Raw genomic sequence first — 497,795 nt, forward strand, 5'->3', positions numbered from 1 at the left:
GCAGGGATTTGGTTACAACTTGCTCGACTGATTTATGTCACTCAGAAGAGCAAAGTTTGGTAAAACATGAGAATTAAGGTATTTAGCGGATTTGTTGCCCTAAGTAGTTACAAAGCTCTCTTCCATTCATTATTCAAAATACCGTATTCTTAGTGCAAGCCTCAGGGGGCGTTATTCTCCTTTCAAGTTGGGTCATCAGGAGCCTGGGAACGAACCACACACACACACACACACACACAGCGCCCCCCCCCCCCCACACACACACACCCAGACGGTTCCTTCTCTCCTTTCCTCAGCTCCCAAAGGAGTTAGGTGTCAATTGTACTTAAGACCTCTCCTACATAGCTTGATCCCAAAGCCCTCACTGCTTACTACAGAGCAGTAGAGAAAGGAGCCCGAGGCAGGGAGCATCTCATCCCCCGGAAACCCGTATTTTGGGAGGCAGGAACAAACTGTCTCTTTAGCAGGGGTCTCTAGAGGACAAAGCTCCAAGGACGTGCTGGGGCATACCCTGCCCACCGAGGCGATTCAGAGAGAAGTCGGAGGTGCGAAGATGGGGTGTAAGGGCCAAGGAGGGGAGAGGTCCCTGGAGAAAGAATTGAGAGGAATATGCAGTCTGCACACACCAGTGCAAGCTTAAAGAGTCAGCGCTAGGCGCATCCGCACTGGGTGCCTGCGCCTGAGAAAATTGCTGTCAAAAATAGTCCTGGAGCAAGGAGCCGCTCGGCTCCTGCAAGAGCTCCTTTTGCTGTGGCAGGCTGGGGTGTGGGGGTGGCAGCTCTCAGCCGCTACAAACTGCAGAAGCAGGGATTTCCACCCCTGCCTGGCTCCCACGTGGCAAGAACAGTAGCAGTCACCATCTGAAATAGTACATTAATTACCTCAACAGAACGCTGCACTTCGCAAAGCATACTGTGTGGAGTAGTGTAAAGTCTCCTTTAACTTTGCAAACAGTATATCTATGTTTCATCCAAGATCGCAAAAGACACTTTCTTCAATGTATGGAATGGAAAGGTTCACTAAATCACAGTCGATTGAACTTCTTGTAAGGACGTTATTATAGTAGCTCATTCTGACACATCTTTATGTGACTCACAGGAACAATAGATCAAGTATGAGGAACTTCTAATCGTTTGTTTTTGTTTTTCCAAATATGAACTAAGTCACAGTTTTCAGAATTGAATTTGCAAAGGGTTATGTGAAGATGGTTTCAGGCGTACCTAAGAAATCGACATGTAATTCCATAAGGATTTTTCTGATTTTTATATGTGGCAATAAATTTCCTCTCCAACATATTTGTTGAAGGAAAGACAACTGCACGCAGGTGAACTTATATAAACTTTGGGCCCCAAGGATAATAAATATTTGAGAGATGACAATAATAGAGCTTCCCAAGGTTACAGCATTGGTTCAAAAAGTCAGGGTTCTCATTCAAGCTCTCGGGTAGCTAACCATGTAAATGAAAACTTCCTTAACATGCTTCTGCCTTAGAAGTCTTTTCTGTAAAATAAATATATTCAACCAAGTCATTTTCATAGTGTGCCTTCCAAAACCCAGCTGAACTTTCATTCTGACTTTCCTCACTCATTCTCACTGGAAATTGCAAGAGGCTAACAAACAACACCACATTTTCCTTTAAGTGGTAGCAACAAAAGGAGTAATAAGAATCGTCAAAAGTGTTGTGGGTTTTAAGACTGATTGCTTTTTGATTTTGGTTTTTATAGCAATATGCATAGCTAATTAAATTTGAGAAAATAGTGTCCTTTAATTTGATCACATGATCTCACAAATTCCCTTTATTTTCTTTTAAAAATTAAAAAAATTTTTTTTCACCCATTTCTCCCCGCCTCCCAACCCCCACCTCTGGCAACCACCAATCTGTTCTCTATAACTATGAATATGAGTTATTTTTTTTAGATTCCACATGTAAGAGAGATCAAACAGTATTTGTCTTTCTCTTACTCATTTCACCTGGCATAATAATAATGTCATAATAATGCCTTGAGGTCTATCCATGTTGTTGCAAAAGGCAAAATTTCATTCTTTTTTATGGCTGAAATGCAGATATAGGAGGTTGGACAATTAAGTTCACCAACTCATCCAGAAAAATTGCTACATACCTCATTGCTGAATATCACTATGGTCACCTATGAAGTACTCCCCTTTGGAAGCTTTGCACCAATGCCAATGCCTAGTCCACCCTTCAAAGCAATTTTGGAACTCTTTTTCTGGAATGGCCATCAGAGCTGTCGTCATATTACCCTTGATGTCCTGAATGTCATCAAAATGTCTTCCTTTCAATGTGTCCTTTATCTTTGGGTAAAGAAAGATGTCATTGGGAATGAGTAGAGAGGGTGTTCCAATACAGTTATTTGTTTACTGGCTAAAACCTCCCTCACAGACAGTGCTGTGAGGTGCATTGTCGTGAGGCAAGAGCCATAAATTGTTGGCGAAAAGTTCAGGTCATCTAACTTTTTCTTGCAGCCTTTTCAGCATTTCCAAATAGTAAACTTAGTTGAGTGTCCAGTTGGTACAAATTCATAATGAAAAATCCCTCCGATATCAAAAATGATTAGCAACATCGTTGCAACAAGTTCGCCAACATAATTGTCAGACCTCCTATACTCATATATATACACATCTACACACATAGATATATCATGGTATGAGAAAGGCTGTTCATTAAAATTTTATTAACCAAGAGGTATCAAGCCTTTGGGGGTTGTTTGTTGTTTATAATGTTATGTATAATTTATGTAGCTTTAACTATATATGATTTCCTTTCCTTGACAACTTCATTCAAGTTATAATTGCCTTAGTAATTCGGAACTCCAATTTTTGTCTTCCCAAACCTTGAGAACTCTGACATCTGTAGGCCACCATTTCAACTTGGCCTCTATGCACTATGTTGTAAGCTGGCAAATGCTCCAAGGGAAAAAACAGCAGAGAACATCTAGGTCATTTCTGTGCATTACCCTTTCATCCAGGATCTTGGCCCTTCTGGTCCTGGCTGCTTTGGTTGTTTTTGATGCCTTTAAGTAATTGTTTTTAATTTTTTAAATCCAGTTTTATAATTGTTTTCAGCAGGATAGTTGTTCTAATACAAGCTGCTATAACATAGCCAAAAGCAAAAGTCCAGTTGTATCATATTCAAGTATATATTAATTATTACTAAAATAGAGAAATGTTCTGTGAATAAAGGAATTTTTCAATGTTAATAATTATTAATATTATCTAGTTCGGGCTATTTAAATTTTTCCTTAAATATGGAAAAAATTTCCTTTAATACTGTATTTTACACAAATTGCTTAAAATATATTAAAAATAATTATTTACTTTTTTAAATGCTCAAGACCACCATATTCAAATGAAATATTATGTTAAATATTATTTAAATATTCAAATTAAATATTATTTTTCTAGGCTGAGTTTAATGCAAAACTGAATTTCATCCAAAACTACATTTATTTTACTTCCAGATCATACTGGTGCATGTTTGGGTTAGACTTATTATTGCAAACAAGTTTCTTTAGTATATTGGGAATTAGGCATCAGAATTAAGTGAAAAGACCAATGATTTGAATATCAGTTAAAACAAGCTTGAAGGGAGAATTGAGCAGGAAATACGGATTTAGCATTGTCAACCTTGGAGGTCAGGGTTGAAGTACAGTTGACCCTCAAACATCATGAGTTTGAATTGCACAGGTCCACATATACGGAAATTTTTTTCAATAAATACCTGTAGTGTTTTTGATCTGTGGTTGGGAGTCAGTGGATGCGGGAGGCTGACTGTGTGCAGTGATCTATGCCATTTTACATAGGTGACTTGAGCATCTGCAGATTTTGGTATCCTAGGAAGTCCTGAAACCAATTCCTCTGCAGATACCCAGGATCGACTTAGTTTTGGGGGTTCAAAAATTGTATGTGGATTTTCCACTGTGCAGGAGTCAGCACACCTCACCCCTTCAATGTTCAAGGGTCAACTTAATAGCAAATTCATTAGATATTACCAGATTTGGAAAGGTTGCTGAATTGGGACTGCTTCCTAAATGTTCATAAACAAGGGACTTGCTTGGGCCCTCAACACTACAAGAAAGCCATCTATGTAACCGTACTCACCTCTCTTTCCCATTTCCAAATTTTTGGTCTTCCATCTATTCTTTCCTTCTCTCACACTCGACGAATGTCTTCCTGTTTCACAAGGAAAACAGAAGCCATCCGACATAGCTCCCACAAATTCCTCTCCCCACATCAACAAAGTAGAAGCCATCAAAACCCAGTCTTCTTTCTTCCTCTGCTTGTCTGTAGATTAGCCTTCATCCCCTCACTGGGACATTGACTCTATCTATATGCTAAATACCATCTGTCTCATCTCCTTAGGATACTTGTTTTACTTTTTAGGCCTGCTGCCTACTACTTCTTCAATTTCTGCCTTTATGTCTCCTTTCTTTCACTGTATAAACCTACTTCCCACTGAAAGGCTCTTCAATCTCAAATCGCCTGCTGGTCTGGTGTTTTTCGAATTTCAGGTCTTTACCCATACTCTTTTTGGAAATGAAGTAGTGTGGAACCTACGATATCAGAATGCAACACATATATTCTAAATCTGAGCTGTCCACATTGCAGCAAATACTGGGGACAACAGAATAGAGGGACAACTGGTAAAAGGGGATATAATAACTATGCATTGGCTGGGAGCCAGCCTGCCATTCACTCTTCTGTTCACAGGTGTCTCATTAGATTTTCTGGATTTGATCATAATTGAATCAAAAGAGTTAAAGCTTTCGAGTATAATTTATGCCAATGTAATTTACAGTTAATTATGAGTGAAGTTTAGAAGAATGTGATCCACTGTTGGCAAAGGCATCAAGATTTCCCATCAAATTTTGGTTATAAAATAATAACTTTCAATGTGTTTTGAATTAGGCATAACCATTAGGCATTTTTGACTTTGCAATAACTGCACATTTTAATCAATCTTCCATAAATTATCTTTAAAATAATTTATTTCATTATTAGAAGACTTAAGAATGATGATGTGAAAAACACAGAAGCATGTTCTGGTTGAACTGGTAGATCTGAAGCTGTAAATAATGACAACATTGGGAAAAATGTTTCTCTAATCAATAAATTTTAAAATTTGAGCTATTATCCAAGAAAAACATAAATGCAAACCTTTTAAATAAAGATTAAGAATAGCTTGTAAAATGCTCAAAACCACTCAAAATGTATTATTTGCAATGATATTCTTGCAAATGAAAATTTAAAATCTTACTTAAAAAAAAACAAAAAAAACACTTCGAAAACAGCAAGCCAAACTTGTTGATAAGGCCCTCAAATATTTTCAAAGAAAGGAAAAAAAAAACCATAAACATGTCACCACTATTTCATGTAGGTTAATAACAAAATACTATCATATTTAGTTAAATATGTGTGGCAAAAGAGAAAATTACTAACATCGTTGCTGAAAAAATTATTCTCGGCACATATGAATATGGTGAACATGATTCTTGATGATAAATCAGCTGAGAAATTTAAAAACTATAGCTTTAAGTGATAACACAATCTTTTAACAAATTTTGGTTCTACAAAAGATACAAAATAGAATTAATACTTATTAGGTAGACATGAGCAGACATGGGTTGTGTAATTCCTCTTAATGAGAGCACTAATATTTATAGTATTTATTCATAAGTTACTTACACTTTCAGTTTATGCCAAATATATATGACAAGACGATTTTTATAAAGGATTTATTGTGTTGTTTAAATTTAACTTGACATAATTGGTTTAAGTAACTTTGTATAATTGGAAAAATACATTATTTGAAAAACATAAATGAAACTGGTAAATTGTAATGGAATTCAAGTGATATGGAAGTAAATATGACCAGGAAACTTAGCAGAGTAATTTAAAATATTAGAAACTACCATCTATAATACTATTTGGAATCACTGTTTCACACATTGTAAAGATTTGGTATCCTAAGAATTCTACTGAATCTCTTGAACTTCAAAACAAAACTAGTGATAGTTGTTTAATTTCATTAAGAGAACCTTTACTTTTTGATATGTTTTGTTCAGAAATTAGAGCTGTGGCAAAGATCAGTGGTCACTCACCAAATCCTCCTCCCTCTGCCACAGGAACAGAGCTGTGGTGGGGCCCTGAGGGCTCAGATGGACTCGATTGTACCCGAGTGTGTCTCTGCAACTGTCTTCACCAATGGAATAAGAGAAGGGTGTGACTTCTACATCTGAGGCCTGGGCCCAAATATCTACTCTCTCTTCCTCTTCCTATGAGCTGGAACACAGCCTGCCAAGGACCCGTCTTTGATTACACAACTAAAACAACTCCCTAAGGGATGATGGAGCAGTAAGATAGATGTAGGGGACATGGTCCGTGAATGACCTCCTGGAAGTGCTGTACCAAAACAGACCACTGACTCAGGACTCAATTTAAGTGAGAAATGTAAGTCTATGTTCTTTATACAACAATATTGTTGGGTCTTTGTTAAAGCAGCTTAACCTTTCCATGGTCCAACACATATATACATTATACTATCTTGGAGTTATTGGCTGTTATGAGGAAAATACAACTAAGCCTTATGACCTCAAGATTGGGATTCACATTTTTCTGTTTAATAGCAATCTCATTTAACAAACATTTTTGAGATGATATTTCAGCAACAAAATTGGCATATATAGCTCATTTAAAAAATATATATATTTTGAATTAACTGAATTTGGATCTATTGAGAAAGAGTAACAATACATTTCAAGATGTTGAATATATGGAACAGTTACAAAATATATTCTAAGTAATCACCATGGTTACTACATGTTCTTAACACTTTGCAACACCGGAAGAGAACATTCTTAATGAAGATACTTTGAGTGGAATAAAATTAAAGATATTAATGATATTGCAAGTCTGTTTAAACCTCCAACATTTCCAAAAAAGAAACTTGAAATATCAAGGAAAACCATTTGAATATAAGATCCATTGTTTTTCAAAATCCTAAATCCACATATGAATTAAAGTTGATGCTCGAAGAAAAAACGGATACTAATGCTTTGTTATTAAAATACATTAAAAAATTATTATAAGTTTATAACCATTTTAGATTAAGATTAAAGAAGTTGATAAAATTTGCAATTTCAGTTGCTAAGTACAGTAGTATCTTGTTATTAATAGCATCTTCAGCAACTTATTTGTGTGAAAAAGAATTTTTAACCAACATAACTAAAAACAGTGGGAAGAAATAGACATCAAAGCACAAAGCACTTGGGTTGTGCATGTAGCATTGTTCTCATGTCTCCAGCCTGGAAAGAATTTAAGACCAGGCAAGCGTACCTGCAACAATGAATAAAATCATAATAGTAACTTTTTTTCACAGTATTGTTTTGTAAATAAAACTTTTGTTTCAGTTTTTTAATCTATGCATGTATCAAATTTTTTATCTCTGAAATGGTTATGGTTTTTCTAGTTTATATCTTAAGTAAATTTGTTTTTAATTAAGAGATAATAAATACTCTTAAAAGAGTAAAAAATATAAACACACATGAAATTGAAATGTAATTTACTCTCTTTCCTCCTTCAATCCACCCTTCAAAGTGTCATTTGCTTTTTAATTTTTTATCAAACTTTTGACATAAAGATTACAGATATTGAAATAGTCAAATCTATTTACCTTTCCTGTTTTCAGTTTCTGCTTTAGCTGTTTTGTTAGAAATAATCTTAATGCATTATGATAAGTATATTCACTTACATTTTCTTCTAAACCTTTTAGATTCAATTATTAAATTTAACTCTTTAACATATTTATAATTTATTTTTCTATAAGGTATAAAGTTGTGATCTGAATATATATTTTCCAAATAGTTAACAATGTAGTCTAACATTATTACCTTATCTACTACAATGTTTTTGAACTTTTTTTTTAGCAGCCCTGGAAACCTTTCTTCAAATGATGGCTTCATGGGGTGTGTACATGGTGAATAGAAGGCTCTTTGGAGGATGGGACTTTGCAAGTTTTGCCTCTTCAGTACCAAGAGGGCTTAAGGAGCAGTCAGAACACTCCCGACCAACCCCCCCCCCCCCCCCCATCTGTTGCACACCCGCCAGTGACATCCCCTTTGCTGGCTACCCTCCCACACCTCAGGGTTTCTCATTGGTCTTTCTCAGCCTCTTCTTCCAGCACTTGCTACTCTGCCCATCATTTGAGGGTAACAGGGACCCACCTCCCTCCCTGGCATCCTGCTTTTCCCATTCCATCCACTGCACCCTGCAATATTTGCCAAATTCTAGATATCAATTCTCGATACCTGGCAGCTTTCTGATCCTCGTTTCTATCACAGAGCCCTGCCCTGTGTTCCTGCTCATAAGTAAAACACCCTATGGATATCTCATTATCATTTCAACCTAAACATGTTCAAAACTGAACTTACATACTCCCAGATTCCGAACGTTTCTCTCCCTCTGTTTTTTAGCTTGGAGCGTGGGCCATCATCTTCCCACTTTCCCAAACAAGAAACCTGTGTGTGATTCCATATGCTACTACCCAATCAGTCAGTAAATTCTACTACTTTTACTTCCTAAATATCCCTTGCTAAATTTTCCTCTATTCCTTTTCCCCCACCATTGGCTTACTTTATTTCTAGGTTACTGCAGAACCTTCTTACTGCCCTCCCAGCTGCCAGTCTACGGCTCTGTAACTTATCTTCCTCGCTACTGCTACAGTTACATTTCTAAAGGAAAACGAATATGCTTCAAATCCTTTCTTAGCTCCCGATCACAGCTTTCCCAAAATGGAAAAAATGAGATTTCCAATGGAATTCGTTGTTTCCTCTCCCTCTTTCCTCCAACAAGCATCCCAGGGCCTCCATCACAACAACTCCAAGCTACTGAAACAGGGTGCTTTCTCTGATTTGAGGCCCTGATTCACAATGCCGCCCCCATTCGGCCACCCACATCTGCCTCCCAAGATCAGCCTAAGGGGTCTTCATTGGGGAAGCTTTCATTGTCCACCCTCTCCTACCCCCATCCAAGTCAGCCCTCTGCTTGGTGAGCCACTGCGTGCCACCCCCTCACCCACTTTTTTTTTCCCCCAGAAGGAAACAATTCAGCACAAGACAATAGGGAAAGGGGGGGGGGAGGGAGGAGAGTGTTTTTGTTGTTTAAGGGTTTTGGATTCAGCAATGTATTTTGTGTCCACCTCTTGTTGGTTAGGGAAGTAATTTAGCCTCTGGGCTTGTTTCCTCTTGTGATAATGGAGATATTAACTTCTATCAACACACACACACATACACACACACACTCGATAGTGTTGCACACATGTTGGGCAGAGTCACAATCTAGTCACAGGTTGCGCCCGAGCCTGGCACCGAACCTGGCACGAAGAGTGGCCCAAAGGACCTGTTCACTAAATAGTGAACCCACGGAAAAGGGGATGAGCGGGTGCAGCCGGGGGTCCGCGAAGGGCTCCGGCTCCCCAACTCCGCCAGCCTGGCGCAGGGGCGGGGGGTGCAGGTGGACAGCAGTGAGGCCCCTCCCCGCCTACTTCCCGCAGCTCCTTCGGGCTGAGCTCTGCCAACGCCTGGCGGGCGAGCCAACTCAGGACATCCGCCTCCACCTTTCCGCGAGCCTCGATGCGCCAGCGGCCTGCCGTGACGGCTGGGGCAGGGACGCGCCCTACAGCCTCCGGCCCTCAGCCGGCCCCATCCCCGTAGCGCACCTGACCCCCGCGGGCGGGGCGCTGCGCGGACGGGGCGGGGCGACAGCACTGACGTGGCCCCCGGCATGGAGAGGGCGTGATTCATCAGCTGCCGCGCCGGGGCCGGATGCTGGCAGGCGCAGCGGCCGCCTAGCTCTCTCAGGGCCAGGCAGCAGCGGCGGCGACATCCCGGGTCGGGCCTCGCGCTCTCCTCTCGCTGTCGGCGGCGGAGCTCCTGCGTAGGTCAAGATGGAAGAGATCCTGAAGAAGCTGCAGAAGGAAGCGTCCGGGAGCAAGTACAAAGCCATCAAAGAGAGCTGCACCTGGGCCCTGGGTAAGCGCAAGGAGCGGGGCGCGGGGCGCGGGGCGCCGGGCACCTGCCAGCCTGTCGGGCGCTGGCGCCGCTGCTCGCTGCAGCCCGAGGGCCGCGCGGGCTGGGGCTGAAACGGCCCCTCTGCGTAGAGGGCTTTTGCTGAGCATCTGTTATGGATGCATTTCGCGCAATTCCGAGAGTTGCCTCCGTGAATTGATGTGCGCTTTGAGAATCTGGTTCGGCCGTTGACATCCGTCCTCCTTCCTTCTGGTCTATCACAAACCTTAGCGGGGAACCACTGTCCTCCCCGCCGGGCGGGCCCACTCCAGATCCCCAGCACCTTGGAGGATGGTCACTCATCACCCAGTGAGACAGGATTCGCCGCTGCGAATCCAAGGGCCTGATTCCGGAGCGCCAGTGGAGAAGGGGGAAGTTGGACCATCAACCCCCGATCTCAAAACATTGGCGAGTGTAACCAGGAAGGAATGGCTTATTTAATTTGATTTTCCTGATAGAGGCCAGCTTAAGTATTAGCTTTCATGGTTATTGTACATGAAAAATAAAAGACGGGTGGGATTGTGTTACCTCTGCAATTCCGTTGTGGTCAGCCCCTTCAGACAGGTGGGCTTTGAGTTTTGTGAGCCCTACAGGCATTGAAATGAGTTCCACGTAGTAAATTTGTGTTTCCCATCAGACTCAGGTTGCAGAACTCAACCTCGGAGAAAACAGAAAGACATTGCGATCAGGCAAGAATTTGGGCAATCAAGAATGGGAAGGCAGAGAGATCAGGAGCATACTTTGGGTGATGGTGATGCTTTAAAAAAAGGAAAGGCCAAGGAGAAACTAGGGCATCTCTGTGGGCCGCTGGCTTTGCCCAAGTGTGCGTGTGATTCCTCAGTTGCCACTCAATTAAAACCTAAAATTAAAATCCCTTCTCTCTCTACCAAAAATCAATCAGTGTTTGTCATGACACTATACTGTGGTACAGCCTGAAAAGAGGTAGAGAAGTTCCATTGCAGGTTTCTTATGGTATTTTAGATGACTCTTAATATTTAGAAGGTCTGAACTCACATATGTTTAGGTGTGTATGTGTGTGTGTACAATCATAGTAATGTCACGTTTTTTGTTTTTTACATCTGCATACCATCACAACGTTTTCTAGACTATTGTCGAGGAAGTTTATCTTTTAGGCAGAATCAAAACTTGACCATTTGTTTACTGTTAAAGAAAAATGGACCAGATAAATAAGTGAGCAGCAAGGCTCTTAAAGCCATAGTACTGTTTTTCCTTTGCTATTGTCATTCAGCAGAGTGATTCAGAGCTAGAATCCTAAATGCCTCTAATGAAAGGTCACAGATGGCTGGGTAACATAATAAAGCAGGGCCTGACTGCGCTTTAAACATACTATTCCCTTGTATTCATTATTACTTTGCTGTAATTTAAGCAGATTTAGATAAAAGGGAGAAGAATAATCTAGGGGCTTTTTTTTTTTTCCTTTTTTTTTTTTTTAGGAATGTTGAGAACAGTCTGTTTTTCCAGAGCCCATCAGCTCCAAGTCAAGTTGTCCTTCAAATCTTTAGTTGCAGGGGGCGCAACCCACTATCCCATGTGGGAGTAGAACTGGCAACCTTGTTGTTAAGAGCTCGCGCTCTAACCAACTGAGCCATCCGGCCGCCCCAATCTAGTGTTTTTAATATTTGAATTTTGATATTCATCATCTTACCTTAAACTGCAGTGTTGCTGAGTTTAGGTCCTTGAAGTCCAGAGCTGAGACAGGTAGATTGTCCAAGTTTAGAGACTAGAGTCTAGCCTGACTGTAAGAGTAGATGTGATTTCTTTCTCTAGTTATGGAGAGAAGCCGTAAGTGCATTAAATAGTTATTAACAGTGCAAATAGAATGAGTAAACTGGAAAAAAGATCAAAGAAAAGGGGGTGACTATGGGGTCGGGGTGTTGAGGGGTATTGGTGTGAGCTGGTGGGACTTTTGAAATAGGTTTTATTTGAAGAATGGGTAAGCTGTGGGTTCCTGCTTTTCTTTACTGAGTTATTTCTCAGACATTTATTAAGACCGCTGCTGTCCTGAGCAATGAGGTATATGGATGAGTAAAATACTTACTCCCTGTGGAAGTTTGGTAGGACATGTTGAAGGGAGAATACAGCATAATAATGGCATGGAGATGATTTCCTGTTCTCTTTCCTACTCCAGTCCTTCTTCCACTGTCCCATCACTTGTTTTTTTACTATAAAACACTTTTCTCTCCTCAACCCCCATAATTTCTTTACAGATTAAAGTGTAAATTCATTAGAATCGCTGCAGAATCTAGCCCTAGTCTTCTTTCTTCTCGCTTCTCCACCAAGGGTTCAACAATCCACAGGAAGCTGCAGCACTTTCTGGAACACACCGTGCACTGCACGTTTCTCGGCCTTTGCTCATGCTAGTCCTTCTGCCAGGAATTCCCTTTCCAGAATCTGAAGACCCAAGTCGTATAGGAATCATTCATTCCCTGAGCTCCTCAGTTGAAGCATTTTGTCCTCTGGGTTCAGAACCCTGTCCTTATGACTTTCCTAGAGCACCTGCTACTTTGAATTATAGTTGGTTGTGTGTACAGCTACCCTTCTAGGGGCAGGATAATTGAGAAATATGTTGAGTTCAAGAACCCAGAAAAAGAAAAAAAAGAAAGAAAGAATTCAAGCTGACTTAAGCAAAACAGAATTTATTCACTTTAGTAACTCAGTATCCCGTGGAAGGCTAGCTGTGGGTTGAGTTAGGTTCAGGAACTAGACACTGTTTCAAGGACCTTACTCTGCTTTTTGGGGGGTGACTAACATGCTCTGCATGAGTCTCCACAGCTTTGGGCTCACGAATCATCACATTTAGACCATCTCATGAGAAAGGGGCATCAGTATACTTAGACTACCTCAGGAGAGAGGTATCCTCTCCCCCTTAGACCATCAGAGGAGAGAGGGGCTTTCTTCACACCTAGGCCATCACAGGAGAAAGGGGTCATCTCTCTCTTGGACCATTATAAGGGAGAACAGTCACCATGACATTTAGACCCTCACAGGAAAGAGGAGTCATCTCCAACTATAACCATCATAGGAGAGAGGGGTAATCTTCACACCTAGGCTATCACAGGAGAAAGGGGTCATCTCTCTCTCGGACCATTATAAGGTAGAACAGTCACCATGACACTTAGACCCTCACAGGAGAGAGGAGTCATCTCCCACTATAACCATCATAGGAGAGAGCGGTCATCTTCACACCTAGGTCATCACAGGAGAAAGGGGTCATCTCTCTCTCGGACCATTATAAGGTAGAACAGTCACCATGACATTTAGACCTTCACAGGAGAGAGGAGTCATCTCGAGACCATTATAACCATAATAGGAGAGGGGTCATCTCTCCCTTAGCCCATCATGGGATCATCTCGAGAGTGTGGCTCCTCTAGTCACTCGTTCTCTCTTTGTTCCATTGGGTTGTGTGTGTGTCCTTGAACCAGGCCTCCAGCTAAGGACTGGAATGGGCTAACTGGCTTAGCCTAGGCTACAAGGCCCACTGAAATTCCAGGCTCAGGGAAGGATGGTTTCCTCAAAACAGAATTAGGGTGCTGCTTCAGAAGGGGGGATAGTGGGTGCCTGTCAACCAAAATAAAAAATGGTGACTGTATAGATGTGAGCTTCTTGAGCACAGGGACTGTCCCTTATGCATCTTTGTGGCGTCTCCATCTAGAACATGAGAAGCAGGTGTTCAATAAATGAATCAACGCATTAATGACTTGTTTCAGTTTTAAGTGATGTTCATTTTTTCTATTTGTAAAACTTACATATGTTCATTTTAGAATGCTGAAATATATTTGAACAGTATAAAGACAAAATTAAAATCACCTGTAATCTCACCACCCAGAGCTAACACACTAATTACATTTTGGAGTATTTCCCTTCTGCAAACAGTGATATCATATATGGTGGATTGCCATTTGTATTTTAACTGTAGCACTATCTTCTACTTTGTTATTGATACTTCTCTGAAAATAGGTTTTCTTAATAGTGGCCTAATAACTGGCAAGGAATATAAATGTATCTCTCCTCTATTTTGAGCTACCATGTTTCCCCAAAAAGGAGACCTAGCCGGACCATCAGCTCTGATGCATCTTTTGGAGCAAAAATTAACATAAGACTCAGTCTTCTTTTAATATAATAGAAGACCGGGTTGATTGTCATTGAAGAAATGGTCTGACTAGAGAATAGAAAAGAATAAAGGAGCGGTCAGCCTGTGGCAAGCCTGAAAGACTGGCATTCTCCTTTGAGAACTGGCAATCCTAGAAGCTTGTGAGCTGGGAATGGCATGATAGAAGGACAGAACATTAGAACTGGAAGGGACCATGCCCTCATTTTAGAAACGTTTAGTATTTTACATATGTCAGGGGTTTCGCGTAGAATGGATTTGGAAAATGGAGGAGAGGAGAAAGAAAAATAGAGACTAGGACACCAATTAGTGGAAGAAAGATGGTCTATCCAACCACCATCCTTCCCTTTACCTTCCCGCCCACGTTTCCTTCCAGCTACAGCTCCTCTTACCCTCACAGCCAGACTTCTTAAAGTCTGTAGTGATCACTGCAGTATCTGTAGTGATTGAGTCCACACTCTCACTGTCTACTCACTCTTCAACTCCTGGGATCCGACTTTTCCCTCCATCATTCCAGCAACTCTCAGTGAAGAATAAACACACAGACCTCAGTCTCGCACACCATGTCACACCTGTCATACAGGTCCTCTTGGCCATCGCTGAATATACTGGACTCCTGCTTTACTCGGCCTCCATGACCACGCCCGGCCAATTTTTGTAATGCCTTGTGAGCCGCTCTGTCCCCTTTGCCAGCTCCCACTCCTCTCCCGAACCTAAATGTTCAAGTTTCACAGGAGTTAGCCCTGAGCCCTCTTCTCTTCCCCCAACCCCACTGGAGTTGAACACATCCGTACCCACAGCTTCAGTTCCGCTTCTGAGACTGTGATGCCCACAGTTACTCACCAGTCCACACCTGTGCACTGGCATTCAAACCCCAATGCAGCTACTTACTCAACATCTCTACATGAATGGTTAGGGCTCATATGGCCGCTCCGTGACTTCCTTTTCTCTTTTCCCCTCTAGCTCTTTCTTAGCATTTGTAGAGATGGGCACTGTTGCACATCCTGAGTGGAATATAAACTCTTCTGTCTGATGAGGAAAACTATGACAACCTGGTTGTTGGGTATTAGAACCTCCCCTTGAGGAGCAGCAGCAAGTTGTCCTGGACACAGGCCCTGCCATGCTGACCTGCGTGGCCTTTGAGCTGCTCTGTGTCCCTGAAGCTCAGGTCTTTGTTTCCTTATTATTCTGTCTTATCTTAAGGACTGACCTCAGTCCTTCCACTTCCTCCCATGGCCTTGTGGCATCTGCACCACTGACCCTACTGATTCCCTCTTTCTGTTTCACGGATTGCCTGGCTTATACCAGTGTTTTGTCCCATTGGCCACAACAGGCCCAGATCCCATCATCATCATTTTTGGCCTGTTCTTACTCCTGTGTCTCAGGGATACATTTGCTGTCCATTGTTCCCTCTGCTGTCTTGGCAGAGTGGGGAGAGATGCTTCTCTTTCCCTGATGAAAATGGCTCAAATTGACAGGGCTTGTTGACTAAGCAGTGAAGAGAGGAGTCAACACAGTTTGAGCTGAAAAACTGAAGATAAACTGGAGCTATTAAATTAGAACAGTTTTCTGTTCTTGGTTTTTCTTGGAAGAGGATAGTGACCTTTTCATTGTCTCTACGATTGGAGGCAGCAGTTGTGTGTGTAATCCACAACAGTGGTGAAGCACTGAACATCCAGACTGAATTAATGAGATTTGGGGATGAGCCTTCCATCAGTGTTTCTAATTATAGTGTGATTTTAAGGGGGGTGGGGGTTGGGGGGTGGGAGATGAAGGTAAGGGGGATCAAATATATGGTGATGGAAGGAGAACTGACTCTGGGTGATGAACACACAATGGGATTTATAGATGATGTAATACAGAATTGTACACCTGAAATCTATGTAATTTTACTAACAATTGTCACCCCAATAAATTTAATTAAAAAAAAAGTTTAATCTACCATGGCATAAATGTGTTCAAGAATAATGAGATGGAGCATGAAGCGCTTTGTGAACTTGAGAGTCTCTCACAGGTAAGTTATCATTTAAGGTATTGAAACTGTAGTTTCAAGGAAACAACTTTCCTTCCTCTATTTCTATTTGAAGAATATAGTATTTTAATCAGTTGTAACTAGGTTAAATTGGCATTCTGGTTCAGACTAGGGATTTAACTATTCATTCTGTGTCTCTATCGGGAAATGTGTCCTGATTTTTAACCTTCCCCAGGGAGGTCTCGAGGCTACCAAAGGAGAAGGATTTTTAAGTATGAATGATTTGCATACAGAGAATTGAGAATTGACTACTTTATAATGATAGACACTTCTAAGGAAAAAAGAAACTAACAGTGAAGTTCTAGACAATGCAGATTCTCATTTTGTACAGATTTATTTTTAACTTTGATTTTCCTTTTGCAGAAACCCTGGGTGGCGTGGATACCATTGTCAAGGTCCCTCCACACTTGCTGAGGTAAGGAGACTGGAGTTGTATAATATAATGGAAGTAAACATTGCCCATTGTGTTTTCCAGAAATCCCAGATAATCTCATTGGTTTATAGCATAATACCTGCTGACCGTCGGCTTTTATGCATCCATGAACTGGGGTATTTCATGAGGTTGGCATAACAGGAACATGATTGCACTGCTTTCTACCTGTCTGTGGAGTGAGTGGTCAGTGAGCCAAAGGAACGCGCTGTGGAGGTCGGGGTGAAAGGATAATGGTCAAGGAGAGAAATGACTATAACCTAAGTGAGGATATGGGCATTGGACAGTGTCTTCTACTCCGGATTAGACAGTGCGGGCCCCCCCCCCCCAGGAGGATGCGGCCCTCCACCATGTGGGGTGGCTTCAAGCTCCCACGGGCCCCTCAGCTGGACACCATCACACACACTCTGTAGCCACATGTAGCAGCCCTGCCCTGAGACAGTGAATGACCCTATTTCCCCACTTTTCTCACTTCCCTCATCCTTTTATTCCTTCCATTATGAGAGAAAAACGTGCCCTTTGTGGAAAATTTGGAAAAAACAAATAAGAAAGTAGTCCATAATTACACCACCTAAGGAAAACCACTGAAAACAGTTAATAGATTTTCTTAACAGGCTTTTTTTTTCCCCCACACACTCATGTATTTATAAATTAATGTGAAATTTTATTTACAAGTTTGTTTCCTCCTTGTTTTTGTAGTCAACACCATAGGAAGAACATTTTCTAATGTCAATATATGTTCTTCAAATTAAAATGTTACATGTTCTTCCATTATATGGCTGCTGTAACATAATTTGTGTAACAGCTTTTTTATTATTAGACATTTGGATTGTTTCCAGAGCTTCTTTGAGATTATTAAAAATACTGAATTTACAGTCTCTTGTTGGATGTAATTTCTATACTGTCAAGACACGATGATTTATTAGGTATTTTCTCTCTTTTCAAGTAGATTGAACAAGAATTAACTTTTGGTCTTTTTTAAAAAAATTATTACTTCTCATGTAGTATCTGCTACGGGCTGCTATATTGTAAGGGAATTCATGTGCTAATCAAACCGAGTGTACTTTCGTGAGCATAACACTTCTAAATGGACAGAATTCTGGCAGCAACGTTCTTGCCTAGAGGAGGTGAGTGCCAGCTGGGGTGTTCATGCCCAAAGGAGAAGGTGAAGACTCCCCAAGAGAGACAAAGGCATGGATAGTTTAAGGGAGACAGTTTCCTGGTCCCCCACTCCTATAAGTACCCTTTCTTAAAACTGATTTGCTTCCAAATGGATTTTGCAGGTTACTTTTTACTTCTTGGCTTTCAGCAAAATTTAAGGAGGACTTAATCTGGTTACAAGTTAATAGACTGAAAGATTTTTTTTGATAAGTTTTCTGCATTCTCTTCTTATTTATGTAAACAAGGTTTCTTACTGTTTACATCTATAAAGGTGAAAAAAATGGTATGGGATTGGTGGTAAATCCTACCTTGTTATAGCAAGAGGGAGTATTCATCTATAGGTGTACGAACAAATTCAGGAGAACAATAAACTAATTCTGTCCATTTCTTTAGCCATGCATTTCCAATAAAATTGTACTTTCCATGTTAGCTTTCTTATAAGTAGTTATTAATGTTGCTTGGATCAGTTATGGTCTTTAGTAATTATAACTCAAACCAGAAGAAAATTGAATACTTCTAAACCTTATGGCCATAGGAAAATTTTTAAAAATCACTTAATACATACTTTGTTACAAAGAAATATAATACACAGATTAATAAAAGCCTCTTAAGCATTAAAACATGTAACACGGAGAGAAAATTCTGTGGGGAAGTGGAATGGAAATACGAGTTTAAGGAGAAAAGAGAACAATGCAGCCTTCTTTACTGTTAAAGGGGAATTTGTTCACGTATATTTGGTGGATAAAGGTGGTTTGCATCCTGGAGAGGTATTTAGATTTCATTAGCTACATTTAAATGACTGATATATGTTTTAATGAAAAATTTTAATAATTCCAATATGCTAAAATTATAGCCTTTGCAATTAATTACAATTTTAATGAAAATTTAAATATCAATTTAAAATGTGTGATAAACAGAATTTAAAAATGTTCTTAGTATCTATATATGCAAACATGTTTAATGACATTGCTCTATATGTTGTTTTCCAGTCCTAAGGGCTGTTGAACCTCCAACGAGGTTCTCTGTGGTTCTGGGTCTGTGGTAAAAGGTCTTCCTTTAGTATTAGGGCAAGACAATGATACCATAGAGGCTGCTGGTCTGTGAGTTGGAAATGTCCATCAAAAGACAACTGGTATTTTCTAACTCTTGGGGTGTGTGTGTGTGGCCAGATGACTAGGAAAAAATACAGTGTTAATGGGCCTAAGGATATATGTTTAGAAAGTTAGCTTTCCATGGCCTTGAGATTTACCTCAGGGACAGCTAGCCATCTTGTACAACCCATAGGATAGTCACAAAATTGGTGAGAAAGATGCTGGATGAGGAGCTGTGGATGAGTATATATAGGTGTCATTACGTATCTTCACCATTATTAGAAATGTAATTCGGAGCTTTTATTCTATGATAAAGTGCGGATGATGCTATCCTTGTAAGTGAAGGAATGTGCATTATCGAATTCCAGGTGTGCAGTGAGGTCAGTCCAGCATTTTTATACAGAGAATGGAGCTGTATGAATAAGACATCGCAGATGTGGGCATTGCACACAGATTTTATATTCTGAAGGAGAAGAATGAAGACACACATAGCTGGAAAACATTGTTATGTGGTAGCAAGCGTAAATTTATTGTAGAATGTTATCCATATAAGGAGTTTCAGTTTCACCATGATTTGCAATAGTTGGGACCCTTTTAGAGCCTCTTTTACGGTACAGGAATAAGCCATAATTACAATTAGAAAGAGCCATCGATTCAATAATGCTCTGATTTACTATTTTACTTTATTATCTGGGATGTGATATAATGAGGAGATATACTGTAGGGGGCTTTTCCCCCTTTGTTGTGAATTAGTCTTCGTTTAATCCTTTGGTTCATCTTGCAGGCACTTTTAAACCCTGAGAGCACTTACTCTGTCCAGTCATTATGTTTAACATGCCATCTTCTTATGGTTTGAGCACCTGCTCAAAGAAATTGAGTCACTGTAAATATTTCTCTGCTCATGAGAAAGAATGTGGATATGTTAATTCTTTTAAATATTTTTCTTCGATTATATTTAGTCTATGAGAAAGAAACCAGACTCCTAAACTTGTATTCTCCTGATTTTGTATTCAGATCGTTTCCATTTCTGTTACGTAATCACCACAAGTGATTATTTACAGATTTTGTTGTTGTTGCAGGTTTTGAAAAGGGCTATAGGGAATAATTCAAATTACAAATGTTTTTACTGTGCTGTATTTCTTATTTTTTTCTTTTGCCATTGATTGACTGTTTTTCATGCTATAAATACGTTAACATTCTGATAAATAATTACTGATATTGTTTTGACCAGTTCTGTCTATTAGTAATGATAGCTCAAATAAGAAGAAAGTTGAAACTGTGAGAAACCTATATGGTTGTAGTATCTTTTTTTCTCTTTCATCATGGATTGCTCTGAGGACTGCTTGTACAATCTAAAGTCCAGATGTTACGTGAATGATTTTAGTGACTAGAGTCAGTCATGCATTGGACACTATGGGGAGAAACCCATGACAGGACATTTTAGATGGAAGTAAAGACTGGTCAGGCATTGCTTATTGCTGGCCCAGACTCTCTCACTGAGTAATTGCCCACTGTCCTTGTTGAAGCAATGAGCTGCTTTTGCAACAGGTGGAGGAATTCACGCAGCGGTCCCAATGAGCTTTAGTGTCAGGGTTGGAGGAAGGTCCAGGGAACTTGTCCTGTGTAATATTTCCTGAATTTGTTAGTATATGGTTTTGTGAAAATCTTTCCACTTTCCTGCCATTAATATTGCTTTAGGTTTGGGGAGTGAGTTTTAAGAGTCCTTATCTTCCTCTCTAAGGAGCCTGTACCCTCATTGTCTTTGCTTCTCTTTCCCCTTTTCTTCTCTTATACATCTTCACAGGGTTGAATAAAACCTGTGAATTACTGGGCCATTGCAGTGTCCCTACATTCAAGAAAGACGTCATCAATAGCTCAGGCTTTCCCTTAGATTGGGGGTACCATTTCTGTATCCTCCTTGTTTTATAAGCCAAAGGCAGCTTAGGATGTTCATAGTAGTCACAGACGTGGTAAAATATCTCTGACCAAGTCAAGTAACCATTCCTAGCCCCTGACTCCATGGTTGTTAGCCACTAGTTTTCTGACCAAGAAATAAATAAGACCTGGAAGCCTGACCAAGAAGTAAATAACAAGATGTTTTCTGTTCTCTGACATCCTTCTTCTTTACCTTCTCACCACCTTTTTCCAGTGGTTTTGAAAATCAAGTGATATAATCAAAATAACCTGGTCATTTATAGAATTTTCAGGGCTGTTGTGGTTTTTGCTATGAACTTTCAGGGCTGATTCCTGTGTTTTGTGAGGCTTTCACCAACCTTGTCTGGCAGGAGTTCCTGGCTGAAGCCCACAAGTTCTATAATGTTTAGCTTCTTGCAAATTGATGCATTGGCTATCCCTGTCCATGCCCTGGTGTCCTCATGATGGCTTGGTTATGATGATATCTAGATCTGTCTGATATGATTTTTCTCTCTGAAATGTTGAAGAGCTTATATTTTATTTGACCCTGTTTGTTAAAAGGAAAAGAGCTTATGCCTCTTCTGTGGACCTTTCGGTACCATTGTTGTTTGTAGCTAGTGCCTCTTCCAAATCATTCTGGAGCTGCTGGCACATCCCCAGGCAATGTTCTGCCTCCCCTCAATCTAATGGACTCCTACAGTGTTCTGCTTGTGAGCCTCGGTTGGGAGTGCCCAGTCCCTCTGCTGGCATCTGGGCCAGAATGCCCTGTCGGCTGTCTTCACCAATAGATTTGAAACTCCGAATTCTGGTGGCTGTGGGTCTGGACGCCCTCATATAGATCTATATTAACCCGCAATGAGGTTGCTTTTCATCCCATGCCAATGCCCAGAGACTTGAGGCCTCTACCACTTTGGATGTCATGGCTGAGCTGCCGGGCTCTCTGACTTACCACGCCATCTTCCCTGTCAGATCACCCGGGGATCACTCCTTTGGGCCTGGGACCAAGGGGTTCACTCCCCCAGGCCCGGGACTAGGGTGAAGCAAGTGAGACCAAGTCACGCAAGCGCAGGGCCAGATCCTGTCTTCATTTAAAATTTTAATATTTTGTTCATCATGAAATTTCTGTATTAATTTTGAGTTTTAAAAGATGTGGCATTAAAATAGTATTTATCCTGATGACTGAGTTTTTTGGTGCTTCCTTACATTTTGTGCCCAGGGCCAGGGCCTCACTCCCTTAACCCAAGGTCTGGCCCAGCGCTCCCCATCCTGTTGGAAAGTTCTCATAGCCACAGAGGCCATCCATACTCAAGTCAAGCTTTATTCTGCCTCTTCCAGATTCCACAGACTGTTTTCTTACTAAGGACGTTGGTTTCTGTCCTGCTCTGAGTGGAACCTCAGTGGCATACGCCATCAAGGAAACAAGCTCCTTCCCAGGACCAAAGCTCTGTTTAATAAGCCCCCAGTCCCAGGATACCCTCTCCCACGTGTTCTAGGGTTTTCCTGAAGGCACTTTCCAGCCACTGCCCTTTCTCCCCCTGGCCCATCTCATAAGTTTAAATAGAGTCACAAGTCCTCTTCCTTCCGCCTGCTACAACTTGGACTAAAACAACAGGTCTGGAGGTGTTTGATTAGCAATCCGATGCTCCCCTTTATATGGGGCACTAAACTACCAGGGGAGCATTTTGTGAGCTGCTCTCTTTATCGAGATTGCCTACTGTGTGTCTTATAACATGCATCCTTTCTCACCTCTTCGTCCTACCTATCCTTGAAGACTGAGCTGTGGTTGGTAGAAGTGGACCATCTTTCCTTTGTGGCCTCACTATACTCTACATAATTCTGTCGTGGCACTTACCAATCAGGTTGACAGCTTTTAAGGATTCTGAGGTCCTATCCTCAAGGACCTCATGCGTATAAATTAGTCATCTTTGCATCCCCTAGTTCAGTGCCTTATAAATGTTTATAGGGTGAAACTGCTTCTCCAAACTCTGCATCACACCTCCCAGAGAATCTGTGCCCTCATCTTTTAGATCCTTGGAAAACATAGTATTTGGAAGAATCCATGCCAGAATGGAATCTCGACTTTTGCAACAGAACTTCTACTATCTCGTTGAATGAAAGAGTAGCTCCCAAACAGTAGAACCAGAAGCCCAACAACCAATCCACTGACCTGAGCTAGTATAGTCTTAAATCCGTCACTCTCTACTCCACCAAAGCCTTGACTAGCTTCACGTGTATTAGATCAGGGGTGAGGAGTTGGTGGTTATTGGGACCCTTATGCCAAAGGATATTGAATATACAGGGTTGCGGCTCTCACTGGGTTCCCATGAAGCGTCCTTGGCTCTTCATGCTGCTTGCCCTACCCCACCCCCAACATGAATTCGACGTAGAGTATTTCTGTTCTAAAGAACCAAAGAAATTCCAACCCCTCCTGCTCCAGTCCAGGATTTCCTCTTTCTCTTAGACCAGGTTACTTACTTACAACAGGATGGGTCCAGAGAGATAAAACTGTCAAGGGAATCCTCAAGGTATCTTGTTAAAAAGCAGCCATTGGCAGTGAATCTTTTGTTGGCATTTCTCGATGCGCCTTGGGAACAATCCCAGCCCTTATCCAGCCATGGCCCAACTGCCATTTTGCTTACCTTTCCTGTGACTTTTAAGAGCCAACCTCAACCTAATTACTTTTCTTCTGCCGGTTATAGTTCCCAGAAAGATTCCAGCAGCCCTTCTTCTCATTTGTTTTTGTATGTGTCCTCCAACCCCTCCTGTTCCCACCCTGGCTAAACCTCTGCCCAGCCCTCTGCTTCATTTCACTTGCTTGGCCCAGATACTTCTATCAACCCAGATGCTGACATGTCCTCCGTGTCTTGATTTGGGGACCTGCTGAGCTTTCATGCAGAGTGGGAGTACTCATCAGCATTTATGCTTGGAGAGAACCAGCCATAATAGCTTCCCATTTTTTGTATGATTTTTTTTTAAATCAATTTTAATGCTTTAGTTCTGTGCTTTGAACCCTGGACCAACATCTACAGGATGTTCAATTTTTTTGTTTGTTTGTTCCTCCCTCCTCCCAACTCCAAGTCAAGCTTCAGTGTAGTTGTGGAGGACACAGCTCATTGGCCCATGTGGGAATCGAACCGACGACCCCAGTGTTAGAAGCCCAGTGCTCCAACCACCTGAGCCACCCAGCTGCCCTGTTTGTTTTTTAATTGAAGAGCTCAGCATGCCTACCGTATATCAACTAGAAAGGATATATGATTTAAAATGGATGACAACAAATACCTCAATAGCAGCTTTGGCAGGCATTTTCGATCTCATCACTGTTATTTCTGCCTTTCTTGTGTCACGGAGAAGTGTTGGGCTCCCCTTGCTACTTCCCACTATCAAGAGGGGAAGCAAAGAGTGCCCGTGTAGAATGCCCAGGTCCTGTCTTCAGCTTGCGCTAACTGAATGGATGATGTCAGCGTAAGTGCAGGACACGTGCTTCTGCTGATGCTTCTGACGAGGCGTCCACATTATTCCAAGTGAATTGCAAACATCAGTGCTTCTCCTGGATTTAAATTCATCTTGAGGTCTCCTCTCTTGCCTTTCCTCCCTACTGTAGCTGACTTCTCTGTGCAGAGGCACACAAATGTAAGTTTTGGCTCTGTTGATCTTTTTGCTGGTTCTGCACCAGAAAAAAAAAAAAAAGAGAGAGAGAGAGAATAGGAGGTTTAAGATACTTTGGTTGGTCTAAGCCTGGCTCATTATCAGTGCAGAGAATTGTGTATCTCAGCGAGCCATGAAAGGAAATATGAAGGGAGACATTGATAACCTTGCTGGGAATCAGTGGGAACCATTTAAGTGAGCAGGGCTTGTCCTGGAGTCACCTGAACTGTTCCAGCTTCCTGAGATCAGGCTTACCCTAAAAAGCCAAGCACAATGACATTTCCGTGTTGGCCACAAAAACCAGATTGCAAGGAGAAGGTGGAGTGGCCTTTGGCAGTGGTGATGCTGAAATCCGTGTTAGAAAGCAAGGTGACCTGAAGATCTAGTTTCTTTTTTCCTCTCTTTACTGCTGTGGAAGACAGAGTATTCCTTTCTCCTTTTAACAGAGTATAAGTGACAATACTCTAATATTTCCTAACTTACAAACAGCTGCTTCTGTGTGTTATCTGCCAGCCTGTAAGCCAGTCCTAATGGTTTTCATGTTCTATTCCCTTTGATAAGGAAGACCTACAATTAGTTCTCAATTATAAAGCTCTCTTTGTTAATAGCCCCTGACCTAAAAGCACTTTTAAATGATGCAGTCAATTAAAGAAGTGCACAACCTACCCAAGCTAGGATGTAGGGGATATTGGGCTTGAGTGATATTTTGTGATGTGAGCATGATATTAATGTCCAGAAACCAGCCATGACCACTTATCTTTCCTTTATGACAAGTCGTTCATGTCTTTATTTTATAGCACTTGGGTCTAAAGGGAAGTGTTAGGAGGAAATATAAGTCCATTTTGAAAAAGTATAACAACCCAATCATGGATTTCGTTTTTTGGGCTTCTTCATTCCTTTTGAATGGAATGAAGGTAGAATTTTCGCTGTGCAGATTATTCTGTGCGTGGTTTTCATGATTAAATGGTGCCTTACAGGCAATTGAGGTCCAAATTTCCTTCCATTTCAAAGTATGCCTCTGAGATATTTTATATTGATGGGTTATAAAAATGGATTCCAAGAGATGGGTAGGGACCTGAGCTCATCAATTCAGTCATGTAAATGGCTCCGTGAGGTATTGGTGTCTCTTTTTTTAACCCTCTAGGACTTTTCTACTGGGGAAGGCACGGTCCAAAGCATCATATTTAGTTGCTTTGGACATCTTTGTGTATTAAATTTTTCATACTATTATTGTAGTTTTATTTTACTGCATATTTATGTATAGTTGAACTGTTTATAAATCAGTAGCATTGTGTAACTACACAATACCTGGTGTATTATTTTCAACTTAAAGCCAATAAATCTGAAGGAGATCTCCTTCTACCTATTCTGTAATCCAGTACTCTGTTAATATGATGCTTCTTAACATGCTGAATGGCCTTACGAGTCACATTTTCCCAACTAAATTTGGGGCACGTTAGAACATAAACTGATGTTTTTTTAAACCTTTTTATGTGCCAGAGACTCTCTCAGATGCTATACATGCTGGTCTCAGTCCTGACAGCACTTCTGTGAGGCAGGGAAGAAACTGAGGCTTGGAGAGACCCCACGCCAACCCAGATAGAGTCAGGACAGTTGGACTCCATTCTTAACATTACAGAATATTACCTATCCCATTATAGATTTAACACAGAAGTTTATTTCTTATTTGTAATTTAGGTAAAAAGCTGAGCTATATAAACCTCCATTTCATGCAGTAAATTATTTGCTGAAGCACCATTACTGAGAAGAGTTCTTGAGAAATCTGCTGTATTTAACCCCTGCTCATACGTGTGTGCAATTTGCTAATGTAGGAATATGAATAATATGACCTTGGATTGAAGTAACTTTAAAAGCAATTTCCAAGGAGCCAGAGCTTTTCAAGGTGGGACATGTAGCCTCTATTCAGACTTAGGGGAGAGCCGTGAATTAGAGCTATCGAGAGTAGTGTGTATATACATGACTTTGCCAGGAAATGGCCTAAATGGACTTTTCCTCTCTGTAAGACAGAAGGGGACCTTAAGATAAAAGAGACGCTAGTCTGGAGTTGATGTGACTACCCAGTGGGGAAGCCTGAGTAATTATGTAATTAAACAACTCACCCTATCCTCTCCGAGCTTCTGCTGACTTGACTGAGGGAAGAGGCCAAGTCACAGCGAAGGTGGTTTCTTTAGGGAAGGTTATTAAGATGAGGAAGCCTGCAGAGTAACCAAGAGAAGATTTTGTGTAGGGCTCATCTAGAATAGATCATGTTCTAAACTAAAGAAATGCTTCTAGAATAGATCATATTCTGAGTAGGAGCAAACCTGGCCTAATTTTTAATTTAATGAAGTCCAGAGAGAACTGCTGTATTTCAAAATTGTTTCCCATGAAACTGTAACCTCCCCCATTTACTTGCTTTATTTTGTAAGCCCCATTTTTATTTTATTTTATTTATTTGTTTATGTATTTATTTTATATTTACCAGCTGGGAGAAAAATCCTTCAAAGACAAAAGGGGGTTTTGTATGCTTATTTCAGAAACTGTTAGTAGAGAAGAAAGTGGGAAGCTGTGTCCAGCTGTGCATGGGTTGTTGCAGGGAAGGACAGAGGGAGGGGGCGGGACATAGAGGCCTCCCAGGATTGAGCCATGGGAGGGCGGCTGTATTACCCTATAGGATTTTAACTCCAACTCTGAAAAGGGGGAGGGAGATACTCATGTGTTCCAGAGATAGTAAAAATATAGATGTAATTTAAAGTCAATTGCATATTTGATTACGAAAGAAAAACAGTTGTTAGTTAAGGTGTATGTGCCCAAGCATGTAGGACAGTGACGCCTGTATAAATATTTGTTCGCGACGATTATCTTTAATGTCAACATCTCTACTGGAGACATCTGGAAGGGGATCTGGGCTCTCATGAAGGAGACAGGTGGGGATGGGTGTCCTGGGTTTGGAGTCAGAGCCAAGCAAGCAAATGTTCTGTGTGCTGGGAACACAGTGGGGAACAAGACAAAAACTCTCCCCTCCAAGAAGCCTCCACTTTCTGGGGGGAAGTAAACAGATCATTGAAATACACACACTAAGTCCTGGATCCAAGTCCTGGTTCTCCTGTGTATGCCCATTGGGACCCTGAGCCACTCATTTTGCTTGTCAGCTTCTATAAATGGAGACGGACACTGAAAGATGGACACTGGTGAGGTGCCTTTGTTTCCCCAGTGTGATCATTGATGGCCCAGTAGATGCAGAGGAAATAGATGTAGAGGGACCCCATTGCAGGCCACAGAAGCAGACTGGGCCTCCCCTGCAGGGCTCAGCGTGCCTGCTGCCTCCTGTCTAGGAGAAGAGCCTCTGTTTTACCTCCTCCATCCTCTATAGCTGTTTAGCATTTGAGAGAGATTTATTGAGATACCTGACATAACATTGTGTAAATTTAAGGAATACGATTGGAAGTTTGTACCCTTTGACCTCCTTCACCCATCTCCTCTCCCCCATCTGTGGCAACCACTAATCTGCTCTCTGTCTCTATGTGCCCGGTTTGTTTTTCAATTCCACATGTAAGTAAGATCATACAATATTTGTCTTTCTCTGTCTGATTTCTTCCATGTAGCATAATACCCTCAAGGTTCATCCATGTTGTTGTATATATCGCATTGTGATATTGTGGTTTATGATAAGAAATATATACTATATTTGGCCTTTGTCTGCATTGCTGGCACAGAGTCCCTAAAACTCTTGGAATTTTGTTAAGTGATGAGAGCAATAAAGTTGTCTTTTGTTGTGTTAATTAGGTAACATTGGAAAGCCTATTGGATAGGGGCTGGTTGTCAGGAGCCAATCCCATGATTAGAGGGTTGGCACTTTCAATCCCACTCCCTGACCTCCACGAGGGGAGAGAGGTGGGAGCTTGTAGCCAGTGATTTAACAAATCACACCTGTGTAATGAAACCTCCATAAAATCCCAAAGGACAGGGTTCGGAGAGCCTCCGGGTTGGTAAACATATGCAGTGCTGGGAGCATGGCGTGCCTGCAGAGGGCATGGAAGCTCTGCACCCCCTTCCCACCTATCTTGCTGTACGCATCTATTCCATCTGGCTGTTCCTGAGTTACATCCTTTTAGAATAAACTGGGAATCTAGTAAGTAAAATGTTTCTCTGAGTTCTGTGAGCTGCTCTAGCAAATTGATAGAACCAAAGGAAGAGGTCATTGGGACCTCCTATCTGAGGCCAGCAGGTCAGAAGTACAGGTGATAACCTCGGTCCCAAGTACGGATGGGGGGACAGTCCTCTGGGACTGAGCCCTTAACCTGTGGAATCGGATGCTATCGCTGGGTAGATAGTGTTTGGAGTTGAATTATAGGCTATTGAGCTGGTGTTGGAGAATTTTTTTGGTAGTGGGGAACCCACCCCCCCACACACACACTTTGGAATTGGGTACATGACCCCTTTAATCACACATTTTCCTTATCCGTTCATCGGTCACATTAATGCAGCAGTTTTGAGGATTTGTAGTATCAAGACTTTTTACATTTTTAAAAATTATTCAGGACCCCAAGAGCTTTAAACCTATTTTTGGATTATAGTTACCATATTAGACATTAAAACAGAAATTTTAAAATATGTATTAATTCATTAAAAATAATGAACCTATTACATGTTAATATAAATCACTTTCTATGAAAAGTAACTACTTTGAAAACAAAACAAAACTTAGAATAATTTTACATTTTTTGCAAATCTCTTTATTACCTGGTTTAATAGAAAACAGCTAGATTTTCAGGCTGCTTCTCTATTCAATCTGTTACAATCTGCTGCTTTGATTGACGTCGATAAAGAAAATCCAGCCTCTATAGATAAGTGGCTTAAAATCTGAGGGGAATTTTAATCACCGTTTGAAATAATTGTGGATATTTTTTTTTTTATAAACTCCGTTGTATTTTCCTGAGAGATTGAGAATGAAAATAGTTTTGCCCACATGGACCCTCTGAAAGGGTCTCAGGTGTCTAGGCTCTACTTTCCTCCTCATTTAGATGCCAGAATGTCAAATCATTCTTTCTTAAGAGTCTCCAGGTCTTCCTCTTACCTAAGGACAGGAGGTGGTCTCAGCCCTGCCTTCTCTGGGCATTGCCTTGGAGTCTGGAGCCTTTAGGACCGCATCGCAATCAAGCTGTTAAGCTTTGGAGGGAGGTGCTATCCTGTTAGCACAGGCCTGTGGAACTGTTACCTAGGTCACTAATTATACCGTTGCTCTAGCTATGGAAATTGCCCTGCCATAGCCCTACAAGGTACTCCTTAGTGGGGTCTTGTGAAGCTTACATAAGATATCAGAAAAGACTGGTACTTTGCAAAATGTGCAACAAATCATAAGTGAAATATCACTGATAAAATAGCTCACGGTGTTTTGACTGTTTGAAGCATGATTAAGGGTTTTTGTTTTGTTTTGTTTTACCTCCAGTGATGAGTTTCAAAGTGTGATTTTAGATAGGAAAACAAGGTTCTGACAACAAAGTAGCAGATAAGAATCTGGATTTAAGTAGTTATTTCCGATTCCTAGGACTACAAAGGGAAATAAATCAGTCTGGGCAGGCAAGATCTGGAAAACTTAACGGTGGCAGTTCTAAATGTTCTTTAAAATAAATTCTGACATCTGAAATAAGGGAACTGAAATAAGATGCGGCTCTTATCAGCGTTCCTCTTCCATTTTTACTTGGACTCAAGAGACTTCTTTAGCTGGCCTCTCTGGCAGTCCACAGTGAAGGTGGCTGTTGATGGCGTATGCGGGTGGGCGGAGGACACCAAGTTCCCAGTAGTACTGCAATGCATCCCGACCTAAAGGTAAGGCTTTGGCTGTGTCTTTACACAGAGAAAGTGCAGAGATTTTCTTAGTTTAGGAGGTAATTGTTGGCTATTTGTGAATTATCTGGGCCGTCTATCATTTTCCTCTGGAACTGAAACCTTGGTTGCCTACTCAATATCCAACCACGCCCTAACCCCAACAGAACAGGATTGGGTATCAGGCTCTACCTTTATTATCAGTCCTGTACTTCAGGGGAGGCTGCCCCATTGTAGACATGACAGTCTGGTCTGGCATGGGCTTGCCCTCCCTCAGATGTATCAGAATGGAATGTGAGAGGGACCCTCTCTCAGTCTTGTGCTGGTGACGTTCTTCCTCTGAAACTTAACACATTCAAATAACGGTTGGAGGGGCGGGGCTATAGCTGTTTTGAAGTTTGAAGGGAGACAGCCAGGGAATAAAGCTGACATAGAAAGGATGGATCAGCAGAAAGATGGAAAGAACCGGAATTCTTGGCTGTGTCATGGGAGCACTGAATTACCTAAACCTGGAGCCAGCCTGCCTCCTTGTTTAAGCCACTTAAGGAGTTGGATTTCCTTTCACTTGCAGCTGAAAGCACCCTCACGGATACTTGCTCCCTAAAGGAACCCATGTGACCCTCAGAGTCCCCAGGGAGAGAGGAAAGCCCAGGTGAATGTGGCAGCCATAACAAACATGAAGATTTATTGGTGGAACCCTTTTCTTCTTGTTTGGCTGCCACTTGGCCATATTGTTGTCCTTTATGTTTCTTGTGTAGGATTAGGATATGGAAATTCTACACTGAGTGGTAACGTTTGTGAAATAGTAAAAGAGAGCTGAGACATCTGTGGCATCTATAAGGTGTATTGGGGTGGGGTTTTGGCATTCTCTCGCACACCCTGGGCACACAGGTGCACAGCGTGGTCTGTCCCACTGCCACAAATAACTGATTTACTTGTGTGCTCCCTCACCTGGACTCTAAACTCCATCATCCTTATGCACAGGGCCCCTGCTGTAATGTGCCTGCCCCACAGTATTGAAAGGTGCCAATTATGGAGCATTGATCTATGCCAGGAATTTTACTACTGACTTTATGCTGTATTTTATTAAATTTTACAATGGGTACTAATATTATCTATATTTTAATGATAAGAAAACTGAGGCTGGAGTGATAAAATCATTTGCTTGAAGTCAGACAGCTAATCCATGATAGACAGAGGTTCAAATACAGGTCTGACTTGAAAATTTAGCTCAACGCCATGAGTTAAAATAGCTCATGTTTTTAATGAATATATTCTATGCCTTTAATGCATATTTGCTGAATACCTATCATTTAGATGTATTAGAATAAAAACTATTGTTGTCCCTGTTTCTTCATTTCACCTTTCACCTTTGGGAAATAAGGCACATATGTCATTACTTGAATTTGGCTCTTCTCTAGAAATAGGCTCTAACAGAGTATATAAGTTATGAATGCATTCAGCTATAAGTAATGGAAGCCTAACTAACAGTGGTTTAAAGAAGATGGGGCTTAATTTTCTCATTAATAAGCAGCCTGGAGGTAGGCTGTCAGCCGTGGTTATGTCCAAGATTCTGTTGGCCTTCCATCATATTTGACTCTTCATACAACAAAATGGCTGTTTTGGCTCCAGTCATCACATTTCCATCCAAGAGAGAAGGCAAACAAACAAAAGGCAAAAGGGCAGTGCCACTTAAACAGATCTGGTCCTTTTTATCAGGAAAGCAAAAGTTTTTCCATAGCCACAAGGGAGACAGGAAAAGGAGACAGGATTATGAGGAAACTCTTAGACCAATCTGGGTCTTCCACTTGGGGGACACCACGTTGCCAGCTTTTAAAACCAAGTTGCAATCCAGTTACTAAGAAGACTGCTAAGACTGCTAGCCACACATTTCAAAGAAGTAGAGGCTATTAGCATTTGGAGAGGTGATAGAGATATCCCCGTCTTGCAGGTAAGACAGCTGAGACTTCTGGAGAACACGTGTCTGAGCCAGGACAAGAGAAGAAGGTTCATTTCCTTAGACTCTGCTACTTTCCTCACTACACCTCCCTTATATTTCTATGAAGTGTTTGCTTTCAAAGCTCTTTCATATCTCTACTCAGTTTATTCTTCCCATCCTTTTGAGAAAGATTGGGAAGGGGAGAACCTTCCTAGTGTCTTGTGAATAGAAAGTACTCTCCAGAGAGAGCTAAGTAACACGCCCAGGGTTATATTCTCTATGTGTTGGCCAAAACAAAACCACAGATCTCCAAGTTGGACCAGAGTTCTTCTAACAGACCCCTTTGCCTTCATGACACTGTAGAATTCCATTCTGGCCATCACACTTAAAACCAGAGCAAGGGGCTCCCTGCTCTGACACCCTGGACTTTCAGTTGGGGAGGCCCCGCTGCGTTGGCACCCCAGTAAGGATGGCTCTGGCTTCCCAGGGATGACTGGATGGAGTCCAGCCTGCATAGGGATATCAGGTCCCTCTGTGTCCCCAGGGAGAGATGACAGCCACCTCGTGTGGCTATGAGTGGCGATGAGTAAGTGCCCATAAACTTGAGCATGAACGTTGATTTGACCGTCTTCAGCAGTAGGGTTCCTGGTCATTTTGATCCTGCTCAGCATGTTCATGCCTCCCCAGGCTGGAACGGAGAGTGCCTCGTTTCCTCCTGACACATTGGGAAAAATACCATGATGGGAATAGTGTGTCAAGTCACCCTGGTAACAAGGCATCTGTGCAACTGAAAGAGTGTTTAGGTGATGGAGTCAATTCCGTTTTCTGCAGTTTAGGGATCTCTCCTATGGATATTAGGATAGAAAAAGAGTGTGTATGTTGAGGTTTCGGGGTGAGATACCTTTCTTTAGCTAGAAGAGTCTATGGAGTGGGATTTTACCAATAAAAATAATAATTGTAGCAGACTAACAATGATAGTGTTTTAAATACTTGAATACTTGATAAATTTATTGACAAATTTCCCTTTCTCTCATGTGAATATATTTATCAAACTTCAGGATCTTTGCTTGATTTCACTGATCTTGTGGGCACCTATACATGTTCTTTTGCAAACTCACCAAGTCTCTGGATTTAGGACATTTACAGACAAGCCTGTTGCAAAATGGCTGCATTGCATTTGCTCTTTGTGGTCTCGATTGAATATGAATGCGGAGAATAATAAGGTCAGGCCGACTTATGTTAACACCCGTGAGAAGGAGGGTCTAGATTGGCCGCCTGGTTTACAATGCTCTGAGTCCTTTGCTGTCCCATTTTCATGCCCTGCACTGGATTGTTGTCAGGCGGCTTTTTACTGCCTCAGTTTTTTGGTCTTTAATTATTCTACTAAGAGAACAGTCTGCTACTGTTGTTTTTTTTTCTCTTCAGTGCATTTAAAAAAAAAAAAAAAAGGGCATATTTGTTTTTCTCCCAGTCTGTTTCACAGAGGAAGGTCATACAGTTGTGTACTAGAGTTGATATTACCATGAGTGGAATAAAGCAGCCTGTTGTTAACATATTGTTACAAATGCAACTGCCTTCAGTGGACAGGGTTCGAAGGTAGTTTAAAACAGGCTGAAGGGTAACTGTAATGCCCCATCACAAACCCAACCTTTAAAATTCAATTTATCCTGAGAAATATCTTGTCTTCACATCAGAGAGTGCCAGACCTGAGGCTACTGAGTAGCAGATTATAGATCTTATTTAGCTGACTCTTCAGGCTGGCAGAGAGAAATATAGAGTCTATACTATGTTTAAAGCAGACAACGAATAAGGAAACAAACCAACCTTTTTGGTTTTTACCCAAGGCCTATTTTTAAAAAGTGCTTGGAGTGCAGAATCTATTGGGATATTCAGTCATTGAAACACCACAAATATACGCATATTACTGCTGGGAAAATTTGCTGTTTATGGGAAAATAAAATTTTACATCATTGTTCTCGATTTGATGCTTGTTGCCAGAATGAATTGCTTAAGGGGAGTGATTGCTATACATGGATGGCAGAAAGTGATTTTCGATGCCTGAAAGAACTACAGAGCTTTTAACAGGGAACAGAGACTCTAACTTCAAATTATAAAAAGGTGTTATTTGCCCCCAGCTTTACTGAGGTATAATTGCCAAATAAAATTGTACGTATTTAAGGTTTACAATGTGATGATTTGATATATGTATTCATTGTGAAATGATGACCACAATCAAGTTAACACATCCATCCCCTCACAGTTACAGTTTTGTGTGTATGTGTGTGTGTGTTGTGAGACCACTTAAGATCCACTCCCTTAGCAAATTTCAAGTATCCAATATCGTATTGTTAACTATAGTCACCATGCTGTACATTACATCCCAGAATTTACTGACTTATAACTGAAAGTTTGAACCCTTAGACCAATATCTCCCTATTCCCCAACCCTCCAGCCTCGGGCAACGATTATTCTACACTCTCTTTCTATGAGTTTGACCTTTTTTGGATTCCACATGTAAGTAAGGTCATGCAGTATTTGTCTTTCTGCCTCTGGCTTATTTCATTTAGCATAATGGTCTCTAGGTTCACCCATGTAGTTGCAAATGGCAGGATTTCCTTGTTTTTTTATGGCTAAATACTATTCCATCGTGTGTCTATCTATCTGTCTGTCTATCTAGAAGGAGAGACATCACATTTTCTTTATCCATCCATCTTTTGATGGACACTTAACAAGACATGGCTGTTTCATGTCTTGGCTATTGTGAAGAATAGTGCAGTGAACATGGGGATGCAGATATCTCTTTGAGATACTGATTTTGTTTCCTTTGTGTATATGCCCACAATGGTATTGCTATATTTAGTTTTTTGAGAAATCTCTATAGTATTTCCCATAATGGCTGCACCAATTTACATTCCCATCAACAGTGCACAAAGGTTCCCTTTTCTCCATATCTTTGCCAAAACTTATCTCTTGTGTTTTAATAATAGCCGTCCAAACAGATGTGAGGTGATAGCTCGTTGTAGTTCTGATTTGCATTTTCCTAATGACTGGTGATGGTGAACACCTTTTCATGTGTTTGTTGGACATTCATATGTCTTCTTTGAAAAAACACCTATCTAGATTCGTAGCCCTTTTTTAATTAGATAATTTGTATTTTTGCTATTAAGTTTTATGAGTTCCTTGTACATTTTGGATATGAACCTTTATCAGATCTATCATTTGCAAATAATTTCTCCCATTTGGTAGGTTGCCTTTTCATTTTGTTGATTATTTCCTTTGCTGTGCAGAGCCTTTGTAGTTTGATATAGTCTCACTTGTTTATTTTTGCTTTTGTCGCCTGTGTTTTGTTGTTATGTCCAAAGAATCATTGCCAAGGCCAGTGTCAAGGAGTTTTTCCCTATGTTTTCTTCTAGCAGTGTTATAGTTTCAGGTCTTCTGTTTAAGTCTTTAATCCATTTCAAGTTAATTGTTGTGAGTGGTGTAAGATGGGGTCTAAAGGTATAATTTTTGTCTATGATATGAAATACACTTGTTTGAAATTATTTAGAAAGTAAGAGAATACACATGTGATAAACTTGTGAAAAATAATGTTTTTACGTTGGGAAGTATGATCTTTCTACAGAAAATTGAAAAGCTTAGAAAATATAATTATTGACCCACAATGCCATGTTACTTGAACTATGCAGTAGATTTCATTGCATCTGTACTTTATAGATGAGGAGATAGAAGCATAAAGAAGATAAGATGTGCCCAGTAATAACTGGTAAAGTCTGAACTCTAACTCTTGACAGTTGGCTATAAAAGTCAGATCACCTGGAGATAATAAATCTTAATATTTGGTTTATTTTCTTCTGAGTGTGTCTAATGAAAATTCTTAGGTCACATAGTATATATTCTGCAACTTGTTATTTTAACTTAGTTTGATATCATATCAAAAAAATGTTTTTCAAGTCATTGAGAGTTCTTTAAAAACATTTTAAGAGCCATTAAAATTCCATCAAATTGATGTACCATAGGGAAAAAAAAGTCATGTTATTATTTCCCCCATTACAGTTGTGATCTGAACAATTGGTCAAAAATTGGCATAAAATCCCGGAGATCACCTCCTTTTTGAAGGTTTGGTCTCACTTTTTAAATTTAGTAAGCCATTGTAATGCTAGTCAGGTAGTTCACAAGGTAGTTCATCACCAGTTGATTGTGAGCCAAGGAGGGTTAATAGGTTTCCCTCCACAGCTATTTGACAACATTCCTACCACCTGTGTAACCAGCCACTGTCTGCCTGTTACGGGGGTTGAGGAGGCACTAACCGTGCCAGGGGGGCCCTAGGAATGCTCCTGCAGAAGTGTGAAGAAGGAAGGCATTTGGAAAGATAGATGGATGTGTGAATAGAGAGGACGTGACGCTCAAAGGCACTGAGCGTGTGTTTGAGGAACAATTGTTAGCCTTGAATGGGACAGTCTACCGTGGCACTAAGGATTAAGCTTCAAGACGCTGTTCTTGGCCTTGCCATTTATTCAAATGAGCCTGATGCTTAGCTTTTATGTCTTGGGTTAATTTTGACAATTTAATGCTTGACGTTTTACTGTTGTAGATAAAAAGCCAATAAAAGAGTGAAGGGTACAGTTTTTTATTTGTTTGTTTGCTTGTTTGTTTGGTTTTTACTTTCTGGGACCTATGGACCTGTACATCTTATATCTGAGTTTGCTATTCAGACAGAAGAAGGTCTCCATTGTACTTGTCCAGAGAGAAGTGGGGATTTTTGTACTCGCTTTCATGTGCTGAGTTGTTTTGGGGAGCACATAAGACAACTGAAAAATTAAAACTTTGTATTACTTTGGTTAATTTCCAGGGATGCTTATGCTTCTTTCTGTGTTATATATGCCTTTCCCGTCTCCTTTTGGCTTCTTGTGGTGGAGAGGTATAATAACATTTTGCTATGGAAAGAGGGTAGGCTTTTGTATTATACAGTCCTTACATTTGAATCTGAACCCATCCATTCGCTAGTTCTGTCCATGAGTACATGACTCTGGGAGCCTGTTATACTGCAAAATGGATATAATGCCCACTGTCCTAGTTCTTGTGAGGGTTAAATGAAATAATATAATGAAAAAGTTCCTAGCTTACGGCCTCCTCTGATAGAAGGACTGATCCCTTCTCTCCTTTCCTTACTTCCTCCTCTGGAGAAGTGACCAAAGTGTTTCTAGTTTTTCCTAAGTTTTAACAGTAGGGTTAAGCTTCTAACGGGACCTGAGGCCTTATAATATTTAGGTGAAATGGGACAGATTACTTATTGTCTTTTAGCGTGTTAGCCCATTGATGACATGGAGATAATTACCTATTACATAGCATTGTACATACTGAATTAAATGGTTGTGTGTGTTGCCAAGTTATAATGCCTGGCACAGAGTGGGTACTCAGTGACTGGTAGACTCTAGTACTGAATGGATATATATTTGAAGAACAGCCTTCCTCCTGCCATCTTCCTGAGCATCACAGCTTCCTCTGACTTTTCCTTTGCTAGTGTCCTTTCTTCTCGCCACTCACTGCCTGGAGGGATTTTTCTAAGCTCTGTCCTGCTTTGTGCCTGTACTTTCCCCTGGACGTTTCATCTATTCCCAAGGCTTTAACGATCACTTTTAGATTGGATAATGTCTAAATTTTTCCTGAACTCCAGACCAGTCCATCTAATTTTCTACCTGTTAGTACTTGGATGTCAAAATATATAAAAATAAACTTATTATCCTTCCCACTTCCTTCCTCAAAACTGTTCTTCCAGTAGGTCCTCTTTATTCCACTTCTGTGCTATCTAGTTTTTCTTTTTTTCCTATTTCTGAATACAGGCCTAACTGCATTGTTCTTTCAGCACGAGGTTCTTATAGCAGAGTATCGTCCTTCTTCCAGGCTTTCCTGCCACTGGTTAATAATGACAACAACAAAGCTATAACGACAAGACAGTGGCAACAGTAAGAAAAAAAGTGCCAGGACAACAGTTATTTGTTGAGTGTATACAACATGTGAGGCACTATCCTATCACCCTAAGTTCCTGGGTGAGGTGGGACCCTGGCCTGGGCCCACGTTGTAGAGGCTCCATTCTCATCTTCCCCGGGGCAGAGGGAACATGCCCACCCTGAGCCCACCCAGCACCCTCAGCTCGTGCTCTGGCTACTCAAGACCTCAGAATTCCCTACTTAGATTATGCTGAGCCTCCTTCTAGAAACTGCATGTGGGCCTTTTCCCCAGCTCTTTCATTTAGAAGGCTGATGGTACCACAGGTATGTGCATCTATAGGCCCAAGGCCTGGCCATAGGGCAGCTATTTGCATGGCTTGTGGTCTGAGAGTGGCACCCGGGCTGGGGTGTCTATATTTGTGCCCGTGAGATCCCTAAGGGGGGCAGGAAAGAGCCAGGGATGGAAAGAGAAAGGGTTGGACCAAGAGCCTTCAGGAGGGCTGCAAATGTTAGGATGGCCCTGGGCAATCCATTAGAAACTTTTCTAACATGGCTTCTTATCTAATCATAATGCTTTTCAAGATAGGTAATATTCCATATTTTTAGGTGAATAAAAGTGAGAGTTGAAGAGCTGAATACTTAGTGCACAGGTTGCAATTGAAAGAGCCTGAATTTGACCCAGATTAGTTTGACTCCAAAAATTGATTCCATATATTCTACTTTTGATCCATTCTCTACATTTTATCCAAAGATCCATTTTATAGAAAATGTCTGAGATCACATTATTCCCTTGATTAAAAATCTTTCATTAGCTTCTCATTTTCAAATGGCTGAAGGGCAGTCTCTCTGGCATGCATATTAAAACCTGGCTCAAATCTACTTTGTCAAACATATTTTTCACCTGTCTTTCCACCATAGCTTATCGGTCACAAGGTTATTTTGACTGTTCCATGAATCCACTCGGTACCTGTGCACCCACAACCTCAGCTGGGTATGTTCTTCTTCACCTGGCTGATCCTATACTATCTTCTCCATTTTAAGGCCCAATGCATGTCACCTTGTCTATGAAGACACTTGTATTTTTCTAGACAGGATCTCTCCCACCCCCGTTATACTTTTATAGTTGGTTGTGTAGACCTTAACACAAGTGTGTGTTATCTTGTATTTATAGGTGCGTATTATCCCTTGTCTGTTGCCTCCCTCAGACTGTGGGGTTCATATGAACAGCAGCTGTGTGTCTCATTCATCATTATGTGCCTACCATTTCAATACAGAGCCTGGCTGTATAGTAGGCTAAACAAATATTTATTTCATGATTTTTAACTAAAAATCTTATGTGCTTCTCACAAATGGATGATTCGCCAGACATTCAGGAATACAAATTTTAGTTCTGACAGTTGTCTTGCTCTTCTAATGGGCTACTTTTACAAGACATTCTGGCATCATCACTGGAAATTTCTGTTTCACAGAAAAATTTTACTTGACGTTTAGTTCTAACATTTAGCTGTCACGGCATGTAACTGGTCAGAAATCATTATGATAAATGTATATGTGTATAATTTTTGAGCTTTAATAGGCCTGTGAGTTCTGAATAGAACATAAAGAAATTACATTTTTCTTCTCTGTCTAGTTTTGCCTAAGTTACCTGTCTTTGGTTATACAAACTTTCCTGAAAGGTATTTATGCCGTAGTATTGCTACTTTTTAAGAAGTAGATACACATTTGCATAAAGTTATTAGCACATAAAAAAGATTGCATTATGGTATTGTCTAACTAATTTTCTCTTCTTCCCTAAGATTTGAGCATTTGAGTCAGAAATCTTTTTTGTTGTGGTGGTTTATTTTCATTTGTCTCTCTGTAGCAGAGATACTGGGCAAAGTCTTATCGCTAGATTGCTAGAAGGAGCATTTTTATCATGAGAAAAAAAATCATTAAATAGCAAAATGCATGCGGTTCTGTGTTAGAGGGCAGGGCAGAACAATTCCCACAGACATACTTCATGTTGTTGGTATATTCACACTCTAAGCCCAAAAGCTTGATTGTAGGAAAACGTATCACAGAAAGAAGCAAATTTAAGCATGCTGATTTTAGATCATGTGTATATGACTAAGGTAATTATATTTTAGGGTCCAAAGAAGGCTTATTTTCAGTCAAAAATGCTTTCAGGAGAAGAAAGAATTCAGTAAGTATTTGAAAGACAGTAAGGAAATGTATTAGGGAAAAGGAAAAGATAAACTATTCCTGGAATATAGCCCAGTTTTTGATAAAGTGGGAAGGGTGGTGACTTGTTAGAAGAAATGAAATTAGCACAGAGGAAGTTCAGGAAAGATTAGATGGAATCTAATGACCACCGGAAACGTGGCCATCCAGGGTTCCAGGCCAAAAGCTTTGAAGGAAAGGAGAGCATGTTTATGCACGTGTAGGACAGGGCTGACTTTACTTTTTCTTTTTCTAAAGGTAATATATTTTATTCTTAAAAAAGAAAATTTAAATGTAAAAACAAATAATAAAACCAAAATCATCCATATTCCCAAACGACAGAGATTGCATTCTGGAGTTGTTTTGAGGAATTTGTTTCCAGTCTCTCCCTCCTCCACCTACTTTGTATGTATATGTAATTTTTTATTCAAGAGTGGAACCATAGTATGGTATATAGCCTACATTGTATTCTCATTCCTTTTTTATTTTTTTGGCATAAGATTTTCAAAGCATTTTGCTGTGTTGTTGAAAACTTTTCAGAATACTTTTAATTATTGTATACTATTCTATTCTATAGCTGTACCATGATTTATTTACCTTATTTGCATTATATATAAAACCATAGTAAAAAATATTTGCATCTAAAACTTTGCTACATCTATAATGGTTTCTTTGGAAAGATTCGTAGAATAGAAAATCCTAGGTCAAAGTATTAATGTTTTTAATCTCTTGACATCATTGACTTTTTTTTTTTTTAATAAAAGTCTTAAAGAGCAAAAGGTTTTATGGTGCCACAGAAAGGGGTTTTTTGAAGAAGTAAGTGTGTTTGTTGGTGGAGGAGAGGAGCAGTTTACAGTATGTCACACTGGAAAAATGGAAAAGTCAATATGTAAATGATTAACATGGAGATAATGTGAGGAAATGGAAGGATGGATTGACAATGGTCAGAAAGAAGTTTCTTTATGAAAAGTCCTTCACAAGTTTAAATGCCTAACCCAGTTCTTGGAACGTGGTTTGAGAGTGACAAATGGTAACCATGAAGGTCACAGGCTGCTAAGGAGCTTGCTGCATCACCTCTTATCCAGGAGTAAATTTTTCTCTCCCCCTCTTCCCTTCACTACCCTCATCAGTAAATGCCAACGATAGTCATCCCTCCTCATTAGTTTGGGGTGAGGATTAAATGAGATCATGTGCGGAAGCCATTAGCCTGGTATATGGCACAATGAAGGCTTTAAGCAATGACCCTTCTGTGACCTCCGCAGCCATACTCCCTTATATCAGCGAGGAGTCCTTTAGTTGAAAGTGACAGAACACTTGACCCAAAGAAAAAGGCCAATATGTTGTGTCCAACACAAAGTGTTGTCAATGGAATGAGAAGACTATTTGCTTTGGTCCTTTTTTGCTAGACTTGTTTATCTTTCAATAAAGATAATCTTTTCAGCCAACCTTTAGATGGCCTTGATGTTAACACTTCTCAGACATTTTCCTTATCAGTTTTTTAATTATCAGAAGGTGAATTTACACTTGCCCCTATCTTGGACAGGAATGATGTCTGTTTTCCTCTGTTTTATGCTCAGTGCCAAGTGCAGTGCCCTGAGCATAACAGATGCTCAGTAGTTGTAGAAAAAAATGAATTCCAGAAAAACCTCCCTTATGATTATTATGGATTTCATGTATCTTTTTTTTCTGCTAGAAATAAAAAAAGCTGTAGTGTTTTGCCCCTGCTTATAGAATTTATATCTTATGGCAGAAGTACGAATATTGATAATGCTAAATTTCAGGTGAAAATACCAAGCTGTAATCCATCTTTAATTTTTTTCAAAGATGAGTAAGTTCTGAGGATGTAATGTACAGCATGGTGACTATAGTTAACAAAGCTATTGTATGTCTGAAAGTTGCTAAGAGAGTTGATCTTAAAAGTTCTCATCACAATTAAAAAATTGTCACTATTTGAGGTGATGGATATTAACTAAGCTTATTGTGGTGATCGTTTTGCAATATATACATATCGTTATGTTGAACACCTTAAACTTATACAATGTTATATGTCAATTATATCGCAATAAAACTGGGAAAAAAAATTTCAAAATAAATAAAAATTTACTCTCCCTTATAAATTGTTTTCTTGACTTGTAGTGTCTTGTATTTTTTAAATACTGGAAGAATATTAGGTGAAAACTTTAAAATAAAAAACGCATTCTTTGATAATGTAACAAAATATTTTTTTATGTTGCTTTCTATTCTTTTGCAGCTTACTTTTAAAGTTAGACATATCAAATAGTAAAGATGAAGTCTAGATAGTATTTAAAATTTTTCAGATGATTGGTAAGCCTAGTTAATTGCCTGCAGTTGTCCTTTTGTTACAGAAACATATCTGTTAGCACGGTAAGGTCCATAATGTAATTGAAGGTTTTCTTTATGGACAAGATCAGCAGGTAGAATAGTTATAATGAATACATGGATGTCAATGTAAGTGCCAGAGAGCAATGGGAGGAAAGGAGTTCCATGTTTAGTATTTTGTCTGTATGCATGCAAATTCACTCACCTTTTTGAGCTTAGCAGAAGTAGGAAACACGATTGATGGCTATTTTTGTGAGGAGTCAATGGCTTTCTACCTTTAAAATATATTTCCTTTAGCTTATGCTAGTATTCTCTAGAGATATTATATAAATATGGATACAAATGTAAAGTGTAAAACAAGAAAACAAAAGATCTGCCATGCCACTGTCTGGAAATGCCCATCAACATTCAGCCCAGCTCTTTCTTAGATGTTATCCTGATTGATTTTCATTGCTGTATGTCCCTTTGTACTCTTTGAATTTCTTTTATGTACACCTCTGCCTTTTATAATCAAATGATATATAATAAAAGTTTATGTCTTGAGGGAAATATGAGCTTAACCACATTATATTATTTATGATTTTTTTAATAGGTTGAATCATATTAAAATTGCCAACATGCATCCCTTTCCAATCTACAAAGATAGCAATTTCATTCACTCAATTTAATTGCAGTAAGCTTGCTAAGAAATTTTGAAGGCCTGTAGGAGAAAGGAATTTTATGTTGTTTACAGCTGTATCTCTAGGGCCTAAAACAGTTTCTGAAGGATGAATCTAATCTTTGTTATAAAATAGAAAAGAAAAGGATTCATACTGAAAAAATAATTTCATTAAAATAGAAATAAAATGGAAACATTTTAACTGGCCTGCAAAAAAAATCAATTAAGGAATCAATTTGGTTCCAACTGGCTCAATGGAATTGGCTCGGGCAAAGTTTAATCAATGGAAATCCATCAGTGTTGATACAAACTGTTTAAAGCACCAGCATTCATAAACATGCAAAATAACATCCCAAGTATCACAAGGGGGTGAAAAACCCTCTGTACTCAAATTAGGAAAGGTTGTGAGTACTAAGAGAAGTGATGGCCGCCAACTCCAAGGCCATATTTTTTCCCATCCCTCCAAACTGCCTATAGGTTCTCATCACACTATACACCAGCTGTCAAATGCAATGCATTGCTTCATGAAAGACCACTCAAAATAAGATAATTTGTATCGTTTGATGCCTGTCCTCTCTCTTTTAACCTGGTGGAAGTTGGATATTGTTTTTAAAGCCAGAGTCCATAGTCGGTGGGGAGCTGTCTGCTGGTTTAGATGTTGTGGTGAGGCCTAAGAACGTGTGTTGTGAAGACAGATGAGTTTAAATGACAGCTCTGTCATTTACAAACATATGACCTTGGATAGGTAATCAAATCTCTTAGTTTGTTGACAATTAAATCTCTACTTTCCAAAGTTATAATTAAATAGTAAATACAAACACGTGTGCGTGGTATTTTGCACATCGAAGCCACTGGTTTTCAACCAGAGCCCTGGTTATAGGTGAAGAAATCCAGGCAGTTATTGAATAGATGGCTTAGATCATAGAATCCTAGACTTGGAGAGTATAGTCAGACTTTAGAAATCTAAGGTATCTTCTAGTGCCTTCCCATGCGGTGCGTCAAAGAGGAGTCTGCCTACCATTCAGGACTATATTTGGTTTTATTTAAAGTTCATGGTGTTCATATTGAAAAGCAATTTTTGGTAAATCCTAATTTTTCCACTATTTGCCTATTTTAATTCAATTTCCCTTTGTCTATTGTTATCTTCAGCCTAGTAAAGCTGGTCTGTGAACTGTGACAATGCAGTTAAGGAAAAAGGCTCAGTCTCCTTGATACGACCAGACACAGTGTCACAGAATGGTGTCTTCCTCATGCATATGCAGCACTGCTAATTATTCTGCTTTAAGAAATAATGGCATGTCAGGACATGAAACCTGGGACCACTGCCTTTATTTAATTAGGCAAGAGCGAATTTGCGCATGCCTGTGCATAAAAAATTATCCCTTAATGTGATTGAGTATTGGTTTTATGGTATGCCCTTTTCCCAATGAGGCAGCATCTAGAACTATCGAAATGTAATTTATTCTAATACAGTATCTGCAAAGGGGACTGAGTGTGTGCCTTGTTGCATCTTCATTATAAATTTCTTCCTGAGACCCAGTTAACAGGTCCCGTTATTCTCTTCTATTAAAATCACTTTTAAAAAATTAGGCAGCAGGGTTTTCATGGTATCACAGAGCAAGCAGTACAGTTAGTTCCCCATGAGCTTTCTTCATTTCCTGCAGGTGTTCCTTTCCTATCAAAGTCAAGCTCTGAGGCTTGTGACGCTAACCTAGGACTGCTGGGTCTGAGAGGACCTGGATCCTGAGAAGAGAGTTCGTCATCCCCCTTCCCTTATCCCCCTCACTTCCTGTACACACACACACACACACACACACACACACACACAAAGCTACATTCCATCCTAGTGGAACCCTAATGCCAGCCAGGGAACATGGCCTTCTTCTCTGAGGCAGACACTGAGGTTTCTTCCATGACGGCAGGGTGTTTCCCCTGAGGGCAGGGGTTCTTAACTTGGAATCCATTTGGAGTTTGGCGGGAGCTTTGAGTCACCTGAAATTATTTTCTAGGCAGAGGGTCTTTTGCCAGATTTTCTGAGATCATGATCCCAAAAAAGGTTATGAAACAGATCTCCTCTAGCTTTATTCTGATCTTTTGAAACCAAAGAGTGTTAGAAGGAATTTGGTCGTGGGAGTCAGATGGAATTGGGGTTGAATGGTTTTTAACAGATTTTAGCTGTGTGGCCTTGGGAAGATTATGAAACCTTTCTGAACCCCCGTTTTCTCAAATGTAAAACAAGGGTAAGAATGCTTATTTTAAGAAGGTAGTGACAGGTAAACTAAATAGAGAAATAGTAAATGTTGATTTTCTCTTTTTCCTCCTTTTTCATCTCATGACTAAAATGAAACCACGTATTTGTTCTGTCTTATTCCAGATCTCCCTGGGCACTCATCCAGGTACCTTGCATGCAGTAGACCCTCCAATGTTAGTTGAATGGCTGGTTGGATAGATGGAGTGCCATGGTTTAGTGCCCAGATGAAATCTCGCAGTCTACTTCCTTAAGACAGTTACTTTCTCAAAGAGATCTTAGTGCTATAATTACTTTGGCTAAGACAACTCTTCTAGGACACTTAGCTTTATGTTGTGTGCAAAACCTATCTGGATACTGTTGACAAGATTAGATCTGTCTATCCTGTGCTGACAACCATGATCTGTGCTGGACCTTTGTCTGTATCACAGCTGGGCAATCTACAGCCAGTAAGCCAAATCTGGTCTAGTGCCTGTTTTTGTAAATAAAGTTTTATTGGAACATAGCCATTCTATGTTCATCTATGTATCACCTATGATTGTTTTTGTGCTATGGCAGAGTTAGGTAGTTAGAACAGAGACCATGTGGACTGTAAAGCCTAAAATATTTATTATCTGCCACTTAATGGAAAACGTTTGTCGACTCTGGATATATAGGATCTGTACTCCTTATTATAACTCTGCAGGATTGGTCTCAAGGTGCTTTTTTTATGGATTGAGAAGCTAAGCCCCAACAGAGTGAAGTGTCTTGACTGAGATTGCACAGTTTATAAATGGTTAGGTCTATGTGATTTCATAGCCCCTGTTCTTTCCTATAAATACTGATACCTTTCAACTCAGCCAAAACCTACCTGAACTAGTTACATCTTCTGGTCCTGTCTGGTGACCATGAGTGGCACGGGGAGCAGTGCAGTAATGTCCCCTGGAATCCTGGTACAATCTGACAGTCCTAGCATATGTCCATGCCCTGGCTCAGGTCTGCAGTATAAATCGTGTGAATGTATAAATAGGAGAGAGTGGAATGAGGGTTTTGAATACTAATACTGCAGATGGCAGAGTAATATGGGTATACACTTGTTTATATGCTGACATAATGCTGCTTCCCAAGGGTCAGCAGGTTCAGCATTTCCAGGAGTGGCCCTGTTGCTGAACGTGGCATCCAGTCTTGTTTGGTGCCTTTGGTGAGCAATGGGTAATATTTGTGCATTTTTAGCATATTGTCACTCCACGGAGATTTTCCCTGCTCCCGGTTCTGAGACTGTGAGAGCTTTGGACTTCCACACTTGCTCACTGGTACTGTGCCCTTGCTGGCAGATCTGACTCTAAATTTGAGGTAAAAGTCCTTTCACAGTGAATTAATTCTGATGGAAATTGGATGGTTTCAAGGGTTTACAGATGAAGTTCTATTGTTCTTCTGTTAATACTCCATCTGCCCATTATTCCTACTTCTCACTGAACTTCACCCTTCCAATTAATTTTTCCAAGCTTATAAACTGGTTGTAATTAAACAAAAGAAACAAAATTGGAAAAATCAGCTATTTCTGCTTTAAATGACTACATTGCTGTGTTTGCCTTGTAACTGTTACACGCTGATGACAATAACAGGGACAACATTATAGCCAACCAACTGGAAGTAATACAGTTAGGTAATTGATCCATCTGTCCAAGGATGTATCTAATGAAAAATGGCTGTAGTGTGAATTGTCATATAAAGTGGGTATTGTAAAATCAGGTTAGTGAAGTGATAGGTGAGAAGGATTAGGAAGGCAAATGTTCTTTCCGATAGTCTGTTTTTGTTCTGTGTTTGTGGAGGGCATTAGAGAGTGTCTGTGACTTTCACTTCATCTGTCATGGAGCTGTTGATGGAGGAGTCCATGGAAAAGCAGCAGAACTGCAGGGTGGACAGGAAAGAGCCAGAGCTATAATTAACTTCTGTTTCATTGTGTTCTACAGTAGTGACCCTTATTTCTCCAAAGACGAAATCGTGTAGTCTTACCTTGTGGCTTTCACACTCTCTAAAGTCAATGACTCTTTCAGTTTATGGTGAAAATATAACACAGATAAAAACAGGGCTGCTCTGGTTTAAGTGGGGGGTGAAAGAACCTGGTAGAATTAAGTAACATGTCATTTGTTGTGCCAGTGCAACTCCATGGGGAAATACTGGGCTGATTAAAATTCTTGGTCTATTGTTTAATTATTTAGAATGAATGCTGCTAACAGATATGTTTCTCTTTATAGCCTTTTTTGATTTATTCCTAACATGTTTTAGTACATTATTTTTTTAAGCTTTAAAATATACAAGTAGCTCTCCATGTATTTTTTGTTTCTTTCTTTCTTCTATGACACCAGGTAATTCTCATTGGTCAAACCTATTGATGATTCCTTTGTATTTCTATCTTGGAAATGTGTTTATTTTTCACAAAATTCAGATATACCTCTTACTGGAGATGATTGTAAATGAATTGTAAATGAGTATTGAATACCTTGAGTTAGGGAGCAATTAAGAAGTTAGTAGAATTTCAGTTTATATTGATGAGGGAAGGTAGTGGTAGTGATGTAGTCACTCCCTGGGTGAGGCAGAGGGGTGAGCAAGGCATAGAAATCTGTATAAATGGTGCTTCCTAGAGTTGTTCAGCCCAGGTATACTGGGTACAAGAAGTTCTATTAATTTGGGAACTAGCAAGGCACGTTTGTGGGCTACCATGTGATAATGAGTGCACCAAAACAATTGTTTGAAAGTCCTTGTGTATGCTCTTTCTGAAGGACGTACGAAGAACGCAAGCTGATGCTATGCTACTATTTCTGCACAGCTCTCTTGTTATGGGGTATGTGTTTTTTTTTAAGCACATGTGCATTTCCATGATTGGTCATAGTTTTGTGTATGTGTGTGGCAGCATTTGGGGGGTGGGTGGGTGTGCATAAGGCTTGTATCACTTGACTGCCAACTTTGCCGAGCTCACATGTTGTCCTTATTTATGTGTTTGCCAGGGAGAAATGCCTGCTGCCTCTCCAGTTGGCTTTAGAATCCAAGAATGTGAAGCTGGCCCAACATGCCTTGGCAGGGATACAGGTATGGCTCTCACTGAGTGCAATGAGGGCGACAGAAATTGACAAGCCCCTTGGCATGAAAAGAACAAATTGTTAACATCTGAAATACTGGCTGTTTAAAGACCTAGGCAGAAATGTAATTGAATTAGGTAATAACCATAGAGGATAACAGGATTTCCCTATATTTACCAGCATTTCTCTGTACATAGCGTTACCTTGTTGAGCCTTTGTTGTCACACACTGATTCCTGGGGACCCAGCTAAGTCCACACAGAAATGAAATACTTTTTTGTGATGTCCAACTTTTAGGAGAATAAGGGATCCCAAGAGAGACACCTCAAGTTCTCTACTAACTCAAATCTTGTATACACTCAACATGTGTGGATCTGTGTAAGGAAAATTAATGAAAGATCTGGTTTTATTTTCTTATCTACTATTAGGTTGGCAAATGAATTAATGTGTTTTATATACAGAGCAAAATTTGGAAGAAAAAAGAAATTTTGTCTAATAAAAAAAGTTAGATTCCTTGAATTCATTTCTTTCTCTGAGCATTTGTTCATTTGTATGTTTACACCATACATAATAGATCTCATTCCAACAGTGCAAAGAAGATGGCTATACAAATACATTGACTTTTTAAGTGGCTTGGTTTTTAAGAGACAAGCACTCTGACGTTCAAGCCAGCGTGGGTTTATTCTGTGTGGCCATGGATCGGTCGCATTTGTAGGATTTCTTTTCACATCAGTATGTACAATTTCATGGTTAGCTTTGTAAGCTCAGCAAGATCCCTAATCTTTTCAGAGTTAACACATATAAAAAAGTGAGAAAAGTACAACTTTTCTTCCCCCAGTGGATTGGCATTAGATCATATATATTTTAATATGCAATAGCATTACAAATGTTTAAAAATCACCAATAATGTTATTAAAAGCTCTTTACTTTTCTTCAAGGTAATTGGGCCAACCATAAAAATAAATGGGAGGCTGTTCTGACCTGCCACTGATGTTCCTTTTTCCTTTTTCTCTAGTATTCTGTAGACCTTTAATTACTTTTTGGCTTTTAATCCTCCAGTTCTTTAAGTTATGATACCATGATTTCAAGGGCTTACATAGTCATGGTAACATCAATGACCTAGTGGGCAGTTACCTTCCTCTTACCATCCTTTGTTACCTCCCATGAATGTTAGGCACATTTCTAGGGCTTCACAGTCTTTATCACTTTCATTAAAAAGAGGTTTGTATATTGACTTTGACTTTGGGCCGCCCTGTATGCACTACATCGTACTGAGAAATCTCTTTTTAGAGAATGTAGGCAAAATGGCCGAGAGTCCTAAGAAGGAAGTTTGCCATACTTGTTCTCCAGGTCTGTGATGGCATTTGGCTAAAAGACGGCGTCATTACCCTGGATGAATCAAAATCTGAAAGTTTTTCAGGGCAGCAAGTCTACTCTGAATTGGCCAAGGACAAATTTAACAGGGATTAATATAAAATCCTTCACCGAGGTCTCTCAGAAATCCTCTGCTCCAGGACAGAAAGGGGGAGAACACCTTACCTGCAGCCCTGGTGCATGAGGGTTAGGGCGAATCAGCACAGAATATGCCCTGACTTACAGCTAAGCTAATTTGATCTGAGAATGTGATTAAAGTTAGACATTACTATTTTTGTTTGCTTTTAGGCAATAAACACATTTAATTGTCTTCCGTAACTAGACTCCTAGAGATGAGCAGTTTTAGGTTTGATGCAGCAACTCAGTGGTGCCACCAAAAACCCCTTTTCTTTCTCTCTCTCTCCCCATGCCGTCTTTTTATTTCTTTAAAAAAAAAACACTTTTATTATTTTAGAGTTACAATAAAATTGCAAGGAAGGTGCAGAGATTTCCCATATACCCCCTACCCCCGTGGGTTGTTTTTTGGTTTTTGGTTTTTTTGTTTTTGTTTTTGTTGTTTTTGTTTTGTTTTGTTTTGGTTTTGGTTTTTACCAAGGATGAGCCTTCACTGACACATCATATTCCCTCACAGTCCATCATTTACACACACTCTTGGTTACATTGCTCTTTAATGCCAGACCACCCCTGAAGTGTTACATTCACTCTGGAGGCCATGTGTTAAGTGTCTGTGAAACCATATGAGGCTGAGAACATTGGAAGGTACCTGAGGAGGTTTAGTATGGAGAAGAAAAGATTTAGGTGGACTTCACAGCTGACTTCCAATCTTTTACAAGCTTAATCTGTGTCACTCCAGGGAAAGATGAGGGAGCAAAAGGTGTAAGCAGGTGGGGTTTGGTACAAGCTAAGAAAGAATTTTATGAAAAGTGAGAGTTGTCCTGAAACAGGAAAGGGCTGTCCTGTGAGGTGTAATGACTCCTGGGAAATCTCGTGAAAGTGAGTACCTTCCTGTTTAGGTTTTTGTGGGGATTGGTTTTCTGATAAAAATACATTAAATTTGTGAATTCATGAATAATTCCTGGGTAAATGGCAGTTCACAGTAGAAAGTAAAAAGGTAAATATCTGAGAAAAGGAACTTGTGCTCTACAAGATTTCTCCTTTCCAGTGACAAAGCTAAATTCAGAAAGGGTATGTGTGAGCACGACAATTGTGACGAGCTAGATTGCCCTGGCTCATTTCCTCCTTCACCTCCACCACCCAAATAACCTATATGGCTGCCACGTTAGAATTTTACTGGATAAACGTATAATGAATCATCTAATAGCTGGAGAAAGTCTTCGCCAAAAACTGTTTACAGAAGGTGTGATGCATTTTTCTTTTCAGGAACACAGAGCATGAGGTTTTTCCTAATGGCCTCCAGCTACATGCCTCCTAAGAGAAATTATCCTCAGTACATACTAAGATACTGTAATAGAATAAGGCAGCAGGGGAAAGCCTATCTGTGATCACTGCCTTGTGCCTCTTTACAGAAGCTTCTGTCAGAAGAAAGGTTTGTATCCATGGAAACAGACTCTGATGAGAAGCAGCTGCTGAATCAGATCCTGAATGCTGTGAAAGTGACGCCTTCCCTCAACGAAGATTTGCAGGTGGAAGTGATGAAGGTTAGTTTGACGTGGGTACCTGTTTGCGTCATTGGGACAGGAACAAACTCGGACAATGCCCCCACCCCCCTACCCCCAGCCCTCATTTTTTTCTTGAAAATGCCTCGGCATTATGGTCATGCTAGCTCACCCTTCATTTGGAACATATGGTTATTATCCTTGTTTGTGGTCCTGCAGAATTACCTTGATTGTTGAACAGAAATGACAACTAAGTAAAAGGTACAATTTCAAAACATCTGTAAGATTTTTGACCTGATCATGCACAACAAATGTCAGGAAATGTGTTTATCACTTTTTGTGATAAATATATGTGAATAGTTCCAGCTTGGGGTAGATCTGATCATTCTGGGTATTCTGCTTGCCTGTATCTGTTAAAACAAAGTAAAGACCTAATGATGTTTTGACATATACTAAGGCTTCTGAATAGTTGGTTTAGAGGAAGGAAAATCATCCTTGGGAACCATATCAGAATCACATCTTTTTTTTTTTTCCTATCCTCTAATGATGTGAAACTAATCTCCCACATTCCAGTTACCATGTACTTTTTAGGGATGCATCTCTCCCTCCCCTTTCTGTTTTCCCTCCCTTGTGAATCACTATGATTGGGAGCCCCTTACACTGACTCTAGAGTGTGTCTTATCTGGTGAGTGAACCGTGGATTGGACAGAAAAGGATGGAAATCTCTTTGCCACATAGCACGTTGGTCAGAGTGACACAGCTGGAACCAATGAGCTGGCTTTTAATAATGCCATCTGTCCGTTTCTTCCCTAGAGGAATGCATATAGAAGAATATTTAAGAATTGTTGATGTCATATAAAGGTTGATCTCTTCCTGGAAATGTACTAAAAGATTTTTGTCTTGGATAAGAGACTTCACTGCTCTAGATTTCATTTTCTACGCTCAGAAAAGAAAAGATTGACTTCAGTCATGACGTTTTCTTAATGCCTTGGGCCTCACCCTAACCGTGTTGGTGAGTAGTTTAGTGTAGTGATTAATTATGAGCTCAGACTCTGAAACCAGCTTGTCTGGGTCTGAATCCTTATTCGTTGCCTAGCAGGATGTTCTAGAACGTGTTCCTTAACCACTCTGCCTTGGTTTCCTCATCTGTGAAATGGGGTTAATGGTAACACCTACCCAATAGGATTGTTATGAGGATTGAACAAGGTGAAGAACTTAGCACCGTATCTGGCATAATGAAAGAGCTTTTGAAGTATTACATTTTACCACCTCTATTCCAACCACGTCTCCCATTACTGCCTCCTGCTGTTGAGTCAGAATCTCAGTGGGTGGGTCTAGGAATATTCTTATACACAATACACATTGAGAATCTCTGAGCTAGCTGATCTTGACGAGCTCTCTTTTACTCTTTGATTCTGGAATATACAATTTTGCCCTGTCCTTTGACATACATTTGGCAGCTGTGCACTCATAGGAACCGAGTAACCACCTCTAGACTTTTTACTTCTCTCCTACCTCTGGGCCGCTGTTGAGAGAAAGGCAAGGCCAGGTGCCATGTTAAATGCTTTTATGGCTTCCGAGTCTAGTCTGTTGAGTCCTCCCACTGTTAGTCCTCCATATACTGCAGGGTGAGATCTGGTGTCCAACTAAGAAACATACCTTACAGATTTCATGTAATGCTGAAAATTCTCCCAGGAATATAGCTTTTTGTAGAATATAGGAATTTGTATTAAAAATTGAGAAAGTACCTGTTTTTCTAGGAGCTGTGGAGAAGCAGCATGTTTAATGGTTATGTCAACCTGTTTTGAAAACTTACATTAAAAAAACTCCAGCCCAGTAGTGCCTGCTGCTAGCCTAGCTGAGGACAGGAGTTGACACACGTTAACTCTACTGGAAATCCTGGAAAGCCTATCTTAATGGACTTTGTAATAACACCATAATAGACCATGGTACCTGCAGTTAATATCTGGGAAGAAAATCAGACATTGTCAGAGAAGAGAAAAAACAGTAATCTGGGCTGCAACTCTTTACTATAGATTTCCAAAATGCTTAAAAAGATAAGGATCTTTGCTACATGCTATTGCTTTTAACTCTTTAAACATTGGAATTGGGAAAACAAAATTCCGATTCACAACAAACCCAGCCTTAAGCTCATTTTTTTGTAGTATACTTTTGTTTTAGAGAAACGTTTTAGCCAAGCAGCTAGAAAATTAATGATGAGATAATTATACTTTAAAGTGGTATTATTATTAGCATCAAATGAAACTTCAGAGATGGCAGTATGACTGTGATAGCCTACAAGTGAGAGTTCCATATCATTTCCAATTTCTGAGCTTTAGATTGCTTGTTTGTGTGTGTGTATGTGTATATAGTATAATTTGGAGATAAACTGGGGGTGCCAAAAAAATGTATGCAAGTGGACACTTTGGTCAACGTTGCTCAAGCAGTAGTTCGCCGTAATCAACGTATACTTTTTTGGCACCCTCTGTGTGTGTATATACAAACACACACACATATGACTATATATGTATGTAGTCATGTGTGTGTGTGTATAACTGTCTGTGTATATGTATATGTGTGTATATATGTACATATGTATGTATATATACACACACACGTATATATGTACATAGAGAGAAGAGAGAGTGCGCCAAAAACAGTATACACATTTTAAGAAAGGAAAAAGACTATTAAAATTGTAATACTCAATATATACCAGTAACAAAAGATGAATACATGTCATGTTTGACCTCTGCAATTACAAGAGGTGCTCAAAGTGGTTGCCATCAGCGTCTGATTACAGCAAACTACTGCTTGAGCAACACTGACCAAAGTGTTAACATCTCTTAAAATGTGTATACATTTTTGGCATATATATATATATGCCAAACAAGTTTTACACTCCTTCTCTATGCATGAGGAATTTCTATACTAACTTTGGTCATCTCCAGAAGCATGTACCCTTTTATCTTATACTTCTGTTAATATTTGTAATGATCAAAGTAAAAACGCTTAAATAAATTCTGTTTTGCTAATGTCATTATGACATTAAAATGTTTTTACTACTTGTTCTCCCAAAAATTAATTTTAAAAAAAGGGAGCAAGAGAGAAATGCATGAATTCTCAAAGGAAAGACTGGATTCCCATTACATATGAAGAGCGTATTAATTTATTCTTTGTGCTTCTACATAACTCATTCTCATGATAAGTTATCTAAACTAGATATTGCATGTAAAAATCCTCCACTCATTTTATATTAAAATTTTGTGATCAAAGTAGTCCCCCCCCCATCCATGGTTTCACTTTCAGCGGTTTCAGTTACCCACGGTCAACTGCGGTCTGCAAATAGTAAGTGGAAAATTGCAGACATAAACAATTCAGAAGTTTTAAATTGTGTGCCATTCTGAGTAGCGTGATGAAATCTCTCGCCATCCCATCTTGTCCCACTCGGGATGCGAATCCTCCCATTGTCCAGCACATTCATGCTGTAGACACTCCCTGTCCGTTAATCATTTAGTAGCCTTCTCCGTTATCAGATCAACTGCTATGGTATCGCAGTGCTTGTGTTCAGGTAACCCTTATTTTAATTAATAATGGTGGCAAAGCACAAGAGTGTGATTCTGGCTTTCCGGATATGCCAAAGAGAAGCCATAAATTGTCTCTGAGCGGAAAGGTGTGTGTACCGATATATATAGGAAAAAACAGTATATACAGGGTTCAGGACTATCAGTGGTTTCAGGCATCCACGGGGGGTCTTGGAATGTATCCCCTGCACATAATGGGGGACTACTGTATAGAAAATCTTTAAAAATGAGATATGGTGGGCATTTTCCAATGTTGGTCTGTGTATGCTATTCAGGAGAGAGCTAAAACCACACTATGCAGTTTTTATTTATGTCTGTCTAACCATAGCACAGTACATTTTTATAACAAATCCTAGGTGCTATTTTTTAAAAAGTTATATTGTGCATTTTATCCACATATTGCTATCTCCTAGTGTTTATAAACATGAGAAATCGAACCATGTGACATTCTTAAGCATGTATAGCAATTGTATTAAGTTCCTGGAGAGAAAAATAAGATGGTTTCCTCTTTTAGAGAGTTCCCTACAATGAAACAGAAACTAATAATGAAACCCAACATTCCAATGGTACTGTACTCACTTAAGAAGAAAGTCCCAGACTTTCAGTTGGGGGAGTTAAAAAAAAAAAAATCAAAGATGCTTGCTTCTGACAAATTCAATGGGGATGAGGTTAGATCATTTACCCCAGGAACTGTTGTACATGGTTTTACTATCTAGCAGGAAGGGGAGCAGAGGCAACTTTGATTTATTAAAATGGCCATGGAATCCAAATAAAAATTTTATAGCTTGAGCAAATACAATGTAAAATTGTAGAGAATCAGAAGGTACATTCCTATGAAGATAGATTACCGTTGAAATGAATTACTAGACAGCAGGGAGCTATTTAGTAGTTAGGTTAAATACTTGTCTGGTTTGGTAACATTTTCCCATAGTGTGTGCCATTTCCATGAGTGCAATGCAGACTTAGTAGGAGCCAGGTACATAACTAATGACATCTCTGACTAGAACAATTAGGACTTTTTGTCCCTTCTTTATGATGGATAACCTTTAGTGAGGTTATTAACTGATACAACTGGCTGAGTCTTCAAAGACTGCGAGGAAGTATAGCTGGCCTTCTGCCTCTGTAAGTGTGTCAGAGATGAGAGCATTCGGTCTGGGAAAGGCAGGCTGGCTTTGTAGATAAGGATGTGATACGGGATACTGAGAAAGCATTTGATGAATGCACTGCTACTGGATGTCTTATTTAATGTGCATCTTTAGGTAATAGAAAAGAATATTGGTGGAGGGCTTTATAGTTTTCAAAGGAGAAATGACAGGGTGAATATTTAACATTTATAATGCATTGGACACTAGTAAGTACTTGACATTCATACTAAGATCACACACCAAGTGAAATTGCAGGGCCAGTATTTGAACTGTAATCCAGCCTCATGCCAAACCTGTACTCTTAAACAGTAGGTTATGTTGCTTTCTGAATCTATCCTGAAAGACATGTAGGCGGGAGCCATTACTGTCCCCATTTTAAAAATGATTGAACAGAAAAATTAAGTCACAGGCTAACAAGGGGCAAAGTTAGAGTGGCTCAAAGTTCTGAGAGTTTTTTTCCATCCCACGACCGTGTATTTCCTCACTAGTTTCGTGAGCTAGATTCAAATATAAAGAAAGAGTCAAAGTCACTTTCCCACCAAATTGGCTAATGACTCTGGTGTGTGTGTGTGTGTGTGTATGTGTGAGAGAGAGAGAGAGAGAGAGAGAGAGATTATATGTCAGGAAAAGGGAAAGAGAATGTCATTTATTGTTGAGGTATTTTTATATTTTATAACAAATGCCAACCATATGTCTACAGAAAATACAAAAGTGAATAACTATGGAAAAAGAGCTTATTATCTGTAGAACTGGTAGACATAAGCTTCAGGGTGTCCACTTATAACTCTGGTCTTACAATTGGGAGGAGAGAGCTCTCCTTAAATTATGGACCAGCGTTGCAATCCATGCTTTGGTCTGGGAGTAAGAAGCAGGCCAAATGGAAAGACCATTTCTAAATCCCCTCTCAATAACGTTTTAATGGCAGAGTCTCATATGTGGGCCATTTATCCAAATGGTTAGTTTTAATGTTCATAACTCTGGGTATTTGGTCTTCTGGAATGCCTTATGGAAGGAATGATCATTGGTGAAGTTTGAGGGTGATATGGCTAAACTGTCTTGCCTTCTGATAACAAGGAGAAATGGAGAAATCCCTTCTTAGTCTACAGCTACTGAGACACATTAGAAGATTTGCAGTAATCTCTAGTATTAAGGAAAATTCCAGTGTTTGATAAAAAATGTTTAATTTCGAAGGTACCATTGTTGGAGGTTGATCTGCCATGCTTACAAATGTATTATTTCTGTGGTTAACATAGGGAAGTGTCTAAAATATGTGGTTCTGTAAGTAAATTGTTCTCAAACAGCCCTCCCTCTCCTTGCTGCTAAGATTGATGGATGATAGTTTTTTTCTACTTTGTACACACATGGATAAAATTCTTACCAAGTCTTCTCCCATGCTTCTTTACCCTTTAGTGTGACTGCATTAGACAGGCAATAAAGATATATGGAAAAGTAAGAAGCAAATGTTGAAAACTTAGGAATGTGATTTTCCTTTAAATAATTTATGCATTATTTTTGAGATGAAGATATTTTCACATTATCTATTAATTTTTTAAGCACCACTATTTCTATGTGCCATACCATTTGAATACATTTGAGAACAACTCTGCTAAGTGTTTTAAGACATAATTTTTGTTAAGCAAGTACAAATGCAGAGGCCATCAGTATTTACTGTGGATGTTTTAGAGTTCCCAGTAGAATGGGGAGACCTCCAATTTTTTCTATAATTTATTCTGCACATATTTCATTGCTTCCTGTTTGCTAGGCACTATGCTAGGTACAGAAGATCCTGTGATGAAGAAAACAGAACCAAAGTGAAACAAAAATGGCATCTATGTCTGTTTGGAGGCTAGTGATGGAGATAGAAATCAATGCGATGCATAAGTACATACAAACTGTGATAAATACAATTAAAGAAAAAGCTAGGGGGCGGCTGGATGGCTCAGTTGATTAGAGTGCAAGCTCTGAACAACAGGGTTGCCGGTTTGATTCCCATGTGGCCACATGAGATGGTGGGCTGTGCCCCCTGAAACTAAAGATTGAAAATGGCAACTGGACTTGGAGCTGAGCTGCTCCCTCTACAACTAGATTGAAGAACAACGACTTGGAACTAATGGGGCCTGGAGAAACACACTGTTCCCCAATATTCCCCAATAAAATTTATTTTAAAAAAATCTAGGGAACTAAATTAAAAGTCTATTTATAATAGAGCATGATGGAGGGCAGATGAAGGTGACACAGAAGGCTCTTCTCAAGAAGGAACATTTAAAGCAAATAAGATGTAAAGCATAAGAAAGAATCAGGCAAGAAGGATAGGATTGGTAAAAGGGAAGAAAGGACGGCTGTATTAGTGTATTAGTTGGATTCATTTCAGCTGAAACAAGATAGGAGTTTATTCTTCTTTTGCATAAACTTTGGTCAGTGGTGGCTGAACCACATTGTCAGAGACCCTTGTTTCTTGGATTTTGTTTCTCTGCCTTGTTGTCCATGATGGCGCTCCATCCTAAGTCAACACATCCACATTCCATCCAACTGGCAGGCGGAAGGGGAGGCAGGACACTTCTGCTTACATCCCATTGGCCAGAACTTGGTCATATGGCAGCACCCAGTTGTAAGGAAGATTGGAGAGTATAGTCTTTACTTTGGGGAGCCACGTGCCTATAGTTCTATTCTTGAAAAAGAAGGGGATAATGTTGAGAGATAACTGGCAATCTGCCACGATCACTTACTGCATGAGAATAATAGTCTGGTTTATTTTGCCTCAGCTAAAGGCAGCTGGCAGATTCTTCCCTCTCCCCTATCCTGCTCTTTTTTTTACTGCACTTTTGTCCAAGGAAAGGGATGACAGTGCATTCAGAGAGGTGTGAGGTTGTCTGAGACCCAGTGGACTACCTGCAATGGCCTGTTTGGGGAAACGGCACGTTATAATCTCTCCAACTAGCTAGTCCTAGCCTCTCGATTTAGGCATGACTACAACATTTCACTAGGTAGTAAGTGAAAACTAATTACATACTGTTAGTATTGTTTTTATCCCTTTGGTGCCTGGCAGAGCATCTGGCACATGGCTTACTAATTGCTTTTTAATTTAGTTATTGACTAATGGAGAGAAGGAAGCACATGTGGTAGTTTTCAGTGGCCCACCAGGATAAACGACAAACAAAAGAAACTCAAGTTATGATTATAGATAAAAATCTGTGTGAGTTCAAAAATTGAAAAAAAAACGAACATAGATTTGTAGTTTAGAATTGAAATAACCTCATACATCATCAGATCTTTCTTTTTATAAGAAAATTAAAGTTGGAATGGTGCAGTTACTTGGTTGGGCTTACACACTTATTGGTAGCAGAATTGCTTTTTCAACCTTTTGTATTTTTCTGGAAAGGCTTTGTGGCAAAACTAGGCATTGATCTGGTCTTTGAATGTGTGGTTTTAGATAGGTAGAGAAGAAAACTTTCCAAACTTGTGTTTGAGTTAACTGCAAGATCAATGTGGGTAATATGGCTTTTAGAAAATAATGAAACATAATGAGAGAATAGAAATGTCTTATAGTAGATAGGAATTCCTTGAGGAACCTTTAAGTGGACAAGTGTGTCTACAAGAGTGGGCGAATGGTATGCTGTAACTGTCCTATGAAATAATCATTGGACTCTACCATTTTTAAATTTCTCGTTACCTTTTCTTGTTTTCAAAATATCTGGTAACAAAGTGGTAAGAACACAGCTTCTGGAGCTGGAATGCTTGGTGACCTTAGGAAAGTTACTTATCTGTGCCCCATTTTTCTGACATGTAAAATGTAAATAACAATAATGCCTACCTCCTAGAGTTGTAGTGAGTCTTAAATGAGTTAATATAAAAGAAGTGTTTACAATAATGCATGGAACAGGGTCTGTATTAGCTTTCATTTTTATTACAATTATTAGAAAAGAAGATGTGTAGCATAATAATAAAGTGAATACCTTTGAACTCACTCAAATTATGAACCAGAACATTAGAAATACCATTGCTTTATGAGTTTCTTCATCTTTTTTCTTCCTCGGTAACCCCCTCTATACCACTTATAATGGAGTAATTTTCTTCTATAGTTATGTAAAAGAAGAATGTATGTTTCATTATGCATATTTCTGATTCCTAAAAAATGACATCATCATATTTACTACTGTTGAATTGTAGCTTAAAATAATTTTATCTACCCAGACATACGTAGGCTCTTAATTATGAGCCCTGATTCCACAGTCTATAGAAAACACCCCCACTATTTGTGCCAACAAGTGTCTTTTCTACTAGGCAGAATTCATATGATTTGGTATTCTAGAAGAGTTTTATAATTATTAAATGTTTAATATAGAGAGAACCAATTGGTTTTGCCCTTTAAAAACTCTTATTTCAAGGGGCCTTGATTGGTCATGTCTATAAGCATTGATTATAAAATTATCAAAGCCTTGTATATAGTATATGAATACAGACTATTATCTAAGATGAAGCAGCAATTCTGGGGAGAGTCTGAGAGGGAAAGAGAGAAGGAAGAAGTAAAGGTGTTATCAGGGACATATTGATGAAATTTGTTTCTTAAAAATTCAGCTGTGAGATTAGGTGAAAATAAATTTGTTACAGATTAAGCTAGAAAAGATAATTCATTGAACTTTTAAATTTGTTTTCTTTGAGACTTTATTTTCATTGGCTTATTCAGTGAATATATATTTTATTACCAACAATATCTAAAACTTTATAGGATTAAAAGCAAAACATTCAAAGACAAGGGTTTATAATCTAATAGGAAAGAGATAAAGATATACATATTTACCACACTTCAAGGTAGTTGTATGATAATTCCATGATTCAAAGATGTACACATGTGCTATAATTCAAAGTAGCAGAAGAAGAGTTTAATGGGAAAATTCAGAAAGAGAAACCATATTCAGCTGGGCAGATCAGCATTTCAAGGAGGGGATACTATTTGAGTTGGAGTTTGAAACATGTGGAACTCAGATAATTATATTGGGAGGGAGGTCATTCTTGGTAGAGAAGGAAAGTCCTGGCGATGGAAAAACATGATATATAAACTGGGATTAGTGCGGGATAGTGAAGGATGAACTTGGAGGGGAGCTTGAAGCTAGTTCTAGAGGCCTGGTCACAGTAAGCAGGAAAGTGACATGTCTAGCGCTGGGAATTAGATGTTGAAGGTGAGGGGAAGAGGGCAGAGTTTTGCAGGATGGCCTGGAAATGAGCAGAAGCAAGTCAGAGGCGCTGGTGAAATGACTTATTGTGAGAGTCTAAGCAAGAGGCCCAAGGACTTAAGTCAGGTTGGTGGCATTAGGAAGGATCCCCTGCAGCTGAGTGCAGAAAAGTGCAGCTGACTGCACTGAGCTTATGGACAGAGAGAGAACAGGAACAGCTTGTGGCAGTGACATAGGGAGGTAGTGAGTAGGTGGCAAAGGGAAAATCCAACATGATTACAGGACGTGGAGCCAGAGTTTCTGACTGAATCATGGGTCTTAAGGGGCCAACTTAGGAGAGAGATGGTGTGAGTCCATATTGTCAGATATGAAAAATTATAATATTTTAAAAGAATAATTTAAAGAAATAGAAATGGCATAACATTACAGGATTTCCAAAATAGGATAAAGTTAATTATAAGTCCCATCATCATGACTGATTTTTGTATATTTCTAATCATATTTTGTATATTCACTTCTAATCATATCTATTCATGTATTTACAATTCACTGTGTTTATATTACTTCTTGCTTTTCGCTTTAGATGATAAGTATATCCCACATAGCTATACTTATCCCTTTAAGTATACTTTTAATGGTTGCATAATTAAGACTTTCAGAGCAGGAAGAAGCATTAGCTGCTTATGATAGTCAGATTTACGTGATTTTCATGCAATTGCATATATTTATTTGTGCTGTTGAGAAACTGAAATTAAGGATAAAACGTGGGAGAAATTTTGACTCTAGTAACAGATTTGTGAGGCCTGTAGTTAGAGGTAAGAATATGAGAGTTTGCCAAGGGAGAGAGTTTCAAGGGAAAAATAAGAATAAGAACGGTTTATCTGCTCAGGTGAATAGCCAAGTTCATTAGAATTTAAAATTTACATATCTTTTCTATAGATATCATTGGTACAGTATTTCCTAGAATTAGGTGCTAAGGGCACATCTGATGAATATCAAACTTATTACTAGTGGCAACTGATAAAGGCCAGAAAAGAAGCTGACATATGACCGTAAATCAATGAGTAATTTGAAATGTTTTCCAAACTGGCTACTTAGGAACTCTACCAAAATCCTCTATTGGCTAAAAATATCTCTTAGAATAGCCATTTGCCAGAATTTGGGCAAGTTGAGCCAGGAAGTGATTTCTCTAATTACTTGTCACCGCAGCTTAAGATAAATCAATTTAAGTCAGATGTGGTGGAAGTTTCATGTGACAAAATAATTTGATACATTTTCTTTGAATCCAAGTAAAGATTGGGGTTGTAGCTTAACTGTCAGTTGTTAACTTTCCATCCGAGAGCCCTGAAGCATGGTGAAGGATCAGTGGCTTACCCCAGGTGCCCTCCGGAAGTTTTGGATTCTGACTTTGAGTTTTTTGGAAGCAGAGTAATGTTGTAGAGGTTCTCAGCTATATCTACAAAGCACGTGGGGCATAAATGACCTAAAACACTGGTTCTCAACTGGGGATCATTTTGTCTCCCTGAGGACATTTGGCAATATCTGAAGGCATTTTTGGTTGTCGCAACTGGTGGAGGAAGTGCCACTGCCAGAGGCCAGAAATGCTGCTAAACATCCTACAATGCACAGAACAATCTCACCCTTCACCCCCTCCCCCCAAATAAAGAATTACTTGACCCAAAATGTCTGTAGTGTTGAGGTTGAGGATCTTTGGTGGAAATGCTTGGGCATCCACGTTGTAAAAATTGATGACAAGAAAATGCCCTCTGAAATTCTATATGTGTACTTTGGGACACTCTAAAAATATCCATTCTGCTGTCTTCAGAAGACTGAGCCTGATTTGTTGTTTGTACATGGACCATGTGGGCAACAACCTGTTTCTACTTCATGGCCAAGGTACACTTTCAGCAGTTCACACCATAAGGCGGCACGTGCAGAAGTTGGGCAATGCCCTGCACCCAAGAGACAGACACGTGGTATCTTAGTATTCAGTGCTTGTCACTGAATTTTGTCTTGTGTTTTTTTTTTTCTTTTTCCTGAATTTGACAGAGTTAAAAAAAAAAAACAAAAAAAAAAAAACTGGAATGTTTTTAAAGAGAAGGAATTATGCAATTTTAATTCTATGAAGTTTCCAGCCAATATGCATGAGATGCCAGAAGGAAACATGCATTAAGTAACAAAGCTAAATTTTCAGCCAGAACTGGAGCTGGGATTTGAAATATGCCTGGCATTAAGGATTTCAAGAGAGTCTGCTCATTACCATGCACCAGGAAAGACAAGGCCTTCTGTGGGCTATACTCAAATTTTCAGATACTTTTTTGGGCTCTTGTAGATTATTTTGTTTGGTTTGACTTATAAATGGTGTCTGGTATTCAGAAAAATGAAACTGTAATCACTTTAAGAAGCACTCACATATAAGTCAATTTTAATAGTTTAAGAAAGAGGAAACGAAGAATTCCTTGTTCATTCAATAGGCCCCCATGTCCTTGATGTGCCTTATGGAAGGTTGACTCCCTCAAATCAGCAAGCTTCTTAATAGAACCCTTGCCTTCTTCCCTGAGTTTATTAATTATAGGTGTTACAACGTATTAAAATCAGAGTTCCCTGAATTTAACACATTATGACTAGTGCAGTGTGACCCTGATAAGCTTTCCCAGAGTACAGTGTATTTTCCCAGTCATAATAATCACGATAAGTATTGTAATCCCTTATTTTGTGACTGTCTTCAAAACCCAATGTTAGTCCTGCAAGGTCTGGGGTCAAGGTATCTTCTTTTGTTCACTACCATGTGCCCAGCACTAGATCTGACCCCTTTGTAACTAACACCTCAATAAATCTTTATTGAATAAATGAGTGGGAACCTGAGTAATACAGAACACAGACAGATGTAAAGTGGACGTGGAGTTGCTATCCAGTAGTTCAAGAATCACTTCTAGACTCTCTGGAAATGGTCCTGCTGAGGACTTATTTGGAGACTTGGCAGAAATGAGATCTTTGAATTACAAATCCTAGGCAAGTTACCATCTACTGTGTTCTCAGCAGAGCCTAGCAGGAGATGCCACGTGGGGAGAATGTTCCATAAGTCTTATGGGAGACACCCTCTGGTTAGCAGAGCTGGTTTTCTCCCTGTCTAGAGTGAGAGCCGGCCAGATGGCTGAACATCCTGAAAGGAGGGTTGCTAAATTTTGATTGCCTTAATCAGGCCATCTGAAATCCCAGTATTATTGCCTTAGGTGGTTACCATAACTGCCTTTAGCCAATCACACCACCTGGATCTGATGTTCAGATTTCCAGGACAATTTTCTTCCTTACAACTGGGCTGTCTTACTACATTATCTACACGTGTTACAATAATGACGAGGCACATAGGTATACAGTCCCGCTGACACTCTGTGAGATTGATCATTCATGTGGACAGGGTGTCGGAGGAACTGAACTTGGGCCAGGACTCAGCCACGCTCCCAGGGCCCAGCAAGCTGCTGTCAACATGGCGGGTATCAGAAAGTCAGACCTTAGTACTAAGAAGATTATAAATCCAATGGGCGTGGAGAGAGCACACAGATTTAAGTAGTATGTCTAAACAGTTCCAAATAAATGCTGTAGAATAAGCCTTTTGCATTTTCTGCCCATTCTGTGACTGTCACATTTATAGCAGTAATATCTGCATTATGCATTTTAAATGAGATATATCATTGTTATCCAAAACATGTTACTTTATTAATATCTAATATAAAGCTCTATGAAACAGATGGGAATGGGGGAGATTAGAGAGATTTCAGCCCGATGGACTAGCACGTTAGGGTCTCCGTGGGGAGAACAGTGGTAGGATGATACCCTGGTTTCAAATACATACAGGTGACCATTGCCTTCTACTTTGGGAATCCCTTGTGTGCCTTTGCCAAATGGACCCGTCAATTCATTGCCGCTGGAATGACTGGAATTGGTCTTTAACTTCTGCGACATCTTACTAAGTGTCTGCTTTTCTACTCTGACTTCCAATTTCCTTACTACATCTAGTTTTCGCTGTGATTTATTGGCCTGACCAGCCCTAAAACAATATGTGCAAAACACTTAGCGTAGGGCATTTAAGTTGGAGCAGTAAGGTTCCATCCTGCTATTTAGTATCATTTCTAGCCTGTACTTTCACACTGCCATACCTTCACTCATGACATTTCATTTGTTGGTACATATTTCTCTCCTGTATCAGTGCTTTGCTCAAATGACATTTCATCTGGGAAGTCTCTCTTCTCCAAAGTTTGATGTCTTTAAAGTTATTATACACAGTAGTGCCCCCTTCTTATACATGGGGAATATGTTCCAAGACCCCTGGTGGATGCCTGAAACCTCGGAGAGTACCAAACCCTGTATGTATTACGGTCTGTTTTCCTATCAACCTACATACTTTTTCACTTAAATGAAACACTTTATGGCTTCTCTTTGGCATAGCTGAATTGCCAGAAACCTATCACTTGTGCCAATTCTTTTAAAATATCAGTTTCACATCTCTTTTCCAGTCTTTTTTTTTATTTTTATTTTTTTATTCAGGGTTTCTATACACAGTTTAAATTGAGAGACTGCTTCTTGCACATAGTAGCTAGTCAACTACTTTTTTAATAATTACGGTTTTTGTAGCCTTTGTAATGAGTTTTCCCTTTTCATGGAAGATTTTGTGCTTATTTTCTCTAACCTCTCAGCTCATTTACGGAGGCAGTACCAGCAAGCTAGATTGCAAGATGCTGCCTATCTGTCACTCAAGTTCCTGCTGTCTAGTGATAATGTAGTCAGTATGCTTTCATGACCCTGTCAGGAGTGTATTTTTAATGGAGTTGCCCTCCATATTTAGGTGTTCCTGTTTTCCTTGAGGCCAACGTGCTCAGAATGTGAATTTAAACATTTTGCCCCCTCATTATGCAATAGAAGTCAGACACTTTAAATTAATTTGCCATCACCCTAAGTTTTCTACTCCCAGTCTGTTTTAATGCAGTGAATTAATGCTTGCTAGGCATTTGGCATGTTAACTGTTTCTCCATTTATCATTTCTAATAAGTCATTTCTATCTGCTACATCATCCTTGCTAGACACTGTGTGCCCTTTATGTATCTTGTGAGTCCTGGGGGTCCCACAGGCTGTCAGCCTTGTAATTAAAACCTGCTTTGCTTCCAACACAGCAAACTGGGTGTGAGCTTAAGCACCTAGCTTCATTAATGTGCTTCATTTTCCTTTCATTATTGTTCGTTCTTAGCTTTTCCATATAGCTCAGTGAGTCTTTGGATATTGGTGGCCAGATACTAGGTGTGGAGAGTCTTTCTTAGAAGATCTTTTGAACCCGATCAGCATTAGCTGGCTGTAGGGATCCTGTTTCCTGCAGGCCCTTGCTGCAAGGCCTCCCTGTACATTTGCTGGCTTCCCTATGGCAGCGGGAGTTGAGCCTCTCCTGTTCCCCTTTCCCTGAGAATCTTGCTTACGAAATATCATCAACTCAACATCCTTCACAAAGATTTCACCATAGGCACTGTTCTCACTTCTTTCAGCCACTGCTGCCAAAAAGCAACTGTTGCTCCCAGAAGACTAGGTTGGGTTTTTGAAAACTTCTTTCCAAACCTACTCTTTTGCACTTTGTATGAATGCAAGTGGAAGGCAGAAAATCAATCAGTATTCCTATAAGCAATGTTATTAATTCTCCAGTTCAGACAAATATTTGCCATCATTATTTTCATATTGTAAATAATTGCCAGTTGCCAGTCTTTATTGTGGATACTTAAAATCTAAGAGCCCAGATGGACCAACTCACCGCTCCACCTCCACAGACCACCACCACCGCCAGCCATTGTTTCATACCCTCCCACCTGCCTGCCATGAAGCATGGTGGGGAAAAACAAAAACGCAAGAAAGAGAAGCTGGGCAAGGTAGAAAAAAGTCAAAGCAAGAAAGCATCATATGAAAAAGCGTCGAGGGCCTTTCAGATGCTCAGTGGATGTTATACTCTAATGGGAAGATTATAAATAAGTAAATAACCAGTTTACGAGACTGGTATATGCTGTGAAATACATGAAACAAGGAGATGTGATAGAGGCCATTTTAGAGAGGGTGATCAGGGAAGGCGGCAGCCTCTCTGAGGAGGTGGCATTGGAGTTGAGACCTGGAAGAAGCCAACCAAATGACTAACATGAGAAGCAAGAAGAGGAGGAGCCAAGGAAGGAGGGTTTCAGGCAAAGGTACCACCAAGTACAGAGGTATTAGAAGATGTGACCTCTCCCCAGGCCGAATAGGTCCTTGTGACATTGCTATCCTCAGCTTTCATCCCTTCTTGCGTACAAGACCTCGATCCTGAAAAGAGAGTCATTGAACAAAAGGAAGCCATTGCCCATGAGGCCATAGGGCAGTTGCTCCCATAACCCCTCTCTTCTAGCCAGCATGACATTGAGACAATTTTTATCAGGAGTTGACTGTTGGATATCAGGCACCTTAAGGATCAAAGGACTGAAGAGCAGACCCACAATTAACTTATCTAACCTTCTGATGAAATTGGCAAAAATCTCTTTTCCCTTCACTAATTACATACATACTTGTTTTCTCCAAAGGAATGACTGTTCCTAGGACTGGCCTGGCTAGTGACTAAGATGAGAGATTAGGAGATACTCTTTGTGCCATCAAACAATTGCACTTTTTGGTGTGCTGATTAGGTGTATATCCTGTATTAGGTAAATTTGCTACGCTTTCATGCTCTTTCATGAATTGGGTAGAACCAGATAAGAAACATCCTCAGATGCTGACAGGCCAAGCTGCAAGCAGGACATGGTTGTTGGGTTTGGGGTAAATGAGCAGACTCAGCCCTTTTATGTCTCAGCCTACCATCGAGCAAAGTCACAGCGTCAGAAGCCAAATGGACAGGGGAGAGTCTGGCATCTTATCTCCAAAATTAGAAGGAATTCTTAAAACACCACGGGCTTTTATTGATCTGTTCTCTTTTATAGCTCTATAAGTAGAAAGTGAAATTTTTAATGGTAGTTAAAGATCTTGCAAATGTCATGGGCTCACTGTCTATATATCTTGGAGAATAAGGGGAACCTGGGACTAATAAATAAGTACATCCAGGCAGCATTCTGAGGAAAATTACAGGAAGGAAGAGGAAAGTGCACATTAAAGAATTTCTAATCCCATGTGGATTCAGAAAGGGGACAAAACAGAAAAGTACAGTGATGCCTGAGTCTAGGAAAAGGTAGAAACAGTATTTCATAGCGGTTCAGGGCATGGAGTCCGATTTCTTGGGTTCAAATCTCAGCCCCACAACTTGTTGTCTGAGTGACCTTGGGCAGCTTATTTAATTGTTCTGAGCATCAGTTTCCTTATCAGTAAAATAAGGGCAATAAGAATGACACCTACTAAAAATATCAATGTAGATCATTCATGTACAGAGCATAGCACTGAGCCTGGCCATGTGGTTTTTGTTATTATTGGACAGACATCCTGGAGCTCTTGAGGAATGCTGTTGCTGGTGAGTTTTGCAGTTGTCCTTCCTTGGGGGCATGGATAACAGCCTTTACTTTTTAAAGTATTCATCTGCATTTTATTGGACAATGTATGGCCACTAATTAGGGAGCAGTGGCTGGGATAGAAATACATTCGATGAAGCCGAGAACAAAGGAGTCATAAACAGGACTGCACAAAGGGCATGTGGAACAAAAATTACTGTCTAATTTTTTAACCCCTTCTCTCTTCCTTCCTCCTTCCCCTCCTGGATGGTAAAGGTTTTACTCTGCATAACCTACTCCCCGACATTTGACCTGAATGGGAGTGCAGTGCTGAAGATTGCGGAGGTGAGTGCTTGCTGCTCCCCCAGCCCTCCTGTGCTGCCTGCTCACAGCTGCTTCTCCCCATCTGGGATCGATATTAGGGTGGAGCTGAGCCCAGCAATGGGGTGAGCCCTTCTCTGATCATGACTGTGGGGAGTTTCCACTAAGGCTTGGATCTGTGGGAAGCTGGCTCTGGGGTCCATTGTCCTAAGTCATGATGCTCTGCATGCTTTGCTTTGCTGAACTTCAGGCTTTAACCATGGAAATAACAGTACTGGTTCTCTCAACTCTGCCACACTTAGGTATTGCTTTCTTCGTCTGTTTTTCCTAAGATTAATTGAAAGGCATTTGAATTAAAAAAATGGTTTTTAAGAAAGCAAGTATGATATTTAGAGAGATGTTTATTGATTTAAGTCCATCTCCGTGTACTAAACCATGATGAATGCATTTTGTGGCTATCATTGGAAAGCCTTCTCTTTTCCTTCTCTATTGCAGCCTAGAGTAATAAGTACCTTCCAGCGCCCCCCAAGAATATGTCCCACAGGACACTTGGCTTCTTGACTGTCTGGCATATGCCTTTGGCTTTTGGAAATATTATCATTCCCAAGCTGTACTTCAATATGCTTAGAATAGTTTTCTTCCATTTCTTGCAAAGAATATCTTCAGGATTGGTATGTTTTGACAAGAGTACGTGCTTAGACCTTAAAGAGGCAATGATATTCTGAATTCTGAAATAATGGAGAAAAAGAAAGCCAAATAGTGCTCATGGGTATTTGTTTTTACAGTAATGATTACCATTTATTGAGTATACCATGTAGAAGCTAAACCCTTTGGGCATTTTTTCCCCCATTTTTCTCATCATTGTCAAGGTACAATTGACAAATAAATGTTGCTTATATTTAAGCTGTACAACTCAGTGTTTTGATATATGTATACATTGTGAAATAATGACCACAATCAAGCTAATTAACATATCCATCATCTCACCTAGGTATTTATATTGGCTAATACACAGGCTTTCATAGTAGTATGTGCCATTAAAGGGTGAAAATTAAGGGAAAATTATTTTTGAGCACACAGAACATTTTATGTTTCTATCAAAATAAAAAGGAGCAATTTGCTGACCTCTCATTACAATATAAATCAATTCTCAAATCTGTATTTATATAGGTTAAAAGAACATTTTTCTTTAACACATATGTTTTACTCTGTATATGTAAAGAAACAGCATAGCTATCAGTATTTTTAAATTGAATTTTAAGAGATGAGTGTTCTTATTATTTTCAGTTTTTTTATTGTGGTAAGAACACTTAACATGAGATCTACCTTCTTAACTAGATTTTAAGTGTGATCTCTAGAACTTACTCATCTTGCATAACTGAAACTTTATACCCATTGAATATACCCCTTTCCCCCTCCTTCCAGCCCCTGGCAACCACCATTCTGCTCTCTGTTTCTCAGCATTTGATTATTTTAGATACCTCTATTGCTTTCAAAACGACACATGTAATTTCTGATCAGAGCAAGAAATAGGGTTGGCACGTAAGAGGCCTGTTAGTCCTTCGCCATGTGAAGGAGAAGGGTGATGCAGTGTGTCCCTGCCCAGCTGGTCCCCTGGCCAGTGGAGCTTGCGGGGGTTGGGGGAGAGGCACAGGTTGTTGCAGGACCCTCAGGAGAGGGGGGAGGCCACCAGGAATTCCAAGCTGCCCCTCCAGAGAAGGACTAAGTTGCTTTTATCATCCTCAGGGAACCAGTTTTTGAATCTGAACGATTCAGGTGTAATTCCTAAACTGCCAAGGACCACCAAAGTCAGGGGTGTTAACTGAGGGTATTGGGAAGCCAGAGTAAAGACTCAGCAGTCCTGTCCAGATAGGATGAAACAGCAAAACACAGTGGTCTCTGCCAAACCTATAAAGGAAAAGCAAAGCTTTTGTTTTTTTTGAAGAAAATTCAGCCCAAGACTGATGTACAGATAAAGGCGTCGGGCTTGGTGGTAAAAGTAGGGGCTCTGGGGTCCCACTGTTTAGATGTAAATCTGCCTCTGCCACCTTCCAGCCATGTTGCCTTGGGTACCTCCCTGGCTTCATGCTTGTTCTCTGGAAAAGCAATGCTATCTCATAGTGCGGTTGTGCCGATTAGACAAGAAAAGTGGAATCCATGTAAAAAGCTTTCTGTGCAGGTCCAGCCACATAGTAAACACTCGGCCAATGTTAACTACGGTTGTTGTTATGGAGCTGCAGAGTGACAATGGTGTCCCCATTGCCACTACATGATATTAATCTTGCCGGGACCCTGGAAGGATGGGACATCGATTGGGCCAGCTTCCTGAGAGTGTGTAACAAGCTCTCTCCCCTTCTTGTCCCACCTGCCACCCTCTGAGATCCCCTAGTTGGAAAAGAGTTCCCAGCAGAATGTCATTGTGCAGGCAGTTAAGCAGGGGTCAGACCATTGTGGAAAAACGTGTTACTTCCAATGCTGGCTTTGACTTATTGTTCATGGTAAAGACTTGATATTCATCAGAAGGCACAAGGACTTGGTAAAGATCTTAAAAATAAACTTTTTATCCTGTGTTTGATAGTGTGCAGGCTTCCAGAAGATGTTTCCAGGCCCTGCCTCCCCAGCAGACCCCCTGGAAGAGCCTCCACCCTGTTCATGGCAGGACTTAGGATTTAGGTTGCCAGTTATCCTGGCCCTCAGTGAGATGCACCCCTCTGCTCTGGTGACGGGCACACTGGAAGAGTCCCCAGCATAGGAAGGGGAGGGACACTGCTTTGTAACAACCATGAGAGTCACCATGTCAAAGTGCTTTTGATAAATGGCAGTGCACAATGGCCCCTCTGTGATAGCCTGGACAGGGCAGGGACATCAGCTTCAAGAAATAAGAATCCAGCTCCTCTGTCTGGCCAGTCCGTGGGTAAGGACGTTTGTAAGCCAGTCTGCTGAGAGGGGCCGAGTGATCCATGAGCATGACAGGTGCCAGGGCCGGGGGTTCACTCTATCCAGCTGTACTGATCAAACACCCACCAAGAGAAACACCCTGGAGAGTGCGCCTCTTGCTGAGAAGTACAGTGGGCCTTCATTCATCAGGCATGGTTGCAACTCAGCATAGTTCTACCAGGCATAGCTATAGTTCTGGGCTGCCTACAGCCATTTCCTCTTAGAGTTGGTAATTCTGAAAAGGCCTGAAAACATTTCAGTATATGTGCTGCAAAAGCGAGCACGAGGCCTGAAAACCTACAGCGTTACTTGTAGTGGCAAAGAGACAAGTATATACACTCAAAGACAATGTTGTACAGCTATACTTACTATGTATTTAATACTTACTCTCTGCCAGGCACTGTTCTAAAAACTTTACCTATATTAAATCATATAATCCACATAACAGTACTGTGAAGCAGGCAATATTATTATCCATATTTTACAGATAAGAAATGTGACATAGAGAGAAGTTCACCACCTTTCCAAGTGACACAGCTAGGAAGTGGTAGAAACAGGAGGCTAGACCGGTCGGTATGATTGAGCTTTCAGTCTTTACACTGCGTAGCACGTGCTGTCATCAGCTTGTTTGTGGAAGGTCCACTTACAGGGGCCCTTATGCTGCCCCTGTGTAAACGGTGGTAACCCTCAAAGGGGCAACCCCTCCCCTCATCCAAACCATGCTCAGGTGTGAATACCCTGAATTCATAACATTGAAGTTAAACTAATCTTGTCTTTTATATTTAAAATAAATCTTTTTATTTAGAGAGTAGTGTATATCAATTCCCTACTAACAATGATTAAAGATTAGAATAAGAGTCAGGCTTACAAAAGGTTGCATAGCTTCCTATATAAAGTCGACTATCTTCAGTAGTTTCTTGATTAAACTTAGCTGTTTCCTCTTCACCCTCCTAGAATGAACTCTCTCATACATAGGGTACTGACAATCACCAAGCTTTGGAGGCCTTACTTTTAAGTCACTGGTTCTCATCAAAGGCTGCACATTAGAATCACCTAGGAAGTGTTAACAAAAATAAGCTGCCTAGGGTGGCCCCAGAAATTCTGACTTTTTTGGATTTGGAGGGACCTGGGCATAGAAATATTCTAAAAGCCGTCAAGTGATTCTACTGTAGAAGTCAACTTGAGAATAACTGCTCCGATAGTTACTGTTCTCTCCGGCCAAGCTTTGTTGTAAAACTGCATTGAAATGAGCTGTTGCGCTCGAAAGCCTCAAGTGTGGTCCAGCCCAGATGCATGGGCGGCACGTGAGGCGCCAACCAAGACGTAAGAATCTGCCTTGTAATAAGGTCCCCGTATAATTCATATCCATATTAAAGTTTGAGAAGCACTGCCATAAGTGAATAGTGGTATAATCTCATTAAAATAAGATCTAAAGATAATGTTCTACTGGGTTTATAGGCCTGAAACCCAGGTGAGAGCTGCCTTGCCTCTCTGCCATGGCTAGTCGAATGACCCCCAAGAAGTATGGAGCCCCACTTAGCCAGCAGCATTCTCCCCATGGTGACCCGCCCCCCAATAAGGACGAGCTTTGGATTGTTCTAATCCTCCTTGTTTTACATCTTCTCCTGCCAAATCATGTCCACATTTTCTCCTTCCCATTTGTGAGTTCTTGACATATATCAAACATATTTCTTAACATTGCTTTAACAGTTAAATCTGCTAGAGCTATCTATCCCACTGTTCCTTCTGAGTATATATGTTTTCACCAATAAGACAGTATAAGCCTTTAAAAAAAAAAGAGGGGAAGTGTCCCCCACTCAATCCATATGTATGTAATCTAGCATAAGACAAGCATAGAGTAGATCTATTTATATGAACAGTATAGCAACAACTTATAAATGTAAGCATATGGTTCAGTAGTTATAACTATTAGATTATTAAATGAATAATGTGTAGGTAACTAATGATAATAATACAATCATCTGAAATCGTTGTTTACTTCAGACACGTGAGATAGGAATAAACATCTTTTTTATAGGACTTCGTTTTATATTTCCTCAAATTTGCAAAACAGCTTATATAGCCTTTCAGTTTTCACCATAGACATCGCTTAAGAAATGCTTTTTCATCACCAAAAATAATGAACCAGAAAAGAGAGCTATAGTACCATAAAATAGAATGGTATTCCGTAGTTACTGAAACCCAGTGATTTTGCAGGCTCGCAAGTGCTTTTCACCTGCTAATTTAGCCTTTGAAAATCAGCCTCTCTATTTTTAAAGCAGGACATTTCAGCCTAAAACTACCACTTAGCTCCAGGAAGCTTTCTTGGTTGTATCTGAACTTTTCATAAAGATAAGTCTTTAACTGAAAGGGGAAAAAAAGGCCTTTTCTCCTATTGTCACTTTTGATATAGCAAGGAAAACAATTTACAAGAACACCTTAAAACAAACTGTCTAAAACTGCTGTGGAAATGCTGGGAAAGAATCCAGACATTCTCTTCTTTCATCCATACGCTGGTCTACGTTGACTGTTACTCAAGGATAGTGTTTACCCTGAAACCTGTTGATCAGGAAATGGAATGTGTACTTAAGTATGAAAAATGAGGCTATCCTCCCCCCAAGTTTCTGCTGAAACTATAAAAGGATCATTAAGCATTTAAAATGCAAATAAGAGGGCAGCCTTTGTTTGTGTATCTAACTTAACTTGCTTAATTAAACTGCCATAATGAAAGCTTTTCAGTACAGCTGTCTTCCATGCATGATACAGGAAGAATAAAAAATATCATCAAATTTAGACATGAAATATCCAACACGTGTTTTCTGTTCAATCTTATGAATTACCATTACTGAAACTCCATATGGATACATAATTCTTCTTTTCATTGGTTGAAAGCTGGGCCCAAGATTTCTCTTCCTTTGATGTCCAGATTAGCAGATATGTAGAGTTTTCCAAGGTTAGTTACCTTAATATAGGAAAAGCTGTGGGAATAAAAATTGCCAAGGTCTTGGGGTTAAGGAAAAGGTGGTGCCATAGCCAGAAGCTCTATGAATATTAATTTGAAGATTGTTAATTATATTGTTCCATTGAAAAGACTTGGGGCATATTCTCATGCCTGCTGAAGGCTCCTTTATAAAATTTTCTTAAAGTGAGAAAGCCCAGTTCGGAAATGTGTATTTTGTGGTTTGATCTTACTGAGTCATGGGAAACTTCTAGTCTTTGGTCCTTTAGTATGCTGTCAGGTTGAAGCAAAGTCTGTCTCAAAGACCATTGTTTTATTCTTTAAGATTCTTACTTTCGGGACCTCCCTCTATTCACTTCATCTATCAATTCATTCCTCAATTTCCAAAACACTGGTTAATAATGGTAGCTATTAGTGTTTGAATCCCTAAGGCAGGTCAATAAATAGCATTTTACACACACTCTCTTTTAATCTTTTTCACAACCAAAGTAGATAAAGAATCCCAAGGAAAGGGAGGTTAATTTAACCAAGTTACTATAGCTAGACGTTCAAATCCAGACTTTTGCTATTTCAAATATGTGCTGTTGACCACTATGCTATATTGCTTCCTGGCAATCTCCGTCTTAGAAAATGTCAGCAGAATCTTGCAATGATATAATATTGGCAACCCACTAAAAATTGTAGGAGTCTTATCCACTTTGGACCTTTAGCGAGGTGTTTAGTGGCTGTGTGGTGTTTCTACATGTGAAGCAGAAGTATAGATGAATTTCACTTTTTTTGTGACCATAAGTTCAGGTGACCATTAGGCATATACCACTTTCTTGGGTATCTTTACATACTGATACTCAGTTTATCTTTTCTGAGCATTATGCTACCATTACTGGATCTAGAGTTTAGTTTAGCTCCACGTTTCCTTCTAGAAACCCTTTCATTTCTCCTTTGTGAGCCAGTCTTTTTACGGTCTCTTGTTTGACTTCTTTGAGGTGTCTTTCCTTTGGCTACCTATTACCAGATGGGCTTTGAGCAAACTAGTCCTTTTGCAAGGAATTGTCACACTACCTTTAACCTCTGACTTGTATGGCTCTTGCAAAATTGATTTGGAATTAGAAGACACATAGACCGATATAGAGATCCTCTCTACTTCCTTTTGGGCTGAGTCAGAGGGCTGAGGCTGGAGTTTAGTAGGCCCTGTATAGACCAAGCAGAAGACTGTGCCTGAGAAGGTGCAGGAATTGATGGGTTGAGGTATCTTAATCCATTTTAATATGTCAGCTAAGCCAAGAAGAATGTGGAGGAGGAAGAGGGAAAGGACAATCAGAGTTGTCTATGTATTGGCACTTCAAGAATTTCCTTTTCAGTTGAGATCCAAAAGGAAAACCAGCACATTTCTCGACCCAGCCATGGTGATCAGACTTCCTTATACATGTATATCGAAGGAATAATAAAACAACTTCAGTTCACCCTGTGTGTGTGTGTGTGTGTGTGTGTGTGTGCACACGCATGCATGTTTGCATAAATAGCACCCATTTGATGAGGTGTCTCCTGTCACACACTCACCAGTTACTGCTGTTCACCTGGAAGCAGCCTGGCCACTGAGCTGTCATCATGCTTCAACATAGAGTTTAGACTTGTAGTGTTAAGCAGAATTTTCTTTGTTTCTAATGTGATCAGCAAGCATTCGTGTATCTAGTCTTCCCTATATAGAAGATAGTTCTGCTTTCTTATAGCTTAATCTCTGATCCTTTCTATTTTTTATTGCCATAAAAATTTCCCAATTGGAAACATGCTTGCTCTTCTCTTTATGGAACTTATTACTCAGTAGCATGCACTGTTTTGACAAAGCTGTGCCACTAACCCCATTCAGATAGGAAAGAGAAGGTAAGTGCACTGTTCAACAAAGTGAAGGTCATACACACTTTGCAAAGCTAAGCAAATTTCTCTTGTGGAAGCTTCTCTAAAATTTATCACTTTGGTCAATATTGAATAGCTGCTACATTCCAGTATACTATTTCATATTTAATAATAATGATTCCACCCTGGGTTTAACCTAGTACTGTTATTTATCAGTCTACTAACTCGATGATATAAAACTTTTATTGCTACGTATGGCTTGCAGACTTGTATTTTTGTTTTGTTTTATTTTGTTCTTTTTCCTTCTGCTGTTGGAGTGTGTTTCGCTTCACTAACAATTCCTGTTTTTGCTCTCAGTTGTGTTTAGCATGCCGTAAAGCTGGATGTCCACAAATGCATGAAATGATCAAAATGTCCATTACGAAACTCCTCACTGCCCTGTGTCTTCGTGTGTTCCCTGGCGATCAGGGACCTGTGGCTTTTCACAAGGTATTTGATTTGGTCCTTTGAGCCTCTGTCAGAGGTGCAGGACTGAGGCTTTTCAAGTATCAATTCTACACTACGAAAGCAAAGGGCATGGGAGGTAGAAGTGACACTGGAGATACCAAAAGAAGAAACTGAGGCGCTCTTTCCCAGAAACTCAGCCTGCATTTGGACATGGTAGTCTGTTAGCTTCTCAATTCAATGTGCTCATTTTAGCACTGCCCCAAAGTAGAAAAGGAAAAACATTCACAAAGTGAAAAATCATTGGCCTTTAATACAGTGGACAGATTTATCATGGAAACACTCATTCTGTGAACCATACCATTTTACCAATTTATTATTATTTTTTTAGAAGATGTGAAGATAACTGAAAAGCTTTTCTTTCTGGGTAACTAAAGATAGCAGTATTGTCAGATTCATCCTCTTTTTTATATTTAAAAAGATACCCTTTTGTTACATGCAGTATTTATACTCCCAACTTTGGTAGAATGAGCTTCTTAGATGAATCCTTTTTTTAAAAAAAAAAAGAAAAAGACTAAACATGCTTACCTTGTCCCTTTATAAAATGCCTCCTGCAATAAGTCATTCCCACCGTTATGCCTCTAAACAATAAAAGTGGTACTGATATTAAATGTCAGATAGATTTGGTATTTGAGAAGCTGTTGCCTGTATACAGCACTATATGTGTTACTTAAAATCTGGTTCCTCATATGTGCCCTCTTTCATGGGTCTACAGTGACTGATGTAATTTTTTAAGGAAGGTTTTATAGTGGGTATGGCTCTTAGTATTCAACAGAATTGTGTTTATGTTAACGTGGGTAGTTCAGCTCTCAAAAGAGCTACTCTTTCATCTTTAATGCTTCTAACACTTCAAATTCCTCGTTAAATTTGAACTTGGGGATCTGAGAGATCAGCTGTTATACAGATTTATTGGGAGAATGTAAGATTTAAAGAAAACTTAGGTTCTGAGGTATAGACAGCACTAGAGTGCCTAATTACACTGTAGAGAATTTGGTTTCTTCAAAGTGAAACACCTCACTCATTTAGATATATTTTCAAGACTTTTAAACCATTTTATCACATGCAAAAGTAAAGGTCTTTCAGGATGAAAACTCCTTTTTTTTCTAAGTATGTTTAAATTGTATCTTCAAGTACATTACAAATCCATGATCATTTGCAAAACTGAATTTAAGGTTTACATGCCCTAAAAGGTAGTTTGAAAAATAAATATTTTGCAACTTGCTCTTATTTTTTTCACTTAAAAGAATTAATCTAAGCCAACTTCCAAATACATTTTTGAGGGTTAAGTGCTCATTTGGAATATTAAGCATTCAACAAGAGATATATTAAACTGTTAGAAAATATTTACTTTTACTTAGTTAATTGTACCAAAAAGGTTACCTACCATAGAGAGACCTGGCAGAAAACTCTAGCTTAAGCAGTAGCAACAACAAAGGTTAATGTTTAATCTCTCTCCCACCTCAGTTATCAATCATAAAATTAAATTTGCCTTTTAGGTGAAAACCCAGTATTTTCATTGTAGATAATCTTGGAGATATTCCTAGAAAAATAATCGAGGTACATTAAATTCCTTCTTTTTCTTTTTGTGGGTCTAAATATGCTTGGTAAAATGGAAAGAATAAACACTTTATGGAGAGAAAAAAAGTGGGCAAATTTAAAGCATGAATTTATTGTTACGCCCATCCCTATATCTTCCGGAGGAATTAGAGGCAATAAAATCTGAAAAGTCATGACATTTAACATCACCATCTTCAAATGTAGGATTTTATTTTATTTTTTTCAAATTGGAATCTCTCTATGCTGCAGCCAGAAGAGCTTTCTGGGGTTCAACTGGACATTCAGACTCATAAAACCGAAGTAGGCCATAACTGACATTATACTCCCTTAGCAGGATATGGAACAGGGGACAGACGCAGGACAATGGCAGGCATTTGTCTTTCACAGGCGTCCTCACAGCAATCTAAAGGCTAGTCTCTGGCTCTCAGATGTCCGCTTGGGAGCAAGATGAGAGCCACCTCAGAGGTGGGTGCAGTCACCTTGGCTTAGGAGCTCCATGTTTCAACTACAGTTGACCCTTGAACCATATGGGAATTAGGGGCACTGCCCACTCACACAACTGAAAATCCACGTGTAACTTTGACTGCCCCCAAACTTAACTACTAATAGCCTACTGTTGACTGGAAGCCTTACCAATCACATAAACAGTGAATTAACACATATTTTGTGTATTATTATAGACTGTATTCTTACAATAAAGTAGAGAAAATAATATATTATTAAGAAATATCAGACGAGAGAAAATACATTCATAGTACTGTACTGTATTTATCAATACCGGAAGTTTAAAAAAAATCCACATTTAAGTGGACCCAGGCTGTTCAAGCCCATGTTGTTCAAGGGTCAACTGTGTATGGGAACCAGTATTTCTGCAATTCCATGAGCACAGCTTGCAGCGTTCTCTCCAAGGACGCGGTCAGTGACAATAGTCACCCAGGGAAGCCCAAACCTGTGACTTCCTACCAGGATTTTACAGTTAATTCACAGTTTTCCCAATTCAGATGCAGCTTAGTAATCCAGGGACATTTTACCAGAAGCCACGCTGCCTAGTAACACAGCTGACGTCCACCGTTATCAAGTTTCCAGCAGAACACAGCAAGACAGAGTTAATCCAAGGTCAAACTTGTTTATAGAACAGGAGAAAGGGTTTCATTAATGCTTTCCCCACACTTCATAACTCAGGAGTTAATAAATCTGTTCCTATTGTGCTGTCGAGGGAGCTTTTCTCATTAATTCCCAGCCACCAAAGTTCATTCTAGATATAATTACTTGGCATATCTGAAAATCACTAAGTTGTATTCTCCTGTGATGCTCAGAAGAATAAGCTCCTAAGAGTGATAATCTTTTTGGAAATTTCAAGCTTGAAAACAAATGTTTAAAAACAAGTTCCCAGGGAGTTTAAATATTTGTAGAACCCATTGATAACTAGTCCTAAATCAGGCTGACTTTCTATATAAGAGGGGTTTAATATCCTCTCCACTTAATTCCAAAGCATGTTGGTAATGAACTGATGTCTACAGAGCGTGTATGTTGCTCTTATTTCTTTACCAGGTGTGCATTGAGACATACACATGTAGCTGTCACCAGCGTAGTATAAACACTGCTGTGCGGGCAACTCTCAGTCAGATGCTGAGTGACTTGACTTTACAGTTACGTCAAAGGCAGGAGAATACGGTGAGCCTTGTGGTACCCACATTTCATCAGAGTCTTGCCCATGTCTCTGTGTAACTGCATGCTGTGTGTCCCACATCCTACATGCCCTCCACCCCCACCCCTGCCAGGGCTGCTCCCTACCGAAACAATAGGAAGGGCTGGCTTGGTTTGGAAGAACACTTACTTATATAAATTAAGCTCTTTGAATATGTGTTTGCTCGTTTCCCTCCAAAGCTTTGAGAGTTGTTTTCCCTTACTGTTTCTGTCAAGTTTTTAGTCATTATTTTAAAATTCACTTTTTAAAAATCATTTTTTTAAAACTTGTCAGGTTGGAAATTTTTATACTAATGTATTGTGACTTATTAACAAAGACCAGAAGTAAATACAAAATTAATAGCAGTTAATTACATGCTTTGAAGTTTGGCATATGTGTTTCTCCTTGTTAACTAAAAGGTTGTGGCAGAAGGTCTCCTTAACCTGAGGAAAGCTGGATTTGTCTTCTTTCTGTCATCTAAGCCTACTGGAGCTTTTTGCTCTAAACTTGAACAGATTATCTAAAATGAACGATCCTGGGGAAAAAAGTAAATGTAATTGGCTTCTTGTATACATTATCATTTGGAAATGGTAATGAGGAGACGGTTCCTCTTCAAAATTGGTGTTTTTCAAAAAATCTACCTCTGTAATAATTCAGTTGAAAATTCTTTAAAGTCTGCAAGAAGTATTCGGAAATGAACACTTCATTAGTTATTGTTTTAGAGTACAGAATCTCAATGGCAGTCTGAAATTTTTCAGAAATTGATTTTACAGAAATTAAGATTTTGTGTTTAACTTCAAATATTTCTAATGTTTAACTTCAATTATCTAATTTTGAGAAAGTCATGGAGTTAAGTGGAACCTTTGAGATTATCTGGTTAAATTCTTTTATTGCTCAGAAAACAAATGAGGAAGATGAAACTCAGAGGGATAAAATTGAAATCTAAAATTAATGAGATTATCAGTGAAAGAGCCAGAACTAAACCCCTGGTCTCCTAACTGACTCCCAGGCTGAGTTATTAATATGAGCTCTGGCAGTCAGTGTTGAAAAAAGCAACACTAATCAGAAAAAACAAATACTGATTTTTTTTCTTTTGTGTTTGCTGTATCCAAAGCCCAACTTTCTATTAAAAAAGTAATGGTTTTAATTTGAGATATTTTTATTACATTAGCTTACTCTTTGTTAAAATTATTTCATTTATGCTAGCATTTTTAATATGGCGGTGTAACAATATTAGTTTAAAAGAAATTCAAATCTAAAAATAGAGAACATATTAAAAGAAAAAAGTATTTTTAATGGAAATAAACCTAAGATGTCAAGAATCCTTCTATAAACCTAGTCACATTCCATCCTGGCTAAATGACAATATGATGAGATACTATAATACTAATAATAATTTAATGTTTTAAGATGAAACATTTAAATAAAACTTTGAAGTTTCAAAGTGATTTCCATTATATTAGTCATTTAATCCTATTTTTTAAATTTTAAGTAGGAGAATGTTAGGTGTCAAGAAAAATGACTCAGCCTTTCAGCTCATGTTGCTCTTTTGTAAGAATGGTACCAAGGCATAGTTGCAGAAGTCTAGGTAAAACTGAAGGGTCATCTATCCTTGTCCTGTATACTACGTGGCTAATCAGCCTTCTGGTCTTGTTCATCAGTGACAATTTATTTGGACTCACCTCAACTGGAGGCAAGATCCCAAATTAGGTAGAAAATTAGCAGTTCCTGTTATTTCCTTTCCGTTATTCATACGGTCCCTAACGATAGCTCCATGTCCCAGAAAAACACTATTCTCAGTATAATATTTGGAGCATTCGTGATGTCTACTAGAGAGAGACATAAGTTTTGCCACCTAAGAATGGTTATTTTTAAAAAGCTATTAAAGAGGAATGGTCCATAGGAATGGTGAGTTTGCCTCTAAGGAGAGAGAGAGAGAGTTCCCATGGGACACTTAGCATTACCTGGGGAAGATGTGTGTGGTGTGTAGCATGGCCAATCAGTTGGAAGACCTCACAGGCTATCTCAGAATCAGGACAACTTAAATACAATGGAAAGACGATAAATCGAGAATGCAAAAGCTTTAGCCTGAAATATATTTTTAACCTAATGTCTATTCCCACTTCATCCCTACTCCCAGTACAATTTATGCAATTTGATTTTGTATGCTTCAAAAACCTCAGTTACTATTCAAGCTTTATTATTGAATTATTTAAATGACAAAAGCCATTGCTAAATTGTGATTTACTCATTTCCAAAAGAAAAAATGCTCTATGTACATATTGAGGGGTGGGTAGGTAGTGGTGGTTCTCCTGTCCTTAAAAATGATTCAGGTGTATTTCCTCCAGAAAATGTTGTTCTAAACTTGTATTTTGCCCTGTGTTGAGCTGTAGACACTGACATAGCATTTCACAAAGAATGTCGCCGTGGAAGCAGCTGAGCTTGCAAATTGATGAACAGAGAATGGTAAAAATAATGTGCCTATAACAAGTGTAGAAAAACAAGAACAGTACCATGGGATGATTCATGAGGTGTGATAAAAAAATACAGTGAATGTTTAAATTAAAAAAAAAAATTATGACAGTAAAAGACACATTGCCATTAACCCCCCTCAAAATACTCCCTCTCGCTTTGAACACACTTATTCCATCATTCATGTCACTTTCTGAAGCAGTTCTGGATGTTCTCTTTCATGAGTGTCTTTAGTTGCACTGTCGTGGCTGCCTTGATGTCCTGAATTGATTAAAAACATTTGCCTTTCGTGGTCATTTTGACTTTGGAGAAGAGCCAGAAGTTGCACAGTGCCAGATTGGGTGCATAAAGTGGATGAAGACATACCATAATGTTTTTATTTGACAGAAATTGCCATACCAGAAGCAATGTGTGACATGGAGCATTGTCATGATGGAGGTTGTAACCATTTGCCCATTTCGTGTTAATGCATTGTTTATGATCCATGCTTTACAGCACACTTTAAAACACACCTTCTCTCAAGTGTAGCTCACACCCAACTGACGGCCCCAAACAAATTGAAACCTGTCACACACTGTTACTAGGGTTCAATATGCTGCTTCAGGTATTGAAGATCCCTGCTTTTCAGCTGGATGGCACTCAGCAGCAGCATTCTCTGTATTTTTTTATCACAACTCATGTATGTCTGATAGTTGATTAGCATGAAAATGCCCTCTTGTTACTTCCCATGCTAAGAGGTAGGCAGACTGAAGAGCCTCCTTCCTATTCTCTGCTCAGTAGTCACTGAATTCTCCCTGGAGTGGGAAGTAAGTCTAACTATTAGAAAATATCTTTCCCTTCCCGTTCTTTCTTCTCTCAGCGTTATTTCTCTACCTTGAGTGTTCTGGAGGTACCAAGCGACCACTTAGAGTGGTGGGTCTGGTCAGACAGTTGAAAGTTAATATGCTTCCTATGCTCCCCATAGGAAGCTGGTGCTTCTGACCAGCAGTCATCTTTGGACCTGTATTTTGAAATCCAGAGACCTGATCCTTTTATGACTAAGAGTTTGTATTCATTAGGTGCCAGTCAGAGTATAGTCTGTGACCTGGGACAAATTGTTATCTATGCAAAGGGTTAACTCACATGTTTAGGTAGGTATTGCCCCAAGTCATAGCTCAGCACCCTGGAATCATAAACTACACCACGAGGCCTAAACTCCTGGGAAGATGGTGGACTCTTGAATGAATTATTTTTGGAACTGATAAACTCAGTTCCAGATACCATATAGTCTTTTCATAAATACCATGAGTAATGAAACGCTATCAAGATCTGGAGGGTGAGCTAAGGTGAGTTATCTGAGCTCCAAACACTCAGAATGACATTTTGTTTCCTAGAATTTACCATTGTCTTAGAGTCAGGAATTTTCTTGCCTGAATCTCCTAATTGTCCTGTGTGTGTCTCTCTTGCTAGATAATTGAAAACCCGGATGTCCCACAGGAATTCAGGAATCAAGGTATTGGATTTGACTTTTGCTAGTTCAGTTTAAAAAGTGGGTAGAAGAATGCCTCCTGGGGGGCATGGTGTTGGGGATGTAGAGATGAGTAGGTGCTCTCAGCGTAGTTCACCGCTTGCCTTGGAGCTTCTGCTCAGCTTCGCCTTACTTTGTGGCTTTAACCAGCTGTTGTGTTCCTTCTGTTCCTAAGCTCTTTACACCAGCCACACCTATTCCTGTTCCAACTGTGCTAGGGAAATTAACTCCTTATAGAGCTTCCTGTTGGAGGCTGTTTTTTTCCTTCTTTTGGTTACTTCATTCTTCATGAAGTCAGGTTTATCAATTGTTAAAATGAGAATTGGATAGAAGGTTGCAGAAACCTGATTGATATAAAGTGCTGTGACACCCAAAGTATGTTTATGAAGCACCAACTTTTTGATATGAAAAATGAGTCATCTCCCAGGGAATCTTGAAAAAGGATAGAAACCAAGGTAAGGAACTTTGATTCTGACCCACAGGAAAAGAAAAAATAGAGGTCCACGTATAATTGACAAGCAGTTTGACTTTTAAAAAAAAAATGGTATTATTGTTTTCTGAAAGTGGTATGGAAAATTCAAATTATCTGGTTAAAAAATTGAAATGTAAGTTTTTCAGATTTTATTCAGTAATTTAAAAAATAATGGAAAAATCTGCTTTTCTTTGTTTTTTTTTACCAGTTAATAATATGGAAACGGGGCTGGAGTAGAGAAAAGATGAAAAAGTGGGAAAGAAAGGCAGAGAATGAAGCAGCTAAATAGCCGCAATTAGGAGAAAATGAGTAAATGAAAGAAATGACAAAGAGAAATACTTTAAGTTATTTCCTAAAGCATTGTTTGAGTGTGATATTTTAGTCACATCTTGCTACGTTCTTGGGCTGTGGGCCAGAAAGTGCTGTAACTTCTTTTCTCCTTATGAAGCTCCCAATGATTTGTCCCAACATTTTCCTCCTGTCTTTTCCTCTCTTTTAGCAGTTGCAGTTCCCATAAAGTCTTCACTTTAATATAGAATGATTTTATAAACCAGAGGGAGGTCAAAGTCCTCTTGGTCAAAGACACATCTTTGAAAAACATATGTTAGTAAAAAAAAATGGGTGGACTCATTTAAAATTTATCTAAAATTGAGTTTGAGGACTACTTATGGGTTTTATTTATTTGAAACTATGTTTTATTGTACATTACCATTGCTCAATTTTTTTCCTGCATTTAAGATCATAAATTCTTAGAATCAGCCATTTCTCTTTCCCCTGCCCTCTTCCAAGTTTACTTTTATTTATTTTTTTACACTTTTTAATTTACTTTTATTTATCTTACACTCTTGCCATTTTTTCTCCATCTTCCTTGACCTCGTGGTCATTCACTCATTTATACATCATCAAATACTTAGCCACATTTGTATAGATCTTTATAGGTTTTTATTATTTAGAAAAAAACAAATGCTTCTACTTATTACTTCACTGGGCCCAAAATTCTGTGAAATTGGTGTTATTTATCTCATTTTGCCAAAGGGAAAACAGAAGCTTACCCAAACTCATGGGATCAGAAAGTTGTGGACCAGTGCTTGAACAGATTCCAAATTTCAGCCTTTTTCCAGTACACTCCAATGCTTCTGTGGGAGTGTCGTTGCTTTCTGGACACGAACATGTTTGGAGGGAACTTTTGATTTTTCCTGAAATTGCTGTTGCTCCAGTAAGACTATGTGCCCTAAGGATACTGGGCAAATAGTTAAAGGGGGTAAAGATGGTGACCAAGTTGTTCTGCCCTATTTCTCTAGTTTCCTTGTTTGAAAAGCACACCTTTCTTCCATGCTGCCATATTTTATTTATTTGGGATATAGCTCAAGTCTGCTCAGAATACCCAGAAAATCAAGAGGTCAGAATAAGGGACACACATATAGTCTACTGGCCTAAATATTGAGAAAATCATTGTCAATTGTGTTGTTTCTTAAACTAACCAAAGTTCCTTTCATTAAGTGTGAAACAATCTATTATTTTCTTTCTGAACTATCTTTTGAGTGTTTTACTTTAGAAAGGAATTATTATATTTAATTCCTTTCTGTGATCATTGTGGTGGCCTGAGGAAGGCTCAGCATATGAAAATCATCCTAACGACATCGAAAATGGAGGATGGGAAGGACTATTGAGGGAGCTTCCAGTGCCACCTGCCCATGTCTAATGCCTGTAACCTCCTCTGTTTGAAGGGTTGACAGTAGAGGCCCTCTGTGATGACCTTGTGTCTGTGCTTACTGTTCTGTGTGAGAAACTACAAGCTACCATCAAGTAAGTGCCTTCAAAACTGCTGCCCTCAGTCGCCAGTGGTGTATTTCTGAAGTACCTTTTGACTATAGCATTGCTTGAAATTGCAGAGTATAGGGACAATGGTTCCTCCTAGTGGTATTCGCCTATCAGTCTGAGAAATATATTCATTGACCTTGATCAAGCCCACATTACCCAGTATCATTACTGAAGGATATAATTTTCTGATGGTAAAACAATACCTTGCAAATAAGAGTTAGTCCCTCAAGCATGGAGCTCAATGGAAATCATGTTGGCTAAGAGGTAGTGGATAAGGACTCGTCCTAACCCAGACATGTCCCAGCTGTGTGACTCTTAACTGAGTCTTCTCATGAACTATCGCACCTTCCTCCTCTGTTGAATGGCAGACTTGGACTGTGTGGTCTTTTTCTATTTCTTCTAACATTCTCTGAGCCTCTGAGCTCACATGCATATCATTAAAAAGAACACGTTACTCTGACTTTTATATGCTAGTCATTTTTTGCATGCCCCTTTAATCAGTGATATTAGTTCATTTAGGTGATGTCGCCGCTCCAACTCTCTATGCAGTAAGTTAATAAGATAACTTGTGCATCTATCATAAAGCCAAATGATCAAAGGGCCAAACTTTCCAAGATGAGATGAAAAGTCTCTTCCAGCTACATATGTAGTTCGTTGCAAAATTCTGCAACACAATAGGATTCTGAAGTTCTCTTTGAGTTATAAAAGACACATTATTGTTTACTGGTAACTAGAACATTTGATAATTCAGAAAACTTTTATTTGTAGAATTTTATATGCTGTAATCAGCTGGGAGAAGTAGTCTAGTTACAAATGGGAATGAGATCTCTCACATTGCTGAGAATATTCCAGAAAGTTGTTTTTATTGTTGTTAGGTTTTGTTATTTTTTCTATAAACTCAGGATTGTTTTTAAGCTAAGCTTAGAATTACTCTTAAAAGTTGTTGCCAAGTGGCTTCTATATTAGTTTATCCATTGTTCCTCTAGGTCACCTACATATTTTGACCAAATTAAGCTCTGCTCCCATCAGGCATTTAAAAAATGAAGAGACCTATTTAATGTGTAAGGAGTATAAACCAAAAAGAAATTGCACTTAACTTCCCATCTCCCAGCCTCAAGCTGCTCCCACCCCGGGGCCCTAGACAGGCCTCAGGTCTGGGCATCATTTTCCCTCAGGAGGGATATAAATGGCTCCTCCTTTCCTCTGCTCAGGTCCCCATCTTTTCTGACCATGGAGGTTTGGAGCAGTAGGGCTAGAACTTCGATTGTTATCCCAACCTCAGGGCTCTAATACCAACTACAATGACCCCACCTATGGGGTCCCTGTGTGACCTGCTTTTCTTGAGACAGTCCCAGGTTATGTCTGTTGTGTATGATTATAATCACCCTCCTTCACTCAGTGTCCTGGCTAGGGTAAGTATTCACTCTACCCATCCATGACCAGGGTTTAGATCTCTTCTAGTGCCGACTCCTGCCCACCCCTGCCCAGTTCCTCTCCGTCAGAGCAGAGCCAGCTGTTATATCAGAGCTGGAATATCTTTCTGATTGGCTTGTTTTCTCCTAGGATATAATCATGTGTGCTGTCAATCACTCTTGTCTCACGGCATTATTTTTGTTGGATTAGTTGCGTAAAACCCGTTCTGCCCCTTACAGACTTTGGGCAAAGATCTCAACCACCCTAAGCTTATGTATCCTATGAAAGAACATATTTTAATATAATAATGTTTTATATAATATAATATTAGTAATATAAAATATATTAAGTTTTTGTAAGGATCAAATGAGATAATTCACGTAAAAGACCAAATTCACTTAAAAGACCAATAGCCAAAGATCCCCAGGAACACCTGAACATAACAGACAGACTTGTTATAGTGAAGGAGTCTGTACACTGTGGAGAGCCCTGGGGCATCCAGTAAAAGAGTGGTAGGAGGGGTCGTTATAGGATTTGAGCCTGATGTAGGGGGTACAGGGTGGGTTAAAGAAGTGAGGATTTGACCAAGGATTGGGTGCTCTCAGAAAGTGGGCACAATCCTAGCATCGGGCATCTTAGTTTTTGTTTGGCCGATGGAGGAACAGATGGGAAATAGAGTTATTGGCGAAGCAGCAGGAGCCATTCACAGGGGAGGATGATATTTGGTCATTTTTGTGGTTGTACAGAATTTTTTTAAATCTCTGTTCAGATGTGATTGTTGATTGGCTCTCCTCTTGTTCCATCACCATTGTGGAGGGTCCTTTTGTGGTAGTAACATTCTGTGAAATGGTTTATGTTCACCAGTAGGACACCATAGCTAGCTGATAGCTTAGGTAATTAGCAGCTGTCAAGGCTGCTTCTCCCCCTCTCCCCACCCCCGCCATCCCCTCAGATCTTAGCATTATTAAGGGATAAAACAAAGATCACCAAACCTCTGAAAAACATAAAGGCTATGTTTACTATTTTGCAGGCAAGAGAAAACCAATAAGCTAAACGTGTGTGTGTGTGTGTGTGTGTGGTTTACTAAAGGAAAAATCAAAGTTTTTAAGTCCTAGAAAAGTTGGGGAGCGCATGGTAGTTATGCCATTAATAATTAAAAACTAGCCATCTGGGTAAGTCAGAATGAGTCTATAGGTCTATAAATGATAGGTTTACAATGTACCATTGTTTTAAACTTTTGTTGTTTTACACGATTGGTCGGGAAAGAGTCTTCAGCTAGGTCCAGCAGGGCTTTAAGTTCATAGTTCTTTAAAACCTAGGTGTCTCTAACATCAGCTACAGGGACCCCCCATCTGTAGAGTGACCATATGACCTGGTTTACCTGGGACAGTCCAAGGTTATGCCTATTGTAATTATGATAGACATTTGGTATTGATATCTTCTAAGAAGTACTGGTATAAGTGGAATTTTTTAACTGCACAGTGCCTAGCATATAATAACAATTTGATATGTATTAGCTCCAAAATGGTTTGTTTACTTTCAGAGTTGTCAGTGCTAATTCTAGTTTACGATGCAGTTAGGAACATTGAGCTTCTTACATAAGAAATTTGACTAGATTGTTAGGAAAATACATTGCATAAACATTCATTGCAAATGTGCACATATACAGATTAGAAACTAAAGGTTACGAATTTCTATCAGTCACTAAAAAAAATGAAAACATTTCTGAACCATATGACTTGAGAGTAGGCTTTCAATGGGGAAAATAACTCGTGTGATATGTATATGTTTTTCTAGTATTTCCCATTGGACATTGGATCAAAGATACTTTAGGGATATTGTTATATACAGCTTAATAGTTTGTATAGGATTCTTATCATCTTGCTTGGTTTTTCAGTGCAGTTCTCCGATCGTAATTCTGCCTCTGCATACTGTTCACCTTATTTGAATGTGGTCTTTCCCATCACAATTCCATTACCCTAAGTTGGGGGTTCTATTGCTAAAGAGACTGGGGGTGCAGCATGCTTAGTATAACTAAACAGGAGATCCTTAAGTCCATCTAGTCAGTACTGTGCTCTTGGCTGCTCTCACTCTGGTGGTTCTGTTAATTCTCCTTGTTACATTTTCACACCTTTTACAATTTCTTCTGATTTTATTACCTTAACTCCTTTTATTCCTGTTAGTTAAACTTGATACCTGTCCTACCTTCTAAATATCTTCTTCCTATGAAATCACACCATGGTCAGTACCTTCCCTCAACAACCATTTCCAAAATCAAGGCTCAAATACCTCATAGGGGTTTAGCTCTGTAAGGATATATATTCATGATATGTTCAGTCTCTCAGGAGGATCCAGAAAATGTATTCAGGTACTCAGAATAACTTAGATGCCCCAAAGATATGGTATTAATAGACCTCTGTATTTAGGCAACTTGAGTTACATAACGCTGTTTAAATCCAAGAATTTTTAGAAGGATAATTGGACTTAGATATTTTTATTCATTCTCTACCTATTGGTCTCCCACTGCCCTCTCCCCTTGCCTCTGAGCACAGAATGTCAGAGAGGAAACTATACCAAAGTGTCTTAGAATCAATGAGGCAAAGCTGAGTGTTTATATCATGTGTTCCATTCCACTGCTTACACAATTACTTCACTCCCTGCCTCCTTATTCTAACTAGATTCCAGCTGTTTCTAAGAGAAGCAAAGTCAAAATGGCTAATGATAAAACAAAATTCCAAGAACTCCGCAGATCCCACACATGCTGCCCGATTGCCTGCACAGTTGCCTTGCTAGTATGGGCAGCTGCTGAGCCCTCACAGTCCACTGGTCCACTCACGAGAGTTGTTCTCCATGGATCATGTGCCTGGGAAGAAGTTCAGAGATGAGCAGCAGATGAGACCAGCAGATACTCAATCTGCCAGCCATGAAATGCTCAAACAAAAGACCAGGCAAAATGACTCACAAAGTTTGCAGATTTTTCCCTAGTGTGTTTTGAAAGTGTTGCCTGGTTTGTAGGCCCCTTGCTGCCTGTGCATCCCACATATTTGTCTGTCTACAGTCAGACCAATACGAAACACACACTGTGCACATGCATACATGTGTCTAGTGAGAGGCATGTGTGGAAGGTGCTTAGATTTCAAACAGCTCCTCTAAAGACATGACTCATGTAAGGCCGTGAGCATCACGGTTTTTTCCAGACTGCTGCAACCCACAGAAGCTGCCACATTCCATCTCCAAGGAGACTCCTGGGCCAGTTACCTTGGCAATGCATTCTCCCTGTCATTGAGTCTGATGCTTTGACTGTTCATAGCTTTTCTATGGGTTTATTTCCAGTGATTTCAGAAACTGAGAATTTTTACTGCCTATGGTTGTTTTAGTTTTGTGATGCTAGATTGATAGTTTTAGAGATAAACAGGCATTTTTGAATTGGGGCACTTAATAGTTATTTTTCTTAATGAGTCAGAAAGACTAGCCTGGGATTATAGCAAAGACAGTTGTTTCAGAACTGATTTTTCAAAATGTGGCTTATAATTGATGTTGTGGCCCTTCTATTTTGCCCGCTCCAGTCTGTTCATTTCTACAGCATCCAGAATGATCGTTCTGAAATACAAATCTGCTCATGTCGCTCTTGTACTTGCAGAATCAAGTCCTGACAAGGCCCTTCCTGATCTGGCCCCTGCCCACCTCTGCAGCCCCACCTCCTGCCGATGACATCCCCACACTCTGTGCTCCAACCACACACCATCCCCCCACCCATGTTCTGCACACACACCCTCCCCAAAGCCTCCGTGCAAGGCTCGTACTTGAACTTTAGGTCTCTACTGAGATGCCATTTCCTTTGGAAATTCTTTCTGGACCTTTCTGCGGAAGGTTCGATGCCACTGCTATGTGCTTCATAGAACCTTGTGTTAAATTATTCATTTATAGCACTTCCTACACAGTGTCTTATGTAGTTGTTTATCTCTCTAGTCGCATGAGACTAAAGACTGTGCTGATTTCAGTCAGGAACTATGTCTTGTTTAAAGTGCAGGGAAGCCCGTGGCTGTTAGAGGTTAGAAACGTAAAGTCCTTACCTGGCCCAAGAGTGGCTAATTATGTCTTGCCTTCCTTACTCTTCCTCCAGCCACCATCTTCCTCTTGGCAAAATAATTTTTGCGGAGATTCAGCCTTTACCCATCTCTCCTTCCACCCTCAGAGATGTTATAGAGCACATCTAAATAGAAGTGGAATTCCCTTTTTCAAAATAATGGCATTGTTTTCGTCATTGCACAGTGCTGTCTGAACAAGGGAGAGCGTTGTAGAGTCTCAGTCAGCAAACTTTTTCTATAAAGTGCCACATACTGTTTCTGTCCCCTGTTCATTTTGTTTTGTTGTTGGTTGTTGTTTGTTTGTTTTAAAACCCTTTAAAAATGTAAAAATCTTCTTTAGTTCACAGGCCATGGGTAGGACTTTGCCTTCAGGCTGTCGCTTGCTGTAGCTTGCCAACAGGTTTTAGAGCTTAACGTCAATTTTACAGAGTCATGTCACCAAGGTATTTAACACAGCACTTAAATGAGGGGACCCCAGCCCCCTGTCTTATGATCCTTTGTCTTACAACTACACAGCCTTTCTCAGCTTGGCAGTTGTGTGGATGGAACCGTCTGGACTTCGGGACAGTCTAGTATTTTCTTCCTTCCTGTCTCCTTCAGTTTCTCATCTACCTGTCACTGGCCCTTCCCCTCCCTTTCACCCCCTTCTCCTGGGAGTTATTCAAACTGTTAGGGACTCTAAGCTTCCTTTGGGCATTTATTTACTTTAGGAGAAAAGAGACACGACCAAAAATTATTTTTAAAAGCAAGTTTCTCCTTTACCTGAATATTTCCTTTCCATATAGGATTTCTGAATGAATTCTCTTAAAAGTATTTATTATATACTTGTAGTAAATGTGTCCTTGAACATAAATTCTTCTGTACTCCTATCTATCACTTGACACCCACCTGGATTTTAATACTTTCTGGTGGTTAGGTAGGAATCTTCTGGCTATAAGAATGTGTACCCCATAAAGTTGTCTGTGTTTTTAATCTGGCTCTATTGGCTAATCCCATAATAGTAATTATGAAAAAATAATTTGCACATTGAAAAACCATGTTGTCCTCAAAAATAAGAAAAGTCAAAGGCAAGTTAGTAAAGCAGTGACCATTTAAAAGATAATATGGTAACTGGTGTTTTGGAAGATTTAGACAATTGAACATATTAAGAATTAACATTTCTGGAATAAATTGTGGAGTTCAGTTAGGAATAACATATCAATATTTGTTCATTAATGGTAGCAAATGTGCTATACTAATGTAAGATGTTAATAACAGGATAAACCACGTGTAAGGGTGGGTAAAGTATGGTATCTTTGTTCCATGCTCAGTTTTTCCGTAAATCTAAAATTGTTCTAAAAACTCAACTTCATTAATTTAAAAAAAAGAAAAAGTCACCCTAACTACTCTATTAGTTTGCTCAGGCTATTGTAACAAAATACCACAAACTGGATGGCTTAAAAAATGGGAATGTATTGTCTCACAGTTCTGGAGGCTGGAAGTCTAAGATCACGGTATCAGTGGAGTTGGTTCCTTCTCAGCGCAGAGGCCAGGATTTATCCAAGCCTCCTTCTTGGATTGTAGATATCCACCTTCTCCCTGTGTGCCTTCACCTTATCTTCCCTCTGTGTATCTCTGTCCAAATTTCCCCATTTGATAAGAACACCAGTTATATTGGATTGGAACCCACCCTCTTGACCCGACTTGAACTCAATTTCCTGTGTAAAGACCCTATCTCCAAATAAGGTCACGTTCTGAGGTAGCGGGTTAAGTAGGACTTCCCTAATCCCTTCACCAGGAAGGGATGGTGGTGGTGGGGGAGGGGGAGCAACAATGCAACCCACAACACTAACAATCCCCCACCAAAATGAATACTTCTGTAATGCCTAATATTTTTCCAAGTGATTTCCGCACATCCCCTCTGTAATGGTGCCTGTATTTTGTATGCGTTTGTGAACTGGTCCGTTCTCCTGCAGTGACAATCAGCAGCTGCAGCTGCTGTACCTGGAGTGCATTCTGTCCGTGCTCAGCAGTTCCTCCTCCTCCATGCACCTGCACAGAGGCTTCACCGACCTGATCTGGTGAGTGCTCGTCCTCATGCCCGCGATGCCAGTCCCTCCTTCTAGCTGTGGCCTTGGGTCCCTTCCCACAGCATCCATGGGCTACCAGTGGTTTCATCCGTGTGTGAATGTTTTAGAGGGTGAGAAAGGTGAAGGGATTAGGCAGTACAAATTGGTGGTCACAAAACAGTCACAGGGATGTGAAATACAGTACAGGGAATAGAGTCAATAATATTGTAAGAACTACGTATGGTGCCAGGTGGGTACTAGACTTACGGGAGGATCACTTCATAGATTATATAAATGTCTAACACTGAGCCATGTACCTGAAACTAATATAAAATAATATTGAATGTCAACTGTACTCACAGGATGTGAAGAACAGCATAGGGAACATAGTCAATGGTATTATAATAGCTGTGTATGTTAGACGGCTAGACTTGCTGGGGTTATCACTTTTGGGGTGTGTAAATGTCTAATCACTGTGTTGTTTTGTACTCGTACACCTGAAAGTAATAATAAAAAAACAAATGTTTTAGAGGGAAAGTAGGGAAGTTGCTTTACTTACATGCACCAGACAAAAATACAGATCATTCTTCTAACAAAATAGACCTCCAAGGCCCTCTCGCTGTTTGTTTACATCCTAGGCTCGTAAGACTCAGAAATGAGGAGATTATTTTCGAGGTTATTAGTATGTTCTAAAAGCATACAAGAAAAGAACCAGAAAGTTGTTCTAAAAGCACCAGAAAGTTGTGTGGGGGGTAGGGGTGGGGCTAGAGCTATGGAACGCTATTCTTAGCCTTACCTTGGTGCATTCTCCATCTCAACCTGAATACGAGTCACTTAGGCATAGTCAGAGATTCACACAAGTGACAGGGCCCGCAGGCAGCCAGCTAGTTGCTCTGCATTCCTGGGCTTATCCAGAGGGAGGAAGATGAATGATCTGTGTCAGGATGTGTGTCAGAATTTTAAGTAACTTCTCTAATGAGAAGTACAAATAATTTTGTTATTTATAGTAAAATGAAACTTTATAACTGAGTCAGTTAGCATTTTGAGTCCCTTTCTTCATGTAAGATGGTTTCTTAATACTTCTGTTGATATATTATTTAGTTAACGTTAGCTTGACTTATGCGAAAACATATTTTATTCATATACCCAGAAGTGATGGAGAGACATGAAAAATTGGGGCAGGACATAGCCAAAAGAAGAAGCAATAAAGAACCCGACTCTAATTATTTGTGTCCATCTGGTATCTTCCCTTAGGATGGTATTCACATTTGGCTTGCAGTGAAATTTATTTTTCTTCCCATCACTTCCCAGGAAGAACCTTTGCCCTGCTCTCATCGTAATCCTGGGGAATCCAATTCTCGACAAAACCATCACCTCTGCTCACAGCAGCAGCACAAGTACCAGCATGGAGTCAGACTCTGTGTCTCCAGGAGTTTCTGACCACGGCCGGGGCTCGGGCTGTTCCTCCACGGCGCCAGCTCTAAGTGGGCCTGTGGCTCGGACTATCTATTACATTGCAGCCGAGCTGGTCAGGCTAGTGGGGTCAGTGGACTCCATGAAGCCCGTGCTCCAGTCCCTCTATCACCGCATGTTGCTCTATCCACCACCCCAGCACCGGGTGGAAGCCATCAAAGTCATGAAAGAGGTAGGGAGGCGCTGAAGAATGCCACCGTGCTTGCCCAGGGGGTCTGAGCAGTGTTTTGCACACAGGAAGCAGGCAGATAATATTTGTCAGTCACCTGCTGAAACTTAATTGCTAGCTCATGTTATCCAGTAACAGACAAACAGTACTGTTAGGGTTGGGGGTTTGTGTGTGCAGGTGCTGGGAGCTGGGGTCAGGAGAGGTGATAAGTGCTCACTGATGCAAAGCCGTTTGATAGTTGAAGCTGCATGTATCAGACCGGGCTCCAGGCTGAGGTTTCATTCTGCTCTCTGATGTGCTGTTTGTGCAGATATATGTGTTTATTCATCTTTGCCAAAACTGGATTTCAAAATGATTTTATACTCAGGTTGTACATTATCCAAAAAAGAGCATTACTAATCCGTGATTAGTAAAAGGAAGCCCTTTGCCCCGTCCCTTTTTAGGCCTCACATCTCCCTGACGCCATGACTCCAGAGAGAATGTAAAGGTTGTTCAGCTTATAATAGCCATCCCAGTGTGCTCCTTAATGGTTTTAAGGAGGAACTGGAGTTATTTTGAAGGCATTTCAAACAAGGATTCCTCTGCTTTCTCTTAAATAACCAAAAGAAAAGTGAGCAACATTGTTGTATTTGTGAACTTAGAATTTTTTCATCTGTACATAGTAATATTCCAAGGGTTGCAAGTTCAAAATGCCATCAACTACTTTGTTAAGTATGAAGTCTAAACAAATACTTGGTGCACTTATTGCCACCCTAAGGAAGAGAAAAACAAAACATATGGAAGCTGAAAATAGCTGCTCCTGGTTACCTCCTGCCCAGAGTGGCGTACCAATTCTAGCTCGTTTCTTTGTCTCTTGCCTGTTTCCTTCCTTTTGTCTTTCTGGACTAAATCACCACTTGGCTCCTTACTGCCTCTCCCATCAAGTCTGAATTACTCTGCCCACTTTCCAGACACTTCTGTCATCATTCTCATTTCCTATCAGTTCCCAGGATCACTCTTATCCCATCTGATTGACTCTGCTTTGGTCGGTTCCCACTCTATTCAAACTCCACCGCCCGTTCCCATTGGCCACTCCACGTGAGAGAGCTGAGTGGTTGATTACAATAGGCTGGATGCTGCTGGCCCCTCACATTAGCTTATTTACCATCTGTCTTAGGAAGCTAATGTTGTGCCCAGTTTCCAGATGAAGAACTGAGGCCCCATGAGAAGTTGTTACTTGCCCCATGTTCTTGTCATTAGTAGAGTTAAAATGTGAGCCCAGGTGTTCTAAGTACAGCTGCCTAATTGCTGTCAAAATCCTCCTTCTTTACGGCTCTGCTTCCTCAGACCACAAATTTTTCTTTTAAAATCCCATTCCACCATTTAGTGATTGAGCAGATGTGGCATCACACTGATTGTTTCACAGTACAATGTGGGACAAACTTCTCGTCTCCTAAAATATATTTTTGTACATGTTGCTTTTGTGTGTTTCCCCTGGTATCTAGCCGTCCAGTGCCTGAATCACAATAAATGTTTAATAAATTTTGACTGATGGACCTGAAGATGGACTATCTGCAAAGAGGGTATTTTGTAAGCAGCAGCAACCTTTCTTTCCCCCTCGGAGTTGACAGGTTTGCTGCCCACAATAGAGCCACTTGAGACCTGAATGTTAAATAAATACTTTGCATAAGGGGTATGTAGGTGTCTAAATGTATTTTAAGTATTAACTTCTTTACTACTGCAAAGGACATTAGTTATGCTTCCCCCCCTTTTCATAGACATTCTAGCTTCCCAATGTTATGTTGCAGGAAAAGCCTGGAATTAGACACTAGCACATGAGTAACACGTCCAGGCAACGCTGCCCCATGAACAGAGCAGACTAACATGGGCCAGATTGTTCTGAAAAGCAGTGCCTCCACTTACGGTGACAGCACCAATACTTTGGGAAAACTGGTAACCTAGAAACCAAAATATGCTGCGTTTATTCATACAAAACCACTGGGCACCCAGGATGTTTGTTTAGCCTTTAGAGTTTGAACGCTTGGTGTGTTATGTCCCTGTTCTCTTTAATTTGTGACTCTGCCATATACACCATGTACCTATTAATCGAACACATACAAAACATTTTGTCTGTCAAAGTATATTTCCACTTTCCCAAAAATGAATAGTAATCAAAAAATACACTTGCTCTTCCTTTTCTCTCTCCCATGGATCAGCTTTAGAAGGAATTCCTAATCTTTACCAGACCTGTTACACCCCAAGCACTGATACCATATCCCTCAGTTCCACCTGAAGAAGCAGACATCAAACATACCTTGCCTCTCTTTAAGTATTTGTTGAGAGTTTTTCAGAAGCCTAATCACTTAGCACCTTTTCCCTCCAGACTCGGAAACAGCTGAGAAATAAACACAGGTTAATATGGGAATTGAAATAATATCATCAAATTTATTACTGGTAAAGTTAGAGCATGCAAGGGATCCCAAAAGAAAGTGATATTTCCCCCTCCGCTCCCCCTAACATGTACTTAACCTTCTAGCCAGAGATGGGAGAGCTAGAGGCCCATAGGCATAGCCACTTCACTAGGATGTAGTAGGCCAGGCAGTGGGGGGGTGGGGGGGGGTGGGGGGGGAGAGGAAGAGGGAGAGAGAGAGAATGTTTCAATGTCAAAGAAATAGAATGTGGAGAGAAAAGTGGAACCTTCATTTCTGTGCCTCCAGGAGAGCATAAGTTCCAAATATCTGGGATAAGAAAGGAATAATATGGGAAGAGGGAAGAAAAGTGCCCCTTAAGATATAACATTTTCTATTTAATATACCTTTTCCTGTGAATGTAATTCATTTTGAAAATAGTGGACATAGGGATAGGATGTTTGTTTAAATACACTTACTTAACCAGTCTCTTCTCAAATTAATTTAGCCTCAAATTGAAATTCTCCATAAAGACTTCTACCATATTGAAATAAAAATTAGTTAGAACTGAATAATTATGAAAATTCTATACATGAATATTTGTAGGATACAACCAAAGCAGTGCATAGGATACTTATAGCTTCAATTGCTTATATTAAAAAATAGCCTACAATTAAAGTTCTTATTCTCCAACTTAGGTAGTTGGAAGAAGAGCAGATTAAATTCAAAGACAGTAGAAAAGAGGGAAAAATAAGGATAAAAGTAGAAAGTAATGTGATGAAAAGCAAACATAGTATAGTGGATCAATATAGTGAAAATACCAGGACTAAGAAAATTCAAAAACTCTTGGCAAAAGCAATCGAAAAATTCCAGAATAGATAAAAACAAACAAAAATAAGAATGAAAAAATGCATATAACTGTAGATGTTGTAAGCATTAAATAAATTAAAGAAGACAACTTTAGGCCAGTAAATTTGAAAACTCAGATAAAATTGATAAATTCCCTAGGAAATAACACAACCTTTAAGAAGTTGGCTCAGGAAGATATTGACGATCTAGTCCCATAATCTTTAAAGAAATTGAATCAGTAGTTAAAATCTTTCTATTAAAAAAAATTACTGACCTCATAAAGCTTTAGAAACAAGTTATATCAACATTCAAAGGACGGGTAATTCTACTAATACATGAACTTTTCCAGATAATAGAAAGAGGGACTACTTCTCAACCCAGTTTTTAAAGCTAGGCAACTTGGATAGCAAGATAAAACCTAGAGAGTATAGGAAAGTTAAGTTACAGGCCAGTCTGACTGAAGAACATAGATGCAAGTGCTTTCTAGTTCTGTACTATAAACATTTTTGAAACAGTCCCTCAGAGGATTTTCTTGTCTGAGCTGGTCCACAGTGTGTGTTCTATGTCAAGAACACCTAAGCCAGTTTTATTAAGATTTCAGTTCCAAACAGTTGTTTCTCCTTAGACTGTATCACTCAGTAGAGAAAGTACATGTTTATTTGATCTCACAGTTTTAAAACCTTGTGCTTTTTTATGATACTCACTTTTCTGGTTTTTTTTTTTTGTTTTTTGTTTTTTTGTTTTCCCTTCTTCTCATAGCTACTTGGGAGCCCACAGCGTCTCTGCGATTTGGCAGGACCCAGCTCCACTGAATCCGAATCCAGAAAAAGATCTATTTCAAAAAGAAAGTCTCATCTGGATCTTCTCAAACTGTATGATACATTTCCCTTTTCGGTCTGTGGTGCTTAGCAAAGACTGCTTCTCTGAATACTACTAACTTGTTCCCAAATCCCTGAAATTCTATGAATCTACGCTATATGAAATGTGACTGTTTAATAATGTACCCACAAGCCATATGAGAAGTCTTATCCCAATTTATTATAATCATATGACTTTCTATATTTTCATATTGCCTTCAATAAAACCCAGTGTACAAAATGAAATGTACAGAAATTATTCATTGGGGTTATTTTAAGGAAAAGCTTATTGAATTAAAGTAGCTATAGGATTCCTTTACATGGACCCCCTGCTTCCCCCTGCAGAAAACAATATCTGATTTGGAAAAGTTGCAGTCACGTGCATCAGTTTGGGAATATGTTCATTTAATAGACAGTGTCCACATTATCATAATCATAGCCATTATAACTATTTTCTGTTTGAAAACTGAATACAAAGATGAGATTACCCATTGACTGTCCTTGTAAGGATTTTGAATTCCCATCTGGAATTTTGTTATACCCAGAAAAACCAGCCAATCCTGAGAGTGTGATTCAAGGTGAGTCACTTTAGCTGGAGATTTTCCTCTGCCAGCTTGGGCGTGTTTGTTTCATTTACTTTTTGCCCAGACCATTTAATTTCAGGTAAATTAGGATATCTGTTTTGAGTACTCTACTGTTCACCAATCTAACAGTTCTTGTTCATTTTGGAGCATTTTTCAGTGTCTCAAGTATTGATGTCATTTCCTCCTTTGCACACTTGTAGCATCATGGATGGCATGACCGAAGCATGCATCAAGGGTGGCATTGGAGCTTGCTATGCTGCCGTGTCCTGCGTCTGCACCTTGCTCGGGGCCTTAGACGAGCTCAGCCAGGGCAAGGGCTTGAGTGAAAGTCAGGTCCAGCTACTGCTTCTGCGCCTTGAGGAGCTGAAGGATGGGGCTGAGTCGAGCCGAGACTCCATGGAGATCAACGAGGCTGACTTCCGCTGGCAGCGGCGAGTCCTGTCCTCTGAACACACGCCGTGGGAGTCAGGGAACGAGAGGAGCCCTGACATCAGCATTAGTGTGACCACGGACACAGGCCAGACCACTTTGGAGGGAGAGCTGGGTCAGACTACACCTGAGGACCACGCGGAAAACCACAAGAATGGCCTCAAATCCCCAGCCATCCAGGAGAGCAAGGAGACGCTGCTGAGCAAAGTGTCAGAACCGGAAGCGGTGGACCAACCAGATGTTGTTCAAAGAAGCCACACAGTTGCTTACCCTGATATAACTAACTTCCTGTCAGTGGACTGCAGGATGAGGTCCTACGGATCTAGATATAGTGAGAGCAATTTTAGCGTAGATGACCAGGACCTTTCTAGGACGGAATTTGATTCCTGCGATCAGTACTCAATGGCAGCAGAAAAGGACTCGGGGAGGTCTGATGTGTCAGACATTGGGTCGGACAACTGTTCCCTTGCTGATGAAGAGCAGACCCCTCGGGATTGCCTGGGCCACAGGTCCCTGCGAACTGCTGCTCTGTCTCTAAAACTATTGAAGAACCAGGAAGCTGACCAGCACAGCGCCAGGCTGTTTGTGCAGTCCCTCGAGAGCCTCCTTCCTCACCTCCTGGCCCTGCCCAGTGTAGAAGACGTGGACTTGGCCCTCCAGAATTTTGCATCTACCTTCTGCTCAGGTTGGTAAACAATGTGTTGCCATACAGTCAGCAAAAATATTCAGAGCACTTTGCCTTAATGGGCAATGACTTAATGGGCTTCTTTGAAGTGCTCAAAGCATCTTAATCAATCTTTGGGTTTCTTATATTTAAAGAGAGCAAAGGAATGTAAGACTTTTTGATGGTGATTTCTTTGAGTTGTAGGCAATTGATGGCTGGAATATACCAAGAGTGCCAAAAAAATGTATACAAGTAGACACTTTGGTCAGTGTTGTTCAAACAGTAGTTCGCCATAATCAGAAGTGTCTGGACGCTGATGGTAACCACTTTGAGCGCCTCTTGTAATTGCAGAAGTCAAACGTGACTTGTATTCTTCTTTTGTTATCTGTACATATTATTACAATTTTAATAGTTTTTCCTTTCTTAAAATGTGTGTACATTGTTTTGGCACCCTCTATATTATGAAGCTGATAAATGTATATGGTGTGGAGTAAAGGGTAAGAGGTAGATGCATTTTAGAAAACTGCTGCTGACTGAAACAAAATGACAACCTGTGATTCTCAAAACACTGAATTTTTAATTTGCTTCTATAGGTTGCTGTCTAAAATCATAGAGCAGCACACTTTTGGTTCATGAATATGCAGACTATTTTGAATGAGATCCAGGCTGCCCTCCCAATAGATTCTGAATTCCCCTGAATTTCCAAACTGTGTGATACCCCGGTGTAGTTGGTCACATCACATTCCCCAATCTCAGCCCCTTCCTGTCTGTCGAATGTGGATGTTGTGACCCAGGCCTACTAGTTACGCTAGTTTGCGTGAGGACAGAAGATAGCCACCTCGGGTTTGGGTGGGGGAAGAAAAAGAGTACAGGGAAGTAGCATCTCACACAGTGAGTAATGGTTTTTAAAGAGAATTTTCTTAAAAGGTATTTATAAAGGGAAAATGCGGCTTTTTCCTTTCTATGTAGGAAAAATCCAATTCTTTCCTACTATGTGTTTCTTTCTTCTGTGTCTCTGCTAGTCACAGAAAATACTTCACTTCTGATACTTCTGGTCACCAAACTGTGGAGGTTTTTCCCCATAACAGCAAGGGTCTCTAACACAGCTGGGTGTCCAGTTTACTATTTACCTGGAGATAGTCTCAGGTCTCAAAGGTAAGGGCTCAGGCCCACAAGGCTGCCCTACCCCTACTTCAGATGCCACTGGCAAGCCCAGCTTGTTACCTGTGCTTCTCACTGACTATGTACTGGAGGTTTCCATGACCCCTTCCTCAGGTTCAATTGAGGTTAATTTGCTAGAGTGACTCACAGAACTCAGGGAAACACTTACTTAGGTTTACCAGTTTATCAAAGGATATGACAGAGGGTACACATGGACAGCCAGATGAACAGATACATAGGGCCAGGCCCGAGAGTGTCCCAAGCACATGAGCTTCTATCCCCATGGAGTTGGGGTGTGGCCACCCTCCTGGTATATGGATGTGTTTACCAGCCTGGAAACTCCTCAAACCCACTACTGTTGGGATTTTATGGAGGCATGATCAATGATTAACTCAATTTCTAGCCTTTCTCCCCTCTCTGGAGGATGTGTGGAGGGGTGTGGCGCTGAAAAGTCCAAGTTTCTAATCATGGTCTTTCAGTGACCAGCCTCCATCTGGAAGTCATACATGAGTGCACCCAGAGTTACCTCATTAGAACAGAAGATGTTCCTAGTCTTGTTATCACTTAGGAATTTACAAGGATTTTAGGAGTCCTGTGTCAGAGATGAGGTCAAAGACAAACATTAGAACAAGAGACACTCCTAGTATTCTTCTCACTTAGGAAATTATAAAGGTTTAGGAACTCTGTGGCAGGAACTGGGGATAGATAGATAGGTAGATAGATAGATAGATAGATAGATAGATAGATAGATAGATAGATAGATAGATAGATAGATATACTTATATTCCTAATATCTCAGAATAGTACAGAAAGAAAGCAATTAATAGGTTCAAAAACCATTTTATGGCAGGATAAATGATTGTCTGACCCCAAGGTGGTGGTCAATTATGGCTTCCCCTGAAATTCAAGGGTCTCTTGACCACAGAATACTGTGGTGGATGGACCTCCCTGGGCCTGTGCTCAGATTAAAAGGACTAACCCTGAGGACCAACAGAGAACTGTTCAAAGCCAAGATCACCACTTGCTCTTCTACCACTGAGCCTTAAACCTGTGTTTGTCATTGCACTTACTACATTTATCAGTTTTTGTTAATGCAGCCACCCTCCCTTCTCTATACTTTCAGCTCCTTGAGAGCTGCAACCATGTCTAACTAATTTTTGATCTTCCAACAAAGAACACATCACACACATATCCAAAAAAATTCTAGACCAATTACTGGAACTTGGTTGGAGCTCACTCCTGTGTGGTTAAGAAGTAGCTCAGTAAGTATCTTTAGGAAGCTGACCAGATTGTCCTTTGTCAAAAGGACAGAAAAAGACACTTTAATCTGGGAATATTTAAAGAAGAACATTTTAAAATATGAGAGTAATCCAAAGTTATAGCAAGCAGCAGAGAAGATACAGACCTTTTAATTCTGGACTTCTCAGATAACTCTGACTTATCTTAGAGGTTGGAAAGAGATGCATGTAACTTCTCAGCTTTCCTAACTGTGTTGTGATTCTTTTCAAGACATGAAAATACCAATTTTCAGGACAGTCCAACGTTTTTCTCAATATGTTTTCTTTTGGAGTTAGATATAAAAATAAAGTTTGAATATTTAATTTGTGGGCAGGAACACATACACACAAAATTCATGTTTTATTGAATAACTAGGGAGATGTATACTCTTCTAAAAAATTATATTTCTAATATCTTTTATACCATCATTAAATTTGACTTTTTTATTATATTTATTGGGGTGTCATTTGTTAATATAATTATATATGTTTCAAGTGTACAGTTCTATAGTATATCATCTATATATTGCTTTCTCTCTCTCTTACACACACACACACACACACACACACACACACACACACACAAATGCTTCTTAAGTCAGCTTCTTAAGTCAACATTTATAGAGAAGCTTCACTATGCTGTGTGCTAGGCATGCCAAGACATGCGTAGTTCATTCTCAATAAGCCAATTGACTGTAGATTGATGAACTTGCTCTTTGGTTCCTAAAGATGTGAAATAGTTCATGGGCTTACGGAGTCATAGGTGAAGCCTGAATTGGAAGGAAATGTCACTACCGTTTGGAAAGAGTTTTGTGGAGCCTCTGAGCCTGTGCCTCTTCCCAGCTGGAAATATTCATGGGGAAAGGACCTCGGCAGCCTTCTCTGACCACCTTGATGTCCCTGGTGCCAAGGCAGAGTTCAGCAGACTTCACTGGTCCCCAAGAACAACTCAGTAATGATGATAGCAGTAATGATGGCTTTGAGTCATCAAGAAATTGTAAAATCATAGTCAGGGCCTTCTATTTTAAATTATCCATAGAGAACAACTCAGCTGCAGGAGTTTCAGCATTTAAATATTTAAAACTTAGTTGTCACATAACGTCATGTTTATAAACAACATGGCCCAGTTTTTGCAGATAAATAAGTTGCCACAGTGATCAAGACTGACTTCCAAGGGCCCTGCCTTGTTTCTTATGAGAATTAGAAAACATACTTCTAGCAGAGTCTTTTATAAAATTTGAAGCTAAAGTAAATTTTCATATTTGTGCCTTTGTGCCTTTCAGATCAATACTTACAGTATATGCAAAACAGAACTTGAGTGAATATTTCACGTGACCAGTCTGTGGCCCTATGAATGTAGCAAACTACTCAAATTTTAAAGGTCTATGAAATGTTTCATCAGGCCCCATATGCTGTGACATTGAGTTTTACATGTAGAAATCAATACATTGAAAAGAAATTTCAAAATCTTTTGTTTGTTTCCACATATAGCTTTTAGTGATTGTCTATAATTATGTTGGTCATTTGTCTTTTAATTGTAGTGACCTCTATGGTGCTTTTACCAATTAGAAGTTGGTCTCTATTTCCTAATTACAGACCGATCCCTCTGTGGTCCTGCGACCAATAGGGCCAGTTCTCCTCAGTTCCCGCTGTGGTTTAATGGATCACACTGACCATCAGTGTGGGTCAGCCAAAGCCACTGAATGCTGGCCTGGGTTCACCTCTGGACTGACGTAGTGTTCTCCCTTCCCTTGCAAGTATCACCTCCCAGATGAAAGACTAGTACGCAGCTGAGATGAAGGAGATGGCAGATTTCCTTTGTTCACCCAAGAGACAGTTATAAAAGTGAAAGCAGAAGAAAAGGAGAAGACACACAGTGTTCCTGAGTCATAACCCAGATATTTACTCATTCGGCATCAAAAGCTTTAAATCTTGTTTTGCCAAAGTCTCCCATCGTGCATTTGTCCCTGACTGGTTACCAGGGTCCACTCTTCTGGCTGAGATCAGACTTACCTGGCATTTCTCAGGGACTCCTGTCCTCAGACAGCTAACATCCCGTTGAAATGAGCCTCACTTAATTCCACAGGATTCCAGGGAGCCTTCCCTTTGAAAGCAATTAAAGTGTCTTATGGTGGGCGATTTCAGACAAACACGGGTTTTATAAAGATTGTAGTAGATGTGAGCTGTGATAGCTGCCCACATGCCTTCCTGCTCCTGCAGGGAACAAGTGGTGTCTGCAGAAGGTGGCTCCTCGGGGACTAAAAACAAGAGCCAGCTTCGCATGGCAGTTGATGGAGGGGAGGGGGGCACTTGGCTTTGAGACTACAGTTCCTTAGATTAGTGGAGTTCACTTACTGACCAAATGTGAGGCTTATTGCAAGCGGTTTGATATTTACGAAGTACCAATTTTCACGAAAGATAGTGTAGCAAGTATGAATCTCAGTTGTGCGAAAAATATCTGTTTCTTTCAATTAAAACAAATCTGATTCCAGACCCCCCACCCTGCCTAGCTTCCCCATCCTAGAGTAAAACCAGAAAGTGGAGCTTATTTGGGATCTGGACGGGAAGCCCCTCACCTCTTATATTGCCAATGAGCCCCCATTGTCCCACTTCCCAGGCTCCCTGGGGGTCCAGTGATTTTGTTACCTCCCTGCCAGTGCGGTGCCTGGAATGCTCTGACAAAACCAGGAGCCCCTGTGTACGATTGTCTATTCTCCTCTGGGGTCCTGCCAACCCCTCCCCCCACCGTATTGCCAGGCAGCAGAGTGATACAGACCTCAGACCTCTGCCCAGCCAGGAATCTCCCTTCCCTGCCTCGATGCTGACTCCCTCCTCTCATCACCTTCTGAGAACGGACCCCAGTCTCTGGAAGGAGCTCTGGCTTTCTGAATGCAAAGCCAGGAAGTTGAGTACCGCGTTGCCAGTTTCAGGTTTGGGCCCTGTGATTTAAACACCACAAAAGGTGACAGTACACATTTACCTCAATATCATTGAGGGAACAAAAGGTAAAATACAGGAAAAAAGCCTCAAATAAATAAATTAATATGTAATCTTGACTCTGTCAGTTAGGATTAGGTTTTTTTGCAGATAGTAGGAAACCCAAATGATTACTGAAGAAAGAGATTCATTTTCTGTCTCCTAAATTAAGTCTGAGGTTGGCGATCCAGGCTCCTCGCTACCCCTGGTGAAAATGTGACTTTCATCTGAAGGCTTCCTCACTTACCAAGATGGCTGCTGCTAGTGGAGCTGCGTCTTCACATCCATGGCCCAGTTGAGAAGGAAGGGAGGAAAGGTGGCAAAGGGCCCACCTTAGAGCTAAATAAAGCTACTTTAAGGTGCTTTCTAGAAGTTCCACATAAAAATCTTGACTTTATAGGCCCCTCCCATTTATAAGGAAGACAGGGTATATTGCCACCCCAAGTAAAACCAGGAATCTGTTACTAAGAAAGAAGAGGTGGATTTGATTAGCAACTGGCAGTTTCTAATACAGCACCATATTCTGTTGCAAAAACTGAGTATGGATTCAGTTTTATCCTCATAATAATATCATTAGTCACTTCCATTGTCAAATGTCTCAAAAAAGATAGAATTAAAACTAGTTTGCCAGGAATTTTATTAATACTGTGTGTGTGTGTGTGTGTGTGTGTGTGTGTGTGTGTGTGTGTGTTTAAAACTATCAATATATATAGTACTTGAGAGGCCACCTAGTGCTGTTGCGAGCTCCAGCTCTGAGCCCATCTTTAAAGCTTTCTTTTAAGATATAATTGTTTGGGGTTTTATTTTTTCTTTCAGTTAGTTTGTAGAAAGCAAGAAGAATTCTTGAAAATGAAAACCCTATTTAGTATAAAATGATGCTTAGAAAAAATAGTGGGGGGAAACCAACAGCTTTGTCTAAGTATATTTTTGGAAACCTTGTTTCCTCATTTTTAGCAGCTTCGTTGAGATACAATTGACATACCATATAATGCACCCATTTAAAGTGCACAATTCAGTGTTGTTGTTTTTTACATATTACATTATTATTTGTTTTTATTGTGGTAATATATATATACATATATATGTGTGTGTGTGTGTGTGTGTGTATATATATATATATATATAAAACTTAAAATTTGCCTTTGTAACCATTTTTAAGCATACAATTCAATGGCACTAATTACATTCACAAAATGTTGTGCAGGGTTAGGTTTAGGGTTAGGGTTAAGGTTAGGGTTAAAAAAAAAAAAGTTGTGCAACCATCATTATTTCCAGAAATTTTTCATCATCCCAAAGTGAAACTCCCTTCCCCCAGCTGCTGGTAACCTCTAATCTGCTTTTTGTCTCCATGAATTTGCCTCTTCTGTATACTTCATGTAAGTGGATCATACAATACTTGTCATTTTGTACCTGGCTTATCTCACTTACCGTAATGTTTGCAAGGTTCATCCATGTTGTAGCATGTCAGACCTCCATTGTATGTATGCACCACATTTTGTTTATCCATTCATTTGTTGGTGGACACTGGTTGTCTCCACCTTCTGGCTATCATGAGGAATGCTTCAGTAAATATTCGCATATACGTATCTGTTCAAATCCCTGCTTTCAATTCTTTGGGGTATATGTCTAAGAATGTAAGTGCTGGATCATATGGTAATTCTATGTTTAGCTTCTTGAGGACTATTATTACTTTTAGAAAATTATGTAATTATGAGTTACTGCACCAATCCTACATGCATTATTACATCTAGTTCTCATAGCAAATTTGTTCTTTCTTACTTAGTCATTTATTTAGCAAATATTTTTTAAGGGTCTGCTATATGCCAGCACTATTCTAGACACTAGGGATTCTCTAGTGAACAAAACTAACAAAGTCCCACACTCTGATAGAGCTTACGTAATAGTAGATAATAGTAGTGATGGCAGATGATAAGCAAATACGTATTAATATAATTCTGGGTGGAATAAATGCCATTGATGCAATGAAAACAAAATCACAGCAAGGGGGAAGAATATGGCAGGGGTGGCAGTAGGTTGGGGGATGCTATTTTAGATGGAATTGAAAGGAAGGTCTCGGAAATGTTGACATTTGAGCAGAAACCTGAAAGAATCAAGAGAGAAAGTCATCCAGAGATCTGGGGAGACCATTCTGGCAGTGGCAAAAACAAATGCACAGGCCGGTCCAGGCTTGGTAAGATCAAGGAACGCAGGTCAGTGTGGCTGCAGGGAGTGGAAGCAGAGAGGGGAAAGTTGGGGTTTTATTATATTGCGATGGGAAGCTGTTGGAGAGTTTGAGCAGGAGATAGACACAGTTGACTATTCTGCCTATTTCCAGGTAAAGCAGCTGCGACTTAGAGGATTTAAGTGATTTTACCTAAGTAGCTGGTGAGTAATGAAGACTTGCCCAGGTAGACTCCAGCGTGCGTGCTCTTCTCTGCCAGGCTGGGGTGTGTATCTAGCCCCGACAATTTTCCTTGCTGGCTCTTGTCGCTTTACGGAAATGTCCTAAACAATGCATGTACCTATACCAGTGGTATTGGTCCGTAGCTGTCCATAGGCCCGTGTACCAAGTACACTGTTTGCAGCCCCTAAGCACTGTTTGTTCTCTTTAGGCATGATGCACTCGCCCGGATTTGATGGGAACAGCAGTCTCAGCCTACACATGCTCATGAACGCAGACAGCCTGTACACGGCCGCCCACTGTGCTCTTCTCCTCAACCTGAAGCTCTCCCATGGCGACTACTACCGGAAGCGGCCCGCCCTGGCACCGGGCATGCTGGTGAGTGTGTGCTTTGCACTTGGACCCCCTGAGGACAAGCGATAACCTCTGGGCTGAGAGGGATGCCCTAAGAGGGATGACGCAGTGTGTACTGTTCCACACTGCTCTGGAATGGGCAGTGCCTGTGGGGCTGTGGGTGGTGGAAGGAGAGGCGATAGGATTTGCACAGTGTTATGAGCCAGAGAGTCACCCAGCTTGCTCCACAGAAAGAATGGGACCCCAAGTGCCTGGAAGTGGCTGCCTGCCAATGGCCCAGTAGTGTCACATGTGTAATATACCATCAAAAACACGTGATTGGCAGGTCAAGGAACATCAGAAGATGTGCACCGACTGGTACCCTTTGCTGAAAGTGAAGGCACCTTTTACAAAACCTCTTTTGTCTTCCAAAATCTACCCAGACCTACTCATGACCCAAAGCTAAGCTTACTCATTTGTTAATGACGAAGCACTTCCTGGGAGGTGTGGGATGAGAATGTTGCCCTATTCTGTGGTCGGCTCCCCTGCCTGAGCAAGCCACCCCACGGTGTACCATCCTATCAGTCTGTGAGCTGTGTGAAGGGAATCAGCAGTCCTTCGTTTGCTTGATAAAGTGTAAATTCCCAAGGGTCAGTGGTGGCCTCGTGAGTGTAAGTCATGTATCTCTGGAAACATGTTCTTTCAGGAAGCTCCTTCCATCTCTGCTGCTGTTGGGCAGTGAGATGCTCTGTTCAGTATTTCTGTGCAGTTTCTAATCCTCCCACACATCAAAGAGTAAAAATGTAGTTTCCCCAATCCTTCAGCAGGGTTCTTAAAAGGATATCGTGCATGAAAGGAACTTCATGAAGTTTGGGACTTCTCCATCTCAGTTTCCCCTTCTCTTGCCAACCCCTGCCCCCACTCAACAAGGTTTTTTTCCCTGTAAGCATTGACTCAGTGGACGTGTGAAGGGAAGAGGCAGGGGAGGAGTGGAGGAGCCTGCGTGTTTGCCGGGGATCAGAATTTGGTCACCTTGTCATGTGATCTTCTCTGTAGAAAGAGTTCATGAAGCAGGTCCAGACCAGCGGGGTACTGATGGTCTTCTCCCAGGCCTGGATCGAGGAACTCTTCCATCAGGTGCTTGACCGAAACATGCTGGGAGAAGCTGGCTACTGGGGCAGCCCGGAGGACAACAGCCTCCCGCTCATCACCATGCTGACAGGTCGGTGGCTGCTTACGTGGCTCTGTGGCACTGGGTGAGGTGGGAGGGCTCACACTTCAGATCCCCTTTTGGGGAAGCAATGGTGTTTGAAGCAGACCTTGAAATGGCACCCACAGTGCTTCTCTGGCCGTTGGTGACAGTTTCAGAAAAAGTGTCATGAATTCACTTCTCAGGCAATTTCTGTTATTTTTCCACATGGGACTCTGCAGAGCTCACTGCGCCCTATTAGATTAGGAATTACTTAGCACCTTTGTCTGTTGGTGGAAAACTATAGGCGTCTTCTGGGATATGAAGTGCTTTCTGGGCGCAAAGCCCAGAATTATTCCTGGAACCTCTCATATACTAATAGATACTATTATCTGCATTATGCTATATCATTCAGTGCTGCTGGCAATTTGCCAGTAATATAAAATGATTGATTTAAAACTTGGCTCCATTCCCATTTCTTATCCATATCAGCGGTCTTCCCTTCCCTTCTCAGCTATTCCAGATTTAAAAACAATGCCAAATAGTTGTCCAGCATCTTTGTTTTCCATGTCCAGAGTTTTAAAAGTCCTATGTCACTATTAGAAATTTGACATGAGCACATAGAGAGCATTATGGGATGTGGTCACAAAGTAATTTTTTTTGTCAAAAGCAGCCGTTTGTGGCTTTGCATGGCTTAACTCTCATGTCAGGGAAAGATCAGTGAGTACCCAAAAGTTTACTCTGGTCAGCAGCCTTAATAAATTGGATCTTCAGGCCCATCTTGCATTGAATCTGAGTGATCCTCGCATGGTGCCAGCTGACAGGATATGTAGAGCATGGTCCTACATCGGATGCCTCCCCTGCCCTCCCTGTAGTGCCACATGTCCTCACACAGCTAAGCATGGCTCTGCGCCAGGTAGGACACACTATCAGGAGCAGGACTGGGCTGGGCAGGACAGTCCAGCTGGGAGGCAGGATCTGTTGTCCAAAGGGTGTGTTATGTCACCTGTGGTTGGTATTGGATGCTCTGACCAAAGTGGCAGAGTGGACTACTGGTACTTGGAACCCAACAATGAGGCATGTGGAGGAAGGTGTTATTTAGGAGGCAGGTAGGAAGTCAAGACACACAGTGAGGTCTTTCCACAGCAGGCAGAGTCCTGGTCATTGTCCGGCATTTGGAGTCTCGATTCCAGAACTAGGATGGAATGTGGGGGAAGCAAGGCTGGGTCCTAAGCTTTAGGTATGAGGATCACTGGATATGTGACCATTAATAATTCGTATTTTATTAATCATGGTAACATTTACATCCATTTGAAAAATGGGGATTCAACAATGTGTGAGACATTTACTCAGTCTCTTTATGAGCAGTGCTTGGTTTCCATCTGTCTTCACAAACTCCATTCAGGAGGGTTTGAAGGTGCTGCCCAGAGCTCAGAAGTTCCTTGGAATTTGACTGAGGACCCTAAACATGCCGGGTTTAGTTTTTAAATACCATAGTGTCTGCCAAAATTAATCTCTTAACTTAAACCTTAATAAAAGGAGTCATTCAGCAGATGTAAAACTGAACAAATAACAAGCTATTCCCAGTAGCTGTATTCATCAGTCATCACTGTTAATCAGCCTCCTTTTTTATAATAGAACAGTAAGCTCAATTGCTACGTCCATAGGAAAGTTATCAACTTTAGATTAATCAGAGAAAAACAGGCTTTTCATGAGAATTCGACACAATTAGGCTCTATGATTAATTTCTGTAGCAAATTTAAGGTATGAAGTGACAAGAGAATTTGAGCAGTAATTAGCCTAGAGCTTGGAAACTTCCATCTGATCTTTTCATTATGTGCCAGGAAAAGCTATAGCAACAATCTGATCATCAACACTGTACTAACCGTGGCCTATCCTGATGTCATGGTAAAGTGTTCTATAAAATACTGCAGTATTAATGCTTACATAACCTTTGCATTACTTGAATTCATCAGTCCTTTACCTAGCATGTTGGCAACATTATAACTTTGATAAATGGGCAATTTCTGGTGAAAGTCATTAGACCACTTGACCATAAGTCAAATTAATTTCAGTGATACTGGTCTGTTCCCACTTGAGTCGCCATATGGATTTCTCCCTGCTCCCCCTCCCACCAGTTTTATTGAGCTATAATTGACATATGACATTGTATTCACCCAAGCTGCACAACATAATGATTCGATATGCATGTATATTGCAAAATGATCACCACAGTCATTTTAGTTAACATTAATCACCTCACATAGTTACATTTTTTTCTTGTGATGAGAACTTTTAAGATCTACCCTGTTAGCAACTTTCAAAGAAATGTGTTGCCAGAAGTCGCTAGGCTTCTTGGAGTTACTGTAAGAATAAAAAGTATAATGAAATAATTTTCAAAAACCATGCAAAGAAGTCTCATCCTTTTGGAGTGAAATTCTAAAGTCAAAGAATAAACTTATGCTGCCCTCTTTTCCCCTTCCCTCTCTGTGTCGCATTGAGCTATGTTAGTTGCATTCAAGTTCATATGCTTTAATTCCATGGTCACTTCTCCAGTGGTTACTTCCTTTATGCTGAGAAATTTGGGGCCCAGATCATGGAGTGCCTGACTCAAGGCTACAAGGCTACTGAATTCAGAGCCAAAGCTGAAGCCTAGTATTCTCAACCCCGAGCCAGTCTCTTCTTGCCAGCATGTTAGGGAGTGGTTTGTTGAGCTAATTTTGTAGATGAATTTATGTTAACCAAAATTTAAACATGGTAAATTGGGATCCTGGACTGAGCTAGAGTTTGGTGTCATGGAAAGAGGCATGAATGGGAGTCAGAAGACATGACTACTGAGTCTAAGTCCTTCTGTTACCAGCCTGATATCCTTGGGCATTTACCTACTTTGAGTATTTATTTCCTCTTCTGTGAAATAGGAATAATAATTCTTAGTCTGCCTATCTACTTAGAGTTGTTCGGAAGATCTAATGAAAAAATATATGTTACGTGAAAACACTTTGAAAATTGTAAAGTATTATTATTAAGGTATTACTGTTGTACTTTGGAACCAGGTTATATGATTATCTGACCAAAGAGGCTTATTCTCTGCTTAATTCTTATGAGGAAGCTCTGAAGGACAAATCCATGTTAAGGTAGCTTGTACATATAAAATTTGGGGATAATGCCACGTTTTGAATGAAAGGAGTATTCAAATATCATAATATTCTAAAACAATAGATTTTCTAACAACAGAGATAGTAGAGTCTATTTTCATTTTTTCAAATAAAAAATATATAACCTAAGAGAAGAATGCTCTAGCAATGAAAAAAAAAAAACGAACACTGGACTCAATAACACAAAAATTTTAATATTCTAAAAAAGGTTGCTACATACTTGTTACATAATAGTTTCAATGGATATTTGTTGGGGGAAAAATGAACGTTGTGGTGGCCATTTGTTTGGATGGACTCTTCTAATCAAGGAAAATCTTGTTCTTTTTTTCTTGACAGATATCGATGGCTTGGAGAGCAGTGCAATTGGGGGGCAGCTGATGGCCTCTGCTTCTACAGAGTCTCCTTTCACCCAGGGTAGGAGAATTGATGACTCCACAGTGTCAGGTAAGAGTCTTGAGCTTATGAATATACATGCATTGCATTTGGTACTAGCAGTTAAACCTTTACGGGTAGTTTTGGTGCTGACATAAATGAATTAAGGTTTTGTCTTTGCACAAGAAGAGCCTGATGGAAGTTACTTAGCATCATTCAGCTGATGATGCAACATTTATTATTTAAAAGCATAAAGTAAAATCCGTTAAATTGTATTTCCCGTACTAGAAGTGCATACAACTCAGTATTGCTAATTTGATGGTTAAAGAATCCCATGCCATTCATTGCCAGGTTGTTTTTTTCCCTGGAAATGACCCAGTCTCCTTCATATTCTAGGTGTGGCATTTGCTCGCTATATTCTGGTTGGCTGCTGGAAGAACTTGATCGATACCTTATCAACCCCGCTGACGGGCCGAATGGCAGGGAGCTCCAAAGGCCTGGCCTTCATTCTGGGAGCTGAAGGCATCAAAGAGCAGAACCAAAAAGAACGGGATGCCATCTGCATGAGCCTCGATGGGCTGCGCAAAGCAGCGCGGCTGAGCTGTGGTCTAGGTACCGGCAGGAGTAGAATTTATGACCCGTGGCCTGAGGGATGTCCCATGAAACACATCGGGAATGGCCCTAGTGGGAAACAAGTGTTTTAGAAGGGGCTCTTCCTGGTGAATGGTTAGAGACTCACTGAAGGGGTAACTGTTTGTTTCCCCTAAAGGAGTCGCGGCTAACTGCGCCTCGGCCCTTGCCCAAATGGCCGCTGCCTCCTGTGTCCAGGAAGAAAAAGAGGACAAGGAAGTCCAAGAACCCGGTGATGCCATAGCACAAGGTAACAGCTGAAGGGCCAGACTCCACCTGGTGTCTTATATGCAGTGTGCACACACCTGCACAAGCAGGAGCAAACACTTGTCTCCATTCCATGTGGGATACACAGCACATGTCTGTCACTGATCACGAGATCCTACGGGGTGATAGGCTTGGGACTGTTTTACCTGAGATCCACCTGGCTGAGCTGGTCACACCTCTATCATCATGTGGCCTCTGGGTTTGACACGTCACAGTGTGCACAGTTGAGGACCCTTCAGGTTTCAGTGGGGGGAAGGCAGTTTTCTGAAAAAGAAAATGAACCAGATGGAGGAAATCCCTGAGAGGAGGCTCACAGAGACTTTGCTCTTACCAGAGAACTCAGGAAAGGGTTCTCTTTCCTGAGAACTTTTCTGAACTTAGGAAAGGGTTAAGTGTTTGACTTGTTAAAATCAGTTAGTCAATGAAGTGGATGATTAAGTATAAGGAAAGAGAGCAGCCTTCCTAATTGCAATGAAAGGTAAATGGTAGGCAGCAAACAGAAGGAAAAATTGGAAGCTTGGTACAAGTTATACCAATACTATGTATCAGGTATATAAAATAGCTAGTTGCAGAAACTATTGGCACATTTTTAGAAAACTGAGAAAAACAGGTTAAGCCACTGTTCCTCAAACTTGAGTAATATACAGAGACCCATTTGGAAGCAGAGCAGCCTTCACAGATCCCAGTGTTAACTGCAAAAAACCTATCACAATTTGACTTAATATGCACAACCATAAATTATATAAAAATCCTTACATTTAAAGTTCTTTTAAAATTATAAAACCAAAACTAATATTCAAATTATATACCAATAAAAAAGAAAATCAGTGTCACATCCCTGAGACACATGGTAATTTGCTAAAAGTCAATTTGCCCTTTACAGCAGGAATACAGTTCAGCTTCCTCTGAAGTGAGCGTGCTGTATTTCTGGGTTCTGGACCATCCCTCAGTTGTCCCACCGGACCATCTCCCAATCACTTGACACCTTTATTTACAGAACATGTTGTCATTTGGCCTTGCCTTGGCATTTTGCATACTTGACATCTTAAGTCACCTTCTGCACTCTTTCTCATTGGTCATCTACAAGAAAAAATTATTTGAGAATCATAAATATAAAGTTAAACACAGGGAGTGACATGATACGGTAATTTTCGGTCATAAAGCAGTCATCATGACACTCAGAGTGAAATGCATATGTTGTTTTAGGTGAATGCATAACATTAAATAAATCTCAGTGAGAACTTGTAAAACATCAGGCATTCTTCCATACTATCATTTTGAGTGCACAGGGACAGGATCTGGGAGGGATTTGGGCACAGATGGCTTTAGGGGGCATCAGCACATGAAGCCTATCCTCAATGCTCTGCCTGACCCAGAATTCAGGGGTGGGCCTGGAGGAACTCCACCTATAGCTCAGGTCCCATCCAACTTCAGAAGCAACAAGCTGGAATAACCATTGTCTGGGGTCTGTGGACTGGGGAGTTTGCATGATGAACCTCAGGGACCTGCCGTTGAGGAACTTGCTGCCAGTGATGTCTGCAAGACCCTTTGCTCTTGCATGACGGCACTTTCTTCCTTTTCCTCTTTTCTCTCTCTTCCTTTCTGTCTCCCTCATTCAGACTGTTATTTTAATGACTGTCTTTCTGGTACAGTGAAACTAAAAGTGGAGCAGAAACTGGAGCAGATCGGGAAGCTACAGGGGGTGTGGCTGCACACAGCCCACGTCTTGTGCATGGATGCCATCCTCAGTGTGGGCCTGGAGATGGGGAGCCACAACCCAGACTGCTGGCCACATGTGTTCAGGTACATTATAGGAGCCTCACCCCCACATGGCAACCACCTTATCCTGGGAGCCTGGGCATGGTGGAAGGGGTAGATTCCAGGGTCTGCCAGCACTTAAATAGATGATGATAATTCACAGAGTTTGGATGAACCCCCAATGATAGACTAAAAAAAGAAGAGGGAATAGGAGCCCAGCTGAACTATGTTTCAGAGAACAGAGTGACCGAATTTGATTTAGGAAATTACGAATAGATTATTGACATTATCTAGGAGAGGCAGATGTGGTACTCAAAGGAAGAAAAACCAGTTTCTTACATAGCGGATGGTGAAAACCATGTGAGTTAAGTGACTACTATGCAGATCTGAAGGCTTATGTCAGCATATAATATTGGTCTATGTTCATTAATGCCCTCTTCATTTAAAGAAGAATTTCGGATAGCTTACTTGGACACATAAAGTACAAGATGCCTAGACAAAGCAAAAATAGAGTAGTCATTGTGACAACCAAAATTTGGCTCTAAGCTTTTATAGCATAAAAATGAAAAGAACCCCCTAATCAGTTACACAGTTCACAGGACGTGTAAAATGAAAACAGAGCTCTGCGTCCTCTTACGACTAAAATGAAAAGCAGGCCTCCCCAGGCATCAGCACGCAGGCCGACCTGGGACCATGGAAGGAGCACTGCCGACCGAATGCAGGCACAGGTCGAGTGCTGGACTATTTTTAACCTCTCTTCGGCGCATGCCTGCCGGCCACCTTTCACCAAGCTGATCCCACAGAGCAGCAGGGGGCAGTCAGGAGCAGGCTGATGTGCCACAGCAGGTCTCAGGCACCCAAGTCTCATGCAGGGCACTGGCCAGCTCTGGGTCCAGTTCAATATTCTAAAAGCAAATACAGCATTTAGTGCTTGTCGACTTTCAAAGAGAGAAGCATTCAGATCATTCGAGGGGTGAAAACCCATCTTGAGAGGGACATGAGAAGGAGCCAGGAAGAAACAGCCTGGAGCACAATGCTGACTGGTGCCCTCTTCATCGCTCTCACAAGCAAAAAAGGAAAAAGAAAAAGACCTAAATCACTCCAAAGCAATTTATATGAAACCAATCAATTGTCTGATTGTAGAATATCAGAGTGGATTATCCAGGACAGTCTTTACTAGTAACTGGACTTATTCTGGGACTTGTGGCCTCTTATAAACCATCTTAGTCCCAGGTTCTATTGGGAACAAACAATGTGGAAGTTGGCAGTTGTACCATATGTTGTGACTCTGCTCTGTGTTTGCCATGATTAAGGGAGCAGCCCACCTCCCACCCCAGCACTGGTTATATGGGGCTCTCGGGACCAAGCGGGACGTGGCTGGGAGAACCCCTGAGAGAGGGCCCATTATGGCCACAGGGCCTGTCTGCCATGTGTCACTCATTCTGGGATCCCAAAGTAAGGAAGTCTTTCCTGAGTCCTAATCAGAGTAGTAGAGAGTTTTCTCTTGAGAAAACCCCCTCAAACAGCCCAAGTCCAGAAAAGCCAGTTGGCTAGACAGCACAGAACAGGATGAACAGAGCTTTGTTACCCACCTTTCTCCCAGTACAAGGCAGGAGAATTTGAGGAATCCTTACCCCCACTTCCAGAATGTCTGGTCCCACTCAAAAATAAAGTATAGTGAGAGGGGAGGGCGGTTGGAGAGAGAGAGGGAGACAGAGAGTGCTATCATCAGAGGAAGGAGAAACATTTGGGAGAACTATACAACTGGATGAATTTCTATGTTACTGTGGGACTTACAGAGTTGGTGTGGCTGAGTTACAGCTTTTAATGGCTGCTTGTCTGTGATTCTCTCTAGGGTATGTGAGTACGTGGGCACATTGGAGCATACCCACTTCAGCGATGGCACCTCTCAGCCCCCCTTGACCATCAGCCAGCCCCAGAAGGCATCCGGAGGCGCTGGGCTCCTTGGGGACATAGAGTGTGAGGGCTCGCCCCCGGAGCAGAGCCTGGAGCAGGAGAGCTCCCTGAGCGCAGCCCCAGTCATCCAGCCCCTCTCCATCCAAGAACTGGTCCGGGAAGGCAGCCGAGGCCGGGCCTCCGACTTCCGCGGGGGCAGCCTCATGACGGGGAGCAGTGCCGCCAAGGCCGTGCTCACACTCTCCACCCAGGCCGACAGGTGTGTGTCCACCTATCCTCACCACACCCCAGAAGGGCTGCTCACCACGGAGCACCCATCGCCTGTTGGCAACACCACACCCACTTCTTCTGGTCTCCAATTGTTCTCAGGACAACTGGATTTGTTACCCCGCCATTTAAACCCCTTTTAATGATTTTCCAACAGACTTCTGTCTCCTGCCACACCCCACACTTAGGACGAACTGCTGTCTAATGATTAGACTGGAGGCTCTGGAGGCAGGCCGCCCTTACTCCACGACTCAGGCGACTGCACCTCCCTGGGCCCTGATGTCTTCATTGCAATATCGGGTCATGAAGTAGCTCTCTCTCTGGGTAGCGGTGAAGTTAGATTAATTAGTACACTTAAGCACTTAGGCCAGAGCTTGGCACATAGTAAAAATCCACTCTTTTAGGATAATTAATAGTTTTAAATCCCACACCCAAGAGTGTGATATATTATTGAGTGATGCCCAACAACCATGCTAAGAGGTGAGAGGGAAAAATCAATAATAACTCCAACTGTTTGGTGACACTTCTTGATGTTGAAAGTGCTGTTGTCACCAGTCCCATGTCCCCACCTCACTTCACGCTCCACACTTGGCCATTGTTTCCCAGGCTATGCAGCACAGGCCCAGGGAAGTTTGTATGGAGAGGACAGACAGACAGCAAAGGGATGGAGAAGTGGGAAGCCCTCTCCCTGGCTGGGGCTCAGAAGACCCGGGTTCTTTCCTGGCTTTGACGCCAACCAACTGCAAGGTCATGTGTATAATAAAATGTTGCACAGAAACTACTTTCTTCATCTACTAATCCAGTATAACATGTACATGTACTGACTCAGTACAAGATTCCCTTTCTCCTATTTATCCAGCAGCATGGCTGAGAAAGTGTTTTGGAATCTGGATACAGACGTGAGGTGGGATGTAATATTCACCACTATTTTCTCACTAGGAAAGAGGGACAAGAAATGGTTCATGGGATCCAGACCCCAAACGGTGCTAAACTTGTCATTATAAAAGAGCAAGAGAAATGTGTTTGTTATAAAAATTGGTGAAGGGTTAATTCACTGGTTTCCATCTTGTGTGTCTCACATTACCCTTCAAATGGAACTTGTTATTCATTTTAAAGGAGGGACATTCTCCTTTACCCAGCATGTGGCAGGCACTCCAGGGGGCTGCTTGCCCTTCTGTTGTCACCACAGGTTCGGAGGGCAGGCATTGGATGACCCAAATGCAGTGGGAGGCCGGCTCACCTCGTTCCTCACGTGGCCACTTAAATCGGTATTTGATCACAATATTCCAAATTCCAGTGAACCTGTGATTCTCCTGTAAGCCCTACTACGTCTGCTCACCTCCTTCTCCCTAACTTCTACTGAAAATGTCTGTGCCCAGCTGAGTTGAAAATAAAAGAACCTGCAAGGTCCATAATGTTAAGGAATATTCAATATTCCAGTAGCTACTGGAGCTTTCACCATGTCTTGGGCTCCCGGTATATGAGTTAGAGGAGATAAGAAGGCCAGTCCCCATCCTCAGGGGTCTTACAGGTTGGGGTTTACTCTGCTTTTGTATCCTCAGAGCCACACCTAGCATTAGCTCCATCAATTGTAGCCCAACAAAAGCCTTAATTAACTTACTGGGTTTTTCTTTAATGTAGCTTATGAGCTCGAAGCCCATTCTAAGGATTCCATTCCGTTATTCAGTTTCTGGGAGTGATGCTTTGCCATCTTTCAACTTCTTGCCGAACATTTTATGAGTTCCTACTATGGCTGAGCTAGGCCCTGGAAATACAAAGATTTCTTTTTTTTTTTAATAGGGCCTGTGCCCTTCAGATTAAGCCCTCGGAGTTAGAGCCTACTTGTGCACAGTAATAATAGATCTAATGATGCCGTACATTTCTTCACAGTGTTCACACAACATGTCCACTAATCACATCTAACAAAAGTACTGTACTCATTCTGCCATAAAGACTTTGCTGAATTGTTTCCAAGTAACAAATCTTTTTATTTCATCCAGGCTCTTTGAAGATGCTACGGATAAGTTGAACCTAATGGCTTTGGGAGGTTTCCTTTATCAGCTGAAGAAAGCATCACAGTCCCAGCTTTTCCATTCTGTTACGGACACAGTGGATTATTCTCTGGCAATGCCAGGTAATTCCTTCCCTGAAGAAACTGCCAGGAGGTTAGCAGGAAACAGCCTACACCCCTGATACCACTTGGCTGCCTGAAGACTTAAATCTGCATTCCCTTCGCACTTGGTCACCCTGGCTAAGTTCAAGTGCAAATTTGTCATCTAGTTGTGAGGCATGATGTGTGCGTGGGTGGGCTGAGGGATGTTATCTTTGTGAATGGAAATGCTGCAGCTGCCACTCTTACAGGTATTATGGCTGGAGCTAAGTTTTATGCTTGTAATATAGAAATGATGTGGCTACTCAGGGTGCAGATAACTTCTCCTGAGGGTGGTAACCCTTCTCCGTATCACAAAGCACACCCCTCAGCTCAGTCCAGTCAACTTGCAGAAGCAGCTACTGATTCCGAAAGGAACTGATTGGATGAGAAAAACAGAAGGATCAACAGAAGCCTCATCCTAGAGAAAGGGCACTTGAAGCGTTCTCCTATCATGGGTCAATATCATTGTGCTCGTGGGTGAGGCCAGGAGAAGGCCCTTTGGAAGGCCAGCCTGTGGAAGGGGGAATAGTTGCAATGAAGTATCCAACGGTCCCAAGTGGGTGGCAGGCTGCTCACAAATACAACTGTCCATCGACAGCTGGGCTTGTGATGCTGAAACAGTGAGTACATTGTCCTGATGAGTCAGGCAGCTGCAGAGCCACGTGCTGGGGACGTCCTGTGGTGGCAGGTTGGACTGCCCAAGCTCTGAAGTCCCTTCCATATGTAAGGATCTGAAGTTCTAAGTGTAATATATTTGGACTTTTGATCCTTCCTGCAGGTTCCAATTTGAGAATCACTGTCTTTTCCCCCACCAGTTTTTAATAGACATTAAAAACCTTAGCTGCATAAAGCCAGCCTTCCAGACCCATCAGACTTCCAGAGCACCTCTGAGCCCAGAGGCAACCTTCAAAGTCTTTTGCATTGGAGAAATCAGCAGACTCTGAGCTTGCAAAAATCAATGCGTTAAGAAAACCAATAAAATGCACCTAATCCATAAAAGAAAAAGGTAATAAGGAGGGTCAGGAAGAGGCAGCAGGCTCAGGAGGAGGAAATTGGCTTTGAAAGCAGTCAGACATGAGTCAAAATGCTGCCTTCACCACTTACCAGCTGCGTTGCATCGTCTTAGGCAAGTCAGTTTATCTTTCCAGCATTCAATTTTCTAATCTGTAAAATGGCAATAATTACGTTTACTTCTTAAGATGTGCTTTAAAAATTAAAATGGTTAAAGATGCAAAGAACCAACTCAATGTCTCAGGCAGAGTAAACATTCAGTAAATGTCAGTGATTATTATTGCTGTTATTTTGAAGTTTATTTGCTATGGAAAGACTAAGAAAGCATTTGGGCTGGAAGAGCCTGACAGCGATCAGCCTTTTGTAGGCAGTAAAGGAGAAGCAACAGGACATGAGCAGGAAGGTGGCAAGGAAGACTAACGTGGCAGTGGCAAAGAAGTAGTAAGAGATCAGAGCAGGCAAGGACCACACTGAAGCAAACAGAGCAAGTTATACAGCATGTTATTGGGTAGTAACTGGTTTGGCAGGGGATTCAGAGGTGCCACTAAGGATTGACAGAGTGGATAATGGCTGCGAAGGAGGGCAGTAACAACAGTCGTGACAACAGCTAAGAGTGTGGGTCAGGTAGTGTGTGTCTCTGTTAAGCCCTTTGTGAGTATTACATTGAATCCTTCAGTAACTTTAAGAGATAGGTCCTTGGTGCAGCCACTGTGAAAATCAATGTGTAGGTATCTCAAAAAACTGGAAATTGAGCTACCCTATCACCCAGCAATTTCACTCTTAGGTATCTATCCAGAGAAATCCAAGACGCTAATTAGAAAAAAATATATGTACCGCTATGTTTATTGCAGCGCTGTTTACGATAGCCAAAATGTGGAAACAACTGAAATGCCCATCGGTAGATGACTGGATTAAGAAACTATGGTACATTTATACAATGGAGTATTACTCAGCTATAAAGAAGAATGAAATCTTACCATTTGCTATGATATGGATGGACCTAGAGAACATTATGCTAAGTGAAATAAGTCAGACAGAGAAAGACAAATACCATATGATCTCACTTATATGTGGAATCTAAAGAACTGAAAAAATTGGCAAAGTAAACAGAAATAGTTGCAGAGATACAGAGGAAAAACTGATGGTTGTTAGAAGGGAGGGGAGTGGGGATGAGGAAGAAGGGGAAGGGATTAGCATAAATTGGTAACTACAATACTGCCAAGGGGACATGAAAGACAGTTTGGGGAATATAATCAATAATGTAAAGATTTTGTAGAGTGTCAGATGGACACATATCTTATTAGGGAGACCACTTCATGGATGGTGTAAATGCTTGACCACTGCACTGTACACCTGAAGCTAAATAATATTGTATGTCAACTATAATATATATATTTATAGTCACAGGATATGGAGTACAGCATAGGGAATAGAGTCGCTGGAATTGAAATAGATATATATGATGTCAGAGGGGCAATAGATTGGGGGAAGAGGGTTGTCACTTTGTGAGGGGTGAAATGTCTAACTGTTGCATTGTTTTGTACACCTGAACCAACTAAAAGAAAAAGAAATAAGTTCTACTATCCCCACTTTTACAATGAGAATCTGGATTAGCGAGGTAAATCTGTGGTCCAACGTAAGCCAACTACTACTAAATGGTGGAACGAGGGTTTGAGCCCAGCAGCCTGACTCCCAGGCCTCCTACTTAACCACTACATCATTCCTTCTTATGAACAAGGATTGTTCACAGTCGTCCCGGCAGGCACTGGGGATGTGGTGAGCAGGAGAGCTGGGCTCAGGCCTTGTTGAGTGAACCATTGAGTTGCTCCTGAATGCAGGCTCCTCTCCTCTCTTGCTTAGCATACACCAAATATCCTGCTGGTCCGAGGATAGTTCTTTGATTTTCATCCTTTCTCTGTGCTTGAACTGGTCAAACTCTTTCTGAGTTGGGTCATTATGGCTTTCATGGTCTTCCCTTCTTGTAGGAGAAGTTAAATCCACCCATGACCGTAAAAGCGCCCTCCACCTGTTCCGGCTGGGGGATGCCATGCTGAGGATCGTACGGAGCAAGTCGCGGCCCCTGCTCCACGTGATGCGCTGCTGGAGCCTCGTGGCCCCGCACCTGGTGGAGGTGAGCCCCTGGAAAGTGGGAAGCTCAGGGACCTCCTGTAGCAGAGCCCGCACAGGGTCTCCAGTCTTTGTGGGGACAAAGAGCACTGTGGCCACAGTGCAATGAGAATGTGCCCATCACCGGCTCACCAGCATCATTGTTCTCTGATTATACCTCATGGCATCTAAAGAATCACCCCAAAGGGCAGTGCCACCCTCTGACCCTCTTTCTTTACAATTTCACGAGGTGCCTTACACAGCCAGTTTTAGATTCTTTCTGATCTCGTATCAACCTGAATCTGGAGCCTCATTTTATACTTAAATATAACAATGTCTTTTGTTCCTTCCAGTCTCTCTTTTCTAATAGCTAAATATACTCTAGGCAGTATATTTCCAGGTAAGAGAATCGTGTGTCCTGGTTTTCCCAACAAAATTAATACTAAGACCCCTTTCACCCTCCCAAGGAAAGCAGTTTGTATGAGAAGTTATATGGTAACTCTCCATCTCAGCATCTCAGTTCTTGATGACTGGCTACTTCTAAGTTGTTGGGGAAAGTATCACCCTGTTTTGCAGTGATTACTATCCTTAATAGCCCTTTAATGCTTATCTGGTAGAGATATATCATTAAGCATTTTTTTGGACTTTAATTCACTAACCTGAGCCCATTCTAGTAAGAAAAAGGGTAGAAAATAATAACTTAGTTATGGAGAAATAGTATGCAAGTTATTATTACACTGCAATAAACCAGCCCCAAAACCTCGTGACTTAAAACCACAACCATTTATTTAACTCTTGATTCCCTGGGTCAGAAATGTGAGCTGGGCCCAGATGGGCAGTTCTTCTGGTCTGAGCCAGGCTTCGCTGATCTCACCTGGCCTTACATGTTACCTGTAGTCAGCTACTGCAAAGACTGGGGCCGGCTGGTTCATAACGGCCTTGACTGGGAAAGCTGGACAGATGGGCTCTCATCCTCCAGCAGACTAGCCCTGGCTCATTCACATGTCATTCTTAGAGTTCCAAAAGAAAGCAAGAACAACTCCAAACCTTAACAACTTTTCAAATTTTCTGCTTGTATAATATTTGCTATTCTCCAGAGCAAGTCACACATCCAAGCCCAGGGTCAGGGTGGGAGAAGACAACTAGAGGGCATGGATACGAGGAGCTGTGAACCAGTTAAAGCTTTATTGGTGCAATTGGCCCACCTCATTAAGAAACAAATGACTCTTCTGATCTTTATCTGTTTGGACCACAGCTAAGAATGAGACCGTGGGCAGTTCTGGTATCTTTATAGCCAGCACGTTCTATACTACTTGAGAAAACTGTCATGTTATAGGGGAAAAAACAAAAAGAAAGAAAGAAAGAAATTGCTAGAAACACTTTATTTTTTAGAAACATTCAAGTGAAATTAGAGTTGGGTCTGATCACTTGGTTAAATTATGTAAAATGCAGTTTAGTGTGCTGTTCATCAATACACATCCCTTGACATTTTTCACTTTAACAGAATTGCTGCTTCCACTTCCCTGTGGTAAGGTGGGTTAGGAAAACCTTCAGAAACCAGATTCTTACTTGCCTGACATCCCAATGGTGTTCTACTCTCTCATGAATTTTGCAGGCTGCCTGCCATAAGGAAAGACACGTGTCTCAGAAAGCTGTTTCCTTTATCCATGATATACTGACAGAGGTTCTTACCGACTGGAATGAGCCACCACATTTTCACTTTAATGAAGCACTCTTCCGACCGTTTGAGCGCATTATGCAACTGGAGTTGTGTGATGAGGACGTCCAAGACCAGGTCAGTGTCATGATAGTCAGCATCTGCTTTATCAGAGTGAGCTCTTACTGAATGCCCTGTCAGGCATTGTCCTAGGACCTTTGCATATTTCGCCTTCACAATAATACTGTGCGGAATCCATGACAAAGAAGGTTAAGCCCTTTAGCTAAAGGTACTTGATCAGTGCTTGGTGTAACTGGGATTTGAGCCTAGGCAATCCAGCTATACTTGTCTGTACTCTTGTACCCAGCCTATACTCTGAACCGCCATCAGACCCTCCACTGGGAGACAAATGGTAAAGAAACTAACTGGAGACTTCATAAGTAGCATGACAATGGTCTAGGAACACAGATCTTCTCTCTGAAATCTACTAAAAGTGTTAAAGATTTTAAAATTCCTTTTAAATACATTGACACTCTGGCAAGAAAGTAAGGCATACTAAGATGCCAAAAATTAAGGAACAATGGGAATCCAGAGAAGTAAGCAGAGCTCTAAGACTTTTATTTTTTTTTATTTTTTATTTTTTTTTGCTGTGAGAGAATTTGTCATCAGGTGAAGCTGAATTCCACTATCACATTCTTCAAGCCACAAGAACAGAAGACAAATCTCAGTATAAACTTTATAAAACTGGTGTGTATTCAGGCCAAGATTGAATTAGAAATGCACCCAAGTACCACTCCTCCCTGAGGATACTATCAGCCTGTTTCTAACGTTGGCTCTTAGTGGAGATAAAAAGTAATTCTCCAGGATTAAAATTACAGCCCTTCAATGGGGTCAGTGGATGAAATCGCACCAACTTGGTAGTCTGAGACACTTTACACAGGCACCTAAAGAAGCAATAAAATTCGCTCTGGAGGAACTCATTTCAACTCAGTCCACAAAAATATCTGACAAAGTTCCAAGATATGTGAGTTCACAGTGTTTAAAAACATGTCACAAAGCACATAGGGAAATGAGGCAATAGTCAGAGAGAGATGCTGAAACAACAAGATGGCAAAATCAGACCTAGAAATAATTGAAATATTGGTATCTTTCATGCAAAATGTCAAATAACAACTTTTAATGAACCAAAAGAAAAGAATGAAAATATGACTTAATACCTGAAGTCTAGGTTGGGAGATTCCAATAATAGTGAACTAAGTAATTTAGATCAGCTTCCCACAGGGAAAAACTTGAAAAAAGTTAGATGAAAACAAATGTTTTTAATTGCTAGAAGGCATGAAAATACTACTAAAAAGTGGATAACTTTGAGGCCATGATCTCGGAGGTAAAGAACAACCAGATGCTGTGCCTGTTATCTGGGACTATTTTTCCTAAAATGGAATCTACTAATTTCAGAAGAGGAACCCAAAAGACTAAGAAAATAAGAAAAATTGGAGTCTGGGGTCTGCCAATCTGGTAACTTCTTGACAACTTAAGTCAAAATCATGAAGAGCATAGGCCATCCTCAGAGGAAGGGTGAACCTTACATAGACTAGTCCTTACAGAAAATAATATCCAACTTCAAATAATCCCAATCCCTAATTTGATAGTATAGAAAATGACATCATCCCAAACTTCAAATTAGTTCTTATTTGCCGTTACAATGTCTACATTCAATCAAAAATAATCAGGCTCATTAGGAAATAGAAATTGAAAAGAAAAGCAATAAAAATAGACACACACACACACACACACACACACACACACACACATCCTGCCAGAGTCTCAATATCAAAGTTATCAGAGACAGGCTTTAAAATAACTGTGCTTAAATGTGTTCAGAAAGATTTAGGGTAAAGGGGTTATTGGCTATGGTGGCATGAAGAAGTTAAGTGAATCTTCCTCATAAGAATTGAGTATAAAACAGGACCAAATTGTCAAAAGCAACTATTTCAGGGGCCGGCCCGGTGGCTCAGGCGGTTAGAGCTCCAAGCTCCTAACTCCGAAGGCTGCCAGTTCGATTCCCACATGGGCCAGTGGGCTCTCAACCATAAGGTTGCCAGTTCAATTCCTCGACTCCCGCAAGGGATGGTGGGCAGCGCCCCCTGCAACTAAAATTGAACATGGCACCTTGAGCTGAGCTGCCGCTGAGCTCCCAGATGGCTCAGTTGGTTGGAGCGCATGCTCTCAACCACAAGGTTGCCGGTTCGACTCCCGCAAGGGATGGTGGGCTGTGCCCCCTACAACTAGCAACGGCAACTGGACCTGGAGCTGAGCTGCGCCCTCCACAACTAAGACTGAAAGAACAACAACTTGAAGCTGAACAGCACCCTCCACAACTGAGATTGAAATGACAACAACTTGACTTGGAAAAAAGGCCTGGAAGTACACACTGTTCCCTAATAAAGTCCTGTTCCCCTTCCCCAATAAAATCTTTAAAAAAAAAACAAACAACAAAAGAACACAACTATTTCAGGGCTCTGGAAATTGACCAAGCGCAGACAAGAAACTGAGTAGCATTTATGACTAATAATAGTTCTTGCCAGAATTTTGGTAAAGAACAGTGGGCGTCTGTGGCCTTCTTGCTGAAGACTGCACTTACTCCTAAGCTGTTGGCAAGAATAGAGCCTGGGCTGACTGGGAAAATCATTTGCTTTTCTGCTATAAGGGACAGACTTGGTTTGCAGAAGAGGAAAAAAGATCATTGATTTCTCTACTAAAAGTGGTGAATTCATTAGGAAATGAACGCGAGAATCATGCAACTTCGCTAGCCTGAGGTTGCAGTGAGCAGCGAACCAGTACGAATTGTAGCATGATGGGGATGGTTAGCTCAGTGGGTTAGAGTGCGTGCTCTTAACAACAGGGTTCGATCCCCACGTGAGGATCCCCACATGGGCCACTGTGAGCTGAGCCCTCCACAACTAGATTGAAACAACTGCTTCACTTGGAGCTGATGGGTCCTGGAAAAACACACTTATTAAAAAGGAAGGAAAGGAGGGAAGAAGGGAGGGAGGGAGGGAGAGAGGGAGGGAGGGAGGGAGGGAGGGAGGGAGGAAGGAAGGAAGGAAGGAAGGAAGGAAGGAAGGAAGGAAGGAAGGAAGGAGAAACATAGCATGAGGTCCTGGAAACCGGAGATTCATAGAAGGACTAGATAAGTTCCTCACACATCTGGCTGACTGGAACATGGACATATGCAGGATAGACCATACAGATCCCATCAGAAAGTAAAAGACAAGGGAAACTTAAGAATTGGCAGAACTTTGAATATTCTCCCCAGCCTATACACACAGACTGGTCGGCAGAGGGTGGAAGCCTTAAAGGCTCACATTATTTGAGCACAATGTCTGCCCACATCATCTGCTAACCTCTAACATGTGCAACGTGGGGACAAACACTGGGAAGTCAGGCTAAAATATAAAACTAAAGAAACTGAGCAGAGACATGGTTGTCTCACACTATGGGAAGAGAAATACAAGGTCAGACAATTAAGTTCACGAACTCATCCCAGAAGAAGTGCTACATACCTCATTGCTGAGTATCACTACGGTCACCTTCGAAGTACTCCCCTTGGGAAGCTATGCACTGACGCCAGTGCCTAGTCCACCCTTCAAAGCAATTTTGGAACTCTTTTTCTGGAATGGCCATCAGAGCTGTCATCGAATTACCCTTGATATCCTGAATGTCATCAAAATGTCTTTCTTTCAATATTTCCTTTATCTTCAGGTAAAAAAAGAAGTCATTGGGGGCTGGATCAGGTGATGAGGGAGGGTGTTACAATACAATGATTTGTTTACTGGCTAAAAACTCCATCACAGACAGTGCCGTGTGAGCTGGTGCATTATCGTGATGGAAGAGCCATGAATTGTTGGCAAAAAGTTCAGGTCATTTAACTTTTTCACTCAGCCTTTTCAGCACTTCCAAATAGTAAACTTGGTTAACTGCCTGTCCAGTTGGTACAAATTCATAATGAATAATCCCTCTGATATCAAAAAGGTTAGCGACATTTATGCAACAAGTTTGTGAACTTACGTAATTGTCAGACCTCGCATTTCACAATGTATAGCCAAGCAACTTAGTTTAAAAAAAATGAAAGAAAGCTCAGAAAATAAGAATCCAGCATTGCTACAATGTATTATATAAATTGTCAGATTTTCAGAAAAAAATTGATACATGCCAAAGGAACAAGAAAGAGGGACACATACTTGGGAAAAAAACAGTAAATAGAAACTGTCTTAGAGTGATCCCAAATGTTGGATTTGGGAGACAAAGATTTATAGTAGCAATTATAAATATGTTCAGATAATTAAAGGAAAATATTATGACAGTGATTTAAAAATGAGACTTTAAGTACAGAAATGGAAAATCTGAAAGAAATGCAAATTCTTGAAAAGGGCAATAACTGAAATGAAAAAAAATCCACTATATGGGCTCACGAGCGAGATTTAAGATGGCAGAAGCATCGGTGAAATTTAAAATAGATTAATAGAAATTATTTATTCTGAATATTAAAGAGAATTAAGTTTGACCAAAAAGAAATAAAGCCATAGAGACCTGTGGGAAAATGTCAAGCATATATGTAATGGGAGTCCAGATGAAGGAGAAACACAAAGGGGTGGGAAAACATACTTAAAGAAATAATGGAACCCCAATTAGCATCAACACAAATATATCCACAGTAGATACATTACAGGCATTTATATGCTGCAGCAGCATATATACAAGTACAATGGAACAATACAGAGATTAGCAGAGCCCCTGTGCAAAGATGACTTCAAATTCATGAAGCAGTCCACATTTTGTGCAGTTCCCGAGCATCCTGCCAACCTTCTCTGATTAACACAAATACACTCAAAAAACAAAAAACACCACAACAGTTTCATAATTGAACTTCATCAAAATTTAAAATTTTTGCTCTTCAGACACCATTATAAAATAAAAGACAAGCCCAAGGCTGTGAAAAAATATTTGCAAATTACAGATCTCAGAAAGTTTGAATCTAGAATTCATTCAAAACTAAAAAGACAATACTGAGCAGTAAATAGAACTGAAAATAAAAAGACAGTACTGAGAAGACAAAAACCCAATCTAAAAAAAACAGCAAAATATTTACAAATGGCTACTAGCATATGAAAAGTTGCTCAGCAACATTAGTGGTTAGTAAAATGCAAATTAATGCATTATGGCTGCTTTTGTAGAAGATTTTTTGCGTGAGTTTGTTTGGGTTCTGTTTTTTCTCTTTCACTAAAATTAACCCAGAAATAGGGAACAGAGAAGTACATCACCCTTCCCAGAAATTCTCCTGCTTCTTTTAAAAGGGATTTAAGTGCCACCTTCTTTGCCTCTGCCAGGTTGTCACATCCATTGGTGAGCTGGTTGAAGTGTGTTCCACCCAAATCCAGTCGGGATGGAGGCCCTTGTTCAGTGCCCTGGAAACAGTGCACAGCGGGAACAAGTCTGAGGTGAAGGAGTACCTAGTTGGTGATTACTCCATGGGTAAGATTGTGTGTTGGTCTTATATCCTGAAACTTTACTGAATTTGTTTATTTGTTCTCACAGTTTTTTGGTAGAGTCTTTTAAGGTCTTATAAGACCACGTCATTTGCAGACAGAGACAATTTTACTTCTTCCTTTCCAATTTGTATGTCCTGTATTTCTTTTTCTCGCCTAATTGTTCTGGGAGACTTGCACAGGAGTGGTGATAGTGGGAAGGATGTGTGGCTGATTCTTGCTACAGAGCATCAGTTCTTTATGCCAAGTTCCATGCTATCAAAAGAAATTGAACAACAGGGAAGGAAGGCTGACATCCAGCCATGTTTTATCGGCAGGAAATAATCCGGTGTAGCAGGGACACAGGTTCTGAGTTCGGCCAGCAGGCCGAGAGTCCTGACCATTTTCAGGCCCTGTTCTTATTGATAGATTGGACAAAACGCTGAGGGACTTCTGTTGTTTCACTTATACATGTGTATATTGAGTTTATTCCCAAAGCCAGAAAGAAGGATGTCATCCACTTGCTAGTAAGAAGCAGAAAACTATCATAACACAGAGGACTACAAATAAGATTGGGTCTGGCTGGAAATGGATGGGTGCCCATAAAGCATGCCCAGTAACCAGGGGTGTCGTGTCAGGGGTCCCCACGATCACACCTACATTCAGAGACCCACCAGAAAGACTCATGGGACTCAGCATGTAGTTATGCTAAGTTTTATTCAAGGCTCACAGCTAAGATCCATTATGGCAACATGGTCAGGCCAGGCCAGATTATAAGGGAAAAAACAGAATCTGTCGGAATCCCTGTGCAGCCTTCCTTGTGTCCTCACCCTCCCCCGAGGGGTCCCACAGAGCCCACTCTTCCCCAGCAGTGAAAATGCCACCACGTGTGTGTGATGTTTCTGCCCAGTGAAGCACATTAGAGACCCAGCTGAGGGCTTGTCACGGAGGTACCCTCTGCCTAGCACATACCAAGATTCCAGACTCCCTGAAGGAAAAGCAGGTGTTCAGAATAAATCACATTGTTTGCACAAACAATGTAGGCACAGGGAACCGCATTATCAGTTAACAGTTTCCTGGGAATATTCTGAAGCTGAGTTCTCAGATGCCAGCCAAGGGCCAACCTTACAAACAGGCCTTTCTAAGGATAGCAATCCCCAGCCTTTTATATTAATTCTTTTCTGCACAGGTATGAATGAATCAGTATGTGCCATGAGGGATTTATCTAAACCTTCCCTTCCCTATAATGAGAATTCCAGAGGCCCACATGATTCCCTTCCCTATAGACCTGCACATTGCCTTAGCCCAGCACTCAGAGGGCTTTGCTCTGCTCTCCCTACTGAGCTCTTTTCTTAGCCTTCCTGCAGCTCCCCCTGCAGGCAAAACTGAGAAGGACAGCATTGGAGCCAAGCCAGTTGTCCATACAAAAGGCCCTGGCTTTTCTCCAGAACATTTTTTCCAAGGCCCCATGAAAGGTATGGGAAATATGGGCAACCTGAAGGGTAGAGACTTAACTTTCTTAAACATCTACTATCTTTCTCCCTCAGGAAAAGGCCAAGCTCCAGTGTTTGATGTTTTTGAAGCCTTTCTCAATACTGACAACATACAGGTCTTTGCTAATGCAGCCACTAGTTATATCATGTGCCTTATGAAGTTTGTCAAAGGACTAGGTAAGTGGAGTACTCCTTTCACTCCTTGTGACAGCTGGGGACACTTGCCTGCATGGCTTTGTGTGGTCAGCCTTGGAGACAGGCCCACTGCCTGCCTGGAGCAAGCAAGCAAGCAAGCAAGCATGCTGAGATAGAACCAGGTGGCATGTCGTGTACTCAGAAGCAGAAAGCTGACTGTAAAGGCATCTTGGGTTTTTGTCCAGGGTTGATATTTTTCATTGTGTTCATGGAATAATCTTGTAATGAAGCATGTTTTCAGTCTACATATTTTATTTCAACTTCTTTCTGAATCTTAAAATAGTATTACATTCAATAGCTGTCCTTGTATAGGAAACTATTGTCCGCGGTGTCACATAATTTGCAACCTGAGTTTGAGTTCCCAGCTCCCAAACGAAAATTAAGAATGCCTCCCTAAGGCCTTATTAATAGAAAAATAAATTGGGGGGTATAAAAGTCCCCCTTCTTTGAGCCTTGTATATTTCACGAACAACATAGCTGATTTTATGCTTAATTTAGGAATACTTTAACAAAATAGAGTCTTGCTACGCAACATGAACTGCTGTAGTAGATTTTTATGTAGCACGAGTTTATCTGGGGTGAAAGGGAAAGGAGGGGCAGTTAATTAAGCCAAACCTTTAGAAGAAACATAAGTCCTGAAGTTTTGAGAATTTCACCATGGAGTGCTCTTAGACCTAGAGCCTGAGAACCTTTTCAATGAAGAAAACAAAAGATTAATAATATTCTAATTCTTGCTAAATAACTGACAAATTCTTTTGCAACAAGGCCACAAAGAATCTAGGTGACTTCACTCATGTTCTCCTTTTGGGGGGAGCAGGAACAAAATGCAAGTTTCAGGACAGAGGCTGGAGGCCACAAGTCTGACCTGTAGACCGACCTTGTTACATTCGATTATTCTTCATACACAGTCTATTGTTATATATGCCTTGGGAAATAGAGGACCGAGCTGAGCGGCAACCATGGCGGTCACTCGCTTAGCAACTACCTGCTGGGCTTCAGAGGAAGATTTCTTTTGAACAACAGAGGAAGATTTTTTTTTTTTTTTTAGCTCTAAACACTGACACCGGCTTTTCCCCATACCAAGCAATTCTCTGTGACACCAACTAGGTGTCCTACAATTCAGTTCAATGCTGCCACTACCCAGAGTTAGCTCAGCCCTCACAGGTTAAGGACTCAGTCCCCCAAGACTGTCCCCCACTTCAGATGCCAATTGCAAGTAGCTGGTATCCAGGTTATCCACAACTTCTGTCAGACTTGGCCAAAAATTGTAGGTTCTTGTGACCCCCACACCACCCCCACACACATCCCTTTGGATTTGATTATTTGCTGGAACAACTCACAGAATTCAGGGAAACACATACTTACATTTACCAGTTTATTATATAATAAAGGATATAATAAAGGATACAGGTGAGCAACCAAAGAGATACATAAGCGGAGGTCCAGAAGGGTCCCAAGTGCAGGAACTTCTGTCCCCATGGAGTTGGGATGTGCCACCTTACTGAACTTCTTTCACCAATCGAGAAGTTCTCTGAAACCTGTAATTTGGGGAGTTTTGAGGAGGTTTCATCATGTAGGCATGATAGATCATTAACTCAATTTCTAGCCCCTCTCTCTTCATGGACGATGGGGAGAGGGGCTGAAATTTCCAAGCTTCTAATCATAGCTTGGTGTTTCTGGTGACCAGCCTCTAACCAGGAGCCCTCCAGGGGTTGCTTCATTAGAACAAAAGATTCCTATCACTCAGGAAATTCCAAGGGATTTAAGATTTGGGATTGAAGGCCAAATATCAGATGTTCCTAGTGGTCTTATCACTTTGGAAATTACAAGGGTTTTAGGAACTACGGGCAGAGAAATATATATATATATATATATATATATATATATATATATATATATATACACACATACACACATATACATGTATTCTATTATTTCACAGACCTGTACTTCATTTTAGAACCATTATTATTTGTATTATGTTGTTCAGTAAATACTGGAGTGCCTGCTACGTGGGCATGGCAGCCTGTACTATGGGGACGTAAAGATAAAACATGCTTCCTGCCTGTGAGAAGCTCACAGGCTCTTCTGGGAAGCAGTCATATAAATCAATAATTACAGTTCAGTAAGATAAATACCTTCATAGAGGCTACTTTAAAAAACAAAAGTCATTTAAACTGAAATGAACAGCCAGCTGAAAAGTGGAACTAGACTCCCGTTCCCCAAGTTACTTACCCAAAAGGAGAGCAGGTTAGATGTGGGGCACAGGAAAAAAGTAACGAATTCTATCTTTGGCCATTTGGACGTGTTGAGTTTCTGTGAAATATTCCAATGGAGATGCCTAGCAGCTTGTTAGAAATTTGAGATTTTCTCTTAGGGAGGGAATTGGGGGCTGAAAATAGAGATGCAGAATTATCAGTGTACACATGGAGGATGTTTAAAACACATGGGTCCTATTTTTTTCTGTGAATTATAAGGTGGAATTATTTGCACCGCTCTTGGGGTCGGTTGGAACACGAGCCCCTGTTATAGCCATGCTGGCTGTGTACTGCCCTCGGCTCTAGGGGGCGCCATTTGTATAGATGTGTAACAGTAGCCTCAGTTAAAAAACAACAACTTTGGAACAGTTGGCTGTGATCAACATGTCAGGAAACAAATTTATTTTGAGTTCCCACTTGGCTGTTTGAACATGAATTCGATCTGGTCTGTGTTTTTATACTGCAAGGTGTGTTAATCTAAACCAGGAGTTGGCAAACTGTGGCCCACAGGCCAAATCCGATCACTGATGGCTTTTACAAATGTAGTTTTATTGGAATATAACCATGTCATTTGTCTATGGCTGTTTTTGTGCTGCAGTGACAGCATTGAGAAGTTGCAACAAAGACAGTATGACCTGCAAATCCTAAAGTGTTCACTGTCTGGCTCTGTACAAAAAGTTTGCCAATTCCTGATCTAAAACATAAGAAATGTTTATCTTTTCTTTTTTTAAGGAGAAACATGCCTCTTTGTCTGCTTCTGAATTGTAACTAAAGCCTAGTAATTATGTCTGTTTTCCCACTGGGGAGGATGCTAGTTGCTACAATTATAGACAATTAGAAACAATTACAGTACTGTGGAATGATTTTATTAAAACTATGGAAATAGATTCATTATATGAGAAGAAAAATAATTCTCAATTACTGTTTACCTATAGAAAATCTAGACGCCCTCTACAGATCTGTTAAATCTCTAGATACATGAAAAAAAAAAAAAGAAAGAAAGAAAGTCACTTTAATTCAATTCAATTACGTAGTCTCCAACCCCAAACCCCAGATGTTTAGAATCTTCCCAGTGTCTTCATTTATCATCACTCTTTAGTGCTGAGCACTGGCAGCAAATGAGGACCTTCTCCAAATAGAGACAGGCTTTGCGCTTCATTCCAGCCCAGCACTCAGTTAACCTCCCCAATCGTCCTCATCAGAGCTTTAGAAGTCACACCATCAATAGCAGGGGCCCAGGGGCGTGAATTACTGTGTGCCAGGAACACTGAAAGTCAGTGTTCAGCCACTGTCCAGCCACTGAAAGTACTGTGGTGGAATAGGGAAAAAGTGTTCACTGTTTAGTAAAAAGGGGAGCTACAAAAAAATCTCAACAAAATAAGACGTACAGTATAACCCCCGCTGTGTTTAACATGTGTATATGCAGGGGGCAAAAATAACTGAAAGGACTGTTCTCAGGGTTGTACAATTTGGTGTAATTTTTGTTCTTTTTTTCTCCATTTTAGTAGACATTTGGTGAACTAATGTTGTGAATAAATAGGTCTTCTGTTGTACGGAAATAAACAAAGATGACTTTGTTTCTGTCTCCCCGTGCTGCCTGCCCCAGGGGAGGTGGATTGTAAAGAGATCGGAGACTGTGTCCCGGGACCAGGAGCCACGTCCCCAGACCTGTGCCTCCCTGCCCTGGATTACCTCAGGCGCTGTTCTCAGGTACGCTGAGCCCCGGGCCCTGAAACCTGCCTCAGAAGAAGATGCATGCAAAATATGTGTGGGTGTCTTTTACTGAAGCCCAAGAGAAACACTTTCTGCTGTCTCTGGGGAGGAGACTGGAGCTTAGATTCGAGGTATAAATATTGTCCCCATCCCTTCTACAAAGGAGAGGAGGAAAGTAATAAAAGTATACTAGCACACACAAGTGGACCCTGAGGTCTCTGAAACTTCTCGTTTATACTCAGATGAACTACTATAATCTGTATTTGTGTCAGGCTGAGGGGAAAGGAGTCATGAGTTCACTGGAGGTCTTCCTGATATACCAAACTGTGGACGGTGGGAGTGCAGACAATGAAGAAAGACATAAACAAAGAGGGATGTGTTCAGTCAAGACCTACAGATAAATCCAGTAAAACATCACCTAGCAGTGTGGACAGTGACCTTCATTGTGCTAAATTCAGTAGTTCTCTGTCCTTACCCGTGTCAAATGCCAATGGAGCAAAACCATCCTCCCTCCCTGAAGCCCTTTCTCCTCTAGGTGTCAGTGACACCCTCTCTTGATACTTTTTCTCCTGTGTTCTCAGGTTGTGTCCTAGGCCTCTTCTCATCCCTCACTGATAGCATTAAGCCCATGGCTTTAGAAAGGATACATGGCCCTGACTTCTTCCTCAGCTGCCTCCACAAGGCCACACGTGACCCGACCTCAGCTCCCTGTCACCTCAGGTCCTTCCCTCTCACTCACTCTGCTGCAGCCACACTCACTTTTTGCCCCTCAAATACAACCCAGGGCCGTTGTTGTTCCCTCAGCCTGGAATTTTCCGTCCTCAGATCACTATGACTCTCCTTATTTCCCAGATCGCATCTGAAACCTCACCTGTCACAGAGACCAGGGCTTAGGTATTTATCAACTCCCTGCCAACATTCCCCACACACCTTGGTTCCTCTCTGTAGTACCACCTGCCTGATTTTTTTTATATAACATTTAGGTCAGAAATTTTACTTATTATTTGTGAAAGGATTATTGTCTATAAGATCCGCTGGACATGAATTTTGTCTACCTTGCTCGCAACTGTTTCCCTGGTTTCTAGAACAGCATGAGCACGGCAGGCACAATTTTAATCTGGGTTTATAAGGATCCTTGGGAGTTTGTTCCAGTAACAGAGATCCCCGGGGATTGGGCTCTAGCAGGGAGAAGGGAACAAAGAGCCCAGGGTGGTTCATTAGCTCTGCTTCTCATACTTTCATCTCTGACCGTGCCCACAGATTTTTCCGTTTCCCTATTTGCCCTCTGTTTCTTTCATGTGGGTTCAGGTGAAGAGGAAATCAGAGTCTGGGATCCTATCTCAGTGATCCCCATACAACACTTTTCTCCCACAGGCAAAAATTCTGGACGTGTTTCATGGTACCCTTGGAAGGTGTATAAAAGTCTATAAAACTCATAGGCAATTGAGATGCTGAAAAAGTATCCATAGTGTTTTTTAACTCTACCTTTGTGTTGCCACTGAAGGCTATTTCTTCAGCTTCCTGAGATAGATGCCTCTTGTGAGTGACATTATGAAGCCATAATCACAAGCAACCAACTTGAAACTCTCATACAGTGGGAGCTTTTCTGGTTTTCTCTCCCCTTTCTTTTACTGGTATATAATTTCATTGTTCTTGAACACCCAGAATGCAGCCTTTTCCAATATATAATTGAAATTTGTTATTTATGTAGTTATTGGCCAAAATCTACAAAATGCCCATGAAGCCAATATTCCTTAGTGGGCGACTTGCTAGCTTGCCTCGAAGACTTCAGGAGCAGTCGGCAAGCAGTGAGGATGGGATTGAGTCGGTCCTGTCTGATTTTGATGATGACACTGGTAAGTTTATTGATGGGACTGAACCAGGTGATTGTATGTTCTTGTTCCCAGAAGCAGAAGCCATGAATTAGGTAGCTTAGAGATCATGAATGATCATCCATTTATGTTGTCATTGTTTATAATTCTAACAGAACAAGTCTACCTAAAGTTACCATGGACTCTTGAAAACAACATTTTACAACTGATATCTCCAAAGTCATTCTTTTTAAGTGGATGCCTCCATCTAAAACCAGTGCAGATTTGCAGATTCCATTAAATATAATTTCTAACTCCGAATTCTCTTGAATTTAGCAAATTGGAATGTGGTTGCATTGGTGCATTAGTACTTAAATTGGCTGGTAATTGTCTTTAATTCCTTCTAGGAAACATAATCATTATATAATTACTTCCTGCAGGACTATGTGGTTAAAGACTGGGGAAATTAAGCCTTTACTGAAGAGAGAGTCTATTTGTGACTGGTGAAGCTGAAGGCTCATTAAAAGAACAATTTTAAAGAATGTGTTTAAACTTAGTTCCCATGTAATTTCCTGTGAATTGGAGTTCAGTCTAGTAACTTTGGCTAATTTTCAGATCGGTTAACTCATGCTCACACTTGCTGTCTTCTGTCTCAGATGACCCTGTCCTGTTTCTAGATGTAGAAATGGAAATGATATCCTTAAAGGGGTCTAAGGATATGGACCTGGGTTGTTTCAAACTCTTGCAAAAGACTTCTTTAAATTTACTTTTACGTTTGTTTTACATTTTTCTCCTGTTTTCTTTTTCTTTTTTAATTAAATTGATTGGAGTGACATTGGTTAGTAAAATTCTATAGGTTTCCAGTGTACAATTCTATAATAGAATATATCATCTATGTATCACATCGTGTGTTCACCACCCAGAGTCGGTTCTCCTCCCACCACCATATATTTGATCTCCTTTACCCTCATGTACCACCCCCCTGCCCCTTTACCTCCTGGTAACCGCTGAACTGCTGTGTCAGAGTTTTTGTTTGTTTCAGTTTTATATCCCACATGTAAGTGAAATCATATGGTTCTTGACTTTTTCTGACTTACTTTGCTTAGCTTGATAATCTCAAGATCCATCCATGTTGTCACAAATGGCAGTATTTCATCTTTTCTTATGGCAGAATAGCATTCCATTGTATATATGTTAACATCTTCTTTATCCAGTCATCTACCAAAGGACACTTTGGTTGTTTCCATGTCTTGGTCACTGTGAATAATGTCGCAATGAGCATAGGGGTACATACATCTTTATGGATAAATGTTTTCATATTTTGGGGGTAGATACCCAGAAGAGGGATTGCTGGGTCATATGGTAATTCTATTCTTAAGTTTTGAGGAACCTCCATACTGTTTTCCATTGTGGCTGCATCAATTTACATTCCCCCCAGCAGTGTATGAAGGGTCCTTTTTCTTCACAGCCTCTCCAACACTTGTTATTACTTGTCTTGTTAATAGCCATTCTAACAGGTGTGAGGTGTTGTCTCATTGTGGTTTTGATTTGCATTTCCCTCATAGCTAGTGAAGTTGAGCATTTTTCATACATCTATTGGCTATTTGTTTGTCTTCTTGGAAGAAGTGTCTGTTCAGATCCTCTGCCAATTTTTAAATTAGGTTGTTTTTTGTTGTGGAGTTGTATGAGTTCTTTATATATTTTGGCTATTAGCCCCTTATCAGAGGTGTTGTTTGCAAATATCTTCGCCCACTCGTTTGGTTGCTTCTTTGTTTTGTATATGGTTTCTTTTGTTGTACAGAAGTTTTGTATTTTGATATAGTCCCATTCATTTATTTTTGCTTTTACTTCCCTTGCCTTTCAGGTCAAGTTTATAAGATTCTCACTGAACCCACGGTCCATAAGTGTTTTATTTTTCCGTTACAAATTTATTTATGGAGGTGGCTAGATTTACAGTTTTTCATAGAGATTGTAAACAGTAAAACCTCACAAGTTCAGACTAGTTATGAGGAATAATTATATGAAAGAATAAATACCTAATGTAGATGTTTCATTTTAATGATTAGATAAGAATAATTTTTACTTAGCATCTTATAACTCCAACCCAGACAACTATAACCAGAATTGTAATGTTGCTTATCTATAATACAGTCTTTAAAATAGTTGTAAACAGTTTGTGTATGTAACAGTGAGCATTCCCTTCCCGTTTGTGCAAATCATGAATCCCAGTGTTTGCTTTCCAGGCCTGATAGAAGTCTGGGTCATCCTACTGGAGCAGCTCACAGCAGCTGTGTCCAACTGTCCACGTCAGCACCAACCCCCTACCTTGGACTTACTCTTTGAGCTCCTGAGAGATGTTACCAAAACACCTGGTAACTATTTCTATGTCTATCTTTTGGGGGGTTGTTACACATAACTTTTTTTCAGGAGGGTATTTCTGTGAGTGCCTGCCTGTTTTACTGCTGTGACCCTAGACAGTATAATAGGTGCTCAATAAGTATTTGTTGGATGGCTATGATGCAGTGATGTTTAACATATGTCCTATTATTGTTTATGGGTCTTCTCACCAGTCCATTTACAAATAGTGTGTGGTGGCCAGTTAGTTGAATGTGTGGAGCCCCACAGTAATCAGACCAAGGCTGTGGTATCAGTGTCTCTGTGAGCCACTTGGCTTTGCTCTGGTCCATACGTACAACCTTCCACTTCAGCCGGATCTCACATGCTCTTGGCCCCAGAGCTGTCAGTTGGCCTCACTGTGCCTACCATTGACATAAACAAACCACTCAAACACACATATATGCAGTATTAACACAGCAACATCTTGACTGTATAAAGGTCACAGGTGATTAGATTTTATAAAAGACATTTAGTGACAGTACCCTAATAGTACAGGAAAAGAATGGCCCGTGGGAATTTATTTCTTGTTCTGAATTAATCAAGGTTGGCATACACACTTACTTCCCAAGATTAAAGACATTTTTTATAGAGATTCTGGTTTTTACCAGCAGACTCAGAACCACTAATAAAACCACTCGTTAATTCCATAGTATAAGAGGTGTTTTGTATTCAACATGAACAGATGAAGACTTGATAATTGATACTATTTTAAGATCCACTGCAAAGTTTATATCAGAATTTTTTTCAGGAAAACTATCATAGCTACTCCAACATGTTAAAGAGTTAAAAGTTTTCCATCTAAGAATAAGCTGGTATTTTATAGAATTAATTATATGCCATTATTTCTAGATCTGTTTTATCGGTCAGTACCATTTTCTGCTTTCACATTGAGTGCTACTAAGTACGTGAAGAGAATTTAAACAAATAATTCTATGCCTAGAAACCAATCATCGAAGGAAATTAACAGTAATGAAGACAAAAAAATTGTATAAATAATGTTTGCTGAAGCATCTTGAATACCAGAAAAATTAGAAACACTCTAAATTGGTTAAGTAAATTATGATAAAAGCATATATATATTCTACAGACATTAAAATGAGTATTTGTGAGAAATATTTAATGATATGAATAATTGTTTATAAGGCATTATGTTAAAATATATAGTATTTTATATACATTTATATTCAGTACAATTCAACTTAATGAAATTTTATATACATTTATAAAAACACATGCATATATTCAAAAAGCACTAGAAGGAAATACATCAAAATATAATTTTTTTCTTTGTATTCTCATGTATATTCTGTTTGTTATAAAAAGAATGCCTTGCTTTTGTAATCAGAATTTTTAAAATCCATCAACATTTTCACAAAGATTTTCATTATGGCATTGTGTACAAATGAAAATATAGAAACATTTAAATGTCCATCAGTAAGGGAATAGGTAAGTAAACTGCTGCACATACATACTATAGAATAGTATGTGGCAATAAAAATGAGAACTATCTGATTTTGCCAACACAGAATGATCTCTGGCACACATTGTTAAGGGTGAAAAAATCAGTATGTAGACCAAGGTTTACATTATTCATATAAAAATAAAAACAAACAAAACTACATTTCTCTGTTTCATATAAATATACGTACATTTTAAGGGTACTTTCTCCATTTCCTATAAATATATGTACTTACATTTTAAGGGTATTTTCTTATATGCATATAGGTATCTGTTTACTTCTGGGGACTAAGCAGTTGATCAAGTAATAATTAAACTTTATCAGTATTATTTGGAGTTTTATGAGTTTATTCATGATTATTTGCATAAGTAAAATCATGCAGAATCAAAAGAGAAAAATGTCATCAAAGACCTCTGTTCCCCAATCAGCAATAAATTCTCTTTCCTTGCACCTTCTCAGAGAACACGCAGCTCCTTTAAAAGAGCTCAGTAATGCCAAGAGACGGCGAAGAACTTCCCTTTTATTACAGGAGAGTTGCTGAGATCACAATTCTGATGCTGACTTTTCTTTTTCAGGACCAGGGTTTGGCATCTATGCAGTTGTTCATCTTCTCCTTCCTGTGATGTCCCTTTGGCTCCGTCGTAGCCATAAAGACCATTCTTACTGGGATGTGGCCTCTGCTAATTTCAAGCATGCCATTGGTCTGTCCTGTGAGCTGGTGGTGGAGCACATTCAAAGTTTCATACACTCAGGTATCCACAGCACCCAAGCAGTCCATGCTGAGTATTTCCTTAGTAGGCAGCATCATTGTCTAAAAGTGCTTAGTAAGAAACTAATGCAAATACCAATGCATGATTTTTGTCCTAGGAATTACTAAAATAGAATTACATGGTCAATGCCAGTCATTAATAGTAGATTGTCAAAAAGAAAATTGGTACCCATTTGTCCTGTACAAAATTATCAAACAGAATACTTAAAATACATGTGTGGCTAAAAATAAAATGCCTAATAAGGTCTAGGATACTTGTGCGTTAGGAGAGGGGAAGCAAGTTCAAGTACATAATAAGAAAAAGAATTATCCCTGTAGCATAGGAGTGAGGGAGAGGGTGTACCCTAGTGTCCTGTTTCATCTGAGGAGGTTAAGTGGAGGAGGCAAGGCTTTAGAAAAGATGGAAATTATGGGCAAGAAGTTGCTTAACAGGTTAGGGGTGAAGAGAAGGCTCTTAATATATGTAGCAGTTTGAAAAAGATTTGAAAGTGTGAGGTGGGCAGGATGAAGTTGGCAGATGGACAGGGAGCTAGAAGCAGGGGAAATATGTCAGCTGTGGTATTGGTGGAGCAATATTTATGAAATATAGATTCTTGCTCATGATTCTTGCCATGGGGAGATCTGGAAATCTGAGAGCAGAAGAAATATTGCTGCTAGCTCTAGAGGTTACAAAGAAATGGGAAAGGCATGCAGAAGTATACAAAAAGAGGTGAGGTAAGAGGCTCCCTTGTTGGAGGGGTTAGAGAAACTAAAGAGAAGGGAGAGTCGAAGAGAGATAAGAAATGTGCTTCTACTAAGCTTAGTAAGGAAAATGTGTCCTGCCAAAAAAATAAAGAAAGAAAAGCAAAAACTAATTGAGAAAGGAAAGTGGGTGTTTCTACAGGTAGGCGGTAACTGTATCCCTAGGGGTAGTTGTTCTGGGCCGGGTCATTGCTTTACGCGGCATAGGACCCTGGAGGATTCTACTGAAAACTGGTCCCTTGGTATCACAAGGAGTTTGAGGAAAAGAATGCTGACGTATTCCTTGAGTGGGGCAAACAGAATGTGATTGTTGGAAGTGTTATTCTTTTTAATCTGTGGCTAGTGTGCAGACTGAAGACTGAAAGGTTCAAGAAGTAGTCGAACAAGAGACATTTTGTTTTCCAAGAGCATTTAATTCAACATAATTTGACTGTCATCAGTAAGGAAAGTATGTTTTATTTCCCCCCAACCCCCACTTTTTTTAAGAATTAAAATTTTTTACTAGCAAGTATTCAGGCTACATAATACCATGTGTTCTATTCCGCTTAAGTAGATAAATTATATGCTTAACTTTGAAAAATGTATATCAACACATAAAAGTGAACCACATATTTCATCTTAATATATCTAGAAATGGATATTATATATATTTTTATCACTCAGACTTTCCTCTTTTGCCATAGATGTCCTTTCAACCCATTCCTTTGCAGTAGCATTGAGTGAAGTCTTGATTTTGCTTTTTCCTTCAGACATCAGGTATGAGAGCATGATCAACACCATGTTGAAGGACCTCTTTGAGTTACTGGTAGCGTGTGTGGCCAAGCCCACAGAAACCATCTCCAGAGTGGGCTGTTCCTGTATTAGGTGAGAAAAGATTCCTTGGCTCTCTACAATATGGGAGTTTTTATTATGCAATCCAAGGGAATTAAATTATCCTTTAGCAATCTACTTTTTAGATTGTTTACTTATAAGTAAAAATGACTTTTGTAAGTAAAAATGACTATATGCTAACAATAGTTCTTCATTTCAGTGTTCAGTCAGCAAATATTTATTACGTAGTTATTACACTCTGTGGCACAGATAGTGAGGTAAGCCAAGGTCCCTACCCTCAAAAAGCTTATAGCCTATTCTAAAGGACATAACAGAGAGTCATGTGCAAAATGATAATAGTAAAGAGTAACTGTAAATGCCAAGTAAGGACAGGAGGGGGGTAGGGTGTCAGCAGGGCTCTTTGTAGTAGTGACACTTGGTCAGGTCCCCCAGAGTGTGCAAGCTTTTGATAAATGGAGACTGTATAAGCAGGAGAACAGCATAAACAAATGCACAGAGATTATAAGAACTATAAGTGACAAGAGGAGTTTTTGTTGTTTGTTATTTGTAAAGGAGGAGTGGACAACGGGGCTAGAATGGAAGAATTAGTACAGAATATATACAGTCTTGCCTGCAGGCATGAGTTTAAACATTGGCCTATTTGTAATGGGGACCCATTGATATTTTTTCATTAAAATGGTCTAGGAAGCAGTTTTATGACAATGCCTGAAGGCAAGAGTGGTAAGAGGCAGGGAGACTTGTAAGGAAACTCTGGGTAAAAATCTATGTATGTGTCTGTACGGGTCTAAATTTTGTGGCAATAAAAATGTGTGAATCTAAGACTTCTTTCCTTGCTTCTTTTGGCAGGTACGTCCTCGTGACAGCGGGCCCTGTGTTCACTGAAGAAATGTGGAGGCTGGCCTGCTGCGCTCTGCAGGATGCATTCTCCGCCACACTCAAGCCAGTGAAGGTAAATTGCTCAGGAGAGAAAGCCAGAGCGGGTTCCAGTCTTCCTTAGCTCCCTCGTGCCGTCAATTTGGCCACCTGGATCCTGCCTTATTCCTCCTAGCAGGCCGTCTCACTTAAAATCTTGCAGCGGGTAAAGAAGTTGCTGGATCAGTACTTTTGTCACAGACGCAGTGACGAGGTCCGATCCAAGACAAGGCCTGGAGCCATGAACCCGGATGCCCCCAGTGAATGACTGCTGTGTTTCTCCCTAGGATCTGCTGAACTGCTTCCACAGCAGCACCGAGGGCTTCAGTGGGGAAGGCTGCCAGGTGAGGGTGGCGGCCCCTTCTTCCTCCCCCAGTGCTGAGGCCGAGTACTGGCGCATCCGAGCTATGGCTCAGCAGGTAAGGGCTGGCTGACTTACTGCTGGAACCCTCCTGAAGGTCTCACATCACCAAACAGCCTGGCAGAGTATAGAGTAGTACGGCCCCTTAAGTAGTCCTGACAGCAGAAGTCCTAATTAACTACTTATTCTTGTGGTGGATAGAATATGATACCAAACAGATGTCACAATCAGAGAAGATCTTCTACTAGCCCCTCTTTAATTACTTTTAATAAATAATAAACATCAATACCTGGTCTTCGGAGTGTAATGAACTGTCACGTGGTAGAAGTGGCAGTGTCATTAGTGTCGGCATCTAACATTTATTGAGTGTTTGCTCTTCTGTTCCATTAATATGTCCACATATTAATTCATTTAATTCTCTCAACAAACATACCAGGTGGGAAACCATTATCAAGCTCATTGTAGGGGTGAGAAAATGAATAGAGAGAGTAAGCCATTTGCCATGGCTATCCAGCTAATCCCTGTGGAGTCAGGTCAAAGACGGTAGAGCGCTGAACGGTACCTTTGTGCACCCATGCAGGTGTTTATGTTGGATACCCAGTGCTCACCAAAGACTCCAAACAACTTTGATCATGCTCAGTCCTGTCAGCTCATTATTGAGCTGCCTCCCGATGAGAAGCCGAATGGACACACCAAGAAAAGGTAAGCAGCTACGCTTAAACACATAGAGCTTTTAAAGAGGGAAGTTTCTTTAGTCCCAGTTCTTGGTCATTGTAATCTAAGCATTTGACAAGAATACTGAAAACATTTGTAGAGTCATCTAACAAAGGTTTTCATAGAAAATTGTTAGCCTGTTAACCATATTTCCCACATTTCATAGATATTAGTTTGTAGTGCTGCCATAACGAAGTACCATAGACTGCATGGCTTAAACAACAGACATTTATTTTCTCACAGTTCTGGAGGCTAGAAGATTGAGACTGAGGTGTCAGCAGGGTTGGTTTCTTCTGGGGCTTCTGCCCTTGGCTTCTCCCTATGTCTTCATGTGATCTTTTCTCTGTACCTGTCTGTGTCCTACTCTCCTCTTCTTTTAAGGATACCAGTCATATTGAATTAGGGTCCACCCTAAAAACCTCATCTTAACCTAATTATTTCTTTAAAGACATTTCTCCAAAGATAGTGACATTCTAAGGTGCTGTGAGTTAGGATTCAATATTTGAATTTGGTGGTGGTGGGGGGGTGGTACACAATTAAATTTGTCTATAGCATCATACATCCTATTATAACATTTTTAAAATAATTGTAATTTGACCTATGATTCATATTGTTTCAGTGAGAAATACATAAACTTCTCATGAGCAATACCACTGTCAGGAGACATAAAGATCTGTGCCCTGACACAGAAACTTGTTCTTTGGAAATACAGGCATACCTCAGAGATTTTGCGAGTTTGGTTTCAGACCCCCACCGCAATAAAGCAAGTCATCATCTTTTTGTGGGTGGAGGATCTTGCCTTCAATTTGTAAATAAACGCATCTGTGATTGCAATAAAACGAGGCATGCCTGTACCATCATCCTGCTTAAAACTACTGTTCCTAGACTTGATGATGAAGGCAATTTCTGAAGACTTACATTTTTAAACTTCTAGTACACGAATAGTAATGATGATAAATATGTGAGCACTATAGCTGAAGTACAGGGGCCAGGTATTTTCACTCCCATTTGTCTATGAGGAAACATTCAGAGAGACTGAGCCACTTATCCAGTTATCCACGTAACTGCGACATGGTGGAGTCACCATCAAAACCATTTCTATTTTAAGGACAGTGTGTGATTTTTCTAAATGTCAGCTGATTAGTAGAGCAGTTTGGTACAACCATTTTGGTGAAGTTTGCAGATACAAATTTTTTAGTCAAGTGTGTGGTGTATACACTTGTGGAAGTTTCAAGAGTTATAAAGAATGAATAAAAACTAAAATAACTGTGAACCTGTCACTCATCTTCAGAAGTAGAACTTCGAATTTCCCACGTACGCCTCCCCAATTCCCACCGTGTTTCCCTCCACTGCCAGTCACTTGTTTTTTTGAAGTATTGGTCATTTTTATCTATATTAGGTACCAAATATTGTACTCCTTTTCACATCTTTAAAGCATTGCTCTATTTCACAATTTCAGTTCTTTTCCTACCTATTATTCAAGGATCAGCTGTACCCTAACCTATGAATCTGTTTATCTCTGATACTGGCATTAGTATGTTGTAAGTCAGAACCTTGTTATACAACTTAGTCTCAATTATCCAATCTGGAGACTTGCTGTCCTTTACACTTTGCATCAGAAGCAGGAAGGGAAGGTGTAAGTTTCACTACTTTGTAGCTTCACCACCTTCTTAAAGGGCGTGTTCAGAACAAGGTAGAAACACTTGGGTACCACAAATTCAGATCTTGGCTCCTATAAGCATAGATGATTAAGAGTTACTTATTTATAAAGCTATTTTACTTTTTGGACTGTTTCTGAAATGTTTATCTCTTTATGATTTCTTTAGTATTGCTTTATTGTCCACTCCATTTTCTTACTGCTGCATCATTTAGCTAGAACCTAAAGTAAGGATATTGTCTGTCCTTTCTCACATGGACAGTTAGCAATTTATATCCTAAAGCATCAAAGTGAATATCTTAGTTGATAAAGGTACTCCATAATGCAAATATGGCCATGCATCAGCCCTCTTTTTAAATGTTTGCTGGTAAAGGGCTTTCCATTTCTCAGGGATGGTAATAGAAAATCTCCTGTGGTATATGGTGTTTATATCTTTAGAAAGCTGACCAAACTCACCCTTCTGGTTGTGCTTCCTACTTCAGGAATCCAGGCTGCCAGGGGAGTGGGGTTGAAGTGTCAGAGCCATTTCCCAAGGAGAGCATTTCCTCCAGGCAGTGGTCTGTTCAGGCGTCTGCATGGAGAACCAGTCTGTTTTGTTATTGGGTTTGTTTTGGAGATCTGCTGAGCGCTACTCACACCAGACATTTTCCTAGGCCCCGGTGACAGGAAGATGAGTAAGATACTGCCCTGGCCCATGAGGGCTTCACAGTGTAGTGGGGAAGACAGGGCTGGAAGGATTTCCCTTCGTAGTTAGGCTCTCACATTTTAGACATGAAGCACTAAACCCACTTAGTGCCTGTCAGAGCCTTCTTCTTCAGAAACATGCATACTCAGCGTTCCAAATGCCTTAAGTAACTTATGGAAAATTAAGTAGGAGCTGAGGACAGCTGGGGGAATGGGGAATTGTTGTTTAATGGGGACAGAGTTTCTATTGGGGATGATGAAAAAAGTTCTAGAAATAGGGGTGACCGTTAGCCAATATTGTGTATGCACTTAATGCCCTGAATTGTACCTTTTACAATGGTTAAAATAAGTAAGTTTTTTTTTTTTGTGGTAAAATATACGTAAGACATAAAATTATTAAATGATTTGTTAGAACAGGTTACTGTTTGTGAATGACAGTTCTTTGCTACTGCCTCATTCCGTTTTTGCTGAGCATGTTTTCCCTCAGCATACCACGGCACAAAGGGCAAGGTCAGCTTTAAATGTATGCAAAGACTTTGTTTTTTCTCTGCTAGTTAAAAAAGTACTTTTCCAGTGATGTCAGTGTCATAGTGGAGTGAGACAACCCATTTGTATCTCTTTTTCAATCTACAATTAATCAGACATCAATAACCCAACAGATGTTCCTCTGCTCAACACACTACACCTCCTGAAAGATCCACACATCTGAAGTTGGGCGGATTGGAACACATAGGGGAGGAAGTACAGGGATAGACCCAGCCCCCAGCTGCTGCAGCTAAGCCCATGCCCCAAGCAAATGCTCTGGAAGTGAAGGAATCAGGGGGTAGCCTCCATACCACAGCCCGGGGGTGGGTCAAAGAGGCAGCATTGGCACCCAAGAATCAGCTCCCTCCCCCAGTTACAGTGGTATTTGCATGTCCATGGCTTTCCTGATAAAGAACAGCAGTACCAGTAGTCATAGAGAAACAGATAGCAGCTCCTCCCCACAACCTGCCACATCCTCTCACCATGGTGATGATGCCCTGATCCCCATGTGACCCAAACACAGCAAGGGTACCCACCATCCTGCTCACACAGGTGACAACTCCCACAATGGCAATTCAACTTGGTGAATTGCTAAAATCAAAAGGGGACCTAAATAATAAAGGTGTACACTACTTCAGATGCACCAGCAGAGGAACAATCCATCAAGCACCATGAACAACCAAGGTAACACAGTAGCACAAAAAGAAAATGACAATTCTCCAGTAATCAAACTCAAAGTCAAAGAATAATGTGATCTAAATGATAAAGAATTCAAAATAACAGTCATTAAGAAACTCAATGAGATACAAGAAAATTCAGAAAGACAGTTCAATGAGCTCAGGAACAAAACTAATGAACAGAAGGAGCATTTTACCAAAGAAATTGCAACTCTGAAAAAGAACCAAACAAATTCTGGAGAAGAAGAACTCAATAAATGAGATGAAGAAGGCAAAAGAAAGCATTGGAAATAGAGCAGACCATATGGAAAAAATAATTAGTGAGATAGAAAATAGAAAGATAGAAAGGATTCAGGTGGAAAAGAAGAAATAAATTGTTTTTAAAATGAAAGAACTCTATGAGAACTACCTGACTACATTAGAAAGGGCAACATAAGGATAATGGGTATCCTAGACGGAAAAGAGAGGAAGAAGAGAATAGAGAGACTGTCCAAAGAAATAATCAACGAGAACTTCCCAAAGCTGGGGAAGGAACTGAACATACAAGTACAAGAAGCTAACCAAACACCTAATTATCTCAAAGCAAAAAGACTTTCTCTAAGACATATTAGATTAAAGGTGTCAAAAGTCAATGATAAAGGAAGAATTCTCAAGACAGCCAGGATTATAAAGGACCATAACCTGCAAAGGGAACCCTATTAGTCTATCATCAGATTTCTCAGCAAAAATATTACAGACCAGGAAAGAGTGGAATGCTGTATTCAAAATGTTGAAATATTGAAACCACCAACCAAGAATATTCTCTCTATCAAAGTTATCCTTCAGACATGAAGAGAAATAAAGGTTTTCCCAGAAAAACAAGAGCTGAGGGAATTTATTGCCACAAGACCTACATTACAAGAAATGTTAGAAAGAGATGTTTTACCTGAAACAAAGAGACAAAAAGCACACAAAACTTTGAGAAAGGTGACAAACAGATAGAGAAAACTGCAACTCTATTTCAGAATATGGTGTTAAACAATTATTACAAAAGATAAAAAAGCATTTTAAAAAATAGCGATTTCAGTTTGGTGATGAATGCACAACATAAAAAGGGATAATTTGTGACAACAAAATATAAAAGGACACAACTTTACAGGCAAATGAAGATAAGATGCTATCAGAAGAAAAAGGACCATTTTGTCTATGATACATTTTATACAAACTTCATGTTAACCACAAAACAAAAATACAGAGCTGAGACATAAAACATAAAAAAAAGAATAAACAGAAAAATCATCATAGAAAACCACAAAACTAAAATAGCAGACAGAAACACAAGGGGAAAGAAACAATGGAGACACAGAGTAATCAGGAAACAAAAGATAAAATGGGAGTAGTAAGTCCTCACATATCAATAATCAATAATCATCCTAAATATAAAAGGACTGAATCTACCAGTGGGAAAGCACAGAGTAGTGGGATAGATTATAAAACAAGACCCAACTATATGATGCCTTTAGGACCCCATCTCACCTCCAAAGGCAAACATAGGCTCTAAATGAAGTGGTGGTATCCAGGGAAAATCAGGTGTATCCATACTTGTATCAGACAAAATAGACTTCAAGAGAAAAAAGGGGATGAGACAAAGATAAACATTTTATAATTATAAAGGGGACATCCACCAAGAAGACATGACATTTGTTAATATATATGTATCCAACTTAGTAGCACCAAAAAATATAAAGCAAGTATTAACAGATCTAAAGGGATAAATACAGCAACATAGTAATAGTAGGAGACTTTAACACCTCACTTACGCCAATGAATAGATCATATAGAGAGCAAATTTAAGCATATTAAAATCAAAAGAGATATGAGAGACTTCTGGTCAAGATGGCAGGGTAGGTAAACATTGTGCTCACCTCCCCCTTCTACATCAAAATTGTAACTAAACTACAGAACAACCATCATTGAGAACTGCCTGAAGTCTAGCTGAAGAGAAGTCCTATAACTAAGGATATAAAGAACAAGCCACATTGAGATTGGTAAGAGGGGTGGAGACACAAAACAGGCTGGTTCTTTGAAAAGATAAACAAAATTGACAAACCTTTAGGTAGACTCTCTAGGGAAAATAGAGAAGACGCAAATAAAATCAGCAATAAAACAGAAGTTACAACAGATACCACAGAAATACAAAGAATCATAAAAGAATACTATGAAAGGTTAAGTGCCACCACATTGAACAAGTTGGAAGAAACGGATAAATTCTTAGAATCATCCAACCTTCCTACACTAAATCAGGAAGAAATAGAAAATCTGAATAGATCGATTACTAATAAGGAAATTGAAACAGTAACCAAAAATCCTCCCACAAAAGTCCAGGACCACGTGGCTTCACTGGTGAATTGTACTAAATATTCAAAGAAGAGTTAATATATATTCTTCTCAAACTCTTCCAAAAAAGGAAGAAGCAAGAATGCTTCCTGACTCATTTTATGAGGCCAACATTACCCTAATAACAAAATCAGGCAGGGACACCACAAGAAAAGAAAATTACAGGCCAATATCTCTGATGAACCTAGATGCATCAAACCTCAACAAGATATTAGCAAAGCAAATACAACAATACATTAAAAGGATCATACAAAAGGTGTATGAAGAGAAGTCCTATAACTATAATCAAGTAGGATTTATTTAAGGATGCAAGGATGGTTCAACATCTGCAAATCTATGTGACACACCACATTAACAGAATGAAGGATAAAAATCATATGGTCATCTCAATAGATTTCAGAAAAAGCATTTGACAGATACACCATCCGTTTATAAAAACTTTCAATAAAATGGGTATGGAAGGAAAGTAGCTCAACATTTTAAGGTCCATAATAGACAAACCCACAGCTAACATCATAGTCAATGGTGAAAAACTGAAAGCTTTTCCTCTAAGATCTGGAACAAGACAAGGATGCCCACTCTCACCACTCCACTCAGCATAGTACTAGAAGTCCTAACCACAGCAATCAGGCAAGAAAAAGCAATAAAAGGAATCCAAATTGTAAAGGAAGAAATAAAACTGTCACTATTTGCAGATGACATGAAGTTATATATAGAAAACCCTAAAGAATCCACCATAAATCTATTAGAAATAAATACAGTGAAGTTGCAATATACAAAAATCAATATACAGAAATCTGTTGCATTTCTATATACTAATGATGAACTATCACAGAGAGAAATGAAGTGAACAATCCCATTTACAATCACAACAAAAGCTATAAAATGTCTAGGAATAAACTAGCATAGGAGATGAAAATCCTGCACACTAAAAACTAGAAAACATTGTTGAAGAAAACTAAAGAAGACACAAAGAAATGAAAAGATATTCCATGTTCATAGATTAGAAGAATTAACATTGTTAAAATGTTCATACTACCTAAAACACTCTACAGATTAAGTATAATCCCTATGAAAATCCCAATGGCATTTTTCACAGAAATAGAACCAACAAAATTCTAAAATTTGTATGGAATCACAAAAGGCTCTGAATAGTCAAAGCAAGCCTGAAAAAAAAGAACAAAGCTGGAGGTATCACACTCCCCAATTTCAAACAATATTACAAAGCTATAGTAATCAGAATAATATGGTATTGGCAGAAAGACAGACATGCAAATCAATGGAACAAAATTGAGATCCCAGAAATAAACCCACACATATATCAACAACTAATTTATGACAAAGGAGGCAAGAATATACAGTGGAGAAAGGAAAGTTTCTTTAATAAATGGTGTTGGGAAAACTGGGCAGCCATATGCAAAAGAATGAGACTATACCACTCTATTATACCACACACAAAAAATAACTCAAGATGGATTAAAGACTTGAATGTAATACTGAAACAATAGAATACATAGAAGAAAACATAGGGACTAAACTTCTGGACATCAGTCTTAATGATGTTTATGTGAATTCAACTCTAAAGGCAAGGGAAACAAAAATATTCCAAGATTTGATAGACATTATTAACATAATGTTTGCACCTTTGAAATCAGTGTTTTTAATAAGCATCGTCATAATATGATATTCCAGTTATGAGAACTAGTCGCAACGTAATGGCCTTAAGCTATTTTCATGGAATTCTAAGAGCAATAAACAGAACATGAAACCATAAATGCCAAACCACACTGGGGAATTAAAATGTTCAGTAAACATAGTACCTGGAATTGAAATTGTTTTCTTAGTAGAAGAATTCAGCCAAACAAAAGGGGTCAGTGTTGCTTAGAAGCAACATGTGCTTCTAAAGCTGCCTTATCCTGTCTGCGCCCTGATTAAGAGAAGCAGAAGTTGTCATAGTGATTGGTGGGCTGTGCCTGCCTCTCAACCAGGAGTCCTGGCCAGATGTCTAGGGAGGATTCTCCCTCCCCGAGCTCTCCGTTCCAGGAAGCTGACCTGAGAGGCATCTCAGTGGATCCAAATGAGCACGCAGGGCCCACAAAGAGTCTTATGATCATGATGGCAGAAAAGGATGCTGAAGAAAATTAGTGTGTGTTGAGAGACCGCTTTCTCTCCAAGGTTTGTGTTAGAAAGCTCTGAGTTAAATTTATTTCTTAATTTTGCAAATGTTAACCCATAATAACTCTAATGTTAAAACTTTTCAATGTTTGGTTCTTCTCTATGTCACATGCTAGAAGCACTGAAGTTTTTACATATATGCATCTAAAGCATTAACATTTAACCCCAGTAAACTGGTTTGGTCCTTAGAAATCTAGACTTCCATAAGATTGCTAAAAACTGGGTTTAAGAAAAAAAATCCAGTAAAAATTAATAAAATTCAACAGAAAATGTTACTTTTTTATGTGATATGTTTTCATTTATTACAACTAGAAAATAAAATAAAATGTGTCCTATCACATAATTGTGCCTATATTAAAAAGTTTTTACAAAACTCTTCTACTTTTTCCTAAGGCTTGTAGATAATTGTTAATTCTGCATCCTAACATATTCTATATCTCCTAGATTTTAAAAAGTGTCAGGAATTCCATTAATCATGATTTAAATGGTTATTGTGGAATGGTCTTTTGTATGGAACACATTAAAATGCAAGAGATTTAGTTGGTAATTTTGCAGATGGCATTCTGAAATGTGTAACATTTGAATCACTTTAAAATATCTCACGTAAGGCAGAAAGCTACTAATCAACCCCTTTCTTTCATTTGAAGTGTTTCTTTCAGGGAAATTGTGGTGAGCTTACTATCTCATCAAGTGTTACTCCAGAACTTATATGATATCTTGTTAGAAGAGTTTGTCAAAGGCCCCTCTCCTGGAGAGGAGAAGACAATCCAAGTGCCCGAAACCAAGCTGGCTGGCTTCCTCAGATACATCTCCATGCAGAACCTGGCTGTCATATTTGACCTGCTGCTGGACTCATACAGGACGGCCAGGGAGTTTGACACCAGCCCTGGGTTGAAGTGCTTGCTGAAGAAAGTGTCTGGCATCGGAGGTGCTGCCAACCTCTACCGCCAGTCTGCAATGAGTTTTAACATCTATTTCCACGCACTGGTCTGCGCTGTTCTGACCAATCAAGAAACCATCACTGCTGAGCAAGTGAAAAGAGTCCTTTTTGAGGATGACGAGAGAAGCACGGATTCGTCACAGCAGTGTTCATCAGAAGATGAAGACATTTTTGAGGAGACTGCCCAGGTGAGCCCCCCAAGAGGCAAGGAGAAGAGGCAGTGGAGGGCCCGGATGCCCTCTCTAAGTGTACAGCCCGTTAGCAATGCAGACTGGGTATGGCTAGTCAAGAGGCTTCACAAGCTGTGCATGGAACTGTGCAATAACTACATCCAGATGCACTTGGACCTGGAAAACAGTATGGAGGAAGCACCCATCTTCAAGAATGACCCATTCTTTATCCTTCCCTCCTTCCAATCAGAGTCATCCACCCCATCCACTGGGGGGTTCTCAGGGAAAGATACACCTTCTGAGGATGACCGAAGTCAGACACGGGATCACATAGGCGAGCCTCTGAGCCTGAGGGGCGGCAGTGGGGATACGCTGCTGCTACCCCCGAGCCCCAAGGTGGAGAAGAAGGACCCCAGCCGGAAGAAAGAGTGGTGGGAAAATGCGGGTAACAAAATCTACACTATGGCAGCTGACAAAACCATTTCAAAGTTGATGACTGAATACAAAAAGAGGAAACAGCAGCATAACTTGCCCACATTCCCCAAAGAGGTAAAAGTTGAGAAGAAGGGAGAGCCACTGGGTCCGAGGGGCCAAGACTCCCCGCTGCTTCAGCGTCCCCAGCACTTGATAGACCAAGGACAGATGCGGCACTCCTTTAGTGCGGGCCCTGAGCTGCTGAGACAGGAGAAGAGGCCCCGCTCCGGCTCCACCGGGAGCTCCCTGAGTGTCTCTGTGAGAGACGCCGAAGCACAGATCCAGGTGGGTACCTGCAGGCCAGAGTGCCAGGAGGCTCTCCCGGCAATGCAGTGGGGGAAGCTGGCTCTCTAATGACAGACGTGTTCCCCTCCAGAGCACTCATGCACATTCTAAGATTTGATAGACACCTATAGGAGACCCAATTTCTCTCCAAAGCCAGACAGGTAGGATCTGATCTGGGGCAGTGTATCAGTGTGAAACTGACATTTTATTCCTAGATAATTTCAGGAATTGTTTTTCGGGGTTATAACAGATATTGTTGAGAATTAGGAACCCACCTGTATAAACAAGATGAAGCTAAAGCTTATGAAATGGATGTCCTTTAACTGGCATGGAGTTCTGAGCTTACTATTTGAAGATGCACTGAATAAAATCTGTAGTTAATGAAGAATTCTATAAAGGAAAAAGGCAGAGTTCATATTATTACATGGTTATACCAAGGAATTGTTTTCATCTTAGGTTTTTCTAACCCATCTGGAGCACATAAAAATTCTCATTCCACAGAAGGCTTTGAGTGTTCCTGTTCTTTCATATATTTAATATTTGTAATTCCATCATACGTTAAAAAATGAACTTGAGAAGAAAACAGGGTTGGTACTGTTTTGTTCAATTTAAGAATAGATGACATGGGAAAAAAGAAATAGAGGGATCTAAGGTCACAGAGAGCCCTTGGAAAATAATCTGACATTTACCTTAAATTGTGGATTCCTGTCACAGGCATACATTAGGTGATCTTGGGCCCTAGAATTCTATGAACCTATACAGAAATGTGTATTTTGAATGAACATAAAATTGGAATTAGTATGAATCTCTTGCAAGATGCATTGTTTTCCTCTAAAGTAACTTGAACGTAGAACTAAACTTCATAATTCAGAATCCACAAAAATCATCTTAGACTAAATTTGAAAGAGTCTAGTCAAACTTGAGATGTATGGTTATTCTTTAACAGATGACCTTCTAGACAAATAACATATCTTAATGATTGCTTTTCAGGTCTAGGAGATTTGCTTATGATTTTAAAAGTTATCCTAAATTAAAGTAGACCTATTTCAAGTTTTCTAGGCATTATTATAGTGACTACTGATTAAAAGTGTCATATGTCCTATGGAAATCTCATTATGAGCAAGCAAGAGTGTGTTTAAAAATCTGAGGAGTAAATAAGATTTTTGTACTTTGTGAAAGCTGAAGATAAGTTAATGCTAGATAAGTCTTGCCATTGATTGCATATGTGAAATTAAAATGACAATTTTTTAGCTAAGACTAATTTATTGCAGCCTAAACCCTAAGAAAACTCATTTGCAAATTGACAGGGTTTAGCCACACCTGAGAGTTCAAAAGAAACCACGGGAGAAAACTAATAATTCTCTCAAATCCTTTCTCATAGGCGTGGACCAACATGGTGCTAACAGTTCTCAATCAGATTCAGATCCTTCCAGACCCAACTTTCACAGCCCTCCAGCCAGCAGTGTTTCCATGCATCAGCCAGCTGACCTGTCACGTGACTGACATCAGAGTTCGCCAGGCCGTGAGAGAGTGGCTTGGCAGAGTGGGCCGTGTCTATGACATCATTGTGTAGAAGACTCACATTGAAGAAATTCAATAGCGAGGGTTAGAGTATGCCTGCCTTTCAAACTGGTAACATTTTCTTCACCAACAGCCCCATGGAAACTAGTGTCTCAGAGAACAAAAGGCTGCTCCCTAACTAATCTGTCCTGGGGCCATTCTGGATATGAAGGTGGTATCTAGATGACACAAATGCTACTCTGATTTTGCACATTGTTTCAGAAGAGTCTCCTTGACACATTTCTAAATCTTCAAGTTTATTTCCCAGTGCTTTTGCCTGCAAAGTTATTGCCAAATGGGTCACTTTCAAGGACCACTCTTTGAAAACACTACATTAATCCATTTGATCCTTTTTTTTTTTTTTTAAGTGCAATTGCTAAGGAAATACCTGCTGGTAAGTCAAGCTGATATATAAATACTCAAACATCTAGTACCAAACATTATTCACTGAGAAAGATTTATATCATGATTGTGCATTTGGCAGGGAAGAAAACAGAAAGATGAATTCTTGGGTGTCATAATTAAGAATGGGATGAATTTCTCTGTAAAATATTTCAGAACATTTCAAAATTGTCCTAAGTTGTCAAGATTGTCTGGTTGGTACTCACCAACCTCTTCATTTAAGGTACTGTTGTGCCTTTATTTCCCTATTTCTAACGGAAGAAAATGCTTTCCTGGCAGGGTTTTAACTGTATGTCATAGCAGCCTTTGACACACAGTACCCAGTGATATTTGATGATACAGATATTTCCAAGAGACAGAAGACTGACCAGCCACCCTGGCTGTCCCATTAGTCTTGGCTTTTGCTCCCAAGGCAAAAAAGAAAAGGGAAAGAAAAAATGGTGCCTTAGTTCCTTGTTGCACAGACATTTCTATACTCCACAGTTATCTGAACATAAGTTATAATATTTGGTTTTTAAGGAAACAAAACATAAAATGCAACTTATTTGATATGAACAGCGTTGGAGTAAAGGAACTCAAGAGTTCTCCATTCAGAGAGCAGACTTCTCAGGGAAGGGAGCAAGAAGTGTGGGGTAGGGAGACAGCGGGGTGGGGTGGGAAAGGAGATTATGATGAAATCATTTTAAATATTAAAATATTACACAACAACCATATGAAATTATGATGTCAGTTATACACGCTCTAGTCTCAGAAGAAAACTAAAAGAGAAGGGCCTTGCACAGAATGAAATCTCGGAAATTAAGTTTTTCAATTTAAAATATTTTTTCTTTGGCAAGTAAATTTACCTTATGTCTGAAGTCTTTTTATTCAGGCCAACATTAAAAGTGGATATTTCTTTTCTTAAATATTACTAGAAAATTAATCTGGAAATTTTATATACAGGATATTTAATATTTCTTAAATTATAATAATGATGATTGAAACTCCTCAGTCAAGCCCACTCATATACATCCTAGAAAGTGGAGTTAGTTGCTAAGACGTACATTATAATTTTCCCAGCCCCTAAAAATGTGTTCATAATTGAGTATGTCATTCATCCTTTAAAAATAAAATATCAGCTCTTCCATACTGAAGTAAGGATTTAAAACTGACAACTTTATGCATTGCTGGCGTTAGTAAATTTTGTCTTCCTTGAGAAATATGTAATCTATCTATAAGGTTAAGAGGAAGACACAGCTCCCTGACTTATTTAGGCAGTCTCAAAGAAAGAACTTTATTATTCAGTATGCCACCTAGAGATCACCACAGAATCTAGAAGACATTTTTTCAGTTCCATGAAAGACTCTCTTTGCCTTCAGTTTTTACTCATTAGACAATAATTTGAGTTTAGAAACAGATCAGCTATCTTAACAAGCAATGAATTGTTTGGATAGCAATGAACTGCGTTCTATAACTTTGAATTTTTATATTTTGTAAGTAGAATTGAAAGTTGGGTACTGTTTTTCTTTGTTTTTTTGTTTCTTTTTTTTTTTTTAACAAAACAGTGCACCATGGTTGTTCTGTTTCTTTTTGTAGCTTATCCTAGGTTCAGTTCTCCTTTGTGAGCCTGTTGAGTACTAACAAAAAAAAAAAAAAAAAAAGCTTCAGTGAAATAGAGTATCAAATCAGAGTAATCACAAAATGTTGATATGTAGCAATTTTTTTCTAAAGTATAAAAATTCAAAGGAGGCCAGTCTCAGTGTATGAATGTCATATCCCAGAGTATGTTCATCAATTATTTAGAAATCAGAGTTCATTCTCCCCACACATTCTCTATCCTGGGATCCAAGGCTAGTTGATGGAAATAAATTTACCCCACACTCTCTCCAAACACTGCTTTAGTACTAGTCTGACTATGGGTACCAACAGTAAAAACATGAAAGAATATACATAGCTCTTCACCTATACTTTTGCAAGAGGCTTTTTGGTCCCTTTCCATCACCTTTTCTATAGCCTACCTCAGGCTCACACTGGTCTTCAGTCCACCTTCATTTTCTAGGTACTCTGTGTTCCGCATCCATGTCAGATTTCAATCAGAAAATTAGCTAAGTCACAGTAAGAATTCCCAGGGGTATTTGTAGTTGTCAAAAAGTACATTGCTTGATGCAGATAATCTCTAACAAACAGGACTTCAGGTCACAATGAACTTAGTCAAATTCTCCCAGTGATGGAGAAGAAAGGGAGACAATTAGGAACCCTTAGTAGACAAGGGGTGCCTTCCCAGGCTGCCCGGTCAGTCCCTTATACTCTTCTTGGTGTCTCCATTTCTGCCTTTCCCCATCTCTTCCTTCACTCTCTCCCAAGGTCTCTGAAAGACCAAGGTCAAGACAGCCTTGGAATATATAGTAATATATTGGAATATATACAAATATATAGTAATCACTGTAGTTAAAACAGTTATTGCTATATATTTACAGATCTGAGCAGCACAAGATTTTGCATGTTGCTTTCAGTTGCCTGTATTTACTGTCAAAAGTGTGTTAACGTAAGGTTGAGATTTACTCTCTTTTTTTCTAATATTTTGTTGAAGTCGCATCATGAACACCTGGAACACTCAAAGTGTAAAGTAACTGCTGACTGAACAGCTCAGCCAAGTACACCACACTCTTCATCAGATTTCATTTTGCCATGAGGGCATAGGTTTGATGGAAGGCTAATAGATTGTTCATTGGATCTCTCCTAGCTCTTGCATCTCCTGATCAGCTTTTAAAGATGCGTAGGCTGCCTTTTTATACCATCTTGTTCTCACTCCCCTTATGATTATTTTCTACCCTTCTCCATTGACACAAAATAGGTACCTTTTTCCATTTTTAGGCCATTTAATGACTGGCTGAGGCTGACGTTAACATACATAACAGCTCAGATTAAAATATTTTCAATCAAATATGACAAAATGATAACATAATTTAAAAGCACCTTTAAATGGAAACTTCTTTGTACAGTATCATCAGGCTTTTTGTCCTTGTTGTTTTCAGGAGACGGCTTAGAGAGAGTCAGTTGAGAGAGTCAAATAGCCTTAACTGTAAGAAGGTAATGCAATTACATAATAGATATCCTTGACTTCCCTCAAATGCATCACAACTCTGCTTATGTAGGAAAGTTTTCTTTCAGAAAGGAAAATCTGTTCGTGTCAGTCCTTTCAATGTAAACAGAATGAAGACCTTTGGAGCTGATGACAATAACAGGAGGTTACAAACAGCAGGAAGGAGGTGACATTTGTTGAGTGCCACTGTGAATGTAGACCCTTACCTGCATTATCCTATTTAATTCTCACAATAACCTTGTGAAACAGGTACTGTTTTCCTCATTTTTTCAGATGAGGACAGAGACCCAGAGAGGTTAAGAAATGTGCCCAAGATAACAGTAAATGGCAAAGTTGGTTGCGAAAGAGGTGTCCCTGAATTCAAAGGCCACACTCTACTATGCCATGCTCTAAGTGCCCAGAAGAAACAATTAAAATGAGTTGAAAATATTTGATTGATGTCCCAGATCTGTAATGGTATGGGGATATTTCAAGTAGGTTAAAAAAATAGTGTTTATACATAGATTACATGTAACATAATATTTTAAGAGTTTGAAAATAAAGAAAACAAAATCTAAACTTTAATCTTAAAGCAGACCTTCAGTGGTAATTAAGGAAATTTGCCAATTATGTGGATATAATGGAATAATATCATTCGTGGACAGCTGTTATGCAGGAAAAACACGACAGCCTGTGTCTAGAATGACATGCACAAATTGTAAACCTTTTTCAATTACATTTAATCACTCGGAATAAAGTGCCCTGTAGCCAACAGTGCCTCTCCACTTGCTTCCCTGAAAGTATATAGTACTAAATTTGTAGGTCAACATCAAAGTTTGGAAATATGCAAAATAAATGATAACCGTTTTTCAATTGCACACTGAAGAGGAAGTATTGATTAGATAAGATTGTTTAAAGATGCAGGAAGTGAGGGCATCAGGTCAACATCCAGAGTAACCATGTCCCATAATACCTAAATATTCCTACTTACTTTGCAAAAAAAGGAAACAGACATAAGGAAAATCCAGAACTTACATGTGCGTGGGTACCACTTAGGTGATCCTAGTGAGACTTAGTGTGGCCTTAAAAAAAGGAAGAGACTATTTTTAAGCACTTTTTATTGGAAATATGAGCTTGTTATTGGGCAAGATTTATGAAATTGGTAAAGAATTCTTGTAATTATGCCTCATCAAAAAAAATGTGTTTACCTCATGCATTAGTGGAACGATCTAGAAAACTGTTTGTCTGTCTTTTTGTGAGATCTTCCTCTGCTTGTATTGTAATATTTGTGTTTGATGTGGACGTAACTAATTAACTTAGTTTTGGACTAGAGCACGATGTAGATTTCCAAAACACAATGATTACATCAGGGATGATGGACCAAAAAATATATACATATCATCTCCTGGATAGTCTAAGGGAAACTCAGTTGAGAACAATGCTCAGTTTCCTTATAAACAGTGACACCACTTATTATTAACTGAAGAAAACCCACTACCACACCACTAGCACCATACAAAACAATTTTCCTCTCTTTGTGTAATCATGCAAGGGGTTTCCAGGAAGGAGAGGCTGGCTGACCATCTTTGTGACAAAACTCAGTCAACAGTTGGTGAATCCCATTCAGTTATGGTCCTCCCAGTCTGTTCCACCACCAGGAATTGTTTGTACGGTTCTTTCCTCTCCTGAAGGTTTAAGCAGTGGTTGTCTAGTATCTTCTGACTTTAGAATAGTGGTTCTCAAACGTTAGCATATATCAGAATCACGTCAAGGGCTGGTTAAAACACAGATTGCCAGGCCTAGAGTTTCTCATCCAGTAAGTGTGGAAATTTGCACTGCTCACTAGTTCCTAGGCGAGGCCGAGGCTGCTGGTTTGGGGACTACACCTTGAGAACCATGACCTTGAAAAAATTTCCAGCTACTACCTTTATGATCAGCCTGACTTATCAAGCACTAGAGAAAAACTGAACTTAACCTTAGACAGACAACTTGGGATTGGAGTCTCTACAGCATTCCTGCTCAACCTTCCCTGTTTCCAGGTTTATTATACCAACAATTATTATTTTACAAGCTAGAAGACAATGAATGTATAAGGTCTATGGAACAGTGAGATCAGTGTAAGCTTCTCTTGTCTTTGTATTTAGAACCATTGATTCTGTGGATGATCATTTGTATCACGTTGGCCCTTTGACTTGTACTGAGGTGATTTTAAAGTATGTGGTGTTTGTGTTTCTTCTGTCCATATGGTTTTAATGAGATGTTGCCATGTCGACTGCATTACAGCCTTGGCTCCTGGCTTCCAGAGGTTTTTTAAGTAGTTACTTGCCTGCCAGTAGTTTTAGATCTCTCATTAGTCACCAAAATATCAGCATGTCAAGTTGTACTACTTGATGTGCCTTCTTTCACTTAACTGTCTTTTGTAAATTAATATTTTAATTTCCTGTATACCTGCAAAGAGTTTACCAAATGGCTTCATGGAAATTTGCAAATGGGACCAACTCCCTTTTGAGCAGTATATGTGTCTGTTTTAGAGACTTTCAGTAAATATGTTGTGTTTGTGCTCATATCTGCACAATAAATACTATATTCATTATCTCATCTTCCAAATGATGGGAGAAATGTAAAAGTAAATCAATATGCATTGGGAATACAGTGAAATCACGTTAACCCAAATATAAGTGGGGCCTTAGTTTATTTCGTAAGTCTTTCTTCAATTAACTAGCTTTAGAAATTCTTTTTCCATGAAAAAAAATAGGGAACATAGAGGAAATAATTCAAGAGAAAAAAATTAAATACCTTAAAAATCATCACCCATGTATAAACTATATTAATTACACATAATTCTTATTGATTTAATAAAATTTCTCTAAATACTTCTTAAATACCCTGACATCATTTAAATTACTTTTGTGAATAGAAAGCAATGACTATATTTCCTAGAATTGGTGAGATGAGAAAGCATATTAAAGTGTTCATGATATCAAGGAGTCATGTCCTTGCCTCTGTGGATGGAAATAATTGAAGTTTTTTGTTTTGTTTTTCAAATTTCACTTTTGTTTTCCATAATCTCATTTTTTAAAATTATGTATGCATTTAGTTCTTTTAATAATTTATTTTAAAATTAAATTTAAAAAATTAGTCTCTAAGAATAATTTCAGTTTATTTTACCAACTGGTGCCAAAAAGGGGAGGAGGAAATCTAAAAGCCAATCTTTTGAACCACCATACAAAATATTATGTTTTCTCTGAAAGGTAGGGAATCTCGAGCCCCTGACTCTACCAGCCACCGTGGTCATCCATGGCTACCTCATGATATGTGCAAGCTACTTGGTATTCCTCCCTCTGCTGATTTTTGTTGGAAGTGGTTCTCTCTAATACAAATCAATAGGCAAAACTGGACAAAGATTAATGCTTTTGATATTTTGGTTTCACTTCATTTGCAACCATGTGGTAGAATGTACGGGTATGGCGTGATGGGGGCAGGTAGAGGTGCCTAGAGGGAAAAGCTGATTTTGTTTGTTTTTGTTTCTTGATTTGTTTTTGGTGGATGGGTGGGGGGCGGGGAAGGAGCTAAGTATTAAAAATTTATTGCCCTAATCATGCCAAAATACTATTATTCAAAATTACTTTTCTGCTTTTCTAAGAGGAATGAACTTCAATCACTTACATTATAAACAGTTTCCCTACTACCTTCTCCCCACTCTAAATAAAGCCAATGGGTGGTAAGGGTCCTTTTATCCTTTCTTGTATTTTGCCAAAGACTTGTTTCATTGAAAATTATAAATAAATGAAGTTTGGTATAGCCGTAGTGATTTGAGTCAGTATGCCATTTTATCTACAAAATGCAAAATCCATCATCGCAACCCCATTCACCAGGAGCCTTGAAGCATTTTGTTTACTCCAAATGACTTGTTAAGGAAGTACAGTTTTTGTTTTGCCTTTTTAGTCAGATTGGTCACATTTATTAAAGAAAAAAAAAAGAGCTGAAAACTACCCTCCTTTATATGTTGATATAACTGATTTGATATAATCTGTTTGTTGTTTAACGGGTCGCTGTAAGCAAGCTTGCCAGTGTATTTTGTGTACATTTTATCTGAGGTGAAAATGAAAATTCTAAAGAGAAAATATTTTAAAAGATATCGTATTTATGTTGCTTGTGTTGTAGAATAAAGATTCAAATGCATTTTAAAAATCTGATATGTGGAGCAATTTTCTTTACTGAATAAATATGCCAAAATAATGTATGTAAATATTCTGCCTAAAGAACTAGGTTCCTTTCCATGGCATTTCATAACTATGAATGAAGAGCCTCCCCCCCTCTAAATTCTATAACACAGAGATATTCTCTGCTGATAGGTTAGTACATGCCTTTGAAGAAATACATGTATGCACACCATTGTTTCCATTTTTTTAAAAAAAGAGGGCTTATTTTACAATATTGATTTTTTTTCTTCATAAGAATGGATATCAAATGCATATTATCAGTAGATACTGATGTAATTTACTCATTTAAAAAACTAAATGTTACCTTTTTTTTAATAGCTTAACCTCTCAATCAATAGGAATATTATTAAAAGGTAACACAGCCAGTTTAACTCCATGATCTTATTGGACTGCAGCTTTAAAACAAAAGCTTATTAATAATAGTGTAAGCCTGGGAATCACCAGGCCCAGATCATGGAAAACTGCTGTTTGGCTACTAGAAGGATAAAAAGACATACAAAACACCGTAGAGATGGAATCAGTGTGTATGACCTTAAATCATGACTATATTCTATCACATACTCTAGTAATCTCACAATGGTATTACTAACACTTGGTCACTTGCATTTTATGGACAAAATAAAACTAAAATGGTCACTAGCATACTTTGCACAAGGACATCACACACTTCGGTGACCAACCACATTCATGGATGGAGACAGTTTGGCAGAGTAGAGAAGGCTTGGGGCCGTAGCCAGAAAAGCAGAGTTCACATCCCAAGCTTTGCCCCTTCTTGGGAGTGGGAAAAATCAGACAACCCTTGAGTACAGAGTTCAAGGTTTCTGCTCTATAAACTGAATTTAAACCCTTACCACAAAGGGTTTCAAGATAACGCTAGAGCCCCAATCTTGCAGTGCTTTGTAAATGTTAATGCCTAATAAATACAAACTACTATGTGTTGGAGGATAACCCATTTCATAAATGGCCCAACTATTTTGCAAGATGATTTATACTTGAGATCTAATGTGTACATATTCTTGACATTTATATCCACGAATACACAACACAGCAAGCTTAACATTATGTGTTATATAAGCCAGTCGGCACCTCAGATGCAGATCTCTTTAATCAAAACATTTTGGAAATAAATTCTAGGTCAATAGCCAATTCTTCCATTATTAATATCCAGCAATTAATACATTATGTGCCTAAATCTATATGTATTTCTTTAAATAAGAGACTTGATACACTTCAACTATTTGGCTTGTGATCAAAATTTGTATTATAATTCAGCTTTGATAAATATTTCATACCACTCATTAGAAAATTTACTTTCCCATCCGGCTTCAAGATAGGTTCAATAAGCAAGTGAAAATAAAATGGAAGCGTAATGTAATACTGTGGCTTTCACATATTGACCAACATTCCTGTTATTTCCAGCCTTTGCAAGGGCACTCTATGAGTGCCTTTTATCTCTTCCTTGTTTCTTTCTTATTTATAGATTCCTAGTTACAACATCTAGTCATCGGTGCCTTGTGTCTGCCCTGTTGACTTAATCTGGTTGTACAAAATGTTTTGTTGCCAGAGAAACTATCCAGTTTAATGATCTCAGCCAAACTCAGATGGCAACAGCATAATTAGATCCCAGCAAAGCTTATAAGCCGTTTCCAAATCACAGGGGAAAACATGATGATTTCAACATGCAGGGATCAAATTTACAACAGTTTAGAGCTGAGAACTCAAATATTGAACTTCAGATGACTTTGATACAGTTTCCTAGTCTTCCCTATATCAATACAGGCATACCTCGTCTTACGGCACCCCACTTCACTGTGCTTCACAGATGTTGCATTTTTTTTTTTTTTTTTAACAAATTGAAGGTAAGATCTTCTACCAACAAACAGATTACAGCTTGCTTTATTACCATAGTACTCAGTTTATCACGGTGGTCTGGAACCAAATCCTCAATATCTACGAGGTATGGCTATATATTAATTAATTGCTGTATTGAGCTACTGTTGTAACCAGTACAAATGATGTGAGGAAGTAAAACAACATACTTTGCCAGTGTCTCTAGCAGAGAATATAAAGAACATAAATTTGATTTAAATGTTATGATGCAGAAAACTCCATTATAATTCAACTTGAAAAAGTGAGCATTGAAGTTAATTTATCAATTATAAAGGAAAAGATACTATCAGCCATATTATAGTTAAAAGTTCGATATTCCAAGTCTTGTTTTAATCGGCACCTATGACAGCCATCGAATCAGTAAACACTTGGATTTTCTATTACAGCAATGTGTTATAAAAATAACATCCTTCTAAAGCCTAGAATAGATTTATTTTTCAAGTGTGAAGGCTGTATATTAATACAGAACTTTCATATCAAAACCATTTAGAAATGAGCTTCTTGGAAAACTAACTGAGCATATTTGAAATCTGTTCTCAGCCCTACCAACTGGAGACGCAGGCAGGGTTTTACATTAGTACAGATCTAGAGAGTTAAATTTTACCTTGTTAAATTGATAAATCTAATTTAACTAGTTCTTATTCCTATGGGGGGGAAAGTCTATAAAACCCTTGGGGATTAGCGCAGGACATGGGGATAAAAATAACACCTCCTACTTGGCAAGTCTATCAGCCCCGACTTATGGTTGGCGGGGCAGCAGCGCTCCCACCTCCCCACACTCAGCTAAGCACCTCTGTTCATTGCCTACTTTCCTGCTCATGCTACTTCAAGCAAGAAATCAAATGGAAAAAAATGTTAACACAGAGTTGTTGCAGAGGCTACCACTGAAATGATACACAGGACTCAGTCATTATCAGAAAAATGGGGATTGTGTCGTTCATGAAACTGTGGACTGGCCAATATTCAGGAATGGACACAGCTATGGACTTACACGACCAGATCCCTGATCCAGAGATGGTAAATGAATGCTACCAGGCCACCTTTCTTCAATACATAAAGTGTTTTGTTTTGTTTTTTAATTAGAGTTGATTGGGGTGACAATGGTTAGTAAAGTTTAAGTGTACAATTCTGTAACAAATAAAGAAACAAAAACTCATAGACAATAGCTCAGTGGCTACCAGAGGGGAAGGGAGAAAGGGGTGTTAGATGAGGGTAAATGGGGTCAAATATATGGTGATAGAAGGAGAACTGACTCTGGGTGGTGCACACACAATGTGATATACAGATGATGTAATACATTAAGTATTGAGGCATTAAGTAGACTCCTGTGACTGAAAAGTACATTGAGCTATTAATCTATGTTCTTTTTCTCTCTCAGTATTTTCTCCATACCTTTTTCCGTATTTAAGTGGCTAGTTGGCTCAGAGGTTCATTGTTTCAAGGGAGGCGTATGATGGGACACAATGACCAAAAAATTGTCTGTGACATCCTTTGGCTCTTATGTTCCAAAAGCCTAAGTCATATCCATATACATACATATGTATGCAAGTGTGTGTGTGGGGGGGTATGTATGTTTTCATGTGGGTTTTGAGGGAATAGTGCCATGAAAAGGGAGAGTGTAGACAAAATCTCTAGGGTACAAACTTGAGGGGAAAGAATTCCTTCCTCTTTGACCAAAACTGAATTTCCAAGGCTGGGAGGAGAGGCGGTTCAATAGCAAAAAAGCTGCAGATCAGGGAGAACCCATGCAGTGCCCAGACTGTAAGAACCCAGGGAAGGCAGGCCTGCATGGTGTTCAGGGCTGCAGGCCTGGGGGAAAGTGCCACTCACTCGTTGGTGTAGAAGCAGCAGGGTGAGCAGCCACCGGGCAGAGGCTCAGAACACTTTTCAGCTATGTTACAGAAAAATAAGGAAAATTAAAATTTGACAGATGAAGTTGTGGGCTGAGATTTATACTCGTTTTTGTAGTGAATAATCTCAAAATCATGGCATGTCTGGTTTTAAAATTCGAATGAGAGTGGCAGGGGGAGAGAGCTACTCCTACAAATGCAAAATTATTTCCAAGGAAGTGCCAAGAGTTGGCAGTTAAAAAGACCTCCCAAGTTCAAGGTCAGTGACTTTCAACATCAAAAAGGTGTCTGCCCCCTTTGGGAGCCCAGCTGCTTCATTAGGTCATCTTCCATTAGAGTTCCAAACTCCCTCCTCTGGGACGTGTGAACTGTTTTGACAGTGAAGTTTACTTTGTCCACTGAGCAAGGCCCCAGTTGCTGCAGATAAACCAAATGTGTCCCCACCTGATTCCACAGCCTCCCTTCTAGTTCTTGGACACCTCCCCTCCCCTGCTGCCATGGCTGCCATCCCCCCTCTTCACGTTTTTAGCTAACCTGCCTAATACACCTTGCACTCCATGTGGATTATAGCCATGCGGTGTTAGAACTGTCAATAGTTTCTTCATATAATCTTCAATAAGAACATAACAGGACAACAGCTTCCTGCGTGACTCACACCTGGGTCAAAAATATACCTCCCCTCACCTACAACCCGTCCTCCTACCCTAGCTCACTTAGGCCCCTGAACTAGCTCAGCTACCGAGACAGTCTCAAATTGTAATGTACACAAAAACCACTTGATTGACTGTTGAACTTGCATGTGGCCAGGCCTTGCCTCAGAAATTCTGACCCTGTATGGACGGTATAGGACTCAGGAATCTCCATTTTGACAAGCTTTCAAACGGACTGTGATACAGAGATCACTCTTTCAAAATAATTCTAAGGAGCTAAGTCTCATTCGAGATTCTCATTCGAAGGATGTGATTCTAAGGATCTGACATATAATCGGATCTAAAATTAAAAGGCATGTTGAGTTTGGTCCCTACACAGGAGAGTTTAGGTGGAAGCCCAGAAGTAGATAGCAGTTGTTCGAGCAGCCAACCCCCAAGATAGCTTTAGAGCAGAGGTTGATAACTTGGGGTACGGAAAGATTTAAGGGGTTTAGGAACAGGGAGGGGGGAAATTAGAGCCTTTTTTATTGACTTCTAACTGAAATTTAACATGTCCTTCCTTAAATTTTGAATGTGGGCAACAAACCACTGTAATGAGGACAGGCCCTGCGATTTGTTACCTAATTACAGGGCCCCCGGCATTCCTGCGTAGTGGGAATTGCTATTAGAACCAGTATTAGATGTTGTTACTTAATGTGTTCATGAGGAAGAATACATATATACGAGGTCGGACAATTAAGTTCGTGAACTTGTTGCAACAATGTTACTAACCTTTTTTGATATCAGAGGGATTATTCACTACGAATTTGTACTGACTGGAAAAACAGTTAACCACATTTACTATTTGGAAGTGCTGAAAAGTCTGCGTGAAAAATGTTAGACAACCTGAACTTTTCACCAACAATTCATGGCTCTTGCATCACGACAATGCACCAGCTCACACAGCACTGTCTGTGAGGGACTTTTTAGCCAGTAAACAAATTACTGTATTGGAACACCCTCCCTACTCACCTGATCTGGGCTCCAATGACTTCTTTCTTTACCCAAAGATAAAGGAAATATTGAAAGGAAGACATTTTGATGACACTCAGGACATCAAGGGTAATACAACGACAGCTCTGATGGCCATTCCAGAAAAAGAGTTCCAAAATTGCTTTGAAAGGTAGACTAGGTGCTGGCATCAGTGCATAGCTTCCCAAGGGGAGTACCTCGAAGGTGACCATAGTGATATTCAGCAATGAGGTATGTAGCACTTTTTCTAGGATGAGTTCACGAACTTAATTGTCCCACCTCATATATTGTAGTTTCAAAAGTTGAGTATTTTGATGACTACATTGGTTTCCTTTGTAATAAATGTATTTTAACATATTTATTTAAAGTTATTTAAAATAATTTAAATTATTCTGAAAAGGAATTCATACACCTCCCCAGACTACAAAGAGTCCATGGTATAATAACCAGTTAAAGAAATCCTGTCCTAGCATCATCACATGGAAGGATAGCTAGAAATATGGGGTAAACTCATCAAATTACATTTGGAACAGTTACATTTTCTTTCTCGTGTCACCTTATATTCTATTGTGATCACCTCAGAATCAGGAGCAACACGGTGTGTTTGTGACCATATTACTTTCTCTGAGTCTCATTCCCACATCAGCCATGTGACATGGCTGAGGAAGTAATAGCCTATGTCCCTTAAAACATAAACAATTGAGTTTCCCTGACTAGAGCTCTGACAGCAAGGCAGCTCCTATGAATTCTCACAACAGCTCCTGCTTTGGAGGCATTCAAAGGAGGGACAGTGCACAGATTTTTGTCCTACTAAGAAAGAAGTATCTTCCTGTTATATAGTAAAGCTTACTAAAAATATATGTATTCATGAATTTCATACAGTTTTAAGATTCCAGTTGGTTTGCGTTTCTAAAGCACTATAAGAAAAAATAGAATGTCCTAAAATTCCATGCATTCCCATTTTTTAAACTGGAAAACTTCAATGTTTTTATTTCAGGATAGTCCTTTAAATTAAAAAGGAGTATTCTTATGTAAAATTTTAAACTTGCTCTAAAATAGGAATATTTCAAAAATAAATAAAGTAACAATGTTTAAAGATGAAATGGCTGAAGTATAAATCAAAAGAATTAATTTTAAATTTTTATCCAGATTCAGCTGTTAATGAATGTACCAACCCTTCAGATATCTGGAACCAATTTGATTGCTAATTACTAAGCAATTTAGAATATCTATTCTAAAATACTCAATAGCTAACACTGGTAATGACTTTACTAAGGAAACCTGATAGATAAATGGTCAAACCCACTTATTATTACAATTTCCCCCAATTAGCCAACAGACTATGAAATAAATCTAGGGGAATTTTACCCACAATGGGACAACCAGGGTTAATTATTTAATCATTTATTTATTCATTATTTTTGTTTTTAAAATGAATTTATATACCACTGAAGTAAGCATTTTCTTAAGAAAGTTGAGACTGATAGATCTTTCCAAAGGCACAGAAGTCTTGGCTCCTCCATGTTCAAAGCGTCATAGAAAATATTTCCTGTCTGAATGGAGAATCAGTGTGTAAGAGCCTAAACAAGCACCACGTCCACAACCTCACTGTCAATACTCAGAACTGTGCTAGACAATTTACTCACAATATGCCCTCTGGCTCTCACCAGCACTCTGCAAGATAAGTTTCTCAGATCACATTTTGTTTTTACAGCTGGAAGAAGTAAACACTCCAAAAAGTGAACAGGGAAATAAGTTGCTGAAGGTCACGTGGCTAGCTAGCACTTGGCAGAGCCAGAATTCACACCCACATCAGTCTGACCATAAAGCCATGCACTCTCCCCTATAACGTCATACCTTGCCCAATGCGGCATCTCCCACCTCAAGGAGTTGACATCACCCACAAACTTAAATTCAAACCTTTTTAAAATCTGTATTCTCAAAACAATTGCGTTACATTACTCCTCACAATGGGACACAGTCTGATGTCATGACCATGGAAAATCCAGAATAAATGCATCTGTTATAGGAATAAGCAGCACGAAATTCAACTGACGGTTGTATCCAACCTGACAGTCTAACATTTGCCAAAGGATAACTTGAGAGAGCTAATATTCAAGACAAACTTAAAGGTCATTTTAAATAGCCACAATTTTTGGAATTTCTAATTTTATTCTTGCATTAGGTTATGCTGTTGAGAAGTAGTGTATTCAGAGCAAATTATCTCAGCTTCCTTTAAAAATGCCTCCACGAAATTAAGAATTAATGTTATGCCCTCAGCTTTTAAAGAGGGTCGATATGAGAAATTGCCAAATTTGTCTTCTATAAATCCATATTGATAGTAGGTGGCTATGACATCACTCATTTGTTTTTTTATATATAAGAAACCACAAGGCCAGTTTTTCCAAAATTCAAAGCTAGGGTCTTTGATAACAATTATTTGATCTTATATTGATATTGACTCTTTTTCAAGTAAGTCCTTATTTGTTTTTGTTTTTGCCTTAGCTTCCAGGAAACTCAGAGCTAAATTCAGGCTCACATCGAGATGGGTGAGGAGTAAGGGAAAAGCAAACCACAGGCGCCAGGCTACTCACTGCATTTCTTAAGTTGTCTTATTTACTCATCACAACAATTCGACAAGGCAGTTTCAATTCATGCCATCTACGGCAAAGAAGTGTGCTAAGTTTCCTAAAGCTGCCTGGCTAGAAACCGGTCAGCAGTCAAGCCCAAGTGGATTCAATGTTCAACTCTTACAACCATGTGGAGAGAACTGTTTCACCCTCATTTCCTGATAACACCCATCCCCCTGCCCTTTAGGTTTGCATTGTTTTTATTTATGAACAAGCTTAAAGCCTTTTATGTAAGCGGGTAATATATCAATCACATGTAGATAAATTATTTCCTCAAGAAATATGTGACCTAGCTAACTCTCAGATGTAACTAGCATATGTACCTACAGAGTTTCTTAACAGTACAAGGACCACACCAGACACCCCACCTTTCAGGTCCCATTCAGTGGCATAACCTACAGAATCTAAAGCAGCTGTGCTTCAATCCTCCATAGGTCTGTCAGCACTCTTGAAAAAAGGGAAAGTCTATGGGGTTTCCAGTCTCTCTTTAGAACACATTCTTGTCTAAAGAGTTGAGACCACCCACAAGAAGATTGTGACCCACAAGCTCTCAGAGTTAACTTTCTGTTAAACTTCCCACTTCTTTAATAATAGAAATAACATTTCCCATCATCATAGTAGCTAACACTGAGCACTTACTAAGTAAAAAGCATTTTACATTGTGTAATGCAGGATCTCTGGTCCCGCTCCCCACACAAGAATGCGGGATATGGTGAGGTCAAAAAGGAACAACAACAGAGCCATAGATAGGGGAGTCATACCACTATATTTTTGATGGCGACTCATCAAGACACAAAAGCAGACATCCGCCAGTACCCCAACGAGGGGTCTTCCTGCACCCCCATCTCGCTGGCAGCCAGGCGAGACACAGGAAGTAGGATCAACGGGATCCGCAATGCGTAATCTGCTTGCTAACCGCACTTGCTAGCCACAATCCGCCATCCACTTCTCTGCCAACCAACCAACCCCTAACATAGCCATGGCAGTTATATTAGTGGCTAATGGCTAACTGGTTACAGCTGATGTCCACCCAATGGCTAACTTGTTACAGTTGATGGCCACCTAATGGCTAATTGGTTACAGCTGATGGCCACCCAGCAGCGGATGGCCGTCTATTACCGGAGCCAGCACCTTTCCACATGAGGCCAAGAGCTTGGAAACTGCTCTCTAGGACTGTCCCCACACATGGATTATTTTATATAATCCTCAGGATAGTTCTGAGCTAGGCATTATCCCTATTTTAGGGAGGGAGAATGTGAGGCTTAAAGAAATTACCTAACTCACCCAAAGTCATTTTTGTGTAAATTGTGAAAGTAGAATCAAAACCAGTCTGGCCCCAGAGCCTATGCCTTTGACTGAGGGCCTGTCGGTCCAAGTCTAAAGGGACAAATTACGTTACATCACTTACCAATTTTTTACTGTGTGGAACACAACATCTCAGTCTAAAATTCTCTGCTCGGGTAGATTGCCTGCAATTCAGGACTTTCACTAGAATGCAGGAATCTCCCAGCATTCAAAGAGAAAGTCTATCCTAGAAAGCAGAAACTACTTAAAAATCCCAAAACTGCAGTTCTCCAACTTTAAAACTGTGTAAATTCAATCTTTATATTTGTTATAAAAATATTCACATAAACGCACCGGGGTGCCAAAAAAATATATACACATGACTTGCATTCATCTTTTGTTATTGGTATATATTGAGTATTACAATTTTAATACAGAATACAGTTTTTTCCTTTCTTAAAATGTGTATACATTTTTTGGCACCCTCTTATATACTAAAATTTCAAAGTTGATAGAATAGACATGTTAATTTTCTTCTGTGTTTAATTTTCTAATTCTTCTGCACTGATTACTCTGATAATCAGAAAAAAAATTGTCTTTAAAAAGAAAAGACTGGGCACAAATAAAATGTCCACGAAAAGGAAAGACACCATCAAAGCGTTGGTTACGTTCATTTCCACTGCATTTACTCCTTCCTGTAACCCAGCACATCCCAATAGCCTCTCAAATGCTCTCCCTCACTCTAAACTGTCCTTTCAATCAGACCTCCATTCACACTGATACCACGGGATTTTGTATGCGTCTCTTTTTTCCTATTAAAGTAACATTATGTATTTATCTGTTTATTTTTCACAGACCATAACTCTAACATTGCTATCATTAGAATGAAGTTAATATGCATAATTGTGTCACTCAGGTCTCTACACAATTAGCGCCTTCTCCTTTCCTAGCCTCCTCCTGCCAGACTTGGGAAATTCACACTGCTCCTTCTGCGGTCCTAGTCTGCATTCTGTGATTCTTGGGAAGACTATCATTCTTCATTCAGTCAATAAGTTTCCACTAAGCACCGTGATAGAGTCTGGATACACAGTGGTACACGAGAAAGACACCACCTGGAGTTCCCAGTCAACTTCTGCTTTTCAGAATCCAATAATTCCTGCAAGCCTTCGAGCCTGCCAACCATCCAACACTATTCCAGGTACATCTCATATGCTGTGCATACTCACAGCGTTTTTTGCTTTTTTAATCAGTTTTATAGAGGACGAAGCTACACATCAATGAGAAAATATACCAATTTTCAATGTAAAATTTGATAAGTGTGACAAATATAAAGCTGTGTAGCCAACACCTCAATCAAAATAATAGAAATTTCATCACTCAAACCATTTCCTCAAGCCCCTTCACAGACAATCATCTGCCTCTAATCTGGCCCTTGGCAATCACTGATGTGTTTTCTGTGTCTTAGTTTTCTTTTTCTAGGATTTTATACATAGCATCATACAATATATAATCTCTTTGTACTTGGCCTCTTATATTAATACTACGTGTAATGTTTCAGAGATTCACCCATGTTGGTGCATGCCTCAGTAATTCATTTCTTTAAATTGCTGAGTATTCCAATGGATGAAACACACATTGTTATTCATTAGTTGATGTGAATGGTCTTGTTTCCAGTTAGGGACCTTTATGAACAAAATTGTTATGAAGAATAATATATCTTTGTGTGAACATATATTTTCATCTCCTTTGGGTAAATACTTAGAATTGACATTGCTGGATCTTAAGGTAAATGTAGGTTTTACTTAAAAAAATAATAATAATAATAAGACAGTGCAACTTTTTCCCAAAGTGGCAATACTATTTTGCATGTCCACCAGCTGGAATGACAGTTCTAGTTGCTCCATATCCCTGCCAACATCTGTATTGTCAGGGAGATTAAAGTCTTTTTCATCTCCGCCATTCTAGGGAGATATGTGGCAACATCTCAAGGTAGTTTTGATTTCCATTACCCTAGTAACTAATGACGCTGAGGATATTCTCATGTGCTTCTTTTCCATTTTTATATCTTCTTTGGTGAAATCTGTTCATATCGTTTACTCATTTTTAAATCAGATTATTTGTCTTATTATTGTGTAGTAAGAGCTCCTACAATTCTTATCAGATATATGTGTTGTAAATCAGCCTGTGCCCTGTCTTTTCTTAACAGCAAAGTTTGAAAAGCAAAAGTTTTGATTTTGATGCTAGCTTCATAGAATGAATTGTGAAGATCTTCTTCCTCCTCTATTTTCTGGAAGGGTTTTGTAGAATTGGTTTTGTTTATTCCTTAAATGTTTAGTAGAATTCACCAATGAATATATCTGGGACCAGAATTTTCTTTTGAAAAATGTTTTAAACTATGAATTTAACTTCTTTAATAGATATGGGCTAGTCAGGTCATCTATTTCTTTTTCTTTTTTATGTAACAGCTTTATTGAGCTGTAACTAACATACCATATTACTCACCCATTTAACGTGTAAAATTCAATGAAATATATAGATTCAAAAAGTGGTACAACTATCACCACTGTAAATTTTAAAACCTTTTCATCACCTAAAAAGAAACCCTATACCCTTTGGCTATCACTCCCCTCCCCCTTCCCTAAGCAACCATGAATCTACATTCTGTCTCTCTAGAATAGCCTATTTTGGACATTTCATATAAATGGAATATGTGGCCTTTTATAACTGATTTATTTTACTTAGTATAATGTTTTTCAAGATTCATCTATATTATAGCATGTATCAGTACTTCATTTCTTCTTATGGCTGAATAATATTTCACCATATGGATATACCACTTTTTATCATTCATCAGTTGATGGACATTTGGGTTTTTTCCTACTACCTTTTGGTTATTATAAATAATACTGCTATATAGTTTGTATACAAGTTTTTATTTATCTTTCATTGATACCTAGAAACATAATTGCTAGATCACATGGTATATCTATTTCTTCCTGAATGAACTTTGATAGGAATTATTAATTTTATTTAAGTTGTCAAATTTATTGGCCTGAAGTTTTCATAATATATTCTTATTATTTTTAAAATATCTGTAGTAACACTCCTGTCATTCCTGAAATCAGCAATTTTTGCCTTCTCTCTTTGTTTCTTGATCAGTCTTGTCAAAAGTTAATTGCTCTTATTGACTCTTTTAAAATAACCAGCTTTTAATTTAATTTCCCCATTTACCCATTTTCTATTCCTTTGATTTCTGCTACTATCTTTATTATTTTTCTCCCCAATGTTTGCTTTGTGTTTAATTTACTCCTTTTTCAAGTTTCTTAAGGTGGCATTCAGTTCAAAATATTTTAAATATTTCCTTATGATTTCTTCTTTAATCCTTGTTATTGAAAAGCGTATTGTTTAATTTTCAAATATTGGAAGATTTTTCCAGATATTTTTCTATTGGTTTCCAATTTAAATTCCAGGGGCCATGATTTCAATCCTTTTTTAATTTATTAAGAATTTTCATGGCGCATAATATGGTAAGCCTTGCTCAGTGTCCCATGTACATCTGAAAAGAATTAATATTCTACTGTTTTGCATGGAGAGTTCTATAACTACTAACTAGGTCAACTACACTGAAAGAGAATCTTAAAATCTTCAATTATACTTGTGCTTTTGTCTATTTCTTCTTTTAATTTCTTCTGTTTTTGTTTCACATATTGAAGTGCTATTTGTTAGGCGTATATATTCAGGATTGTTAGGTCACCTTAAAAAATTGACCCATTTATTATTATGAAATGTCTTTTTAAGTTCTTGTTCATATTCCTTGGACTGACATCAATTCATCTAATATTAATTATATTAATCATTTGGTTAATGATTACATGGTACACTTTTTCTATTCTTTTCCATTTAACCTATTTGGATCTTTATATTTAAAGTTGATTTTTTTTTTTTTTTTTTTTGGAGAAAGCTTATCACTGGGTCCAATCAATTGGACAAAAACAGAAGCCTGTGAAAGAGTTTCTCACAGAAGACACTGATAAATAACAACCAGTTAGATGGGAGGAGGACAGAGTCAGCATATTACAAAATCAAGTAAGTGAGCACTTCAAGAAGAGTATTCAGTAAGACCATCAAGTAGGATGAAAACTGGAAATAGTCTACAGGCAATTAGAAGGTTGCAATGATTTTTAATAGATTAATTTCAGGGTTACGTAAGGGCAGAAGCCACACTTCAGAGAGAAAAACAACTGGGAGGAGGGAAAGCAGGAGCAATGACCATTTTTTAAGTTGTGGGGGTAAGGAGGGCAAGAAAGAACTCAGAAGGAACAAGGGCCAAGGGAAAGGATTGAAGTTCTTGTTCTGTTTATTTCAAAATGGGAGGTAGTCTAATGCTTATGGACTGAGCGGAAATCATTTGAAAGAGAGAAGCTAGATACTCACTGTCAATGAGGATACTGTATCCTGTGGTATGAGAGAAGGGGACAGGATGAAGTGGGCGTGTGTGTGTGTGTGTGTGTGTGTGTGTGTGTGTGTGTGTGTTTGCATGGTAGGTTGGAGGGGACCCGGACAAATAGAACTTGCTTTGGACAAAAAGGACAGTTCTTCCACAGCACAATCCACTGCCCCTTCACCCCACCAATGTAGGTGAGAAAAGATGAGGAAAGTTCAAGAAGGTTAGGATAGAACAGAATTCTTACTTAATAGTTGTTTCAGAAATTTTAAAAAATGAGCCTAACAGAAAAGAAGATGGCTTGGCAAAGGATTTAAAGAGAGGGGTGACTGTTTAGGAGGAGTGAGAAAAGAGTTGATTGTATAGTCATTTCAGAAGACAGTTTTCATATCTCACAGGGTGTAGATGCTCTCTTCAACTGTTCCAGCTACTCTTTGCATGCACAGCTGCCCAAATGCCTCACACTGACCGCTAATTGTTCATTTGCTTGTCTGTCCCACACATAATTGCAAGCATTTTTGGGCAGGGGCTGTTTTATATGTACACATCATAATGCCTAGAACTTCATAGATACCCAATAGAAATGCTTGCTCAATAAATGACAAAAATATTGCCAAAGAACAAAGGGTCTATATCACTTGCTTGGTGGTTATTTCAGAATTTGAGGTCATGAACTTAGACTTCACAACCTAAGAATCCTCCAAATTCCATATTCTATAATTCAGTGAGTGAGGGATAAAGAGGTTCAAATTGCAATACAATAGTAACTGCCTATTATGTTATAACAAATGATGACATAGCTCTTTGCAGGGAAAACTACCAGCAAAAGCCTTAAAAATATTTACAAAGCTTAAGCAAAATATCTGAAGACAGAAATTGAAATGCAAGATTCAGTAAAATTTTAACTTATCCTGTTTTGTTTTGTTTTAAGGAATGAGGCTTAAAATGGGAATGCAGATTAAAGATAGCATTTCAAATCCAATGTACCCAAATTAAATCACCAGTATCTCAACTGTATGTCAAAGAAGAGGACTGTTAAATAATGCACATTTTAATTCAAAGGCTTTCATGTGGATAAATTGGGTCATGAACTTACTATTAATGCTTTGTCCCTTTGTGTTTCAACAGCAATACCCAGTATACAAGTATCTTTCTAACTCACCTAGCCTAACTACACAGGAAAACTTCACAGCATATATCCCTAACCAAGAGCAATATCGATATTTTTTATTGTTAAGAACATCAATCTTACTTCTCTCTTCCCCAAACAAAACAATATAAGACTTTACTTATGTATTTTAACAAATATCTGCACCAAGATAATAAGTTCTTAGAAATGTGTTTAGTGCTGAGACATATCACATAGAGGAACATTTTCACCAGGGAAGAAATGGATATTCCACTTATGGAACTTTCCAGGGTTAGAAAGCACTCTGGTTTTATGACGTAAAGGATTTTTCCCTAGCTCCAACACAGGCTCATCATGAAACACTGCACCAGTCACAAAGCTTCAGTTTTCTCGCCCATAAAATGAAAGGATTGAACTAGAACAGCATTGCTCAAGGAATGTTTGTTGGAAAACTAGATCTTAAAATTAGTCCTCAAAACAAAAAAACAAAAAAAAAAGGAAGAAACTCATGATCAAATAAGATTAAGAAATGCTCTAATTTGGTAGCAACACACAGCAGGATACTTAAGAATTTGACAAGCAGGGTGAGGCGAAGCTGAAACCAGAGCAGAGGAGCAGTTAAGATGAGTTGCCTCTGTCACCGTGGAATTGGAAGATTGAGCTTGTGGCTTCTAACATGCGGGACAAGCTGCATCTGCAACTCCCACACATAACCCTGAATCCCCAAGTGTGAATAGAGTGATACCAGGTTGTTGGTGGCCCCATAATACTGAGTGCAAATCACCTCCAGGGAAAACATCCTCAATTTTGATCTCAGGATTCCCAAAGATCAGATTCAACTAAATTTGAATTCCCGATTTTAATAGTTACCAAACATACTGGGGGAAAAATCCACACTCACTCTCCTGAGAGAAATTAAGTAAAATAAACAGACTTTGACTGTAAAGAATTCAGATATTTAAATGATCAGATAAAGAAATGAAGTTGAATGAAATATTTAAAGAAATGAATAATAGAATCCTAAAAATAAAGGATTCCAGGAATAAGAGACTAAAAATTACCAACCATTTTTGAGGGGGAAAAACCCTAAAACTCGAAAAATATCAATGTTAACACTTAAAAAATCAAGGATGGATGTGTTTCACAGCAGATAAGACTCAGCAGAGGAAAGAATTACTAATCAGTCAATAAATGTAGAATGCAGCTCAAAGAGATGCAGCTCAGAGTCATGGACAGAGGAATTGAATAGGCATTTTTTCAAAGAAGACATACCAATGGCCAACAGGTAATGAAAGGTGCTTTAATGTACAAGGTCAGACAATTAAGTTCGCGAACTCATCCTAGAAAAAGTGCTACCTTCCTCATGGCTAAATATCACTAAGGTCTCCTTTGAAGTACTCCCCTTTGGGAAGCTATGCACTCATGCCAGTGCCTAGTCTATGCTGCAAAGCAATTTTGGAACTCTTTTTCTGGAATGGCCATCAGAGCTGTCATCATATTACCCTTGATGTCCTGAATGTCATCAAAACGTCTCCCTTTCAGTATTTCCTTTATTTTGGGGTAAAGAAAGAAGTCATTGGGGGCCAGATCAGGTGAGTAGAGAGGGTGTTCCATTGCAGTGATTTATTTACTGGCTAAAACCTCCCTCACAGACAGTGTCCTGTGAGCTGGTGCATTGTCATGATGCAAAAGCCATGAATTGTTGGCAAAAAGTTCAGGTCATTTAACTTTTTCACTCAGCCTTTTCAGCACTTCCAAATAGTAAACTTGGTTAGCTGCTTGTCCAGTTGGTACAAATTCATAATGAATAATCCCTCTGACATTAAAAAAGGTTAGCAACATTGTTGCAACAAATTCACGAATTTAATTGTCACACCTTATATAATATGGTGACTGTAGTAGATAACACTATTGTATCATTGAAATACTATGCTAAGAGAGTAGAACTTAAATGTTCTCATACACAAAAAGATAAATATGTGAGGTAATAGATGTGTCAACTAACTAGATGAGAGAAATCCTTTCATAATATTTACATATATCAAATCATCACACTGTACACTTTAAATATCTTAAAATTTTGTCAATTATACCTCAATAAAACTAAAAATAATGAAATGTAACATGAAAAGAGAAGTTAAGAGACATGAAGGACAGAATAAAAAGGTCTAAAATATATTTAATAACAGTTTCAAAATAAAAGGAATAAAAGATAGGCACTAAAATAACTCCAAATTTTCCAAAAGCTAATGAAAGACATGAACCCATAGATGCATGAAACACAACTGATAAGATTTAAATAAAGTGATATCTTTACCTTTAATTTCATAATATTATTAAAAATCAAATACAAAGAGAAAATCTTTAAAGGCAGACAGATAAAAGAGAGAGAGCAGTTACAAGGGTATGGCAATTACAGATATAATTAATTTATCCACAATAGTTGAAACAGCAGTATATCTTCAAATGCAGTATATCTTTAATGCTGATTAAAATATCTGTCAACCTAGAAATATTTACTCAGAAAAAGTTCTCTTTGAACAATGAGTGAAATAAAACTTTCTTTTTTTTAGAGTGATTTTATTCTTTCATGAAAAGAAAATGGAAAATGATTACTGAAAGAAGTTCTGAAGAATAGTAAGCCAAGAACTATGTAAATATAGAGATAATTCTCACCAAGAATTATCTAATGCACCAACGGTATCAGTTTGGGATTTAAAAAAGAACAAAACTAAATGAGCTATCAAGCCACAAAAAGACACGGGGGAAGCTTTAAATACATATTGCTAAGTGAGAGAAGGCAATCTGAAAAGGCTACCTACCATATGATTCTAACTACAGTTGACCCTCGAACAATGTGGCGGTAAAGGGTACCAACACCAGTGCAGCTGAAAAGCCACAAATAACTTTTGACTGCCCCAAATCTTCAAGTTGTCCCTCAGTATCCATGGGAGATTGGTTGCAGCACCACCACAGACACCAAAATCTGAGGATAAGATGGTGTAGATCAATGCATACATTTGGCCCCCCCAAGGATGTTTAGAACCCAACATCCTCGTGCTCTCCATTGTGGATAAAAAACAGTACAGATATTTATTGAAAAAAAAAATCAGTGTACAAGTGGACCCAGGCAGTTCAAACCCGTGTAGTTCAAGGGCCAACTGTATATGCATTCAGGAAAAGGCAAAACTCTGGAGACAAAAAAAGATCACTGGTTGCCAGGCGTTTGCGGGGAGGTGAGTGGGAGATGAATAGGTGATGTACAGGGGATTTTTAGGGACGTGAAAACATGATTCTGCACGATACTATAATGGTGGCCTACAAGTCATTACACATTTGTCAAAACCTAAATGCATGACACAGAGTGAACCCTGATGTTAAATTGTGGACTTTAATTAATAACATATTAATATTGGTTCATCAACTGTAACAAATATACCATATTAACAAAAGATGTTAAAAACAGGAAATTTGGGGTGGGATAAAGGGGTATATGGGAACTCTGTACTCAGTTTTCTCAATTTTTTCTATAAACCTAAAATTATTTTTTAAAAGATAAACTCTATTAACTTGAAATAAAATAACTTAAATATCAGATCATTTAAGTTCGAGGGCTATGGCTCAGGTGACCCAAGGTCTTTGTATTCTTTGAAAAAAAGATTAATATCTAATTAACATATACAGAACCTGACAACCAACAATTACAGAACAGTCATGTTTTTCAATCACACATGGAATGCTTAAAAACTAACCAACCATTCTCCCTCGTTCCCCTAGCAGCAGATCAGAGAGCAGACCCACCACCAATGCAGGCCCAGTTACCATCACCCACCCGCCAGCACCCAGCCCCAATCAGCATCACCACAACCATGAGCGGCCAGGTGGACACCCAGCATCCGCCTGCCCCTGTGCATCCCCCCTGTCCCGCCCTCAGTGTCACCAACACCAAGCCTGGCATCTCAGGCCTCAGCACAGGGAGCAGCAACCTGTGGCCTCACAACGGCGGCACCAGCCCATGGTGACAAGAAGGTCATGGCAACAAAAGTTTTGGGAACAGTAAAATGGGTCAATGCAAGAAACGGATATGGAATGACAAAATTCATCAACAGGAATGACACCAAGGAATATGTATTTGTACACCAGACTTCCATAAAAGGATAATAACCCCAGGAAGTACCTTCCAATGTAGGAGATGGAGAGACTATGGAGTTTGATGTTGTTGAAGGAGAAAACGGTGCGAGGCAGCAAATGTCACAGGCACTGGTGGAGTTCCAGTGCCAGGTAGTAAATGTGCAGCAGACTGGAACCATTACAGACGCCCTGCACATTGCAGGGGGCCTCCATGCAATTACCAGCACAACTACCAGAATAGTGAAGGTAGGGAAAAGAATGAGGGATCATAGAATGCTCCCGAAGGCCAGGCCCAACAGCACCGACCCTACCACAGGCCACGGTTCCCACCTTACTACATGCAGAGACCCCATGGGCATCGACCACAATATTTCATCCTGTCCAGAGAGAAGTGATGGAGGGCGCTGACAACCAGGGTGTAGGAGAACAAGGTAGACCAGACCAGTGAGACAGAATTTGTATTGAAGAGGCTATAGACCACGATTCCGTAGGGGCCCTTCTGGCCAAAGACAGCCTAGAGAGGACGGCAATGAGGAAGATAAGGAAAATCAGGGAGATGAGACTCAAGGTCAGCAGCCACCTCAACTCAGGTACCCATGCAGACACCCAGAAAACCGTAACCCACAAGATGGCAAAGAGACAAAAGCAGCTGATCCACCAGCTGAGAATTCCTCCACTCTGGAGGCTGAGCAGTCAATACCGGCTTACCATTGCTACCATCATCTAGTCCAGTTGTCCAACATGAAGAAATGAATATGAAATTCCAGAAATAAAAAATGAACAAGAGATTGGAGCTAACGACCTTAAGCGCTCGCTTTTTGCTGGTTTACCAGATAACTAGAACTATCTGCATTATCTATACAGTATGGAGTTATTATTTTTACCTAAAGATGTCTCTTTTTGCTAAAGACAAACAAGTTTTTTTAAGCCTGTTTTTTTCTCACACCTTTAAAAGTTTTTAAATTGTTTCATATCTAGTCAAGTTGAGATTTTTAAGAACTTCATTTTTAATCTGTAACAAAATTTTACAACTTGACTTTTTCAAAAAAAGTCAACAAATTGCAAGCACCTCTTAATAACATTCTTAAATAATTTTTGGTCTTTAGAAAAGATTAATAGAGTTGACAAATCTATCGTCTTGTTCAACAAAGAAAAAATAGAAAGCATAAAAAATTAAATCAGGGATGGAAAAAAAATAAAACCATAGATACAGGTGAGAATTAAAGAAAAGTAATATCCATGATGCCAATAAATTTAAATACATAATACTGACCAATTTATAGAAAAATAAAATATTTTGGAAATGTGAAACATTATCAGCCTTCTAAGAGTCAGAGCTATACAAAATGTATAACCAGAGAAGTATTGCTCTGTCTCATCCCTATTTCCATATTCCCATACCCCCATCTACAGAGATATTCCCTATTACTGTAGACAGCTGTGTAGTATCCATCTGTTAATGCATCCTAGTTTATCCAATCATTCTCTTATAAATGGGCATTTATGTTGTTTCAAACCCTAGAATTTCTCATAAAATCCAAAAAGAAAATTAGTTTTCAATTGTTATTCCAAAGCTGATTACCCAGATTTTGAATTATTTGTATCCTTTGTTATTTCTTTAAGCTTTTATTTTTTTTTCCTTTTGGTTAAAACCTCTAAAGAGAGAGCAGGATCAGGAAGAGAAATGTGGGCCCTGTATAAGCTCTCTTAAGAAGTTGTTGCCTTATTAGCACTCCAGGGGAAATAATGGGCTGGCACTACAGAGATAACAGCTTAAGTGTCACTTATGTCCATGTCTGATATTAAAGAGATTCTGGTGAAACATCACTACTTTGACTATTTCCCCATGTTTATATTTTGATTGTGAAGGGAGTCCCTCAATGCATTATTTGTGCTTTTATTTTGATTATGAAGGACAGATAGATTAAAACTAATTGTGACAGAATACAATAAAAGAGAAAAGGAGGGTAAATTCCTTGAGGTCAGGAATTTTCTTTTGATGTTGGCTTAAGTCTGTGTAGAAAATACTATTTAGAATTAATAGGACAACATTTTAGAAACATATGCGAGAAAATATTGCCAAAATGGCCACTATTATTTTTACACATACAAAAGTTACTAAAATGAGACAGTAAATGGGATTTATTCCTATGGGTTAATTAACCACAAAAAGTAAATGAAGGAAAAAATAGATAAATAAAATTCTTAGACAATCCAAAAGGTTCCCCCAACTAATTTCCCCTGAAAGGGAGTTTCCATAATTCTATCCATAATCACAAACCCACCAAAGATTTTATTCTGTTAGGATAAGTATACATATTTGGGTGGTAGTAAGTGTTTGTTTAGTTTAGTTTTTGTTTTGTTTGGGCAGACTGAAGTATTGATTGATGACTATGGGGGAAAGAATATTGGGAACCTATAAATTGCTTCTTTATATAACTATTTCAAAATTTATTGCTTGTTGAAGGAAGAGAGTTTATCTCTGTTAGACTTCACATGAAAACAGTCAAGCTGTATGTAGAATCCATTTTTCTTTGATTTCCCATCATGAAATCAAATCCATCAAGCATTTTTATATCATAATATTTCTAATCAGAGACCTCAAAATAAGCAAGGGCTTTGAAATATGTACTGAAATCAGAGTTAGTGGATATTCCATGTTTTCTTTTCTATGTCCTACATTAGCTACTGGCTTATTCACGAACTGTAATATACCTAACATATGTTGGTTATACTACTCTTTTTTCCATTCCAAACGACTTGCTCAATTTCTCATTCAGATGAAAAATTTCCCAGAAGCATTTAGGATATTTTAAGTGACAATTGCTTAAAGGTATTTTATTGGGAACATCTTTTGGGAAATTCTGATGAGCTCAAGTTAATGGCAGCACAGTGTACAAACCCACTGACTCAAGTTCCAGAAACTGCTGAGTTTGAATGAGCAGAGGCCTCCACAGAGCAGGGAACAGGCCCAGTGTCTGTCTGTCTGTAGTTCCAGCAGCTGACAGGACAACACTTAGGGCCCCCTTCCCCCCCACCCCCCGCATGCCCCAGATACATACAATCCAATAAGGGCCTCTGGTGAGGTCGTCTTCCTGACAGTGTTCAAAACAGCAATGAAGATTACACATAAACTGAGACTCTAGTGCTTCATTCATCCTTTCCAAAGCATTTGAGTGCCTGCTCGATGTCAGGCCCTGACTGGGCTTTCAGAGAATGTAACTTAAAAGACAATTCTTTGTCGCCTGTTAGTGGGGTGAAGAAAGACTTTCAGATGATATTGTCACAAAATATAACATGTGAACTAATGAAAGCATGGACATAGTACAGAAACAGTCCAGAGAAGGTGGTAGTTGGCTATATCTGGGCCGAGAGGTAAATCGGGAGGTGTTGCAAAATAAATGGAGCTACAGAAATAATAGGAGTTCTAAGGCAACCAATTTTTCTTGTGAGGCTTCGTATTTATAGTCATATGACTTTTACCTTCTCCAGGTGTTTGCACAAAGCATAATGCTGCTACACCTATTAAAAGAGGAACGGCCTTCTTTATCATCTAAACTTCTTTTGTTTCACAGTGAGGTGTAGTTACATCCAGAGTTGGCTCCTAGAATTGTATAATCTTAAAAACCTTGGAAAATTTCCCCCAAGATTGTTTAATACAAGCCCTAACATCCTAACCAGCACAATAGAAATAATTCTTATAACTCAGAATTGTTGTAAAAAAAAAGAAACAGATAACAACATGTGACAATTTAGGCATTAAATAAAGGTGCTCCTCTATACCGTGTTTCCCCGAAAATAAGACCTAGCCGGACCCTCAGCTCTAATGCGTCTTTTGGAGCTAAAATTAATATAAGATCCGGTATATTATATTATATTATATTATATTATATTATATTATATTATATTATATTATATTATATTATAATTATCCGGTCTTATATTAAAATAAGACCGGGTCTTATATTAATTTTTGCTCCAAAAGACTCATTAGAGCTGATGGTCCGGCTAGGTCTTACTTTCGGGGAAACACGGTACTTCACCTGACCCACTTCCTGTCACATACAGGAATAGAGAAAATATACACAAATTACATGAGGATTTGTAATCGAAATATATCTAAATATTGGCTCCTGTTTTAAATTCAAGAATATCAATTTAATTTTCAAACATTTATGATCATCATTCTATCTTAAATATGCCTAGATTTTCCTTGATTCCAGATATAGAAAACAAAAGACCAAATATTTGAAAATACCTGAGTTTATAACCAGAGAACATCTCATAAGCTGATAAATTTCATATCCTGCTCCCTGATTTTTCTGAAGGATTGAGATTTTAAAAAATCCTCCTCCATTGTAGCTAGAAAAAAAATAGTTAACTAAAGGGAAATTTCTCTGGTGATGGAAATGTTTTATATCTTGTTTTAGATTGTCGTTACAAGAGTGGGGAAAAAAAACTGTCAAAATTCATTGAATTGAGCACATAACATCATTCGATTCTATTTCATGTTAATTATTCTTCATAAATTTTTTTTCAATCTTCTGTTCAAACCTCCAGTTCCATAAGTGCTCATATTTTTCCAAAGTAAAGTTCATATCAATAATTTTTATTTTTTGATCATCATTCTGTTAGTTAAAAACAAAACATTCTGGAGTATTTTCCTCTTTTAGTCTATATTGCTAGTTTAGTCAAATTGTTTACATCTCTTTCGTTCCAGATTATCAGGGCCAAAGTTGAACAAAAACTGACGCCAGATCTGCTGACCCTTACGTGAACCCCTGGGTCTCCATGGAACTCTGATTTGTCATAGGGCTGCCTGCAGTCCACTGATTAGTTTTCCAGTCTTCCTAATCAAATAGAAGCTTATTTAATTCTTGTAATAACATCTCGAGAAAGTATACTGACCAGTTTGCCGAAATTCGAAATTAAATGTAAGAATAAGTATATTTTACCAGCATCTTTAGTTTATTTGAAAGATCTTCCCTGACCATTAGTTTTTGGGTGGTTTTTTTTTCCATTATTGACTCAGAGATGAAATATTTAACACAGCAAAAAGTCAAGCGTGCCTATGTCCAACTCGTCCATAAACCAGTAGAACCAGAAAACCTAGAAGTCTTGGTAATTCTTGAAACTATAATAGCAAATTAACAATGCTGAGTTTAAGGGAATTAAGAAAAAATAGAAAAATCAAATGGGTGAAGACAAATGGATATTTTTCAAAAACAAGAGTGAGAAAGGGAGAAAAATTAAATAAAACATGGAAAAACTCTTCTCTTGGCTCTGAAATACTTAGAGACGTTTTAGAGGTAGCTAACCACATTTTCAACTAATTGTAGTTAGTGTTTGTAATTAAAATCTAGTTGTAGAAGTCCTAAACAGGAGAGTCTTAGCTAAAAAGCCCATCGTAATAATGGATGGGAAAAAATATTGAAACAATGAGTATATATTATGGAAGCCTTAAAAAATAGACTTCGATTACTAAAATCTACACAGATACAGTTTCTAGAGTTGAAATGCTACAGCGATTCTGTAAGTAGTTACAGCACATTCAGTCTGTTGGCTCTATAGACAAAGCACATTATTTCAGGTAACTCTTCAATAAGTCTTTTTCTAAGTCAACTAACAGTCCCCTAACTTATTTTTGAAGTAATACAAAGCTGACTCAAATTAAGTGCTATAATATTGGAAGACCTAACATGCTGTGGGAATTCAGAGGAAATTGTGATTCATTCCTAATTTGGGTAGAGGGCAGGAAATTGCAGACTATTATAACAATACAGCTTTTATGTGGGCTTTCAACCACGGGCAAGTCTTAGAAACTATTTTGTCTTGTTTATATAACACATATTAATAGAACAGTTACAAAATGTTGATCGGTTAAAAAGAACCACAGTCCCATAAAAAATAATTTGTAATCCCACCATTTAGGAAAAATACCATTCTTGATATCAACTTGTTTCTATATGCAGAGATATGTACATTTGTAATAAGCATGCAATTTTCTGACAAGTTGTTCTGAATATGCGGTAAACAATGTTTACATGTTTCTGATATTTACTTTCAGATGACAATCTATATGTTGTATATCTTAACTTATTAACCCATTATCACTGTGTGAATATTTTTTATTTCTAATTATTTGTTATGATAGACATTTAAGATATGTTAAAACATCTTTCAACAATATGTATCTTTGAATATTCATCAGATTATTTCCTTGGGAAGAACTCCTAGAAGTGGAATTGCTAAGGGTTGACATATACTGATGTTCTCTTTCCTCTATAATCTATTAACATGCTCTGTTTTAGTATACAATGCTCTCGACTCAATTTCTCTGTCCAGCTATTACATCACTTCTTTGCGCCCCGTTCAAGCAAAGTAACTAAAGAGTCGTTTACATTCACTATCTCCAATTCTTCTCCTTTCTCTTTTATAACAATTCCAATCAGGCTTTTTTTCCAGCGACTCCACCAAAACTGCTGTTGTCCAAATAATCAATGACACCCCTTCCCTGAATTTCATTAACTCCATTAGTAAATCTCATCCATCATCTTACTTGACCATACTGTAGCTTTTGAGATAGAGATCATTTCTCCCTTCTAGAAACATTTCTTCCTTTCGATTCCAGGACACAGCACACTTTTTGTTTCTCATCTATCTCACTGCCAATCACTGTCTCCCCATCCTATTGACATGCCTTCTCTTGGCGATCTCATTAAGTTTCATAATTTTAAACAGCCTCCCCCTGCCAAAGAGTTCCAACTATTCTCTATGGTCTAGTCCTTACTCCTAAATGCCAAATTCAAATATCCAAACGCGTCCCAAATTTACCAGGTTTGAAACTCAACCTCTATCTTTACTCCTCTTCTTAAAAAGAAACAAACAAAAAACAAACAAACAAAGTAACTTTCCCCTCCTGTCTTTCCCCCTCTCTGTAAATGACAATAGTCATCCTTCCAGTTGCACAAGCCTAAAATAGAATCCTTCTTGATCATTTTTTTTTTCATCTATTCCACCTTCAGTTCTTCAAGAAATCTCCTTGGCTCTGTTCCTAAAATGTATCTAGAATCTAGACTTTCACCACCTCCACTGCTACTACGCTGGTCCATTATTTCTCCCCTGAAAAGACTATAACTGATCTCCCTGATTTTGACCTTAATCCCTGTATCTGTTTCACACAGAGGCCTGAGTGATCCCTTTAATGTGGAAGTAAGATCTTGTCACTCCTCTGCTCAAAGCCCTGCATGACTTCTCCATTTTACTTAAAATAAAAGCCAAAATTTTTACAATATTCTCTAACCCTGCATTCTATAACTACCACCTCCTACATATCGTCTCTGACCTTACCTCCTACTTTCCTGGCTCACTGCTCCAGCCACCTTGACCTATTGGCCAGTCTGATCTACTAGCATTTGACTGCCTCAGGGCCTTTGCACTGGCTGTTCCCTTAGTCTATAATGCTCTTTCTTCCTATATCTTCATGATTCAGTCCCCTGTATCCTTCAGCTTTTTGCTATCACTTTCCCCAGATTCTAACTGACTTTTCCCTTTAAAAGCGCTCTCCTCCTTTCAGCGTTTACGTTGCTCCTTCTCTGCTTTTTCTCTATAGCATCTATCACCTTCTGATATATTTTTTATTTGCATAATTTGTTTCTCTTGGAACCTAAAAACATATCCATAAAAGCAGGAATTTCTGTCTTATTCATTCAGTGCCAGACAAGAGTCGACATTACAGATGCATATTTAATGCTTTTGATCCAGACTTCCAATTTGCATCTCAGGAAATGAAGATATTTAAATAAGTATTTACGATGAAGAAGGATGGTCCATGTTGAGGACATAGCATTGGCAAAGCCACTGATATGCAAAAAAAAAACAACCACGAAATAGTGCACTGGTGGCCAGGTGTTTCTGTTATATCAGCATGGGGATATGGGGATATAGCATTCGCTTAAAATGAATAGAAATACATCAATGGGAACAAGGCAACATTTTAACTAAAAGCATAAAATCCACTTACTCCACAATAAGAAATAAAGGGATGAAATGACAAAGGAGTTCTATACTAGGATACTGATGGAGGCACTGGGAAACTCAGTGAAAACTTTAACTATAAATAAGAAGTTTGGCAAAGTGCCAAATTATATGGGCGTGAACAGCTATTGTTAAGAAGGAAATCAAAATTATGGATCCTCCCAAGAAAAGTGGATGTATCTGAATTGTTTAGAGTTCACCACCTACTGAAACCTATCAATAGACCACCATGGGCCAGTGATTGAGAATCTTAATTAAGAAAAAAAAAATCCCCATTAAGAAATATTATTTCAGCATCATGACAGTCACTTAGATGGAAATGATGCTTAAATAGGATGTGAGTAGTTGTATTATTGAGTTCTAACAGTTTGGGTAAATGTTTGAAATATAAGGAAAGAGACTCCAACCACCATGTCTTAAATGTGAATTTCTCAAATATGTAGAATTAAACATCCCAAAGTTACCTCAGCGAAACTTCAGATTGAAAGTTTCTTATTTTAAGCTTGGTACAAATAATTTCATAAAATTCAGAAGATAAGCAGAAGGAAGACTACTTAGGTATTGGTAATTTGATTTTTTTAAAAATTGAAACCAGCAAACATTGCAGCCAAACAGTCTGAGCTATTGTCTGTCTGGCTTCTGTACAACTTTATCATTAGCATCTTTCATCTAAATAATTCACTAAAATGTTATTAATGAGTCTTGCTTCCCTACCAAATACCCCTTCTCTCTGTATCACAGAATCTAGAAATAATTAAAGGAAATTCAGCATGGGGAGTTTTTCTTGCTCAGCTATATCCCTGGAGAGGGATGTGGGGAAGGAAGGGAGAGGGTCTTATTTACATCTAAATATAAACAGTTGTTTATTCGCTGAGACCATTCATTGCACTGTACCGATGCAAATGCAGAGAACTCCTCTGTCTGAAATCTGTTCCATATCTGACATCTGATGCCAACCCTTACAGTGATAAAGGCCACAGAAACCAATCCAGAGGCACTGAATTTAAGTGTATAGCCTGTCCTGAGAAGTCTCTCTGGTTGGTCTCTTTTCCCTGTTGCCACACGTTAGAGGAGTTTACCAACAACCATCAGCCCAGCACATCCCAGCTGGATCCAGGCCAAGAGCCAGCAGCATCGTTGCAATCTGAGCAGTGAGGTGGAAGGGTGAGTGGTGCATCAGTCGGATGAAAACATGCGGGCACTGCTGGGCAGCAGCTGGAGGAAGTTTGGACATGCTGGCAGGGGGACATACGAGTGGTTAACAAGCGAACCAAGCCTACCTCTTCTGGAAACCCAGCTGCAGGTTTGTACCTATGACTTATGCCTCTTCTTCCCCCAAAATATCTTTGTCAGTTTTAAAACCAACAATGCCTATATTTTTAAGATCTTATTATAGAACATACTGGCAACCGTTTGCACAATGGGAATGACAAAAATATGATTTTGCTGATTGGCATGGTCTAAGGAAGTAACTTGAAAGTTGTATTCTTTTGACAATGATAAATTCAAGTGAAACTTGCCACAAATATATTCTAAGAACACCTGATATATCAAATATGTCAAGGAGTACCTGAAGTTAGGAGTCAACAAAATTTTATGCCTTGCTTTTTCACTTTGTTCTTTGCTCAGTAAGCAATGTCTACATATTCACAAATAACAGACTCTCTTTGGTTCTCTGGCTGTATAATGACCACTGTTTCTAAGAGGTTGCAGTAGCTAGCCAAATTATCTTACTTCTGGAAGGATAGTAGAGGGTTAAGCAAGTTTTGTCTCTACTAAGAAACGTAGCAGCTGCTTTGCTTTGTCTGGTAAATCACCAAAGAAGCCTCAATCTGAGACAGCATTAAGGAAAAATATTGGTAGAAATCTAAAAACTCTGAATTAATTTTATTATCAACAGGGAAATGAGTGATACCGCTATACCCCAAGAAAAAGGGAAACAGACTTATTTTCTTTTCTGGAATATCAACTGATTAGATTAGTAATTAAGTTCTCCAAAACCACCTTTTACAGAAAAAAAAATTATACACGTATATATGATAATATGTTTTATTTAGCAGTTATACTTTTAACTGGGTATGTCTTTAAAATATTCCTTGAAGAAGAAAGCCAATATACATATCAGAGTAATATGAAAAGTCAAGAAAACTTTGAGGGAAGTGAACAAATTAGAACATTTGACTACAAAAGTAAAAATTCTGCACTTAAAAATTCAAAACACTTTGAACCAATATACCATGAATCAGTAAACAAGCAAATTAAAGATACCATCATATGTCACTGGAACCACAAACAATGCCACAGCATTGGTAAGTAAGCAGGGCCATCACAAGCTAGTGTGACAAGAAGTAGCTTTCTATAGTGCTAGAAAGTTCTCCAGTTAACTTGGATATTTTAAATCCTTAATACAAAGCCTCCTTTGGAAAATTAATTTTCTGGAAAAATAAAAAAATAAAAAGAAGTACAAATTGGCAATTATACAAAAAAAGTCACGGGGTGTAATGTACAGCATAGGGAATATAGACAATAATATTGTAGTAACTATGCATGGTGCCAGGTGGGTACTGGACTTATTGGGTAGGGGGACTACTTTGTAAGTTATATAAATATCTAACCACTATGCTGTACACCTGAAACCTAATATATGTCAACTGTAATTGAAAAATAAAAATAATTAAGAAAAAAAAAGATACCATCATAAATTTGTCCTATAAGTTGGTGCATCTCTTAACTGGAAAACAAGAATTCTTTATGTCAAGAAATTGTCCTAATCTGCTGTATTAGGTGAGCAGTACCACTCGGTATCTGGATAAATTTAACTCAATCAACGGAACAACAGAGAGGATTGTGGCATATCTCCTTTCAAAAAGTTTTGCAATTAATATTGATAATACCATAAGTGGCATAATTGTGAACAAAGGGTCTGTTACATAAAACCTTTTAAATAAAACATTAAATATCTTTATATTCTATGCATATTGAACTTACAGGGTGTAATTGAGAATTTAAAATTTGATGCTCATAACTGTTTAGAAACTATTAGCATCTATATAATTGATGGAGAAGAAAGAACAATAAGGTTTTCAAAATGGCCCATGTTTATCAAGATTGAAACATGATTATTTTAAATACTGAAGGAGATAATAGCTTTAACATTTTTAATGATTCATCTAGAGGGAGAAAATAGACAGTTAAATTGCATTTTTACTCCAACTTGATTTCTTAATAATTGTACATTTATTTATGAGCTCATCTACACTTACAGCTTTTGTAATCAGTCCCTTATAATATCACAACTGATTTTAAGTGAATAGTTCTGATAATAAATTAGATTATGTGTCAGAAAACAAAGAATCCATAGTTTAGAAATCAAAGAATCATACACAAAAATATTAACATTGCCAAAATATTTTTCTAAAAAATACATATTTATTAAACTATAAACTTAGAAATGTCAGATTTTATCTTCCCTATATTTTCCAGTCTTATCAATAAATTTCTAGATGACTTCTGGTTACTTTTAGTATTTTAATTTGATTATTTGAGACACTGAGATATATAAGTACCTATTATTCCCCAAGGGCTTTACACATAATAATTCATTAAATTTTCATGCCAGTCTTCCAAAACCATGCTATTATTTTCATTTCATAGAGAAGAAAACCCAGGCCCAGGGAGGACAAGTGAATGGTCCATAATCACACAGGTATTAGAAGCTCATACTGGAATTCAAACCTCAAAGATGACATTCTGCTTCCCAAGAAAACCTTTAATTTTTATGCACTTTAAGCTAAAATATCTTAACTCATATCTTACCAAAGACAAAATATATGGAAGTATAAATATTAAATAAACCACCTAATTCTGAGTCAAAATAACACACAAACTTGTAAATCCTCTAGAAAATAAAAAGATTTTAGTCAACACGAGATTAGTCAGTCTCTTAAGAGGTCACGACAAGCAAAACAGTTGTCCTTTCCACTGAAATCAAGGAGAGAACCCCAGCTCTCACAGTTTTGTGTTTTATTTTAGATAAGTAGATAAAGAGCTTAGTATTTTGCTTGTCTTAAACACTATTTAAATACTAAATAAATACATAGATGAGAGTTCTCATCTATATAAGAGGCTTTAATTTTTCTTTTCCTCTGTAGTAATAGATACATTTACATTTGTTGCTGTATGCTTTATACATAATAGAGAAGCTTTTTAATATTTCATTATTTCTTAGAAGCTTTATTTAAAGCAATGTCTATGGAATTTGGAACGGTATTTATATTTTTGTATTGCTTTTCTATCTCATTGTTAAGCATCATTTCATGCCTATTGTATAATGATGAGGCAAAAAAGGGTTAATAAAAGTGACCCTGAAGGGGGACTGACCAGGCCTGCATCCCCTTCCCAGGAACCACCCAGGCTTACCCCCTAGAAATAAAGCAAGGGTGTCCAAACACTCCTAAAAAGAGGAGATAAGACCCTAACCAGAGTAATCTGGTTTTGACGCCTGCGCAAACTGCTGAAAACTGTCCATTACTTGGACTCTAGCTTCATTATAATACAACTAAAATAAAATGAACATAAAGGCTTGTCGCCTCACCCTGTAGATTTTTCTGTATGCATTATGGGTAAGAGCGTGCACAGAAAGAAACTAGTTATATAACCAACATATGTCAATCAAATGACCTCAGTCTATATATCACATCTCCTGCTGTAAGGAAATTTACCTACCCTGTCCTATATAAGAGAAACCTAACTTAAAGTTAGGTGCAGTTGTTTGCCTGGGCAACTTCTATGTGGCAATAAAACATTATTGGTCTAATTCTAAATAAAATAAATACATAGTGAGCGTTCTCATTGAAAGAATGAGTAGACCTCCCAACTGAAATTTGTTTTAATATTTGTACTTTAGTGGAAATATTGTAGGATGTCATAAATGTGTAGTTTTGACATTCTGAATGCACACTTTATCTTGGAAATCCATTTTATTTCATGTAGGCTCAAGCTCCTTGGCATAAATGAATGATTAAGTGATTTTTAGAGTGAGTAACGAAGATAAGAATAAAAGACAACAAGAGATGGGCCTTCCAAAGGCAGGGATCTTCTTTCCCCCATCTCCTAACTCAGTTTCATTCCCTGACTCCAGGGCACCCAGAAGATAAGTTCTGCCAAAGAAGATGTGGAGCCCTTCCTGTGCATCCTTCTTCCAGCCACCATCCTGCTCTTCCTGGCCTTTCTGCTGCTTTTCCTGTACCGCCTCTGCAAGACGCCACGGCCCCAGGGCCAGGTTTTCAGCATCGACCTCTCAGAGCACCCACCCGTGGGAGAGGAGACTGACTTCCTGCCAGGCTTACCCTGGAGCGGTGAGCAGGACTTCCCCTACGCTCCTCTGCCTGGGGAGGCAGCCCCCCTCTCCGTGTGTTTACCACCCTCCTATGAAGAGGCCACCAGGAATCCTACTGAGGAAGATGACCCAGATGCGGGCCTTCAGGGGCGACACACTTTACCTGGACTGAATGAGCCAAAATAAACTGCTCTTGGAGACCATTTAAAATGCAGCTCTCCACCCTTACTGGAGAGAGGCAGAGAATGGCATCTAGGCCAAAAAGCTGCTGCTATTCCCAGGCAGACTCCTGGACGTCTGGGACATCTTAGGCTGGGGGAAAGGCTGGACAAATGTCTAGTTAACCCATCTTCAGGTTCCTTACAGGAAAATGTCCCCAGCTTGTTCTAGTGATGACAGGGCTCTCCTAAAATGTGTAACACTCCTTAGAACAAAAGGAAAGTTTTATGTGAGTTGACCAAAAAAAAAAAAAAAATCAGAAACACTAGTGGGCATAGGAACTAGGTCTGAAAAGAAAGGAAATGGAAAAATGCTGATACGTCAAAGGTAACTGCTTTTGCCACCAAATGAAACTTTTCTTCCTATACAGGTTTTTTAGGGCCTCATGGTTTCACTTTTGTGTGAGGGCTTCAAGATGGCTAGCAAGCTCTCGGAGGCAAAAACACCTCCAGAGCTGCAGTGATCAACTGAATTGTAAATAATGGTGAAATAATGAGAGTACAGATGTCTACACACATTTTAGTCTAAAGAAATAATAAAGCTCTCCAGAATGATTTCCTGCTTAGTGTCGCTCTTGCTTCCTAGAATGGGAAAAGGATTCGGCTTAGTCCCGTAGGCATGCCCTGCGCTGCGAGAACATCGTGGGCTGTTTGGCAGGGCTGCTGTGGCAGGACAAAGAGCTGCTGCTCTAACACATTACCTTAGGGGACCCGATGACTGAATGTGTGGCTTCACCAAGCAGCAGTTACAGAGCAGAAATCAGTTTAGCACTGGAAAGTAAAGGTGAACATTTTGGATCATGTGGTAAAGAGAAACATCGATTTGTTCTAACAGGGACTTATAAATCACATAGTTCAAACTCTTGCTCTACGGATGTCAAACTAGAGCTCCGAGAGGCTAAGTGACCTGCCCCATGTTCAATACGTCAGAAGAGGCAGAGCTGGGATCAGAAGCCGGGGCCCACTGTCCTGGGCTGGAGCACCTTCCTCCGTGCCAGATGTTCGCCCAAGAAAACTGCAAATGTGGAATTTGGGTGCATCCTCCTCACTGGGAGTCAAGATTCTCAATGCGATGAGTATGGCTGAATTTGGACTGGATGCAAATCTCCCTTTGATTTTCACAAGGGGAGGTGGAGGAGGGTCATGTATCACTTGGGAGGCCCATGGGGATCCCCATGGAGCTGGGGAGGTGGCAGAACGGTGACATGTAGCATTCTTAAACTCTTATTCCATGCTATAATTTGGGGAGGAAAACAATTTTTATTGTTTTCACAATACAAAATGCAAAACTAGACAAACTTTTGATGATTCAAAATGAATCAAAAGGGTGGCTTTAAAAAAAAAAAGCCTTTTTTGACATGAACATTTTTATGCTAGATATGCAATGTGGTACAGTTTTAGGAAAATAACAAAGTAAGCCAAAATAGGATGCATTTCTTTTTAAATGGACTGTGATAGAAATAGGAATATCTTTGAGGACTGAAGCAAAACATAACCTATTTGCATGAAAATTAATAAAAGTTCTTAAAGGAAAATTATACAGAACAATTCCTTAATGGTCTTTTCAGGGAAGTAAATAAACAAATGGAAATGAGAGGCTAAGCAGACAGCCTTCTTCAGAATTTTTTTTTTCTTTTTAATCCTAAGAATCTAGTTCTGGGTGAGACTGTTGATTCTTTCCCAACTGCCATTTCTTCCTTTTCCTTGTTAATGGAACTCTGATTTGGCTCTGGGATCCTGAGGCCACCATTTTAAAGCAGACCAGATTCCCCCCAATGCCAGGGGCTGCATCATGACAGTTAATCATGCTGATCTAATTCCCAAACTCGGGACTGATTGGGTTTGGGACCTATGGGAGAGCTACACAGAAGGAGAGGCTTGTTCTAAAAACAAACAAACAAACAAAAAACGGTTGCCTCATATTAAAAAATAATGCATTGCAGGGGTGACCGGTTGGCTCAGTTGGTTAGAGGGCAGTGCTCATAACACCAAGGTCACCGGTTCGATTCCCACATGCACCAGTGAGCTGCACCCATCACAACTAGATTGAAAACAATGACTTGACTTGGAGCTGATGGGTCCTGGAAAAACACACTGTTCCCCAATATTCCCCAATACAAATAATAATAATAATGATAATAATAATAATGCATAGAAGAAAAAAGATACTCTGTCTCTTTACTGGATGTTATGTGTCTGCATGTGCTGTCTGCATAGCTGCCTGCTACAGCTATCTTGCAACCATGAGGCAAGACATCAGCCAGGAATAGTATTGAGGATAGTAGAGTAGAAAGATGGAAAACACCTGGGTTGATGACATTGTAGAGCAGCTGAATTAACCCTGCCAACTGTTTATATTTTAATGGGAATAACCTGTTTTAAACTATGCAAACCAGGTTTATTACTTGTAGACAAAAGCGTGCTGCAGTTTCTCAGGCTATTAAGGAAATACATTGCCATGTTTAAAAATCTCCTGACAAAACTTATTTAAAATAAATATTCAATGCTCGGACTCATTTAAGATGATATCGGTGACCTACGTAGGGAAGGAAATGTTTTCTCTTATGGGACCATACTAAAGCAGTGAAGATGAACCAAGGGTTGCCAAACTATAGTCCCCAGGCCAAATCTCACTTGCAATCCATTATTGTACATCCAGCAAGACAAGAATGGTTTTCAGTTTTAAATAGTTGAATAAAACATCAAAAGAAGAATGTTTCATGACACATGAAAATTATATGAATTCAAATTTTGGTGTCCAGATATAAAGCCATGCCCACTTGCCTGTGGCTGCTCCATCATAGGAATAGTTGCAACAGAGACTATCTACAATCTTGTCCTTTAAAGAAAAATTTGCTGACCCTTGCTATAGACCGGTGGATTTCAATACTAGTTACATGGTATAATAGAATTACTCAAGGGATTTTTAGAAATACTGACACCAGGTCCGACCTAAGCCAATGAAACAGAAATAGACCAATGTGAAATAGAAATTGCCCAATATGCATGCAAGGCTGAAAGCCATTACTCTTTAAATAGTGTAAGTGGGTCACAAAATACAGGTGAGCTTCAATGTCAACATACGTGAGGTAACAGGTTTAGAGAAAACTAGATCTGTAAACCTAGCTATGAACCACCATTTTACAACCCAACATTCTCTGTAAACTCTGTCCTGAAGCCATCAGCCAACCACGCATCTGCAGTCAATTCAATTCACCAAGCAGGATTTGCAAACAGAATATTAGGAACAACAGTACATCCCCGGTTAAATGTTGGCACAACTGGCAAACACAGGTAGTACTTGTTGTTCGCAATCCCAGAAAGACAGAGTAGAAATAAAGAAAATCCACAAACGAAAGAACTGCACTGTTAACAGCAAAGAAGTATTTGGGGAAGAAAGAACTGCTGCCAGAAAATATTAAGAATGGGATTATAGTAGAAACAGTGACCAGAATGTGAACATTTTCACTGAATTCTAAACTGGACAAGAAAAAATATCAGTAAGGCATCATTTTACAAAAAGGAAAAGGAGGCCAGCTTCTGGCCTGGCCTGTAAGGAGTTTGAAAGTCATCACTCCATCCCAACAAGAAAAAGCTGAACAAACTGAAAAATCAACATCCGTCCTTAGCTCCATCAAAGACCTGAAGTCACAAACCACTGCCCCCAAACTTAGAGAGACAGATGGGCAGACACAGAGAATCGCAACTTACCGCAGCTGAAATCCAGGAGCAGGAACTTCTTCAGGAAATGGGGCCAGGGCACAGAAACTTGACTGTAACTGACGGACTGCTGGAGGCTGACAGAGGACATATCTCGGGATTAAATACTCCAGAGGGCCCCCGGTTTTGTGAGTTTTGCCTCCAGGAGCCTTACCAGGTTCTCAGAGTGAAGAGCTGAGAAAAAGCTGGTCCTTCCAGCAAGAGAAGGGGAAAAGGAACCATTTTGAAATACGCCAAAGTGCTCTGTTCTTAACAAGGCCTGCTCTCAGGAGAAACTATTTAAACAGAGCCTAAATTGCCCAGGTTTCATCAGAGCCTAACTGATCTGGGAAGAAAGGAGAGGCCCAGCCCCAGCTGGCTCTAGCCTCGTACCAAGGAAGGGAAATACCCAACTCCAGCCTCTCTGGCCATCTTGTTTCACTTAAGGGGGTAGAAAACAAAACAAAATACAGATGCACTTGTGAAGTTCTCAGCCCAGCAGCACACACTCACTAAAACACTGAGACCTAATAATAGGACTATAGGACATTTTCCCTCCCCTACACCTAATCCCATTAATAAAGGCCTATACCCTGCAATTCCTTTTACCCAGTACAGCAAGTCCATCTTTCAAGAAAAAATTGCAAAGCATACTGAAAAGCAAAAAACACAGTTTGAAGACACAGAGTAAGCATCAGAACCAGACACAGACATGGTAGGGATGTTGTTGGAATTTGTCAGACCAGAAACTTAAAATACGTATGATTAAAAAATATTTCAACTCTTAACATATTCACAAGGAGAATGAATTGTGCATTGGCCACATATAGAGGCATCACTTTGATTGTCCTATAGTTCAAGCAAAGGACTGAAAGAACTCTGGCTGTGAAAACCGCATGAATGGGTTCCTGCCTGTCTGTACCTCACCCATTATGTTCTCATGCCTGGAGAAGCTCATGTCAACTCATCATGGGATATTCAATTTGCACAATATATATGAACCTGGAAAAGAATCATCATATTCTGAAACATTAAATAAATAAATAATAATAAACAAACTAAAACACAAATTTACTTAATGTATTTAAGTATGAACTGACTATAATAGAAAACCTACATTTATATAAATATAAGTTTATGAATATAGAATAAAAATAATATAATATGCAAATAATCTTCCTTCAGTATAAATACGAACCAGCTATCCAGAGTCAAACTCAGAGGTCTTGCAAGGCAGAATGGGTGTGAGACCCTAAATCAGGTGCCAGTTGGGCAGGAAACTATGGAGGTCATCTAAATCAAGGGTCTTCGGAGCATGGTCCATGATATGGTGCTGGCTCACTAACTGCTTTAACCAGTCTCAGATAAGATACTTAGAGAAAGTGACGTTAAGTGTCAAGGAAGTGACAGTAAGTGAAACTTCATAGGAATTTAACATTTTTACAAAATCCATGCACATGGTCAATGGACTTATCTCACTGTGCGTGATATTATTGTTGAAGTTGTGGGTTAAGAAGCACATACCGACCTGCATATAGTCTTAGGCAATAGAATCACGTATCAGTTTATGATGAACTAGAAAAAAAAATTGAAGGGAGGGCAGGTCCTTCATTACAGGAGGCTTGAGAAGCACTGATCTAAGTGAGATGTCCCAGGCATTACTGCTAAACTTTTCCTCCCTCTTGGAGTCAATTCTTAATCTACCACAGACCTCTCCCATGTCTGGAACTCATTATGAACATCAGACCCAAACAGACTCAGGTGTAGAGCTGCCTGGGGACACCAGTAGGCAGGACCCATAAACAGGCTGAGAACTGACTGGTTCGTGGGTACATGTTCAAGATCTGGACAGAGTGGCTCCTTTTCTCAGAAGTGGGGGCACTGAAATACCTCTGTTCTAAAAAAGTCACTAGGGGGTCCAGTCCAATTCCTACCAGTTCTTAACTTTGTCCTAATCAACAAATAATGTAATAATTTACGGCAACAGCAAAGGTCCCATACATAAGAGAGAACATTTTAGCTGCCCTACTGCAAGTTTTTTGGAAATGGTCCTTAATCAAGTGATCTGGTAGAAACATTTCCTCTTAGCTGCATCAAGGATTTACTTCTTTTTAAGAGTTTTTTGAGAAAGTGAGCTGTCTAGTTGTGGGGTAGTAGGTGGTCTCCTTTAGCTTCAAAGCATGCACCTTTTAAAATCAGTATGGATAGTCGTCTCTCCTTTTTTATAAACACTCACCACAGTCTCAGAAGTTATAGCAAGGCCTTATATTGATTAGGATTGATGTTTTAATTTTTAAAGACTTTCCCAGCTTTAGATCTTAGCTTTCTTATGCTCATTCCCACATTTAATAAATGCCTTCATTTTCTGTAGCCCATGAGAAAGGTGGTTCACAGGTGCTCCTAAAAACACTCAATCAATCACATCTATGTGTCTGATAAATTCTGACTGGCATTCATTCAACATTTATCAAGCAATTATGTGTCAGGCACTGAGCAAAATGCTTAGTATAAAAGGGGTTTCATGGGTTGTTTTGTGTATCAATAATGGATGAGTATTATAATTCTCACCAAAACTAAAGGAGATGAGAGTCAAAGGAAAAGATTACATTTCCTGTTAGAAAACCAAGTTGTTACTCATTTTATAGTTATCATATCTGAGACAGTGGTCACGATATAAAGACCAGATGGTTAATTACATTGTGGGTGCAAGAGTAACCCCAGAGCAAACAATGACTTGATAGGAAAATATGTGAAGACTGGGACCATATCTTTTTCATTGCTTAAACCCACCAACACCTACTACAGCAGTATACATAGAAGATACTCTTCCAGTTATTATTCCTGAAAAGCTAATCACCCCATGAGCATTTTGTTATGCTCATGGGTTCTGTGGGGATAGCTTGTGTCTGCTCCATGACCTCGGAGGCTTCAGCCTGGAAGAACGGAGGGTATCTGGAGGTGACTCAGTGGCAGGGGCTACAGTTGTCTGAACCCTTGGTCACTCACATGTGTGGTGGTTGATGCCAGCTGTCAGGCAGGACCTCAGCTAGGAACCTACACACTGCTTTCCATGGAGCTGCTTGGGCTTCCCTTCAGCATGGTTGTTGGATTTTAAGAGTAAATTTCCCAAAGAGAACTAGCTAGAAGTCGTTAGTGTTCTAGCCTCAGAAGTCACACAGTGTTACTTCCACCGTAGTCACAAACCTGGAGAGTTTCAAGGACAAGGAGCATAGACTTTCACCTCTCAATGGAAGGTGTCAAAGTCACAGAAGAACAGAGCGTTGGATGGGAGATCATGTTTTAATTATCTTTGGGAAATAAAATCTGCCACAAGTATCAAATAATCAATGAATGAAAAAATGATATCAGCGATAAATATTATTGCTTCTCTCAATTATGTGAGTTCTTTGAAAGCACAGCGTGATTGCACTTTCCCACCCTATGATTTGCTTTGGTCAATGGAATGTGGATAGAAGTGACTTATGTAATTTATTGCAGGAAGCACTGACAGGCCATCCTCCTTATCCACCGATTCTGTATTTGCAAATTCACCTACTTGCTAATATATATTTATAACTGCAAAAGCAATAGTCACAGCACTTTTCTGACAGCTGGTAGACATGTACATACATAGAGCAGTGAAAAATTTGAGCCACTAGAGGCACATATTTCCAGCTGAGGTTGAAAAAGGTAAAGTTCTGCCTTCTAGTTTTAGCTCTTATACAGCAAAAAAGGTGTCCTTTCATATTTAGTGCCATGTTTTACGCATTTTTGTGCTTTTTTTTGGTGGTGATTTTGCTGTTTACAATGGCCCCAAACATAGCGCTGACATGCTGTGTAATGCACCTAAGTGCAGGAAGGCTGTGCTGTGCCTTTTGGAGAAGATATGTGCGTTCGATAAGCTTCACTAAGGCATGCGTTACAGTGTCATTGTGAGTGCAATGTTAACAAATCAACAATATATATGAAATAAGTATCTGTATACAATAATACACATAAAACAAGCTTATGTATCAATCGATTGATGAAAATGTTGTGACCAGAAGCTCAAAGCAACCTAACTCTGTATTTCCTGTAGAAGCAACAGTTCAACATTCACTAATTCAATGTTTGTGGTGACTTTATAGGACTTAGCTGCTATAAATAATGAGAACAGCCTGTAAGTGCTGTTGCAGGATGCTCAGGGCTCTCCTCTCCTGCTGGGGTGAACGTGCAGGTGGTGCCGTATTGCACCATCACATGTGCTGTAAAGCTTAAATAAAACATCTTCTTCATAGTTTCTCACGTAGTGAAACATTGATTAAATATGAGCTAATAGAAAGAACAACTTTTCCATAATTAGTCAACAAGAAAACTAGCTAGATTATTTTGTCATATGGGTATAAAACTCGAGCCTTCTGAATTTCAATAAATTTGTTCTAACTCCAATACTATTATTTTGAAATAAATCCTTCTCTTTCCTTCCTTCTGTTCTTTTATATGACTAATTATCACCTTATAAATATAGATAATTTGGCTTAGTCACTCGCTGTTATCTTCATTAATTGTGTATTCCACCGTATAAAATGAACGTCTCCAAATTTAGCCTCAGTTTTTCTATAAGTAAAATGCCACCCAAAAGGCATTGATAATTGCAAAATGTACTCTGCAGATGAAAAGAACAACAGAGTTCTTAAACAATGTAAATTACTTCCTTTTTCTCTTATAAAAAAACCATTCTGCAATGTAAACTTATATTCTCAATTTTTCAGTCACCTAAGCAATGGACCACGTCTATTACTTAAAAGTTAAAATAAACAGGCTATTTTTAAGTCAAAATTTGTTATTTAACCTTTGCTAAATAATTCAAAGCTAGCTCTGCATAATAATAAATTTGACATAAACACTAGAAAGTGTCATGTGTCCACAGGCCACCGTACACTATTTAGGCAGGGGAGAGGGAGGAAAAGCACTAGAACCATGCAATGGGATATTATTCGGCAATAAAAAGGAATGAAACACTGAGCCATGCTACAACATAGATGACTCTTGAAAACATTACACTAAGTGAAAGAAGCCAGTCACAAAAAATCACGTATTATATAATTCTACTTATATGAAATATCCATAACAGACAAATCCACAGAGATAGAAAGAAGATTAGTGATTGCCAGGGGCTGGGAGGTGTTAGAGACTGGGAGTAACCATTAAACTGTACAGGGCTTTTTGTTTGTTTTTGAGTGATGCAATGTCCTGGAATTAGACAACATAGTGAATATACTAAAAACCACTGAATTGTACACTTTAAAATGGTTGATTTTCTGTTATGTGAAAAAAAATTTTTTTTAAGTACTAGACACAGCCACCAGAATGGCTATAATCAAAACGCCTGATAATAATAAGTGTTGATGAGGATGTGGAGAAACAGAATGCTCATGCAATGCTGGTGAAAATGTAAAATGGTACAGCCACTTTAAAACACAGCCTGTTTTAAACAGTTCTGTTTATTTAACAGTTTGTTTGTTTATTTATTTATTTATTTATTTATTTATTTATTTATTTATTTATTAAAACACTGTTTATTTAACAGTTCCTCAAAAAGTTAAATATGAAGTTACCATTTGACCTCTCCTGGGTGCTTACCCAAGAGAAATGAAAACATATGTCCATACAGAGACCTGTACGTGAATGTTTGTAGCAGCATTATTCATTATAGCCAAAACTTTGAAACAACTCAAATGCCCATCAATGGATGAATGAATTAACAAAATGTTTATCCCATGGAATATTTTTCAGCCATGAAAAGGAATGAAGTACTGATCCATGCTACATGGATGAAACTAGAAATGTTTTGCTAAGTGAAAGAAGCTCGTAAGAAGGCTCACAGGCATATGCCATGGTCTGTGTGTTTGTGATCCCCCAAACTCATAGGTTGAAAATCTAATCTCCAATGTGACAGTATTAGGAGGTGGCGCCTTTGGGAAGTGGTTAGGTCAGGAGGACAGACAGCCTCATGAACGGGATTTGAAAGAGACCCAAGCGAGAGCTCCCTTGCTGCTTCCACCATGTAAAGGTACCACTCACTGTCTGCTACCAGGAAGAGGACCCTCACCTAACCTTGGCACCCTCATCTCAGACTTCCAGCCTCCAGAACTGTGGAAAATAAGTTTTTGTTGTTCATAAACTTTAGTCTGTGGTATTTTGTTATAGCAGCCCCAAGGGATTAAAACTGTGTGATTTCGTTTTTATGAAATGTCCAGAATAGGCAAACCTATAGAGACAGAGGGCAGATTAGTAAGTAGTTGCCTAGGGCTGAGGGATGGACAGTTGGAGAATGATAGCTAAACGGTGTGTATGGGGTTTCTTTGGGGGCGGTGGGGGGGGGGGCGGTGATGACAATGTTCTAAAATTGATTGTGGTGATGGTTGCACAACTGTGAATATACTAAATACCACTGAACGGTACACATTAAATGGGTGACTTATAGGGTAAGTGAATTATAGCTCAATAAATCTCTTAGAAAAAATAAAGAATAAATCTAGCCAAGAAATTGTAACAGCACTACCGTCCCACAGAGGTCCCTACCCTGTCTCTCCCTCCTCTCAACCCTCTCCCCTCCCCCCTCTACTCCCCTCCTTCCAGTATGTTAGGCCTGGCAGGATGACTCGGAGGTTTGGTGGTCGTTTGGAAGCGGGGAGGTCAAGAAACTAAGACAGTTCAAGAGTCTCTCCGCGCAGGGCTGTAGCCTCATCCACCTCTTCCGCGAAGGGGCCCTAGGCCACCTTCTAGGTTTAAGGGCACTTGCCCCCAGCTGCGCCCCCGGAACCAACGCTCAGAAGGAGCCCTCGGCTCACAGCGGTGCCGGCAAGGACAACCAAGTTCAGAGCCTCAGGTGCGCGCCCACCCTGCCCCGGGGAGAGCAGGCTCCCTCCCGCCTTTAACTGGGTGCACCCACGAGGTGCAGGCCCGCGCTCACGCCGGTCCCAGGAGTAGACGTGTCAGCAGAACCGACTCCCAGCGCGGGTGGGGCCGCAGGAGAGGTTCCCCAACCGGTTACACCAGAAACCCTGCCAGCCAGCTGCACTGTCCTTCTCCACCCCGGTGGCCCACAGTAGACACCTTTGTGTGCCTGTTAATTGAAAAACAAGGGGGCTGGAAGGACACCAAAGGCAGCCGGACCCAAGCGGGCCCTGCAGTCCTGTTTCAGGCCCTCACCCCTGCGGAGGGGACTCAGCAAAGGGGCGCGGCCCGGCCGCAGCTGACTAGGGTCGGAATCCGGGTCGCTCGCGGTCGCAGCGCCCCTTCCGGCCCAAGGCCCCGGCGGTGTCCAGCAGACTCCGGTCTCCCGCACTGCGGGGAGGCGAGACGCGCGTCGGCGGGGCACGGGCGGGCACCGGACAGCGCCGGGGCGGGGACTCGGGGACCTCGGCGGGCAGGCGCGGCGCGCACACGCAGGCAGGGCGGCCCCGGGTGGCCCGAGTGCGGCCCCTTCCCGGAGTCGCTCGCTAGGCTCTTTCCCCGGACCATCGGCATCTCCAATGGCCGAGGTGCTGGAGCCAGAGCCCGGGACAGGCGAGGGCGAGGCGGCCCAAGCTGTGGAGATGCCAAGCTGGAAGGCGCTGGGAGACGCGGGCCCCCAGGTAGGAGCCTTCCGCAGAGGCAAAGGGTGCGGGCCGAGGTAGGCGGGTTGGGGGTTGGGGGAGGCTGTCTACGAGCAGATTTGCAATGAGCTCCGAGGGTCCCATAGATTTAAGTGAAAAGTACAATTTTAAAATGGTCTGAATCCCTAGCTCTCCATTCCTGTACAAACGTGAAAATTCGGTGGGTTAGCCATAAGCCCAGGTACTGGCCACATCTCAATTTCTTCTATTTGCGAGGGGGGAAAAAATTAAAAAAGAATCAATCACCTCCCAGAATCCACTGTGGGACCCTTTGGGCCGAGGGGACGTGAGAGACGTTTGTTCTTAACGGAAATGAGCTGACCCCCGCCCCCACTCCCACCCCTACCCCCACCCCCACCCCTCCTTGTGAGTCCAAGGCACCAGAGTCTCTGATTCAAGCATGAGTGCCGCGGACGAGAGGCCCTGCCCGGCCCTAAGGAGCCAGAACCTGCAGCCCGACCCAAGTGGCCCCCAAATCAAGGCACCTGTACTGTTGCATCTCACGTCCTGACTTTTTAAAAATCTCTTGCTTCCTCAAGTTTTATCTGTTCCATTTTAGCCCGGAATTTGCGAGATCCGACACTATGGACCAGCCAAGTGGGTCAGCACCTCCGTTGAGTCAATGGACTGGGATTCCGCCATCCAGACTGGCTTTACCAGGCTGAACAGCTACATTCAAGGCAAAAATGAGAAAGGTGAAGGCAATTTAATATTATATATATATATATATATATATATATATATATATATATATATATGGAGAGAGAGAGAGAGAGAGAGAGAGAGAGAGAGAGAGTCCTCTGGTTTATTCTTGAGTTTTAGCTTATTAAAGAGATGCCCTTTAGAATAGAAAAACAAGCCGTTCATCAAAGACTTACGTTTAAAGAAGAGGACTCTGCTCAGGACCCTTAGCAGCGTCTAGAGGAGCGTAGTACTGAGTAGTGCTTTTCAGCCTTTGTTCTCCTTGTCTGTGTTTCTGCTGGATGAACTAGGCCTCTGTAACTACTAGTGTTAAGTCCTTTTCATGGCTGATGCTTTGAGGTAATTCGGTAAGATGAAAGACATCAGGAGGCAGGAAGGTACAAGACAGAGTCTCAAGACATAACTTCTGGTCCTGGTTCTGACTCAATTTATATTTTAGTAGGTCACTTAGTCAATGGGACCTCAGTTTCTTAACTGTAAAAAGGAAGAATGGACTGGACTATGTGATCTCTAATTTTCCCTGCTATCCCTAAAACTATAGAAGTTAGTAACCAAAAATATTAATAGTACAGAAAGTGTTTAATGTAGGCAGTGGATAATTGAATCATTTGGGCCTTATTTTTTAAAGCTGAAAATTATCTTAAAGGTAAGTATTTATGCCAATAGCATACAGTAAATCAAGAAACTCAGATCACAAAATAATAGGTGAAGTTTAAAAAGTAGTCATGTGTACCCTACATCTACTTTCACGGTCTCCTTTGTATTTAAATATATATTTTTATGGCACAGAGATGAAAATAAAGATGACAGCTCCAGTGACGAGCTACGTGCAGCCGGGTTCAGGCCCTTTTAGCGAGTCTACCATTACCATTTCACTGTACATCCCCTCTGAGCAGCAATCTGATCCACCCAGGCCTTCAGAGTCAGATGTCTTCATTGAAGACAGAGCTGAAATGACTGTGTTTGTACGGTAAGTGGTAGATAATTTATAGCCCTGCTAACTGCTGGTTTCACTTGCCTCCCCTTACAGTTTAGCTCCTATGCAATTTCAGTAGGCTTTTCACCCTTCCATAAAAGCAGGTCTAATGCATTTTGTGGTGTTTTCTTGTTGGCTCAGCTTTATATGTTACCAAGGTTTGTTGCAAAATATAATCAATTCATTTAATGCAGCGCCTGTTGCATACCTTCCACAAATCAGACACAATGGAAATCATTCCCCCCCCAAAGCATAAGACTGCCCTCACCTGCCATTTAGTTAAGCCTGAACAAAAATACCTTAACACGCAATGCATGGTAGCCCTCCTCCCACCTTCTCGGTTCTGATAACCCAAACTCTCCCCTTTGTCCCCTCCCAAGGAATGGCTACTGTTTCCTGCAGTTATTGCCTGTGTTAGTTTACTGGTTTCTTTGTAATACCTGTTTAACTCATTCCTTATGTTAAATTCTCTCTGTTGAAATTTTAAAAAAACACATAGTACATGATAATAGTCTATATTGGAGTCCCTCTATTACTTCTTTTCTCTCCCTCTTGTCACCACCCAACTATTAGAAAATCTATCTCTGTCTCTGCTTCTGTAACTCCCACGTACTCCTCAAGCCACCACAGTCCAGTACAGCCTGCACCATCTCCTTGGAACTGCTCCTGCCACCCTCAGCAGTGCCCTTGCACTTGTCAAATGATAGCAGTCCTTTCCCCTGTGACCCCTGCAGCCTTCGCGTGTTGACCAATCTGTTCCTTTGATAGTGGTCCCTCCTCTAACTCTCAGAATGTCACTCTTGTCATTCTTCTCCTCCTGCTTCTCTCCACCGAATGGTTCCTCACCCACTTCCCTCCCAGGCATCGCTGGTATTGATGCCTGTTATTGACCCTTGTGTCATAGCAGATTTGCGCTACACAATCTACTCACCATGTTTCAAATGCTTATGACTAATGACTCTCAAATTTAGTGTCTCCAGCCTGTTTTCCCTATTTGTTGGACACTTCTGTGTGGGCTGGTGGTGGAAACCAAGCACAATAGCCCTAAAAAATGAGCCTTCCCCCAAATCTCATTTTCTCTGGGCAGTGATCTTACAGTGCCTCAGGAAAGGGCCTCATCAACTAGAAAGCCCCCCAGCGAGGACCTCTATGGCTGTCTTCTGCACTCTTGCCTGACAACCGGTCTCCAGATCTGGCCCATTCCCCTCAGAAATGATCATGATTCTGTTCCCTTCCCTCCATCCCTGTTGTTACAACTCAGGTCTTCATCTTATGGGGACCACACTAAGTCATGTTCGTGTAACCCATGGTTGGGTACAGTGCCTGACGTTCAGCAGATGTTCTTGTGTCTGTGGGCCTCGTATCTTGACTATTCCACATTAGTAGCCTCCCAACTATTCTCTCTACCCAGCAGTTTCTTCCTCTCTTGCTCCACACAGGAATTCATGATATTTCTTACAACAACAGCAACAAAACCCCCAACCTGTTACTCCATTTAAAAATCTCTGTTGGTTTCCTCTTGCTTTAGGGTGACGTTCAGATTATTCACATTATACACAATGCATTTTATAATGTGACCCGACTGTTTCCCCCACTGACTTTCCCACCCTTAGCTGAGCAGGCCATGTTCTTCCAAATCTCTTTACCTTTGACATCAGGCAAGTTACTCAGACGTTCCTTGCCAAAATCTCTTTATTTGGGAAAAGTGTATAATCATAGTACCTACTTATCTCATAGGGTTGCCATGAAGATTAAATGAGTTAATGTACATAATATACTTAGAACATGAATATATTATGACTTGTAGCTTTCTCTTTCTTCTCTTCTTGGAGAGCCCACTTTTATCCTTCAGGACTTAGAGTGAATGGCACTTCACCTGTGATGCCGTCCATGATTTCTCCAATCAGCTAGCCACTCTGTCCTTCTGTTATTCTAAATTATGATCATCTATTTATAGACTGTTGCTTCTTCAAGAATACAGCAACATATTACTCTGTCCATATCCTTCAGCTCCAAGCAGGGCAGGTGTGTGTATGTGGAGGCTCAATGTGTTTGTGTATTGAATAAAGATGTGGATAGATTATTATAGAACAGTATGTATTCAGAGAACAAGATGATTTCTAATTAGGGACTTCAAGATTTGATTTCAAGGAAGAAATGTGATCTGAAAACAAATTCTCTTTGAGTAGAACATACCAAGAGCTGACTGTTATTAAGGAAATAAATAATAAATTTGGGAGACAAATATTTCTTAACACATGGTTCAGAATTATCATTATCAGTCAACATGCTGAAAATTATAGAACAGTTTTATCCATTTGTCTTCAATGTTATATTTTATATACATGTGTGCACATAGATTCCTACACTTATTCAGCAAGGATTTAAAAGAAACTGCATGCCAAGAACGATTCTAAGTACCTGACAGACAATGTTGCATAAAATAGATATGGTTTGTACTCTTAAGAGCTTATATCTTATCAGAAGAAGGCTAGGACTGACCTTTCCCATTGGTACATTATAATAAAACTTATGCTAAAGAAAGCATATTAAGAATATTGTTGTTTTTCTGTGTTTCCTATTCTTAACCTTCAAAATCAAAGTCATCGTGTTTACATGTTGGCAACTCAGCTAAGTCTGTGTCCTGTTATGATTTAATCTCAGGATATTTTTGTTTATATTCTTCAAAATCCATGTTTAAACTTTTATGCTCTTTTCCTACTTTTAATTTAAATCTTTTGACTGTCTTTTCTTCTCCATCCCATAGCAAACATCCTAATTTGATCCTTCCCTCCAATCTATTTTCCATCTGTCTCACTCAGATCTGATCAAATTCTTTTCTGCTCAACATCCTTTTGAGATATTTTGAGAATCTGAAAAGGTCTTTAGTCACTATACAAGGTTCTTCCTTCTGGTTCTGACTCATATTCCTGAACTCATTTTGTGCCTCACTATGAAAATGCTTCACATTTTTGGACTTCTGTTCTTTTTCTTATCCCTCCCCTTTCTCTGCCCAGCAAAACCACCCTCCATGCCAGACCCAACTCAGAGGACACCCTTAACCATATCCTCAGTGTTCCTAAACATTTTGATCCTGTCTCTGTTAAATCTCTTCCCAGGCTGTATAGAGTGGCCGAAATGTTTGTCTCTTAATTCAGACTGTAAATTCATAAGGTCAAAACTAGATCACATGAGTGCCTCACTCTTCCCAAGAAGAGGACGAAAAGGGAAATGTTCCATAGAAAGTTGAAAGTCTGGAAAGGAGGCTTGGAAGGGGGTTTCCGTGTTGTCCTGCGACCGGCAGCAGCAGCATCATATTGTTAGACATACAGACTCTCGGGCCCCACCCTAGACCTCCTGAATCTGCATGTTAGCAAGATGCCCAGGGGACTCATACGTACATTCAAGTTTGAGAAGCACAGAGTTAGAGCACAAGATGGTGTAAAGTCCAAATCTACCTGCCAACAGCTGGGCCGTCTGCCTCCTCCTGGCTCTCCTCAGGATGCAGAGGTCACATTGAGATGGGGAACCTGAGGAAGGGATGCTGCTTCAGGGCCCACGAGGGAAGAGCGCTGAGCGTGCATGTTATCCAGCTTTGTTGTCTCTGCTCCTGCTTTTCTCTTCAGACTGACATCAGCCTCGGTATTAAAACCATTCCTGGTTATGTACTTTCTCCTCTCTAGGTCTTTCGAAGGATTCTCTAGTGCCCAAAAGAATCAAGAACAACTTTTGACATTAGCAAGTATTTTGAGGGAAGAAGGAAAAGTGTTCGATGAAAAGGTTTACTACACGGCAAGCTACAACAGTCCTTTCAATGAGCTTAATCGAAATAATGAAGTGTGGTTGATTCAGAAAAATGAACCCTCCAAAGAAAATGAATGAGAAAATTAAAGAAAGTGGCATCGGGAAGGTCTAAACTTCTGTTTAATACAGACAGCAACACTTCCTATAAGTAAAATGTATGTCTAGCCTCTTCTACCTGAGAGTACTATTATGAAGTGAGCTTTTTCCAATGTGCCTTTTTAATGCTTGAAGCTTCATCTAGATACACATATAACAGGGCGCTATTATAAACATGTAAATTGGCCATAACCTTGGTGGCCTTGAATTCTGTGAAGCTCCAGGGAAATGTCATGTTACTTCCCCTTCTTCACTATATCACAGTCCTGTTGCTTTTTTCTACTTGGATTTGTGTCAGTTGGATGTTATCCCCTCTAGCTATTATCAATAAAAATGTTAAAGATTTATCTTGTGTGGAACTACCAGGCTGTCAGGCCTGAAGAGGTGAAGTTCATGCAAAATTCAAACTGTGACGCGGCTGCCACTGTTACAGTCTCTGCTGAGTCCTCTTCCCCATCTGCGCGCACATGCACACACACACACACACACACACTCTCAGAGTGTCCAAAAGTGTTGATATTTCATGACAGAATACATTTATGAAATTAGGACCTTCTATCTTATTTTGATACTCAATAAAGGCATTTTTTGTCCTGAAGAAATGTATACAAACATGTAGTTTTAAAATTCACTTGAATTACAAAATTTCATATAGTATTTCTGGAGGTCATATGAAAATGAGTGGTTATTGAAAGAGTGGGTTGCTGCAAAATCAAGGAAGTTGAAATTCTGACCTACTTATGTGGTAAAACTTGTCCTGGAGAAGATAAAGTCACATTCAGATACCTGGAAGCCTGTCGTGGGAAGGGACATTAGCTCTACCGTGGGCCTCTAGAGGATGATGGCTGTAGGAGTGCCAGAGAAAAGTAGTTTGGAGCTCAGTAACTTCCCAACAATTAAAACTGCTGATGAATGACACAGCCCGTTCCTGTCATTTAGGCAGGCACCACGTGATCACTTAGATTTGAATATCCAATGGGTGAGAGGATGGGGCCAGAGGATGATTAAGTTCCCTTGAACCCCAACATTATACAGTATCTCTTAAAATTCATCTCCCTAACCTGGATACAATGAACTAACATACCTACAGTTAATGGTTTCTATCGCTAACATGGACTGCCTTCTGGGTGCACCATTCTAAGTGCCTCCCCTGAATTACCACAGTCAACCCTCAAACAAATCTATGTGCCGCATTGTGTCATCCCCATTTTACAGATGAGGACAGTGAGGCCGAGATGTAAGGTCATTTGCCCTAGGTAAAACTAAGGACAGAGTCTGATTCGAGCCCAGGCAGTCTGACTCCTGGGTCCATGCTGCTAACCATGGGCCCCGCTGGGCTAGGGCTGTATGGAGGGGTTGTGCATATCGTACATGCATGATCAACATGATGATGACTTCAGGGGTACCTTCCAGACTGTAATTTTCAATACACAACCAACTAGATTTCTGGATTTGGAATTATGGAGATAAATTTTAAAATCCCAGGCAATTATTTTCCAAAGGTATCTGCTTGCATTGATTATTTATTGATTCTTTGCATTTCTATTCTTGTGAAAAGGACATTAAATTTCATTTTTAGCTCATTTACCGTTACCAATGGGAGGATCACTTCTAGCCCTCCTGATCAAAGTTCACAGAACTAGCCTCATTAGTATGAGGTAAATCTTGCTAACGTTTCCCTGATAGTCCTAGATAAAAAAGGCATCTCTTATGCAATATATCCCATTTTAAATGACAGAAGCATACTTCTAGTTACCAAGATTTAGTTGTAATATGAAATATGTTCAATGAAACAATCAATTTTGTACTTTCAAGTCCAGGATATCCCATTTTCCCCTCCTCTTCCATAAACCATAAACTAAAACATTTTTCAGCCCTGAATTGATCCAGAGAGTATTTCTTATGGCATTGAATCAGTTATTTTAATTATGTGGCTGGCACTGATTACAAAATATCCCTCATGTCCACATTTCTTTTGAGATTTTTCTTCTCTTTTCTCTGGGAAAGTCACGTCTAGACTCTTTTTCTAAGGCTAAACCTTCCACCTTTCCTGTAAATTCTTGCTCCATCCATTTGCTCCTGTCCTCTCACCTCCTTTCCCCTCCCCTCCAAGCTCTCCCTCTCTACATGCTCCAATCACTCTGCTTACCAATAGGCTCAGATTCTGCCTATCACCCACCCCCCAAAATCACATCCCAATTCCACCTAGACCTGTATATAGGACAGTAATTCCCGTGCTTGATTATCCAATTTCTCTGGAAAAAATTGTCCAAGGGCTTCCTTGGAGCGCTAGGTTATAAGGAGGCATCTCACGGACCATGACACAGAATTAAGGTGGGCAGCCTCACCCACCTCTTTGCTTTCTACAGAGCCATACACATTTGTGGGTCAATTTTTCATAAAATCATGTTCTTAAAAATCTGGAAACAATTGATTTAAATTCAGTACATTCATCCATTCCTTTCTAGTCATCACTTAAACTCCCCAAAGATCTTGTTTTCTCCCTAAACATTTCACTGAAATGTCATTTATTCTAAAGTAAATCATGTTCCGGGGGCTGGGATATGGTGCTGAGCAGAAATGCTCTCTAGTCAAATCCAATGTCTTTCACTCTTCTATGTATCCACCTTCCAGCTGAGAAGACAGCAGTGAGCAGGACAGATAAGGCTGCTGACGTCACAGTGTTTCCATTCTAGAGAGTGAGAGTCCAAATGAAATGGGGCAGTGGGGTGGAGTGTGATGCGGCAGTGTGGTTAGAGCATGTCACGTAGCGAGCGTCAGGCAAGGCCTCTCTGTGGAAAAGATTTTGCAACTTGAATACTGAGGAGCCAGTCAGATGATAGCCTGGGGGGAGGGCGGGGGGGGGGGGAAGAGGGGAGAATCCTGGGCAGAGGTGACGTCAGAGGAAGAGGCCATGTTCAGCACCCGGAACAAAAAGCTGCGTGTACTGCTTGCTGTCACAGTCTTCCTGGACAAAGAAAACTGCTGACTGTGCACAGGACCTAGGAAGCATAGAGTTCAAGGATGAGTGGACATTCAGAAGCACTTAGGCATTGATTTTGAGCTTCGGTTATGGAGGTGTGGTTACCAGAGTGAGGACGCGGCAGATTAGCAGGATCTAGGAGCCTGGTTTAGAGGCGAGGTTAATGATGCGAAGTTGGCATTGATGGTTTCTGGTACTCACTTGTTACTGTGGCCAAAGCACACTCATTTCTTCTCTGGGATTTGGAGCCTTGACAGGAAAGCATATGGGGCTGTGCCACTCAGCTCGAGCTTTAAGAAAGGACTAGCTGCCCAGCTCTGAGAGGTGTGGTTAGTTGATGTCTCCAGCTGTCACTTTCTTCAGGGTCCACTGCAGATTTCAAGATAAGGACACACTATTCTCAGGGGAGTACATAGCCTATGACTGAGCAAGGCCATGGGAGCTGACAGCATGCTCTTTCTTAGCATCTTCCAACCAAAGACTAAGCGCGGTAGTAGAACAAGGACCCAGTGATTTCTGCCTGACTCAGGACCATTCTAATAAATAGTGTCTGCTCTGGAGCTCCCTAGTGGGCTGGCAGAGACCTTTTCAGATCTGTAATGCAGAATGCAGTTGACAGCCCCCCTCCCCCACCAACCTAAATCCTGCTTTTCCCTTTTCCTTCCAGAGGTACTACTTTGCTACACATCTTTTATGCTCCTAACTGTACCTCTGCATCAAATTAGCACAACGGGGATCAGAGTGACCCAAGATCATGGGGAGCAGACAACACTTGGAGATTGGGTCGCTCACTGCCTGGCTGGTTATGAGGCCTCCGTCCCTGGCATAGACAGCACCTAGCACAAGAAGGCTGTCGAATTATTAAAGCTTTGGAATGGCATAGTGGTACAGAGGAATGAATGCACTGCTGGCCGTGATGGGAAAACAGGAACCAGACATTGAAAGGAAAAAAGGCGAATTCAATGATTGTTCAAGCTTATGGTTTGGAGCCAGTTTCTAGGCAGCAAAGCAGCGAGGGGAAAGCAAAACAGTGACCATTGGTGTCACTGAGTTGAAAAGACAGAAATCAATGTTAGAGGAGGTCAAGGTGGGTACTTTGTTGCACAACATAAAAGAAAGGAGGAAGAAACATACACAGAGAGCGCTATAGATCTAGTGAGTCTCCTTGAGTCCTTGGCTGAGCACTTATCTGTGAAGGTGTCAGAAACTACCCAAGCCAAGAAATGAACTGTAAAGTAGTAGAACAAATGACTCACAGATTTTATATGAGACTTGGAATAGCTTCTGTTGCCATTGGCAAGAGTGGAAATAACCCACAATGCATGGGGCATCAGGTAGAGCCCTCAAAACGGTATTGCCTTGGCCGGCCCGGTGGTTCAGGCAGTTGGAACTCCATGCTCCTAACACCGAAGGCTGCCGGTTTGATTCTCACATGGGCCAGTGGGCTCTCAACCACAAGGCTGCCGGTTCGATTCCTCAACTCCCACAAGGGATGGTAGGCTGCGCCCCCAGTAACTAAGATTGAACACAGCACCTTGAGCTGAGCTGCCACTGAGCTCCCGGAAGGCTCAGTTTGTTGGAGCCTGTCCTCTCAACTAAGAGGTTGCCAGTTCGACTCCCACAAGGGATGGTGGGCTGTGCCCCCTGCAACTAATAACGGCAACTGGACCTGGAGCTAAGCTGCGCCCTCCACAACTAAGATTGAAAGGACAACAACTTGACTTGGAAAAAGCCCTGGAAGTACACACTGTTCCCCAATAAAGTCCTGTTCCTCTTCCCCAATAAAATCTTAAAAAAAAAAAAAAAAGGTATTGCCTTAGGAGTGAGGCTGAATTGTTTGTAAGCCAAAAGCTTCTCTGGACCTCCCCTAACAAAACTTAAAAGCAAGACTTGAGAGGACCAAATTAATTCCAAGAAACTTGGCTGTGCACCAGAAGAAAGCCCAATTCTGTTTGAAGGAATACATCATAACAAACAACCTTACAATCACAATTCCCAACATCCAATAAAAATTTACTAGAAAAATATGGCCCATAATAAGGGGGTGGGGGAAGTGAAACAATCATTAGAAACAGGCCCAGAAGTGACAGATATGAAGGAATTAGCAATGTGGACCATGTGATCTGGCAGATCCTATGGTATTACAGGTGTCACTGGTTAAAAAAAAACAACGCAGTGTGGAATTCACGACAAGACTCAATGGGAAAAATCACAATGCAGGTCCCTGGGAGAGAATTACATGCTTTTAGAAAAACAGCTTCTAGTGTACTACTGAGCCCTGATAAAGATGGAACCACGAGACACTGAGTGATTGATATATTCAAGAACTGCTCATCTTAACTAGGACCTGTCAGAACCAAGTCGTAACTGTGGTAAGACCAGTAGCGGTCCATCCTAAGATGGAAATGTACCTCCAGGAGCAGTCACGAGCAGAGTACATAAGCAAGCTGCATGAGCAGGTGGCCCAAACCACGTCATCATGGTTGCACCCACACCTCTCCTTCCCTATGGTGGTTTGGAGGACCTGTATGATCAGCTGAAGAGGGAAAAGCCTGACCTAGGTTTATGGATGAGTTGGCTTACTATGTGGGTGCAAGCTGAAAATGGAAAGCAGCTGCATTACACGCTCTCTCAGGGCTGACACTGAAAGGCAGCTTCAAGAAAAAAAATCTGCAATTTTTCTGCAAAAGGGTCATCCAGTCTACCCTCGTTAAATTTTTAAATATGATTGTGATCTGTTAACAGTAGCTAGCCCCCACAGAAGAACAGAGTAACAAAGCTAAAGATGCCACATGATTCAAGAACGAGTCTAGATGCTTGTTCCCTATATTTCATCCATGCCTGGAAAAAGTTCTTGCATCTCTCCACATGTCACATCATCTGAATAATCAGTCAATGCATTATTTGCATTTTATTAAAAAGCCCACTGGACATCATTTAGAGTTGTTTTTCCTATGTCCTTTAAGATGGCACCATCCACAGTATCTGGGATGTTCTATCTCCTCTGTTGGGTCCCACCTCCCACAAGTACCTTGGGGTCTTCGCTGCTGTTCTGTTTGCATCCAGCAAAGAATGCAACAGCTCTGTACAAGGAGACCTACTGTTGTCACACAGCAGCATGCCGGTCTGTCCCCTCGTACCTACCCCTAAAAAGAAAGAAGACTCTGTGAGACTGTTCCTTTCAGGGACATTGCTTCACCTTTATGCTATCTCCTTGTTTGGCCCCAAAGGATGGCTGGCTAGCCAATGACGGGTAAGATTCCTCAAGAAAGGAACGACCTAAGACAGGCACAGTCGTGTGGTGACCACCAGAACTCACGGGGTTGATAGAGGTGGGCACAGCCCCCCACCTTCCCCCGTCTAAGGAGAGCTTCTGCCTCTGTGGCTGTATCCCTTCCCACAACCTGCTTGGGAAGAGATTCCAGATGTGATAACATCAGTTCTCCATCTCAGTAAGTTTTCAACATAAAGGTTTTGTCCCCTGGGGAGGTCCAAACAATAATTATTTATACATCATGGGACTTTCGACAGGCAAGGGTGATTGGTTTAACCAGTTTCCTGGTACGGTGTATGAGACTCACAGACGCAGTAAAAACAATGCTACTTCCTTGTATGTGCATCAATAAAAGCCACAAGGTGGCCTGATTCTGGGCTCTCAGCCCTTTGAGGCTGGGAGACCCTTGGCCCGTTTCAAAACTTTCTTGATTTCTGTTTCTTTCTTAACCCTTTGCCGCCCCTTCTCGTTCTCTCACTGCCCGTGTTGCGCTGGATGCGACAACCTACCTCATTATTTAAATATGCATGTACAAACAAAAAGAAATAAGTTTCAGATACTTACAATTGTTTTATTCAAAGCAAATTTAAAAACCTAATATATTTTTCCTTTAAAAATTTTTTAAAAAGTTTTATAATTAGTTTTGATGTTACTTAATCTTACCTTCAACAAATATGATTTGCATATTAAGTTAAAGTTGTCTGATATCCATGTACATTCTAATCATTTTTTAGGTAGCTATGAGAAGATTTCATATTCAAAAACCAACGTCACTTTTCTAAAATTTAAAAGAAAAAAATCCTTGTGCCCAATGTAGTAGGCAATTACTCCCAAAGTCCTTTGCCTTTGGCCAAATGTCAGGTATTGATTTCTGGTTGTGTGAAAAAAGTGTTTTGTTTTCTTCAGAGAATGGAAGGAGGCTTAATTCTTTAGTTTTGTTTTTGTCTCAAAGATGTGTCTAAAATGGGTACCTGAAGATTTACTGCATAAACCTTGCAATGATTTGGCATATGCAAACTGTTAGGTGATATTTTCATATCATCTGCCAGAAAAGGTGACAACAGGCAGCTGCATGGTATTTAATCCAAGGACCTCAGTATTGTCATTTTAGGTCCCTCTAAGGAAGAAGACAAGATTCTGATTTTATTTAACCAATAAATCAAGTACACAGCAGTTGGGAAGAAGTGGGGGAAGGGGTCACAAGAATATGACATAAAAATAAATACTTGACACACACTTTTTCCCAGGTCTAAAAGTGTTACAATTCTAACTGGAGAAGGTTAGAAGGTAATTACCCAACAATTATTTATAAAAAATATAAAAACACATAAACCAAATGATGCAAAAAATCTTTTTAATCTAAAAACTCATTTCCCAGGGCTAATTAATAGCCAAGCCTTGCCAATTTTTATCAGTTTATTTGACTAATAAGAGCTATTCAGCATTTTCTTCAAAGTAAGATATTATATAATAGCTTTTGATAAACCTTTCTAAATGAGGACATGATACTGCAGGCAGTTCAAGGAAAAATAGTTGTAACTTTTTCTTTGGTGTAACCAAAAAGATATCCAAAAGTTAGCAAATGTTGACATTTCAAATGATAAGAAATTGCCAAATGGAAGTTTAAACTCTGGTAAAAATGGTTGTAAAAGGAAAAGCTCCACCCACAGTTCTGTAGTGCAAGTTTTCAAATTTATTTCTGAAAAATAATTTTATTTAATAAACAGGAAACAAATCCCAGCAGTGTATCACTCACTCCTCGTCCCTTCTCTCCTCTCGCTTACCCTCTCTGGATGTGCCCAGCATCATCTCAGTTCTCAAAGAAGGTCTGCGCTGCTACTCAAGGAGAAAATTCATTTAAAAAATCACCCACATGTCTAAAACCCAGGCTAAAAATGGTGTGTCTGTGGCTGCACAGCAGCATGTTCCCAGTTAATAGCATTGCCACTTCCACGTTTGTCATTTTTACAAAAAAAAGAAGAAAAAAAAAAAGAAAAGCCTTTTTTCCCCCAGGAAAAAGTACCTGAACCAATTAGTCACTTAGCCCTTTCCCAACTTTTGGGGTTACCCACGGCCTGGCTCACCTCCCAAGCACACCTGTGCATATACCCACGTGTTCTGTGCACTCAGAACCAGCGAATCGACCACCTCTTCTTAGAGTAATGGTCCTGTGTCTTCTGGAACTCACTGATTTCCATCAACATACTTTTAAAGCAATTACCACCTAGTCCAGAAGCCTCCATTACTCCACCTAGCTTAACTTTTTTTCCTCCTATTTCTGTACATGTTGTGTGTGTGTATTTTTTTTTTAACATAAAAAGTGTTCAAAATGCGCACACACTCACACACACCTGTCCGCACTCCCCAGCAATTTAGCAAAAAGAAACAAACAAAAATCTTCCCCAGGAAGCACTTTCAGAAGTTAAGCTTCAACTTGCTTTTAAGCCACAGGGCGAGTGCCAAGTGAGTCCCTCTTCCACTGCAGGGCTGGCAGTACCTGGGCCCACAGCACAAATACTGAGTGGGCTCCATGGGCACAGCAGGAAAAGGGACCCCTCAGGCTTCCTAGAGTGATGTGTCGTGCATCTCCCCCATGTCACCTGGGAGATTCCCTTTCTGGTCCCTAACTTTCACCCCTCAGAGGGCCTCTGCACTGTTCCAATGGCTCCCTGCCCTCAGCCCTGGCGGTTCCATCCGTGGGGTCAGCGGCCTGCGCCTGCAGCAAGGCAGCGGGCTCCCTGCCACACAGCAGGGGGCCCTCGACCGATTCCTCCCCTGCCAGTCCATCCAGTGAACACCCCCTTGCAGCACCCAGGGCGCAGCGAGCCCTGTTGTCCACAGGCTCCGTGGCTTCCCCTTCGCCTTCCGAGATGACAGTCATGGGGCTGCTCTGGATCCGGTTCCTCATGCTGTACCTGCTGCTGGCGGCAGATGGCGGCGTTCGGCTGCGGCCATACCTGGGGCCGGAAAAGGACAGGCTCCGAGGCATCAAGCCTTCGTTCTTGGCCCACTCCTCCTGGGCCCTTCTGCTCTTGCTCGGGGAGCAGCTGGACGGGCTGTCGGGAGTGTCTGGCGAGGGCTCCGACCTTGACCTCTGCAATCTAGGGTCTGTGTTCTTGAGCATCTCGGCCGCGGACATGCGGGCACTGGTGTCTGACCGACTCCCCTTTTTCAGCAGCAGAGCTTTGAAGTTGTCGCTGCTGGTGCTGCTCTTACGGACACTTCTCTGGATGGATCCCACTTGCTTTGGGGAGGCCAGGCTGGGGGCAGCACCAGTGGGTGTCACTGGTGGGGAGGGAGAATGGTTTCGGGTATGATCGTCATCTGAATCTTTACGGCCAAGGACTTTCCTCTTGGATCTGAGATTTAATAACATTAAGATAAAGGTTAATTCCCAATGGGCCACTGGATATCAGCCACGACTACCCTGCTTCGCTCACTGCATGTTTAGTCACCGTCTATTATTTTTACTATGTAAACTTCCAAACACCCAGGCAAAAAGAATAGTTCCTTGTATTACCATGTGTGCCCATGACCCAGCTATGATAATTATTAACTTATGGCCACCCTTCTTTTATCTCCACACTCACTGGATTATTCTGAAACATATTTCAGACAACATTTTAACTTCCTTTGAATAGAACCATTTCTAAAATTTTTAATAACTGCCATTTTTAGAATGTCATCAACCTGTATTGGACTGATCCTGAGTGCGTTTCACAGTGCCGGCCACCCTTTCTTTCTCCTTTTCCTTTTCTCATTTGGTGTTGGTACTTGAACAGGCCTAAGAGGTATGCCAACTCCCAGAATATCCCCTCTACGGAGACAGGTTCTAGGACAACTCTACAACTTTACATTCTCAGTCACTCTAGAGTCTGACATAAAACCAGTCTTCCGTGGCTCTTGCTGGACCGTATGTCAACTCCTGGAGGTCCCATTGTCCAGAAAACAAGAGTGAACCTTCCACACCAGGTCTCGTTTCCTGACTGATACCAGAGAACGTCGAGCTGATCAACAAAATGTGAGGGATGTGAGCCCAGTGTGAAAGAGGAGGGGTCTTCTCGGAAAGTAAAATGTTTCCTGGGGGTATTTCTTGTCCTTAGGCTCTCAGAACCTCCCTGTTCAATGTGTTTTCTGCCGAGAGTGAATCAGAAATAATAAAGCAAATGAGCAAAGTGGCCCCTCGCTGGCCTTTTCATAATAACAACTCAGTTTGCAAGGAGTCTCTTAGCGACACACAGGTGGACTGGCTTTAAGGAAACTTGGTACATTTAGTAAAATGAACGTGTGGGTGTATCTTTTTCTGCTGGAAACTTCCAGGATATGCAGCAGGGAACGGCTGAGGGGATACTGCCTGTACATACAGATTAAGAGTTGAATCTGAGCACTACCAACTTCTAGCAGTGTCACCGTGGACCAGTTACTCATCTATACTGCACCTCAGTTTTCATACTTATAAAATGGGGATGACGGTATCAACCTCATAGGTTTGTGAGGATTCGATGTGATAAAGAAACCCTGCAGTCATGTAGACCTGGGTTAAATCCCACTGCTAAAGTATCTGATCAGTTACCTTGGGCAACTTCAAGTTTCTGACCCTGTTTCCTACCTGGAAAGGGGGAAAAACAGTACACAGCTCAGTTGATGAATAAAGATGAATGCAATGACAGCCATAAAGTGTCAGGCGCAGAGTAGGTACTTAACAAACCTCTGAGTGTCATTTAGGGAAATATAATTCTCCCTTCCTGCCACCAGGTCAGGCTTCAGTGCTGTTTGTACATGGCTGCAGAGCAAGGCACAGGCGAGGAAGTGCCATGATGGCTGTCCTGGGCTTGGTGCGCTCCATGCCTCTGGCCCAAAATAAGCCCTCAAAGTGGAAGACAGGAAGTGATAAGGACCCAATTCGGAGGCTGAAGGGTAACCGGACGTGAGGTAGCACCAGCCTTTTTGGGACTGTACAGCCTGGCCTATGATATTTTGGTTCAGTGGTCCTGCTCAGCTGTCAATAAAAGCAGTTAATACAGTTAATGAGTGAGGGAAACCATAGAAATGATAACATCTCAGAATTTTAAAGCTGGAAAAGACTTTAGATGGGTTAGGTCTGAGCAGACAAGGTAACTGACATCTAAAGAGTAAAGTCACACAGCTGACAACAAAAACTAGGACCTGGTGGAGTATCTTTCCACTTACGGCACATGGCTTCATGATTTATACTGGCTGCTCCCCAAAAGCACTCTGCTCATCTCACTTTTGCACATATTAGTTCGTGACATAAATTTTTGTTTGGCTTTTCAATGGAGAGGGTATGCTGAGCAGCTATACTGATTAAAGCAATGGTCTTTAATCATAGATTCAGAATTAAGAAAGATGGAAATTTATAAAAGTATAATCATTTTTCAAGAGCAGCTGCCCCCTAAAATGAGAATTAAATCTAAACATTTGAATTTTCTGCATGTATGTATGTATGCATATCTACACACCCATATACTTGTACATATATATAGATATTCTGTGTGTATTGTGTATTTTTTCAAAAGATGACTATAAAAAGTGCTTAAATAGTTAACACTGGCTTGAAAACTAATTACTTCAATAAATATAAAAACTTCACACCTCAACTGGTGTTCTACATTTTCCATCTGGCTCCAAATCTGAAGTGAAGTAATTTGCATTACAAAATTTGAAAGCTGTGTTTCAATTTAGATATTCTTTATTTTAAATTATTAGCTTAGGTATTGAAGGGGATATAAAATAAAGCCCTAAAAATCACAAACTTTAGATGGAGTTTTTATAATGCCTGCTGATATGTTATCAATGCTAAAATAAAAAACATGTGTCTTGCTCTCTTTGCAATCCTACCCTACTCAGCCTCTCCTGCTATCATGCGTACACACAATAATACAGACCACTGATTTCTACATCTGCAGTAGATATAACTCCCTAGTAGGAGAAACCACACTGTTTTCAGTGCCTTAAGCAGGTTGCCAAAACAAAATGTAGAAGAGGGCTTCGGCACATTTTTAGGCAAAGCATGTCGCAATTTCGCTGAGGCCAGTATGTAGTACACAGAACAACCAGGCAACACATCTTCTCTGTGGACTGCTATTATAAGTACATATGCCTGCGTGTTTAGCAACCCAGTGCATTCCATACTAAATGAAAGATGTCGAGTCTTGGAAGAATTTCCCAATAGTTAAATACCAATTGGTTTCATTTTATTCAGAAAATATTTATTAAGTGCTTATTGTGTGTCTAGCATGGTTAGAGTTAGAAACAGCTGTGCAAACCTCTCGAAATGTCACTAAAGTTGGTTTCAAAGGACGCAGAGTGGTTTTCATTTCCCTGTTTTGAGAAACAACTTGATAACTAGCTACCTCTTTATTTCTAATGAGATCAAAGAGACGAGTCAGACCATGTGAAAGGTGAAGTCTTTGTGGCCCTTGGGGATATTATACCAATACTAGGGCCAAGAGGTAATGGACATATTTCTTGACTAATAATACCTGAATCTCCCAGCTTGGTTCCTCCCACTCCAAGTTTGATGCCTATATGTTACACGAGGAATTGCAGGCAGTGACAGCTCTATGCTTTTCATCTCATGCAACAGTTTTTTCAGTTAAATTCCAAGAACTGGGAAAACAGTCCTGACACAAGGTTTTACACACAGTCAATAATTTTACAGGATTTTTTGTTGCAGGAGGGAAAAAAGGGACCTTGATTCAGGGCAAGATAAGGCCTTGGAAGCATAAGGGTATTCATAAGAGTTATGTGAAAATACTGTGGTAAAGAAGTCTGGAAGGAAGTGAAGGTTTTATATAGAATTATGGCTTAAAACACTTGCACATACACAATCTTATCAATTTTTACAATGACACTGTTGTGAGAGTACTTGTCTATTTACAACCAGAAAAATGAGGCAATATATAAAACTTCAGTGTTAAATCATATTTACTCTTCAAGGTGACCACATGTAAAAAGTCTAACAGTCTGGCAGTTATTTTGAGAAATGTATTTTTTTTAAACCCAATAATTTCTGATGCCAGTAGATGGCACTAGCAGTATACAGTAACAAGCAAATTTAATTCCTTTTGCTCCTGCTTAAAAAAGATGTACTCTCATTGCAATAGTTAAGTAGCCAAAGAAATTACACTACAACATCCTCGTTTTGCTATAAAATGAAAATAACAACAATAATAATAATGATAAAATAAAGCACTCTTAGAAAGAGGGCTTGAAACACTGCATCTCTTGCCAGCAGGAGCAGCGTTGACCAGAAGGTATCACATGGAGCCTCTGTTCCCCACATCATCATAAAAATCAGTGGAACAAAGTAAAACAGAAATTAGAGTCAGAGGAAATACAAATACAGAAACACACTAAAAAAAATGATCAATAATCAAGTGAATGAAATCTAATTGAGTGACAGAAGAAACCTCAAGAAAGAAAACTAATCTGAGGAACCATTTGGAAAGGGGGACTCATAAAGTACATGAAAATACGAGGAGTTTCAGATACCTGTGAATAGCTGCAAAGAGGTCTTCCGTGGTCCGGGGTCTGCTGGGGGTCATCACCTCATCACTCCCTTCTTCCTTAAGGAAGTCAAAGGCCTCCGAGGAACAGCCGGCTATGTCGGTCTCTGGCACCCCAACTACAAGGAAGCAAGCAGGCACACACAAGACATTCAAGCGACTTGAATTTCAGTCTTCAGCCAAGCTCCCAAGTACACTCCCCTGTCATCCCTGATAATGTGCGAACTACAGGCAGCAGCAGTGGGGTCTGCAGCTGGATAGTTTACAAAGATGAGGGAGCATGAGCCGTGCTCCTTTTCTCTTAAAGTCTAGAACTCCTAACGAATCTCTCACATTGTGTGGTAACATTTCTTTGCAGCATTCCAGAAGGGAGATTATTCACTGCTATTTAATACCTAGCCTGCTGCAGACCACCCCACCCCTCTATTTTCTGCCCTTCTGTAAGTTCTACCCTTAGATCTAAATTTCTAAAAACATTCATAAAATGCCAAGTTGGTAACCTAAGCGTGAAGCAGGCAGCACAGAAAGCCCACAGACTGCTGGCTTTGAACGTGACCACGCACCAGCCCTATTTATTTACCTCAGCTGCATATGGTCGGAGGGGAACAAGAGAGAAAAGCACTCACATCCTGGGTCCTGCAGAGACAGACAGCTCTCCACATTGCCTCCACTGGCTGCACTGTTCTCGGTGCCTGGCTCCTCCTGCTTGGGGGCTGGCGAGGCATCGGGCTGCACCATGGGGACATTGGCTTCCACTCTGCCTGGGGATGAGAATCCTGCAGCTCCTCCCTCAAGAACCGAGCTGCCGGAGTCGGTCTCATCAGAACCAGTCCTGGCTGCACAATTCTCTCTGGCCTCTCCCCTGGAGGGGTTGGGCGCCTCTTCGCTCACGTTCTCTGTTGGCTCCACTTTGAAATCTGTCTGTGGAGGTGGCACCACTAGGAACAATTTGGGCTTCTTGGAAATAGGGGGTGGCTTCCTGCTGGGCGAAGGGCCGGGGGTTCCCTGGAGTGGGACGGTCCCGGGGCTGGGCCCAGCATCCGCCTCCCCTGTGCAGCCCAGGCTGGAGCTCGGGCATCCATGCTCGGCTGCACCGTCCTGGTGACCCTGACTCATGGTCTTGGCAGGAGTCGGAAGCAAGCTTGTCACGGAGGCAGGCTGGCTTTCACTCTCCATTTCATTTATGCTATTTCGGGATTTCAGGAGAGCAGATGGCTTCAAATGATACTGGGGCACAATTGGAGTTAGTTTTTCCTGAGATGCTTGTTCATATATCAGTGCTCCCTCAGTTCCTGAGTTCTTCTTCACCGGCCTCAACTGTACCATCTGCAATGCTTCTGTGGTTATCAGGGGCATGGGAGGTCTGCCGCCCTCCTCCTTGGCAGCAGGTTGTCTAAAGACCTCCCGGGAGGAGTCTGGCTGGCCAGACATTTTGAAAGAAGGCCTGGCATCTTTCATCAACTTGGGGTCAAGGGGTGGGGCAGGTGGGGGAACTGAGGAGGGTAAAGATGATAAAGGGTGTGGCAAGGAGGCAGAAGAATCCAGAAGAAGGGGGCTCTGTGTGGTGGGGGGAGGAGGAAAGCATGCGTTGGTGAAGGGACGGAAAGGAGTAAGAGCTTCTGGTGGTGGAGGGGGGAAAAGTGGAGACTGAGGCAGAGAAGAGCCATCGGGGGAATCTGCCAAAGGTGGGGGAGGAGGAAGTAAAGGAGACCTGTCAGCAGGACACGAAGACGGAAGAGAAGGGAGAGGAAGAACAGCAAGAGAGGCTGGCACTGAATCCAGCTTCTTCACAGTCCCACTTCCTTCCGTAGATGTATTAGAAGAAAGGGATGTGGATGAAGAGGAGATAGATACGGAAGAAATCAGAGAGGACTTCCTTTCTGGTACCTTGGGCTTGTTCTTCCCCTTCCCATTTGCTGGTGACATTGATTTTAAAAACACAGGCACGGGGGTGAGTGCTGTGGGTGTATTCGATTGGCTGGAATACCCACTGGATGGAGAAGTGACTCTGTGTGACTTCTCTGGGGATGTGATCTTTGGTTTGACCGAGCCACCGGGCACTTGGGGCATGGCAGCCCTAGATCCCTCTTGGGCATGGCGGACTGGCCCATTTCCAGCTGGCGCCCCACTGTTGGCTGAACAGCCCCCACCAGGGTTCCCCGGGTCTTCTTGCAGGCCCGTGTAGTCAATGTAGTAACCCCAGGGGTCTGCATACTCGGACTTGACACTGCTCGTGTCGCTCTGCGACGGGGTGACCCCGCACAGGGAGTAGACATTGGGGGTGGTGGCGGAAGTCATGCTGCTGCCGGCACTCACTGTGCTCTGGCTGCGGGAGCGAGGCAGCCAGGGCTCTTCCAAGTCACTGCAGGGGCTCTGGGAGGGCGAGAGGCTGCCCTTGCTGGGGAGGTTCAGCTGCAGTGAGTGCTGGAGCGAGGCGATCAGGCTCTCGTTTAGCACCTGCCCGTTAGTCTGGGCGTTCTTCTTGGGGATCCTGCGCAGAGAGTCCGTCCTAGAGGGTGGCAGGGGAGGCTTCTTCGCTTTCTTCAAAGAGATGTTCCTCGAAAGGGATTTGTCATGGTAATTTGACCGGTCCCCTTGGTTCTTCTGAGCTCTTCCGTCAAAGACATTGACCACGCTGTGCCTGGGGTTCCCAAAGCCATTGCTGCTACTGCACAGATTCCCAGATCCGTGCGCAGAGTCGGTGTGCACAGATGTGTAGCAGCCATCACGGTCCTCTGAATACAGGGACCTGGCATCATCTTTGTTGGACGTTTGGTCTAAACTGCCACTGCTTGTGTTACTTGCTGGAGTGGAGTAGCCAGGAGTTGCCAAATGGGGCTTCAGAGGCGATGCCCGCCCACTACCGGGGCCATGGTATTCCCAGGGCTCCACGCTGCCATGGCCCCTGCCTCCTGAATAACTGGACTCACTCTTGCCATCCACATCCTGGGGGTGGGCTGGGAAGCTCAGGGTGTTTCTACAGTTATAGGCCATAGCTTGGGATCCATTCTCCCGATTTGCTGGGGTATTGAGAGAGCTCGCGGAGTCACAGAGGGACGAGAGTGTAGTTGCACTGGGGGAATGGGGAACTAAGGCCTGTGAAGCAATGGCGCAGGGACCCTCATTCCAGTCACCACTGGGAGACGGGCGGTCATCTTTACTAGAGTGCCTTGAGAGGAGGCGGTCTCTGGATTTTATCTTCGTGTACGAAGAGGAGCTGGTAATTTTACTGTCCAGCTGCCCTGAACTCTGAGCGGTGTGAATAACAATAACCTCCGAGGAGCAGGACAGGGTGGCATTCGGGATGATGCTGGTGGAGTAGGTCGCATGAGGAGACACCACACATGCTGGGCTTGTTCCGTTTTCACTCTCAAAGTGCCTCAGCTCCTGGGACTTGGGCCTCAAAAGTGTCCCAGTCCTTGAAGCACCTCCTAACTGTCCTAAGGTTTCATCTACTTGTGGGTTCCCCCTCTGGTAGGGGAACGTGCCATCCAGGTCTCCTGCAGGGCCCAGCACACCCAGCCGTGGCTCAAGGGACTGCATGTTGGCCCTCGCTCCAGAACGTGGGAGACTGTGGAAAGCAGCATCGTTGCTGAGGCGAGAAGGGAACACAATGCCCGCAGAGTCGCTCAGCACAGACATGTTCCCAGAGGAGCCTGAGAAATGGCTCATCTGGGCAGCGATGCCTTGGCCCTTCTGTGCCCTGATTCTTCTCATTGAAGGTGGTACGACTTTCACTTCCTCGGTCTGACAGCTGGAGTCCCTGGTTTCTGAGCGCTGCCCAGCAGACCGATAGCTGTCAAGCCTTCCTAGTGTCGAGTAGTGGTCTGTGGTGTACGCTAAGGGACCACCAACATCATCTTGGCCAGTGCCTGCTGCTGGAGAAAGAGCAGAAAGAGGCTTGTTACCTACCAATAAAAATCAGTACCTTAGTTCATCACCTGTACCCTCACCTTCTTCAGACTGTGCTATACTTAAAAAACGAAACACGAAACAAAACAAAAACTTCTCTATGTGATCTACATTTCTTTTCTTCTGCAGGCACCTAAGTGAGAGTTTAAATAGTTACTGACAGCTCCTAAAATAAAAACCCTTGTTAGGATTTCATGTACTTCTCCTAATTTGGACTTCAAATCCTCCTATAGGATTCAGTGCTGCATATGGAATGCTCAGGCATGCCCTTTGAGATCAAGGCTGACTGCTCTGTTGAAGGTTTACTTCTCAAAGAACCTCCTTTCAGTAAATGTTTCAAGGTGGACTGGCACCGCCAGGTGACTGCATTGAGCACCGGTCAAGGAGGGACTCCTTCCCAAAGACAGATGAATGTGGTAGTTCAACAGTAGGGCTACAGAGATATCATGTATGAGGGATATTAGTGTAAAACAGTGTTAATGACATTAATTTTATGTCAGAAGGAAATCCTAAGAAAAAGAAAAATGATTTACAGGCCCATCTGTGTTTCAAACATTTCATTATCCATCTCAAGCCATTATCATCTGTCTGTCAGTGATATTCAAAATTCAACAGCAATCTGTTGTGTGCTGGTAGGGAAAAAGCAGCAGGAACTGATCCAGTGAGCATTTCCTCAACTCAGGGTTATTCATTTCTTTGTGCTTTACAACTAAACAGAGAGTAGTATTTTTATTATTATTTTTTTAAAGCACAAGGAAGGCCAAGTGGAGAAGGGAAGGGAAGTAGACGAGAAAACACCTGAAGTATAGATAACAGTTCGATTTCAAGCTACCTAAGAAAGAACAGAAGCTTTAAAAAAAAATCATGAAGCCAAGAACCTACCCAAAGTGTACAGAGAAAAAAAATCAATCCATGCATGTTAATCATTAGGACAAATTGAATCTTGAAAAATAGTAGCAACACTGTAGTTCTTTCTCTGTTGTTATCATCCAAGGACCTGAAATACCTCAGGCAGGAGCTGTGCTGAGCGATGTTGGTTGAGCACCCACCAGCATCACTTCACCTGGCAAGGACACTGGTGATGATGGGATTCCAGACAACTCCCTCCCTATCCTACATAAATCAACCATTGCATGTTACCTGTCCCTGATAAAGCCTTTTGCTCATCCAAAGAAAAAAAGCATATTACTAAAATGGCAACAGTGTTCTTGGTACAAACTGCAAGGAGATGTCACCCTGTGGAGAGGAAGGCGCTCCACTATAAAGCCCTTTCTTTCATTGTAATGATGGAGAATCATTTTTGTACGTGTATCTTTAACCAAAAGGATCTATTTCCTTCCCCCTACCCTTTGCCAAGTACCCATTCACTGAAGACACACACACACACTCACCCATATACACACAGGGTTCTCCCTCAGAAAGAGGGAAAGTAGGCAGAAGGGCAGGAGCAGAAGAAAAATCCACTTTGAGGAAAGAAAAACAAAAGATACAAGTTTTTGCCATTTGATATTTAAGGTGGGAGGTCGACTCCTATGGCTATATCAGGTTGCACCAGTTTGATTCCAAACATTCAAGATGCCTTATTCTATTCAACAACGGGTTTTAATCTTTTTCTTTCAAAACTGTAGTAGTTTTTGCATGGGGTCAGTGGTGTATTTTTATGTCTTTAAGTTCCATAAACAAACCCCTGATTCTTTTGGGTAATAATTTTGAATGTGAAATATCCTAGGCTTTTGCAAAGGGCAATATAGACATTTCTTCACCATCTACAGCCCAGTAGAAGTTTCTCATCAAAATAACAATATTTTTCTGAAGACCTTTAAAACTATATGAAAAACTCATGTCATTTAACACAAGGACCACCAAAATTCTATTCCTAAAACAAATCCTCCAATATTTTCACAGTAGAAAGTGTTACAATATTACAGATGCAGAAGAATGCTATTTTGATTAGAATTAAAGAACAAAACAGACTAAAAAAGGTAACTACAAACAAATATAAACCATTCAGGTGCTGCTAAAATCTTGATGGGATTTATCTGATTTTAAAATATAATGTAAAGAAATAATTATGTGTATTTTTTCTTTCACTTATTACAAAATACAAGGGATTTCCGTTTTTTAAAAACATGTAATCAAAGATGATAGAAATCTACAAATTAGTTTATTTAAGGTTTATCATATGAATTTTTAAAAAGTCTTGTCAGAGGCCGGCCCGGTGGCTCAGGCGGTTGGAGCTCTGAGTTCCTTACTCCGAAGGCTGCCGGTTCGATTCCCTCATGGGCCAATGCCAGATGGCTCAGTTGGTTGGAGCGTCGGCTCTCGGTTCTCAACCACAAGGTTGCCGATTCGACTCCCACAAGAGGAGGTATACTGCGCCCCCTGCAAGTAATGGCGGCAACTGGACCTGGAAAAGTCCCAGAAGTACACACTGTTCCCCAATAAAGTCCTGTTTCCCTTCCCCAATAAAATCTTTTTTTTAAAAAAAAAAAGGCTTGTCAGGTCTTCAGTAATGTTCTTAGTATAAACTTTCAAAAATTATTCAGAAAAGGGGCAGCTGGATAACTCGGTTAGAGTGCGAGCTCTGAGCAACAGAGTTGCCGGTTCGATTCCCACATGGGTCAGTGAGCCGCACCCTCTGCAACTAGTAAGATTGAACACAGCACTTTGAACTGAGCTGCTGCTGAGCTGCTGAGGGGTGGCTGGATGGCTCAGTTGATTAGAGTGTGTGCTCCTAACAACAGGTTGCTGGTTCAACTCCCACATGGGATAGTGGGCTGCACCCCCTGCAACTAGACTGAAAACGGCGACTGGATTTGGAGCTAAGCTGCGCCCTGCACAAGGAAGATTGAAGGACAACAACTTGACTTGGAACTGATATATCCTGGGAAAAACACCCTGTACCCCTTCCCCAATAAAATCTAAAAAAAAAAAAAAATTACTCAAAAGGGAATTCCTTTAAATGAAGCTTTTTCTGCTTGGGGAACACATATTGAGATAAGTTCTAGGAGTATCCAAACTATTCAGTAGTCAAATATAATTATATACCAACAAAATAATCCTATCTGATTCTAAAAGATGAAACCTCACAACAGGATATTCAAATATATTTCTACCTATGTTTAAGATAACAATATTAAAGAAAAAAATGAAAATTTTGTCCGATTCATTTAAATGAAAAGCAACAAATTATAAGTCATCAAATATGCTTTGGGCATAAACAATAAATATCATACCTTGATTTTAAAGTGTTGAATACTGCTAGTCTCTAGAGTCCACTACTATTTACGGATTTTGAAGTAAAAATTGCATATACTTAAGCATAATTTAACTCTAAAATTCTGGAAACACCTGTGGTTAGATTTTTAAAAATCGAAAACCCTGGCAACTTGGGCAGTGTCTAGTGGACAGGGTACACATTTCCTAGTGAATGTCTTTCCTTCAGATAATCATTTCCTTTTTTAATCTCTTTGACTCAGCCATACTACCCTATGCTTTATATCTAGAGAAGACTAATTTTTAAAGAAAATACGATGTATTTATTTTTGGTACTCAATAGTTAGGTAGCACAAAGTTTCCAAACTACACACCTTATAAGCACAAAATATTATATGAGAAAGGTCAATGTCAACCAGGAGTCATAAAATGAATGAGGGGGCAGCCGGTTAGCTCAGTTGGTTAGAGCGCAGTGCTCTGAACAACAGGGTTGCCGGTTCGATCCCCATATGGGCCACTGTGAGCTGCGCCCTCCACAACTAGAGTGATACAACTACTTGACTTGGAGCTGATGGGTCCTGGAAAAACACACTTAAAATTAAAAAAAAAATAAAATGAATGAGGAAAATATATGATCCAAATTTTTCCCTAAATTTTAGTGTATTCAAATGTCATTTTCCCTTATTCTATCCACCAATCCTTCCAACTAGTCTTTCTACAAAACTAGAGTAAGTGTCTATCTTTTTGCTTTTTTAACTAGCTCTAACTTAGAGATACAGCTGTGTCAGGTGCCCTCCAGCTGTGATCCAGGTCATGTCATTGCCTGTGCAATGACATCAATTGTCTCACATATGGCAACAATCACAACACAGATGATATGGGGAAAGCTGTTTTCTTCAGCATTAGTCGTGCGTCCAATGTTACATGCAAACAATAAATGTGAGCTCTAGGGATTCAAACGTTCATTGAAAACATATTAAAATTACAGAAGATATGATTGACCAAGCTGGACAGATCATTCCAGTAAGGTCAGAGAGGCAAAGGAGTGACTGGCTTAGCTCAGTAATACCAGTTAGCTCAGTAATAAAAGTGATAAATGTTCATAATTCTGACGTTCTAGAACTCGTATTATGTACACATAGAGATAATTCATATTGAGTACTTAACGCGTATGTGTATCTTTACCTGGGCCAAACTATTTTTTACACTACTTGAACAAAGCCATACCAAACCGACCTATTTTGGTTGGAAAGCCACATAAAATGTAGCCTACCTTGAAATACCAGCCTTATCTTACAAAGTGCCTGTCTTTAAAGTCTCCTTTTTGGTTAAGGCACGTCTCCTAAAAGATCAGCTGAAATACAAATGTTACCTGAGAGCTGTAAGAAATTAGCCCATTAAGCATCTGCTGACTATACACATACATGTTTCTCAAATTAGTTAGCTGTCACCTAAAGGACAAAAAAAAGGGTCTGAAAGAACAGGATACAAGAGGACTGGCCATCTAAAAGAAGCAGCAAGCAGGGACATGAACCAAAGACAGACTTCACAAATCCTATGGATGCAATCTTGCCTTTGTTTGTAATAAACACCTATGTTATGAGATAAAACAAGCGCCATGTGTCATCTGGATCACTGGAGCGACCTAGAGCAGAGACAAAGCATTGCTATTCTTGTCCCATTGTTGCTACAGTCTGGCAGGCAGAGCATACATACTATAGAATTGGGTGACAGAAAAAGAGAGAATGCCAGGTAAAAAAGAATGAGCGGGGTACTGGGAAAAAAACAAAACAAACAAACAAACAAAACACACATAGGAACAGTGTCTAGAACACCTAGAGCTGAAATGCAATTTTAAAGTACTCTAATAGATACATCACTATTGCTAGGATAAACTCATTTTGCCCAAAAGACTAATAGGAAGCTCAGAAATAATGATTGTGAGTTTCTAGAGTATAACCTTCAATAGTAAATAAAAGTAAAAATATCATTTACTTGAAAGTAATTATAATGAGATAAGTCCATAGGTTGGCTGAAAAGAAAGAGGCAAATTTCAAGAAAGGTAGTATTAAGTTCCCTACAATAATTACAATAGCAACTATTACGCTCACAGGAGTCCCAGGCACCACGTGCTGTACCTGTATAAATTCATTAAATCCTCAAACGATCCTATGAGGGAGATACTATAAACATCACCAACCCCATTTTTTGAATGAGGAAGTAACTCATTTTTCGAATGAGGTTAAGTAACTAGCTCAAGGTCACCCAGAGAGTTAGTGGCAGAGCTAGGATTCAAATCCAAGCAGTCTGCTATACTGCCTCTGCAGATATTGCTGATGGGCCCATTATAAACCAGAGAGAGAAAGTGAAGATAGAAAGAGGAGAATGAAGGGATTATCTATAGCATATACAAAGGTAAGCAGAAGTAAATGAGTAAGTGAATAATGAAGTTAAATAACCCTCTCCACTACCCCACCCCCCAATTTTTTTGTTTTTGTTTTTGTTTTTATCATAGGTTGAAAAATACTGAATCAAAAAGCTATGAAATTGTTTCATTGTAAGTTCACAGAAGCACTATCCAACATAAATGACTACTTTCTATCATACTGGTATTTACTAATTATCCTGTCTCTTTGATGACAAATGCCATCAGTATAACTAATGAAGTCCATATTCATAATCTGAAGTCCTAGAGTGAGTTTTCAGTTTTCAGTTTTATGAGAACTTAAGATCTAAATGAAAAGTAAATTTAATTGTGGAAATCCCCACTGTTCAAGGTACACAGAGATGATGACATAACTGTACATTTCTATCATCGTAGTTAACAGTTTTCATATAAGCTTCTCCGCTTACCTTCTCACCAAAATTCAATACATCATTTGCACGGGGTGTTAAATTTGTACCCAGTGCCTCCTTCAGGAAAGAAGCTGGCCCTTTGGGGCACCAAACGGCTATCAGAATGTATCGGTTTCATAAGCACCACAGATGAGGTTAGCGTAGTAATGCTGAACAGCAATCAGGGGCAACAGAATACAGTTCTGATGAGCCATACCTAGCTCCTTCTGTATGTTGTCAGGGACTCCTGTTATAGTCTTTCTCCTTTTGACTTTCTTCGGTCGTCTTACCAGAGTGTCTGTGTAAATTAGAGACCGCCGAAGGCTGGCCTGGCGATCGAAATTCTCCCCTAATGTAGAGTAGTAGAACAAGCAAAGCAATGTTATTTTCAAGCAAGCTGACACCATGCACTTTCTTCCAGAAGCTTGTTGTAAAATGATAAGAAGGTATTAATAATGATGTTAGCCAGTCATATGATGATGAATGAATACTGAAGGGCAAAAGGGAAGGAAAGCACATTATCATCATAAGGCTGTTTTCCAATTTCTATGTGTGTGTCCTTCCAAAGGAAGCACCTGGATCTCATTTTCAAATGAGCTGGAGTGGCAAATGCAAATGCGTTAATAACACGGCAGAAGAGTGATTCTGCATTATTTTTAAAATGGATCATTCTGGAAGTGCTTCCCATAAGTCCTCTGGTCATCAAAATCACTCTTTAAGTCAGTATGTATATGATGATGGCAATAAATATATTTTAATCATTTAGTCAACTCCAGAGACCATTTTAATGTCTCATCCTATGTGATGAAACAACTAATCAAGAATTCTTGGATGAAGAGCTTTTTCTTTCTATCAAGGCGACTGTCAGTTTGGATATACTGTAGAAATTGCTATGGTGTGAGATACAACTAACGAAAAATAAAAAGCCTTATAATGATAAAAATACTTTTCTCACAATGAGACCCAGTAGCACTGCTATTGTTAAAGCCCAACTGCTTCTCTATTTCACAATCATTTTTTAAAGTTAATCTAAATTCAGACATTTCAGGTAATGTTGCAATCACATCCAGAACGTCACACCCACAGGACTTTTCTTTCTTTCCTGAGTGTAAGCTTGTGTGATCGACACACAGTGCGAAAACATTAAAAACTAAGGTAGGAGTTTTTGATTGGTTTGCTTTAAATTACTTGCCCATTTAATTAAAGTCTTATAGCACTAACCTTGTCACAAGGTTATCTCCTCAAAAAGAGATTTAAGTATATATGTACATATATTTAAGTATATAAGTACAAATTATGTACTTCTGTCAGTCTTATGTTGTAAGAAATGTATAAAACCACTCACTCTTTTTCGTAATATTGACACACACTCAAAGTTGGGTATGTTATGAACAATGCACCTTCTATTTTAATAGGAATAAGTTGTAAATAGAACCTTATGTAATCAAAGAGGATAAAATATCTGAATGGTCAACATGCATTTCACCTACTAAGCAACACATTTCAATAAATGCTTGCAAACTTGAAAATGCCTGCAACTTTGTTCCTAGTGGAGGAAAACAGAAATGACAGAGAAGAGACCCTGAAACACAAGAAGGTACCATCACTGTAATAAATGGGTCACTGTGTGCAATAACATATATGGTGTTTGAAAGTGGCAAGTCCTGACTTCAATGGTCCATTAGTTCCCTACAGCAGAGGAAAAAAATTTCCTTGTACCAAGGCATTAAGAATGGGGAAAAAAAATAACATTAATAGATAGTTGCATGTAGTCTCTAGTTTTGCTTCCTAAACAAAAACAAAAGATGAGCCACCCAAGCTCCAAGGAAATTAAGAAACAAACCATGAGGATGGACATCACCGTTAAAGGCACCAAACTCTCCATCTTGTGTCGTGACCTAAAAGGACTGTCTCCCCTGCTGCACTACACATTTCTTGAGGGTAGGGCCCATGATGCATGTACCTTAGCATCCCCTGTGGCATTCAGCTCAATGCCTGACACCAAGTAGTTATTCAGTAAATATCTGTTGAATTGAGAGGAATTGAATCATTCCCTTTCATTGAAAAATGGCATTAGCCAGTCATGGTTACTACTTAGAAATAAACTTAGCTAGCTCAGACATCAGTACAAAGCCAGTCTGCAAAAACTGTGTATGTTTACCCACTCTAATTATCTTCCAGGTGGAAGAATTCTTATCCCACATGCCAGATTATGGAACAAACTCATATGTACACTTTATTTTAAACATTTTTTTTCCTCTTCAACATTTAGAACATGCTGAGTCCCCACAGAACTATGACTAAAGGGATTAAATTGATTTTCAAGCTGGCAGCTCATTGTGCTAATGTTCTACCTCTATGCCTGGCGGGCTTCCCTTTAGATTTGAAATAATATATTTGCTGGCACTTTTCCCTCAGCTTAACCTTACTGAAAATCAAACTAGGGGGTCAATGTTCACCCAAATAAATGAGCACATGACAATTCCCTGCAGGAAGCTACACTTTTATCTCAAAAGTCTTCTGGGGCTTTAGAACTATGTCATTTAAGCAGCAGGAAGCAGTATAATCTATGTCAATTCAACCACTAAAAGTGAAAAATTTTAATTTAATGCTTCTTTATACCCAAATATTAGAAAAACTACTCCCTTTATGAAATGTGTGTGTGTGTGTGTGTGTACACTGTATCCAGAAAACAGATCAATAAATAATTAGGTATATTTAATTTCTAAAAATGTTAATCACTCAATTAAAAGTAAATTGCATTTTGACATAACTCCTAGTGTTCATTTCTGTATTGTCATCCACCTTTTCTGTGTGGTATTTTGAAAGTCTCCTTTGAAACTCTATGTTACTCATATCCATTTAGTCATCAAACAGGAGAGAATTAAAGCTCAAAGAAAAGACACTGTCTACCGTTATGACAATGTATTTCATTGCAAATGATTCTTTACTTCTAAAACTCTAGTTATTCTGTTTTAAATTTACTAATCTCATGATAATGCATCTTATCCTAATTCCATTAAGGATTGTCATATTTCATAGCACAATCTTCTTATAATATTATTCCTGAGAGGCATTTAATCATATATAATATAATTACATTTCTGCTGCATTTAATCAATCAAATAATGTAATGCATTTTCTCATAGAAAATATGCACCCAATGTATTTCATTGAGCAATAAACATTAGACTGTGTTCTGAAACACAGCAACTTATAAAAATAATCATTAAAAATATGATCTAGGTGAACAAGAATCACATTCAGAAAGATTAACAATGTTATTTGCAAAGAAAATAGATTAAAATGCCATGATATTCCTTTAAGGGTTTAAGTACAATAAATGTAGAAAAAAAGTACATGGGATTTAAAATAATTCATGCACTTACTAAATTTCTCTGGAATTCAAACAAAGTAGAACTCTAAATGTAATTTTTTAAATGTCCTGTAAGATTTTTAAAAATTCTTCAACAACTATCAAAATTTCTTAGTCCTTTAAATGTTCGCCAATGCCATGGCAAAAATCTTTCTAACAGCAGTCAACAGCAGTAGCCTCGGAAGCACAGCAAATGTGCTTTGGGTTTTCGTCCTAATATTTTATGAAAATGCATACTTTATTGGTCATGTGATTTTTTTAGTTTCTGGTCCTAAAGGCCATGCTTTGTATGGACTGACTATCAATGATGACTATCAGTAATCTGTTTCTCTGGAGCTCACAGTCCAACCGCTGAAGCTATTAACTCTTAACACATCTACTTTGCACTGTGTACACATCCCAAACCACTGACCTATCCTGTTTGCAGGCTACCAGAGTCATAAAGCAGGAACATTTTGTTATTTAACAGCTCATCTATGTTTGTAAAATACTGTCTTTTGAGCTTCATATACCTTGTTATTTGTAACCTTTAATTATCACAGATGATGAAAATCTCAGTATAATATACTAAGATAATTTGAATTTCACGTTTGGCAATTAATATTCATGTTTGAGCTTATTGTAACATATTCTAAAGTTTTATATTCAGAAGGAATGGATATTTATTAGAAATTGTAGAATTCAAATTATAGAGATCAAAATATTTTATCATCCTATTGAGTTTTTTTTAATATATTTTATGGGTATCATTGTTAATTCGCTTGCTATTTTTATTTCAAGTAATTTTTTCCTTTTTCTACTTAGGTAAGAAAATCTATCATTAAGAAATATCAAAACTATTCCATTGACTTGTAATAGATATATACGATGTCAGAGGGGCAATAGATTGGGGGAGGGAGGTTATCACTTTGTGAGGGGTGAAATGTCTAACTATTGCATTGTTTTGTACACCTGAAACTAATTTTAAAAAAAAGAAATATCAAAATTATTGTTTTTCACTTCTATAAATATTACTTAAAATAATCCTTTAGAATTGAAACATATTTTTCTTATCCAAGATCACATTTAGAAGATATTTTTAAAAGGCAATTCAATTTAAAAAGACACTTTAGATAAATGGCCGGACCACTGAGTTCTTTGACATCAATCTTTGGTGATACAATCTTCTAATTTAAAAGCAATGGGGGTGGGGGACAGCCAGTTAGCTCAGTTGGTTAGAGCGCGGTGCTCTTAACAAGGTTGCCAGCTCAATCCCCACATGGGCCACTGTGAGCTGTGCCCTCCACAACTAGATTGAAACAACTATTTGACATGGAGCTGACTGGTCCTGGAAAAACACACTTAAAATAAATAAAAGTTTAAAACTAAATAAATAAACAAATAAGCAAATAAATAAAAAATAAAAGCAATAGATATTTTACATATACAAACATATATATATATATGATATATATATATATATATATCATATATATAAAATATATCTATGTATATTTTAGTAACCCTTCATTAAACAAAGATCAGGAAGTCAGACCGCAGCTATTTACCTCTGACTGAAGGAAACGCTAAGAGCATGGAACAAACAAAAAGCCATCGTCATTCTCCCAAGTACATTGTGAACCTCCTCTACATAGCAAAGCATACCGGTTATGTTAATAGGAACCACGTCAGCCTGGACTGTTTGGGCTTGCTGTCGCATCTTCTCTTCTGGTGTTGGCAAAGGAAGTGACTTGGTCCAGTTCGTTTGGGTATTAAGGTCGGAGAAGTCACTTGAGGTTGGCGTTTTAGATCTCCTGATGGAAATAAGTCTTTCCTCTTCTGACAAAGAGATGGAACACTGCAGGCGGGAAAAAGGAAGAAGATACAGTGTGTAAATAGCTGACAGAAACATTTATAAATTCATTTCTTCCTTCCATCCATCCTTCCCTGCCACCCTCCCTCCCTCCCTTCCTTTCATTAAATTTAAAGTGACGTGAAGTAAGCCCTACCCCACGCCAAAAAAACAAAAAACCTAGACACATTTAGGAACAGAAGCAATGGTTTGCAAGAAAACTGCTCATCATCTCGAGCACTGACACATAATACGTATGATTTGCAGAGGCCTGAGTCTAAACCATAACTGCAAAAGGTTTTGCTGACCCACAGAATCTTTTAAGTTCTTCCTGTTTACTGTGGTCAGAAAGCTTATGGATTTACTTTAACATTAGAAGCCCAGAGAAACATCATGGCTATGACCATCAGTTTCCATTTTTATTAAAATTTAGTTTTGCTCAAAGTCATTTCTAGCCTCAATCTCATTTCCTTTCGACTGTGACCTCAAGGAACATTTCCAAACTGATAGAGCTATTGTTCAACTATTTGTGCTCTTCTGAAGCCATTGATGTGGGAAAAAAATCAGCATGAAATTGTTGAATTATAAGAAGCTAACTAAAGCTCTGAGCCTTATCAGAATTCTATGAAAACATTTCTAGCAGTGTCTGTTTTGATACAGATTAACATCCTAACTGGGGAACCCTCTTTAATACTTTTCTTGCCGTAACATGTTAAAAAGTGTAAGCAAAAAAGTTGTCTTGGCAAGCATCTTATGATGGACTTTCCCGGGCTCCTCAGCAACTGCTTCTGTGACAAGGAAGGTCCAAGAACCCGAAAGAAACATAATGTGCTCAGAAACAACAGCAAAGAAGGGTAACTGACTTTTGCTGGGAAAGGGCAGTTTATAATCAGAATAAATGTGTAGGAACTGCTCTTCAAGTTGCAAGCACTTAAACTACTACCTATGAAAATAAGGCATTTAAAAGAGTTTTACTTAAGACTAAAAAGTCAGTGAACACTCCCAAAGCAATACCTGTATAACTAGGACCCAGGTCAATTCAACACTACCCCACACTCCCAAAAACAAGGGTAACTGCTATCCTGACTTCTAACTCCACAGCTTCGTTTGCCTGTATTGAAACTTTCTATAAAAAGAATTATACCATAGTTCTCTTTTGTCACTTACTTCTTTCACTCAACATTACAGGTGTGAGGATTTACCTATTTTTAAAAAGTATGTGTTGATGCTGTTCCAGATTACATGCAAGTTTCTAAGAGGACATCCGTGAGAAACCTACAGAAACTCAGCAGTTAGAAACTTCAAACACTTAGAAGAAAACCGTCCTCATTGTGTATTGCTATTGAATTAATCTTCCTGCAAAATATCTGTATTTATTCTACTACTACTAGCATGCCACAAATCCGCAAAAGACTACATAGAGCAGATGAAAATGGTTTGGTGCTGGGGAGAGGGTCCTAGGCCAAGAATCCAAAAACCTGAATCTATTCACTTTATGCCTTACAGTCAAGTGACCTTGAGGTTGTTCCTAAAACGTTGAAGTCCTTTGCTGTCAAATGGGACTATCCTGCCTATTTTCTATATCCCACCAGCCATATTCTTACGGAGACAGGTTAGTTAGCATGTTTTCAGGCAGACAGGGACGTCCCTGGTGGAATAAACAAAAATAGCCGTATCCTGAAACTCCAGGTTTTGAAATCACTCCTTCGCTCCAGGACAAAATGTAACAGCGCTTTCAAGTTAATAAATTATCTCATAAATCCCTTTTGGCTGGACAAAGGCGCAGATCCGATAGATAGGGATGGGTTCGTTAATCCCTTCAGGATGGACAAACAGGACAAACCTGATGGATGAATTCCATTAGAAGGTGCCAGCCCCCTTCCCCAAGCAGGCAAGGGAAGGTATAAAAGTAAGAACTTTTGCCTCAGTCACTGGGCACCCCCATTCGGGACCACCTCCCGCTTGGGAGCTCTGACCCTTTGTTTTCAATAAACTATCCTCTTTTTAAAAAAAAACTCCTCGCCTGTCCTTGGACCGTGTTTCCGTTCTTCGGTCTCACGAGACACAATCCTGCCATTCACAAAGAAAATATCCTACATCATTAGGACCCAAGCTAATAGCTGTGGAAACGTCTATGACTGTTAAATATCACAGACATGAAGGTGATGGTCATATAAACACGTTAAAAAAGGAAAATCATGACTTGACAAGTACCCACTTTTTTCTTTTGTTGCCAGGAGACTAACAATAATAAAAGTATTGTAGAAGTAAAAATGTAAAATAAATCATATAATTAGACATCTGAGTATTTTAGATTTCATATTCTTAATACATAAAACATATAAAATGATAATCTAGTTTCTTTTATCACCTAAGGAAAATATAAAATAATGTCTGTAATTAAACTGACAAATAAACATGCTCAGTTTATAATGAGCATATGTTATTGACATCTTATTATGATACTAAATTACACCATATCTGTTCATGTTTGATCTGATACTGGTTCCACTCCTACAAATCCCTGAAAGACAATCAAAGGAATTTTTGAGTCAGCAGCAGCAGCTAAGCCATACTTATGTAATCAGTTTTTCCGGCCCCTTTTGTAGTTGTGACACTCTTATTAAGCTTGATTTATAAAACATATTCTCTACCCTTACATTACACACACACACACACACCCACACACGTAAATTAAAAATAATTGTATTTAAGAATTTTCTGACGATTTGTGTAAAGATCACATGTTTGAGGTTGAATCTTAATCTAGTAAATTGAAAGGTCACTCCACTTTTCTGATATATTTACAGAGAAATCATTTTTCAGGCAACCTTGAAATATGGCGTACATTTCAAAAGCCATATGAAGTAAATCCTAACTAAGAAGGTTTAAAAGAAAGAAAAATAAAGCTTCCACTGGATGGAGCATAGCTTCCTCCTGCAGAGAGGGTTCCCTTTTCCTTGTGACGTCTGCCGAGGGAGAAGAAGAAGCACTGTTTCTATGGTTTTCAGCGTCTCAGTGGTGCTCGTCAGCCCTAGTAACCTACTTTTCCTTTTAGTTGTCAGAATCGATAACTATCACAATGAAACAGTACTTCAGTTAGCCTCGTGGCCGTGGGATAATCACGAGGGACAGCTCCATGAGGACAACTGACAAAGACCATCTATTTTATCAAGTGCTCCCTTCATTTGCAAGAAAATTTCCCAGGCAAACAAGGCACAGATCAAGTTATAGGCAAAGCCACTGGTACACAGTGCCGCAATCTGCTCAAGGAAAAAACAAAACAAAAAACAGAATGGTATGACATCCAGAATGATCTGACTCCCATTCCTCCAAGTATTTATAACTACAGAGGAGGCACCGGAAAAAAACTTTATCTCCATGCTTCGGCCCTTTAGCTATCCCCACCTGACTCCTCTCTCTCCAACAGTGTATTTCTCAGCACAGCAGCCAGAGAGATCCTTTCTAAATGTAAGTCAGATCATGTTGTTCCACTGCTAAAAACCCTCCCACGTTCTTACTGTGATCTACAAAACCCGAGGCGATGTAGGAACTGGCCCACTGCTGACAACGACCTCATCTCCTGTTGCTGCAGCCCTTGTTTATTCTACCCCCGCCATACCATCCTCCATGCAGCTCTGGGTACATACCATGCATGCTCCTGCCTCAGGGCCTTTGCAACTGCTGCTCCCACCACCTGAAATGCTCTTCCTTAGACACCCACACAGGTTGAACCTTCTTATTCTTCAGGTGTCCCTTTCCCACTGAGGTCTGACCTGTTCACCCTACCGAAAATTTCAACTCCTTCCCAATATTTTATATCTCCCTTATCTGCTTTCTATTTTCTCTTTAGTACAGATCACTACTATACTTATATTTTAGTGACTTATCTTGCCTCTCCCATGAGAAAATTCCAAAAGGCTTTGAATCAGAATTGTATAGACAGCTATTTCAGAATTTTAGCTAAGAAAGAGGTCGCCATCTAGTAACTGATTTCTATATGCCTTACCCTGGGTTACAGGCATTCTAGGAATTGGTCCCTCATTTCATTTTCACAGCATTCGCTTCATTTTATGAATAAGGAAATGGAGTCAAGTAACGTTCCTTTTGGGAAGTTCACAAGTGGGCAACCTGGAATTAGAACCCAGAGCTGACTCCAAAGTCTCTCTGTTCAAGTGTAAAATAACAACTTGGCAATATTTGCAATCCATTGCTGGGTTTTCTGGTCTAAAATTAAACTCTCCATTTACATCTCTAAACGAGAACAGAACCTTTGGAAAACCCATAGAGGCCGGCAGTGCAGTGCAGTGGGTGGAGCACGGTACTCTGCAGGTAAAAGTAACATCAGCAGCCTGGTTCTGTCACGTAGCAGCTGGAGGTTTTGAGCAACTCAAGGTCCTGCGTTGAGAACGGAATAATTCCAGCAGCATAGTCATGCTTCATGTTAAGGGAATCCCTCAGCGCAGGGTCAATCATTCCTTTAAACAGTGAGCTTAAAGTTTGCTTTCAGAATTTCATTGCAGTTTTTAAACCTGTTCATCGGTCAATAGCCCAGACTCTGGTCCTGCCAGGACTGGAGAGTGAAACTTAAGACACCACAACTCCTCGTGTCAAATGACTTCATTTAGAGAGGGAGATCACCTGCCACACCAGCAGTTGTGTTGTAGACGTGGGATGCGGTGAGACCTGTATTTCAGAGACGACTAGGTCCTGTCTGGAAATCAGACGAGCTCCCACCAGATGGACAGTGGAGCCTGAAATATGGTCTCTTTGGGAAAGAGCCAAGTTACCAAAAAGTGTGCTTCACTGTGAAACACAGATTAGCCCAGGCGTGTGTGTGTGTGTGTGTGTGTGTGTGTGTGAGATCTTTTAAAAATTAGAAAATGTAATTATAAACAGTGCTAACCTTGGCATTCATTTAGCAAGTATTACATAAAAATAGAGGTAGAACAGATGAAACTACCTAGAGCACGATTTAAGAGGACACCAACACACATTCTAGTCTTTTCTGCACATAACTACACTTATCCAGTCTTTGGTGATTTTTCTCTCAGAAGTAAATCTCTCCTGGATTGACTCTTGATGTTCAAGATTCTATATAGTTTAATAAGGTGTCAAAACTGTTGTAGCTTTTTCAGCTGTGTGCTGCTTCTTCTACCTTCAATACACTTAAGACAGGAGAGATCCCGACTTAATTTGTGCTCTCCTATTCCTCTCCCCACCCCACCCCCAACCCCACCCCACCCTCGACTCAACAATAACAACAACAAAGGAAACCAGGAGTGGTGGAAATGGATCCACACAGTCACACAGTTCATAGCCCACCCACCCAGCAACTCCATGCTGATGGACAGGTGGTGGTTTTCACATCCACGTTATCAAATAACTAATTGTTCCTTTTCTCCTATTCTGTATATTAGCCCCTTTACTACAAACCTAGACCCTTTATCAAGGGCTCTATAAACTTTTTTTCTTTTTCACCATGCATTGAATTCAAATAGTTTGGATTTAAACTATCCCATATTAAGTGATCTTTTCCTCAAAATAATGAAAATAGTTAATTAGAGTGTAAATGTTGAAGCTTGGTAGGGTAATTTCTTGTTTTTAATGATCTTTTGATTAGAATAAATCATGGATACAAATATGTAACATAACATAATGAATATTTAAGAACTCGCCTCGAAACCCATGCTTAAAATACTACCAATAATTGCATCTACCTCGTGCTTCTCCCTGCTTCTTCCACAGGTATCCACTCTCCTGAACTGCGTGTTAATCATTCTGATACTTTTGTTACTTGTGTGTATAAATATGCCTAAATTACATGGTTATATTTGCTCTGACGTTTAAAAAAAGGGTATCATTCTCTTTGTAGTGTTATTTACTTATTTACCCGTTATTATGTTTCTAGGACACATCTATGTTGTGTGAGCCTGTAATTCATTGATTTCACTGGAGTATACATTCTATCCCAATACCACATTTATTTATTAATTCTTTTATTGACGGACAATTGGGTTGTAAAAGACGTTCTTTGTATTACCTTGACAATTCAAAACTCCCCATGAGAGAGTGGTTAGGAGGAACGGGTTGCAGCTAAGGCTCAATCCCCCATGTACTAATTTTTGGAGGGAAAACAGGGACTCTGGCATCAGCTCTGGAGTTAAATCCTGGTTTACTTCTGGAAGTGAAGGACGTATTCACTTTCTTGATTGTGGCTATGGGATCTTGCGTGTACACATATGTCACAAGTTATTTAATTGTATAATTTAAATACGTGTAGTTTATTTTATGTAAATTATACCTCAATAACACTGTTTTAAAACAGAGAAAGATCTCAGTCTCAGTGTGTAAAAACTGGAACGAGTTACTAGAAGCACCCTCACTGGTTTGAATGCATAAAGCCTTGGAAATGATAGGCCCCCATCTTCTCATCCTTACCTGCAATGATACAGAGTAACAAGGGGCTACAAATCACAAGCAGTTCTGACTCCTCTGTGTTTCCACTGTGTCCTGAAATTACTCATCCAGAGACCCGGTAACAAAAGACTGCATCTCAAGTCATCATAAATGGCTTCTCGACCATCAGCTACCCTACACCAGGGACTGTCCATACACAGAGACCAAGCAGCACTTAAACGGTTTTTGAAAAATTGTCATGAGTGAATGAATACCAGACGAGTCAAAGATGGAGGGGAGAACGACAATAGTAAGCATAATGAAAAGGAACTTGGGTAAATTAGTAATCTTGCCCTTTTATTTAACCAATATTGTGTAGTGAAAAGAAAAGAAATACAAACCAAGAAGCCCTCCATTCGTGTCCTCCCTGATGCGTTCTAGCTATGTACTCGGGCAAGTTATTTCATAATCCGGAGTCTCAGTTTCCAGATTAAATGTCCCAGTTAAAATGATAGCAATAATTATTAACATACCTATTTCAAGGGAGTTCTTGTGGAAAACAAAATATAATTTGTGAACAAGTTCTGAAAATCTTCTAAAGTTTTCTATTATTATAAAGTTACTACTGGTATAACTGCTGGTAGTTCGACATACAGATAACCTGAGAAGACCCACAATCAGAAACTGTTTAGTAGTTACCAAAGCCTCTCAAATTCATTGCTTTAGGCACGAAATTCTACGTGGGTGGAATACAAGACTTAGATTGATTGGAAGAGTGGCCAAATTTTCATAAACACAGACATTGTCCACGAGTGATTTTCCTTGAAGTCTGGTTTGAAAAAAACAAGCAATTTAATAATATAATCATCATTATTTGAGCACATACTATGCACCAGGCACCGAGCTAAGGACTTTACAAATATAAATTCACTTCAATTTCACAACATCCCTCCAAGGTAGGTAAGGTAGTCATGTAATTTATTATCAAAACCAGATGCCTTTGAGAGGGAAGGGGGCGCTATTAATAATTACACAGGGTAACAGCTGCAAACCAGAGCATGTGTTTTATAACTCTTTACAGTTGAAGAAACTGAAACTCACAGGGAGAAGCAATTTTCCCAAGGCCACTCAGGATCAACAGGTGGGAAAACAGCCACAAACCGGTACTCTCAAACATCATGTTATATAAGCCTCCGACATTTGCAATTAATTACAGAGCAAAGCTACCGTCCTTTTGTCTTCTTCAAAGTCCTCCTTTGATTTAAATATTTCTTATCAATGAAGACTAAAATAGATCCCGAGATGCCAGTTTAAAGAATAACAGGAAATAGAAAATTTCAGTTTCTACCAGTACCATTAAAGCCAACCGTTTATTGCCATAATCCCAGTCCTATTTATCTGTTTGCAGACGAATTTTACACAAGTGATTGAGTAACTCATGACTGACATCCTTTCTGCTGGGACAATGAGGCCTCTATGGATGTTTCTGTGATTCAGTGAACATATCATCAAATATAACCTCCAACAAAGGCAGTTGGAGAAATTGCCCTATCAACTCACAGGAAGTATTCTGGCATCTATAACTGAACTTCCTTCAAATACCTGAATACCCTCTTTGGTAGCACCTGGTACACACTGAAAACTAAAAGAACAACAAAATGTCAAGACTAGAACACTAAAGCAATGACTTACTTTTTGATTGCACAGATGAATAAAAGGGTATTTTGTGGGATTTCTAAATCCCTTTGCAGACAGCATTTCTCATGCAGCATGTTTAATATTTAGATGATATACACAACAAATTGAGTTGGAAATATTTCAAACTAGTTTTTTCTTGCCGCACTACATCACTACTTTGAAAGATATATGTGGATATCATTAGCAAAATACCTTTCTTCATACCATAAACTCGAGTCTTACTTGGTAAATGTCTTGCATTAGAATAATTATTCTAGAGCAATCATCTAGAATAAATAACCAGAACAGATGTCTCCTAGGTTCTCTGTTCTAATTTATATTATACTTAACCTTTGCCTTATTAGCAACTCTCATTTTGGGAGAGTGCTTCTATCCTGAGCACGTAAGAGACACTTAATGGTTGTTGAATGCAAATCAGATGCTTTTCATTCTACCTCTTTTGATGTCAGCACATTTGGAGCCTCAGCATTCCTAAGCATTTAACTTCTGTGTCCCTTCTTCTGCTCTCCTTACCATTCCCCCACCTCCACCTCCTACCTAGGAAATCCAAGGAAAAGGGTTTTACCAATAGAATTTTCCATCTTACCTGACTTCTACATACTCTGTATTTAAAAATGACCCCAACTGTTACAGCCATTTTTTAGAAACATGGATTGCAAATAGGGGCCCTGGTCTTAACATGGAGACCATACTGCTGGCTGGGAGCTCCTTTACAGTGACTGGATTTCCATCTGATTTCAAATGCCAACATGATCATATATTAAATGCCATGAAGGTTGAGTTCTATTTCTGGACTTTACATACTGTTTTTAATATGCTGTCCTCCTTGTCTGATGGGTCAGGGGCCTCACTGGAGTCATTCCTGACTCTCCATTTTAGTACCTGGCCAGTTCTCCTTCCTCACGGCTCGTCTATCGCACAGCTTGCCCAGTTATGGGCCTCAGATCGATTCTCTACTTCTCTCCTTCCTCCTCCCACCCTCCAAAATAACTCCAAACCAAACCAAAACTAAACCAAACTACTCAAGTTTTTACTGGTATTGTGTTAATTTTATAAATTCACTTGGGCAAAATTGACAGCTTTTTGATATTGAGTCCTCTAATCTAAGAGCACATGCTTTTTGATTTATTCAAATTTCATTTGTGTTCTTCTATAGTATTTACAATGTTTTTCATATACATCTTATACTTTTCTTATTGAATTTATCCCTATTTTGTCAACTATAGATATTTTAAATAGATTTTTCTATCATATCTTCTAACTTGTCTTTGTAGGTATGAAAATTCATTTCTATATGTTAATTTTGTACCTTACTATGTCATTGAATTCCGCTATTGATAGTTGTAAATTTTTATTTTCCTGGATTCACCAAGTGTACAAACTTACCACGTACAAAGAATGATAACATAATCCCAATCTTTCCTATTTTTGCACCTCTTATTCCACAGCTTTTCTAACTGATCTGGCTAGTTCTTCCCATGCAATGCAGTAATAGTAACAGTGAATGTCCCTCTCTTGTGCCTCATTTTAATGAGAATGGTCCATTAAAAATTATGTTGGATTTGGTGACAAGACAGATAAATGTTGTTCAGTTATGAGTATACACTTGTTCCTACGCTATTGAGTGTTATTATCAAGAATGGCTGTTAAATGTTATCCAATACCTTGCCAATATCTATGGTTTTGATCTGATTTTTCTCTTCAAAACTATTCGTATAATGATCACATGACTGGATAACCTAACACGGGACATCCTGTGCATTACTACTGAAATAAATCCAGGTGGATTTGGAGTATTTGTCTTATAATAAACTGCTAGGTTATGTTTCCTAACGTTTTATTTAATGACTTCTAATGCCAAAATTCATGAGTGAGATTGGCCAGTTAATTTTCCATTTTGTGCAATTTTGTCAGGTTTTAGCATCAGTGTTAAACTAATTTATTAATAAAGAAATCACACCTTTTCCTTCTTGGTTTTTGCTCTACAAGTTAAGCATCAGATTAACCTACTCTTTAAAAATTTTAGTACAACCCTCTTGAAACCTTCTGGGTTTGATTTTTTTTTTTCCAATTTTGCTCAAAGTTTTTTTTTACAGTTTCACAGTTTTCCAGCTTTATTGAGATATAACTAACATATAACATTGTGTAAGTTTAAGGTGTACAATGTATGCTTTGATGGATGTATATTTTGTGAAATGATTGCCACAAGAAGGTTAATTAACACAGACATCACCTCACAGAATGACCATGTTTTTGTCAATTTGGTGTTATCTTTGATAATATTTCTCTATTTGTGTAAGTAGAAATCAGTCTGTTAAAATACTCCCTTTCTAGAAGTCAGGTTTGGTATATTACATAAACTAGAAAATTAGTTTTATCATCATCTAAATAACTCCATCTAACAAAAAGTGATATATACAATTTTTATTCCTAATCATAAAATCCTCTACTTAAAAAATGTGCTAGTAACTTCCTATTAGCTATGCAATTAAAGCCCCTTCAGTTATCACTGCCCCTCTGTGATCCTACCTCTGCCTCCCTCCACTGCTACTCCTGTTAGAACTCTTGGTTAACTCTAATAGCCCCAGAGCTGTTCTACCTAATGCCTACTCTGATCCTTCTCAACCTCACCTCCCAAGTGCCTCAGCCCCCACTCTCAAGGACATACCCTGGACTTAATCATTACGTGATATCTGAATTGAGGCTTTAGAAGTGGTTCAGGAATTGGTAATCCTATAGAATTTGCTGAAGGTATGAGAAAAAGAAAAGAATAAGAATGCACCCAACATTTTTGACTTAAGCATCTGGTAGAATGAAGTTGTGGCTTACTGAGGTAGGGAAAAACTATAAAAGGAACAGATCTATCTATATCTACCTATTTATTTATCTACCGATAGATAAATACATAGGTATATAGGAATGTGAGTCACATATTCGGGTTTGAATAACTAAGATACCTGTAAGACATTTAAGTAGAGACAGATAGCAAGCAGATAAATGCATGAGTCTGAACTAGAGATAAAAACTTAGGAAACTTCAATACATGGAATTTAACACCACAGGACTCAATGAAATCACCCAAGGAGTGAGTCTGTTTCAGAGAAGCAGAGGTACTATGTTATACCAATGTGGGGGAAGAGCATCTAGCAAATGACTGAGCAGCAAATGACTAGCCAATGAGGGAGGAGGAAAACCAGGAGTGTGTGGTCTCATGAAAGCCAAGCAAAGAAAGTATTTTAAGGGGAAAGAAATAATAAAGTATGTCAAATGCTGCTGAGAGGGTAAGAGGAGGCCTGAGAATTAACTATTAGATTTGGCAATGTAGAAGTGATGGGTGGACTTAACAAGAATAGTTTCAGTAGTGTGCTGCGGATAAAAGTTTGTTTGAAGGGGGTTCAAAGGAGCTGGTGAGGAAAGGCTCTGCTGACAGCAAGTCTAGACAGCTCTTTGGAGAAGTTCTATTATAAAGAGGAACTGAAAAATGTGTCAGAATTTGGAGGAGGATGAAAGGTCAAAGGAGGGTTTTCTTCAAGATGAAAGAAAATATAGCATGTTTATATAATGACAGTTATGATGCACTAAAGACAGAAAATTGATTAGGCAAAAGAGAGAAGGGGTAAATTACAGGTATGAAGTCCTTGAGAGGGTAGCCTTAATCATTCCACCAGAAAAATATTGAGGGCCTACTACATGCCAGGTCCTAGTCTAGGCACATGGGGTTCAACAAGGCAGAACAGAAGCAAGGACTGTTCACCAACTGCAATGGCAGGAAAGGGTCAGTAGTTTATAGGAACAGATGCAAGCAGTTTGATAAGTTTGGTTGTGAAAGAACATGCCTTCTGATTGTTTCCCCCCCTAGTGCAGTAAGTCTCAAAGACGGTGTCTGAGAGTAAAGCAAAGAAAGTGGTGTTTGAAGATTTCAGAAGAAGGTGCAAAATACAATTTGGGAGACTGGAAGAGTGAATTCATGAGTTAATAAGGATGGCTGGGCAGCACTTCAGGTTTAAGGTCCGACATCTATAGTGAGACCAGCCAACATAACCTTGTGTTTTTCTCTACACTTGTTTCACTAGTAAGTAAGGCTTTAGTGCAGAGCAGGGGGAGAGTTGGATCAGACTGGAGTTTGGATTTCTCCAGGAAACTGGCAGAAGGAGAGAGGGGCCAGCAGAGTTGAATACATGTGCGAATAACATAAGCTGGGGAAGAATGACGGAGGGCAGGAAGAGAGTACAGTCAATAGATTCGAATTTCTCATGAGGTCAAATAATTTTTGTAATGGGATTCTAGATGGATTAAGCTGGAAAGATAGATGGAATTGTCTTTGACTCATCTTTTTCTCCTAAGTTCAGCAAGTTCTGTAGGATCTACTTTCAGAATAAACCTAGAACCTCCACCAGTGCCACCTTGGTCTGTATCTGGCCTAGATTACTGCCCCCACCATCCATATCTTGCCTGGATTATTGCCATAGCCTATTGACTCATCTCTGCTTCCATCTTCAACTCTCTAAAGTCTTGTCTCCATACAGTGGCCAGACAAATTGCATGAAATTGTACATCAGATCACTCTACTTTCCCTCAATTCCAACAGCGCCTCTCTATCTCATCCAGGAACAAATCCAAAGTTCATACCATGGCTGATTAGGTCCTATGTTATCTGGCCCTTAGTCATCTCTCCAAAGTCATTATCACTTCTGTTCCCCTTACGCACCGCCCGCCACTCAGGTTATAGTCCGCTTTGGCTATTCCTCCCACAGAATAACCATATTACTGTCTCCAGGCCTTTGCACTTAGGATCTCTTCTTCCTAGAAAACTCTTCCCAAAGATAGTCACATGCGTTTTCCCACACTTCATTTCGAGGTCTGCCCTAATGTCACCCTCAGAGGGTCCTTCTTAAACACTCCATCTAAAATAGCAGCCCTGTCTCTCTGTAACTCTCCTTACTATTGTTTTATTTTTCTTCATAATGCTCGTCACCACTTGGTATTATACTTGTTTGTTTACCATCATTTTCCCTCTGATGGCAGGGCCTTTGTCATTTTCACTTGATGGATCCTCAGGATTTACAACAATGCTTGGCATATTGGAGACGTTAAATAATTATTTATTGAGTAAATGAATGAACAGCATGCTCAAAAAGAGCTGAGAGAGAAATTTTATTCCACTCTCCACTTTCTATATAAGAAAACGAACGCACTGAAGGGTCAAGTGATACATCCAAAGAAACACAGCAAGTGGCAGAGCTAAGACTCGACATCTGTCTCCTAACTCCTAGAATGCCACCATGTCTTAACTTCATCTCTTAACTTCCCACTTCCTCACCATTCACACAGCCACTCCTTTGGTCTAGGTCCTTAGTATGTCTCAGCCGTTACAACAGCCCTGTAACTATTCCTCTTACACACCTTACCCTCTCCCAAGCCCTCCCCCATCTCCCAACTGCCCAAGTCAGAAGAATTCCTCTTTCACATGTTACTATATGACAAATACTTATTGTAGCAGGTAATATATATACAAAACATTTTTCTGGTTAGTTCTCCCTACTCAAGACCTGTAAGTTCCTTGAGGCAAGTACAGATATCTTATTAATCTTTGCATGTTGCAGTATCTGGTATATATCATATATCCTTAAGAAACATTTGTTGCACTGACTGCTTCTTCTTCTTGGAATGTTCTAATGTTCTCCAAGATTTCTGTGTGGCTCATTCTTTTAACCCTGGTCACCTTTTTGCTCAGGAAGGCATACCCTTTTAATCTGGAATTGCAACCTCTCCTCTGTCTTATTCTGCTTTATTTTACTGCAGAGCACATATCATTTTCTAGTACAGCATCATTGCTTATTTACTCTCAGTGTCTAACCATTAAATCAAAGTACCACTGAGGGCAAGGATTTCTTTCGTTTGCTTCATTGTTACATACCCAGCACCTAGGATAGTCCCTGGCACAGGAGGTGCTTAATAAATACTTGTTTGAAAAATGAGTTATAATTCTGTGCTTAAAGTAGCTCTGTTGAGGAACACACTGCGGAGGAATAAAGGAACATGTCTTGTTCCAAATTCCCACCACCAGTGGCTGCATAGCTTGGAAGCATCAGCGCAACATCGCGATATGGTGACTGGTGGTGAGGGTCACAACGATTAATAACGACTTCTGGTTCACTTAGTAGTGAATGTTTACTTAGTAGTAACTATTCAGGAAATGACTACTGAATGAATGAGCCAGCTTAGCAGCTAATCATGCACGAAACACTGTGTGAGATGCACTCGAATGAATCCTCACTTTGACCTGAAGATACTCAAGCTCTAGTTAGGGAGAGGGACCCATAGAAAGTGGGAGAGAAATCACAAGGACATACGAAGGTTAATTTCCATACCACCCTTGTCACTGAAAGCATTGCTAAGTCTTGTTAACTTTATATAGTGAAGAAGAAGAAAAAAGCATATACTCTGGTACAGAGCACTGTAATTAACCCAATAATTATGAATAAACAAAAAGATGGAGAATGTGCTCCAAGACCATCAAATTAGATATACAACAGTGGGATGGGAAGTGGGGGAGTTTTTGTTGCTTCATGGATCCAAGAAATTGCAGAAGTTAATACAACACTGAATGATGTAGGGTAACAGATGAAAGCTGAGCAGGATGGGAGGGAGGGAGAGGGAGAAGGAAGGAAGGAAGTTAATGTGACGGGGTAATATCATGTATAATTTGTTAGTTGATTTTTAATTAATATATAATCTTTATAATTAATTGATACATTACATGATTTGACTTGTATTTTATTCTGAAACAAATTTCATGACAGAAACTATCTTGAGAGGACATTTGGACTTAATGATTTAGAAATTTTTGAACATACGCAACTTGGTTCTAAACACTTAAGAAAAAAGTTTCCCTTAAATGTCACTAACAATATATTCCAAGGATTTCAAAATACTTTCAGCCAAGGATATGTAACAGTGAAGGAAGGTAAGATTTGAAAGCAGCTAAGTGCTTTCACGAGGGCTCAAATATAGGACGGCCATGAGTCCAGCCGCTGTGACAGAGCCTGTAACTCAAGGTCTTTGGGGAGCCCAGGACACAGTCTCCCCATTAGCATACACAGCAGGGAAGGCTCCTCCATAGTCCAACACTCCCATTTTACAGAAGGAACCTGTGGCCCCAAGAGGAGATCTGTCGAAGGTCCTACAATCACCTCGGGTTCCCACTCTAGTGGTCCCAGTGTTACCAAACCATACCAAGGTACTTCTTATGCTTACTAAGATACGTCATGTCATATCACATAAAGGATGACATTCATCTGTGTGTGTACACACACACACACACACACACACACACTATATTCCTTTACATATGATCATTATCTGCTGACTCATTTTCAACATGACAGGAGTCTTGTTTTCTTAGGGGTAATGATTTGTCCACACTCTCTCACACATTCGGAAGAAGGCTGCCTGGAGGGGTCTGTGGCAATGCACACAGGAGTAGAAACTACTCCATAGAAACTTAACTTCCCTCAGATTTAAGTGTCATGGTTAAGTAAATAGCTATGTGAGAATTTAGAAACTACATTACTGTCTTCCAGAAGATCTTAGGATGTTGTCTTGGTAAAGCCAATTTGCCACCAGGAGACTGTGTACTCCTGGATATTCACAACTTGTATAATCACGCTGCACCCAGAAACTACCTCTGTGTCACTGGGTCCCACTATAAACTGAAAGCTCTTTCTTCTCTGTGCATCAGTGAAAGGCTAAAGTATATCTGGATTAAAAAAAAAAAAATCTCACAGATGAGGGAGATGGAGAGACACCGTTGATCAGGGTACAAGCTTTCAGTTTAAGATGAGTAAGCTCTCTGGGATCTAATGTACAGTATGGTGACTACAGTTAATAATACTACGTTGTGTACCTGAAATTTGCTAAGAGAGTGGATCTTAAGTGTTCTCACCACACACACACACACACACACACACACACACACACACACGGTAACTATGTGAGGTGATAATGTGTTAATTAACCTGATCATGATTATTTCACAAAGTACACATACGTCAAATCATCTTTAAATATATACAATTTTATTTGTAAATTATACTTCAATAAAACTGAAAAAGTTTTTAAATCAAAATAAAACAAAATCCTCACTATATAATTCACATTCTGATTTTTATTTTTCTTACTTATTCCAAAAAGAGAAAAAATAAGTTTTTAAAACTAAAGACCAGATCAATTTTGAAATAGCTGCTTTGAGTATTATAGAGAGACTTTCTTTGTATATTTTGGAGACTCAAAGGACTAACCTAATTAGAAAACTATAAATTTAAGGTAGTAATTTTTGATCAACTGTTATCTACTTTTTTTCTCTGATGTTACATACTTGAGGAAAGATAATATATTTTGAATAATGTTCTCCAAACATTAAGACATTGATATATTGAACTAATTCCACTGAAAAATTTCTTAATTTAAAATGGTTTCTCAACCAAACCCTGTTCATTAAACCTTATTTGTTTAGTAATTTGTGTAAGTCAACACTACTAAATAAAATGAAAAATAAAACTATGGAAGTTAAAAATCTCCACACATTTTTATTCTTTCATGTGCATTTAGTACCGAGAAAATATATTTGTCTTAAGTAATTTGTACAAAGCACAAGAGATGGCATGAGAAAAAGGAATGCAAATATGAAACAGCATCATAAAAGAGAATTGACCAGTGCTATAACAAGCAAAAGCCCTGCCTATGTTTGATCTACGTGAAAACACTGACTAGTGTGAAGCAATGACTTTTTCCTGTTGTACTTTGAGATCTTCGTAATCTAACTGGGGTCTTGATCACATGAAAAAGCAAAGAAACAGTAATAAGATTTTTACTTCTACTCAAAAGAGAATATTCAAAATACACAAATACACTCATTATGCCCCTTTAACAAATTCCTTGGATCAGGACCTTACCTTAAAAAAAAAAAAAAGACTAATTTTAGACTTAGAGAAAAGTTACAAAGATAATATTGAGAATTCCTGTGTACCCTTCACCCAATCTCCCTTAATGCTGACATGCTACATAATCAAAGTACATTTCAAAACTACAAAAATAACTTGGGATAATACTATTAACTAAAAAAACAGACTTTGTTCTGATTTCAGTTTTTCTACTTATGTCCTTTGTCTGTTCTGGAATCCAGTCAGGATCCCATGTTGAATTCAGAAGCCTTACCTTTTGCTCTGTTTCTTCATCCTCATCTTGATACTCATCACAGAGAGGACTAGAGTTGGCGGTAAAGGTGGGTCCCTGGGAGTAGTACTGAGAACTCCGGTAGCCATCCCGCCGCAGTTTATCACATTCTGCAGAGCGACAGGTGGGGAGGGAGAAAAGGTATTAAAAACCAGAATCTGTTTACTCCTCATTAGCTACTTTTTCTAGTAATATTTCTTTAGGCATAATAGAACTTCAAAATAATAATATTAATAATGAAAAGGATGATTAAAAATGACGAAGAATTAGTAAAGCACCTACTATACACGACACACCATGTTAATATATACTTTAAAGGGATTACCTTCAGACTTCACAATAACCCTTAGCCAGGCTGAGGGTAATTAAATTATTCCTTCTGTAATGTTATACAAGTAAGCAGTGGACTCAGATTTTGAACCAGTGTCTTACTATAATTTTTGACACACAACAATTGATTTTGTAATTCAACATCAAAAACCACAAGCAATCTTCATGCTACGCTTGTTTCCTAGATTCATCGTTTGGAAGTGACATGAGAAATCATGGACTACAATGCTCTCATTTTTTTGTTCTCAATTTAACTTTGATGCTAAACAGCCTATAATCACTGAGTGGAATTTCATATGAAGCTGGTGGCAGGCTAAGATGTCTGCCAGTCCACAGAGGAATGCCTGGCAGCACTGAGTGGGAGGTAAGTAGGGGGCATGGCGCCCTGGCACACAGGGGGACTGAGGCCACTGGCTGCTTAGAGACTAGGGATTGTCTTCCAGGAGGAATTATTGAATTGATTACGCTCATCAGTGGGGGGTAAGGGGGTGGGGGGTAGGGTGGGGTGGGAGACAGGCAAGTGCTGCAAAAAGAGTTCTAATAGCTTTTTTAAGCCCCAGGAGCTTTCCAATTACCCAGGCGCCATCTTAGAGGAGCATTTGCCTTGCAAAAGCAGTCGCCACCGAGTTCCTTTAAATATCCAGCTTACTAAAGGACTGCAAATTGTGTTTGGAAAAGTTTCCTCTTTGCACAGCTTTAAAAAACTATGCACCTAAAGGCACAGGACCAAAGTAGGGCATCTTCAGAAATCCTTTATAACACTAGGATCTATGGTTATTTCTCAAAGAGGAGACAAGCAGTGGCTTTAGTGGAGGTATAAAAATTCTCCAACTGGGGAATAAAAAAAGCCCTCACTCTCTTTTTCTATCCCACAGTGGCAGTGGATAGAGCAAGTTTCCAATCCAGGACTACAAATCAGATTTTTAAAAATCCCATGGAAATAGTCTTGAGGCTCTTTTAGAATGCCAAACTAACATAAAAAGGCACACATAATGAAAAGAGAGCTAAATATTATTACTGCAGTCACTTATAGGCTACATAATTTGTGAGCTGCACTGGTAACCCCTCTTAATATTGAGCAAAATGGACATTAAAAAGAAAATTCTGAAACTTCCAGAATACAACTTATTTTTTTAATGAGGATTTACTCATGCTATTCCAACCGTTTTCAATGAGAGATATTTGACAATTTCTCTTAAAAAAAAAAAAAAAAAAGTACAATCAGAATCTATACTTGCTACAGAGATAGTGTTACATAAAGCATGATTAGTAGTTTTCAAAAGCTGTTCTGTGCAGTTTTGGGATTCTGTAAATGTTTTGATTTTTTTAAAAATTACCTTAAAGCTAGGATAAAAAAAAAAAAGCACTCAAGCTCAATAGTTTTACATTTCATTAACTTGTGCTACTATATTAACTTTTCTGTGGTCCTATAAAACTGAAGTCTCCTAAAAATTCAGGGTGAACCTTGTAAAACAAACCAATAAAAACGGTTACCACTTGCAACTACTTACCATGTAATTCAGTATTTTCAAATACTTGCCAAGCAAAACAAAATACAAAGTGAAGGACAAGGCCCTTTTAAACTAAGTCTTTCTGTTGGTCAAAATAGTCTTTTTCCTCTCACTAACTGACCCTATAGTAAGTATAAGTTTGGAATTATAAAATTTTATAATTTTAAAATTCTGCTTTATGTATTGGGTACCATGTCAGATTGTATTTGAAAAAGATTCCTTTGCTAGAAAATAAGGATTACAGAGCTAGATTCTCTCCAAAGGTGATATTAGTTCTGTTATTCTTGACAAAATATTAAAAATAGCTAAAACTACTTGATGCATGTTAAATCTTAAAATACCAAAATATTGCAAAATTATCCATATGTTAAAAGCATGAAAGTCTGTCAATTATTAGTACATACAGTGTCACCTTTTGTGCCTAGTTTAAAAGACAATGCCTCCTTTTTAAACAATGAAGTTTATATCACAGAAATGTTTAAATAGTAGACTATCAAAGGAAATGTTGGATCTAAGATTAAACTCAGCCACATAAATTTATGACAGATGACCAATCTTCTGACTCTTATCAAATTTCTGAAATCTAGTAAATTCATTAATAGCCATTATCACTTATTCCAACTCCAGGGGAAATCTAAAAAAATTTTTCTTGTCAAGTTGCAACAGCTCTTAGTGTCTAAAACCATGGTTTTGTTGATTAAAATCCGAGTTTATTATCTGTAGAGTGAGATATAAGTAAGTTCAAGCCATCATGAATAAACAAAGATTTTTCAAACACTAAACTGAGTAACTGAAAGGCAAAGAATAATTTAAAGCCAGATTATGCCAGCAACTACAGGCTAGAAACAAGATACTAAATGTAATAGAAGATCTGTCTTTAACACATACTCGCCTTGCAACAGAAATTTAGAGTAAAACCCCATTATTGTTCTGCTTAGATAAAGGTGTCACTGTTCGTTGTATCCTCTGGTTTCCCAGCCAGAAATTTCCTCCTCTTTCCTTTCATGTCCAACTATTTGCTTCAGTGCAAGAACAGTGGACAAACATTTCTTGGTAGACTAAAGTTTTAAATACAAATAACAACAACAGCAGTAATCATAATAATAATAAAAATAATAATATCATAGAACTAGATGGTTATCTAACCATCTCATGAATTTAATACTGCTTTGACCTCCAAATCTTCACTCATTAAAGCTATTCTTTAGACTTCTCATGTTAATATTTTAGACATGTTAATAGAGTCTATTGCAAGAAGCTTTAAAGAGTTCTTTTCGAAATAGTTTTCTCTACTAGAAATCCATGATGAACTTCCACTTTCTATGTTTTGTTCCTAAATTTATTGAATCAGTCACAATAAGCTAGACTGTATAGCAGTTAGAAACAGTTCAAAAATCTCAGTGGCTTAACACAACCAGAAGATTCCTGGACATTCACCTCGTTCAAGCAGAGCTAACAAGGGCTCTGCTCACCAGTCACTCAGGGGCCCGGCAGAGTGAACTTCTACCTCAGTCACAGGGCAATGCATTAGAACGTGGGACCTTGCACATTGGCCCTTGGAACTTCTGCCAGAAGCACCCAGGGTTTACTTCCGCTCCCATTTCTTTGGAGAAAACAAGCCCCATGGCTATACTTAACTTTAAAGGGACAAGAAAGGGCAATCTTACCTCAAAAGCAAAAGGGAAAATGAGAATATCTCCAAAAACAGCTCTAATGACTTTTCCAAACAGAGGGACAACACTCACTATAAGATTTTCCAGATTCTTGTTACCCTTTTCCCAACACTTATTTAATGTTTATTTTTAATCCTTGAATGAGGCTGAGAGGCTTTTGAAGTGAAATTTGCAACAACAATGAAAACCTACCCTTCTGTGTTTCAGGAACAGGTTAACCATGGGAGGGACTCTACATGGAGGAGTGTCTAGGATCCAGACAGACCTGGCACCACTTGCTACCTGTGAGACCTAGGGGACAGCATTGTGACTTCCTGGTAGCTCAGATTCCACCGCTAAAGCTGGGACATTACTGCTTCTGGGCAGCTGTTGTAAGGACCTAATCATTCAACAAATATTTCCAAGTGCTCTGCTCTCTGAGGTGAGAGACTAGGCAAAGGCAGGCCAGAATTTGGCAGAGAACTATCCATATGGCAGGTGCTCAAAAAATGGTCATTGCTGTGAGAATTTACGCATAAGCCGTAACACCTCAAACTCTTCCACTTATCAAATGTATTAAATACATAAAAGATTTGCTTGGCTTCACAATTATTTATGATTCTACCATTTTACAAAGCTGGAGGCTACATTTTCATAAAAACAACATGAGGCTGTATTTTTTTCCCCCCTAAGTACCGTGTTTCCCTGAAAATAAGATCAGGTCTTACATTAAGTTTTGCTCCAAAAGACGCATTAGGGCTTATGTTCAGGGGATGACCTCCTGAAAAATCATGCTAGGGCTTATTTTGTAGTTAGGTCTTATTTTCGTGGAAACATAGTATGTACTACACTCATACTGGGATTCTCTTATTGTCAATGGCCTGAGTATTTATTTCTAACTCCTCTCAATCCAAAAATAGAGCTAAAATACTTCAATTGATCTAACTGCAGAATTTCTAAGGTTATTACCTAATTAGTTTTACATAATTTGAAGCCTCATAACTCAGGGGCATTTTTACACAGGAAGAGTATCAGGCAGGTGCTTGGTAAATATATGAGATGTGATCAAACAATACAGTGAATGTTTAAATAACAAAAAAAAATTATTATAGTAAAAGACACATTGCCATTAATTCCCCTCAAAATACTCCCCCTTGATTCGAACACATTATCCCATCATTCTTGCCACTTTCTGAAGCAGTTCTGGAAGTCCTCTTTCATGAGGGTCTTTAGTTGCGCTGTTGTGGCTGCCTCGATGTGCTGAATCGATTAAAAACAGTTTCCTTCCATGGTCATTTTGACTTTGGGGAAGAGCCAGAAGTCAAATGGTGCCAGATCCAGTGAATAAGGTGGATGAGGACACACCATAATTTTTTTTGACAGAAATTGCCATACCAGAAGCAATGCGTGACACGGGGCGTTATCATGATGGAAGATAAAGATACTCACGAAAGAGGACTTCCAGAACTGCTTCATAAAGTGGCAAGAATGATGGGATAAGTGTGTTTGAAGTGAAGGGGAATATTTTGAGGGAGATAAATGGCAATGTGTCTTACTGTAATACATTTTTTTAATTTAAACATTCACTGTATCTTTTGATCACACCTCATATTTAATATATCGTAATTACTAAAGCAAGGAGAGGAAGGGATAGAGGTTCTTTGATCTGCAAGTATGTGTTATGGGGTTGAATTGTGTAACCCCAAGAAGATATGTTGAACCCCTGGTGCCTATGAATGTGACTTCATTTGGAAATAAGGTTTTTCAGATGTAATCCTGTTAAAGTGAGGTCATTAGGACAGGCCCTAATCCAAAGTGACTGATGTCCTTATGAGAAGAGAAAACAGAGACACCAGGATGATATGAAGACACAAAGGCACACAGACACAGGGCAGACGGCCATGTGAAGAAGGGGGCAGGGACTGGAGTTATGCTGCCAGAGGCCAAAGAGCACCTGGGATTACCAAAAACTGGAAGAGGCAAAGAGACATTCTTCCCTAGAGGTTGGAGGGAGCACGGCCCTGCCAACACCTTGATTTTGGACTTGTAGCCCCCAAAACTATAAGACAATAAACTTCTGTTGTTTTAAGCCACTCAATTTGTGATACTTTTGTCATGGCAGCTCTAGGAAATTAACACTAAGGAACCAGGAGATGCTAAGATGTGGAAGAAATTCATAAGTATCTTCAATTCCCACAGAAATATTTTTAATTGTATGGAATACACAAATAAGCTTCTAGAACTAGTGAGTTTAGCAAGATGGCACGATAGAAGATCAATATACAAAAATCAATCACATTTCTATATTCCAGCAATAAACAATCAGAAATTAAAATTTAAAAAGATCATTTATAATAGCATCAAAAAGATGAACCACTCGGGGATGTATCTGACAAAGGATGTGTAAGACTTGCACACTCAAAACCGCAAAAACTCTGCTGAGAAAATATTAAAAGATCTGGATAAATCAAGAGCTAGCCTGTGTTCAAGGACCAGGAGACACATTACTGCTAAGATGTCAATTCTATATTTGAGTAGTGTGAGCTAAGTCCTAGCACCTTGGGGAAGGGGGTGGGCAGGAAGAAGGTGAGAAATGCAAGTGAGATTATGTTACTTCTCTGTTCAAAGTCTCCAGAAGCTACTCCCCGACCCCCTGCCTCCTGGTAAAAGCCAGAGTCCTTACAGTAACCTGCAAGGTCCTGCCTGTTCTGTCCCCCCTTCCCCTGTCTCACCACATCTCCTACTGCTCTCCCTCTTCATTCAGCCAAAACCACACTGCCCTCCAGCTCTTTCTCAGGGTGATGGAACCCACTTTCTTCGCTCAGATGTCACCACTCAGTGAGGCCTGCTTCAACACCACTCCCTGTTTCCTTCCCTACTTTATTTTTCTCTCAGCACTCAGGATCTTCTAACATGCCAGGTAGTTGACTATTGTTTCTGTTGGCTTTCTGTGCCCTCCTTAGAACATAAGCTCTATGAGGACAGGAATTTGTTTGTTCACTGTGGAATCTCCTGGGCTTGTAACAGTGCTTGGCAGGTAGTAGATGCTTCATAAATATTTGTGAATTAGTGGAGAAACGTGGGATGGGAAGCTTTGCTCTGGCATCATAATACTTAAGTAATGGAGGAAAGAGAATTATCTCAGTGGCTAATGACTTCTTGTAACTGATCCTGCCTCTTCAGCAGTCGTTGCTACTGTACTGTCTTTCAATGAAAGAAAAGAGTAATTCCTTACTTCTTTTCTTTCATTGAAAACATCAATTGAATCTCTATACTACGAGAGGCATGGCAGAGGATCTAAGGAAATATGCAATGTGGTTTATAACATTGAAGAGTTCAGGCTAGAGTGGAAGGTTTGAGTGACTAAGGAAGGCTCTGTGGAGGAGAAGGCTTGAGGCAAACCTCAAAGGAGGGTGGCATTTTGACTATGCTGCCTTGAAGTAGCACAGTAAGTCGGGTGCCCTGCAAGCATGGTGGCTGCCACTGTGGTCCGGTAGGAGCTGGACTGCCATCGTCTGTAAGAGAACTTGGAACCTGGTGATGGTAATATATAGTATACATTATCATGTATAATTAATATACATTTAAGAATTTATAAAATACTTTCCATATGGGATCAAAGCATTTTCTTTCCCATGTTAAAATGCTGAGTCTGCTAACATTTTCATGACCTGTATGAGATACATAGCGCTTTCACCTGTAGACCTTCTTTCCCTTTGAGGAAAAGAGAATAGTCCTTCTCTATTTACCCAAAAAAATCTGAAAACATTTATACATAAAGACACGTGTGCTCCAATGTTCACTGCAGCTTTGTTTACAGTGGCCAAGACATGGAAACAACCAAAATGTCCTTCGATAGATGAATGGATAAAGAAGTTGTGGTACATATACACAATGGAATACTATGCGGCGGTAAGAAAAGATGATATAGGAACATTTGTGACAACATGGATGGATCTTGAGAGTGTAATGCTGAGAACAGTCCTTCTCTAATCTTAATTCACTAGGCCTTAAATACCAGTATTCTTTAAGATGAACACTTACTTACTTCATTTTGTACTCACATATTCTTGTTATGAAAATGTAAGTGTAGAGAAAAAACTATAATAGAACTAGTTTAACACCATTTCTTTCTAGGAAAGAGTTGAAGGGCACTAAACCCCAAAACTGAATGTACTGATTTGCTAGATAAAGGCTAGTGTTATTGTAGACATTGATAAGTGTGGTACAGAGCTATGGAGGAGGGTAGCTTTCCATCATAAGTACTGTAATTGTCTGCAAGTTGTTACTCTCTGGAAAGTATATCAGCTTTGGGGCCAGAGCGCCTGGATTCTAATGGCTTCACCTCTGGGGACAAGTCTCTTTTTGTGTCTCAAGGTTTTTGCATATAAAATGTGGATGAATAAAATCCCCATCTCATAGGGTCATTGTGAAGAGTAAATAATTTACTGTATGTAAAGTGCTTAGAACAGTGGCTTATTCACAGGGAGCCCTCAAAGTGAAGAGTATTTATATGCAGTAGTTACTGTTCGGTCTGCTGAGAGTTGTCATCACATCTCGACTTGCCCCACTACAAAGGGTCACTTTTCTGGGGACCTTAGAGATTGGTCCTTGTGGCTGACAGATGTTTCTTGCTCAGAACCACACAGCTCTTTGATAGCCAAATGGGCATCTTTTGATGCCCGATTCCTGCTGAGATTTCTTTCCATGATGTTCTAAGCTTCTGGCCAAGGGAAAGCAGATATTATGTCTGTCTTATGGATTATGAAACCCAGGTGTCAAATTTTTGGTAGACCCTGGTTTCTAAAGTTTTATCCCCATTATTTATCCATCACATTATCAACAACAGTTAAAGGTCAGTATCTTTATCCAGGACCAGAGGACAGGGAGCACATGAGAAGACAATCATATATGTTTAGAAGAAAGTCAATTCCAGTCCAACAGCTGTATCGGCTATTAAATAGCTAAAGTGTGAGCTTTCAAGTAAGCACACAGAAAAAACGTACTGCACTCAAATAATATGCTTTGTAAACATTATAACTGATTTTCTCAATGAAAATCAAAACAAAATGCATTTTAAAACAAGAGGATTTACTTTCTAGTTCATTAATTTGTTGGGTTTGGTAATAGTGGACAAGAAAAAGAAATCACTGATACTGTAGTTAAGATTCTGCCTTACTAGTCACACACTGAATTTTCCAAAATTATATGTGTAGTTTCCCTAAATTCTTCAAAACAGTTGAACTTCAATTTATTTAAATTGTTTTCAAGAATCTACGAATTAGAACATAATTAAGAAACTATAAATGGTCAAATGTTTTTTACATTATTCAGTTATTTGTAGCATATCAAGTGAGTTAAAAACCTATGTTAAATCTTAAAGACACCAGAGATTTAATACAGATTTTTTTCAAAGGATATTTTCCTAGATAATTTGATAGCAATTTTAAATGACGGAGTCTAAATAAATATCCCCTTTTGGTTTAGTATTACATTAGTGATTCATTTTTTTTCTCCTCTCTCCTTTAGAGTTTTTATGTAGTTATACAGGGATACTTACAATGACATAAAAGCATATATGAAGTATTAAATCCAAATTTATCTTCTAATAAATGTGTATTTGAGTCCATAAGATCGCTTCTTATCAATCATCACTTCAGTGATACTTAGCATTCAAATTACCATGAAACATAAGAGGATAGGAGAAAATATATGTCTTTAATGATTAAATCCAAGCCTCTCTAAAAGTCCTGAAAGTAAATATCCCTCTCTTAACGGTGCGTCTAAAACAAAATGTTCTGGGTCCTAGAGTATAATTTGCTTAACTGTGGGTAAGAAAGAAAGAGAGGGCCAATCAGAAAATACGCCATCAGGCCGGCCCAGTGGCTCAGGAGGTTAGAGCTCCATGCTCCTAACTCCGAAGGCTGCCATTTCGATTCCCACATGGGCCAGTGGGCTCTCAACCACAAGGTTGCCAGTTCAATTCCTCGAGTCCCACAATGGATGGTGGGCAGCGTCCCCTGCAACTAAAATTGAACACGGCACCTTGAGCTAAGCTGCCACTGAGCTCCTGGATGGCTCAGTTGGTTGGAATGCATCCTTTCAACCACAAGGTTGCCGGTTTCGACTCCCACAAGGGATCGTGGGCTGTGCCCCCTGCAACTAGAAAACAGCAACTGGACCTGGAACTGAGCTGCGCCCTCCACAACTAAGACTGAAAGGACAACAACTTGAAGCTGAACGGCACCCTCCAAAACTAAAACTGAAAGGACAACAACTTGACTTGGAAAAAAGGCCTGGAAGTACACACTGTTCCCCAATAAAGTCCTATTCCCCTTCCCAATAAAATCTTTAAAAAGAAAATACGCCATCACTCCAGTGTCAAGGAAAAGGGCGCTCCTTGAAGGGAATGAGTCTCCGTTTGCTCTAGTAACCCAGGGAGATGAATGACCTCAGTCAAGAGCTCAAACTCTGAAAGTCAATAGCTGTGTGTTCAAATTCGAGCTTGCAATGGGGGGGGGGGGGGGGCGCTGAAGGGATGGGGGTGGCGCTGAAGGGATACATTCCAGCTTTCAAGTGCTTATATTTACCTGACTGAAAAACAAGTTCACAGGACAATTTACAGAGCAGTGGTTCTCTGAATTATATCAGCCATGTCATCAGTGTTTATTAAGCACAACTCGGGAGTATGGGTTGGAACTAGCATCAACACAGAATTTAATGGGAGAAATCACATATATGTTCAAGAAATAAGGGGATGAAGGAAGAGAAGGTGGGAGAGGATGAGACAGGGAAGATAATGTTTAGTGCTCTAGCAGGGTTATTTATCCAAGGTAATTTAGTCTCAGCAGAATTTCAGGGAAAACTGACCAAATATAGCATTGAAAAACTAACTACATCATGGGAAACTCCCAAAAGATTTCTGTTGAGACAGAATAGATGCCACAGGAAAGTTTCATTTACAGAGAAAGCTCCCAGAAATGTTTTGGGGAAGAGGAAGGTGGAAGAGAGATAGTGATGGAATGCCACTTTCAAAATAAATAGGTTTCTTTGCCAAGGGAGGAAAAAAGAATAACAAGCAGACTGACAAATTTATATGCCTAAAAGTTATTTTAGCACAATTCCAAATGACTTCTCATTCAACTTACATAGTGTGTTTTGTGAAAGAAAGTGATCGGGATGGGGAAAGTGGCGTATTAGAGAAAAAAATACACATTAATTGTGTCATCAGCTCAACAAACAGGAAATGAATTTTCTAATGTATAAACACATTGGAAAGAGACCGCCCATGCCCCCCCCCCCAAAAAAGCCAGGGACCAGTGGCATTGATATTAAACACCACAAGGAAATTTCATTTTATGTAAAAATGTAGAAGGGTTAAAAAAAAAAAAAAAAAAAAAGGTCATTTTGATTAATATTCTCCCTCTATAGCTAATTCCTGTTGGAGTAGAATAAAAATCTCCAAAAAAAAGTTAGGAATTAAATATTAAAACTTAAGGAGTTGGATAAAACTATTAGCTGTATTTTTCATTGCAAACCATGGAAAGAATGACTCTTAAGATGTTATTTGCCATTGTAGAAAATAAATTTCAACATTTCTTCTCTTCACATACCCACATTAATTGAAGGAGACTTGAAGAACTAAACCTGATTGAAATGAAGGTGAAAGCTGTCTGATGGCCATGATTACCCAGAGTGTGCTAAGAATTTGCAAGTTCTAGTTGAGCACCACCAGAGCGCAGCCAAATTGGAAGTGATCTCATTTCACTTTAGAATGAAAAAGCCCTATCACTGGCACTCGTGGAGCATCACCAAGGTTACTCAATATCAAATAGCCTGCAAAGATTCTACGCCAACACTAGAGACTTCAGTTGTACAGTGAATGATAACAAACCTTATCCACAGTGCCTTCAATGTAGCATTTTTATGCTGCACTGAGCGAAATATAGAGGCCACTCAAGTTACTCACTTTATCAGGAATTAAAATAGAATTGCTGAAACAGCAGACTGGCTACAGACACAAAAACAAAACAAAAAGCTTTTTGTTTAAACAATCCATAGTGCTTTGTTAAGACTGGGATCATTTGAATGACTGTCTTTGCTATTCTATCTTTTGTGTGTTGTTAACCATTAAAAAAAAAAGAGACAAGTCTCTCTACCTACTGAAAAAGCAATGGTTGTTCAGTTTTCCTTTGCTCTTGCATCTGACTTCCGTCTCACAGGTGTACAACTCTTTCAGGGTTACCATGCTTAGAGCAGTGAGCGTTATAAAAAAATTCCATGAGCCATCAAGTCCAGCATAAGACATTAAACATCCCCTTTTGTACAGCATCTCCAATCAGCCCATTCCTTATTTTTATCTTTGCTCTTTTCTCAGTAGAGAATTTAATCCATTGTTTTATCAGGTTGGGCAATTTTCCATAAGGAAATAAATTCCCCCCCAAAAAAGTCTAATGAAATACTAAATGTATGTGTGTGTGTGTGTGTGTGAAGCCGTTAATGACATAATCATTTATTTTTGAAGTCAATCTAATTAAATTCACAAGCACTGAACAAGAGCACCAAATGAAGTCCTTCTCATCAAAGAACTAGTAATATCGTGGGGGTCATATTTCTATCAAGCCCTCAACACCATCTAATGAACAACTTCAACATTCTTTTGCTCCATCTCAAAACCTGCTCCCCCCACCCCATTCCTCTGTCTAGGGGACAGTAGTTGAAACCTGACCTCAGCCGGAATTCACTGCCTACCACCTCCTCATGGAACATCTCCCATTGTCTCTTTGTTTCTGCAATCTTTTCCCCTCCTGTAGGCTCCCATGTTTTAATTGGCTCTAATTTTTCAAGCAAGTGATAATATTACCTCTATTCCTGTCACCGCCTCAAAATCCTGTCCCTTTTTTCTTTGCTTTGTTGACATCTTTTACTTTACTTCTTTGTTTCTTAAAACATTACCTGTATTATTTTTCTGCTTATAAAACTAATTCTTATCTCATGAAATCTGGCTTAAATCCAAAGATTTCCTTGAAACTGCTCTCGTGAAGGTCACCAATGGCCACTTGTGAAGGTCACCAATGGCCACCCTTGCTTTAGACACTCTCCCCATGCCTGAGCACCATGATGCCTGCCCCATCCTGACTGATGTTCTTCTTCCCCAACTACTCTTTACCAGCTTATTGAAAACCCCCCAAAAGAAAGCCTTCCAAGCTCAAGCCAGAGCTCCCTCATCCTTAATCTCCTCACTCCTGCATTTTCACCAGTTGCTCTGTGGCTTTGGCTCTCATCTCCCTCCTGAGTTCTAGAGGACCTTTCCAGGGCCTGCACAAACCCAACAGTATGTACAGTGCCACGCACTGGACTGTGTGTTGGGATCACACAAATGACCAGAAAAGGTCCTGCTCCCAAGGTTCTTGCTATCAGGTAGGGAGATAAACATGTAAACACAACTATATAGCTTAGTATAAGCAGTTTAAAGGAGGGGTGTAAGGTTCTGTGGAAAAGGGTAGAAGGCATGCCAGGGTCTGCCTTGGGGAGTCTCAGGAAAACTCTGTGGAGATCTGGGCCCCTACGAGGCAGTTCTTGCAGGGGGAAAGGAGTTGAGCAGGTGTGAGAGGCTGTGGTTCTGAAAGGAGAAGGAATGAACTGGAACATGCAGTGGAGAGAAAGGCAGGACAAGATACGCTAGGACTCTCATCAAAGGCCTTTATCTTTACATGTGAAGGCACAGGATCAAGAACTTGTGTGGGGGGATAGAGAAGCATGGGGGAGAGAGAGTGACTGGGCAGATGAAGCTGGACAAATGGCTCAGGTCATGAAGGTTCTCCAGATGCTGCGGACATTAGGTTTTATCCTCTTAGTGACGAGGAGCTGGTAAAGATGTTTTTTAACAAAGCAGAGGCACCATCGGATTTATGTTTTAAAGACAACACCCGGAGACAAGGGTGCGGCTCGATGATACCACCGTCATCAACCTGCACACGAGTTACTCATGCATACATCTTATCTCCCTGGCTTCCGGTAGAAATCAGCAGTCATTCATCTTTGACTCAGAAATAAACAGCCAGCCCTGTGCCTCACTTATAGGGGACACTTAGAAAATGTTTATATCAACGCAAACTTGGACTTTAGACAAACCAACTTGTCAGGACTTATGCTCAGCAGTCAATTATATGTTTCTGTCAATAAACTTCACACATGTCACCCTTTAGGCATTATAATAAATACCGAGAGGCCAATCCAGACTTTTGGAGCTTAGACAGAAACGTAGAAATCATAAATTGTTTTCCAGAGGAGGAAGCCAAGCGCAAAAAATGGGATATGATTTTCCAAAGCCCCGCAGGCTACGGGCAGCGCTGGAATCAGAATTCTGGTCTCTCAGCTCATCTTCAGAATAGTTAATAACAACAGAACAAGATGTCAGTGCTGCTGTGGTTTAGGAAAGATGAGACAACGTATTTCCCAGCTTGTTCAGTGGCTTTTTCAGAATAATGTACCACTACTCCCCTACCCACAATTATATGCCAGCCTTTAAACTAGAAAATAACTTAAAATTCTATATGAATGGGTATGAGCAATTTAATGCTTCTTACAAAAAATTTAAAAGAATCTCTTTAACCAGCGATATTCTATCTTCTTGCACAAATCAATTCTACCAAAGGATTCTTCAAGAAGAACACAAGTTGGGACAGCCCAGTGGCTCAGGCGGTTAGAGCTCCATGCTCCTAACTCCAAAGGCTGCCGGTTCGATTCCCACATGGGCCAGTGGGCTCTCAACCACAAGGTTGCCAGTTCAATTCCTTGAGTCCCACAAGGGATGGTGGGCAGCGCCCCCTGCAACTATGATTGAACACGGCACCTTGAGCTGAGCTGCCCCTGAGCTCCCAGATGGCTCAGTTGGTTGGAGTGCGTCCTCTCAACCACAAGGTTGCCGGTTCGACTCCCGCAAGGGATGGTGGGCTGTGCCCCCTGCAACTAGAAAACGGCAACTGGACCTGGAACTGAGCTGTGCCCTCCACAACTAAGACTGAAAGGACAACAACTTGAAGCTGAATGGCACCCTCCACAACTAAGATTAAAAGGACAACAACTTGACTTGGAAAAAAAAAAAAGGCCTGGAAGTACTGTTCCCCAATAAAGTCCTGTTTCCCTTCCCCAATAAAATCTTAAAAAAAAAAAAAAGAATACAAGTAATGAGCTAATAAGCAAAAGGTAAACTCAGCTGTAAGTACTAAATCATTGGCGTATTTAATATTTCCAAACGCTTATCTTTCTTTCCCTTGTCCCTTCTATAACCTGTGCCATTTTTTTCAATCCACTGAGGTACTAATGACCTATTATAAACCTAAAAACAAGCACTAAATGCCATTAGGCTGGTCCATGGCTATAGATAATAGTCACACATGATGTCTCCTGATGAAGCTTCCTTTATTTCTCTTACACTTCTTTGAATTTTAATGAAATGGGGATGAGTGAAGAGATTTCTTGAGCAAGTGTGAAGCCGTCACCTTTAGGCATCCATGAGCTATTCTGCATTTCCTAAGTTAATTGGCTAAAGAAACCAAACCTGCCTTGGGCCTTTAGATTCCCAGGGTGAGCCCTGTCCCTACGACCTTTTTAAAAGCTGAGGGCGCCGCAGAGGCATCAAAGGGCTAGGCTTCCTCAGTTCCCCGCAGGATCTGAGACCAAAATAGGCCAGCACCGCTGAGCAAGAACCTTGACTTTCAGCCCTGGCCATGTATGAACTGCAAAGTAGCTATAATCCCGTAACTTCCATGGACCCTGGTTTACTTCACTACAAAATAAAAAGGGGATTTATTAATGAGAGGAGCTGGGAGATCCCTCCCAGCTCGCGTTTTAGGTATCTTTCAGAGGGTGATGGTGAATGGGGACAAAGGCACCTTGCTTCTATGGATGAAATGAACCTCAGTGTCTACTGTCTGTGGCTGTCACTGTCCTCTGAAGATGCTGTCCCTTCTTCTCTCCCTCCTATCCCTCCTCCCCAGAGCATATCTCTTGAGTACACCAAGTGGGAGCAAAAACCCCAGCTAATTCATGACAGCCATTTGGGCTAAAATTTATGAAAAAAACGTACCTGTATTCCATTGCATTTTCATTAAAATGCACCCTTCCCTCCACAAACACTTAACTACTTCCACTTTGAGATACTTTACATAAATAAGCTAATTTTATTCCCATGTAAACAGATACTTGATGTTTATTTTATAGATGAGAAAATAAGCTCAAATAAAAAAACCTCAAAGTTAAACTCAAATCACATATCCTTAGTACATAAGATAGGATTTAAACCTTGATGTGACCCACGCACTTGACATTAAACCGGGGCTTTTCCTATTAGAAAGCAAGAATATGAGGTTTCTGGAGTTTGTCATAGTTTCTTTGTTTTAAATTTATTTTTCAATTACAGTTGATAGACAGTAACATATTAGTTTCAGGTGTACAACATAGTGATTAAACATTTATATACTTTATAAAGTGATCACTCTGGTCATTTTCTATTTTTTGACCAGTAATGGTACTGGTTACTTAGATGTATTCTTTATAATTATTTGTTAGACGGTACATGTTTTATGTATTTGTCTATGTTATATGTCGTCATTTTTAAAAGTGGCAGAAGAGAAAAAGACGAAGAATTCAGTGTTGTGAGCACAGGTGGGCAAAGCAGACGTTCACCTTGAATCTGTGTGAAGTGGTGAGCAGACGTAGCATTCCAGGACAGGGCTCTCCGTCAACACCCACAAGGCCCTACGGAGAAAGGCATCTCCCAGACAGTCCTGTGCAAAGTGCCCCCGAGAGAATCTATAGCCAAACGCACAGGGCACCTGGGGTACCCTAGGGACCCATGTGCCCACGGCAGACAGATAAGACAGCCATGGCTCCTCATCAAACCCAGAGGGAACCACGGACCCTTTCCCAGAACAGAATATGTGTCTAAGTCAAAAGGGAACTAGGAGGCTTCTTGACAATGAAAGGTAGATGCAGTGGCCACAAGGTAAAGTCTGTGTGTCAGGAACTGTCAGGAAACCTGGCTGACCCTACTTGGTAACCTTCTCGGTATTTGAAGAAAGGTATACCATTCTCTAACACTGAACAGGTTGGTGTGTTTGTACACGTGCACGCACACACACACACACACACACACACACACACACACACACACAGAGTTTTTAATCACCTGGTAAATCCCCAACTCCTATCCCTCCAGATACAATAAATGTAACCCTCTGACTCTGAATTAACACAGGCCAGATTCAACATTCCTCCCTCTGCTCACACTTCTAATTCTAGAACCACAGAGCAGGCTGACCTGCTAAAATGGATTCCTTCAGGAAAGAGTGCTGTGACTAAAGAACATTTCTGATACCAACAACAGATGCTCTGGGAACTAATTCCAGCGGGAGTGTACACAGATACAGTAACTAAACTGCCTGTTAAACATACTGTGAGAAAGTATGTTTATCTCTCTCCCAAGTTGGGCTTTTTGGGGATGGAGCCTTAAAAATAACATGTGTTTATTTCAGCCTTTCATAAGCTCTTAATTTTCAAATGAGATTTATAGGTTGTAAAGAAATAAAATCTGGACCTCTCACAGCCTGATCATGCCCACACCCACCCCTCAGGCCCCACTAAACTGTGGCCCTTTTAATAAAGCTAAAAATTACCCAGATAAAAATGTAATGAGATAAAGGTTACTCATCATCACGGCTAGCTCTCATGAAGTTCGCGAAGTGTTCAAAAACTATGGAGATTAAAAGGGTGGAATTCTTCTGGAAAGTCAGTAAAAACCTGAGTGAATTCTTTCTGGATAATAGGATCCATCTTCAGAAATTCACTGTTCATTACTAGCCAGATGTCCTGTTGAGCCAAATAGCAAATAACTATTTTTAAATCTAGGTACAGCAGGTCCTCCAATAACATTGTTTCGTTCAACGTCGTTTTGTTATAACGTTTATGAGATACTGTAGGAACGGAACTCTTGTTTACGTCAACTAGCCTATGGAAAAGTTGGTTTCATTATATGTCCTTTTGCTGCAGTTCCAAGAACCTATCGACAAGATTAAGTGAGAACTTATGGCTCATGTTTATATCCTCATTAGCAGTAAATCATTTCCTAAATCTGTAGTAAGAAAATAAATCCACAAAACCAAATCATGTGATCTAAGAGCATGACCACCGAAGTCTATCAAATCCTCCAGAGATTAGCCAACAACAAACACCAAAGAGCTCTGTTCTATTTGGACCAGAATAGAGTGTAATTGCACACGGAAGACATCTGCTCCAGGCACTCCACATGCTGTTTCACACGTGGCGAAAGCCCATCTCGGCTCCAATGGGGCAATGGGGGAGTGGGGGAGTGGGGGAGTGTCTCCCAGCGCTCCTCGCTTCCAGCAGACTGAGCCCTCTCTCCCTATGCCCACTGCACCTCATACACTATTGTCTGTTTGCTTCCATCTTGACATCAGACAGCCAGGGCAGCTCTTTAAAGTTAGGGACCCACAAACATTTATCCATTCATTTAAAAAATCCTGGTATAGTCCAGAATTGATGCTCAAATACTTATTAAATACTAGTATCTCCCTTTATGTCCTAACTCAAATGCAGCTTTTTGACAAAAATATTTTTTAGTAAACCTGGTGCCTATCTCCACCATTCTACTGACCACTAATCATTTCTGCATTACTTTAGTAAGTGAACGTTTACAACACTTAGGGTAATTTACAGTACTCACTGTAGCATTTCCCGCCATATGTTATGATCCTGAAGAGAGCTGAGCTCCCCATAAAAACTGACACATTTCATACAATGAGAATTCAATGATCATGAAAACGCACCAATCTGTTTAATATCAAAGAATAGTATTCCTTCCTTAAAATTACAGACAAGGTCAAGTAAGAAGAAAAGAAACAAAATAGATTACTTACTGTGAATAGTTAGCTACCTTTCTATATTTTTAAGCAAAGATCATTGAGGTAAAATTAACTCAGACTGATAACCTGATATAACATCATATCTAATAGTGCCATATATTCAGGGACTGAATGTTTTCTTTTTAATCTTCATTGATACTGAGGCAATGAATACTTTGCACTCATGTTCTGTTTATCGCAGGTTGCCAACATAGTGTAGGGAGAGTGGAACATGAAGTTCTATACATGTGATTTATAAATACATACATAAATAAATAAACAAAAAGAACTCAGACACTCTCATTTCATCTTTCTCAACCACTGTTCTTAAAGTTATTATTTTTCTAAAATCTCTTAAGGAGTATTTAAGTCTAGACTTTCAAGAACTGTCCAAAGTTATTCATTTTCTTAATGGCAAATCTCTTCGATGAATCATTTTAAGGCATTAAAGCAATTACCAAAGAAAGCAGTTACCTTTTCAAAATTAAATCCAAGTGTAGGCAAAACCAGTGGTGATGAAATTTCATATGGATCTACTGAATAGTCAAAAAGAAAATAAAAATCAGAAAAATCTAGACACAGATGTTTAATTTTCTAAAGGAAGAAAGAAAAGAAAAACTCTGATCTGGTACTTGAAAATACATGAAAGAGGCAGTGAAGCCGTTTCCTGGAGAGTGACCAAAAAAACCTGGGCCTGAATATTCAAACTCACACATACCTTCCCCAAAGCACTCTCTACAAGCCAGACCATGCAGTGCTCTGCTCAGAGCTCTGAGAGAAATATGAACAACAGCACTGCCTCAGGGCTTTGTCCTGGGACCTGTGCCATTTAATATTCTTATTAATGATTTGGAGGCGGAAGGTGAGCTACAAGTGGGGAAGCTCCTTGACAAAATTTACTGAAGATAATCGCTAGCACCTGAAGAGACCTAGTAGAAATTTTGGTTGGATTTAGGTACATTAAGTGACCAACATCAGGAAAGCAAAGGTCAAAGTACAACTACAAGGCCATACAAAAGAGCCCAACCAACGCCATTCTTCTCATCTAAGCGTGCAGTCACTAAATATGGAGGTGCCTCAGGTTAACGAGAAAGGGAACCCAATAACGTCCTCATTTCTGGACAGTCCGACGCCAAGACTGAAAGAGGCAGGATAATTTAAGCATTATAAATGATTAAAGGGCAGGACTACGATCTCAAATGTTTGTGTAGCTCTGTTCAGAATACCAAACTTATGTTGAGTCCTTTGAGAGTTATTCCTTCTCTCTCTAAGCAGAAATTATCTGCTTTCTTTAACTCCCAAACAGCAATTTTTGACCCATCTCTTGAGTATTTTTCACATTGTGATTTGCAGTATAAACAAAAGTATACATTCCCTGGGAGACAAGACATTGCCTTTGTATTCTGCAGTTCTGCCAGAATAGATTTCTAACAAATGGTTGTGAAACGCAGTATCGTACAACAGGTAAGAACGTGAACTCTGCAGCCTCAGAATGTCCAAGTTTAAATCCTGGTTCTACCACTAACTATGAGAGCGTAGGAAAGTTTTCTAATCTTTGTGTCTCCACTTTTTCATCTGTAAAACTGGCACAGTAACAGTAAGCACTAGAAGTATTATGAGGACTAAATAAGATCATACATGCAATGGGCTCAGAATGGTACTTGGCATATAGTTAAGTGTAGATGTAATTGGGCATACAGTGTTTAATGAATGGTAGCCAGTAATCACTAATCACAGTAACAGTACATTAATGAATTAATTACTTAATCAATGGCTGAGATACAAGTAAAATCTATCATAAAAGTTAGAGGGGGTGCTCATGCTGGGTTTTCCTCATGATAGTATTTCTCCCAGATCGTAGTCTTTCATAATTAGATAAAACACAGGACATCCAGTTCAATTAAATTTTAGATAAACTACAAGTACTTTTTTAGATAACTACGCCCCAATATTGCATCGTAGGAGAAAACTGGTAGAAGCAGCATCTGGTAGAATAAGAACACTGGTTGTCTGTTTTAAGAAAAAGTCTCTGAAATATTAAAAGTCACTCCTTCCTCTTTTAAAGTACTTCCTCCCTTTTTAAAAAAATCACTTTCAGGAAGCCCTCCTTGCTACACATTTACACCTCTTAACATCAACAAGTTGAAGTAAAAACGAGAATATGAAACTAGACACAGGACACTCTTCCTATAGTTACTACTGACCACTGTGTACTCTGCCCATCAGTTGACAGAACCTACTTACAGGAGCCCAGTGGGTGCTGCCCAAGTTCTGATCAATCAAACCAAGATGTACTCCTTCAAAGTCTATGTGTAGGTGCCCTTTCCTCCCAACTTGAACTAAACAGAAGAAACCATTAGAAAGTATTAGCTTTAACAAATTTGCTTTGAATACTTACAGTATTCAGATTAAATTGATACTGGTGGTTTAAACTCACTCGAGGGTTTCTAAACAGGGTGGGCTCTTTAAGGACAGATTTGCATATATGTAAACAGTCAAGTTTCTATAGACACAAAAACATATTAGGCCTGTCCTAGGCTGTATTTATGATATCTCATAACGACACAGCATACTACATGTTTATTATAAATAGATCGTCTTTTGTAAATAATCAAATTTATGCTTTCAATTCTAATGGTCAGTAGTCCAAGAACAACAAGCTTGCAGGTGGCAATCTTACCCCTTAGTACTGATTTGAGGTTGAGCTTGGCTTGGCGGTGCAGGTCCTCTACGCAGGGGGGTCTTGTAGTGGGAAGGAACACGTTCTCCTGCTGGTGCCATGGGGCAGTGTAGTGGACTGACCATCTACTCTCCTCATCTAGGTTGGAAACCGCTGTAAAGAGAGAGAATAAATTCAGGTGTCAAATTGAGCTTCATGGGCTCCAAATGTATTACATCCAGATAGGATTCTTGGTGCTTCATACATCCATGGGTAAGGGCCGGCAAGGGGGAAATAGAGCAAACTCTGAATGGGATTAATCTTAGACTGCAGGGGTCCTTTCCACAGTGTTTTGCCTCTAAAGGAAACAGTGAAACTGTCCGTCATCACCTACAATGTTTTGGTAGAACTGTTTGCTCAGTTAATTGCTTCCTAGCATTTTAGGCCCTCCCTCTACTCCAGTGTTAGAAAATGATTGACAAAATTGATAGACTTCCAATTCCTGCTTAAGTTCGCCAGGATAGATATCTGTTATTCATCTGTACAATGCCACTTCATCAGTAAATGTCAGATTGTCAAGACAGAAACAAATTTCTTCCTGAGCGGTAGAGAACAAATCTTTCCGCTCAAGCATTATTTTAAAATATCACTGTAAAAACTCAAATTTAAAAAATTAAGCATTACATTCAATGTAATATATTTAAATAGCATATCTAATAGAAGTAGAAATCAATTTGTGCTACAAAATCTTCTCTGTATGTCTTGCTTTCATAAAATACTTTTACATTAAAATGTTTTTCAAAAATTCCAGTGTAATTGACTTTTCCCAACCTAATCCAATTCAACTGAATTTTCCCAGCACAAATGAGATGAAAACATTAGAGGGAGAAAGGATAGGTAATCATGAAAGAATGCTAAATCTCTATACTAATTTTCCTTTATTCCCCACAGGACTTGGGACCTCTTTTGTCTATTTCCTTTTTCATGAAAACACAACCTAAAATGAGATACCAGTAGAGCCCAACATGAAACAATTTTTTAATGCTTTCTATATAGTGCCACTGTGAGCCAGGCATAGGGGAGACTAGAGAAGCATAAGAGAAAGAAGAGACTGCACTGAGTCATTTACTAGGGGTGATAAGTCTAACACCCATAAAATCAGCAGATACTAGGCTAATTGTGAGTCAGGCGATTCTTCCCTAACTCTGACCTATACTACAGAGTGCACACTGGGCGTACCCATTTCTAGAATATAACATGTCTCTGGTAACTAGACCATAAAATAGATTCTCAAAATAAAATGAACAGGCATGCATGAACTATTAAACCTTTCCATTTGAGCCTATTTAAAGTTAACTCAATGTACCCCACAGCACAGCTGCTACAACTGGCATAAAGTTCAAGTTAACTAATATATGTAAAGTCTTAGCTCATAGCATAACTTATGTAAACCATGGTTGTGGCAGGAGCAGTGAAATTACTGTAAAGGAGCCCCTGACTTTAGAACCATCATGAAGGAGGAGCTGGGCCTTTCTCAGCGCCCCTGGGAACCCGAGCCACAGGTGAGGGAACCTCTCACTCCAAGGGCCATCTTTTCTACAGCTACTAAATTCTACAAACATTGCTTCCAAATAATTCATTTCTTAAATGATCCCACCGTCTCCATCTATTGCTAAATGAAATAATAAATATTGAGAACTAGACATCAAGTTAAAAACAGAAATGTCCTGTGTGCTTTCTGCTTTTGGAGTTTGACAAAAGAAGCATGTAAACTAGGCACCTGGCATTTCACATAACCTCCTGTTGAACAAATGTTCTGCATGGTGCATGTAACTATCAATCTTAATACATAAAATCCACAAAGACCTGACTTAGCTCTGACTTACGTATCTGAGAATCTTGCACGGGGGCGGGACTCACCATATGTCCCCCAAAGAGAAGCCCTAGTCAATTACAATGTTTTGTGCTGGTGTCCGTTTATTTGAAAGATTGAGTTACCACACTTCATAGCTGGAAAATATTGAAAATTGAAACTTTTCCTATTTGCCAATTACAAATCAAATCCAAGTAATAGTATTCAAGGCTGTGTAATCGTACGATCAGCTCCACACACTGTACAGTTACCAACTGGCTCCTATGAAAGACTGGCAGTCTCTTCCCTGGCGAATCTCAGTCTTGCCAAGGCAGATTTTAATCAGTCCATCCAAACACAGCCTCCGAGCAAGGGAGCTGCAGAAAGCGATCCCAGAGTGCAGTTCTTTGTTGCTTTCTCCAAAGTTTCTTACCAATGCATCCTCCCCATGCACATTTATCCAGTTTAATACATTGGTCCCAAAACTAAAAGCTAAACTAAATTTGATAAACCAGCAACTATGTAAAAACAAAACCACATATTTGTAAAAATTCTACTTCTCAGGGAATGAAGAAGAGCCTGGATTAAAGACATTTAAACCACTGGCAAGTACACAATGAAGCCACACCACAAAAGCTGTGTACTTAACAATGACTGATCGGTCTAACAGAGTTAGTTTGTCCTCCAGCTCTAAGATACAAAACAGAGAGGGCCAGGGAGTTTTACAGGATCATCCCCACCAAAAATATGTGACACGTTACACAGAGGTTCCCTGCACAGTAAGCCAAAGAATCAAAAAACAAAAAAAACAAACAAAAATACCATACATCAGGGCAGACATAAAATAAATACAAGGCTTTTTTCCCTCCGTTCTTCGAAGGGCTTCTTTTGAGAACCACAAAAGAAGTGAATTCACCTAAAATCTCAACCATGAATAAATAAGACATGCTGAGATCACATAATTCTGCCTTAGAGTTACAAACATGTGAGGTATTTGAACAACCTGGTATAGAATGGAGTTTAACTTGTGCCAATTATGCTGTTTCACACTCTAAATCCGTCACTCAAAAGAATGAAATAGTACATAAAACACACACACACACACACACACACACACACACACACACAGTGGGGAGAAGACAAACTACTTACTTTTCTTCTTAAAAAGTTTAATTAAAGACTTGATTTTTGCATTAATGAAGGCCACCATTTCCAGGATGCCTACACAGGGCTTAGAAATTTAAATCACATTAAAAGCTCAGTCCAGAAGGCAGGTGGCAAGCTGCATCCTTCTGCTCAGATTCTAACTTCTTCCTCCGTTCCCAAACCATTAGACATCTGCCCGGGCTGATGTAACTTGGACGTTGAGCTTATTGTCAGGCAGTTACAAACCATTAACAGTCCTTGAACCTGAAAATCTCCCACTGAAACCTAATCTTTAAGGCTGAGAGCTACCAGTGACAACATGTGCAGAAAGAGAAAGCCAATCACAGTTCTTATTTGCATGATAACCACATCAGTCTTTCCGCTTCGGGGCTCGTTTATTCAGTTTTCTCTCCAACAGATCAGAAGTTTCTCCTCTCTGGAGTCCACAGAACAGTAGATTTCCTCCTCGGAGTCAAGGTGAAGTAAATGTGTTCCCCATTTACACTAGGCTACAATGAACGTCCAGATATTTTTACTGGAGCCGACAAGCCTTAGAGCAAGTCTGTGTTGATTCTTTGACTCTCCAGTTAATTCAGGCATTGGAACTGATTTAGGGGGAAAAAAGAGCCAATCTATTGTTTCCCGACCCCGCCCCCCCCCCCCCCCCAGGCTCTGCCTCCCACACCAAAGGAACGTTTACAAGCAGTAAAACTTTACAATAGAATGAATCTCCATGGAGCTTAAGTGATGACTTGGCTGCATTTTCGTGCAAATTAGTATGCCCTGCCTTCTCACCCAGATTTTTTTTTTCTGTCAGCCAGTGACTGAGAATCTGCATTGTAACTGCTCCAAAGTCAACACCCCTTTCCCCCTAAAAACTCCAACTTCCCCACTCCAAAGGAGAAATTTAAACACCCTAATCATTTTAATCTGTATTTTAAATTTAATTATCATTAAGCACCTGGTTTAAAAAAAAAACAAAAAAAAATCCCACAATTCTCCCCTCCCCCGCTACTGTTATTTGGGTTATTCTCTGACATGAATAGATACTGTACTGAGTTCTGGTTCTTTTGTCCATTCGCAATTAACCTCAGAGAACTGGGGAAACACAAATAGAGAAAGAAAAATCAGAAATGGAGTATAAGCAGGTTCTAGAAAATACATTCTGGGGTAAAGAAACAGGAGCAAAGAGGAAGGGAATACAGATCAGCCAATATTACAAAAAGGAACAAAGGAAAAGAATGCTCCTTACAATTCTCCCCAATTCTACTTCATGGAGAAACAGTTTTTGAAACACATTAGACAACCTCTTATTTCATAGCTTTGGGCCAGACTTATAACTGAATGGAAAAATGTAATAATCCACTAATTCAAAACATTTAGTTTATAACAAAAGCTCTTAGTCAAAGAACAAAATTTATGTGAGGGGCTCCCCCTAGGGAATGCTTTGGAATGATTCCTCCTCAAATCTTTTCCTCCTTTAATCTTATTTTTTGAACAACAACAAAAGCAAAGCAAACAACTAAATAAATAGAACACATTATTATCATATTACCATACACATTATCACAGATTTCCAATTTGTGTTCTTTCATCCTATACATAGTTTTACTTAAAAGTAATTATATGGCCAGATGGCAAATGAGAAAGAACTGAGTCTGTAAGTTAAATTATATAGCTACACTAAATTAGTGAAAAAATTCCCCTTAGGAAAACAAATTCAAAAGCAAGAGTGACCTCGCTCTACTTCTAAGCTGCCTCTCAACCTCATTGCCTTCAAGACAGGTAGCCGTGTGTTCTGGACAGAAGCTCGGATTCCTAATCTACAAGTTTCTGAAGTTAAATGTCACCACACATACTAGTAATTGAAAACAGCATGTAGCTTTTCATGTATACAACAATGGCATCAGAACACTGATTCATTCATTAAAAAGGTAAATTTGGGGCACATACATACTAAGTGCCACTCATTTGGGATACATCAGTGAGGTCCCTGCCCTCATGGAGCTTCCGTTATTTTGACAATAAACTACAATTGTATGGCGTGTTAGAAGGTGGTAAGTGCAATGGACAAAAGAAAAAGTTGAGTAAGATGAAAGGGGCGATGGGGGTGGGAAGTGGCCAGGACGCAGTATGAAGCAGAGGTAAGGGTAGACCTCATTTAAAAGGTGAGGTGTGAGTAAAAACTTTAAGAAGGCGATGGCAATAAAACAAAAATCTGTACAGTGACTCTCACGGGCTCTCATTTGAAAGAAGGAGATCTATTCATTGGGTAGTGAGGCTTTTCCAGTCCACCAGGACTAGTCAGAGACGCGCTCTAAGAAAATGACCAGCAGCAACAGTCACCCCTGGAGTGATTTCCTTTCTCACTCGATATTAAGCTTGGTATTAAGTGGCCACAGTTGTGTAAAGACCATGATACTATTTGGTTACACATCGGTCAGTGGTAGCCGACGGGTAGAAAGCACGCTTCCATCCCAGCATCCCGGGCACTTTGTCCTCTACAGGCTATTCTGCGCTGCTTCATGACGCAGGCCCAAAGTCCACATCTTCAGGGAGCAGCCAAATAAATTACGGTATTTATTGGGTAACATACTAAGTTGTGTTTTGAAAAAGCTTATTGATTATAAAGATTTCCCCAAGAATTTTATCATCTCTTCATATCCTGCATATAAGCATGAAAACAGGGCAGTGTTTTCATCTTATAATTTGCATTGCCTCGATGTCACAGTTTATTGAAGAGCCATGTCTTTCTGGAAACTCTAGTATTGTTTGATAGCTCAGTATCTACGTTCAACAGAAAATATATAAATCCACGGTACTTCCTATTCCAACGTTAGCTCTATAAGAGCATCAACAGTTAAAAAAAATTTTTTTCCTAAAATCCCAGACATGGAAAACTTGACAATGTAGCCTAGGAGTGAAGGACCACGTCTGGAGCCACCCACGGAGAATACTAGCCACTTACTGGAGGACTGACCTCTCCATACCTTGGTCTTTTCATCCGTAAAATGGAGGTAATAACAGGATTTATATTCTAAGGTTATTAAGCTCTTAGAACAGTATCTGATATGTCGTAAGCATATATAAGTATCTGTCAGATAGATGAATAAAATTTCAAAGAGATAGCTGAGCTGCCCTAAGTTTAATAAAGGGTCAGTCGTGCCCTAACGGAAGGAGAATCCACAGACCTCACAGTTGTCTTTCACTTGTCTCAGAGTTAAGCCGCCCGCTCCATGAATGATAGGTCTAAACCTATCACTTCCAGTTTTAATGCATGTTATCTTTTTTCTACGACCTAAAATTCCATCTTGAATCATTTAAAAAAAATTATCAGTGGTGCCCAGGGAACTTCCAACTAGTACCAATGGTCTTTTTCTCTCTCCTCATCTTTCTAATCATATACTGCGAATGACTGATTTCTGGAGCTCTTACTCAACACCACAGCACACTACAGTTGACCCTTAAACAATACACATGTGAACTCCATGGGTCCACTTATACATGGATTGTCAATTAATATTGTAAAAGTCTCTTTCTTAAAACTTTCTTAATAACATTTTCTTTTCTCCAGGCTACTTTATTGTAAGAATACAGTATATAATACATGTAACATGCAAAATATGTGTTAACTGACTGCTTGTGTTGGTTTAATAGATGGTCAACACTAAGCTATTAGTAAGTAGTTAACTTTTGGGGCAGTCAAAAGTTATACATGAATTTTAGACTGTGCAGGGGTTGGCGCCCCTAACCCCTACATTGTTCAAGGGTCAACTATAGTTCCTTTCCTACATCTGATCGCTCCTTCTCTAGATTCTGACAAACTCCTAGAGAGCTAGTCCTTAAACCTCTGTCCTATGCTATTTACTTATTCATCTTTGAAACCTTAATAATTTTGTAAGGCAGCAGTCAGCAAATTAAGGCCCTTGGGCCAAATCCCGCCAGCCCCTTTTTAAACGGTTGAAAAAGAAAATTGAAAGAAGAATAATATTTCGTGACGTGAAAATTACACAAAATTCAAATGTCAGCATCCATCGAGTAATAAAGTTGCAATGAACACCACTACAGCATTTGTGTATCTATTGTCCACGGCTGCTCTCAGTCTGCATGCAACAGCAAAGCTGAGTAGCTGTGACAAAGATTGTACGATCTGCAAAGCCAAAAATATTTACTATCTGAACCTTCACAGAAACAGACTGCTGACTCATGCCGTAATCTTCTGCCTTTAAACACCCTGCTTAGTCTCCATCTCTATCTGTTGTCTTTCATTTGTCCTCCATTTTCATATCGGGAACCTCTACTCAAATTTTACATTATCTCAAACTGAAGATCTAATTTAAGCCAATTTGATTTCCCTCCAAACCCTAGCTGCTTATCAAGAACTTTCTAATTTCTAGTAGGTCTGTAATCAAGTTTTCAATGAACGAGACAGGTTGAAAACGAGAAAACTGAGATCTAGAAGCTAATGCATGTCCAAGCTAAGATGATGAGAATTGGGGTGTCCTAATTCCTCTTTTACTAGCAATAAGTTTTGAAAAGATATCTTTAGTTAGTACATTGAAGTTAATATATCTTACACAAAAGTCCTTGCTGGGACACATAAGTAATAAAAATATTTAAAGTAAATCATTGTTTTTCTAAAACCACTATCAAATATTACAAAGAAAAATATGCTCTGGCATCACCAGAATGATCCTGGTGGCTTGTCCTGGCCCAGAATTTTGAAATTCTATCACCACTACTATTGTACAAATATTGGCATCCTTATTCATAAAGTTTCAACATTTCTGCTTAATTGGTCACTGAAATGATACCTTATTTATAACCAAATTTAAAATTTTTTCTTCTAGGAATCATCTGATTATTTCTACAGTTATCTGATTACTTCTTAGGAGTATGTATACAACATGCCAGCAAAGAGGTATGGAATATTTTGCAAAGTCATACATATTCTGAAATTTTTAACTGTTAACTGTGCACTTATGTTCAACCATTCAGCAATTTTCCAAGGAGCACTTACTCACTGGCTTGTGTTAAGCATCTGGGTGAAAAGTCAATCAAACATAGTCACTGACCTTAGAAAGGTCACACAGTCCAGTGGGGCTGTCACACCCGGACAGATAAATACAATAAAATAATGAATAAGCATAAGGAGAGAGATAAGACCATGCTGTTAATGGGACCCATGACAAAGGGCACATACCTCATTTAGAAAGCAAACAGCTGTTAGGGAACAGGAGAGAAGAGGGGACTCAGGCAAAGCACAATCACGGGACACAGGGAGGTCTGCAAATGCTTAGGTATAAGCTTATAGGAGAGTTGAGATGTGGCTGGAAGTGGCAAGGGAGGTAGAGAGAGAGGCAGGGGCCAGACCCTGAAGGGCACTGCTTGAGTGAAACAGTGGGTGGATTTTTAGTTGATGGGCTACTAGGGATTCACCGGAGGAGTTTAAGAAGGAAAGCCACATGACCAGTGTTGCATTTGAAAAAGATCACGAGTGCTGCATGATGTGTGTATTTGAATGGGTGCGACTGGGGACGCAGAAAGGAACTGGGGAACTGGTGCAGCAATCTACTTCAAAGGTGAGGAGGTCAGAATCACTTCCGTTTTAGGGCTACTTTTCTACAACTCCCTTGGTCTTCTTATGAGCCTGCGTTTAACAGTTTGTAAGGTTTCAGGAATGATTATGTACTTAGGTATAATAAAGAGTAAAACCCTAGCTATTAAACAAAGGACGCTGTTATCATTCATGCTTTCATCTGTAGTATACAACCTTGAAATACACTCTTACTGTTTTTATTAAGGACAAAACATATCCTTAAACCTAAAAGCTTCTTCAGAGCAGGGCTGTCTAAGGCTCCCAGGACTCATAGATAAGGCTTCCACCCCCTTATTACCCTCCCCGCTTTCCCATGGCCATTTAAGCAAAACCTCAGCCCTCTGAGCTGCATTACATGCAGTTAGGGTATAAAAAGTCTTTATTTTGAATCTAAAAATCGTTACAAACTTTGTTAAACAATATTTTGTAAAAAAGAACTTTTTCAAAACCTGTACTCAGGAGTTATAGGCAGAAACGAAGCATATCATATATATACACATTTTGAACTCCACAAAATAGAATTCTAGATCAAATGAAAATGGAATGTATAATCAATAAAGATCACTGTGGTCTTCTAAGTTGCAAGGAGAGGGAAGGGAAAGAAAAATTAGATATCATGGAGTCCTTTGCTGGTTAGGGTCGTGTACCAAGGGATAATTTTAAATACTTCTCAAAGGAATTTAGCTCTTCAAAAATTGAAAATTTCTATATCAATTATCTATAAACGGTGCTATCACTGACTGTCAATTTGTTTTAGGCTAGCTTTTAAAATCAAGCTTAACATCTGAAACAGAAGATTGTACATGACTAAGCTAATTTAGGAGTACTCTTATCTTTATTCATGGTTAAAATACTTGAAATGCAATTTTTAAATCTACAAACACACGCATTATCTCTTGTACTTTTCAGATTCATTAAAGCATTGGAAAACATCATAGCAGAAATTATCCCACATAAACCCCTGGTCCTATCAAATAAAATGCACACACTTAGCAGTAAGAGATTTTAGAAATTTCTAAAAATTAACTAGCAATATAATCCACTTAATAAAGCTTTAGTAATAGATAAACTTATTGTTTAGGCCTTATCTTTTGTTTATTAAGAAACAAAGTCCTCCCATAACTGTAACTTTTGGAGGAAAGAATTAAGTTTCATGTTTTTATAAACACTTTCATATTGAGAGCAATTATATAGTCTATAATACTTATATATCAAAATAATAATCATTATTGAAGCTGCAAAGCAAATCAATAGCACAGGCAGATGAATTAATACAATCAATAATTGTGTAAAATAATAAATTTTTTTTTAAAGAATAAATTTTAAAAACATCACTACCAGATAAAATACAGGATTGTCCAGATAAAGTTGAATTTTAGATAGACAAAATTTCATTATTAAGGGATTTTTCAAAAATCTACAGTAAAATTCATTTGTTAATACAATTGTAATTTATGATATTTAAATAATAGTCTTAAGTATCTGACACAACAGATGGAAAAATATACTTTATATTATTCAAATTAAATTGACATAGGTTCTTGCTGTTTGGCATTTAATTCATTAGAAACAAACCAAAAGATGAGTTGGTCACTTGTGACTAACGGATCAATCTCTTACTTTTCATATCAGGCATTTTTCTAACAAATTACTAATATTTATCTCTCCGTAGTTTAACATTTTAAGGATTTAAAATTCCTACTTTTCTTTGATTTACTTGTCCATTAGCTGACACATAAGAGGCATGCTAGAGCAATTTCCCAGTGGAAGGACCAGCCTGCCACCTCCCTAATCCAGCAGACACTAAGGGGACAACTGGTACTGTGTGCCCCAATGTGACGAAATAGTGAGCATAAATATCACCTATGGTAAATTCAGGTTAAACATTTTTGGTAAGTTAAATTTTTCCAGTTTACAGAGAGTACAAGAGCTAGAGGGAAAAAACGAAAACAATCAGTCAAACCAAAAGTGAAACAATTTGCTGGTCTGTCCTCTCCAATAAGTCAATTAAATAATAATGATAATAATAATAATAATAATGAGGAGGAGGAGAAGCCAGATTAAGAGAGATTTAAGGAACATCACATCACAGCCAGATGCACGACCCTGGATAGGATACTAGTTTGAGATAAACCAGCTATAAAGAAAGGCCTTTTTTAGACAAGAGGGGGAATTTGAATATATAGGTGTCATCTTATTCTTATGCTTTTCACAATTGCATACTGAGGTTTAAAAACACACATAAAGGGTTTAAAAGGTAATGTTGTAGAGATACTCTCCACAGAATGAAAACATGTGTCTCACAATACATGCTCATGAAGATTATTTTAACTGTCCCATGAATCATGTTAATTTCACAAAGAACATTTAAAATCACCAATGTTCTAGAACTTCATGGTACAATGATCTTTTCTTTCTTTTGCTTCTGAATTAACCTTTAATAATGAGTCATATGGCATATTGAAAACAAGACAAATGGAAATCGCTCTCTTCATCAGTATCTGGTGGGGGGAGTGGTTGGGGGTAGAAAGGGAAACCTTAAAGGATGATAATATATCAATTCTTTAGGAGGAACTTGATCTGACATCCACTTTGCCAGTTAATTCTGATGCTAGGAAACACCCTTAACTCTGCGTTGAAGCTAAAGGCTCCTGCTGTGGATCCTAGTTAATAATTTAATCTAAACCATTGCTACCATCTGCTCCGTCAATTTCAAAACGTCTGCTATCACTGTGACTAGTTTAGTCAAGCCACAATATTCATGTGACAAATGTTGAACAAATGAAAGGCAAGGCAAACAAAAAAAACGTTCTATGAAAAAAGAGAAAAACCCCAATCAAAAGTGCAAAACACAAAGGGAGGCCTGCTGACATCGCATTCAAAGTTCCACCCTGCCTGCAAGGATGGAAGGGTGCACTGTTTCTCTAATGCAGGCAATGTGACAAATGAACAGACTGGAGATGATGGACGTGAGGTGGGAAAGACAGGGAAGAGCTTTGTGAAGGGAATGAGGTTGGAAATACAGAGGGTGCCAAAAAATGTAAACACATTTTAAGAAAGAAAAAACTGTATTAAAATTGTAATACTCAATATACACTGATAACGAAAGAGAATACAAGTCACATTTGACTTCTGCAATTACAAGAGGTGCTCAAAGTGGTTACCATCAGCGTCCAGACACTTCTGATTACAGCGAACCACTGCTTCTGCAGCATTGACCAAAGTGTCCACTTGCATAGATTTTTTTAGCACCCCTGGTAATTATGAGTAGGGATACAGCAAGGGCAAGTTGGAAAGGAGAGATTTCATAAGTTCCTAGAAAAGTACAGTTGAGAAGAGTACTACGGAATACCAAACCAACTCCATTTATTTTACAACATAAGTGACTTGCAGTAGATCACAGAGTTACCCAACATCTGAGCTAATCCATCTTGTGCTCCAGGTTTCGATACACTGTGCTACCTCTGCCTTCACAGTCAGAGCGTTGTCGGGGCAGAGGATCCAATCATCCGCACTGATTCCTGCTTCAGGGCCTTTGCACTTGATCCCTGACATCCACTTGGCATGCCCCTGTTCATTTTTCAAGTGTTAAGTCAAATGTTAACTTTCCTTAAGAAGCATCCCTTGATAGAGCTTTAGTAATTCATTTCAAAAGTATATGTCATTTTACTTCAAGGACAACTTCCTCAAAAGTGAACTATCTATCTGTCTTGCAGAAAGAGAATGAATAATTTCATTAACTCTTTGAACCTGTTCTTCTTCCTGGCGTGTTGTATAGCCCTAATTCATCCACCCAAGTAGTCCTGATTCATCTAATTCATTCTACTCAGCCTGCATTAGGTAGGTATTTAAAGGTGAGAAATAATGGACAGAAATTTCTCTCATTTTAGGTGAGAAACAATGATATGAGTAGAGATATTTGTTAATTAGTTCAACTGTAAAGTTACCTCACGTTTCCTTTCCCGATTCAAATGTCATTCAAAACACATTTTCTGAATGCATATTGAGGGTCTAGCACATCTTAGAGAAAAGAATAATTCTCAATCACTTTAAAATATATTTTCTGTACTATTTAAATTTAACATGATCAGATCCCTTTATAATAAAATAAAGGGAAATTAATTTTAATTTTTGAAAAAAGAATTAATGCAATCTTTCTTTTAAAAATCTTCAGGGAAGAAAAAAAAATCTCATTGTGGAATGAAAAGCCAAAGTATAACGTGATGATCTTAGAAATCTAATTTAAGAGTCATGTGACTAGCCTAAGTGCTTTATATTCTGGGCTCTCTTATACTTCTTAAATTGGACAATATTAAGAACCTGCTTAATTGACGGTGTTACAAAACCTACAAGGAATCCATACTTGAAAAGAATTTCCTACTTAGAAAAAATTGGATAGCAAAGGAGACTTCCTAATCAAAACTGCCAGGGGAAAACTGACAAAATAAAGTAGAAGGGCGCCACCTACAGGAGGACGCTGTACGCTCAATGAAACACTGGTTCAGAAGAATGATTCCTGCTGCAGTCTCTTGACAGAAGAGCTTGGAATCAAGGGCTCTGGTTTAACACACTCCCATTCCCCGTCATGCTTCAAAAGGATGTTCTCATTTTCTTCCACCAAAGAAAGTCCCTACTCTATAAATCTTGGTGCCCCCCTTTGAGCCTCAATTTAGACAAAGTGGATCTCATACCTCCAGAAAAATTTGTCAATATTCATAAACTATCTGCAACCGAGCTCAGGTTAAGGAAGCAGAAAACATTTCTGAATCAATCAGAGGGTAACTGTGTAACTGGATGACTAGGCTAAGACAAGAAGAGGTCCACATCAATTTACAACCACAGGTGAAAATCTCACAATAAGTGAATCCAAAGAAGAGCATTTTCACTTGGGAAGAAGAGCTTCTGAAACCATAATGTCCACGAATATAAAAAACACTTTATTTAATGTTAAATGACCAAAAGGAAATCAGATTTATTACCATCTAAGTTCTTCCCAGGTAATGATCCATAACTATAAAGATTTAGAGAAAAGAATCATTTGAACTAATTATTTTCTAAGCAATGGAACAATCTCATGAACTATTCAGTTTTCCTTTTCTCTCCTTCCTGTGATTTCTTATATTGTTTCACATATGGTTAAAATAAATGTTATAATTAATAAGCAGTGTGATACCTTGCTTTTGTTAAGAAGCCAGCTGGTTCACATACAAAAAGGTAATTAGACAAATTAAGATAGACTGCTTTCATTTGCTGATGAACTGACAATAATATTTATAGTTAAATGTCTCCAACTGTATTTGGGTTTTTAGTAATGGTCAAGGTTGATCTAGGCAAAGATGATACTGATTAGTGTTGGATTTTTTTCAAAAAAAATTATTGTCTTAAACTATTGAATAAACAGCAGCAGAATTCTTAAAACAGAGAACCCTTGCTCCTTATTAAGCCTGAGTGCTGTGAAGGTTTTATGTAATTATATTGGAGGTGACACAGCAGGAGCAAAGCAAGGGCAGCCTGGCATAAAATGATATCAGAATTAGTCTAGAGTATAGAAGCACAGAACTTCCATCAAAGTCAGGCAGTTGAAAACTTCTGAACTGAGGAAAACCTTCCTATAAACTCAGTTTTTCATATTCTTTCACTAATTTTTCTTTTTCAATTCAGAAAGACAAGAATATTTTTAATAAGGTAACAAGAAATGAGAGCAAGCGACAAGAATGAAAACATCAATAATTGTATGGAGATATAGTACTCAGTACCTCTAAACTTTAGTAACCTAGTCTTTCTAAAGCAAGGATTTCACAGTGCAGATTTCTGAACTGACAGGGCAAGAGTGCGCCCATGCTTGTTGGCATTCCCTGGCACTAGAGGGCAATACAATTAGGGCACAGCTGGAAGAGAAGGGAGGCATGTTGATTGCAGAGTCCACAAAGACTCTGAGAAAAATCAAATGCTCATCAAAACAATAATTGTAAAACATGACATGCCTAGCTCCTCCCCATCAGCATCATGGGGATTTGAAACAGAAAGCAGAAAAAATAATAATAAAAAGAAATAATAATGGAATTCTTCACATCTTGGTGATATTTGGAAGGATTCAGATCAGCAGTCTTCTTCATGTGCCCAGCAATATTTTTAACATTCAGCCAAAAATATGAAGGTTGGAATTGTAATGACAGGTGAGGATATTTCATAATTCAGTCCAGTGTTTAATATCTTTTGCTTTTTTCACTAAAGAAAAAAGGTGACGGGGTAGAAATCACTATAGGAATTTGACTGACAGTGAAGACATAAGCAATCAATGTTTTCCTGAGGCAGAATAAAAAGAAAAGTAAGATATCTGAGAAAATAAAACCGATTGGTTCTTCCAATGTCAAATAGTTTCCTCAAACCTCTCAGATTTTACAGTGGCTCTCAGAAAAGTCAGCTTGGTCCATTTTTACCTTATCTGAAATACCTATCTCTTTGTGAGTGGCAATCCATATAAATCATTATCTGATAAAACAAGTTCAAATAAAGCTGTCACAATCAATTTTCATTAGCAAACTGTATTTAATTATGTATACATTTAGGCTATCTAGGGCAGTCCTAAAATACCTACACTTTTCCATAGTTGTCTTGATGTTAATGCACAATCAGCTTTCATCTGACTGGAATTTAATTATTTTATTATAACTGTTTTCCAAAGAGAAATACTCACCAACTGCACCCCACTGGGTAGAGGAATCAGCCACAGACTCCAGACAATATAGTACATTCATTATCAAAAATACATCCCAGCACATCTATGGAGAGCTCCTTTCTGCAGGACGTTCCATGTCGAAGTAGGACAAAATGCACTCCTTTGCCCAGTAACCGCCCCTTCCTCACTACAATCACAACTGCCCATCAACAAGGACAACACTATATGCTGAATTTTCTATCTTCAATTCAATTGTGTTTAACAGCACCACCCCCGCCCCTCCCCCCCAAAAAAGGCCTCTTCTTTCTGCAGCTGCTGAATGCCACAAATAGCTTCTTGTATAATTTGACTTAGAATGCACCCCAAACTCGACATGTTGAATGGCAACGTGAATGCTTCATTCAGAGAGGACTGAAATGTGTAGAATGTCCTAAAAACCTCCCAGTGGCAGAGGGGATCATTTGGAAGTCTTGGGGCGGAGGACTGCTTTCAGCAGCGGTCTACAAATTCTTCTCAGGTCTATGTAAATGGCGAGAGATCCGTTTCAGAAGATTCCCACAGTGATCAAAGGAGGACTAGCGAATTCCCCTGAGCCTGCCCTGTCTAGATAACATTTCCCAAAAGTTGCCTCCATTCTCCACAAGAAATTTATTTTTCTTCCTGCTTTCCTAATAAAAGTACCTACCCTCAATCTACTCATGCACCAGCATCAATTGTCCATCCTTAGAGTGATTAAAACGTTTTTTACGTTGTTTGGCTTAATGCTTTGTGTATTTTACACATGGCAAGCCCCCCTCTCGTATTTTTGTAAGTTCCTGGAGGGCCAGGGCCACATCCATGAAGCTGACTACACTGCGCCCACCTTGGGTCCACGCAAAGTCAGTAGCTCTGCAACTTGACACAATGTGACGACATATAACATTCACTGGCTCGTTCAGAGAAAGGGGATAATTACCCATCTTGATGAAAAAAGACTGAAAAAGCATTTGTCCTATACAGTGCATAATCGTCTAACCTCTATGAAAATGCTCCTTAAGAAATAGCTTGCAAATACTAAACAAAAATTTCCACACAGATAATGGCTAGTTCAACCTCAGGAATGCAAGTTATTTTTTGAATACGCTTCCTGGTGTGTTGAAATTGGAATTTATTTTCTTGAATATGAAGTATATTGGCAATCAACTGATTACAGGAGACGGTGGACAAAGGGAGAAATAAGAGTTAAAGGAAAAAACTCTTCTGGTTGTTATGTGAAAAAATAGGAGACAGAAGAACCAGTGGATCACACTTTACCTGCTCTCTTCTCATTGTCCTCAGATTAATTGCCATTTCTTCAGGAAAGCAAACCTTTCCTGACCCTCTGACTCTGCTTACACCTCCCGTTCCTCGTTCTCATTGAGACCTGTATTTCCTTTCATAGCACCACTAATTGTTTTTGTGTAATTATTTGTTTAGTGACTGTATCTCCCATGAGAAACGTGACCCAGACCACAGAACAGAGGCCGTGGCTGGCTGGATCCACTGGGTCTGGGGGCTGAGCACCAGTTCTGATACACAGGAAGCATGCCATTAATATTATTTTATTAAAGGAATGAATTACAGGAAGAAAAGAAATAGTTTAAACAAAGTGAGTGCTAGACAATCTAGCTTTGTTCTATGGTATTAAAAAACAAACAAACTAATGTTAAAGTATCATAGCACGGATAGAGAGCTTTTAGCTAGAGACAAAAGTTCATTTCAAAAAGTCATTTATTTCCACCTTGACTGCTTCATTAAAGACACGACTCACCAAGCACCACTCTAGGCACTGGAGACACCAAGATGAAGACAGCCTCCTCGTAGAAAGCCTCCCTGACCTTTCCATCTCCAGTGCCCTGGCCCCAGGAGAATGGACTATCCTCTCCTTTGTGGTTTATCCACCCTGAAAGGTGCATCTCTCTCTCCCCTATTAGCACCTTCACCGCTTGAAGACAGGAACTGTGCCTTTACTGGCTGTGGAATGCCAGTTAGCTTGTTGACTGAATGACAAAATGAATGAATAAATGTACTCGTTTGTTCATAAGGAATTCCATTGGATGGAAGAAGACAGACACAATCAAATGATAATAAGATACATTTTTAAATAGAGGGTGCCCTCTAATGGGGGCTGGAAAGAAACAATATCAGAGAAAAATTGATGAAGGAGGTGATACGTGAGCTAGACCCTGAGGGGTGCACAAGGCTTTGGTAGGTGGAGGATATGAAACACATTCCAACTAGAGAAAAGAGAAAGAGCAAAAGCATAAAGAAAAAATCAAGTCATGTGTTTGCTAGGAGTATTGAGTCACATGTATAATGGATGGTTATGCACAGCCCGTGAAACCGCCTTGTAGAACACACTGCATGTGAGTAGAGTGGCTGTGAGCTGGAAACCACATTTCCCAGGTTCCCTTACACCCGAGCCTCCTGATTTGCAAGTTGGTACACCTGGTGAACTTGGGTAAGGACTTGAGTCCACGCTCCTGCCGCTTTGGCTATTGCTGCTGCAAAGTTTGACTGTTCAGGGATTTCAGAAGGAGTGGTAAGTGAAGTCTTAGTGTCTAGTGCCTACTTTCATGGGAACAGTGGGCAGGGTAGGTAGCATTCATTTTGCTGGTAAGGTACACAGCTGAAGCACTGTGGTCTTGGAGTAAAAAATGGGGAGCCACTTTCTGACTGCAGCAGACGTCATGGCTCCCTTGGTGAGTTCTGGGTGGGGGTAGGGATGGTGGTATTCTGTGAGTCATTCTTGGGAGTTCAACTTGGACCCATTCCCCAAGCTTTTCCAATGATCTTGTAAATACCATACACCCAGTGTTAAATCCCCTTCTGTTTACATCGCTGACTGCAACCGAATCTGCCTTAGATAACTGGCTGGTCCAATGGGATGACAAAGTGGGGTTTGTAGGCGTGACAGTGGGAGACATGGCTGGAAAAGTAAGTCACAACCAGTTGTGAGGAACCTCGCATATCAAGTCAAAGGGATTAGACCTCATTCAGTTAGTAATAATTAAACATCAAAGGTTTTCATACAAGACAGTGGTTTGTGTTTTAGAAAAATGTTAAGGACTAATGAAAACTGAACTGAAAAAGTAGGCAAATTCTATAAATCCAAGATGAACTAATACTGATGAAAGAAGGACTGGAGATAAATAGTCTGTGTTCCTTATGTTAATGATTTCCCCATGCCTAACCTTTGGCTGTATCCTGACACTTTCTGCTTCTCTTGAATGCTATACCTATTCCAGGTAGGACACCAACTGCCCAGGACACAGGATGCAGTCAGTCACCTACTGACAAAGGTTAGCCTCTCGTTCCACCAGTCTCTCTTCTGGTTTCATGTTGTTGGGGAATTTTGAGTGAACATCTTAGTTCCTGATTATTTCCTACTTTGACAGACTGTTTTTTTTCTACTAGTGGGGTTTGCATAAATGTCATGGTCACGATTGAAGCCCATAAATGAAAAATAACATATTCTCTGTATTTATTTTTAAAATGCTAACTTTCCCCAAAACTTAATTATATATGACTCTGAAATACTGCATAAATTCTGATTGAAAAAACACATAAGAACATCTAACCACTCTCAGTATTTAGGGAAACAACATCAGATGATTGAAACAATATAGCCAATACCTTACTAAAGTAGTTATGAAGGCATTCCAGAACACGTAGATGCAAACAACAGAATCTACAAATCATATTAAGCAAAAAGGATTAAAGGCGTATTAAGGAGCTTTTAGAATCTCCAGGAGGGCCAGGGGATAACTTTACATGCCACAGAACACGGACTGCTGTTACTGCCACCTGCTGGCCATCAATGGTCAGCACTGATCATGTACAAGTCTGGATGCCAAGCGTCCAGAAGCCAATACCAGCAGAGCAAGAGGCCAGTGCTGCTGGGCTTACCACTAGATCCAAACAACCTGTGCAGCTACTGCCTACATTCCTCACTTTGGCATCCAAATTCAATGTGTGGGTCTGGGTGACAGAGCCTATCTCACATACTAGCTGCAAGGGAGTCAGGAAGTAGAGGCATTAGCTTAGCTAACATGATAGGAGAGGAAGTCAGGCCAGAACAGGAGTGAGATGAGAATTTAGTGAGCCAATAACAAAACCAGCTGCAGGATTTATGGCCAAGTTCTTTAGGAAGAACAATCACTAATAAGGTCCAAAATCAGTTGGGATTTGTAACCTCTTACCTCAGTTTTGATTCAAATCCTGAAATATGGTTATTTGCATCTGAACTTCTTGAATCAGAAGCTGAGAAAGAGAATTCTTTTACTCAAATTGCATCAGTGGCCCACAAGAATTCATTGTCACCTACTAAGTTATCAACTCAACACAGTATAGGAGTGGTTTCTTTCCAGGGACTATCTTTCTTGAGAACTAAAAAAAGTACAGCAGGTTTTTGTAAAGACATGCTCAAATTCACATTATATAAGAAAAATATGATGGCACAGGTAAGGGTGGAAGTTTCACAGGACTGATTTTCAGGAAACCAAAATATTCTGTTAAAAGTGTGTGGGGGGGGACTAGAAAAGTTTGTTTGGTCTTAATTCTCCACTATTTCTGAGGACAACTGCACAAATAAACCTTCTCTGAATAAGGCAAGGAAAAAATGCCTTACTATGTATATAGCAATATCTTCAAACTATTTTTCCAAATTATAATTTGTGAAAATAATTTAATAGAAAGTGAATCTTCAAAAAAATTCTATTCTGCCATTCAATTTTTCTTTTGATGAAGTGAAGATCTTTAAAAAGTTTTATCAAGAACAAATGTAAATCAAATGGAATTTCTATGTATCTCATTATTCAAAAATGTTTATTTCTTCACAAACGCCCACATATTGTAAGAGTAAAAGCATGAAATATTAATGTTCCTAGCCAGTTTTCTAAAAATCACAGAGCTATCATCTTGGATAAAGAAAGTCATTTGCTGCCATCTCAATACACAAATAATTTAATTTTGTAAGGCTAATATGACATTTGTCCAAGATATTTTTTCAATTGTCCATGATACATAGATTCCATCAGAAGATCAGCAGGAGAGCAGGGGAAAATTTTGTAAACAATCCTGGAAAATAAGCACAGTGTCTGCAAGTTGTTGTCTGGTGCTAGTTTCCCCTCATACTTCAGAAAGGATGCTCCTCCACACACAGCTAGGGGTTCGAAGCAGCATAGCTGGAGAAAGATCCAGAATACTTACATTGGCATATTTCCTAGCTCTCCATTTCAGGATTCAGATAGTGTTGATTAGCAATTCTTTGCTTCACATTTATATTTCTGAAATGTTCTGTCTTTTTAAAGAAACATGTCAGAGCCATCTCTGCCTATGACAGAGCCTGAGTGAAATGTTGGCCATTTCCAAACCTTGAGTTCAATGTTTTGCAACAAGTACGTGAGCTTCAACCAGCTTTCTTTGACCACTATGTGGAGAACAGATGTGTCTGGGCAAGTAGAAACTGGAAGCTATTGTCATGAACGAGGCATGAAATGATGGGGGCTTGAACTGGTGTTAAAAAAGAGAGAAAGGGAAAGATGCAAGATATATTTTGGAGACAGAACAGAAAGATTATATGTGAGACAAAAAGAAAGGGAGGAATCAAAGATAACTCCAGGTTTTTTGTTTTGTTTGCTTAAGCTGTTTGGATGGAGAATGGTGGTGTCATTTATTGAGATGGAGAAACCTGGAGGAAGAATAGTTGGAGGGGAAAGGAATCCAGACATGTTGCATGGGGGCTATTAGACACACAAGTGGAAATCTGACATGGGCCGTTAGTTGCATGTGAGTCTGAAGCTCAGAAGAGAGGCCAGAGCTGGAGATGAAACACAACTTGGAAATGAGCAATAGCAAGAACTTAAAACCACTGAATGAGAGTACTCAGGGAAAGAAGGCAGGAAGAGAAGAGGACAGAGGACTGAACAGTAAGGCTCTGGGTCAGAAAGGGGAGGAGGAAGAGCCATTGACAGAGGTGGGAAGTGGCCCATGAAGTTACGTCTTGAAATCCAAGAAAAGAAATTGTTTTGTGGTGGGCTGGGAGAGGGGGAGTGGTGGTCAATGCCACAGAATCTGCTAGTAAATTAAAGGAGGCAAAGACAGAACTGTGAGCATTGCCCTCTGGCCACACAAGTTGTTAGTACCCCTCAAGTGAATGCACAACACAGTGCAGGATTGGAAATCCAGATTCAGATAAACAAGAGTGAAGAGGAAGTAAGAAAGTGGGGAGATCAGATGTAGAGCCCTTGTCTGATCAATAAGTTTTTTTCTGAAGATAAATAGAAAAATGGGCGGGCACCAAAAGATGTGACGTCAAGAAATTAATTTCAAAAACTGAAATAGGTCATTGTAACTTCCTTTTTCAAAAAACTTTGGGTTTGTTTCTCTTCAAGCTCTCTTAATTTGTTTCTGAGTGCACGGGTCACTGAGAAGCCTTTTTTAGATTCACATTACAAAACAAGATTCAACAATCTGGGTTAATGAATAACAATAATCTTCAAGCAGAAAGGCTGAGAATTGTTTCCTGAATTAATGAGTTTCATTAATTAAAAAATGGGGGCCTCCCATCTTCACCCTTTCATAATCTCTCTGCACGACTTACAGCAATCATCTTCCCACCAATGAACAATGGTTAGGTTCAGGTTCCAGAACATTCCTGAGAAGAATCACTCATTTGGGCTCACCAAGGACATTAGGGGAAGTCAGGCCCACAAAGTCTTGCAGGTCCCTCAGCATTTTTTATATTTATGAAGAAAAAATTAACCAGGGGACAGAAGGCGGTGGATTAATGAAAACGTTTTAAGATAAAAAGGCTGGAGCAAACAGCTCCAGGAATAGAAAACAGTGGCCTGAGACACGGGAATTCTTGATTGGTTTACTGATACTGAATCATCATGAATATGAAGTCTTGGAAGAGTTGAGTAACCAAGCTTATGAATCTTCTTTGAGGATTTAAGAACAGGCAATCCAAACCCATGTCTATGTTCTATGTCCAGCTTGGTGCCAAATTGCAAGACTACTTTGTATTTTGTAAGCACAGAATAGTCTTTAGGGAAACAAATAAAAATAATAGCTGGAAGTTAATGGTGCTTACTCTGAACTGAGCATTTCATATCCACTATCTCATTTAACTCACATCACAGCCCTGAGGTGTTTGAGCTGTTATTATGCCTATTTTTCAAGTTGAGGAAATGGAGATTCAGTAAGAAGCTAAGTAATTTTCAAAGGCCATAAGCTTGCCAAAGGATGAGGTGTGAATTCAATCCAGGTCTGGAGGCAGGAGGCTCCCTCCTAACTACTCACCATTCCATAGGACGTCTGAGAATACCTACAGCAGGACCTAGCTCAGCAGAGTGAGAGCGGAGTCCCACGTCCACTCGCATAAAGCAGAACTGAAAGCTAAAATTAGCCTGCATTTTAAGTATACTTTTTATTGGGTACAGAAAAGTGCACAAATTATAAGTGTGCAGCTCAATGAAATGCCAAAGAGTGAATGCCCACATAACCAGCACCCAGATCAAGACATGGTTGGTTAGCAGCTCCCAGAATTCCTTGTATGTCCTCCCTCCCCAGGGTAACCGCCACCCTGACACAATCACCAGAAATTAGGTTTTCCTGGTTTTGAATTTTATGATTGGAATTATTCTCTTCTCTTTGACTTATTTCATTTAACATTATGTTTGTGAGGGTCACCTACGTGGTAGCAGTAATCTGTTTATTCTACTGCTTTATGGTAACAGAATTGCTTATCCATTGAATTATTAATGGACATTTGTTGTTACTGTTTTTTTCCTAAGTTGGGGCCTTTCTGAATAAGGCAGCTATGAACATTTTCATACATGTCAGTTGGTGAACAGATTTATACCTTTATGTTGGGTATATTCCCAGAAGGGGAATTTGCTGCTTCATAGGTTATACATATCGGGAGCGCCAAAAACTTGTATACAAATGGACACTTTGGTCAATGTTGCTCAAGCAGTAGTTTGCCGTAATCAGAAATGTCTGGACGCTGATGGTAACCACTTTGAGCACCTCTTGTAATCGCAGAAGTCAAACGTGACTTGTATTCATCTTTTGTTATCGGTACATATTATTACAATTTTAATAGTTTTTTCCTTTCTTAACATATGCATACATCATTTTTTTGGCACCCTCTGTATATTCAGCTTTAGCAGATCCTGCCAAACAGTTTTCCAAAGAGGAAAGACTAGTGGAGTGATTTAAAGGTTTTCTTCCACAACAAATGGGCATTCAAGTAAAAATAGAATTTTAAACTATTGAAGGATATCATAAAAATTATCACTGGGCCATTCTTAAATATAAGAAATAAGCTAAAAAGTGAGTCTGAATGATGGAAGCCCTGCTTATCAAAGCTTCCTGTAATACAAGGTAAAGAGAAAATTCATTGTAAGGTCTTGAAAGGGTTGGTGCATATAGCAACTGGCCTGGCTACAAACTAAGGTGGGGACAGAGCAACAGTGGCCTAGGACTGCAATTTCTAGTCCTCACCTTGCTGTGTCAGACCTGGAACCTTAATGTCTCTGGGCCTTGCTTTTTTTTTTTTACATCTGTAATGACAGACTCACACTAGTTGAACTCTAAGTACTATTTGGGACACAAAATTATGTGATATAGAGAGATAAAATAATACGCTTCTGGCCTGTCAGAAACAGCAAGGATTCAGTCCTATATACTCACTATCTAATGCATCCAAAGCTAAAAGAAAGAAAACCAGATGTACTTTTGTTGTAAAGTAAAAAATAAAATAAAAATTGAGGTTTGCTAGGCTGATACATGAGGGAATGCAGGGGAGTCCTACGGGCAACTTAAGTGTTGGAGAAATATTTGGGGATGTGACAAGGAAGTCTTTTAGAAAAAAGAAAAAATGACTTGAAAATATTTGGCCAAAATGATCCCAAGATTAAAAATAAAATTGTAAATGTTGTCTTGGATTCCCAAGTTGTAAGGTTAAAACATCATATTTTGCCATATACAGCTACCACATCTCTCCCTTCTTTTACATATGACACTTCCCTGCCCTCGTTTCTTTTACCCAGACACCTGTAATATATGAAACACATTCCAGTGGGTTTCCCATTTTTTCCCTATTTGTATTGTTTTTCAATAATTATGTTCCTTATACTTTTCCGTGAGTTGAAAGCTTCATTTTTTTTTCTTTTTGTTGTTGTTTTTGTTGTTGTTTTAAAATGAAAACATGTAAGTTTACTAATTTTCCTCTGCATGCAGTTTTGGCTATATCCCATATGTTTTGAAATTTAACTTTCTCTGCATCACTACTTTCTAAAGAGTCTGGTTTTGTATTTAAATATTCCCCTTCCTTTTATTTTTCAGCTGCAATAGCAATAAATGAATTTTAAAATAACCTGACACATGGTCTTAAGTTGAATAAAAGCCATCTTGATAGTATCCATAAAAAGTATGCTGTGCTTGGTATATTTCTGAAATTTTCCCAGAATCTATCCTTGCTTCTTTGCTCTTACATATGCTTTTAAAAGGTAATACATCCTGTCATGTGTATAACATTAGCTTGTCTTTGCTTTGCAGTGTTTAAACAAGAAAGCAAATTGAGCCAGCTGTATAAGCAGCATACAAATCCATGTCATCTCTCTTCATCTCCTACTCTTTATCCTATTGACGCGAGGTCGAACCAGCGCTGTGAGGCTGCACTGGATTTTGTATAGATAGGATTTCTTTTGTAATTGCAAATTTTGGAAACTGAAATTAAATACAGAGGTAAAAAATACTATGAAACACCAAAAACCATATAGACATTTAGAGGACCAGTCTGATTTTGCTCAGCAACAGCGGTCTGGGGGCACTGAAACAGAAAAGGTGAAAGTAAACAAAAAAACAAAACACAACAAAAAAAGAGTTTCTTTTTTAAAATCTTAATCTGAAGTGACAAAAGAGTAATAAGGCTTATCAGGCTTGTGGCACCATGAAAACAAATCCCCTTGTTTACGTGGTTGAATAGCAGCTGAATTTATAGCTCCTGATAAATGGCAAATCAGAGTGAAGCAGGATTACCAGTGTCCAGGCATTGGTTGAAAGCATTTACATATGAACAGTAGAAAGAAGCGGGTACCTACTATGACCCTTACCAATCCAGTTAGGAAACTGAAAACCCAAAGTGAAAAGACCCTCTTTGATGCTGCAGTGTGACAAATGCCAGTTAGATGTGCAGAGGCTATGGAGCATTTAACACACACACGTGACAGAAAGAAAACTGGCAGTTAACAGGTCTATCCAGGTTCCAGTCAAGATTTACATGCATTATCCCACTGAAAGTTCATGAAAATGTTATGCGTTAGGGAATTACCATCTGCGTTTTAGAGATGAAAGAGCTGAGACCCAGCGAAGTTAAGTGACTTGCCAATTGCCACACAGTTCCACTGGCAGAGATGGTCATCAGTGATTTGAAAGCCCCACGCAAGGGCCTGTGAACTGGATGCCAAACCTTTCTCCTTATTTATTCTTCTCATATTCCTCCTCTCAGGTACATGGGCCGTTTTCCAATTCATATTTTGTAATTTACTGGGAACTGATAAAGTGTACATATAAGACTCAGATGAAAGGATTATGAAGAGAAAGCAAGTTATTTGACATAATAATAAGGCTTTCTAAATAAATGTAATTTCAGATGATTACATGATAAGCCTAAAAATCAAGATTTGTTTCTTGTATTACTTTAAATATATATTTTTAATACTCAGAGAATAACTGAAGTAATAGAGAAGTAAAGGAGAGTGGTAAAATGCAGAGAAAGAGCCAAAGTTTCCATTCAGAAAGAAGGGATGAGAACGTATTTAGAAGGGGAAACAACAAAAAGCAGAGCTGGATTAACAACTGTCCAGGAAGAGAGGAAAGGGAGAGTAATAATTTAGTAGCCAGCCTAGCCTTTGAAACGCCACTGTGCAGTAGGTTTGCTCATACTAAGTAAATGTTTCTTTTGAAAAAATAAATATGCTGGGGAAAAAGAGACTGGCTAAAAAAAAAAGCAAGAAAGTGTAGACAATATCTGAATGACGGAATGAGTGTGCAGCAGAACAAATAAAACGTTCATTTCCAAAGTGAGGATTACATCTCAGACTCATCACACATATAAAATAACCAAAGCAAACAAAAAGAACATTTGTCAAGTTTTTGAACTTTGTTGGCAGGGGTGGTGCGTCAAGTCAGTAGTCTGAATTTTTAATTTTTATTCTTTGGCTAGTCATACAGAGTTATCTAAGAGCATGTTTTTCTGTGTTCTGAAAAGTGAAAATGTGTCCTCCAAAAAGACGTAGCCAATAGTCAATTTCTACAAAAGTAAGTGATTAAGTAGGTTATCAACTCTGTTAATTTCTGACTCTGCTATTACCCTATGCAGCCACCACTGTTCTCTATTTTGATACTAAGTTAACTGTTTTTATATTTAATATGGACAAATTCACCACACTGGCAAAGCATAACCCAGCCTTAAGTTTTTGCTTGTCCTGTACATTATAACTAAAATGAATGTCAACTATAATTTAATATATAGATTGTCACAGGATGTGGAGTACAGCATAGGGAATAGAGTCAATGGAATTGTAACAGCTAAATACGATGCCAGAGGAGCAGTAGATTGGGGGAGAGGGGTTATCACTTTGTGAGGGGTTTAAATGTCTATTCCATTGTTTTGTACGCCTGAAACTAATAATAATAATAAAAAAAGAACGGCTTTTAGACTTGCAATATGAGAGTACAGTACTTCTTAAATGAAGTCAAAATCAACTCCTCTCTTTTCATTAATAAAAGATTAGTGTATTTTGAGCATGTGGGGCTGGGGGGGGAAGGGCCTTTCACAAAGAGAATGGCTCTCATAAAGGCAACATTAGAAAAACAGTACTAAAAAGAAGTTAGCATCTTAAATGTCCTACTTTTAAACAACACTTGGAAAAATCAAAAATGAGCCTTTGATATTCTACTACCAAAAACAATCTTCAGTCCTCCAATGTGTTATTGTTAACCTTTCCTGAACAAAGTCAGAATATAATAATGTTAAGATCCCCCTGGTTGATTTTTCCACTGGAGCCCTTAGAAGTCTGAGACACACGCAGAGGAATGCCTTGGGTCAACTGTGATGTTCTAGAGGTCAGGGAAAGATCTTGGATCAGCCAGAAATACAGACCCTTTACAGCTGTCGGAAAGGGCATTCCATTTTTGTGTTTGTCAGACATAGTGCATTCCATATTAAGGACCACTGGAAATCAAGTCTTCCAAACAGAAAGGTTCCCAAACCAAAAGGTTCCTTACCCCATTCCCATTTTTTATTTTGTCATGTTGGTACAGTAGTTTTCTACTGCTATTGTAACAAATTACCCTGAATTTAGCATCTTAAAACAATAGCCATTTATCATCTCACAGTTGTGTAGCTCCATCCAAAGTCTAGCAGGCGTGGCTGGGTTCTCTGCTTAGGGTTTCACAGGCCTCAATCAAGGATCAACTATCCTGGGCTCTTATCCGGAGGCTGCGAGGAAAATCTGCTTCCACGCTTATTCAGGTTGTTGGCAGAATTCATTTCCTTCTCAGCTTCCTAGTGGCTTCCTCCATCCTCAAGCCAGCAGTGAATCCTTCTCATACTTAGAATCTCTCTGACTTTCTCTTCATCAGCTAGGAGAAAGCCCAGCCCTTAAAGGCCTGTGTGATAAAATTAAACCCACCTGGATAATCCAGGCTAATCCCCTTTATTAAAGTCACTAAGTAGTAACCTTAATTACATCTGCAAAGTCCTTTTGCCATATAGTGTAACATTGACAGGCATGACACCTGGGGATGAAAGTCATGGGAGCCAAACTTTGACCATCCCAGTTGGCAGAGTGCAGAAGCAGTTCTCCATTATTTGGATTCCTCAATTCCACAAGACTCAAACAGACCATTTTTACCTTGATAATCGATTATGGATCAATCATTAAATTGTTTACCTGTGAAATCTTCTTCAATGGGTTAATATTTTTAGTTTGCACCATCTTTCCAGATAATAAATACGATAACCCTTGTCCTGAATATCTGGCTTTCGCTGACAACATCTACGTCATTTACTCCTACAGAATATTGTGGTATTGCATCCCAAACACAGTTTCCCCAGGTAAAATCTGAATTATTTTAGGATTTCTTGGCATAGTTACGTCTCCTTCCAAGACGAATAATCTTACTTGAAATTCTTTGTGCATTTCAACTGGTGAGAAACCATTTAGCGAGAACAGCTGGAATGAGCCACGCTATTCTGAGTGTGAACAGTTTACAGCTTTACATAAAGGCATGGTAATGCTTTCTATTTTGCCTCTAAATAAGCCAGATGATACACCAGAATTTGCCCTCATATTTTACAATTTTTCAAATATTAATGAAAAATGCAACCAACATTTATGTGATTCTTGGCATCATGTTAATAAAGAATACACATTTCCTGCCTTCTAGATTCTTACTGCCGAGGCCAAGAAAACAGACAGATGTGTGACACTGTGACAGGCGGCCTAGAGGAAGGGTTCAAAACCAGCTTTGAAATGTTTGTTACGGAGGGCTTCCAAGAGGAGGGAACACGTGAACTGAGTCGATCCAATCTAAATGTTGAAGAGAAGAAACGGGGGAGAAACAGATTCGTTTTAAGCTGAGGGTCCTGGCACACGCAAAGAAAGACTAACAAAAGCGGTGAATATGAATGGGGGAAGAGGCTAATGAGAACTGAGGCTGAAGAGGAAGTAAGGGAGGTACCATTTCAGGAAGGGCTCCTCTACCTCATGTTAAGGAAGTTAACTTTATCCTAAAGGTAATGGGATGGTGGGGATCGGGGTGGGGGGAACTGAAGAGTGTTAACCAGAGAAGAAAGGAGGTGAGGTCTATTCTTCACATTCTGGTTAGAATTTGGAGGAGGGAGTAGAGAGCAATAAGCCTAGAATCAGGGAGTTGGGAGGCTGATAAGCCACGAAAAGCATAAAATGCTAATAGCCATCACACTAAGGCAGTGCTGGGCCAGGGGATGGAGAAGAAAAATGGGTTCCAGTACATGGTACGGAGGTGGAATTGACAGGAAGTGTAGGAGAATGGGAGAGGAGGATGCAGAAGACTGACAATTCTGCTACACGGGGGTACCTCATCTTATGTGATTCCCACAAAATCACCCCATCAAGTAGGCAGGGCAGTCACTTCTATTTATTAGATGGAGAAAATGGCTCAGAGTGGTTAAATGGCTTCCTCAGAGTTAGTAAATGATAGACCCAGGTCAGAAACTCTCTCTGATTCCTAGGTTAAGGGTCTTTCTGCTTCACGTGCAGATTTTACTCATGGTTAACCACATCATGAAGGTTTCAGGCTCAGCATCTTGAATGTGCATTTTAATAAGACCTCAACTGGTCATTAAATGATGGGTCCATCATTTGCATTTTTTTGAGTTGAAAGGACAACCTATAGCTTTTAATAACTACAACAGTTCACAGAGATAAAGGGGAGAGAATCAAGTCCCTAACGCAGTCAAGTGTTCAATCACTCAACAGGTATTAATAGAGCACCTGTAGGTGCAGTCTGATAAAAGGTCCTGAATAATAACCAGCTTGTTCTCACAGTTCCTAATACAGACAGAAAAACATAGTGACCAAATTATAAGCACATTTACAAAGAAAATGGGGAACAAAGGTTGCAATGGAAATAGAGTGAAATGCATACACTGGAAGTCTAGATGGAAAAACCAAATGACATAAAATTTCCACAGAGGTATTTAAATAGAAATAGAAATACTCATATAATTAAATAATTGTTTGCTAAGAGAAAATCATCCCATATTTGTAAAGATAACTTTACTACTGTTTTTTGTCTATATGCTCAATTGCCCATTCACCAGACTATGCACTAGAGAGTGAGTGTGTGTGTGTGTGTGTGTGTGTGTGTGTTTAATTGAAAACCCTAAAGTGCCTCGCTAAAGAGTGTGTTTCTCCTTGGTGAGTAAATGCTCAATCCTTTAGTCAAGAGAAATGAAACCACTTCAGAAGGGTGCTTGAGAGAAGCCAACAGGGACCTGGCCCTTTCCCTGCCACTTCAAAGAACTCTTAAGAAGGTACCTGGGAAACATACCTACCCCCCTCCCTCTCCGTCACCACAAAGCCCAGACTCGATTGTTCTGAGTGTTTGAATTTCTAGAAACACATTAACCTTCCTTCTTTATGATTGGCTTCCCCTCTTATAAGCCATTAATGATTGAAATCGTTGCGTTAGATTTTTCTGTCCAGTTGCTATAGAAAATAAAACTCTAAAAGTTAAAAATCTTTCTTGCTCTGTTTATTGCCTGCATCTTTTCAGTCCCATTGAAACTAGAAAAATCCACTTTTATATTTTAAGCCAGCCTCAAAAAAGTCAATTTATTTTCATGGAGGCTGATGGCTAAAGTCCTTTTTACCTGAATTAGGTTCAATATTACATTTCATTTCTTTAATCCACAAATATTGACTGGCATTCCTTCTTGGTCAAGTTGATGGGCTAAGCCCTCAAGCAGCTTAGAATTTGGTAGCACCTACCACTACCACACACAATAAGTGGTAAATGTCCCTGAGGACAGGTAAATCCCACCGAATGAGGGGGTCAGATCCTGCTCTCCATTTTTATAATGCCATGAAATAAAATGCTGAGGTGTTATGAAAGGAGTAAAATATCCTGCACTTATCATGAGAGGATTTTCTGACATTCCTTATAACACATCAAAGCTCAGCAAAACAAATGTATTCATAAGAGTAAAAACTGAGCTGCTTATTAAACATGTACGTTAGTTTTCTAATTTGCATAGGCTTCCTACCGTTTTGTGCTCATTTAATCCCTATCAAAAGAGCCATGGGAATCAATTCCCCAAAATTCCAACAGAAACACTTTTATCAAACTTATTTAATGAAGACTAAAGGTACCTCGCAGTAGTTGCATTAAGTAGAGATTGCTATTTTCAATGATTAAATGAGATAGGGTAGAATGACCTTCATTTCCGTCACAGAAAAGATGGAGGAGACTCATTAGAGACCATACTCTCTATGAGCATCTGACAGAACACAGAGGACTGGAGTTTCACAGGGGAGCCTTTTTCTTTTCTAAAGGATTTGACACAGCTACAAGTTCTGTAGCTTAGACAGACAACAATCTCTCTCCTCTAAGGTTTAGTTTCGGCCTGTGATTGATACCCCGAAAATAAAGAGAAATTGCCAAGACAAACTTTTACTCTGAGTGAAATGGAGTTTTGAGCAGGCGTGGCACGATCTCACTTATGTTTTTAAAAGTTCACTCTGGCTACCGGATTGAAAACAGGCTGTACAGGGAAGCTACGATGGAGTCCAGATAAGGACCAGGGAGGAAGGTGGCAGAGCGGGAGGAGAGAGGTAGTCAGATCCTGGAAAAAATTTAAAATTAGAGGCACAGGATTTTCTGACACATCAAATGTGGGGTACGAGAGAAAAGGGAGTCATGCGACATCAAGTTATTTGGTCTAAGGAACTGGAAAGATGGATTTGCCACCTACTGAAAGGAGGAACCCTGCAGTGGAATAGATGTGGGGGCAAAAGGGAGGGGGCCACAGTTTTGATATGTTTATAAAGTCTATTAGACATCCAGTTGGAAGTGTGCAGCAGGCACCTGGATATTCATACTTGAAGTTTAGGGGAGAGGTCTTGGCTGGAGATAGCCATTCAGGAGTTATCAGAATATCACAAATATTAGATTTCCTTACTGGAAAACCACAAAGGGCTCTTGATACTGACTGCAGAGGGAAAGTGAGAATTCTCCCTGTGCAGTGAGGGAAGCAGAGCTCCTGCGGAGAGAAGCCTGTCCTCTCGTTGCTCTCCCGGCAGCCATGCAGTCTCATCTGATGGTAGACACCACACAGCGTTGCGAGGGGCCAACATCAGGCAGGAGACAGAGACAGGTAGCTGTTCGTCACCCCAGAGCAGGAAGGTCACTTTCCAATGGTGAAATGAGGTAAAGGGAAATGAGAGGAGAGAAAATCTAGTCCAACACCATCCCAAATAGCAGTCTGGGAGAACCCTTTGGTATGTCATGTGCCAAAGGAATCTCATCTATTTTAGGGGCTCCTGTTTTCCCTTCAGTTCACAGACACTTTATCTTTTGCAGATAACACACCAACAATGGATCTATTCATTAATTTCATGAAGGTGAGTGAGAGGCGGGAAGCAACTAAGGCAAACTCATTTTCAGCCAAATCTGTTATCGCAAGCCCAAAAGCATATAAATATTTATAATATTTGCCATACCGACGTTAACTCTCTGTGGGAAGCAGAAAAGTCACTAGACGTTTTAGATACCTTCGATGGGTGACTAAAAAGAAGCTGTCGCTATAGGAGTCTTGTAAACCCAAACCCAAAAGTGATGGCAAATATCAAACTAATGTTTTATCTTTAAATCATGCTTAAGGTCATCCAAAATTCACTCCTCTGCAGTCAAGTCCTTTCAGCATTTATGAGTTCTGCATTTTTGGAGCGATAGATACACAGTGTCATCTCTCAAGTATGCTATGTTTTTCAAACTTCCATTGTAATTTGCTGACAATTCACTTGGACCACTCTTACACTCGCTAATCTGCATATTTTCAGTCCCATCAAAAACAGGCTGCCAGTTACTGATAGAAGGAAAATAGTGAGAAGAGAAATACCCCACCAACTCAGGAGAGCACATGACCAATTCCTCAGCAGTCAACCTAAAATAAGGACTTTTCTACCTATATAACAATAAAACCATCCATCCATTCCTTTCATGTAGACAGGGAGAGACTTAGCAAAAATAAAACAATTTTATAAAAGGCACCAGATGAAAAGTCCAAATCTTGTTTTAAATTTTGATCAAGCATTTGTTCTGCCAGGAAACATTTCCAAAAAGGAAAGGTTTTGTCTCAATTGCTGTGGCAGCAAACACTTCCGTCGGAGCAGTTAGAACAGTATCAGGATACTCTCACTGGCTTCCACAGCTTTCAAAATATTTGTGTTGCTACATCGCTCATTTGCCAGTCTATGTGACTTGTAATACTTTGTATTCAGCTGGGTGTGTTTATACAACTGCGATTCCAGAAAACTCTCCAACAGTCGGTGTAAATAGGCTGCGATGAAAAAACCAGACGTCTATCTGCTTTTCCCACTACATAGCTACACCATATTTGCCAATTATGGTACACATTACTCTTTACTTTCACAAGCCAGAGGTATGTCTAATCAGTAACTTCATGAAGTACTTAGAGAGGTCAAGTTTAAAAGGCATTACTACATACTTGTGAGAAAATGCCCAGCATCTTATGTCAACTGTCATTTAAGCCTCAATATTTTATCAGGTAGATTCTCTTCTCCCAGCTAAGGAAACCCTGACTCAAGCTTTTATTATTAATGGACAGGGTTGGGATTTATTGAATCGTCTTCACTAAGCTGTCAGTTATTATTGCTATTGGGGTCATGATCTACAAGGAAACGTTTTTAAAAGTCTCTGGCCTTGATCTGTTCTCTAAGTCCATTTTGGGGAAAGAGGACCACCCCAGAAGTGGGCACAAGTGGATAGGAGAGCAGCTGGAGTCTTGGGGACAGAAGAGCGCCAGGCCTAGGAGAAGCAAAGGAGCGAGCAATGCCAGGCTTTCCTGGGTTGGGGGCTGTGCCCGACACATGGTCGGTGCCCATCCCTATCTGATAAATAAACACACACAAAATCTTACCCAAACATTTGGTCAGAAATATTTGAATTTCAGAAGTATTTCAGAGTATCAACAAATTTTGGATGAATTTAGATATATACATTAGCCACTTTGGGATAACATTGGCCTTTGTGGCATAAAACTGGGTATTTTGTTAAAGCAACACTTTTCCAGGAAAAAAGAGCCTTCATTGTCCTCTTAAAATGAGGAAAGGGTCGGGATAAAGCAAAACTCCGAATCTATAGTAGACAGCTAAGGAAGGAGGACAGAGTACCACTGGGTGCTAGAAGCTTCTACATGCTACATTTTCTCTTGCCATCTCATCTCATCTCAAAGCATTTTCCAAGGATCCCTTTTCATTCATTGAGGAACATGTTCTGTTAGAAAACAGAAAAGTCACTACTTTTAACTTCTGGTGTAAATCAGTTTCCCCAGCCAATCTTCTAGCAACTCTGGAATCTCCTGGACTGCCACCTCTCCCCTGGAGCTGCCCAAAACAATCTGGATGCCCTCAGCCTCCCTTTCCTCAGAACACCCCTCAGAAGTCAAGTCTATCCTCCCCTCATTCCTACGCCAAACATCAGCTCCCTCCCGAGAGCAGAGACATTTGTTCCAACTTTCATCCTAAAAGTTTCAGTAACAACCAACTTTGCATAGTTCCACTCTGAAATAAAACAATAAAGAACACAGATGTCCTCTTCTAGTCATCAAAAGAGAGATCTTCTCTTTTGTTTTCAAAAGGTGTCTTGCAAAATTTCTCAAGAACAAACACATACAAGGCCGGACAACTACGTTCGCGAACTTATCCTACAAAAAGTGCTACATGCCTCATTGCTGAATATCACTATGGTCACCTTCAAAGTACTTCCCTTGGGAAGTTATGCACCGATGCCAGTGCCTAGTCCACCCTTCAAAGCAATTTTGGAACTCTTTTTCTGGAATGGCCATCAGAGTTGTCATATTACCCTTGATGTCCCGAATGTCATCAAAATGTCTTCCTTTCAATATTTCCTTTATCTTTGGGTAAAGAAAGAAGTCATTGGAGGCCAGTTCAGGTGAGTAGGGAGGATGTTGTTCCAATACAGTTACTTATTTACTGGCTAAAAACTCCCTAACAGACAGTGCCGTGTGAGCTGGTGCACTGTCGTGACGCAAGAGTGATGAATTGGCGAAAAGTTCAGGTCGTCTAACTTTTTCACGCAGTCTATTCAGCACTTCCAAATAGTAAACTTGGTTAACTGTTTGTCCAGTTGGTACAAATTCATAATGAATAATCCCTCTGATATCAAAAAAGGTTAGCGACATTGTTGCAACAAGTTCGCGAACTTAATTGTCACACCTCGTATAATCTGACCTTTGAAAACTATTCTCTACTTACATATAAATTCACTTAAATTACATTTCAAACCATGGCTCCTAAAGCTCACTTTATGCTATTTATATCTTTTTGTTATAAGAAGAATTCCAAAGGAAGAGTAGCCACGAGTGCTCACATTTTTCTTATCATGCACACCTGCCCCCCGCCGCCCCAGAAAATTAAACCCAAGTTCAAGCCTGCATGGCTATTTGTCTCAATGGCTCTCAGTATTAGCCACATTTTGACAATAACAACAATAAACATTCTAAACCCAATCTAAGTTAACAAAGCCTGGAAAATGTCACACGATCGGCAGATGAAGGATAACGCTGCTAACATGAGAACAAATAGTTTGTCATTGTATTGCCTGTCAGAGTAAGACCTCCTGATTTCAAATTCAAGTGTTAGGTATGATTTTATAAAAATAATTGATATTTTTCAAAAGAATATTCATCTTCCCATTCAGAGTCCCCAATATAAAAATCTTGCCAAGCTGTTTAATCATGCAAAAGCTATTAATTGCTTAAAGATCCTTAGGTTGTTTTCAGCAATATTTTCTTCTGATGTTAAAAATAGAAAAATCCATACCTGTGCATACCTCTGTGCCTGGCTGATGATGGTAACACGATGTCCTGAGTGGCATGCTGCTTTTAACACACTGATCCATCTGCCTTCATCTATTAAGTATCACCTTTACTAACGCGTGTGCAGACTACTGATCCCACCTTTGCAACTAGAGGGAGTTCAATCTGGCTTAGAGATGACACAGCTCCCCCACCAGGCAATCAGAGGCGGGAGGATAAGAGAGGGAAAGAAACGCACTAGAAAAGAGACCCAGAAATCAGCAAAGAAAGGAAAGAAGACTAGGTAAAAATGGGGCAGGAGATGTGACAATGGAGAATTTAACTGAAACCTTTGCCAATGCTTTTGGCAATTCAAGTCATTTGATTCGGTTCCACCAAATTACCCAGAGCACTATCCTTACACAGAGCATGCTCCAGAAAGGAGCAGACCCCCAGTTCTGTGCATTCCAGGCAGCAAAGCTCTGTTAACTGCTCTTTCATTCCTTAAGGATCGCATCTCCTAGTTTCTATAAATCAGCTATTCAGCATGATGATCTGGCTTCTACTGTAATGTATTTAGAAGCAAGATTTTGATTAGTAGGGGAAGAAAGAGAACTAGAAAGCATGACAAAGTTTTCAGGGGAAAGACAAAGGAAATAAAGGGTTAGCTGTGTTTGGTTTATTAAATTTCAAGGGCTTTGCCTGCCAGTTTGAAAAATGCATGATATCACCAGTGTGTTTATTAAAAGTGCTACTTTAAATTGCAGATTGAGCAAGTGTGAATTCCCCTTGGTAGCTGCAGGTTATTGACTAACAATTACATGCAATTTTTAAATGAAACGAGGGGGAAAGAATTGGGAAGGTTGGTAGGACTGTGGTTCTCAAAGCTGCTGCTAATTTAAGTAAAACTCAAAATCTGCATGTATGATAGTAAAATGTCCAGATTCACATGGATGCAAAATTTTCAGGGTCATTTTGCATTTTAATTGTTAAAGTCTTTCAAAATGATGCTCAACGTCAAAGAGTAAAATAGCATGAACTTTGCGTGATGCTTATTTGACAGTTTATTACTGGAGTTAAGAAGGGGCGGGGGACCTGCCAGAGCAAATGGTTGCTTGCTTGCTAACTGGAAAAATGCACTTGTTTCAGCACAGAAATAACAAATCTGTTTCTGATTCCAGACATTATTTTCCAAATGCTGCCAAGAAAAGAATCTAAGGAATTCTTGTACATATACAACATACACGAGACAACTGGAAAGAGGCCTGTGGTCTGTTCCAGGGTGCACATGAGGAAGGAGAGAGTTGAGTTTCTAGTATGAACTGCCCTCGTGGGAGCAGAAGCACATGCCTGAGATAGTTCAGAGCTGTAATCTCTAACATAACTCTTTGCTATTATTAGACAACCTAGAGGCTTTCCTAAATCTGTCACTTATGAAGCAGAAAAGGATGCAGACAGGACCTTACCATGCTCACCAGGCATGCAAGCAGCTGGGATACACCCACTCCACAGAACTCACCACTTTTCCAATCCGTGAAACTAGATTTCTAGATCTTAGACGACACCTAAGAGCTGAGAAAGGGAAAGAATCTAGCCTAACACCAAAGCCAGGTTTAAATCTCTGGAAAGAATGCTGACAGGTAAAATCCAATATTAATTTCAGAAACTTAAGATCCATGATGCTCATAAAACTAACATTATTCTTAGAGCACAAAAGGATATAGGTATTAATCCTTTCATAAGAGCAATGGCATTTTTTAAATATCTTACTTTTTAAACTCAAGTACACAGACCTATCCTGCTTTACAATTTTTAAAACTAAATCTTACAAAGGATGTAATTTAGCATGCATCACTTCTGTTATTAATAAGGGGGAGAACTCAGCAACACAATCCACTTTGGAGAAAGGATCATAGGAGAATTCTGAAAGACTGAGTCATCCAACAGACTGAGCTAGCTAATGCAACTGTTTAATTTTTGGCTCACACTGAGTTGACTGCAGTGAACTGAGTTCAATTTTGTTTTTTGTTTTTCCCCTTCTCAGCAGGATAAGAGTTCATGAAGGAAACTGGATTGTTTATAGGAAATTAAAAAAGGGCACCATTTTCTTCTTTTGTATGACTGATCATAGTGGGTACATTTTCAACCCTTGAATCTACACATACAAACTTGTCTTAAACTTGCATTGCCACAAGTTCCAAATGCATCAAAGTAGCCAGGCTGGGCAGTCATTCTTCCAGCTTTCCATTAAATACATTTCCTATCATGCTACCCTCCATCCATGTGATTTTACACATGGTCTATTCTAATAGGGTGAAGTGTCCCCCAAAAGTCCATGTCCACCAGGAACCTCAAAATGTGACCTTATTTGGAAATAGAGTCTTTGCAGATGTAATCCGTTAAAATGAGGTCATATAGTGGATTACGTTGGGCCCTAAATCCAATGACTGGTGTCCTTATAAGAAAATCATGTCACACAGAGACACAGAGAGACGCAAAGGGAAAAAGGTCAGGTGAAGACGGGCAAAGATGCTGCCACAAGCTAAGAAACCTGAGGCAACTGGCAACTGGAAGAGGCGAGGGAAGATTCTCCCCTAAAGACTTCAGAGAGAGAGAATGACCCTTCCAACACCTTGATTTCTGACACTGACCTCTAGAACTGTGAGAGAAGAAATTTCTGTTTTAAGCCACTCACTTAGTGGTAATTTGTCACAGCCGCTCTAGGAAGCTAATGTAGATCTGTCTATTAACCAGTGCCTGTTGGCCAATGCTTTGCTTACCAGTCTACAAGATTATTACAGGAAACGAGATTACATTTTTAAGAACTTTTATAGCTGTTTGACATTGTGGCAATATCCCACAGCACATGATTTTATGTTTTCAAAATATCTGTCTGTAATAGACTGCAAATTAAAAGAAAAAAATAGTCTTCATAGTAAGAGATGCACGACAAAGATAATTAATATTTATAAAGATGAAGCTGGTGTACTGCAATTATGAAATTTGCATTCTGAGTTGTCTCAGAGAAACTTAATTAGGTTCCATGCAGTTTTAGCGGTAAAAATATTTTATTCAAATTTTTTGAAGAAAGTTATCATGAGCGGTATTCAATGTATGCGTGGTAGTTTGCTGTTAATCATATTATTTGATTAGCCAGAAGTCACTTCCCAGATGATGGTGGCTCATTGATTACACAGTGAAGGAACAATACATCACGGCTTTGTGACCACAGGGACCTTGGCAGAACTTGAGAGAACATCTTCCCAGAGACTGGGAGCTCAGACATTGCTCATGCAAAACCAACTTGGGTGGAGTGGGCGTATCTGAGCTACTTCAATGGCAACAGTAGAGAGTGACTGTAACTCTATGAGCTACTATAGTTGACAGCAATGACGAAGATGACATCTCCCTTACAAGAAGGCATTTTTCCAGCACCCAATCAACCAAAAGCTGAGTAGACATGACTTCAGAAAAAAGGGAGTCTAAATGGAGAAAAGGAAACCTTGCATCAATGTGGGACTCTGTCTGATGTGAATGTTTTCTTTCAACAATTAAAAGAAATACACAGGAACATGATTTCACCCAAAAGAAGGGTATAGCCACGTTTCCTTTAAAGTCAAGGCAAATCATAACCACAGACTCCACAGCCCCTAGATCCGCAGTTAGCCATAGAAACAGGCCAGTTAATGAAACCTCTGAAAACGTCTCCAACAAAGGGAAGTACAAACACAGTAAGAACACAAAGTATCACAGGAGCCCTTGATATTCCTGTGTTGGATCTCACTCACTATTACTTTATCATGGGGTTGCCTCCTATGTAGCACAAAGGGCAACCTAAAAATCATTACTGTAAATCAAGAGGGTATAAATCATAGGAAGAGAGCAAAATGTCAACTGTTTGTCCTGGGTGCCAGGAGATCAAAAAGTATGCTTTAAAAGGGATTGTGGATTCCTGATTAGAACACACTCTTCAGCATAAAAGCACTCAGTTGTCATCACATGCCATTCATTTGACTTTCTAAAATGTCCTAAGTTACCACGGAAACTAAGAGTCCATGAAATTGATAGATTCTTTAATAAAATGAAATTACTGTTATGGGAATGGGTGGAGACAAATATGTTGAAGCCGCCAAAGTCATACCCTGCAACAACTCCACACCTGCATTCAATTAAAAATCCTAAATCTTAAACTATTGTTAGATCATAATGATTTCAAGTTCACTGTGGAAGCTCCCCTAGGTTAGTGGACACTCTCATCCAATAACACTGCATGTCTTCATAGTTACACTCTTTCTTTTTGAGACAACTTTTTAAGAAACAGCATCACGAGCGCGTGTGACATTTCATCTAAAATTATTTTTCAGGAATATTCAAATTCATTTCAGCCTTATGGAACTCCTTAGAAATACACTGCAACTAGATACTCTTTATAGTATGAATTAATTGAATCCTTAGGGGGAGAAAAATGGGATGTGCTTTTTTTGTTCTTACCCCCTCGATTTTATCAAATTTGTACGAACTGTATAAACAAATAACCCCAACTCAAAGTTTAATATTAAAGACTTTGGTGGTTTTAAAGGTGTCAAATTAGGGTTAAAACTGTAAAAGTTAAAACTAGAGAGAATCTATGTCTGTCCTTCATTAATAGACTGAGGACAAAGGCGTAATCAACACAGCAAGCCAGGACCACTTTATTTCTAAAAATTGAAAAGCTGTCAAGAATTTTACATCAACAGAATGACATACACTGAAAGAAATGAACAAAATAATCTACTCCAGTTCCAAGAAAATTCATTTTAACTCCCTCATTCCAGCAATCTCATAGACAAACACACTCTCAAATGCCTAAATTAATTACATTATGACAAGAGTTGGAAGAAAAACAGAGTTGAAGAAAAAATCATTGTCTAAAAAAAGAAAATACCAGAAAATCACTACACGGACTCATATATTCACCATCTTAGAGTATTTGGGAAGCCCTATCATCCATACATAGCTAGAACAAGAACTATGTCTACAGTAAAATTAATTTCATTCTTGAATTCACACATTAAAGCTTAAAGCAAGAGAACTGTTTCTCCCTTTTTCGTCAGTCTAATCCTTTACACGAAAGCTTCTCTAAAAGAACTCCTACTACGACTGCAAACGATTCCTACTTTTACTGTTTCCTTTCATTCTAAACTTTTCACTACTCTTGTCTATGACAAAACACATATGAAACACACCCAAACGGAGAACTATCCTTTCTGTCTAAAAGAAAATTCCATCTCCCCAGCAGGAGGTCTTTCTTCCTGTTTGCAATAACAACAACAAAAAGAACAATGACTTTTTCACTTTCATACTTACAAAACTCCCTCAAACTTTGATTTTAATAGAACTAACACTGTGATTTTTGACTCTGATGCTACATGACAATTTTCCCAACTGTAACTTCACCACCCAAAGGGACCCAGAGCCCCCTCACCTTTCAGGCAGAACATTCTGAAGCAGTCCCATGGAGGGGCTGAGGCTGTGCGGTCGGATGGAGTGCAGGGCTAGGCACAGCTGTCTCCCAGCCCACCTCGCCGGCACTCACTGCCAGAGAGCAGGGCAGCCAGCCAGCGCCTGGGATCACAGGAAGCCACTGCCCAATCCCCAGCTCTCTGGGCTGAGCTGCTGACACCTCCCTATCTCTCATACATTGTTTCACACCATAAAATCAGCCAGGATCATCTTGGAAAGTGAGGGGCGCGGGAGTGAGCAGTCATCACTGTTCCTACAGTCCAGGGGAGGATGGAGTGAGGACAAGTCCACTTGTTTGTCTTCTCTAGCAGCGTTTTCCATGGCAGCAGATGGAGCACCTCATGTGACCAACAACACACACAAAAAGCGATCACTGGACTCAGTTTAACTGTTTGCTATTCATAATGACTATTGTTTGACTTCAGCATTCCTTTGCTACGCGTACTCTAACTTTTTTGGTCCGACATGGAACAACCCGTCTTCTGGTACATAATTAGCACCAAACATTATGAAATGAAACTGCACACAGCTGTCTGGGTCGACATAAAGGGGTGAACATAAGCCAAGTGCTCATAACTGTGCCGGGTACATAGTAATAAGCACTGTGGCCATGTTGACTCATTATTATTCCTACTGCTGTTCATAAACTTGCACGTTAGGACAAAACTGTGAAGGAAGTTATGCCCATTTTCAGATGAGGAAACAAAGATGAATAGCCTTACGCCGGCACTGAGGATGTGAATTTCTAACTCTACTGCAGCCATAATCAGATCATGACGCTTCTCCCCCTCCAACGGGAAGCTAAATTCCCTCCGGCGAGTTGAGGACCACTTTACTATATAAACTCTTTAATACAGTTTCAAAAGCAAAAGAAGGAATTTTATTTCAGATCCGAAGAAAAATGGTTTATAAATGCGGCCTCGGGAGCACCCTGCTTGAAAGCACAGTGTGACAATGAGTAGCCCACAGCCCTCAGAGACTCTCCAGTCCCCTGGCCACAGGAAATGGCCATTGTTCCCAAGGCCAGTTGCTGTGTGCAGGTCTTCCTTTTGACTCCACAGGATACAGGAAACTGACTCACAGAACCAATCTATCTGTCTGCGTCCTGGGTTTGATGGCTGCAGCCATTGCTCCATAGTATGGATGCTCTGTGTCTTTGGATTTCAACATCAGTTCCAGATAGCCTAGCTGGGTTTCTGCTCCTCATCTCCCAGTATCACCAGCCGTGTCTGGTTAAGAAGTTCCCTACCAGGAGGAAGACACTGCACTAGTTGCTACGATCACACAAAAAAAAAAAAAAAAAAAAATCAGAAGTCCCTAGCTAGCAGCTTACTGGGGTTGGAATGAAATAAGGCTGCATGGCTAATGACAAGCAATGTGATATTAGCTCTTAGAACAGAACTGGAAGGAACCTTCTAGCTCATCTCCTCTGGTACACTGGCTCAGAGATGAGGTGATTTGCCCACTAACTAGTGGCAAGATCAATGCCAAACCACCTGACTCAGCCTTGTGACACTCTCACCATGTGACACTCCCCATGAATGGCAGGCGTCATACCTTGTCCTTTCCTGTCTTGAGTGGCCTTCCAAGCAATTTATAAATTGCAAAGGTATTCCTGAAAGTATTCTTGTGGGTTAGACACAACTTTTTAAATAATACATAAAGAGAGAAACTCTACACCTTGAAGAGTTAAGACTTCTGAACATCGGTTAGTACCCAGGGTTGGGGGTGGTTGTGTGCTTTTAATAGCACTCTATGAATACTCACAATCAAACCTTTTAATATGGAGACAAGTTTATATGCTGGGAAAAAACACGGAATTGGAAAGTAAGGAGAACCTGATTGCAGCTGCATCCGTAGCATTATCTAGCCGGTCTCCATTGCAGATCATGTCCTGTAAATGTGGGGATTGAATGTGGAGGCTAAATTTACTCTAAGATTCCATCCTTCTAGCCTACTCCATTAATTTTTTGGCTGTCACATATATTGATATATATATAATAATATATGATAAGCATTTTGTTAGATGCATTGTGTCAGGAAAAGAGATAATCTTTGCCTCACATGGTTTAGTGCAAGAGGCAGGTGGGTGAACAAACAACTATAATACAATGTGGTAAGATATATAATAGAATACACAAAACTAATAATGATCAACAATAGCTTCTTGCCTATTGCCATCTAATTAAGCTGCTCTTCCTAACCAGGTGAAAAACTCTATAATCTAAGTAATGGGTCGGTCACTGGTACCCAAATTCCTGTCTACCCAGAACCTGAGGATGTGACCTTATGTGGAAATAGGGTCTTTTCAGATGCACTTAAGGTAAGGATCAAGATGAGATGGTACTAGATTAGGGTAGCGTTAAGGACAATAACTGTCCTTATAGGAAGAAAACAAGGACACACGGCAACACGGAGAAGGTTGTGTGAAAATGAAGGAAAAGATGGGAGTTATTCTGCCACAAGGCAAGGAACACCGGGAGGCATCAGAAGCCGGAAGAGGCAAAAACGACTCTTCCCCTAGAGCCGCGGAAGTGAGCGTGGCCTTACCAACACCTTGATTTCAGACTTCCGGCCTCCTGAACTGTGAGAAAATTATTTTTTGTTGTTTGAAGCCACCCCATTTGTGCTAATTTGTTAACATAGCACCAGAAAACTAATACATTTAGCAAGGTAACCATTATGGGAGAGGGGGCATGATTTTTCTTTTTCTTTTTAAATTAACTTCAGTTAATGACTACCTGGGCTTAAAACCTATTTTTTTCCATACCACTGAACTTATTGTGGCTAAATTCTCAATTGAAGAAAAAAAAAACTTCCTATAACATAGTACTCCTAAATATCACAAATACCATCTTCTAGTCAATTAGTGAAATTATCAGCAGCACCATCTGAAAAGTTCACAGCATAAAACTCACGCAGTAGAAACAGAATAGGCTTCTGCTAATATCAAATATAAGATTATCACTTTTTAAAATCCCTGCTTTTCACTATCGAACAAGTGTGAACACATTTGAGAAATAAAACATGAAAAAGCACACTTTTCAAACTATGGGGGTGGGGAAGACATATCCATTAAAATTGTTATTATCTGCCACCACTGATCACTGCTACTGAATGAGAAAAATAAATACCCAGGAAGCCCATGTGGAGGGAGCGGGCCCAGGGTGACGAACACGCGCAGACTTTACAGCCCTCTGGACAGGACAAAGGTCTTGCCTTTCCAACCATGACCTTAGAGCAGCAACCACTTTTCTCCCCTGTACGACTACATCATCTAGCATCATGTTAAAGTTTAACATTATTATCTCGGCCAGAGGGCGTGGTAGCCACACATATAGCCAAAATGTTTTAGATACTTATGTCTCCCAAACCATTCCAGTGCTATGAAATTTGTGTGCTAAAACAATTTTTTTTGTTGTTGTTTCAATAAAATAGTGGGGATATGGGTAAATTAGGAATTAATTTGCATAGTGCATACAATTAATGAATCTAGAGGGCTCAAAATTGTACTTTGTTTCTGGCAAAACAGAAAACAAAATTATATAAGAAAAACAGGCAAGCCCTATTTTCTCTCTATGCATCCTGACTCTTACTCTTAACAAACAAGTCAGGCAAAGATGGAAAAATCCGTCTCTATACCCAGGCAAGGATAGGTTTCACATCAACTAGAAACGCATTCCATCAGGCAAGGCCTCTTTTCATACCTCTACCTCTGGGCATGCATTTCAATGCTTTCAAAGTCAGAGGAGACTGAAGACATGGCCCCAATCACCACTTTCCACTTTTCCTTATACCGCCAGAGACTGAAAGTGCTGACACCCCCTGATTCCTTTAAGATTAGAAGGACCAAGTTAAGCCAGTTCCCAGGACAAGAAGCCACTCTGGTGGCCAAGGCTAACGGGCCCCTGAGACCTTCCTGCCTGACACCATCTGAACATCTTACCAAAGTTCTAGAATACTTCCGATTTCTAGACTGTTCTAGAATACTTCGGAATTTCCCAGAAAAGAGAGAGATTCAGTCTGGGTTTTTCTATATATGTTTTTACTACAACAGGCCCAACAGAAAGACAGAAAAACACAGCATTATAACCTGACTTGGGCTAATTTCACTTTCCCTGGTTACTTTTTATGGTCGCGGTTCTGCTGCTCCAGTCCAGCCACCTCTGTAGGCAGCATTTGTCCATCATTGGGAAATCTGGAACACAGGTCTTTGTTCCAGACATTTCCTCCTCCTGTCATCCTCTGACCCTGTATCCTGTTTGATTTTTCTGCACTCTGGAACCGGGGCTGACCTACTTGAACCCAAGGGCAACCTTCAAACTTTTTGCTCTCACTTTTCTTTTAGGAGACATCTGAATTGTTGCTTGTTCAAGAGACAGGCTATGTTGTGCTGGACACAAACCAACTACGGAGCTCCAAGGTAACCAGCAAATATTTCACTGGGGTTCTTCAATGGTTTCTGGCCTCACGTAGCCTCATTCTCATCACTGTATTTCCTCCCGGAATCATGGCAGCTCTGTTCTAGTTGGCTATTTTTAAATACTCCCTCTTAAGCCAGTTCTTATGGTTATTTCAATTTTTCTTCACAACCAAGTTTGGGCTCCTTGACATCACAACCAAGAAAGCAGCCCTCATGTAGCCCCTTATCATGAAATCTGTGTCTAATTTCATTCACGGCACATTAGTTCTCCCAATACCCAAGTGAACTGACTTTTTTTAAAGAACCCTTGGGTCCCACTGGTTTCCATCTTCCCTGGGAATGCAATGAATTTCCAAGTTGACCTGAGCTCTCAGCTTAAAGAAGCTCACAGCCTCTCCTGATCTCTCTTCGGTGTGTTGAGTTGCCTTGACTCCACTGCTGTCCACCAGGCTCCAGTCTGTAACCCGACCCACTTGCCGAGGAGCACAGTACACACACAAGCAATGGCAACAGGACGCAGTCTTCACGAGGCAGCCTTGCTCCATTCAGCCCGCCCTGACGAAGCTTCCAAAAGTAGTGCCTATGGCTCAGAGGTGTCTTTCAGCTACAGTATTTCTTTCTACCTTGGGAGTACTTTATTTTTTTCTGACCGTCATACATACTACATCTTTCCCAAAGAGCTCCAATTGCTCCATTCTCTCCCTTAAGGAAAAAAAAAAAATCAAGTTTCCAACTTATGTAAAAAACACAAGGTCAGGATAAATCCCAAACTCCCCATCTAGCAATAAAGTTCCTTCTGGACTTGGATGCAGTTCTTTTCCCAAAATGTTCTGGCCATATCCCCCTTCAGCGGCCGTCAGCAGGCTTGGTGCCATACTCCATATAGTCTCATACCTCCGCGGTCCTCGATCAGGCAAGGATTTCCTTTGCCTGGAATGCAGCCCCCACCCCACAGCCGGTTTTTCACTTCTCTAAGCTTCCTTTGACCATGCTTCTCTCCCCCAGTAGAATCAATCTCTCCGTGGTACTTTATTTCCGCAGCTTTCATAAATGTCACAATTCTGTCTGCCCACCTAAAATGAGAGCTCCTCAAAGTAGGAACTTGTTCATTCATACTTAACCTCCAGTCCCCGTGGGTTGGCTGGAACATAATAGATGACCAATGTTCTTAGCATAAACCAGAATTAATATCCCTTAAGTATTTTATCCCAAAGCAAACAGTTAATAGAAAGTGTATAAGACCTGGATGAGAAAGCTATCCAACAGCACCATGATTCCTATGAAAAGTCATAATATTTAACATAATTCTTAAAAATTAAATAAATAGATACTATCTTTTTCCTACATAAAATTGTACTGAAACTCATTATTCAATAAGAGTTACTGATCATTAATAAACTTATGGTGGAATGTTTATAAATAATTTATTTAAAGATTAATAGTCTATCACAATATACACAAATATCAAATCATTATACTGATCATTACTGAAGTTAATGTAATATGTAAATTATTTCTCAATAAAAAACACATTAAAAAAAATTAAGTCTGAAGAAGACTCATTTTCAAACCCACAAACACAGACACCACTCTCTCTCAAGGCAAGTTCTCCAGATCAAACTCAGAAAGCTGTTATTCCTACTCTCATTCAGCCTAAATTAAATATTTGAAAGATGATGAAAATGGAGGGGGTGGGAATTTTTCTGGAAATGTCCACACAAAAATGTTGTAGTCAGTGTGTCCAGCTGGAGGGAGGATACCAAAGATGTCATAATGACCCCAAATCCCCTTTCTTAGTGAGCTTATCATGAAATGAATTATAAGAGAAAAACAAAATAACTAGAGTCTAAATTTAATTCTCTTCAAGCTCCGCCATTGTCAGTTTGCCTAATATATGTAGACTACATTTTGGAGAGTCTAGGTTAAAGTACATAAAAATAACTTCATATCCTGTCATGCTATATATTTCATCAATGTGCTCCTTGAAGGACTGACTCCTAAAATACACATATCAATGGCAATTCCACAGCCCCCCCCCAAAAAACAACTAACCTAAAATAAAGAGGTCATCTGTATCATTTTCTCCTAAACATCTCAGTAATCTGAGGAAGTTAAAATAATAACTAACCTTCTTCAACTACAGAAACAGGTGCAAGTCTTCTGCCCACAAAATCACTACCCTAAATCATTCTAAAGAGAAGTCAGTCTATAAATCAGAATTATTCAAAATCGTGAATCAGCCAATCAGGAGGAACACAAATTCTGCCACAATTTACTTGTTTAATAAAACATAAGCCCATAACCAGAAAGAGTAACTGAACTATAATTGCTTTTAATCATCAAGCAAAAAGATAAAAATTAAAAGGAAGACATACCTAGTTAAAATGCCCAGGCTCCTGATAATGTGTTTTTGTAATATTTAAGTTACTTAAGATTTATACATTTAAAATACTTTAGTTTGAAACCAACTCTATATTTGAAAAACTCAAAGCTCTGTAAGGAACTTGAAATTTCTATAAAAAGGTAGTTTATTTCTGAAATCACCACATTCTCCAACTTTTGACCCACTAAAACCTTGGTGACAATGCTTAAAGGAAGGAGCTAATCATTTCCCTTTCAACCGCCAAGTCTTCTGAACAGCCAGGCAGTTTGAAACTTCAGGAATAGCCAGTTATTTCAGGACCCATAGGATTTACAACAATAATGGTTTGAGGAAACCACACCATTTAGGCTCATTCAGTCTATTTCCCTGTTCTTAGGAGTTTAAAAATAAGCAAGAAAATGACTCTTCAAATTGGCAGACCAATTTCAGGGAGGCGTCTTGCCACGGTGCATGATAATCACAGAGTTACAAGGTCCACAGAGAACAGCTTCCCACAGAAACAGCTCTTTTCTGATCCTCCTCTGTGACCACGCCAAACAGAGCTAAGCCTTTCCTTTTTCATTTTTGTTTTACCTCTTCCTCTCTTCCTTCTCTCTCTCTCTCTCTCTCTCTCTCTCTCTCTCTCTCTCTCTCTCTCTCTCTCTCTCTCTCACCCTGGATTAACATCAGTTAAGTTCTAACAGGAGTCACCTACAATTCTGTCCCTGTTAATGGCTGGCATTAATTCATGTTCTATTTTTATTTAATGCATCTCTGCAAATTCAGCTGTTAACGATAATAAATCTACAGCCCCTCGAAAGGAAAGAAAGCTGCATGTCTAAAATAGACTACTAAGTTAAAAGTTTTCAAATGCACTTACTTCTTCTGAGGCAGGTGTGCTTCTGACAGCTCTACTAAGATATTCTATAGTCTTTCAGGGCTTCCATTCATACAAAAGAAAGGCTGCAGCCTGGGGCCCTTAGGGTTTTCTGTTTGGTTTGGGGGTTTGGGTTTTTCTCCCTTTAATTCTTTGAAAGCTGAATGAATTTTGCTTTTGTGACTGGAATCAAAGTGATGCCGGAGAGTCTGTTTTCAGGGTTGGTGTCCTCTGCCTGTGCTCTCAATAGTAAGTTGCTTGTCTTGGGCATATCTATTTAGAAAACTTCTGTGAGATACAAAGTGAACGAAAAGCTTCCCAAACCTGCTCTGAAAGGTCAGCAAAGGAATCTATCACTTGATCTTCACAGGGAGTCAGGAATGTCAAAATTAAAGAAACAAATAGAAAGGAACACAATCGCAATACCATTTAAGAGAAGAGAAAGGAATGTAAGGGCGCAGGCTAACTGGGCCACTATCCGTTGTGAAGTCCTAAGTAACTCACCTCCTGGGATCCTCGCTTCTCATCTGTCCCACAAGAGATCTCTGAGGTTCCTTCCAGACCTAACAAGTTAGCCATGTTTTATTCAGGTAACTCTACTTGGATCCCTTCACAGCTCCAACTTAGGGACTATATCTGAATATTTACTCAAATGCTCTCAAACAGCACTGAGAAAGTATGTGGTCACTGCTTCAATAAGCTCTCTCACTAAAAAACTGCTCAAGTTGTTTAATTAGGCATCTACAAAACAGTCATAACTCTTTTAATATCACTTCACCTGAAAAGAAAAGCATCTTTGCGATCGTCATCATCTCTGAGATTTTACAACCAAAGCAGAGAGCGGGTGTGAAAAGCTTGTGATACCAGGAAAGAGCATCTTTGATCAATTCCCTAATGTTTGGAGAATGAGAGAGCTTTTGAAATCGTTGCTTTTCTCTGAGCCTCATTTCTTGAGTCATCACAGAAAAAAATACTTTTTAAATCTCTACTTTCAACTTATTCACATGGCATCCAGACATTTTTGCAATTCTCTGATATATAAATCAAAGTATTCATTAAGCAACTACAGTAGTCTTAGGATACAAAATGAGGATTGTAGCATTTCAACACAGAGTATGACAAGATAATGTTTATTCTGAGTATTGGGATATAAATAGTGTTTGTTAAGAAATGCACAGAAAAGGCAGAAAGTCAAATCAGCTTTTCCAGTCTCATTTTCTATAACCCCATCTGTGTTCGTGAGGATCAGATGTCATTTGTAGTGTTTGGCCAAAAATGTTCAGTGGAGTAGAATTGGTTTCAGATAATATGAATTATTCAGAGAAATATGTCTTACCGTCACAATTTTTTGACTTATCTATAAACAGATGATGTGAAGAAAGATATGACACTGAAGATATGTGGAGGCAATTTAACCCATATGAAAAACAAAAAAATATATCTGGTGTCCAAATATCAGATGGAGAGAAGGGAGGGAGAAGAGAGGGAGTGAGAACTCAACATGTTATTAGACAAAGTGGTTAATGGTGAAACCAAAGCTTAAAAGTGTAAAAGCTATATTTGCTTATTAAGTGAAACAATGCAATAATCCTACTTGAAAACTCAGAGTGTTAATAGAAGTGCTTAAAAGTTAACGTTTACAAAAAGAACTGAGGTGAGCAGATATAGTCAACAATTCCCTAACATTAATGCAAACACGTCCTTCATTCAGCTGTTCTACAAAGAAAAGCCAACAGAAGATACACATGTAAAAACCATATTTACACACTACCGTAATATCCCACTTATCAAGAGATCACTTTTCTGACAAACTCAACCACTCAAACTATGGCCAAGAAGTCAAAATGGTCCCTGACCAGACAGTATCACCCGCGGTATTGTGGTTCAGAATCTCCTTATGATCTTCTGGTCAATACTGTTGTAATAAACGGGGTTGCCCAGACCCTTCACACACGGTAACAAGCTAGAAACACCAAACCAGAGAGTGGCTGGGACTACAAGAAGCAGGTCGAAAGAGAAAGCTCCCAGCCTCACAGCACAAGTGGCAAGGCAGGCCGTGGAGACCAGCTACACACCAAAGCCAAGGTCCCCACAAACTCCACCGCCACTAGGCTTTCAGCAGTTATCAGAGGTTCAACGACTGCTCACAGTGACACCAAGGCCTCCAAACAAGCTTTCCTTGTGCTCCGAGGGTTGAACAGAGATGTTGCACAGCGTCCTAACACAGAGTGCGGGACTAAATCAAAGAGTGGATTCAGATCCAGTCTATACCATTATTATCTGTACAGCTTCAGGTCACTTAATCTTTCAGGGACGGCTTTGTCACCACAAAAGAGGGTAATGCCATTTATCCTGCCCACCTCACAGGACTGTCATAACAATGAAATGAGACCAAACGTGTACTGTGAGTACTGGGTAAAATCCAAGACTCTTAAATCCTGAAAGGTAATAGAGGCAAGCATTTGTTATATAGAAATACAAACAAATAAAAGGCATATTCCCTAACACTTTATATAAGCTAATATGTAGTCCATATGATCTGAATTTAGAAAAGAATCTATAACTAATCATCATTTTTTTTACAATAATTTTATGTTTCAAAGAAAACGCAGCTATTCTTCCATCTTCCAGTTCAGGTAAGATCTCTGATACATAGATGCTAGAGCCCAACAATTTGAAAGTAAAGTTAAATGGACTGAACTTCTCAACTTATTTTCCCCTCTGGGAAATGGACAGTAGGCCAGTAATGACAGAGCAATGTCCAGAATAAGGCAGAAATCTGTCGGATGTTGCTGTTCATGAGCTTTCCCTTGGGGGGGTCAGCAGGGGCAAGTAGTCCGCCGAGGGCATTAGCAAGGCTCTGTGGCACTGGGCCCCAGGAGGGACCATCACTGGGTCCTGCCTGCTGATTGCCCAGCACTGCCGTTTGCTCAACGACACAGCCCTGGGCGAGGAGCATAGAGGGGAGCCTAGAATAGGCCTTGACTGTGGTGAATGAATGACGTGCTCAGATCACAGTTCTGAGTTCTCAGACCAGAGGATTTTCTGAGATTCCACCCTAATCCGCATTGCCTCTCAAGATACTTCTGGAGTGTGTGAGCCCTTTCTACAACATTGACACAACAGTGGACTAGCTGCAGAAACTTTAGAAGTTTGTAACTTCTAAACATCGTGAAGGAGTTATCTGGTACACAGCATAATAAAACCCTGCTGAAAGAAGTGAAGTACTGAAAGCACCCTTTGCCAACTGAAGGCTGTGCCCTAACAGGGAGTTACAAAACCACTTTTGTACGTCAGGACCGACATTTTCTGTATATTAAAATAGAATAGAATAAAACAGCACAGAAAATAGAGTATCACATGTAGACATGCAGTACAGGTAAGCATTTTCACGAAGCTTTTGTTTCATTTTATATATAGCAGGTCCTTGAACAACGTCATTTTGTTCAATGTCATTTCATTATAACATTGATGAGAAAAAAAGTCGATTCTTGGCTGGGGCCACGGTCTGTGTGGAGCTTGTGCAGTCTCCCTGTGTCTGCGTGGGATTCCTCCCGGTACTCCCGTTTCCTCCCACATCCCAAAGCTATGCATGTGAGGTGAACGGGCATATCTTCCCTGTCCCAAACTGAGTGTGAGTGTGTGTCTGTGAGTGTGTGTGTGTGTGTGTGTGTGTGTGTGTGTGTAATGCACCCTGTAGAGGAAGAGCGTCCTGTCCAGCGTGGGTGCCTGCCTTGCACCCTGAGCTGCTGGGAGAGGCTCCAGCCACCCTGACCTTGAACTGGAATCAGCAAATTGGAAAATTATTCTCTTCCTTGCTTTTACTTATCTTTCTTAAATGTATGCACAGTTTATTTCAATGTTTAATAGTAAAAGTTCTGGGTCTTTATTTAGAAGTTTGGTGATGTTTTTGTAACCAGAATACGCCATAGGAACTTATCTCTTATTTTTATCAATTAGCCAACGGTTAATTCATCTCATTACACGCTGTTTCACCTAAAGTCTCCGTTTCCAAGATTCTATCAAGAGCATTAAATGAAGACTTACTGTATATGCATATGTGTTCATATATGTGTGTGTGTGTGTGTGTGTGTGTGTGTGTGTGTGTCTGCTGTATGGGCTAGAAACAAGTGTAGGGTATTTATTACTCTGGACATAGGCAAAACTTTTGAAAGTCACTGTCTTAAAAAAAACAACTATGATTACACTTATTGGGCACTGAAAAACTCAAAATAGTCACCCCAGAGATCCACTGTACAAGATTCTTTCTCCCATTCCAAATAAGCATTTGTTGCAGAGAAACCTAGCTCAACTTTCTCAGAAACTAGAGGAAAATTTACTAAATAGATTTTTTTGTTCAAATCTTTATTAGTTGGAGTTGAAACATAACCTTCAAGACTTCTAAAAAGTCAGTTATATAGCCTTCCCCTGGTTACAGTGACATAAGAACATAGATCAACTGGATCAACTGACACATATCTCAGCACATGGGATGAAATGAAGGTCTGACGATCCAAAGGAAGGTTGGAGGAGGGAAATCCCAACCTCTCCAGCTTCATAAAAGCATCAATAGTACACAATAATGCCCCAAATGCAAAAGCATATCTCGAAAATTGCTTATAAATCTAACAGAACTGAGATCCTTAGACCAGAACAACATTCAGACATTCATACTTAAAGGACAAAGAATTGGACTTGGAAAGCTAGCAAGGAAAAAAAAGTACTTAAAAGACCTTATTATAGTTGAATAGAGTATGTTGATTAACTCTGCAATAAAATTACTTTAAAGTAAAAATCAAAGTTCTTTTTCCAGGAAGTCAAAGCACTCTATGTAATTTTTATTGGTGAAAACATTATGTAAATAAATAACTACCAGTCAAGATGACTACAGCAGCCAGCCCAAGCACCAGCCACAGCCACCCACCAAGAGAAATTCACAAGTTGTCTTTTGTGTGCTTTGTAAAAGAATCCCCAACCAATTTAGACTGAAGCAATACACACCTGTTCAGGTAGGAATTCTGGTTTATCTCCAAACGTAATCCAGAAACATCAGACACCCAGTTTCTACTTCAGCTGAGGCGTTTCTCATTACAAAGTGAAAGAGAAGCTTCGGGAATAGAGGCAAGGGAACTGTACCAACGATAAAATATATTCTCACTTTCTCTTTTAAAGTTTATTGAAAAGTCAAAAATCAAGTGATGTGGTTTATTGAAATCTCAACTGCTTGTGGCTTTTGCTTATAAATGGGCTTTCCTTAGAGAAAAATAAATATGAGGTCTGACAATTAAGTTTTTGAACTTGTTACGACAATGTTGCTAAACTTTTTTGATATCAGAGGGACTATTCATTATGAATTTGTACCAACTGGACAGTTAACTAATTTACTATATGGAATTGCTGAAAAGGCTGCAATGAAAAAGTTAGATGACCTGAACTTTTTGCCGACAATTCTTGGCTCTTGCATCACGACAATGCACCAGCTCACACAGCACTGTCTGTGAGGGAGTTTTTAGCCAGTTATCAAATCACTGTATTGGAGCACCCTCCCCTACTCACCTGATCTGGCCCCCAATGACTCCTTTCTTTACCTAAATATAAAGGAAATATTGAAAGGAAGACATTTTGATGACATTCAGGACTTTAAGGGTAATACGACGACAACTCTGATGGCCATTCCAGAAAAAGAGTTCCAACATTGCTGTGAAGGCTGAACTAGGTGCTGGTTTAAGTGCACAGCTTCCCAAAGGGAGCATTTCAAAGGTGACTGTAGTGATATTCAGCAATGAGGCATGTAGCACTTTCTCTAGGATGAGTTTGCGAACTTATTTGTCCGACCTCGTAAATATGGAACCCAAACCTGACAATGACTTATACCACTAAAATTGTTTTAACCAGTGAACAGATTAGTCTTTATCCTTGTTCCATGCCTTTTCCAATCATGTACAGAAACTTTAGTTAGCTATGTCTTAAAAACAAACAAATAAAAAATCAAACAAGTGTACAATCAGTCATGCAAGCAGCATATTCAGAAACGTGACCAAATCCCAGTAGACCACCATTACTGTATTCCCTTAGCAGATGGGCTCAGAAAACTGTCAGCAATGGGAAGGCAGAAGAGAAAGGTGTGGAGACTCATCTCTTCTCCCCTTTACCTTCTCCCCTCTTCTTCCTGCAGTCTACTGCTACCTTATTCCAGTATCTTCCATTCATTACTACCTTTAACACAGCCTTTTAAAAAACTAGTAGGGCATGAAAATGGCAGGGCAGTCACTCTTCATTCCACTCCCCCTAATGAGCGCCTGCTCTGGGGACGCCCTGTGCACCATATCACTCCCGGTAAGTCACAATTCAAGCCATTTTCACCTTGACTCAGAGGAAGGCTTGCTCATCCATGTGGCTTTCTCAAGGTGTTGCTTTATATAACATTAGAAGCTCTCCAAACACAAGAACCCACAACATACACCCAGATCCTGGGAAAGAATCTAGTAAAGGGTGGTATTGGCAGGGGGAGCAACAGCTGGGGACCCCAGCTAACAAGTCCTCCCAGAGAGATGGTCTCAGACAACGGCTCAGCTAGACAAGCACTCACCATGGATCCTCCATGTTCAAATAGCCAAAATGGGAAGTATCCAGCACAGTTCTAGCAAGACTAACTAAATAATTGTTGGTTTAAAGTCTCTGGTGACCAGTCAGACATCAAATGTCAGCCATACATGACAGAGAACACTCGGGGATGCTGAATGTAAAGTATAATGAAGAGCTTCTGCAAGGGTGAGAGGAGCAGACAACAGAGACATCACTGCAACCAGCTCACAGCCCCCCCGGCCGCACAGAACACACATCTGTGTATATGAACAATACGTATGTTGATTATACATACGTTTTCCAATCACATCTATTAAGACAGTGATCACCATAAATATCTTTAATTGGGAAGATGACAAATCTTCCTAAGGTGAAGGCTACCTACATTTCATAAAGCTAGAAAAAATATAACTGTATCTTTGGAAAAAAAAACCACAGGTGCGGTTGCTACAGGAACAAATAATTATTAAAACCTGTGGATTCCTTTAATAAAGACAGCCTAACATGAACATCTGTAATTTCGTAACTGCCTATATAATCGCTTCCCCTGGCACTTGGTCTCTTCTCAACAACTATGCCCCATCTCAGTTCTAGCCCAGTTTCTCGTCCCCAACACTCCAATCCATTCGGCGTGCCTTAACCAGAACCATTTTCCTTCAACATTGCCTTGACCTTGTGTACATACAGCAAAGTACAAGACACTGGATAAGACAGACACTAGCCTTCAAAGAACGTCATTGCAGCAGAGATACGAAGCATGCACACAAATAGTCTCAAAGCAGAGCATTCGCCCTCAAGCCAGAAGTTACTGAGTCTAAGACCCCAAAATGTTATTTCTCTTTTAGAAGAATCACACTGGGGTTCCCTGTCTCATCCCATCTAAGTTCCCCTGCCAAGTTTTCAGTTCTCCCTGATGATCTAATCCTTCCTTGCTTATCAAACCAACTATTATTTTTATTGGACAATTATGGTATCCAGACAATATTTATTAAATGAGTTAATTCATGTAATGTGTTATAATTAATAGTGTCTAGCCATGGCAAGTACTCATTAAATGTTCGCTGTTGTTAATATTTATGGGCGGGATGACTGATTTAGATGTGACTTTCAGTTTGCTATTTTAACCATTTCAGGATTTCACATAAAAACTGAGGTAGAAACTTATATTTGAAGGATTATGTAAAGGAAGGGAGAGCTTGTACTTCGTTTGCCTCGGTTATTCAAGTTCTCCAAAGGCACTTATTTTCATACTGAAAATTCTACAGAACAACATATTCTACACTAGGATAAAGACATCGGTGACTCCATTGACTACTGATAGTGAAAAGACGGCCATCCCCACAGACAGTTCCATTAAATACACCAGATCCAATTTGTAGGCTGACATGGTATCTATAAAACATGTATTCATTCATTCAATAAATAAGCGGTACCTGCTACCCATATGTATGATGGCTAGGGATTATCCCATTTTACAGAAATTAAAGCTAGAGTCTAAACAGATCACAGGACTTGTTCCAGGTCACACAACTAGCAAGTGACAGAAGTGAAACACTCAGATTTCCTGGTCTAATGCTCTCTGCATCATATATTCCCTGTCAATTAAAACGTATTAAACACCTACGATGGGCCAGGCTTGGGGAACATCGGTTATCGAAACATACAAAAAAATCTCTCCTGTCTTAGAGGTTAATTTCTAGTTCGAGGAGACAGGCAGTACCAAAAATAAACACATAATGTATATAAGTATATTACATGGCAGTAAGTGCTTTGGAGAAAACTAGAGATGGGGCTAGGAAGGTCAGGATAAGGGTAAGACGTGGCAATTTAAAATAATCACTGAGATGACTTTTGCCCGAAGGTCTGAAAGAAGTGAGACAGGAAGGATTCTAGGTAGAGGGCAAGGTCAAGTTGCAGGGCATGTTCTAAAAACAGCAGAGAGTCTAGCGTAACTTAGAGGACAGTGAGGGGAGCGTGACGGTGCTGAGGTTAGGGAAGCAATGGGTGAAGGAGGTAGATCACGTCGGGCCTTCTAGAACACCCTGAAGACTTGAGTTACTGAGAAGGAAAGCCTCTGAAGGGTTTAAAGCAGGGAAGTTACACGCCACGACTTGTGTTGGATGTTTTCAGGATCAGTGAAGCTGCTGTGTTAAGATTAGCCTGACTTGGGGCGGGGGTGGCGGGGAAGGGGAGCAAAGGTGAAAGCAGGGGACCGGGTTAAGATTGCAATAGCACAGCACCACCTCCCCTCATCAGGCATGGCCTCATCCATCCCATACCTCATCTCTTTCACTAAGTGAACTTCACTAATGGTCAAAACAGTCACGATCAAACGTTTCTACAATTTCTACAAGGTATTTGCTACGCGCACAGTTTGAGAGGAGCAACAGGAAAGAGTGGACCACCACCAAAATTATGTTCCCACAAACTGAACCCTCTCTTTTGCTACACTCAACAAAGTTCAGAGTTGGGAGCACTTGTAAGATTATGTTCATTACTACAATCAACCCAGCAGCCGCGTGCTTTAGGCAGATGCAGAGAGTGTGTGTCTGGCATGTTGGTCGCGCAGAGAGCACTGTCCACACTGCCCCCGATGAGTTATGCGCACTCAGTCAGCACTCAGCCTTGGGGATGAAAACGGTATACAAGACTTGGCCTGTGCCCTAAAAGAGTCCAGCTAACGACACTGAAGACAAGTAAACAAATAAGGATAATCCAGTGTATGATAAAAGCAATTACCAAGACATGTTGAAGGTAGAGACATAACACAAAGAAGAAAGTCAACAGCTCTGCCCTTTGGGGATTAGGGAAAACTTTACAGAGCTTTAAAGAGACTCTAGAGGGTTAAGCAGGAAGTCCGTAGGCAGAGGAAGGGAATGCAGCATCCTGGCTCAGGAAGTGGTAATGGCAGGGAATGGGAGATGCAAAGTTCTAGAGTCATGAAAGAGCAATGGGTCCATTTGCTTTTTCTGGAGTTAAAAGGGACAGGGGACAGAGAAGATCAGATTGTGCAGGATTTCATGCTATGCTAAGTGACATGGGGGTCAGTCATTCTGTAGACAACGAGGAACCACTGAAGAGGGGCTCGATTACAGTTGTATTTTAGGAAGAGGACTCTGATTGCAGTGTAGACTCAAGGATGGCTTAAAGAAGCACAAGCGTGAAGCTCACAAGAAAGGGTAGAAGACCATTCAGGAGACCAGGTAAGAGCGCAGGAGAGCCTGCCCCAGGGTTCAGATGGCAAGTGGGTGCAGACACAGGCCCTGAGGAGGGAAAACTGACACGACTGGTTAACTGAAGTATTTCACAGAAAATATTGCAGTTTAAAAATTTTTAATTTGATAGAAAATAATATACTTAAACAAAAAAACCCTTGAAATCACATGGAAATATAACAAATCTATAATAACTGCAAGAGACTTATAAAAACTAAGCCTGATTAATACACAGGGTATTTTAATAATATTATTTAAATAACTGTTTGAAAAGAACAAGTTTACAAATATTTCCAAAACCCAGTAAAGACATTTTCACTGGAAAAAAACTGTTTACTCACGTCCAAAAACTAAGCTGACAATAAGTTACTTCTTTTATCACTCTAAAATATTTCTAGCAATCTAAGTATGTCTAACTCTCAAAACAAACCCACAAACTTTTTAAAATAAGTAAATAAACTAAGCCTATTACATGAAACATCATTTCAATAGAACTTCATCAATTTAATAACAAATAAAATCATTTTTGCCATAAAACAAGGTAGTGAGACAACAGAGATTCCTACCATCAAAAGAAAAAATAATCAAAGGTCAAAAAAGGGCAGTCTCAATGAACCAGACAAAATATTAAGCGGCACTCACTGTTTGTCTCTTTCACAGAATGTCAATTGCAGTAGAAAGAAAGCAGGAAAACTCACATTCACTGCATGGAGAACATTCTTCTTACCTCTTTTATTATTTTTCCGATGTATATAATGACCCTCAAAATAAATATTACTTATTTATCTAGTTTTACTCTCAAATTTGGGGTGCTACATTGACAATATTTGCCAATATTTTTTAGGCTTCTGTAATGCCTAAAAATGGATTGAAGAAAGTGTTCTTTAATCCAATAATTTTAAAGATTTTTACGGTCAAAAATAAATCACAGCTATTTACGAGGAAATGAGATCTTGACCTTGCTGCTTTTGGTCTTCCATGCCATTTTTCTCCATTGTAATATCTGAAGTCATTGCTAATCTAATGATGCACATGGATCCTGTTTTCTGCAACTATTTTATTAGGGAGGACACGGGGATGAAATGACTTTAAATAGAGCCAACACCCACCCTCAACAATTGATTATCTCGTGTGTGGATTATCCATCACCATTGATACCTAGTAAGGCCATTCTCTGGCCATTTCTGTAGTCCCTAGGAAGAGAGAGAACTGAAATCCAAACATTCAGATTTGGTCATGTTATAAATACACGTCACATAGTCCAGAAAAAGAGACCGACAGCATTGTTTAAATGGAGGCCGTGCATGTCAATTACCCTCTCTATCTGCCGACCTGCCAATACAGGATCATCAATCACGCCTCTGCCCAGCTGAACAGAGGCCTGGGAACACAACAACACACGCTCTGCCCAATGAGAGCAGACCCCTTTATTATTCCACCTCTTTAGGTTTTCTTTGACAAGAGAAGGGGAAGTGAGCCAGATAGGGGGAGTGCAGAATAAATACTATTAGTCACCAGTTTCCCCTGAAAACCTTCCACAGCGCTGGAAACAAAGCAGGAGCTCATTACATATTGTTTAAACCAATGCTAACAGCCAGAAGACAAAGCAAAACATGAAAATGCTCCAGATGCAGTATCTTTATCTACACCTCATCTAAGCCATTCATTTGATCCTTTTCCACAATTATCCTACATTTTCTCTTTAATTCCCCCTTAAACATCTGATCCGCTTCTCCATTGAAGTATGAACTCCATGACTTCAGTCCTGTGGGCTACATTTCTTTGTACCCCACATACAGTACTCAGTAAAAATCCCTTCAATACACGTTCTCACAACTCCTTATGAAAAGCTACATATTGCCTCATCTACAACTGATTTCCACTTTTTTAATACACAGGCATCTAAGAAAACAGCTCATGATTTCCTAAATGTAATACTCAAGAGGACCCTGATTCACACCCTTGATTTTTATGCTAATTAAGCCACAACATCATCTGCTGTGACAGTGAGTCTCATCACACTAAGAACGTGAGGACTGGTCATCACTGTCACTCAATTCATTTTTACCTTCCTGAGTACAAATGTCGACACAAGAGAGTTGTGAAACTTGTCATGTGCCGTTACACAAGAAAACAGACAGGTGCTTACTTGTGATTGCTTTGCACGTATCAATCTGTATCTTCTAGTTACTTTTTGGGCTCAGGAAAATTAGTGTAATTGGAAAGAAGCCTATTAGTAGCATTTTAATCTTATAAAAAGTTTCTCCAAAGAAGTCTCTAGCACTGTAATTTTATCCTTAGATTCTCAAGTAACAATAGTACATTGTAAAGCTAAGGGTTTGTGTACTGATAGACAGGTATTCATTATTGCAACCACTTAAAAACTGTATTTTGATGTCATTGACGAGCAATACAGCACGGAGATTCACTACAAAAAGAACTTCTTTAGTTTTAACAAAACTTGAAAGAACTGTTTTATAAAATGATCGTGCATCTTATACAACCTATTATCCACACACAGAAGGGATTCAGTGTGCTAATTATGCAAAACAATGTGACCTGGACACAGTGGGCAGGGAGAAGGCAAGCACTCTGGCCCTGCAGCAGCTGCTGGATGGCAGGTTGGGAGGGAGAAGATCCCATGGTCAGGGGGCTGTAGGGGACACCAGGGACATGGACACACGGGAGACCAACTGCTAAAGTGAGGCTGACTTGTTAAGTTACACAGGCCTACCTCTAGCTGTCACTGCTTGAGGTAGTGTAAGTGGGGGAGGGGAGGAGGGAAGGCAGGTTTTTAGAAACCTGTGTAAATCAAAAAATGTTCATATAAGGTACAAGGGTTGGGTAGTAGGCTGACAGGAAAATGGATTTGGATGCATGTAGTCTGGGCAGACAGATATAAAGAAAAAAGGATGCCACACAATTCCCATCAGACCAATATGTCTTCAATGTATATTTATTTGCAACCAAGTCCTAATATGGCCATTGGGCTTTCTTAGCACTCACTGCTAATCCTTGCTACAGTTTTAGTTTATTTGATGCTCTTAAGCCAAAACTCCAATCTTGCATAATTTTTCTGAAAGATTTTTCCTCTTATGATCTGTAAGTATAAACAAATGTCACCTCTTTATTTCTCCAAAGGACAGAATTATGTGGAATAAAGATCAACTCTTATAACATGCCTCAGAGACAATATGTCAAAATTGGAAGTCAATTTTCTCTTGTAAGTCAAATGTGAAAAGAGAATTTTGATCTATAGGCAGCTTTTTAAGTATTCCCCCAACTCCATGTCAAAAATGATAATATTATCCATGCCTAATTATTTCTAAGAACCACATAAATTTACATACTGTATTATGCATGCCTCTATTTATCTTCATGAGGCTACTGTATCCCCTCTTACATTAAAGGATAAAGGGCACAATCTTTTGTATTATTGCATAAACAAGTCCTCCCTTCCCTTCACAAGTCACCCCTGTTCTGTACAATGACTTCTTTATTTTTCACAAGTCAAGTGTACAATATTTGCTTCATTTCCCAACTAAAATGAACACGTGCAAATTCGGTCTCTTTCCTGTTAAAGTTAACTTAGATGCAGCATCTCTGATAAAATCCTAAAGCCACATGCTCACTTGGACACAATCTTTAACAAAACCCTGACAGCAGTTGATTTAAAACAAAACAAGTAATAAAAAACAACCTTTGGCCAAGACCAACGGAATCAAAACTATACCCTCTTGTAACCACAGCACTACTGTATCCACCCTTCAAACATGTTTGCTTCAAACAGTACAACCCATCCATTTACCAAAACCACAGCTTATGCCTGATTTAGAAAAGTAAAGTTCAATGCTAACTAAACTACGCAATTCCAGCCAGAAGGCACAAATGCCTTGTCTACGCCTGGCAATTATACAACATCTGTACTGAAAACCTGCATTTTTGAGCGCAATATCAGCAGACCACTGGTGACCACCTTGATACAATAAATAATTGGCATCTTCAAAGAGCATTAACTAGTCCCTCTTATGCCATAGTTGCACAGACAAGAACAAATGGATTAACACACATGACCCAGGAAGAAGGGCTGTGTTGAATTCTTAGCCCATGGAATATAATTACTGTACATATTTAACTTAATTTATTCTCTCCCATTTGAGCAGTTTGTTTCTCCAAAGGAAGGAAAGAACAGGTCCCTGAAATATTCTAGCGAGGTTTCTTTTGGCACGGGGAAAAAAACGTGATCAACAGGGAAAACACAATCAGGCAGAATGTCTGGACTAGGTTCCTTTGTAATACTTAAATAGTGCTCCCCTACTGGGCTTTGCCACAGCACAGAATGGAGAAACCATTTTAGAGCTTAACAATCCAGGCTCCACAGCAAACATTCGAAGAGGAAGAACTCAGAAATTCTAAATACAAAAGAGGGGTGTGTTGAGAAATACTGAATATTTCCCTCTCTCCCTCCAGGACTGATATTTTTCTTCACCATAAGGAAGGTGAAACATGCTAAACCTGAAAACAGAGACCAATACCGGTCTGGAAAGGAACTTGAAAGAAATCCAAAAACTCCTTTTGGCCAAGATATGAAGAGCAAGCCCTTCATGTGTTCATTTTCCTCGACATTACTCCAACACCTGTGCAATTCCAGCATTCATATAATTCATCAATTTTCTTAAAGAAAGATGCAAAGGGACTATCCAGGGTTCCCAAAGTTTTTTCAGTGCGCTGTCCCAGGAAAGAGCTCCACATCCTAACCTTAACTTGTTTGAAGAGCAGAAGATCCCTTTTGAGATGGTGGTTTACCATTGAACTTTTCACCAGTCACCTGAGCGTGTGGATGTGATAGGGGGAGAAAGAATGCTGGAGACGCATAACAGCTAATTTGTCCTCCTCCGAAGGACACAATCTCAACCTGAATCGAGTTGGAAAAGCACTTTTATTTTAGAGCTGTACACAAATGAATGACACTGAATTCCAATACAAAAACAAACAGACAAAAACACCTCATGGGGTCAAAAATCAGAAGGGAAATCAGTGCTAGGAACAAAGAACTCTACATGGCAAACTTCTAAAAATGTTTCAGTTAAAATAAAATCAAGTCACCTTTTCTGGGCTGGGTTCTGTACGTCCAGTTTTCATCGTCCACGTCCACCTGCTGCCCACAAACCGAGAGCTCTCCGTCACTGCGAAACAGCCTCTTTGTCTGCCTGGACAACGAGGAAAAATTTATCCAACTCACAGCACGTGAGAGAGAACCTGAATTTGACTTGAGTCTGAAGGAACCTGAAGAGCCTTCCTTTTTCATCTTCCTTCACATCAAAATCCACTAGAGACAAAGGACAGCCCCGCAAAGAAAAAGCTCGGTGTTTAAAATTGGTCCAGGTCCTTTAAACAGCCTGCTCCTTCCCACCTACTCACACAATGTTGAGAGTCAGGCACGGCTTCATTCAAAAAGATTGCATCTGTGTCACCCAATTACAAAGAAAAGGAGAATGAGAGGTTAAGAAACAAAAAAAAAAAAACCAACAACAAAAAAAATTTTCTTTTTTTACTCTAGCCACATTGTGGTACTTGGTTTCTAGATCCAAGGGATAGCCACAGCCCACCCATAAACAAAACACAAATAAATAAAAGTATAATTTTCAAAAATGATGCAGGGTGTTCATTTCAGGAACACTTGTCAGGACTTTGCAAAGAAGCGAACCACGGCACTCCGACTCTTTGGTGTGTACCTAGCATCCCAAACTGTAATCCTACTCCTCTCCCAGGCATCTTTCCCCGCAAGGGCAGGAAGCCAGCTGTCTGTGGCAGACAGAAGGGACTCCTCAGGCTGGAGAAAGATTCAGCGCCAACCCAGGCGCCCACTGTAAAGTTCACCTGCACAGGTGACTTGGGAAAAATCAGAGTTCAGCTCACTTGTCGCAGCGCAGATTCCTAAACCGCCCACTTGCCCTCTCTCCCGGCTGTGAGCTGCCCAGGATCCACAGGACTCCACAAACAATAAAACAGGCTGCGTGGCGATTGCTTGGATTACAGAGTAAGCACAAGCACTGTGAAAGATGATAGGCTTTCCCCACCCTGAAAGCACCTCATTGGAGCCAGAAAACCCCGCCTCTCCACAGTCAATACTTCAGTGGCAGCTCAAACTTCTGAACTCCAGCAAAGCTATGGAAATGCAAGTCTGTGCAAAATACAGACTACTGAGGATAAATACTAAAATAATAATAATAATAATAACTGGATTATTAATTATCAGACCACGCTTCTAAAAGTGGGATTGTTTGAAGGGGATTTAAAAGACTCTATAGTTATACACACATCCAGCATTCCTAGGTGGATTTAGCAACGTCGTCATCTAAGGAAATGTACTTTCAAAGAGAATAAAACTGACCTGGCTATTCCTTCGCTCCCAGCTTTCAGCAAAGGTGAAATGCCGCCATTCTTGCACATGTTAGCACCTCTCCTGTCTTCCACCAGCAGCAGAGTGTAGGGCTGAGGACCTTCTTCTTCCCGCCCCCGGGTAGCCTCCCCCCATTCCTCTCTGGTTCTGAATGACCATCCTATCAGGGAGCACCAGCATCTGAGAGCTATGCTTTTACCATGTTTCCCCGAAAATAAGACCTACCCTGAAAATAAGCCCCAGAAGAAGGTTCCAGGAGACGACGACATGACTGTATTTGAATAAACGTAGATTGTTGTACATGAAAAAATAAGACATCCCCTGAAAATAAGCCCTAATGTATCTTTTGGAGCAAAAATTAATATAAGACCTGGTCTTATTTTCAAGGAAATACGGTATGAGACCTGGTCTTATTTTGGGAGAAACACGGTAGCAACTAGCTGCAGGCTCTAGTACCCAGGCTCCTATGTAAACCCTTAATCATGACATACAAAATGCCCACAGCCACAGGCTGGCATGCAGTGGAATGCAGCATGTCAGCCAAGGCCAACATAATTCCATGGTCCTAGGCGTATAAAAGTCCCTGCAACTTTCCATCATAGACACTTGAATCAGCCTCCCCTCCCCAAAGTGTTATTCAGAGTAAGGCTAATAAGCAACAAGTAGAGAATTGGGTCCGTCGCACTTCCCTTTGCTCAGCATTGAACATACATATTAAAAAAGATAAATTGCAGTAGAAAATAAACTTTGATTTAAAATGATAAAAGCAGGATTTTGTATCACATATCTACTGCAATTCACTGAGATTTCAAGAAGAGGGCTCTTACAAGCTTAACAGGGCTGGAACATTTCTAGAGAGACGCAGATCGGCTGCAAAGTGTCCCTCAGATGGACAGTTCATTCTACCACAGAAACCAGACAGAGGCCAGGCACTAGGAGTCAAAGGTGAACCACGCAATGGTCCAGGTTGTGCAGAGAGAGACTCAATTTAAAAGCTAAAAGGGGGTCAAATATATGGTGATGGAAGGCGAACTGACTCTGGGTGGTCAACACATAATGTAATATGTAGATGATGTATTACAAAATTGTACACTTGAAACCCATGTAGTTTGGTTGACCATTGTCACCCCAATAAATTTTAATTTAAAAAAAAGCTAAAAGGGCCCTCGAGATCATGCAGTGTAAACCCCTTAATTTACAGATGGGGAAATTCAGACCCAGAGAAAGTATGTGACATACCCAACGTCACAGAGGAGTCAGTAACTGAACCAGGTCATGTCAGATGCCACTGGGTTGGAAGTGTCACCACTTACCAGAGATGCTGGCTCCATCACCAAGTCCTCTGGACCTGCTTCAGCTATTAAATTGGAATGATACCTCCACTGTGATCGCTCTCATAAGGACCAAAATAGTACAAATTATGTACAGCACCAATGGCTAACATCAACATTTCAAAGACCCAGTATTCTTTCTAAGTCAAAGACACTTTTGAGAATCAAAATATAAAAAGTGAAAACGGACCATCGCGCCAGAAAATACACAGACATCTCAAAGGCTGCTTACTGTTGCAGAAGTTCCTGCAGCCCCCTGACACCCGTGCTGTGCGTTCTGCTAGGATCCGTGCTCCCCAAACAAGGAATGCATCGGTCTCCTCCTTGATGTCTCCCTGCTGCAGCTCTATTTTAATTTAGAAATATCTAAGCTCTGAAATAATGCTTGTGCTGTTCTTTATATCCAGGATGTACTGTTGAATGCTCTTCCCCACTCAGCCTCCTCGAAATACCCACACACGCGCGCACAATCCCATAGATGGATTAGTGTCGTTCGTAACCGGTGTGTTTTCCTCTGGCACCTTCTGTTCCCACACACATCTGGGAAAGAGCTGAGGGAAGGGGCTGGAGGGACATTCACAGCCAAGCAACCAAGAAGGACAACTGTCAATTCAGGGATGAGACGCATGACTCTCCCTCAAAGTGTATACACTTATGCTGGATTTCCAAAAAAACTTAATGGATTGTCCATTATGCCCAAAACCTATGGCTACATCTGCACAATAACCCATTCTCCATCTGCGAGCTATTCCACGTTTCCATTATATCAGGCCATGATTATTAATATCTTTACTTATGTAAAAGAAGGTCAAATAAATTAACTATTGTCACAACTAGGTCCGAGTTCCTATGTGGACAGAATATAAGAGTTTAAAGCAGCTTTGGAAGAAACATTTAGATATTAACTATCCATATTAGAAATGTATTCCAATCAGCTTAGGAAATTGCACGTGAGCTCCTCGAAAAGCTATGACATTCATTCAAACCACATTTGTTTGGTGACCAAGAGGAACCACACATTTTAATTATCTGACTATCAACCCAAGAGCCCTACACACCCAGCCCTCCTAGCGCAGGGTCATGGCTACTTGTGCCTTTAACTTCATGTGTATTGTCAACCGTCACGGTAGCGCTGCAGTGGAAAAGCCCTATTTTTAGAGTATAATCTGTTTTGTTTTGTTTTTTTCTAAATAGCTTCAGCTATAATCTTCAATGTAATAAAACAGCATAATTTAACCATTTTCCCCATGAAAATCTACAGGGGAATGCATCCTTCCCAGACCTTTTAAACTGACAGGATGAACAGATTTTTACCCGCATTCCTTACCGGGCAGTGCTTTCCCATCTCCCCGCTCACTGTCAGCCTGTCAAACTGAAACTTCTGTTGTCATCCTGTATGCCAGGAACGGCCTGCTTCCCACCACTTTGCCACATCTGAGCTCCAGGCATCGGGAAATCAGATAAATAATCTTGCTTAAATTATATGTTTAGAGGAAGTCGGTGAGGGATTACAGAATGAAATACATAGGCTTAGTGGAAGGGCTTTGTCACCCCGCTCCTGGGCAGCACCCCGTATCCTTTTACTTGTGGGATGGAAGCCCAGTGATAGAAACGGCTGGACGAGCCGCCTGTGGATAATGCCCCCCCCCCCGCCCCCCGGGTGGATCGATACCAGGTTTACAATTTATTGCCTCTTTTATATTAAGTTCTTAGCACTGGAGGGTGGTGAGAAACTTACCCATCACTACTGACAAAAGGACAAGAAATGACTGTATATTATTTCAGGAATGATTTAAGTAGATTAAAGAAAAGTTAACTGTTAAGAACTGGGACGTTCAAGAATATATTACTGAGGAAGTTCTAGAATCATCTTCTTTGAGAATTGCTGAGTCAAATACCCATGAATTTGGAAAGATTTATTTATGTTTCTACCAAGAGTCAGAGGGATAGATTGAATACATTTGGAAGGTCCTTGCCAAAAGACACAATATTTCATGTTTTAATATATACCCACATCCTTAAATAGGAGTTTAGCTCAAATGGAAGTTTTTGATTTAATAAAAATTGTGAAACACAACAGGATATAGGACTAGACAAACCCCTCAGCCCACTCGGGCATGTAATTGCTGCACCTGCCATCTGTGTAAAATGCCAGCCAAGAGTGGGAACTAATTTCAAGTGCCATCAGTTTTCTGGCCTCAAAGGCCACAAATGAACACTGTTGACTTTTAATTTCCATGTGTGCCTTTTCTGCCCTGACCCTCCCCTTCAAATCTAGAAGGAAGGATAGGACAGACAGAATCCTGGAGGTAGAAACCAACGGAGAACAGTGCTGTACAGTCGAAGCCGGTGGGGTTGGCTGGGGTGGCGGGGAGTTTGGAATGTTTAGGAACAGACGACGGTGAACACCCTATACAGTGGTGAGGAGCGTCACTCTAAGCTGTGTCCTACTGTGAAGCAGCCCTGGCCGGGTAAGAGCGCTGAAGTGTGCACCCTATCAGATTACCACATGAATCACCCAGCCGACCCATAGGGACCTTTGGCTTCTAGGACAGGGTACAGTAGGTTTTCCAACTGTCATCTCTTATAAATAATTTAAGAGTAGGCTTAAGTGGAAATCTTTCTCTGAGATAATTTGTACACTAATAATGAAAGCTTTCCTCAACATCCAGAAGTAAACAATTTGAGCCAGACATTTATAACTAAAAAAGAGAAAAAGCGGAAAAAAAAAAAATTACCCTCAGGGCCATAGCAAGCCAACTCCCATAGTATACTAAATCCTACTTCCTCCTACCCTCTAAGGAATTAAACAACTGACTGACTCAAGAAAGAAGTCATGGAAGACAAAACACAGCCAATTACCTACTCAGAGAAGGGCCTGTTTACAGGGTCCTCCTCACCTACCACTGTTTCAATATTCAAAAGAAAGAAAACTACTGCCTTTGCTTTCAGCTGTACCTTGAAAAGTCAGAAGGGGTTCCTTTTAACAAAATTAATAGGAGTGTTGTTTCCCTGAATGGAAAGATGAAATACAGACCTTTGTAGCTAAGGACTACCACACGCCTAAACCCCACCTTTCAATGTCTTCATGTCTGAGAAGGACTCCTGAACAGATCTGACACTCTAAGCCTCGGCCACATGGTTCCCCCGGGATCACTTGATATGGGATCAATATGGCAGTTCTCAGTGCCCGGGGGCGGGGCGCTGCAAAGGAAAACAGGCTGCTCCTGGTACAGGAGCCATCACCGAGGGATGTGGTGACTGTCAGAAATTACTGTCTATTATTTCAGGAATGATTTAAGTAATAAAGAAAAGTAAACTGTTAAGAACTGGGACGCACCAGAATACATTACTGAGGAAGTTCTAGAATCATCTTCTTTGAGAATTGCTGAGTGAAATACCCATGAATTTGGAAAGATTTATTTATGTTTCTACTAAGAGTCAGAGGGATTGACTGGTGAGCAGTCAAACTCTTCCCCAATCTGAACCAAGAAAATGTCCCCATCCAAGAGGTTCAGAGTAGAAGGTCTCCTAAAACTGAGCACTGACTTTGAGATTCTTCTGATGGAAGAATATCAAAATGAACTCACTCTGAGGTTGAAATAAAATTCCAAATTAAAAAAGAACAAACAAACATTATTTTAATCATGCTCTCCTTTGTGTGCGGTGCCTCTCTGTGGCCTCTCCAGTGATCCTTTTAAAATTATCATTTTTTCTATTTACTCAACCAGTCCTTTGCAAACTTTGTTATGCACACAAGTCAGGAGATCTTATCAAAATGCAGTCTGACTCAAGACTGTGGTAGGGCCTGAAATGCTGAAGTCCTAAAAGGGCCCAAGCGATGTCCGGTCCATAGGCCACCTTCGAGTTAGCACAGCACTGGACTGTAACGCTCCCCAACGGCAGGGATCTCATCTCTTCACCTCAAGTGTCTTACAGTATCTTACACACAACCAGCATTTAACAAATGTTGGTCAAAAGAGTGAACAACTAAACCATCTACTCATTTCCATGTCACCTCTTTCTTTTGATGTTAACATGTTCCTGGACAAGGAGATAAAGACTTTTAAAGCGATCACTTCTTTAGTGATAAATTCCAAAAGATAAAAGTAAAATTTGTAAACTGAAAAAACGTATATATAATCTCAATTAAAGGGTTAATAATAAAATTCCATTCTTCATAAAGTTATACTGCTTCACTTTTAGAAGAAAGAGGGTTGTTGAGTGCTAGGCTGCATACTTTTCTTAGTTAGGACATCTGCTTCCATTCACCAGAACTCCAGAATCCAGTGATCCCGCCCAGAATGTAGGGCAATCAACATGGAACCAAAATCAGACAAGCAAGAGACAGTCTACCTCGTAATCCATACAGACAGGCTGGGTCCTTCTGGGTTCTACTGTGCGAATTTAGTTGTTCTGTGGCAGTGGGAAAATTTTTTTACATCAGTGATTCCTGGTACATGTTTAAGACAAAGAATTTTTCAGTCAGCCTTAAGTGACCTCCCAAAGGGTTTATTCTATTGAACTCTTTTTAAAACTATATTCACTATAGCTTTATACAGCATACTGAATAGATCTGGTTTTTTAACGGACATGTCATCAAGTCAGCCAAACTTTATTGCACTACCATTCCATGCTAAATACATGTTGAAAATTGCGGGTACCAACAGTGATTCCCGTGAACCAGATAAATCTTACGTCCAAAGATATGAGTAAACAGAATTGGGCATAAAGTACTTAAAATTCATTTATTAGTGGTACACAGTAGCCAAATTCAAGTATGTCCTCAAACAGGGAAAAAGACAGAAATATAGATAGATGGATGGATAGATAGATGATAGATAGATAGATAGATAGATAGATAGATAGATAGATAGATAATTATTGCAATTCCCCACAGGTGGGAAAGAGCCCCAATAACAGGATCAGTTAAATATTTATTGATCCAGGAGATGAGCCAGGCAGCTTGATACTAAAGCACAAAACACAGGTCCCTGCCCTCAAGAAGTTTAAGACTTATTGTACAACACAGATATGCACACAACTACTTTTAAAAGAGTGCAAAAAAAAAAATAAGGAAATTAAAGAAGTAGGGGCCTTGAGCCATGCCCCGGGTGTCTGGAGGGTTCTTCCGGGTGAGAAAACTCTGAGCTGAGTTTCTTAGAGGTCGGGGATTTGGCCCATCAATGGTCTCTTGGTAAAACAACTCCCTGGGGTGAGGGTAGGAGTGAGGGAAGACCTAATATGTAGTATTTCCATGGTGTAAAGACTCTCACCAAGGTCAATTTCAAGCTATCAACAATTTCACAAGCAACCTGCTAAAATCCTAAAATTTTAAAAATTGGTTCTCACAGCCTATACACGCTGACTGCAGCATACCACTAAATTTGGCCAACATGATAATTTGGTAAAAAATTAATAGCCTCATAATCACTAACTTTCTTAGTATTAGTAATGGGGGGGGAGGAACCTGTAAATATTACCTTATATGAATAAAGGGTATGGAAATGTGATTAAGGGTCTTGAGATGGGAGATTATACTAGATTAGCTGAGTGGGCACTAAATGCATCTTATAAAGGTCTTTTATCAGAGAGAGGCAGAGGGAAACTTCAGACAGAAGAGGAAAAGGCAACGTGACCAGAGAAGTAGAGACTAGAGCGATGCAGCCACAAGCCAAGGAATATCAGCAGCCCTCATAGGCTGGCTGCAAGAGGCAAAGACAGGATCTTTCTTAGAGCCTTGGAGGGAATGCAGTCCAGCCAACACCCTGATTTCACACTTCTGGCCTCCAGAACTGCGAGAGATTAAATTTGCAATGTTCGTGGTCATCTGTTACAGTAGCCAGAGGAAATTAATACAGAGGGGCACCAAGGGAGAGTTTTACGATCTTTAAACATTTCAGTTCATTTTGTAAGACTTCTGAGATTTTTTATTTTTTTTCAGTCTTACACTTTTCAAACTTTCTAATTCCTTTTCAGGCATTTATTCTGTGTTGTTTATATAAAAGCAAAAGTTGGGAAAACTTGGCTTCATTGGGGATTAGTGGAAACAGCCTAAATTACCAACAACTGGCTATTTATAGAAGTAATTTGACAGAAAAAAATCCCAATAAGAAACTAGAAGTATATACACCAAGTGTCTAAGTAGTTGCCACTGACCTGGTTACTTACAGTGTGACCTTATGCTCTTATAACTTTTTGAATCTTTTAGTCTTTGTCATATTAGTATGCCTTGCTTTCATAATAAGAAAAAAAGCTTCAAACATTTAGAAGTTTCAAGGTTCTACTTCATAAAAATTCAATTTTAAGCCAATTATATCTGCTTTGGTTGTTTGGAAAAAAAATTGTTTTTAAATTTTTTTTTGGCAGCTCTTCCTCTCTCGCTTGCTCTCTCTGGAGAATTAATTTTTTAGAGCAATGTTAGGTTCAAAACAAAATTGACAGGAAGATACAGAGATTTCACATATATCCCTGTCACCACACATGAAAATATTTTTAGTTTTATGTGAGGTAGGTCATAACGTGATGAAAAGTGCTACTTTTTTTTTTTTTTTTGGCAAAAGTGGCATTAATTTGAAAAGCAATGTTTAAATTATTAAGAATATGTAGATGAATGCAATAAATGCAATAAGTAACCTTTAGTTACTTCAGAGTATTTTATCTCAAGTCTAAAGCATCCCTTTTCCCTGGGGCATAACTGAGTGAAAATGAATGAGAAATTTAAATTTCTTTTTTTTTAAAGTGGGGGGAAGAAAACTTGAAAAACTTCTGACACCAGTGACAAAACAGTCATAATGCCCAACTTGCTTTCACTCATACTTTCTAAATAGATTACTGCCGCCATCTTGGTAGATAAATGTAGAGTCAGAAGGAAGAAACCATGTTTCTTCCCTCTAACAAAAACTCTCTGAGATATATATTATCATACATATTTTATACATACAGACACGGAAGATAAAGGTGATAAAATAACTTGCTTCAAGTCCCCAAGTTATTAGGTAGCAGAACTGAAATTTGAACAAAGGTCTGCCCGACTCCCAAAGGTCTTCCCTTCAACCGTTGACAGACACAGCTGTCGGGTCTCTCACCTGGGCTACTACAGTCCTTGGGCAATGGGCTACCCTGCTTTCAGCCATGCGCCCCATCAAAGCTGTGCTTCACCTGCCAGCTCACACCAAACTCTAAGCCCCTAGGCCCTTGACTCATTCTCCTGCATTTGCCGGAACACTTCTCATCCTTTTCACCGGCTTAACTTTCACTCACCCTTCAAAACTACCAGAAGCTGTCTCAGTTCAAACAAGAAATGTTTACTGGAAACGATATCACTGAGCTATTGCTATAAAACAAACCTCCCTAAAACTCAGTGGCTTCAAACGAAAGTCATTTGTGATTTCTCACAAGTCTGAGAAATCTAGAGGTGATCTGGAGGTCACCAATTTCCACTGGTCACGGCTCGGGGTGGCTGTGCTCCAAGGCGGCTGTCCCAATACGCCCAAGACTGAGGAACTCCCCAGGACATGGCACTTGCTTAAATTGAGCGAAGTCCTGGGAACACCGGGAAGACTGGTCACCCTAGGGGTGACCACTAGGTACTTCTCCTCCCCCTCCGAGCACCAGCAGACCAGACCAAGCTTACCTTTCTCATGGCAATGGCATCGAGGAGCAAAGCTCACCTGTACAGCTTCTTCTGTATCACAGCTGCTGACATTCCGATGGCCAAAGCAAGTCACATAGTCACACCCAACATAATTGGGGCAAGACAATACCTCCACTCATGCAAGCGACAGGGAGAGAGTGCCTATTTCTGAATCTCATCTACCTAAGTCACTTAAGAATTCACAGGTAAGCATATGCTCAGCCATTTCCAGAAAGATGCCTGCTACAAAATGAGATCACAATGAAGTCTGAGGAAAGTTCAAAATCTCCCATCCAAGTACTAACCAGACCCGACCGACCCTGCTGAGCTTCCGAGATTCGGCGTGTTCAGGGTGGTTTGGCCGTAGATGAAAGTTCTCAATCTAATTTCCTTATGTAAGGGACAGCCTCATATTAAAGTATAAGTAAAGAAATCAACAGTCTAATGAAATGTTTTGCCATCAGCCTAGTCAAGGTGGGAGAGAGCAATAGGCACAGAGGGGATGTTCAGTAAGCATCTGTCAGTGTCCAGGGTCCGAGCTAAGCACAGTGTCTGGGACACTGTACGTCCCCGAATGTGTGATGGCCTAGCACTGCTCAAGGAGACTCAGGATGTGTCTTAACTGACACTACAGTAGTATCTCGAGTCAATCATGGGCGAACATCAAAATCATCTTTTCTAAAAGATTCTTATTTGATAGTCATGCGTAGATTGGGCTTGGGGTTTTTTGTTTGCTACCTGTATGTTTAAAAAGCTTCACAGTCTATGAAGTCTTCATATACCCCTTTCTCCCAATTAAGAACCCCTAATCTTTGAGGGTGTTTATTTACATATTGTTTATAGATAAAGCTAAGTTAAATACTAGTTCTGTGTTTCAATAAGTAATATGTGAGAGAAAAAGAAAATGAAGAAGTCATTTTTCCAATTCTAATCGTTAAAAATGTTTAAAAGAGCATCAGACACAAAGCATGCAATGAACCTCCTCAGAAGCTTCTGTACCACACATGGGTGTCGCTGGGGCCCAGGTGGGGTCTGAAAGCCTGGCCCTCGTCCGAAGGCCCAAGAACAGACACTGCCTTCTAGTCACTAGGAAAACGAAGTCCCACTCTTCCTGCTGATTGTGTAAGTTCCAGAAGCGAGGGGCCAAAGGAGACCTTGGAGAGGATCCTGTCATATACTTTCCTTTTACAGATGAAACAGGCTCTGGGAGTCTGTGTGAGACACCATGGTGCCAGCTGCGTGGCTGCAGGAACCACATCTCAGTAGTTTACCACTGTGTGGCCCAGCGCCCAACAGGTCTGCGTCACTGGCAAAGCTGGGACCCAGGGCCAGGCACAGTTTAAAACAATAAAGATGAGGATGTACTATAACTACACGGAAAAATCCACTAATCCTCAGAGAGGTAAAGCAATTTTCCAAGGTCACACTTCTTCCCTGGAGCTTGAATCCCACCTGTCTTCACCACTGCCTGGAACCCCCAGAATCACCTGTCCATAGAATGGACACGTGGCATAAAGAAAACATTCTTTCTGAGATTAACAGGGCAAACTGATCTCTCAAAATGTGTTGTTGTTACTCACATGTTAACACCTGGGCTGGAAAAAAAGCTCCAAGAAAGGAAGAAAGTAACTTTCTCATATTTGCAACATTACGTGTAAAAGGTTTAACTTAGAGCAGACTGTTCTATTTAAAATAAGAGATTTTGCCTCACCTACGCCCCACTGAAAATTGTGCGCAAAACCTTGTCTTATACCGGGCCATCCTCAAACCATGACATTGTTTGCCTGTAGTTGACCAGCAGGTGGCAGAACAGAACCATTCATCCTGCAAAGGCAGGAGAGGCTGGGTGGATTTGCCTGGAAGGAGTAATTAATTATATTTAAACACTGGCCAAGACTGGGTCAGGAACCAGCAAAGGATCCTGAAAGTTATCTTATAAAATAAAAACAGTCAAGTATCCACTCACTGCAATAACCTACAGGTTAAAATTCAGAAGTGTCTTTTGCACTTACGCTGGCCAGCATGGGTGAGGAGCTAAAGAAGTATTACTGAGGGGACAGTGTCCAGCCTTTGGACACCCAAAGCACCCACGTCCGTGTTCCCCAAACTTGCCTGATCATCAACATGACCTGGGGATGCTCATTAAAATACAGATCCCAGGGCCCCACCCCAGAGGCACAGAATGTCTGACAAAGGACAGGGACGCAGTCACCTGGTGGGCTTGTCAGACAATGTGTGGTCCAGCATGTGCCGTATAACCTAATGGGTGATCCTGAGATGGGCACTGTCATAACCTGCCCACAGGTGAGGAATGGCTTCCCAAGGCAGTCAGGTAAGCAACAAGCAGTTGGGCAGCACTAACCAACCTCTCACTGCTCAGCATAGGGTAGAGGCCCCACTGCTGCCCACCAAGATTTATGTTAGCTGGGGGACCTACAAGGCTGCCCCACCTGAACCCGTCCCTCCTTGTCACCCAATACCCCCTTTCGCCCATCTCCCCTCCCCTGGTTCATTCCTGCCTCCTGATGGCTGTCTGCAGCATGAATGAAGGTGCTCACCCTGGAGTTGGGACAGTCCTGGCTCAGCACTCCCTCTTCCTCAGCCCCTTGCAACTTGTTCACTCTAATGCTTCCATTATGCTCTACGCACCTCCTAAATGGAGAAAACAGCCTCACCACAAGTTTGACTGCCCACCCCGACTGGACCCTCATTTTTCTACATATTTCTAGTCCTACCTTTCATATCGTCCTGGCTGTTCTAAGTCTTTAGATTTTCCCTTAAGCCTTACTCCCACCGTGACATCCAAACTCAAAGATAACTAATCTCCCTATGAACAAACCTGAGAACAGGCAAGACAGCCCTCTAATCAAACCCAGGTTTCTCAGCCCCCACCAGAGGCCAACCTGCCCTTCTAGACTCATCTCAGGGCCCCTTCCTCTGTAGCATCATTTCTGACCTCCAGAGTGGCTGTCTGTTCATCGATGTATATCGCCTCCATCCTGAGAACTCTCAGGGCGCCATGAAGCTGGTCATACAGGATTCCTTAGTTTGCTGTAGGTAACTGGATGCCTACCCACCCATGTTATCCATTCTCCTGCCCAGCAGTGATGAACAAGTCCCTGAGAAGAACATTTTTAATTCTGTGAGTGTTCGGTAAAAATTTACTTAATAGATAATGTAAGAAGGCTTTATCACTTTGCACTCCCTCCTCCCCTCTCCCCCCCAACAACACATGCTGGTAAAACATAAGGGAAAGCACAAATATTTTAATCAAGCTGAGCTGGATTGCAATCTTGGTTTCAACATGTATTTATCGACAATGTGACCTTGGTCAAGCCTCTCTGAACTCACACACACACACACACACACACACACACACACACACGGAAAGCAATACCGCCACCTAGTGGGGTTATGAGTCAAGCACGTAGCAGTGTAGGAGGCTCTGGATACCCGGGCAGGGGGTGCCAAAACAATGTATATACATGACTTGTATTTATCTTTTGTTATCGGTGTACATTATTATAATTTTAATAGTTTTTTCCTTTCTTAAAATGTGTATACTTTTTTTGGCACCCTCTGTATATGGAAATCGTTATTGTTAGACATCTTTTTGAACCTGAGAATGTGCAAAACATAATTAGGAAAAGGAACAGGTAAGAGACCACTGCTAACATTTTTTTCAAAGGAAAAACAAAAACAAAAAAACCACTGGTAACAAATACTCCACCTGTGGCTTACACCACAGAAAAAAGGGGTAAAATTACAGAAACTTTCAAATACGATTTAACTTTGAAAGTTACCATTTGAAAACATCTTTGGAGATTTTTGCACAATTACTGCATGACAATTAATGTATTCCCGTAGCCATAATAAAACTAAAGAGAATTAATCATGATCCTCAAGAAAACTGTGCTACTCCCTGCTCCCCAAAACATTAAACTAAATAAACCGGATTATCACTTTTAAAGAATACACAGGAAGTTTCCGCACTGACACGGCAAGGTATACCTGTCAATCCAGCCTGCATAAAAGAAGATCACTGAATGAAAATAGTAGAACAGAGATTATTTTTATACAATAGTAATGTATAAAAACTAAACGTTGGAAGGTATCAGGTATGCGGGTTGCTAGTCTAAAGGAAAAATGTCTGTGGATATATTTCATAGGGTGGCCTAAATAGTTTCTAAAAACATAATAGAGCATATCAAGCATGGTATCTAGGAGTTATTTTATAGCTTTTGAAAAGAAATCCAGATAGAGCAAAACGTTTGCCTGTGAACAATAATGAACCTTTCTCCAACAGAATCACGTATGCATCATTCTACATGCTAAATACCTCAGCCACATGAGACCAGTTCCCCACAGCCTTATAAATCAAAGTTTACTTGTTTCCTCATTTTCGGTTATGGACTTGCCCAAACTCTGTCATAGCAGTTCACTTCAAATTTTAAAAATAAAGGTTCGTTTCATGGAACCTTGATGAATCCCATCTGAAGGCCATTAAAACATACACACCCACTTCCACACAAACCAGACAATCAGTAGAATGCAAAGACTCATTTACCCTCCAAGCTGGAAGTTATCCCAGTAACAAAGAATTCGCACCTCCCATTGTACACAGAAGGTAGAGAAGTTTGGTGACGAAGCCACTGTCACCTGGGTAGTCAGGGGCACTGTCAGGACTAGAACCCTGGTCTCCTGGCCCCCATCCGGGCTCTGCACACATCAGGGCTGGCTCTGCAGTAAGTGAGGCCCCCTTGATACTCTTCAAGTACATCAATGAGTCATGTTTCCGTTTCCTCAAACTGTTCCAAGTGGGCTTTGGTAGCACAGAGTTCATTCATTCATAACATTCGTACAGAGTAGTGACACACTTAGGAATTACGACTTACCTTCAAATCAGTGAAGCCAGTGGCTAACTAAATCTAAAAATAAAAAGAAATCTAACCTAAGCACTTAAAATACTTCCTTTCAACCTACTGTAAAACAACAGCCTATTTAGGAGATGAAAAGTGAGTCACTTCTTTCATCCAGCAGACAGGCTCCCCAGGCACAAACTCATGCACATTATACTTCATGGGGCCTTTTAAATATTTACTTGTTAGCAGTATTCTTCCTTTCAGGTCAAAGATTATAGTACTTAGCAACACAAAGAAAGCAGAGGGATGTAGTTATGAATTAGTAAACGGCTCTGCCAAGCCTTCCATTTGTTAATTCAGTCCAACTTCAAAGAAGATTTTAAAAGGAGGTTCAGCTGTCAGAAATTAACCCTAAAAAATTTACTGAATCAAAAAGTGACTTGGCTAGTCTTTCCAGAAATGGTGTTAAGGAAAAACTGCTCAGTTGTAGGTAATGGCAGCAAAAAGTCTTGTCTCTTCCTATGCAAATAAGTTTGTTTAACTCAAACGAAGTTTTTAAAAGGTTTTTTTTTGTTTTGGTATCCACAGGACTTTCCCAGCCTTTCATATGCTAATGATGCTGTAAATTTCCAAGGATGGAAATTTCGGTTTATTTGATCACACTTATTATCTGGGAGGGGGGTTGGGAATAAAACAAGAGCAACACACTACGACACTGGTTCAGTAGCTTCCAAGCAACAGAGTGGAGAAAGGGCTTTTCTGAAAGCACCCTATATTTTTGTTCTTTAGCAGCAGTGGACAGTTAGACTCCCGTTCACAATGATTTCAGGAGAAGGTGGGAGTTTCTATTAAGTCAAATGGGAATTGGGAAAAGAAGCCTAAACAGAGCTAAATCCCTGAGAACTGAACTTCTCATTGCTAACAGGACTGCCAGTTCCCCTGGGCTCCCAAGATCGCTCCCCGACTCTAAGCTAAAACAACCCCTGTACCTGTTCCTGCGGAAAGACTCGGAGTAGCCGTGTATTTTCCCTGAACCCTTTGATCTGTATGCTGTAGTCTATTGCCATGGTTTTCCACCGTGGCTGTACATCAGAATCACCTAGGGAGCACTTAACTCTACAGATGTTGGGCCCAGTGCCAAATCCACAGAATCCAACATGATTCCCAAGGAGCAGCCGCCAGAGCTGAAAACCATTGTTCTGCTTCCTAGGATGATGAGGTCAACAGACAAATAATTGATTGTAAATCAGGCACATTGACATTAATAAGGAAAGGGCGACAGAGCAAGATTTTCATGAGTCCCCAAGTTTACAGACTAATCAACAGCATTCACAGGTGGCCTTTTTTTTTTTTTTCTCATGGGCCATTTTCACAAAGAAACAAATGCGTATTGAGAGGAGGTACAGTGCTTAGAACCAAGAGTGCTCCACAAAGCTTGTTCAGGGGCCAATGGCTGCAGCTGGGGGGCTGCTGCTTCACACATGAGCTAAGTCCCAACCGCCCCACACAACTCACATGACTGTACTTCGAGGCTCAACATTTCATTACATGTCTTGACCCTTTGGAGATCACCTGAGAAAGTCAAAACCAGTAATGTTCACTGTGCCAAAGCCGAGACTATTGTATGATACATAGAACAGGACGTAGGCCTCTGTGGGGTATCTCAGAAGGAGGCCCCACACCTGTGAGATAGAAAGTGATTTTTGAAAACCAGTTTTCTCCGTAAATTATATTTACTTATCTTGTACATGTAGGCCTTAAGCAGAGTATGTCAGAATAGAGAAGAAAAGAGTTGAAATTAAAGATACCGTATATCCCTGAGAACAACACCTACCTGGACAATCAGCTCTAATATGTCTTTTGGAGCAAAAATTAATATGAGACCCACTATTTAATTGTATTATATTATATTATACATCTTATATAAGACCCGGTCTTACATTATAGTAAAATAAGACCAGGTCTTATATTAATTTTTGCTCCAAAAGATGCATTAGAGCTGATTGTCCGCCTAGGTCTTATTTTCGAGGAAACATGGTACATAATTTTTTTTTAAAGAACCGACTTCAATATAATAGGGGACCCTGGAATAGATTATAAAAACAATCTTTCCCTCTTTCTTTTTTGAATTTCTTTAATCAGCAGCAAAGGTACACTGAATGGGTAAAGAGAGAGTTGAGAAATGGTTAGGAGACGACACTGTGAGTCCTGATGGAGATGACGGGTAAGAGAAAGGGAGGCGTCCAGAGGCTGCCAAGGCACCTGGCTGCCACACCACCTTTGCACATGCACGTGCTACAGGACTTGTGTAACTGACACACAGACATAGTTCCAATATGATCCACCTTTCTCCACCTTATCAATAGCATGACATTTCTGGGTCTCCTTAACACTGCCTTCTTCCCAACCCCAAGAAGATACAAAGGTCATACACCTCTCTTTGAAAGCTTAACACAAACATATTCAGATCAAAATGACCTCTTCTTTTGCAGCTCCCATGCAAAGCAAGTGGAAAGCCATTTCTTTGGCAAAAAATCTGAAAGTCTGAGGTATTCAAGGATCAATCTGATATATGCAAAAGAACAGGGCCTGGTATTTAGAACAGACACTGTGTGACCAGTGGAGGAAGCCTGGATAAGTTGCTGAAACTCTGGGCATCTAACTGTAACATGAAGAGGCTAAATTACCACCCCTGGGGCTCTCCCAGCTCTAAGTCTAAGGTTCCCTGATATGTCACATTGACTCTTTGCAGTTTCAACAAAGAATGCAACATCCCAACTATTGTTCAACTACAATGGGAAGCCTCCAGGGTCATGTGGAAATAATTTTTTAAATGAAAGCTTTTTCATCAACTATATGAAAAGCACATAATAAATCTAAAAATAGACTAAAAGGATTAGTGGACAAGTACAGAAAGGATTTTGATGGACTAAGTGGATTGCTGAACTCGCAGGACATATTTAAAAGCAAGTGAAGAAACTGAACAGTATTTCATTTGTTAAAATGCTTACGATTATAAAGGGGTGATACACATTGGGCAAAATATCCAAAGTTCTTGAAAAACTCGACAGCACCACAAAATGACATCCCGAGGAGCTTGCTGCAATTAATTTACGTTAGAAGAGCTGCTCCTAAGGGTCCCAGATTCAAGGCGGCCGGGAGATAAAGGGGTTCTCAAAGCTTCGATGAGATAACCTGTAGAGGCAGCAGCAGCAAATTATTCCTAACTTGCACGAGTTAAGTGCGACAGAAAAACAAAACAAAACAAAACAAAAAAGCCTCTCTCAAGGAAAGTTTCAAGTGTACAGGATTCCCACCTTACAATAAAAAAAAGTTAAAACCTCCAAATACTGAGCAGAATACAAAAGACTAATATGCCTTACTTCTAGCAGGCCCTCTGTCAAGGACATTCCCTTTTTGAGTTGTCATTTTAACGGTAGCATTACCCCTCTTGCTTCCTTTAGCAGCTGCATATTAGGGAGACCCAGGAATGAACATCACGATCCATTCAAGTTAGTGCAAGAAGTGGACAAACCAACTCTAGTGTGAAACCGTTCAAAAGACGGAAGACATTCTCAAGTTAAAAAGCAATTAAGTATGTGCACTTCCCTGTATGCATGTTATCTTTCAATTAAAAGTTAAAAAGAAATCAAGAAAATATAACATTGTTTTCTTAAGTAACATACAGTATAGCCTTATATCAATTTGACAAAGTTACACTTAAACATCAAGATATCTACTAAGTTTTCCAATCGGTCATCTTGGGTTACAAGTAAAATACTGAAGAAAAATTCAGATTTATAAACAAAAAGTCAAGGAATAACAGATATCATTTGTAATAATGTGAAAATCTAATGTAAACATAAGATCCCCTATTTCTTAGTTTTCCAACTCTAGGTGTAGAAACAAATTAGTGTTTATTTTATTGAGCTAGTCAATCATTGATCAAGCACCTAAAATCCTCTGTGAAGACCATCCTTTCTTCATTTTCCTAACACCTCAGTGAAGCTGCGTGCCTGGCTGCTCTTCCAAACCTTGTTAGTGAATCCTAACAGAACTAGCCCATACAGGGCGAAGCTGCCACCTTCGTAAGGATCTCTCTTTCTTCTGAGTGCCACTTAAAAAAATCCCTGAGCATGGGCCCTTTTCCCACAATGCTCACAGATTCTCATTTGTTCAAACAGGACTAAAAGGATAGCACCTTTTCCTTGTAGGGTGGGAGAAACTACAGGATTCCACTAATGCTGAATCCTGCCTCTGCGCCTTCTGAGATGACAGCACCGTCACACACCAAGCTCTATAATGAAGATGAAATGACAGTAAATGACCTTCTGCACATTTCTTCCCCGCCCCCCACCCCTTCTTCCCTACTCTCTGTGTGTTCAAGTTTATCCAGCTGTAAAATTAGGATCAGATTTGTTTACCTCTCAACACAGGGACACGTACATGGCAACCTAATAAAACATTCTGAGCTACCTAATTGTTTTTCATTCTGTCATACAGTTTTCAAAACAAATTCTACACAATATGGTGTTGTATGGTAATCTGCAGCATATGAAAGAGATTTGGAATGCTTTAAAGTCTTTTTTTCTGGTATAGTATATGCAGAAATAATGGTGCTAATGAAGTTAGAATTGGTTTATCTAACGAAGTATGTAACCCAGATACCCTAGAAACCTCCAGTTTCTCGTTGAGTGCTTGAGCTACCTTGAGATTATCAAATGACAGATGTTTGCTTTGGTCCAATCTGATTTCAAAGCAAGGTCTCAGGTTGGGTTAGGTTAGTAGAACCTGTAGAAGAAACCAGAAAGTAACTTTCCAATATCACCTATATGTGTTTCCTGTTGATGGGTGCTGAAAGAATTCAGGATAGAATACTTGGATACCCAGAAGAAAATGTAGCACATTTTAAAGGAAGCAATACAGAGGTGTTCTGATATTCTCTTGCTGCCTTCTTTCAACTTGAATTAGCAAAACCAACCACAAAAACTGTTTATCAGCACTATAAAGGGTCATTAAACTCTAGGTTGCTGAAAGACAGAAACCTAAGAACTTTCTTTCCAAATGTTTTTAAACTTTTATTTTTTAATCAAAAGAAAATATTGCTAAGCAAAATCAATTCCAATCCAGGCTTTCTTAGGTTCAGACTATTTGTTTCTTATTAAATTACAGTACATTTAAATGGAAAAATAATTTTGAGTGCTTTTAAAAATACAGAATTTTATTTAAATTTCCTTATCTTAATGTTTACAGTAAACAGAACGTTCAGAAACTTAGATCTTAATATCCTTATTAAAATTTATATGTTTTACAATTCTAGGAACCAAAAGCTTTAATTTGTGAGAGGGAAAATTATGTTTTACAATAATCCTAACTTCCAATGTTTCAAAATGTTTTTAAAAACTTCATCCCACAAAAATCGCCACTTCGTTCTGCAATATGATATGTCTCCATATATCACTGTGCATCAGAATACAATACGTACTTGGGAAAATCTGCCTCTATTTCTAAATCATGTATTCATCATCTGAAAGTATTTTGTCGTGATAATTATGAAAACATTAAATTCAATAGAAGACAAAATATTTTATTCCAATATTATGGGTCTTCATTTACCTTTTAAGAAATTAAATGTACACAACAGAATTTATATTAACTGGAAAACCATGACTATCAAATCTGATTCCACTATAAATCTAAACCATTTATCCTGTAACTTTGATCTACGAGCAAAGGAAATCTCACCAGGATTGTTAGGCATGTTTTGATTATTCTCCTTGGCCTGCCTTTTAATTCTTTTTTTCAAACAAAGCAACAATATCCACTGTTATTTTAAAATGCTGTTCAGTTACATTCTTCAGTTTTATGTATACCCAATCTCAAGCTAAACCAACACCCAGGTCATTAAGGAAATGTACAACACGCTTTGTAGTCTGTTGGAAAACCCTTTAACCTTTTGTCACGCATTCAGTCCCATCCCTGGACACATGTTGCTATTGCTCAACTGCACGTGTCATGCAGAAAAAAAACATGTGAGGAATACGGTTCTTTAAAAAATTACTATTTTGATAAATGTAAAATAATGACTAATATCAGCCACAGGAGCTCTTCTTAAATCAGGCAAATGCACTATAAAAACTCAGGAATTCATTTATTTTAACAACAGAAACAAAAACTAATGTTACAGAATAAGGAAATATATGTGCTCTAACTTCTCCATATGACAGTCTATCAGATTACAAACCACTAAAGGGTGACAAATATATCATTGTTCCTTAGGACTATGAGACAGCACCATGCATACTGAAAAGTGACAACTAAGAATTAAACTGGATTTTTTTAAGATGTGAAGGTGAAGCATCAGATTCATTTTTTAAAACATATTTTGAAGTTATTATCAATTGGTAAGAAGGTACAAAGAAATGTACAGAGATGTCCCATGAACCCTTCACCCCGCCTCTCATAATATTAACATTTTACATAACTATATAATATCAAAACCAGGAAAGTGACATTGGTACAATCCACACATTTTACTCATATTCCACCAGTTATATATGGAGTTGTTTTGTGTGTGCGCGTGCGTGTGTGTAGTTCTGTGCAATTTTATCACGGCACTTTGTAGAACCACCACCACAATCAATATAACATCCAATAAGACCCCTCATGCTACCCCATTATAGCTATACCTACCGAATCCCCAACTCCTAACAACCACTAATCTGTTGCTCATCTCTATAATTATGGTATTTCATGAATTTTTTTGAACTCAGCATAATTTCCTTGAGGGGCATCCAAGATTTCCACTTTGTGTATCAGCAGTTCATTCCTTTTTATTACTGAGTACTGTGTCATAGTTTGTTCAACCACTGAAGGATATTTGGGTTCTTTATAGCTTTGGGCTATTACAAATGAAGCTGCTATTAAAAACCATGTACAAGTTTTCATCTCTCTGGGATATGTGACTATGAGTGCAACTGTTGGGTCATATAGCAAGTCCATTTTCAGTTTTAAATGGAAGTGCCAAACTATCTTCCAGACTGACTGCATCAGCAATATAGGAGTGATCCAGTTTGTCCATCTCCTCACTAGCATTTGGTGTTATTTTTTATCTTAGCCAGTCTGAGTGGTATATAATGGTATCTCATTACGGTTTTAATTTGCATTTCGCTAATGGCTAACAATGTTGGACACCTTTTCATAAGCTTATTTGTCACCTGTATAACCTATTCAGTGAAATGTCGGTTCGTATCTTTGCCAAGTGTTAGGTCTTACAGATTTTCTCCTCTGCTTTTTTTTCCTAGAAGTTTTATACTTTACACTTAAGTCTATGATCCAGTTTGAGTTAATTTTTGTATAAGGTGTACGGTTTAGGTCACGGTTCATTATTTCACCTAAGGATATACAGTTGTTCCAGCATCATTTATTAAAAAGACTATCCCCCCCTTGAATTGCTTTTCTCCTTTGTCTGAAATTAAGCACATTGGTATGGATCTACTTCTGAATTCTCTACTCTGTTCCACTGATCTAGTTTCTACCCATCCTCAGTACCACATGTCTTGATTACTGTAGCTACACAGTAGGCCTTAACTTCAGAAAGATTAGTCCCATCTTATTTTTCTTTTTCAAAGCTGTTTTGACTATTTGATGGTCTTTCCCTCTCCATATGAAATTTAGGATAAGTTTGTCTCTTTCTACAAAAAAAAAAAAAAAATTGCTGAGATTTTGATAAAAATTACATTAAAGCTAAGATCAATTTGGAGGATAACTGACATCTTTATTATGGCGAACCTACCAATCCACGGACATGGTATGTCTTTCTAGATATTTAGGTCTTTTTTGATGTCTTTCATCAATATTTTATAATTTTCAGTGTATAGATCCTAGTTTATATTTATTTCATTTTCTTCAGGGCAAATGAGGGCACTGAATTTTAAATTTCAGTTTCCATAGAAATGCAAATGATTTCTTCATGTTGGAAGATTTCTAAGTATTTATTCAATCTAATCTTAGATTTTTCCAACAATTTGGGGCATTTATCATTTCCCATAGATAATGCTGCAATTCAAAGAGAATCCACTTGAACTGAATGTGGCATCCTTTTTTGTTCTTTTCACTGTCAATATATGAAAATGTTTAGAATTATACCCTCATCATCAGATGCATTAAGAATCCATGACAAATATATGGTGATGGAAGGAGAACTGACTCTGGGTGGTGAGCACACAATGGGATTTATAGATGATGTAATACAGAATTGTACACCTGAAATCTATGTAATTTTACTAACAATTGTCACCCCAATAAATTTTTTTTAAAAAAAGAATCCATGCATTTAAGACACTGCTGTGCTGCAAGAAATTAAAACGTAATTCCTTCCTAGACAGCCCATACATCTACAACAGACATCAACATGGTAAAGAACGTGAGGCACCCACAAAGAAATCCTTCCAAAAAACTGAGAGAAATTGCCATCATGAACAAAAATTAATTCAGCTCACATTGTTATTTGCTGGCCTCAGTTTCCTTTGTGGAAAGAAGAAAGACTCTTTACACTCTCACAATTAGCTACTTAAGCAACTGGCCAAAATGTAACTATTAGTTTTAAGCTTTTAAAATGGAATCATTTGCTGAGAGAAGAATGACAATTTATACACCTCTAGTGGAAACCATTTGAGGATTTTGAGCATTTAAAAAACAAAACACCATCAAATACATGGTAATGGAAGGAAAACTGGCTCTGGGTGGTGAACACACAATGCAAAATATAGATAATGTATTATAGAAATGTACACTTGAAACCTATATAATTTTACTAACCAATATCACCCCAACAAATTTAATAACATAAAATAAAAAGGAAACACTACCCAGTGCTCTAGTCCCCAGGATGCTGTGATGAATGTAATGATTTCCCTGTGTCCCCGGGCAAGCACTCTGAAGCTTGGTGGCACATGCACAGAAATAGTGCTTAGGGGAGAAGATCTTCTACCAAACAATTACTGAACACCTACTGTGTGCAAAACCTCACACAAGGAGCTGAGAAACAAACATGAATGAGTTCGGCCCCTGCCCTACAGTGGCCCACCATCTAAAGACAAGAGGCCCACTTAAAAGTTACCGTTATAAATTCTTACAAATATAACTAGACCTATTTTAGCCCAAAATCACCTTGTCTCACTTCAAATCTCTTATTCTAAGAACACTTCACCCCTTCAAAATGGAAACATGTCATATACACCAAATGCTACCAATGAGCATAGCTAAAGCTGGTTGAAGGGCAATATAGTTCAATATAAATTCCAGACAGATTTTCATTTTACTTTGAGAGGAAAAGATCACATGACTGTACCAACCACATGCAGAAGAGAGAACATGGAAAACATATCATGAATTTTAAGCTTTACCTGCAACTAATTTAAAAGACCACACAGATTCTGGACAGCAGAGATGTGTAGGCAAGTTGGCCACTTGCAATGGAGGGGCCAAGAAAAAGGTGTTCGGGGCCACATAGTGCTCAGTATTAGGTTACACAAAAGATCCCTCAGAAACATTTTAGATGTTTCCTTATTGTAAGCTTTGCCAAATGAGTTGACCACCCCCAACAATCACAGTTATGCTGATCGATTCAACAGCTCTAAGTATTTTAGTTTAGGAGGTCAAACTTTTTCCAAGAATATGACACCATCCCCTCCTCATCAATCTACTAAAGAGAAATATAGAGAAGTTTGCTAGACACCTGCATAGCTGAAGTTCCCCCAAAGATGACTGAGCAGGGAGCTAACTGCACTCACGATTTTCCTATACGTTGACAGTTCTTTTCGAAACCCATGCACGAGAAGTAATTATCCAAGACAGCAGTCCTTAACTTTTGAAAATCTCATGAACACTAAGGGACATTTTTCCTAGAAAGCACATATACACACAAATGTTACCCCTGAAATCCATGGACATTGGATGAAGAATCCCAGCTCCGCAGTGCAGAAAACAAGAGGCTGTAGCTCTTCCTGGCTAACCCCTTGCAGGAGGCACATCTCCATTATTCCACACCTAGGATGACGCTTGACTCTAAGTAAAGAACTCAAGTGAGAGCTGGTGAGTGATGATGAGTATGTTATTCATGCTATGATTTGGTTGTGTCAAATTGCTTCAAACTTAAGGGAAAATATCTGATTTTCTTAATATTAACTTTACTGACACATCCGCTCTACCTTTTGTTAACTTTTTTATTTTTAATTACAGACATAAGAACTTGCAAAACTCGTACAGAGATCACCATACCCATGACCCAGCCTCCCCCAAGGGTGAGATCTTACCTAACTATAGCACATGATCAGAAGTAGGAAACCCATGGGCATAGCACACACCTAATTTGGATTTCACCATTGTTTGTTAAGTGTTCATCTAATTACCTTTGTATGTAAACAAATTAAAATGTAAACACTCACATTCACGCCTCAGAAGAGTTTGCCAGATAAAATATTGCAGCAGTCAAAAACAGAATAGATTTTTATCAACCATTTATATTACTAGAAGCATGTGGCAAGTAGCTACTGAGCAGGAAAAGGACAAAACGTTAGTTCTCTCAGCAGTGTCACAGTTCCGCTCACCCGGCTTCCCCACTATGACTTCATTATTTGACTTGAAGGGTATTTCTAAGACATTAGGCACAACCACAAAGGCAAAATGTCCATCACCGTGAGGTATCATATAACCAGAGTGGTTTTGCTGCCGAGAGTGGGCCCCAATCTTCATCTGATTAAGTTTCTACAAACTGTTAAGGGTCTGTCCATACAGCGGTCTCTGCTGAAGGAAGCTGTTTGCAAAGCTGGGAGGAAAACGGCTGGGACTCTGAACCAAGCAGGGAAGAAGTGCACTAATACAGAAAGTAGATGAGTTCTGGACTCAGAAATTTGGGGTTTATGCCATATCTTTCAATTCCTAATTGCCTAGTCTTGAACATCTCACTTAATTCTCTAACTTCAACTGTAACTCAATGATTATTACAGAGAATTCTTAGTGTTGTACTTTTTAAATAGGGATTTTGCGGGCTCAAAATTATAATACAGGTGAAGGGGCTTCAAAGCAGCAAAGAGCTACATGAATACAAATCCTTATTATATTCTCACCTCCCTCGGGCCTGGAGAGGAAACAGTCTGTACCTTCTTCTTCCTTCTCCTCTTCCTTCCCCTCTCCCTTCTCTTCCGCCTCGTGCAATCAAAATAACTTCACTCTCCACAGAGAAGGAACTGTTACCACTGTCTCATTCCCATCTGCTATAGACTATGATTAACTGATTTATCAACCACCATAAAATTTCAAAACACAGTGATACTAAGTCCCACAATGTCCATCATGATGGACATTTTAAATGTCTATTCATTTACCAAGGCTACAGCGTCATCTACTTATTGCACATATTGGCCTTGTCACTTCACATCAACTCTATAGGCTGGACCAAATCCTCCATGACAGGGGCCCGTCCACTCCACAAGTCTATTGCCAGGAGACACTTGGCATGAGTCACACTGTTTATTGCCCCTCTGTGTTCTGTGACTCACAACGTCCCTGCTCACCTTCATCTATCTCACCTGTGCCACTTCCTTAACCCCTAAGGTAGGATCTCCTCACAGAGGAGGTGCCCCAGAGTTGGATAAAATGCTCTCTGGTGCTACCATACACCCTGTCACCCTGGGCATCTGCCTGCAATGCCCCAAAGTGTTTAGGAATTGTTTCCTCTTCTTTACCTCTCTCTTCCATCTCATAAAGAACAGCAGTACTTTAGGAAACTTTGTATCTCCACAAATTTGCACCATGCATGACACTCTGTAAGCACTCAAGCAATAAATGTATCTATGCACTGAATGCCAGCCGCTGTGTTAACATTTTGAATAGAGAGGAATCAGCCACAGTCTCCTTCTTATAAGTTTCTAACGTCATTGTAATGAACATTCCTTCTAAATGTACCATCATCTGATACAACCAACCAAAAGAAAAAGAAAGTGTTCCCACAGATCAGCCCTGAAACTGATCAGAAGGCAAAATACCTCATCTGGTCCATCATCAAAAAAGAAAGAAAAAAAATCTTATAGCACTATGATTTTCAATTTCCATATTATACTTTACAATTGTGCAAGCTTCTTTGAAGTTGAGTCGGAAGTAAGACGGAATACAATCAGGATTAAAACTTTGATGCGCTGCTTTTTTCCTCAGTGTACGGAAGCTTGGGGAACTCAAGAGAAACAAGTTGCTTTGCACAGAACAAAAGCAGTGACAAATGCCTCATAAATGTGAGGCCTGTCAGTAGTCACAAGCACACAGTGGAGCTCCGTCTCTGCCTCCCTTCATCCCATTTGGCTTTAAAGCTAAATGCTGAGGTCTGTTTCTAAAGGACAACTATTCACACAAAGGGAACATACTCGGGAGACCAAATGGATGCTTTGTAATGGCTTTACACTCATCCCTACTATAAAATAAAATTATAAGTCCCACAATCTGGACTCCAACAGTAAATGATTGAAAGAGGAGGAAGTACAATAATCCCCCCTTATCTGTGGGGGATATGTCCCAAGACCCCTAGCTGCAGACAGTACCAAACCCTATGTATACTGTGTGTCTTCCTACACACACAGACCTTTTTCCTTAAAGGAAGCGCTTTATGGCTTCTCTCTGGCATATCTAGATTACCAACAAGACGACTCTTGCCCTTTGGGACCATTATTGAATAAAATAAGGGTTACCCGATCGCAAGCACTGTGATACTGCTGACAGTTGATCTGATAACAGTCATGGCTACAAAGTGACTAACCAGCAGGGAGCGTCTACAACACGCAGACACTGGAAAAGGGGATGATTCACCTCCCGGGCAGGACAGAGCAGGACAGCGTGAGATTTCATCATGCTACTCAGAATGGCGCGCGATTTCAAACTAATGAATGGTTTATTTCTGGAATTTTCCATTTAATATTTTGGACCATGGTTGATCACAGGTAACTGAAACTTCAGAAAGTGAAACCTCAGAGAAGGGGGGACTGCGGAATACCTCTTTTGGACCTCATAGGCGCAATTCTCTTTGAGGTCCCTGAGGAGATGCTGTGGTTTCACCTGAGAGTCCTAACAGAAGAGCTGCAGCCTCCCCAGCTCCCCCAGGCTGATCTTCAACCCTGCCAGCCTCACACAGGAGCCAGACTCAGGGCAAACAGGCAGCCTCTCACCATGGAAATCTATTCTACAACAGTGAGCCGCAACAAAAGAATTCTAGACCAAGATACTGCTTTGTCCAAGCATATATTTCAGTTTACAAGAGCGGAACTCATACTAAATGAAAGCTTTAGTTGGTTTAAAAAGCACTAACATGTCTGTCAGAAACTCACGAAAACCACGTTGAATGGTATGTTTTTCCATCCTGAGTAATTTCTGAGACAAGAGAAGTCAGTTTTCAACAGCAAAACAGTCTCAAGCTTTTTAAATCTGAGCACTAAAAATCCAAATACAAAAGTTATAATTCATATATGCAACAGAATTTTAGCAGTTGATCTTTAAAATAAAAAACCCCCACAAAACTCATTTTCTGGTTCCATAGGTGCAAGTCAACTGGTAAAAGAGATGTAAATTTTATACAAGATTCAATGCAATACATATCCAAGATTCTTGCTTTTTCTATAAAAGAGGCATTGTTATAATGTGCTAGGTCTAGAGGACAAACTAATTTCTTAAGCCTATTAGGTTTAATAAAACTTGGTACCTACACTGGAAGTTCTATTCCTATTACCTTTTCTTATTTCAGTTAATTTTCCATAAAGAAAATTCCTGGTCGCTTACTATGAACTACAGGATGCAGTTATCACTTGGAACGAGGATGATTTGGAAATAAATAAAGCAGAGGGCGCTCCCTCAACTGCCACTATAAACAAAACTCTACAGTTTATATGATAAATAACTGGGTCAGTTACATCATAATATGTAAATACATTCAGTAGGCGATGGAGACTATCCCTGCCTTCCAGGGGATTGGGAAGAAACCCTAAACACAGGAAAGCTATTTCAATGATAGGAACATTTTGTTCAGCCCCACTGTACTGCGCACCTCCTCTGTCACTGACTGTAAGATGCTAGGCATGTAAAGAGACACCATGGCGTTCAGAATATTTATGAGCCCATGAAACTATGTAAATTTACATGCCTATAAGGATTTTTCTGCAGAGAGAATAAAGCTCAAAGAGTTGCGCAATCCCCAAAAGATGAAGACTCGCTGATACAGACAATACATGCTGGCAAGTTCCCAGCAGATATATTACTTCCAAATAAAGTGACCGAGAAAGGCAGATGAGGAAGTAGATTTTCTGTTGGTCTCAAAGGGGGCAGAGTTTCAAAGGTCAAAACTAATAAATGGGCGAACTTCCGGAATGGTGGGTGGGTGGGTGAGCTGGGGACCAAAACTGTGGCAGCACATCAGTGCCAGGGCACCACAGGACACAGCAGAGGCCAGTCAGGCTGGAAATCTACCACCAAGGGTTATTCGTGGTCCAAGAATCAGACTGCGCAGGTTCAATTCTCACTACTGCCACTGACCATGTGACCTTGAACAAGGTTCTTAATTTCCTTTTCCTCTATAAAACGGTGACAATGATATCTCCTACCTCAGAAGTTGTTATGAAGATTATATGAGCTAATGAGGGCAACGTGCTTAGCACAGCGCCTGCCACTCCGCAATGCTCAGCAACAATCACTGTTACCCCCACTATCGTCACTGCTGTACCACCAAACCGCCCCCCAGGAATGTCCACTGTCAGGGACACATGCAATGCATCTCAGTCTCCTGCTATCATGCCACATGCCTCCCTCCCATGTGCCCTGAGGATTCACCAGGACACTCGCAGCTTTCTTCCCCATCCCATGCCCACTTGCTTCAACTCAGACAATGAGGGAGAGGTGGGCTGTTCGACCCCCAGGATTCTACCAATGCCTCCTCCCAAAGTGCCCAAAGCAAGTTTTTGAGACAACTAAGACTTGAGACAAAAGAAAAGTTAGGCCTGGAGGCTATATTAGTTAGGCCTTCCGTATCAAATACTAGAAACACAACTTAAAGACACAAGCAAAATGTGAAGTGTCTAGGGAGGGATAAACAGCTAGAAAGATGAGATCAGAAACTCTTCTGTCAGCTCCATTTACCTCTGCGTTTCCTCCTCTCTTCATAGTTCCAGCCAAAGACCGATGGCTGATTCTGGCTGGTTCGATGACCCTAAGATGATAATTCTGCTCTAGGCTTGGGGCAAGTGCCCACACTGAACTGCCTCAAATGCCACAGAAACTGAGAATGGGACAGGAAGTCTCCCAAGAGAAAATAAAGATGTTATTAACAGAAAATGTAAAGAGAGGTCCAAATAACACAGATCCATCAAAGGAACTCATAACACAATTCATGCCTTAAAAAAGCGGCACAGTCATTTTGGCATTGTATTCCCATTTGTTTAAGGGTATCTGTTAGAACTGTTTTGGCTACAAGTGGCAAAAAAAAACAAAAAAAAACAAAACCCAACCCAAAATAGCTCAAACAGAAAGACTATTTGCTATATGACTAGCGCAAAGGCTGCACTAGGAGATAAATCGCGACTGGTCTAATGAGCAAATCATGAAACCTGTTTTCCCCTGCATTGATATCTGACCTCTCAGTTAGTGTGTGGGGTCCAGACAGCCACTGACCCAGTGCTGGCAATGATAGGACAGCCAGTCCACCAAGAGGCTTTTGCTTCCTGCTAAATGCGAGCTCCTCCGGCCTAGAGCTGAGACAGCCAACTTGTGACCAGGAAGTAACAGCATAAGAGGAAAAGTCCGTGTATGAAAGGCAAGCTCAGCCTGGATGACGTCACTGAGAAGCTGAGCAAAGACAAATGAGAAAAATAAACTTCCTATTTAAACCACTTCAGGTGAAGTTCTGTTACGTGCTGCTCCGGGCATTCCTAACTGATCTGGCAGACCAAGCACCCACTTTCTGTCTTGCTTCAGCGTGTTGTACTTGCCAGAAGATGGTAGCAACTGTTATAAGTGTCACAGTGAGAAATAATGCATGCGAAATAAAAAGTGTTTCTCCCATGTCTTTCTTTTTGAAAGAGGAAATCCTTCTCAGAAGTCCTTCTACAGGTCGCTTGCCTTATATTGTGGGCTAGAACTACACCTAAACTCAAGTGACAAGGAATATAGAATCTCAATGATTTACTCTTGAATTGGGGTCACTTTTCTGATGAAGGAAAAAGAGGTTCTGCTAATAAGAAAAGTATAGGGTGGATTAATGTTTGTAGGTAACTAACAATGACAGCTATACATAGCAATCAACAGGTAGCATTTTAAAGTACTTTTTATATACACATACTTCACTAAAGTATAGAGAACTTAGAGTGACAGTTTCTCAGTGGACAGCTACTGCCTCAATGGAACAGTGGTTTCATATTTACTATCATTGCAAATTAAAAGCATTGTTAAATACACATATCTACTAAATGTAGCCCCAGAACATGTCATTTAATAAAAATGTATACAAAAGCTAAACATTAAAGGCTGCCTAAAAATATAGAAAAGAAATGCTATATAATAAACTATGTTGAAACTACCATATACTGCTGGGAGAGTACATTAGTACAGCCACTTTAGAAGGCAATTTGGATGGACCTATTGATATTAAAATTTTAAATGCACACACTCTATGCCTCAAATATTTTACTTCTCAGTATCTATCCTGGTGAAACACTCACATATGTACAGAAAAACAAATATAAGAACTACATTATAGTCTGTCATACCCAAAAAACAAAGCCAAAATCAAAAACACTGGCAACAACCTAAATGCCCAACCACAGGGGAATGAAAGAAACCATGGTACATCTAAAATACAGATTACTATGTAGCAGTAAAAAAAGAATGAGACTAGTATAAATGTACTGGTATGTAATGATCTCCCAGATATACTGCTCTCATCATCAAACTTATTATGAGACTAGAACTTAATTATTCCAACCACTAAAAAGAAATGATAATTATGTAATATGATAGACGTGCTAATTATTGCTGCAATGGTGGTGATATTACAACATATATAAAATGTATCAAATTAACATGTACAAGTATATCTTAAATTTACAATGTTATATATAAAATATATTTCAATTAATAAAGATATATTGTTCTGTTAAAAGCAGAAAGTTGTACAACGTACACTTATACATTAAGTGTACAAGTGTTTTAAGTATAAACACTTTTAAGTTTTATGTATAATTAAGTTTTATGTAAAATTAAGTATAATTTCCATGGGAAAACATAAATGCACACGAAAAAGTCTGGAAAGATATATGACAGAGTGAAAATATTGTTTACTTCAGAGGAGGGGACAGGATGGTCAAGGAGAATTGTAATGTTTGAACAGTTTACTGTGAGAAAGTTTCCACACACACAAAATACATTTATAATTGAATTGATATACTAGTCTTTCAACTATCTTCCTTTTTAACTAGTCTGACACAGTAGCATTTATCTTTTACTTATGGGCTTTAAATATATCTTCCCTGAACTAAACGGGCTGGTTTGCAGAATTTAAACAGCACTACACAAATTAATACACACTTTTGAAAAATTAACTTCCTTTGCTGATCCACTGCATTTACAAGCCACTTGACTGACGGGACCGGGGGCGGGAATCTTTTTTTTAAAGGAGTAGGCACTGGAGATGATAGCAGACTACAAAGCAGATTTATGCCTTAATATGAGCTGTCTTTAACTGCATTTTGCATTGGCTCTCTACTGAGAGCTAAAGGAGTTACAAGTAGATTTAAAGCAAATCCTAAGAAACCACCACACCAGCTCCACGCCCTTTTTTAATGAGAAGTTTACTAATTCTGGAGGGGAAGTGAGACTGCTACAAATAGGTATGGAAAGCTGCTTAAATGTTGACTGGTATTGTGCTTTTAACAAAATGCCGGCCAAAATATGGACTGTTAATAAAACAGCCTATAACAAAGCCCAAGCCTATGTTGTAAGTAGTTGTTCGCATGCTGAGACATCTTCGATTATTTCTGATTGAGGTGGGGCTTTAGATGATGACATCTGGCCTCTTGCCCTTCCTCACATTCAGAACCACTGACTGACATGTGCTGTAAGCAAGTCACTTCAGGGATGGCCACCACAGATGGGAAACACCTCGCCTGGGTCCAAGAGTGGGAGCCAAGGTTTCCCCTGCTGACAAATGCAGGCAAAGGCTCTTTTTCCATTTCATCAACACTCAGCATGGGAATGGAATGCCAATAAAAGTGAGGAAGTACGTTGGCCTAAGAATTCTATTAGAGGAGGAAAAAGCACAGCAAGCAGAGAGCTGGACACTGGGAAATTCCCCAGAGGCACACTACTTGCCTGCTCCCCACCCCTTGCATCCCAGCTGCAGTGCGGGTGGGACCACCAAACTGCCGCTGCCTCCAGGCGCTCCCCCAAAGCACCCTGGAATCTGTGGGCAACAGAATAGAGGGAAAATGTCTGATGAGGACACTGAAGTCCCTGGGGAAGTAATGGGGGAGGGAGGTGGGCAAGGCTGGGAAAGTGAGAGACAGATGTGGGATGTGTGCGAGGCTCACACCTGGGGCGGCTGGAAATGGACGCTGGTGCTTCACTCCACAGGGCCCGCACATTTCCTTCCGTGATGCCTAAGCAGGATCCGGAACCCTTCTTCCTCCAAGGCTTCTCTCTCTAGGGACAGCCACCTTCAAGGACACTTGCTTGAGTGCTGTGGCACACACTGCTGTGTGCCCACCCAACATCCATTTCCTACTGCTTCCTTCCTACCAATAGCCATCTTGATATTGCTGGGGATGATAATGTACCCAATTTTTTAAAACATGACATTTCCTTTCCTTCCTTATCCATAAGGCCATGTGATATAATTTTGGCCAACAGGATAGTAGTGGAAATTGATGGGTGAGAAATCTTTTTATAAGATGAGGCCACTCAGCTGGTGCCCACCTCTTGCCCTTTGCCCGTCCTCTTCTTCCTACTTGGAACCTAAGAAAGACGCAGGAGATGAGGCAGCCATGTTATGCTTATGAGGTACAAAGACATACACTAAGGATAGCAGAGTGGAAATACTGGAGTCTGATGACCTCATCAGAACACCATACCAGCCCTGGGCCGCCTACTTCTGACCTTCTCATTCCAAGAGAAAAATAAACACACACATGTTAATCACCATTGTTTGGGACCTGTTACTTACAGCTGGGTGATGACTAAATGAAACAAGTGCTTGCTGTGTAGTAAGCCTGGTTCTGAAGGGACTCACCGAATCCCCTCAATAACCATACAGAACAGCTACTCTCTATCCACATCCCCATTTTCAGCTGAAGAAACTGAGACACAGTGGACTGAAATAATACACCCTAGATCAAAATTACCTAGAAAACAGCAAAGCCGGGATTTGATTTCAGCAGAATAGCTCCAAGAGTGTGGGAAAGAGCAAGAAAGCCCAGCCCTTCCCAGGTCTTAGCCTCCAATGTTATGGAAACCTCGGCCCCAGAGGCTGCTGCAGAGTGTGAGCCAGGTCACTGCCATCCATCACGACCTTCTCCCCACTCAGGAGGAGAGCTTTCCCGCCCATGCCATCCGGGCAGCAACCTGACAAACCTGTGTTGTTGCGTGGTTCAGGCTCCTTGTACTAGGCGCTTAAAATGTTGCCTTCTAGTCCCTTCTCGTGAATGCAGCTATTTTGTTGGTGAAAAGGATGTTTCCATTCATAAACATACTCCCAATTACCTTTAGCTACAAAAAGATATTCAAGTTATATATGAATGAAAGTGGCCAGTTGAAGAAGACGCTTTGATACAGAAATAACCAAAGTAAGCAAGCCAGGCTCTTAAAAAAGATATATATATATATATGTAACATTAAAATTTTTTAAATGATAACAGGAGGAGGAGGAAAAGGAATATGAAAATTCAAACTAATGTCCACTGACTTGAAGTGCAATGCCCAAAATTACGCCAACGCCTATGACTCCTGGTTATGTCTCTACTGATGTGGAAGCCGGCTGTTTCAAACTATCTGCTCTAATCAAATTTAACAAAGCCCCACAAATAATAAACCTAAAGTCTGATTTACTATTTTCTTGAAGCAGAGCAAATAAATAAATTCATACACAAGTTTTATTCCTTATCAATGTTGTTTCTGAAATACATGCTGAAGAGACACGTGTAGACTCTATACATTATAGCACAGCTATTTCCACTATTGCACAGTTGCACTACTATGGTTTAAAACTTCCAAGTGTAACTTCATAAATATTAGATACTTAGTTCCAACACTTCTTGAACACAAAGATACTAGTCAATGAACAACAGTTAATTCAAGGAGAAGAATCACTCTACCAAGTAGCAAAACTTAAAGAGTAGGAGCAGTCAGGCCAATTCATGCTACAACTTCTCTAGTGAAAGCGGGTGGGGTAGAGGGAGGGAAGGAGACATGGAGCTGGGGAAGGAGAGACAGAAAGAGAAATCAGAGGAGTGGATAAAGTTCACTTAGCAGTACCTTCCCACCCCAAGTATTTGGGTCAATGTTTAGCAAGTGCAGGGCGCTCCTGCAAGTCTGGATAAACCAGACCATGGGGCCCACCTAACAACCTGAACCCTAGGGGAGGGGCCCAGAACAGGTCATGCTAGATCTTCAGAAATTTGACACCACTCTCTATTTCCCCCTCCTCCCACCAAAACAATCTCGGAAAACAGCCTAGTCAGCTAGAAGCAGGTCAAAGAAACACAATGAATTCAAGTCACACAGTCACTGTTCTTAGGGTGGAACCAGTATGGAGGGCAGAGGTGAATCTGTCTACCATCCATCAAGCCACAAGCTGAAAGGCAGTGGATCTGAAAGCTCTCGGGGAGGGTCTGTGCAGGACCTGGAAGCACCAACACTGCTCTCCTAGGTGCAACGGGGATGCAGACTTGACCTAAAATTCAGTGCTGCTCTTCATGAGGTTACCATCTGTTCGGGAAGATAAATTACCTCACTCACAGAAAGCAAGACAAATCAAGGGAAACTATAATTAAATACAAAAGTGGGCAGGACAACTCCAATACTACAGTAAGTCAGGGGAGAGGAGGAAGACCAGAGACTCAAGAGGAAGGGGTGGCCACATGGCGATGGTGAGACTTGTGTATAATGGAAAATGTTGGCTAATCAGAGCAGGAAAAGAGATCTTTTCAGGCAGTGGGAAGGGGTACAGGCAACATGCATAAGAAGTCAGGTTATTGCTATGGCTTCTTACAAGAACTCCACAGGAAACAAGATCAACTGCAAACCCTCACCTAATGAAATCCATTTACTCCTAAACTCACAGAAAATGCTAATTAGTCAATTGTCTCCCCCTCTCTTTCACCCTTACCATCCACAAGTCACCCTCTCCATTCAAAGACTCAAGTTCACCTACCATTTGCTCATCCATCTATTAATCGACTCTTTCCTCCCTCCATCCCTCCATTATTTGTTAATAGAGAAAACACTGTTCTCCAGGACATGGGTCTGTCATGTAGAGAAGTTAAGAAGAGAAAGTCATGCAGGTGAAACAAATAAAGAATGAACAACAGAACTGTGTGTGTGTGTGTGTGTGTGTGCCAACAGACAGCTATTAGCTAAGCTTGGCAGAGCTTCTGAGTATGTCAGGAACTCTACAGAGCTGCAGGTACCACCTTCACATTACTCTGGGAGGACAGGCTGAGTAATACACCCGAGGGAAAAGTACATAGCCGCCTACCCATCAGACCTCAACACAGTCCAATGCTGTTCAAACTGCCTTGTACCCAGTGGAGTGTGGTGAATTGCAGGTGATGACAGCTTCACACTTACAACAGCAGCTGTCACCGCTGCACAAGTTTGAACTCTGACCATCAAACACTCCTAGTGAGGCTTTGTGCCCATTCTTGGGATTTACCGAAAGCCTGTAGATACACAAAGCCAAGGAGAAGTTTCAAAAATAGGAAACACCTATTAGCCAATTCATTAATTAGAGGTATGGGGATACTTTCATATGGACATGATTTTGTATGCCCCTATTTTGTAAGCATTAATTTATACAAACTTGTAACAGAGACTTCTTCCTATAGGGAAAAGCTATGCAGACATTCTTGGTAATGCTCAAGGAGGAACATGTGTTACGACAGTATTTCCTAGTCAAGGCCATCCATAAGCCCCCTCAAGGACATTTTGCTAAGAGTGACATGCCTGGGCCCCACCCCGGGTTCTGATTCACAGGGGTGAGAGTGATACTCAGGCATATGTCTTCTGAAAGAGTTCCTCCAACTGGTTCCAACACATGGGTCACACCTGATTTTAAACCACGGTCTTGAATAACTTAGAACACTTTGGGCATCTGCAGGACCCTGGGCAGGGAGTGGTGTTCAAGGCTTGTCCAATTCAAAAGAGGAAGCACTTTTCAAATAACAAACATATCAAGCACTGCTTGAGCATATTTTCTGACTAGCTGTTTAGATCACTGCAGAAAAACCATTCGCCTGCTTCATATGACCTGAGGACAGGGTATCTTGATAACAAAATATGAAATCATTTTAATACCATATTAAACTATAATATTCAGAAGAGCCAGGTATAAAGGGAACTTAGGCAGGGAAGAATATTTTTCCTTCTTTTCTCTACCTCTACAGAATTGTATGCTCTTCTAAAACACTTCCATAGGGAAGAAACAATGGCCTACACAGAGTGATCTGCCAGTTGCATCTGGATGAAACAGGAGGCCTGTCTGACACCTGGCAGAGAGTTGAACAATTGTGTATTAAATCTAATTTATAACGCTTGATAATAAAATTATGTATACACAATATCGTATATAAATTATATCTCCATAAAGCTGGGGGAATATATTTTTTAATGAATTGTAAAAATACATATTTATCGCCACCTAAGAAGTCGCTGTCCATGGGTCATGACCCTCTGAATCTCTGGGTCATTTGGCTTCACCCCTGGGTCAGGTGTCCTGCACCTGGCTCTGGAGCCCCTCCCTCTTCCTCTGCATTGTCCAGGTCTATGAGAGTGAGAAAGGAGGACACCCTTTACTTAAAATAATAAAATGGAAAATGTGCAGATGCCAAATGGTCCTTCAAAATTTCTCCAAGGTAAGTGCCTATTTATAGAGGAAAGAACCTAATAACGTGATTATTAAAAGCCAGTTCAGTTACAAGTAGAACAAAAATCATTGACTCCAGCAGTTATGGGAGGGATTGATTGGCTGTTACTTGTCATACTCACCATTCCCACCTAATTAAAGGACTTGCCAAAGACAATACATGTTTAAGTGAAAAAGCAAGTTCAAGTAGTGTATACAGTATAGTATCTTCTCCATGGAATTTTTTTTAAAAGAGAGAAACATGTAGAAGCTTGCAATCCATGAAGCTCTGAATTATGTATTCCTCTTTGTGTTCAAGCCAAGAAAGGAGTCCACTATTCCAAAAAGTTTAAGAACTACTCCTCTAGAAAAAAACTAAAGGTATAAATGAGCTGATAAAATCAAAACCACATCCCACTCCAAAGAATTAATTCATCTGAAAATATACTGGTACAATGTGCACAAATAAATGATAGCAATGCAAGATAAATTCATGGGCCAAGAAAACCATGGAGACTGGAAAAGTTGAGATACTGAGCAATATGAGCCAAACTGCAGAAAAAACATGTTTTTAATTTTGAAAAAATTGAAAGGGACTAGTACATAAATTATTAAGAAGCAATCTTTAAGATAAAGCCACCCAAATAAACAAAAGCCGCCATAACTTATTGGTCAAGTTTTTAAAGTGTATTAAAACACACACACACACATACACACACACACACACACACACACACACACACACAAAACAAGATACTCCTTAGCACCTGCCAAGAAAGAAGATGAGATAACATTTAAGATGCAAAGAAAAGAATCTTTCAGATTTAGGTGAGGAGAAAGAAGAGCTTGAAAGAAAATCTGCACAAAGGAAATTATCAGCACAGGCCCAGAAACGAGGCAAAACCCTAGGTTCTCTTGAAGAGAGAAGAAAGTGTTTCGTGACCTAAATGATCTGAAACAATTCATCAATAAGCCCAACACCTAAGGAGGTCACAACAAAGGCAAATAGAGTAGCAAGAATTTATGAAAGACACTCACATCCCCAGCCAAGAATTTAATGTTAGCAAAACGTTCTAACTGATAACATCAGTAGATTATTTTGAGAAGAGCAAGAGGGTAACAACAGAACTTCACAAAGGAATCCATTACTGTAATGATGACATGACTTATTCAAAAAGCTAAACACTACATCAGTCCTAGAAAAGAGGTCAAGATGGTGGTTACTAATATAAAAGGGTAGAACTAATTTAAACAATTTCGTACAAATGTTAATGGAAAAGTGGAAATACAAGCATTTCTTTTTGGTCAATAATCCCATTCCAAAGGCATGTTGAAACACAAACATCTAACATTAGAACAAACACACTTTTGAATTGTGCGAGTGCCTTCTAGAACCAAAAACACTGTAATAATATTCCCGATTACTTGTTCAGCAAGTGCAGTTCTGCCCCTGCAGTTCATGGTAATGGTGACCAGTGTCTCAGGGTGGGAGACAGATATAGAAGCCTGAGACATGTAGAGGGATCTCCCAGGCACCCTCCCCTTCACAGACCTGTGAGCCAGTCTCCCATTCTCTAATATCATCTGATGTGCTGGGTACCTACAGCAGAAGTAGGGAGCAGAGACGGGAGACCTAAGGACATTCCACTTTGGCTCCACACACAGCCACAGCTGGGGAGGAGAGATGGATTGGGTTGGGGGGCTGGCACAGTGGGGGCGGGGGCGGCACTACTGCTGTAGGAACAGCCCTCTTGATGTCTTGCTGAGCCCAAGGAGCTAGTTTTTGGGGGGAGGAGAAGGGAGCAGTGAGAAGGAGGGGAGTGTCAGGCAGATCAGGCCATAGTAGCACCAACATAAATAAGTGGCCCCGACCCTTCTGCTGTGTCCCCCTAGAGTCACGGCTGATGTATTAAACTCAGAGTTAAGACATCTGAAGAATGAATACCGAGATGGTTGAGAAGGGTTAATTACACTACAAATGGTATGCAAATCAAATATGTAGAAAGTTCAGAGTTGCCTATATATATATATTTTTTTAAAGATTTTATTGGGGAAGGGGAACAGGACTTTATTGGGGAACAGTGTGTACTTCCAAGACTTTTTTCCAAGTCAAGTTGTTATCTTTTCAGTCTTAGTTGTGGAGGGAGCAGCTCAGCTCCAGGTCCAGTTGCCGTTGTTAGTTGCAGGGGGCACAGCCCACCATCCCTTGCGGGACTTGAGGAATTGAACTGGCAACCTTGTGGTTGAGAGCCCACTGGCCTATGTGGGAATCGAACTGGCAGCCGAATCGAATCGGAGTTAGGAGTATGGAGCTCTAACCGCCTGAGCCACCGGGCCAGCCCCAGCCTATATATTTAATAAGCACGTACCATTATCTTCCAATTTAGTTCCATGGAAAAATCAAAGTTTCAAGTCCCAGAAAGACAAAAGCAAAAACTCTTAAGAACAGTGGAGAATCACACAAATGTCTCAATTATATCTGGTAGCTTGTCTTATGAAATGTCTCAAATGTAAAAGAAAATACAGATAGAATGAACTATTTTGTAAAGCACCATTGAGCTTTTTAAAGTGCAATTGATTACCTACCAAAAAATACATGTAGACTAAATGTTAGGGGAAGTACCCAGTGTCCACAGAAACAAGCAGAGGAACAATCTTCTCATGGCAAGGCGATGCTTTGGAGCCAGCCCAGCAAGGAGACAGCCCTAGGTCTGCTGGGGCCTTCTCCTACTAGGCATGTGAACTGGGGAAACACATCCCACCTCTGAATGCTTCAGCTTCCTCCTCCGCAAAAGGAGAATCGCACCATCTAACACTTCCGGGATCCTGTGAGGACTGAATGAGATAAGGCACGGAAAAGCAACACTGCAGTGTGTAGTGGGTACTCAAAACACGCGAGCTATTAGGGAATCAAACAAAGATCCCAAAGTGTTTTACAGCAAAGTACTTTTAAATGTTCTGATCTACAAGCAACTAAGTAAATATATAAATGAAAAGTAACAGCAATGTAAACAAAAGGGGGAGGGCTGGGGTGACATGCCCAGAGAGAACTACGACTATAAGTGAAGATTTGAAAGGCCACTGCCAGAACACGACAGCTCAAGTAGCCAATGAAATTAGACTTGAAAAACCTGATTGCCATATAGGGATAAATGAACAAGACAAAAGAACACACTTTGTTTTCATTCTAACTAAATCACCTATAAATTCTGATCACTTACTAAGTCAAAACTTTAGCCTACATTAGCAGTTACGATGACAAAATTTTTTAAAAATCAGTCTTGAATAATGTTCAAATATATGTAAACTGAAAAACTATTTTAAAGACAATCTGGGAAGAAATTTAGAATATAATAAAGTATTTTTTAAATAGGTGAGATAACATAACAAAATGCATGAAAAGCTGTGAAGCAGTTCTGAGGAGAGTTTACTGCCCTGAGACTAACTGATTATATTGGTAACAAAATTAAAGAGAAAAGCATAATAAACCAAGCCTGTTGCTAAACAACTTAGAAAAGGAACAAAGTATCAAACCAAAATAAATTTAGAAAAGGCAAACTCAATAAAGAAACAAACATAGCAGAGAAAGAAAATGCAATGAAACTGACAACCAAAAACAGTAGATGATTCTTTAGAAAATTAACAATTAATACATAAAGTTAATAGGTTTCTTTTATTTTTTTTTCCAAACTGAGAAAAATGAACAAAATAAAATTAGAAAGGGAATAAAACTGTAACTGAAGATATGTGAATCAGAAATATGTTACTAAATCTGATAAATGGAAAGAAAATCTGTTTACATAAAAAAGAAGAAATTTCAAATCTAAGAAAATTCCATTCCTTAAGAAAATTTCAAGTGATTTAACTGGAAAAACCTGACACTATCTCTAAAAAACAAATCATCCTTATAATTAAGGTGACCACACAGCATGATGTTTATAATTCTAATCTCAAACAGTCAGTCCCAGTATTATACCAGTACACATTCTACATTTAATTCATTTAATATAATCACTTTATCTATTATAGATAAATGATCACAAAAATATAGATAAAGCCGAAGTGTTAAGAGAAAATATTATTTTGATCCCAAATAGTGAAAGAGAAAATGTATGAGTCATATTCATTCTAACATAAAATTAGACACTCAATAGGACTTTTACTAAAGGAAAAACATGATTTCTCATATTAACAGGGGAGTCTACATATCGTACAGTATTTATCTTAGTAGATGGGAAGAAGGCTGTAAACATCAGCCTTTCGAAACATAAACCCTCCTGGAGGAACACAGTGGTGCAGGGAGGCAAGGGTCTGTCCAAAAGTGCTAATGATCACACACTTAAAACCAAGAAGCAACCTCATGCCTATTGGCAAAATACTTTGAGCCATTAAAAAAAAAAAAAAAAAGGCAACAAGGTGAGGGTGCCATGTGTCACCATTTCTAGTTAATGATAGTCACTGTTGCTGACAAGTTGTGTAAATAAAGGGAGGATTGTATTGTATCGCTTACTTGATGGGGCGGTTGGGAGGACTGAGGGAATTAATCAAGAATGCACTTGTCACCGTGCCAGGCGGAAGAAGGGATATTTGCAAAAACTTTGGCAAAGCCTTGGAAAGATTCTTCATCAGAACCAAATTTCTACAATATCTGTACCTGTCTCTCCTACTTAGACTTACAGGTTTCCCTCAAGTTCTGCCAGGTAAGTTTCATGTCTTTCTCACACTTCCAGGTTAGAATGTATCACCCTTTCCAAAGTAACTGCTCTGTATCTCTTGAGAGTAGGATTTTTCTTTTTTTCCATATCCTGGGAGAAGATGGTGCCATTGAACACAGTGTAAGCTCAAAAGTACTTCTTGAGTAATTGTTGTTTCCTAATCTGAGCTTATCTCTGTGGAAAATTCCTGTTGCGGGGTGGTTTTCCCTGCCTTCAGCAACAGACCAGCTTCTTGTCCCTGCTCAGACGGAGGCTCTAGTGGTTACAACAATCCATTGTTAGAACCAAGAAGGCTGTTTCCACACAGTCTGGTTTCAATGGATCAAATGATCCCTGGCCCTGAGCTGTCCAAATTATTCCACTGGACTTCATAGCCAACAGTCAATGTTGATCTGGGAAAGGAACATCTGGCAACAACTATCCACTTATTTAATCTCAAGTCCACTTATTTTAATCTCAAGACTTTCTACTCGATGTTTAGAACCCTCTTTTAGGTAAGCTGCTAATGCAGGAATCTCTTCCCCCTTAAGACAAAGTCCCAAAACAGCTAAAATCACTCTCAGTTGACATCAGTAGATGGGTTTAGTGTGTCATCCATACATTTTGCTAAATCACTGACATACTAGACACACCTATGAAGGTAAGGCTTTAACTGTTAAAAATTAAGAACACCTTTCCAGGCCCCTTACGATTGAGGGCACATTAAAATGGTAAACTGGATCCTTGTTTGCAACAGGCTGTCCTCTGGGGTTTCAGTGTCAGCTTCTCTTCTCTCTAACCCTGGCGAGGAAGGAACCTCTTAAGTAAAATACTCCGCTTTCCCCTACTGCACTTGACGACGCAAGTAGGATGAGAGGCAGCCAGATGTTGACCACACTCCTTCCAATCTCCAAATGTCTCTCTCCATGAGAGAGAGAGAGGCCACGCACGCTTGTGAGTATCACAGAAGACAACAGAAATCAGTGACGTGTCCTTGCTCCTGGCTCTATCTCCTGCTCTCCAGTCTTGGCAATTTAAGAGCATGTAATAATGAACGTTTCCTCTCTGCCCCTGTGGAGAGCTACTTAAGCTTTTTCTACCCTTCTTAATCCATTATCCCAAATTTCCTCTCCAGATTTGTGCTTCGCTTGCCCCTATCTTGACAAATAAGCAGCAGTGTTACCTAAAAGTGAAAAAAATCTACAAAGATCAACTGTATTCTTACAGACTAATGATATAGCTAGGGGGAGAAAATGACTAAAAATGACTACACGATAATCATGTCCGATAAATGTTTTTAATAAACGAATAATTTAAAATGCAAGCGGTTTTTGCAAAAATAATAATAATAATAATATAGTACATAGTGGGGAAATAAGGAGAAGAATAAAGAGATAACTTGCTCCTGCCAGAGAATTTGAAACATAACTAATTGCGCCGTACTGGAATTGAATGTTGCATTAAAGACCTCATGTCACAGACATATTAACTGGCACACAGGGTTTCAATATTCAATTCAAATCTATGCCTCCACCAACTTGCAAAATTGCTAAACAGTGGGATGAGAACCCTGAGGACTCACCTCCCCCATTTCCTGGGTTAATCAGACACTATTTCCCATTCCTATATTCTTACCATAAAACTGACCTCCTACTGTCAGCCACTTACCTAATTAGACATTTGTAAAACTTTCTTTTACTTTGTAAAAAGATGACAAGGATCACATCTATGACTACACAATTAAAGAAATAAAATCGTTACATAAAACAATGCAAAATGGTACCTAGTCAATCTTTACTCAGCTCCAAGTAGGGTTTTTTTCCTGAATAATGTCAATTTCCAAAAAAAATAAAAAATACAGAAACTGTGTGGTGTATGCACGTGTACGCATGTATATAGATGCATATTAAAATGTCAATTAAGTAATGGTAAAAATCATATACATATTTCATGTATAAACTTTGTCATAATAGACAAATACAACAAAACTACTCCTATCAAAGAATTAAGCAACTATGCCCGCTAAGGGTTAGGACAAACTACAGTAAATTAACAATACTCAAAACTTACAGAAAAGCTAATGTTCACCAACAGGCAAATGATTGAATTAGTGTACATACATATGATGGAATACTAGGTTTCCATTCAAACTTACAATAAAAATGCATGAGGAAATGTTCATGATAATGGTAAGTGGAATAAAAATCCGAATATCAAACTATAATAGTCTATATATAAATGCATATACACATGTAAATCTCAGCTACCCTTCATAATCTAAAGTAGCACTAGAAAAAAGGCAAAACATAACAGAATATACCAAGTTCATGTGATAGGTTGATGTAGTTTCCTAATTTTCAGCATTAACAAATATTGTTTATATAACAAACAGGTTTTTAATTATAACTATCACTTTTAATAATCAAGACTAAACAAAAAAATTATTGTACATCATATATATTCTTACTCTGTCAGTATACTTCTGAAAATCTAAATTTCTGCTGCATAAAAAATACGTAAAGCAATGTGAAGTCTACTTAAGCCATAGAAAAATTTGAAGGACTTGCTATTTCTTTCCCTTTAAGGGCAATATTAGCATTAATGAGATGTCAGTGAGAAAGGCCTCTACTCAGCCTTTCCAGCTGCAAAAATACCAAGCTAATGTCAAACCTGTTCCCAAGACCATAAAATTCTACACCTAGAAAATTCAATTTTCAAACTACTCCCTACACAGTTTGTCAATTTCTGTAGGTCAACATAATCAAGAAAATTAACTTTCTTTGGGCCTATATTTTCAGGATGAATCATTCTTCTACAAAAAGTCCAGTTGATGTGTACCAACAATATTACTATATGGCATGTCGCTGAATCTACTCTCCTTTGTACATGAAAACAAGGTCTATAAGAGCAGCTCTCCTATTTGCTTCCTCGAGGTTCCCCATACATGGATGACACTAACAGTATGAATGATAATAATAATGTTACACCAACACAGCCCACTCTATCACATCATAGACTGCTAACACAGGAGTGGTCTGACAATTAATACAGTTGGTTTTATATTAGAATAAACTTTCACACCTACACACACACACACACACACACACACACACTATAAACCAAATGAGCTCTTCATTCATCAGAGAGGGAAAAAAGTCTTCATTTTCATAGAATTCATCAGACTATATCAGTAGCATACTAGGTAAAAGAAATTCACTTATGAGTCCTGCGACTTATTTAAAATATTTGTCAACGTATTTTATCTAGAAAAGCTTAAACATTTTAAGTACTATATATACAGAGGTACATCCATCTATACAATCACTCACTATGATCAATATTAACCCCCTATACCACATTCATAATATGTGTACCTTTGAGAGCATTTTAACGTTTGCATTATAAAGAGCAAGGCAAGTTTGATTTACTATATGGAGTTGATGACGAACAGCTTTGTCTTCACACTTTGTAATTCTACATCCCCCCCAGTTAGGCTAAGTCCCCATTTCAATGTTTTAATTTCTCCTGATTATCCCAAGAAGAATTACTAAATATATAACTCAAAAATACTGATTTTGAATTATTTATTTCTGTGCAATTAAAGAATGTTCCTCCATTCTTTTTCCACAGTCTCCAATGACCAAGACTGGAAGTCATTCGAAGCCACAGTAGTTAGCAGAAGCTGTTACGGCAGAAACTGAATAACCACAAGAAATGTTTGCCCCCGGCACATGATTGGGTGTTTAGTAATATTTATAGGATACATGAATGCTGAATAAACTCAACATTTTATCAAACACTGACAGGTTTGAGAAGAAAACATCAGACACGTTATTATTATGAGCTCAATCACTTCCAATCATCCCACAGCAGCCTCTGACAGGCATCAGCAGAACTGTAATGATATAACAGTTATCTTTGATGGCAGCAACTTCAAAAACAGTGTTCAATATTGAAATCCCTTAAGAAGCACCACTGCCTGTGCAAGGAGAAATAGTCCCTTCATAAAGCGGCTGAATAAAGGCTACTTCCCTCCAACAGGCCTGCCCCGAAGCTACTGCAGTGTTAGACAACTGGACTGTAAATGAGGTCGCACATCTTTGTCCCTAATTCCCTCAAAGAAGGCCAATCCCATTATGACTCAAAAGTACCAAATTTGTTGCCCAATCATTTCTATTAATATATCACTATTATGTTAAATTTAAGTGAAGAAGTTGCCAGAATTTTTTTTTTTTAATGCAGATTTATTTGTGGAGGCAACTGTTACAAAAGCATTTGTGGTGATAGGATTTCCTTCTCACCTTATACAAAGTGTCAAACCTTAATAAACAAATGGATAGTAATAAGTTGATTTCTATGCAAGCAGGCTTCATAAAAATACTAGTATAGTCTGGGGAAATAATGACCATACTCTTTCATCACGTATTTTTCAGATTTTCTTCAACAGAACATAATCAGTTTCTCCTGAAAAATAAACAAACCAAAATCTCTACTGAAAGATTCTACAACATAAAACCTTATAAATGATATATGTTGAGTACTCTTTTCAAAGCCATCTTTGAAAGACATAATTATACCGTTGGATGAATAGCTAAATGTGTTTTTTTCAATAAGCTGAAAGGAAAACAACTCATTCTGAAGTTATACAGTTTCCATTTTTATAATCAATTTCATCTCCGCCACACTGCTGACAGCAATTCTTAAACAATTTAATATTTGTCCATCTGTATAAATATGCTTAAGCTCTGAAATGTATGATTCTTATCTTAACCTGATTCGGTATTTTATTTTCAACAAGAAAAGCATACTTACGGTAAAGGAGGCAGAAAAGTTAAGTCCTAATTGAAACTACATCAAAAGGAAAAGAAAAAAAAAGAACTTTCTATTTAAATCAGTTGAAAGCCTTAAGCATTCAACTGACTTGAGAAAATGAAACTTGGTTACACTATTCCTGGGGACATTTGCATCTTTCCTCAGAAAGCCCCCATAGGACCTTTCATTAACTTCCAGCCCTTCGCGGCCTTCTCAGTCACTATGGATCAAGCTGAATATTAATGAGTAAAAGCGGCCGGAATATAGGAAGCTCAGCCAAGAATACTAGGACAGACAAGAAAAGAGCTCCCTAGTTCAAGAAAACATCTTTTAAGAGTTCTGGGCTCCCAGAAGTCAGGCCAAAACAGAGAGAAACTGCCCTTGGATGAGGATAAATAAGTTTAGCTTTGCCCATAGGGGATGGTAAAAGACTTTTCTTCTTCTTTTGTACCATCTGTCTTGATCAAGTTAAATCTGGGTTATAGCCGATTCATACTTAATCAGAATTACTTGATTTGTCTGAAGAGGAGAAACAACAGAAGTCACAGTGCTAGTAATCAGGAACTGGAAGGAAACTTATTGTTTGTTAATGGCCATCTGGAAAATGTCAAATTACTTCTTCTCTCCATCTACTCCCGGGAGCAGTTAAGGATGTTCCCTGAAAATATCTTCAGGGTAAAAAACATGATATGAAAACTTGAGAATCTGGCATAAGTATATATCATTTACCACAAGTAATTGCCACGTAATAACTTTCATTCATTAATGGCTTAAAACACTGATGTGTACAACTGGTTTTCTTATCCTCGTGTACAAATGAATTTTTGAATTTTATCTACTTTTTTTTTTAAGAAAGTCAGCTTTTTGTTCAGAATGCTCTATTTTATCATAAATATCTGTCAAAGTTCTATCAGCATTTCAAAGTTCTCGTCAGTGAGACTCATTGTGTTACACAGACTATAATCCCATGGAGAACGGTAAACAGCCCTGTCTCCCAACATTTTCTGTCACCATGCAAGTACCTATTATTGCCTATAGGTCTTATTCTCTATATCGAGGCTCTATTAGTCGTTTGTTTTCCACTACTTATGGCATCTTAATGCTCATCTGGTCCACACCCTCCGTTATACATAGATAAAGAAAATCTGAGGCCCAAAAGTTCCCTTACATTACAAAGAGGCATAGCTAATAAGTGAAAGGAACCTAGGCTAGGGAATAGAATACAGAATTAAAGAACAGAATAGAATTACAGAATAATCAAATTTATTCTGTGATTTCTAAGTATCCCTTAGTATTTTCACAGCACCTATCAAAATATAGTATAGTATAGTATAGTATAGTATAGTATAGTATAGTATAGTATAGTATATCAGCATATAGTAGGCATGTTAAAAACATTTATTGGTTGATAAAACCAAAGCCACCTTCAACCTTGAGCCCATTCAAGCACATGGGAGGATATGTGAATTATCAGACTAAACTCTCCAAACATACAAGCCGTCAGCTTTGCTGACATCAGTGAGCAAAGTTTCTAACTGGTAAGTAACGTTTCCAACACATTGCAGGCCTGGTCAAAAGTAGAACTGAAAAGCAAACGGAAAATAAAAGTTCTCCAATCTACCTGAAACCCAGTCCCTGCTGACCATTCTGGTCCTTCTTATTTGTAAGAAAGTAGTGGCAGTGAGGGGAACCTCTGCTGCTTCCAATGTGCCCACCCAAACCACCCAGCACCCAGCACTGCCTTCCCCTGAATATTTGCATCCATCCTTCTTTCTACCCTTAAAAGATGAATTGTCCCTTATTTGTTGCCAAATTCCTCCAGGCTGTGAAGAAGTAGAGCCCCTTCCTACTCCATCCAAAAAGATAATGCCTCACTCTGTGTGCTCACCTTCTCAGGAAAGGGGGGCCTCACCACCCCCCTTTCTTATATATCATCAACCTCTACAAGCATTTCAATGCTGCTTCCATATAAAACATTTTTTCAATGGGATTACAGGTAAGCTGCTTGATTAAGTAGTCTAATTCAATGTCATCAACCTCTCATCTCCCATTTTCCCTCGCCTCTGTTCCCTTCACTCCAAATAACTGCTATGAGAAGATCCATCAGTATCTTCTAACTGCCAAATCCAAGTGGGTATCTTTGACACCTCAGCAGTGGCTTCTCTGGGACTTTCCCCTCTACTGACCACTCTCGCCTTCCAGAAACTCCTCCCATGGCTCATTAGCACTGTCTACTCTTCTGATAGCTGTTAGTCTACTTTTGGAGATCAATTTCCTCTGAATCTCCCTACAAGTAACTTCTCCCCAAAGCCCACATTCTGCCTTTTTTTCATGTTTTATCAGCTCTCACTCAGCCATCCCCACGCCACCATAGCTTTAAGTACCATCTACTCACGCATTGCTTCCAAATCTAATTCCCAGCTCAGATGTTCTGGCTATTGGCTACCCACACATTCCCACAAAGATTCGTCAAAGCAATAAATTCATTTTTCTCTCAGAATAGCACCAGTTTCCCTGAACAGGCTACACTCTCACACCTCTGAGAGCTTGGTATATTTCCTCACCTGACACCCTGACCTTGACATGTATTTCATACTACAAGCCTTCGTAACCCCATCTCACCCATCCATCTACTATCAAAGATACTTAAAAACAAACAAGAACAACAAAAAAACACAAAACACTTTCCTAAACTTTCTTACAGATAGGCAAGTAACTCAATTCTTGTCAAGAAGACATAGACGTCTTCTGGGAGGCCATAGGGAAGGGTCTTTGGGAAAGAGAAAAACATTTCTCAGAGGATAAAAGGAAAGAACATGTAAGTTGTCTCTTGTGGCCTGGCCTCCACCCCTCGCCCCAAATTCCTGCCTTTACACAGTCCTGTGAAGATATAATGTCTGAAGCTGCAGCAGCTCTCTAGAATTATTGCCTCTGAGTTGCTGAGAACAAAAAGCCAATATGAACTAATATCCCTAATCATAGAGTAGACAAAAGATTTATATCCAGAAAAATATAAAGAATTCCTACCAGTAATAAAAAGACAACCTAATAAAAATGGAGAGAAGGCTTGAACAGACCCTCCCCTAAAGAAGATATACAAATGGTCAATGTAAAAATTTTTAAAGAAATAAAAGAAGGGGTACAGTGGTATTTTAGAAAATGCAGTCTGGTAACAACGTGGAGAGTAAAACAGAAGTGGGGAGGGAGGCAGTAATTAGAAGGCAGATCGAAAAGGAGGCCCAGCACAAGGAGATAAGGGTCACAGAGGGGAAAGATGATAAAAAGGAAACTCAAGAGTTCAAAGACAGACACTATAATTAAAGGGTAATCATTCTCAAAGTATTTTACTCTCAGATTCTTTTAAGTATTGGATCTGCTTCATAAAAATATGCATCAAACACTTAAGTGGTTATTTTCAAAAGGCTGAAGAACAGAGTTAGAACAGGTAAGCTTAAAATTTTAGGCAGATGACAGCTCAAAGATGAAAAAGAAATCAAGCCGAAACAAAAGCTGGTAAGTGAGAAGATTTTTAAAAAATTAACAGCAGCTACCATTTATTAAGGGCTTGCTATGTGTCAAGTGGATGCTAGGCATTCTGCAGACACCATCTTTATTCCTTACAATTCTGAAGATATTAGTTCTATTGTTTTACTGGGAGAAATTGAGTCTCTCTAAATGAAGTAATTAACCTGAATAAGGGCACATCTTTATAATTGGCAGGGCCAATATTCAAATCCATACTCATTTACATATGTTTAAAGCTACATGTATCGCATAAGATGAAGATACACCTGTATTAGCACCTAGAAAACCCCTAGCACACAGTATGCCTTAAATAAATATAATCTCAGTCATCAAAATTATGGCATAATTAGGTACAATTTTAACAGAATCAGAGAATTTATACTTTCAATAAGAGATAAAACTTATTTTTCCAGTTATATGTTTTTAGTCATTTAAAAAAGGAAATCATAGAACAAGAAGAGAACAAAAATTTCTCAAAAACATTTACTTTCGTATTATGATAGTCAATAAGAAACAATGTCTCCCAAAGTATCAGGTAGTCAGTTTAAAAATCTATCTGTATTGAAAAGCTGAAAAATATGTAACACACAAATAAAACAATATTTTCAAAAAAGAGACAGGCATTGCTGTATTATTATTAGTTATTATTTCAAAATCTGATTTTTATTTGGAGCAGGGACTCTGAAATAAAGAAATAGGTGATAGAAGAAAACAGATGACATAAAAGATAATTACTTTTTAAATAAAAAATTAACTTAAAAATGGACATGTTTTCTATATAGATATATTTTATCTTCCAGTTTAAAATTCTGGGTCAAGATTCCATTAGTATTTGTAGAGTACTTATTATGTCTAGGCACAGATTTAGAGAATTTTACATACCCCAACTCCTTTCATTCCAATTAGCTGATTTACATGGTCTCTAACCTTGAATACAATGTCAGCAGTTTTGAACCCTAAACATCTGAAGGCATCTGGGGCCTGATCAGAAATTCTAGAACAACAGCTACCTGTCACTGAGACATTGTATGATAGGGCCCTCAAAACCATAAAGAACAAAAGAAATGCTTCAAGGTCTCATCTTATTAGGTGCTTCTATTCTAGTCATTTCTCTTTTGGCTGTTATTTTATGATTTAACGATATAATAATACAGTGATATACAACGGTCATTTCTAACAAGGCTCATAAATACCAGCATAATCTAGCAGCAATCAGGACCAAGTCGAACCATCCAAGGGAACATTCCTTAGAGGCATGGCTGGGACCTTCTCTGGCCTGTCCCTGTCCTTCCTCCCCTACCCTTCCCTCTGCCGTTAAGGCTCTTCTACAAGCACCTGTCTTCCTGACACTCCCTCACCTCCTCCAGCTTTGCTCAAAAGTCACCTTCTTAATAAAGCCTGTTGGTCTAGTTCAAATGATAACCGACCCTCTGTCCTTGATTTCCATTACCCTGCTTTCTTTTTTCCATAGAACTCACCTTGAAATCTACTATAATATCTACTTTTTGTTATTATTATTGTTTGTCTGTTCCCCATGTTACAATGCAAATTTCCCCAAAGTGGGAATTTGGGTCTTTTTGTTCACTAAGGTACCTGAAGAATTTAAGAGGAATCTGGCATAAGTGTCATATATCTAAATATATGATATATATAGGTATATATATATATATATGATATCTATAACATAGCACATATATATTATATATAATATGCACATATGATATATATATATATACATTATATATCTCACACATACGGTACAAGCTTTTCAAAAGCTTGCACTGCACCACTGCGCTTTTACAAAAGACTTCCGTTAGTACCTGTCTTGGCTGACTGAAAGAAATCCAAAGAGACTCTTCTACTTTTACAAAAATGGACAGAACACAAAAATAGTGTCCAGTGTTTGCTTTGCAGGGACGCATTATAGAGGCAGGGACATACCAAGCAGTGAGAGTGGCACTGTTTTTACTGTATGTTAATGTTATTTTAGGTTTTATGTGTTTTTTTGTCTGATTTATAGGTTATTTTTTGAGTCTGAGAACACTCAAAAAATTTTCCACATAAATTGAAGGTAATTGCTTCTTCACTTTCCTCCATTTTGGTTTACAAAAGGTTTCATAGGAATGCTCTACTTTCAGATAGTGAGGGAAACCTGTACTTAAATTTTTAAAAAATGAATAAAATAGAGCACGATAAAATCTGAGCGAAAAGATAAACCTAGAACCAAAATTTCTTTATATTCTTTCAGGTGGGAAACAATTTAAATAGGAGCAGTTACCACAGAATCTTGGTACAGTTTCCAAGAAGTTTCCCTTGTTATATTTATAGGAAGACAAAAGTACTTCCACTGTGTCTCTTTTTAAAGCATCTTCCAACTCAGTAATTCCAGAAACATCCAAACATTCTTAACATACCACATAAATCCCTTGTTATACAAGTTTCCAATAGGGAATTATAAAAAAATCAGCTATACCAATATGTTAAATTCCTAACTCCAAATAATCTGTTATAAGGATCAGAAATAATATATGGAAAAGACTCAGCATATTATAGATACCTGAATTAAAATTATTATCAATATTTTATATAATTGGGGTAGAAAAAGATCGGTGCCTATCCATTGAGGAAGAAGTTGGAAAAAATGACTCCCCCTCAACATAATCTTACAACCTGGATATGCTGACATTCTAACTAACCAGCAACTGCGGGGGTAGAGGTGGGGTGGGGGGAGGATGATTAAAAAGCTTTTTTCATTAATTCAAAAAATAATCTGAACGTGGACTTTTAATGCTAGCATGTGTCCTAGATTCTGGGTTTTAGTCTCGAGCCAGTAAGACCTGATTCTGCCCTTGTGACACAATCTTGTAAGAAAATGCTTCTCTAATAAAATTACTTTCACACAATCATACAGACGAATCCCACCCAAAAGGGAGGGAACACTGGTGTATTCAAATATAAACTGTCTGAACCCATGGAGAATTTTCATTAAAATGGAGCACACTACCGCCTGAAAGAAATAATCTGTGATGCAGAAGAGTACTTTAATGTGAATATTGTTGTTCTTGTGTCAAAACAGTGATTCCTGGTTTTACAAAATACCAGTGATGAATGAATAAAACTTGGCTCATCAGCTGTATCCACTAGGGAGCAGCATTCACGTGTCAGCCTCTCCTTTCTGCAGTAGTCATTCAGAAGAGTGAGTCACCAAAGGACCAGCATTGGTTACCAAATTGGATATATTTTGTTCTGTAGTTTCCTGTCCCAGGGGCAAATATACAAAACGAAAAAAAAAAAAAATGGAGCAACGTACAGCACAAAATATTCAGCTCAAGGCATTATGCCAAGAAAGCAGCAGAAAGTTTTATACTTGAGCCAAAGGCTTCTTGGTTTCTTTTAAAAATTTAAATCGTGACAATTATCTTGATGCTTCTTGATGAATCAGATCTGTCTGCAGAACAAAAGCTTGCTGGGGAGTTTTGTGTACTTTGAGGAATAATTATTTCCCAAGCTTATTCACTTTTTTTAAGAAAGCAGTTTACAGACAGATTTAGAAGCTAGTGTGCTTGAGTGAAAACATTTGTAATCAGTCAACCTACAGAGGCAGTTAGCTTGAAACGTCAATTGAAAAAATAAAAAGTTCCTGAGACGAAAAGGAACTTAAAAAAACACATCCCATCAAAAAAAAAAAAATACTTTTAATTATCTTACATACATTTCTCTTCCATCTTTGTAGTCTAAAATGTTGCCAAATTTTTCAAAATCATCACTGCTTTATAAGGTTGTGATGGGAAAGCTTGTATTTAATAACAGCATTGAGTGACATTCAAATTTCTTCAATGGCTATTACATTTCTTCCCCTCTTGATATAACTACATTAGTAAATAGCACATACATACATTGATAAATCGATTTTAACAGCTACTTAGCAATAATTTATATTTTACTTTTCTAGCACATAACAAATTATCGCTAAGGAGGTATTAAAATGCATTTTTGCTGGTGTTTTCACTTATCCATTGCTGCATAACAAACCAACCTGAAACTTAGTGGCTTCTCGAACAATTGTTTGTTTGCTCACGATTCTGCATTCTAGGCTAAGCTCAGCTAGGCAGTTCTCTTCTGCTCATCACGCCAGTTGTCACAAGGCTGCACTGAGCTGCCACGGACCAGCCAGGACACTGACAGGGCCCGACCTCTCTCTCTCTCTCCACACAGGAGTCCTAGGACTTTTCTTCGTGTCTGGACTTCTTAAGGCTTAGGCCAGAACTTGCAAGGTGCCATTTCTGCCCATTCTGTCAGTTAAACTCTCAGACCAAATCCACATTCAGTGAGAGGGGCCTACACAGTGGTGTAAATACTAGGTGGTGTAGTTTATCGGTGCTCCCCAATGTAACAGAACATAAGGGCAATGTATGTTCCACCTTCCAAATTTAACACTGTATTTCTTTGGGTTTAGTGGGAGAGGCAAGAATAAAAAGTTTTCAGGCAAAAAAAAAAATCTGAAAGAGAGGTAATAGCAGTAGAACAGGTAAAACGAAGGGAGAAAACTCCTTGCTGGTAAGATAAACATATTATAGTCAACCACAAAATAGCATACCTGAACCGATTTGGTGTAAAAATCTGTACCTAAATATATTGCTAATTTTTTCAATTGTTACATTGTTTATTGGTAAAATTAAGAAGGAGTTGCACATAGAAGCTTAGTCATTACTCACTATGTATCACATAGGTAATTCTTAAGAAGCTGAACAAGGAGAATGACACACCAGGTTAGTACATATACACACACTACACCCTCTTTGGCCATTAGAGTGACTGTCGGGCTAAGAACCAGCATCAGAGTGGAGAGAGTCGCAAACAGAGGCTCAACCTTTATACCCAGAATTCACTGACTGCTACCCTGGGAGCATCGTGTTCTGTAAGCTTCTTCTCGTCCCTCACTGGGAAAGGCAGAGAATACCCTCAGTCCACGTGCCATTTCTATTTGGGAGCTTTAATACCTCAAGTGAATGAAGCCATTCTGAAACTTGACACTCTATGGAGCTTTCATAAATTAGCCCTAGATGTGATATAGATCATTATTTCCTTCTGCAAGGCCATTGGAAGGAACTCTGGAATTTTATTTCTGGAAGGATTTGTGTGGGTCTTGCTTAATTAGAACAAGTTATATTCCTAACACAGTTGTTTTAATTGCCTCGTATTTTGATAACATACCAAAAAATTCATCTTTTAAGCCTGAACAATGACACATGCTGACCAACTTAATGTAATATTTAATACTTTCAAAGAAAGTAATCATATATATTACAACTGACTTTTATTGGCATTTCTTTAGTGTTTTCTATGTGTGGACTATACTTTCCTTTTAATCTATTATTTAAATTTGGAGAGGGCATATCTTAGCAAAGAAGAGAACAAGTGAAAAGGTCACTGAGGAACACAAATAATTCCAATCAAAGACACTCTCAAAATATGTTTTCCTCAATTTAACATATGGAGCATAGGGGGTTACAACATTAGCTTCCCTTTTTATTTGTAAACATCTACTAATAACACGTTCTTTCTGCGATATGCAAGATTCTTTCATCAAGCCAACAAGTCAAATTAGCATTTATATCATTTTAAGTTATGAACAAGGTTACAAAGCAAAAGAGCTTAACTAGGAACAATGAAACTTTAGCACTCACTCAGAAATCATGTAACCTTGCATTCTCTTTCCTGAGGCTGTAGCTTTTTTAGGGGAAAGGTGAATGGAAAGGAGTGTGTTCTGAGGAGGAGTTAGAGTAGTAATAACATGTATCTAGAAGACAACTGTAAACTCATCTGAAGGATCTCCTTCTTAATTAACGCAGTTCCCTAAGACATGACAGAACTGTCAGTCCTTATATTCACCACTGGCAAAGAGCTCAAAGTACTTGCATGAGCAAACTTTTTGTTACGTGGACAGGAGCTGCTGAATCAGAATCAGAACAGGTTCTCAGATACCAGGGTAACACTGAGCAAACACTAAGATGGACAGGGAAACTCGTGCTCTGTCCCCAGAATGCCGTCTCATAGACAGGATTAGATTGAAGAAGAATATGTATAAAATTTAATATTTGGGGTGGTTAAACGGTTGTACCTAAATTTAAAGTGACACAATAAGTATCCTGCATGTCAATGCTGCCGCTGTATTCTTCATATTCACAATACAGAATTTAGTACCCAATAATATTATGTGGCGGTTGACAGTCTTTAAAGAACTTTCACTTCCATCTTCTTTGGTCTGTGAAACACTATTTCGTTTTTATATTTGCCAAAGATGTATCAGTAATACTTCACAAAACTTGAAACAAATTTACTTATGGTTACATCACAGCGAATTAAAAGCACATATTTCTAACATCACTACTTACAAATCCAGAAGATCACAAGTCTCCATTTTTTATGAAGATGCAATTATTGAATAAGAATAATTCAAGTAAGAAAATTGGAATTGGCTGAGGGAAAACAAACGAAAAACAAACACTTAGGAAACACACAGTAGAACACAAATTAGAGTACTCATCACTATGGTTCTCTAAGTGACGGAAAATACCCAACTATGAAAGGGAAGAAACGCAAAAGTGTGGGTAGAATTTCTAACAGAAAGGCCATTGTTTACCCGTAAATTCCACACTCTAGAAATATGAACACCTGCCAGGTGGTTAAATACACCCACATGCAGAGTGTTTCATGGCTCTTTCTTTTTAATTACCACCATTTATTATAATCGCAACAGGTAATTTCTAAGCAATGTAAGATCAGCGTTAGAACTGAGGGGAGCTAAATACATAGTGGAAATCAGTTCAAGCCACCAGTCTTAGACAGTCAGTTGAACATGTACCTGTCCCCAGAGAGAAACAGTTGAGCATCAGGATTTCCTCCACCTACTTCTCCCTGGGCAGTGACACAGCGACCAGAGTCAAGTGCTAGGGCTGCACTAGGGCACAAACTCCATTGCTCAGAGCAATTACATTGAGTCGGGTGTAACTCATCAGTTCTCCATCCTGCACCCAAGCCAACTGGGCCTTCTGCACCTATTATACTTCCAACTCCAATTAGGTGGCATCTATCTTTAAGCATTTAAGCCCCTCTAAAAAGCCTTAGTCTTCAACCTTTGGCAAAATATCAATACTCTTGGCATTTTTTTTTTTTAATGCCACAACGAAGTAAGAAACTGCTGCCTCAGCTAGGACAGAAATGCACTATGCTTTGAATAAAATTTTAAAGCTAAGATTCTCTAAAGCAACTGCCCTTGACGCACGGAGATATATTTCATATCACGGTGCAGCACTTATACACATTACATATGCAGATATACAGACACATCACAGACACAGACGTATTCAAAACACACGAAAATGCAAATGAATGAGTTTCACGAACTATGTGTTACCTTTACTGTGTATGAGATGCTCCAATATTTTCTGTTCTATTTCTTTTCTTATGCTGCTCCTGATCCCTAATTTGATTCCACCAACCCACTAATTGGCAGCAACCAGAGTTGGGAAAATACAGCTCCCTCTGTATAAACACCAATTCATGGTTCTTCACAAAAATCACTCCTGCCGATCCATATTGGTCTGGCATTCCCTGCAGATGAGACTAAAGCAACCCTGCAAAGAGGTGACTGATTTGGAAACAGGACTTTTTCTGAAACATGAGTGAAAGAGGTGGCAGGATACCCAGAGCAGATGGGCAGTACCTGAGAACCTCTAACAGCAAATCGGTCACTTCTCACTATACTGAAAGGACTTTGTAACAGGACTTTTTGGACAGGAAAACGGAAATTTAAACAGGACTTTATTATGGTTATTATTATTATATAGGCAAAAAAATTAACTGATAACATCTACTGTTGAAAAGGATGTAGGAAAATGTGTGCAATGTTATTAGGACTGTAATTTTGTACGGCCTGTTTGGAGAGTGATTTGGGAGCATACAACTAAATTTTAAGCATGCAAATTCTTCGACCCAGCAATTCCTCTAGTTATTTATGGTAGGCTTTAACAGATGCAGAGATGTGTTAGAGACAGGAACCATTGGTGAATTAATATTTATTTACGGTACAATCACATTCTTTAAAAATTATATACAGGGCCGGCCCAGTGGCTCACGCGGTTGGAGCTCCATGCTCCTAACTCCGAAGGCTGCCAGTTCGATTCCCACATGGGCCAGTGGGCTCTCAACCACAAGGTTGCCAGTTCAACTCCTCAAGTCCCGCAAGGGATGGTGGGCAGCGCCTCCTGCAACTAACATTGAACACGGCACCTTGAGCTAAGCTGCCGCTGAGCTCCCGGATGGCTCAGTTGGTTGGAGCGAGTCCTCTCAACCACAAGGTTGCCGGTTCGACTCCCACAAGGGATGGTGGGCTGTGCCCCCTGCAACTAGAAAACAGCAACTGGACCTGGAGCTGAGCTGCGCCCTCCACAACTAAGACTGAAAGGAAAACAACTTGAAGCTGAATGGCACCCTCCACAACTAAGATTGAAAGGACTTGACTTGGAAAAAAGGCCTGGAAGTACACACTGTTCTCCAGTAAAGTCCTGTTCCCCTTCCCCAATAAAAATCTTAAAAAAAAAAAAAAATTATGTACAGAAATGTGAAAAAGACAAGGTATTTCTACGTACATCACCGTTTCTCAGTGGGATGCTACTGGCATTCTGAGCAGGATATTTCTTCATAAGCTAACTGCCCCCACATATTTAAAAATACTCCCTGGGGGAGGGTGGTACCATCCTTGATTGAGAAAACCACTGTTCCATGTGTACTGTGAAGAAAAGAATGCTTTAAAAAGATGTGACAAAAAAGTTTACAAAGCAAGCTGCCGAACAATAGCTACAGTCTGACTGTAATTACGTGAAAATGAATCAGCCACACTCTGGTGTGTGCGCTTCTGGGTGCAGTGAACTGGAGGGCGTGTGAAGTGATTTACAAGTTCTGCTCTATAAGCTCTGGTATTGTTTGATTTTAACAACAACAAAAAGAACAACAACGATTTTTTTTTTCTGTACTAGTGGTTTCACTTTATGAGGTCAACAATATTTTATTTGGGGAAACTAAAATCCACACTATATTCACAAACCTTAAGTGGCTATTTTGAGAATGGTGATTGAGTCGTGCCTCTTGAAAGAGCTATAAAAACGAAGAAGGAAAGAAAATAAGAGGAACGAACATGTTTCTAATGACATGCCTGAGTCATAAAAGTCCTTTTTCTTCCTTATTAAAGTGATAAGACCTTTCTTTAATACACTAATTAAACATACATAAAAAGACCATTTAAAATGTGGAAAGTAAGCAGCAATACTACCTGTTTTAGGTCCCCACTGTTGCCCTCTTTCCACAATACGTGTAAAAATCTTTCCTGTAACTTCTGTACCCAGTGTGCATTTCATGCTTCTCATCACAGTTAGGAGCTGCTCGACCTGCCTGCCCCACCAGATTAGAAGCTCTCTGAGGTTAGAAGCCAGGTCCCATCCACTGATCACCCTCCACTCTACCTCTAAAAACTGCTTCTCAGTAAGAGGCTATTGAATAATGTTTTTTTAAAAAAAAACAAAAAACAATCTGTGAAACAAATACCTAACTTGGTATGAGTTTTAATGAGTTTGTACTATTGAGATGAGTCAGAGAAAAAGTGGATCATGGTCGATCGCAATAGTCGAAAACAATTATGAAATTACAATTGGTCTTTCTAATATGATGAACACTAAAGTTTTCTGCATGTTGATAACTTTGAAACTAAAAGAATTAAGCAAAGCCACATGAAGTACTTTCAGGTTATGTCCGCAATTATTTCAAAAGGATTCTACCCCAATAAACGCAGCAGGATAACAGCAGCATTCCGGGACACACACTGCATTGCCACTGTAGTACCCATTCCCCCTCTTTCTTACTAACAAACACCAGTTACTTCCCGGGGCAGCCATGTGCCCAGATGAAAACACAAGACCCCCTTGTGGTAAGCGTACACAGTTCTCACCAATGTAACGTAGTCAGAAGGCACCAGAAAGAGATCACCTCCCAAAACAGCCTCATTAGGAGCAAGCTCTCCCCTCTTCTTTCTACTGGGAATAAGTTCTGGAGATGTAGCCACCAACTTGTGACTCTAGGGAACCTACATGTCAAGGACGCCTCCCGCCGCCCACCCTCCCTCCCCCCACCCCTCCCAGACCCCCATAGGAGGTGCCTGGTGCTTAACGACATTGTTGAGCAGTTGCATGACCTTGGACTGCCTACCTGCTAGACCTTTTGTTTCTTGAGAAAAATACACGTCTGTTTACCACAGTACAGGGGTTTTCTGCTGCACACAAAAGCCTTTAGTGATATATTATCTTGGGGAGGCGGGGCTTAGCACCATACTCAGCACTGAATCCTGTTGCTGTGACTTCAAAAGGATCTAGAATAACATGGAAAATGAAAGGGCTCATCTAGGGAACAATACCATACATATAAAGGAGAAGAGGACAAAATCACTAATGCACATTGCAATGACACATACAGGCACACCCATGACCAACTTTTGCCATTCACCCCGAAATAAAATCAGCATTTCATTTCTAGACTTGTCTATACCTCGGCTCCCCTTTTGGCAACAACTTCTTCTGGAGCTGAACACTTTTTGGATCACATCAGTAGCACCTCCTAATTAGCCAACTAAGAAAACATTATTAAGAAACCTGAGGCAGGTTCTCAACACCACAAATTATCCTAACAGGACAACTATGAAGAAAACTTTACATGTCCTTACGTACCACGTTTTCATTACCCGTTTCTACATTTATCAGCTGCAATAACCGATTCTCATTTATAGAGGACTTCAGCCTGACTTACCATTGCTTTAATCTGTACGCCTTACCCTCCACCCCACAAACATAAACACACACACACACACACACACACACACACACACACACACATACATTTCAACTCACAGTTGATGTTCCCGCACTATTTGAACTGGATTTCCATGCCTACCATCCCCACGCATAACTGGTCAATCACTCTCACTAATGAGTCACTCTTTGAGAAGGATGCATGACTTACTTTTCAGGTACCTGAAAAATCAATACAGGTTTTATTCTGTAAGAAAACCAGAGTTTATAGTATTGGGTTTATTGGGTTTTTAATTTATATTTTAGTCATGTATCCCATAATTGTTTTTTTAAAATTCACATACATTTTCAGAAAAGTTTTATAAGCAAATTATCAGAGGCCTTGGATGACATTAGAAAGACTAATGATGACAAAGACTCCTCTTGTGTTGAGAAGATACATAATTCCTGGCATACACTCATCACTAAAGCTAATGTGTAATTCTTCGAAATAATATAAATTACCAAACATGAGAAAATTTAAATTTTATCTCTCATATTTGTATTATAAAAGGACTTACCTGTTATTACATTTGTCAACAGGAATAGAGATTTAAAAAAACACAAAACAAACAAACAAACAAAAAAACACCAGGGCTGATCCACCTTGTCTCTGTGAAAGCATGTATTCAACTTCTGTATAGAAGTTAGAAGTTCCTAGAATGTCCCTGCACTGTGTGGAAAAATGAACTAAATCTAGGTAAGGAAAAAGTCTGTAAAGAATTTCAACGAGAAAATAACTGCCAAAAAAAAAGGAATTTAAGATATAATGTTTGGAAATGTTAAAAGAAACAAGTGTCTGAGCATATGGTTTAAGAAATAGTATCTGATGAGGCGATCATAAAACTACCTTGGCAAAAAAGTATTTTGTTACATACAGTCATCTCCTAAAACTGAAACCTCTAGCAATCACTTAGCTCTAATATGGTCTATACCAGTCCCTCTAATTATAAATTGGAGTTAAAAGAAGTTTAAGTTATTTTGACAAAATCCACTCTAATGATGAAGGGATTTCTTGGAGCTGGCAGGAAGAAAAACTTACAAAATGTTTTGTTTCTTTTAAATTTACATTTATACCCTTGTTCTCCCATATATATAACGTCTAAAGCCTAGCAAGCTGAGCTATATGTACACCAAGACAGGGCTAGAAAGAACAGGCACTCAATATTTACACATATGATAAATGGCAAGAGAACAAGGAAATTTCATATGCCAAATACGCTTATGACATTTTCTATAATTCTTCACTTTTATCTTATAAAATCACTCTCATAGTTCTCCTGACTTCCGGTAAAAGCATAAATAAATTTGAGACATTTATGAATGGCAGCTGTGAAGGAGAATTACTATTTCTCTAACTACCAAAGAAAAGCCAGAAGAATCCTAGGCACCTACTAACAAATTAGGAATCTGGTGTTAAAAGAATGACGCTCTAACATCTAACAACTGCTTCATTGAGGACTGAAGAGCACGGGAGTCATAAAAATACCCAGTAGTAAAAATACTTCATGGCATTTTGACTTATCATGATAATTGAATATAATCTCAAGTCAGGTAACTAACACAACAAGCTAATAATTACAAGAGTGAGAGTTATTTTCCCCTACCACACCCTTTCTAAAATACGTAACTTGTATGATGTCCTTCCTTCACACAACACCTCACATTCCTCTTATTCCTTTGCTGCTTCAAAATATACTATATCTTTTGTCACAAGTCTATACAACTGAAGACCCAGGAGCCCCAGGGGTTTTAACCTAGCAGTTTTAACTGCAACGGGCCATAGGAACCAGGATACACTGTAATTCTCCTGTTACAGTAGCACACCCGGGATCGGTACCATGTTTCTAATTCACTTGTTCATTTTTACACGTCTTCTACCTCTTAATTAGGCTACACTGGAACACCTACGGTTTTAAAGTAGAACTTGAGTCTGAGGACAGAAATTTTCAGGTTAACATGTGTCTTAGTACTTCCATTTAAATATTTAACGGATCAAACTCACAAACTGGATTACACAGAAATGGTTTCATAAAAGTACTCCTCCCTTGAACTCTGGGAGAGAAAAATAGAGAACTGTGACCAAAGACACAGAAAGCCAGCTTTATGCAGCCCCACATGCCCCCTTAATTTATAGATACCATGGGAACTACTTTGAATTTATCCACACATTTTCAAAATTCCAATAATTGTTTAATGATGTTTATTCAAATAATAAAAATGGTTAAATATGAGGAAATATACCCCTCATTTCTCAAATTGCAGATTTACCTTTTATTCCTTTAGTTCATAGCAGCAAACAAAACACCGGGGCTGAGCCCATGAAACCTTGTCTTCATTTTCTGGCTGGAAATTTGGCGTTTCTAGAATGTCCCTGAGCTAAATAGAGAGTAAATTAAATCTAGGTAGAAAAAAAGAGTTTTGAATAATGTCAATGAGAAAACAAATGTATTCCTAGAATAAACTTGTTCTTCAATATAATGATCTTAGAATAAATGATAGTCCTTTACGTTAAATGAAATTAGCTTTATGAACAAACAAACAAAAAACAACAGGAGTAAGCACTATAGCTTTCATAGATTCCTTTCTATTCTAAAAGGTCCCTGGATTATCATTAAATAATATTACAAGTGTAGTTTAATTGTAACCCATATGAGAAAAAATCAATTTGAGGCTACAATATTACTCTTTAAACATTTCTTGCCAGAGGCACATTAAGGTATGAATTAAAATATTATGATCCTGGTCCTTGGGAAACCATTATTTTTAACTGATAGTTATATCATTTGTGATAGTTTGGAATTTTATGACAGTATATCATGATTTAATGTGCTATATAGTCTATGCCCCAAGGGTTGGGGTGGGGGCTACTCCTTTAGTCTTACATACTATTTACTAGGGTTCCTTTAAAGAAGATTCATAATCATTTGACTTCCCTCCTCCCATCTTTCTCATTTCAAACAAACAAGTGAGTCACACATGAATGCTGTAAGACTGGCTACTCATATTTTGGAAGCTTGAGCATTTTGTTCAAACAAGCACGGATATATGATGACTATTAATTTATCCCGGTAAAATCACTAATAAGTTTAACAGGTTGAACAAGATCTTATGCAGAATATTCAAGACTGAAGAAAAAGCAACCTGGCCTAGAAGAAGAAAAGAAAAATCAGTCAGTCATATACCTGTCCATGTTTTAAGAACGCATTTCATGGAACTCTCCTACAGTGCTGGCATTAAAGTATATTGGTAAAATAGTTTTGGAGGGCACTTAGATAACATATAGCAAAAACCTCCTTTAAAAATAAAGTTGGCTACCTATGACTCAGGTAGCCAACTCAGAGATTCTACTTCTAACAATTCATTTTCGGGAAATAATAGCCACATATACAAAGATACATGTGCAAATATGTTCACTGAGCCCACGTTAAAGAAAGATATTAAATGTCCAATAAAAGGGGATTGATTAAGTAATACAGAGGGTGTCAAAAATGTATCCACATTTGAAGGTAGGAAAAAACTATTAAAATTGTAATAACGTATACCGATAACAAAAGATGAATACAAGTCATGTGTATACAGTTTTTTGGCACCCCTGGTATATATTGCCCTATAATGGAATTCAATAGCAATATTAAAAATAATGTGTAATTAATAACAACAAAAGATGTCATGACATGTTTACTTGAAAAAAGCAAGTAACAAAACAGAATATATGATAGGCTTTCATCGTATATGAGTATATTAAAAATGTTAGGTAGATCTAATAAAAACAAAATGTTCATAGTTAACTAACTGTAGGTAATGAAGTTCCAAGCATTTCTTTTTCCTTCTTGATGCAGCTGTGTTTCCTTGAAAATGTCTCTATGAAATACTTTAAACTCTACCTTTATCTGGGCGTGACTGGTGAAGTCACCTGTGAATAAATATTTCACAAATTGAAAAACACATTGGATAGTGGTCTCACTGTGGTGTTCAAACCATCACAACACATTTCACACCTGCAAACCAAGGCTATGAAGATGCTGCCCCCATGTCCTGGCATCGGGGGTCATGCTGTCCATCAGTACTTCTTTCCACTACTTTCCAGCATCAGGTTAGAACTAAACTCTTTCACTCAACAGACACATAGCGACAAATTCTTCCCTGCTAACCAGGCTGCTTTCCCGAGCTACACACGTTCGTAGGAAGCCCCAGGTTGCAGGAAGCTCATAGAGTCATTTGGGGAAACAAGCACACAGGCCATTAGGGTAATAGAACAGCACAGGAGAGGTCCATACAGGGAACTTCACTTACTGAGCAAGGGTTCAACAGGATAACTGCCTGGGAAGAGGAGAACCATTTGTCAAAAAACTCCAAGAACCTGGATGGTGCTAAGTGCTAAAGAACAAGCTCAGTAAATAGGAAATGCAACTTGCCTCCAGTTATGTTGAAATCTGTATTAGTCAGGGTTCTCCAAAGAAGCAGCACCAATGGTGAGTGTGTGTGTGTGTGTGTGTGCCCATCCGTCCATCTATCTAGAGAGAGAGACATTTATTTTAAGGAACTGGCTCATGTACTGTGGGGGCTGGCAGGTCTGAAATCTGCGGGGCAGGCGGGAGACCCAGGGAAGAGGTAATGGCACAGCTCAAGTCTGAAGGCAGTGTTTCCGTGTTTCCTCCTCCTCAGGGGATGCCAGTCTTTTTATCTTAAGAACTTCAACTGATAGGATGCAACTTTCCAACCACATTATGGAGGGTAACCAGCTTAACGCAAAAGTCTACTGATTTAAATGTTAATCACATCTAAAAAAAAAAAAAAAAAAAGGCAGAAAAAAACAACAACTTCACAGCAATATCCAGACTGGAGTTGGACCAAACATCTGGGCACCATAGCCAAGCCAAGTTGTCACATAAAATTAACCATCCCAAAAGCCAAGTAAGAAAAGTGGACTAAGAGACAGATGAGATCAAATTAGTTCTTCAGCCTTTCACCATCATTTTGTCTATTCTCCATCTTCCCTTTTTTTCACACATAAATTCACGTGTACTGACCTTCCTGGTAAGAGGGAGAAGGCTTTCCGATATTCTTGGCTTCTGCACGCACCACGACACAGCATAGAGCAATTTAACTTTCTAATGACTCAGAATCTAATTCTTCGCAATTTTTCACTTCTGTGGCTTCAACTATCACCTCCACACAGATTAAACCCAAAATCTATTTTCCAAAAGACTCACACTGCCAACACTCTGCTGACTATTCCTGGGTAGCATAAACTTCTAAAAGTCCAAACGCTAACAAAACTGCCCAACCAAACTACGTCCTCCTTCCTGGCTTTGCAGTGTCTGTAGCCGCCGTCACCCCCCTGCAGGTCCCCAAGTCCCCAAACATTTTCAGGACCCGTGGCTTGTGCTTGTCCTTTGCACCATCCCACCTGTGCTGAACGACGCGAGGCGAGCACTTTGCTGGATGAGTAAGTGGATGTTGCCCGCAATGAGTCGCCAACTGCGGTCAATTCTATTCCAAACACTTGTCTCCTTTCTTTTCCTGTTATCATTACACCAGCCCAAGCCAGCCCACTTTAACCATATTTGCACTTTTCAGCTCCTGTCTCAGAGTTCTGTTTCATCCCATACATTACTACCGCTTACTCTTCTTAATTAGAGCTACAACACCCCCCCCACACGCCTCCGTTCAAACCCCTTTCGTTTCCCATTGCCCACTGAATGCAGCATCCAACTTGTCTACCTAGTGACAGACTCCCTGCCAATTAGAGCCCCAGGCATCTCTCTGCAGTCACCCCCCTACTACATTCTGTCGTATATGTCACACACATGGTCTGGCTGGGGATGAAACGATCTGTCACACAATGCCAGCTCTCAAACCACTCTGTCCGCAAGGACACATATGGTCAATTATGAACACAACATAACGTACGGATGCTCGGATATGGGTAGGTCCAGGGTCCCTTGAGAATGCGGGAGAGCAGGAATAAGTCATGACACAGCTCAAATGCCTCCTCCCTAAAAGAGTCAGTAGATTCTGCCAGTAGGACAAACTGTAGGAAACAGTTTGTTTTCTATGAAAACATCCAGTCGAAAACAACAGCAGCTATAATTTGGGGGGTGGGGAATCATGAGGAAAATGAGGAACTAAAATACGTTTATTTAACTAAAGGCTCATAAAAATCATCCTTTATTTAAAACCAATTCAAAAGCCGTATCTACTTGATGGCCTGATTTTAATAAGCTGAATTACACACACACACACACACACACACACACACACACACACATAACAGATATATCTAGATCAACATCATCTCTCAAATTAATAATCTTGAGACATTTATTCCAGGAATAAGTCTGGAAACTCTCACTCCATGTCAAAATGAGAATATCTAAAGAGAGTGAGCACACACCTTATCACCGGATTTTTGCCATATAACTGCCAAAAATCAAGTTCGTGCTCCTCAAAGGACAGCTTTACAGTAATGCCAGATATTGTCATACTGCTACGCAGTGAGGTGGGGACCAGTGAAAACTGAAAAACCACCCAGATGTCTATCAGTCGGAGGAAAACTAAGCCACGTGATGGGGGCTGAGGACAGACACCGAAATGCTGAGTGTCATTCCCTCTGCAGAGGGCAGCAAGACTGGTGAGTGTGGGGAACAAAATTCTGTACCACTGGAATCTTTTCAAGGAGAATTTAATCATACAACCAATACATGAATATAAACCAAAACTATAAATGTGCTAAGAGATTCCAGATTCAGGTTTTTTTTAAATTCAACAATGTTTTTAGCAACACCAGCAACACTGGATTAAACACACACTCTCTCAACATGACGGTTTCAAAAAGAATGCTTTCACTGAAATACATAGAATAATATTCTTGTCAGGGTTTCTTTTGTTTTGTTTTTTTAAATATCAAATTGCGTCTTTCTGTTTGCAGCTATGACTGGTCCAGAGCTGTGTCCCACGGGAAAATGTAAGGCCCTCCTCACTACTGCTGTCAACACCCCTTTAATATGGGAATTCCTTAGCAAAGAACTAGAGGAGCTCAGAACGCAGGAACAGACAAGCCGAGTCCCATCTCTGAACGTAATTCATAGCATCAGCATCACAAGAGAACCGAAGTAGAATTTTACAACGCCTGTTCCTGGCCCCTTTCAGAGTTCAACGTCCCATAACAATTGACAACATCAATGACCTAGCTGAAGGCTTTTTCTAGGACTCTAAAAGGTATATTCTGCCATATAACAACATCCTTCTTAATGAAATTCAAGACTATTCCTTTCCACAGCTGGTCAATAGGAGGTAAAAGAAAGGAAAGAAGGAAAAAAACAAAACAATGAAATGACCTTCAGCATTGTTGAAAGATAGCTTGAAATAACAGAAAAGTTCAACACTAAGAATTGCTTTCTAGGCTACACCAACATTTTGGGTTTTCATGTTATAATATGAGAAATGCAATAAACATCCAGTGACAGTGTATATGAAAAATACTACAGAGGACCGCATAACCATCATTCAACACAACATGATTCCTCTTAGGAAGGACTGAATGGAAATGCATGTACTTGAGACATTATTCTAAAGAACAGGGAAAGAAAAGGCAGACAAAATGTCAATGTTTGGTCAACCACAATGTTTTCAGTTCTCTTCGAGAATTCCATTCACTCACCAAATCCCAAGTAAGTCAAAACGCAGACTAGCTAACAGAAAGAATTTCAGACCCTATAACTGCCTGCTCAAGGAAGGTATCTTTATTTTATTCATTATCTTCTGTACTTTCATATCTTTTCCGTACACTCAGTAACATTAACTTAGAAAGGGAAATATCAAATGAGGTACTGATAATTGGCAAGCATCTGTGATTTTCAAATCCTTCCGTTATACATCAACTGCCAATAGTAGTTACATCTGTGGAACAGGACTATGAACTTCATTACTTCTATAGTTCTACAATTTTAACTGTTAATATTTAACTCTTCCTCTGAAATCAGAAAAAAAAATTCTAATATCTTTGCGACAGATTATGTGAAAAACTTAGGACCACTCAGAAAGAACCCATTAAACGGACATATGCCAAATATTAAAACAGCATGGACAGGCTCTACTTTAAGCAGGGCTTCAAGGAAAATATAACTTCCTTTTATTACCCCAAATAAAGACATGTCAGCTGCATTCAGTAACCAAAGTCATACTGTATAATGAAATCATCAGAAATTCAGTTCCTACCCTACTCATCCATTCTGTCTGAGGCCAATTCATACGACCACATTTTGTGCAGTTGCTTAGGAATTGAAAAACAACAAACAAAACCCCTCTTTTCTTCACTTTGGATTCTAGAGATCATGTAATTTCATTTACCCACTCTTCAAATGAGGAAACAGAGGCCTAGAGAGGTGACATAACTTGCCCAAGTGTCACCGTCTCAAACACTGGAACGTAATCTTCAAAACGCTAACACTTGTTTCAACTTCACCCATTGTCACCACCACGTTTGGATCTCTGTGTCTGAACACAGTGAGTACCTGCACGTACAGAACCTTAAGGACGTTCTGGAAGAGGGTGTATTTCAGCTGGACCTCATAGGTAGATGATAGATAGATAGATAGATAGATAGATAGACAGATAGATAGATAGATAGATAGACAGATAGACCATGAAAAGCAAACCATTTTCTCATTTTTATTATTATTTCAGAAAAGAAAGACATTTGGAATTTTCCAAAGGGATTTTGAGCTCAGCCCAGAAATACAGGCACCATTTTAGATACATAGAGTGGAAAGGGCAGATCATGCTAGCGAGGAATATAAGCAGAAGCGTCGTTCTCACATTCAATCATATATGCTCAGCCCAGGCACCAAGCTTGAGGCACTGAGCCACCAAAGCAGACGTCAGTCTAAAATAATCGATCCCTGATCCAGTTGTTCATCAATTCCACGTAGGACATAAACAGAAGTACGGCAGCAATAATGAGCAAGCTGGAGTCAGAGAACTATCACAAACTATCCTAGCTAGTGGAGGGAAGGGTCACTGTTAGAGAAAAATAGGAGATGCACTTAGCCATGTATTCATATGAATAAAAAAATAAGTTAGATCTTTGTAAGACTTTCAGCTCATCACATTTTTTCATAAGATTTATCTCGGTTGATCATCACCACATCTGGATAATACAGTCCTCCCATGTGGCAGAGGAGGAAACCAGGGCAGGTGACAGCACTGGGCCCAGGGCACAAAGTCAGCAACGGGATGGAACTCCAAAGCCCGGCTGTTCACCACGTACAGTCATATATCAGGTTAGAAAGTGCCTTGTATGTCAAGACTTTAGACTTTATTTCGCAGATAATAAGTTTTCAACTAAGACCGCGACATGAAGAAGCATGTTTTCGGAACATTCATTTGGAAGCAAAGTGCAAGATAAATTTGATAAGCCAAAAAATGACTGAAGAGGGAAAACTCTTAAAAGACTACTGAAATGAGGTGGCCCCAAAATGCCAAGGCCTGGGTTACGTATAATACGGGGACCTGTATCTGGTGGTGATACTGAGACACAAGAAATATATATATATATTGGGTCTGGGTTCCTGGCAAAGAGCTTTCAGGACTCTTGGAATTTCCTGAGTGACAAAGGTGAGAGGAGCATCTTTTGTGAGGCACAGCAAGCCCCTTTCAGCCATATCTGAATTTACATTAATGGGGTGACTCTAGGAGATGGGGCTGGTTACCAGAGGAACCAACCATGTGATTAGGGGGTTGGAATTTTCAGCCCCACCCCACTCTGCTCACCCCCACCCCAACCTCTGGGGAACACAGAGCAGGTACAGATTGAGTTCAATTAACAACTGCCAATAATTTAATCAACTGTGCCAATGTAATGGAACCTCCATTAAAAACCCTAAACGACGGGGCTCAGAGAGCTCCTGGGTGCTAGGAGGGTGGCACAGCCCAACTCCTCAGGGACAGAGCTCCACCGCTCAGGACACTTCTGGACCTCGCCAGGTGTACCTCTTTACGTGTATCTTCTCTCATATTTCCTGTATAACAGACCAATAAATGTGAAGTAAGCATTTCCCTGAATTCTGTGAGCTTCAAGCAAATTATCAAACCTGAGGAGGGAGTTGCAAGAACCCCCCATTTACAGCCAGTTAGTCCGAAATACAGGTGACTACCTGGGACCTGGAGCTGGCATCTGAAGTAGAGGGGTAGTGTGGAGGGGCTGAGCCTTAGCCTGTGGAGTCATCACCAGCTCCAGTACTTAGTGTCAGAACTGCTTAACGTGAGGCGGAAACCCTCACATTTGGTTTCAGGAATGTTGGGAGTGATATGCGAGCCTTGGTGGTGACATGGCTAAACTGCCCCCACAAAACCCATCGACACAGTTTGTCTCCTTTCTGTCAGCCCTCATGGAGTGTCCACTTCACCCAGAAGACATGCAGCCCTGAGAGAAAAAGAACGAGAGAACCTGAAGACCCAGCTCCTATCTTTCCTCCTGGGACCAGACAGGATGCTCCAAATAAGGTGTTTCACGTAAGAATGGACTAAAGCTCACTGTCCATCTGGGCCTGTCCAGTCTGCTCCGTTCTAGCCCTTCCGGGAACATGGTGGCCTGTGACTCATACTACAGAGTAAGAGAGATCTTGTTCAGGAAGAAATTGTTCACCGGTTGGAGATGCAACGCGGGAAGGAAAGGAAAATGCAAAGCTGACCCCTACGTTCTGGTCTGATGGCTCGAAGAAGTCCCAACAGAGCAGGGACGATAAAGGGAGCATGAGGGGAAGTCGTTCTGTTTCAGAAGCATACACAGCAAAGGGGCTCCAGGCAAAGGGGGTGAGTGGGACACAAGCATCAAACCCAGACCCCTCTCAAAGTTCCACTAAAACTGCAACAAAGGAATTGTTTTTAAAAGATGGGGAGAATGGGAGAAGAGATAACAAGAAAATGTTTAGAAACTGGAATAGGAAAAAGGTTTAGCAGTACAGGCCTGCGGACTGGAGAAACCAATCCTAAAGCAGCTTGGAGGAACACTAAGCTCCTACACAATTGACACTGCAGAGTTCTCAAAGCTCAGGCATTGTCAGTAACAAGCACTGGAATAGAGGCAAATTGATTTTCTTGGAAAGGGGGAACTGCTAAAATAAGGCTTGGTTGAAAATTGCTGAAGCAGTCTGAACCCTACACCCCCCACCCCTTTACTCTCCAAGCCACCAGGGACCATCCCTCACCTGCCCTGGCAGAAGACTGGGGGTTAATTCTCAGAAGAGGTTAAAACGGGGTTTCTGGCTTTAGAACACAAGGCACGCCTGAGAACCTACCAAAAGCAGAGGGATTAATGGATCCATTCTGAACACTCACACCCTCAGCCTTCTTCCTACACAGTCCCTAAGAGGCTGACAGCCAGGACTTACCCTCCACCTAAGAGATTAGAAGAGGTTTTCTCTGGATCATCTGACCAGCTTCTGACGACCTAAAGTCACAACATCTGCCCACCCAGTCAACAAGCTCAGTTCAAACTCAGATCTTCCCACTGGCCTTTTCGTTCCCCCACTTAGAAAATAGCAGACAACCAAAGACTACCAGACACCTCAGGAAAATCACTAAAACAGAAACCAAAACAAAAAGAACAACTTGGAACAAACACGACTCAAGGTAAAGAAAACTTATAAAACTCACTAATGTGCTCAAAAAGAGGAGAGGAGCCAGTGATGAACTGAGAGCAGGGTGTTATAGAGAAAAGCACTCAGATCAGCAACAACGAAGAAGAGTTCTTAGAAACTCAAAACCTGACAGCAGCAATGAAAAGCTCAACAGGAGGATGGGAAGAGAAAGAATAAGCAATATCAAGACAATGACATGGAAAATCACAGAGAAAAGGTAATGTTTACAGATCAGTCCAGAAGATCTAACATCTGAAATCACAAGGAAGAGAAAATTAAGGAGAGGAAATTAAGAATTAGTTCAAAAAACTTTTTTCAGAACTAAAGCAAAAGAGTTTCTAGATTCAAAGAGCTCATCAAGCACCCAACAATATTATAATAATTACGACACACACAGACACGCCGAATAACATCACTGTACAATTTCAGAAAACCGGGATTAAAGGGCAGACCCTAAAATCAGCCCAGAGGCAGAGCCCCACCAAAATGGAGTCGATCAGGGAGAAGGTGTGCTAGGGCACAGACATCAGAAGAAAGGACATCTCTGGGATGACAGTGAAGATCAGAGTGAAAGCCACACACTAGCCACAGAGAAAAGCCAATCTCGATGAAATTAGATCAGAAAGCTCTGGGAGAAACTTCCTCAAAAAAGATGAAATGGATAGAAATTTTAAAGTAAAAAGAAGACACTGACAGGGCAGGGTGTGAAGTTGAGATAATAACAAATACTGTGTTTCCCCAAAAATAAGACCCAGCCGGACCATCAGCTCTAATGCGGCTTTTGGAGCAAACATTAATTTAAGACCTGGTCTTATTTTACTATTATAGTAAAATAAGACCAGGTCTTTAATAATTAATATATAATGATATGATATGATATGATACCGTGTCATATTAATTTTTGCTCCAAAAGACGCATTAGAGCTGATGGTCCGTCTAGGTCTTATTTTCGGGGAAACACCGTATATAAAAACACACATACCAAAAAGGACCATTAATGCCAGGGAAAACAGAAGGTGCGTAGTAAAGTAATCATGTTTGACGCTATGGCTCTGCCCTGAACAACATACACCGTTATAATGTAAACGCTGAATGCTGAGCTAAACAAAACTGTAACATAAGTGCACAGGGAGGGTGAGGGGTGGGCGGTATACGTGTGATGGCAGTGAATGGAAGGAAGGAAAAAAAGAGCTAAAGGCTCACCTTGAGAAGACAATATACAATGCCTTCAAACAAAAGTAAAACAGCAACAAAAAACCCATGAATAGCAAAACCAGCATGATGTTTCGAGACACAAAAGTAAATTTCTTAAAAATCAGCTAAAATTTTTAAATGACTACCCATATCCAGAGGTTTTCCCCACTGCTCGTTTCCGTGGCCATCAAGCCAGCTCATCATCCAGGAAAATGTGTACAGCATGAAATGAATCAGGTAAACCCTCTATAGATATTAAAGGAAAGTCAGAACAGGTAGCTTAACTGTCCCATAGCAGTTACACCTTTGAATGTTAAGGACAATACATTACCTCTGAAGGTGCTGCAATGACTATTAGTCAATAAAGAATTTTATCCCAGCTTCCTCCTAAGGATTTTCTTTCCTCTTCACAGTTTTTCCTCTGACCACCTATCACTCAACAATAACACTTAAAATTTTAAGTGTTTATTACCTCTAACTTAAAATAAAAACTGCAATATAATAAAAGAATACTTCCACTTGGTCTAGACCCACCACACCATCGGTAATATGGTCTGTTTCCAATATGAAACGGAGTACAAGACATACCTGAACAAAAGGACCTAATAAGTAATTCAGAACACGCTTTCAACCATTTCTGAAGCAGATATTCACTGCGGCTCGACTTAAAGTACTAAAGCATGACTCAAAATATGAAATATATTCCTTTAAAAGACAGTACAGTAAAAATATTTCTCAATTATTCCTATTACCACTTCTTGATTAGCCCAGATAATCAAGAAAAAACTAAATAACCCAATATACCACTTCACAATTGCACTATAAAAACTGTATATTTCCTAATTATGCTAAATAGTCTATTTTAGCCATTCGTGTGCTTCCAATGAGAGAGTCAGGAATTAGCAAAGGGATTCCCCAGGAATGGGGGAAGGAGTCAGGAATATTTTTTTTAAAAAGACTACTGTTATTTGGTCCTGCCCCACTAATACAAACAGACATTTATGTTGCTAAGATTTAAGTACTAGAACAGTTGCCCAGACTCAGCATTTTTTACCTCTTCTTCCCTTTCTCTCGTCATTTTTATAGCTACAAAGAAAACTGTCAGGATTCATTTCTGGCTACAGAGACGGGGAAGCCCAGTTCCATGTAACACAATCATTGCACAGTTCTAAAACCTCTTTATTGAATTCTCTTCAAAGTTCAAGTTAAAAAACAGAAGTTCATTTTCACTTTGGAAATCGAACTTGAAAGAAAAATGTGACCTCCTGAATTTAATTCCTTCCAAGGAATTCCCTCAAGGACATAAATTGTTAAGACATGGCCGCTTGGGGAAAACATTTTCAAGTCATGTTTGACATGTGAAGCTACATGGAACTTGACAGGAATAATTTTTAACAAGCTCAAGTCTGTCTTTTCTTTACATGTTCAACACGATTGAAAAACATGTACTTGACCAAAAGCGTGTTGGAGTCTATAAACAATTCAGATCCTTTTACAGAGAATCCACAGGGGAAGTGCAAAGGATCTTTAATGCTTTGCATATTGGTTGTTAAAAAAAAAAAAAAAAAAGAACAAAAAAACTACAATCTTTCAACAGAAATCAAATGTAAATGCATGTCTACATAAAAGAGAGGTAAGTAAAAGCAAAAAAAAAAAATTAAGTGGCCTTTTAAAACTGATAAAACTGCCAACCCAAATCCATTTAAACTCGCCCAGAAAATGACTGAGGAGGCAGTGCAAGCAGCCCCCTCCTTCCCCACAGATATGAATGCTCTGCACACAGTTGCCAATTGCCCCACGTGAACCTGCAGGTGGCTGGTGGCTCACCTTCCCTCACCTGGCCTGGAGCTCTCACCTGTAATGAATGCAGAGCCAGGAGTCTGCTGAGCACAAGGCCGGAAGCGCTCCATCTCACACACCCCTAACCCTCAAGATGGTCCTATCCCCTACTTCCAAAGCTTTCTACTTACACACCCCGCTGTCATGAAATCATCAAGTCCACGCCTCTCCCCCCTGTCCCCCCAGAAAAGGAATTTGGAGGCCGATCCAAATCATTCATGTTGTAGATGAAGCCAGGGTCACACAGCTCAGTGAAGGGGATGGGAAGGGCAGAAAAATGCGCTCTTGTATCCTGGTTGTCATGTATCGGCCTTTTCCCAACAGAAAATTCTTATGATGATTAGGCTCTGTGGCTCTCTAGGGCTGGTATGTCTATTTCAGGTCGGACAAGCTTGGGAGGGGGCTGCCCTATGCCTGGTCATGGTTTAGAAACATGGTTTAAAAGAGAAAACGTATTACAAGTTCCTAACAACTTGCAAATCAACTATTATAACTTGACAGTTTTCTAAATTAAGAGATTACATGTGTGATAAAACCAACTCATTGGAACTCAACAAACCAAAACCCATAACTAACTTGATTTTAGCTGATCTCAATTTGAAAAGAGGAAAGTGACATCAAAACAAACTCATATCAGAGATGTAATCAAAACACAGTTTTTGGAGAACATGCTGAATCAGGTTAAACCAATATTCCAGACCTTCAGAACTGCATTAGCATGACGTTCCAAACAATAATGTGAAGTCCCACAATAAACCCAATTATGAAACGGAACCATCAACTATCCAGAAAACTCAACTAACCAGAACACAAGCACACTCATTAGAAATGTTACACTATTAGAGTCCATCAAATGATTAAGTCCAATCCTTTAGCCCAATGTCTTAATTTCATTTACATTCAGATTTTAAAATACAGTCAGGAAACAAAAGCCATTCCAAAGTACCTATCAACTAATATTTATTGTTTATTATGGGCTTAGCACTATTCTATATATCTCATTTTACCTGCACAACCATGAGTACAGTGACTAAAACAGTTTCCCAGACTGTTCTAGTGTCCATTTTACAGAGGAGAACACTTAAGCACAGAGAGGTCAAGTAATTTATTTAAGGTCACACAGCTAAGAAATCAATTATAGTGGATTATATACTGTATGAATAGATTACATAAATTAAAAAGTAATCAATTAAAAAGCTGAATTATACTGAGTAAAGCAAAATAGGATTCTGCTACCAGCAACAGAACACCAACTACTCAGTACGTTTACGCTTGCACATTTTTCTCATGTTTATTCAAATGTTTATGTCCTATCCACAAGTAAAATTTCCCATGTGTGCAAGTTTTCCTAGTTATGTTACTTTAGGAGGCACTGAAATATTAAAATGGGGGTTTTATGTAATCAGTATTTAGAAAGTACAATCCTTTCCCCTCAGATTTTGTTTAGAAAGTATGTCCCTACCCTATGATTGTGGTGAGTCACCTCCCTGCTCTCTGGATGCTGTTAAAGTTCCTGGGAAAAGGGAAATCAGAGAGGCTGCCCTTAGCCCTGGGGACAATGAACAATTCCAGAGGCCAGGTTACTAATCTCCAACTGGTAAGGGCCCACTAGCAAGTGTGCCTCTAAAGCGCAAGTTGGCAGGGACTCAGAGACGCTTACAGCCAGACTGGCATTGTTGAGCGGTAATGAAGCATTAGTTCATAAACCCATATTGTCCTGGACCAGAAGCAGGAGCGTTTTTAAAGAACCCTCTGGGAATTGAGTGTTGGCAGCCCCAGTCACAGCCCGAAGCACAGCACAGGCTGTGCAGGGCTCTAAGCAGATTCACTCCTCGGGCCCGCAGCCAGCTGATACTGCACAGTGGTTCTCAAACTTCAGCGTCAGAATCACCTGGACAGGCAGCTGTAGACGGCCCATTTAAGTAGGTCTGGGGTGGGGCCACGACTTTGCATTTCTAGCGAGTTCTCAGGAGACAGCTGATGCTGCTGGCCCAGGAATCACACGTGGAGAACTGCTGGTTTAAGGGAATGGTTAGAAGTCGCAATGCCCTTGGCTGCTGCTGCCAGCCAGTACCAGTGGTTAAAGGCACTTGCCATCAATAAAGGTAAAACTGTACTAGGAGAGAGGAGCTATCAGCCAACCAGTCTCTTCACGGCTTCTCAGCCTCCATCACTAACTAAGCAATGCTCGGGAGGGATGGACTTGAGATAGCATGTTACACTGTCACAGTATTGAAACACAGCAAGTTTGGGGAGCGGGGAGGGGGAAAGGAAAGAAAACCACTTCCCCTAACGTGGCCAAGAAAAGTAAGCCAGAAATTCAATTTATTCCTACATCACCTATCTTCTGACACTGATCGTGAAAAGTCTGGCAGAGGAAAAGAGGCCAGAATGCTGGGAAGCTCTGACAAAAACACTCTATTTAGAGACCAGAGTAGCTTTCATCAGTGCAACTCAAAGAACCAGACGAGGTCATGCCATTGGGCTAGTGGCACAATGACTTAAAATAACCAGAATAAAGTGGAAAATACCTATCAACACCTAGCCACGCTCAGAAATGTCTCGACATTAAAGTGAACTTCAAAGTTCACAAAATTATAATTATTCAAAGTGTTTACACACAAAACTCACCTGTATCATATTTTGTTCTACCACCTACCAGTTCTGTGACCTTGGGTAAATTACCCGTCCGTGCCACTCAGTAAAATGGGGGTGATAATATGTCTCTCTTATACAGTTTTTATGAGGATTAAATGAAACTGGCACATAGTAAGCAGCCTATAAATGTTAGCTATAAACATCCCACAAATGTTAACATAAATTATTATTAAGATTATTATTGAGCACACCTTGCAATTTGCAAACAGCATATTTAGATTATGTAAAAAGTACTAATGGCCCTGGAAGACATTTCTCCCACCCCATTACACACCTTCATTCCCTGCCACCATTATCACGAATACATTTGCCCAGTCCCCCCAGTTTTTCTATAGACCACATATTTTTCAATTAAACCATCCAACATTTACAATAAAAGGAACACGCTTAATCCTCATCCTTCCACAAAACAAGAACCAAAGTGGCAACAAGAGATAGGTGACAGACCTTTGTTTTTAAATCTTGTTGAGCTCTCAACAGACCCCATATGTTGCCAGGAGCAGACACTGGCCAAGGTGACAAACCTTGGGACAGATGTCTGATTACCATTTTGATGAAGGGGGAAGGGAAAGGTTTATTTGGGTTTGTTTTTTCTTTAAGGAAAAAACAGAACTTTCACTTCAGAGGGAATAAAGCAACACGATTTATTAGTACAACAGGCACACTGCTCAACCAAAGGACAAGTAAGAAAGAAAGGAGACAACTACATTTCTTTTGAGTCAATGATCTGTTCACTCTAAAGACACAGAGAACTGTCATTGTGGGTAAACAATCTTGGATGTAAATGACGGCTCATCTTTCCAGAAGACGGGAATAACATCTAAGACTTAACAATCCACTGGACTAATTGACCGAACCCCAACTTCTCTTAAGACTACCTCGTGAGGGCAATTGAAAGGTTCACAAATAACTAAACACGGAGAAGCAACCCTAGGAAGCTCCAGAATAACACACTTCTGTCCGCTGAGAACTCGGGTGCGAACACACAGGCTCCTGAGAACATTAACAGGGCTTCACTTGGGGGGCAAAGCAAAACAAGCTTGTCAGAGAGACACCCAACGCCTTCCTGGTTAGCACAGCCTCTGGAGGTCTGTGACCTGGGGGAAATGCTCACAATATAAACTAAGCATTAAAAAAATCAGGACGCAGAATTACATACAGACAGTGATGTCCCCTGTTCTGTTGAAACTGCTACCGACTGCTATCCCTACATGTACATAGACCCATACATAGCAATATACATGTAGTAACCAAAATAAAAAGAGGAAACGGACGCTCTCTAGATCATGATACTTTTTCTTCTTTGTATTTTCTGTACTTCACAAATTTGAAAATTATGATGATTATCCATTAAGTGTATCATCAGAATGATGTTGTATCCGTCAGTGTCACTGCTCTCTCGTAAGAGCCCTTGCACTATAGTCAAGGTGGTTAGAACCAACCCAGTGACATTCAAATACCAAGCGGACCTCAAATCCATTCATTTACGTGATGCAGTCCCTGTCTCAGAGTAAAACATTCCACCCTAAAATTCACATGCAGCCCTGTATCAAGGCAATGGCCCCCTCCCAATTCAGGAAGCAATTCACATTCAGCATGCAGGACGTCCAGATAAAAGGCAGAAAACGTCAGCTTTTAAATAAACTCCACTTCTCCTGTGTTGTTACAGACATTTAACAGAAGTCCCTCCTCCCTTTTCCTTTCTTCACACAGGGAAAAGCTTAATCATTCCTTGGGAAACTCCAGTTTAAAATTTGACTAAATCATTGCTTAGATTAACAATCCACTTCAATGTGACCAATCTTATTTTTATTGTATATCCAAATAAAGAAGGGCAACCGGATAATCCAGAAATCATGTGTCTGACAAATGGAGGGAAAATAACCCCAAGTTAATATGTTTATGTTTGCATGAAGAAACTCTGGAAGAATGAGGAGAAACTAATAAAAATGGTTATTCTGGTGGGAGGATGGCGAGGAAGGGACAATGCACGTTAGGGGACAGAGCAGACATGAGACTTCTCTGCAGAGCTTTTCACATATTTTTGTCAACAAGGGAAATGTACTGCCTGGCCCATCACTTAATGGAAATGTATGCTCAGAGTGTCGCAGCTGCAGCACAACGTGGAGGTGAAGGAGCCCAGCCTGCACAGTCAGGCTGCCTGGTGCTCTGTGAGAGGCCACCAGCCAGCTATGGGTACAACTGTCGCTCTCTGAGAAATGGAGGGTAATGTCCTTGCCTAGATGGTGGTCGCAGCAGCCAGACCACGGGCTGGGAAACCGCAGTGATCTCAACAGTCGTTCTCAGATGCCAGCATAATCAGGCATAATTTGATTACACACAGATAGCAGAGCCCCTGCTTAATTCAATTTCCTTTGCTCCACTTCAGGGTCTCTGAGTCTTCATAACATTTCATCAGATACCCAACACTGTCAGCTAGAAAGCCCCCGTTATATTTTACCATGTGTTACTGAAACTTAAATCAGCCAATTATTACATGGTCCTCTACATACTACCGATAACAAGTTTACCAGCTTTTAATCAGAAGGGGGGGAACGCAGAAGGAAGAATAGAGGATTTCCCTACAGGAAAAACCTGAAACAGCTGTCTGTCCTCCCAAAGCAAGACACTGCTTTTCTACAGCGGGGAAATTTCTTGTGGAAACAAATCAGAAGAATAAGTGAAAATAAAGCAGTACTAACAGAAGGAAACTTCCACCATGCCACAGGGGAAAAAAAGAAAATCTCACTCCAGAAGTGTTTGTATTTGTTTTTTAGAATATCATTGTTAGATAAAGTATGCTATAAACATTTAAAATCAGTATTTTACATGTGTGGAACTGCCACTGTCCCACATTTTACAGGCAGGTCTTAAAAATCAGATATCTTCTAGAAATCCAATTTCAATTGGCAATTTAAAATGCAGAACAGATTTTAGGTTATATAATGGTTATTTGTATTGCTTGGCATTTACTTACATAGCTAATCATCCATACAAGTACCTGGAGGAAGGACCCCGTCTCACTCAGTGTTTATCCTTACAACTCAGCACTAGCAGAGTCACCCAAAATATACTTCACGAAGGAGGAATATCCTGCCATCCTCAATGGACAAGACTGCTAACACAACAGAGACTGGCGTTTCCAAACCTTGGTTCACCAGATCACCGTAGGGTACCTGTTAGCCAGGCCTGTTCCTGGCCTCACCCCAGACTTGCTGACTCAGAATCGCCAGGATCTCTGGGAATCTGTTTGGAAACAAGCCCCCAGTGCATCTGATGATTCAGAACCTGTGAGAAACACGAGATGAATGAAGTAGTGCGAACAATCGCTCTGAGTTCCACGTGCCCAAGGAAAGCTGAGGTCTCAGCTGAGCCACCCAAGTGCTGAGTGGGAAACTGAAATCATGTAGGAGTGGGGTTCAGGCTCTGATAGCCCCCTGAGCAACTGGGGTAAAGGGGAACCCAGGAAGCTAAGTGGGAGCCGAGCTGGGACTGCAGTTCCTACAATAGAAGGAAGTGGAGGTGCAAAGGGCTTTGAGAAAGAGGGCATCTTACATGCAGGCCCCCAAGAGAAGGGCTGGCTCCCCCAAATCCCACAAGCAAAACCCCTCTGAGGCGGAAAGAAACAACCATCTTTCACACATTCCTGTCAGGAACTACATATACTTGATGTCTATACTTTAGTCTCCCTGGGCAAAACTCTCTGGTTTTCCAATCAGAACTGTTTTTATGTTTATCTCTGACATAGTTCTCCTCTGGACCTGGTCAGCTTTCATCTTCTAGGCTTCGGCTGAGCAGCCTCACACAGACGGGGCCATCTGCAGTAATACGTGGACATCAATGTACACACAGATGCTAACTCAGCCGTCTCTGTCATCTAAACAACAACAGTAAAGGGTAAGTGAATGATAGTTGTATGTCAGGTACTATGTTAAGTACTTTAGAGACAGGTCTCAAATTTCTTGGCCATCTGCCAGTAGTTTGAGAGGTTTCAAAACAAAAAAGAGAAGAAAAGGGGGAAGACCAAAAGACATAGAGTTTTTTTCCCTTCAGAGTTGACAGGCCATCTCTTCTTGGCGTGGGTTTTCCTCATCTGAGTACAAAATTTGAAGAGAGAGAGAGTACCATAGAATGGTCAGGATAGGCTCTGAAAATAAGCCTGTCTGTTCACATCCCAGCTCCATCACTTTCTAGCTGTGAATGTGGGCAAAGTATTTATTTGTGCCTTAGTTGTATCATCTGTCAAACAGAAATAGTAACAGTATCCACCTCATAGAGCCCTTGTAAGTATTAAAGTATCTAGTTTGTAGCAAACGTGTCAACATTAGTTGTCCATAGTATCAGGCAATACAAAGTTACCAAAAAGACAGCTCAACACCAGAAATCGGAATTGTGCTGCTGCCTAGATATTGATATCAGTAATGTCATTGTTTGAGTGGTCTAAATGCTTTCACAGACATGTCATTTAATCCATCAGGAAAGGGACTAAAGCTGGGATAGCCAGGCCTTTTTTTCAGAAGAGCCCTCATTCAAAAACAGAAACTCTACCTCTTTTGCTACATGTGTCTAAACTGCTGCTAACAAATGTTAACATGTGATAGAAAGATGCCATCAACACTATCCTATTGATTTTGAACTTCAAGTCCTACAGAATTCGTTCATTCCAGGATATAAACCAATTTGAGGAGAAACAGAATTAAATAATTGAATCGACTCCTAGGTGCCTACTTAAGTGCAAACCACTTTATTTTATACTTAAAACTTGGTATTTTTTTTAAGATACCAAAATGATAGCCAGGGAAAATGATAGCCATTATTTTTCTGTTCCTGAATTTTCTTCCAAAATATTAAGAACCTCAAATATTTCTCTCTCGTTACTTTTTTTCCATTTGCTAGTCTCAATCCTAAAACGATACATACAGATGAAATTTTAATATTGGTTTTTTTCTCTAATATAGACGAAAACTAGATTATTGCTAGATTAATCATTTCAACCTAAATGTAGGAAGCTTTTTAAGCCAAGTAATTATATTTTCAACATCCAAGAGTCAATGAGTAAATTGAAATTTTGGCTTAAATGATACACCTTCATTATTTAAAACCGTAACTCTCAATATTTGGAAATCTGACACATGGCAAAAGTATTTAAATAATTCTTCCCATGGATGTCAGCACTTTTTAAGGATACCGAGGAAGCCATGAATGGACCGTGGGCAGGATATATATACACAAATCTGAAACAGGTACCTGCCTGATCTGTTTGGAAAATAGCTCACCCCTCCAGACACGACACTCCAGGAGCTCCGTGTCAGCAAAATGCGAGTTGCAAGAGTCTGTTTGGCCACGAAGTTTATTTCAGACACAAAGATTGTCTTTAAATCCCTAATCATAAGAATCAGAGAATGATTACTGATCAAAGTTATATTTACAAGGTCATCTGAGCTACTGCTATTATCAAATAGTAACCCCTCATTAGAATTACAAAATGCCCACATTAGAAAGACCAAGAGAGGTTAATTTAGTCAAAGTCTCTATTTTACAGCTAAGGAAACTACGGTCTGGAGGTGTTGAATAAACTACTCGAAATCTGCATTAGAAAATGACGTGAAACCAGACTCAAAGCTCCAGAGTCCCAACCCAATGAGCTTGCCCGTCTGCTCCAATGGACTTGAAGTGCTTGAAGAACAAGGCGGCAGCCCTCATTCCACAGACCGGAGACAGGGCTTTGGAAGAGTCTGGGAATCCATACATTTAACATGAGTTCCAGGTGATTCTTAAGGTCAAGCAAGTGTGGGAACCACTGCTTCATCTCACAGGGCCTCCTTAGCCTGAGGTGCGGTCTGGCCACTCAGCTGTCAGTTTCAGTTAATACATTTAGAGACCTTCCGGGGGATTAGAGATGGGTGGAGACCGTATTCCCACACCAACATCCTCCTTAGTATGTGGTATGTTTCAATGAAAGCAAGTCATATGCCAACTCCACTAGAAATACAAACATTTATCAGCAGGCAGACAGGCACAAAAAGCCAAACATAACCTGTGCTTAGAAGTGCAGTGAAGCCTCTACCTCTCTGTCTTTCACAGTCTGACAAGCACCTTGCGTAAAAGGTTCATTCCCAGGAAGAAGCAAAGATACTCTGGCATCAAGACCAGCCAACCCTCTGGATGGGTCAAGGGACAGTCCCTTGTGGGGTAAAACAATGCCGCTTGAGCACTACCCAGAAAGTATTAGGCTGCAGTGCCTGCCTCGCACAGACACTACAAACCCATACCTTGTTTATGCAGAGACAGTGCCCATGCAATCTTTCTGCCAACCCGCTATCTTCAACACCATTCATCTAACCTATAAAAATTGTTCAGAGTCTGTCAGACGCAGGGGCACAGTCTGAAAACCACATCAACTCTAGGGGAGCACCAGTCACACACAGTAAGGTGTGACTGGTGCTCCCCCAGAATTATGCAACACAACAAACCTTCCTAAACTTGGAACACCTCTAGAATCTAAGGGGGGGCGGGGATCTGCTTTTCTGGAACTCGAAGGGAAAAAGCCAACAAGTCATCTTTTCTTCTGTTTCAATAATTAATTACATTTCACATTTACCCACGAAGTACTTTTAAGGTGAAGTGGAAAGAGTCTGGGTCTAGATATAAGAAAACTCAATTTCTGTCTTACATATACCTCTTATTAGATCCAGAACTTCCCATTTCTTTGTATGTAATATGGATATAATACAGCCTGGGCTTACTACCTCACAAGGTTTTTGTGTCAAATAATGAATATGAAAAATATGTTTTCAACCATAACAGCACTACATAAGTATAGTGCTATTATTAATTATGAAAAGAAATCACATGGGGATTAAAAATAAAACAGGGCTATCAGATTGTGTGTCTATTGATATCTGCATAGCAAAGTCTGTTTTGATTGTTTACCGAGAGAGATGTAACTATCCACATTTCTGGCTGTCAGTATTTTCAAAGAGAACTTACTGTGTCAACAAAATAGATGAAGTTTGACTTTTATAGAAAGGTAGTTAAGCACAAAACCTTAAAAGGGTAGAAAGTTTATGTTTCATTTGTTTTTAAAGTAATTGTCTTACTCACTTAGATTTGCAGCAGTCAGTATAGTAGTTCCTCTTGAAAATTTTTGTAGTTATTCTTCTTGACACTGACCACTACGAAACTAAATATTTGTTCAGCTCAAATACCAATTGAGCTATCACATTCCAGGCACTGTCGTGAGCTTTGGAAAAACAAAGACACAGCCATCTTTGACCTCAGGGAGTTTGCTATCTAGCAGAAGGGAGCAGAACTGAGTACACAGTTTCAGTCCACACTGGTAAGTGCAGTGATAGAGGTACATATCTAATATCCACCTGGATACCATGAAGCACCCTCTCCAACATTGGGGTGTCAGGGAAAGCATCGACAGAGGCTTTAAGGATGAGTAGGAGAAAAAGTGTAATGTGCATTCTCCCCAGCTTGTGACAAAATTATTTCAAGTGACTTTCTACATGTAAGATTTTGAGGAATGCCAAACTTGATGAAATACACAGTAAAAATCATTGAGACCAGCAGGGCTGGCTCATAGGGTTAACATGCTGTTTCTGTCTTGCAAAGATAAAGTCTGTAGGTTTTGGAAATAGCTCCACTCACACCCTTTATTATTGGTACAGACTCAACAAACAGACACAATGTGAGATATAGATGATACATTACAGAATTGTACACCTGAAATCTATGTAACTTTATCTACTGACAATTGTCACCCCAATAAACTTTAATTAAATAAAAAAGTTTGTGACAAGAAGGATGAAAAGAGTCATAGTTATCCTTGGAACTGTTTATGGAAAGTATTTGAACTTTGTTTCCCATTTCCATGCCATCCTAAAGGAAGGGACAAATGCAGTGGGGCAGCCCGTGAGCCAATCAGAAATCTGGTCTCAAGGCCCGGCTGTGACATTAGCTCACTACACAACCTGGGATGATGGTTCACTTCAACTCTCTCAGATGCAATGTTCTTTTGTTAAGAGGTAATGAAATAGACGGCCTGTACTGTCAACTCCACCACTAAAAGTCTGCCTGTCCATTCTAATGGAACGTTTTTCTGAAGGCCTGCCTAAAAAGGTACCAAAATGACTTCAAAATGTAGCCTTACACAGGATCAAGGTTTGACACATCTTTTCAAAAAAGTCCTAACAGAAACTAAGTAAAATGAATGTATAGGTGTGGAAAAATGAAAAACTACAAAAACTCATGTCTTTATAGTTCAACTTTCTTCTCTATATGGACACTTCTACTGTCAGACATAATTATATTCAATAAAAGCCTTCATTCTTGATCATTAAAAAAATGATGAGTCAGGTTTTCTGGTGTGAAAGCAAAGCCCTTTCAGATTCAAAAGATTTTAAAACTTGTGAAAAGTTTTTAAAAGAGTTATTGCAGGCACTCGTTAGGACAACCTTAATTTAGGGAATTTGGGGGATTTGGACTAAGGACGTTAGTCTATTGGTGTATATGTATACAAAGAAAGAAAAGTGATATGTTTAAATGTAAAACTAAACTAGCAAAAGAAGGAGTTCTTGACCTTCAGGGAGTTTTTTTCCTTGTTTTTTAATTCCCACAATAGATCAGTTCACCTTGCAGATCGGCCTCAACAAACTGTTCCTCAAGGGTGAAATTCTCCTTCACCTGCACACAAACACTACACAGAGAAGGCGTAGAAGCAATTAGTGATTACGGAGATGACCATGACATTCCACTGGGGCAGTATATCCAGATGCATGACGTCATTATTCACACTAAGCAGATATATTCTATTTGTGTCCAACTTTATGAGGCCACTTTGATTTCCACCCCGACTTGTTTTTTTTGTTTGTTTGTTTTGTTTTGTTTTTGTTGTTGTTTGGTTGGTTTTTTTGGTTGGTTGGAGTTGGGGGCAGTGAGACTCTCCCTAGTTGGGAACTGTCCACAACTTATAAAGAAGTGTTGACAGCACAATCAAAGAGATGAACTGTAAAACGTGAAACTACCACACGATAACTTCACAACCTGAAGAAAGATGTATTACAGCAAGCAATCTCACCGGTATTAAAGTACTGAAAACCTGAACTCTTCCGGTTGAAAGTAATGTATAGCTAAGTTTTTCTAGCAGGGGAAAACGTGGAAAACCAGCTATTCGAGATTGCATATGAAGTGGTTCTAAGAAAGACCATATTTCATCCAGAGCTGCTGAAATCTCCGCGTGTGTTACACCAACACTTCCCCTCCCACCCTTCAATCCATCATCCATCTCCAATTTACTCTTTACACTTAGGATTACGATCAAGTCCGTGTACTAAACGGAGGAGAAACCACACAAACATCACACTGAAAGTTTCTCTGCTTTGGGCCAGCGGGAAATTCCAGTTACTTCATTCACTGGAGCTAGTTAAGCTGCTGAAATGAAATGGGTGCTTGGAGAGATCACTACGTCAGGACACAAGAGTTGATTTTCAGGGTTGGAGGACAGACAAAGATGAATGGGATTCAGAGTCTGAGCTCAAGGTCAAGGCCCTCTGAATCACTAAGAGCTGGTGGGCTAGGGAGCAGGGGAAGAGAGACAAAAATTAGCGCCAAATAAGAGAATCCTGAATTAAAAGTCTGCATACTTTTGTTTGTAGGTAAAAGCACAGGTAGGTACCCGGTGGGCAGAGAGGTGGCAAGCAGCCCCAATGCTCGCTGAGATGCCCAGAGATGTTTACAAACAGATCCTCCGGAAGTCTTAAGAACTGTCATCACTATATACCCCTATCTACGTTGTATCCCGGCTTCTCGAACAGGCTACTTTCCCCTGACCCTTGGCGCTGGACCTTGGCGCCTCCTCTGCCCACAGCGCCCCGGGGTCTCCTCTCAGCCTCCCACACAGACAAACCGAGACAAGAATCAGGCAATGGGACTGGGCCAGCCCAATTCCCACCCTCCGCGCCCACTCCATCCAGGCGGCCAAGAACCTCCCGAATCCGAGAGTTGGAGAGCGCCACACGCGCCTGCCACCTGCACAGTCGCCGGGTCTCGGGTCAGGCCGTCCCCACCCGAGAGCCCGAAACTCGCGGGTCGCCAGGGCTCAGGGGCCCCGGGGCTCCGCGTGGCTGCCCGAGAGCCCGCCCGGGACCGCCAGGGGGCGGTAGCGAGCAGTTCGCCTGGCACCTCCCCACCTCGTTCCCCTCCCCCGACCCGCCGGCCACTCACGGATTTTCACTCGGCGGTGGTCGAGGCGCGCGGCGGCGGTGTGCAGGGCGTCGAGGCGGCGGTGCAGCGCTGCGGTGCGGCGGCCCAGCGCGGCCGCCTGGCCCTGGAGCTCGCCAAAGATGTCCCCGGCGCAGCGCGACAGGTCGGCGAGCTGCGCCAGCAGGCAGACCAGGGTGTGCGAGCTGACCTGCTCCAGCGAGCGGAAGAGCGGCGCGTCCGCGGCTCCAGCCGCCTCGGGCCGGCGCAGCCGCGCGGGCTCCACGGTCCTCTGGTGGAAGGGCATGGTGCGGGGCGGGCGGCTCGGGCGCGGGCTCGTGGCGCCGCGGGCCGCCCGGGGCCGGCAAAGCCCTTAAGCCGCCCCCCGTCGGCGCGGGGCGCGAGTCCGCATCCAACACAAAGAAAAGTCCCGGGCAGCGGCGGGGCGCGGAGGGGAAGCCTGGTGGCCGCTGCCGGCTGGGAGAGGCGAGGCGGCCAGGAAGGACGGACCGACGGACGCGCGGGCTGGCGGGCGGCGAGGCAGAGGAGCCAGCGGCAGCCGGGGGAGCCGCGAGGCAGGGCTCCGGACGGTCCGAGCAGCGGCTGCCTGGCGCCCGGCGGCGTCCTTCCACCCGCCGGGGTGCCCCGGCCGCGCGGCTGGAGGAAGTTCAAGGAGCAGCGGCCGGGCGGGGGGCGCGGTGACCGTGGCGGCGGCGAGTGGAGACGCGAGTCCCGCTGAAGTTTGCAGGGAGGCAGGAAAGAGCCGGCGGCTCCTTCCCTCCCTCCCGATTGGAGAGGGAGGAGGAAGCGGGGGAAGTGCCGCCGACACCGGGCGAGAGGGAGGGGAGGCGAAAGAAAGGAAAGGGGGAGGAGAAAAGGGCCGGCCCGGGGAACCACCTGCGGCTCCCGCAGCCGACGCGCCCAGCGCCCGCGGGGAGGTTGCGGCCCCGCGCCTCAGCGCACCCTGCTGGGGCGGGCTCCGCCGCAACGATCGGGGGCTCCCTCGTCGCCACCCAGCTCCCCTTTCATGCCCACCGGCGGTGGGACCGAGCCCTCGCCGGGCCGGGCGCGGGGAGGGGTGGGGCGCGGCGCGGGCGCCGCGGAGGCGGTGGGACGGCAGCGTGAGGGAGGCTGGGCTGCTCACCTGCGCTCCTGCCCCGGCGGCTGTGAGTCAGGCGCTCTCCGCCCCGCGGGAAACGCCCGGGGGCTGCAGTGGGTACCCCTGGTCCCGCCCAGCCCCACTTTGGAAGGCGGCCAAGAGTTCTGGGCCGCTTCGGTGGACCTAAAAGAGGGCCGTCCAGTGGCCAGGGGGTGTGTAGCCAAGTAGGTGTCCTCGTCCCAATCAGAAAAACCTCTGAAGACCTTTTTTTTTGGGGGGGGGGTGGAGGGGGCTTTAAGACTTTTTCTTAACTAAGCGGTTCCGTCCCCCTCCAACTGGAAAGGCCCCTAATCTTTCTAAAAGATTAGAAATGTGCCTAATCTTTTACCCCAAGCAAGTGAGCAGGGAGGGGGGCCACTCGTACCTAGAACCCTGAATACAGTGCCTGGAAGACGTTTAAGCTAAATGCTGTTGAGGTCATGGGACACCCCACTAACTCAAATATTCCGGCTAGGAGGTTTGAAGAGACCGAGTCCAATATCCCGAAGCTCAAGTCCCACTGGCCTCATCGCTATGTTTGCTCAGAAAAGAAATCTCTGGTTTCTGCCCCCTAAGCGCCCGAACTGCTGTGCTGTTGGGTTGCCGTTTGGGATCCGTGTCCCCAAACTCTGATGATTGTGCTACAAAGTGGATTCCGTCTCTCAGGGAGGCAAGAGAAATGCAAGGCAAACAAATCTGAGAGTGTCAGCGTCTCCAGACAAAATTTAGGAGACAAACGTTTTGTACAGCCAATCATTTTTCACAATATGGGCAAATATCTGTCTCGTAATCACGCTGACCCCTTCAGGGTTATTAGGCGGCACAAAGGAGCTGCTACTGTCAGTGAAAAATAGTGCTTTGACATGTATGAAGCACTGTATAACCATTAGCTACAGGGTAAAAGTGTGCTGTTCCCTCAAATATGTGTTGCGTGCCTGTGTGGGAGGCACTGGCTGGAGCTAGTGTGCAAAGCTGGCGCCATGCCTGCCATCAGGAGGCCCCCAGTCTGGTGACCACATAAAACATCTTTGATTCATGTACCATACAGGTCACCTGTTGAAAGGGTACATTCTGGTGTTTTTTAGTATATTGACGGTAATGTAAACATCACCATGATCAATTTTAGAACATTTTAATAGCTCCCCCTCCTACCCACACCTCATTTAAAAAAAAAAAAAAGTTCTTTTTAGTACTCATCATTTTGTTTCTATGTGTCTGCCTCTCCTAGTCATTTCATATAAAGGAAATCATACAATATGTGCCCTGTTGTATCTGCCTTATATTACATAGTATGAGGTGCATCCATGTTGTACCATATATCAGAACTTCAATTCCTTTTTTTTTAATTTATTTTTTAAATTTATTGGGGTGACAATTGTTAGTAAAATTACATAGATTTCAGGTGTACAATTCTGTATTACATCATCTATAAATCCCATTGTGTGTTCACCACCCAGAGTTAGTTCTCCTTCCATCACCATATATTTGATCCCCCTTACCCTCATCTCCCACCCCAAGCCCCCTTACCCTCTGGAATTCCTTTTTAAGACAGAATAATATTCCATTGTATGAATATACCACTTTTGTTTATCCACTCATACGTTGATAGACTTTGGGTTTCCACTTTTTGGCTATTAGGAATACTGCTACTATGAACATTCATATTTTTGTATGGACATATATTTTTATATCTCTTGTGTATACGCCTAAGAAAATTGGTACATCATAACTATTTAACTTTTTGAGGAACTGCCAGCCTGTTTTCCAAAGCAACTACCATTTTCCATTCCCACCAGCAATGTATGTGGGTTCCAGTTGCTCCATATCATCACCAATACTTGTTATTATCTGTCTTTTTTATTATCGCTGTACTAACGGTTGTAAAATTATATCTAATTGTGGTTTCGATTTACATTTCCCTGATAGCACTGATTTTGAGCATCTTTTCATGTACCTATTTTCTATTTGTTTCCCTTCTTTGGAAGAAGATGATGTACATCTGGAGAAATGTCTGTTCAGGTCCTTTGCCCATTTTTTAATTATGTTACTTTCTTTTATTATTAAGATGTAGTAGGTCTTTATATAGCCTCCATATCTTATACATTACATTTACCAAGTGCTCCAACAGTCTGCTGTGGTTACACATTGGTCTTTAGTTCATGCATTTACCCATCTCATCCCTTGAAACTGTCTTCTTGGCCTGAAACTAAATATGGTGTAACCACATGAATGAATACAGTATAAGGACAGCAAGGCCTTTTTGTAAATTTGTAATCCTGGGGCAATATGAATACAATTTTTTGATAAAATGATTTCACTGCTCCAGAAGCTAAATTTAAACTCTATATGTACCTCAAACATTGACTAAAGAGGATTCATGGAGTGTACCCATAAAAGCAACTTCATTTTTGTTGCCTACTGTCCTCTTCCACAGAATGACAACTCAAGCAGTCCCATAACTATTTTGTTCTTTCTCAGGTAATAGAAAACCCTACTGTTTAAGAGATAAGACATGCTCTCAATTTAGTAGAGATGCTACTCACCTTATAATGGGGTTACATCTCTATAAACCCATCATAAGTTGAAAGTACCGTAAGTCAAAATGCAGTGAATATTACAGCGTAGAGTATTGGTTGCTTACCCTCCTGATCGCATGCCTTACTGAGAGCTACGTCTCACTGCCGCTGCCCAGCATCATGAAAGACTATCCAACTGCATATTGCCAGCCTGGGAAAAGATCAAAATTCAAAATTTGAAGTATGGTTTCTACTGAACGTGTCTTGCTTTCAAATAATTGTCAAGTCGGAAAATTGTAAGACACGACCATCTGTAATTAAAGCCTTGCCTCCTTCCCCAGCAAAGGCTTTCTGTAGTTAGAAGTCAAGGCAAAACACTTTGGTCCTACTCTACTCACCCTCCCCCATCAGCTTGCTAACCAGAGTATGGGGAGAGAGGGGCAGGGATGTTTGGACTGGACTGGTACTCTAGTAAAATGGCATCATACTCCCTGGGCCTGGGGATATTGGAAGCTGAATCTTTCATAAACACTTGTGGTCCCTTACTGGGAATGTTTGAACATACTTGCTGATACACAGGCAATGACTGCTCTCTAACTGCTCGTTCTACCTCTAGGCTTTCTTTCTGCCCACTCCATACAAACTCTTGATGTTGGGGATCCTATCAACCCTCCAAGTGAGACCTTTTAGGCAGAATCCCTGTTAAAATGATCTGGGGCTGACTTTCCTACTATAGACTTCACATATGGTCTCTGAGACTTACACACCTTTTAAAAACTCATGGTTGGAAGGTAGAACAATTTCCTCCCAGGCATAGCCCTCTACTCTGCTGCCATAGGTTGCAGTACCTTCCTCGGGTGGAACCTGGCATTGTCCACTGTCACCTGGAGCATACACCGAGGTCTCAAAGAGATCCTAGAGCACACCTCACTGTGCTTGGTGTTAGATCCCAGTGCCCCTGCCCATTGTGGGGTGACGACAGGACTCCCAGTGCAGCTGTATCTGAAAATCCTTCCAAAGCTCTCTTGACAGTCACCTGACTTTTTTGTACCCACTGTATGAAGGAGCATCTAACCAGTCCTTGACCATTTACTCTGAAACTTCCACATGGTAGTCTTCACAACTCATTTTGGTACCTGGTATCTGTCACTTCTTGGTACATCAGTCACAACTTCCCATTTAACGTCCTGTAAAATAATATATAAAACAGAACCAAACATTATGCTTTCTTATTCCAAGAAGAATTTAATACCACCTACTAAGTTAAGGGAAGTAGAAAAAGAAACTGGTTTGGGAGAGAAGAGGTTTGGTGTGATGCAATTAAGATGTGCCTGGTGGGCAGGTAAAGATCTGGGGGTGGCATTCAGGAAAGGATTGGGACCCACAAGTGTGATACTTAAAGCCATGAGAACAGGTGTCCTAAGAGCTACTAGATGAATATAAGGATGAATGAGCAAACAGCTAAGGCCACGTGAGGGAACGCCCCCAGCCAGGGGGCAAGAGGAGAAAAGAGCGCTGAAGGAAACAGGAGACAGAAATCTGAGTGGTGACATTCACCAATCCCACGGGTAGAGGCTCAAGATGGAGAAAGTGGCCAATAGATGCAGATAGAGGTCAGCAGGGAGGGGGTACTGCAACCTTCGAAAGAAAAGTTGCATTTGACGGTGGCGGCAGAAACCATATTTCTTATGAACAGAGACAATATACAGACTGTAGAACTGGAACATTCATAGAGAAAACTGCCATGAAAAGAAGCTCAAAAACTGGTTAGGTGAGGCCGTATTATCAAAATATGCTTTTCCTCAAAATAGTACTTGAAAACCAGGTATGGCTGAAAGTGCCTGCCCTATTGGGCCATCCTCCTTTCTGCTGACAGAACTCAACATGTTTACCAGCATGGCCAGCCTCTCGACATACAGCTCACTCATCTATCCCACTCTGTTTTGACAGTGATGGGTCAGGTGTAACCCAGTTCTAAGTCAATGAAATTGTAAGGGGAAGCAGGAGGCTTCTGGGAAATATTCACCTCCCTGATGAGGGGAGAGAGGGAGGAGAAAGGTGCTCATTCTCTTCTCTCTAGTCAGACTCCTGCCTCCTGCCTCTGGATGCATTGAGGTGAGGTCGGGACGTCTGGAGCTGCTCCTGGATCTTGAGACCGAAAGGGACAGACCAGGAGAATCAGAGCACCATGCAAATGCTGAACTTACCCATAAGGATGGCTCCACATGTTCTTAAGGTGTAAAGCCTGTTGTCTGGGGACCAGGGACAATAGCATCACCTGGGAGCTTGTTAGAAATGCAGAATCTCAGCCCCCACACCCCACCCCACACACCTATTGAATGAGGACCTGTGTTCTAAAAAGCTCCGCAGCTGATTCATATGTATTTTACAGTTTGAGAAGCACTCATTTAAATTCATATTGGTTGGGCTTTTCTGTTACCTACAGTTAAATACATAGGAATTTATGAGGGTAAGAAGTAGTAGGTGACCAGAGATTGAGGAGTCTCAGAGAATTATATGAGTATGGAAGGATGAGACCAAGAGCACAAGTGAAGTTGCCAGGTGGCCGAGGTCTGAGTAAGGAGAGCAAACCCCATCTATTTCGAGTGGATATAAGAAAGTGAAATGGTGGGGAGTTGCTTAGCTACTCAACAAGTGGTGAATAAAAGAATTACTGAGTGAGGGCTCAAGCAAGTTGGACAGCTTGAGTAAGGACGGTGCCAGATGTCCATTTATCTAACTTTTCCTGTACCCTAAAAGCCCCAGAACAGAGAGAGCAGATGGTTGCAGATGAACACAGTGGGAACTTCAGGGGAGATCAAGGTCATGATTAAGGTCATCATTAACAGTCTGACCAGGGAGTATGTGGTGGATTAAAGGGTGTGATGGACCAAAGGGAGTCGATGGCCTGAGTACAGAGGGACAGTGTCAATACTGCAGTCCTGGGAAGGCCCAGGAGCACATTTAGTGGCTGCAGAGGAGTACGAGAAAAAATAGGCAAGGACATGGCGATTAGAAAAGGGGGCACAAAATCTGAAATCTCAGAGTTAGAACAATGACTTCTAGTAATGCGAGTTGAAAAAAAATTCTTAATGAGAAAGGAAAACAAACTACATCAACTAGCCAGGAGATGTGTCATGTATGTATTCTTGAGAATTATTCAAAAAGTAAAAAATTAAAATCTATCCTTAATAGAAATAAAATATTTCATTGCATTTGAAACAAAATATTTTCTACAGTGTTCAATAAACTTTTTTTCTTATAATACTCAGTGAATCATAAAAAAGAAGATCAAACTTTAAATGATAATAGATACAGGCCTTCACCTCAGGGTCTTATGATAAAAATTGAAGCCAACTGTATGATTTCCTCAGTCTGCCAGAACAAATTACCACAAACTGAGTGGCTTAAAACAGCAGAAATGTGTCGTCTCACTGTTCTGGAGGCTAGAAGTCTGATATCAAGGTGTCAGCAGGACCACGCTCCCTCTGAAGCCTGTAGAGAATCCTTCCTTGCCTCCTCTAGCTGCTAGTATTTGCTGACAGTCTTTGCTGTTTCTTGGCTTACAGAGGGATGCATCATTCCATTCTCTGCCTCCATTGTCACACAGCCATCTTCTCCCTGTGTGTCTCTGTCTCTGTGTCTCTCCACTTCTTATAAGAACTAAGACATCCTCATAACTTACTAAATCCGCCAAGATCCCATTTCTAAATAAGGTCACGTTCTGAGGTACCAGGGGGTTAGGACTTCAACATATCTTTTGGGAACCCCAATTCAACTAATAACACCAACCCAATGAGAGGACAGAAATAAACTGTTTTTAGGTTAATTCTTTTAAAAGATCAAGAGAATCTACATGTCCAGATTACTAGAGGCAAACACAATGGCACATTACTTCCTGGTCCTGGTTCTGGATGTTTCTGAGAAAGGCAAGGGGCCGCTAGGTAGGTGAGGGAGCCGGGATAGATGCTGGGTGCCGGGGGTGTTCTGGGCTCTGGTCACGGCACTGCTGGTGGTGGTTCCTGTGTGGCTGTCAGCCCTCTTCCACTTTTCATAACTCAGGAAGTGGCCGGGCTCTGTCCCATGACTGTTAATCTCTGCCCAATAGTCATCAAGAACTGAGAAGCAAGAAAGGAGGCCTGAGGCCCTAGGCTATGTCTGTATGTGAATGATGACCCTATTGCCATGTTCGTTAACATACCTGAAGAGAGAATAAAGAGAAATTCTATTAAATCAAGCCCCAGGCCAAAGTTGTAGACGTTTATATATAATATTGTAAAGACTCCAAAAACAAGTGGAAAGTAAAATAAGTCCTGATAGAGTATATAGTATTTCCCAATTTTTTTATATAGAGTACAAATTGTTACTGTATTCAGAATCTAATACTTAGGGCATTGTTAGTATTACCTTACCTAGTAGAGAAAAAAAAGCAAGAAATTATCATGATGGGAAAAAGAAGCAACAGGTACTATGGGGTGTAGCCTGTAACTTTCTTCAGTTCACGAAATACTGTAGCTTGTATGCAGGATTTGCCAAGTGATAGAAACTTCCATCTAGTCAGTCTGGACACTTCTATTAACCAATAAGAGTCTTTGGTACTTTTAATAGACACAGACAGGCAAGTGGTAATTTTCCCCAAATTAAAAATGACACTGTTCTTTGATTAGCCAGAGAGATATTCAGATGCAAATCTGATTGTATCTCTCCTCAGCTCAAAAAAAACGGCAAAGGTTTTCCTATTACCTTTAGCATTATCCTTACTGGTGGTCCATAAAGCCCAGAGGGCGCGGTCCCTGCCTTTCTCTCCAGCCCATTTCCTGCCTCCTTCCTCCCCCTCACTGGGCATCCAGGCCATACAGACTAGACTCAGTGTTTTCTTCACTTAACCATTCCTCTGTCTCTGTCTCTGTCTCTGTCTGTCTCTGTCTCTCTCTCTCTCTCTCTCTCTCTAGTTAATTTGGTTCCCCCTTCAGATTTTGATTCAAATGTCATTTTCTTAACAAAACCTGCCCTTACCTCCCCAGACAGATCCAGTTTCCCTGTTATAGGACACTGTACTTCTCCTTCTTGAATATATGAGAGTTTGCGTTTATGTATTTATGTGATTTTAAAATTAGTATCTACATTAGTCAGGGCCCTGAAAAGAAACAAATCAACTCAGATGGTTCAATTAAGAGAATTTAACAAAAAGACAATACAGCTGACCCTTGAACAACATGAGGGTTTAGAGACACTTGACCCCCTCCCCCCACCCCGTGCAGTTGAAAATCCATATATCACTTTTGACTCCCCCAAAATTTAAGTTCTCACTCAGTATCTGTGGCGGATTACTTCCAGGACCCCCACCCTCCAGATATCAAAATCTGCAGATTCTCAAGTCTCCCATATAATATGGTGTAGATTATTGCGCATAGTCAGCACCTGTGGGGGTGAACCAAGGCTCGATTCCTGTAGATCTGAGTCCTGAGGACAACAATTTTCCATGGACTATTTTTTGTAGCAACAACCAAATTTCCCTTAGTAAGCAGCCGACATACACATGGGCAAGAGGAGCCCCAAACAATCAAGAGGGTAGTCTTAGCTTCCAGCATAAGGAACTGTGGCTATGTTCCTTAGCAGAGGACCCCTTTCTCTCTTGTGGGCAAGGACTTTCATTGAAAAGCTAGCTGGCGACGTAAACTGAATTATGCTGCCTAGGAATCAGCCTTCTGGGACATGAAGGATGAGGGGAGGGGTTAGATATCAACTATGTATAGGAAATAACCAACAGTGAGGAGAAACAGAAGTGGCTGCCAGCAGGGAAAGGAGGGGTTAGGAGAAGGGGCTGGACAACCAGCTGAGATGCGGAAGGCATCATGGATAAGTTGTGAATATAACAAGTTAAAAATCAAATAATTATACCATCTGACCAGACTGGATAGACCAAGCAAGTCCTACCCCATCTGCATGTGTGAAATCATCTGACCCAAACAGTAGGCTTTTCTCTTTTCCAATGTTTGAAGCCATGCTCCAAATGTGGATTCATGAGATGATGAGGTAGGTCAGATGAATTTTCAATAAATTCATATTATTTTCCTTCAATTTCCAATTAAGGATCTTAATTCTGTGTTTTTTTCCTCTCCTTCCTCCCTCTTCTGGTCATTTAATTATTTCATTCTTCATCTTCAAAAAGAAGACATGGGGAAAACATGACCAAATATTAGGCTATTTTTAAATGGTGTACTACCAGAGACAAGAAAAAGTTCAAAGACCAATTCTCTATAGTCCAAATGGAAAATTAAGGACATGCTTTTCTTATTTCAGGAAGCTCTGGGAAAAAATAGTTTTTCTAGAATTATCTATAGAGATTGCTTGCATTTCCTATAATAAGCCTCTAAATTGTCCATTTCTTTTTAATTATAGAGATGTAAGCAAGGCCTGGTCAGGAAAATTGTTCTTTTCTAGTTATGAAGAAGGTATTTTAAATTCAGGCTCCTTGATTTACTCTCTTGATTTTCTTCATTTTCAACCACTAGTTAAACCTATATATGTATATAACATTCTTCAAAAAAAAATTATGTAAACACAAGCAAGGTATAATTTTCTTACTTATTAAGTCTCTGGGAGAAAAATCTACACTGAGGGAAAAAAAATGCTTTCAGATATGCATAATCCTTTGTTTCCATCTTTCTCACGTCTCTTAAAAGGGATACTTGTGATTCTGGCTATTTCTTTTGAAAAAAAGGCAAAATGCTATAATTTTTTATTGTATCATGCCTCAATAAATAAACTTAATAAGGGAACACTGTCAATAACAGAATAATACATCATCTTGTATAGGTAATTGATTATTTGTAATATTGCCCATCCCCAAGGATCAAAACCAAAAGCTTGTTCATTAATTTGGGAAACTGGAGCATTCTCAGAAATTTCCACAATAATATGTCTTACTCAGAAGTGAATTTACTGTGAAGGTATGAAGTTGAAGCCTCAGGGCCTTTCCATTGATTTTTTCTTAAGCCCTGTAAGGGGGCCTTACCAACGGGTTCACAGGGTCAAATATTTTTGTAAAGTTTGCTAAAGTCAATTGTTTGATATTCTTTTTTCTCAAAGAGGGACTCCAAAATTGCATAAGCTTCAGGCTGCATAAAACCTGGATCCGTGCCTCATCTTAATGAAAAGCAATTTAGCAGTTTATTTTTCTATAAAGTGAGAATGTACCTACAGCAAATCAGCTCTCTTCTGTAAGATACTATTTTAATTGCATAAGACTGAGAAAGAATGTGTGCCTATGTGGGGCATTTATATGAGGCTATTTTAAAAGTAATAATGGAAATACAATTTAGAAAAGAAAACGGCCTTTTTAATATTCAAATAAGTCCAAGTGTAATTTCAATTATTAGCTTTTAACATTTATTCATAATATAATCATGACTCACTTCCTAATAAACTAAGAGAACTTGGCAATAAATCAACATTCAATTAAGATTTCATAGACATGACCAGATTTTTAAGAATCTGTGCCCATAAAGAGTCAAAATAATATTTTTCCCCCAGCCATTCCCCTTCCAGACAAAGTTTAAAAAAACGAAAAACAAACACCCTATTACAATAATAAAAAATTACATATCCATCATGACGTACTGGTAAGGAGACTACAGTTTTATCAATTCGGAACACTTACAAAATATGCACCTCTTTCATCAAAGAGCACTTTTTCTGTAGTTTAAATCCAGCAATTATAATCCTAAACAATGCGTGCTATTCTTGGCTACCAGGAAGTTGGAGAGAAGGGTAATTCATAAAACAGCTTGGTACCCAAAACCACCTAGATTTTTGTGGCCCATACTCAACACCTCATGTTATACTAAGAAACAAGCAGTCAAAGGGAAATGTATGAGTCAAGTACAATTCTGAACAAGTTATAATTTTATTCCTTGTGGCTTGTGCTTCTCAGCTGTAAAGTGGCTCAACTGTGCATGATACCCGGCTTCCAGATGGACTGTCAGCGTGTGTTGCAGACAGCTGGCCTAAAGGCTGTCTAGCCTAACACACCTGGAGCTGTCTTGGAGTTTTAACTCATAGTAGGTGCTCACCCCTAAGTATCTGTAGGAAATGAACCATGATGATCAGGGCAAACCAGTACTGACTGACTACTGCTCCGGGACCTTGCTCACCGTCCCCGCCTGGAGCAACTTCTGTGCTCCTTCCAAAGTCGCTTAGACTTCAACTGTGGGGCTGATTTCATAGTCGAAATGAAAGGTCCAGTGATGTGTTTTTTCACCTTGAGATTCAAGACATTAGGTCAAGGCCGAGGGTCTCAAGTTTAGGGGGTAGGGAGTGGAGAGAGCCGAAAATACCAGACTGTGTCCTAATGTTGGAGTTACAATACTGACTTCCTGCTTTAAAAGTGACTGATATTTATGAGGTACATACCACGTGCCAGGCATTATGCCAAGGCCTGTACATGAATTATCTCATTTAAGTATCTACAAACAGGCCTGCGAATGAGGTTTTATTACTGCTGCCATCTGACAGGTAAGGAAACGGATTCAGAGAGGTGCTGTAACAGTGAAGAGCTAGTCAGTAAAAGGGGAGACTCTGGATTTAAATTCATCCCTTCTGACTCAAGAGCTTGGATTTGAAAACATTATGCCAATGTTTCCCAAAGTCTGAAACAGACTCTCTGGCAAATAAGATTTTATTTGGTGCACAGAGGCTTCATTAAATATTGAGAAAGTCATGTTCTTCTGAGGGTCTTTCAATCCTTCTTTCCCAATCAATGAGAAAGGTTCAGGTTTGGTGCTAAATTGTCAACACCTCTCTAACCTTGGCTGGTCTCCTTGTCTAAACACTAAAACTAAGCACAGCCTCAGTCTTTGGCAGGCAATGGTATCTAGCTGGATTTTCATAATATTGTCATTTATTTTCATATGCTTTTTGTTTATGGAACTTGACATGGGTTTTTCATTATGTCATAAAATATTTTTTTTCTTTTACAGTATATGTACTTAAGTAGTGAGCATACTTAAAGAAAAAAATGAAGTAAATGTGAGGATCCACTTTACAGTTAGGCTATCATCCCTCCTTAGCCCATTAAACACTCATCTATGTGTTGCTATGAAGGTATTTTATAGATGTGACTAGAGTCCATAATTACTTGTGTTAAGCCAGGGAGCTTATCCTGGATTCTCTGGGTGGACCCAGTGTAATCACCAGGGTCCCTATAAAGGAAAAGAGACAGGCAGCAGAGTCAGAGAAGGAGACATGAGGACAGAAGCAGCGGTCAGAGCGATACAGCCACAGCCCAGGAATGCGGGCAGTCCCTGAGGAGAAAAAGGCAGGGGACTGGACTCTCTCCTACAGGCTCCTAAAGGGACGCAGCCCTAGCCTTTGGAACTGACTTTGGACTTCTGACCTCCAGAATTGTCAGAGAACGAATTTGTATTGTTTTAAGGCACAAATTTTGTGGTACTTTGTTACAGTGGCAACAGGAAATGAATATATTCATCTGTGGTGTTTGCTAGGCCACAAATGACAGGGTAAGCCAGATGGTACTAAGTTACAATACCTGCCTAGAAACCCAAGGGTCAGACCACTTATTAAACCTGTTAGGCAGAATAGCACTTTTCTCCCTACATTTTGAAAAATGTTAGCTTATGCCTATTAAAATGTTGATGCATAGTAGGGACTCAGTTCACATCTGGGGAGTGGATGGAGGACAAAGGGTGAGCAAGTGAGAAGGAGAGAAATGTTTCTCTGTGAACATGTTTTGGGACTTACTCTCCCCTGCAAGGCCTGTGTCTAATAAGTGAGGACGGTCATTTGTCTCCATAAGAAAAGTGCAAAGGTTGTCTGGGTTGCCATTAAGAAGCAGTCTAAGGACTGAAGTTTTGCTCCTTCTAAACAAACTGCTCCCCAGATATTGACCTCCAGCTCTTTTGATGCTCTGCTCTTTTGGCGGTTGTGATTCCTTCCTTCCTTCTTTCCTTCCTTCCTTCCTTCCTTCCTTCCTTCCTTCCTTCCTTCCTTCCTTCCTTCCTTCCTTTCTATCTTTCTTCCTTTCTTTTCTTTCTGGTTTTCTCTCTCTCTCTCTCTCTCTCTCTCTCTCTCTCTCTCTCTCTCTCTCTCTCTCTCTCTCTCATCTTTCCCAACACTGTTTATATAAAAATCTGTCCTTCCTCACTTGTATGCCAAGCTACTTCTGTCAGATATCAAGAGTTCATACATGGGTGTTTTTTTCTGGGCTTTCTATGGTGCCCCATTGGTCTATTTATCTACCTCTGTGTTAATTACCGTAATTTATTATAAATATTGACATCTGGTGGAGCAATTGTTTTCACCATTTACTTCTTCATATGTCTTCCCTATTCTTGACCCTTTGTAGTTACATGTACATTTTAGAATCTGTCTTCAAAGTTCAGTCTCCACGTGGCTTCTTCTGCATATGCTTAGCTGTAGGACTTCTGTATATGTTTTGCTGTAGGACTTCAGGTGGTTCTCCATTGTGAACTTCTGAACCATCTTTAGGTCCGACCACCCAGTGGCTATAAGTCTTTGATATAGCATTCACCTAGAAATTGTTCTCCTTCCTGATTTATGACTTCTCATTTAACTCAAAACTGCTTATTTTGTCCTAATCTATTTCATTATCTAGTTTGTCTGCATCTTCAATCGTCATTTGAACCTTACAGCATTACTCAAGTATGTAGTTTAACCTACGTCAGGTTCAACTGCTGGTCATGCTACTAGACACTTTTTCTAGACTTCAAATTTAGAACCAAAATTTAAAAAAAATTTTTCATATAGTATTTTAAAGTAATGCATGCACATATTTTAATTATATAGTACGAAAAAGTACTGAACTCATCCTGAACCCTAGTTCGCTTCTCCAGAGACATGGCTCTGTGTGTGTGTGTGTGTGTGTGTGTGTGAGAGAGAGAGAGAGAGAGAGAGAGAGAGAGAGAGAGAGAGAGAGAGAGACAGAGAGAGGGAAAGAGAGAGAGAGACAGAGAGAGAGAGAGAAAGGGAAAGAGATAGAATTATTCTTTTAGAACACTTATGAGTCTATGTCTGTATTGTACTCTTTAACAGTAGTAGAATTCTCCAGCTTGCTTTTTTTTTTCATTTAAAACATACAATAATAATAATAATAATAATAATAATAATAATACTTAGGGTTGTTGTGAGGATTAATGAATTAATCTTTAGTTCATTCCTGAGTACTAAATGAGGGTTTGTTGGAGAATATACATAGATTCTCCTTTAAAATGAGATTTCTAAAACTCTAAAGGATGTTATTTAAAATCAAAGAACTCACCCAGTCATTTTTTGTTATGCCACATTCTCTTTAAATAATACTTAATAAACATTTTATACTACTATAATCAATATAAACTTGTGATTTTGGTTGCTTTTAAAAAACTATTTTTGCAGAACTTGTCACTCATGATTTAGGCTGTAGACTTCTACTTATATATTCTAAAATGCACATAAGTCATTGTGCAATCTATTTCTTGATGTTGGCTATTTGTGTTATTGCTAGCTTTTGCTATACTATGTAGCACCATTAAAATAACAGAATCTTACAATGTGGCGGGATCTTAGAAGTCATATTTCCTTAGTACAGGTATATCCTATGACATTCTATATTGCCCAGATTCTGCTGAACACACTTAATGAAACTCACTGCTTCACAGAACAGCCCATTCCATTTTTTCCTTTTGCTTGTTATATTACAAGTTCTGTATCTTTTAACTCTGTCTTGTTTTTGTCCAGGCTTAGTTCTCTCCCATCCTGCACTTGCAGTCTGGCTCCCACACCTGAGGTCAAGGCTCTCACTCAACCTTGCGCCCTAACCCGCAGGCACCCATCATCCAGTAACAAAACGGACTTTGAAAATAAAATCTCTGTTTTTAATGGAACATCTTTTAAAAAGCTTTATATTATGCTCAGTTTTTGATGCTTTTATATTTTTATAAAATGTTTTAAAAATTATATTTGCTAGCTGGGCAAAGCTAAAACAAAGCTATACATTTACTTCTGATAGATTACATGGGTAAATTGGATAAAAAAGTTGCTTAGTATATATTTTCAAATAACTTTCCTTATTGAATCAGTACTGGGCAATCCAATTGGCAAATAGTCATTGTCCCTAAGTGAGCTATATAAACTCTTTACACTGAATTTCTGACACAAAGTCAGATGAACAACCATCAGCTGTTCTGCTAAAGGAAGTCCCATGGAGGCCTATAAGTTGTCAGCTGATAGCTCAGAGGAGAACAAACTGGACGACATAATCACTACAACATATCAGAAAACTGACATGTTTCTCTATTTTGCCTATGTGTTTTGTATAAGAACTTTTCACTTTAGGAATTATAAACAGGTTTAAATGAATACTGAAACAATAATTCAATAATTCCAAATTTCAAGAAGGGAATGGAGAAAGGTAGAAAATACATAATTTCATAAAGTTTTCCCAGGATTTAAAAGGGAAATATTATCTTGGCGCCATCTAGGCACAATTATTATAAAATGGTGACTGGGAGCTGGGTGCACTGAACGTGAGATTCCATAGCTGGATTCTAGGGCCAACAACTGATGTTCTCTGTGCTTTGGACAAGCCTTTTACCCAGGAACAGAGCGTGGCCTGTTGTAGTAACTAAAGCAAATAAAATAATTCCAATTAAAAGTAAGACATTGTTATGCTGAAAAATACAAATATAAACATAAATAACTATATACTCTGCATTCAAACCTATAATAAATTATTAACTGATCCTGACTGGCAAAATAATTATTGTCACTAAGTGAGCTATATAAACTCTTTAGACTAAATTTTAAAAGACTAAATCATTTTAACCACAAGCATCATATGTTATTAAGACATACAAATGCTAAAAGAATTCATCACCAGCAAACCCACGCTTTAAGAAATATTAAAGGAAGTCATTCAGGCAGAAGAAAAATGATACCAGATGGAAATATGGATCTAAACAAAGGAATAAAGAGCACTGGAAATAGTAACTACATGAGTAAATTATACAATTTTTTTCTGTCATTATTTAAATCTTTTCAAACAACAATTGAATGTTTAGACAAATATAATAACATTGTGTTATCAAGTTAATAACACATACATAATTAAATTTTTAAAAATAACATGTATAATTAAAACATATGACACGCACACACACACACACACAATTTTTTAAACAATAAAATGTATAACACCAATAGCATAAAGGCTGGGAGGGGAGAAATAGAAATATACTTTTAAGTTACTTTAAAAAATGTGAAGTGATACATCACTTGATAAATTAAAAACGTATACTATAATCCCAAAAAGCAACCAGAAAAGTAACAAAACAGTTATAGCTAACAAGCAAATAATGGGGATAAAATGAAATCATAGAAATACTCAATTGAATCTTAAAATGAGGGGAGAGAAAGAGAAACAGAACAGGGGAAACAAATGGAAAATAAATGGTAAAATGACAGACTTAAACCAAGCATGCCAATAATCACCTCAAATGTCAATAATCTAAATATCCCCAAAATAGGGAGAAACTGTCAGGTTGGATTTTTTTTTTTTTTTTTTTTTTAAGAAGAAGAACCAATTCTACACTGCCTGCAAGAAAATGCTAACTGTTACAAGGAAAAAAGAAAGTCATTTTAGGGTGATAAATGGGTCAATTCTTCAAGCGACCATGCCATCATAAGTGTCTATGATCTCCATAATAGAGCTTTAAAATACACAAAGTAAAAACTTGATAGAACGTCATGGAGAAATAAACAAATCCACAGTTAGAGTCAGAGATTTCCATATCCCTCTCTCAATAATTGATAATACAAGTAGACAGAAAATCAAGAAAGATACAGAATAATTGAACAGCACTGTCAGTTTGATCTAACCGACATTTATAAATGACTTCACCCAACACCAGAAGAAAACATAATTTTTCAATTGCACATGGAACATTTACTGAAACAGACCATATTCTTGGCCACAAAATAAGTGTGAATAAATTTAAAAGGATTCAAGTCACACAAAGTATGTTCTCTGACCACAATAGAATTAAATTAGAAATCAGTAACAGAGAGATCTCTGCAAAATCCTCAAATATTTGGAAACAAAATAACACACTTCTAAATAATCCATGGGTAAAATAAGAAATCAAAGGGAAAACACGAAAATGTTTTTAACTGAGTGAAAATTAAAACACAATTTAGTGGGAAATTTATAGCACTAAACACCTATATTAGAAAAAATAAAAGGTATCAAATCATTGATCCAGCTTCCACCTTAAGAAATTACAAAAAGAAAAATAAATGAAAACCAGAGTAAATAGAAGAAAGGAAATAATTAACGTTAGAGAGGAAATAAGAAAAACAGAAAGCATAAAAACAACAGAGAAAAATCAATGAAAGTAATATACGAAAATCAAATGTATTTCTATATATTAGCAATGAGCAACTGGATATTGAAAATTTTAAAAATTACATTAGCATCAAAAACATATGAAATATTTTGGGATAAATCTGACAAAATATGTGTAAGACTTCTATACTAAAAAATATAAAGCATTGCTGAGAGAAGTTAAAGAAGACCTAAATAAATGGAGAGATAACCTTGTCAGGGGTCCGAATACTACCGTGTTTCCCCGAAAATAAGACCTAGCTGGACAATCAGTTCTAATGCATCTTTTGGAGCAAAAATTCATATAAGACCCAGTCTTATTTTACTATAATATAAGACCAGGTCTATAATATAATATAATATAATATAATATAATATAATATAATATAATATAATATACCAGGTCTTATATTAATTTTTGCTCCAAAAGATGCATTAGAGCTGATTGTCCAACTAGGTCTTATTTTTGGGGAATCAGGGTAATATTGTTAAGATGCCAAATTGATATATGAATTCAATGTAATCACAATCAAAATTCCAGCAGGTGATACATGCTACAACATAGATGAACCTTAAACACATTATGCCAAGTAAAAGAAGATAGACACAAAAGGACAAATATTGTATGATTTCATTTATATGAAATGTCCATAAGAGGCAAACCCATAGATAGGAGGTGGTGGAAGAGTGATGAGAAATGATTGTTAATGGATACAAGGTTTCATTGGGGGTGATGAAAAGATATGGAATTAAATAGTGGTGATAGTTGTACAAGCTTATGAATATACTGAAAAACCACTGAATGATACACTTTAGGATGGCTAAAATGATGAATTTTATGTGATGTGAATTTTATCTCAATTTAAAAAATTTACTTAAAAAAATCCCAACAGGAGTTTTTGTCATAATTGACAAGTTGATCCTAAAGTTCATACAGAAATGCAAAAGACCTGACATAGCCAAAACAATTTTGAAAAAGCAGAACAAAGTTGGAGGGCTAATTCTACCTGATTTTCATGCTTACTATAAAGGTATAGTATTCAAGACAGTGTGGTATTGAAGTAAAACTAAACAAATAAATCAATGGAATGGACTAGAGAGTACAGATACAGACCAACACATAAGTGGGCATAAATCAACAAAAGTACAAAGACAATTTAATGGAGAAAGGCTCATCTCTTGACAAATGGTGCTGGAATATATATATATATAGTAAGCTTCTATACATATATTGCACCTTATATAAAAATTGACTCAGAATTGATCATTGACTAAATGTAAAACTTAAAACTACAAACCTTCTAGAATATAACGTAGGACAAAATCTTTGGACCATAAATTAGGCACAGATTTCTTAGCTACACCACCAAAGTCACAATTCATAGACGAAAAATATTAATAAATTGGACTTAATCAAAGTTTAAAACTTCTGCTCTTTGAAGGATATTGATAAGAGAATTAAAAGACAAGCCATGCATTGGGAGGAAATATTTGCAAAACATGTACATAATAAAAGGTTTGTATCAAAGTGCAAAGAACTCTCAAAGAAAGAAGTTGTCCTTCAGTAAAAGAGTGAAATTGAGAAGCAAAGGGATTCCTGGTGGTGTTCTGGCCTCATGGCTGGCTATCCTGGAAAATAATAAGATGGGGCCTTCCCCGAAGTTTGCTTACATGACCAATAAGTTACCCCTTCTGTTTAAGCTGTTTCGATTAAGTTTTCTATTACTTGCAACCAAAAAATACATCTTTAATATGAGTCATTTTAGACAAATGGAAGTATGAGAGAGAGAAACCAAATGTGGAGTGTAAAAATGATTTTCTGTAAGAGTAACAGTTGGGAAACAAAAGATTGGAGTGATCACCAGGAACTAGTGGGGTATAATCATGCATTTGGCTAGGAGTTCGTATTTTACTATTACAATTTTTAAAGCACACACATTTCAACTCAAGAAATTGACTGCTAGATATCTATGCTAGAGAAATACTGTTGGATATGCACAAGGAGAAATGTATAAGAATATCCACCACAGATTCATTGCAATAACAAAACAGTTACAAACAACTGAATGGTCCATCAGAAGAGGAATAGTTAATAATCCATTGTAGATCCATACCGTGGAACACCTGGCAGTAGCTTGATGGATCCATTTATGCTGACATGGAAAAGAGCTCTAAGACATGTTGTGATGTGAAACAAGCAAATCACTTTCATTCATTAGCATATTTAAGTTTTAAAAAATAAAACAGAACACAAACCCTCTATTTCTACATGTGCATATGGATATAAGTAAATGCATAGAAAAGAACTGGAAGGTTCCACCTCCAACTAATAATTGAGTTCACTTCCAGGGAAAGGATGGAGATTGGGAGGAGCTGAAAGGAGCCTTTCATTTTGTCTGTTTTGCTTGAAGATTTTACATATGAATAAACTTATTAAAACTTGTTTATCTAAAACAAATGAAAGAGTATGAAGGATTTTTACTGAGTATAAACAGTGACTAGCTATTATGTAAAATAGGTAAGATCCCTGCCAAATGGAAACGGCTAAATGTACACAATTTTAGCGTCAACATATTAGAGGCCTATGCACTTAATAAAATGACCAAGTAGTACAGAGAAAGAGACCTTTTTTAAAATGTCAATTAGGATAGAAAGAACATTCTTTTTAATATTTATGAATACAATATCTGACTTTCTAATGGATTATTTTTAAGAAGTTCAACTATGGGTTTCTTGTTGGAAACTTAGTGCATTTTCCTATGGGAAAAAATATTGAGATTTCCTAGTTTAATCAAAAATTTGTTGTATCAGTGTTGTTTGATAGGAAGCATCAGAAATACTCTGGAAATCAGACAAACATTCATTGAAATTTCATGGAAACATGAAATTTCAGCCCCAGGAAGAGCAAGAACCAAGGTGGCTCTTAGATCTACTGATGGACAGCTGAGCCATCAGTCTTTCCTGGAAGTTGGAAACTTGAATCACATGATACAAAGACAGAAAAGCATTGGCAAGCCCTGGAGTCCTTCTGTTCCGGCCTCCTAGATACCCAACACTACCTGTTCAGATGCTGAGAATTTTGAAGTTTGGAAGACTTTTGGAGTTCACATTCCAGCCATGCCATGTTATTTACTTACCATGTGACTTTGAGCACGTTACCTAAACATAACTATCTTCAGCTGTAAACATGGGATAAAACTGTACCTGGCTCCTAGAGTTTTTGAGAGGATTATGTTACATAATACACCTAAAATTATTGGCATAACCAGGGAAATTGAATCAGTAATCAACAATCTCCCAACAAACAAAAGCCCTGGACCAGATGGCTTTACAGGTGAATTTTACAAAACGTTCAAAAAAGAATTATCACCTATTCTCCTCAAGCTCTTCCAAAAAATCCAGAAGGATAGAAGGCTCCCAAACACTTTTTATGAGGCCACTATCACTCTGATCCCAAAATCAGACAAAGACACCACAAAAAAAGAAAACTAGAGGCCGATATCTCTAATGAACATAGATGCAAAAATCCTCAATAAAATATTAGCAAATAGAATTCAGCAATACATTAAAAATATCATACACCATGATCAAGTGGGATTCATTCCTGGTATGCAAGGGTGGTTCAACATCCGCAAATCAATTAATGTGATACACCACATTAACAAAATGAAAAATAAAAATCACATGATCATATCAATAGATGCAGAAAAAGCATTTGATAAAATCCAGCAGCCATTTATGATAAAAACCCTTAAGAAAGTGGGAATAGAGGGATCATATCTCAACATAATAAAGGCCATATATGATAAACCCACAGCTAACATCATACTCAATGGGGAAAAGCTAAAACCATTCCCCTTAAGATCAGGAACAAGGCAAGGTTGCCCACTTTCTCCACTTCTATTCAACATAGTGCTGGAAGTTCTAGCCACAGCAATCAGACAAGAAAAAGAAATAAAAGGCATCCAAATCGGTAAGGAGGAAGTAAAATTGTCATTATATGCAGATGACATGATACTATATAGAGAACCCTAAAGACTCCACCAAGAAACTATTAGAGCTGATAGATGAATTTAGTAAAGTAGCAGGATACAAAATTAATATTCAGAAATCAGTTGCATTTGTATATACCAATAATAAAACATCAGAAGGAGAAATTAAAAAAACAATCCCATTTACAATTGCTTCAAAGACTATAAAATACCTGGGAATAAATTTAACCAAAGAAGTAAAAGATCTGTACTCAGAAAATTATAAGACACTGAAGAAAGAAATGAAAGAAGATACAAATAGATGGAAACACATACCATGTTCATGGATAGGAAGAATTAATATAGTTAAAATGTCCATACTGCCTAAGGCAATATACATATTCAACGTGATTCCTATCAAACTACCAATGACGTTTTTCACAGAAATAGAACATATAATCCTAAAATTTATATGGAACTATAAAAGACCCTGGATAGCCTCAGCAATCTTGGGAAATAAGAACAAAATGGGAGGTATAACAATACCTGACATCAAATTATACTACAAGGCTACAGTAATCAAAACAGCATGGTATTGGCATAAAAACAGACACATAGATCAATGGAACAGAATAGACAGCCTAGAAATAAATCCATGCCTATATGGTCATTTAATCTACGACAATGGAAGCAAGAATTTATGGTGAGGTAAAGACAGTCTATTCAATAAATGGTGCTGGGAAACCTGGACAGACTCATGCAAAAAAATGAAGCTGGACCACCTCTTTACACCATATACAAAAATAAATTCAAAATGGCTTAAAGACTTAAATGTAAGATCTGAAACCATAAAATTCCTAGAAGAAAATATAGGAAGAAACTTTACAGACATTACCCAGAATAAGATTTTTACTAATATATCCCCTCGCACAAGGGAAGTAAGAGAAAAAATAAACATGTGGGATTACATCAAACTATAAAGTTTTTTCACAGCAAAGGAAATCATCAATAAAACAAAAAGGGATCCTACAGAATGGGAAAAGATATTTGCCAATCATATATCCGATAAGGGGTTAATATCACAAATTTATAAAAACTCACTCAACTCAACTCAAAAAACGAACAACCCAATTGAAAAATGTGCAGAAGACATGAAGATACTTTTTTAAAAAAGGACATACAGATGGCAAACAGACATATGAAAAATGCTCAACATCACTAACCATCAGAGAAATGCAATAAAAACCACAATGAGATACCACCTCATCCCAGTCAAAATGGCTATCATCAATAAATCAACAAACAAGTGCTGGCGCGCATGTGGAGAAAAGGGAACCCTTGTGCACTGTTGGTGGGATTGCTGATTGGTGCAGCCACTATGGAAAACAGTATGGAGGTATCTCAAAAATCTGAAAATGGAACTACCTTATGATCCAGCAATTCCACTCCTAGGTATCTATCCGGAGAAATCCAAAACTCTAATTCAAAAAAATATATGCACTCCTATGTTTATTGCAGCACTAGACACAATAGCCAAGACATGGGAACAACCGAAATGCCCATCGGTAGACAACTGGATTAAGAAACTGTGGTACATTTATACAATGGAGTATTAAGCAGCCACAAAGAAGAAATCTTACCATTTGCAACAACATGGATGGAGCTAGAGAACATTATGTTAAGTGAAATAAGTCAGACAGAGAAAGACAAATACCATATGATCTCACTTATATGTGGAATCTAAAGAAAAGAATAAGTGAATGACTAATCAGAAACAGTTTCGGAGACATAGAGGAAAAACTGAGGGCTGCTAGATGGGAAGCGGGGTGGGGATAAGGGGGAAGCTGAGGGGATTAGAAAGCAGTCAGTAACCACAAGATTGCCATGGGGCTATGATAGTTAATTTTGGGAATGTAATCAATAATGTTGTAAAGATTTTGTAGGGTATCCGATGGACAGTTGTCTCATTAGGGAGATCACCTCAGGGAAGATGTAGATGCCTGATCACTGCACTGTACACCTGAAGCTGAAGCTGAACAATAATGAATGTCAACTAAAAAAAAAAATTTTTTTAAATAAAGAAGAGCACACTTGAAAGAAAAAAAATCATTGCGTATTTAATGAGAGGAAAGGGCATGGAACTGAAATAAAAAAGCAATTTTGGTGTCTATGATTTTGGTGAATGGATCTAATACCGGTGTTACATCAATAAAGAAATCTATGTATTTTTGCTTAAAAAAAAAAGAAACAAAATATTTTTAGTTCAAAAAAAAAAATTTATTGGCATAGGTTATGTATTCAATTAACATCGGCTATTATTATTTCTTATTCATAAACAAACATATATCAAAATGGTATTTGTAATAGTGAATGTATGAGGGGATCTTTTATTCTACAAAGTTTCTCTGAGAGTGTTTTATTCTAATTGTAGAAAGAAATGTTTTTTAAACTCTGAGTTGCAATAATCTGATGACTAGAATTATAGTAGAATCTGCTACTCAAATTAGGTATTTAATGATCAATAATGTTTAGCTGTCTTTAGTAGAGTTTAAGAACTTCACCCATGTAAATTAACAAAATTTTTGCCTCCAAAGAAAAAGATACTCGTTTTCTAATTGGAACTGTCTTAGTTCAATAGACTGAAGTAAATTTCAAAAGTGTATATCTCATTGTTTGGCTCTTTTTTTTTTTTTTTTACATATTCATTATTCATGATAGTTCTGTCTTGGTGTCTTGGTCTTGAACAAATAAACACCAAAATACATGAAAATACTGAACTGTCTGTCCTGGCAAGAAATACATCCCAAATGACTAAAACCAAAGAGGTCACAAGATGTTTCCCTTCATTTTGTCATTTGATCTTAGATAGCTGTTCCCAAAACACAAGCTACAATAAGCAGCTATTTAAAGACAACACAGCCCAAATCTATCATTTTAAAGAGGAAATAAGTGGTGAGGACATTGTATTCTTAAACTAGAGCTTCTGAACTGAAAACTTTTTGTTTGTTGAAAATAATTCCACATGACAAGGAATCAGTAAGAGGAAAATACAAGTCAGTGGTGGCAGATATTCTAAACTAGCTTCCTCACCACCCAGCTCACCACCTTTCCAGCCAGCTGCCTCTACTAGTAGGTAGGTTGGAAAGTGAGATACTCCCTTTCCTAGACTCATTGGATGGAAGTGGGGTAGCCATGTGATACAGTTCTGGCCAGTACAGTGTCAACAAATGTCTCTGCGTGAGGCTTCTAGAAAAGCTTTTTTAAAGACCTGGCTGGCACTTTCCTTTACACTTTGCCCTTCCTCCTTCTTCCCACTTGTAACACTAACATGATGCCTGATGTGAAGCTTTCAATCACAAAAATGACAGACTATGAAGACTATGCTAAGCCACCATCCCAGCTCTGGGATCTTGCCCACAGATATCTTGTTGCTTAAAGCAAATAAATCTCGTACTTGTTTAAGCCTCTCTTTGATTTTCAGATGCTTGCAGGCAAACACATTTACAACTTATAAAAGTAATACGTCAGGGAAAATAGATTGCCCTCTGACATTAGCAATATATTTTCCCAGAGAGGGAAAAGCACCTAAGACAAGACATTTTAATCAAATTGCTCTAGGAATGCTTGAAAAACTTGATTTATATCATGTCTAATGTAAATTTTGCCTCCCTTTCCTTATTGCCAGAATCAACTTAATGGAAAAAAGTAAACATTTTTAAACCTTATTTTCATAAAGAATGAATATATAATTTAAAGAATACCAATGAAATTCTGACTCGTGGATATAGAATAGACCCAGTCTTTTCAGTTCTCCTTTCCTAAAGAAGTTGAAAACATTCTCCATGACTAAGTTGAGATATCACAACAAAACAATTACATAGTGTTTTTCTTTCTGAGAGTGGGGTGGGGTAGATGAAGTAAGTAAATATGGGCAACTCTCAGAAACAAGTAGAGTTATCCGAGCTCAACCACTCCCTTCTCCAATTCCCTACCCATGACATGATGTGAATTTTGCAGACATGATGGTTATTTCTAACTTTTATAATCAGAATGACATCATTGGACCTTCAACTGGAGAAAATTCCTCCTATCTAGATTAGGTCAATGTCCTCAAAAGGAAAGACTTCCGAGCTACAGGCAAGGCTTAGCCGCCATGAAAGGGCTCACAGCCCCCCTGCAGATGTACCCTGAAGACTTCTTTGGCTCTTCCACTTCAGAGTCCTCAGCCCCCTGGGTCACCACATGTACAGTTTAGGGCACAGGGTTTCACTGGGGTTGCTCAGGCGCTACCTGGGGGAAAAAAGAAATGGAGGAAGAAAAGACCTTGTAAGTCCACCACCTCCTCCACACACCATCACTCTGATCCAGAGCCACTGTGCTTGAGGGAATTCTACTACAGGGTCTTGAAGTTTCCATTTGTAGCAAGTTGATATTGCTTTTAAAAGCAATACCTGGATTAAGATATAGCCTAATGCCAGTTATAAATGCAAACATATTACTTGGGAGGGGTAACATTAACTCATCCGCATCCCCATATACGTTTAAAGTTAGCTGGGCTAGTAGATTGGAGCAGGACAGCAGTCCGGAACTATTCACTGGTCTCTCAGGTTGTTAATTCTTCAATTGCATTAAATAAAAATTAGTGCAATCCATGAACTTGTAGCCACATCCCAAAAGGTGTTGAATCAATCAGTCACTTAATAGTTCCAGAAATGTGGGCAAGTCAATTTCTCTGGTCTGTTACAATAGAGCTACCACAGCCCCAGGTATTTGTTCCCATGAACGTGTGTGAATCATCTAGAAGCACAGACACCTCTCACCCCAGGTATCCTAAACACTGAACACTGTCAACTTATCCTGGGGCAAACCTGATATTTTTCCAAATTGTGCATTTAGCTCTGTTGAAGCCTTCTGAACCTCTCTCAACATCTACTATTATACTTGGAACAATTATTTTGGGACACTATTTTTTTTATTCCCAAATCCAAGCCCTTCGCCATTTTTTTAATTGCTACCGTGTTTCCCCAAAAATAAGACCGGGTCTTATATTAAGGTTTGTTCCAAAGACGCATTAGAGATTATGTTCAGGGAATGTCTTCCTGAAAAATCATGCTAGGCCTTATTTTCCGGTTAGGTCTTATTTTTGGGGAAACACGCTATCCATTATGCCGCAGCATACCATAGGATCTCTAGAGATACAACACAGAGCACGTTTGTTATTCCTATGACCAGTGATTCTGCCTTATATTTATTCTCCTACTCTGTGCATTGGGCTGAACAAGATAGAAACCACAAGTATGTCTCCCCGTTAGGTCCAGAGCAGAGCCAGGCCCTCTCTTCTTGTGAACTCAGGGCTCTGAGAGTGAAGTCACAGACCAAGAAGAACATTTTGCAGGGAAGAAGGAAGATGACTCAGCATAAGAGAAAGATATGTTGATGACTTTGTTCCTCCAGAATGGCGGCCCCATTGTGTTCCTCACATCTTTGATGTGTCTTTTACTGCTGGCAAAAGCATGACAGATAGGGGGTGGGGGACCTGTGGTCAACACTGGCTCTCAAGGCCTATGCTAGTCTCAACCCCCTGAGAGCCATGGAGTCCATGTTCATCCTTCCTTCCTATGAAGTCTTGTAACACTTACTATTCTTATCTGTTGGTCTCATTTGGCAGCTTTTATTTTTATGGGAATAGCCATTCTCTTTAGGTAGATTATAAATTCTCAAAAAACAAGAAGGACAGATAAGAAGCAGATTGTAAAGACAATAGGCTCTTGCTAAATGTTTATAATTGATCATTGAGAGGAGGACCCTCTTAATTGGGGTATTTGCTGAAAGAGATGACACCTGCCTATTTTAGAAAGAATTTGGATGCCTTCTTATAAATCAAGAAATGTGCTAAATGTGAATACCAGAATCACCTTTCATCCAAAGATGGTATCCTTGAACCTACCCAGGAGAGAATGAGCTTTCTTTTTCTCACATTTGTAATCTCTCACCCAAAGCATAATTAGAATATAACCATCCCATAATACAGATAAGTCATTTATTCTGATATTTATGCATGTTTTTATTTTCCTCTGTGACCATGAAAACAATTACAGAAACTTGTAAAATTTGTAATCTGTATCTCACAGAAAAAACAAGTGAATTGTGGTGATCTAAAACAGAATGGCAGCTAAAGGGATTTACTCTGAAAAGATCAGATTTTCTGCATAACTGATATGTCAGAACCATCACCAGTGAGCATATGGTATGACCAGAATTTTTATCCATCATTCATTAAATTACAACACTGTGTGACTTTATAAACCCTGACTGATAAACAGCATCCTTACTAAAGGGATTATTAACAAATGATTGAAAATGTGGGGGGCAGGGGGTGGTAGATGAGGGTAAAGGGGATCAAATATATGGTGATGGAAGGAGAACTGACTCTGGGTGGTGAACACACAATGTGATATATAGATGATGTATTACAGAATTGTACACCTAAAATCTATGTAACTTTACTAACAATTGTCACCCCAATAAACTTTAAAAAAAAGAAAAGAAAATGTGGGTATTCCATTTGTACTTCACACACTTTTGTATTATGTAGCTATCTTCTTAACAAGAATACACCAACTCAGCTTGACTGGACTTCCTTTACCTGTTAGTTACCTGATATTGTCAAGTGTTCTTCATACCCAAGCATCGCTAATTGTTGAAGTCGAGTGATAGGTCCATGTGGGTTCATTATACTATTTAGACTTTATGGATTATGGATTATTTGACAATATCCATAATAAATAGCTTTTATATAATGTATCATTTTGGTAATTTAAAATATCAGTTCTAAAGAAATAAGTTTCCTGCAATCTGAACAAGCTTATAATTTGATAGTATACAAGTTATTCATCGCAATTCCTTACTTGATTTTAGAGCTTGAAACCTATATGAAATGTTTCCTTCACATGCTCATGTGGAAGGAAAAATCAATAATGCGATAATGAAAAATAAACTCCAAATAAAGTTGTTTATAAAGAAGGAGGAGAAGAAATGTCAAAGACTAAGTCTGGAGTTTTCACCAGACAAGGAAGTAAGCCTAGGAGCATGAGAAAAACAAGATACCACCAGTAAAGGAAGTGGATTTAGAGGCTAGGAATAAGGTCAGTGCTGCAGACACGGCAAGAACAACCACAAGAAATTCCAGCCAGGACGAGTCAACGTCTCAACTCAAGCCCAAGACTGGGGAGGGTCCATACTTGAATGGTTCCCGGGGGCCACTTATGTGGCATTGGGGAATACCCACTGTAGAACTTTGGACCACTGTGATTTGTCTATTGCAAAACATATCTACATACTTGTTGTTTGTTTATCTCTAAATAAAACTTTGTTTTACTGCACTGCAATTATTGAACTTGCAAGTGGAGTTCATGTCAGGAGTTCATGTCAGTTTACTAAACTATCAAATGAACAGTTTTCTTGGGTTTTGGCTCAAGCCAAAGAACATGATTTTGGAGTAAAAAAACTGTCACTTAAACTTCGTGAGCCTAGTTTCTGAAATGAGAATATTTCTCATCTCAACAAGTCTTTGCTTCTAGCATCTTACCAGGCATATAGTAAAGACTTCATGAATGTTAGTTTCCTTCCTTTCTTTATGCCATAAGTATATCTGGCAAGATGATTATAACTTGAGGCATTCATGCATGTTTAAGCTATAATAAATGTTTCCTGTAAGAAAGCAAAGGAAATATCCTGAACTTTCAGAATCATTGAAAAAACCCAAGAAGGCATTTAGTTGCTTTAGTCTTGCTCTTTTCCTAAGTAGATGACCTATTATAAAAAGAAAACTGTCTTTCAATTAAGTTCTTTTTGTTTTATGATATATTCAGTTTTCATAAATCAACTCCAGGAATTAATTTAGGTCCTTCTAAGAAGGAAATAATCTTTCAAATAGTACTTACGCTTTTTACTACCTTTCTCATACATTATGATCCTTTCATATCTACATCATACATAATTTTAATTTTAAATGCTTTTTAAAAGTAATTTTATTTTTTAAAAAATAAACAAATTTTAAATGGTATTTTCACTGGCTGATATTTGTGAACTTGAAAATTAGTAGGTTTTGCTTATATCAGTACATATTTCTAACTATCCCTTTAGATGTTCTTCTAAGGACTCTTGGCACATTAAAAGGATATGTGAATGAATAATTGTAAAAACAAACAAGAAAAGAAACGCAACCAACAATCTGTATTAGTCCTGAAAAGAGCAAATACAACCTTAACTTATCACTTGTGTATGCATCACATTATAAACATCTTTTTGGTGTGGGTAAAACACTAATGAAGCTGGAGGATATTGATTATATAAATATTATTGTATTAAAAAAGAAAATGTCTATTCAGGTACAACTTACTATTGTGGATCAGTAATAAACATTAGTGAATAAGAAAACAATGTATTTCAATCAACAAATATTTATTAAGCATATGTTATATGTCCAGCACTATGGGAGGTCCCACAAATCTGGCAGTGAATGAGATCCCTTATCTCTTACTAGTTACTCTGTATATTTAAGTATACACCTTTAAATATACACATAATAGAATCATGTACACGTTTGTTTTTTACAGCATTAAAACACAAAATTAAAGCTTACTATATTTCAAAATATTTTATCATAAAAATAAATCAACAGAGAAGCCAGTAGGTTGAGCCAAAAAGGAAACTCAGCTGCAACAGCTACTGGATTTATGACCATCAAGCTATCTGGAAACCATTCTGTTTCTTTAAAATTCAGACTAGCTATGGAAAGCCCTCTCACTCCCACAGGGCATATTAGCAATAGAAACTGAGATCAGAGGGTGGGGGGAGCAGAGACAGAGTTCGTACAAAGTGAAGCCATATGTACTAGATTGGGTTATTCACAATTCTTCCCTCCATCCCTTAGCCGTGTAAACCGACAACATGCTAGAGTAGATGGGGGCATTTCCCCCATTCTATTGATGTTTCAACAACGTGACTGATTCTGGTTATCCGGATGTCAGTGAACATGACATACACAAAGGACTTAAATATCCTTGCACCCTTTGCCTCCGTCTTTAGCACTCCTGTGACTGCCATGAAGAGAGCACGTGCTAGCTACCTCCTGTCCCTTCAGTCTGGGCCCGAGTAAGATACACAGGCCGTCCCACACTTGACCTAAAGCCAGGCGCTAAGACAAGCTGACCTGCAGCCTAAAGCAGAGCTACCCCTTCTCATCTGCAGACCTGTGAACAGAATATAAATGCTTTATGTTAGAAGCCACAATGTTTTAGAGATCTCTTTACTAGATTTTTGGAGCAATAGGTGACTAACTCACCACTCCTGGTTAAGTAAGCAGTACATGCACAGATTGTAGTACGCCAACTCAAAAACCGTATGAAGAATTTATATGCAATTGTAGACAAAGAGACTCTAAAACATTGTACAATTAGTTTAAAATCCCTAACAGAAGTAACAGGCCACATCACTGAGTGGAATTATGGGACGCGAGTGGGAGTCAGTGGAAGGTGTAGACAGGGCCACAAATGAAAGGTGCAGGTCTAGATGTCATAGTCCTGCCTAATTACTGAGAACTGGTATGTCCCAATGGCAAACTGACACAATCACCACAGTTGAATTCATCTCCTGTTAAAAACACAAAGCTTCTCTTTCCAATTAATAATTGAAACATAGTTTCATAGATCAAAGACTTTGGCTTAAGTAATTTAATAAAATGAGACTTTAATTTGGTATCAATACGATTTGAAAGACAAGCACAGTGATGTTCTCTTTTGTTTTAGTGACTGAGGAAACTAGAGGCAGACAAGTAAATTAAATGTTTGTATCACGAGAAGGCTGAGAAGGTTTTGCAGGAGTTCAAATAGACAAAAGCAATGAATAAAGGATTCCCTGCATGGCACACACCATATGTGTATGACACAAAGGCATGCAGAACTCAGAACAACCCACAACATATTGCCAAAACCATATTTGCATTAGGAGAAGGAATTTAGTTTCAGCAAAACAAAAAAATAACATTGTCGATTTGAACTTTTCTGGTTTAGCAGTTACAATGGTATCTAATTTTAAAATTTGTTTTGTAGTTATACTAAATGTTTGAGGTAAGCGTTTTACCTCAGTTAGTACTCTGTTGTGACAGAGAACCCACTCGCAAACTCACTTAAATAAGCAAGAAATTTTATTTATTCATGTAGTGGAGAAGCCCGGGGGTTGTTTTGTGTTGTGAGTGGCTTGATCCAGGAGCTCCAAAAATCAACTCAAAATTCGGTTTCTCTTAGTTTCTTGACTCAGACTGCTGCTGTGTCAGCATCATTCTTAGGATGCATGCGGTAGCCCCTGGAATCTCCATGCTCACATCTTCCTTATTGCTACATGTTCCTGTGGAAAGAGGGAACATGGACACCATGCAACAGCAGCGTTCACTCCGACTGAACCAATCACTGTAGCCAAGACCACGTGCTCCCATAGCACGACCTGCGGCATACAGACTGACAGTTCTCAAAGAGAGGTGGAGATGGAGGAAATGTTCTCAAGACAAAAATAGGGACCTATTGGGGTGACTGGTTAGCTCAGCTGGTTAGAGTGTTGTGCTGGTAGCACCAAGGTTGCCAGTTCAATCCCCACCTGGGCCACTGTGAGCTGCACCCTCCTTAAAAAAAAAAAAAAAAAAAAAAAAAAGATTAGGGCCTTATTAGCAAAAAAAGGGGTGACTTTGAGTGGACAAGAAACATCAGCATCTTCTATGGCAGGGCTCTGCACACTGTGGCCCATGGACCAAATATGTTCCACTGCCTGTTTTTATACAGCCCATTAGCAAAGAGTATTTTTTACATTTTTAAATAGTTGGGAGGAAAAGGAAAGGAAGATTTTGTGATGTCAGAATGATATGGAATTCAAACTTCAGTGTCCCCAGATAAAATGTGAGGGACAGCCACACACATTCATTTATATACTCTCTATAGCTGCTTTCATGCTACAATAACTATTGTAGTTAGAGACTATATGGCTCACAAAGCCTAAAATATTTGCTATCTGACCCTTTAAGAAAATCTTCGCCAACCTCTGCTCTATAGGTTTATACTGACAGTGTTATTTTGCTACGCTTAAGGTAGCATTGTTAAAATGACTTAGGTTAAGACTGAGGGTATTCGGCAGTGTCTGTCCTTTTAAAGTCGATCACATTCAAATTTGAGAAATTCAGTCTCATCTATAGGTTACTGAACAGCCAAGATGTAACACCATGCAGGATTTCAATCAAACAGAGGAGAAATGGACACTGCCCAGAAGATGAAGATTCTGATAATGACAAGTAAATTTTGAAATACCTGTGTGATATCATTTCTGGATAGTCATCCCAGTCAGTGGACACAGGCAGTGCTATGTGGGAGAGCTGAATGACATCAGGTAAGACATGTTTGTCCCCAAGGGAAGATGAAAAGGGATGCCTGGCAGCCAAGCATTAAATTTAGACATGCCAGCTCATATGTTTCTCATGTCCACTGTCTTTTCAAAGGAAATCACCCATCCACAGCCCTATCAGTCCAGATCTAAGTACTTCACCCAGGGGGGCCCAATCTACAGCTCAACCAATGGCCTGTGAACATTAAAAGCCCAGAGAGATTAGTTGGAAATATTAGTTTCCTATACAGTAGTTGCCCCTCATGTGCAGGTTCCCCAAGACCCCCAGTGGATGCCTGAAACCAAGGGCAGCACCAAACCCTATATGTACTGTTTTTCCCTACACACACATACCTTTTCACCTAAAGGAAGCCCTGTGTGGCTTCTCTTTAGCATATTTGAATTGCCAGCATCACTACTCTTGAGTTTGGGGACCATTCTTAAGTAAAAAAAGGCTTACTTGAACACAAGCACTGCAATATGGTGACATTTGATCTGATAAGCAAGACGGCTATTAAGTGACTAACGGGCTGAGAGCATATACAGCATGGAAATGCTGGACAAAGGGATGATTCACTTCCTGGGCAGGGTGGAGAGAGACAGCACACAATTTCATCACGCTACTCAGAACAGCGCACAATTTAAACCTTATGAATTGTTTATTTCTGGAATTTTCCATTTAATATTTTCAGACCATGGTTGCCGGTGGGTAACTGAAACTGCAGAAAGTGAAACTGCAGATAAAGGGGGGACTACTGTAGCTGCCATCACAAATTTCTACAAACCAAATTACTTAAAACAAAAGAAATTTATTCTCTCACACTTCTGGCAACCAGAACTCTGAAATCAAGGTGTTGGCAGGGTTGGTTCCTTCTGGAAGCTCCATTCCATGGGGAGAGTCCATTCCATGCCTCTCTCCTCACTTCTGGTGGCTGACAATCCTTGGCATTCCGTGGCTTGTGGCTGTCCTCTAATATCTGGGTCCATCTGCACAGGACCTTTCCTTCTCTGTGTCTCTATGTCTTCTCCTTTTTTGTCTCTTGTAAGAAAACTCATTATTGGATTTAGGGCTCACCTTATTCTAGGATGATCTCACTTTACTGTCCATAGCTGAATTATAGCTGCAAAAACCCTTATTTCAAATAAGGTAACATTCTGAGGTACTGAGTGGACGTGAATTTGAGGGGACGCTATTTTACTAACGCTAACTGGGTCAAACAAAATCATCGTCTCGGGAATTTGAAATGGGAGAGTATAGGTAAGGCAACTAGTATTGGGAGCTAAGGTTTAAAAGGTGGCCTAGAAGGAGCCAGGAGCAAACCAAACTTATGAGCAAGATGAAGGCATGAAAAATCAGAAATCACAGATACAGAAGAAAATGAAAAGAGAAAAGGTACAGAGTGTAAGGAAGCAAGTAGGTAGCAGAGAGAGAAGTGAAAAGTCACTAAGAAAAGTAGAGATCACAGTATCAGTAGGTCAACACCAGAGCTCTGGAGCGGCCACGCATACCTGTCCCTGTATTGCCTTGGACGGGTTCCAGATTCTGAAGGTATCTATGGGTCTTGAGTTTCTCTCTTTTTGCCAAATCTATCTTTATACTAATCAACATTATTCAGGCTTGCTGAAAGGCATCTCTTTCACTTATAACTTAAAGAGCCTTATATCTTGACTGTATTTAAGATAACTGCTCAGTAAAATTTATATGGTACATATCCATAGCGAGGTCCCAGTTATTCTAATGAATCTTTTTGCTATAGTTATAAAAACTCGAGTTCAAGAACTTCTTCAGGTTATTACAAAAAGATATGTATCTGAACCAGATCTACCCAACTGGTAACTGCAGTCAACACATGATTATCAACAGTCACCATGGCACGTGTAGTAGCCCCAAAGGATTATTTCTCAGCCACGTTGCTCACCAGCCATGGGTGGATGGCAATTCCTCTCCTGCTGCAGGTGTCTTCTTCAATATCTGGGGCATGCTGTTCTCATAGCGAAGGGAAGGAATAGAGAGAGAGGGTGGCAAAGACACCAATGACAATTAACACTGTACTTGGACATAATGTGAGTCATATCCACTCACAAGCACTGGTCCAAACAAGCCATACGACCGAAGTCAACAGCAAAGGAGCGAGGCTGTGTAAGCTTTCCACAGGAGCACTGCAGGTTGTGCTGGGCAGCGGCATATATCCCTCTTGCGGGGGGTGCGGGGGGGCATTATTTAGAACAATAATAAAATCTACCAGTTTACCACGTAAACTGTATCAAATAGAGAAATGTCTCAATATGTCAATATGCCCTTTTCCAGATTACATGCAACACTTTATGAGAGCATATTGAAAACTATAAAATAGTATGTATTTTTATATTTAATCATATGTATGTATTCTTACATATAATCTATAATTATCATTATCTAGCATGCATAAGAAACTGCTAGATAGTATGAAGATACACACACACACACACACACACACACACACACATTCTGTTTTTCCTCTAAAGGAACTTAAAACCAATAGGAATACTTGCTTTCATGGCATACATATTAGCTTTAAAGCATCACACATATAATTAAAACAGCAATAGATGAATTAACCAATGAAAACTCCAGAAACAGTACCACACACACACACACACACACACACACACACACGTATAAAAATTTGTGTATGAAAAAAATGGTATTTTAAATCAGTGGGAAGAGGATGAATTATTAAATAATGGGTGATGAGATAACTACCATTTTTTTAAAGTTAGGTCCTTATCTCATAACTTACACTTAGATTCCAGGTGGATTAAATATTTGAAAAACATCATAAAAAGATTGGAAGAAAATGTAAAATGTTTGTGTATATAATTGTAGGGTTAAAGAAAGACTGCCTCCACATTTCACCAAAGATAGAAATCATAAGGTTTTGATAGATTTGATCGAGGTAGTAGATACCTCAAAATGTGGCCCCCTCCCAAAGGGGGTCTACTTAAATCATGAGCCCACAACCCTGCCCTGTACCAAATCCACAGGACACCATTCTCAGCATCTATGTTGGAACCACAGACCCTGCTCCACTGGCTCAACTATGTCAGATCAGCACTAGGTACCTGACCCAAGCTGAACCAATCAGATTTCCTTTTCAGGGAATTTGGACTTGGAACAAACAGCTTCTAGTTCAGTCCGGTTGCTATACTGAACAGGCAACATGTAAACACAAAAGACATGGATGGTCATTTCCCACTCCATACTTGAGAAGCAAAGAAAACGGAATTGCCGGGAGCTAGAAATAAAGCAGATGTACAGAGAGAAGCAAATCTGGAAAGAGTACCTAATGGGATTTCGAGTACTTGATTTCCGATATTTTTGTTATCGTTGAGTGCCATGAGCTATATCAACATTTGCATTGGAAACCTTTTATGTACATCTCCTTTTATCACCTCTGATTGAGTACAGATGATTCCACATTGGTTTCCACTTTTTTTTTTCTCTGCATCTCACCTCAAGAATGGTCCACACACTGTTGCTTCCTGCCCAGGGCTTCTCTGGCACTGTAGAGGAGGGCAAGGGGAGAGCCCACTGGTACCAATGCACCCAGAAGTACACACCAGTGGGGTTCGGAAATGCTTCTCATTAGGTCCCTTCAACAGAAGTCTGCAGGAGGTATCAGCAGGAACAAGCACCCGTCTCCTAATAATACAGCCCAGTGTTGCATTTCTCTGTTTCCCTAGTTCATTTTCCTTGGTCCCTCATTTCTACTTCCTGGAATGACATCCCAAATAAACTGCCAGCATGCAACCCTACACCTAGGCTCTGCTTCTAGGGAAACCCAGAATAGGTAAGTTGATATCAGAAGTGACCATTGAAAGGAAACCCTCAAGACAGGATTCTAAACCTGGATCACTTACTGGTCATGCAGCAAAAAGAGCCCTATTTTTGGTAGTATGTGAGATAGTTGTAATCTCTGGTCGCAATGGCTTCACTAGTTCCAATCATCTATGGTAGATTGGAATGTAGCAGCAGTAGAAAGCAAAACCTAGGTTATGTGGTAATTTGGCACTGGAGTAAATGGCAATAGTAATTATAAGACTTATGGAATGGTTTGGCTTTTGTTTGCTCTGAAGGCTTGACCGAAAAAAAAAAAAAGACATTCTCATGTTATCCAATTACCAATTCAAGGACCACTATAAAATGTCCTCCATGGCAGTGTCTTTTTGATAATTGGTGCTAGATCCATATGGAAAAAGTGAACTTTGACCTCTACTTATACCATACCCCAAAATTAATTCTAGCTGGATCACGGGTCTAAATGTAAATAGTTAAACAATAAAGCTTCAGGGAGAACATACAGAACATATATGTGATCTTGGGGTTAAACAGAACATAAGGAACACGAACTACAAGAGAAAATTGATAACTGGCCTTCATTAAAATTAAGAACTTCTGTTCATCAAAAGATACCATTAAGAGAGTTCAAAGGCAAGCCAAGGACTTGGAGCATGTATTTAACAAAATATTTAGACCCAGAATATATAAAGAATTCCCACAAGTCAATAAGAAAAAGAGAAACTCATGTAGCCCATTTTTAAAAAACTGCCCCCAAATTCCTTTTACAAGGAGGATAAACAGATGGCAAAATGGGTATGAAAAAATGATTAAGGTCATCCATCAAGGAAATGCACATTAGAACTACAACTTGATAATACTACACTCCCACAAGATAACTTCAATGAGACAGGCTGTCAATGCAAAGTAAGTACCTGGTGAGGATGTGGATGGAGCAATTGGCACCCTATACATTGCTGATGGGGTGTTTACATCAGGACAAACACTTTGAAAACTGCTTAGCAATATTTAACCAAAGTTATACGTACATATGCCCAACAACTAAGCAATCCTACTCCTGGAAAATTCCACTCCCCCAAATAAATGAGTGTTTATGTCCACCAAAAGTCATGTGAGAATGTACATAGCAGTTTTATCATAAGAGCACAACGGGATCTAACCCAATGTCCATCAACAGAATGGGTAAATGAATTGTGATGGAATATGTACGGAAGGCCACACAGCAGTGAACAAGAGCTACTGCCTCACACATGAATGCGTCTCATAGATACAATGAGGAGCGAGGATACAAACCCTGAGCCATTTAGATGGAGTTAAAGAATAGGAAGGTATATTTATGACAAAAGAGGTCAGACAGTGATATCATGTGATTGGGAGGGGGCATTAAGAAGCTTTCTGGAGGCTGCAAATGGTATCTTGATTAGGTGGTAATTGTAAAGCAAATAACATACATGTAAACGTGTATCAAGCTCTACATTTGATATGTATGTACTTTCCTGTAACATGTATATACTTTAAGAACATGTAAGTTATGCCTTCATCAAAAATAAAGAGGGGGGAAAATGAAAAATAAAATGACCCTCATTTCCTGTAGTTGTAGGGTAATATAAGCTGAAAAACCAGGCCCAAGGTTTAATTGTAAGGGTGGCCAATCTGCAAAGGAAAGTGAATGCCTCAAAAAGTTTTCTATGCCAAAGTCAAAGCCCTGACAGGAAAAACTGTATCCTGACATCTGGTGGGGGTGGTGACATTTGGGTGGATAAACTGAAACATCTTGAATCCCCAGGTTCCCACGAACCTTCTGCAAGAAACAGCAGCCATTTCTTCCCTTGCTAGAAAGAAAAATTTCACATGGCTGGAAGCTTTGCAAAAACCTCACCTGAGTCAAGCACCTTACAAAACAATGCCTTGTTCTGTCCAGGATCTGCTACCATATCTTTCATTGCCTCAGGAGTAACAAGGGTCTACTGGGAAAAGACATTTCCTACTCTAGGAGGAAATAGCTTATATGATCAAAATGATTACAGGACCAGAATAATAAGCACTGGCAAGAACTGGAAGAACGTGTGTGGAAGTGTTATCTTGAGAGCGTTCGACCAGTGTGGTGACAGAATATAAATATTATATTCAGTGAGGGGACAATATAAATCTGCAGAGTGGAGAACTTGCTGACCTTGGAGCAGTGTCCTATGACGTGGGGTTTAGTCTGCTGGAAAGGAAACCTGGAGTCGTCCCAATATGCTGCTGAGATGGGCTCTTAAAGCTTGGCCATGTATATGTCCTTTTGTAAATGAGGTTTAAGATGCCAGAACTCCTTTGGTAGACTATTGAGGAAAGGACCACAAGGCTCAGGAAACTGAAAATGTTAAAACAGTTGTATTACACTTATTACATATGATCTGAGAACCTACTACCTGACTATGGTCCCCAGGAAGCCCTCGAGGACATTGGCTTCATTCACTAAGGGAATAAGGAATGAACAAGAAGATTGCACTGGGATCTTTGAGAAACTCAATGACACATGTTCTCTATGTGTTAATGAGATGTTACCTTGAAACTGGCCTTCTAGTACCAATAGAGAGGACAGGATTCTAGAAAGGCGGAGGCCATGTAGTGGCACCTCACTGACAGAATACATAGGCATAAGCACTGTAGTAGCCAGCAAGGCTGGGGTGGCAATCAGAGTGTCTTGGCCTCCAGAAATCTGTGGTGACGGTCAACAGATTACGATGTTTCTAGGATCAAGACAGACAGATGCCCGAGCAAGGCATTACTTGACTTACTCGCCTTGTAAACAAAAAAGCAAAACAACTGCTGGAAAGACAGACACGAGTTGCAAAACTGAAAAACACTGTGGTCTCTCATCCAGCGTGAAGCCCATTCATAGACGAGAGCCCATGGTTAAAGGGGAGTATGGGTGTTCTTGAGGAATACCCCCTTAAGTACGCACAATAAATACTCCCATGGACATTGCCCAAAATCTCCTGCAGCCATTTACTGTAGAACCTGTACACTGGAGAAAGGAGTCCTCACAGACGTTTTGTTACATGACAGGGTCTGGACCGAAACAAGCACGCCCCAAATGCCATCACAGACCACTGGGCAGAGGAAGGACTTACGGAGACTGGTGATCAATGCAGTTTTGAACCACGCCCATGTTCCCGTGCGCTCCCAAGTTCTGTGGAGTAGAATCCAGAAGACAGGAAATAACCTATTCCGAGGTTACTTCTCCAGTTCCCAAGCATGATATCTGAATGGACAAACTTACCATTTGGCAGGATTTTCACTCTCTGGCCTGTGTAAAGGTTACCATGGTAAGAAGGGCTATGAAGATGTCTCTCCTCCACCTTTGCCATAATCAAAGTGTCAAGATAGTAAGTCAAACACACCCCAAGAGGAATTTCAGGAATTCACACAACTCTCAAATATTTAAAAGATGCAGAAGTGTTGGTTTCCATCATATCACTGTTTAATTTACCTGTATGACCCCTGCAAAACCCAGATGGATCATGTTGGTTAATGGAGATATATTAAACTTAACCACTTGATAGCTCCAACTATAGCTGATGGACTGAATGTAATATCTTTAATAGAAAACACCAACACAAGCTCTGGCATAAGGTATATAGCTCTTGATCTTACAAACACGTTCTTTCCAATACCCAACAATAAAGAGGGTCAAAAATTACACTTTTACATGAGAAGGACAGCAGTACATTTTATAGTCTTGACTCGGGCTATGTAAACGCCAGCTTTCTTCATAATATTGTCTGCAAAATTCTTGATTATCTTGACATTCTCCAGCAAATCAAGCTGGCCCACTATGACATTATGCTAAATAGACTTGGTGAATAGAAAGTGACACTGGTGTGCTAGAGGGTGGGAGATATACACTACCAGATTCAAAGGCCTGCTACTTCGGTGAAACTTCTAGAGGTCCAATAGGAATTTACTTTTTTTATAAGTAGAAAAAGTACACTCTAAAATAACTATAAATAGTAAGCACATAAACCAGTAACAAAGTTATTATCATCAAGTACTATGTACTGTACATAACTGTATGTACTATACTTTCATACAACTGGCAGCACAGGTTTGTTTACACGAGCATACTACAAACATGTGAATAATGCATGGTGCTGACATTATGACAGCTACGATGTCACTAGGCGACAGTGTTTCAGCTCCATTACAATCTTACGGGACCACTGTTGTGTATGTGAACCATCGAGTGAAACATCCTTATGTGATGCATGTGTACTGACGACCACTATCAGAACTATTAAAGCTCATAGATATTAAGGCCCTGCTGGATGGAGCCTGTGTGTGTGGACATGACATCTAAACATCAGTATATAGTTTCTTAGTGGGTTAACACTTCCCTCTTCTCCCTGAATTTTTAGAATCAGATTATAACATTTTCTATGTTCAATACACTATTATGATGTTGGCCTATAAAGATATGTAAGGCTTGGTACTCATCTTCTTAGAACTTAAAATCACTTAAGAGGATGATGTCAAAATATCTGAAAAGATAACAAAGTAATCGCAGTATATTAGTTCTCTATTGCTGCCGTTAACAAATTACTGCAAATGTAGTGGCTTAAACAATACAAATTAGTAACTTACAGTTTGGAGGTCAGAAGTCAGAAGTGCATCTCCTGGGCTACAACCAAGGTATCAGATGGCTGCCGCGTTCTTTCTGGAGGCTCTAGTGGGAGCATCTGTCTCCTTGTCTTTCCCAGCTGCGAGAGGCCACTCACATTCCTTGGCTCAGGGCCCCCTATGAAGCCAGCAACGTCTGAAGCCTCAGGCCGAATCATTCTGGTTCTCTCTTCTGACTCCCTCTTCCACTTCTAAAGGCTCTTAGGATTCCATTGGGCCCATCTGGATAACCCAGGATAATCTGCCTACTGTAAGATCACCTGATTTACAACTTTAATTCTATTTGCCACCTTCATTTGTTATTACCACGCAACCTACCATATTCCTAGGTTCTGGGGATTAGGACGCAGACGTCTCAGTGGGATCATTACTCTTCATGCTGCATGTAGTAAATGATAATGACCGAGTGAGGGAAAGAAATGGTATGTGTTAAGAATCTGGTGGCGTCTAATGTCATGGCAGCGGGGGATAGTCAGGGAAAGCGTAAAGGAAAAGGGAGATTTATTCTGGCCCTTAAAGCATAGTTTTGAAAGTGTGTGTAGGGGGGGTCCAGATGAGAGAAGGGATAAGAACAAGTTCTGGAAAATATAAGAAATGAAGTGGAACCAGGGACAAAGGGTAGAATATTTTGGCTAAAGGGAAGTTTCATGAGCGGGAAGAAGAGAGGGAACCAGAATAGAAAGAGCTGAGGAGTTTCCTGTTTATCCTTTTCTCAAGCTAACTGACCCCAGGGTGCCTTTTAATATTATAATGTATTCATAGATGACCATCAGGAGTTAAATGCTTTTTAATATAATAACATCTCAAAACAGCATCAGAACATCAGCAAATATGGTGTCTGCTGAAATTAAAGCAGGCAGCCAAAAAAAGTCCCCTCAGATGAAAAGCAAGAAATGATCAAAACTGAATTTCCCCCCATTTTTAACAGACCCACTACAGAAAAATCAAAACATTTTATTAAGAACAAATGATATCCAATGTTAAATAGCTCTCATTTTATATTTTTATTATACAAAATAACGTAAAAATGTTTTTAAATGAGAAGGGGCTTTTTGTCCATAATGTGGCGAGTTGATGTCAACCTTTTCACTGCTTTGATTTCAAGTGTGTTCTCCAAAATGTGTCAGAAATCCACAGAAAATACAGTATTTATATTTTTAAGTAAATACAGTTATGGTGCTACACTTTATTAAAATAAACGATTACTTTAAAGTATAAAAATTTCCTATTGTTATTCATTCTTGAACAACACAAAAATATAGAAAAATGTACATCTGCTTTCCTAAAAACTGGAACACTGAGCTCGTGGGGTAAAGTTGAACGCCGCAGTCAGCGGCCTGGAAATATCATTTGCCTATAGATGAAGAGTAACGTGGCAGGTCGGGTCCTCGTATCAGGCGCTGTATCAAGTCTAGTCCTTCATTTTGTTTTCACTGTGGTAGAACACAGAAGTTACATTTCACAAGGTGCATCACAGCAAAGGGAATATTGCATACAGTATTATAATATCCAAGTACATTTGAAACTGGCTGTTTCCAAAAAAATCACTGTAATATTTTCACTAGTTCACCTCCAGATAATTAATTTCAGTTTTTATTATTAAAAAAAATTTATTATGGTAAAACAAAACAAAACAAAAAAACAACAAAAACCAAAACCCACAAATTTGTAACTGTGCAAAAGATCCAGAGTGAGAGAAGCCAGTTTCCACACTTGAGCTGCAACACCCTGGTTCGTCTCCCCAGAGACAAGCACGGCTCACGGTCTCGAGCGCCCTGGCAGCTTCTCCTCACACCCAACTGGTAGCACACTTCATAGACCCTGCTCTGGACCTTGCTTTTGTCACTTTTTTGATACAGCTAGTGCCATTGTTCAGCTTCACTGTGAAGTATTCAAAGATTTGCTTTTGGATTCAGAAAGTGTGAAACCCAAGATGGCTTTTTTTATTTTATTTTAATTGGCTTCTTTCAGCCTCAGATTCATTGGCAAAGAGTATGGTTAGAAAAGTTGAATGTATAAAAGAAATGGAATAACATCGTAAATATGTGTGGCAGATGGAAGAGGAAACCACCACCACCACTAACAAATCAGAAGAAAATGAGTGATTAGAATGTAATCTAGTTTGAAGCTCTTGCCAGACTATAAAGAGAGTTTCCAACATTCCATTTAAGGACACCTTCTTCTTATAAGGGCCTCAGATTTATTAATTTGCCTTCCCTTTTGAGACTCAAGAGAAAGTCCAACTTATGAAATTCCCTTGTGAAATGGCCCCAACCCTTCACTGAGGAAATCTGCGTAGACCTGTACAGCCTGATGTGCTAGTCCGGGAGAGATGGCAAAAATAAGGAGGCCGAGGCAGAGGGCAACTGTCCAACCTCCTATCTTCCCAGGTTCCAGAGGTCACCAAAACTTCGAGGTGCTAAGGGTGATGAGGCCAGAAAGCCACACAGGCCTAGCCTGGGATGGTGGGAAAGACACATGGCACTGGGGGAAAACTCCTGGGAGAACGGAGGCAGCAGGCAGACCACCTAGGAGCTGAGAGTCTGCTCGCTGTCTTGGGTTTGAATCAGCATGCCACAATTTACTGAATCAGAATGAGTCATCCTCTTTGTTTCCTCATCTATGAAATGGGGCTGAATACCTTAAGACTTAAGACAACTACGTTAGGTAACAAAATATGTGTAAGCTTAAAATGGTCCCGGGTACCGTTGTGAGTGCTCAGTGAATGTTTGCCCCACAGATCGAGCAGTGGTCCTCAAAGTGGGCTCTGGCTTACCTGTCTGTAGGCATTGGCCACCCCCAGCCCTACCCCCACCTCCACCGATGCTGTTTCCTAAACAGGCCAGGAATTCTGCATCAGGGCGTTCCTGCTTCAGCCTCACAGGCCTCCAGTGTTCCTCCCCAGATGTCTGCACGGATCACTCCTTACCTCTCCAGGCCTCAGATGGCACTGCCCAGTGGGATCTACCGCACCACCCAAGAACTCCTTCCCCCCTCCTCCTCTGCTTTATTTTTCTTCATGACACATCTCAGCATCTCTTACAGCTCATATTTCTCGTGTGTGTGTGTGTGTGTGTGTGTGTGTTTCCTATCTCTTCTCCTCACCCCACACCCTTCCTCTCAATAAAATGTAAGCTCTGTGAAAGCAGATATTTTTGTTTCCACACTGAACGTATCCCCGATACCCAGAACAGCACTGGCATACTACAGACACTCAATAAAATTTTGTTGAATCAAGGAATTACTACTTCCCAGTATATCCATTCCCCTATTTAGGCATATTTAGACAGGTATATTGCCTCCAATTCTTCCTGTTACGATGTTGCAATGCACATTGTTGTGTCTATTTCCTCCTGCACATGTGAGTGCACCTAGAAGGAGAACTACTGGATCATGAGTTAAGCACAGCTTCCATTTACTTGCTATTGCTACTCAACTCTCCACAGTGGGACTTACTCATATTCCCAGCCGCAGTGTATGAGATGCCTGTTTCACATTCTTGACAGCACTCCATATTGGCAGACTTTTTAGTTCTTTTCTTGCCAATCTGACTATGAAATGCTGTTTTAGTTTTAATTTGCACTCACCTGATTACTAGTGAATCTGAACATCTTTTCGTGTCTTTACTGATCATTTTGATTTTCTCCTCATGAACTACCTATTCGATCTCTTGCCAACGTTTTTTATATATTCTGGATATCAATCTTTTGTCAATTATATGTGTAGCATGTAATTTCTCCAGTCTCTAGTGTCTTTTAACTTATTAAAGGTGATTTTTTGATGCAAAGAACTTGGCACTCCATTCCTTAAGGGCCAGTTATCCCATGCTAATAATTCCTTAATGGTACTTAGAATTGTTCTTACATATGTAGATTTAAAAATATATTTTAGAAAAACAATTTTTCCACAGGCATCTATTTTTCAGCAAGATCTATTATTGTCTTATAGAATACCAGTGTTCCATGTCGGGGAGATGCTTCTCTAATAGGGAAAGATGGGAGGCTTTCGAGTGTGATAGAGACATGATGGGAACAGAATATAGGAATGGAAAACACTACTTATTGGTCCTTTATTGTTTTATGTGGGAAAGTTTGCCTCTGCCATCTGAAGTTCACAGAGTTGTCCAAAAAATCTTGACTGATTTATCCAATGGCTAAATTTATCATTCCAATTAAAGGTTGCATTTTATTAAAACATTTGACCAGGCTGACAGCATTCTGCGTGCTTCTCTGCCAACAAGTTATTACAGGCCTGGGAAACATCTTTTCTGAAAAACATGGTTGGGAATTCTACATGCCTAACTTCCTCTATGAAAGGTTTAATTTAGCTGTAACATTCTGGTTATTCTAAAAGATTTAACATTCTGGAATTGAAGTGATGGGATTCAGAAAGATATGTTCATTTTAGTTTACCGAAATGCCTAATATGAGGTGAGCTCAAACAATATGGTGAATGCTTAAATAAAACAAATTTATTACAGTAAAAGACACATTGCCATTAATCCCCCTCAAAATATTCCCCCTCACTTCAAACACACTTATCCCATCATTCTTACCACTTTCTGAAGCAGTTTTGGAAGTCCTCTTTCGTGAGTGTCTTTAGTTGTGCTGTCATGGATGCCTTGATGTGCTGAATCATTTTGACTTTGGGGAAGAGCCAGAAGTCACCCGGTGCCAGATCTGGTGAATAAGGTGGGTGAGGACACATTGTAATGTTTTCATTTGACACAAATTGCCGTTTACCAGAAGCGGTGTGACATGGAGCCTCACTGTTGTGATCACAAAATAGGGTGAACGCTGCTGCTGAGTGCCATCCAGAAGAAAGGCAGGGTATTCAATACCAGAAGCAGCATGTCGAACCTTAGTAACAGTGTGTGACAGGTTTCAACTTGTTCGATGCAGTCAGTCAGGTGTGAGCTACGGTTGAGAGAAACTGTTTTGAAATCATCATCCATCAGGACAACACTCCATATCACACATCACTTCTGGTATACGGCAATTTCTGTCAAATAAAAACATTACAGTGTGTCCTCATCCACCTTATTCACCAGATCTGGCACCATGTGACTTCTGGCTCTTCCCCAAAGTCAAAATGACCATGAAAAGTAAACGTTTTGAATCAATTCAGCACATCAAGGCAGCCACAACAGCGCAACTAAAGACACGAAAGAGGACTTCCAGAACTGCTCCAGAAAGTGGCAAGAATGATGGGATAAGTGTGTTCAAAGCAAGAGGAAGCATTTTGAGGGGGATAAATGGCAATGTGCCTTTTACTGTAATAAACCTTTTTATTTAAACATTCACTGTATTGTTTGATCTCACCTCATAACTACCAATTTACCATTAAATGGCTAAACTCTAGAGGAGGCTTGGAGCCCAAAGTTCCTTTCCTCAGATTGTCAAGGAAACATTCTAGAGTCCTTATCAAGTTTGATCCTTTAAAGATAGAAATAGTAAGAGGCTCCTTCTTGTAACTCAATTCTGATCCTCTTCCTTCTCTCAATTACAGTCTCAGGTGGACAACGTTGATAATTTAAATGATGTTTAATTTCCTCATTGTTATCCACCTTCTGTTCTTTTGACTTTATTCATTTTAACACAATTGTAAGTTGTAGATTAATGGAGTTAATAGTAAGGTTGCATAGGCATTGTTAGCTGAATAATAAATATAACTTATTCATAACAACAAAAAATATCTTATTAAAAGATAAATTAATTTCACTTAAATAGAGACTATTACCTTTTCAAATATCATAATTATTGGTAATATTTTAATTAAAGGAATTACTGAATAATTTCTAAGTAATAAACCAACACAATTAATATGAGATATTACTAAGGACATGAGGTAAAACTGAAGGCATAATTTTAAAGTATTCAACTTAAATGCCTATAGCTCCACATGTATATAAAGAAAAAAAATAATTTTATGATAAATTATCTAATAACAAACAAGAGCAGTGGTTTCATTTATTTCAGTATAAAATATTTGTTTTAATATTTAATCACCACCTTGTAAGCCTCTTTCTTTTATGTAATAAAATAGTATCAATTATTTTCCTCTGCTGATAGGTTTAGCTACTAAGAGATTCACTGCAGATCATAAAAAGATCCACATTGTAAAGTTACTTTTAATACTGCAGCACTTCTTACTTCAGAAACTTGTGTAGATCTTTGAATTTCTCCTCATTCAGTCCTAACACATGTTATGACAGCTCTGCCCCACCCTCCCCCACTCCTTTCTCTCTTATCCTATCTTACAACTGGGGGCCCAGCCTTTGTCAGCGGAGATTGGAAGAATGCACCCCAGAGAGAGGTTAAGTGAACTGGAAGGGATGGGGAAGTCTCTGTGAAGAACATATGGAAATTCTTAGATAAAAAGCATACTCTAAATAGCATCATTTCAAGAAAATCTCCCACTGAAAATTGAAAAATGTAATAATGTTAGAAGTCTGCTGAATTACCATTAGGCTTCAAAAACATTTTTTTCTTTTTTTAGACCATACTAAATGAGTCAACCTTGCAAAACAAGAAAAAAAAACTAAAAATATTCAATATGAAACACATATTCCTTTTCTTTTTCTACATTACCCTCTTCCAGTGACAAATTGAAAAATTACATTTATCATCACGGTTATATATTTATAAATGACACCAAGATTTAGGAAGAGGAAAGTATGAGAAAGGGGAGAAAGTCAAGGTTTTATAAGAAAGAATATAAATAAAATATTGGAGAAGTGTGCAGAAAAAAAAATTGGGGCAGCTATAACTGATAAGATGACAAATATACAATAAGGTGGTATTGACTGAAAGAAAAAGATCTGGGAATCACAAATATTTCTTATTGTTTCAAAAAGTCATATGGGAATATATTAATGGAACTATCAGGTGATCCTCCTTTTCAGAGTTGGTAAAATAAATCCCACTGTGCTTATTATCTGACGAAAACAGCAAGGTCCAGTTTACTCTCTTTCGGTCTAGTGTAGATTTCTCTCCTACCTGGTCTGAAGCTCACACTATTAGAGCCACACCTGTAGATTACATAATGCATATGGGGCACTGGCCCAGAGGATACAATTGCACCCAGTGGTGGTGAAACCCTTCCTCTCCTTAGCATGGATTCCCTCATCGGATCGCACAATCACTGATGGATTCAGCCCCTTCCTCCTCCTTTGGAGTACCTATTTCTTTCAGGCAGTAACTTAGACTCTGGGTGTCGGAAAAATGAATAGGATATAGTTTTTTCCTTTAGGAGCTCACTGTCTGGCAGAAGATACCAATAGGGAAACAAATACAATGTAACGTGATACATTTTTCTACTACAACTGACAAATGTTGAAACGAGTAATACCCAGCATTAGCTAGAATGTGAGGAAATACAGCACTGAAACACTATTGCTAGAAGCTCAAAGTGGTTAACAAGTTTTCTGGAGGGCACTTTGGTACTATAAACCAAAGACTTAAAAATATAAATATAAATATAAATATAAATATAAATATAAATATAAATATAAATATAAATATAAATATAAATATAAATATAAATATAAATATAAATATATATATATGGTGAATACAATTTGCCTCCGCAGATCTACAGCTCAGGATTTATCCCAAGCAAATCATCAGTCAAATTTGGAAAGATGTTTGCAAATATATTGTAGCATTTGTTATAACAGTACTAGTGAAAACATTATAGTGTCCAATAATAGGTGATTGATTAATCGAATTTTGCTACCTCCATACAACAGAATATTATTATCACCATTAAGGCCTTAGATTTATATGCACTGAGTAGAAAATAGAGATGCACTATTGATACACTTTTGAATGAAAAGTAGGTTATAAAACATCCCCCCTCAGAGAAATCCCAACAGTCAGGTGTCCTACAATATCCCTGAGCAGTACTTCAAAACTGTCAAAGTCATCAAAACAAGGAAAGTCTGAGAAACTATTAACCAAGAGGAGCCTAAAGCGACATGACAATTAAAAATAATGTGGTATCCTGGATAGGACCCTGGAATAGAAAAAAGACACTAGGTAAAACTAAGGAAATATGAATAATCTACGGGTTTTATTTAATAACAATGTCTCAATATTGGCTCCTAAATTATAATAAATGTATCATACTACTATAAGATGTTAATGTGGGGGAGGGTGGAAGGAGAACTCTGTAGTAACTTTGCAATTTTCCTATAAATCTTGAAATGTTCTAAAAACTAAAGTATAGCATAAATTATTTTAAAGATATATATTTATAATATATGTGCATAGGAAAAAATGTGGGAGGATGTACAACAAGGTGTTACATTTTTTTCAGTCAGGTTCATTGAGGTATAATTTATATTCAGTAAAATGTACTTTTTAGGGTACAGTTCTCTTTGTTTTGATAAATACATACAGTTGTGTAACCACCACCCCAATCAAGATATAGAACACTCCATCTGCCCTTTGTAGCCCAGCCTCTGACAACCACTGTTTCCATTCCCTGTAGTTTTCACCTTTTCCAGCACGCCATAGAAATGGAACCATGTGAGATGTGCTCTACTGATTAAAATTGCTTTTCCCCCCAGAATGTGGGACTACGGATAATATTAACAATTGCCTTATTCTTGTTATCTTGCTTATCTTTATTTCTGAATTTTCTAAAATAAAATTACTTTTGTAATTGAGAAAAATAAAAGTAAAAGTAATTGCAATCAGTATTATACTAATAAGTGAGGAGATAAAACTACTGAAGTACACATGAGGACATTTTTGCTTAAGATATTTAGTTGCAGAATTTTTTACTAATGCAACTATAAATATAAATATCAATATCAATTTTTTCATATTTAATTTTGTCTAACTGGAGAGGCTTGCAAACAAGTGATTACAATGCCACTTACAAAAGGAGTTAATTTTGAGAGGCCACAGAAGTTGAAGCGTGGGTTCCAGGGTCAGCCAGAGCTAGGTAAAACTCCCAGCCATGCTACTGACTAGTTGTGTGACTTTGGGTAGGTGATTTAATATCTTTTACTCTCAATATCATCATTTAAAACATAGGGTTAAAATAGTACCCGCCTCATGTGGTTATTAAAAGCATTCGATGAGATTGCAGGCAAATTGGTGCATTAACAGATGTCAGCTACTAAAATTATTTGCATCATTTATTTGGCTCTTCTCATTTTCATGACATTATCACTATCATTGTTGAGCTCTTGAGAGGTGTTCAGACATGGAAGGGTACTCTAGGCCAAGGGAACAGCGTGTGTGACAGCAGACTGATGGAAGTGTCTCCAAGGACAGAGAACAGCAAGTAGGGGCAGAGGGAAGGTGGTGTGGCTATTCTAGAGCCACATCCGGAAGAACCTGCTCACCCAGGCCAGGGAGTTTGTTCCTTTTTCTGAGGCCCTAGGAGAAGAAACTTTTTTTTTTTTTTTTTTTTTTTGTAATATATATATACCACATATACTTTTGTTTAATATATATATATATATATATATATATAATATATATATATTTACATATATATTTGCGTATATATGTGTTTATATATATATAAATACACACATACACACACACACACACACACTATATATATCTAAAACTTCTGGTGTCTTTCTTATAGCAGCTTCACCTCTTATGCCAGGTCAGTCTCCCCTTTCCCCCACCCCCCTCCACAAGCTTCCAAAGCATTCCATTCCTATCTCTGTTACTGCATTTGTAACGTGGCATTGTAATCACTTGTTTGCAAGCTTCTCCAGTTAGACACGAGCTCCTGTAGACTCTGTCCCTACCTCACACTATATTCCAAAGAAGTAAAAAAATCCTTAGTAAATATTCAGTGAATGAACATCTACATTTTTACAGGGTGAAACAAAACTGAGAGACTGTGAGGCGATACATTCCCATGGTAGATATGTTTCTATAAGAAAGAAAAAAAAGAACCAAGACCAGAATGATGAGAAAGAGAAACAGGATGAAAGGAGAGACAGACCAAAAGCTCTGGCAGACGCGGTGACAGGGCCTCTCAGGGCAAGCTCACTTGACAGTTTTGACTAGAATACCTGGGTAGCTACCATGTTTGCCCGAAAATAAGACCTAACCCCCTAGCATGATTTTTCAGGATGAGATCCCCTGAACATAAGCCCTAATGCATCTTTTGGAGCAAAAATTAATACAAGACCCGGTATTTTATAGTATATCATATTATATTACATTATATTATATTATACCCAATCTTATGTTATATTAAAATAAGACCGGGTCTTATATTAATTTTTGCTCCAAAAGACGCATTAGAGCTGATGGTCCAGCTAGGTCTTATTTTCGGGGAAACATGGGATATACTGAACAAATGTATATACCCAGGCTAGATCTGAGCTCCAGACTTAAATATATAACTGTTTACTCAACATCTCCACTTGGACATCTAAACATTGTCTCAAACATAATATATCCCAAAGTGAACTTCCTGCCTCCCCCTTTCAATACACAAGTCCTCCCATCTTAGTGTACGGAAAATCCTTCCTTGCAGCTGGTCAAAACCTTGGGAGTAATTCTTGACTCATTTTCTCACACTCCACATCCAGTCTCTCAAATAAACCTTGTTAGTTTTACCTTCAGATGGATCTAGGTTTTGACTACGTCTCATCTCCTTCACAGCTGCCATCTGGTCCAGGCACTGTCATCTCTCACATGGATTATTACACCAATGGTCTCCAAATTGGTTGCCCCGCTTCTCCCCATTACCCTCTAACGGTCTATTCCCAACAGCAGCCTGAGGTAGTGATCTATCAAAACGCAGGCTTGATCATGTCACTCCTCTATTCAAAACTCTTCAAATGCTTCCATTTCTTCAAGGGAAAAAGCCCAAAACCTTAAAATGGCCTACAAGGCTCCACATAATCTACTCACCCCTTCCCACCCTCCTTACTCTCTTACTTATCACCTCTTGCCTTTCCCACACTCCTCCCTCTAGAGCCAGCCTGGCCATCTACTGGTCTTTACCCACCAGACATGCTTCCTCCTTATGCCACTGTGCTGTCCCTTCCTCTGCTCTTAATTCTCATGATTCCTCCCTTCCCTTCCTTGGGTCTTTGCTTAAAACCCACCTGCTCCATTAGGGCCTTGCCCTACCCTACCTAAAATTGCAACTACCCACACACAACCTCATCCCTCTTTCCCAACACTATTTCTCCCCATAATACGTATGCCTTTCTGTTCTATAGAAATGATTTGGTTATTATAATTATTTTTTTATAATGTGCCATGCTCACATCTGAATACAAGCTCCACGAGAACAGGGATTTTTGTCTGTAGTTTTCACTGAGCCTAGAAAATGTAGATTCTCCATAAACACATGTTGACTAAATAAGCTTCTATTATTCATGTAATAAAGAATAATTTTTAAATAAAAATCACTATAATGAATGAGTGCTACAAGTATCTACTTATTCATAATTTGAAGGCTTTTGAGAACGTTTCCAAACAGAATATTTTGCTTTAAAAAAACTTCCCATTTTTGTTATCTTGGGAAACTATATTTCCGGGTTTTACATTTTTTTCCCTATTTATCAGAACTGGAGTAGCAAAGGGCCTTTACAATTTTTCACTATGGAAGAAACAATGTAAACCATTGTATTTCAGTGATTGTATTTTCTGCTGAAGGCAGCACTGCAGAGGAAAGCTGAACAGCATTAGGGCTAAACGGTCAGTCCAGGAGCCTATCTCCACCATGCCATTCGCCCTTATGTTCTTTCAAACAAGCACCTTCAGTTTCCTGCCTCCTTTTCCACATCTGTAAAATGGGAAGGACACCTCATAGAGTGGTGAAGATTAGCAGGGTCAGAGCTAATGTTTGCTGGGTGCTTACATCACAAAGTGGGTGACAACATCTGTTTTCACAGCTTAGGAAACAGGGGCCAAAGGTTTGAGAACAAATTAGGCAGCAAGGTCAGAACTCTGTTCCCCAAACAGTGAGTCCAGGAATCTTTGCCATCCACCCTCACTCACTACCTCCTGTCTCTTTGCGCGAGGATAAGGGGCAGACAGAGTGTCTAAAGACGACTCATTTGGGATGAAGTTGACTTTTCCTTTAGCACAGAGAGACTATGGCCTTGGACAGGGGACTTTGAGAAGTCCACTACTGCCTGACTGGGTGGTCCATGAACCTCCGATTACTACAAAAATGAGAGAGAGAATGAACAGTAACGGGGCAATCTATCTCCCACTTTTCCTTTCCTACTCATGTGGAGAATTATGCAAATCCAAAGAGAGGAATTATGCGCCTCTCTTTGATTTTTCTATTCAGGTTTCAACTCAGTTGTTTCCACCCCAGAAATCTCTTCCTCATATGCCACATGCATGTACTCTCTAATCCACTGCCACCGTTCATTAACTTATCCAGTTACCTCAGGTAAATCTCTCCCTCTTTCTTTTGTTCAACTTGTTACATTTATAAACTCCAAAAATAGCTCCATTCTGTTTCGGAAGCACAAAATTAGTATTCATAATACAGCTAAGTTAAGGAAAAGATAACCATTCACTTTGAACTGTGCTAGATTCAGTGAATATACAATCTACTACTCTAGACAGTAATCAGATGTCCCTTCAGAATCATCTCAGACCGTTTACTTAACTCTTTATTCTAAACGAGGGTAGCTGTGGGGTTAATGCAGCTATGGGCTGGCTCAAATCCTCACTCTACTACTGTGTTTCCCTGAACATAAGCCCTAATGCGTCTTTTGGAGCAAAAATTAATATAAGACCTGGTCTTATTTTGGGGGAAACACGGTGCTTAGAAACCGCACGACTTTGGGCAGCTACTTAACTTTTGTCTCAGTTTCCTCATCTGTGAAGTGTGGTCATAACAGAATCTATTTCCTAGGGTTATTATGAGGATTAAATGGGTTAATGCATCTAAAGCACTTAGAATGGCTTCTGGCACGGAGCAAGAGCAAAACAAGCACAGGTTATCGATGTTTTTTCAAATATCAATATTCAATATTTGAACGTTTTTTTCTGTTTCTTACTCTTTAAAATACTATTATTACAATCTTTTTAAAAAGACAATTTTTTTAATTACGAATACACTGTTTCAGTCACATGATCAATTAAATATATTTTCCTAGGTAATCTAAAGATCTGATTACCACTTATAATATTGTTTCTATGGAAAGATTATTTTGATTTCAGAAATATTTACAAACGAAATTTTGAAGCCATTTTATCTGGAAGATATCACTTATATTAAAATATATACATAAAACTGTAACATATGATTTATCAGAAAATTCTTTACTTTTTTTGAAATAGGACTTATTTCATAAGCAATTCATCTATTTCCGTTGACAGAGCTGGAATGGATCAGGTACCTCTGAAAAGTATAAGTAAGAGGTGAAGGGGTCCAGGAGTTCCTCACTCATTCACAGAGCGGGGCTTTTGCCACCAGATTCACAAGTGTTCTAAAACACCATGTTTGTATAAAATAACTGTTGTAGTCGGTATGATCCATACTTGCCTGAGTGATCAGGTTCCTGAAGGTAAGTCATTCAACTGAAGAGCTCTGATCTGCAGGAAACAGTACAAAGACCAGTAAAGTTAGACCTAGGAGGAGGAAGCTGACCTACCAGTTACTTCCCTTTTATCTCTCCCAATAAGGAAACATCACTGTACTCTGCAGACCTGGTGAAGTTCTGTTTATGTTGGAATGAGCAACAACAAAATATTGGTTGGTAAGACTGCCAGATTTAGCAAAAACAAAACAAAAAGAAAAAACAGGATGCCAGTTGAATTTGATTTTCAGATACACAAGGAACACTTTTTTAGTAAAAGTATGTCCCAAATATTACATGGCACTTACATGAATAAAGTATTCTCATTTGTGTTGAAATTGGGGAAGAAATCCATAATCTCATATAATTATATTTTATTTCTTAGTTGGCTCTGTACAGTTATAGAAATAAGCTACAGAATTGAGTGTTTATTTTAATTATGTTCTCAAAAGCTAAATGGAATCTGGTCTCAAATCAATTTAACATGAGATAATACTGCCACCTAAAGATCAGAGGCAGGTATGACTAAGAATCAACCTAATTTCTAATTCCTGAATAAAACATCTTGAGTTATGACACTTGGTTTAATTAATAATGCCATTCTGCCACTTGCCATCATGAGTTTAATTTCCCCTCATTTATTCATTCATTTAATGAACACTTTCTACGTTTCTATTTTATGCCACACACTATGCTAGACGTTGGGAATACAAAGATGTATAAAACCTAGTTCCTTCCTATTCCAACAAACTAATGGGAGCGACCAGCACATTACCAGATGTCATCCCAGGTCGCCTTGACCTTTAAGAGTAAAGTGAAATTATATATAACCCCAATATTCGTAGGGTAGACCGTGGTTTGTAATTTTCCCATTCACCTTGGACTCTAAGCGCCTCCTGCTTCATCCGACACAGTGCCTTTTATGGACTACTTTGTTGTTACATACACATTGCCCTTGTTCGACACTACATCTCCCACATTTGTAGAATACAACTTTTTTCCTTGATTTCCATGATTACGTCACACAAAACTGAGCTTGTAGAGGATTTATCTTGATGTTAGCATGGAGGGGTGTGTGTGTGTGTGTGTGTGTGTGTGTGTGTGTGTGGTAACACTAACAATTACAAATTGAATAATAGACTTCATTTCTTTTTTTTTCCAAGTTTCAGATATTTATTAATCAGTGTAAACCCCAACATAACACACCAACATGATTTCGTGCATTTGGAGGGGAAATATTTCCTGGTTAAGTGGAAAATTGTGCAGATGGCTTCTGGAAGACCTTCATTCTAAGCAGCTTTTTAGTGAAACATTTCATTTAGAAGTCTGGACCTTCTTTCTTCAGTTTGCTGTAATCTACGTTCACTGAGTAGAACTTGTACTGCTGATTGGGACCCATTTTGTTCCAGGGTTCTGGGTTATTCTTTATCCCAACAGACATCTGGATTGAACAATGCCAGGCGCATGACATACAGCGCGGCTCCAGTACCTCCAGCTCCAATAAATACAAAGAGGGGGATCAAGCTTGGATGCTTCTTAGCCTGACCGATGATTTGGCGCAGCATGGTTGCGGCAGTGGGCTGGGGTCCCCAAGCACAGAAAAACAAAACTACGAGGCCCAGGAATAGGTAGTCTCTGCACGGAGGTGGAGTGGATGTCCCTTCATTTCTCTTTTTAAAGTTCTTTCTACCATTTTGACTCTTTCCCCCTCTGCTCTCTTTTTTTGGTGTCTTTTTTCCCAACTCCCACCCTCTACCACAGTGAACAATTCTTCCCACTTTATTAGACAAAACAATTCACCTTTCTCAATCTCACATCCCCAAACTCAGCTTCCTGCCCACGTGTGCATGTACAACTCTCAGTGCTGTATTACGACACACAATGGGCCACCTACCTAGAGCCGAGTCTCATCCCTTTTCTTGCCCCATATAAAGATCTATTTCTCCACTGATGGGAATTATGGCAACCCCTTAAAAGACGGAATGGTAACAGTTTACGTTTAAACAACATTTTAAATGTTCTTGTTAGATATATAAACAAAGTATTATGGGAGCCCTTCCTACCTCGCCCTCCCTCCATCCCGCCCGTCTGCTTTCTCCGCTATACTGTAAGTACTTCTGAGCAGTCTTGTGGTATTCCATGGTAATACTGCTGAACGTGAACTAAAATTGAAGGGCTGTAATGCAGTATAGCTACCTTGCTGGCCCACGGTATACTTTGCTTTTTGGTTAAGCCTACAACACCAGCTTTCTTCTGGAGCTGGCACTGGAGAAAGGATACTGGACGGATGAATCATCCTCCTATCTTGCTGATAATCATTCCATCATTCTGTTAACTACTCTTGGCCTCCGTGAACATGAAATTGGATTAAAACATAAATTTTGTAGAATCATAAATGGAAATGATCCCACATACGAAGTTTACAAAGAATCATTCGATCACCAATTTCCCTAAGCGTTAGAATCAATCCCTTCCTCAGATCCCCTTGGTATGAAGGCAGGTGCACCGAAACACAACTTGTCCAGCTAAATACAAGTGCCTTCGTGGGCATTAGTGATGCCATCTGATTGACAGTGTGACCACACCTCTATCTTTGGACTTTGGGGTTTAAAGAGGGATTGCGTGAATCACTTCACTTTCAGATATGAAATCAAAGAACTTCATTCACTCATCATACATTTATTGAGTACCTGCCTAATGTCTTGTTCTATGCAACGCACTTAGGATACAAAATCAAATAAAATCATATATACTCTCAGGGAACCTATAGCCTAACGAAGAAGACAAATTTATCAAAGACCATATAGGTAAGAATTTTGTAAATGTCTAAGTCTTTGTAAGTTTTCAAGTCTGTTGTTTATCCTTTGTTTAGTTTTTCCAAAGCAGTTAGCAGTAAAATACAATGATAATGGTCTCTGTGCATATTTTGGGACCCTTCACTAATGCTTAAAATGTACATCTTAGAGTAGACCAGAAGTCTAGACCAGTATGTCAGTTCCATGCACGTGCCAAGTTCATTTACTCTCTAGGGCTTTTTGACTAGCTGTTTCCTGAGTTAGGCCTGCAAAGAAGCATCGAGCCTATCTTACCTTCGCCTAGGCATTCTGGTCTGGGAGGAAAAGGAGGTGTAGGAACACTTAGTGAAGGAGGTATAGGCTTCCAAGTTAAAGAAACAAAAACTAAAAATCTCTTCCCTATAAGAACCACAAAGGATAACTAGGGGATGGTTCTTTTCCAGGCACTGCAGTAGAGTAGCCATTTTTGCGTTGGGTTGAGATAACCACCTTCTACGATGCTATTGGAAATTTGAACCTTCTCATGGGGAAGGACAATGCATGTTTGTAACTCAACAAGTGAGGGCTTCCCACACATCACCTGAGGACCTTACAAAAAAAAATGCCTAATTCAAATGAAACGTGAGAAAAATTATGACACGATGCTATTGGAAATTTGAACACTGACTGGATATTTAATAATATTAAGCAATTATTGCTGTTTTAGGAATAACAGTGATATTACGGTTAAGTTTTTTTTATCTTAGAGATCTACACTAAAATAGTATAGATTAAATGATGTCTGGGATTTACTACAGTATAATGTGGGGGGAGGGGTTTAAGTGAAACAACATTGGCATGAGTCAATAGGTAGATAGATAATGGGTACATAAGGGTTTATTATACTATTCTGTCTTCTTTTGCATATGTACGAAATTACCCATAAGAAAAACTATTGTTTTTTTTTTTTTACCAAATAGAGATTCCTGGGTCTCCAAGAGATTCTGGCTTACTAGGTCTAAAGCGTATGAAACTGTACGTCTGCATCACCATCACTACCAGGAGGTTCACCACCAGTACTCCTTGCCTACCTGTGCTATAGCGTATATTAGTGTTGTGGGCGGGCGTCTTGTTGATCAAAGCTCTCAGCCTCTAAATACCATGCTTAAGAAGAAAGTATCTGATTAGAGTAATTTATACAAGCTGTGCATTTAACAGTCAATCCAAAGCAGCAATTTTGCAGTTAAACGAAAATCTAGTACACCTCAAAGAATAAAATTTCTTTCAGGAAGGAACTCTAGATTTCAAGTTCAGTGTAGATGCCTGACCACTGCACTACACAGCTGAAGCTGAAGTAGAATAATATTGAATGTCAACTGTAGTTAAATACACACACACACACACACACACACACACACACACAGAGGGTGCCAAAAAAAGGTATACATATTTTAAGAAAGGAAAAGACTGTATTAACATTATACTGAGGGTAACCACTTGGAGTCCCTCATCTTTTGTTATCAGTGTATATTGAATGTTACAATTTTAATATAGTTTTTTCCTTTCTTAAAATGTGTATACATTTTTTGGCCATACACACACACACACACACACACACACACACACACACATATTCATGGGATGTAAAGTACAGCATAGGGAATATAGTCAATGATATTTTAATAGCTATATACAATGTCAGAAGGTAGTAAATTGGGGGGGTGTAAATTTGTGAGGGGTGTAAATTTCTAACTATTATGTTGCTTTGTAAACCTGAAACTAATAAAAAA

The 497,795-nt window shown here is 39.7% G+C and overlaps 5 protein-coding genes, 1 non-coding gene and 2 pseudogenes across 17 annotated transcripts; 5 read left to right on the forward strand and 3 right to left on the reverse strand.

Moving 5' to 3' along the window:
• The first annotated feature begins 9,813 nt into the window (after window positions 1-9,813).
• ARFGEF3 (ARFGEF family member 3) lies at window positions 9,814-161,375 on the forward strand. Of its 3 annotated transcripts, none has more exons than XM_019732728.2 (34): window positions 9,814-10,046; window positions 16,607-16,658; window positions 48,630-48,711; window positions 51,601-51,732; window positions 69,339-69,407; window positions 80,743-80,865; window positions 84,800-84,842; window positions 87,057-87,135; window positions 94,607-94,711; window positions 96,011-96,344; window positions 100,337-100,449; window positions 101,219-102,132; window positions 110,138-110,304; window positions 111,316-111,481; window positions 114,940-115,047; window positions 115,372-115,587; window positions 115,745-115,855; window positions 117,525-117,675; window positions 119,486-119,806; window positions 121,815-121,948; window positions 124,963-125,108; window positions 126,699-126,878; window positions 132,128-132,272; window positions 133,813-133,935; window positions 137,818-137,921; window positions 139,636-139,780; window positions 141,979-142,107; window positions 144,167-144,343; window positions 145,851-145,965; window positions 146,779-146,881; window positions 147,132-147,263; window positions 147,786-147,907; window positions 156,661-157,882; window positions 159,264-161,375. In XM_019732728.2, exons 1-34 carry the CDS (start codon window positions 9,962-9,964, stop codon window positions 159,453-159,455), a joined length of 6,540 nt encoding a protein of 2,179 aa, XP_019588287.2. In that variant the 5' UTR covers window positions 9,814-9,961; the 3' UTR covers window positions 159,456-161,375. The 3 variants fall into 3 exon arrangements, with proteins under 3 accessions (XP_019588287.2, XP_074189729.1, XP_019588288.2); XM_074333628.1 differs by lacking the exon at window positions 80,743-80,865 and adding an exon at window positions 77,488-77,619 and having other exon boundaries at window positions 159,264-159,600; XM_019732729.2 differs by lacking the exon at window positions 80,743-80,865 and having other exon boundaries at window positions 159,264-159,600.
• On the reverse strand, window positions 59,733-65,553 carry PBOV1 (prostate and breast cancer overexpressed 1). The gene is given in 3 exon segments (XM_019732703.2): window positions 59,733-59,879; window positions 59,882-60,233; window positions 65,425-65,553. Coding segments are annotated over 3 exon segments (588 nt in total). The 3' UTR covers window positions 59,733-59,772.
• On the forward strand, window positions 131,476-131,578 carry LOC141571954 (U6 spliceosomal RNA). The gene has a single exon (XR_012496990.1). It is a non-coding gene; the product is annotated as a U6 spliceosomal RNA (small nuclear RNA).
• A 24,510-nt stretch (window positions 161,376-185,885) lies between the features above and the next one.
• Window positions 185,886-186,900, forward strand: LOC109447939 (Y-box-binding protein 1; annotated as a pseudogene).
• Window positions 186,901-195,106: 8,206 nt separating this feature from the next.
• On the forward strand, window positions 195,107-200,232 carry SMIM28 (small integral membrane protein 28). Its single transcript, XM_074334010.1, has 2 exons — window positions 195,107-195,487; window positions 199,325-200,232. The coding sequence occupies exons 1-2, from the start codon at window positions 195,377-195,379 to the stop codon at window positions 199,706-199,708; spliced, it is 495 nt and encodes a 164-aa protein (XP_074190111.1). The 5' UTR covers window positions 195,107-195,376; the 3' UTR covers window positions 199,709-200,232.
• Window positions 200,233-210,472: 10,240 nt separating this feature from the next.
• On the forward strand, window positions 210,473-217,004 carry HEBP2 (heme binding protein 2). The gene is made up of 4 exons (XM_074333639.1): window positions 210,473-211,058; window positions 211,639-211,774; window positions 212,571-212,751; window positions 216,441-217,004. Exons 1-4 carry the CDS (start codon window positions 210,957-210,959, stop codon window positions 216,637-216,639), a joined length of 618 nt encoding a protein of 205 aa, XP_074189740.1. The 5' UTR covers window positions 210,473-210,956; the 3' UTR covers window positions 216,640-217,004.
• Window positions 217,005-223,460: 6,456 nt separating this feature from the next.
• On the reverse strand, window positions 223,461-438,240 carry NHSL1 (NHS like 1). Of its 10 annotated transcripts, none has more exons than XM_074333630.1 (8): window positions 437,763-438,188; window positions 284,042-284,194; window positions 262,927-263,054; window positions 245,427-245,619; window positions 240,624-240,755; window positions 231,070-234,318; window positions 230,430-230,562; window positions 223,461-226,273 (listed from the first exon to the last, which is right to left on the reverse strand). In XM_074333630.1, exons 1-8 carry the CDS (start codon window positions 438,043-438,045, stop codon window positions 225,538-225,540), a joined length of 5,007 nt encoding a protein of 1,668 aa, XP_074189731.1. In that variant the 5' UTR covers window positions 438,046-438,188; the 3' UTR covers window positions 223,461-225,537. The 10 variants fall into 10 exon arrangements, with proteins under 10 accessions (XP_074189731.1, XP_074189730.1, XP_019588317.2 ...); XM_074333629.1 differs by having other exon boundaries at window positions 231,070-234,321; XM_019732758.2 differs by lacking the exon at window positions 437,763-438,188 and adding an exon at window positions 348,005-348,891 and having other exon boundaries at window positions 231,070-234,321.
• A 56,140-nt stretch (window positions 438,241-494,380) lies between these two features.
• LOC109447971 (cytochrome c oxidase subunit NDUFA4) lies at window positions 494,381-494,905 on the reverse strand (annotated as a pseudogene).
• Window positions 494,906-497,795: the final 2,890 nt, after the last annotated feature.

The sequence above is a fragment of the Rhinolophus sinicus genome, linkage group LG05 (genome assembly GCF_036562045.2).
Source record: "Rhinolophus sinicus isolate RSC01 linkage group LG05, ASM3656204v1, whole genome shotgun sequence".
Taxonomy (NCBI): Eukaryota; Metazoa; Chordata; class Mammalia; order Chiroptera; family Rhinolophidae; genus Rhinolophus; species Rhinolophus sinicus.

What these genes read in the sequence shown, in the direction of transcription:
- ARFGEF3 (XM_074333628.1), top strand. Translation starts at nt 9,962, where the DNA reads ATGGAAGAGATCCTGAAGAAGCTGCAGAAGGAAGCGTCCGGGAGCAAG. An exon ending in GTCCCTCCACACTTGCTGAG is followed by an intron (nt 16,659 to 48,629) that starts GTAAGGAGACTG and finishes TGTGTTTGCCAG; the next exon opens with GGAGAAATGCCTGCTGCCTC. An exon ending in GCTCATCACCATGCTGACAG is followed by an intron (nt 111,482 to 114,939) that starts GTCGGTGGCTGC and finishes TTTTCTTGACAG; the next exon opens with ATATCGATGGCTTGGAGAGC.
- SMIM28 (XM_074334010.1), top strand. Translation starts at nt 195,377, where the DNA reads ATGCGGGCACTGCTGGGCAGCAGCTGGAGGAAGTTTGGACATGCTGGC. An exon ending in TTCTGGAAACCCAGCTGCAG is followed by an intron (nt 195,488 to 199,324) that starts GTTTGTACCTAT and finishes CCCTGACTCCAG; the next exon opens with GGCACCCAGAAGATAAGTTC.
- HEBP2 (XM_074333639.1), top strand. Translation starts at nt 210,957, where the DNA reads ATGGCCGAGGTGCTGGAGCCAGAGCCCGGGACAGGCGAGGGCGAGGCG. An exon ending in TCAAGGCAAAAATGAGAAAG is followed by an intron (nt 211,775 to 212,570) that starts GTGAAGGCAATT and finishes TTTATGGCACAG; the next exon opens with AGATGAAAATAAAGATGACA. An exon ending in GAAATGACTGTGTTTGTACG is followed by an intron (nt 212,752 to 216,440) that starts GTAAGTGGTAGA and finishes TCTCCTCTCTAG; the next exon opens with GTCTTTCGAAGGATTCTCTA.
- NHSL1 (XM_074333629.1), bottom strand. Translation starts at nt 438,045, where the DNA reads ATGCCCTTCCACCAGAGGACCGTGGAGCCCGCGCGGCTGCGCCGGCCC. An exon ending in CCACCGCCGAGTGAAAATCC is followed by an intron (nt 284,195 to 437,762) that starts GTGAGTGGCCGG and finishes CTCTCTTTACAG; the next exon opens with CGGTTTCCAACCTAGATGAG. An exon ending in CTCTTTGCAGCTATTCACAG is followed by an intron (nt 226,274 to 230,429) that starts GTATCTGAAACT and finishes ATTAAATCTCAG; the next exon opens with ATCCAAGAGGAAAGTCCTTG.